General features: G+C 43.9%; 3 protein-coding genes across 5 annotated transcripts; 1 reads left to right on the forward strand and 2 right to left on the reverse strand.

Annotated features, from left to right (window-relative positions):
• Nucleotides 1-3,224: 3,224 nt before the first annotated feature.
• Nucleotides 3,225-5,120, reverse strand: COPS9 (COP9 signalosome subunit 9). Its single transcript, XM_066326023.1, has 3 exons — nucleotides 5,007-5,120; nucleotides 4,858-4,930; nucleotides 3,225-3,521 (listed from the first exon to the last, which is right to left on the reverse strand). Exons 1-3 carry the CDS (start codon nucleotides 5,118-5,120, stop codon nucleotides 3,484-3,486), a joined length of 225 nt encoding a protein of 74 aa, XP_066182120.1. The 3' UTR covers nucleotides 3,225-3,483.
• Nucleotides 5,121-5,738: 618 nt separating this feature from the next.
• On the reverse strand, nucleotides 5,739-8,989 carry OTOS (otospiralin). The gene is made up of 3 exons (XM_066326479.1): nucleotides 8,905-8,989; nucleotides 8,547-8,573; nucleotides 5,739-5,923 (listed from the first exon to the last, which is right to left on the reverse strand). The coding sequence occupies exons 1-3, from the start codon at nucleotides 8,954-8,956 to the stop codon at nucleotides 5,739-5,741; spliced, it is 264 nt and encodes an 87-aa protein (XP_066182576.1). The 5' UTR covers nucleotides 8,957-8,989.
• Nucleotides 8,990-84,729: 75,740 nt separating this feature from the next.
• Nucleotides 84,730-432,300, forward strand: LOC136365507 (glypican-5-like). Of its 3 annotated transcripts, none has more exons than XM_066326026.1 (9): nucleotides 84,730-84,819; nucleotides 109,015-109,176; nucleotides 166,679-167,373; nucleotides 199,650-199,780; nucleotides 204,692-204,751; nucleotides 206,255-206,380; nucleotides 279,874-279,994; nucleotides 334,435-334,585; nucleotides 428,486-432,300. In XM_066326026.1, the coding sequence occupies exons 2-9, from the start codon at nucleotides 109,068-109,070 to the stop codon at nucleotides 428,686-428,688; spliced, it is 1,596 nt and encodes a 531-aa protein (XP_066182123.1). In that variant the 5' UTR covers nucleotides 84,730-84,819; nucleotides 109,015-109,067; the 3' UTR covers nucleotides 428,689-432,300. The 3 variants fall into 3 exon arrangements, with proteins under 3 accessions (XP_066182123.1, XP_066182121.1, XP_066182122.1); XM_066326024.1 differs by lacking the exon at nucleotides 84,730-84,819 and adding an exon at nucleotides 85,629-85,799; XM_066326025.1 differs by lacking the exons at nucleotides 84,730-84,819; nucleotides 204,692-204,751 and adding an exon at nucleotides 85,629-85,799.
• The last annotated feature ends 105,992 nt before the right edge of the window (nucleotides 432,301-538,292 follow it).

The following is a 538,292-nucleotide window of genomic DNA, read 5'->3' on the forward strand; positions in this document are numbered from 1 at the left end:
CTGGCATTCCAGCCCCATCACCAGCAGGGACCCACAGGGAACAGGGCTGCACTGTCACCTGCCCAGCATGTTCTCGTGCGCTCAACAACTACACATTGAGAGCAGGAAGATGCCTGCCAGCTTCTCAACACCCCAGGGAAGCAGGAAAAAGTCCATTTATTCATCTAAATGAATTCCTTCTTTATCAAGAAAAATACCTTCCTCTTCAATTATTGAAATATATTAGAAGAAAAACTTTTCATTCCCTGGAAGTTAACTCAGAAAAAAGCCACCAAGGAAATCCACTACTGCCACACTAGGTCTGAGCTTGCTCTTCATATGAAGAGCAGTGGAACCCTGGATACTGGATAAGCTGGAAACCAGCTCAGAAGCAGCACTGCAGAAATGTTATGCAGAGATGACAGCCAGCTTTCTTTAGCATGGCAACTTTCTCTCCCTCACAATGGGTGGATTCTTTTCAGCTCAAAACAGATTGCACATTTATATTTCCAAAGAATGTACTGGGACAGTTTGCAGTTCCCTGCAAACAGAGCCATGGCTTGTTGAGAGGATCGAAGGGAACAGGCTGACATTTAAGTGTTTTGAGGGAATTGCTTCTCATCTATGCTGCACCACTGGCTACACCCTTCTTAGGCATTTATTTCAGCACTTAGGATCTCATCCTGCCAAGTCTCAGGCAGGTCAGCTTTATGGATTGCCAGCTATCCCACTGCAATCATTGGGACAATTCACAAAACTATTCACACTGGAGCCTCTATTTAGATGTTGAAATACTGAGCAGTACCCAGCAGCTTATAAACTCATACACATCAGTCTAAATGTTTGCATATTGCTGTTCAAACAGCCTTGTTCCCTAAGTAACACTTGTTATGAGAGGTGTCAATCTCCACAAAAGGGACGGGAATCAAAGCTCAATAAATGAACTGGCCAAGGCAGTCAAATGCCCTTTACATCCATTTTTATTAGAGATTTTGACATCTTGTGATTAGTTCCTGACAACAGGCTGATTGCCCACAGACTAATTAGACTGAAAGCCTTGACAAATGGGAACACAGAAACAGTGTGAAGCTGAAGGGCATTTTGTTCTTCATCTAACACCGTTCCAGAATGGACCCAAACAAAGCCCAGCTCCTGATGGAAGTTTAGCACACCGACAGCCCTCTTTGGAAAGATGATGTGATACACAGCCTCAGTGTGCAGGAGTAACGTCACTCTGCACCCAGCTCCAAGATGTGGGGTTGGTAATATCCCAACTCTGAATGTTCATTTCATTCCAGCCCAGGAGCCCCACACAGGTATCACACTGAAGGGCAGGCTCAGTTAGCAGGGCAGTAGCTGGGAATATCCAAGAATCCTCAGTACTCCCAGCAGCTACAGCCAGAGCAGCACTACCTGCACACCCAGGCAGTCCATGAGATGCCACAGCTTTCTCCATTAAGGATTTTGACTAACTCCAACACTTTTAAACGCTGCACAGATGAAGTTCCCTGCCCACAGACACACACCACACCTCCCAGGTGCCAGCAGCACTACAACAGCTGCATTTCCACCTGAAACCCTGAGTTTCTGGACATCTTCACCAAAAGGTGTGTTAACTCTACCTACCTTGAGTGGATAGTTATATCCTACCAGGATGAAAACTGCTGCACCCAGGAGCATCATTTGCCCTCTGCCCAGTTCCACAGAGAGAATTCATGTTTTGATCAGGTGAGATGTTACAAAAGCAGAACCACTCACCTTCAAACCAATGTTCACTGAGGTTTTAGACATCTTTAAAGGAGAGAATGCCACCCATACTGAAGAGCAGCTGTTCAGGGTGGGTTTGTATCACAGAACACACTGCTGCCACTGTCATCAAACTTAAATTGCTTTCCTACAACTTAAGGAAGCAAATGAAAAATAAAGAAGGATCTACAAAACATTAACAGGGATGAATTCCAAAACCAACCATAGCGAGGAATCAGCAAAAGTAGATAAAAGAGCAGAGGAGGAGAGTTGCTTCTTGAGTTTTATTTCATCTTTTGCACCTGCCCAAAACGCTGCCTCTGTTTCCTGGAAGCAACTCATTTCTCCAGACATAAGTTTGGAGAAAGCACCAAGGCCAGAGACAGTCCAGGCCCATTTGCCACCACTCCAATTGTTTTACCTGGGTCTCAGTGAGGGAAAGTGGAAACCCCAGGCCCTCAGAGAGCAAGCATTCAAAGGGAAAGGACAGTGCCTGGGCAGGGCTGTTCCTCCAGGGACACAGCACAGTGTCAGGCACCAAGCACAGTTCATGTCACAATGGTGATTTAGTGTACACAGGCTGCTCAGAAACCCACAGCAGCACAATCAACACCGAAATCCTACTGGGTTTATTGTGCTTACATTTTTAAGATCACTGGTTGGAACAGTTACTGTTAGGTTTAAGAATTCCTTTTTGAAGGGACTCTAAAAAACTAAAAATGTCATGGAAATATGAAAGGGTTTCACTGCAGGTAAAATTTAAGTAGTGTGAAGTGTTTAAAGAAAGATCAGTCACCATATTAAGTCTGTGATCAATTTATGGAATACAGACTGCATTTGAGATTAGACAGGATTACACTCTTAACTGAAAAAAATATACTAAAAACTTACCTGTTCCTTTCATTCTGAGATTCAGTGTGGTCACTGAAGGATAAGAATGACACATTTTTATGTTCTGAAAAGCTTCTGTCAAAATCTGAACTACTATTTCAACAGCCTGATTCATATACACTGTACCTCTAAACACAAATAAATGCAGTAGCTTCTGCAGGAAAAGAAAATAAGTTAAGGTTTCTTTTTCTGTCAAGTACAATTTCAAGAATGAAATTATATTTTTATATCCAAGCATTCCCATAATCTGGGGTCAGAACATTGATCTGCTTAACATATCAAGGTGAAATGACTTTTTGTTTCTGTGTTCCTTAAATGAGAAGTGAAGTACTGATGGTAGCTCTCTGTCTTGAAACAAAAGACAACCCACACTCTTCCCAGTGTGACCAACAAATGAGTTGGACTAGTCAGAACAAGCAACCATCTGATCCCAAGAAAATCCTTTATTGTGGGCTGAACAAAACTTTTCCAGGCAGCATGTGCCCTACTGCATATCTTTTATGTAATATCCAAAAGCAACAGTGAATTCTTTAATACCAAAACAATCACCCTAAGGGAGCTCAGAAGGCAGCAATCTCTATTTTCAAAGTATAAGCCAGAGAGGAGGGGTTTCTTCAGTATTTTATTCAATAAGCACATCAGCAAATAAAACTTCCAGGAAAATCTACACACAGCTTCCTAGAAATAACAGTGCACACTTCCCTCCTTAGTTATCTTTAACCATCTGGTTTTCATATTCCCCAGGCAGCATATCCAGGCTTTTTTCCCCCCTCTGTGACTTTCCATTTTGATTAATTTAATAAATAAGGGGCTGCACAGGCAATCCTAGAGAGAAATCCACATCTGAGCACTGCTGGCCAGCCAAGTTCACTGGATGTCATCGTCATCAAAGAGATCTTCAAAATCTAGTCAGGAAAACAAGACAAAAATTAACCTCAGAAGTTTCAACGTTACAATCCACATGCAAGCACAGTACTGTATTCCTTGGATTAGAGACAGAAATAAAGGTGAATTCACTGAATGAGAGTTACTGCACCATCAGGTATTAGAAATGCAGCATCAGGGTGATGATTTTACAGGTTAATGAATTGGGATTTACGTTAAAAACCCCTTCCTCAAAAACATTTAATTGCTTTAAAGCTGCCAATAACATTTCTGTCTCAGAACACATCTCCCAGAAGTGAAATAGTTCTAGTCACGTCTGAAATTACTCCTAACTACTCAGCTCTGCATCTTCTTCATATACTGAACATAAACTAACCACCTAACTGAACACAAGCCTTCATTCTCACAGAAGGCAATTTACCAGTATCTACAATGAACTGAGGATGAACCCTCAGTTAGAAGAGCCTTAAACTACCAGTGGAATACAACATCACAGTGTGATGGTAGAAATACATGGAAATGCCACTCTTGAACATGCTGGTTCCAACAGAGAGCTGGGTGTCCCCCACAGCTGCTGAGAGCAGAAGTGCCTTTCCCTCCTGTACTTTAAGTCTTGAGCAAAATGAGAAGTGCACTTCATTTTGGAGCAAACACCAGTCAGTGATAATAACACTACCACAGCAAGCAGATTTAATAACATCTAAACCTCACTGTTGCAATGTCTAAATGTATTTCTTCAGAAGCATAAAACCCCCTTCAGCAGGCAAGTGCAGCACAGTGTTGGATATTCTACCCCTAAGTGACCTGATATGTAGCTCCCCTCTCTCAAAGCAGCTGTAAATACTGGCATATAGGACCAGAGAATTGGGATTGTTCCGCCTGGAAAAGAGAAGCTTCGTGGTGGCCTAACTTTGAGCACCTGAGGGAGCCTGCAGGAAAGACTGAGAGATTATTTACAAGGGTCTGGAGTGGCAGCAGGAGAGGAACAGCTTCAAACTGACAGAATGTAGGCTCAGGTATCTGAAAAACATTCTTCCCTGTGAGGGGTGGTGAGGCACGGAAACAGACTGTCCGGAGAAGCCCGCATTTTTACACGTATTTGCACTGTTTAACATACGCTATTTGTTATGTGAACAGACCAAGGTATTTTTCCTTGTAGCGATTAACACGCCGAAATCCCCACGAGAGAAAAAACCCGCATTTTACCCGCTCCCACCTGCATCACTTGGCACTGCTCTCACATCGCTCCCCAGAGATGTGGTTAGCGACGAGTCTGGCGACCATCTCTCCCGAAAAGCACGAGAGAGAAGCCAGGCGAGGTTTGCTGAGGTAACCCCGGGGCACGGCGGTCCTTACCGTTGAAGAAGTCAGCGTGCACCGCTTTCTCGTTGGCGGCCAGATCCATCAGCAGCCCCGTGCTTCCCCCTGCCTGCGAAAGCAGCCGCTCAGCACCTCCGCGCCGTGGCACCGCAGCCCCGCCACCGGCACCGGAGCGCCCGCCTCACCTCGTCCAGGTCCACGTAGGGGCCGGCTCCCTCAGGGAACATCTCGTCCACCGCCGGCTTCATGGCGGCCCCTTCGCGCGTCACTTCCGCCGCCGGAGCGGAGCCGCGAGCCATGGCCGCGCCCGCGCGGGGCCGCGCCGTCACCATGGCGACCAGCATTGGGGGCCGCCATCTTGCTCCCGTCGCCATGACGACCGGCATCGGGGGCCGCCATCTTGCTCCCCACACCCCCGTCGCCATGGCGATGGCGGCCCTACGCCTCTTCAGGCGCATGTGAGCAATCAGCTTCCAAAGAGGTGGGTGCGGCTGACACCGGCGGCCCCTCCAGCCCCAAAAGTGGGTTGGATAACTCCTCTACACAGACAGTAGTCTCCAGAGACGACGCTGAGAGCAGCGCCTGTAAAAACAAAAAAGCTCCCAAAGCCATGCAGCAGAATGGAAGAGTTTATTGTGTCACACAGAAGCATAAATTGTAAGACAGGGATTGATTTAAAGCCAGAAATGCGGCATGTGGCTACAGCATCACTTAGGGGCTGAGGCACAGTGCAGGGATGTTTGCTGGCAGTCAGGTGTTCACTCCAACACCTTTACAAGAAATGGTAAAAAAGAGACGGATTGAAGCCATGAAGTGCTGCACGTGACCGTGGCGTCACCAAGCAGCTGAAGGCAGGCCAGGTGTGTTCACAGGTGCTCCCCCAAACACCTGGGCAGCAGCAAAGCTGAACAAGGCACTCAGTGCTCCTGGTCACGCACATGGTAGCCAAGGTGGCTCCCAAAGGGGAACTGGGCAAAGAAGGCTCTGGCCATGTCATTGATCCTGTTGTAGGCTCCCAAGGTCCGGAAATATTCCACATAGGACCAGAAATCATTGGATGAGAAGGGCCAGTATGGCAAGGCTGCAGCTTCCCGGTAGGGATCTAAAAAATACCAACCACAATAAAATATTGCAGATTACTATTGTGAAAAACGAGACTCGCTTTTTACGTAAATTTTAAGAAATAAGTTTTAATAAAAGATAAGACAATTAGGAGATAAGGAACAAAAGCAAAGTATGGCCAGCTGGGCAACTTGGCATATAGCCAAGTCCACAAACTGCTATTTCACAGGCTTTCTTTAAATACCCTTTCTATTTTATCAATCAGTTGAATATTCATATTTTTCCACAAACTAGTTTCCATATTCCAGGGACTGTTTTGCATGGCCCCTCCTTGGGTCTGCCTTTTTAGTGCTGCGTGTTTCTGGGCTGTGTCTTCATCATCACCTCCAGCTTGGGCCTTGGTCCGTGTTTTCTTCAGATGGGAGATGCTGATAGCTGGTGTATCAACAGCAGAGTCTTCTTTACATGTTCACTGGATGTTATCCCAGCCAAACTGACAGTTTAAGCACACTATGGTTACTACCACTATGCCTAATTTTCTTTACTAACAGCAAAAATAAAAACTTATATCCTTACCACAAAGTTATTAATCATATAAGACACATCTTGCAAAAAGCCAACTTTATAATAGGCATTTATAAGGCTATGATATGAAGTGCTTTTGTTGAGAGGCTGGGCTTGGAGCCACCATGGTTTGGGGTTGTGAGTTCCCTTTAGGGGCTGGGGTGCTCCTCTGGCAGGAGGGAGGCAAGGAGAGCCATTGACCCCTCTCAGGACCCACGCTGCAGAAAATGGAGCTGGTATTCCCTGTTCCTGATGCATCAGGAGTGACAGAGTGGGACAAGATGAGGAGCAGGAATGAACCTCCACATTTATGCCAATTCAAGAGCTCATCAGGCTGGTTTAATTTCTAGAAGGCTGCTGGTTATGTCAAAGCAAGGAGTGATTGCAATCGAAAGCCAGTTTTCCTCATTCCACATAATTTGCTTTTCCTGATATAAAAAGATAAGGAATAAGGCACCACCCTCTATGGCATGCCCCTGCAGCTGACCCCAGGGGCTGGGGCCATACTTCCGTGATATTGCCTGGAACTGTGGAGTTGTGCCTCTTCTCAGAGACTGTAGGAAACAGGCTGAGGGGATGGAGGGAAAGGCTTTGCCACTTGGGAGGCAGCTGCTGCCTTTGGGCCTGCTCTACAATATCAGAATGTGATATAGGCATTGAAACAAGATTTTCAATTCAGCAGGAGAACAAAATCAATTGTGAAAATGCAGGAGCTGACCACCTTTGTGCCCAGTTGTGGGCAAACAGAGAAGCATATATAAAATGTAAACAGCAGCTGAGAGCACAGTCACAAATGTCTTTCTGTGCAGCAAAGCTAAACACAGTATTTTATTTTAAGCCCATTTAGATGAATGAAAAATCTTTCCACTCAGCTTGGGGCCAGGGTCTTGAGCAGGAATTAAGAGCCTTTAACAATTCTGTTGTCAGACTCCAATTTTACAGAGTAAAGTTTGCAGCATGCAGGCTCAGACAGCACATAAACCAAATGAACCAGCCAAATGCTGTCTGCAGAGGAGAGCTCACTGTTTATACCAGCTGACCTCAGATTCACTTTGCAGGCTGCTGCTTGGCCCAGTGTGAAAGAAAACAATAATTGCTGGTAATGAGAGCAAAGGACAGTGTCTGAACAGGGTTCTAACTCTAGACTGATGCTCTCCTGACTGCCACAAAAGTTGTAACAAAAGTATTTGCTGTGCACAAACACAGATGATATATTAAACATATTTTAGAAATGATATATTAAATGGATTTCTTTCTAAAGAAATAGAACAGAGCATAGGGGGAAAAGGTTTGAATTATAAGTAATCATACTAGACCTCATTGCGTATTTGTCCTGTTAATATCTGTTTTAATACTCTCTGCATATTTGTGCACTGGAGATGCTGCTGGCTGGGCTCTGGTTAATTGAGATGTACACCAGCAATAGGAGTACTTGGATATTGCAGATACTTCCCTGCAACTTTGTTTTCAGACAGAATCCTGTCTGAAAAGCCAAAAATAGCTTAAATGATAGAATCATCAGTAAGCCAGTGTAAACATCATTAGGGTGTTGGGGGTTTTTTTAATCAAAGGCAAACACTAATCCAATGGACTAATCACACAAAGTGACATGAACCACAGGGTAGCTGGGCTAAGGGATTTATTCCAACATTTCTCTAATTGGATTTGTAGCAACTTGTAAATTTTAAGCTTTTTGTCATGAAAGTCGGTATCTCTTGCCAAAAAACAGATACGTATACAGCATTATTGTTCAGGATAGAAAAATTCTCAGATGTCCTATGCATTTATAAGTCTGGTGCATCCCAGTTAGGATTTTGTACAACAGAATTAGTGACTTGACTGTAATCCCTTTTCATTTTAAGACTGGATATTAGCTCTATTGGTATACATTATTAATATGTCACCACCTTTTAATGAATTCTAAAGGAATTTTTTAATTCACTATTCTTTTTCCACCAAAACTAATTGAAAGCTTTTCCACAGTCCACTGAAGTTAGAAAGCATTCTAGCCAAAGTCACTGCTGGGCATCAAGTCTGGGAGTTACAAATTACTCTAATTATTAGTGACACAAAGGAAATAAAAACACATCAGGAATTACCATCTCCCTCCTGGATGGATCGGGCATCTGTAAATAAAGAGGAAACATATCAGTACCACCTCCTGCACAGAAAGACTTTCTGTTAACCAAACATTTTCCATGTATAGCTAGAAGCTCACAAGTTCTTTAACACATAGGAACCTCTGCATAGCCAAAGGATTTTTGTTTCTTGAACAGCAGAACAAAGAATTCCCCATTTACAATCAATCACTGCTACAAACCAACTTAGTCTGGCTGATAGTCAGAACTCACAGCCTGAACAGTTGGGATTAATATGTCAGCAATGCTAAACAGTAGATACTGTATTTGTAACAAAATATTTCTGGTGGTTGAAAATAAACAAGAATAATAATCTTACCTGTTAGCATGTTCAGCAGCATACAAAAGAAAAGTAAGCCAGTAAATGTCATCTTGGCTGCAAGAAACTGCTCGTGTTTCTGAAAAGTAATCTGTACAATTGAGGATTATTACAAGAGATTAATAATGATGTAAACACTATTATTTCTTGTTTAATAGAAGAATGCATTTCAAAATAGATTCTAGTTACTAATTTAGGCATAACGAAACCCAATTACATTTCTTACAGCTTCTGAAGTGCAACGCAGAGTATTAAAAGACCATCAGTCCTGAAATGTGTATTGATATTTTGGTTTTAGATGGCATAAATCCAAAAGGTGCCTCTCGACCAACATAAAATCAAGTGCCTTTGGAAATGTTTGATTTTGTGGTTAATTTAATTTCACTTTGGAAATTACCTCTCTCTTTCTCTTCTTTTCTTCTTCTTGCAGCTCTGAGGCAGCTACAAAACTCCAAAAGGATTTCTATTGCTGTAAAATAGCAGTGCTTTGTAAGGAAGGGTGGGGGGGAAACGTCACTGTTTTACTACACCAATCTGATTTTGTCTTCTTCATTTTAACTGCTCACATTTGCATTATATTTCAGCACTCCCCATGGAAGAGACAGTTTCTGAGAGGAAATCAGAATCAACTTTAGTAATAACACTTGTTTTTGGAAGAAAGAGAAAAACTCCAGAAGCAAATTCAGTGATTATTACAGTTACTGCCCTCCTGACTTTCTCTCTGTCCCTTTAAAAAATAGATTTTAAAAAATGCTAGCTGAACAAATTGCTGAAAGGATATTGAGTTCCCTCTCCAGCTCAGTCACAAACACCAGAAATACTTGACAGTGCTTTATACTCTTACTTAAGATCCTTAGAATCTAGACCTTAAAATGTACCCAGGCACTGAGTGCCCACTAAAATCCCTTGGGTTACAGTAAGTAAAGAAGGAGGTCCCTGAGGTCTACAGCCATGCTGATGGTGCAGGTGCCTTCAGAGGGTCGATAAGGTGCATCAAAATGCATTTTCACATCATACCCATTTCCTGGAAAGAGTCTTCTCCCACAGCAAGCAGGTGCTTTGATCTCCAGCCTGTTGCAGGTTGCTGTGTGGATCCAGCACACTGGGAAGCCTGAAGGGGAGACACAGTTTGGAGAATATTCAATTGACACATACATCTTGATTGATTTTCATCTAGCACACAACCCCTGATAGCAGCAGGCATGGTCAGGGCCCAAGGTGCAGCAGAAAGTGTTTTGAGACTCGTGGCAGATTGGGGATTTCCATTCTTCTCAAACATGTGGCCATTCAGGTCATCTTGCCAAACCTCAGCTATTTCCAGATGGTTCCTCTCTTGAGAGGAGCTGCTGAGATGTCAGTGCAGAGTTCCCTGTGCATGTTCATGATGTGAGATCTGACTGTGAGATGCTGGTCTGAGCTGCACTCTCTTGCTGGGCATTTCCAGTTGCCTTAAGGGTCTACAAAATCATTTCTCTGTGTCAGTTCTAGACACCGGCATTTCCCAACTGCGTGCGCGGGTCCTGACATTGATGCCTTTGCTATGCCACATCCACCCATCTGCCACAGGAGCACAGGGGAAATCTGTGTACTCACAAAGTCCTGGAGCAGACAGAGCCAGGTGAGTGGCCTTGCAGGAGGACCCAGCTTGGCTGGAGTTTGTTCCTATCTACACACAGAGTTAGATAATTTTGCCAAGAATTAATTCAAGATGTTCTGAGTCAGGGGAAAAAAGGGTGCTTTGTAGCACACTGGGCTGTGCCAAGTCTTGTGAAGGCTGAAAAAAAATATTATGAAAGCAGAACCTATTCCATCTTTGAAAGGCTTTATTCTCTGTTTAATATCTATTTCCTAGGCCTGTAGGAAGGCTCCCTACATGAGCCACATTCTTGCAGCATCTCAGCCCACTTTCCTGGGTTGCAGCAGCTGTTGGTGGTAAAAGGCAATTCCTTGGAGTCCTGTGCTGCATCCCTGTACCTGGGTCCACCCACCAGCACTGCTTGCAGAGCCAAGCTTTCCCTTTCACTGCCCAGTCTGCATATCCTGCTCCAATAAAAACCAGGGGTGCTGAGGTACCTGATACACACACAAACAGTCATCAGCTGTAATTGAATAATTGCATAAAGTGACTTTTGTGCACATCCATCAGTAACTTTTTGTTTTGGCAGTTGGTAAACCAGGTGTAGGGAGGTGAGATAACATGTTTTGGATGATGACAAAGGAGAATAATGATGCCCCTGATGCAGCCACATCCTGCTGCTCTCCTCTTGAGATGGTAACAGTGTTGTGGGAGGATGATGAAGTCCCAGAGATTATCAGATTCAGGGTCGATCTGGTCATCACATGGTCTGCTACAACACTGGATGATTTAGGAAAATTCCCATGGCTATTGGGCTGACACACACCTTATTATTCTGTCTTTTGAAGCTTGGAGTTACTTCCAGAGCCAGGAGGATCACTGATCTGACATTGTATGACAGTCCTCTAACAATTACAAGCTTGCAGCTTAATTCAAATCAAAAATTTCCACTTCCTAGTGCACATATTGGAGATGTGAGTACATTCTCAGGGTCTCCATGCTAAAGCAGACCTAGGAAATTATAAAAAGAGGATAAGACTTAGCATTGAAAACAACTTACATCACAGGATACAACCTCTTCTATCAACATTTCTGTTGCTGTACATGACTACTTGTCCCAACGGTGTGTTTAAAACACAGTGTTGGAGTAGAGAACAACTGAGGAGTTCTCACCAGTGGCTTGAAGGACTGTGCCTGCTGGGGTCTGTGTGCCAAACAGTGCACAGTGTGCTCTCTGGCTGGTCCCAGAACACATGGTGCTCTGACTTGCAGCATTTGTAATACCCTGCAAGCACATTCATTTCACCACCACCCCCCCCTCCTTTTTTTTTTTTTTTTTTCTTTTTTTCTCCTCTCTTTCTCTAGGAACACTTTCGTTTTTCCAAACTCAACACAGAGGGCAATTAAAGTGACAGCACTGGATGTCCAGCACAAGTGCTGGCATGGATCAGTTAGGAGAGCCCTCTGCTAATAGTTGCTGCCCTGCAGGCTTCTTCACTGCTGAGCAGTAATTGGAGATGCCATGGTGCCCACACATGCAAATCTTGCTCAGCAGCAGCCACATTTCAGCAGACACTACAGCACTTAACAGGGCAGCTGCTTAATGAGTTCAGTGTCTTAATTTCTACTTATTTTGGAAAGAAATTTACTGTTCTCCTTTTTCAGAACAGCCCATTAGCTCAAAAAGCTGTTATTCCTGCTGACAAGAAGTTCTTTGGGCTCTGTACTCTAAAGTTTGCATAAAGTTTTTTTGCTAAGGCCATTCACTCAGAAAAACTTTGCTACACAATAGAAAGGGCTGTTGGTTTTTCCTACCCACCCATCCCAGGAGGATCCAATCAATATGTACTTTCTGCAGATGGCTCTGAAAGCCAGAAAATCCCACACAGAGCCGTGTCAGAGACAGTAATCAATGAGAGCACAGAGGACATTCCCTTGGGAATAGGGGAATGCAATTTGGGCAGCACAGGTGTTTGTGTGACTCAGTGGGGAGCAGTCCTGGAGCTGCCAGCCTGCCTTCAGATAGGCCTCTTACTAAGGGGCTGTTTTACCCAGAGCCAAGCCCTGTGGAGCAATTCAGCTCTCCCTGTCGATTAACTTGGAACGAAGATGAAGGAATACATCAAAGCAAGTTTATGGATGCCTTTGTTTTCTCAATAGTTAAGTTAGACTGGTATCACACACACAAAAATCTATAAACCTCCAGGCCCTGAAAAAGCCCTGTACATTGTTTTTAAAAGTCAGAATCTTTCCTGTTTAATCAATAGACAAAAGCAAATGCATGCAGAGCTCCATAGGAACTTATTTAAAAACTAAATAGGACTTACAGATGCATCTGACATGCTCTGCCCTTGAGCTGAGCAGACAAAATGTTCTCCATAGGGCTACAACACTTCTGTACATCAGAAACAACTAATGGCAGTGATATATTGACCATCCCTAAAACCAACAAACAGCAAATGTTTGATTATTTCTTCCAGCAATTTGTCTAAATAATACAGGTCAAAAGGTGATTCCTGTGACTGGAATATGCTTTGCTCAGACAGGTGTAAGGACATCACAGTACCAACAAGCCAAGTAGCAAAGTGACCAGTAAATGTAAAATGAGGTACCTGTGTAGATTTCTCCCTTTTTCAAGGCATGTGGTTTCTGACCATTCCCACCCAAACTAGATCTGGAGCTACCAAAGACAGTTGTGGTATAATGTTCTTTAATGCTTAGTCATAAACAAGAAGACAAATCAAATAAGAAGACAGGAAACAAAACCCCTAAGACATCACTTTGCCATTGTGCCAGTTAGTCCTATTTTGAGTATTGTCTGCATTTTTTGTTCTCACATAACAAAAGATCATGATTGAACAAGACAAGATACAAAGATGAGCATGAGGGGAATTCGCAGACAAGGACCAGCTAAAGCAGACTGGGACTCTTCAGGCCAGCGAAAGGATGACAAGACCTTGATTTCTACCAAGAGATACCAAATTAGTCTTGCAAAGGTTTGATACAGTTAAGCTGTGGAATGTCTTTCCATGATGTATTGTCAACTACAATGTCCTGGCTGCAGTGTCTGAGCCTGGCCTGGGAGCTGAACTGCTCTGCACTTTTGCTGTGTCTCACTCCTCTGATACCCTCTCTGCTGCTGGGCCAGGTGAGCTCCCAGGCTGACCTTGTGCTTGATCTTACAGTCAGTTTTACTGAAATATGACATATTTCCAGTTCTTGTGAACAGACAGCTTTCCTGCCAGCAAGTGGTTTGATCAACCTGATAATGGTAGCCCCTGGAAGCAATTGAAGGGAGACATAGCAGATGGATTTGGATAGTTACAAAACCATTAACATAATAACTGCAGTGCATTAGAGATAGCCCCGTGAAAATGAACCACTTGCTGATGTACTAGAGCTAATTGTTACAAACCACAGAGTTAAGGAGTAGCTCCATACTTAAATCAATCACACTTAAGAGCCAACAAGTAAGTGCATCTGTTCAGATTTACTTCAACTTATCATTTTAACCTCTATCTGAAGAAAGGTTATATTTGTACACACAAATGAGCTACCTTCACAGGTAGCAGGCAGTGCTGCATGCAGCAGCAGGTACTGAAACCAGAGGAGGGGAGCAGTTCTACTGACATCAGGACTAGTGCAGCTTGGCTCCCAAGGAGCTGATCCTGCCAGGTATCCCAGTGCCACTCCCCAGGAGTATCCCCAGCTCTCCCCCACTGCCCCTTTTCCCTCCCAGGGCAGCAATGCCAGCTCCAAGCACCAGGTTTGGCTTTCTCCAGGGTCCGTGCAACCTTGCTGGCACAACACAGCAGGCTGGTGCTCCTGCTCACCAGTCAAGCAGGTGCTCCTGAGCCAGCAAAGGACAGCTGCTGGCTGGCTTTTGCCCTCCTGTCACCACTGACACCAAGGAATTTTTTCTGCCATCCATCTGCAAATTTTCACATGAACGACAGGAACCTCACACCCAGCCTGCCACCAGAGTGGGTTAGGATTTGGTAACATTTCAAACTATTTTTGCCATAGGGAAAATGGAGTATTAGAGCCAACAAGTCCATTTGATGTTGTTTGCTCAGGAGACACAGTTGGCAATGCCTGTCAGCACCACAGAAGGTACATGGCAGTGAGGAGCACTGGCTTCCAAGCAATTCTGCTGCAGGGAGACTGAGAGGCAGCAGCAGCTGGATTCTAGCAGCACCCCTCCTGCACCCATATTAGGCCTCAGCTCAACCAAGGCAGCTTTTTGGATAAATTGGTCAGTTCTTTGCTTTAGCCTGACTCAGCTATTCAGCACAGCCACAGATGACCAAACTCAGGAGGGAATGTAATAAACTGGTCACAAACTGACAGGTTTATTCAAGAACTCTCAAGAGAAAATAATTTTTTCCCATTGCCATTAAGGTTAGATGTACTATAGCAATAACCTCCACCATTTTGAAATATACTCACAATTTTTTCAGATTGATTGAATGTTCTAGCTGCACTTAAGCTATTAAGCCATCAGCAGCTGTTTATTGTTTTCATTTCACAGAGATGTTTCTTTAAATAAAAGTGCATTAAATATTTCATTACCAAAGGTAAGATTTCAGTAGGATAAATAGAAGCTTCTTCACACTCAGAGTCTTTTCTTCTCTTTGATTCATATGCCAAGGCTACTTCAATATCACCAGTTATACCTGTCCACAAGCAGCTCTGCCCTAGGGACAATAAAATTGATTAACCAGATTGATGAAGAGATGAGCTTGATTACAAAAAATCCATCACAAATGTGAGCAAGTTGCCAGTATATTTGATACCAGCAATCAATGAGACCTGTTAGTGTTTGTATCATTGCAGCAGTTGCCAAACCAAAAGCCACACAAGCTTTGCTACAAGCAAAATAGGTTAGCAAACCCAAGGAACATCACATGTGGGTCTGGAAAGAATTGTTCTGTTTATCCACCTTACAAAGTTTAGCTGTTTTAAAGACTGACAGGGTAAAGACTATCAGTCATCATCCCAAAATGAAACAGCACTGACCTTCTGCCCTAGGTTTTCTGGGTGACAATGATCAGTACTAGCACTGCAGTTAGAGGAAAAAACCCTGCACATCTCTAGGAGCTTGTAAATTATGGTTCCTCAGATTATTGCCTTATATACTGGAGGCAGAGATTAGCTGGGTTTACCAAGCAACTTTGCAGTGATTATGCTTGAGGTTCTAGTTTGCACTGATGTGCTAAACTCTAGTGCAGTTGAACAAGACTGAACCTATTATATCAGGACCAAATAAATTAATCTTTCAAACAGCATTGTTAACACTCAAATTCCTTGATGCATACAGTTAAACGCAGGGAAAGCAGCATTTATTGCTATGTGGTTAGCAATTTGATGATCATTGCCCATGTTTGACACATGATTTTGCAGTTTGATCTGGCCTTGCCTGGCAGCTCAGACGACGACTTGCCTCACCATTCCTTTAATACTTGCCTCACCATTCCGTTTAATGCCATTTTTGTCACCGTGATTGCAGCCGTATGCACGGGCAGGGCAGTGTGACCGGGGTCCCGGCACGGCTGCGGAGCGCGGGGCTCGCACCGAGCGGGGCCGGGAGCGCTCCGGGGAGTGCAGAGCCCGCACCGAGCGGGCAGGGAGCGCTCCGGGGAGCCAGAGCCCGCACCGAGCGGGCAGGGAGCGCTCCGGGGAGTGCAGAGCCCGCACCGAGCGGGCAGGGAGCGCTCCGGGGAGTGCAGAGCCCGCACCGAGCGGGCAGGGAGCGCTCCGGGGAGCCAGAGGCCGCACCGAGCGGGCAGGGAGCGCTCCGGGGAGTGCAGAGCCCGCACCGAGCGGGCAGGGAGCGCTCCGGGGAGTGCAGAGCCCGCACCGAGCGGGCAGGGAGCGCTCCGGGGAGTGCAGAGCCCGCACCGAGCGGGCAGGGAGCGCTCCGGGCAGTGCAGAGCTCGCACCGAGCGGGCAGGGAGCGCTCCGGGGAGCCAGAGCCCGCACCGAGCGGGCAGGGAGCGCTCCGGGGAGCGGGGCTGCGGCTCCCTCTGCTGTCGGGATCCCGCGGACACCGAGCCCTGGCTGCTCACACGGCCGGAGGGCACCGCCTGCTGCATTTGGCCGCTTGCTATTCCAACAAAGGCGGGGTAAAACTGCAGCTGCTGCAGGAGATGGATAAAAAGCAGGACCAAAGGCACTAAAGCGAAAATCCCGTTTCAGCAGACTACTTTTCTGACTGAAGGATGTATCAGTTCCTCCCTATACAAAAAAAGAACTAGGAGCAATTTATTTCCTCTATGCAGACACCTTTATAGCATCAATGGGGGACAGACAAGCACTGCCACTGCCACATCCCCAAACCCCCTGCTCCCCCCAGCTAGGCTCCATCAGCCCTTAAAGAAAAGCAGTACTCGCACCAGTCTGCTATAGATTACGGCCTCAAACACAAGCAGGAGGCATAGAACAGAAACACTCAGAACTCCAGCAGAACCAAAGACTAAAACCCCTACCAAAAGAGAGTCTAAGATTTATGGCCCTAGGCTGAGCTTAAATGCTTCCTGGGACCATGGGCAGGTGTGTGGGAGGAGGTTACAGGTGAAGCTGAAGGAGACCTTTAGGCCCCTAGGTCCTAATTAGTGCCCCCAGCAACGTGTTTGTCATTTAAAGGGAAAACTGCTGAATTTTTTGTAAAGAAGATAAGGGATGAGTTAGGAGAGGAATGGTGAGGGCAGTCTTGCTGGCAAAGCTCTAAAGCATTCCTTGGCAAACAGATTCAGCCCCTGGTGCTGCTCATGTCTTCCCATGTGACCCTGGAAAATGATGAGGGTACTTACATGCTTATCAATACATATAATCCGCAGTCATGATCATGTCTATTTTTAAACCCTTCAAAATGTGCTGAATTTCAAACTCTCCTTGACTTGTGGCTTACAGTGTTGGTGGGAGCTTAAGACAGGAATAGCAACTAAATGGGCTGCCTAAGGATTGAATCAAGGTTATTTCTCTTTGTTGCCCAGGCTTCTTTGCCTGTGATCCCTCCTGTCACATTCCCAAGGCCAATGTCTGTGAATTGTGTTAGAAGGCAAAGGGGACAAACTGCTGCAGCTGCCAGGCGTGTGGTGGCTTGTCTCACCACAGCTGGACAGCCCTTGGGACAGCTGACAGAAACTGGGCAGGCCCTGTCAGGTGTTCTTGGGTGGGAAGGGCAGGAGTTTTTCCTCTAATGCTTGATTCTTACCAGTGCTTTGATTTTCTTGGTCTGGGCAAGATGTGCACGGTGGTGCATCCCAAACCTCGCTTCCATTGTGCACTATCTTTTCGTGCAAGGCAGCTGCTGCCAGAATGCTCTGCTCCCCTTTTCCTTTAGGCAAGATGTGACTGCTGCACAAGCACGTGCAAAGCACAGCTGTCATGAGAGAGTGTTTTAGGTTGCTCAAGGAAACACTTACGAAGGTATCAGCAAAAGCAGGTTTAATGTTAAAAGGAAAATGTGACAAAATTTATTGATAAGGTTCACTCTACTGCTTACTAGATGATTAAAGCACACAGAGAAAAACTGGACACTAAAACCCCAAATCAATCAATCTGAAGCTAAAATCAACAAAAAATTATCTATCTGGAGGATGAGAATGGGAAAAGGATAAGGATGGGAAAGGGTGAGGATAAGAAAGAATATGGGAGACCCTCCTGTTCAGCCACAATGGTCAGAGTGAGCTCCCTTGCCAAAATTAGCACTGGGCTTCCCCAACAGTTTAGGCCAAAAGGTTTTTGTTAGAAATGACCAGGGCAGGAGATGATATTAACTCCTTAAATGCCTTTATTTAAAAGGGGAAGTTCGCGGGATGGCCTACGCCCGTGCTGCTCCACCGAGGAGGAGGTACCAGTCGGGGTCCTGCCACTGCCCTCATTGCTGCAGAGCCGCTGCAGGGCTGGAAGTTCACCCTCACAGGTGTTCTCTAGAACTCAATTTGGCATGTCTGGTCTAGGGTTGTCACCTTTGCTCAGTTCTCCTTTGGTCATGGCGAGAAGGCAGAATCAGTCCTCCAGTAGCTGAGGGTCCTCTCAGTACTGTAGTGTCTTTCCTTTATTTGGATTTTGTATTGGGTTGCAGCTTTTGGACCATTTTGCCAGCAACTCCACTTCCTCTTGGAGTGGAGCTTCATGGGAGTCCTTGGGTTTTCCATAGGGGTGGCAACAGCAGTTTGATGGGCAGGCCGGGCACTGGCAGGGAACAGGAAGTGGAGCACGCAGGAAGTGGAGCAGGCAGAGGGCAGGTGGGAGGAGCAGCAGAGGCCAAGGGGTGTACAATACAAGGGATAAGAAACTGGGGTTTGGGATACAAACTTTTGAGGGAACGTAAGGGGCATGCAAGTTGCTATGGATACCAGTGCACTCAACAGTAACAAGTAACAGTAACCAAACTTCCAACACTTGAACAACTAGGAGTCCCTTAATTTTATTCACCTCAGTTTTAATACCTCTTAGACTTAACAGCACTTAGCTGAGAGCTTAATTTAAACAATTTAACAGAATACCCTTGTAGGACTTACAATGGCACAACAATAACTCAGTTATAGGCCGAGCTTGCTTATGACTCTAAAGCACTGAAGAATCCATCAGAGCAACATTCACTGTACACTGGCCATAGCCCATTGACCCTGACACAGACCTACAGGAGCAGGTACAAGGGAAATACCTGTGAAAATTCCCTCCAGCTGGATGCCTTTGCATCTTCTCAGTGGGCAAAGGGCTGAACCTTGAGGAGTGGTCATATGTGGCTTAAGGCTCTTTTACAATAGGCCATTATCCCTTTCTGTGATTCCATTTGACTGGGGTAAATACAGGATGTGGAATATCCATTGCACTCTTCCCTCTTTGGCCCATTCTTGTACGTTACATGAGGAATGTGAGCCACTATCATTTAGGATGGTATTGGGAGTAGGTAGGCTCCATAACCAAGATGACAATGCCTGTGCTGTGTTTTTGACCATTGGCCTTTTGCCATTTAATTGCCATAAGTAGGTCAGAGATTCCTTCTGCACCTGTAAAGATGTATCAGTGTTCCTCAGAGGGTTTCAGTGGCCCAACATAATCAATTTGCCCTGTGGCCCAAAAAGTTTTTCCTTTACTGATGTGTAGGGGTGATGCTTTAGCAGGGTGCTCTAACTGTAATTTTAATCTACATTGGGGACATTCTGTAAAAATAATTTCACAAGTTTTCCTGTTTAGGGCCCCCCCTTTGCTCTGTGCAACAAAATAAAAACCTTCCTTACCAGTGTGATCTCATTTCTGATGAAACCATTCTCCCCATCAATACCACTCCTGGTTTAAGGAATCCTCTGGTTTTATCTCCCCAATTTTAGTTATGTTGTTGACTAAAATCAGAATGAAAACTTTCCAAACAATATTAAAGTTGATAAAACAAAGGCAATGTTTTAATGAAAGCTTTCAGGTGCACACATTATACCTGTGTGCAGGCACAGCATCAAGTTTTCACAATTTATAGAAGTTTAACTAATTAGCATCTCTAGCAAGTAAATCTAGTAGAAGAATGGTTGTCCTGGTAACCCACCCTTGCATCTGCCCCATTGGAGCCTCTCCAAGGGTTCTTAGCCCTTTATCTTGTTATGTCTGTGAAGTATCTTCTTATTTTGGCTCAGGAACAAAATAGGATATTCTTGTTAGAAATTCTTCTCCTTGAAAATAAGACCAAGCAGAATTTCAAAAACGTGGCATAAAATGAGAGAAAGGGTAACTACAGTTCTAAAGTGTGGGAAAGTCCTAGAAACTATACGGCTACATATTAAAAATCTACAAAGCTACAAATACTTTAAAAGCTAAAAATCTTTAATACTTTAATAGCTAAAAATTTCTTCTCCTGAGAGATTTGACAAAAATATTCTATCTTGCCTAGTCTCTATCATTTATATTTAGCACTAGCCCATAAAGATGACCAGAAACTACAGCATTGAAATATGCACCAGGTAATTGTGCAGACACTAATTACAAATACAACCAGTATGAACAGTTGTATTACACAAGTCCAGTTTGCTGACCATGAAGTAAGTGTATGGTTACTATTTTCAAAGCCCAATGAGTCATCTTCAAGAGTTACCTGATGTAAAATTTGAGTTTGTTTCCAAATTTCAGCCAAATCCTTTTTAATTCTTCCAGTCTCATCTATATAAGAATGACAACTAGTGTTAGTGACTCTGCACATGCCCACTTGTGAGACCAGCAGAACATCGAGACCCAGGCTGTCTTGCAGAATCACATGAGCCAAACCCTGAGCTTCTTCTCATAAGGCCACAATTACATCTGAAATGTGACTCTCAGTATGTGCAATAATGGCCAAAATGTTAACAATTGCTTTCTCCAATTCCATTTCTTCCAAAGAAGGAACAGGAGCCATAACTGCCCTATGAAAATCATGGGATGCTCAACAAGGTGATTATTGGATGTTTTCATCTCCTTATATAGTCCTCATCCACCCACTTTGTTCTTGGAGGTGATCAAATATTGCTGTGTTTGAATTACAGCCCCGAGGGCATAGGCCCAGTCTTTACCAGGGGCCAAAACTTTCCATGCTTCATTTTTATGAAAGTCCAACACCATCCTGAACCCTGCAGGGGAATCATTCTCCAGGGGGTCTGTGCCAACCCTGCTGTGGCTTTTGGGACAAGCCTTGTTTCAGATTCAGTGTTATGACAGTACAGAGAGAGAATGACCTTTCCTGTGGCATTAACCACCACACAGGGAACCTTATATAATGTTCAGGAACTAACTGCTTAGAGTTATAGGTAGGTAGTCCTTAGTGACCTGTTCCCAACTGTCATTAAGTTTTGTCTCATTCATTAAAACACCAGTTAATGGTTAGTTGTTATCCTGATTAATTCTTGGCACTTGAGTACAAACCCAAACACTGTTTTTATGAAGAGCATTGGATACATTTTGGACTAGAGCTGCAGGCAAATTTTGGTTCCAGAGCTGACTCATGGTTACCGACTTTGCAGATAGTGAACACAGAAAAACAGTTCAAAACCACATCATTGGTACCAATCCCTGTTTTTCCATTAGTTTCAGGAGCAAAGGCCCTCTGAACTCTGGAGCAGTGAATCCAGGGTCCTTTGCCTGACTTTGACTGTGGTGAGGGTGGTCAGCAGGTCTTGGAATGTCCTCTCCACTCAGCTGGCAGGAGGTCACTGTCCCAGCATTTAACACAGGCCCAGTCTCCAGGCTGGAATGGCTGAGCAGGGAAGGGTGTCCAATCCTATGGGTCTGGATAACACAACAAAACTTTAGACCTTCTGCTAAGTGGAACTTAGCTATTAAATACTTCTGTTAGTCAATTCTCCCCTCGTGTGAACTTCTCCCGGAATGTGTGGAATTTGATATGGCCTGCCATGCAATAGACATACATCTCGTCTCAGGAATGCATCAGTTGAGCTCTGGATAACACCAATAGGCTGTCTCTGAATTGCACCTTTTGGAATGTCTAATGATAAAGTGTGATTATATAGCTCTTTCCAGCACTTCAGTTTTCTGGATGGATGACCTGTAGGTCCTGATTCCTGGGAAGAGTCAATTTGTCTAAAATGATGACTTTTATTTTTGGTTTTACTGGATAAATCACTCCATCCTATCTCTCGACTGTAATTTATGATGGCACTCATTAGTGTTTCCCAGCTGGGGATTTCTCTGTGTTCTAAAATTGCAGCAACACTCCCAGCCAATTCTGCATTAAAGGGACTCTTAATTTCATCTCATTTTGAAGCCAGGTAGAGTTTGAGTATGACAGGGGCTCCCTTAATTAGCATCTTTCATGTTTCATAGTTTACAGGTCCTGTAATGGAGCGTTCCTAGGGCAAGGCTCACGCATGACTTGGGCACAGGCAGCTTTTGTAACTGCAGTGAAGAGATTGCTCAAGGATTTAGTGGGTATGATCAGAGGCTCTCCTCTCTCCCCCACATCTGTGTCACCAGCTCAGTACACCACCCTGCTTGTGACTGAAGGGGGATCACCTAGGGTCTAGGAAGTTAAAAACACAGTAGGACCCCAAAACCCTTTAGCTTCTTCACCACTTAATAAGACTCTGTCTCTTCCAGATAAACTCACCATGGATATTCAGTTTCAGTTTCACCTGCCTTACTAAGGCTGTAGCGTTCTTGCAAATTTGCCGTCTGAATCTCATCAAATGGAGCTGAGGTTTGCTTATGATTTCTCTGTCCACCCCGAGGTCCACTAGTCACCTCTGTTTTTATAATGGGTCTGAAAGATCATTTTCCCCGGGTCTGTTGCTGCAGGGATCACCCCATATATTTCCATCCCAATCTTCAGGGGATGCAATTAGCTTTCTAATCTGCACAATGTCAGGAAGATTTGGAGCCTGCATAAGCAACAGCTCAGCTTTTTCTTCAGCTTTTGTTTTCCTTTCTTTGCTTCTGGTAACTATCTCTGCAGCTGTTCTATTTCCAAGGACACTAATAGTTCAGTTGTTTACCTGCATTCTATCTCAGTTTTCAGCCCTTGTTTCTCTTTAAATTGTTCTTTCCTATACTAGCAGGCAGCTTCTAGGCAGGTGCTTAACATTTACCAAATAATTTCTTTGTTTTTTCCAGCCATTATATGGCCCTTAGCTGTTTCTAGACATTCCCCCACAGATTCCCAATCATGCCAATTATTCCGAGACCATTCACTTGAGAACTCAGGACCTGGACTTATTCCATGCTTTTGTAAGCAGTCAGTGGTTTCATTTCCCATCCTGCTGACTACAACAATTTGTTACAAATAAGTGTTTTCGGTTGCTCAAGGAATTGCTGGCAACGGTATCAGCAAAAGCAGGTTTAATATTAAGGTGAAAATGTGACAAATTTGTTGGCAAGATTCGCTCTGCTGCTTACTAGATGATTAAAGCACACAGAGAAAAACTGGACACTAAAACCCAAAATCAATCAAACTGAAGCTAAAATCAACAAAAATTATCTATCTGGAGGAGGGGAAAAGGGTAAAGATGGGAAAGAGTGAGGATAAGAAAGAATATGGGAGACCCTCCTGTTCAGCCACAATGGTCAGAGTGAGCTCTCTTGCCAAACTTAGCCTGGACTTCCCCAACAGTTTAGGCCTAAAGGTTTTAGTAGCTCTTAGACTTAACAGCACTTAACTGAGAGCTTAATTTAAACAATTTAACAAAATATTCTTATAGGACTTACAATGGGACAACAATAACTCAGTTATAGGCCCAGCTTACTTATGACTCTAAAGCACTGAAGAATCCATCAGAGCAACATTCACTGTACACTGGCCATAGCCTATTGACCCTGACACAGACCTACAGGAGCAGGTACAAGGGAAATACCTGTGAAAATTCCCTTGAGTTCAGCGAAACACTCACATCAGATCTCTTTGCATCTCCTCAGGGTTGAGCCCCCAGGAGTGGGGTGTTAGCCCAGGCTCTGTTGCTGTGGTTTGGTGATGGTCCTGCAGGAACAGCAACACTGAGAGCTCTTTAGCTCTCAGAGGCTCCACTCAGAGAGAGGTGCTGGTCTCAGCCTGCTGCAGTCCAGGAGAGACCAAAGTGGTGCTTTGCAGCACCACTCTTTATATTGCCACGAGACAGCGGGCTTTAGTCACAGTAATTATCCATCCTGGATGCTGCAATTTAGCTCAGCCAGTTTCTTTGAAAGTTTGACAGCAAAAATACAGTTCCACTTGGATTGCTATTCAGCAAGAGAAGTAAGTTTTCAAGGCTGTTAGTTAAAACCAGGAGCTCGTTAGACAACACCAGCTCCTGGGAGTGGGCAGTGTTTCTGATCAGCTCAGGGGGAGCTCAGCCCAAGTGCTGTTTGTCAAGACCGAGGCCTAACAAGCATTTCTGAGGTTGCCGTGCAGCCCAGGGAAGGGGTGGGATGCTGCAGCACTACAGCACTTGGAATCCTGACAGCTGGGCCATTTCAGAGCTTAAAGCAGGAGTGTGTAAAGCCAGTGACCCACACAGGCTCACACAGCTCCCCTCTGAGCAGGGCTGCACCTGCGCTTTTTGTCACCTGTCTCCACATGGCTCTGTGCCCTCCCAGTGGCCTGGCCCCTGCTGAGGTCCCCAACCACAGCCCCCTGTGCCCCCTGTGTCCACTGACACTCCTGTGCCCCCCTCAGCAGCACCCCAAAATGGGCACTGCTAACAAGTGGTGACAATGGGTTTGTAGGCTGCCCATGCTCAAGGTGCAGTAGAAAGAGGGCCTTTAGGGAAAATGAAAAAGGGATTTCAGGAACCCATTTCCAACCATAGTTAATAAATGGGAACATCTGTCACATCAGCATTGGTTAGGCTTGTTTCCTGATTGCTAGCCCAGGGCCTGGGCTTCTCTGTAAACTGTGTGCTTCCCACTGTTTGTACAACACTGGTGTCTCTGCTCCTTTCACCACTTCCATCTGTCCATTAACAGGTGTGGGAAAAATTACCCTACACTACAAACCTCTCTATTTTAGTGTAACCAACCTGCTGAAGAAGGTGTCAGTATACCCCTCACCTTTTGTATAAAATGTCCCTGCTCATTATGCAGCTTTCCTTTTGTTTAGCCTAAGGGCAGAGACTTTTCATTTTCCTCTCCAGTCCCCAGTGTCCTTCCTCCCCTCATTACTGAGAATTCATGTATGGGAGATAACAAAGTCTCACCACCTTCTCACTGCCTGAGCCAGCACAATTCCTAATCCCTCTCAGACTGCCAGGGAAGCCAAAGCCTGACACACATAATCCACTCCTGACCTTGCCAAAACACTGCAGACATGATTAACTATCCCCACCATGCACACCTCCCTCCTCCAGCCCTCCACTCAGTCAGACCAGCCCAAACTGCTCCACAAACTGCTCCCACCCCTGTCCCTTTGCCAGCAGCTTGTGAATGTGAGCCCACCCTCACATCAGTGCTCTTTGCTTTGAGTCAGGCCCACCTCGCTTCCTTGTTCTTGTTCTCACATGCTTTTTAATGCTTTTATCATCATGCTGATGGTAAGATGCCCATTTTCATCTGCCTGAAACAGGAGGACTCAGCAATAGAGACTATAAATCCTCCAACATTAAGCATTTTTCACTCTGTGTGTGTATATGTGTAAGCTTGTTTGCATGGGGTTTTTCTCTTATGTGGAAGAGGCACAGAATTATTTTTGTATCAACTCTGAAGCATTTAATATTTTACATATTGCTTATTAAAAAAAAAAAAGGCAAGTGCAGGTACATCACATTCTGGAGGGTCACAGGGTTATTACATTTCAAAGTTTACAGGCATCTCCACACGTAAACTTTGGCTTCATTGGTACAGCAGTGCCTTTCTTCTGAAGCCCTCAAGAAGCTGTAGAGATACAAAGGGCTCAGTGTCCATGGGCTGCCTCTAACCTTGCTCCAGCACTGCCCTTATGCACGTGCTTATCTTTGAAGATAGGCAGAGGGAATTGCTGAAAGCAGCAGGCAAGAAACATGGCTCAAACTGCTCTGCTGGACTGGGGCCAGAGCCCAGAGTGTGTGAGGATGGAGCCAAAATTAACTCAAGCTCATTGCTGTGAGAGCTGCCTGAAACAGGGAAATACTCTTCTGTGGGAGATTCTGTTGTTTGACATTTTTTTGGCTCAGGGTAATGAGAATGTGTGAGTGTGGGCTTTAAATACAATAAAAGCCCCTTTTAAAGCTTTAAAATAGAAATTATTTAAATGTGCTCCCTCTCCTTCCCATTACCTGCAGACTTCTCAACATCCTTAACAAAAGATTAAAAAGGAATAACAGGAGTTGTTACAATGGAAATAACAGGGAATACAACGGAAATAACAAAGGTTTAATGTGAAACCTTTGACCATCCTTTTTTGTTTGGAAGCTATAAAAGTAAGCTAAGATTTTGTCAACATCTCACGCCTTTCAGGCCCTGTGTTTACATCACAAGGAACTTAGAAGATGATTTATGGAAAATGAAGAGAACTAAAAGCCTTGCTGAGGGCAGGGGAGACTTTTCTGAGGATACAAGAGTGTGTGAGGCTGATGGCAGCAAGGGGGAAATGCCCAGGCTTACACACACACAGGAGTGAGGAGGGCACAGCTGCCACCACCAGCACAGTGGGACCCCAGAGTCTTCCCATTGCAGTGTGGCCATAAATCCTCATTGATTCTGCAAGCAGCCCCAGAGTGGTCCAAAGCCAGGCAGAAAAGGTGTGGAGTACTTAGCTCTGGGTAAGAAGGCAGGCAACAGCTAATCCTGACAATCCCTAAACACACATTCACATGCCTGGTTGCCCAGGGATCAGACAGGGAGATTTTAATTAACTACATGCTTTAATGGCTACTGAATCATGGCTTCTGCCAGGATTCAAGGCAGAACCTTACGTCTCCAGTCTCTTCACCCTGTGTGACATCAGGTAACTTATCCAGATGATTGCTTTTAAGCCTTCCAGCAACTCCATTTCAGTTGGATTGCTCCTGCCTGCCAACCCCTGTCAGTCAGCTGTGCCAAGCTCCAGCTTGGGAGGCTGGTGAAGATGGCACTAGGAAGGAAAAAAGCAAAATTCAAATGAGACTCAAGAGAGCCAGGCTCTATATTGAGCTCTATCACAGCTTTCCTGGGTAACCACAGGCAGTTCATGCCATTGCTCCTGGAATTCAATTTGCATCAGTGTATGTGCTGCAAGATGAGGAACGTGGCAGAAGAGTCCTAATTAATTGTTATTAATTATGCAAGGCAAGGGCAGAGCCAGCAGGATCCCAGAATGGGATTACTTTAGACCTCATTCTGATGTGGAGCTTTGGGCTAGCCTGCAGCAAGCACACAAGATTATTTTTAAGGTACTTTTGTTTTGCTTTGGGTCAAAGGTTGATGGTGTACTGAGAGGAGTTTCTCTCAAGCTCTGCAAGGGCAAGGGAAAGCAACCATGAACGTGATAAAAGGCCAGACAAGGACTGAGCCCCTTGCTGGCTTCAAACATAAATGCATCCTTATAAAAATAAGGCCATTTCCTTGTAACTGGAGCGTGCAGGAAGTTTGTTTTTATAAGTAGAAAACAGAACCTGTTCTTAATGAGGAACACTTGTCCATGGCCAAACATCTTGTCAACAATGGTAATTTTTTCAAGTTCCTCTACGCTTGTCACATCCCAAAAGAATTATCTTCTAAGGCATATGATCAAAAAGTCCATAAAACCCAAACAAGGAATTTACTGGACAAGATTCTAAGAGCAGGAAATGGGTAAAAAAATGAAAGCATAGTTAAAAAAGAAACCTACCATAAATGCTACTGAGCCATAGCAGCAAAAAGTGCTGTATTGATGCTGACATCAATTACTCAGGGAAGGCTGGGAAACCCTTCCCAACAGGAATACAGATGTCTTTCATTATCTGGTTCAGCCATCGAGGAAGACTGAACACCCCAGTGACTGCTCGTGTCCTCCTGATGATGGTGTGACCAAATTTGGGAAATGTGCAAAACCAGTCTGAACGTGTGTCTAGGGCCAAAGGCAGAGAGGAACAGTCAGAGCTTCTGGACAGGCTTAGGACAGTTGCTTTTCATCCTAGAAAGCTGCATACTCACACCCACACTGTGGGTGCAGGCTATAGAGCAAAAGAAGAATGTTGTCATCACGTGCGTGGGTGAAATTGGTAATGGGCAGGGTGCTTTCAGAAATAATTTATATGATTGATTCTCAAGATTCAACACGTTGCTCTGCTTTTCTCTTAGAAACTCCTTTTCAGACCTTAGCTCTGTGTAAGATCTGCAGAAAAAGGGTGATCTCTAATGCCAAACAAGTGGCTATGTAGAGGTCTCTAGTTTGCTGCCACTGTGTAACCAGTCACATTTGGTGACAGTGCACTCAGGATTTATCACCTTGCTTTTTTGTTACTCTCTCCTATCTCATTCCCTGCAAGGAAGGACAGACAGAAGGCCAACTTTTACCACTGCCTTTGCCAAGGCCAGGTTTTTGCCCCTGTATGGCTCCAGTGCTTCATTCCATGTGTGACCTGGCCAGTGCTCCAAGGCACACTTCTATCAACAGAAGCATCACCAGTGCCATGGCGTTTGCTGCAGTAATTTAAATTAACTCCATCATGCAGTTCAGGGAGGGAAAGATAATACAGGTTGAGGTTGCAGCAACTTGATTCAGTTCAGTGACAAAAATGACAGATAGCCCCATCTGACTTGGAACTCTGTGGAAAGTGCAGTTCTTTGTGTTTTACACTGAAACAGGCTCATTATTATTTCATGAGCTAGCTGGCCACAGTGTCACCCTGGATAAACAAACATGGGAAAATCACTGACCACTTCTCAGAATCTTCTGTTGCAAGCCATTTGTGAATGTAAATATTAAGGGTGGGAAAACCTCCAAGTCTCTGACCCCTATTTCCAAGATCTGGCATCTTGTGAGAATTGGTTACACAGTGAGAAATTTGAAACCTTGACAACTTGGCTTCAAAAATATTTTTTTAATATACATCATTTTCCTGTCACCGAGTAGGAGAGGGACAAGCATCTTCTCCAAAGCACAGTTCAGGATAAAAAAGAACCTCTGTAACTATGGGGAATTGTGGACCAAAATGCTTTGATTTAAATACTAATAAGTGTAATATTAAAATACAAAATAGGCATTTCTATCTTTAGTCATCTCTCTGGATCTAGGATGGGGCTTATTCCCATCAATGTATTTATGCAGAACTTAGACTCATTTCTCTGGTTTCACCTAAATTGTTCCTCTTTCTTTAAAACTTTATGCTTCACTTCCTTATTCAACTGCTTTGGGGAGTAAAAAGTATATATACTTTAATAAAAAATCAAATATTTTGTAGCTTTGGTTCTGCTTAAAAAACCTGAGAGCAACAGAGAGCTCTACATTTCATCAGCAACTGCCAGTTTGCTGCAGACCTCATCCAGTGTGGAGCACAGCTTTATATGGTAAGACCTTTCTGGAAAGGACACTTGGCTGGGCTGCAGCAGTGCCATCCTCTGTGTGTCTCCTTTCTTGGGACAGGCACTTATTTTAGCCTGGTCTTTCACCATAGCAAGTGACATGTGCCACAACCACAGATCTAGTCTTGAAACACATTTTGAAAGTTGCCAAACTGTGCTGCATGTCTTTGCTTTCCACTGACAGTCCTGGCTGTGACCTGCCTGTGTAGGACACTTGAAGGTATTATCTGCAGGAAAGAATTTCCTACCATCAGTTATGGTCTGATCTTGAGAAGGAAGGAAGGGAAAGAATGAGAGGAAGGAAGAGAGAGAGAGAGATAAAGGGGAGGGGAGAAGGAAAGGAAAAAGGAAAGGAAAAAGGAAAGGAAAAAGGAAAGGAAAAAGGAGAAAGGAGAGGAAAGGAGAAAGGAGAAAGGAGAAAGGAGAAAGGAGAGGGGAGAGGGGGAGAGGGAGAGGGGAGAGGGGAGAGGGGAGAGGGGAGAGGGGAGAGGGAGAGGGGAGAGGGGAGAGGGGAGAGGGGAGAGGGGAGAGGGGAGAGGGGAGAGGGGAGAGGAGAGGAGAGGAGAGGAGAGGAGAGGAGAGGGAGAGGAGAGGAGAGGAGAGGAGAGGAGAGGAGAGGAGAGGAGAGGAGAGGAGAGGAGAGGAGAGGAGAGGAGAGGAGAGGAGAGGAGAGGAGAGGAGAGGAGCGGAGAGAGGAGAGGAGAGGAGAGGAGGGAGGAGAGGAGGAGGAGGGAAGAGGAGAGGAGAGGAGAGGAGAGGAGATGAGAGGAGAGGAGAGGAGAGGAACGGAAAGGAGAGGAAAGGAAAGGAAAGGAAAGGAAAGGAAAGGAAAGGAAAGGAAAGGAAAGGAAAGGAAAGGAAAGAAAAGGAAAGGAAAGGAAAAGGAAAGGAAAGGAAAGGAAAGGAAAGGAAAAGGGCAGAAAAGAAAAGAAAGGAAAGGAAAGGAAGGAAAGGAAAGGAAAGGGAAGGAAAGGAAAGGAAAGGAAAGGAAAAGGGCAGAAAAGAAAAGAAAGGAAAAGGAAAGGAAAATGACATACTTCAGAAGCTGCTGCATGGAACCATTCATGATTAAGAAGTCTTTGCAGAATTGAGAGCAGTGGGGGAGACACCAGCTATCATGTAAATTATAGCTATAGTCCTCTCCAGCCTCTGGATCTACTGCACTTGTATGAGATGAGCAGGGGAGAAAAGGGGCTGCTCTGCAGCAGCAAAATGCTGAACAGCTGGGACTTGACCATGCTGAGAAAATGGTCAGGTATTGCCTGTCCCCTGTTCCCCTGCTCAGGAATATTTTGTAGATGGCAATATTCAGGAGTAAATTGAGTCCATGTAGGAGCATAGCCATGCACAGGCTTCTGTCTTTCAGTCATTCTGCACCTCTGGGTACAAATGAGTGTCCAGCAGCACAGGAAAGAGCAGCAGATGCTGTTTCCTCTGGCTCCAGCACTATACAATGTGTCATCTCAATGGTGTCATACACAGCAATCCATGGAGGCAGCATGGTTTGAATACAACTGCAGGCATGAAGCTTGAGTTTCCCCTGACATACGCTGGCTCCATGCAAGCATTGCTTCCTCTGCAGTGCAGATTCACACTGGTTTAGATCAGCAACAATGAGGTCAGAGAACAATTATCTCCACCACATGCACACAGTCCTCGTTCTCCTGGATGGATGTCAGGCTGCCAGAAATTCACCTGAGTCTCTGAAAATTCCTCTTTCCCAAAGTGGAAGATGGTGGCCAAGGCAGGTGCAGAGCAGACACTTGGAGGAGTCCATTCTCTTTCAGACATGGGGACAAATGGAACTTGCTGCTCTGTGATGGCAAAGAGAGAGTCCTGCACAATAAAGCCCCTGGTGAGCTGCTGTCTGTGACCGCCAGCCCCAGGAAAGAGGCTGCAAGACTTCACCTTGTGTTGCTGCACACACCCTGTGGCTGCCAGGTATCCTCTGCTCTGAGGACACTTTAAAAAGTCACAGCCAGGCCCTTCTCTTCACCTGCCTTTCCAGAATGTGGTGGGTGTCCAGAACATCCTCACTGGGCTCACCGTGCCCAACATTTGCTCCCGCTGAACTCAAGCTGCTGGTGAAATATTTTCCCCTTCCACTTTCAGGCACAAGGCACAGGCTGTGACCCAGTTCCCTGTCTGGGAAATGGGGAATAGCAAGCACTCTGTTGGTACGGAGAGAAAATAACCTTCGAAGCAGGAGCTGTGTTTGTAAGTCTTTTTGGCTGTAATTGACACAACAGGGTCCAAGCCTTGGTTGTAATAATTCTCCCCAATCAAATTCAGAGGCAGGATAAATGAACTTAATTAAGCTATGATTTTGGCTCCATTGACACAGCAAGAAAATCAAGATGCCCAACAGATTTGAAACAGTTTGAAACTTGTTAATTTTGCATAATCTCAAAGTGGCACATTTTTCTGTACAGGTATCTCAGCAATACATGTTTTTGCAAGGAAGTGGCTCAGCATTTCTGTCCCCTGCTATGTTAATCACAACCAACTGGTATCTGAATAATAAGGCAAATCCCCCACAGGATAAAGCTGACACATGAGAATTTGAGTTTGGCTGACCTGGAAATATCTCAGTCACGGATTTCACAAGCTGCATTGTCAAAATAGGGCAGAGATAATTGTGGCTTGGACTAAAGAGCAAGGAGGACAAGCAACCATAAGATGGTGAGCATGAAAATAAACAGTCCTCACCTCCACTGAGAGATGCTGGAGAAAGAAATTAGTCTGGGAGGACCCTGGTTATGTATCAGTTCCCTCAAGACCTCCAGAGCTGCTCTCTGGGAAGCCTCCTGCTCCCCAGCCACCTGCAGATGGGGCTGGAGGAGCCCCAAGGGCAGCTCAGAATGTCACAGAATGATTAGTTTGGAAGAGACCTTTAAGATCATTGAGTCCAACCCACGCCCCAACACCTCAACTAAACCCTGGCTCTGAGTGCCACCACATCCAGTCTTTTTATAGACACACCCAGGGCTGGTGACTCCACCACCTCCCAGGGCAGACCATTCCAGCACTTTATCACTCTTTGCTGCCCTGAGCAGAACACCCTGCCTGGCACATCCCTGCAGGTCTGCCTGTGGCACTGGAGGTGAGTCCTGGAGCACACACAGCTGCACTGCACCAGGCTGCCAGGACTCTGACAGCCCTGCTCCTGCACAGCACCACACAACTGAACAAGGAGTTTGTTCTGGTGATCCTGCCTTGCCCTTTTCCCCCAGGATGGGCTGGGAGCTGAGCCTGTCACCCCTGAATTATGCTGAGCCATGGGCCTGCTCAGAATAGTGAACCCCTAAGCCCACCTCCGTGCTCCTTGCTTTGGGGCTGTAAATATCTTTGTTTTGTCAGTGGTTAAATCCTCGTTCACACACTAAGAGCAGGTGTGGCTTCAGCTGCTTCAGGTGTGTCCATTCCCACTCATGGGCTCCCCAGGGCTGCTGGGAACACAAGCCCTTAAAACCAAGGGCAGGAGTAGAAGTTTCACCTCTGCTCCTGGCTGTTTGTTGTGCTGGATGAGTACTGAGGTGGAGGTTTTTCTGAAAAAGAAAACCTTTGATCCCTGGAAGGCCAGAAGCTTAAACTCTTCCTGTCTTATGGCTTTGATTCCTGTCTATCTGGGATATAAACAGGTCTTTTCCATATGCTGATTTTAGTGGAATGACCAGAATGAAAGGAGGAATCTATTTGTATTGTGGGACTGCTTTAATGAAGGAAATTTGGGGGGTGTTTCAGGGTTTTCTGTTGAAACCTTTGTTTTTATAAGCAACCGAACAGATAAATGAATGTTGCTGCTATTTGTGGTACCTTCTGCCTCCACTTTGCAGGAGGGATATACTGGGAAACTGTGGAGGTGGGCGGAGCCCCGGCTGCTCTGCCCTGGAGGGAGCCAAGCTGAGGAGTCAAGGAAGAATTTCTCAACTTCACCCTGAGCCCCTAAGACAAAGACAGACCTCCTAGCCACGGCGACCTGGCTGGAGACCCACAAGCCCCCTCGGGATGTAGATCTGTTACAATTGATTGGTTCTGTACCCTTTTCCTCCCACCCTGGTGTCCCATAAAAACCCCTGGGTTTCCTCTGGTCGGCAGAGGTTTCTCGTCCCTGGATCCCTTTCGCTGGTACCCTCTCAATAAAGTACCTCCTGTGGAAATTCCATACGAGACCTCTCTCTCTCTCACCACGGCTGGCTAAAAGAGGGGCTAACTCGCAAGGGCATGAGCTAAGAGCACTGAGCTGAAATCACTGAAAGCTGAAATCACTGAGCTGAAAAATCACTGCTCTGCCCGATGCTGAGAAGCCCCTCTGGCCAGCTGAGGAGCGCCCTGACCCCCCCAAGGAGCTGTTTCTAGCGAGACATCCTTTGGGGTGGCTGTGGCTCTCTGGGTCCCAAGCGGCGGACCCCATCCACCAGCTGGCATAGGAAACTAGTGAGACTATTCATTAATCACTGTATGATTAACCTAGACGTGCTTCCCTTCAATACTTTCAGGGCATGTGGCCTCAGTTCCTCCTGGAGAAAACTGCCTGAGAGGAGCTGGAGCCAGGGGAGGGCAGGAGGAGATGCTGCAATAGGCACTTAGCACGTGTGTCCATGTAAGCCTGCAGTCCTGAGGGAGCGGGGGGTTTTAGCCAGGTGGTTGTAGCAGTCTGTTCCTCAGAGTTAACTGACTGATATTTTCAATTTGAAATTCTGTGGTTCAATTAATGAAGTCAAGCTTTTGATTGTGGAAATTTATTTCCTCTAAGAGATAGATAAAGTAGTCATTTTAAGATCATTTACTTTCTATTAGAGGCAAAATAGAAGTATTAAGGAAAAATTTGCAGATGCAGGAGGGAAGATAAAAATGCAGCGACTTTAACAAGAGACCAGATCTTTCTGGAGAAAACCACTTTTGTGGAGAAGTTGTGTTCATTGGGAACTGTGTCCTAAAATAATTTCAGTATTTTGTGGGTCTAAGGGTAGCAAGTACATGCATATTTACTGCTCCTTACAGAACGAAGTCCTGTTGGCCCAGAGGACACTGAAATACAAAGGGAAAATCTGTGTGAGTGTGGGCTGCACCCTGTGAACACTCAGGGCTGCTCTTTGGGAGGGTCAGTAACTCTGGCTCTCTCTGAAGGACGAGCCGAGGTCTGGGCAAAGGCACTACTGATTTAATAATCTCTAATGAAATACAAGGGGTGTGTTTGTATTTAAATTGTGGGACTTTTTGCAGTTGATGACTTTCAGTGCTTGACACCTTTTTGTTTAGACATCTGAGAGTTAATGTAAACCTCATGTACCACCTACGAGCATTCCAGCCTGGCTTGGTTTCCAGAGTGTGAAAGGGCTCCCTTAGAAGTTGTTAAGCTGAGGGACCTAAGTATGGAAACAAACATTTTTTTGGTGAGGACTAATGGAGTGACTCCTATTGCAGAAGCCTGTAATAAAAATATGGGAGGTCTGGCATTTTGTGTTCCTAGAATTTGGCAGGCACTCTCCATTCAATATTTTAACCCTTCACTGAGGTGTGGCCTCTGCAGCTTTCCCCTGTTTAAGGGACATTCTCCAATAAGTGTCTCTGGCTGTGCTCATCAAGGCTGTGGTCTCTGAGAAGGAGCAAATCTCCTCTTCTGGAGTGTCTGAGATGGCAGGGCACAGCACTGCTCCCACCCCTCAGCAAGGTGCTCCCTTGCCCCTTGCATCACAAGTTGTGGCTTTCTATTTTTTTTTCATTTTTATTTTTCCCTTGATTTCTCTTTGAGAGTGGTGTGGTGTGCTGAGAGGATGGAAGGCCAGACTAAAGGCCAGCTGCCTTCAGCTGGATTTCACTTGAAGACAGTTCAAATGTTTAAGTTTTCTCAAACTCTGCCTTGACAGTAATTCCTTCCTCCTGAGGAGCATCTGACCATGCTGGTAGAACCTGGGGCTGCCTTTTCCTGTCAGTCCCTTGGACCTTCTCTTGGGCTTGGAGAGAGCTCCCCAGGCTGAACTCTGTTGGAATGCACTGGGGCTTTCCTGGTTTTTTGGTGTTATTACCTATATTGTGAACTAGAGGGTTGGGACTTTGAAGGTGCTTTTGTAAAGTCTGTATTTCCAATCTGTGGAAGCCTGCCAAGCAGGGGAGGGAGGCTTGTGCTCCCACACAGCCCAGTGGAGCTCAGCTGGGCAGGCTGAGGGCCCCAGCCATGCTGCTGCTTTGCAGCCCCCTGTATTCCCAAGCTGGCATTTCTCAGGGAAACTGAGGCAAGGCAGTGTTCTGGCCGAAGGGAGGGCGCAGGAGTGATGAGCATGACTGGGGGACCAAGGGCTGAGGGCTGACTGTGCTTGCCCTGTTCCATTTCAGCCTGTTCAGCTGGAAAGCTGATAAAGCACATTGGTCTCAGGAAAGAAAAAAGGCCTTGGCAAGGGGCTAGTTAATGCAAAAAGCACCAGGGACTGAGCCTGGAATAGAAAACAAAGTTAGAAATGGAAAACTCCCCAGAAGCTTGTCCTGTGTGCAGCTCCCCATTGCATCATTCCTTCTCTCATCTCTGGCCCAGACTCCCTGGGAGCAGGGCTGCTTTCCCTGGAGCACACTGGCAGGGCAAGGTGGTCTTGGAGGCCAAGGCTGGAATGGCTGGGCCTGGGAGTAAGGTGGGTTTGGAGAGAGAAATGCTGCTAAAGCAATTGAGTGAGCTCATGATGAGGTGGCTGGGATGTTTTAAGCTCCTGTGTTTGCTGTCGACCATCTCCTGTTTGTAGAGCACTACCCAGAGGGAGGGAATTCTCCAGACTGAGCCCCTGGAGGTGATGGTGGTGCCTGGAATGCCAGTCCAGCATGGGAAAACATGAGCAGCAGCCTTGGGCACAGAGGATCCTGGCTGTGAGCTCACACAGAGGAGGTGCAGATAAACACAGGCCATCAACATGTGGTGGGATATTTTTCTCCAAGTTTGACTGGAAGCTGAATAAATTATGGTACACAAACTACTCTTTCAAAACTTTCTGTGCTGCTTTTGTGTAACTTCAGGCTGCAGTGGCCTTCTGTGACTATTATTATTATCTCATTATCATATTATTGTCAATACCTCAATTCAGAGCAGCTTTGATTGTGGCAGCAATCTCAGTTAATCATGAATTAACTAACTGAACCTTCAGAACCTTGAATTCTGGATGTCTCCTCATGACTTTTTATTCATGAGCACATTTGAAGACTATTCTGTGCTAGTGATCTGGAATAAGAGTCCTTTTTTTCAACAACTAGATGAGAGGTCTCTTGAAAATTCTGACTTGAAGTTTTGCTTATGTAGCTTGTGTTAGTTGTGGCTATAAGACAGAAAATGCCAGTTGGGGAACTAATGTGTAATTAATGTTCATATAATTAGTACTGAAGGGACTAGAAAGTAGCCCAGTCCAAAAATTCTACTTGTTTAAAAGTAAAGAATTGGAGATACATGTTTGTTGTATTAAAGTGTTAAATTGACTTCAATTTATCGACAGGAGGCAATGCACTTTGATTTAAACACTGAAGTTCTGTCTCTGTGAGCTGCTCCTGTGCTGTCTTGACCAGGATTTTGCAGGATACCAAACCTGTATGAATATTCAGTGAGACTGCAATGCTCTTTACTGTAATCTTCTGTAAAAGCCTTCAACCAGAGAATGATTCTGTCTGGGGAACAAGTACGTTATCTCTGTTTTTAAACCTATCACTTGCAGCTGCATGTCCTAGAGACAGTTAGCTACTTGAGGGGGTTAACTACCAATTCCAGGAGAAATTATCCAGCTCTCTTTAAGATAAATCCAGAGAAAAAAAAATTCTAGATATTTGCATTATTTGTTGGTTGACGAGAAGTTCAAAAATCATTGAAGGGCTTTTTACTAATCAGAAGTGTTTATACAAAGGAAATTGAAACACTTTTGTGAAAGTTAGGAGGCTTGTAATCCAGATTAAACTGGCTGTTCCTCTGGGAAGCAGGAAGCTTATTTCCCCAAATATGTTACTGCAAGGAGATCTGTCGTTGTTCTGTCAATACCTTGTGCTCATCTGCTATAAAACTGCGTATTCAAGTGTACTATTTAACTCCTTTCCACCCAGTGCTGAAAACACGTCCTGAAATCTCCCGGTTGTCATCCTCCAGCCGGGATTTCCCGGGCTGTGCAGCTGCTGGTGCCAGGAGAGGGCAGCAGCCATCAGTGACAGCGCCGGTGTCGCCGGTGGATTCTCCTCCCCGGGCACAGAAAGGTGTGTCCCCAGAGTGCGCCCTGGGGTGACATCCCTGCCAGTGGCAGTGCCCTCCTGTCCTCCTCTCCCTCCTCTCTGCTTAGGCTGCCCTTTGTCTGTGGCTATGCCTTATTAAAGTGCATGGGAGCTTGGTGGACTTTTCCTGTAATCCAGTCAATGACTTTTTGAATAAAAGAGTATCTCTTCAGAACCCTATGAATAATTAAACTGTAATTCTGATCCTCTGTTAATGGAAAATAAATGTCTACAGAGACATGTCACAGTGGAGCCTTAATTATTGTACCTAGAGAATACTTACAGCTGACTTTTTCCCCACCTATATAGAAACACATTAATAATATTCAGGCTGAAATACAGAATTTGGCTGCCCCTAGTTTCCTCTAATTCTTTGGCATGAACTATTAGCTCCTATTATTGGCTACACTTCCACTCTTCAGAAGCTTTAACTCACTGAATGTATTGGGATTTCATAACATGGTAATCATCCATTTTCTAATTTACTCTGATCCTGTGCCGTTATGGATTCTTTGACTCTCTTGACTTCACTGGGAATTGAGGATATCCAGCTCTTCAAAGGGTTGGCCTCACAGTTAATTTGCATGCCGAAATTGGCATTTGTATGAAATGACAAAAAAAGGCTGTCTTGGTGAGACCTGTGGAAGTTCCTGCACCATGAGCAGAGCTCTCATTCAGCTGCAGGACTGAGATCTGACTGTAGGAGCTGACGTAAAAATACATTTATGTATTCCCTCTGTTTTAGAGCAGTCCAATTGTAAAACTGATTGCGGTCTGCCAAAATTTCCTATTGGACGTGTTTTCCTTTTTCTAAATATTTAGTTGGAAATTCTGTTTTAACCAGTGTCTTCATGACTTTGGGTGCAACCTGTGTCTAAGCTGTTTCTTTTGCTTCCTGGTTAGCACCTTTCAGACAGGGGTTACAGAGGGGTCTGAGTCTTGCAGAAACTTCCAGAAGCTGGTTATTTATTCCCTTGGGGATGGACAAGGTCATTGACTGCCTAAATAGAACTCCCACCATATTAAACCTAGTGAGCAGCCCAGTAGAGGCTGTTGAAGGGTGGCTTGAGAACATTCTTTTGCTTTGTTCTTGAGCAATGTGGAGATGTGAGTACAGCTGCTGGGAGAATCCCTTATTTGAGCTCCTGAAGCTGAGCTGAGACCATCCCCTGGCCAACAGGAGCTTTCTGTGCCTGCAGAGCTTCACTCTCCTGTCCTCAGGGTAAGACTGTCCTTTGTTGGGTTTGTTTTGGTTTTTTTACTGCTTCAAGTAGTGGCACCACATCTTTTAATACATTTCTGTAAAGGTTTTTGTACCAGCAGGATTATTTTGATTGTCTTTGCTTTGCTTTTTGTCCAAATTAGGTGAAGGAGTTTCAAGCTGTCGGATAATTATTCCCAAATCTAAAAGGATGTATCAGGCTTAATTCTTATCTTGAAAGCATCAAGCAACTGAAAGGAAAACTCCACCCCACAAACTCTCTTTTTGCTGCCTTGAGAGACAAAAGCAATGGTGCTATTGCCCCAGCCCTTGCTGTGAGCATCCTTTTCAGTCCAAAACAGGGGACTGTGCACTTGCCCTTCCATCCTGATCTATTAAAGCTGTCTCTGTTTTCTGTCCTTAAACTAACAGGTGCTCCCTGACAGCTTCCCTGTCTTGCCCCCTCCCCAGCCTCTTCTGGGATCTGCAATTTGTGCAGCAGCTCCAGCTAGCAAAAGGCTGAGCAACAGCACTTGCCATGAGTCTTCTTGCATGAAACTAATAAAGTATTCCTGGCCACAAGTTGTATGAAATACTGCAGAGCACCTGCAGAAGGGAATTAAGTTACCCCTCCTGAATTGTGGTTCTTCAATTAATCTTTACACTGGGCACATATATCAATAGCACACAGTTCATACAGGGTGACAACAATGCTAAGAAATGATAAGAAAATTAGGACTGAAGCTGGAATGAATTTTTATAAAGAGGCATAAGGCTAGGCATGAATATTTACTTGTTTTCTTTTGGTTTGTGCCTGACCTTGGCCCAAGTTTTGAAAGTCTCCATGAGACCTGAGATTGTCTTGTCAAACCCAAACCTCAGCTTCTGCTGAAGAGTTTGAGAAGGATTTTTGTTCCCTGTCACCTGTCTCAATATTCTGAAACAACTCCTGGTTTCTTTTGTAATATTTTCCTGGCTTTTATTAGCCACAAGATCCTGAAGGCCTCAGATGCTAATCCTGATTCTGGCTCCAGTCTTCATCTGCAGGGCTAAAGCACTGCAGGCTCTGGGGGTCCTGGCAGAGTGTAAAACCAGCAGTCAGGGAAGAGCTGTGCCATTTCATCTTGATAGATGCAAGACTGAAAAGATGTCTGTATTGAGCAAAGGCCTTGCATTCCTGCTTAGAGTGCCAAGATTAGGAATCTTTCATTCACCTGTCTGTTTTCCTTACTGCAGATGTTAGGCAAGAGCCCTTTCTATCCTTTAAGGGTAAGGATGACAACTGGTCATTCTGCTGCAGGGGACAGTCACCCCTGGGGTGACACCCCGAGATCTCCTAAAGGCTGCAGCCTCACCCAGCAGTGTAAGGGCTCTCCTGGATTTTGCTGCCCAGCCCCTTGAGCTGGTGAAGGGCTGGTGCTCAGCTTTAGCTGGGTCTGCTGTGCTAAATAAGCTTTATTTTGACTTTTGGGCAGGTTTTAACCTGAAATACTCCAAGTGATTGCCTTGTGCAAGCTGCCACTTCAGGGTGACAATGGGATTATGCTGAGTAGGTGGGAGGGAGGTAAATCAGCAGGATTCCCTTCCCTGTTTGTGTTTCCAGATTATTTGGGATCACCTCACCTGCTTGGCTCCATGGCTGTTCTAGAGGGTGCAGGTTTAGAAGTCCATTACCACCCCTTAACCTTCTTGCACCAGCAGAGCCTGGTGTGGTGAGGAAAGAGCTTGGCAGTCTCTTGCAGGTGAACAGCTGAGCACAAGGGCAGCAAAGCAAAAGAGATGCGAGCTGAACTGCAAGGGCTGATGCTCCAGTGCCAGTGCAGCTGGCTGCAGCCTCAGCATGAAGTCACATTGTGCCTTCTGCATGTTGGTTTTTGAAGAATATGTGTAACTCATTGGGGTTTGTCTGTCCTTTTAAATAAACTTTCAGGCTTTGTGGCAGAATTCATCCCTCACTGACTCCATGAAAGCCTCACTGTTAAAATGGCCATATGTTGTCTGATTATCCAGACTACCTCTGTAACTCCCACATGTTTTCTTCCAGCCTGGTTGCTTATTACTCTTCCCTCTGCTGGGCTAATAATGCCCCCTTAATGCCCATATTAATCTTTTTTTCCTCTGCAAGTGTCACTGTTCCTATTCTCTTTTTTTTTTTTTTTTTTTTTTTTTTTCGTGCAAAATGCTCCATTAAGTCCTTCCTTTCACCATCAAAATCCTTTCTCAAACACTTGTTTTTTGCTGGTAGTGCTGAGTCCATGTTCCGTTTTATGCACAGGGGAATAAAGTCACATGGGTCAAACCATGACAGTGGCACTGAGAAGCACCAGAACTGCCTCTGCTGCTCTTGGCTGTTCCCAGGGCTGCATTCCCACGAGAGGCTTCCTCTCAGTGTGCCTGTTTCATGCACAGCAAAACCTCTGTGCCTTTATCTGCTGTGCTCCCTGGAACAGCCCTGGGAGGAGAGAGGCTCCCTGATTTCAGAGGATTGTGTCACTGGGGTGAGGGTGGTGCAAAGCACCTGCAGAGCAGGAGCACTTCTGCTGCACGGTTTGGTGTCAGGTCTCTTGTTTTGGCACCAGGAGCTTGTTTGAACCTGGAGGTTTTGACAGAGTGTGGAAAGGTGCAGGGCGGCTGGTGAAAAGAGAAAGTTGTAAAGCTGCTGGTTGATGCTTCATGGGCACTTGAGGATGTTATCTTTTTTGCAAGCTCCCCAGGGGAAGCTGTGACTGAGCTAAATCAGCATCCCTGAGCAGTGTCCTGGTTAGGCACATGTGATTGCCACTGACCCAGTGCTGCTCTGTGCCAGGAGGGCTCTTCCCCCTGTTAGTGCAGGGTCAGCTACTGGGCAGCCACCAGCAGGGACAGCTGCCTGAAGGCAGGGCTGTGGTGACGGGCAGCTGGGGCTATTTTCAGATAAATATTGTCTGCACTGTCACTTTTGTCCTTGAAAGCCCAAGTGAGAGGCCAATTTTTCTGCAGTTGGTTGAAAATCACATTGCAGCAAACAAATAAATGTTCTGGCTGTGCTTATTGCCATCCTGGGGGGAGGGAAGTCAATTAGGCAGCACTAAAATAAATGTGGAATACTTTGACCAATCTGGCATGAAACAAGAGCTGCTCAAGGTATGTCTGAGTGTGTCTCAGCAGCGATGTCACACACGGGGCACTGGAGGCATCGGCATTCGAGGTGGGGATGGACAGATAATGCTGAAGTGTGTGCTCATCCACAGGCACATTCCAGCTCCAGCCCAGGGCAGCTCTGCCAGTCCAGTTCACAAGGCAGGCCTGCAGCGTGCATGCAGGCTGTCTGCAGGCTTGCTGTAAGATTATTTTAAGTATGTTGCCCTTGGTTTTAGTTTCGTGGATAATTTTAGAAAGCATATGCCTGGGTCTCTAATTTCCAAATTACTGCTGCTGTTCCATGTGTCAGATGGTATCTGTTCTTTCGTGACAAAATTTTCTCATCATCACCAGTGACACTCAATACTTTTGCTTCAATGTTGCTACTTTTAGTTCCTTGGAAAGCTGCAGAGCCTTGCTGTGCTGACTGATGTGCCCATGGTGGGGGAGGAGACAGGGGGAGCAGAGGCACTTTTGTGTCACTTTTTGGCCTCTTTTATTATGGAATGGCAATATCCAGACTTCAGCACAGGATACTAAAGGAGTGGTGGAAGCATCAAAAGTGTCGAGTTCAAACTTAAAAGTCTGCAAGTGTATTTTTCAGACATGTGGTGGACAAATGCAGCCTGACATATTGGTGTCCTTTAGTTGCTCACAATCCATGTGCAGATGTTCACTGTCTCCCCTACAGCCCCAGTGGCATCTTAGTGCTGCCACCACCTCTGTTTCCACAGCAACTGGAACGTCTGTGTGTGTGGCCAGCCCAGGTGACAGGCTGGGCCCCTGGGATGCCCTGTCAGGCAGCCTGGCCTGCTGGGCAGGCACTGCTGCCACTTGCTTGTGCTGCAGGGGTTTCGAGAAGATTATTTGCACAGTCAGAGATGGAGCTGCACCTTCAGGTAAAGTGGTCTCTTGTCCCTTCTTGTAAGCCTCAGCAGGCTGTAAGTACTGTGGACTAAAACTTTGCAGTTTGCATATCTGCATCCAGCCAGCTGGTTTTTGGGAAGCTTCAGCAACAATGGCACCTGTATTTATAAACTTTTCTGTATAGAGGTCTGAGACTACTGGGCTGTGGGCTAAGCTTTCCAGTGCAGAGTGCTTTGGTTTAATGGGATGGCCTCTGCTTCTGTAGGGAAGAGACACCCAAACCTGACCAAGTGAGAGATCTTAACAAGCTTTCCAGTCTGCAAAACTGGAATGACTTGGTTTGGTAGCTGCCTCCCAATTCATCCTGACAATGCCTGAGCTTGGCTCCTAGGGTATGCAGCCATTTCCCCAGAAATGAGCTTTCCCACATCCTTTTCTGTGGACACCCAGGAACTAGAAGATGACTGTGGCTGCTCTGCAGAAAGGATAGAAGCTAAATGGAGAGATGGGAAAAGAAAACTAGGAGTGAAGAGTCTCAAGAGTTGGACATGGAAGAGTAGCTAACTTTAAGACAAGCAGGCCTGTGAAACCACACAAAAGCAGGTGAAGTGGTGAGGACTCAGAGGAGAAGGCAGGGTGTGGTGTGGTGAGATAAAGGTGGCCTCACGAGCCTTTGTTGCCCCTTGAGTGCAGGATTAGGGGATGTCATTTCCAGCTGAGTGCTCAGCCCTTCCCTGCACTGGCTGTGCTCAGGGAGTGACTGCTCCTTCTGCTACAGGAATCCCTTCGCTCCAGAGCCTGAGTGTGGATGAGGTAAGGGGAGTGCAGGAGAAGCTGAGAACTGCAGGTGAGAAGAGGGAAGGGGAGTTTGAGCCTTGCCTGTTACATGTGCCCACCCTGGGCTCCTGTGGAAGTGAGTTATGTCCAGTTATGAGTATGTCCAGTATTTTTCAGTCAGTTCTGCTCAGTGCCCAGAGTCCTGGACTTCCCCTAAGCCAGTTTTGACCATGAATTGCTCTGTGTCAAGAACCAACTATCATGTCAAGAGTTCTGAAAGTTGCTGTTAGCTGGCTGAGATGAAGGTCTGGAGTGCATTATCTTAGGTGCAGAGTCTGTTTTGTGTACACAGTAAAAGCACCTCATCTCCCTGTTGTATTGTGAGAATAATTTGTTTGAAGTGCTCGGATGCAAGAGCTAAGCACGGGAAGAAGCCATAAAGAAATATTTTTTCTTTAGTACCTGCTTGGAGCAGTGTGCAGTAAAGAGGAGCAGAAGGGTAAGTACCGGTCACAGGAGATGAAATGTAATATTGTCATTTTTTCTGGGTCTTGAATAAGTTGGGGAACTTCTGGAGAAAAATAAGACGTGATTACATAATTAGACTGCATCATCCTACAGGCTTTTCAGGAAACAACACAAAAGCTCAGCAGATCTCTGAACTATTGAACACCTGGCTTTGCAACCTTGCTGAAGTGTATTTAATATAGATAGGTATGGTATAATACCTCAGACTGAAATAGCTCTAGTTGCTAGGATTGACCTTTTCATTACTTGTTCAGCATCCCAGCACCAGTTAAATGTGTTACTTCTATAAAAAGATTAAAATAGAGCGAAGAAGCAATTTCCAGAAGGATTCTAAGTTGATGGGGACTTCAGTGCTTCTGAAAAACACTTTTCTCCTTTTTGCAAATACCATGGAGTGATGTTTTGGTGTTATAGAATGCTTAGGGCAGTTAATTGCAGTAGCCCACACTGCACTCATTTAAGAACCTGATGTAAGCCCACACTCATACTGAAGTTTGCTGGAAACTTCTTTTATTTAATGTCTTGTGGTCAGATACGTGAAGAAAGCTGTGGAATGAGGGGTGTCCCAGCATGGGCTGAGCTGATTAGAAGAGGGTTTATGGATGTTGCTGAGCACTCTGCCTGTGTACCAGTCATGGATACTGGAGGAATTTTCTGAGGTGGAGCAGAAGGAAGGGGTGGGCTGAGTAGAGAACACAGGGTCACATGAAGGTCTGATGTACAATTCATAGCAATGGGTCCCTTCTTGGGGAAGAAAAGACTGGCAGCTGGTGACTGCATCTCTAGCAACAGTCCTGTGGGAAGGGAACGTTGGATCCATTGGGTCCTTCCTTGAGTAAGTCACTATGGTCTGGGGTTGTGAAAACCCTAAAGCTTGAAAGAAGACTGTTGCAAGATGAAGTTTCCGCTTTTGTTTTTTACAGTATATTGAAAGTAGGCTTTAAAAATGTTTGCTGCCTATATATGTGTAGTATGATCCTCCTCATCATTACAGGGGAGATTTTGTATTTTTTCAAAGAAATAATACAAGATAATATTTAAATTGCAGTAAGCTCATTCTTTTTCATTGTTTTCACTTGTTTGCAATTCTCTGTTGCAGTCTGATGCAGGTCTCATTCTCATGATGTGCCCAGCATTTTCAGACTCTCATTCTTCCCTTACCTTTGCATCTCACTGCTGTTCTTGAGCCAGAATGAGCTTCCTGAAATACCCAGGAATGGGATGAGTCACATCCCCTATTCTTTAGTGCTCAATGACACCATCCCTTGGGGTTGTTCTCAGTTTGCTGTGTTCTCCAGGTTCTCCAAACTGCTGCTATGTTACCTTGAAATAATTGTCTGTAGATGAGGTTACACTGGCATAGGTCAGGGTGAATTTGGGGAAAGGCTGGAATGCAAAATTATGACAAGTAGAGAGGCCTGGTGGTGCCTGGCACAGTTTCACAGTGCTTTCTACCTGGGCAGGGGGGTTTAGTCTGTGGCTTAGGCTTGATAGTGCTTGGTTAACAGCCAGACTTGATGACCTTAAGGGTCTTTTCCAACTTAAATAATTCTATGCTTGTGCCTGAGTGAGGAGAGCAGGACTCAGCTGGTGAACTTCTCTGTTGTTATGCAGGCTTGCAGTTCTCTAGGTCCTAGATTTGTGATAACAGATTTACTACACAAAGAAGTTGATCTGTTTGCAATTCCTTCTTAATTTGGGCTTGCTAAGACAGTCTTGTATAAGCTCATTCTGGCTTTATGTGGCTATAAATAATGTTTGGCATTGTAGCTGCCATAGGAAGGACATTGCAGCAGGAAAGATGTAACATTGGGTTTTCCGCCAAGACGTGATTTTAAGGAAAAACAGCAGGAACAGAACATTCAGCAGCCCTTAATTGTGACTTTTAAAAGTGCAGATGTTGGGAAGAGCTTTTGGAGGAATGTTTTTGTAATAGCACAATGTTTTCTGCACAGTATGAGCTGCATCTGAACTACTGAAAACTTTGTGAGTTTGTTTCGGAATCTAGACTCAGTTCTTCATGTTTTACTGCCACCAGTTAGATTTTTGTCAGTCTGGCACATTTGAAAGCCTTTCACACCTCTATTTGGTCTGACCTTCAAACCTGTGTGCTGCATGCACAGACAAGCCCCAAACATCTCCCAAGGCTGGGTTGTCCTCTGTCCACCAGCTGGGAAACCTGGGAGTGGGAGAAGGACTGGGAAGCCCTTACCCCCCTGGTTTCTTCTCCCAGGCTGACAGGGGCTTCCTGCAGCTTTGCATTTGGTTCAGAGCTTTCTCCCAGCTGAGCCTCTGCACATCCATAGTCCGAGGTTCCTCTTGGAATCCCGGATTTACAGTGGGAGTAGGGCTGTTGTCAGAGCAGCTGATCACATCCTTCCTCCTGAAGTGCACAAGTGAGGCTGCCGTGGTCACCCCTGGAGTTCTGTGGCAGGCAGGGCTGGAAGGGTGCACAGGTGACAAACCAGCACAAACCCTTGAGAGCTCCATGTCCCCTCCTCAGGTCTCAGTGCAGGATGTCCCCAGCAGGACTGGCATGGAACAGGGAGAGTTTTTAAAGCCAGCAGGAATACGTGATATAACAGACAAAAGTTGGGGCTTACAGGCTTCAGCATTTACTGCCCAAGGATGTTGTTGGCTGTTTGAGGGAAATTATGTAGGTCACTGAAAACGTTTTTTGTGCTCATTTGCTTTGCTGCTACTAATATTTGAAGTTCGGAAATTCCAAACAAAATTTTTCCTAGGTTTAAAATTGTCTGTGTGGTGTGAAGCTGACCACCTGGAGAGGAGAAATCCAGTGCACCAACAGGAAGAGGGGTTTCTTTTTTTCAGTGTGATGAATATTTACCAGTTAGCACATCTGACAGACTTTTAGTAGTAAATATCAGTTGAAACCAACTGCTGGAATCCCTGACTGTAATAACAGAAGGGAATGAATGGAAAAGGGAATCCACATTCCAAATCCTTCCAGAGTAAGTTATTAAAAATAACAATTTTGGAGCAGGATTAGGAACGGGCTTATCAGCACCTGGAGAATGATGAATTTCATGATTGCTAAAAGCTGTTTGTGCTGTTTTAAGTAATGTTAGTGTCTGGCACATGCTGACCTTGGAAGTGGCCAGTGATCCCAATAAATATTGTGAGGAAGCTGACTCAGTTCCTTGGGTGCAAAAACCTGGGAATGTCAGCCCTGAACAGTTTTGACAGCTATCACATGCTACCTTCTCTGACTTAACTCCCCACTGTCTTATTTTTCTTCCTTCTGTCAACCTCATGTGGAAATTTATGTGCAGAAATAGTAACAGATAATTTCTATGGTTTTTCAATAGAATAACTTCAGACCCTATTGGAGAGAAGAAAAGCCTGTCTGAAGGACAGGCTGGGAGACAGCCCTTGGGCTCAGCTCAGGACTTCTGGAGTAATCTGGAGGCAAAGTTGTTAATCTGTCTGTTCCCCACCTATAAACTCAGGCTAATAATGCTTCCTCTAGACACACAGCATGAGGGATATGGAGGCCTTGATTTTAGCTTGGAAAGCCACTGCAGGAAAAGCAGCAAGATAAGATTTACAGATGGACCACGTTGTTCCTCAAACAGACTTTGACAGGGCAAACCTTTAGCCCATTTTGGGGGACAGGAGGAATAAAGACAAGAGCAAAAGCACTCACATACTCTCCTTTTTTTAGCTGTACTCAGTTGTGTCATCAACTGCATCAGCTTCACCTTTGCAGCTGGGAGCTTCTGCTTGAGCTGAGCCCAGTCCCACTGGTTTGTCACAGAGGAGTTCTTTGAAGCTGCTCCTGTGTCAGGGTGATTACACTGCAGGGCATCCAGCTGAGACAGACTTCAGGGACCAAAAAGTGTGGGAATAACCACATTAGTGCCTGTATCTGGTCTTGACCAGTACATGCTCTGGTTACTGTTCAGCATCCTGCAGCTACAGCAGTTCATTAAGTTGGAGCCAAGCTGGCCCATGCCTCAGAATGTCAGATGTGGACTCTCAGGCTTGAGAATTATGTACTTAAAAATCCAATTTTTAGGCTGTGGCTTCCTGCACTGCCTGGAAGTACAGCAGAATGGAAGGAGTCCTGCCCCAGGACTCTTGCATGCTATACCAGCTCTGTTTCCTGTAGGGTAGAGGTGCAGAATATGATTATGCATTTATATTTTGATAGTGCTAAAGACTCACATGTTTAATGTTTTTTGTACTGGGTGCTGTGTAAATGTATTGAAAGCAATGATCTCTGCATAAAGAGCTCTTGATCTCCAGACAAGTCAAAATGAGAATAAAACAGGCAACAAAACAAAAATTAAGAGCTAGGGGGAAAAAATTATTGATTTAACAAGATCAATAACTGCAATATATTTGGAAACGGCACAGGTTTCCAATCTCCTCCCCTTAAAACCAGTCTGCTTTCCATAGCAAAACAATAACAAGTGGCTGATCTATAATCTCATGCTGGTGTGGATTAGGCACGTCTGCACTGCAAGAGACTGAACAACATCTACTTACCCAAGCCAGCTTTAAATGAGCTCCTTTGGAGGCCATGACCAAGCAGGTGAGGACAGGCAGATGGCTCCAGGGTTCTTGGGAGATGAGTGGGGTTTGTGGGGTGAGCCTGGTGCTGCTGAGAGCTGCAGCACAGAGACAACCACTGCTGTGTCCTCCTGGCCCAAAGGGCTGATAAAACCTCTGGTTTTGTCCATCACAGCTGGGCTATTGCTGCAGCAGCCTTGGGCTGAGGAGGTGCTTCTGAGATAGCCAAGAAGGCAGAGACAGTCAGAGAGAGAATTTGGGCTGAGCAGAAGTTGAGGGGGGAGGTTGAAAAGCACTGGGATGAATCGGTGAGCTGGAAAAGCTGAGTTGAGCTTTCCTGGCTGCTGTATGTGGGGGGTCACAGTCAGTGTTTGAAAAGGGACACAACAGCCCTGTGGCTTTCCTAAGGGGAACCAGAGCCTCTGAACGCTTCCTTGCACTGGAAAATGTGCGAGATCGGGCACTGCTACCGAGTGTTTCTGAGTGGTGCTTGCTCATGGGATTTAATAGCAGGACTACTCCTCGTTAAGATAAAAGTGTTTCTGTGAGAATCACTTTAATCCCCACATCCCTTAGTTCTCAGATTGTCTGTGCTTCCTTTGTAGCAGTTGACACTCATTATGTCACAAGTGCAAATTGCCCCAGCATGTTTTCTGAAGTTTGATGTAATGAGGAAAGAATTCAGATAACATCGATACCTCATCATTTTGCAGTGATTGTTAGTGGGAACCAACAAAATCAGCTACAGCTTTTCTGTATTAAGTGTACAAACAATCCATGGGATCAGAACCTCTGACTTCAGTTGTGTCAGATTTCATGATTAAGTCCATGTTTCTAGGACAAAAAGCGAACACGGTTGGGAATTTTGGAGAGCCCTCTGTTCTAAAGGGGCATTGAAAGGGGAACTGAGGCTTTGTGGGAATCCTTTCTGCGGTGGTCTCCTGCTCCCAGCTCTCCTGTAGAGAAGGCACTGCGAAGGGAAACCTCTCCCAGTACGAGACGCTGCTTCGCTCCAAAGAGCTAAGGCAGAAACCAAGCCTTTATTTCGGGGGCAGCGCTGTGTAATACTAACAGGAGGCACGAGATGGGGCTCTTTTAGCCGAATCGGCCCCAATTCCGCCTCCCTGGCTGAGGACAGTTGGGTGGGGATGCTCCTGGCAGGGAGCTGAGCCCGCACCCGCGGATGTGTGCAGTGTCTCGGCACTGCACGGCTCCTCTGTGCGGGTACAGCTCTGACACAGGCTCTCCCCCGTGCAGAAGCCCGTGTGTAAACTGGAGACAGGGATTTTTCTTGTCTCTCACTGCCCCTTTGCACTGCGAGCCGCAGGGCACAGATTTCACCCCCAGCACCCTGTGCGGGGTAGGTGAGTTTTCCTGGGGGAACTCTTCTGCTTCATTGGGCAGATTTCTGTCCACGCAGCCAGGAAAAGGTTAAAAGCACATTCGGCTGGTGTGCAACATCTTTAAACTGTCATATCTTCTCTTTGAAATGTATAAAATGTAGCTTTAAATAAATCCTCATTCTTTTACACTGGGTGTTCTTCGATGCAAACAAGCTGAACTTTCTCCCCAGGTATTGTGCGCCTCTAAAAAAAGGCTGAAATAAGAGATTCCTGTGACCTGAAACACCTAATTTAGGCTCTGTGGGACTCTGCTATCCAATAATCTCATTGCTCCAGAGCTCAGAAATATTTTTTTTTAAATTGCATTAAAATAGCAGATGTTAAAAATATGCAGTTTGTGAGAGGGAAAGCTCCCCTCCCCCTTCCCAAAGGCACAGAATAATAGATAACATTAATACAACATCTGAGTCTGTGCCTTTGTGCAGCTGAGCATCTCATGGTATCTGGACTAAGTGATGATAAAGAAACCAAATTGAATGTGGCTTGGAAGATTTTGCCTGCATCTGTAATTCATCTCCTGATTTCTTTTTTGCTGTGAGGGGAGAGGCACAGTGAGTGCTGTAACAAGCACCAGGCACTGCAGGTTGGATTTAGCCCTAACATGGATCCTCTGTGGACAGAGGAGTTGCACCCTGAAAATATCCCAGGTCCCTGTTATTTGTAGATTAACAGCTAATTATGCTAATTACATTCCCAGTTAAAGTTCAGAATCTGTCAGTGCTGTTTGTTACTAAATATCAGCTCATTGAGACAAAAGCGTGATATCTGTGAGGCACATGCAGAGATTTTTAGAGGATACCCTTAATTTGCTTACACTTGATGGATCATGTTCTTTGCCTTGCACAATTCCTTGCACAAGGAATGAGCTAACAAAGAGTTTAGTGTAGGAGCAGTAGATGTCCAGATATTAGCAGTGCTGCTGGGGGGGGGGGTTATATGTGTGTGTGTGTGCAAAAATGTCCTTCAAACTATAATGCCTCCAAAATAACTTGGGGTGACCTTGTAGCTTTGGGTTGTTTTGAAGTATGGCCATTAATCCATGTGAGCTGGGCAGCCAGAACCTGTCCTGGGTGTCTAAAAAACAGAGGAGGACAAGGCTGTCCCTGAAACTCTTGGAATGCAAAATACTGTATAGAAGGGAGGTTTGGGTGAGAGGAAATGCTGGATTGAAAACAGGAGGAGACTGTGGAAACTGGATAACTTGCTGTCTTGGCTTATAGCTTGGGACATGGGAATTCCAGGCTTCTGTCATGGGCATGAGTCATGCTGAAGTACATGTGGTTACAGCAGAAAAAAGATGCAGAGGGCTGCAGAAAATAATGTTTATACGATGCTCACTTAAAAATGCATTCTTTCCAGTTGTTCCATTGCTCGAAGCATTGGGGCTGAGAAACCTGAACATTCTTCTGGGTTTCTGGGTTTCTTTGCAGATATGTATTGATGGCTCCAGATAAACCCAGGGTCTGTGGGGTTTTTGGCACATAGACCCAGGGGTCTGTGGGGTTTTTGGCAGGTCGACCCAGGGTCTGTGGGGTTTTTGGCAGGTAGACCCGGGGTCTGTGGGGGTTTTGGCAGGTAGACCCAGGGTCTGTGGGGTTTTTGGCAGGTCGACCCGGGGTCTGTGGGGTTTTTGGCACATAGACCCAGGGGTCTGTGGGGTTTTTGGCAGGTCGACCCGGGGTCTGTGGGGGTTTTGGCAGATAGACCCGGGGTCTGTGGGGTTTTTGGCACATAGACCCAGGGGTCTGTGGGGTTTTTGGCACATAGAGCCGGGGTCTGTGGGGTTTTTGCAGTCAGCTGCTCTTAGGAGAAGCTGGATCACTGCACTTCTGAGGGACAGACCACAGGGAAGAGCAGATCCCTGTTGTGCCAGTCCAGCCATGCCAATGGAAATGAAGGAAGAATCCAGCCTGTGGTTCTGTGTAGTGCATCTCGGGACACGAGATGTGGCAACAATGTGGGTGTGTTGCATGGATGCAAGGGAGCCAGTTGTATCCAGAGCACTTCTGCTTCTCTGCTGCAGCACCCAGAAGCTTCTCCAAACAAGTTACTTAGCATTTTTGGGATAGTGGTTAGGGTTACCCTAATAACTCAGAAGTACAGCATTTTCATTGTACTAATCTACTTTTCTTCTTAAAATATTAATAAATGAAATGTTGTGTTTTTATAACTTGAAGCATTAGATGGTTTCTGAAGTTCCCCTCTGACTTAATTGCACTGACAGCGGTAAAATTTCTATCTGTCATAGAAATCTTCCTAAGAAGCCTATTTTTATCATTCTTTGCCAATTACAAGCACATTTATCCACAACTGCTGTGATAACTCTTAAATGAAAGTAAAACTGACACATTTGTGCTGGAATTCTGGGCTGCTCTTGTTGGATGCATGCTAAGGATCAGATGTGTAACAGCTGCTTGGTTTATGGGTTCTGCTGAAGGTGGCTTTTCAGGGATGTAATGCACAGTTCATCTTTACACCATTACAAAGCTGAGTGACCCGCTGCAGGAAGAGATTCCTCCCTGAGCTAAGGAAGGGGCAGGAACAAAGGCAGTGCACCCAAGTGCAGGTTGTCCCTAGAAGCTATATTCAGGTTGAGTTAGTAAGTGATTAATTTTCAAATTTGATTGATTTTCCCTCTCTAGAGAAGAGTAGGGTATTGTTTGTGGGGCTTGGCTGAAGTCATTGAAGAGTCCAGAGCCTGAATAACACAAAACCTGTCTCCCATGAGCAAAAACTACTTGGGCAGATGTTCTGGTGCAGTGAATGTGAAATGAAAGGCAGGTGCTTTATGGATTGTCCCTTTGTAGTAGGGCACAGTCCTGATGGACTGGCACAATCACAGGACAGCCAATTCTGAGCTTAACCAAACCTGTCTTTTAGTATGCCATGAAGAGTGGTAGTGACCTCCAAATTCCCTTTTGGGATGCTGATGTAGGTCTACTCTGGTCTCAGAATTGTGTAAACCTGAGAAAGTTAAATGTTGTGTTGCATTACTCTTTAAAACGAGGGTGAAGACAATTCATGTTCATGTGCTCAAAAAATGGTTGTCAAACAATGCTCACTATAACATGAACTACATTACCAGTTGCTGCCTTTTGGTGTGGTAACCATTGGAATTATTTATGGACATGTAACTCAAACTGGCACAAAATACTGCATCTTTTCACAGAGAAAAATCCTCCTACTTGTTCCTGTAGAGTGTAAAAGATTTTAAATCACATTTCCTTGTGGTGTTATATTTAGACTGTAGGGTGAGAAGTTATTTCAGTCCTTTAGGATCCTGCTTGTACAGAAAGCTGTAGTTATGAAGTGAATTACATGCAAAAAAGATCTTGTGAATGTGACAGGTAAATGACAGTTCTTGAGTACTTGGGTCACGAAATGAAAATATTCTGGTTTTCATAGTGGCAGTTCTCTGCATGGTAGTTTATAGATCAAGGCTGCCCTGAGATGGGTCTGCTGTGCTGTAATTAGGACTGGAACAGAAGGGCTGCTCAATAAAGAAGGTAATTTAGGTAGCTCATATAAAAGGTGAGAGGAAAGAAGCAAAATAACCTTGTTTTGCCAATAAGCTCCCTGAAAATGAGCAAGGACACCCAAGCATAACAACAAGACTCAGAGCCATGTTCCCTCCTCACTGAGGAAGCAGTGCTGCAGCCACATTTCCAGTGCTCATCTCTTGTTTCAGATGAACCCCTTGAGGGAAGTTCTCTCTGTGACTTTAGCCAAAAATAAGAATAAATTTAATGAATTATATGAAGATTTTTTTTTATTACTTTTTTTTACCTGCACTTAGCAACTTGGCTTTTGCTCCTTTAAGCTCTTCCCTGATATCCTGTAGGGAATGATTTAGAAACTGGACCGCTGCTTCTGTAGCAATTGCAATAAATCTCATATGTAGCTTCCAAAATATACCTTCAAGGGCAATAAACCCACCCTGATGCTAAAGCAAACTACCCCAGGGTACCCAGGACAGGTTACAGGCCAGAAATTAATTGTTTAAAATCACTGACTATTTTTCCAGGCTAAAGTGCCTTTATGAAGCTTTCTGCTGAGTGTTAAGGGCATAAAGCACATGTTCCTCACCTGTTTAGGGGACTTGGAAATCACCAGAGGGATGTGAACATACACGTCAACATGATACCTATGAGCTTTCCTAAGTCTGAGCATTACCTTTTTTTTTTTCCTAATCTCGGTGTGTCTTAATGATGGTCAGTGAGACTGAAGTGCCTCAATCTGTTCAGCTTTGGCTGTCTTAGGCTCCATGTGTGTGTCCTGAGTTGTAGTATAGGATGTATTCTATCACCATCCTCATGAAGTGATGAATCCAATTGTTGTAGCAGTGTCTTCCCAAACCCCCCTCCCTCTGGGGTGCCTTCTGTTCATGGCCCATCAATGCCTTGTGCATGACTCACATGTAACTCCCACCAGGAGTTATCTCTCTTTAATGGGCCATCAAGGAGCTCCTGTATGACTCATCATCCCATTGGGAGATGCTCCGCCCACGGGGAGGAGCCAAGCATTCTCACCTGGATATAAGCTGGGATTTGGGACAGTAGAAGCAGCCCTCACCCACTGGACTACCAGACCTTTCTACGGGATCACTGCTTCAGGAAGACCACCTCATCTAGACTGCTTCCATCACCCTGATCAGGCTGTATTCTGACTCTGGCAGTGGTATTTTTGTATTAGTGTAACTATTTTATTTTACCTTTGTTTTTCCTTTTCTTCTCATTAAATTGTATTTCTGACTTGGAGCCTCTCACTCGTTTTACTTTCAAACCACAACAGTGTGTAATACAAAATATAGCACTGGGTGAGCCCTGAGGATACTCCAATTGCTGTTTGTAATGCCTCATGTAAAGAATTAGTAGCCAGAGTTAATAAGGAAAAAATAATCTTCACAAATAAGGAAGTTTCAGTCTTGCATCGGTTACCTATAAATGTTTCATTCTTGTTTTATTGTAAACTTGCTATCAGGCAATGGACTGAGAAAAGGAGGACATCACACATTAGTTGTAATGTTTCCAGAAATAATAAGATGACTAAAGTAAACATTTTTGCACTCAAGTGTTATTGAAATATCTTCCAATTAGCAGCGTGTGCAGGCTAAATTTTCTGAAGTTTTTATTGCCAATTATTTATGAAGTAAGTGGAACAAAATGTTCTTAGAAACTCTCATCTTCTCTATCCTCTCTGCAAGCTTGCATGCTTGCCTCTGCATTTTTTTTCCTTCTTGCTCCTAGGAACTGGAGGCGTTTTCTGAGGTATCCAGCATAAGTTTTAAAAACCAAAGCCAGGCTCCCCTAAGGAAAATTCCCACCCAGAGTAAGTCCAGCTGCACTTGTTTTAGAAACAGGTCAGGACACGGTTTTTCTCAGGAAGGCAGGACAACATTGCCAAGGATATTTTCAATCCTTAAAAAAAAGGTTCACTGTGGCTCCAGTAAGCAAACACATGGTTACAGCATGGCTACAATTGTCTCAAGGCAAATTGAAGTAAAGGGGACACTGCAAGCATAAAACCAAGAAATATAAAACCTATTTCTAAAAGTGGTGAAGTGACAGGGAGTAACTTACAAATTACCAGACAAAGAACAGCTTACAAATTCCAAAGAATCTGAAATTAAGTGAAAGTTAAAACAAATATAAATGCAGAAATTATTGTGTTTTACACCAGGTGATGAATTTGTCTTGATATCAAATTATTGTGTACTTCATATGAAAGCAGCCAAATGACATTAACCTTCAGAATGTTAATAATTTCCTTGGATCTATGAGAGTTTTAAGCTATCAGGAATGTGTTCCCTAAGAGAAGTTTACCATTTTCAGGTAGATTGGCATCCCCAGAGGAATAATAACATATAATTTTGGAGAAACTTCCAATTTTATTGGGTCATCAGTGTTGTCAGAGCACCAAAAGAGCTTGCAGCACAACCAACTATGAAATTACCAATAATGTTCAGTGTGGGAGACAGCAGTTCAGAGAGCTGCTTCCAGTTCCAAGCCTGGATGGAGGTTCTGTTCTACTCCAGCACCTGAGAACCTGCTGCTGCCTTGTGGTGAGCAAATGCACCTGAGCCTGGAGCCTAAAGCAGGATTGTGCTGTGACTCCCTTTGGCTCCACATCCTCAGGGGAGCTCTCTGCAGAGGCATCTATAACCATGCACTAGGGCACAAATCCACTGAAGAAAGTGGATTTAGAGTAAGTGAATAGACTTGTCTTTTGTGTGACATGATGAATTCCACATCAGTTTCTGCATTACACTGAAGTATTTACCAAGCAGAAGAGTTGTGAAGCTCTCTGTGAGCTCCTAAGTTGTTGACACAGCAGGCAAACCCCAAACTGCTCTGCAGGCTGAGAGCTTTACAGATAATAGGCTTATCAAGTAAAGCTGAAGGCACTGCAATTGTCTCCACTTTTGACTGTTAGCCCTTCACTATTGTTTTTATCCCATGCCACTGTTGATATTTATGCTACAGGCCTGATATTCCACCAGGAGAATCTGAGGGTTTTGATATGTCAGAGAAAAAATATTTCCTGTCCTGGAATGATAAATAGGTGTGTTGCAGTTTCTTGGCTGGAAGATCTGACTCACAGGCTTGGCTCTCTCCCAGGGTTACAGCATCCTAAATTGGGATCCCACTGAGTCAGGTGGTCTCTGCAAGCCAGATCTCTTTCAGCCCTTCTGATTCCTTTAATGCAGCAACAAGCTCTCAGTGTCTGAGAGGGATTTCAAGATGTGACTCAAACATCCTCCTTTGGGCTTTTTAATAGTGTGGCTTTTTACTGGCCAGTCTCCTGAGAAGAAAATACTGAAGAGTTTTCTCTTTGGCTAGTGGGAAAAAAAAGTATGTGTGGAAAAGTTATTGAGTGATTTGCTCTTGATACACCTTTAAAAAGATGTTATCTCTCAGCAGTACTATTAAGCATCTGTCTGATAATGACAATACCTTCTTGAATGTATGGAAAGTGTCTTACACCTCTTACAAGACCAGGCTTTGGCCTTCATTTTTAAGTAAATTATCACCATTAAAACACTTAGAAGGGCAGGAGGGTGTGAGGTGGAACCTTGTTCTTAATAAACTTCGTGTAAGTTCAGTTATGCTTCAGAATGAATTGAAAATTACTGTAGGGTTTTTCTTGTGGGAAACATGAAGGATTTTGAGTGTCCCAAAGAGAACACAATTTACTTCCAACCCACTTGGAAAATACCAGGAAACAGAAGGTGTAGGTATGTATACCTGAATGGAAATGGGGGAAGAAATGAGATGGGTTGTGCACTTGCTGAGAAATGAGACCAGACCAAAAGCAAACCCTTGGAGGCCTCCCAGCTCTGGCAGTGACCCCAAGTTCTCACCTCAGCAGTTGTGTTGTTTTGTGCCGTGTCCAGTGCCCTCCTGCCAAGTCTCTCCTCTTTTCCATGGTGACCCGAGGTTTGTGGCTCTGGCCATGCCCCTTGGAACAAGCCCTGGTGTTACTCTGGGCAATCCCAGTGTTGATCTGCCACATGCTGAGGAAAATGCATTCCCCAGAAGTTGCTCTGGTGAAATTTGGAAAGGGACTTGTGGCTAGAAATAAGCTTTGTTTTTAAAGAGATGAGGGGTTTTGTAATTTAGTTGTATAGTTCCTAATCTTTAAGAACTAGATATAGACCTACAAGCCTCCGTATTTCTCTTCAGAATTGGTTTTTAAGTGTTTGAAGCAAGCTGCCTAATGTACATAGCAATCTCTTGTTGCAATTTCAGTGAGTGAATAAATTATATGAGGGAGAATCTGACACAACATTCTGCTGCAAGCTGAGGTACTGCTTAATGCATCTGCTCTGGTTTTTGGGTTATTACTGGGCTTTCTCTGTGTGCTCCAAACACCAACAAATTCTGCTGACAAAGCACTGCTGTTCCTTGTACAACATGACAGGAGAAGCTGCCAAATAAATATTGTGCCAACCTGTTTGATGCAGTTGGAGAGTTGTGTTTATTGAGCAAAAGTTATAAGCAAAATTGTGTTCTCCATCATTTTTTCCTTCTGTTTAGTTTCCAAGTTTAGCAGATGCATTTCCTTTAAACATGGAAGGTACCAGATGATAAAATCCTAGTTAAATTCTGAGGAGGTTTTTTATTTTTAGTATTGGCTTCCTCTAGATCAGGGGAAACAGCACAAATGAGAATGGATGAATAATATCTTCCAGCGTGTTCATCATCCTTATTCTCCCTCAATGGGAGTTGCTTCCTATCACTTTATATAACAGCTCCTCGCACTATTGCTTGTAATAATGAGCAGCCAAATTGTTGCAGGCAGTCGGCAGGTTGCAGCCTCACTCACTGTGAATATCCCACCATGCCACTTTGACCTTTCATATTTTTTCATTAATCAGTTAAATCGAAATATCATTGGCTGTTCAAATGGATTTGAGTTAGATCAGACTCTAGAACTCAATATTTTTCTTTAAATTGTTGGCAGTGGACAGAGGGGCTTCAGTAAAGATCCAGGGCTTTGAGTGCCTGATTGCCCACCTACAGTCACATATTTAGTTTCTACCTGATGCTATGCCTACAATGAGCACAAAACTGGGTTTCTGTCGCTGTATTGTAGTGACTTGCTGTGTGGCTTGTAACTGTTGCTTCATCTGCAGAGGTCATTATTTGGGGTTTTCCCTTTTTTTTAAGGTCGTCATTTTTAGTAAGGAAGCATATGCAAAGAAGAGAAGCCAAAATAATACAAATGCTCAGACACTCTAAGCATGATTTAGTTTTCTAGTTACCTCTAACCTTTTCTTTTGTCTTATTTGAACACTTGCACTAAGATCTGAAAATTCAGTTCTCAAGATCAAGTTGTATTCTGTTTTCTTACCTGCTTGCCTTAGGATGAATCTGGATTCCTAACAGAGGAACTGTCTCCAGATGGCAATCCCACATGAGATCAGTCAAGGCTGTCACATTGCTGATGCCTCAACGTGAAAACTGAGTAGATGATGAAAACTTGAAGCTGTTTTTAGAGCAGATCAGCAGCCTAGAAGCATGAGTCAGCTCTGCCATGTCATGATGTTAGAGGACAATTTCATTAAAGTAGGTTTTGGGGGGGAAAGTTCAGTGTAGAAAATGGGTGGGAACCAGTGATAAGTTTAGTATCAGTGTTATGAAAAGAATGGAGCAGGCAGAATGTGAGCAGGTACTTTATCATTCCATGATGTGAATGTGAAGAGGCCATGTGACACAAAGTTAGCCTTGCCAAGTTTAGATCTTGCCTTTTTCTTGTAATAAAACGGTTGCCTGCTCCTCTGTCCTTGTGCTGATGATGTTTCTAACCATTTGTTCATTATGTGCATATTCAGTCTGCACTAATCATTTGGGTTTTCTTCAAATAATCTCCTTTATCCATTAGCAAGTTGTTCTCCCTATTTATATTTTGAGTGGTGTTTTACTCAGATTTGTCCCATTAGTTAGCTGATGGCTTTGAGCCAACACAGATAATGGGGAAAGATAAAGAAACAGATTCATAAAGTCATTGAAGCAGCTAAATATGGGTAAATTCCAACCAGGGATTTGTACAGTTTAACAAAGGAGGCTGTTTTTCAGTGAGGCAAATATTAGCATGTTCAGGTAGCTTTTGTAAAATCCCTCCAGCATTTACTTGTATATTTAAGTCCTTTAAATACCCTTGCAAATCTGGGCTTGATCATGCTAGCTCCTAGAGATTGCATTTTACTTCCAGGTCAGGAGGCAATCTGTCCAGTCTTTGTGCATAACCTATATGTATATTTTTTTTTTAATATATATAAAAATATATATATGTGCATTTTGAGTCCTGACCTTAGTCATTTCTACCCATACACAGAGTTCTTGGCTGTAAGCTATTTACCCTTCTTGTGTCCGTACACGCAGATTGCAGATCTCAGTTTTTATACACAAAAACCTCAATGTCTAAATTCAAATACCTTTGGGTTACATCTGTAACAAGCTGAGTTTGACCATGACTTGAGGCAAGAAAGAGATTCTGGAAGTTTTATTGATAGCACATACACATTACTGTTTCCTTGATCTATGTGAAATAGAGATGTTGACATATACATTTTTAAATTGTGGCGTTTGCACTGTATTACGTGTCTTTGTTCTTTGTCAAATGTGTAGTTTCATTTTTGACTTGTTGGAAATAGGCAGGTTTTCTCTCTGTATCCCATGTAACCTTAATCTTGTCTGAGATAAAAGAATTGGCCTTTTTTTCCGCCTTGTGGCTCATTGCTTATACTGGAATTGCACCCAAGATTAATGGCTAAAGTTTGGGATAGTTGTTTTCTTAAATTGGACTGCTGAACTTGTGGAAAATTTAAACCACCCTCAGTGTGGGAGACAGCAAAACAATTAACCCATGTGGTAGCATTCAGATTGAGATCACTGACATGATCTCATCCTGTATGTAACTTGGGAAGTTTGGATGTCAGCAAGAAGGCTGAAGAGTAGAAGAATAGATTTGGCATTAGCAAAAGAGTTTGTTTTCCTCTTACTGAGGGATCTGCAGTGTGAAGAACCCTTCAGCTCCTTCCTTCCCCAGTACAAGTCGTGTCACAAAAGCCAGATGTGAATAACACCAAGCCTGTTTAGAAGCCATCAGCTCATCCTGGTATCAGCTGGCACAATTTGTGCTTGATAATCTGCCTGACTCATCAGCTGTGGCATCTTGCTCCAGGAGCACTTGTTCTGTCTGATTTGTCACGTGAAAGAGAATTTGTGAGGACAGGACAAAGAGCAACAGGAGTACATTGTTCAGTTTGTTCTCAGTCTTACAGGTCTGATCACGGCTACTTTTAAAAGACCACTTTGAAGGTCTCAACTTGGTGGTGTGCTGGACATCCAGAGATGAGCCTGGTTGCTTGGAAGTCATAAATAAGCCAGGATTGGCAGACAAGCAGAATTCTTGCCAACTGAATGGCATTTTAGTGCTTCCCACATCTACCTTCCCTGATCTCAGATCTCTATTGCTCCTTCTTAGCCTTTTCTCTCATTATTCAGCCACTTTCCTGAGCTCTTCTTGTGGTTGTGGTAGTCCCAAGTGGTTTTTCCTGTTGGACACACTGTGGATTTATGTCATGATTCCTGCCCAAAGCACATGTAGATAGATAGTAGATAGTACTAGATAGTCACTGCTGCAGTTGCAATCTGAGCAGTTATCTGTGCTTGTTTTTAATTCTAGTGTTTGTTTCATGGACTTCAGAAATCTAAGGATGAGGTGGTATTTGCAGCTGACTCTCCAGGCTGACCTGCTAGAGGGAGGCACAGGACACTTCCCTTGTCCATGAGGAAGCCAGACTTGAGGCTGTGCATGTTGAGAACCCTGTGCTACCCGGGGTAAGGGCTGTTTAATGACTTTAGGGCACTCTGTCTTCTCATTTGCTGTGAGTGTGTGGTATCCATCACCAGTGCAAAGATGGAGTGACAGGCCCTTTCCTCATGTGTGATCCTGCCAGAGCTCTGCTGCTGCTGGGTCATGTCCATGTTGAGTGCTTGGAGGTCTTCACCTGGCACTCAGTCCAGCTCCACTTGCTCATGCTGAGGATCTAACCCTTGCTTTTATCATCTGCCAAAGTGCTAAAGCATAGCTGGGAGCTGATACAGATGAACCCCTTTCACTTTTTTCTTTGGTTGTTAAGTTTTATTTGTTAGTCCTACAGGAACAGTGATGAGACCAAGGTCAGGGCACACCAACATCTGTTACCTTTCTATTTTGTCCCCTGAAGATCAGATTCATTTGATGTCTCCCCCACCCTCCTCCAGTTGTACAGTTTAAGGCTGGTTTGTGCTGTCAGCAGCTAATTAATAGTATATTTCACTGAGAATAGCAGCAACCCATCTGGGTTGCAGACCCTGTAACCCTGTAGTTGAAGCATTAGAAAACTTTACAGATAGCTTTACAGAGCTGCTTTCTATCTGTTTGGTAAAGAAATGGATAGTATTGGGGCTGCCAGGGGGATGGTCCATTGTAATGCATTTTAACTTCAGCAGGTAGCAAAGTAAGAGTGTTGAGCTATCAGTAACAGTCCTTGCCTATTCGTATGGCTGTGGAATTTGTGAGCAGCTTTTGAAGTTCAGGCTCTTCACACTGTGCTCAAGTCAGCACAAAGTGCTGGGAATCAATTTCATTCACCCTGGTGTGCCTGCTTACACCAGGACTCTGGACCTCTTGGATACTGATTCACGTCCCTGCTGGTTTTTGGGATGGGAAGTGGTCAGTGTCACTGAGTAGAGCCCTCCTGCTGTTGTGGCCACATCACAAGTATGGAGCACTGTGTTCCCAGCCCAGTGCTAAACTTGTTCAGAGGAGCCTCTCACCACGCAGGTGTTCCCCAGGTTCTGCAGGGGCTGCTGCAGAGGGCTTGGGCCAAGGCTTCTGCTGAATTTCCACTGCCAGCTGTATCCAATGCAGCCAGGCTAGAGAAAACTCCAGCTGCCTGAGCAGTTTTGTGAGTTCTTGGTGGGCAGCAGGCATGAGGGGTGTGGTCAGACCCTGAAGCCCAGAGCCATCCCATTTCCCTGTGTTCACTGGGGCCCTGTAACCATCACTTGGACATGCATTAAACATCATAGCATAGAGGTTCTCAGAATGACTGCAGCAATAAGTGTAATTTAAGAAAAAAACCACAAACTTTAAACAATCTTTCCTTAATTTGAAAAATTAAAAAAAAAAAGCCACTTGTATCTACTTATTTTGCACTCTTTTTACCTGAAAGTAGCCTGTGCAAGGTGTAATGTGGAACTGTTCTTGTAAGTGAAATTAGGATCTATGGAAAGTCCAGTCTCTAGATCAAGGGAGCAGGGAGTAAGTGCTACATTACATGGAGAAGAAATTCATGTTTGTCTCAGCTCTTCAGACAACCTCATAGAAACTCAATGTCTTCTTGCTAGAAAAAATGCCTCTCTTCTTCACTTTCATCTGTTTTGATGCATTCCAATTTAAAGGATTCATTTGAAAAGACATTCGAAGCCCACCTGGATGTGCTCCTATGTCACCTAGTCTAGGTGACCCTGCCTTGGCAGGGGGATGGACTGGATAATCTCCAGAGGTCCCTTCCAACCCTAATGATTCTGTGACTCTGTGAAATAGCTCAGTATTTCTGGAAACTCTCTTTGGACAAACTTTGAAGGGGATGGATGGTCTCAAAAAGTACATTATTTCACCCTTCCATTTGCAGGGCTGAGCATCTTTCTCACACTGGACACAGTAACTCAGATGTGTAACACAGAAGTTTTATGGCCTCATATGTGGCTAGAGGCATTTTATTCCTATTTTTAAATGACCACAGAGACCCAGAGAGACCTTCCGTGTGATGATCTGTAGCAGAACTAAAAAACAAGATGAATTTCAACCTGTCCCTGCTCCTAAAAGCTTCAAGTACTTTACACTTAACACTAGATATCCATAGGAAATGTTTAGATATGAGTGGCAATCCTTGCAGATGCTGCCTGTGTGAAACACACTGTGAGCCCTGCCTGTGCCCTTCCCAAGCACAAGTCAATCCACACAACTGGCAGCAGCTCAGCCCTAGAGGAAAGTTTACAGTCAGGCTGCTCATATAACATCCTTTCCTTACAACAGAAAAGGAGAACACAGTTTCCAAGGCAGAGCATCCAACACGCTTCAGGTCTGAACCAATTTTAGATCATAAAACAAGTTTTTGTTTAAATTAATCGTTAGGACCAGCAGTTCCATTATTGACTAAACAGTTTTCTGTATTTTGGCAGAAAGGGGCTTGTTTTTAGGCTTTCTTGTACAGCTACAGACTTCCTAGAAGCTGGTTTTGTGGCTTACCTTACTGATACTTATTATGTGGATGTTACTGATTATCTGAGATGAGTTCAGAATCCCTTTGTCTCGGGCATTGAACTCTGATGGTCAGGAATAGAGTTTGTGCTGCAAAGTTTGGTGAGAAAGGAGCAGGATGTCAACCTCTGTGAATCTCAGTTCACAAACAGGCCCAAAGTCCCACAGAACTGAAGGCAGTGATGCTTTGTGATGACACCTGGCTTTCTATAACTACTGAAGTTCTCATGAAGGTCTGGATAGATTTGATTTTAAAGGGTTAAACTAAAAAAACATTTTAGTGTACGTCATAGCAGAAGATACTCTTCTACCCTTATTGTTTCTTGATTCTCTCTTTGAAATCAGCCCTCAAGTCTGCTGCTGTGCCACAAACTGAATGCAGACCTCATATATTCCAGGCTTGGGTGTTGGTTTTGGTGCTTCAGTTTTGTGTCTTGGCAGATGAGACTGATATTCTTCAGCTGAAATAGTTGGCACTGACTGCTAATGGTGACTAACTTGTACTGATGAGTTAGACAATGTCCTACCAAACAACAATTAAAAGGGATTTTTTTCCCAGATTATTGTAAGGCTCTTGTTTAGACCATATTGTAGAAGTTCTGTTCTTTTAGGATCTTTGTAGGATGAATTTCTGGATCAGTCTTATCTCTTCTGAGCCACAGTTGGACTATGTTGACATTGTCTCTCCAGAGACTCCTCACTTACACAAATGTATTTCTTTGCTTTGGTCATGCTACTGATTCTTTGCTGCTGAAGTGAATTGCAGTTGCTTTGCCTCCTTTCTGAAACTATGATCTGCCTTCCCTTGTGCCATCCTACTAGTGGAAGAAAGACTTAAACCACTCAGACTTGTTTTGTTATAAATCTGCAGCATTTTTATACTTACCACCTCTTACTATGGCTCAACATGAGGGGAAGCTTGGAGTCTTCAATTCTTCCTTGCTGGGACAAGCTTTATTCTTCCCTTTTGGCTTCAGGCCCTTACCCTGCACTTTGGTTTTGGAACACATCAACTAAGCAGCCATTTTAAGACCTTCCAGCTACCACAAATTTAGGCCATTTCTCTTTGATAACCCTACTGCTTCTTCCTATACTTTTGCCTGTGTTCATCCTAATTCTTCTGGTGGAAGGCAGAAAGTAACACAAGTATGCTGAAAGCTATACTTTCATTTCTGGTAACTCTCCTTTGCTCTACCTGCTGCTCTGTCCTTTAAAAAAACAAGATCAGTCTCCGAAAAATAAATAATTAGTAAATAAAGACCAGGATATCTTGGTAATTCTTCACTATCTGTATGTTTTGAAGTGGTGGTGGGAGATTTTTTCCCAAGGGTTTTTACTCTGCTTCTCATTTGATTTTTTTTTTTCCTGGTGAGTTTTGGATCCGCTGATCATGGGTGACTTTCAGCCCACAAAAACACAGCAGGGTGAGCACAATGTACCCTACTTGACTTTCAGCTCATATTTTTGCCCTCCCCACTGTGACACACACATCTTATTCTTTGCCAAACAAAGAACATTTTGCACTTAAGATGAAAATAAGTGAAATGGCAATGGCAGAATGCCCAAACTTGCTGTTTCTGCTTTTTGTGCAATAACAGCGCACAGTGGCGTTTTGGAATCTGAGGGGAACAATAGCAAAGCTCCGTGCAGGAGAAATGCATGTGGTTAAGTGATCAAAGAGGAAAGAAACCGATTATGCAAACCTGGAACAAATATAAAGGGGATGTTTTTTATTATAAGGTCAAAGTAATTAAATGCTCAGTTAGAACAGCCTTTGTCATTCACTTAAGTAATAGCTACTCACTCAGATTCATCTTCAGTGTCCTCTCTGCCTGCTGCTTTAAGGTGACTTATGAGCAATGAGGCATCTCTTTATTTAAAGCATTTCTGGAAAAGTGGTTGTTGCCAAGTCTTTTGCTATCAGGTTTTTCCAGCTGTCCTTAGAGCACCTTGGTGGCTCCACTCGTGGAGCACAGAGAGCTCTGGGGCTAAAGCCCTGACGTGGGCCCCGTCACAAATGGTGACACACAGGAGTCCCCTTGGGTCTTTTGGGGAGTCTTGGCCTGGAAAAATGGGGAAGCAAAATGGAAATGACAAAATGCTGTGGGCTGAGCTGCGCAGAGCTGTTCCAGGGGCAGGGTGTGGAGGTGTGCCATGCCCTCAGTGCGCCGTGCCATCATCCCGTCCCCTCGGTGTGCCATCATCCCGTCCCCTCGGTGTGCCATCATCCCATCCCCTCAGTGTGCCATCATCCCGTCCCCTCGGTGTGCCATCATCCCGTCCCCTCGGTGTGCCATCATCCCATCCCCTCGATGTGCCATCATCCCGTCCCCTCAGTGTGCCATCATCCTCTCCCCTCGGTGTGCCATCATCCCATCCCCTCAGTGTGCCATCATCCTCTCCCCTCAGTGTGCCATCATCCCGTCCCCTCGGTGTGCCATCATCCCATCCCCTCAGTGTGCCATCATCCCATCCCCTCGGTGTGCCATCATCCCGTCCCCTCGGTGTGCCATCATCCTCTCCCCTCGGTGTGCCATCATCCCATCCCCTCAGTGTGCCATCATCCCGTCCCCTCGGTGTGCCATCATCCCGTCCCCTCAATGTGCCATCATCCCATCCCCTCACTGTGCCATCCCATCCCCTCAGTGTGCCATCATCCCATCCCCTCGGTGTGCCATCATCCCGTCCCCTCAGTGTGCCATCATCCCGTCCCCTCGGTGTGCCATCATCCCGTCCCCTCAGTGTGCCATCCCGTCCCCTCAGTGTGCTGTCACCCCCTCACTGTGCCATCCCGTCCCCTCAGTGTGCTGTCCCTGGTGCTGAGGGCAGCAGGAACACCCACCAGCTCTCTGGAAAATGTCTGCTTCCCTCCCAGGAGGGGCCTTGGTGGCGTGGCCGAGGCCTGTGTTGGCCGGGCCCGAGTTCCTCTGAGGGGAATATTGCCAGGAATGGGCATGGCATTGCATTTCACCCCTCAGCACACGTGTGGGGATGGATGGGCACACAGCCTTTGTCATCACTGCATTTCACCCCCAGCACACGTGTGTGTGGGGATGGATGGGCACACAGCCTTCACCATCACTGCATTTCACCCCCAGCACACGTGTGTGTGGGGATGGATGGGCACACAGCCTTTGTCATCACTGCAGTGGGACTGGATTGTTGGGACACTGGGCAGCCATCTACCCTTCTATCCAAAGTCTCCTCAGTTATTATCTCTGTCTTATACAGGAATTGTTTATTCTTGTTTCTGGAGGGCTGGCACGAGCCTTTGAAGAAATTGAATGAAAGGATTTTGAGTTTTTCAGGGACTGGCCTTTAAAATTAGCCTAGAGACTGAAGTGTACAGAGATGGGTGCTGTCTTCAGAGCTCTCTGAGTAACAGAACTGCCTTCACAAAATAATTCACACAGAGGGACTTAAGCAGACAGACTGGTCCAAAAACAGGTGTACAAGCATTCCTAACATGCTAACTCAGGTTGTTCAGAGGTACCCATGCAGTCTTTCGGGGATGTGGGATGATCACATCTTTGGTTTAATTTATTTCCACCATTATTTCTAATGGTTCAAAAATCAAGTACGGTGAACTTAAACCGCAGTCTCATTTTCAAAGCTGGAAGTTTAAAAAAGCCCAGACCAACAATTTGAAAAGAACCTCTGTTAAATACTTCAATGTTCAAATGAAAGTTTAGGATATAATACAGAAAATAAGTGGGCTTGAACTGAAGAAACTTCAGGTTCTGGTATCTTCTGCAAGCAGAATAATTTGCTAAGATTAGCAAAAGGCTTTCACCAAACCACCATAGCATTAGTTAGGAGAAGTTTAATAGTTCAAAAGTAAAAACTCTCTTACCCCACTGCAATCCTCTTCAAGGTTTATCTTGAATTTCATGAGAATCTTGAATTTCATGAGAATCTTGCTACATGAAGTAGCAATAAATCTGAGTTGCTTTTATCTTACATGACAAAACTAAACCACTATCTTATACTCCAATGCAATGATCTTTTTCTAATCTACCTTTCAACAGCTTTCTTTTCAAAAGGATATGCTCAGGAAAATGCTTATTTGGGGCCTCTAGCAATTCCATGTGTTGATTTATTTGAGTTTGAGTTCTAGCCTATTTTTCTTTTGAAGTTACACCTTTGATTCTTTTTAATTTTTTTTTTTTTTTCTCTTAAGTGTGATCACATTCCTGTCACTTAGAACTTCCGACACTTTCATGAGATTTCTACTCCTGATGACAAAGAGGAAGCTGTCAAAACTCCAGAAACATGACTCTGGGAAATTTGGGTTTAATGGAGTTCTTTAGTTTGTCTGATACCCTACTGCTTTTTGACAGGATACCTCTGGCTTCGTACATTAAGAAGCTTTGGTGGTAATAGTGACGAAGAATGGGTTTATCCCTTTTGTAGAGATGAACGGGGCTGAGTTTTCCTGGCATGCTCTAATTCTCCCAAGGGCATTACAGTAATCCTCACGTTTGTCACTTGTCTGTGCTACAGTGGCCTCCTCGGGGGGACCCTGGCTGCATTGTGCAGCGTGGGTTTCCTGCAGAGGTGATGAATACATAGCAGCTCAGCTGCGGAGCAGCATAAGCAGGACACATAACAGGTGGCCCAGAGTGTGAGATGAGTGTGATGCTGGGGGGGAAGAGCAGCATTTCCAGCCCACCTTCAGAGCAGCCAGTGGAAACTGCCTTGATACTGTCCAAAAAATATTGGTGTTAATTTTTTTTCACTTAAGTCTTGCTCAAGGAAGATTTTTTTTTTCTGATTCTGTTGGGTTGCAGGTGTGTTCGTCTGTAAAAGCAGGGACAAGGATCATGGTCAGTGCTGCTCTCCTTTAGATTAGAACAGAGAAGGTAATAGCTACCAGCTACCTGTACCTTCTGGCTTGTTGGCAATCCTGTGGTCTCTGTCCCTGGCTAAACACAGGCTGCATCTCTGCTGCACCTCTGCTCATCCCACCTTGGAGAGCTGTGGGGTCCCAGGTTTGTGAGCTGAGCTGGCAGGGTGGGAGGGGCTTTTTGTGCCCCCATCTTTGTGCTTTACCATGGAGCTGTCGCAGGCGGCAGCCCCACGATGGGGGGATCCTCCTACTGAAGGGTCTCTGAGGGCTGTAAGGGTTGGACAGAAAAAAACCCCAAAACACAACAAACCAAACATAAATACCCATATGGGTGGGTGACTGCGGTTGACTTTATCACACCCTGAAAGTGAACCTTGCTCGGATCAGAGGTGGATTCCTGAACCTGGCTGCCTTGCGGCCTCAGTGTTGGCTCCCTGGGGAGCTGCTGGAGCTTGGAAAGGCTCTGCCAGGGCAGCAGTTTGAGGAGAGCTGTGTCCTTCCATCCACTGACCTCTGGGCTGGATCATCTCTGGTGCCAAGCAAGCTTTGCTCTGGTAAAGGCTGCCCAGCCCCTGACAGTGGGGCAGGCAGGGGAGGGAAGGGGTGCACAGGGATTACATGGATGAAAGCCAAGTTGAGCAGACATGGGATATTTCCACAGCACCCATTTCTCTCTGTAGTGGGATCCCAGCATATCCCAACTCTGTGCAGGTTTATAACAATTCTGGTGTTAAAAATGAATTCCTGGAGCACGTATGCCAAATTTTAGCCTGAAGCTCATTTTTACAGCCATTTTATAAATCTTGAAAGTAAGGATTTGTAATAAAAACATGGGTATAATCTTGAAGCCCAACAAGTGCTAGTGGCAGCTGCTGCTGTGGTGTAGTTTGAAAAAATAATAGTGTGTGGACTAGCTTGTGTTAATTACTCTTAAACCTGTTACTGTGTTATGCCTGGCAAACCCTGAGAAGCTCAGCTCTCGGTGACAGGAATGGTGTTTAGTTTGGGGTTTACTTTTTTATAAAATGCAAACAAAGAAAAGATTAGACACTTTAATGATTTCATGGTTTAAAATCTCTGTGCTAGAAACAACCTAATTAAATTCCTGACATCATCAGTTTTGTTAGTAAATAGTAACCATGGATGCAGAAGAGTCTTGCATCTCATTACATTCAGCATAGGGTTTCAATACAAGAGCCATTAGATGTGGTGTGGAAATGGAAAAACAAAGGGAAAGTATGAGACACTTTTTTTTTTCCTCTCATTGATCCAGAACACAGTCCTGGAAGAATATCTGTAATTAATTAGCAGGGCTTTAATGTAGGGCAGTAGGCCATAGGTTTCCTCTAGTGAATTTCATAAATGGCAGCACACTGCCCAAGATAGAGGAGACAGAATATATAAAAACTACTTGAACTGCCGGAAATCAGTAATTGAACAGCGTAGTTAAAGCAAGGGCATATTTTACACTGACTTATGATGTTGTTTGTGGATGTCTCTGTCTTGGGAACAATGCAATTCAGATAAATAAATCATTTACTGCACCTGTCTTAATGTGCTTTAATAATAATAAAAAATCTAGATTTCTACTTGGGGAAATGGTGACAACACTGCATGTTTAAGCAGGGGTGAATTAGCATGCAGACAGCAAACATGGGCAGAAGGGAAACAGACTTTCTCATAAAGAAACTGATTAGAATTACTCAATGCCACTCTTTCTTTAACAGGAGATGTACTAGTTAGCACTTCATTTCAATACAAACAACAAACAAATGATGTTCAGTTACCAGGGTTTGGCATAAGACTGGTGTCTTCAAAGGAAGTGAGGCTGATTCAATGAAGTTAGAAGAGATTTTGGTTTGGATTGGTGAATAAATTGGTCCAGTGTGTCTGAAAGCTGCTGTGAGTGTATTTGTCCACTCTGCAGGCCTGGAGATTTATTCTCAGCCTTGCAAGCAGCAGAAATGGTTCCAAAGCCAGTAACAGGGTCTACAATGAGCAGGTGTCAGATTTTAATTTTTATATTAGCAAACAAGCTCGTCTCATCAACAAAGGTGCATTGCAGATTGATTTGACAAACACGTGTAAAAATTATACAAAACCCAACACAATCCTGCTCGGATATCACTGACTTATTTTTCATTAGTTTCAAAAGGGAGATTTTCTTAAACAACAGTGGCCCAGGGCTGCTCATCTGTTTCCTGCCATCTTTCCTAGTGGGTCTGTCAGGTGAGCTTCAGCCACAGTTGCAGAGGGACAGTCCCTTCTTCCTTAGGACGAGATGAATGCTGTGCAGCTTTCTGTAAAATGGCAGTGCCTCTTTTCTTTTGAGGAAAACGGGATGACCTGCAGCCGATTGTGTGAGCTGCTAATGAAATTCCCATGACTTTTAATGGGAAGGGTCAGAGGCTGCTCTGTGATTCCTTGCACACAACCCAGTTTTCAAAAGGCTGTTCAGGTCTCTCCCCTCGTGTGGGGTTCCTCTACTGATGGAGTCAAACAACTGGAGCCAGGATGTTTTAGAGATTTAGCAGGGTATAACCTTTTTAATATGAGAAAGGGTTTACAGAAACTTTGTCATTGTTTAGGACTGTCTTAACTGTCAGTGAATGGAAGAAAAAGACAAACAGGGAAAAAAATAGTTTGTAGCTTTGACAGGGAGATATGTTAGGGGATAAAGGGGCCTGCATCGGAAGCTGCTATCAATCAGAGTGTACCTAGCACGTAATACAGCTCAGGAGACCTCTTAAATGTGGAACTTTGTGCAATAAATCTATTCCTGCAACATGTTTATTCCTTTATTACATTTGTGGGAAGAGGAGATTTCACTGCATATTCTGTATAGTGATGCATAAAATCCATATTTATAATCCTGCTGTATATATTCCACATGTTTCATCAACAGTATATTAATTTGTTATATGGATTTGTTCTTTGCAGCCAGGCCCTCTTTTAATGAGAAATTTCAGTGTCCTCAGAGAAATTATGAAAATAAATATCCAGTAATTCTTTTTTTTCCCTGATTTATTTGTATATCATGTAGTTTATGTCATCTTGGTGCCCACAAAAGGACTTACTAAATCTAATGGGGAAATTAAATAGCTATATTGCTACCTTGGAGCATTGTTAAGCTGATTTCATTTGAAATTAATGGTTAACACTTGAGAACTGTCTTTTTATAAGCAGAAGTTCTGCTCTTTTTCTAACACATGTTTACTAAATCTTTCATCAACCGATTGGAATAACTCTTCTAAATGGAGGTTTCTTTTCTTATCTATCATTTTCATTTCATTAGCTATGTGTTTTGTCATCTGGAGAGAGGGTTTGGCTTTCGAAAGGAAAAAAATTACTTTGTTTTAACTACAAAAAAAAGAAACAGGAACCAGTGACATTCTCTAAAAAATGGGAGTTGCTCAAGGATTCATGCATAGCATCCAGCCAAAGACACTGATGCTTATTTTTTTTTAACTTGGGGAAAAATCTCGTTTCTTGTTAAAGTACTAAATAGCAGTAAAATACCATATTTAAAATGTGAAGTTTGTAGTACCAAGAGCTTTGGCTCTAGTCCAGTTCTGCTTTTGTTGGTACAGACTCTGGTATTCAGCTGGCAGTGCAGGGGATTGATGGCTGAGGCCAGATCTGTTACTGCACAGAGAAATTACCCTCCCCAAAATGATCTGATCCAAATGATTCCTTAGTCAGGAAGTGTTGAGGGGTGAATGCATCCTCCAGGTGCTGCCATAGCTGATAGAGGACTGTGCTTCTCAGGAGATACAAGGTTTTACAGCTTGATGTATTTTTTACTCCGTATGAAATACTTTCAGCTGGCTTTGCCTTTAACAGTAAGTTTTATGTTTCTATTTGAAGTTTTACCTCCTCTGGAGATTTGCCCCAACTTGCTGAAATCCTACAATTTAAGAAATTCATGTTTTATCTGAAATTCCTACCCCTTTTCAGGTGAATTCTAAATTAGTGACAGTGCTTTTTCCTGCAGGGTGCCTCCTAACAGAGAGAGGCTCCCTCTGAAGAGGGCAGCTCCCTGAAAACCAGAGGCAGCCCTTGTGTGCCCAGTTCTGTCAGCTAATTGCAATTCCACCGATGCCTGGCCATTGCTGAGACCTCCAAGCCTCTGTACTCTGCCAAAGCAGTTTTTTTTTTTTTTCTTTTCCTTGCAGTCAGAGAGGATGAGAGATTGTTCTGTTGGCTCTGGCAGTGAACTCCACCGTCCTTGCAGCAGGGCAGTGGGAATGCAGATTTATCCTGGTGTAACAAGGGGCACAGGAGGGAGTTGTGTGTATGATTTCCCTGTTACAGTGAACAGCTGTGGAAGTCCTGACTGCAGATTTCTGTAGATGTTCATCTTCCCTTTGTTCTGAAACAAAGACTGGGGGAAAGGTGTCTTTCCAGAAAGGAAATAAAATGAGGAAAAATTATTCAGTGCAGGCAGCTTGACATAAAGAATGCTTTTGTACTTTTCCTATGAAGGAATGTAGCACCTAAAAAGTGCTTCATGGCTATTTTCTCATGGGTGAACTGAGGTCTCCATAGAGTTGAATTTTCCTAATAAAAGAAATTCTTCAATCAGAAGAATGTGGAATGGACATGATTGTAGCTCACTAAATTTTTAGCCTGGGGGTTAAAAAATACACGTAGATTTTTCAAGAGTTTCTAGAAGGGGGCTTGAAAGCCTGAACTGATCAGATATCAGCAGGACTTTAAATGCTTAGAAGAAGCAGGTCTGCCATGAACATTACTTAGCAAAGTGGAGTATCTCCCATTCCTGTTTCCAGCAAGATGTTTCGCTTGAGAACATTTGGAGGATATTTTTTCACTCTTCTCCTTTCTTCAAAAGCACTGGTGCTAAGGGAAAAAAAAAAAAAAAAAAAAAGGCATGTACCCTACTGATGAGGTACAGAAAGGAGGATCCCTTCTGGCCACAAGCTTGACATGATATTGAAAACAGTGGGAAAAATAGAATGAAAAGGAATTTGTCAAGTTCTTGTTGCCAGTTGTGGGAAGGGTTTTCTGTTGCATTAGGAACAGAGTCTCTTTAAGTCAAATAGCAACCTCTGATGTGTTATTGCTACCAGATGCTCCTAGATGCTGCCAAGTTGGGCAGGTTTCCCTCTTCTATCACCTCTATGTAAGCATCTGCTCTCAGCTCCTCTGAATGAATTTACTGAATGAAGAAAAGAAGTCCACAGGAAAATTCCTGGTGGTGGAGTGTGGTGTAACTTGAAATAACTCTGACCCTGATAACAACAGGTCAACAAAAATATGAAAAAAAACCCCAACCCTTGGGTTCCTGTCTCCTGTAGTTCAGAGCTCACTCCTGTAAAGTGGATCGGATATGTTGGAGGTGGGGCTGTCTCAACTCCTGTGCTGAGCTATGACAGATCATACCAGGCTTGCCAAAAAGATGTTTTGTTGTCACAGCTTACCTGCGGATCCTTGTGTGCACAGTGGTAGTGATTCTGATCAGCTAATTAGACAATTAATTACTGCCTTTCTGAGGCAGCCCACACCCACAGAAGAGCCACCTCACACTTTTGAGGAATTGCATCAGCTTTTTGCATTTGTTCTGTTTGGAAGAGGGACTGGGAATTGGCCCAGAGAGAAATCCCAACTGGCTTAGGGCTGTAAGTGTCAAAGGTAGATTACCCAAAATGTTGGCTCTAAGACCAAGACAAGAGCAGTTGTCTTTCCTCAGGAGGAAATGAAATGTAACAGCCTGCATGAGTCATGCATTTTTAGCACATCAGTTTTCACTCTATTGCCAGAAAATGTACTAAATACATAAGATTGTGTTGTCTTAAATGAAGGCATATTTCAAAGCTCTGGCAGTGGGAGAGCTAACACACCAGACTCGATGCCATTGCTCTCCAAGCACCTCACAATTCCTGCTTGGCTCTTCCTTGTGCATTTTCCTGAGTTTTCCTGCATTTCTTTTCCTCTCTCTTAGATGTTAGTAAGAAAAATCCTCTGAACATCAGCAGAGAGATTCTCAGTTCTGCCTTGAATGGGGTTGAAAAGAACCAGGTGTCCATTTACAGCAGCTTGGGTTTGTTGTCTCCAGGTCACCACCTTTAACAAGGTGTCCCTTCTGCGCCTCTCCTGGCCTGAATGCTACTGCTCACGAGGTTTCTGGATACTTGCAACCCACTGCAGCATTCCCCCCTGCTTTGGTGACCAACCACTTTCTGTGTGACTTCTGTATCACATGTTCACGAGTCTTGCCCGTGCTCACAGGGAGCCAATACCTCGTTCTGTCATCGCCATTTCCAGGTAAAAATTTCTGAGTGCTGATGCTGAGTTGGTGAGCACGGCATGGATAATGGAGAAAGGAGAGAACTGATTGTATCGGGCAGCTTGGAAAATTCATCTAGCCAAATAAAACCAAAAGGAAAGACTCATTTTGGGTTGCAAAACGTTCCTAGTTAAAACTTGGATCAAACTTTTGCTTTCAACTAGCATCTTTGTTGGAATCATTAACTTGGTGTCTTTTAAATCCAAGCTGCTCTCTCACATTAGATGATACAAAGGAAATTACAAAAGATCCATTTCACACTGTAAGCTTGACCTTTTTTAAAAACAAACCATAAACATGCAGACTCATAGCTGGATGACCATATTGTTTCAAAGAAAATTGCAAAACCAAATGATCCTGCTGAATCATTGTAAATAATTCTAAGATTAAAGATTCTGTATGCAGAAAATAGAGTTCTGCATAAAAATCCCCATACACCAGAAGGAATATTAAGGAAGATTGTCTACTAGTCAATTAAGGCGACTCTCTTTTTTCTCTTTTTTTAGTCTCACTTTGCGCCCTTCGAAAATAGCCCCATAGTGCAAGATTACTGCCTTGTTTTGTTAATTATTGTACTGTTAATTATTGCCTTGCAAGAGGCAGGTTCAGATGGGCATTGATGCAGAGGAGCTGCTTGTGAGCTCTTCAGCCTGTTGTACTGTGGTTAGCACATCAGCTTAGAACAGTGAGGCTGTATCCATGCATCACACACTTACCTCAAAAACAAGACATGAGGAATAGGTTTAATACATGAGAAATTAGTTTAAGCTCAGAATATTCTTTGTCTGTGCTGGCACAAACAGTGTATAAAGGCTGATTAATAGTGGTTCTACAGAGCCTTATGCCTCTTGCCTCGAGTGCAGATATCAGAGTGTAAAATCTGGGAGAGAGGGCCATGGAATGGATTTGTAATGGTCTCTGAAGGGTCTTGGGCTCCATCAGCCACTTAATGGATTGCACACAGCCATATGCAGCACTTCCATTTCTTATGGCTATAATGGAATAATAGTTTTCATTTAATAACCAACCCAAGTATAATTCAATACAAAGACATATTATATTCCATTTCAGCAAATGAAGCATGCCACAGCTTAAGTGGTATATCAGAGCTTAAAAAAAAAAAACCCTGCTCATACTCTGTGTTTTCCTTCACAAAGAACCTTGCCACATATCAACATCTTTAAGTGCAAATTCTGGTTGTGAGTATATACCTAGTATCCAGTTTACTGATGAACTTTTAAGGCTTTATTTTGGATAGATCTATGCCTGTAAGTCATAGCTTAAAGGGCTAAATTCTTGCACACTGACTTCAGTCATTGAGAAGAGCTGTGGTTAATACATTGTTTGATGGAAGGTATAGAAACCCTCTTAAGAAAACATAGACACCCTCAGCTGCAGGCTGAGGTCCTCCCAGTGAGCTGGAACTGCTGACTTGGAGGGCAAAAATTCTGCAGACTGTGGGTGTTATCCTTTGGAGCTACAGCAGGGCACCAGCCCTTGTCCCTGAATGCTCAGAGATGAACATGTCCAGGAGCACCAGGCCACAGCAGACCTTTCCCAAAGCTCACTGGGGTCCCAGGAGCTCTGCACTGCTTTTGAGGAGTCTTGGATCACACGCACACAGTTCGCCACTAGGCAGAGAATCGTGATTCATTCAACTCTTCAACTGTGTGAGGAACTTGGGGATAACAGGTGTCATGCCTTGGGGCCCCTCATTTGTCCCAGATCTACTGTGCAGGGCAGAAACCCACTTATAACCAGCCCTGGATTTGGTTTTGAAGAAAGAAAATGAGCAGTGTGGAATAGGTAGTGCTATCAGCGCTGAGTAATCTGTACTTCAAAGTCAAACAAAGCTTGCTGTTACTTTGTGAAATATGGGTGGGATTTATCCTCAGTTCTGTCACTAAAAATTGCCTGTAAGGAATCTCAGCAGTCAGTGAGAATAGATGGCTCAGAACCCAGCTATGGCTCTAGGGACCATCACAAATCTCAGGATGTCTCCCAAGTGCTTGATTTGTGCAGATGATGCTCTGATTTAGCAGAAAGTTGCATATAAACTCGTGTTGCCAGCAGCCTCTATTGGCGTCATAGATGCAGAGGCTCGAGAGAGTACATTATTCCAGCAAATGTCAGCATTAATTTATACTTGCTCAGGGCTCATCTGCCTTTTCCTGCAGTCTCTTGGAGAAGAGAGATTACAGCCATGTGCATGAAAAATCCGGTGTCCAGCAGATGAGGCCAGGACCTGCTCAGCATCCCAGAGAGTGGAGCATGCTGAGGAAATGGTGGCAGCAGCCTGACCCCCAAACAGAGGGGTTCTGTCACTGTTTGTTCCACCCTCTGTTCCTGAAAGCACCACAAAACTCATGGCATTAAGAAGCTGCAGTGATGTGTCCCCAGATGAGTTGCAATAGAAATTGCTGATCTGCTGTCAAGAACCATGGATACAGGGGAAAAACCTGTTACTGAAATTGGTGGACGTTAAGGGTCGTTCCCCACAACAGGACTGGAGCTAAAGGGGTTGAATGTCCCTGTTTTATTTATGTGAAGAATTGCAGCAATTGCTGTGCTACTCATGAGCAAAACCAACTAGGAAAAGTTTGCACTCACACACAGGGTTTAACTGAGCTGTTGTATTCAGGTTCTCTCCCTTTGAAAAGCACTTTTCAGCTCCAGGATTACTTGTTGCATTAGATCTACAGGTCATTTTATGGTGTGATGGGAAAACAGCAAAAGGTGATTTTCAGTTTTTAAACAAAAAAAACCAGTTGGTAAATATAGTTCTTAAAAACCACAGTGGTACATGCAGCATATATCATACATTAAAATGTAACCCAGTGTGCTCACTCTTTATTTTACTGATTCTCTATCACGCTTGTTCAGTTTGCAAAGGTGCTGAGTGTTTGCACTAATAATGATCCTACAGAAGAAGTTATGCCAGAGACTTTCCCAATTCCACCATTTCCTGCTCTGAGGGACACCTCTACAAGGCCATTTGCAGTGAATCCACTGGGCAATTGCTGAGCCAAAAGGAAACTGTGGGACTTGCTCCCAGCACTGTGGAGCCAGGCAGCTTTTCAAAGTTTTCTTGAAGTGTGGACTTCCATTCCAGAATTCTCCTGTTGGAAATGTTTATCACAAAGTCTTCTGCAGTGAGATCTTTAGCAAGAGTGTTTGTCTAAAACTGACAACAGTGAATGGCAATTAGAAAAAGCTCTTCACAACATGTATTTTTTATGAATAGCATGTTTTAACCAAATGTGCTTCAGACAGCACAGGCAAACTTCCCAGGCATATTTCAACAGTGACTTGTGCCTGTTCTGCTCTTGCTGATCCAGTCTCTAGGTTATCAAGCTGCTGTTGCCCTTCATAATGAAGTGGACTAGAAATATTGTATGAATCTAACATCTGGAAGTTGGACTTGGTGAAATGGGATGCTTTTTTCATGTCTATCACTTTGTACATCTCTCCACTGCAGATTGTACTGGTAAATGATGGACTGTCTCCACGCCAGCAATTTTTAACACAGTCCTGCCCTACAGCCCATCACACACTCAGTGGGTCTCTGTGCAGCTCGTGGATGACTTGTGCTGAGTGACTTTGCAGAGGCTCGTGTCTGAAAGTGCAAGGCAAGCTGAAGGCTGTCTGCAGAGCCAATTGTCTGTCTCATTTGACCACCACCTGACCTCTGGAGGTGGCCTTGAATAGGAGTCTTGGCACTTGGGATGGGTTTGGGCTGGATTTGACTTCAGGGAACGAGGCAAGTTTGTGGTTGTTAAATTTAATTTTGAAGGCATGTTCTTAGGCTGGAAAATATAATTATACAGCATGTGGTCCTCCTAGTATGTTTTCTACAGCAACAAAAGTTATCCTTGGGACCTGCTCCAGCTCCCTACTGGTGGCTGTTGGGAAAGATGAGACACGCTCCTACAGGTGGCAGTGATGCTGTGTGCTGAGTTGGAACATGCTTTGGTTTGGGGCACGTTCTGTGTGCTGCCTGTGTGGTAAACTTCACCAGGGTTATTTTAGGTCTCCTGGGGTCATTCCCACAACCAAACCACAAGGAAAGGAGCGATTGCTGTGCCAGGGCTTCCCATTGAGCTGCATTCCTACAGCATCAGGCTTCACAGGGGGGATGCCACAAGGCTGACTCTGCCCTGGAAATCTGGTCCTAGCCCCCTCTGCAGCCGTCAGGTGGGGGAGGCAGGGGAGTTGAAGGCAGGTCAGCTGAATGAGCAGGTGATGTGAACGTGCCATGCTGCGCATCAGCCTGGTGGCAACCAGCCTGCTTTTGTCACAAGTGCATGAAGGGCTGTGCTTTTTCACTAGACTTGACTGTGCCATGAGAAATCCAGAGCATTCTCCTCCTCCCCTGTTTTTTGTGCTCCTGACAGACATAATGCCCCTGGGCTGCTGCAGTCCTGCAGCCCCTCGTGTTGGAGGGCAGCTGCAGAAACTTGTGCCTGGCCATGTTTGCCCCTATTTAACCTGGGTTTTTACCCCTTGCAGCCTCCCATGAAGGAGGAGGTACTATCACTTGGTGTGATCCAGCACATAGAGACTTTCACTCTGGACACACGAGGCTGAACAGGCCTGTGTGCATGGCAGTGGCAGGTGGGAGCAGCAGAAAGGCTCTAGGTGTGTACGTGTTCTCATTAAAGAGGTTTAATTTACCCCCGTGTGGGAAAGAGAACAAATGCCTCTGTACCAGTACAGTGATTCTGAGCTATAAAGTTTTGGTACAAGGCTGAGCACATAAACAAGTGTTCTGAGGACAAAAAGTGGTGGGAATGGTAATGGGAGATGTCAAAGGAGTTCATTTATTTTGATAAACTAGTTGATATTCTAGGACGCTTTTTCTCGTGTTGATAAAGCGTCAATCTTAGCAAAGAACTTTGCTATTGATGACCTTTCATGTAGAGTTACAAGGCAGAAAGCAAAGATAAACAACTCCAACAATACAATTAAGGCAAACCCAGAATTCAGTCAATGAGAGACATCAGTTTTAAGTAAATCATCCCATGGAAACAGAGCTATTTGAAAATGCAGTGGCATCACTTACAGTACAGTGGGCAATTAGTTTTAATTAACTTCAAATTCTGACACATAGTTAAAAATCAGCTCTTCTAAGTGCCCAGCTAGAAAAGTGAAAGTTGGGGCATTTTGTTCTGCGAGAAAAAGCTATTACAAATACTATAATGATGCTATTCATACTTCTAGTATAAATTTTATGTGATCTTTTAAATTTTTTATGAAATAGTACTTTTGGAAGATGATCTTGTTCCATACCATAAGCTTTTGAATAACAGCACTATTTTCTAAGAAGGATAAATTGAAGTTTTAGAAGCAGTTTTGCATTCACTAACAATATCTGTTAATGAAGTCCAACATATTGTGATCTTTACCTGTCAGGCAGGAAAAAGCCAGGAGTTCTTGTAAGGTTATCAGAAATTATAGGCAGCTCTTGATCTTTTGATGAGTTAAAAGATCAAAATTTAACTTTTGAAAGTTAAATTCAGCACTTTAAATGTGATGTGTGTCTGTCACTATGGAAGCCCCAAGTACAAATGTTGTGGGAGGTGGGGGGGCTGATGTGCGTTACAGCTGCTCAGAGAAGCAAGAATGCCCTGTCACAGCCTGAGTCCACACATCCCTCTCCCCTGTGTATCCAGTCTGACTTTCAAAATATGAAACTTATTTCCATTATTAGTATTTTGAAGTAAGCGAAACCAGAGCTAGATACTTCTGCTGGTGTCAAGCAGCCTTTACTCCTTGAGTAATCTTCTTGATTTCCCTTGGGTTGTGAAGCAGCTTCTCACATGAGAAAGTTCAGAACCTTCTTGCTTGTCCCAGTTAAAATAATTTGTATGCTGAGCCATGCAGGTGAGGGCAAAGAGTATATTCATTTTCTCAGCTGCTAGGTGCCCAGGATGCTTGAGGAAGAATTCAGACAGAAAGAGCTGGTATTACTGAGATGAGAAGGCTGATACCACACAGTCACCTTCCCATTGTGTTCCTCTTGGATAGGATCACGCAGCAGCCCTGGGAGATGCTGATTTTCTGAGTCATTAAAACCTCTGCCTTTTCCTCCCTTACGTCTCCAGTGAGATTTTGAGATAACTATTTCTCAGGGCATTTTTTTTAACGACCAAAAAGCTGCTCTCCTGAGAGTTTAGGCTGGTGTTCCCAGCTCACAGCAGTCTCTGGGGGCCAGGATGGGACCTGGAACAGCTCTAGAGAGGGAGAAGTCTGATATGCTCTACACAGTGTAATCTCTAAATCAGCACATCAGGTCTGATCTCTGCCACAGGAGATAAGTCAAGGGGCTGAAGGATTTTTGGTCTGATACAAAACAATTGTTCTCACACTGTTGAAACACTGGAAAAACATGAGACAGTGACAGTATCTTCAGCATTGTCTATAGGATGTTTTCTCTTAACTAGTCTGTCCTGACTTGCTGGGTTGTCACACCAATTGTAATTCTACCATAGATCTTTAATTAGTTGGTGGTCTTATATTTTTTAAAAAAATTAGTGTTATGGTAGAGTTAATGGAGATGCTTTTCATGTATGATGGGGTTTTTTAAGGGGAAAAAAAAGTACCACAGGCACTTCTAATGTGTGCATTTCAATAGGTTGGTAAAGTGAAAAATATCCCTGAAATAATGAGGCAGCACAGGAATACTGCATTCTGACCATCAAAAAAGTCTGCACACATTTTTTTTTCTGTGTGCAGTACATGCAGCATGGGAAACAATTCATGGTGAGGCAGCATGATCCTTTCTCTTTGTGCTCAGTACTGGGAGGGAAGGAGAAGAGAAGGAAATGGGATCTAAACAAACAAAAAAACCAATGGTAGGCATAGACTGGTAATTTTTCTAATAGTTTCATTGGGTTCATCATTTAACAAGATGAGAAAATTTCAAGTAAAATCACTAGATATAATTTTCTAGCAGTGCTTTTTAGTCTTGGCATATTTATGAATATTTCATGCACAATTTTTTTACTATTAAGGTCTATATTTAAAATTTCATGCTCAGCTTTAAAGTTTGCTCTGACTTGAAATAGTCTTCAGATAATAAATTTAACTTCCTTAAAAGAAGAAACACCAGAAAATTATAAAACCCTGAGAAAGGAAACTAGTCTTAATTAAATGATTTTACACTTCTTTCGAGGCTGAGCGATTTTTAAATGAAAATCAGCACGTCATTTGGGCTCATCCCAATGACATAAATGTGTCCCTTAATTTTACTTCTGTCCTCTGAGTTCTTCAGGTGCTTCAGTGAAACATGTACCTTGAAGAACTGGACCTCCAAAGATTAAAAAAGGCTGTAAAGACTGGATTGCTGGCTTTCGTGGAATGGCTGAGACACAAACAGCAAAGCTCTCCTCTGGAAACCAAATTGGCAAGAGCAGACCTCGTGCCCATTAAGTCCCATTGGTGGAAAGTCCAGTTGGAGATGAGCTTATCTTAAACATAAGGGAATTAGCCCAGCTTCCATTTAAATCACTGGCACAGCTCCAGCTATATTCAAGCAGAGAAGGGCTGAGGCAGGAGGCACACAAAACCCTGTTTCTAGGCCTGATCCCAGCTTTTCTTACACAGCCAAAGCTCATGCTGAGTTCTGTGGTCACTTTAGCAGGATTAGGCTGAGCGGATTGTTTGGGCAGATTTATGTGGCCGTTCATTGTAAGAAGCACTGATACAGTTCTCAGTGATGTACGGTTGATAAATATTCATTTGTTAAAATACAAGACACCTGTTGACAAGGTAAACGGTGATCGTTCCAAGCAAATTGCTCAAGTGTGGTGGAATGTCGTGTACAATAATTGGCTAAACGGCCCTCGTGGAAACTGTAGCCCTGTTCCAGCAAAGCACTCAGGCGTGTGTTTGCCATTGAGCACCTGCCTACCTCCACTACAGCCACCCTGACTGCCCTGCTCTGTGTGGAGCGTGTGTTTTGGAGAAATGGGGGCTAAATTCCTTGGAGCCCACTGTATTGTGCCTGTGGTGGGTATTCCCAGTCCTCTGGGGGTTTGGGGATCACTTTGTAGGGACAGACACCTGAAGCGCCTGTCACTTTTCACTCGCTGGGTTTAAGCAGCACTCTTGGATGCTCAGTGGTGGCCAGAAGGTCCTCATTTGTCACCTAAGCAGTGTCAGGAGGTGTGACAGATAAGTGTCACCCCCGGGCTGCAAGGGCCAGCATTTACCTGTGGACTGTGTCTGTGCACATCACCTGGGGCTGCTCAGGTGATAACGACTGTCTCATTGTCACACCTCATTGATATGGATAAAATCATCGGCAAAAACATACACATGAGCACTGTTTGGAGGGTCTACTTTTTGTCCTTTGGAAGAGGGGGAAAAATAAAATTACAGCCTGAAAAATGTAACATGCCATCTTTATTTAATGCTTCTCAATATAGATATCACAAAATTATGAGAAATGTAAATGTTTCCTTATGTAATGAAGTAACCAGCATTACATGTATGCACATTCCAGTTCACTGAGTTTTCTGCTGGACACGGGAATAATTCTGGATCCTCAGCAGGATTTTGAGGCAAGGAGGGGAACTGGAGATGATGTAATGGACTGTCCTCTGCTAACAATATGAGCACCAATTAAAAAGTACAAATAAGTGAGATAACTTAAAAAATAGGTGATGAAAAGAACATTCATCATGTAAAGATGAGGCACTAAAACAAATCGTGTTAGAAAAGAACTAGAGATTTGAATTTGCCACCCACTGAAAACAATAGCAAAAACCCCCACTGAATTAAATGCCTCAAGCCCTTGCACAGGACTGATTCGATGCTATTCATAGAATAACATATATGCCAAATAATGCTGTTATTTGTCAAATAAATTATTTGTCAGATCCATCATCCTGCCATTTCTTTCTTTTCTGGCAGAACTCCCACTGAAGTCAACAGGGGTATTGTCTGAATAAAGTCTTTTAGGACTGGGCCGGAGGTTAAACAAAATGCAACTGGGGGCACCTTGTTCATCTTCCTTGGGTTCACAAACCCACATGCAGGACCATAGTTTGGCAGCTGGGGTACTGTGCCTTATGATGCTAATTTGTTCTGTCACTGATGCTGATTATTCCCTCATCTCTCTTTAATCTACCTGTTGCCACCTCGATTTGTTAACATGTGTGTGTAATGTCAGCCTTGCTGGCTGTACAACCTGTCTCGGTGTCCGTGGGCTCTGGATTTCCTGGGGGCCAGCCCTTTGGTGTGTTGGCTTGCTCCATCGTGTCCTGGGCTCCTGTGTGACCTTGGAAAACTGCAGGAAGAGCCAGGGACTGCAGCTCCAAACTGGGTGAGCAGAGGGCTTTCAACATGACTAGTTCTCTACTTTTGAATAAGAACCCTGATTATACAGCTGGTCTGTTCTTCCAGTTTGTTTTTACTCGTAGTTTACAAGTTAAATGGTCTACATCAGATCGTCTGAGGGGTTTATTCTCCCAAAGAAAAAAAAAAAGAAAAAAGAAAATTAATCTCTTGTTGTCTTGATAGGAACAAAGTTAATACAAGTAAATTGTTTAAAGGATTTGCGATCCTAGCTATTAAAATGCAACTCAGGCAACTCCAGCACTTGAGCTCAGCCTCTCATTACTACCTATGGGATGTATAATGGTTAAATTAGCTGCAGGTGGGCTCCCCTGCTGCTCCAGAAGCACATTAGAAGCATCTTGAGGGTTGCAAGTAACCTTCAAGAAATCAGACGTAACTGCCTCAAACAATAGTCATTCTTGTGGCTGGTAACGTGCTCCATATGCCTGAGAGGTGCTGTGCAAACGGGGCTCTTTGTGGGAGACTGCTTGGGTCTGGCGTCTCTGGAAGTTGAACGCTTTTGTGAAATGGAAAATATTCCCAGTTGTTGAGCACAGTTCTGTGCTCAAACGTGTGGTAAAGCACTTGACACCGAAGCTTGCTGCGGGCAGAGAAAAGATCGCAGACCACCTCTTGGAAGGTGGCGTGATCCCCAGGAGGGGACTGTGCCCCCAAACCACAGAGGGAACTGCTGCCGGCTTTGGTACAAACGAACACTTTATACTTGCATTTGGTGTATTAAGGAGATGTTTCCTGGGGTCAAGTTTCTATTCTGCGCGGGGACTGTTGGCTGGAGTTAACCCTCGACACACGAAGACCCTTCCGTGTCATTCGCTAGGAATTTCAGCATCGAAGCAAACCGTGAAGGAGCGCGCAACCCGCAGCGCTCGGGGCTTTACACCTGGCGCTGCGTTCGCTCCGTACCTGTTCCCGAGAGCCGCCAGCGCCCAGAGCGCATCTCCGGCGCCCGGCGCTGCCCCGGCCGGCTCCGCAGGAGCGCACCGCCGCGATGCTCGGCGCCCGCTCGGGCAGCGCCCCGCGGAGCCGCGCCCGGAGCGGGTCCCGGTCCCCGGCCGGCCGGGGCTCCCCGCCCTGCCCCCGGCCTGTCCCCGCCGCGCTCGGGGGAGCGGGGAGGGGCGGCGAGGGGCGGCGGCCGCTCCCGCCGAGGAGGAGCGCGGGCGGCGGGCGGGGGCAGCGCCGCCGGGACCGGCTGAGGGCCCGCGCCCCGCAGCGCTCGGGCCGCCCGCGGCCGTGGCCGGGCTGCGAGATGGCCGCCGGCGGGAGCCGCGCCGTCCTGGGGCTGTGGCTGCTGGCGGCGGGGCTGTGCGGCGCGGCGGCGGCGGGCAGGTCCCCCAGCTGCCACGAAGTGCGGACGGCGTTCCAGCTGCGGCAGATCGGGCCCCTCAAGCTGGTCCCCGACGTGCCCACGGCCGGTCAGTAGCGGCGGGAGGGTCGCGGGGCTGGGGGCCGGGGTCCCGGCGGGCTCGGGGGAGCCGGCTGAAAGAACTCGGCGCTGCCCGGGGAAGGAGAGCGGCGTGGCTCCTGAGCTGTTACACCGTGCAGGTGTTGCCTGTCGGTCCGGGCGGAGGGGTTTCCACGGCAGCGCTCCAGACCCCGTGCCGGGCACAGCACCGGCCGGTCCGGGCCGCTGCTTTGGGGCCACACGGGGCGTTCTCTGCGGGGTGGATTCGCTGTGAGTTCTGACCCGGGAAGAGTCGTCTTGCAGTGAGTTCGGGAGCGCTGTCATGGGGAAAGGCAGAGGTGACACCTTGGAGGGATACAGCCGGCAGAGAACTTGGCTTTCGCTTAGTTTAGCAGTAAGTCTGCCGCACTTGTGAAAGTTGATGAGCGGAGTGTTGTTCCCTTTTGCCTTTTCGCAGTTCGGGAACAATGCCTGACAGCGCTGAGAGGGGAAAGTAACACACTTTCTAGTATAAATAGTAAGAATAGACTCATTTTATTGCATATTCTACAACTAACCTGCTAAGGGGGCGAAGCGCTTCATAATTAAACTATCACGAGTATATCATATATCTAGATAATGAAGTCACATTCCTCACTTTTACATGTTTTCCAGTCTAAACAATTCAGCGAATCTGTTTAAAGAAAACGATTACAGGCATTGGAATAAAGAAGAGACTATCAATCTCCTAACACAATTTCAGCTACCTCGTGCCACTGCAGTTGCCTATAGATGTGTGGTGGTACAAGTTTCAATTTGGGTCATTGTTTTATTAGTTTTACTTCTGAGAAGAGTTCAATTCAGAGGCTGCAGAGTTTGATGGAAAGACGACTTGTCTTAGATGAGTCCTGGGTGTGTTTTCTGGCACGGGTTTGTGTCTCGGGGGTTAAACTTGATCGGCCACTGGGCTGCTCTCTGGCGGCTGTAATCCATTGAGGAGTGCTGGTGATCCTCACTTGGCGTGAGGAGGTGGAGATGACACAGCGGTGTAGAGTTACCTGTGGAGCAGGAATCGTCTGTCACGTTCTGGCAAGAAGAGATTTGCAGGAGTGGCGTTTTGAAGCTTGGTGTTACTGTTCTGTGCTGATAAAGGCAGATGGTGGTTGTTTTGGAGAGCTAGAGGAGAGGCAAAGCAAGACTTTTCACCCACTTTGATGGATGCTTAACACTCTCTCCTGAGCTCTTCCTGGAAGAAATTCCTAAAACTTCAAATTGATGCATTTACATTATTTATAAAACTCTAGTGCAGTAGAGGAAACTTTCTCAAAAAGTTGTCTACTTTCAGAAGGAAGGTGTAGGTCCTGTGATGCTGAAGAGAATCACAGAACCATGGAAGAGTTTGGGTTGGGAGGGACCTTAAAGCTCTTTTTGTTCCAACCCTCCTGCTGTGGAAAGGTTTCATTGTCTTCTTGTGTCCTGTCCAACTTCCCTGTTGAATAACAAGCTCTCAGAAAAGAAATGGCAAGAGAGAAGGTGAGGGAGGGTAATATGCTTTTAAATTTTAGCTCATAAAGGTTTCCTTTGAAGAGGGTTGGAGCAGAGCTGAGGAAAAGTGGTGTATATTGATCTTCCCTGTTCGTTGAGTATCACTCTGCTCCACCAAGGCTTGTGTGTTTTAATGATCCCTTGCTGGGCAGTAATGTCTCCTCTGTCTTGTGCCCTCTTTTAATTAAATACTGAAAGGTTTTCCAGCATTTTCATGGGCAGCTGTTATCAGTGAATATATCTTAATATACACACATTTCTCCTGACGTTGAGGCTTATTTTATTATGCATTTTAAAGCCACACAAATGTTGAAGCACACCCCCTGGAGATACGGGGTGTCAGCTGAAGAGGAGGAGTGGTGGCAGCTGGGGGTGACACTGGGGAGCAGCGTGCTGGGCTGAACTGAGCCCTGAGTGAAGTGCCAGGAGCTCATGTGTGCTTAGCCTGCCCTGGGGTGCTCCTCACTCACCTGCATGTTGATTTGGGCTTATTTTCTCTAAAAATGGAATTTTTGCAGTCCTGTTGTCTGTGTACTAGATATTTTCAGTCACCAAAGTGTTGAAAGCCCTTGGCTAATCTCAAGCCAGTGTTCATAGGCTAATACAACAAATCTGGCGGAAGTTAAAGTCTTAATGATTATTAGGTTCTCTGACCCTTTGGGAAAACCAGCAGCTGAGTCAAGGAGAGAGGCCCAGCCCAGTGCCTGGGGAGGTACTGACAGACAGACAGGTATCAGTTTTCTGTCTCTTACGGGTGGTGCCCGTTTCACCTGTAATCACATGAAATAGTTGGGAGAATTAGTAGCCTGCATCCTCCTGTGGCGTTAGCCGTGGTGGCAGTGCTGAAGCTTTCAGGTGGTGGATGTGGGATACAGCAGTGGGTCCTGGGTCTGACCTCACAGCGCCTGCTGGGCTGGGAGCTGCCTCCCAGTGCTCACCTGGTGTGCAGGTGAGATTGCTGAGGGCGTGGGAGAGAGCTGTCAGCATGGTCTGGAGTGAGGTGGAGAGTTCGGGCAGGACCTGCCAGCCTCCTGGAGAAAATGTAGTGGCAAGAGAAAGAGGAAGATTCCTAAAGGGAAAAAAAAAAAAAAAAAGGCTTTTGCTTTTAAGGTGTGATGTGCATCTGGCAGCAAGATGCTTGAAAATCATCACCTGAATGAGCTCTTAGAGATGAGGAGCAGTTTTCTTTGAAATTTCTCTTTTACAGCTTCCCCCGAAAGACATGAGTTATTTTTCTACTCTGAAGCCTTGTCCATTGATGAGTGCAGGGCCAAGGACACGTTTGGGTATGGGATGGATAAGACATCCAAACTGCAGACACCTTTAAATAGCAGATCTCCTTGGTCTGTCTGTAAGACTCTCTTCTTCTCTGGTGGAATCTGTGCTTCTCTGGTACCCTACTTTTTTGGAACAAATGGCATGTTTCAAGGGTAATTTGCTGCAAATAGCAAAGATTACTCAGGTAAAGGTATTCCTGCCTTGGCTGTGATCCACAGGAAGGGTTTTTTGTGCCTTCCCCAGACTGAGAAATGAGGTAATATGTCCCCGATGGTGTACTTTGATTATCACAGACAGAGCTGGGATGTTTTTGTAGGAGCTCCTTGTTTGACATTTTGATGAGAGAGGATTCTAAGCTGTCTCCAAGGGTGAAGGGCTGTGTTAATCCTGCCAGGGGACTAAGCCTTTGGTTCCAGGGAGTCTGGATAGCTCCAGCCTGCTGCCCTGTCGGGAATGGCTCCCAGCGGGGGCTGCCTTGGCCATACCTTGCGAGCCCTGGGTTGTGTTACAGCCTCCACTGTGCCCTGGCACGGGCTCCGGGAGGAGTTCCGGACACTCCTAGGTTTTTCTGGGACATGGAGCATGGTGGTGCCTGCCTGTCACTGCTTCCCAAGTTCTCAGGAGGAGAACTGAGTGAAGCCAGCTGAAGTCTGTGATGTGACGTGACCACGTTCAGGCAGTGAGTCGTAGCAGAAGCAGAATAAAAGTCCTCTTGTGATTCCGTCGGTAACTGTGTAACCACGAGAACGTCCTGCTCATGCACATATGCTCAGTTCTCCATCTGGCTTGTTGACTAGTGTCTGGGCGTGCAAAAACCCCAGTCTGTAAACATATGGTAAGTAGAGGGTGAAGAATTGGGTTGATTTCTGGAAGCATCGGAAATATGTCATTTGTGAAAGAATTTTAGGAACTCTTTACGTTATAATCATCTTGTAGAAGACTACCCAAGGGATGATTAGCTTTATCTTGTTGTACTACTGGCTTACAAAGAGCACAGAAGATGCCCAGGCTGTGCTCAGGAACTTGCTTCTGAAGGGCAGGTTTTGTTCCATTAAAAACTGCTCTATTCTCCTATGTCATCCTTAAATCAGCAGGAGTGTTCATTGCTGTGTATGTATTGAATATCCCATTGTAGAGGTGCACATGCATTAACAATTTATACATTTAAACTGTTTTACTTTCTGAATAATGACAAAGTCCTGGATTCCCACCAGGAGCCCCTTGCTGCATTAGACTGGGTCCCATCCCGCCCCAGTCTGTGGCACAGCTCCCGTGTGTGTTGAGAAAAGAGCATGAGCCAGGTCCCTATTTTGTCTGTGTCCAAGAATATCTATTAAATTGGCCATTTTCTTATGAAGTGGGTCATGCCACACTTTATTTTCCTTTTATTACTGCTCGGATTTCCTGCTTCCCTAATGAGAACACCCAGGTTCCCCTGGTAAAGGTGTAGTGCAGGGAGGCATTTTGCTTGCTGTGACATTCTGTCAGTGTCTGTTTTATGTCAGAGGAGACATGGACTTGCTGTATTGGCTCTGGGAAGTTTTTGCCCCCTCAGAGAGACTAAAACCTTCTGGTGTGAGCTGCAGTTTGCTGCACTTGGGTGTTCTGTCCACCTGCACATGTGGTTGTGTGGGACTGGCTTCAGTAGGGTGGATGAAGGGTCCAGCTGGGAGGAAGCATTGCTGCATGAGCACAGGCATAGGAACTATATAGAGTGGTTAAGGTTATTAAAAAAGACACAATAAATAGTCCTTTTTCCATGAGCTTCCTATTTCTTTTCAAAAAACCTGGTTATTACCCAGTGATTGTTAGTCCTCGGTATTACCTTGCAGCTTCTTACAGTGGAAGGTGTTTTCCCTGTTACACTTCGACTTTGCTTATTTATGAACGCACAGGCTCGGTGATATATATCACAAAGCGGGGGGAGATACCTTTTGGAGGGGTGGACTGGTCCACTGTGAGATGGATTCTTTGCCCATCTTTCTTCCTCTCTGAGTAGCCCAGAACAGTTGTGCCTCAGTTTCCCTGTCTACAGGCTGCACCATGGTGTATTACTGTGAGCAGCTTTATTGCTGCAAACCCCCCATGAAAGATTACAGCCAGAAAATATCACTGAGCTATACATTCACTTCTTTAGGCTGTCTTCCATTTAATTCTTTCCTTAGGGGAGGGAGAACACTAGAAGTGACGCGGGTTTCTGAACTGAACCTGAACCTGAAAGCTGTCCTTGCTCCACTTCTCTCATCCAGCCTCTGAGGAGTCAGGGGCTGTGGTCTCTGCTTGCTGAAATAGCTGTTCTGAGTAGAAGGAAAGCTTTGCTTTTGCAGCCTGCAGCTCCTCTGGAGTAAGGATCCTTCCTGCATTAATCTTTTCAGGATTTTATGGCACTCTTCAGGCTCAGACTGTCACCAGAAGTGTTAAGCTGAAGCTGGTGGTGACTGTGGATACAGGGAAGGTCTCGCCAGCAGTAACATCTTTTTTCCCCTTCTTTTCCCATGCCTTAAATTTCTGTTTGACGCAGGACCAGCTGCCCACTCTGTAATGCCCTCTTGGGAGTAATCTACAGGCAGAAAAAATGTGTTTAAACTTACTTAATGCCTCATAAAGATGGAATTGCCATTCCACTGCCAGATGGAAACCTGTAGTTTTCATATCCATGAGCCCAAAAAAACATTGTCCTTGGTGACTTGCATGAGCATTTGGTCCAGGTGAGAAGAAAAATGACTTTGTCACTCAGATCAACCTTTCCTGTAAATGTCTTGGGAAGGTATCCAAAAGTCAGCAGAGAACCTGCTCTCTCCCAGCACGCAATCTTCTTGTCAGACTGAGTCAAGTATTGCTACAATTCACGTGGTCTGTTCATTCTCTGAGAAATCTCTGCTGATAAGAGTATGTAAGGATTTTTATTTTTAATGGTCAGCTCAAGATTTGCTGATTCTGGAGTGGAACTGGACCTTGGGATGGAAAACAAACTTAGTAAGAAATGACTCATCCTAAAATACTGTCGGCTCCCAAGAGCTGCCTCTGGGATACCTTATGGGGCCTCTGAAGTTTTGCTACCAGATTGTTATCAGAAAAATAATAGAAAGATAATGTTCCCACAGCCCCACACCAGTGTGGCAGGTCTGAGCACACAGTTCTTAACCAAAGGGCAGTATTAATGAAAAGGCACTAATGTGATAAGTGGAAACAAAGTTGGCATGGTAATTGTTATATAAATCAATAAAATAGATCAAAATAAATCAGAGCTTTTATAAGGATTAATCATGAAAAATGTCGTAGCCTGAGGATCTGTAAAAAGCAAGGATATGTGTAAAATGTACCCTGGGTGGTGAAATGGTTTTGCTTTTAAATGGTATAAAACAAGAGTTCCAAATACTGTAAAGTCTTTGTAATTGAATCTTTGTCCCATGAAAGCATAAAATGGCATGATAAAGAGGCATATGTTTAATAATAGTTCAAATGCATACTCAACACATACCAGTTTAGAGCACAGCTTTTGCTTCTAGGCGAAAATACAAATTTTGATGGATCAGAGTCAATTCCCAGACAGCAGCCAGACCTGTGACAAAATTTATATGGAGTGTATCAATCTGTTGATTAGATATCAGTATTTAAGATGATAGGTTCCTCCTCATATCCATGAAGATCTATTTAAAGGTATTTGCTTTGTTCACATACAGGGAACTTCTGAGCAGCACCAATGGATGCAATAAAGCATTTAGCTAATATTTAATGATTTATCCTAAGGATGGAATAAAGGGACACAAGACTGTTTAAATGTTCTGCCAAGCAGTTGGGATTTAGTGTTTGAAGGCAGTATATTATTTGATGGTAGAACATTCCATATTTCTTCACAGTATCTTCTGTTCAGATGCACAAAAATAACCAGAGACTCAAGCTGAGAGCTGGGTGCACAGGATTCCCTAGCACAGGCTGAGGAGGACAAGGTTTTTCCCTGTTTTGTGGTCTGCAGCTCCAGGTGTGCTGGAGGCTGGACCCTGAGGTGTGGAGCTGCCTGTGCTGTGTGTGGAGCAGCCAGAGCAGGGCTGTGCCAACCTGCTCTGATGCTTCTTTATGGCTGCATTTTGTCCCTTAAGCACAGCTCAATATTCTTTATGGCAGTGTTGGTGATGGCACAATGAGCCCTTTGTGTCTGAGCTGTGTAGCAGCTCTGCTCTGTCAGACCACCCTGTCAAAGGATCACGTTTGCCTCCCTGTGTCAGGGTGTGAGATAGAACTTTGCTAACTCCATGCTGAGTCCAGCTTGTGGTGGGTGATGGCAGGTGAAGCTCCACAGCTCAGTGGGGTGGCACCCAGAGGATCCCTCTGGGTCAGCAGTGGTCACTTCTGTCCCAGGTGCTGCCCACAGGCTGACCCTGGCACTCTGACAGATGAGTTTTATGGATTGTTGGCCTGTCCTGGAGCCCCTTGGGGCTCTGGGCCAGTGTACAGCACCGAGCAGCTCAGCAGTGTTACACAAATGATTTATGATGGAGCAGTCACAACCTTGCCTTCTCTTGTGGATGCACACTATGCATACACTTCCAGGAGGAAAAAAAAAATCTATCTATTTTAGTCTTTTCAGTACATCAGTTTTAAAGGAGGGTTATTAATTACCTTCTTAGTGTATTCATACATGCATGATTAATGAGTAAAGTTTTAACTTGTGAAATTTCACAGCACAAGCTGGAAGAGTACAGAAAGAAATTAAGACAATGGGGGAATTTTGAGTATCTCAGATGAGACCATTACATTTACTTTGTGGGCTCAGAAGTCTCAGGGGAGTATAATTGGTACACATCCTTGGATTCTGTCTTGCATTTTGAATAGCTAAAATATAGAAATAAAGAGCAAGTGTGGCCAGGCAATTGCAGAGGAACTTCAGACCTGTAGAGGACAAAATGATTCCCCTGGAAGTTGTCTTTCCTCTCTTTTCTTTTGAAGTGTAGTTCTATGATTCTGTGCCGTATTCTGCCTTTCTCTGCTCTTACTGTCCATTAATACTGATGGCCAACATATATATCTACTTAAATTTTATATATAGGTAGATTTTTTTTTTTTTTTGTCTTCTGATGAGTCTACTTGCTTCCTGGTGTCATGGTCTTTGCCTCTGCAGAGTTCTTCCATCCCATGGTGGATGTGAGAGGGTCTTGGAGCCCATCCTCCTGTGAGGAGCTGCCTGTGACAAAGAGCCCCCGGGCAGACCACTGTCACCTCCTTTAAAAACAAATGAGAGACAAATTTCAGAGAGCTGCGCTTGCAAACCTGACAATATCAGCTAGGTCATGGTAGCTTTGTTTGGCAGCTAGTTAAATTGGATAGTTGGGCACATCCCTAGATGTTAATGGTTAAATGTATTCATTGTTCCAACAAGGCCCCTATTCATAAGGGGACTATTCTGTGCTCGTTATGCATGCATAATTCCCATTAATGCTCCTGGGGGTTAAGGGTGTATAGTGAGGGGGAAAATGAAGCTGGTGTTTACATACCCATGTTTGCACTCAGAGAAGAGGTTTTGTAACACGGGAGAAACTGATTGTGTTTCCACAGATCCCTTACCTTTAAGGAAAACTTTAAATCTTTGCTTTGAAGAGGGAGTGAAAATAGGAGAGAAAGTGACACTTGCATAAGCACCTACTACCTTGCACACCATACTTTGTCAATGATCAGAAATGTTACACCAGTGCCATTCTTGCAGAAGCTTTTGAAAGTAACAAAATGCTTGGAAATTCAGGGGACTTATTTGGGTATCAAAACAATGACTCCAAATCTTGAACTTCTGGCAAAAAAAACCAAACCAACTTTTGCAAACTTTTGACTCACCATTAATCAGGGTGATGAGATTTTCTGATTTATTATACAATATGAGTGTTTCCATAGAAAACCTTCAGATTAAGATTCCTCACTCTTAGGTGCACATCAAAGTGGTGTAAAAGCCATAAAGAAGCTCAGCACTGCCTAAGAAAGCCTTTCAAGTTCCAGCAAGTGCTTGAACTACTGAAGGTTTTGAAGTGCTCTAATCTCTGACATGGGTGACGTGCTAGGCTAGCACTTTTTTGTTTTGTCACAAATCATCCATGCACGTAGTGCAAAGGGACCCTGACAAAGTCATTTTACTTTTGAAAAGGGCTGCTTTTTTTTTCCTACCATTATGTCTCCCATTCACATCTACATGTTTGCTTCCACTTTGTTCAGGTCTAAGTAGCAGGGCATTTGCATAGTCTTCCCTTTGTTCTGGGTAAATATGGAGTAAAATGAGCAAGATCCGTGCTGTGAAATTAAAGCTCTACTCTTGAGAGATCTTAAGGGCCAAATCCTCACAAAAGTTACAGCAACGTAGTGCCAAAGGAGCTGGTGTCCAGGAACAGCTTGCTCTGGGTGTTTGTGCTAGGAAATGTGAATAAAGGGAGACTAATCTGTTGAAAACTGGATGTAATTAGAAAAATACACTGCTGAGAGCTGCTGAAAGATTAGAATAACAGAAAATAGTACTGAAAGAGACCTGAAGTGATCATCTGGTCCATTCCCTCTACTTGTGGCCAGAATAAACTGTTTAAATCAGTGAGAGAAGATCACAGCCTTTTTTGTCTGTTTGTTCCAGTGCTTAATTACCCTACTGCATTTTTTCCTAGTGCAAACCCTAACTCTTCCTTGCTAAAGTACAGTGTATCCTAGTCTTAGGACCTTTCTCTTTCCAGTAACACTTATGTGACAACTGCTCTGGTTTGTTCTGCTGTGAAACAATGCTCTGTGCTTTTGCACTGGTCCCAGAGCAATAAGCTTGTTGGTGTAAATGAATCTAAACTAAATTTGGGTCCCATGCACCTGGAATGAATGAAGTGAATTCCAGATGTGGTGACTCACTGAGGATTATAATTGGTGTTTGAGCCCTAAGAATAGGTTTCCTCCTCCTTTATAAGTTTGAGTATTGTGAAGAGGGAGCAAACACAGAGTGGGGGGGTATCAAATTCCATGATCAGGAAGGCAAAATAACAAATCCACAGATCTGCCATGTAGGGGTAGACATGAGCACGCAGAAAAAGCAGTTTTAAAGTCGCAAGGCTGCCAGTGGGAAACTGCATTGTTGTAGAAAGGCAGCATGGGGATACCTGGAGACATATGAGGCATTTGCTCCTAATTAAATAAAATACCCTAGGTTTTGCTGGTGGTAGTTAGTTCACTGTGTTGCAGGTGTGTAGGCAAGGTGGCAGTTAGGCTACTGAAAACAGAGGACAGTGATCAAGATTTTAAGTCTTGCAAATAGACAGGAGATTTCCAGAACATATCTGAGTATCTCTAATTTTTCAGCTTTGAAGGGAGCTCTGGTCCCTAACCATCTGTTTTTCAGTGTTTCACTGTTTTGGGGTGGTAATTCTTGTGCAGTGTTTTATTGTTACTGATGTAGGGAAGTTATTCTTCATGGCTGAAAATGGCTCAAAGATGAGGGTTAAGTTTATGTCCCAGGTGGATTTGGTCTTGCTCCAGATCCCTCTAATCCAGTCCTGTGCTACCAGCAGTGTAGCATCCTTGGCATGATGCTGTGCCCAAATTCCAATCATTTTCTGCTGTTCTCGGTCAGAGCTTGTGTCTTGCCTCCCCAGAGCCCTTCTGTCTGTCTGCAGAGTGCTGCATGGCTGGGCTTTAAATGGCTTGTCCTGGGAGTCTCTCAGAGGGTGAAATCATGGAATGGTTTGGAAAGATCATCTTGTTCCAGCCCAGGGACTCTTTCCGCCAGACCAGGTTGCTCCAAGCCCTGTCCGGCCTGGCTTTGAACACTTTCAAGGATGGTACATCCATAACTTCTCTGGGTAACCTGTGCCAGGGCCTCACCACCCTTACAGCAGAGAATATCTTACTGATACCTGATCTAAACCCACTCTGAGTTTGAATCTACTCCCCCTTGTCCTGCCATTCCATGCTCTTGGCAATAATTGCTCTCCATTTTTTTGGGAAGTTCCTCTCGGGTACTGGAAGGCTGTAATTAGATCACCCTGAACCCTTTCCTTCTGCAGGCTGAACCATTGCAGTTCACTCAGGCTCTCAGTGTAGGAGAGGTGCTGCATCCCTCTAATCAAACCTCAAACCATTATGTCCTGTGTTCCTGCTCCATTGTCCTTCCGTAAGGAAACACAAAAAAGTGGGAGCTGGAAGGCTGGAGGGATGTTTTTAGAAGCAGGGGCTTGCTGAGTGATACCTGGGGAAGAGCACCCGGGGGTTTGCATGGTTGCCTTGTGATGGTGGTGAAAATATTCCCTGCCTGCAGCTCTCAGCAGGGTCCAGCTTTGGGAAGCACAGTGTTCCTTCTCTGTTTACAGGGGTGGTTAAAAGGAGTGCTGTAATGAGTGTGAAGGCAAGGGAACAAAGCAGATGTAGAAAAACCACTGGCTTCTCAAAACGGAGTAAGGCTTTTAAAAAAATGAATTGGAAACACAGCTCTCAGAGAAAGGCTTTCAAACTTCTGCTCAGAGCAGACTTGGCTTTAATCTCCTAATCTAAGTTTTGAAGTTTGGGAAAAAATATATCTGTTACCATTCAGAGCAGCCCAAAGTTGTGTTTGGCTAAAGCATTGCATTTTCAGTTTCAAACTGCAATAATCAAATTTACTCTTTCTAATCTGGTTTGCCTTAGATATGTCAGGAAATCTAAACATTTGCATTCCCCAAAAAGCAGCTGCGGTTTGGCTGTACCTGCTTGGGATCTAAAGCTTACTGGGAGCTTCCCCCTTGCTGGTAACAGACCTGCTGTGCCTTCTGTGATCGAAATAAACCCCAACAAGGATGAAAAGTGTCAGTGTCATTTGTTGGCAGGGCTGTTGGCTTCGTTTTGGGAAGTTTGTTCTAAGTCACTCTCACAGGTGCCAAAACATGAGCTGGGCAGCACGGGCTGCCTGGGGCCAGCTCTGTCAGCTTGGCTGCTGTGTCTGTGCCATCCCCTGCCCGCCCCTGGCTTTTCCCAGGGTGGATTGAGCACAGCCTGTCCCCGTGTCCAGCCGGCTCCTGGCAGCTCTGTGACACTGGGGCTGTGCTGGCCACCCAGAGCCCCAGCAGTGCTGCAGCAGTGGAGCAGCACGACCGAGAGGGGAAGGATGATCACTTCAGTGTGCTCAGAAGGTGCCTCGGCGGAGTGATGTCAGGGAAGAAACATGATTTCTTCATTTATCTAACAGGTGCACAGAGTGCAAATCAAAAGCAGGTCTTAGGGAAACACTGAATGTGAACATAGCAGTCTCCACTAGGACTTGCTTACTGCTCTAAGCAAATTAATGGAAGGAATCTTCCTCTTTTCCATGTCTGAAATGAAGTGTGGAGCCTAAGGGGCTGGCCTGAGGTCAGGTGTACATTTTGAAAGTTGTCTGTTTGTGGCCTCAGCTTAAAAGCTTCTAATTTAGAGCATCTTCCTGCCTCTTCTCGGCCCTTGGGAAGCAGCATCTGTTTCAGAGGCCATTATCCTGGCTCAAAAAGTGCAGAAAGATAAAGGTTTTCCTGCTGAACACACTGCTGGGGTCCTGGGGAGGCTGGTGGAGTGTGTCCTGAGCAGAGAGCTTGGCTGCTTTCTAGCTTAGGGATGTGGCTGGTCGCCAGGAATCGGGAAATGGCCCCTTCAGGTGAGATTTCATTGTGGACACTCTGTAAGTCTCCAATTCTTCGTTCCTTATCTGCTCCTGGTACAATCAGAACATCCTCCATGGTCTAGGCAGACAGAACAAAGCAAAGCCAAAACAAATGAGGAAGGGCAGAGGGCCAGTCCTATCCTAAGCACCTCCATGTCCTTAGGGGGAAATACTGTTGTGGCCCTTAATTTCCTGGGGGTTAGATGGACTTGGCTAGCAGGCCCTCGCTGCTCTTTACACCAATGGATGCTGTCACCAACTCTGTGATGTCGGAGTTTTAGCTGCTGATGTGTTTGGCGTTTTAGCTGCTTCACCTTCCATTGGTTTTCACTGAATGGATGCAGCTAAAAATCACAAACACTCGTCTGAAATCAAATGCAAGTTACTCTAAGGTAATTAAAGCATTTCAAAATCATAAGTCTTTGTAGGTTCATTTTTCTGTAATTTTAGTTTTTCTTACTAAGGGCAGGTTTTCTTGGGTTTCCTGGCTGTGATCCCTGTTCCAGGATCTACTCAAGAGTTTGACCCAAAGTTTTCTGGGTACAGAGCTGTGTTAATCTCAAACTGCTACATCCCCACAAGAAGTCCAGCACAGTGCTGTGTCTGACTGCATTTCATTGTATTTTGTATTTTGATGTGTATTTTGATGCCACTGGGTGTCTCCATTGACATCAGGGGGTGCTGAACCAAGCTTTCTGATATTTTTACCTTTCCTCTTTCCTGCACATGTGGTCTGATGTGGGAGAAGTGATCTGAGCATAAATCTAGGTTCAGCCAAGAGCATTAAAAACAGGCTCCTGGCATCTTGTGTGTGACCTGTGGGGCTATGAGCTGGTTTCTCTGCAGGGTTATGCTGCATGAGTGTTCCTCTGCAGTTACTGTTGTGTGTGGGGCTTTTCCCTGTCTCTCCTGCTGTGGGATGCCTCCCAACGCTTGTGGGTCCAACTGGAGGCATCAAATTCCAGTGTGACAGCAGTGACAGCAGTGGCATTGTCTGCATAAGGAACCACAGAGAGGGAATGAGACGCAGAGACCTTGTGATGCTGTAGTCCTGCTGCAGCCTGTTTTAATTAATTACTGTGTCATGGGTGATGAAGTTGAAGAATTTGCCCTGGTGAGGGGTGTCTTGTCTAGTAAGCACTTGCTTAGTTTTGGTTCAGCTCTTTTGTGTAAATAGGATTGAGTGTAGGGTGCTTTTCTTAAAATTCTTGGGTATTTCACCTAGGATTTTATAGTTTTCCTCTTTCTTCTCCCTAAAAATAAAAGTGAGTATGGGATCCTAAAAAATCTGTTCAAATAGTGATAAAAACACTATTGAAATCAGCCATTTCTCATTCTTAAGTCATACACAAAAATGAAGTTACGGGCTTACAGGACAAGCTCATTGAAAGCAGTATGGATTTGAGTTTTAAAGTTAGTACTTGAGCAAGACTAGTAGATATTTTTAAAGAAGAGGAAACAGCTCTCTGAGCACTTGGCTTCATGTATGGTTTTCAAGTCAGATGGCAAAACCAGAAGTACTCAGATTTTGGGGGGAAAGGGAGTATTGAGGAGTTGCTATTCTTGTCCTCTCAATTACTGTTCTTGCAGTTTCCCTTTCTGAGGCTGTGGCCCAAATGTTCAATTCCCCTTGGTTCCTTTAGATTTAGCTTTGCTTTTGTTTCATCTTCCAGTCTAGACTTCTTACAGATTTTTATGTTGACTGATAAAATGAAGGGGAATAGGAAATACATTTTATTGTGAACCTGTCAATATCTTCAAAATTTTCTGTGCTTTGCCACCTTATATGGAATAAGCATATATGGAATAAGCAATAAGAATATAAGCATATTAGGAAGTAGTTCCTATTAAAAGGTTGGTAAAACAGTTGTTAATGTCTGAGTTATCATTAGGGTTTGAAGTTGAGATAAATGAGGTGATTCACACCTCTCATAAAGAATTTTATGTCCTCCCTGTAGGACTAGATAGGCAGGCTGTGTGATTTGCATTCAGAAGGTGTTATTTCCCTAACTGTACAGGGCTACAAACCTAATTCTTTCATTTAAACACAATTCAGTTTTGTTGTAAACTGTGTTCCACTTTAGGCTTTCCACCTCTTGTGGTTTCTGTGACTCATTCTTCAGATAAGGCAGGGTTCTGTGGCAGTGAAATGCTGTCTCCTCTGGAGAGCAGAAATGCAGCTGTTAGTTCATTGTTGTCCTTGGATGATAGGGAGTAGGCAGATTTACTGGACTCTCCTAGAAAATATTTTGAATACATTTATGATTTTGTGGTGGTGGTGGAGAAAATGTATGGGATGTACTGTTTGCAATCTGATGAAACATAATGAAAGATGAGTCATAATAGACTCTAAATGAATGAAAGTTCTTGTAACTTTTCTCTCACCTCTGCATTCAGTTATACATGTTGTCCCAGGAAAATGGAGGAAGGAGTTGGTGTTGCAGTAAGTGTAGAAACCCCCCTGCTGAAGATCCACTGGTCTCTACCACCCTAAATTGTTTTATAATGTACTTCATGTGCATCAGTCTTCATGCTTTTGTATCAACTCTAGGAGAAAAAGGATGGATCTTTGACAGTGCAGATCTCTTGAATTTGCATGTATGTGCAGTTAGCAACTCTTTAGCAGTCACAGTCCTGCTGCCTCCCAGACAGATCCACATCCAAAGAATGCCTCACTTAGCAGTGGGCTCGGGGGGAGTTATTAAATGTAATCAGCATTAGAGAATTCATCAGCCATCTGAAGAAGTGCAAGGCATGGAGCAATGGCCACAGTGCATCCCTGGGCATGGCAGGCAGTGCCTGCCTGCTGCACCTGCATGTACCAGGCTGAGTCTCTCCTCAGATGCTCAGCTCTTCAATTAAGAGTTTACTGGGAAATTCTGTCAGGTGCCTTTTGTGCTTTCCTACTGACATTTGGGTGGTTCTGAGATTAGGATTGGTGTGGGGAAGACCCAGAGGGAGAGGGTAGTGAACTGTGGGAAGTTTATCACTCTTTGTTCCTTCAAGAGTCTGTTTACCAGCATTGGCATTTTGGTTGTTTGGCATTTATGCCAAAGATGCATCTTCCAACACTCTACTGACAATCAGGCTGTTCTGGGAAACACTGGAAAATCTCCAGTTGTAGGTGCTTTGTAGATGTGTTACAGGACTTTTTATTCCTGTGTGTGACTTCCATCCCCTGTGCCTCCTGCCAGAGGTCTGGTAACAGGCATGAGGCAAGGAGCAGTGACTGCAGCTGCCTTCTTGGCTCTTTGCCTTCAGCCTTCTGGGTACAGCCACACTTTCTAAGGAACAGCCTGGAAAATTGAGGATGAGTGACATGTGTCCAGCTGCTCTGCTGCTCCAGGATGTCCCACAGGTGTGCAAAAAACTGGGGGGAGCTGAGGGGTCAGGGCAGGATCAATAGGTGGGAATCTTGTCTGAGGAGAGGGACTTTGAGGAGTGGAGGGAGTGCCTGGTTTCTGCCTGTGCAGGTTCCAGTGAGTTGCAGGGACATTTGGTTTAGGGAACTCAGATGCTTTCTTTGCTCATCGGGTCCAGGCACAAGCCAAGTTCTGTGGGGCACAAGCCAAGGTGAAAATCCTACCAGGCAGTGACCTATGGGGTAGGGCAGAAGGTGCTTTGGAAACTACACCAAAAATCAGAATACAAGAGCAGTGAGAACCAGACAAACAGCGGAGGGAAATGGGAAAAACTTGAACAAAATGCACCTAGCAACAGGCCTAACAACATTTCATTGTGCAGATGCTGCCCTTAAGAGCTGTGTATTTGGAAGAGTTCCTGCTCTGGAAGCAGACCAGGGCTGGTGCCTGATGGGCTCCAGCTGCCCTGCAAGCTGTGGCACTTGCTGATGCTGCCAGCTCTCTGGAGTCATGACATTTACTGCTTCTTGCTGTTTCCCTTCTGTCCCACTCCAGGTTTCCAGCATCTTTAGAACTGCAGGTTTAATTCCAGTGCAATCAAGTGGTTCTTCCATTTTGTTTGGTTTCATACTTTTATTTTTGGTGTCTACTCAAGAACTCTTTTGTCAAGTCCAATAGCTTGCATTTGCTCAAGTTGGAAGTAGCTACACTTGCTAGTAGTTAGTTATGTTGGTAGGTTATTTAAGCTGTGCTTGAGAGAACTTGAGGTGTTCAGCCTTTTAGCTCAGACAGTCTTTTAGCCTTGATTGTTTCAACTGGAATAGCACATCTGCTCATAGCCTTAGTCATGACTCAGTGTATTTCAAAAGACCAGTGAGAATGCAAAGTCTGCTGAGCAAGATCAACAGGATCTCTGTTAATGGACATCATGAAAGAAGGGGTTGGGGGAAAGGAAATTTTCATAACTTGTGTTTTCCAAAGGGCACTTGTAAGGTTTCAGGCTGGGTGTATGCATGTTGTCAAGTTGCTTGTAGATGGATGGGACGAATTCAGGCTCTGCTTTGGTATTTCATGAGCTTTTTGCTTTCAAGGGACCGTTTATTGTGCTGCTTGTGTGATCTTTACATTAAAGCTGATAGTAGGATTATTTTAACACATAAGAGGAAAGACTTAGATTGGAAAGTTCTTTCTGCCTAGTCAGAAAATGTGTGTGGGAGGAAAAGACAGTAGACTCTGCTCCCTGGGGCTTACCTGGCTTTTACCCTTAGTCCAGAGAGCAGGTTTATTGAGTTAGCTGCTATTTTATGTCCCAGAGCACTTGTTTGTTGATTTTTGTGCTAATTCCTGGCACTGCTTCAAGCATAATAACTACTATATTTTACACACTGACAGATCAAATAGGAGCTGTTTGACTCTGCACATGTCGAATTGATGACTTGAAGATACTTTGCTTGTCTTTCCAGCTGAAGACATTTTATTGCTTGCAGTGGGCCAGAGCTGTGCTCTCTGCTAGGTGAGGGTGGCCAGTGGGTGAGTTTCTTGCCAGCAGTCTTGAGGTGAAGGTGGTGATGGTTTCAGCACTGCTGGAGCACAAGAGCTGCATGAAAAAAGACCCTCCCAGACCTGGGGCAGCCTACAGTGGCTGGATTGCCTTTCCTTGGTGTGGCCTCTGCTCGTGCCCCAAGTATTGCAGGGGCAGCCCTGGTTGGAAATAGCTCCTTTTTCATTTGATTTGGCCTCCTCCCCTGAATGAGTTTGTGTTTAATTGCTGAGTTTTCCTCAGGCTGAGGCAGCAGCTCTACCAGACAGATGAGTCTCAAGGAGGATGAAGTGTTGGCTCCTGTTCAGCTGGGCCAGACACAATGCAAGGTACTTTTGGCACCTTTCTCTGTGTTACTAAGGCATAATCAGTCTTGGAGTCTTGGAAGATATTTGAACAACATTAAAATCTTGGGCTTTGGACTAAAGCTTTGTTTGGAAATACTGTTGAAACATTTGTCAAAATACAAAGGCAAAAACTGTCAGAAGACAGATTGCACTGAGCTCACCCTCTGATCATGCTTGCTCAGGACTCTTCTGTGCAGTGGAAATTAGAGGATCAGCTTGTTTGAAAAAAAAAATACAAATCAGCTTTTCTGAAAAAGTTGATGCAGGTAGATGAGTTAGTGTTAAGTTTGGTTTCTGGCTTCAGAGTATGGCTTTTACAGTGTGTGTAGCATTTTAAAGACAGAACTGTTAAACTACATGGTCGGCTAACAAAATGAGTATATATTCAGCTTTTGAAAGAAGTGAATTTTGTTTGCTAAACAGGCCTCTCTGCTTTTGGGAAATGATACTGATTCAGCTAGTTTTAATGACCAAAATCTTTGATTTTATTTGTAACAAAGCTCATAATGAAGTCCCAAACTTTTTGATTCAAAATAAAAAGTTCTCCGAGCAACACATAACAAAATACTCCAGGGTTGATTTTGATAGAGCTGACCAGATGATGTCAGGTAAGGATGCATGGTTTTCTGTGCATTTAACACCTAAAGGAATCTGTAACAGTGACAGGGAAGTGTCTGAAGGTGATGCCTTTGGCATGCATTAATTGCTTTGGGGTTGCACAGTAGTTTTCAACAGGGATCACCGATGCATTCCAAAACACACATGCTTTAGACTCAGGTACTTTTTTTCCTGCGCTTCTGAATGTGACTTTTTCACAGTGGAGCAAGATACTTTCTCCTGTTTTTTATAATAACAGCAAGGGTTTAAAGTCTGTAGTTTTTCTCACTTTAAAAAATAAGCTGAGCTACAGTTTAAACCAGTTCTCAAGGGAAAAAGACTTGAATAGAAAAATAATGTACATAATCAGCACAGTAATCCTTACATCTGATCTGAAGCAGAAAATTAATTTGTTTTAGGAAAGCTATAAAGCTTTTGGAATGGAAGCCCAGGCATGTAGAGTTGAAAGTGTTCTGCTCTGTCAGTAAGTTAATGCATCAGAAAATGAAATAGAGAGGTGCCTTGGATGCAGGTGCTCTGCATCTGGCACAGAGTCTAGCAGAGGGCTCCCTTCATGATCAGGGGCTGGAGCATGTGGGAAGAGAGAGTTGGGTTTGTTCAGTTGTAGGAAGATTAAGATTAAGGGAGGCCCTACTCCTGTTTTCAGCTGCCTTTTGGGAGGAAGTTGAGAAGGTGGAATCAGCTTCTTGTAGGTACGTGGCTGTGCGCTGAAAACCCACAGATGTGAGATGGAACATGGGGAATTATCTTCAGACAGAAATTTTAAATTTACTTATTTTACCATGAGTGTAGTGAAATACCGAAACAGGTTCTGAGAGGTTGTGGCATTGTTCATCTTTGTAGATGAAACTTGACTGGATGAAGCTCTTATGTAGTTAGGTCTGCTTTAAGGAGGAGGTTGAGGTAGAGGCTTCTCCCAAATTACTGATTAGGAAATGAGAGGCAGCTTGGGGAAAGCTGGTAAGCAAGTCCTAGAGGGAAATGAGCTGAGTTAAATCCTGAAATGATGCTGTTGGTAACTTCTCTCTTTCAGGACTGGTGCTTTCTGTCTGGTGTATTGAATGTCTTTGTTCCTTAAGAAAAGGGAGATGTTTGCCCTTGAGGCTGTGTTCCGTGGCTGGTGGGCAGCACACTCTGAGCAGGGCTAGTGGGCTGCCCAGCCCCTTGGCCACCCCTCTGTCACTGGAGAGGGTCTTCTTCATCAAGATGAAAGAGATGAGATAAACTAAAATTAGTATCAGGGTTATTAGAGACATTAAGATATTACTAATGAGTTCTAATTTAATCTCGGCACCCAGGCATGTATAGCAGTGAAACCTTTTATTAGGTTTCTATAATTGTGTTAAAAGTGATACCCTGAGGCTAATAGTGGAGCAAATGAAATTGCCAGGCTGTGTGCATGACAGCAGTGACCTGACAGTCCTGTGAGGAGAGCAGCACTTGCTGGGCTTTCAGTGCTCTGTGTTTTACATCAGGCTCCTGAACTGTCAGGGGCTTAGTGCTGTTTCTATTTAAGAGTGCCTTCTGTGCCATTTTGGCTCTGGACCAGCAAATCCCAGTCTTGAGGCTCCTGGAGCATAGCTCCAGGGTGATAGCTGGGTGGGGGATCCCAGAGTGCAGTTCCAGCTGAGATAACTGTGTCCTTGGAGCTTTCTGGAGCAGAGGCAGGTTCCTGTGTGCCCCGGTTCCGAGCGGAGTGCCAGGGCCAGCACAAGTCAGCGTGGAGCACCTGGGATTTCAAACCTTTCTGCATACAGGTCTGAGCTGTGCAAAACCCTGTCAGACAGAACTGCAGAGGGCTGCTGTAAGGAGAAATGCTCTGGATATCAGCAGATGCTGAGCAGCATTCACAGCCCCTCTGCTCGGACCCGTCTGTGTGTGACCGAGCTGCTCCGCAGTCTGTGTTACCATTTCCCCCATGCTTTGGTGGTGCCAGCTCAGAGCAGTGGTCCTTCCCTGACCCCCAGCTCCCTGTGACATGACAAACGTGCTCAGGGGGTGAGCTGGATCGGGGAACCCGTCCAAGTTAAAATGGTCCTGTCCAAGGAGCTAATTTTGCCCTGGCCAGGGAGTCTGGCAGCGGGGCACGGAGCAGCGTGCCCGGGCGGTGACGGGCACAGCCCTGCCACTGCTGCTGGCATCCTCAGCAGGGCTTGGGGCTCAGGGCTCTGGACAGCCAGCTGTTGGCAAAGATGAATCAGGGAAACCTTATAAATATGATTGCTTAGCAAAACATTCTGAATATATGAAACCTATAATGGAAATAGAAATGAAAGCTGACTTTGAGTTGTAGGATACTGAGTCTTAGTTACTATAGAACCTGAAAACAATGGCCTAGCTGAAGGAGAATCCCTTTGGATTGAACAATCCCTTTCTGCTGGCTAAGGGATCCAAAGGTCAATGTAGCAGAACAGAAAAGTCTAAAGAGTAGTTTTTAGAGTTTAAAATATAACACAGTATGGTGATATAGTAGTTCTTATAGGCTGGATGTAGATTCTATAAGATTTTGTGTCTTGTGTTAGTTAGTCACTGTAAATTAGAATATTCATTGCAAAAGGAGATATAATGTATTGTAACAAAGACCTCACTCTCTTACCTCTTCCTCCTCTACTTCTCGCTGCTCTTAGCTCGCTCTTACCCTTCCTCTTCCCCCTACTCTTGCTCTCTTCCCCCTGCCCTTTGCTCTCTCGCTCCCTTCTCTCTCAGCTCTCACCCTGCTGAGAGAGTCTCTCTTTGGGACTCCCCTCCAGCCCAGCTGGTGGCTGAAGGCAAGGCCCTTTTACCCACCGCCCTGCAATAAACCCACGTGTTCTAGAATATACAGGTTGGCAGAATTCCTTGTCCCAGCCGTCCATGGATTCGCCTACAGCCAGCCAACATAACTGAGCAGAGGCCATCCATTGTCTGCATGAAGCTGTGTTTATACATTTAAACCTACTGTTCACATGATCATGCATTACTTGATTGGTGCCTCTGTTTTTGGTGTTATATCCATGCATTCAGCATGCACTTTTCAGGAAATAGGATTGGTTATAGTCCAGTGCTTTGTGGCTTTCCTTTACCTGGTTCTTGCAGTCTTGGTATTCTGTTCCTCAGCCTCTTCTTCTTTTAGAACAATTTATGTCTTAGTGACTTTGACGAATTCCAGAGGGTTCTAATAAGAGTTACTGAAGATGGTTTGGCTGGAGCACCCTGTGGCCTGAGCTGTTCGAATACATTGCTACAGTTCGGGGCTTCCCACTGCAAGGGAGAGAGTTATTGTTTCCCGTTTTTGGAATTAGATTGAGGTGTGAAACGAATCCACCTCTAAAATGGTGCTCTGCTTCAGCTCAGTCTGTGACAACTTCCATCTTTGTTTGCAAACTTATATAAAAATGTAGTGAATTGAAGTATTTTACTTTGGTTTTGCCCTTCTTGACATAATTTAGCTGCACTTTTGAATGAGAGTTGCTGTAAGCTGGAAGTAACATTTTCAAGTCAAATGAGATGTTTTAGCTAACTCAGTGTTTTTATTTTTTCTCCCTGGTGAGGGACGTTTATTGAACCTTCTCTCTGTGGGTTTGGTGAGCTGCTGACCTGGAGCTGGCTCGGAGCAGAGCCTGCTCCTTTGGGGGTGTCTGCTGACCTTTCAGAGTGCATCCTCTTGTTTGTAATCAGTTCAGTGGAGCACTGTTGAGCATTAACCTGCCAGGCCAGGTGTGAGGGGTAGGGCAGGTGATGGTTCAGTACTGTTTCCATCCCAAGGTGTGCTCTGGGTTCCCTGCAGTGGCCTGGGTGAGGAATCCTCAGGGGGAATTGTGGCTCCTTGGAGAATGAGGGCTGTTTCCATCCACGTGGGATGAAAACACCCTGGTGGTGTGGTGTGAAAACAGAGACCCCTGGGCACAGAGAGGGCACTGTGGGGACACCCCACATATTGCTGTGGGGTGGCAGTGGGGAGCCTGGCCCCTGTGGGCACTGGCCTTCCCGGGAAAGGCTGTCTCCTTCCCAGAGCCTGAGGGCTGGCATGGAGGTGGACACTGGTGGCCCCTTTCCCCAGCACCTCTGTTCCTGCCTTGAGGGGGAAGGAAAGAAGCCCCTGACTTAATACTGAGTGACTCTGGGCTCTGGTATTTGTGTGTGCCCCTGGTTTTGGATTTGCTTGCTCAACAGTCTCTTGCTTTTTTTCCTCCCCTTCTAAAAACCTGTGTTTGTGGAGCATCAGAAAATGCTCCTGTGCAGTCTGTAGCAGATCCTTTGTGGCACCTGCAAATCCCACGGTATAGAACAAGCAGACCCTGAGTGTGTCCATCACAACTCTGGGATGTAGGTCTCCTTACCAAGGACACTAAACTTGCTGAAACACATACAAACAGAGATGGAGTGATTTAAAAAACCAAAAAAAACATTCTACAAAAGTGAAGTCTTTAATCAGCTTTCTGTGTAGTTGCAAGGTGAGAGTGATTACAGTGCCTTTCATTTTTTTTTTTTTTTTGTGAGCTGCCTAGGAGCTCAGAGATTTTTTAAGAAGGTTCCCCTAGTTTAAGAGGTGAATAGGTGATTCCTTGAGGCACGAAATGGGTGAGTATTGGATCCTGATTTGAGGCATGGTTATCACTCACACGTTCAGGTTTTGATCCCTTTAGCACAAGGTGTACAGGGGGAATATTACCCCTCTGGTGGCATTGATTCTGTTGTGCCCCTGACTGTGTTCAGGTAGCTTTTGTGTCCAGTGTTCTGACCAGTGAAAAATAACTCACCAGTTGATAATGTCACGTTACTCAAATGAAATAATCACAACTTTGTGTCCTTCTGACAACAGCCAAGTTTCACATTGTCATTCCTTGTGGGTTTTGTCTTGTTTCAAAATTGAAAATGTAGTGTTTCTGACGTTAAGATGCATTGCTTTTATGGTGTAAATTCAAGGGTTTTCTAATTTTTGTGTTTTTCTCGTTTGCTTTAAGAGTCAGATTTACAGATCTGTCAGCACAGGGCACCAACATGTTGCACCAAAAAAATGGAAGAAAGCTACCAGGCAGCTGTTCGAAGGGAGAGGACTCAGAGCATCCAGGCACTGAACTTTGAGCTGAAGTACATGATTGTTGGTCACATCACAGCTTTTCAAGGTAGGAATTTTTGAGTAATTTATAACAGTATCCTCTGCAATCCGAAGGAAAGCTCTTATCTTTATTTTTATTCTTCTTGCATCGCATGCTTTATGCTTTGCTTCCCAGTTCTTTGATGACTGGGCTTTTGGATAAAGGTGATGGCACTTAATCTTGATTGGTATGTTAAGCATCTTCCTAAATCTAATTAGAAATAGATTTAAGCTGAGACCTTGTTCCTGGGGTTAGTGTGGATTTTCAACTATTTTTCAAGTGGATTTTTAAGGCATTTTCACGTATCTTTTCAGTGCCTGCTGCTTTTTGATATTCTCTTGTGTTGCCAAACCATTTACAGGTGTAGAACATTAAATGAAGATGCATTTGTTTGCTGGTGCTGAAAAATAAGTGCTCCAGCTGATATGTTAAATGAGAGCACAGCTCTTGCTTCATGACAAAATACAGGAGTATTCTGCTCTGAGAGGCACATATCAGAATATTCAGTTCCTTGGTCCAGGTTTTTACTGTGCTCTTACAGGGAGGAAAAGGCTTGGGTAAAACTGGGCACTGTAGTGTTGGTGCTGGAGGCTTTTCTCTAGAAGGGCATTTAAACATGGGCTGTGAACGTTAAACTTATGAGAGCTGAGTGATTAAACCAGTCAATGAGTGATGAATCCAGCTTTGTGACCTCTGTGGACCTAATTATATGCTTAATTTTAACTCTGCTTTGCTATGTTCAGTGCTGAGCAAGCTCATGGAATGGGTTCTGAAATGAAGCCAGTAGTTATTAAAATACCATGTGTTGAGGCCTGGATGGTTAAGCCTATTGTTAGAAGGCAGGTTTTATCAGTGGTGTCTTTTTTTGTCTGGTTTCTCCCATTTGAGTGAAAATACTATAAATAAAAGATGTGACTGACAGTTAATAAGGGACAGTGTATTAGCTAAAATTGACAATAAGTGATGGTGGAAGTCTGAAAGAGACATGAAGGGGCAAGAGAAAAACATTTTTATGCTTTTGTTTTTTATATCTTCCCTTTTTTTACTCATGAGTGAGAAATGGCATTTTGGTTTATTTTACAATTAATTTTTGAAAAAAAATAAATCAACAAGTTTTATATGCCTTTTCATTAAAAGATTGGCTTGGAGGGCACTTCAGAGGAGCAGTGTAGTGAAAGGGTGGCTGTTGGCATTGTTAAATGCTGGTTATTCATTCAAGCAATCTCTCAGTATTATGATGGAATAAAGGTAAGGTCAGAATAGATTAACCCACCAGCCCCTTTAGGTCAAGCCAGAGGTTTTATTGTCCATTGCCGATGAAGCCTTTTGATGGAATGAAAGCAGTAGTTAGACATTTCACACAGTTTAAATTTACAAGCATTTTCTGGACGTGGGTAAATAGGTTGTTTGTTGTGCCTTGCTGTGGCTGGCCTTCTGTCTGCATTAGGTGGGAACGCTTGAAAAATGTAACTTTGCTGCCTTGCCTTGGGAGCTGCTTTTGTTGTGTGCTTTAGTCCCAGGTGTCAGGGGAAAGCCTCTCTCTTTATCTTGTGCTGGATCAACATTCTGTTGCTAAGAGTGGTGCTGGGCGAGACATTCAGTGGGGGGGAAGATCTTTGCCTTGAATTGACTCCGTCCTTTTGGGCTGTTTTCACTTGTTGCTGTTTTGAATGATAAAGTGAGTGTGCCAGCAGCACGTTTTACAGTCTGAAAAAAAGGAAACTCAGATTTTAGAAGCTTTCAGATGCCTTTTAGATGTCGTGTTTCTTGCAGCAGTGAGAACTGACTCAGACTTACTGGAAAATAGCACTTTATCCATTTGTATGGAGTGGTGTTTACTTGTACAATTTTCATGCACAATTTACTTTGATATATACACATTTTTAGTACTGTTAGTTTAGTCAAAGCAGTAGTTAGCCTTGCTGCCTGCTGCTGAGGAAAGGAAATCTTAGCTGCTTTTTATGCATTTCAAGCAGACAATACTATTAATATTACACCAATACTGATGAAATAATTTTCAAGATTACTGTGGTGTAAGAATTGGATTTTCAGTAGTTCATCTCTGAGAACATAGTGGTGGGAGTTAAATTTCATTGGAAAAAAGAGACAACCTTTTTGGAAGGGGAGCCACCCAAAGAGGATGCAATTTGTTTTGTTTTAAGTTGTCACCTCCTTGTATTCTTTCAGAGATGTCAAAAGGCAGTTCTGGGGACATTTAAGTGCCACAAGTATTAATAATAAGGAGCTTTCTCACGTGAGTAGGAGTTTGGATATGAATTTACTTAAATATTCCTTCTACACTGCCTTGGCACTGTAGTTGGCTGTGGATATTTTGGACTTGAAGAGATGCTGGTTTAGGTCTTCTGCTTGAAAGTGAAAGTGTTATTTAAGTAGCTTTGTCAACAGCTGAAATAAGACAATTTTCACAGGTGCTGGATTTAGTTGTGTAAAATAATTAGCCTGTAAGACCTGATTAAATACACCACAGCTGTGGGCAGGCTCGGTGTTTGGGCTAGTGCCCAATCCATGTATATGGAGAGCTTTAGCACTAAGGGTCAGTGGCACTATTTTTCCCCTAAGTATTCAATATTAGCAAGTGTTTTTTTTTCTCAGACACTTCACTAAATCAAGCTCCTGCATGGATGTATTTGCTTTAATGCCTGTCTCGAGTTCTGGTAACACTGATCTGAGTTGGAAGAGCCCCACTGGCACCTACTGCAGGCTGAAAACTGCAGAGACAGGGCAGGAGGAGGGGACAGGGCAGGAATGGAAGGGCCAGCTGGCTGCTTGGGGAGGCACAGCATCAGAATCAGCTCCTGCTAAACTGTACAGTGACACAGAATCCGGGGCTCTGACACGCTGGGTGCACACAGGCCCTGTGGAGAGCTTCCTGGAAAGCTGATGCATTCACTTTGTCTTCATGTTCTGGTCCAAGGTCATTACCATGGTTTGAGTCCCTCGACAGATGTGTGACTGCTCCAAATGGAATCACAGGCGAGGAGGAGTAAGTGCCTGAGCTGAGTAAGTGATCCAGGCTGTAACAGGAGCAGTGTAACGGAGGAGAATGTGCCTGTTGTGGTGATCCTCACTGTCAGCCTCTGGCTCCTCACGGCTGGCTTTCCTTTGGATGCAGTTTGGAGCAGGTCACTTTGTCCCATCCAGAGATGTGCCTGCCTGTCTTTGCTCCTGTGGCTGCAGCCTGAAATGCCCAGCAGAACTATTTAAATCAATGATGAAACAGGACACTTCCATTTTGTATCTCACTTTCCCTGTGATAAGCTGAAGACTCTCTTTTGAACTTACTGTTTTCTTTGTCACAGTGGTTGTTTTAGGCTTGCATGTAAACAGATGTACTGTTTGAGATGGATGTCTTTGTGGCAATGATACATGTTATTTGGCAGAGTCCTCCATCCCTGCCCAAATTTCCTTCTGCAGTCCCTGCACTCCTTGGGGACACTTGCAAGTATGGCAACTGCTTCATTGTTAGTGGATTAGGAGCAGTGTGGGTGTGCAGGCTGAAAGTTGCTGTCAGAGGAGGTATCAATAGTCTGACAGGAAAGCTTGTTGTGGTCAGGCAGCAGAGAGAACCTGGCCCCCCTTTTCTGTGTCCTTTATGGCGTGCTAAACAGGTGCCACATCAGGACCCCAGACAGCTTGCTCTGCTCCTGTCATCGTATGCTGAGGCTAATTTGAGGTAATGAGAATCCAAACACTGATAATTTATTTGTTCTGCCGATGGCCTGTGCAGAAGGGCAGAACAAGATACTTTAAACCTACATCACTTTCAGTCACCAAATTAGCAGCTATCAGAGATACTATGGAAGAAACTTTTGGAGCTCAACAGTTTAAAAATTACTGTTCTCTGTGCTTGTTTTTACAGTAGGCAATAGGAATTGTTCACTTAGCCTCTGAAGAGAAAGCTGCCATGAACAAGCTTGTTGGTCATAAAGCACTAATTTGTCTTGCTTTCTGAAATAGCATTCATTTGACCTTGAGAGCGGTGCTGGGACAGCTCCCAGCTATAGGAGGGAAGATGAGCTTTGGAGCTCTGTTCTTCTCACTCCTAACCCACGGGCTTGGCAAAGCTGTGCTCACCTTCTGCTTCTATGGCATGGGAAGATGTTGGTTGGGAAAGCGCCTTCTGCAGTTTCTAATAGCTGCAATTGCCCTGTCACTGCAGTGCATGCACGTTGGTTTGCACTGTTCCATCTGATCCAAGCAGGCAACTTGGGAAGGACATGAATGGTGGAAAAGGGAAGCTGCTTGTAGCAGGCATGGAATCTAGAGCTTCTGTGGTCAGTGAAATGGCTGAAGGTTAATGCCTAGTTTATTCACAAATTCCTTAGGCACAAAGGTTTTCCTCTGGAAGCCTCTGTGGGGATGACTGGATGTTTTCAGGGAGTCTTGAGATGGGTAACACCAGTGGGCCCTCAAATCAACTGCTCTGAACTCTCCCAGAAAGGAATAATACACTGCACTGCACTCAGGGCTATGTGGAGTCAAAAACATTTTCCATTTTCATTTGGCTCTGTTGCAGTGTTGCTGATACTTAGTTTACTGAATTTAGGAATATCAGCTTGAAATAGGGGTGTCTGGTTAATGGTGTTGAAGTGCAATGACATTTACAAAACAAAGACTTGGCTGTAGAAGTGCACTCTGGTTTGAAGTAAATTACTGCATGAAGTGTAGCCACAAAGCTGGAGATGGATGCAGTCCAAAATCAATGAGCTATTTAAAAAAAAAAAAAAAAAAAGCCAACGATCACCAGCAGAAACCTGCCAAAGCTCACCACCAGTGCTTCTGGTTGTTGTTATTTACTGCTGGATTATAGAAATGCAGAAGTGTTGTTTTCTGAATAGGTTTTTGTAGTCCTGTACTGCTGGTCATTTACTCAGACAAATTGTAGCCACCCCTTTCCACCTCGTTTTGTACTCTGCTGACCTTTGAGCTAAAGTTGGCCAGGATGCTGAATTTGGTTTTGGCTCTAGACAAAAATTATTTCCTACAGAGAGAGAGTCCCTGCTGGAGTGTTTCTGTCCCCCTCTGCTCAAAGCACCAGAGGATGTGTGTTCTGCAGCAGGAGAGAGAGCTGGGGCTGTGGATGCAGTCCAAGGCTGGAATGTCCCTTCTCAGCTGTGAGCTGCTGGGGCACTGCTGGCTGCCTCTGGGGCTGTGGGTGCCTGGGTTCATCCCAGTGACAAAGCCAGCCTTGCTGGAGGGTAAACACTGCACTGCACTGGGTTCTGCTCTGTCTGCAGACTCCAGGCACTTGTGGGAAGTACCTCAGTGTGGGTGTATGGGTGCTGCAGAGAGAGAAAGGGAGGAACAGGGGAGGGAAGATGCCTGAAGTGGCACATCATATACTCTGAGATCCCTCTAAAACCGTCATTTACCATGGGACCCCTCTAAAACCCGTCATTTACCGTGGGATCCCTCTGAAAAACCATCATACACCATGGGATCCCTCTGAAAACCATCATACACCATGGGATCCCTCTGAAAACCATCCTATACCATGGGATCCCTCTGAAAAACAGTCATACACATGGGATCCCTCGAAAAACAACTATTTTCTAGATATGTACAGGTTCTAGAGACCTTGGAGGGGAAGGAATTTATCTGATTGTAGTCTCCTGAGGTGTTTGCTGCAGGAGTGAGAGATGCTCCTTTTGTCCTTGATCTTGGCACGGTTGGGCTGCTTTGCCCTAAACGAGGGCATGGGCAGTAAATGACCAGGGAAATCTGTGAGAAATATGAACACGCTTCCTTCCTCCTACCCTGGAGACTGATAATGCCAGAGCTTGCCAAGTCTAAGCCAAGATGCACCAATTATGCAATGGTGTAATTATCCATTGTTGGGCTCACTGTGCCTTAATTCCTTTCTCTCCAGCTTATCTTTTGGTTGCCACAACAGAATTGGCAGTGTTGACTATGAGCTGATGCTGTTTAATTATGCCTCAGGCCTCCTGCTTTAAACACACTGCCTACTTGTTCCATTGTGTCCATTGATCCTGAATTTTTACCATTACAAATATTTATTGTTATGAGTTTTTATCTTCTGTGTGCCATGTATGATTTTAGAGCCCAGGGCTTTGCTAAGATTTCAGTCTTAGCATGTGGGGGGATGGGAAGGGGATGTTAAATTCTTTCCTGTATTTGTCCTTCTCTCAGCAAAATAAAAAAGTTGGCAGTATGCTGTTCCCTAGTGCTCTCACCTTTTATCTTCTGAACGTGCAAAATTAAAATAAATCTTGGTAGTGGGCCTGGAGCTGTGAGTAAATATTAAACATTACATGTGAATGGAGATTATTGAACTCACTGCGCAGCTTATGTGTTCTGTCTCTAAACTTTCTGAATGATGTGAGGTGTTTTTTTTTTTTTTTTTGGCTGAAAGACTACCTGGGATGTTTTGGAATAATACCTTTTTAGAAGTTGTGTGTACATTTTTATCAGTATTCTTGATTCAGCTTGATGCTTGCATGCTGTACATTACTGAAAGAATTAATATGTTTCTTACTTGGTGTCTTGTATTGTTCCATTTTTCATAGAAATTGAAATCAGTATGATCTACTTGCTATGAATAGTTTAAGAAATTTTCTTTATTTCTATGCACAAGCTGAAATTAAATGGAGAAAACCCCCAAATAACTGTCACCTCTAAAACTTCCCTGTAGTTCCTTCCCTATTAAACATAAAATGAGGTTGTGCAGAAGTTAATTCCAGCCTCTCATGTCCTCTAGGGCTGTGTCCCTCTAGGTTTCTTCCCATACTGTTTCATTTCCCATAGGGTACATTACAAAAAGCAAGTATCTGATGGTTTTTGTGGTTTTCACTGCTTTTTCAAGGTTATTAAAATCATACTGAGAAGATAATTTCCCTAATCAAACTACTGATCCCATTCTATATCCCCTAATGGTGCTCCCCTCCTGCATCTAAAATGCACTTTTCATCCTCTATTTTCCTCTGTAACCATACTGCTTATCATCTAAATGTCAAGCAGTGTCACAGGCCAGGAATCCCAGCCTTTTCTCCCAGTATAAAAATTCAGATGGGGACAGTGTGGCTTTTCCTGTGCTCCCTCTCACGTTAGAGATGTGTGAGCTGTAAGATTCTCTGTGCCTTTGCTGCCAGGATTACCCACCTGTGATGCTAATGTTTATCAGCATCTCTGACTCCTCTAGAATGTAAATAATCGTTGAGCTTGGTAATTTCTGTGTGTTTCTGATTGCATTAATGTATCCCTTGGCTGCTCCTTGTCATTTGGGCGTCTTGTTAGGAAGAAGAAAATAGAAAATCTTTGAAAGAACACAGGAAAAAGTCAGAGGAATAATGGAAATAAGAAAATTCTGATGACTTTATGCTTTCACATCAAGTGGGAACATAAATGAAAACCAAGAAAGGATATTTAATTCTAGCCCTGGAGTGGAAATCACTGTCCTGCAAACCAAATCTAGTAATGATCACGTCCACATAAGTCTTTATAGGGTAACTGCAGCTAGTGACTGTACTGTTAACAGTGGATTTCTCCTGTTACACTGAAATGACCTGTTATCCAGCGCCAATCAGCAGTCACACTTGGGAGTGCCCAGCTCTGTGAGTAGCTCACTGTTAGCAGAGTTCTGTGTGTTGTGTGCAGGTTGAGTTTGTGGAATGGGGCAGTTCTTCCTGAGGAATGCACATGCAGACCTGTGCTTGTGGATGACTGGAGAACATTGCCAGAAGCTTGTACTGGTGTTGTGGTTTGAAAGCAAACCCAGTGAGAGACTCTAAGTCAGAAATACAATTTAATGAGAAGAAAAGGAAGAAATAAAATAAAATAAATGCAATAATACAAAAAAAAACCCCCACTGACAGAGTCAGAATACAACCTGATCAGGGTGATGGAAGCAGTCCAGGTGAGGTGGTCTTCCTGAAGCAGTGATCCCATAGACAGGTCTGGTAGCTCCAGTTCTCTGAGAATCCAATGGATGAGGGCTGCTTCTACTGTCCAAATCCCAGCTTATATCCAGGTGAGAATGCTTGGCTCCTCCCCCTGGGCGGAGCATCTCCCAATGGGATGATGAGTCATGGAAGAGGACCTTGATGGCCCATTAAAGAGAGATAGCTCCAGAGGGAGTTATCTATGAGTCATGCACAAGGCATTGATGGGCCATTAACTGAAGATGGTGATAGAATACATCCTAACTACAACCCAGGACAACTGGAAATCATTATATATTTACCAGTATTGCAGGTTTTGGCTGGTTACTGGAATTGCAGTGCTTTGACTGCTAAGCAGGAAGTGGGCTGTGTTGTTTAGATATCTTTGTAACATTCAATTATTAAATACAGATTTTACACAACTGTTTGCCTGGAGCTTTGAAAGGACAGTATGATTCCGTGTGAAGTGGTGAGAGAAATAAACACTAAATGCATTTAAAAGGAAACACAGCAAATCATCTAGATAGATATCACCTATTTAGCCTTGATAATCACCATGTAAACTGCTTCCTCAGCTTGTCTGGCTGTGGCTTGCCGTTAGATGCCTGGAATGTCAGCAATTTGGGGCAGGGACAGTCTCTTCATCATCTGTTTATAACTGTTTTTCAGGCAATGTGGGCAGGGCAGCTTGGTGCTACAGCCAGAAATGTAATGAGCACACATGTGACATGTGATCATGTCTTTGGTTATCTTCTTTCGCTGTCTGTATTTCACCTGTTGGTGTTTGTATTTATCTTTCTCTTCCCCTTTGTTTTCCCCACTGCTGTGTCAGGCTGCATTTTCAGAGGAGAAGAACATGGTAGAACTGTAGCCCAGCAAACTGAGGAGGTGTTAGTTGAGATACAAAACACAAAGATGGCTGGAGAGAAAGTGTTCATTCATTAAAGGAAAAAAAAAAAAAAAAGAAAAAAAAGAGAAAAAAAAAGAAAAAAAAAAAAGCCCCAAAAGCCTGCAAAAGCAAAGTGAGCAAATGAATCGGGGCTTGGCTACCTGGTATCACCTTTAGTGTCCTTTATTGTGGAGCTGCACACCTAATTCACAGCCATGATGTGAAATTGCTGTTGTCTCCTTGCTGTGGGCTAGAAGGTGGGTGGCTTTCTCCCGTTATTTCCCTTTTATTCTCACATGGTGTTTCCATCAGGGAATTTCCATCGTTAGTTGCCCAGTCTGATTTCATGCAGTGCCTCAGCCCAGTGTTTCTGCTGCTGGCTGGGGAGGCCTCAGGAAATCTTTGGGAATCGAACTGTTCTCCCTACAACCAAGTTCTCAAGTTTCTGCTTGGCCAAAGTCAGGCTCACATTTTGAGAAAGAACTGGATGAAGCCCTGAGAAAGAATGTGTTCTGACAGATTTTTGAATAAGAGTGTAAGTGTATGAAGATCCGGCACAAAGGAGTTATTTTTTACTTTTATTCAAAGTGGTTTTTGGAGTAAAAAGACCACTGACTGTCAGCTTGGGGGTATTTCAATGATAATTTAGCTTTTTATTACATATCCTTCTCTCCAAAGATGATCAGTTGGTTAAAATCCCTTTTGTTGTTTTATTAGTCCTTTTCTTGTGAGTTTGAAAACAGAAGAGCCATTTTCTTAGGCCATTTCTGGATCTAAAATTGTAGATGTTTTTTGAGCAAGAGTATTGGTACTGGCATATTGTAAATGTGGGCAGTTCAATAAATATAGGAGTGAAACCCTTATATATAACTTGGTGCAAAGGACTAATTTACTGGAGATTCCTCCTTTTCAACATTGCATTTTCACAGTTAAAAAATTTCATATTTATTTTCACTTTCAGAGAAAATTTCTGAGACTGCAAGGTGAAGAGTGCAGAATCTCAACGCCAATATGCTCAGGGGAGCACAGGAATAGAAATAGATTCCAGTCTCAACTCTGTGCCCCAGTGCTGGTGGCATTTCAGTTTGGCAGTGTGCCAGCTGTAGACTCAATGGATAAATATTTTACTCAGAAAAATTAAAGGGTTTTTTAGGTTTGCATATACACTGCCATTGTTTGGTTTTTATTTTTTTTTTTTTTTCCTTGGTTTAGAAGGCAAATGTAGAATGACTTAGGTTATTTTGGGCTTTTTAGCCAAAGTAATGAATGTGTTATGCAGATGTAATCTTCTTTATCCTGTCAGAGTAATTTGAATGTATGTCTTCTAGTAATGCTGTGTGACATAACCCACTGCTGATCTAACCTGTTAGGTTTGTTTAGTTGTAAAAAAAACAACAACAACAAAACCCCACAAACAACAACAACAACAAAAACAAAAACAAACAAAAACCCCACAAAACCAAACAAACAAACAAAAAACCACCAGAAATTTAACCCAGTTATTAACAGAAAATGGCTTGTTGCAGTTGTGGGGTATTTTATTTATGGGCTTGGGCTGCATATAAAGCCCTAAGTCACTGTGACAGTCCTGGAAGATCACAGTCCCTGTAACACAGGACCACAGAGAGGTGGAGGGGGTGTCAAAGCCACAGGGTCATGTTTGTCAGTGTGAGAGAGAGCCTTCTGAGTTCTGTTGGGATTTTTAGATCAGATTTCAGAATTGGTGTTTGATCTTAGTTCATAATGTCTTGGCTTCCCTGGTCACCCATCAGCTGAGAGCATTGGGGGTTGGCAGGTTTGACGGATACTTCTGTTTAAAAAGAGGAGGCCTACTTGATTTGAAATGAGTAATTCATGTGTTCACTTTCAGAGAAACTTGTTAAAAAGTATGTAGAATTGTAGCAGACTTTGGAGGTAAGAAATTAACCCTGCTGATGTGAGATTTTTGTGACTGTGTCCTTTTTTTGTGATTTTTTTGGGGGGATTGTGGCAAGGCTGTCAGGGCTGTTTTGGAGCAGCCCTTGGAGCAGCCCTGTGACACCAGTGTGGGGACACTGACATTTTTAAAGAAATGCCAGTACATCAAAGTAGCTGCTGTGCTATAACCATGTAGAGGTGTCTGCTCAAATCCAGAGTATGGAAACACAATTCTCACTGAAACTGACTCTTCCATATGATTTTTTAATGGACATGCCTTTTCATCTGTGAAATGACACGTGCAACATATCAAATTTGAAGTTAGTGTAGATTCCTGGTCTTGTGCCATTTTCATGGACATCTGTTTGGATTGCATTTCTCACTTCAGGCCGTGCAGATGGAGAGTAAATAATTTTGGAAACAGCTATTGGATTATGCTTTTTGTTTGCAGTTTTTGTGGGGAGTTGAGGTTTCCTTAAAGAAGTACTGAATCTCTTAATTGTCACCAGCCTGGCAAAAAGCTCAAGACATTGCATTCAGATATCTCAGATTTCAGGATCAGGAAGATTTGTGTGGTTATGGATAGAAACTGCATTATTTCCTATCCATTTTGTGGGGAAAGGACTGGTGCTGCTGCCTGGCAGCTTCCCATTGACCTCCCCTGTTCCTCAGATGTGGTGTGGAGAAGCTCTCAGCCTTGGTGTGAATCTGAATGGAAGTAATGTAAGAATAGGACTTGGAAGTAAGAATTTGTGGCTTGTGTCTTCCTTGCATACTCCCAGATCTCTCCCTCAGTCTTACAGGACTGCTCATAACAATTAAAGGTGTTTTTTGTCAGATGTGAGAGGATCCAATGGCTTTGTCCTGCTGAGAATCACTTCATCTGCTCTGAATCTTTTATTTGGAAAGAGAAGGGCTTGAGATTGCCTCTCTTCATTTGCTCTCTTGAGACTTTTGTCTTTGTACCGTCCTAAAGTTAGAATCTCTGCAGATGTTTACATTTGGAAGGTGAGTATTGATGCAAACCTTCATGGATTCTTGATGGAAAGAAGAGCTTTGACAGTTCTTACCCTTTTTGCCGTGACTGTTTTGCGGTTGTGTAACTTTTTTTCCCGATTTGTGCTGTAAAATGTTTGTGAGACCTTCCTTGAGCCTTTTTTAGATTGCTGTGGGAAAGAGGTATGTCTGTAGGGGATATAATAATTTCTTTTCCCTTTCTATTATTGCTTTTGTTGCGCTTCATAGCATTTATTGTAAACAGAAGACTATGGACAGGAATAGAGGCTTTTTGTAGCAATACATTGTATGTCTCTGCTACCAGGATTTTAGAGATGCATCTGTGGACACATGGAACTTTTATATTTTTGCCCCTTTTAGCTGTGTTCTGAGAAGGATTCTTTGTAGTACCTGCATTTTCCAGACATGGCCAGAGATTCCTGGGATGTTTGAAGCCCTGTGTCTCACTGGCACCTTGTGTAGAAGTCAGTGCTCTGGGAACTCCTCATTCTTTCTCCCATGGCCAGGCTTAGCTTGCCCCAGCCCAGCTGCAGATCCTGTCTCCCCCAGCAGTGCTCGTACAGCTGGGTAGGCAATTTTGGGTGGATAAATAGCACTCTGAGAAATAACAGCTGACAAGCAGACAGAAACCAGTTATCTAAGCTAGAACGTCTTTTCTACATGCGTTTAATCACTTCCTCATGTGTTATATCCCCTTTTTTCTCTTAGTAGTTTTGGGCCAGGTGGTTGTGTGAAAGTCAGGACAGAAAATATGGCCTAATCTCTCTGGAATACTTTCCTTCTGTTTCTACCTGTGCAGATTGCTCTAAGGAAAAGGTTTGGCATGTGGAAAAAAGCTGTTTTTTTATTTTTTTCTGTGGACTAGAAGCAAAAAATCAGGGCTATTTCTGCATCTGACTCAGCAGGAAATGATCCAAATGCCAGTCATATAGGTGTGCAGTTCATATTAAATATGAGAAATTTTTATATCTTAAAAGCACAGAGATGTGTGGGTCTCTGAAATGCTCCTACAGTCTGCTAAATCTGAACACTTCTTTTTGCAGAGTGAATGAGGTGAAAAGAGGCTATCGGGGTTTGGCAGGACTCACCTCCTGCAGCACACTGCATCCTTCCTTCTTCACTGAACTTGGCAGAAAAGGAGCACGTGGTAGTTGTAAACATGAGGTATAAAATGCTGGAAACCACAGACATGATAATAGCACACAGAGTGGGGAGTAGGTGTAAAGGTACAAATATAAAAACAAATTTAAGGGATCGGTTTTTAATATTTTTAATCTTCACACTCCAGAAATAGTAACTTTTTCAAGTATAGTCAGCTGGAAAAAAAATGGTCAGAATATGTGACAGCCACCAAATTTATTTCTAAAAAAGTTGACGTTTTGGGGCACTAGCAAACGAATGTGACATAAGAACAGCAGACCACCGTGGGAGGGTGAATTGTTTTAACTCATACTGCTCTTTTGTTGATTTTTTGCATAAGTTATGAATCATATCAGTCTTCATGTCTGTAACTAATTTCAGTACCCTTGGGAATAATCAGAGTGTATCTGTGCCCTGGGAATAAAGAGAATTGTAGTGATTCAGAAGTGTTTCCTTGAGAAGTTCCTGTTGAGCCACTGCTGTCCTGAAGTCACTGGAAGGATTTCTGTAGCACCAAGGTGTGAGTTTTCAGGCATGCAAACCTGAGTTTCTCGGCTGAGTGTGAAGTTACTGAATAGTGCTGGCAGCTGTGGGTATTAGGTGGGTATAGTACCAGTGACTGCTGAAGTAGCTCTTTACCAAGATGAATATTGTTTTTTACCTGCAAACGTAGGAATAAGAAAGGCTTCTCCTGATTTAAATGTGTGTAGTTTTACCAAACTGAACAGAGCATTCACCTTGGCTGTGGTGCAAAGGGAGTTAAAGCCCTGATAATCTTTGCAGTGATTTAATTGAGCTTGGGCCCTGGCTCCAATAGAATGAAAACTAAACCTTTTCAATTATGATTCCAAAGAAGAGGGAAGGGTTCTGTTTCCCCAGTGAAGATTACTTCATTGGGATGTGCCATGGAATATATTGTTAAGCAGCAATGAGTGAACACAATGGGTACGAGCCAGCTTGAACTCATTACTGAAAAACCTCCTCCTGGCAACCTGCAAAAATGGATTCCTGAGAGAAGGATCATTCACTGAGTCCTGCTGGGGGACAGGAGAAAGTCAGGAAGTGCCAAAGGAACATATGAGATATAAAAAATGTAAAGTACTGGTATACATATGCAAAGAAAGGCTGGCACGTGCTTTTTTTTATTTGGATTTAATAATACAATTTATGGAGGTTTAGTCCTGCAGAGGAAGTAAATGTATGAAGAACCAAACCCACTGTAGTTAATTTTATTGAAAACAAAATTATTCTTACGACTCCTAATGGTATAGCTTACATATAGCTTACATATATTTATGCTAAATATAGCAGCAAAAATAGCTCTTTCACCACCATCCCCCTCCAGACTCTGAGACTGCTTATCATACCTGCTTCACACTTGCTGCTTTCTCTGTGTGGTGCAAAATTTGGAAAAGATGGAGGAAGAGGAGCAATACTGGATATTTGTATGTGCAAGAGTAACTTCTGCAAAGGGTGTGAGATGAGGTTAGGGTTCAAACAAAACAGAGATACTTCATTTCACTAGCTCTGCAATATAGTGGGGAAGCAAAATGTTCTGTTTTTCAGTCTGAGACCGTCAGAGTTCTGTGGCTGAAGAATTTCTGTGTCTGAAGTATCAAATCATGTAATAACAGATGCCATCCTTCCCTACTAACTTTCCATTTTCCAATATCCTCAGTCTGCCTTCCTTACAGGCAGAGCTGTACTGTTCAGTTCCAGCTCTGTTTCGAGGCGTGTTGTGGTGTTATGCAGTGACCCACCTGACATCAGCCCACTCACCCAGCCCAGCACACGAGCTCAGGCACACCCGGAGGTTGCTTCTGCAGCAGATGAGTCTGGAGCTGGGCACATTGGTTAAAGGGGAAGAAAAGTGACCTTATTTCCGTGTGTCCTGCTGGTAGGGAGTCCCGTGTGTATGGATTCTGTGAGTCGGTCATTCGGTTCTTGTGCACCTTTAACCACGTGCATGTAGCATTAATAGCGTGAGCTGTCGTTTCTTCTGAGTGTACAACTCACTTCAGAGTGGAGAGGAGGTTTTTAATGAGTCAGGGACACTTCACCTGGAGAAAACGAAGTGTCATTTCAGTGACCCTGAATCAGAATTTGTTAGTTTTTTACATTGTAATCTAGACATTTTTCTAGTGGTGCTGTGAGGTTTGTGATCTCTTAAGCATTCACCAAACTTGCTCCCTCCCTTTTTTTTTCTAAGTATGTTTCATTAGGTCAGAGCAGCAAGGACTAGCCTCAACAATGATTTTACTTTTGCAGAAAGGAATACCCAAGAATTCCAAGGACAAATAAGACATGTAGAAAAAGCTGTATAAAAAGAAAGCATACCTGCACGTCTACCCCACTGTAGGCTTAGAAATAATGTGCTGATGAATAGCAAAGATAAAATATGGCTGGGGGATGGCCACAGCTTCAAGGAAAATGCAGAGAACTAATGAAGGTTTCAAAGATTTTAAGTTATCTCTCTTATCTCCTTATTCTCCTTATGGCTATTTGCAGGTAGAGTAACTTGAGTGAAGGCTTTGGAGTTACACTAGGTGTAAGTGGTGTAAATTACAGCAGCATGAGACCCATGGTGATTTATCTTGTGATGGCAGAAGACAAATCTTATCTGAAGATTCCTGCTTCTGTAGAGGATGAAACGTTCATTTTCCTGTCATCACTCAAGGCAATAGATAGTTTTATCTAATTTTATAATGGTCTGAACAGAGCAGTTTTGAGGCTATAAACATTATTTAAGGATGTGCTTTCTTGTATTTCTGAAACCAATCATCAAGGTCTTTTCCTCAAGCAGACATCTTTTCTATAGGTCTGCTTTTGATCTTATTTTATGACTGATGGGCTTTATAGCAAGTTTAGTGAGTTTTTATTTCAAGATCAATAAAACTGAAATACTAAAAGCAAGGTGCAGGCTTCCAGCCCACCCACTCTTCCCCTCACACACTGACACACCCTTTTGGGACTGCTGTCAAATCAAATGCCACCAGACCATGTGCTGGGTTTGATGGTGCAGCACACGGCCCTGTTTAAGTAGGAATCAGAATGGAGCTGATCTTGGCACTGCATGTTGCTTAAAAATTTGTGCAGTAAGATTACAGGCTGGACAGGATGGAAGGACAGTCAAATGTGAATACACCAATCTGCATTGCTTGAAATAGTGAAAAACAGCCATTTTTCCAGTACCTCAGGTTCTGAGGACTGAGGGTGCACTTGGCAATGGGAAAGGCTGGTAGATGAGGAGAGGATGAGGGAGGCAGATCCCTCATCCAGTGTGTGATATCCAGTGTGATAACCAAGTAACTTTCCCTGTGTGAAGGTTCTGGGGAGCAGCCCCCACATGTCTACACCCAGGCCCAGTGGGAGGCTGCTCACAGAACGATTGTCTTTCCATGTCCATCCGAGAGAGGAGAATGGACGTGCTGTTGCTGCATCAGCACCACTGCCTGCTTGTTCTGACCAAAGATTGCAGTGTGGTAAAGCTGGGATGAGTTTCTGAAGACAGTCCCTTTCTCCTGGCAGAGATGTCTGCAGCTGGGAGATGTGCCCTCCAGGAAGAGAGAGTGAGGGGTCATGGGTTCAGGTTTTTTCTCCAGGCTCCTGAAGAGATGTGAGGGTCCTTTCCAGGGGTTAATAAGGTCCCAGTGTGTTGGCTGCTCTTCACAAGCAAAGGCTCACCTGGGGCAGGAGAGGCAGTGCAGGGCCAGGCTCAGGTGGAGGCAGTGAATTCTCTCTGCAGTAAACAGCAGCTCCATGGTCCTTCCATGCTGAGTGTGGTAGGTCACAACGTAAAATGTAACCAAAAGTCTGTATTCCATCACCATCTTCATAAGCTGTTAAATGCAGATGGGGCAGTGTTCTTTATCTCTTCCATGACTCATTCCTCGGGGAATACCTTCTGTTAATGGGCCATCAGGTCTCACTGCATGACTTATAAAATGGACACCATCCTGTGTGAGACGCTCTGCCCAGGGGAAAGAACCAAGCATTCCTTCCTGGATATAAGCTCAGGTTTGGAACACCACAGCCAGCCCTTGCCTACTGGATTCCCAGGGGATTAGAGCTACATAGCCACCACTGGATCTTCAGAAGATGACGAGACCCCTCTACAAGATCACTGCTTCAACAGAACCACATCTGTCACTCCAACAGGACTGCAGCCACCATTTAATGGGACTGCTGCCATCACCCTGGCCAACAGCGTGCCAGGCTGTATCCTGATTCTCAGTTAAGCCAGTGGTTTTTGCCTTTATTTTAATTTTCCTTTTAAAACTGTAGTTCTGGCTTGGAAATGCTCGCTGGTTTGCTTTCAAACTAATACACTGAGAGCAAGAAGAGCTGAGCTCAGCCCCCAGCCAAGTCTCCCAGTATCTCTGCCCTCCCCAAGAGAAAACCCCCTAGGTAAGAGAGTAGTAGCCAACTGTGCCCCTCCCTCTCCTCGGTGGCTACCTCTTTTATATCTTTTAAGTGTGGTTGTTATTGTCTCAGGAGCAAATGGGAGGAGATTCCCTAAGAGAAAAAGGACAAGGAAAGCCCCCAACACGTTCCTTCCTCAGAGGCAGCTGCATGATTGAAAACAACTCCTGCCTGTTGACTCCTAATTGTACAGGCTCCTTTCCTTCAGTGAATATCTGTTTTGTATTTGCACAGCAGAGCAGTCACCTTAAGGCCACTCTAACACAGTGAGCAGTAATGTTTTGTTTTCATGCTTCGTGCAGTGCTGTCCAGGCCCATGCCATGGGTGGGCAGTGGGCTTGGTTGGCCACCCCTGTTGCTGTGGTGTCTCACTCACAGCCATGTTTGGCTCAGTCTCCTGAAGGCATTTCCAGTTGTCCAGTTTTTGTGTGACCCTCCAGGAGTGTCATTGCAGCTGGAGTCATCCTGGGCTGGGGCAGAGCGTGGCACTCAGATGTCTGCAGCAGAGCAGCTTAAGGTGTTTGGGGACATCCAGCCTAGGAGGGCTGTCCTGCACAGTCCGGTTTGGCTGAAAAAGAATCTGAACACTCAATATATTGTTGGTTTGTCAAATAAGTTTCTTGATGCCTCAGGACAACTCCTCATTCTCATCTTCCTTCCATTTGTGCTCACTGACTGCACAAGTCAGGGTCAGCCCTGGATTCATGTGCTCTGAAGACAGATAGGACACATGGGTAGGTGCTTTATTGGCTTGGGACCAAAGAACTCAGCATTCTGGAGATCAAGCATTTTGATTTTGTACAACTTTTATTGGTCTGGCAGGGATATGAGTTTCACAGCCTGAGGGCACTTGAGTGAAGTAACTCAAGTCTGTTTACACGCTAACCTTTGGATCTCTCAGATTCACATGCATGATGATTTGTTTGGATAAAAGATTGGATATAAAAATGGAATTAAGCCTTATGATGACCTTTAGAGTAATTCGGACACATTCTCATCTTTGCTTGCCTTTTAAAACTGATGCAGTTACTGATCCATGATGTGGGAAATGGAACTTTATCTGAAAACTGTGTTAATATTTGTGTGGAATTGTAAGTGAGAAAAGGCTTTTTCTTACTAGTATTTGGATGCTATTTCTGGTTGGTTGTTTTTTGTTTCCAGTGTAGCTTACAAGTGTAGAGAATTGTGGATGTGTTCATCCTTTTATTTTCAAATTTGGACTCAATTTACATTCTGTCTTTGGTTTTATCTCTGGTTGCACTTTGTTGCAAGAGGGAGGAGGATCTTGATGTTTTTGTTATTAAAGAGTTTTTACTCTTCAATTTTAAAAAGTAATAAATTTTTAAGATATGCATATTGTATAAAGCAAATTTCTAAGTATTTTTCATCCCACTTTGTTTCGAGAACCATTTAATGTAGTTGGGTTAAATTGTATTAATTAAGCATGGATCTTTAGTGTGTTTTTAATGTGATGTTTAGAAGTGGCAATTATAAGAGAAATAGCATGAATATGAATATCCTTTACAACAGAAAACCATGTGATAACTTCAGCTGTATGGTTTGTTTTGTTTTTTAAACCTTGTAACTCAGAACAGTCCTCAGAATTTATTTCAGAATTGTTCTGAGTTATGACAGTGGTCAATCAGTATAAAATTACAGATCAAATTGAAATGGGAGGGTCACAACTAAACCACTCCCTGAAGAATAAAAAGAAAAAAAGTCGAAAATCACTTACCTTCTGCTAAAAATCTGTTTTGAAATTGTAGGTAATAATTCTGGCACCAGCAAATCTGAACCAGTATAATCTGTGTGATTTCAGTTCCTTTACTCCAGGAGGTTTCCACATGCAACATTTTTACTATTAAGGTCTGAGCAATGACCTTGTGTGATTTGTTAAATAGCTGGGAAAAACACGCTGTTATAAGGCACATTAACACTGTGTAATGCGGACACTTATTGCTTATAAATTGAGGAACAGAATTCATCAAAACTCTGTGTGCGTATCTTTGGCTGGTGCTAGGGAGAATTTAAAAAAAAGAAAAAGCTCTCCTCCTATTTTTTTATGGAAAATGAAATCTTTTCAATCAGCATTCTTGAAGTGTGGCATTCCTTTCTAAAGAACCCATTCAGCACATCAGAGGGGCTCTGGGAGTTCCCTGCTGTCCCTGTGTGGGATTAGAGTGTTTCTATTTACAATTCATCAACTTGATTCAAATCAGAGCCAGACTGATCTAAATCTGTGAATGTTCTTCAGCATCTCTGGCTAAAAGGGTCTATTTTACCCCTGGAACAGAACCCGTGTGCTTTGCCTTCCACCTGCAGTGAAAAGACTCCTTTTGCTAATGTTACAATTCCAGAAAAATAGAGCTAAAAATCCCACTTAGATCAGCATTAGCAACACTTAGCATTCCTTGTGTTTTTTCAAATCAAAGGCTGCTGTTAGGACATCAAAAGTCATGTGCCTGGTGCCTTGTTAGTAAGAAACCCAGCCCAAAACATCAACACACATGCACATGTCAGTGTTTCAAACTAACCTTAAATAGCCTCTCATTGTAGGCACCAGGATCTCCTGGTGAAAAATAGTATCTGCTAACTACTTTCCCAGTCACATTATTATTAAATCCATATTGAACATGCTTGCCAACAGAATAAAATGATTTTGGCTATGTGGCAAAACAATGAGCTATTCCAAAAAAATTTTGAAGAAAAAGGTGGAAAAAAAGCTACTTTTAATAAAATAAGCCAGATGCTGACTTCATGTATTCTGGGTAAAGAAACCCCATGTAAATTCCATGCTCCTCGTTGATTCCCCTTAGTGAAATTATATCTAGTGTTTTGATCCAGTGCAGTTTTTAATGCACTAACATCTCTTGGCTCGAGAGGCTCTTTATTCTTTCCAGACCAATAATCTGTGACTGATGCACTAAGTTGGTTTTAGTGTTTTTGGCAGTACGGTAACTCATGTTGCCTATTGATGATTTCTTTGGGTGTTTTAGTATCCTCTGACATACTCTCTTCAATCAGTACATCTTCTAATAAAGAAAGTGATGTCTTTGTTTTTTGTTTTCATAAATTTTGAAGTGGATTTTCAAACAAAACTATTTTAACTGTTTAGGTGCCAGTGAAAAAGAAAACATAAGCAATAAGTATTATAGTTCTATTAAGTTCTGGAGCTTTAAATAGAGGTATGACAAATGTGGGTTATGGCCAAGATTTAAATCTGTCAGCAGAGACCTTGTGCTGTTCCTGTGGGCTCTGATTGTGCACACAGAGACTTTTGAAGGCTGAATTAGAATCACACAGGTAAGACATCAGAACAGGATTTAGTGCCATGTCTGTTCCTACTGGTGCCTACTCCAGTCCCAATTTTCAGTTGAAATGTGTTCTGTAAACTGGATAAAGTTACTGGATGGCAGTGGACAGAGTCGGGTTTCACACTTTTTTACTATGGGATGTCTTGAAATAAAGGTGACAAGGTCATCTGAGGAATGCTCAGAAGAAATCTGCTCAGAAATGCTCAGGGGAGTGTTTTTAGAGCTTTACCTCTCCCAAGTTTTCCATGTGCCATGTCAGTGATGTGCATCTTCCGTGTAGGTCTTCCAGGTCAAATTCCATGGTAGTGAAAACTTGAGCTTTCCAGCAGTGGAGGAATTCTGGCTGTGTGTTTTCAGTTGTGTCTGCAGAGGACAGAGTGTCAGGAGTGCATTTAGAATCACATGGAACACTCCAGATTTACTTTATCTGCAGGTGGCTGCTCACAGCAGCATTCTGGGCTAGTGGCTTTTGGGACAGAGTAGATTGCAGAACACTTTGGGTCTGCAGGAAGAGGAGGAAATCCCAGGTCTCCCTAGTGGAGTTTTGGAGGAAATAGGTGAAATTATGTTTCTGGAGGTGAACAGTCAGTGGTAGGTGAGATGTTTTAGAAGAGAAAAAAGTTGCTGAGTAAAGAGGGGCTTGGACTCCGTGGGAATTGAGAGCATTGCAGTTTGTAGAAGAGGGAAGGATTTTTCTATTCCAGATGTAGAGGATTGTGGATTGGAAAAAGAAAGGCTAGAAAGATTCAGAAATGTGTGTGTTACGATGTCCCTGAAGAGCAAATCAGCAGTAATCCCATTCTCCTCATTCAGAGACTTCTTATTCAAGAGTCGGAGCTTCCTGGCAAGGGGATTTGCAGGAAAGGTGCTGACTTCTGAAGCTTGTGATTTTGATAGGAGTCTAAAGGATTTAGGCTCTTCTATTTTAATAGGAGCAGCTTAAGTAGTAGCCTGGTGAGCACTACACCTTAATTTCAAGTGACATAATTTAATTTCTTCCTCAAAAGGTGCTTCTGTCCATATAGAGGAGAGAATATTGTCAGGAGCTTGTTTGAGTCAAGCAGTGCAGTGCAGCCCAGAGGTGCCAGACAAGCTAATCCATCAAGGCCAGGATGCCCTAAACCAAACCAGGGTTTTCTAATTAATCTTTGTCACGAGAAAATTGTTGCATGACTTTGATTTGCATACTGATAATATCATAAAGTCTGGACTGCAGTGTTAGTTTTTGTGGATCTTGCTTTTTCACCTTCCTTTTAAGAGGGTTTGCAGTTTCTATACAGAAAAAGGAAATCAAGTGCTCCTATTGGTATGATCCTAGGACTCTAAAAGGAGGGGCCTTCCACAGTGGAGAAAGGGGATTTTCAGAATTCTTTTGTTTAGTAGAAGTTATTTTGTGGCAGTGAATGCTGCAAGCTGTCAGTATGGCCAAATGCATGTGATGATTCAAGGGTTATTCTGTATTCTGTATATCTTGCAGAGCATGATTTATCATGGGCAATCCTGTTTTTAAAAAGAGAGTTCATTTTAAGTCTAATTTTTCTTGTTTCTGTAAAACTCAGAGGCGTGCAGTGGTTTTAAATGGACCAGCACTCCCCTGCAGCATGACCATTCTCCCTGCTCCCAACCTCCCATATTTCTGTTTTAATAGCCTGTAGAAATTGAACTGTTCTCCACTTTACACATCATTTACTTTATGCAGTGAATCACTCAAAGCAGCAAAACTGAAAAGTAATGAGCCATTCGCATGATTTTTACTGAAATTAAGACTTCAGTACTGTGCTGTAAGTTTCTTGTGATGGCCAGCTGAGTGCTTTTCTGATCAGAGCAATAATCTTAAGAACAGAGTGTCCAGAGAAGGGAAGGGAGCTGGGGAAGGCTCTGGAGCACCAGGGCAGCTGAGGGAGCTCAGCCTGAAGAAAAAGAGGCTCGGGGAGACCTTGCTCTCCACAGCTCCTGAGAGGAGGCAGTGACCATGAGGTGAGGTGCGGATCAGTCTTCTCCTAAGTAACAAGGGACAAGAAGAAATGACCCAAGTTGTGCCGGAGGAGGCTTGGGTGAGTGTTAGGAAACGTTTTATTCATTGCCAAGCACTGGAACAGGCTGCCCAGGGCTGTGGAGTCCCCATCCGTGGAGGGATTTAGAAGGCATAGAGGTGACACTTGGGGACATGGTTCAGTGGTGGGGTTGGCAGTGCTGGGTTAGTGGTTGGACTCCATGGTCTTACAGGTCATTTCCAGCCTAAACAATTGCATAATTGTGGGGTGTTCCAAGCTCCAGGTACACATGCAGATGCTAAAGCCATGCATTACCCTTCTTCCCCAGCAGGAATGTGTAGCTTGCTGGCTGAAGAACAGGAGAAGGTTCCCTCAGCTGCCTTTTTTGATAAACTTAGAACGTGTTGGAAGATCAAGCTGGACTTTTGGCCTTACATAATTATGGGTTAGCAAATACATTTAAAGGAATTCATGAAGACTCTGATGAGAATAACTTCTGGTTCTTGCCTCTTCACAGGAAAGCAGGGTCAGGGCAGAAACATCTGTCACTAGAGATTGCTGGCTGTTGAATGGGTGCATTTGGAAAGTTGTTGAGAATCATGGCCTGTGACCAAGTACCATAGAGTGCTGCTCAAGTGCAGAGATTTACAAAGATGATGTATGCTGTGTGGTAATTCTTGTAGCCTTTAAAGGATAAATAGGTTTTTAAAAATAAATATATACGTATATACATAGGAAAACATGAAAATGGCTCTAGATTGATACAGAAGCTGACCCCACCACTGATGGAGTTCATGTATTTTCAGCTGAGTTCAGTCTTACAGAGCCTGCTCTTCCTGCCTTGGAGAGTGGGCTTTCATATCAACCAGAAAGTTCCAGCCCAGGGGATAAAGCCTAAGATGGGAGATTGACTTAGTAATTATGCAGATGGAGCTCTTTATTGCCCCACAGAGCTGGAATCTGAGAGAGCATTCATGGTACAACTGCAGGCGTCAGGGCTTGTATGCTGAAACAAGGGAGGAAAGTTCACATTTTCACTTGTCCATAGGGCTGAGTTTCAAGTAATTTGTCCCCCACAAGACACATTCTAATTGAGAGAGCTGCCAGCATTCTATAATATCAGACAAGGGCGTGTGTGTGGGTATGAGAGCAGTTCTGAGTATATGGAGTGTCAGATACTGTTACATTTTCAGAATAGTGTAAAGGAGTTATGAGATATGTGAATAATTAGTGTTTTCTTTCAGCTTTTTGCAAAAAGTAGATTGACTTTTTAATTGCTTAGTGTTTTGTGTTCAGTTATTCCAAATTCATATTCCAGTGGGTAACAAAAGTAAAACAATCTTCTTTTTCTTTTGGAAGAGATATTTGACTGCTTTTGGGTGGCAGAGGTTTGTCCTAGTGACTAGAAGTCTTCTCCTTTGTGCATTCTGACATCTATGGCTGTAACTTGGAGTTCTTCCTGCAGAAGCTGTAGTAATACTGCTGTAGTTGAATTAAAGGCAAGCCTTCATAAAGTGATTTAAGTCCTGGAACAAGAAGGCTTTTTCCTGCAGCATTGTAGGCTTTATTTGTTATTTGTCCCCACGGGAAGGCCTTTCAAACCCCAATTTTGTATTATGGAATTGTGAAGAGCGTTTTCTGTTCACAATTTAATCTTGCTCTGACATCAGTGACAGCCCAGCCACAGGAAGATGTGTAATGTTCCCTGAAATCTCCCAAAATGTACAGTGGAAACCATTAATCTCTTTTTTTGTGAAAATGGGGAGACCCCCTACAAATAGAAACGTGGGGAAGGAGTATTTTTCTAGTCATAAAGAGGATGGATCATTATATTACGTTTATTTCTTAAGCATGGTCCTCTGGAATAAGTGAGCTATGAACCATGCCATAGTGTTCAAACAAATGCAAACAAGTTTAGCATTACTAATCTCCAGTTAATTCAGTGACATGTACTTAATATTTGAGTGTTTGCAGCATTTGATAGCCACCAGAATCTTTGACTACACTAGGGAAGCCTGACCTTGTTGTTTCTCTTCAAAAGATTTAAATGGAATATCTGATATAATATGTCCCCACACTTGACATTTACTGTTAAATGGCCATTTAATGTTGCTGATGCTTGTGACCAAAGGGAAGGCTTTTTTTTTTTTTTGGAATATATTTGGGAGAAAGGTAGCTTTTGTGTTACTAAATTGGAGTCTGTTCCTCAGGTGAGTGGTATATGAAATATGCAGGTGTTTTGATAAATTTGTCAAAGCAATTCCTTTGATGTCCTATGTAAACAGAAACAAATGTATAAAAGCAAAATCTTAAAGGTTAATTTTATCCTTTCAATTTTGGTAAAGCAGCTTTAATTGATTGGATAGAGTGCAGGCCTCTGAGAATTTGGAGTGGAGTTGGGCACATTGGCACAGTGCTGTAAAAGAGAACAGGAGGTGGGTACCTGGCACTGCCCTTGCAGGAAACATGAGCACCACCTGGAGTGGGAAGCCCTGGCATGGAGAACATACAGTAAATATCTCTGTGTGCTGTAATGAAAAAAATCCCCTGGGTGACTCTGTGCTTGCTGGATATGTGCAATTAATGAACAGTTCCAGGTCATTTTCAGGGTTTCTTGAAGCTCTCGTGTACAGGAAATAGAGATGTGAGATGTGTTTTCTCCTGTTAGAGTAATTTAGATCCTGTGTGGGATTATGCAGGCACTTTATGTAGATCTGTTGACCGCTGCTGAGCTCCTTGTAAAGAATGGCAACAATTTTATTCACAATCAGGGCTGTGTTTGCAAAGGTAATGCAAAGAATAAAATGGTATGAGAGTTAAAGAAATTTGAGTGAGATATGCATGTAATGGCCAGCAGCCAGTGCTTTTATAATCTGAGTCACACTGAGTGAGTTATTTGAAATAATCTGCAGTTGTCTTGACCCCTTTTAACTTCTAGGAAGTGTTGGTGCCTTTTGATGCTGTTCAGTTATTAGAGGAATCATTCATACAGCATCAGACTTCAATGATCTTCCACATATTCCCATGTATTCCAGCTTTGGATATAAATGCTCCGTGTTGCAAATTTAAGACTTGCGTTGTTTAGCGGATTGCAAACCCCCCTGGCTAGTTCAGGTTAAGATAAGGTTGAGGGTGAGTAATTTGGTCTTGGTATTTATTAAAAATGAGACTGAAATGCATTTAAATAAATGCATACGTGTGTTTATGTTCTTGAGGTGACACAAATGCAGACCTACGTCACAGCAAATTCCTTGTGTCTCCTTATGGAGGTGATGCAGTGCTTGGTTCATTATGGTAAGGTGTTGATACCTTTTTGAAATGACTGTGCACGTTTCTCCTTCTGGCTGTTTGGCCATGTGGCACAGAAGGATGTGAGTACAGAGGATGTCACTGGGATGTCAGCTGAGCAGGCAGGAGTTTGATGGGCTCAGCAGGAGAGACCTGTCCCTGGTACCTTTTCAAATGTTAGGCTGAGGTCTTCTGGTTTTCCTGTCCAAACACAGACCAGATAAACAGCAGTTGAGGAGGGAAGAAAAAAAAATGATAAAAAAAGGGGACAGCTGTACTTTAGCATCAGTGTTGAAAGACAGGGCCTGATCCATGGGAACCTTCCACTGGAGGCTGCCTGCAGCCATGCAGTGACTGACCAGCAGTTTGTCCTCTGCCCCTCAGCCTGCTGGTCATTGTCACAGTCTCCTGTCATCTGAAGTGGTGGCAGCAAGACCCCAGCTCCTCTCCGCCTTAAATAACTGACTTGAAGTTTTAGAGGAATATTTTGGTGGGAAGTCATTGAGGAACTGGGAGAGAACAAAGATATTGTCAGTGAGACTCAAGAATTGTTTCAGTCAGGAAGCTATGGTGGGTGCTTTTTGTTAGAAAAAGAGGTAAGAAAAAGGAAACTATCTTTGTCAAAAATGCCTTTGCTAAATACTGGAGAGCTTAGTGACAGGTATGAATTATGATCAAAGTAGATACTATTGAAATTGATTCCAGCTTTTGTAATAGAGAAGTAGCTTCAGAGGAAACTTATCTGTAGGAAGCCTTGGATTTAATCTCTAGTCATTGCTTGAAGACCTGTGATTTATGTAGAGTAGTGCACTCAGGTAAAGTACCTAAACAATCCAATGTGGTGTAAGTTTTTACTTGTTTTGAATTGTGTGCAGAAGTTTGGTATTAAAAAAAACCGTATCCCCCAAACATCTATCATGTATGTAGAGGTGGCATGGGCTAAAAGCAGTGACAGAAGGTTCCCAGGGTCCTGAAAGACCAGAATGTGCTTAATTCAAAGAGTATTTCCATCAGGTCCCAAGAGGTCGTTTGCATTCGCAAAATTAAATGCAAGCTTATATTTATAGAATAAAACTAAATACAAACTTATAACTAATTTGACACAAGCTAAAGCAAAAATGAAGATAAATTGGTCTGTCCTGGTACATTGAACTCAGGACTCTTTTTCCTTTAAATGTTTCACTGCAAATTGTACATGCAGCTTATTTGAGGGAGACTTAAGTACTTACAGTAGCTCAATAGGAGATGGTTGTATACATATGGGTTTGATAAATGGGCATGAATTAACAAACATCCCTTCCAAAGTATCTGTTCTTCATAATACTTATCCGTGAGACTGAGACCGTAATGTGACTGAAGTTCAAACATTCAAGGGATTCCCAGAAAAACAAACACTGCCTCCTCTTCCAAATATTCTCATCACAGCGTTGTTTTCCAACTCGCTGTTGTGTTCCAACACAGCAGATGTTTAACAAAAGGACTGAAGCTCTTACTCTTCACTAGTGATACTGTGCAAACAGCAAGGTCCATTTGCAAGATCTTGTCTTAAACCATTTAACTGGCTACAAATCCATGTGAATGTGTCTGATATCCAGGATTTTTGAAGAAAATTCAGAAAGACCTTTGTAGAGTCTTGATTGAATCTAGTCAGTTACTTTTCTAGCATCTAGTTGAGTTTCATTTGACCTATATGAGTTTTTCTAAGGGTTTGGACTCATAAAATCTTCATGTCTCTAATAAAAGACAAGCCAGGAGCCTCATTAATATAATTGCCATGAGCACAAGGCAGATTCTCAGGCAAAGCTCACATCCAACAGCCCCTGCTTGCTTTGGAACCAGCATTCTTTCCTGAAATGCTCAGTATGATCATGAGAGGCAGGATACACCGAGGAGGCTGTAGGATCTGCAGTCTGTGGTCTTGAGGAATTTCCTAAATCAATACAGTGGGTATGAAAATTTATCGTAGATGTCAAAACTTACCTTAAAAATGCATTTTCATTTAAATTGTGACAGCTTAATCTAAAAATATGTTCGATGACATTTCCTTAGTGTTTAGAAAACATACTTTCCTTTTTCCAGGTAAAACTGAACGAATAATTTTTAAAGGCAGAAGATTTAATGCCATTTTAATGCCTGTAATTTTATCCCTGTTTCCGTGTGGTTTTATAAAACATACACACCTGTATGTGTGGAGGTAAATGAAATACTTGCTTTTTGACACTTGTAGGATAAGAGCCTCAATTCTGAGTATTGTCAGCTTTTGATTATTCCAGGTAGTAAAAGGGCAAGTTTATAACCCAGATAGGACAGATTATTCAAAACACATGTATGTGAGGTTGTGAGAACATCCAGGAAGGATGTCATGGAGAGAGGAGAGGTCAGTGACACTTGCCTGCAGTTCAGAGATCTCTCAGCTTGTACTGACCTGACCAAGTCAGTCTGGCGGCACGGCGACAGAATAAATGCAGCTGTATTGCTTCCAGACACCAACTGTCTCATGCTGCGTGAGCTGGGGTGTCATTCTGCTTCTGCTACCAGGAAGCTGCAACCTGGAGAGGCCACAAAGGATGATTGAAGACCAATTTTTTTCTTCTATAGAAGCTTAAAAGCTTTATGGAGTTACCTCATCATCATCAGCTGCAGGATGAAACAGAAGTTAGTTCTTTGCAGCAGTTGAACGTGGTGTGCCAGCCCATCCCTTGCCTAATTAGTCTTTTGCAAAACTTCGAAACAATTTAGAGCCATGATTTAAAGTTCTGCAAGTATCAGTTGATTTAAAGTTCTGCAAGTATCAGTTGATTGAAGTCAGCATTTTAGGTCATTTAAGTATCTGTTCAGACTAGGGCATGCAGCCACCTGAGCTGCAGTGTTTGGTTTGCAGAGTGCCCTGATTCCCAGAGAGAAGGTTCAATCTCCTTTCCAGGCAGCCTGCAGAGCTGGGCTGCTGCACAGGGGCAGGGTGGAATGGGAATGTGCATTCCCTTGGTGGAGGAAGGTGGAGCTGTAGCTTCCAGCGTGTTCTCCCAGCTGGAGTCAGCAGCACATGCTGCTGTGCAGGGCCATCCTGGCTTCTTTCATCAAGAAGGTTTTTAAGTCGTGAGTTTTAGATACTGTTTTGGGAGAAATGCCTGAGTTCTTTCAACTTTATGACCATGTTGACAAGAGTTCAGTTGCTTTTAGGCCTTTGCTTTTAGCAGCAGGGGCTTGCCAAGGTTAAGTTCTGCGTGCGTGGATTAAGTTTGGTGCTGTCTTCTCTGTTGTACCCCCTCACAGGAAGATCTGCTCTGCTTTGGCAGTTATTTTCCTGTGTTTCTATCCTAGTCTCTCCCTTTCTGCTTCCATATCTAGGTGAATCTCCTGGATTGTGTCTCCTGTATTTCTGTGGTGTAGCAGCTCCAGCTCAGCCTGTCCAGCATCAGCCCACAGTCCTGTGTTAAGGACAGAAGGTCCTGTTCATGCTGGCACCCAGACACTGTCCCTCCAGCTTTACTATTGCAGACACTGGAGAGGAGCAGAAACTCCATGTCTTCAAGCCTTTGTGTCAGGCTGGGTGCAGATGTGATAATTGGGGGCTCTTCAGTGTTGGCAAGGTTCTCTCCACTGTCGTGGAGGGCTGGGAATGATGTCCAGATGGTTAGGTGCTGGAAATGAGGGTGATGGCACAAACCCCATATATTCACAGCAATTCTTCTGAAATTTAGGGTTAAGCAAACATGGGTTTTGATGAATGCTCAAAATCAGCTGAAATAATTGTGGAATTAGTTGATGCATGTGCCGTTATTTCTGTTTAAGATATGATTTGGTGCAGAGTCTTTGTCATGTCATGTGAACTTGGTCCAGGCTTTCAGCCTCCTTTCGAACACCTGCCAGCAGAGCCCCATGTCCTGGCGACGTTCCTGCCCACAAAACAAACAGAATTTCATTATTCTGGTTTTCAAGTGAATGCTGGGTCTCAGCAGTGCCACTGAACACCACGGCAGGGTCCTGTGCCCGGTGTCACGTTGTCCCTGGGATAATGTGACAGTGTTCATGAGGAGCCCAAGCTGAGCAGGGTGTCACAATGGGAAGGATCACGTAGCTGCTCATGGCATGAGCTCACTGCTGACACGGGGTTGTGGCCCACAGAGACATTCTTTCACACGGACCAAGACCATCTGCTGTATTTCCTAAACTCTGCATTCTCCCAGTGCCCTGGACCAGGCAGAAGCCCCACATGAGGACCAAGTGCCAGTGCACAGGGAGGGAAAGAGCAGAGCTCAGGAGCTGGGAGTTCGTCTGCAGTACTGAGGGGTGCAGCTGAGCAGGGTGGGTCATGGCCACAGGTTAAAGGAGGTGTCCCCAGGTGTCCCCACAGCCACGTCCTTGTTCCACAGCAGCCACTGGAGCGTGTGGCAGAAAGCCAGCCCTGATCTGCTGCAGAGCAGCCTTGCACCCCAGAAATCAGTGCTGCCACTGAGATCTGCACCGGGGCTCTCAAGCTGCTTTCATATTTTGTCTTGGAATTAGACAGAAAAGTTACCTTTCTGTGAATCATTATCTCGTCATCTTTGCCAAGGCTGCAGCGGAATTAATTGTGTATTATCAATGTAATTAACTTAATTAGATGATTGGTTTTGTTTATGTTATACTTCAGAAACAGTACAGATGAAAAATATTTTTAAACTTGGCATGCTTCCAATACATTTTATTTAACTTTCCCAGCTTTCAAAATCTCCCCTTTTTCCATCTAAGAACTAGTATTTTCTGTCTTTAAACCTTTATTTACAACCTGCCTTAAGTGTTAAATTGGAGTCTTTATTACTACTAATGTTGATCTTCCACTGTAAGCCCTTAGGAAATCCAAGTTGCATTTTTAACCCTTTTCCAGGCTATCAACGTGCAACTCTCTAGACACTTGTGAATGAAACAGTTTTATTAAGTAACTTATAAGAACTGTTGTAGGGCCCTCTAGGTCATTTGTTAAAGATTTGCTGTGCTTGTCATTGGTGATGGGAAAGAGTGATATGATGCTGAGAAGTGCTGGAGGAGGAAATTAAAAGTTTATTGTTACGTGGATCTGTCAGAACTGGGTCATGTGGAGGTCTAAGATCTATTTGAAGGGAATCACGCTGACCAAGGTGATTTTTCTTTTGCATAATGAATGCTTCACTTTCTCTCCGTGTTAAGCAGAAAACCTATATTAACAATATTATTCTATATTATCTATAGAGGAGACAGACTGTATTTACACAATACTGAGATTGCCCAGATAAAACCCAGTAAACATACAACATACAAAGAGTAATGAGTTCCTAGAACATTAATCTGGCAGTATTTCACAGCATCTGAAATGTGTGTCATCAGCTTTATGATGTGAGCAGGAATATATCATGCTCTGCTTCAGTTATTCAACATTCCTGTTGCTTACCTGGAGCTGGGAGGAGCTACATAGCCCTAATCTCAGTGCTATTTAAATATTCTTCCCTGGCATAATCCAACTGGGATTAATTATTAAATGTGAAGTTTTTACAATGGGCCTAAGGGAATTAAAGGGCCTCATTTCATTAGTCAACTTTTAAGTAATCCCAGCAGAAAAGCCTTGATAGTTCTCTCTTCCCAAATTCTCTCAAAAACTATGGATTCGGTTGCAGAGTAGCATCTCTTCAAAGGATTTGTAGCTCCTTCTGCTTGACACTCACTTTACACACAAGGTCTTTGAGTTTGTTCTAATCAAAACATCCAGTTTGAGAGCAGGAAATGAAACACCTTTTCTATTGTATGCATTTGTAAAGCTTAAAACGAGAGAAAAATTGGCCTGGGAATGAATAAATGGTGGCAAGCCTCATTCAAATGGGGAGAGTGGAATGGCAGGGTCAGGATGAAGCAGGTAATGACTCTCATTGCCACACTGACAGTGCAAGATAAATGAAGGAGAAATCTAATTCCTACACTGAAATCAGTGAAGTTAGAGAAGGGTTGGGTTTTCTATGCTTCATTAAGCCGGGAGAAGAAAGCAAGATTCAAGTGTAAGTGGTGCCATTAAAATGAAAATGTATCCAATGCATGGAGAAGTTCCTGTATGCCCCATCCAGTGTTGCCAGGTAACTTTTGTTCACGGTTTGCAGAGGCCACATCAGTTGTTGCACAGTTTGTGTCAGAGCAGTGAATGTCAGTCCTGATGCTCCTGGGGCTGGGTCTGGTCCCTCAGGGGACACCAGAGGGACAGAGAGGCCGATGCTGGCAGCATGGGATTCCCTTTTCCAGCTCAGCTATTGCCACTTACACCCCCAGAGTAATTTCCTGAGGACATTGGATCCGTGTCCTCTCACCAGACTCCTCACGGGTAGTTTTGTGAATCCAGCACTGCCATGAGGAGGAGACCACCCAGTGTGGAGCTGGTTGAGGGAATTCCCCCCAGGAGCCCCTTCCAGTGGATGTGCATTTGTTTTATTGTTGGGTTCTTCCTCCCAGTACTTGTAAGCAGGTCACTCACAGATGGGAGGAAGGCTCTTTTCTTCTTCATGGGTTTTTTGGGGTTAAAGATGCCCTGGAATTGGGGGAACCATCTGGTCTGAGGAGTGGCCCAACAAGTATCAGTAGGTAATGTGAGGATGCCCACTGGGCAGTTCTAAAAATCTGTAGGTGGGAGAGATGACTAATTGCAGTTGCCTCCTGTTTCTCAGATACTTTCTGATGCAAAATTAAAGCCAGCAAACATTGCCAGGTCCCTTACACCAGAATGATTATTGTTTTCCAAAATGATGGTTTACAGTTTTTCATGGAGGACCAAGGAAGGAATGAACGTTCTTTGCCAAAAAAATTATATTTTGTGAAACAATTTATTCACTGGGTTGCTTTTCTGATTTCATAATAAAATTCCAAAACCTTGGAAAGCCCTAAACTAATTGAATATAGCTTGTAAAGGGGAAGGAACAGGGTGGAATACTTGAAATAAATATGGTGAACATGATATGCATCCAGCTGGATTAGTCCAGCTGTTCCAGTAGTGATTAGAAAAGATTATATATTTGTTTGGACCCATTCATGGATTAACCTGGCCAGTTGAGGTTGATCAAATTAGCCACTGTTCTTCTGATTGGTCCTTCCTGCATCTATAACAGATGGACAATATTCTCCTTAATTAGAACATAACCTTTTAGTTACCATTTCAAAGTATCAGCTGAGCTTCCTCTAACAAGAAACCAGGGAAATTATAGAAGATGTGCTTTTGGAAAATACTAGTGAAATCTTGGTGTACTTTCATGAGAATTGAAGTTCTTTTGGGAGGTGATTCTCTCAAAATGATAATTCTTTCTCTGAGATGATTCTTTTTTCTGTTGAGGATGCTTAGAAGTTATGCTGGGTCCCTAATTTAGTTTGGTTCTCTAGCGTGAAAAACGCACCAGGTGATGAAATTTTTAGTATTTCAGTTGGGAGTGCTTGTAAATCTCAATACTTTAGAGGATCTTCTCTAGTCTTTAGGGTAATAAGACTGTGATTTTGGACTGGTTAACCCCTTTCCTCAGGGGCTGTGCCCGAGTGCCCTTCTCTTCTCTCCCTGGATCATGTTCTATGTAGGCTTCTTCCTCTGCCAGATTCTTGGCTTGGTGTGGCCCTGAGTTTCCCTGACTTCTTTTTTCCTTGTCTTCCATGTGGTGTTCATGCCCTTGTTGTTCCTGGTTCCATCACTGCAGCAGACCTTGGTCTCCACTGAAGTCAGTGGGTGAAATTCCTGGAAATGTCCAGCACGTTCTGTCAGGAGGTGGGGAAGTTTGTGGAGCAATGCTTTGATGTGTGCTTTTTTCTTTGCAAAGTTTTGTCACCCTAAATGTGGAAACATTTGGTAGCTTGCTGTCCACTTACGGTTTTGCAGAGGTAATTTCTCTAATGAGATTTTCATCATAGCCTAAAAATAAATTTAAAAAAGCTCCTTCATTTCTGTATGTGTTCAACAGCGAGTATCTCCCAGTAGTACCAGCAAGCATTGTGTGCATACAGGACACAGTTTTCATTTTCATGACAGTGAATTGGCATCCTGGGACCAATTCTTTAAGTCATAACTCTTCTTTGACTCAATCGTCATTCACAAGAGCTTGACTAATTTCAGTTGGGAATGAATGGCTGGCTGTGCATTAAGTAAAAACTGGCTGAGCACTGCTGGGATTAAACCTCTGGGATTAGTAGAAGCATGTAAATGGCAGTTGTGTCTCATTAGCTTGGTAATTTTTAAGCTTTTCTCACTCCTGAGAATTCTCTAGTGCAGGTGTAGGTTTTTGAATAGTGAACATGAAGGCATCTGGTAATAGACTTTCTCTTATTTAAACTTCTGGGCTCCTGAAGCGGGTTCATCAGTTCTCTCTTGCCCTCTTCCCAGTCTTCTGTGGATCTATAGAAACTTCTCCTGTAGGCAGCTACATCTGAGGGGTTTCCATTTGTTCTATTCTGAGGGGTAGAAATCACATCACATTCCTGGAGCACGTTTTCTGTGCGGGAGAGAGCTTTACCTGCCTCCCGTGTCAGATTTTCTACACCAGGGCAGGGGGCAGGATGGCACCAGCAGTTCGATACAGTGTCTGTTGCTGCTGTTAGCTGACAGATGCATCATTCAAAGGTCTTGTACCGTTTCTGGTCAGGATTTATTTTTCTGGGGGCTGTGCTGTGGCTCATGGGTCTCCTGTGTTGTGTGGAGTTTGCACGTGCTTTATCGCTTCTCCATGACTTTAGTCCCTGTGTTGGTACCTCTTCTGTCTGCAATAAATTGATGGTGTTTAGGCTAAATAAGCCAGCTTTGTTTCACTCAAGGTGTGGATTTCTTATATTCAGGAGAGAGAATTCAATTACAGCTTCAGATTCCCTGGTTTGTCATTTGGATAGTCAGTGCTTTAAACCTCTCAGGAGGTGCAACAGAAGCCAGCTATTTTCACAAAGGAATTTCAACTTGCATATATAAATATGTCTTTTGCTGGTGGCTGTCAGACTGGCTTAGTGACTTTTAGCCCATCATTTAACTGGTTTTAACTCTTGGTGGTTGTGGTGGTTTGGGGGTTTTTTTGTGCAGAGATATGCTTGCTGAGAACGTCTCGGATGATTTCTTCTTCGCAGGTACAGTTTGTGAAGTGTGATGGTTAAAGGTAGGCGAGGTGAAAACAAGCATCCCACAGTCAGTGTGCACCATCCTGCCAGGGGCTGGTCCTTAGGATAAAGCTTGGGAGAGGCTTGGAGCAGCTGCTGTGGATGTTCCCAGCTCAGGGAGCCCGGCCACACAGGGCTGGAGGCAGGAGGAGATCACTCAATGCATCACCTGCTCCTGGCTGCTGCCATGGCATTTGTGCTGCTTGGGGGGCAGGCTCCTGTAGAAGGAAGTCACTTCCAGAGAAATAGCAATGTGTAAGAGAAGTGATAAATCACTGTTGTGGTTTGAAAACAAACCAAGTGAGAGGCTCTAAGTCAGAAATAAAATTTAATGAGAAGAAAAGGAAAATAAAATAAAGTAAAAACAACAATGCAAAAAGAAAAAAACTACTGAGAGAGTCAGAATACAACCTGATCAGGGTGATGGAAGCAGTCCAGGTGAGGTGGTCTTCCTGAAGCAGTGATCCCATAGAAAGGTCTGGTAGCTCTGGTCCTCTGGGAATCCAATGGATGAGGGCTGCTTCTGCTGTCCCAAATCCCAGCTTATATCCAGGTGAGAATGCTTGGGCTCCCATGGGCGGAGCATCTCCCAATGGGATGATGAGTCATACAGGAGCTCCTTGATGGCCCATTACAGAGAGATAGCTCCAGAGGGAGTTATCTCTGAGTCATGCACAAGGCATTGATGGGCCATTAACTGAAGATGGTGATAGAATACATCCTAAACTACAACCCAGGACAATCACCTTTAGGTTTTTTTGTCAAAATGTTTTTCAGTGAGCACAGTGGCATTTGAATCCACATGTGAAAGTGGATTTTTTTCTGCTGAAGATACTTATGAGCATTAAGTATTTGCAAAACCAAAATAACTTCTGCTGAATGTTTGGGGCTTTGTCGTTGAGGAGACAGAAATGTCAGTGAGAAATTGAAGTAAGCAAACAAAGGCCAACAGTAGCCACTCAGTTTTCTGAGGAGGAAAGAGGTAACTGGGATTTTAAAGTTGGCTGAGTTTCACTTGGGACTGGGGAGAAAGGAGCTGAACCTTTTGCTGCTCCTGTTTTATCAACTAAGGTGAAGTACAAGATCTGTATAGTGGCTTCGATTTCAATTTTTCATTCTACTTTTCTTCCTACTTGGATCTCAAGTGCTGAGGAGGAAATTAAATCCTGAGATTGAAGTAATAACTGAACAACAGAGGATTTGTACAGCAGAAACTATATGACCATAGGGAAAAGAGTCTTAATTGAAGCGATGCTGTTTCTTGATTTCTCTCTGATACCTATGATGAATCTTTCATTTTTCACATTTTGTTTTACTCTGTTATTCTTTTGTGGCAGCAGGTTAATTGCCAGGCTGTCAGTAGAAAAATATCTCACCTGTCAGGAAGCTGATGGTAGGGGAATAAGGCTGCAGAAAAAACAAAGAAAAGCTGAGAGTACAGTTTCATATCTATACAGTAGCAGATTCCAGTTAAATTACAGGAATTTTGGAAACATTTAAGGAGAAATAGACCTCAGGTTTTATATCTTAAGTCTGTGCTGTTCATTCAAAACCATGGTGGTACTCAGAAACACATTCAGTTGTGTGCACGTGGGTTCTCCTTTGGGCCCGGTAAGGCTAACTATAAATAAATTAAGATTGCTTAATTTCTGAAGCAATTCTTAATGGCCTAATTGCTTAATTAGGATTGCTTTTTAATGTTACAGTTTGGGACTGTGTAATACAGGTGTTTGTAGTAAGCCAACATTGTGAACTCAAAAGCTGTTCATTAACTTTGTGCATAAGACAACCAACCAGCATTGAGTGTGAGTGATTTCACCTTACAGAGGGAGAACTGAGCTGAGAGATGAAGAAGATGCATTTTACCCCAGTTTTAAAGAAATGCAAACCCCGTTGACCTCAAGGTATGACTCGTTTATCAAAGGAAATACAGAGAGATAATGGAAATGTGGAGCTCAGTCAGTGATGTGGGAACAGCTCTGCAGCTTTGCTTGCTGCCAGCACCAGGAACAGGCACCTCATGAAATGCTCACTTGTGTTCACTGTGGCCACATCAGGATTTCACACTTGCCCTCAAAAAAGATCTTTCCTTATGTGGTCCTGGAGTCAGATTTCCAGTCAATCAAGTGCAGATGTGGCCATACTGCTGGGAATCCCTGGGAATGCTCCCTGAGTGGGGTCTGCTGCTTTTGGTAGAGTTGCTTGGCTCTGGATAATGTGAAAGGATCTGTGACCTTATTCCTATATCAGATTTTGCTCCTTGAAGAGACACAGTTCTAATCAGTTGGTTTTAGGTGATAGTTTATTCCATGCTGATGCTTGTTTCTCTTTTATTTTTAGAATGTTTTCTATATAACACTTCACACTTTGCTACCGTTTCTGTATTCTTGAAAAGTCTTTTTCTCAGAAAAGCAGGAAAAAAATGGTTGGTGTATCCATTTATTGATCATCAGAAGATGAGTTAAGTATTGTGGCTTTTGAATGAAGATTTTAAGGAATGCCTCAAAAAGAAAAAAATAAGAATTTTTAACGGCATTACTGTGTTTTCCCCTCAAAGCCAGTTATGCTTTCTTATCAGTTCCTGAGAATTATGATAATATTTGAACTCTGGGGCTCCAAGTTAACACTTCTCTATTCCTGTGTTTGCAAACAAATGTTCCTATTGCTGGACTCCTGAATACTTTGGGAAATGTCATTTATTACAAATGTCTAGGCCAGTTGCAGAGCAGTGACTTCAGAAATGTCTGATACTTTTTAGTGGCTTTAGTCCTTGTGCTCAGCAGAGCAGCACTAATGCAGTGTTCCCTGGATTGTTACACACAGCACAGGGATGCAGCTCCAGGCACGTGTGTGGAGCTGCAATACAGCAAGGGCTTCCCAGCAGCTCAGGGAAGACCTGCTAGGTCTGAGGGATGTGGGGGGAAATATGGACAAATCTGTAACTCTTAAATCCAGACTTAAAAGAGGAGGAGGAAATGTCTGGAAGAGTGATGCTCCAGCCTCTGATTTTAGTGATCTGGACACTTCAAAATAGTTGAAGCTTGGTTCTTTTACTGGTGTGTAGGATGGTGTGGTGGGTTTTCTGGTGGTGGTGGTTTTCTTTTTCTTTTTATTTTTTTTTTTTTTTTTTTTTTTATATATTAAAAAATCTGCATTATGCAGCTGCTCTCAGCAGCTGTCCTCAGAAAAAGGAGAGACACAGGAAAGGCTTAGGCTGGTACTCCAGGAAAACCTCTCTGGAAAGTGGCTCCTGGCTGAGGGGAGACAATCTCCTGGTGGGAAGCAGCTAGAAAGACACACAGAAAGAAAGGCTGGCTTGGGCACTCTGCTTCCCCCTGTCACTGGTACATTCACAGTTAAATGTCCTTGAGCTTCCTGAAAACAGCTATAATTGGTCAGAGTTAACATTATGAAAATACTGGGCAGTGTGTGAAATACGTAGGCTGATGGTTGGATAAAGCCAGAGTAGTAATTTGTTCAATAAGATTTTTTCTCAGGTATAAACTCCATGTGGCATTAATAAGCTAATAATTGATCAAGAACTGTTGAATTACCTGCAGTTGCTTTCTCTCAGCCACCCAAGCAAATGCAGTTCTCAGTGACTTTTGTTTCCAGGTCCATTGCAGAGTGTGTGAGGAGTTTCTCCTGGGTGTTGGAGGTGCATCAAACAGCAGATGCAGCTGTGGGCAGTGCTGGGGCTGCTCTGTGCTTGCAGAAAGCCCCTGGGCAGGAGCAATTCCAGCTTCTCCCTGGGAACCCCTGCCTCTGCTGGCCCACCAAGGGCTTGCCTGGCTGTGTTCCAGGGGAGCCAGGCTGCACAGACACTGGGTGGTGTTGAGAGGTGTGACAGTCCTTCAATAGAGGCTCCTTCCTCTCCCTGCCACAACGTGGGAAGTCTTTATTGCTTGCTGTACAGCTTGGTCATGCTTGGGTTTAGCAGGCAGCTGTATTTGTTTTTTATGTGCAACAATAAGTTGTAGAAATTTTTTTTTTTTCAGAGGTAGCTGTAAAATGGACAGGATTTCATGCCTTTATGTCTTTGTCTTCACTGGAACTGTGCTGCCCTTCCCTCCTGCATTTTACTGCATAAGTGGGACTGAAATAGGCAGTACGTCTTTAAGAATTTTAGAAAGAGCCAGTACTTTTGTCTTTGTTCAGTAAAATTGCAGATGATCCATTAAATACTGTTCATGGATGGTGAAAAAAATATAATGTTGATATAAATGAAATTTTGCTATTTGCTTGTGTCTTGAGGATATTTATTTCAATCTTTTTGTATGATATAATTATTTTATGTGCTGATCAATGTATTCCAAAGTGCTTTCTAAAGCAAATGCACACTTAAAAGATACCATGGTAAATTGCATTTGTATTTATTTACAGCTTTTGTATAAAAGCTTTAACCCCCAATAAGTGCATTTCAGCTTATTTGCAGCTCAGTTGGGTAGAAAGTATGAATTTGCTTTTTACTGTGTGTGTTACTTCTGTGTTGTTCAGTAGCTGAACTCAAAGGAATAAGAAATGACAAAATTCTGGTAGGAAAAGACCTGTGGAGGTCATCTGGCTGCAGGAAGAATCATCTGGAGATAGGAGTTAGCAGAGTTAAGGAAGCTGTTCCAAAATTTGACTGCAACAGAGATGAAAGAAGTCTGTGGTGTAAGGAGATGGGGAATCAGAGTGGGAAGGAGCATGATGGATGGTTTACAAAAGTGGAGGGGATTAATTCATAGAGGCTGAAGGAGGCAAATCCATGGAGGATACTGAAGAGGTGAGGGATGATATATTGCATTTTACTTTGTCATTAATCTGGGGATAAAGTGATGGATTGAGGAAGACCCCTGAAAACCAACCATGCAGTGGTGGGGGACAAATTCCAGTACTCTTTGTTGGAGGAGGATTTTCCTCTCAGATCTGCCCTTCTGGAGGGAAAGGGATGGTTTTTGTAGCAAGGAAATGGCTCCCTAATTAATGTTTGACTTTGTGCTGTCAGGTTAGTTGAAATGGAAAGCCAGTCCCAGTTGCCTGAGAACTCTGGGCTGAGATGACTGCCAGAATCTCAGGAAATGGAAAGTTTTTTCAAGTTGTATTTGTCACTTACATGCAAGCTTCAAAGACTTTGATGGCAAACCTTGCCCCGAAGTTTTAATCAGCAGTATTTGCAGAGATGCTGTGGTGTTCAGAGCTTAGGGCACTTGGAGGATTTTGCTATTTGAACTTTTACACAAATACTTGTAGCTAAAACAATGCACTGCGTATTCATGTGACAAGGACAGATTTTGTAGATGCCACTGCTGTGTTTGATTGAGGTACCAATATTACTTTCTCTCTTTATTGCTTCAGTTGGCTGAAGAGTAGGTCTGGTTTATGGAGACCTGCATTTAAAGCTCGTCTCATCCTCACAGCAGAGTTTTACAGCTGAAGTCCTATATAGATTATACAGAGACAGGAAAACATAATGACCAACATTTTTGGGGTCTCCTCTTGATTGCTAGAACAATGTGAGCATTGTTTAAATATATGGCTGTGATTAAGTATGGAAATTGGAATCTTAGTTTAGGCATAGTAGCTGCTTAAGCACCCCACAGCCTGTCACTGCAAATAGGAACAGCACCCTTTGAGAAAAGGAGCGGAAAGGCAAATGAATCCATATGCTTAAACACAAAGTTCAGGAGGTTATTTGAGCAAAAGAAATAGCTGTCAGAAACTGGAAATCCAACACTAGTGAATCCTAAAGACAGGGGCACAGACCAAAGTGGGCACTGTGAGAAGGAAACTGAAGAGCCTGAAATGGAATTCGAAGAGCAAAGAGTCAAAGACATAAAAACAAACAACAAGAAATTCTTGTGGTGTATTAAAGACAGGAAGGACTGTGAGAGATTGGACAGGTCCCCTGGGCACTTTGCCCTCCACCCTGGAGCTGTCAACTGCAGGGCTTCATCAGCTTTGTGTGAGGCTGCTGAGGGGAGCTTTCAGACCTGGACCTGCATCCATCTCTGCTTTGTGTCCCAAGTCCATCCCATCCCAGTTCACCACCAGATCCAGAAATAATTTCTGAGTACTCCCTGGATACTTCTCTGATATTTAAGTAGCTTTCAGTGAAATCAAATGTCAGATTTTGAAGAGCAGTGGGCATACATTTTTGCATCCCTCAAGGGCCCACTGTAATACCAGGCATAAGAAGACGTAGATGGATGTTTGTCTTGGCCAGTGGGACAGACTTTGTGGCTTTTGTCCTCTGTCTCTGTGGTCAGGATTGGGAAACAAATGCTCAGGCATTGTAGAGAAATTTATAATGGTCCTGAACGTGCTAGAAGAACCAGCATTGCCTAAAGTATATTAAACAATTTCAGATTTGGTAAAGCTTGTAAATACTGATTTGTTCTCTCCTGTTCAGAGTCAGGTTAAGGACTTCTATGAAGTTCTCCTTTGCTGAGTGCTCTGCTCCCTTATTATGTTGAAATTCCCAAAGTGACAAATCTCTGACACCTTGTCTCTGAAGAAGAGATTGAAAACCAGTCCTCAAGGTCATATCCTCTAAATTTGGAAACCCCTTCACCTGCTGTCACTGTTATTACAGTGGTTTGTGTCTCTTGCTCTGCGTGTGTTTGCTAAATTACTGTGTGGTGTGTTGTCTGTAGCTGTCCCTCACTAAATTACAGTGCAGGCTTTCTAGCATCACTGAGTTTTCATTTAAGTCAACAGTCTGCTTAACTGGAAAGCTCTGTAAGAACTTCTCTCATTCGGGATAGGGTAAAAATTAGTGTTAGGGTAAAAATTAGGTGTTAGGGCATGGTATTTCCACAGGATGGGAGGATTTTTGGTGAAAAAATTGGTTCAGAGCTGTGCCAGGTGACATCTAGTCTGGGCATTAGGAAGCATTTCTTTAGCAAAGAGGCCAGAGCCTGGAATGGGTTTTCTGGAGGGTGCTCAGTGCCCCAAGCCTGGCAGTGGGTGAAGAGGAGTTTGGACAATGCCCTTACCAAGATGATTTAACCTGATCAGCCCTAAACTGCTCGGGTAGCTGGACTAGATGTGGACACTGTAAGTGCCTTCTAACTGAAATATTCTATTCTGTTACAGGGAGGTGGTTCATAACATTTCCCAGAACAGATTAATCAAGTCAACATCTTTTTTTCATAATCCTGTGAAGAGTATCATTATGCAAGATTTATCTGAGAGACAAGAGAAAACTCTTGCACGAACTGACCTTTGTGGAACGAGGAGGCAGGAGATTTGCCAGAGGAGCAGAAACAGCCTCACAGAATTCCAATGATTTTGCAAAGTTTAAGGCCCCTTTTTACAAATCCGCTTTCTTGGCAGAAAACTTAAGTGAGCACTGAAATTCTGTGGGGATTTTGTGGATCAGGAACAGCACTGCAGAACTAAGATAAACCTTGTTCATGTAAAGATGCTTTTTTGAACTGGGTCTGAAATGCAGAAACATGCTTTCCTTCAGGGCCCAGAACTTCTTAGGAGTTATCTGTTACCCTCTTGTTTTCAGCCTGCCAGTAATTTCCTTTTTGGCTGGGTGTTTTTTCCTCTCTTGATTTCTTTCCGTGCTTCTGAAGGGCTTGATCCCATTTCTAGGGTTACACAGATAAAGTTTCATGCCAAAGGGTCTTTTTTAAAATAAGCAATCAGTTCTAGGGCTTCAGAAAGTAGAATTTAAACAGAGAGAGGGAGGTGCCTACTAAATTTAAAGAGACAGAAAAAAAGTGAGAATTTACTTGTTCATGAAAAGAGCTGAATCTTGACATTTCTCCTGAAAAAACCCCAACAGAATTGCTGTCAGACTATTTCACAGTTACTCTCCCATCACCCCCACCTTTTTTAAAACTTCGTGTTTACTTTTTAAATCTGACCAGGCTAGAGATGTGATACCTAAATGAGCAAGGTACGCAAAATTATTTATTTCTGTTGATTCCATGTGACCTTGAAATGAAGATAAGCATTTTAAGAAGATAAATCCTTCTTAAACTTTGCCTTGTAATTAAGCATCTCTTTGCTCCCTCTATTAAGTATTCTTGATATAGTGCAAATTATGCAAATTTAAGACAGCACTTAGTGATTAAAATCAGTTGAGTTTATAGGATAGAAGAGCAAGTGAAGCTCTCTGTTGAGAATTAACTTTTTTTGTCTTAATGAAAGAATAAAAGTAACTGATTTGCTTTGGTGTGTTAAAAAGAAAAAAAAAAAAAAAAAAAAAAGTGCTTTCATGAGAATTGAGAAACTCCTGGCTTGGCTGGGGCTTGTCAAAGCTTATGGTACCATTTATATAAATCATAGTTTTGGTGCTTTAGTTCTGAATACTTTGCTGAAGTTCCCCTGAAGCTCCTGGCAAGGGAAGCTCTGAATTGGAATTCAGGAGACCATTTCATTTTACTGCAGCAGTCAGTCTCGGCACACTCATTCCTGCTAGAATTCTGCTGGAGCAGAATGGCTAATTTGCTTTCATTACCAAGTTGATTTATCTGCAGCCTTTATTTTTCATTAAATCGTTGAGTCAAAGATTGCAAAACTTTAAACAGAACTATAAAAGCAGCAGGTATTTGAGAGGTTTGAACAATTGCATATTAAAACTTGAGCGTGACAGATGTGATGGATGCTTTGGCCCTCGATTTCAAGTATAATATTTCTGCACTTGAGTTCCCATCACTAATGACCCATGTTCAACCAAAACCCCTCAGTAATTCACAAAATAACCTTAAGCACCAGAGGAAGCAGTGCAGTGATTACTTTGATAACACAATGTGGGAAAGTAGGAGAAGGAAATGAATGCATTCCCACAAAAATCTGCCCTCGAACTCTCTCGTGATGCCAGTCCTGAGGGAACTGGCACATGTAGTGCGTAAGCCACTGTCCATCATATTAGAGAAATCTTGGCAGTCTGGTAAAGTTCCCACTTACTGGAGAAGGAAAAACCCTTTTTTAAAAAGGAGAGCAAGGAAGACCTGTGGAGCTACAGGCCAGTCATCTCACCTCAAAGTCGGGGCATGAGTAAACAAGCGCGGGGTTGCAGTTGTGCAGCTTCTTGAATAGAAGCAAATTCTGTCATCTTGTGAGCCCTGCTCATCTGTAAAGGTGTCTGGCTGTGTGTGGCAATGTTGAAATACAGTGTCACTGTGGTTTTGTTTTGATCAAGGGCTGTGTGATTTTTCTGCACATAAATTTCATTGATTTGGTCTTTGGTGTGATGGGGACTCGCCCTGTAAAATGTCTGTGGCTGGTGTGATTGGAAAAACCTTACTTTTGACTGTCTTCTAAGGAAGGAATTTCAGGAGAAAAAATAGGTGTTCTGATTGATTAGTGCTAACGGGTTTCATGTGCCTTCCCTCAGGAATAGCTGGAGCTATTTCTCCACACACATCTGGTCAGCTATCAAATCACCAGCATGTGTACTTCTGCCAGCTCTGACCCATGTGTTGAACACATGCCAGTCACTTCACTTGAAGGAATTTGGAGGATAAATGGAGGCGAAAGTATTCACCATAAAGAAATATGTGTTCTGTTTTTATAGGATTACTTTAGCTATTGATCCACCTTTAATTTTTTCCATCGAATGAGGTTTTGTAAGCCTATGAAATTTTAAGAAGCAACACCCTGAATATTTTCCTAAATGGACAGTGATTTGGATTCAGCCTCCGTTGAAATCAGTCATGGAAGTCTTGTCCACTGGTTGTTTTCAATAGCCTAGTGGAATTCTTTGTTCAGACTGGAACGAAAGTCCATGAACAAGGTCAAATTCTCCAAGCAAACACGTCTTTTCAATTACCTTACAGTGTTATGGTATCAAATACGTCTTTAGAGCAATCTACAAGAGGACACAGCCAAAAATAGATGCTGCAGGAGTGGTTTCTGTTTTTCAGGCATTGCTTGCATGTGTCTTTTCTCCAAGGGCAATAGCTCTGCCTTTAATCCTAGATGAGTTAAGTGGGTTTTGGGGTGCTGCTGAGGAGCCCAATGACTCTCACCCAGCTGGTCTGTGCCACAATGCCCAAGGGTGTTTGCAGCTCACATTTGGGTGAGGATACTTGGAGCTGGTTTTTGTGGATAGGAGTTGTCCAAGGGCCCCAAAAAAACACAGAAGTCACTTAATTAAACTGTTTGCAGAAGATGACTAGTATGAAAGACAGCCTCTGCACTGATCTTAGCTACGATGCTTTTATGTTTTCCTTAGTTTATCTTGGTAAGGCTTCCCTGTGTAGAGAGAGAACGGTGGTTGAAGTTAAAATGAAGTCAGCATTGGTCAATCCAGAACCAGAAGAAACAGCAGCAAGGTTCTGTGGGTTGTGCTTTTGGACACATGGGAAGTGCACCCTTGTTGTGCATGACTGAGGGAGCTGGGGTGGTCTAGCCTGGAGAAAAGGAGACTCAGAGGTGACCTTACCACTCTGTACAATAATGTGAAACGGGGTCGTGGTCAGCTGGGGGTTGGTCTCTCTTTCCAGACATCAAGTGACAGAAATTTCGGTGGGATGTCAGCAGAAAGTTTTTACAGAAAGTGATAAAGTGCTGGAATGGTCTGCCCAGGGAGGTGGTGGAGTCCCCAGCCCTGGGTGTGTCTAACAAAAGGCTGGATGTGGCACTCGGGGCCAGGGTTTAGTTGAGGTGTTGGGGCTGGGTTGGACTCAATGATCTTAAAGGTCTCCTCCAGGCCAGTGATGCTGTGAGAGCCCTGCCCCTGCTGTGGGAGCTGAAGGATGTGCCCACACACACTCAGCACAGTGCTGGGGCCAGCTGGCACTGCTGCTGCTCCCACGGGGCTGCGTCATTCTCCTTGCCACACAGAGGGCTTTAAAGCTGTGGATAAATACAGATTTAATCTAGATTTTAAAAACTTTGTTAGTTTTATGTATGACCCTACTCTTTAACAGAACTTGGACATAATTTCTTGTATTTTATGTTAGTAACTAAATAAAAACATGAAAAATAAGTCATGTCTCCCCATCATTTATCTCTGTTAAACGAATCCTGTCTCTTGTAGGTATTTTTGCTTAGATTTTTAGAAATAGATATGAATGGACCACCTAACTAATTCAGCTGGAAATCATGAAATAGTTCATGACCTTATAGAACAAACATATTAGTTTTCCTACTGCCAGTTGAACTCCTTAATCAGAGGGTCGAGAAAATTCTCTCTAGAGAGCCCTGTCTTGTTGCTTTTCTGTTAATGGAAAGATTCCCAGAAGAATGAAAAGTCTTCTGCATCTTCCTGCTTTCTCCTTAATAACTCATAAAATGGATTTTTGTTTCTTTCTTCTTAACTACTGCAAGTCTTACACTATTTTGTACTTTCTTTTCTCAATAGTATTTAATCAACCAGATATATACAAATAAATTTCTCAATTTCTTCGTGTGCTAAAGTTACTGGCAACTCTGAAGTGTGTTTCTGCTGGAAACATGAACCAGCAGTGTTCCAGAGACAGGTTTTAGGGTGTCCTGGATACCCTGGTCACCTCTGGATTCTAAAGGTAGGTTTTGTATTTTACACTTCTCCGCAGGTAAATCCCAGTGCTTGGTGCCTCAGGGATCATGGGTGCCAAGACAAGCAACTGATACCTTTTGGAACTACTTAAAAACAGAGGCCAGACAAAATCCAGGGAGTAAAAAGCAGTTCTGTTTATTGAAGGGCCTTCAGGTACATTTAGGGCAGACAAAGCCCACCCAGGGGCTACACCCAAAAATGGATGATGGATCATGGGTTTTCATACTTTTATAAGTCTGGTCCTTTTGCACATTGGGGGTTAATCTTCCAGTTCCAGCTTCAGGTAATGAAGTCATTTACCCTAAGTTTGCTCCCCCAACTCACTTCTGTTTCCATCTCTGGGGCCTGAGGCAGTGAGGTGTCCTTGATCCCCAGCCCTGGAGAGGAATTGTTGTGTCTGATTAAAATGGGGAAGCAGCAGCTCACACTGTGTATGGAGTTTAGAGTTATACACTCTATAAAGAATTGCAGGATTACAAATATATGAAAAATGTCCAAGCTAAAATGCTGAGGCATCACAACAGAGAGCAGTCTGTCTGCAGTGCCCTTGGCAGAGCTGCCTGGCCCCCTGGCCAAGCCCAGTTGTGTCCTTGTGCCATGTCTGAGCTCCAAGAGACCACCAGCATTAAATGCCCTCTCTTTCTCTGGCCATGGCATCTGCTCTCCCTGGTATTAGTGCCTGGCATGGGGCACAGTTGGCACAGCTTTTACTTCCTCTGTGGTTTTCAGTTGTGGGAAGGCTGCAGAAGCAATTTTTTGGCCTTTTTTGCCTAGTATTTATTTGAATAGTCTCTCTCCTGAGGCAGTGTAATATCCACCAGCAGTGTCTCCACACAGCCACAGTTTAATTGTACATGAGCTGTGTCCACAGTTGCATTTTGGATTTTCAGGCCACAGTCCACTTGCTTGCTCCTGGATATTTGTGTGTGTTTCTTACACTTGTTGTCACTTAAATGCTGTCCTCACCCTTACCTATGCACAGGTTCCAGTTCAGAGGATTTTTTGCTCCATAAAGGCCCAGAGCGTTCGGAGTGCCACGATAAAGGATGTGCTGCCCCAGGCACTCCAGCCAGCCCATACAGCAGCCATGAATGTGCAGAGATTCTCCCACAAGTCTGGTTTGGTTCCACAAACTACACTGTTACAGTGAATAGTTCATTCCAAACGTCCATCTGGTAAGAGTGGTTTGGGAAGCCCAAGGAGAAGTGGTACTCTTTTGTTCTGTCCAGTAGTTTGTGGGAGGAGATAACCTGAAAGTCATAATCCTAGAGATTGCAAAAAGGGCATTATTTGCACTTATCAACTCCCCCTGTGTTGTGTGTAGTGCAGTGATTCTCAGCTCTGAAAAACTGCTTAACATGTGGGAAAAGAATGGCTCTGGAACCCAGGAAGAAGAAGGTGAGGGTTTTGCACCATCTCCCAGTGACAGTGACAATTTTGGGTGAAGAAGGTGAGGGTTTTGCACCATCTCCCAGTGACAGTGGCATTTTTGGGTGCCAGTGTGTGACACGTGTGATCCCCAGGAGCGGTGACACCCCTCAGCTCACCCAGAATCAGACATGCCCTGATGGTACCTGGGGCTCCACCCTTCACTGGGTGCTCGTGGAACAACCCTTTCAGCTTTGAGAAATGCACAGTTGTGGCTGAATAAACCACTGTGTGTTGAAAATAGGAAAAAAAAATGTGCAGGCTTTTGGTGCTGGAGGTTCTGCTCATTCAAAGGAAACACAGGCACCTACTCCAAAGAGTCCAAACTGAGGGCAAGCCATATTTTAGAGGCAGAATTCATCCTGTCTAGGGCCATTCAAGTCTTGGATCGTTAGGCCAACATACTTTTTAGGGCTATGTTTTTATACCAATGCTAAAATTTGTGAAAAATCCAAACCCACCCCACAGCAAGATGCTTACTTGCAGAGACACCAGGGGTTTAACTCACCCCCTGAAGTGATGATCCATGGTTCATTTCTAAGAAAATACTGTTCAAGCTGGTTTTTTTTACCAGAAAACTTCATTTCATAAGGAAAAATGTCTTCTCAGCTGATGGTGCATCTTTGCCACAGTACACAGGGGTTTAGCCTGGAAAAATAAAACTGGATGCTTTTTGTTTGTGTGGCAAAAACTTTGTTCATTAGACTAATTAGATCAGTCCTAATTTGAGCAATGTGGACAGTTCCTGTGGGTCTGCCTTGACAGAAACACTGATGGTTACAGAGGTGTCATTCAGAGCTGTTTTACAAGTGCTTTGTGCTAGAATCCATCCTGGGAATTTTGTGTCACCTGCTGTAGCTGTGGCCTCCAGTCATCCCTGTCCCTGTGGCTGATCAAATAAATGGGATAACTCCTTTTCTGCTCCACTGCCTGTTGGACCAAACAACTTCACATGGTTCCAGTTGTGTGATGAGCTGGCTGCCTGCAGATACTCAGCTGGAGTGGGTTTCCCCTCAGAGATTGTGAGAAGTGTTTTTTATGAATTACTTGTTCTTGGAAAGCCAATGAAGGGCAGAGATGATGTTGTTGAAGTACAGCTGTAGTTCTTTCTTCAGTCATCTTGGTGCAAATCCTGTTAAAACTGTGAATTGATATTATTAAGTAACAGCTGACAGGTTTGAACGGGGCAGATAAGAATGTAATGAATCATCCTGAGGAGCTCTGTTTGGAGGAGAGGAGGATTAGAGGGATAGCCATGGCTTTGTGCCACATCCAGCCATCTCCTCAGGGCTTTTCCTGCTCTTCTGGATCATCTCTCCATGGTGCTGCTGGGTATCCATCAGCCTGCTACTGCACAAATACTCCCAGGGAACTCCTTGCTTTATTTATCTGTCAGCAGAAGCCCAGTGGTGTCATGAAAGGTTAACTTCACATCTGGTCTCCAGCTTTGTGCCAGCCAACTGACTCAATGACTCAGTTTTGCTTGAGACTGCTCGCTTGAGAAAAAGTCATTTTACCCTGTAATCACAGTGTATAGAATAACGTACAACTGTACTGAAATCGAGTGTACAGGAATAATAAACAGCTAAATTCAATTACCAGCTCATTCACTGTATTCACAAAAAAGTCTGAAGGTGAAATATGTAGTGAACAATCAAAGTCAAGCCAGCAAACTGATGCTGTGAGGTGTAACAACTTAATTATTTCCTAGAAACTCTTCCATGTAGTGTTTTCCTTAAAAAGGGCAGTTTTGGTTTGGGGCAGCAGACTGTAGAGCTGTACTCTGGTTTTGGCCAGTAGTTTTGCAGTTGGTTGTAACTTCTTAGGCATTGCTGGTTTGTGAATTATGAAGAAATTATGAAGCCAAGGCTATTACGTCTCATGAATACGTGCACTCTGGTTTCCATTTCCAGAAATTTGGGTACATTCCCCAGCACAGGCTACAGAAACAATTACTTGTGATTTCATGGCAAGCTGACCAGAGCAGAACAAATGATTGTGTTTATTGCTGGCCATTCTGTTGTTATTAAGGCATCTCCTGGGCTTTTGCCTCTGCTGCCTATTTTCCCTTTCCCTCACCAGCCTGTGTAGCAGTCAGCCTCTTTTAAACCAGGTATTATTTCGATTATCAATAGAATCAACTGCCATAATAACCCAAAGTTAGTGTACATCAGTGTCACCAAAATGAGCTGCATATCCACCTCCCTTCTCCCTAAATAACAAAGTATAATAAACTGCTTAAACTTAAAAAAAGTAGAAGAAGAAATAGTAAAAAGAAGAAAAAATCCTGGAGGATGGTGTTGTGGAGCAAAGGGTGTGGTTTTGCTGGCTGAGGCAGTGGTTATTTCCTATATAATTGCAAAGCTGTGCCAACACTGCCAGAATAGACTTGTGCCTATAAAAGGAATAAGACAAATCTTCGTCCCAAGACATCCCTTCATCCCAAATTTTCAGATGGTCCTCCAATGCTGTGTTTCCTGTTGCTGCTCTTGGAAGTCAGTCTTCCAGCAGAGCATTTGGAAATGAGTTTTCCCAAGTGTCATGGCTTTGTCCAGATTCCAGCAGGGAGTCAGCTGCTCTGACACGTTGAATGAGGCTTTTCCTGTGACAAACCACTGTCTTATGCTCCCAAAGTCTCACTTCTAGGACTTTTTAAAGCCCTTACAACTTTTCATAAGTTTTTTAAAGATAAAACCAGGATTATTTGCATGATAACTGGATTATTGAATTGAATATACACTTGGAATCAAGCAGTATATTAAAGGAGGTAATAGCAGCCTGTAACTAATTCTGCTCATTGATTTCTGATTAATGAATGAGATTGATTTCTGATTAATGAGCAGTGTCCATAGCTGTTGGGTGTGAACAGAGGAGGCACAGACTTCTTTCCAGCTTGGGCAGAAGTTTCTATCAACAGGTACACAACAGGGTATTTATCTGGAGTTGTTAATGTAGACAAGCTCACAGGGAGAGTGTTAAATAAAGACCTTGCCCTTAGGCACAGCAATGGAAAGTTGCTTTTTTCCCCACCTGGTCTATATTGTGAAGGACTGATGAACTCCAAAGACTGTCAAGGTAAATAAATTAAAACTTTCCTTCCTCCCCTCTTGCCAAAACTGACTTTACTTCTGAAACTGTTTTGGCCCTGCCTTGTTAAAAGCAGCCACAGGAGGTGAGTAGGAAGCAAGAGATGCTTCTTTCTGCTTCTGAACACTGGCCCAGATTCTGAACACTTCAGGGTTTTCTCTGGCCCAGAATGGTTTTGGAGAACGATTTTTGTGTTTCCTGCAACTGTTGGTGATATGTCAGCCCGGGTGTGGTAGACATCATTCTCTCATTAGACATGTTCATTAACGTGTTTATTAACGTCTTGTTCCTCATCAGCTTCATCAAGAGTCAATGTTTGTGTACAGGAAGACTTCCATTCCAAAAGCAGGCAGGCACACAGGAAAGTAGGGTGTTAATAAAGAGCTTCAGCCCTGTGTTCTGCAGGAGGATCAATAAGGAAGAGGGAAACTTGGAATGCTTGGAAATCTTGCTCGAAGCAAAATGTCACAGCATTGAAATTAAGCTGAAAGTTACATGAAGTTGTTTACAAAGGCAGTTCTATGAATGAATGAATGAATGGATTTTGAGTTCTGTCTTTGCAACTATGATACAATTCCCTTTGCACTTACATCCTTTTTTAAAGTAATCTGAAAAAAACCCAAACCCAACGACTTGTTCATCTTGTTTAATGATGATTTTTAAGCACTATTTGTTCGTATTGTTTTAAACATGTTTAGAGATCATTGCACACCCAAAAAATGGAGTAAATTTTATTATTTAGTGGATAAATTTTAGGATTTGTGTGCCTTGCAGAGCATGTCTGGGTGTGATTTTTCTGCTTTGTGCATTGTTCTCACTGTAGCACATTGCAAACAGTTTGTCCTTAAGTTCTACTGCTGCAAAATATTAATGTTGTCCTTTATTTTGGCAAGCTGTAAAGATGCAGAAATCTTAATGGATGCAAAAGCATGAAAAGGAAGCCATTGTTCAACTGACTGTAGCTTTCATTCATTCTGTAACTTTGTAATAAATGCAAGATGTTGAAAGGAAAAGAGCCAAATATTAGTGTGGTCCTGAGAGACCAAACAAATAATGGAGCTACTTAAATTTGTCATTCTTATTTCATGATTACAGTCAAAATCTAAAATGGACACAGATGTCACTTTTGTATAGATTCTGTACAGATAGTTTTGGGGTTTCAACGTTATTAAATCTTTTTGTGATGTTTATAATATAACAGTTTCCTTTTTTTCCCCTTTTTTAAGGAGTTTGTGGATTTTTAAAATGGAAACCCAGTAGGCAGAGAGCCACTGCAGAGTGCAAGGAGTCAGTGATTCCTTGGAGAGGTGTTGTGTTAGCAGGGTGGTCTCATCTTCACTTCTGTGGCAAGGTGCCAGCCTGGAGTGGCACACAGAGGTCTGGTGGCAGTGGCAGTAACTTCTCACACAGGCATGTCATGGTTTGCAGTGAGTGTCAGGACTCTGGTTTTTGAGGACAAGAGGGTTCAGGCATTAACACCTGAGCCTCAGCTACTCTGGGGCAGGAATAATCCTCTGTGAGCAGAGGTTTCTGGTGTTCAGGTTGTCTTTGTTTTGGTGAAATTGTTTCCGTGCTGATATTCCTGTGTTGGATCTCTGGAAAGAAAAGGATGTAGATTTGGGCTAAATCATAATCCAGCACGTTGGAGGTTGCTTAACCTTGCCTAATGCTCTCTGTCTGAACCCCAGAGCTGCTTACAGAATAAGGATCTCAGCAGCTTCTGAGGGTCTTGCAGAAGTGAGGAAAGCAAGTGAACTGCTCTAAGCATGGCTGTCATATGTCAGTCCAGATTTTCTTGGGAAACTCCTCTCTGTGTGTGTTCCCTGAGGCTACATCTGCTACCTTCCATGCACTGTAAGAAATTCAGGGCTCATGGGCTGAAGGCAGCCCTGAATTCAGGCTCTGACACCAGCTCTGGGCACTGAATCCTCTGCTCCCACCTTTCCTTGAGCTTGTGTTGCTGTTTGTCTCAGACAAATAAACACACCCAGGCGGATTTTTTGGCAGAAATAGTGGCAAATTGATGTCTGGTACTTCTACATCTTTGATTCTTTGTCTGGAGGATAAGGCTGCAGGAGGAGAGGTGGTGGCCTGAGCACAAACTTGGAGAGCTGTTGCACTTGATTAGGCTAAAACAGAGGTGACAGCAGTGAAAAAACCCAAGCAGCTATTCCTGCTGAGGGGAGGTCGTGCAGGTTGGTGAGTGTGGTGTTTATGTGACGTGAGAAACTTAATACCTACCTGGTTTTCCCCAAATAGACCCCTAGGTGGTGGAAAAACAGAGGAGGTATTTGGAAAATGCTGGTACACCCGCACTGAGCAGATTGACACATTCCTGCTACTTCTGTTTCTCCCTGTAGCACCATCCTTTAGCAGAAACACTTCTGTTCTTGCAGCGTTTTATGACAGGCAGTGGATTTAAATCGGGATTAAATCCCACTGGAGGAATCAGCGGTGTTACAGTGCAAAAGCTGGTGGGAGATAAATCAGGAACCTTTGTGATTCTCATTGCATCAGGGATTTGAGGTGTAGCTGCTGGCTGATGAGAGGGAAATGTCCTCTGTGTCAGGGTGGGTGTATTTCTGTCAGAAGGGAGCTTCTTCTCCGAAGCAAGCTGTGACATTCTCGGGATGAATAAGCAGGAATGCTGTGCCTGCAAAGCAGTGTTTTTCCCTGTGTGTGTGTGTCAGACTCCAGGTTTAGAGATGTGAGGTGGGAGCCCAGCACATGGGCTGGTTCAGCTGTGTGGTCCAGCAGGTCAGTGCTGCCAGCAGAGCAGCAAACCCAGCACTGTGTCAGGGCTGGCCTTGTCTGCAGCATCCCACAGCGGGTGAGACGGGGACATTCCAGAGGTCAGCTCTGCTGGGCCAGCTCTGGTGGAGTGTCCAGGCACACCAGTGCTGGAGTCAAGTGTTTGGTGAGTGTTATAAATGATAAGAAGCCAATTCAAAATAACAGAATTTATTTAGCAAATTAAAAAAAAAAACAAACCCAAACAATTAAAAAGCCACAATAAAATTGGACAACATTGATCGAATGTTGGGTGGGCAGAGTGACAGTAACAAAGGTACCATCCAACCTCAGCCACACACCACTGGGTCTTGGAGTAGGGTTTTTATACAGTTCATTTGTCCTGAGGCTAAGTCCATTGAAAGTCCAAATATTCTTGTATCTCTTTATTTCCAAGCGAGGTCTTGAAAGGGGTTCTGTAAGTGTGAGAAGACATTGATAGTCTTCCCGGATCTCGTCTTTGGGGTGCAGATTTGATCATCCTCCAGATCCCTCACCCAGATTGATATCAGATGTCGAGCAGCTGTGAAGTGGAGGCCTATCCTTGAGGAATGGGCCATCTCCAGTCCAGCCATGTCATTTCTGTTGCAAATGCTGTGGTTTCACAACTTGCATCACATGTCTTGGAATCTCAGAGACGCCCTGGAGTAGCTTTTTAATAGACCAAATCTTTGATACACGAATTTATCCATTACATTTACCACAGTGAGCACGTGACGAACGGTTTGAACAAGATTCTCCCCATGGAAGGTGATGCTGCGTGACTTTCATTAGGTTCAGAATTCAAAACCAACTGTTGTTTCACTTTTCCTGTAGTCTTAATTCTAAAAGGAACTTCTCAGCAGCATGGGAGCAAACCTTGCTCTCCACCTTCCTGTTTGTTTTAATACAAGTGGAAGACACAAAACCTCCAAATTTGATGTCTTCATCAACTGCTGGATTATTTCAGTTAAAGGTTATTTCTGTTCATCATTGATATATTTGCAATATATCCCATGCTGCTAGTAGGGTTGTGTTGAAGCCAAAGGCACTGGAAGATGATCAAGTAATTCTCCCAGTGTATCTTTAGGCTTAGAATTCAGCTTTTTGTAAGTTTATAACTGTCTGAAGTTAGCTGTATTTGACAGCATAGATGAGAAGCTGGTCTTGCACATAGGGGTAAACCTTCCTTGGGGTTTAGAAACTTTGTGTGTACAAAGTACCACAGAAAGTGCTCCAAAAAGCACATAATAGTGCTAAAAGCACGCAAATAATCACTTTAGTAGCTCCTGCCCTGTACAGCCACAGCTCAAGCTGTCCATTGCTGCCACATCAGCTGACTGCACGAAGCCCCGTTATTTCTGATTTAAAGGTCTAAAAACAGTAATTTGATTGTCTCAAACATCTCTTAATGCCTTAACAATGAAAAAGGACCAACATATTCCCTTCTGAAATGTAATTGCCTGCAGGCACGAGTCACATTTTCTGTCTGACCACTGGTTGTAAGGAAGCACGTGATGCCTTACAGGGGTTTGCAGCACATCTGTAATCACTAGCAGTATTTTTGTGCCATGTTTTTGGTGTGAGGGCTCTTTTTGCAGGAGGAATTAAGCTAATTGCCATCACAATCTTTCCCTTATGCAATAAAAAAGAAATGTCATTATTACATATCATGATTTCATACTTGTCTCGGAATAATGCAGAATTTTATTTAATAGAAGGCAGAATTTTCACAGTTAAGAGGTTTGAAAAAAAACCAAACTGCTACATGGTTTCTAGCCTGCAACCTAATATCCTAGGAATCTGCTGAAATCTTTTTCTGGGGGATGTGTGCTGTCAATGGATGTTTTGCTTGTATGCTTCACTGGGGCTTTTATTTCCTCAGGAAAATAACGACATTAGCACATTCATAAATGAATTTCATTTGGTTTTCAGGTAAGGAGAGCGATGCCTGCAGTTCTGCCTTTATGGAAGGTGAAGGAAGAGTGTAGGATGGATGGCACTGTAGGCAACAGTCCCTGCTCCCATAGTTTAATGATAAGCTGAATGCCTGTAAGGGACCATGCATAGGGAGGAAACTTAAACACCTGTTTTTATGTTGTTTAATATTTCTGTGGAGTTTTTAATATTACAAAATGTTTTGGTTTCCTTTAGAAATAAACACATAGAGGTGTTGTGGCAAACAAAAGCCCCTTTTAATATTGTACAGTAGCACACAAAAAACCACACTGCAGTTTAGGTTCTGTCAAGATTTCTATCCTGGATCCAATTTTCAAAATTGTTGTCAGCTCTGCAAGTCTGCTTCAGTCTGAAACTTGGCAAGGTGTTTCCCTGCTGAGAACGTACTGTCATCTTTTTCAACTCAAGGGTATCTGGTTTCTTAATTTCTAGGATTTTATAAGCCCTTCCAAAGTATTAGTTGCTGTAATACCAGTGTGAGTGCCAAGGTGATTTTTTTTTCTGCAGCATAAAATACTGATGTGCATGTGCACACACTGATGATTAATGTCCAAGGAGATGTGGTGTGTTATCTGTTTAGTTAAAGCACACTTTGTGGTAAAAGGGATTGTAATGCTTATCATAACAGGCAAGTCAGCTGCCCGGGGAGCTGTCACAGGGAAGGCACAGCACAGCCTTTGCTGCAGGACTTTGCCAGTGTGTGCTAATCTGGAGCTGTGCTTTGTGTCTGCTCCTTTGTGGGGCTGATCTCGGGGCAGCTTGGGGCTCTGCTGCAGAGCAGGGACTCACACAGCCATGTTCCCATGAATGCAGAGGAGGATTAGACCAAAACCCCATTATCTGGCCAGGCCTCGGGAGGGATGGAGTGACAGATCTCCTGCCTCGACTGGAGCTGCTTGCCACCCAGAGGAGTGCAAGGATGATTTATGTCAGAGGCTTTTTGTTGGAGAGCTTCCAAAGAAAGCACTGGGAATGGTGTGGATTACTGTCTTCTGTGTCATTAAAAATAATCTGGAAAACTGATCCCTTCCTTGCCCTGTCCATGAATTCTAGCACCCCAATCAGTGGTTTGGGTGTATAATACTTGCCATGTGCCATTTGAAATGTGTTAACGGTGGAATTTCTTAAATGTTATTTTTTTTTTCTTAGGCCACTCAGAAATGATGTAGTTAAAGGAGAAAATGTTCTCCTGATTTGTTTATTTCCCTTTGGTTTTGAGTCATAGTGGACATGATGTGAAGTCCTCCCCAATCACTGGCTGCTGTCCAGACATGGCCAGTGTTAATGGGGAGAGAATTTATTCACAAAGCATCTTTTCCTTGGTCTTGGAGCTGTACTTTGCAAGAAGTGCCTCTCAACCACCTACTCAAGCACTGTGAGACAAAACCTTCAGCTTCTGTGTGTATTCAGTTGCCTCACAATTGAGCTGAGGGATGCTTTGGAAGTGTACCCAGCTGAACTGCCCAAAGTCAGTGTGAGCTCTAAAAACCAGCCCTGGCCTGGGGTCTGTGTGAGTCCCTGGTGGATCAGGGTCTGGCTAGCGAGAGCAGAGTTAGCTGTTTGAAGAAGAACAGTTGTGTGTTACATGTTGCCTTCGTTATGCACAGGCAATACTTGGGGGTCCCTTTGCTCTCGTTACTGCTGAAAGCTGTATTACCTATTATTGTGTTCATATTGCAGATTTCTGTAACTGTTCATGTTCCTGTTCAGGACAGTGTTAGTCCTGTGACTGAGATTCCAGGTGCTTGCCATTAACCTTTAGTTCTTTCTCTCCCCTGCCCCCTTTTTAGAGGCCTTTGAGTCTTTGCTTCGCTTTGCTGAAAACCGCACAAGTTCCCTGTTTGAGACAGCTTACAGACCTATGGCAAAAGAAGCAGCAGAGCCCGTTAAGGAGCTTTTTACAGACATCTCTCTCTACATTCTGGGCGCAGAGACCACAGTGGAAAGTGCAGTACTGCGCTTCTTTGACAGTCTCTTTCCTCTGGTGTACAGCCGGCTAATAAACCCAGGAATTACAGATCTGTCAGAGGACTACACAGAGTGTCTGCGGCTTACGAGGCAGGACATAAATCCTTTTGGCCACTATTCCAAAAGCATGGTTACGGAGCTGTCCAAGTCCCTGTGGGCCAGCAGGCTGCTGAGCCAGGCGCTGAGCCTGGGCATCGAGGTGATCAATACCACGGAGCACGCCGCCGTGAGCAAGGAGTGCAGCCGGGCGCTGGTGAAGATGCAGTACTGCCCGCACTGCCAGGGGCTGACCCTCATCAGGCCCTGCGTGGGCTACTGCCTCAACGTCATGAGGGGCTGCCTGGCCAGCGTGTCCGAGCTGGATGTGCAGTGGAGAGAGTTCATCTCCACGCTGGAGTACCTGGCTAACGAGATGGGCGCCTCGCAGGGGCTGGAAGCGGCGCTGGCGGGGATCTGGAGCTCCATCAACGAGGCCATCCTGCACGCACAGCTCAACGGGCCACAGCTCTCTGCCACGGTGAGTGCTCCCGGGCTGTTTGCTACTCCGTTTATCCCTCTCCTCCTTTGGGAAACCTTTGAGTAAGTCGGTGTTGTCTTTGCAGCGGCTTTTAGTCTTAATAGGACTGTGTTTAATAATCCATGTGGAGTTTACAGACAGTTATGATGGGGTTCGGTAGAGTCTGCTTTGAAATGAAAGGGTTGGGGGCATTTGTTTCTTTAGAAGCTACCTGGTAAAGCAGAGAGCCCTGCCTTGGCTGCACAGTTTTCTAAACAAAAAATTTGGGGTCTGTGATACTGTATGATGTCCATATCAATCAAGTGTTATCCTGGCATGCAATTGCAGCATTTGGGGACATCCCACAGGATTTGGTATGAGGGGCTAGAAAAGTGAGCTTTTAAATAAAGTCAAATTAATTGACTTTCACAATTTTACAGTCCCTTTACTTTAGTGTTGACTGAGACATCAGGAACGTAGAACAGGTCTGTAGCAAGCACACCAATCTACAGAAGATGGGAAAAGAGCGTGAAAAAATTCAAATTTACTTGGCAGCATTTACATAAGTAAAGGATAAAAATACACTTAAAGTGGAAACAGCTTTGTGAGTAGTGTAGATTAAGGGAAAAGAACTGTCACATAAATAATAGCAGCATATGACTGGCAGGTGTTCTCTCAAGGTGTTGAAGATTAGGTTAGGAATTACTGAAATGACTAGTGATGCAGCTGACTACATCTGTATGAAGTTAACAGCTGTCAGTGGAAAAAAAATGTAGCAGTGTGGCCTTAAGTAGGGTATAAAGACTAATCTAAAAAATGCAGATCTGCCTGTCTTGAAAGTGAAGGAATTCGTGGAGAGAACAGAGATGGAAATGCACAAATTTAAATAGGTAATTTCTGTGTAGAACTTTGGTCACCACATCATGTCTAGAGGGTCCACAGAAAGGAGCCAGGACAGTCTATTCTAAACAAAGGAAGGGTTTTTTGTAGGAGAAGAGTGCTTCTATGTTTGCAGCCTTCCAAAGGCCCTAATATTGCAGCTCCCTTCGCTGTAGAACACCTGACAGAGCCATACTTAGAGTCAGTATAATACATAAATTACAAAAAAAAACCCCAACCACTTGTAATCTGATAGAGTTTCACTTGGTATTTTAGTTAAAACTCAGTTCATATCGCCACATATTGCCAGGAAAGTTTTCCTTTTCATGGATGGCAAACTCGCTAGTTTATCTGACATCCAAAGATAAACATGGAAAACCTCTGGGAAAGTTGTCCAGGTTCTTGAGTAGTGGACAGTGTGCCCTGGAGCCTGCACTGTGCTGGAGTCCAGTTGGTGTCACAGTGTACCTCATGGAGGAGTGTTCAACTTAGAACATGTCATGAACAATGTTCCTCCATCTGCCCCTGTTTTCACTCAGAAGTTGTTTTTATACGAGTCTAAAGGGAATCAGAAGTCAAAGTACACTGTTACTGTGTATTGGTTTTATCTGACTATAGGTGGATACCTCTAAAATCATTGTAGGGCTTCATTGCTGATGATGTGGACAGTGTGTTAGAACATAACTCTGCATTGCCTTTATCAGCCTCATAATTTAACATGCACTTGCTTAGCTTACTGAGGGGTAACATTCATGATCCAGGTGAATATTGCATAATTACAGATGAACTCAATGAGTGTATTGCTTTTAGGTGATTTGGAAGAAGAATTCTGTCTAAAGTGTCTTTCAAGCTCAGGATTCTCTTTAAAGATTATTCCAATAATTTTATTTGGGGCCTTCTTAGTTTCCCAGCAATACCTTTAAACATTTGCCTGCTTCCATTTGGAGTAAGTTCAGAAAATGCTGTTGTGTTTGAAATTCCGTTGATTCTTTTTCCCCTGAAGTTATCTTTGCTTTCTGTCACTGACAGAACCTCCCTGAGAAGGTTGTATGTCATTCTGGAGGCTGCTCAGTAGGATGGCAAAGGATGTTTGAAAATCAAAACTGTCCCTCAGTGTGTGTTACCCTCAAACTTTTCAGTTGTCTGCAGAGTAAGGTGATATTTGGAAGACAGAGCATGTTCCACTATTTGAACAAGCATTCATCTGATACTGGTTTAAAATTTTCCTGATTAGTTACAGAGGATAACCATTATTTAGAAAATTGAGCCTAAGTAAGCTGCATTTTCTTCTCAGAAGAAGCAGAAAGGAGTTCAATGCTCAGGTCCAGGATTTCCTGCTATAGATGGCTTCTGGGAATGCAGGCTGTGGTTCTCAATTACACTGGGGCTGTTTGATTTGTTGTGTTTACTGTTGGTTTTACTTACAGGATTCTTTCTTTTCCCCAGAAAAGACACCGACCCTCTCTTTTCCTTTCCTAAGTGTTTGGAGACCTTTTTGTGCTCGTGCAGTGTACTCTCCAGCTTCTGCAAAAGTGGAAATGTTCAGCTTAGGTACAGTTTCCATTACAAATGCAGTAATTGGTTTCATTTGATTATAATGGAAAACTCATCCAGGAAAGCAGAGCACTCCTAGTAATCTTCATTTATCCCGAGGCAGCCTTAATTAATGCGCCTGCCCTTTTAGGAAACATTTTACATTTTTAATAGACAATATGGCTAAAAATTAGGGTTCTTTTTTTTTCTCCTGTTGCCTGCCTGGATGATAATGAATAATGGGAAGTTAGATTATGTTTTCTTTAAAATGGGGAAGGGGTGAAATAAACCAATAAAGCACTTAGTATACTTTGCTCAAATGAGGTGCAGTCAATTGATATTAAATCTAAAACTAAAAATCCTTTTTGTACGAGGCGTGCATAACTTCAGGAGAGTGGCCTCTGCTGATCTCGTCCATTACAGCTGAGAGAATTGCCTGATTTGCTGGGATAGCAAGAGTGAGAGGTCACCTTTAAGATATTGGTAGTGTCTCCTCAGATTCCTGGGGAATGTGCCGTGCCATTTGTTCCATGATGCTGGCTTGCATCCAGCTTACTTAACCTAATGCAGCCAGCCCGGGTCTGCAGCCCCAGCAATCATCATCATTGCTTTCATCTGCTCAATCTAATTGTCCTTCCTGCTGCTGGGAGCCCTGGCTGCCTCCTGGAGCCAGCTACACACCAGCTTGGGTCACCCTTCCTTCTCATCCTCCTCTTGGTTTGTCTCTTCTTCTGTCCTGGTGTTTTAAAGCTGCTCTCCCTTTCCACGTGTTCAGTTTCCATGTTGCTGTACACACTCTGTACTTACGAATCCTTCCTGATGTTAGCTTTGTTTTTTATCCAAAGTGAAAGTGAGCTATTCTCAACTAAAATACCAAGAGGAGCAGGAGGAGAGGCAGTTCTGAGATGCGTGTTGTGGCTGGCAGTGAGGTGTATCAGCAGCTGGGGTAACAAACACTGCCCTCACTCCTGGCTCCAAATCCCAGAAAGGTGTTCCCATTGCTCCTGCAGAGCCAGCAGCGACCTGCAGCCCTACTGCAGCAGCTCCTGTGAGGATGGGTATTGGAACCAGCACAGAAGGTGAGGAGGATTCCTGTTGGATCAGGAATGGCTGGAATCTGACCAGTCCCACCAACTCCAGGTGTGTGTGCTTCACCTTGGGCCTTCAGTGAGGCTTGGCCACCCTGTCCCCAGCAGTGGCACTGCTGTCCCTGCCAGGCACCCATGATCTGTGGGATGGCTTTCCTGCTGGACCAGGGAACACTCATGAGTTGCTTTGCTGCTCAAGCACAGATTTCCTTCAGCTTTGCCACTTCATGGTTCCTGAGATTCCCTCTCCTGTCTCTGGAAGAGAAGACCTTTGCCTGCCTGCCCACATGGGGGGAAATGCAAAGGGATGTGTGTTAGCAGGATGTTTGGGATGTGGGAAGGCACCTGCTTCACTCTCTTCTTGCTGCAGGGAGTTCATCAGCATAAAGTATTTGTCTTGTTGCTAATGTTATAGTGGCTGAAAAAGCATTGAATGAGGAGAATGTGAAAAACCACAGAGCTGATACTTGTAGAAGGGATAACTGTTAGGCAAGAGCAAAGTCCAACGTACTGTGTTTTGTGATTTTAGGAGTAATAAAAGCAATAGCTAATAAAAGGCTTGATAGGGATTATAAAACCGAGATATGATCGAAGATTAAGTATGAGGAGAAAGGAGCAAGATGTTCCTCGAGGCAGTTAATTTCTTGGAGACAAGCTCACCAATTAATGTGATAACAGTGATATAAAAAAGTGATAGAAGAAGAAGCTTTGGCAAGAGGAGCAGAAAGAGGCATGAGAAGTACAGAAGAAAGGGAGGGATGTTTAAGATGCAAGGTGCATGGAATTGCAGGTGCCAGGAAGCAGAAACAGTGACTGTGATCCAAATTGGATCAGAATCAATGGCAACTTTTCTCCAAGTTGTGAAGACATCAAGGAGAAAGATGGATAATATTGAGAAAAGGTCCACTAAATACCATTTGTATTTTAAAGGGTCTGGTTTCAGGTTGTAATGAAAGAGACTCTCTGGTGCCTATTTTTGGCAGGTCATTTGAGTGCTGTTTCTTAAAAGTTCCTGTGGCTGAGAAGAAATGCAAGAAAGGCACGAGAAGGTGAACGCCTCTAGCAAGGACTGTTGTCCTTGCTGACAGAGAAAATACAAAGGAGTTGGGCTTCCCATGCCTGTCCAGGTCTTATAAATTAACACTCCTGCTGTGGCCCTTTGCAGTTTGGGGTTCACTGGGACCTGGGAGGCAAATTACACAGAATTAACAGCAAATTAGGGTTTAGGGGAGTTTTAAAAAAAGACCAAACAGAAAATACATCTGGATAGATGGTTGTTCTTGGTGGCTGGTTGATCAATCTCCTGCCATCAGTGGGTTTAAATGTTGCATTTAATTAAAACAGATGATCCCTGATGAGAAGCAGCATGTGGGACCTGTGCACTGAACAAGCAAACACTGTCCGGATATTTTCTAGATTCAGTTTAAGGACAGAAGGGGGCATCTGCCTGTGAAGAACATCCTGGGGGGATCCTGAATGCCTGTGTTACTGCAGGGGCCTTGAGCCAGAACTTACAGGGGAGGGGCCTTCGGGGAAAACAAACATAAAACCTTACTATAAATTTTCTGGTAAAAATTCAACAGTGTCTGGAAGGCTTACAGAGAATAACTTCGGTGTCCTAAATTATAAGGAATGCAGAAAAAAAACCCAAAAAGAGCAGTAAAAGACCCAAGATCTGTTCAGTGGTCACCTTTAGGGAAAGAAAAGCTCAGAGAAAAGAGTGCCAAGTTTGCAGCAGCGAGAGGTTGATGCACAGTAACCTTACAAATTTGGAAAGGAAGTGGCAGTACTATGAGCAAAATAACTTTGTGCTGAGTGAGTTCACAGCAACAAAGAGTTTCTGCCAGCCAGTAATGAACTACTTGATTAATGACATTGAATGGTATCATAAAACACTCATGGAGACTTTGGAGGACACTCAGAGCTGAACTCAGGTGCTTCCTTCCTGCAAGTTTTCCAATTCAAATGATCAACACCAGCTGTCAATAAGTATAAAACCTGTACTTAGCAGAGGTTAGAGCAGGATATTCAATTCCTTGTGGTTAGATTGCAGAAAACAACCGTAAAAAAAGGACAGGGGAAGTGTTGTTATTGTAAATGACATTTTGCTTTTCCTAAGCACTCAGCAGGAAAGCTCCTGTGAAAAGAGAAACTGGAGGAGCCCTGAGCTGTGAGAAGGTTTCTGTTCAAGATCTCCAAGCAGCCCTGTCTGATTTAGCAGCACTTCTGTGGGAAAGGGAAGAGCATGGCTTTCAGCATGGTGTAAAACATGCAAAAATAAGCCTGCATTAAATTTTTGGTTTATTTCTCTTGGGCTTTATACTCATTGAGGTACTGCTCTCATCTTCTGGTCAGTCATGGGTGAATTTTTAGAAAGCAGCAGTGGAGCTATATCTCTGGAATCAACTGAATTTCATGGAGTGTAAGCCTCTAATTCTTGTAGTCAGCTTTGTAAATCTTGCCACGTGCAATTTGCTTGATTTAAAAGTATTTTGACACTCGAGTACTGTAGAAGTATTTCTGGAAATAATAATCTAAATTGTTTAATGCATTTGCCTTATTTCCATCTGTTCCAGAAGTGCTCTGGAGAATTGGAGCCCGTGTAGCCTTGAAGAGCTCCCTGAGGGGGTACAAGGAGCTTTCTGGCCCCTGTTGGTTAATGACAGTTCCTCTTCCAGGCAGGTGTTGGATACCACAGAGTAGCCTGATTTCCTGGTGGGAAGGATCATCTCATCTGCAGCGATGGAACTGCTTGAAATGAAGTGTTTGTGTCAAAATGGAGTAGGTTAAATCAAAACACACATTTCCAAAAATCTGTTATCAAGTGGAGCGGGAATAAAGAATCCTCACATAATTACAGTTGTGTTAGTTCTGAGAATATTTGCTGGGTATTATCCAGCTGTCATGTTGTTTGACTAAACATGCAGCTAAGAATTTGATTTGACATAAATTGTGCAGCCTTGAGTTGCTTTTGCAGAAGTGACAATCCATTTGCATGGATGTGTCTCTTCATCCCCAAAGGCTTCCTTCTCAAGGCCCATCTTGCCTCCCAACTGGCTGCTGACTTGCTGAGAGTGCTTGACCACCCTGTTAATGAGTCATTAGTCTGTAGTAAGATAAAAAGCTCCTTTCTGCCTTGTGGAGAAGTATTCAAGTTCTACTTTTCATTCCCTGAATCTTAGATTTAGTGTAAATGTGCAACATAAAAGGCTTCTGTTAAACATCGATATCAATGGAATTGATGGATGTAGCTTTTTACCTGCTTTTGATCTGAGACCAGCTTTCTCTGTGATTAACCAATTGTGTTTAATTGCCGTGATTAAGGCTTTGGAAATGAGAGTGGCTGTTTTTTTCCTGTTTACAGTCAAGATAAACTTGTGTAGCCTAATCTTATTGCCAAAGTATTTGTGGAAAACGTGTCAGGTATTTGTGTGTGTTTGTGGGGTTCCAGAAATGCTGTTAGGTGAGTGTTTTCTGGAGATGTGCATGCATGCTGCTTCAAACCAGATGAAATTGTGCATAATTTGGGTGTTTCTCCTGCATTGCACAGGCTAATGAATGCTGTGGGGCCAGATGTAGAGAGTAAGGACAGCAGGTTAATGATGAGGCCAAGAAATAGTAGCCTGCTTTCAGAGACAGCAAGAGGCTTAAACAGTGCTGTAAAAAATGAATTTTTTAAAGAAGAATTCACTTTGTATTGTGGATGCTACCTGTATTTAGGTAAAATAATTCACTGGTGATAAATCCCTGACCTGTACATTTTATTGCTTCACTGTTGTTTTCTTTAGGCTTAAACCCAATGATACCTCATTGATGTTACTTCTAAATACATCCTTAAAAAGGTGCATGGTTGATGGAGCAAGGGCTGCTTGCCCTTGCCCTGGGCTGCTCATCCCTCTGGGATGTTCAGTGCTGTCAGGACCAGCACAAGCGTCCCCAAGCCCTTGTGCTCACACTGACACAGCCCACTGCTGTCCTCCACACCTTCAAAGCTGTGGCTTCTCTGGTGTGGGTAATCAGCTCAGCTCTGGAAGTGCAGCAGCTTATTTTTACTCAGTAAGAATGAGCTCATGAGTCCTACCATGGACTTGAGTTTAGTTTTTCTCAGGGCTGTGCATCAGGGTGATAGGGCCACTTTTTCTTAAAAACAGCTGCTTTGCTTCACTTTGTTTTACAAACCGAGGCTCTGGAATTTTTCAGCACCACCTTATGGTTCCTAGAGAGTTAGATCCTGGGAACTGTAGCAGCAAGTGTAATTAAAAGTAAATCCCAGAGCCATAAGCTGTGTCACATGTGGTGAGAATGGGGCTCGTTTCTCCCCCAAAGTTGAAAATGCTAGAGGGCTGCCTTCCTGGTGATGTGTGTGTCCTGTTTGACTTTAGCTCGGTGCTGTGTGAGAGGAGGATGTGCCCAAGGCAGGATATGAGCTCCAGAACACAGGCCTGTCAGAGCCATAATCATAAAGCTGCCAGGAGAGCACAGCTGTAATTTCACAGAGCAGGGCTGTCACTGAGCACTCTCTATCATCCCTGGAAGATGAGGCTGGTGTCAGCCTCACCATTATTACAGCTGAAAGATGAAGGATGTAAATATGGTAAGAGTCCAGGATTTTGCTTGAAGCACAGCACTGAGCAAGGCAATCAATGGTTGGGATAATATTTATGGAAATGATGAGACTCAGGATGACAGATGATGTGCTTAGTGTTTCAACGAGAGTTGTGTACACTTTATTCATTGTTTCTACTTCTTTCTTTTTTGTTCTGTGCACCTATTGTAAGCCTCCCCAGATTGTGGAAGTCCTCTGCTGAAATCGAGTGTTATTTTCTATTACAAGATCAATTTAAACTACAAAGGAGAAATGAGATGTGCAGGTTCTTTTTACAAACCTGACTTTCTGTATTGTTAATATGATGGATTTTGTAGCCGCGTCGCTTTAGAATTTTGGCAGTTCTGTTTGCTGTGGTTAATTTTTGGTCTTATAAATTAACAAGGCATTGAACAATGAAGTTAGAGTTGTTGCTGGGTTGGGGTCCAGTCCCTGGTAAAAAATGCAGCTCGAGCATATTGGCAGCGAGGCTGCTTGTTATTCATTGTGAGGCGTCTGGCTATGGGAGTGTTAGATGTTTGACAGCATTGAATAGATTCCAGTCAGCCATACAAACTACCTCCACTGAAGTGGAAAGGACCATAAAATTGTTTTAGCAACAGCTAATTCTCCTGAGTCTTTTAAGGCCTTTTTTTACCCCTTATTTTTTCCTTTAACCATTTGGTTGCCAGTAGAGTGCTTGCCAATTTAATCAATCAATGTTCCCAGATTAATTTCATTGTTAAGATAGTTAAGAAAAGTTTTCGTTGATGTTGCTCTTAGCATAGTTTAGATTTTGGGGGGAAAACGACCAAAAATCCCAAACAAGCACCAACCGTCTGAAGTGTACCTTGAACAATGTTACATTTTGTTGAATATAAAAATTGAACTATAAAGTAACTTTCAGCACTGTTTTTTCCATCAGTAACTTCCAGTCCTGTTTTCATCAACAGGGCCTTTGGGGGCTAATCTGTTGACTTGTAGGTCTTTTGTTTCATGTCCCTGCTTAGCTTTAGGTGCTGCACTGCCGAACAATCTTAGTGCTGCAGGTTCCTTTACAAACAGCTTGGGGCAGTGTCTTTTCCATCTCCAGCTGAAGATGTGTGTTAATTCTTCTGTCTTTACTTTGAATTCCTTTCATTTTTTTTATTTTTTTTTTTTTTTTGCTCCTAAGTAGCTTGGTCTGTGGATCCAGTGTGTGAAAAAACATGAAAATGTGTTCTTACCTGTCAGACATTCCATATGATGAGCTGTAGTCTTGTCTGGCAGACGTGGTGACAGCAGCTTTGGGATGTGCCCAGGGAAGATGGAGAGTGAGGAGCCCTCAGCTGTTACAGCTTCACTTCCAGGAACCTGGGGACAGTGTTCCCTTTTGCCACTTGTCTGGAGTTCAAGGCTTCAGCCTGCTGCCAATAGATGGGCCATGAGGTTAGAGTGAAAAGCCAGTTGGCTCTCTTGTCACCTTCTGCCCCAAAAGAGGCTGCCTCTTGGCAAGATCTCTGTCTTGTACACTGGCAAAAACAGCATATTTCATCCAGCTGAGTACAAACTTTCCTTTTCCTCTCCTGTTTCCCAGTAATTATTTAGTTAGGTTACCATTAATTGGAAAAATTGAGAAAAAAAATCACCATTAGCAGCATTTGCTGTTACAGAGGAAATGCTGCGATGCTTCCTAGCTGGGAAGGCACTGGGCAGCAGCACATGGTGCTGCACTGGCCCAGGGCTAAAATGGTCACATTGTGAATAAACCTGGGGCACAGCTTGGAAACAGGAGCCTGGTGGCTCATGGGTGTGTGTCCTTCTGTGGCAGATGAGGGGAAAGGCCTGGTGATTTTATTCTGCTTCTCTAGGTTTTTATTAATTGTAGTGAAGCTTTTTTTTTTTTTTTTTTTTTTAATTATTATTCTAGTCCATCTATACAAAGCCTTCCCTGAGTTTTCCTCTAGTCCACCTATGATTTCATAAAGGACAGAAGTTGGCACAGTTTAGATAAGGGAAAATGGAACTATGAATGGTAGCTTACTGAACTTGTACCTGCATTTAGAGAAGACCTATATTTCCTTTTCAACATTTGAAGCCTCGAGGCAGATGTAGCCTTTCTAAGGCTGTACCAAATGCCTTCTGCAGCCAGAGGACCAAGCAGAGCAAGTGTCTGCCCTGACCAGCTTAAGGGGACTCTTAAGCTCAGAGCAAAGTTTGCCATTTATATAGAAAGATACACAAATTTTGTTGTCTGTGACATCAAACATATGTTGGCTTATATGTCCCTAACTGGAGATACTATAAAATACCTGATTTTCCAAGTCAGGACAGGGCCTGAGCATTCTGACTTCTGTGTTACATCTGAATTACTGGCAGTCACCCACAGAACTTCCAGAGCTTATTTTTTACAATAGTAAGAGCCTCTGTCTCCTTACCTGGGGTGTATATTGGTGCCTCTAATCTGTGTCTCTTTGCAAACCTGCTCTGCTCTACACTATCCCCTGTAGTTGTTTTCTGGGAGATCAAAGAGTTTTAATCCTCTCTAATGAAATTGTGTTGCTTTTATTGCAGACCCAGAGCTCCTGAGCTTGTGAGCCATGGCAACACTTGAATCCTCATTTTCCCAGAGGTGGCCCTTGGTGTTGCAGAGTTCCCTAGAAGACATTTACTACTGGAAATATTAATAAGGAGTGGAGGATGGGGGAAAGAGGGAAAAATACAGTAATTTCTAGGCTGTTTCAAGCATTCAGGTCTGTGCTTTGTTCTCTGTAGTGGAGTGGGATCAGGGGTGCAGTTTGAAGGATCTGCAGTTTGAAGGATGAGCACGGGGCCCTGGTGTGCTGGACTGGCAGGAGGCAGCAGGAAATTGGATGTCCAGGAAGAGGATTGAGGGGCAGGTTGAAGAGGGGTTGTGGCATATTTGCCCATGGCTGTGCCCTTACAGAAGGATCCTTGTTGGCTCACATGGGATCACAGTGGAAGTGCTCAAAGATTTGCACAGATTTGCTTGAAAGATTTCAAGATTTGCACAGATTTTGCTGTTGGCTCTTTTCAGGGACATGCCCATGCTTTGTCCCATTTTCTTTCTTTGTCAGTACTTTTAACAAAAAACTCCACTTAGTGAGACACTTTGACTCACTTCTCTACTTGATGTATGGTTCCCATTCCAGATATGCTCTCTGTGTTATGATTACATGCTTTCCTCCCTTTTTTCCTATTGAGTGAGTGTGGCACAGATGGGAATCTGGGGAGAAAGAGCTCAGACTGGAGGAGCACATCTATTAGGGAACAGAAGATTGCAGGAAGAGGTTAAGCAAGGCAAATCCTCAGGAGTTCTACATCATGGCTGGGAAAGCCTCTTTTTGTGACAGGAATTTGTCATTTATGTTTCTGAACTGCTGGACATTGGCAGAAGGGGAGAGAGGCACATACAAAGATCTGAAACAGTGATTTAAGGTAACAGAGACAAATCACCCTTTTCTTAGTTAGAATGAGGCAGGCAGTGGTTTTGAGAGAATTTTGTTGGTGTGGAAAGAGCAAAGAAAAAAGGGCTAACCCAGGAGAAAGTGATGTAGAAGAATATGGAGGCAAAGCAGTGGGAGAGGAATGTAAGAAATTGAGGCAAAAGACATGGAAAAGGTAAAAACCAGTTATGGACACCTCCTGTATTTGAAGAGTCTGGAGTGCTGGTGAGGACTCAGTATTGTCTGTCTTCAGTTTCTCTTGCTCCTCCCCCTTCAATTGGTTTTATGGGTTTTACAAAAAAGACACTTGGTGTTTTGTTGGGGTTTTTTTTTGTGAGGTATGTGATGCATTACTCTGCAAGTTTTAATCATTAAGTAACTATAATCTGTCCTTCTCCTTGTCTAAGCTTGCCAAGGATGTGCCCTCAGTTGTGGGGCTTCATCCTTGATGAAGTGATGAGGTCAGCTTCCTGCAGGATTTGAGCTGCTCCATTGGTAGACTCTGAATTTTGATATGAGCTCAATTCTTCATGATGATTAGTTGAACTGACGTTTACCGTGATCTGACAGTAAAAGAGAATAGCTTGTTCATTATGGTTCACTGTGAAAATGTCTAATCAGTCCATGGTTCTATTTTGAGACTACATGTACTGACCCAGGATTTCCAGTTCACAAAATGTGATACATTTAAAAATTCTTTCGTGTTCCTCCCCAGTGCATGTGAACTCAGGAAAAGATTTCATCACCTTTTTACAGTATAAATATATATATATATATTAATATATATATATATATATATTCTGTAGTATAAATACCATTTTTTGACATCAACCTCCAAAGAAGTTGTGTTTGTCCCGTCCTTACTTTGAGCACTGATGGGTGGGTGAGACTGGAAATATCAGCTCGTCATTGTAAGGTCTGAGTGGTTCCAGTTTTCCTTGTGTCCATTGTCTGTCTGTAAAATGTTTTATGAAAGGTTAGGGACAGAACAAGTCTGTGCCTCACTGCTCTGCTGCCACACACCTCGTGGCCACTTTTGCCTTGGAGCACCTATGTTTTCTTGGGCCAAACCATAAGACAATAAATTCTTTGCCATTTTTGCTCTTTTCCCCCCACATTTCTTAAATTTCTGAGGAGAAGTTCTCTAAGGAAGTCCACTTGCTCAACCAGCAGAAGGGAAACAAAGCTTTTAGAATTTGCTGGGATTTCCAAGCTGTGTGGCCTTGCAGGGTTTGTGTCCTGTTCTTTCCCCACCTGACCCTCTTCAGCCTTATCCAGCCCACCTGGGGAAGGGGTCACAGACATGAATTTCCCACAAAGTTCCTGAACCCAAACTCTCTCTTGCTTTGTTTTTTGAAGCTGATTCTCTTGGAGTATAATAATCTAGGGTTATTTTAGGGTCATTTCTCACCCACACATTGGTCATGATTAGGAAAATAATCTCTCTTTTTGGGTGATTTGACTGGTTTTGCTCAACTGTTTGCTTCTGAAGTCTTTTCCCAAGTACTCCCTTGTTTCCCTTTCTCTTTCATTTTAGAGTTTTAGGTTTTTAAAATACACAGAGAAAAAATTATGGACTGAAAACATAAATGATCCAATGCTGTGCTACTTAGACTTGGCATAATTTAATTTACTTTTTCATCTACATACTGTCTTTTTTTTCCCAGATTGAATGGGAGAGCCCTCTTTTCACTCTTCCCTGTGCTGCTTTGCTTGTCCCTTGCAGAGTTAGGGGCTAATAAATTGAGCATACTTGAAATAGCTGCCTTTTCAGTAGAGAGTGCCTTCAGCACACATGGCACTCGGGCCACTGTACTTGAGGTTAACCCCCAGCCCCCTCCGAGCTCCATCCTGAAAAATAAACAAAACTCTGGGAACAGAGGTTTACTTGGCAGAAGGACGAAGCTAACATTATGGATGCAAAAACCCAGGGCTCAGTTCTGCAAGACACTGAGCATTCTGGCCTCAGTCCCATAAAGCACTTAAGCACAGGCTTCGTTTTCAAGTGAGCAGGAGATTGAGTGGCAGCTGGAAAGGCTGAGCCCCCCATCCCTGCCCCTGTGTGTGCAGCAGCACTGCCTCAGCTCTGCCCCAGCCAGGTGGGATGGAGCTCCCAGGGGTGGGATGGAGCTCCCAGGGGTGGGATGGAGCTCCCAGGGGTGGAGTGGAGCTCCCAGGGGTGGGATAGAGCTCCCAGGGGTGGGATGGAGCTCCCAGGTGGGGGATGGCAGGTCCCAGGTGTGGGATACAGCTCCCAGGGGTGGGGTGGAGCTCCCAGGGGTGGGATACAGCTCCCAGGTGGGATGGAGCTCCCAGGGGTGGGATACAGCTCCCAGGTGGGAGGGAGCTCCCAGGTGCCAGCTCTGGAGTTCCTGGGAAGGGGCCCCTGGGCAGTTCCAGGCTGTGCTGCCAGAGGCTGGTGCTGGCAGGGGATGGGCAGACCTGCAGAGCTCCCTGCTCTCCCGTGAGAGGAGAGGAAGGAGGAGGTGTGGAAAGGCTCCCGCACACCCAACAAGAAGTTCCCCCCACCCAAGGGATTCCCAGCTGTGCTGTGGGGGCTTGGTGCTCAGCTCTCCCTTTCTGCTGAGCTGAGCCCTCTGCAGCCCCTGTGCACAGGAGCTGTGCTGCCCAGGAGGAGCAGAGTCAGGGGCTGCTCAGGGCACAGGAGAGAGCAGAGCCTGAGCTGTCACTCAGCTGTGACATCATGCCATTTTCATGATCAATTAGCCTCTGTAGATGATTTGTGGATTGGACAACAAAGAGATTTTTTTTTCTTTGCCAGATTCCCCAGTACTACCCCTACAGTACGTGATTTTATCAAGAGAATTTTTTAGATGTAGTACACAGCATTGAATGAAAAGAGAAACCATAAACAGTTATAATTTTATCATGGGCTTTTTATTTGGTTTGAGATTGTGATAAAGCTGCATTCTTGATACATCCCCAGTGTCTGCTTAATAAGGTTCTCTAATTTTATATGCTTTCTGTTTTTGTGTGCATTTCCTTCAGAGACCGTGGGTTGGTTCTTTGCATTGCAGGGTACGTGTGTGTGTGTTTTATGGTTATATATGAATTTATGATGTTTAGTGAGCAAGCACTAATATTTTTTATGTGTGTGGTGTGTATTACAGGTGCTTACTCCTTAAGGATATTGCTTTTCTGTAAAGTGAAGTGAGTACTGTAGTATCAGTTTTTCTTTGCTCTCTTTAGTGTGTTTATGTCTATCACTAGTGCTGATTGTTGTTATGATCTTTCTGAAACTGATTTTTTGCTGTCTGAATCTTGCTATTCTGATGGCATCGATCACTAACAGAAATCCCTCTCCTGATCTTTAATCTTTGGACCCTGGTATAAGTTGGTTTTATAGTATGAGGTGACATTCCCTTTATTTTTGCATTGATGAGCAGTCACAAAGTAAAGATGACGAAGTTAAGGCCACACATTCCTGTGTTCTGCACAAAGTCCTGATTGGCTTTCCAGGAAACCATCAAACCATCAAACTTCCTTATTTTGATCCACCTTGGAAGTCAATTTAACCCAAAAAGCACCAAGGCTTCAAAAGTATATATATATATATATATATATATATATAATGTTGTGGTTGGTTTTTTTGTTTTTTGTGGTTTTTTGTTTTGTTTTGTTTTGTTTTTTTGTTTTTGTTTTAAATTTTTTAATTTTTTTTTTTGAGGTGGCTCCTGAAGGCAGAAAGTTGCAGAGAAAATCAGTGGAACAAAAGGCTAGCTCTGATTCGATAGACACGGCTGGCATTGCAGGCAGCCTTCCCTCCCACACGGCATAGCAATGAGCAGGCAGCTTGGTGAGAGAGCTCAAACTGCACAAGATTATCCTTTCACAAATAAATTCTTTTAACAGGCCCCTGTTGAAAAGAGTAAGATTATACCTCAGAGGAGAAGTACCTCTCTGAAGAAGTGCTTACGCCTCTTACAGCTTTTGGAAACTCTTAAATCTTTTTGAGTAAAAGTAACAAACTTTTCTTCCTTTAACAAGATACTCATTTTCTGTCAAGAACAGGCCTATTAATTGTGAATTACTTAGGGACCTAATACTCTTTGGAGGAAAGAAAATGCTGAGATTTGCATAGCAAAATACTCCCTTTTTATTGCTGTGCTTTTTCAGTGCCTGAAAGTTTCTTCAGCTTCCGAGCCCCAGCATATTTTTATTTTTCAGCTCATTTGCTTGTTATGAGTGTGCACTTTGCATTCTTCTGACACAGAACATCGAGTTCCATTGAGTAACAGTGCCATCCACATTCAGAATGATGGACTGGGAATATCCAAATACAGCTTGTCACAGTAACTTGGTCACTATTCCAGTGTAAATACAGAAGCTTTCTAAATATACTGAACACAAGCAAGATCATATCCATAGAATTTGCTAAAAGTGGACATGTAAAAATTCGGTTAAATGAAAGTATTTTGATCTGTTTCACATTATCTGAAGAAGGGACTAAAGTTTAAGTGTGACAGTGATGATGATATGCCCAAAGTGTATGTATTGACTTTAAGTACAAATTTGGCAATTGATGAAATGTTATTTATGACCATTAAACTTCAATTAGATCCCAGTTCTGCTGCAGCTAATGAATCAGGAGTGAAGGATGGTGAACCCCAGTGGGAGGAGCCACGGGAATGTGTTTTCTGGGATATTTTGGTGATGTAACATCAAACATGCCTATTTTTATGTGTGACTGATCAGTTTGATGTGTTTGTGACTTTTCTAAATTTGCTTGTGCAAAACAGATGTTACGTCCATTTACTTGGGGCGATTGAATTTTTTTGAACGTGAAGACATTTTAAGAGAAAATAAACCCCTCTTATAATTAAAAATCAAAATTAATCATTATAGTTTTCTGCAATCTTTCTCTTTTTTTTTTTTTTGTCAGAAAAACAAGTGTTTCCAATTAAACATGCTGACATGGTTGATATTGTGCTCTTGCACATTATTTTTTTACAGGAAATTGTCTTGCTCGCTGCTTTAATAAAAACTGCAATCTTTTGATTCCAAGGTCAGCTTCTTGACAACCTTGACATTATTTAGGTTTTATTAGGCAAATAAATTCAGATACCAGCTGAGCTGCAGGATCTCCATGTGCCTGCAGGGGTTGGAGGTCTGTCACACGTTGAGCTCTGGGGCTTTGCTGTGTGCAGGTCTGGCTGCCCGTGGGGAAAGCAGTGCTGTGCTGCACTTCTGCAAAACTGCATCTTCTTCAGAGTTGCAGGGAGGGAATGTTTTAACCACCATGTGAGAGCATGGGTGCTGCTAAATATTGCTCAGCAAGCCCCTGTTCCTTCTGAAAACATCCCTCCAGCCATCCAGTTCCCAAATTTTGTGTTTCCTTCTGGAGGGACAGTGGAGCAGGAACACAGGACATAATGGTTTGAGGTTTGGTCAGAGCGATGGAGCACCTCTCCTGTGAGGAAAGGCTGAGAGGATTGGGGCTGTTCAGCCTGGAGAAGAGAAGGTGTCAGGGTGACCTCCTTGTGGCCTTCCAGTGCCTGAAGGGAGCCCACAGGAAAGGTGGAGGGAGACTTTGTACAAGAGCCTGGAGGGACAGGACAAGGAGAAATGGCTTCACACTGACAGAGATTAAGTTTAGATTAGGTATTAGGAAAACTTTTCCTGCAAGGGTGGTGAGACCTTGGAACAGATTGCCCAGGGAAGCTGTGGCTGCCCCATCCCTGGAAGTATCGCAGGCCAGGCTTGGAGCAGCTTGGGACAGTGGAAGGTGTCCCTGCCCATGGCAGGGGCTTGGGACAAGATGATCTTTAAGGTCTCTTCCAAGCCAGTTCATGGTTTTGCAGAGCTGAGCCTCGTGGCAGTCAGAAAGCAGCGGGTCCTTCAGCAAGCCAGGGGTCAGAGGGAAAGGTGAGCAGTGAAATTCATATCTGATGGGCTGGAAAAGGGTAACCTGGAATCCTGCAGTTATATCAGTGCCAAATCCAGTGAGGACACTCGGGGTTGTGAGGAGACGGGCAGCTGTTGGAGCAGCAGGATTCACTCCTGAGGATTACGGGCAAATAAAGTTTATTCTCTTGTCCATGGCTGTCATGGACAACTTTATGCATAACTTGCTTACACAAAATCCTTGAGAGTTATTGCTGCAAAACCCAGTGAAAGCTTATCTTTGTTCTAGGAGGCATTTTCAGCAGTGTATTGGGGACTGTATTGGGGTTTGGGGTTGTTTTTTTTCCCCAGAGCGTATGGAAATCTTTTCCTACTGTCTCCATTTGATGGCATTTCAGACTTATAGATAGATTCTAAAATTATCTTCTGGTGTTTAGGTGTAGTTAATATTGCCTTATTTTGGCAATGGTTCTGTGCCTTCAGATTTTAGGCTGAACAGAACATCTGGCTTTTCACTCTGAAGTGTTTTCTGAGACATGCACATGCTACAAGGAGAGGAAAACAAAGTGAGAGGTTTTTATAGGAATGGCTCTTTTAGGATGTGGGTTATTTTTTTAAAATACCCAGGTTTTAAAGGTAAATGAATATGAGACAGAAAACTGCTTTGTGACTGCTGTGAAATTAATTTTTCAAATTTTTGCTGGAAACAATGCACAGACATGGTTTATGGTTCTGTTTACAAAACCATGGCAAGTCTGAAAGTTACTCAATTCACAGTGGTGCAGAATGCTCTGTGTTTTGTATCTCCCTTGGATTTCCACAGAACTTGGTAGATTTGGGAATAGGGGGGTCAGATTTCCCAATAAATGGCATTTCAAGGTTTATTTGATTAGGGCATTTCCACTGTGACATGGATATCGGTTGTTTGGTAATTCAGTCACAAGTGGAAGTGAATTCTATACATCTTGTTAATTTTGCCCTCTGGCTTGCTGTGCTGGAATAAGTCTTTTTCATATGTTTAATAATAGAAGCAATTTCTTCTGTGTCTCTTTTTCCTGTATTGTTCCCCTGTTTCTCAAGCAGAAAAAAGAAAAAAAAAATCATGGCTCAAATCTTTTTCATACAGGAAAACTCCACTTAGGAATCCATCTTGTTTTCTTTTCAGATCGACTCTTAGGAAAATTAATTAGTTGTCTTTTTTCTATATAATTATTTTACTTTGAGGCTTGCCATCAGAGCAGTAGGGGGAACTTCCTGAACCTTAACAATGCCTGTATTTCTCTTAGGTCCTGTTGCACAGAGAATTGCAGCTACCAGAGTGAATAAATTTATTTGGTGGTGTAATCCTTCACCAGTGGAAATAGCAGTGGTTCTGAGTCGTCAGGCAAACATCTATAAAATCAGATTGGCTTAACTGAATGCCAGCAGTAGCTACTGTACTGTGCTTCATACTGGAGTTGAATATACAGAATGCCAGGGAAGTTTTAAAATCTAAAAGAAAATAGCCAAAAGGAGCACGTGTTCAGATGAGGAATTTGGTCATGCATGTTTTCCAGCAGCTGTTTTGATTTTAGGTTTAATTTAAATACATTCTGTTTAATTCCACGTTGAGAATCATCAAAGCCTACCAAAAATCCTCAGATTTTGTTTCACAGAGATCATTATCAAGTTCTGAGCAATTGTATGTTTATTACTTTCATATTTTGAATTTCTGGGGTTTCGTACACTACCCAAGGGCATGGTCTAACTCAAAGAATAACAGGAATCAGCATGCTTTTCATTTACCCTTTTTCATTATTACAGGCATTCTATATTAAGACCTGTTTTAGTAACAAGCCAGTTTTACTTTTTAACCTCCCATGTGTTTTATTTGGTTGCTGAGATTTTAATTTTTTATTTTTAATGGTTATGAAAAGAAGGGGAGTTTGATCTTGATTCCCATTCATGCTATTGCAGACAGACAACTTTATATAAGGGCAGCAAAAAATGTCTGCTACAAGCAATGCCCTCCCATCCCAAATTAAATTTCTTGTATTGAGTAATCTCAACCCAAGATACCTGAGATTTGGGTTCCAGGAGACACTGAAACATCTGGAATTCAGGAGAGAGTTTCCCCTCCCTCCTCGTTCAGTTCTTTCTCTGTCTCGTTATGGTGATGAGTTTTGTCACGTCGGGTCTCACCAATCAGACAAAAGGGAGAGTGACAATTTTTCAGTCTTGGCTTAGGTAAAGAGCTCTCAGCCTGCTGTTTGCTGCTGTTTGATAAACTGTGGCTGAAGGCTTCCAGTCAGCTGCTGGCTGCAGTGGAGCTGTGACTCCATTTATCCTGGACACACACTGAATAGTGAGACTCATCATGTTTACAGGGCTCTTTCAGCAGACTTTACAAACCAGTTCCTGGCAGCACAAAACCAGGCCAAACTGCGCCCCGGGTGTACAGGATTTTGTACAAGTCAGTGTCTTGCCTATATCTAACCATGTTTCCTTGCAAAAGTCTAAACTTGAAATTGTAACCATGGTGATTATGTGGCAGTTAATTGACCCCATGTATGTATATATTCCCCAGCTTTAAGGTTTTTTTCTGCAACCAAATGATAGCTTTAATTCTCACTGGTCTTGCTCTTGCTTCAAGAACTTGCTCCTGAATAAGACCTCCAGTTCTATCCCAGTAGATGCTGAAAATCCAGCATTTGGCTGATTTATTGGCTACATTTGGGAGAATGTACCCCAGGATCTGCAAGCTCAAAACCTTGCTGGATACTTTTAAGTAATTTTTACAGTCATCCCACTTAAATGAGGAGGTCAGAGGGTGAAAACTGAGTAAGCTGTGGGCACCAGGCCATGAGGATGGAATACCTGCTCTGCTGGTTTGCAGTAATCATCTGCAAAGGATGATTTAGTTGGAGACACCACCGAGGGTGCTGGAAAGGAGGCAAGGTTGGGCTCCCCAAAACTGTCAGGTCACAGGGAATGACCTCACGAGTTGGAGTTACTGTGAGAGCTGTGTGAGCTGCGTGGGTGCAGCAGTGTGCAGTGCCTGTCTGAGGGCAGGGCTGTGTCCCTGCAGCCTGGCAGTGTCCCTGTGTCCCTGTGTCCCTGCCAGTGTCCCTGTGTCCCTGCCAGTGTCCCTGTGTCCTGCCTGTGTCCCTGCCAGTGTCCCTGTGTCCCTGCCTGTGTCCCCGTGTCCCTGCCTGTGTCCCTGTGTCCTGCCTGTGTCCCTGCCTGTGTCCCTGCCTGTGTCCCCGCCTGTGTCCCCGCCTGTGTCCCCGCCTGTGTCCCTGCCTGTGTCCCTGTGTCCCTGCCTGTGTCCTGCCTGTCTCCTGCCCGTGTCCCGCCTGTGTCCTGCCTGTGTCCCTGCCTGTGTCCTGCCTGTGTCCCTGCCTGTGTCCCTGCCTGTCTGCCTGTGTCCTGCCCCTGTCCCTGCCCGTGTCCCTGCCTGTCTCCTGCCCGTGTCCCGCCTGTGTCCTGCCTGTGTCCCTGCCTGTGTCCCTGCCAGTGTCCCTGTGTCCCTGCCTGTGTCCCTGCCTGTGTCCCTGCCTGTGTCCTGCCTGTGTCCCTGCCTGTGTCCCTGCCTGTCTGCCTGTGTCCTGCCCCTGTCCCTGCCCGTGTCCCTGCCTGTCTCCTGCCCGTGTCCCGCCTGTGTCCTGCCTGTGTCCCTGCCTGTGTCCCTGTGTCCCTGCCTGTGTCCCTGCCCGTGTCCCTGCCTGTATCCCTGCCCGTGTCCCTGCCTGTGTCCCTGCCCGTGTCCTGCAGCTCTGGCTGTGTCTCTGCTGCTACCCGACCCTGAGTGCAGCTCACTCCTTGCACAGAGATGCCTTCAAAACAAGCCACCTGAACACTAAATCACTTTTTCCTCCTCTTTTGTTTTACATTGTCGTGGGCCAGATTTTTGAGGGCAGGGTCTCTTGGCACGTGTGTTGGAAGGACCATTGACTTAATTTAGCTTCAGTTTGAGCCAGTAGTGCTCAAGAGGCTGGAGGAAAAGGGAAATTAAACTCCTTTCTGCTGCACTGAAGGAAGTAAAGAAATAGATGTTATTATTGAAAAATCCGGTGCATGTTTTGAAAAGCAGATGAGCACAGACCACATAGCTGAAATCAGCTGCCTCCAGTTCCTGTTTGGGGCAAGTGAAACAGTGAATGAAACAAGTTTGCATATTCAGGGCGGTTTAATTACAGCCTTCAACAATGAGCTGGGTTGCAGACTGCCAACTGCTGTTGCTGTGCTGGGCTGCTGGGTGGTCTTGGCCATGAGCTGGCAGCATCATGCCTGGACTGTGCACATTCAGCTCTGCAGGGCAGCCTTGGACCCTGCTGCATGTTTGTGAGACCAGGCTCATGAGATCTGTGGCCCAAATCCACGAGTTAGAGACAGGCAAGTATCTAAACGTGCAGGCAGCTTGCCAAAGCTGTGGAGCTCAGGATGTGATTTAATTGTCAGAGGAGTAAATTGGTTGTCAGGAGTTGGTCAGTCCCAAGCCTGCCTATGTGGTTTTGGTCTCAGATTTGTTGATCTCGCTGCCTTAGCGCCCTTGTCTGAGAAATGGGGATAAAATACACAGTTCACACCTGCCTCGAGGTGGGGGCTGTAAGACAAAAAGGGTGCAGTGCTGATGAATTCCACTCAGGACTGGAAGTGAACAGAATACTTCCCAGAAGTGTAGTTGTCTCATGGAGCATGTAATTGTCCTGGGAATGCTACACTGGGATGTTTGCTAGGCAGACAGGTTTTGGCAGCGAACTTTTCACTGTGCTTTTAGATAGGTTTTTTTGTTTAAATTTTTTTTATTATCGTTCATGAGCTGTCTGAATTGAATGAAGATCCTTTCCATTCCGCAGCTCAGATTTCTTTTTCTTTTTTGGGAGTCCTTAGAAAGGATGTTGAACACTAGCAATTTGACTACACCAAATTCCCCTTGGTCTTGGGAGTTCTCTTGCCTCCAGTTTTTATCTGGTATTTTATCATGATGCAGTGGCTTAAACACTCGGTGTGCTGTAAGGAAGGGAAATCCCACGTGTCCTCCAGAGGTGGGAAACAAAAGCACCGAATCTTAATCTTCCATTGTTGACCTCAACAGAGGTGAGATGAATCTTTAGTAAATTACTTAAACATGGGAGGAAATGCAGAGGTTTGTAGATACTTATGCACCTTTTGTTGTCTTTGCTTTGGGTGCTTGCTTGGTTTGGGTCCCTTACCGAGATTTCTTGTGCTGCAGTTCAGGATCCACATGTCCAGCAGGAACAGCCCGAGTTTAAATTCCATGCTCTTAAATGTCTTTGGGAATGCCACCCCGTCCAAGGCCTGAGCTCCAACAGGGTCATTGAGTGCTCAGTGCTGGGCACTGCCCTGCCAGTGCTGGATAGAGGGGAAGGGATCACTTGTAAAATACCCTGGGCTGCCATTAGCCTTCACCTGGAGGGATGACTCAATTCCAGTTTTCTGATCCCCAATCCAATGCCCTTTTGGGACATCTTCTCCATGCAAATTCAGGGTCTGTGCTGAGAATCCAGATATTCTCTCAGTTTTCTGTGTGCATTTAAGTGGGCTGTGAAGTTCCACACGTGTTCACCGTGCTGCTTTTGATGTGATCTGATGCCTAATGTGCTGCTTTGCTGCATGGTTGATAAAGCAGGATTGATTCTTGACAACACTGCTGGCATTAATTCTGCCTGTAGTCAGAGCTGGTAACTCCTTTCCAGTCAGTTACTGGCAAAAGGTTTTTATCAAATGAATGCACTTACAGTTTTTGGAGTGACTATAATTCACTGTTCACTCCATGTCCCTTCTTGAATTTCTCTCTCATTAAGAAAGACATAACATTGTAAAAGGAGACTTATTTTGGATTATGATGTAGTTTTAAAAGTAAAAATGTGCAGTTTTCACTACCCTCCAGCTAAAAGCATCCTGTCTGATTTCCTTCGTGTTCTTTGAGGTTGTATAGAAAGTCTGGGGAATCTCAAGTTGAAAGAAAGGCTGGTTTTTGTTTGCTCTTGTTGCAGAACTTCATCAGAAATGGGTCAGAGAGGTACATGAATGCATCTCACAAATTGCAATGTGACATCAATGAGGAAATCATTCCTGGGCTTGTGAATAATGACAAAACTCCTTGGCTATATATAAAAAGATGATTTAAAGTAAATCCTTCTGTTGATTTTGTTTTAAGAAAGCACAGATCACAAAGTTTAGAATTAAAAAGGCCTGACAACCATAAATGAGGAGTCGTGGTCTTGGATGCCATTCTAAGCATCTTTATTCCTCATTTTCAGGCAGGTCCTGTGCTCTAGCAGGACCCTTCCTGCCCCTGAGCACAGCCAGGATGAATCCTGCAGAGCAGGCAGTCTCAGAGTTTTCTTAGGTCTTTCCTTTGTTTAGCAAGTGGCTTTTAAGTTCAAAACAAGATGCCCTTACTGATAAATAAGTTGTTGTCTTGCTAGAAGGATCTCTGTTGTGACATTCAGGGGTCTGGTCTGAGCTTTGGACTTCAACTTGCAGATTTGGTATCTTCCCAGGTCCCAGCTGCAGAAGTGCTCAGCAGTGCAGTGACATGGCTGGCTCAGTAGTCCCAGTAGCTGCACATTTAATGAAGCACTGGAGTGAATGCTCCAGGGATCCCTCCTTTCCCCACGGGTCCAGGGGGAGTCTGCCTTGTTCAGAAAACTCACATGTTCAGAAATCCAAAGCCTAGTGATGCAGGTGGGGCCCAAATGTGACAATCCTTAGGGGAGCTGCAGGTGCTCCCTTGTGCAGGTCCCAGTCCTCTTTGCTGCTGAACCTGCCTGAGTCCCAAGGCAAAGGAACACACAAGTGGCTGGTTTGGTACCCACCATAAGCCAAACATCTCTCTGCAATAGGAGAGGTTTCCTTGGGAGACAGGAAAGAAGGCTGAGCATTTGCTGAAAAATGTGATATTCTTGTCTCAATATGAAAAATGTCTTCTAAATATTTTTAAAAGGGTGGCTGATGCTGCCTTGATAATTTTACTGTCTGCTACTGTCTGCTACTGCTAAAGGTCCTGGACAGTTATTGAAGTCCTCAGAGTCATCTAAAGTCACTTATTTATGTTCAGGAAAAAAGGCAGGAGAGAATATGTTTATTTTGACAGAAGCTGTCAGCAAATCATAATTGAAATTATATATCTCCTGAAAAAGGAATTGAATGTGTTTATCATTCTTTTCCAATTATTGTATTTGTTAAATGCAAAATGGAAGGTTATTGTGACTTTCTCTGCAGGTGTTGACGTTATTATTGACATCTTTGTTTAATGATTGCATAAACTTCCAGCATTATTTTGTCTAATAGGACAGTGTGAAAGTACATAATGACCTTCTGACTTCCTACGTATTTTTGTTAGGTAACTTTCATGATGTTGATGAAAGTTACCTAACAAAAGCTCAGGCATTTTGCCTGTCTGATGAAACATAGTAATGATGAACAGAAACAATAATCATAGAAGGATTTAAAATTTCTGCTGGAAATTGATGTTTTTCTGCTCTTGATGGCTGTTTTGGCAAATGATTTCAGGGTTGATTTATAAGTGCTTTTATAAATACATAGGAGAGGCATGACTTCATGTATCTTAAAATCTGGTTTCCATTTGCACCATCAGCCATCCCTGAGAGGAATGCTCTTGTCCCTCTTTCATGCATATGTGTATATGTAATAACAAATACTTGTTATATGTATGACATATTTGATTATCTCCTGAGCACACTCAGATGTCACTTTAAGGCAACAGAAGCCGTTTATCTAAAGAGATCTGGACTAAACTCTTTCACTTAGGGAATGTTTCCCCCATTTATTTTCCTGAAACTTGGTTCTTTGGATGTCTCTTACCTGCAAGAAAGGGGAGATTCTGACCAGGAGCTGTCAGACCTGGGAGCCTGACATCTCTTTTTGCTCTGTGTTGATGTTTCTTGCCTTCTCTTGGATATCCTGTGCAATGCCAGCCACATGAAAACTGCTAAGAACCAATTCTGCTCACATTATACAAAGCCTGGAGACAAAATACTTCACTGAAAGCTGTCTGTTGTACCAAAAGGCCTGTTAGGATGTTTGGTTTGTGTGTCTGGGCTTGTGCCTGAATACCTGAGTGATGATGGCCCCCCACAAAAGTGTGTTAATCTGAAAATGAAGCTGGATTGCATCTTCAGAGAAATATGTGACTGAGTTTTCCATGGATCAAATCTGGCTCAGGTTCCTCATAATTCTCTGCAAATTGTTATTTGTTCATGTATGAAAAATGAGTGTCAGTCAACTGAACCAGTTACTTAAAGTCATCATTGCTGCAGTTCTGGTGTAATTAGAATTGCAATAAGTATGTCCAGAGGAACATGAGACTCCAGGTGGCTCAGAGTAATGGTCTGTCCTACCCAGTTGTCTTTGGCAAAAGAGGGAGAAACTGTCCCTTTTTCAGTGACCTCCCCTTCGTGTTATCCCTTATGTCACTGTGAATACAAAGGGACACAAAGGGACTGACTGTGTTGGGGTGAGGATCAAACTGGCTGCATTTAGTGAAACCTAAATGGACTTACAGATGGCATCTCAGTTTGCTCAGAGATGGCAAACTGAGGAGGGTTAGACAAGGTACAGGAAAATATCTTGTCTTGGGGAGCTCTTGGGCATCATCAACAGGTCAGATATACCTCAACATGGCTAAAATTAACTAGAGAAGGACATGGCTCCTCTGTAGGGACTAGAGGGGTGATAGGCTCGTTTTTGGCTAAAGGTGTGTAGGGAGGTACCTGAGCCTAAGGAAAGATGTGACTGTTTGGAATTGAAGCAGGGGTGTGATCCCTGCTGCTGTCAGCCCCACCCTGCAGCTGTGTCTGGCTGGGGCAGCTCACACTGAGCCTGAGGAGCCCGTGGGAGCCTCACTCTGCCCTGGGGCTGCAGGGGCCAGGGAATATCCCCACTGGAGGTGCTGCTCTGGGCAGGGCCAGCTGCTGCCACTGTGCCAGGGACCATTGGCAGGGATTGCTGCCTGTTGGGGAGGATTGATCAGGGAAACCTTATAAATATGATGGCTTAGCAAAACATTCTGAATATATGAAACCTATAATCGAAATAGAAATGAAAGCTGGCTTTGAGTTGTAGGATACTGAGTCTTAGTTACTATAGAACCTGAAAACAATGGTCTAGCCAGCTGAAGGAGAATCCCTTTTGATTGAACAATCCCTTTCTGCTGGCTCAGGGATCCAAAGGTCAGTGTAGCAAAACAGAAGTCTAAAGAGTAGTTTTTAGAGTTTAAAATATAACACAGTATGGTGATATAGTAGTTCTTATAGGCTGTATGTAGATGCTATAGGATTCTTGTATTGGTTGGTCACTGTAAATTAGAATATTCATCACAAAAGGAGATATAATGGATTGTAACAAGGTCCTCGCTCTCTTACCTCTACTCTTGACTCTTGCTCTTACATCTTCTCTTAATTCTTAACTCTTAACTCTCTTACCTCTCCTCTCAGCTCTCACCCTGCTGTTCTTTGTCCCTCTCTCTTTGGGACTCCCCTCCAGCCCAGGCTGGTGGCTGAAGGCAAGGCCCTTTTACCCACCACCCTGCAATAAATCCACATGTTCTAGAATATCTCAGCTCAGCAGAATTCCCTGTCCCAGCTGTAGATTCCCCTGCAGCTGCCCAGCTGTGGGTGCCCTCTGTGCCCCACTGGGACACCTCTGAAAGGATTTCCTTGTTTTATATATGTGTGTTTGTACAGTTTCTCTTTGCTACTTCTTGTACTTGGTTATTGAGCCTTTGAAGAACAGCCTGGGAAGGATTTCTCTTTGTTATGTTTTAAACTTGCAGTGATAAAAGAAATTCCAGGAATATTTGGATAATTGCTTTCCCTTTAGAATGGGTATAAATGGCAAACACAACAACAGGCAATACCAATTTGATATACTGTAATTCGTTTGAAAAGCGATTAAAGGGAGATTTGGATAAAATCTTTTAATTGATTTTGTTACGTGCTCTTTAAAGTCACCTAATTTTTCTGAGAGCTCTTAAAGTGGCTCACTTGGATTGGCTCCCAGTGGAATTTTCTTTTCATACTAGATTGTTGTAATTAATTATAAAATTGAGCTTAACCTTTGTAGGTTGTCAATATCTAAAGACAAATGTCACACGTAACAAAGGCCAGGGAAGATTAGTCCTGAATCTAGGGGGGATTGTGGAGGAGAAGGGGAGATATCATTTGACCTCTCAGGTGCTGCTGCTATTTTGTTTTGGCTTTAGAAATAATTGCCACTTCTCTTTTCAGCTGGGTAAATATATTTACAGTTGGAACAATAATGTTTTGAAAAAATCCTAAGAAAATAGACAACATTACTGAATTCTGTGTGCTTAAAAGATTGTAGCTGTGCACTGTGGATAGTTTGATCCACTGACAAGAATATGCCATTTTAAGAGCTAGTGAGAGCAGAAAATAACAGAAATGTGATTTATGGGAAAAGTTTGTTAGATACAAACTGTGTAGAATTCTTGAAATGCCTGATGTCATGTAAGGTGCTTCTTTATTTTACATTTTTCCAGGAATTCTCGCCTGTTCTCCCTGTGATCAAAGGCTGTGTGTGGGCATTCAGGACAGGTTATCTCACCACTCTTTTCTTCATGGTGCTATAGAACACTGTCCCACATTCTCATCATTTGTACTTTTATCTGGGGTAGAATTGGATTCATTTGAATAACAATTGCAGAATTTGTTCGCTCCCTGTGCCCAGCGTTGGTATCTGCAAGGATTTCTGCCACAGACAAAACACACAGAACCTTATATTTTATGGATTTAAATTCTATGGCTGAATTCTTTGGTGTCTAAATGTGAGGTCTGACAGAAGGCTTTTCTGCCCCTGAGGAATTCATGACACCATTCTCCTTGGAGGAATCTCTACTGTCTATGGTCAACTTCTCTCACTGCCAGATTTCAGAAGATTTGTAGGAAATTAATTTAAATTGAACTATTCAGTAGATTCAAGATGAGAGAGGAGAGAATGTTTCCCTCCTAAGTGAAAGCCAACATATTCCTGCAGGAAAATGAACTAATAATCCCTTAGTTTGTTTGTGTATTGCTGAACTCTGCCACCAGCAAAATGCTCATAATAGGAAACACATTCCCTAAGGGAGAGAATATTTAAAAGAAGGCAAAATCCGAGGTTATTTGCTCTCTTGTCTGATTTTGTTCAATAAGATAAAGGCAGTGGCAATGAGCCATGAGCCCTGAGTTGTATTTTATCCTGTGGGCTCCCACTCAGCTTTTGAGCACTGGAAATCAATGGTTTGCAGCAATACTCTGGTAGCAGGTGACATCCCAAGGAGAGGATTCTGTGTTTCCATAACAAACTCTGGCTGATGCTTGAACAGCATAAAATCCCAAATGGTACTGCTTGGATTCTTTTACTGATCAAGTGATAGGAGGATATCTCTGACCCTGAGCAGGTGAGAGCTCCTGGTGAACATGCAGGTCTGAAAACTCAAACCTCATCTCCCCATAAGTCAGTGTTTGTCACTTCCCTCACTTCACTTCAAACTTGGCAGCTGGAGCCTGAATTGGAGCAAACTCCAGCTTTGGAGAGTGTTTGTGGCACTTGTGGGGCAGGAATTTGGGCTGGGGACAAAGTGAGGGACAGAAACCTGCAGGCAAATGTGTCAGCTTTTTATTCATAACACCTCAAAGCCCAATCACTGGGAAAATCTTGTATTTTAAAACACTCATCTTCCCATTCCAAAATCAAAAAAATTACTGTTCTGAACTAGTGAAAAGGTCTCCTGCTTTAGAGAGATAAGATTCTCTTGGCATCCAGAAGGGCATGACATTTTTCCCATGTTTGATTATATTAAATATATTAAATATGACCTCAGTGTTTAAGGTTACTCAGGCTGTAAGAGTTCAAAAAGATTCTGGAGGAAAATTTTTCCATTTATTTTGTTAAGCCTCTGTAATAATTGTAAATAGTCATTCTTTTAAATAACAAATAGTAAGAGGTCAAAAAATGTATATATACGATTCTGCTTTTCATTACCGAGAAAAACTCAGAGCAGAAAAAATGTAGCTATGGCCAGGAAAATCGATAGTTCAGAGAAATCATTGCTGTAAAAGAAAAAAAAAAAGCTTTAATATGACTAAAACTGTTAGAACTGTGAAAGATGATTGCTAATTCAGAAGATAACGAGGCAGGGGAAATAGCAGCTTTCAGCTGTAGATGTTCACTGTTAGAAGACAGTGTTTAAAGATCCTGGCCAAGAGAAGCAGGATGACCTGAGGGTCCTGCCATTAAGGAGGGATGATTTTCTGTCAGTTTGTAATTTAAGATGGGCAGACTTATTTTAAGTTTCAAAACCCAAGAAATGGGCTCAGTCATTCTTTATGTTGACTCTTGATTATTCCAAGTTCTAGACCTTGAAATTAGAGTAAGAGCTTTAAAATCCCAGTCCCCATTTCCTGTGGGGCTTGATTCACAAGCTTTGGGTTAAAAAACTCTGTGTCCCTCACTGTGAGCACACAGGGGACTTGTAGCAGTAGATCCCAGATTTTGCAGTTCCAGAAAACACCTTTTTGGGTGTTTGGCCTCATGCTTTTCAATTTACACCACAGTATCTTATTTTTAATAACTATCTCATGTGAAAGTTGAGATGGTGTTTGATACATCATGAGTGTTCTCGTTTGTGCCATCAGCTTTGTGACTGCTCAAATGAGCTGGTAAAATTCAGGGGTTTCTCTTGGTTTATTTTGAAAAAAAAAATCACAGAGATGTGAAAATTAGTTCATATATAAAAAAATTAATAGATTTCTGTTGAACTCATTGAAAATCTGTAAGAAATATGCCAAACATGACAAACCCCCTTAGAGGGGCTGGGGCTGCCTGGCCTGGGAACAGCTGGGGGAACTGGGCTGAGAAGGAAGGCACTGTGTGACAAAACAATGTGATTTGCCCTTCTGTGTAACGACTTCATTCTTAGTGGAGTAGAACTGGTTAAAATTTTCCACTGAGAAAAATTTTTTTTCCTTCAAATAATGTGGTTTTGTTTGATATGCAGGAAACTGTTCTGCTGCTTTAAAAGAAAGCCCTAAAGCATAGGCTTGGCGTAGGAAATACTGAAACCTGGGCAATCTAGAGTCATTTCTCCAGTATCAAAAATTCAGATCAAAACAAAGTTGGTGTTTTCAGTTGGATGCTTAAACTGTTGGTTCACAACAGAAATGATGACTAAAATATCTTTGAATCTTCTTTCAGGAAAAACAAAAAACTTGGGAGTTCTCCATCGCTTATGTATACGAGAACCACGTTGCTTTTATAAACCACTGATTTTAGTTGGTGAAAACTGCCTCAAATGCACAGTGACAAGGTTTGAGGTGTATGTAATTTGAAGACATGAACTTTAGTGCCATGATGTAATCCGAGCTGGGTTTTGCAGAGGCCTGTGCTGGGAATTGGGGTCTGTGTGCTGGAGGAGACCTGGGAAGCCTGGGGTGGAGGGGAGAAGGCAGGAATGTGCTCCAGCTGTGCTGTACCCTCTGTCCAGCTCCAGAGAGTTCAAAAGGCTTTTTTGTTTGATATTTTCATTTGGATACAGGGGGGTTTTTTTCCCTTTTCTAGAAGGGACTGAAATAGGCTATTTAGTTTCCCAAAGTTGTATTCTAAAACAGTGCTGTGCTAGTCCCTGGTGAGATCTGACCAGTCTACACAGTGCATGGAGCTGGCTCCTACCCTGGCTGCTGGAGATGTGTCAGGATTATTCCAGTGTGTTCCCATTCAATTGCTGCAGTTTTAGGTTCTTCACAGCACATTATATTAGACAGGGCTGGAAATCATAGAACTAAAGCTGACGGGAACTGTCATGCCTCCAGAGCTTACAAATTTCCACATTATTTGCCTGTTTTTTTCAGAGGAGGATGTCTTAGCTTCACATAGTTGTGGTTTTCCTGGAGGAAATGGGCTGAGGCAGAGAAAACTGTGCTGAGCTTGTGCTGACATCTGCATCATCGTGGTGCAGAGGGACAGGAAGGGACCTGAAGTCATCTGTGGGCTCAGGAGACACTCAGCAGACTCAGGAGGGTTCTAAAGAGGCAGGAAAGTAGCAGTAGGAGTCACTCTCACCCTGGTTGGTTAGCAGGTAGGAATCCATCTCACCCTGTGGGACCCTGCAGAAGGGATCCCAAACCCAGGGCTGTGTGGGATGGTGGATTCTGTGGGATTCAGCTCATTGGTGGTACCATGCCCAGAGCAGCATTTCCTTTGTCGTCTCTTTGTGTTTGCTTGGAGATTTCAGTGTGGGTAAAACATCACAGGTTACTCATTTGTGGATTAGAAAGGGAAGAGACTTTTCTTCCTCTTGTCACTTAAAGCTGTGACAGCAGATAAATGTGTCAGGGTACACAAGCAGTGTCAGATCCACAGTGCAGAAAGGATAAACACAAGTTTGCTTTCTCCTGGACTGATACTAAATCCCTGTGAGGGGCTTCAGTGAGCTCTGAGTGATGTTACATGGCCTGGTTAAAGGCTGGAAGAATTGGTTATCTTCTGCTTACAAGCTCCTTCAAACTCCAGATAGACTCTGCTCTTTCCTGCATGCTGCAGATGTTCCACCAAAATCCGTGTACCTTCAACCTCTGGGTATGTTTGTTAATAAAAGTTCAGTTTGCCAGTACTTCATCAGTCACTACTTCACCTTTCCAGGTGTCCAGGTGGCCACTGCCAAGTCCATGACTGCTGACTTTTTGGTGTCCTTTGCCTTGGAATTGGTCATTCTTTTGCAAGGCCTTTGTTTTCAGCTGCTTGAAGGAAGGATCCTTTCTGTCCTTCCTTTCTCGTGCAGTGAACACAGACTGCAAGGAGCAGGCAGACCTTTGTGGGGCTGGAAACCCATTTCTCCACTCTCACCCTGTTTTCCTTTGCCTCCCTTTCTTGCAGGTGGATAAAGTGTGTGGACAGCCCAAACAGCAAGAAGGGAACCTGTCATCAGCCAGTATTGTGCCAGTGAAGGAAGTGACTGAAACCCAGACATTTGTGATGGCTCACACCAGCCTGAACAGTAAAAGAAGGTAACCCGAGGCTGTTTGCTTAGAAACAAACCCTCAGGCTCATTGTCTGTGCTGTTGGTTCTTTGCTCTGTTTAAGCCAAAGCCACAACTCTGTCCCCTTCTCTGTGTGCTCCCAGCCACTGCCATCACTGGCAGTCACACAGGTGACTCTGTGGCATCACATTGTGGCTCTCTCCAGGAAGAGCCAGACTTGGTTTCATTGCTCAGCACCAAGGTGTTCATTATTTCCAGAATCTTTCAGTGCAGATGGTGAAAGCTTTTCCTCACCAAAGTCTGAGGAAGCTGATCTCCACAGCTGAGTCTGAAATATTTGAAATGTGACTGCCCAGCTCTGTAAGCTTATCCAGGGGCAGAAGTGGGGAGGAGGAAGGGGTGAAAGGATTCATAGCCCTGACCCTGAGTCAGTCCCTGATTCCACTGGACTGGGCAGGAGTGATGAGGCCCTTTGGAAGCTCCTTGATTTGTTACATACCAGAGAAAGAGCTGAAGGAGTTTTTTAGGCTTGTTGTGTCTATCTTGGCATCTGTTCTTCAGCTGTGCCCCATCTGAGACACCTACAGCTGAGTTCTGCCCCTGGCCTGGACAGGAGCATCCCTGCTCCCAGCTCTCCTCAGTTTTTCTGTCACTTTACCTTGTGTAGCCCCTAACTGCCTCTCTGTACATTGTAGGAGAGGAGTTTTTTGCAGTCCCACTCACAATACACGAGTAGGTGTCAGAGCAAGCTGCCCCTAAACTCCCAGTGCCTGTTTGTGGCTGGCACATTGTCCTCTGTAAGAGCAAAGTCAATCTGGAACAAACCACCTCAGTGGAACCATGCTGGGCTTACCTCTGTCCAGAACCAGCCTCTGAAGTGCTCAGGCAGTCAGTGTGTGTCTCTGTCTGTTGGGTAAGTGGATGACAGACAGCAGTGTTAACATTTCCACAGCCTGGGTTCAGGCATTTCACCTGGGGAGAGGAGATTTTTATCCATTTCTGTTTTCATTCTCAGCTTCCATGAATGGAATAAACACCCTTTTAAAAGATAAAAGTAATAACAGCAAGCAAGGTTTTTTAAGTGATAGTGATAATTTGTTATCCTTTTGTAATTTAAAAGCAAACCATAACAGTTTTTGCTAGTGTTTGGAGTTAATCAATTTTTACAATGCAAATCGGAAAAAAGGAGCATTACAGAAATTAAATTAATAACCTCAGCAGTAAAAATGTAAAAAGTTGTAGTACAATTGATGAAATAGGCTTTAAAGAGCACAGAGCCCTGGGCCATCTTCTGTGTAACTCACTCACTTGGCTGGGGCTTACCACTGGCAGCCCAAAAGCCAGAATTGCCAACCTGCCAACAGGTGAGCTCTTAAACAGTTGCAGGTTTGTGTCTTCAGTGGCATGAAAGTTGCTTTTTCTCACCTGAGTATCTGCTTCCTCCCCTTCCCAACGATCTGGAATTATCTGGATATTGCCCTTTTAAAATGTAAGGCTTGTAGATGGAAAAGAAAATAAACTAATGAGTTGTAAATTAGAGTTTGCCAGAATTGGTCTGCACACTGAAAATTAATTTATCAAAAAAATCTAGACTAAATCCCTGCTTATATAATTAGCATGAAAAATGACTGCATTACAGTGTTGATAGGTATTGTGGAGAGCCTGTGCACCAAAAATGAATGATGGAAATATGCCATAAATAGTAAGAAGTGGAAAATGTGAAGCTATTCTCCACAACTTCCTATAAAACACATGGCCTGGAGCTTGTACTCCTGCTTCTTGGAAACATTGTTAAACCATAGAGTGAAAGACACACTGATTGGCTGCATCACTGTGTTGTTCATTCTCCATCATTTAATCACATATGATATCAATAAAAATCAATTTAAGGTAATAAAAATCTATAATACATGGGTGAAATAATTTCTGCAGTGAGTTGTGTAAAATGCACTTAGAGTGACAGAAAATTGCTACAGGGGAACCAGATGATGAGAGTAATTACACAAATCTTCTGTGAAGCCTCTCCTCCTGGGGATTTTGAGACATGGAGAGCAGTAATGTCAGCTGCTGGCAGTTCAGGTGCGAGGTCACCCTGGCCCTGCTGAGTCTGTCTGTAGGTCTGGCTGATAGACATCCTTCCAAATGATCCTTTTATTCAAGGGGAGTGTGGAACACAACTCCAGCCTTTTAGGGTAAGGAAGGAACAAGAGAAGGAATGGGCCAACCCTCTCCAAGCACACAGAAAAGCTGTGGCTCCTTCCCTTCCGTGTCAGAGCATTCCCAGGCTCAAAGAGAAGAACCTCTGTGGTTGGCACATGTGGAGGAAAACCACAACCAAGTGGCCTCTCCTCTCTTGTGTACAGCCTGCTCAGGGATGTCCTTAAACCCCAGTCCCAGACAGCTGCCCGTGGGTGTTTGCTCCAGGGGTGCTGAGTCTCTGCTTGGCCACGTGAGCAGTTGGGTTCCTTTTCCCAGGAGCTGGAGCTCTGGTTTGAGCTGGTGGGCAGAGCTGGGCTGCTGGTGCAGGGCAGGGGGCTGTTCAGTGGTGTCCCTTGGCCTGACGTGCTTCTTCAGGGGAGGAGTTTAGGGTCTGGCTGGAGCCTCCTCACCCTTCACCCTTCTGCACAGCCACATCTGCAAGGTCACCCACTGCACAGAGCAGCTGGATCCTCTGCTGTAGTAGCTGAACCCTTTTCTTCTCTTACTCTCATGAATTCCTGGGAGATTTTCCATCTCCCTTGATTTCACTCTACATTCCATTCCTGCATATTTTTTGGTATGCATCACTTAAGTGTCAGGGACAATAATGAAAGAAGCTGAAACTTGAATAAATGTTGCATGATCTTGCAAGAAACCATTTCCTATGATTAAACTGGAAGGCATAAAATTGATTATTATTATTTTTTTACCATTACACAGCCATAGTCAGGGATTAAGTGGAACTGGCAGCATTGCTGCTGTAGTCATTTTTTAATGTGGAGGTTAGTATAACATGTAATAGAGATGACAAGAAAATTGAAACCATATGATGGTACAGGGAATGTAAATGGCATGTACAGAATCTCAGTAAATTGGAATGTTATTGCTGAGATCAGCACAAAGAGCTGTTCTGGTCAGGCTGTGGTCCCCCAGCAAAGTTGAATACCTGCTCCATGGAACATTTCAAACCACTAAACACACACTGGTTACAGAGCTCTGTACAAAATATGTTTAACAAAGAACTGCAACATTAGGTCCATGACTGGAGGAAGAGGCCTTGGAAATGACATTTTGTTGGGATTTCTTTATTATGCCATGAATTTACAGACCTTTTATACATCTTAAAATCAACAATTTAGGAATTCCTTTGGGAATGTTTGAGGCCAATGATGTCTATTTCATTTACAATAAACTGTCTATTGGCTCAGGCATCACATGATTTTATTAACATTTGATTAATAAAGTGCTAGTACAAACCAGACCATTAATGTCAGATGCACGTGAACCCCTGGCCAGGGCTGAAGTTTCAGCTGATCCAGATTTTTCCCTGGTACAGATTTTTATTTGGGTTTTTGAGTGGCTGTGTTGGAATTCCTGCAGGCAGGTGCCACTCACCTGATGGTCAGTGCAGGTCCCTGTGTAGGGGTTTTGGCTTCTTCTCAGCCGCTGCCAAAGCTGAGAGTGAAACACAGGAGGCGCAGGTTTTGAGTCTGGACTTGGATGTTTAGTATTTTATCTGTTTACAGACTCACAAGCTGTGAGGTCAAACAGCAAGTTAGAGAAATGAGGTAAAATGGAGAACTTCTCTATCTCTACCAGATCTTTTCAAGGACAACCTGTCCAATTATGAAATGCCACCTAAATTATTTTTTTTTCAAACCCAATAACTAGCTACTTGAAGTCTGCAATGCGGACTCCATCAACCAGTTACAGAAAACCACCCAAACCCATGAAGAAGAGGGAAGAAGAAGAAGGACTCAGACAATGCCCAGAGCCCTCCATTTTGTCTCACATGTATTACTATGTACTAAAATCCCAGATTCAAGTTTTCCACCGGTGATATCACACCATTCTATTCAAACCACACACCCACGACCCCAGTGCCATCACTCTATTGTGGGAGACTGTTCCACGGCCTCAGGTCAAATGTAGTGCTTGCTTGAGGGTCAGCACTTTTTGGCACAGAAAACCTGCAGTGTTCAGCCTCCAGGGTTCCAGCAGGTCCGTCCTGTCCCGTTGCCACTCATGCCATCAGCTGCCAGGGCTGTGGTGGCCAAGCTGCATCATCTGGAGGTGGTGCTTGCTGTCTGCAGTGAGATCACTAAATAATCACATGGGCTACTCCCACACTTCTTCCTCCACTATAACCTGAGAGTCTGTATCTCCAGTTTTGCAAAGTTGGGTGATTTTTCGGTGGTGCAATCTCAGAACAGCAAAAATACCTGTATTTATATTATTTATTAACAGGCAGTAAATTGCTCGTTGAACCAGAACACGAATGCTGCTGGTTTGTATCCCCCTGCCCATGGTTCTCAGTCTAAACTGTTTGCCATTGTTTTCTTGTACAGCTTCATGTATTTACAGTCCTTCCATTTGGTATCAGTTACACTTAATTTAAGTACCACTGAATTTATTTTCAACTTTCTGCTGCGTGTGCTGCATTTGTAATTCTGCTCTTACTTGAAAATGATTGGGACAAGCAGTCTCAGTTGTACTTTTTTCCAGTATTGAACTGACATTTTTGATTGCATGTATACTTTACAAAAATCTCAGGGTAATTTTTCTCCTTGTTTATTTTCTTATATTGTCCTATGCATGTGCTTGGTGAGCTTTCTTTCAAATAATTTTTACTTTTCTCTTTTGTTTCTCATTTCTTTTTCCTCATTTGCCTGAATTCCTGCTTCTCCCCTACTCCCCAACCTCTCCTGATTGATGCTTATTGTCCCCGGCCTATTCCAGTTCTCTGCCTCTGAAAGCTTCAAAGAATGACAAATCCAGAAGTTTGAAAAAAATCTCTCGGTAAGAATGAAAACAAGGTGACATCCTTTGTTGTCTCTACACTTAGCTCGTCCCCAGCTGTAATCTAGAAGCTGGAATGCTTTTGATTGCTGCTTTTGCATTGTGGGGCACTGGGAAACTCTGCATTTTCTCCCCTAGCGTGTTTAGTTTTCTAATGATGAAAAGGAAATATTTTCACTCGGTAAGACTGAGAGTCGGACAGAGAATTGTGCATTTGCTGAGATACTGCTTTGAAATGTCAGAGCCCCGTTCTGCTGAGAATGCAAAGGAGTTGAAACCTCTCAGGGTGAGCTGAGTAAGGCAAGCTTTAGGCTCTTAAAGGGGTGCTGGGTTCCTCCTTCAAAGAAGACTTTGACTTAGAACCTGTAAAATCTTTGGCATCTGTTTCCTTTTGGAACTGATCCTCTCAGGTTGTTCTGCCAGGCAACCTTCTGGCTGGGCCTGGCTTTACTCACAACTCAGATTTGTGAGTTGGTACTCAAGAGGTCAAAACGCTGATTACCTCTTTGTAAGCCCCCAAATTCCTGCTTTTTTCTTTGCTTTAAACCCCAGCTTTCCTGCTCTGTTAGGCTAAGTTAGTTTCTGAGGAGTACGTGATGAGTGATTTATCTAGAGCAGGATTTCATCACAGAAGGTAAATGGGATGGTTAAACACTTTTGAGGAAGTCTAAAGAAAGTATAAAGAGAGCTGTGGGGAGAGATGACCACTGCCTCAGCCTCGCAGGGATGGATGTGTCCCAGGGGATTGGATGTTGTTTAAAGAACCTGCTGCTGCTGAGGAGTGAGAAATCCTGGCTGGTTTGTGCTGAGCTCCATCCAGCTGTACCCCAGGCATCCCTCCAGTGCCTGCCAGGCTGCAGCACTGCAAACCTGAATGGGTCCCGCGGCCTCCCCAGGGGAGTCCTGTGATAACACAGAGCTCAGAGAGACTCCAGCTCGGTCTGTGTCCTGACTCTTGTTCTGCAGATCTGTAAAACCAAACAGCAGCTCCTAAAGCAGTGCACTGGGCAATTTCTCATTCTGAAACCCTCTCACTTGTGTGCAGAATTAACACTTGTTCTGTTAGTTTGTTTTTATGGCTACCTCAGCCAGGTACATATTATAGGTATAATTAGGTTATGTAAAGAAGCAGCAGTTTGCCCTCAAGGCATTTTTCCATACACAGTCGTCAGAAATACATTGTCTGTACTGGACGTGCCTTTTGTGATGATGTTTCCTCAATGTTTTTTAATCTGTTTATAAGGAGTAGGTGTAGCCTTTTTTCAGATTTAGTGAGGGCCATGTTAACACAATGTGCTAAAAGCACCCTTTATGTCTGTAATTATGTGTATTAGCACCGGACTAAGTAAAATCGGGTGATCCATAAGGAGTGAAAATACACTAGAAATAGAAATGAATTCAGATTGCTTGTTTTCCAGGTGTTGCTCTGGTGGAGGGTGGGCTGGCAGGGGTTTAAGGGCTGCTCCCTGTTGTGTTGTTGAATGTGTCCTTCCACCTTTGCAGAGAGTTCATCAGTTACATGAAGCGGTCCCGAACCTTCTACGCCTCCATAGCAGAGAGGCTTTGTGATGGAGACCTGGTGATGAGGGACAGCTCGACCTGCTGGAACGGAGAGGATGTTGTAGAAAGGTAAAGTCAGAATTCAGAATGTGCTGTAGTGGTGGGAAAGGTGTCCTCACACCCTTCTGATGGCTCAGCAGCACTGTAAGGCGCTGTTGTAGACGCTCTGTAGGGTGAAAAGACCTTTCCAGTTTCTCAGCTGATTTTTTTTCCCCTCTGTGTTTTATCAGTGTTTTTTCATCACCCTTTAGACTCTAAACTGGAATATACACTTGCATTTCCACGAGCTAAACTTGTTGCTGTCATTTCTTTTCCTCTGTGTAACACGAGGCAACATCACCCTGAGGAGAAAAGAGGTGTTTGGAACACAACTGTGTATTTACTGCACCTGTCAAAGTACACATCAGGTGTTGCAGGGAGAGCTGCTTGGAAGTGTGCCAGCGAGTGTTCTCCAAAAATTCCTTTTTGTCAAAACAGAGGAGTTCCATGGGATTGTGTTGGCTTTCATGCTGTTTCTTTCTGAAGTGGATTTTGTGGTCTGTGGCAGTTATAAGAGATAAAGTTCTAGCGTTCTGTTTTCTCGCTTTAAAACCATTTTCACGGTCACAAGTTGTTTTGTAGGAACTTGCTGAATAATTCCAACATGGAGCAAAGATGTGGCACTTACTGTCTGTCCCATTAATGGGAGCTCTGACTCCCACATAGCTCTGTTGATTTTTCTCATGTGTAAATAACTTCAGCCTAATTACATCTGAGCTATTTGGAGATAAATGCATGTCTAACACATCCAAAAATAGCTTCAATATTTCAGTATGTATTGTCATTACAAATTAATTGTGGGGCATATGTTTGAAAATCTTGGCAACAAAGCAATATTCCAAATACTGATGTATAGTGATTGCAATACTGGTTGAAGGTTTTACTGTAAAGGTAATGGAGAGGAAACAGGAAGAATATCAATATTTCTAATCAATATTTCTGTATCACAATCTCTTTTGCTTGTGACATGTTGCTAGGTGCACGGTTAACTTCTAAAACAAACAGTTTTCTGGCCAAAAGAAAAACAAGAAAAGCCAAACAAACAAAACCAAACATTTTCTGTATCAGTTTCCTGGGGGGAGAAGTTACTTTTTATTTTTATCTTACTTTGTTTAAAAGAAACCCAAACCCCTCAAATTGCTGATACACATGTTTTAGAAAGGCATGAAGGTGAAAGCAGTTGTTCCTTTGTCAGTCTGCAACTTTCCCAGGGCTGGAGACACATGAAAAGGTTTCAAGTTTGAAAGGGATGGGAAGCTGGGAAAAGTAGCAGGGAAAAGACTAACAAGATGCCTCATATGCTGAATTACAAAGGAAAAATAAAGGGAAAAGGAAACCTAAACCACCTACCCCCGAAGATGACAGCAGCAAAAGCCCAACCCCACCACCAAACCTAGATAAATGTCTGTAGTTAGCATATTAAATGGGCAAAATGGAAAACAGAAAGGGTGTTTAATGTGCTTAACACAATCTAAAATTCATGTGTTTAATCAGACAGCTATAGATAGACAGACAAATAATAGAAAATACCATAATATGTAAAATTGTACATTTACCCATTCTCTCCCAGTGCTGATTCTCTCTCCAGCCTTAGGAGAAGGGGACTTTGTGGGCAGCCTGCAGTGCCCCAGGGATCTCCTGCTTGCTGCCACAGTCTGCTCCTTTCATCACCTGTTTTGTGGGCTGGCTTGTCCCAGCTGTCCCCACGTGGGACATTAACCTGTCCTGGTGATGCCCGGAGATGCATTCCTCTTTGCTCTGTCTCCTCTCCCAGGGCATTAAACAGCAGCAGCAGTAAACAGCACTGAACTCGAAATAGAGCCCTTTTATTGGCTGTGGGTCAGCAAATAGATCACCCTGATGGGGCTGGTGAGCTCGAGTTTAGGGTTACTGGGGCTGCCACAGCTGCAGCTCCTGTTTGCTCCACACTCCTTGCATTTCATAATGCTGCTGGAAAGCTGAGCATCATTTCTACCCTGTGCTGGCAGGCCAGCTCTTCAGGAAAAACAAACTCGAGCTTCCAAAACGATATGACACACAAAAGCAGCCTGAAACAACGGGAGATTGTTACTCAGAAATGAGGATTGGGCATTCAGCTGGTAGAGAGGGCACTTGAGGGCTGATAAACAGGACTAGAGTTGGACCTTTTTATTTTAGTTTACTTCTTTGGATTGGGTTTTATTGTGGTTAAATCATTGGTTCTGCAGAGTAAAGAAGTTGGAGCTGCCAGTGAAATATTCCATAAAAAGAGGTTCCCACTGGTTTGAGACTATGCCTCTGGCCTGCTCTTCAGAGAACAGGAAGAGATGGCTTTGCTAGGAATCCTCCAGTGTCTCTTCAGGACAAAATTAGAAATACTTGCACTGGGAGTACTTTCTTCCTCTTAATTGCTCTTCTGAGCATCTTGTTCCTGAAGCAAGATTTCATGTAAGAAATCATCCATGCCCTAATGAGTGGTCTCAGCTTAATGATTGTTGAGCCGTAGCCATTTCTGACTTGGATCCTACACAGAATTGTTGGATCAGAAGATCAAACTTTGATTTATTTGGAGGGAAGAAAGGGAAAACCATTCTGAAAATCACTTCAGGGAGTTTTGTGTTTGTTGCCTCTCCATTTCAAGAGGAAAACTCCTGAGTTTCCAGGTGAAATGGTTTCTGTTGATGCCAATTAGCTTGATCTGAAATATCCCTGGTGACAGATGGAGCAGAAGGATTCTGCTGGTCAGACCCAGCTCTCCATGGCACAGGTGTCACCTCAGGTGTGGATGGGTGCATTTTAGCTAGAATGGGTTGCTCTGAATGTGGCAGACTTCCAGGCTGGTGTTGCAGAACCATTTGAGACACACCAGAGTCCTCCTTGTCCTTCCAGCGTGTCTGCTGTGATTTTGTAGTGCTGTGAGGAGTTTAAAAGGTGTCAATACACACTCCCATCACTGCAGTGTACAGGTTTGCTGTGTGATACCTCGATTTGGTGGCAGACAGGGGAGGAGATATTTTACAGGAACTGGTTTTCCACTTGGCATCCCTTTCTCAGGAAACTTCAGCTGTAGGGTTAAAAACTTGGCCACGTAAATGGTTTTTAAACTGGGTTACCTGGAACAGAAAAGAAGGGTGATTTGTGACAGTGGAGACCCACAATTCTTTTCCTGGTTTTTGTTGGGGTTTTGCACTGAGGGAGGGGATTAGGGGACAGCTGTCCACGAGCTAGCACAGATCATCTCATGGGTTGTTGGGCTGTCAGGGCCTGTGAGAGCTGCCTGAGGAAGGAAGTGGCAAATCACAGTGACTTTTTCTCAAAATGTGTTCCTTTAGAGACTCTCAGTTTTTATGAGTTTAGCACTTCCATTGTCCCCTTTCTCATTTCCTTAGGCTCTAGCAAGCAGCCATCTGGATATGGAAAACAGAGACAGTCATTTAGCCTTGGCACACTTCAAACATGTTTAACTTCTGTTGTTCTTATGCCATCAGCGTAAACAATCTCTAGAGATACACTTGTGACTGTAAACTGCACAGTGCTCTCTCTCTTTTTGCAGTATTTCTCAGGTTTTAGGGTAATTTCCAGGACTTGGGATGTTGTGTTGGGTTTTGTTGCTTTCTTCCTCCCCACAAATTTCAAGAAGCTCAAGGCACGTCTTCACTATGACCCATGTTGGAAAAAAGGTGTGAAGAAAAGTGACAGCAGTCAGTGATGTTTGTACCTGGTATCTAACCCACAGATCCTTGTGTCAGAGCCCTGGGCTGGATTTCATCTTTGTAAGATGAACTGAAAAGTCTGTATGCTTCAGAGCTACATTTTTGTTGGTGGTGAATGTGGGCTTTGTTTGTTTCATGGTTTTGGGGGTTTTTTTAATGCAATTATCAAGGAAAGACAATTTTCAGGATTTTAGTCCTGGAAACTACCAACAGATTGATCTCAGCATAGGCATTTCATTAAATGTAATTATGTGCCACCTATTGGGAGAAAATTTAACCCCAGGAAGGAGCAATGTGTTGAATTATCCAGCTCCAGATGAGAAGCCACGTGAGTCAGGAGGCAAGTTTTGTATGCAGGTACAGAGAGAGCCAGGAGCAAGCTGTGGGTTCTTCAGATGGCACAAAACGAGCCCAGGAAGGCTGGTGGAGGGCATGAGGAGCTCACCAAGGCTGCTGGGGAGGTTTGATAGAATGATTTGTGTCCCCCTGGGGTGCTGAGCACTTTGGGTGACAGACCCTGGTGGGTCTTGGTGGCCAGGCTGGGGTTGGGGTCACTACTGGAGCTCCAGCAAACCTGTTACAGCATTACCTTAGTGCTCTGGGCCTTCTCTCTAAAGATGGGGCTTCTCCCAGCTGCAGTTTGGGTTGTGTTCTGTGCATGGCACAGACACAGATCACTCTGGTTTAGTGCAGACCCTTGTCTGGATTATCTCATGGAGACCCCAAGGTCCCTGCTGCTTAGGGAGGAGCTGGTTGTTGGGAACAGTCCTCCTGCTGTGAAATCACACCCTCATCTTCCCTGCAGTGATAGGCTTTTTTCTTTCTGGCTGATATTGTTACTGTGATATGTCCAGGCAGTTGAAATGGGTGGGTTAGGTCAGCAGCTAAAAGGCATTTCTGTAAAAGCAAATGGAAATTTGACTTGCAAAAGCTTTTTCTTTTTTTTTTTTTTGACACTGCAGCCCTCAACGTTTTCTTTCAGGTTGAGGGACTTGAATACAATTAATTAATACTTAATTTCAGAGTTTCTTGGGGGAAACCTCTGAATTTGGTATCTACTCAATGTCTACTTTACTCCTTTGAGCAGAATTCACAGAAGAATAAATCCATCACCAGCTTGCTCCAGTGGGACAGTATTTTTCAGATGCAATGTAACAGGGACTAATTTGATACTATCATAGTATCTCTTCTATTTTAGCAAGTTTGAGATTATTTTTTTTTGAGTAAGAAGTGACAGGCAGGTAGTCTTTTGTGTGCTTTTTTTATATATATTCAGAAGGAAAGAACAGCCCTTATTTAGTCAGAAAACTGAAACTTTCCAATTAAAATACTACAGTAATAATATAGTAGCGCTCCAGTCATTGAAACTCTTCTAACATAAACAATCCAGACATGGTTAAAGTCTGTGGAAAATCTCCAAGATAAAGTTCATTTTTTTGCGTGGAGTCCAACAGAGTGACTTTATTTCTCTTAGGAAAGGTCACACTCAAAGTCCTGGTGAAAAGATAGGAACTCTTATCTGCTCCCTCAGTCTGTCTTAGCCAAGGATTCTTCCTGGAGGGAAGTAAAACTCATTTTCTTTCATTTGCAATGGGTGTGCAATAGAGCAATATAAACAAGAAGGATTAATGCTATCAAAGCCTGGAGTAAAAGTGTTTTTAATACTGATACACCTAATCCTTTCTCCTAAAACTACAGGGTAGGGTTGGAAGCGTGGTGCCTTTGTCTGTTGGATGAAAAGGATTCCCATATGATGTTTGGACTTCGGTATTTTTCAGAAGATTGAATTTTTGACATTATTTCAAGTTGAAATTGAAGAGTTAAAAGTAATTGTATTTTAAAAAAGTAGTTGGAAGTGATTTTTCTCATTTTCCTTTTCTTCATCCTGTATCCCAGCAGTGATGAAAACAGCATTTGTAGGCTCTATGGAATGAGCAGGTCAGTGGAATAAAAACCCTGCATTAAATTCCCTGGACTTTGAAGCAGGAATCCATCAGTGTTTTAATACAGCAGATCAAATAATAAATGTTACATTTTTCAAACAGAAGGAAATTACGTGAGGAAGGTGTTGCTGAGATAAAACCTGTAATAGCTTAAATGCAAACCTTTTAGTGGAAATGCAGAAAAATCTCTGCATGGTTCTGCAGCCTTCCTTCCACCTTGGCGCCTTGTTCAGTGGAATCTCTGTGTGAAATAATTTAGATGTATGTTGAACTATATTTAGATATATGTTGAAATATATACATATATACATTTATATACATATATATATATATACACACACACACACCTGGCAGGTTTTACTGTGCTAGTAGGATCATCTTGCTGTAACTTCTCATAAAGTTAAATTAGGCCTTGGGCTTGATTTTATTTGTGTTACAGGTACTTGGTATCTAAAGGGTGGAGGAGCAATCTGCTTCTGCTACTCTCCAAGCCTAAGTGCAAAGACTTAAAATGAAAGACACAAAATAATCTTCTTTTTGCTGGTTTGTATTCCTTGTTTGGGCTTGGGGTAGGTGCTGGCAAAATATTTTTGGTCTGGTGTGATGAGTGTGAGAGAAGCTGCTGTGGCAAGGTGGGGTAGGCTGCAGGCTGGAGTCAGGAGAGGCCTTTTTATTTTATTGAGCCAGTTTTCACTGGAAACATGTTGGTTCATCGAAATGGGGGGGAAAAATAATCTGGATTCTGGCTTGGAAGGCTGAAGAGTCTCCCAAGTGGCCAAGAAAGCTGTTGTGCTGTAGGGAGTTGTCACCCTCTGCTGCTGGAGCTGCTCGGGGTGTGAGGGATGAAATGGGGCATGAAATGGGGGATCAAACATTTCCCAGCCCACTGAGGGTGCCCAGGGTGGAGCTGGCTGGGGTAATAAATGTCACCTTTAATAAGTGGAGTGGACTGACCTTCTTCTCCTGTGTGAAAGGCTTTGTGTTTTCCCAGCCCAGGACAGGTAAACCTCTGAAGTGCTATTTTTTGGCAGAATAAACCCCACAGTGCTGCCTCTTCCCAGCCCCAAACTGAGCTCCCAGTCCCAGGGGTTATCCCAGTGGGTTTGCTGACTCCACAGGGCTCAGAGCCACGGCCTGTGGTTAGGGGCACATCTCCCTAGATCAGATGAGTGGACACACAGACAGCTCGAGGACCATGAAGTATCACTTAAAATCAGTTTAATTTATCCCTTGTTTATCCCACAGCCTCTGCACAGGATGGATACAAACCCCTCTGGCTGGCTGGCCCTGCCTGCTGTGGACTTTCAGCGACCTCCCCAGGAATGGTTTTTAGACCAGAGGAGCTCTTCTGTGCTCAGAGCTGGTGCCTTACACACAGTCAGCACCCAGGAGATCAGTGGGAAGAAAGAAAAAGGAGTTTGGGTGGAAGTTTGGCCTTGCTCAGATGATTAGTTGACCCTGAGCCTCCCCTGCTCTGTCCAGTCTCTTGCCAGCTCAGTTCAGTGCTGAGGGTGAACTGGGATTATATTCTCAATGGATCTGTTAATAACCCTTTAGCTCTTTACATTGATCAGTTAACAAACAGAAAGGGCACCCAGCTTGTCAAAGTGATTGCTGCAAGTGTTTCACAGCTTACTAACTCTCTGGCTCATCTCTGCCTCATTCAGAATAAAAAACCACAAATGTCTGCAATTACCAACACCATTTTTTCCATGTACTAGACTTAAATTAATTTCTTAGAATGCTTAAGTGGGGAATGTTGCATCTTTCTCAATTTTGTGCTGCCCTTATTTTCTTCTTGACCTGGATTTGTGTTTCTTTGTGTCTTTGCTTTAGTTGGTGTAGAAATGATTCTGTTTGTAGAGGTGCTCCTGCTCACTTGAGCTTTGATTTGATTAGAGAGGGGGGAACATGGGCTCTGCAAACATCTCGGTGTCTTTATTGGCAGCACTTATTGTAGAAACATTGGAAATGCTCTTGAAAGCTGTGCTGGTGCTGGAAAAGCAAATTTGAGCAGGTTGAAAACTTCTCAAAGCTGTCTTTGAATACCAACAAAACCCCCAACTCTCCTATTTTCTAGGTCAAAAGGCACCACATGAGCTTTCCTGAATATGAAAGAATTCTCTAGACTATTGGTAAATTTACTTCATTCTTGGAGCAGGATGTTGTCAAGTAATTATCTGTAGAAGAGTTTATTGCTTTGTAAAATCTTCTGACATGAATGCTATCCTTTAATTAGAATAAATGCAATTAAACACTGAAGTGCATGTTTAAGAAATGTGAAAAACCAGAAGTCTTTTTTAATGAAAATTGGTCCAATATTACAAGTAGTTTAGGAGGCTGTGGTGAACCTCACACCTCTAGAGACAGAGCTGGTGATAAAGGCCCATCTCTGACTTGTTTGTGATTTACTTATTGCAATAATGCAATTTCAAAGCATATTTTAAATAAAAAATGAGTAGTTGAGAGTGAATTGTTGAAACTCTTGACTGAACAGAGGAGTTGACTTTGCCTTTCACCCCACAGAGTCACCCTTGGACAATTTAGTTCTGCACTGAATCATGTCATGTGGCAGTGGGCTGGATTGTGACCTCGGAATTTTCCCAGGGTCATTGTCCAGATAATAATTAAGTTATTTATAAACACATTTATTTACAGATAATATTTGTGTATAAATAGTCAGTTATTATTTCTGTTCATACCCAGGACTTGGCAGTTTACTTCCACTGAAGAATTTGGGGCATGATTTGAACAATATGTTTGTGGAAACTTAATGTAAAAAAGGCAAATCATCACTTCTGGTTTTAATAAGTACACTATTTCTACATACAGAAATTTAAAGCAAGTTATGTATTCCTTGCCCAGCTGTGGGAGTCCTTTCACATTCCTTGTACAAAACTGCTTAGGACAAATACAGTAAGTTAACTTGAAAAATACAATGTTCAGTGTTAACCTCTGCCCTTGGCAGGCACTTTGTCTAAAATCAGAATTTCACCTGGTTTACTTCAGGAGCACGGGGACAGACATGAGTTTTGAGACTCAGCATCAGCAGGCTTATTCTAAGGAAATGCTTTGGAAATGTTATCCTTGGAGTACTAAGTGTGAAAAACGAGATTCACTTTGTACGTAGATTTTAAGAAATAGGTTTTAATAAAAAGATAAGACAATTAGGAGATAAGGAAAAAAAGCAAAGTACGGCCGGCCGGGTGACTTGGCATTCAGCCAAGTCCACAAACTGCTATTTCACAGGCTTTCTTTAAATACCCTTTCTGTTCTATCAGTCTGTTGAATATTCCTATTTTTCCATAAACTAGTTTCTGTATTCCAGGGACTGTTTTGCATGGCCCCTCCTTGGGTCTGCCTTTTTAGAGCTGCGTGTTTCTGGGCTGTGTCTTCATCATCACCTCCAGCTTGGGCCTTGGTCCGTGCTTTCTTCAGATGGGAGATGCTGATAGCTGGTGTATCAATAGCAGAGTCTTCTTTACATGTTCACTGGATGTTATCCCGGCCAAACAGACAGTTTAAGCAATTACTATATCACTACTACCACTGTGCCTAATTTTCTTTACTAACAGCAGAAATAAAAACTTACATCCTTACCACAAAGATATTAATCATATAGCACACACCTTGTGAAAAGCCAACTTTATAATAGGCATTTGTAACACTGAGGGAATTCAGTGTGTGTATTGGGATTTTGAGTACCTATCAGGAGACTGAATTGCACTAAGGAAAACCAGCAGACCTTGCAGTGTCTTGACTGTGTGTGGTTGATTTGTGATGGTGGAGTCTTCATTAGCTAATTGGAAAGTGCTTTGGCTAAAGCAAGACAAAAAGTGCTGCCCTGCTGCAGAAGCCCCTGGGGCCAAACCAGAGCCAAGTGCAGTTTTGTTTTGTGTTTGTGCAGGGGCAGGACAGTGAAGCACACTCAGTGGCATGTAGCACACTGCCATGGCTACTGCAGTATTTTTCAGCTCTCCTCAACCTTTTGTCAATGTGCAGGAAAAGAAATGCCACCCAAACCTCTAACACACCCAAAAGTTATAAAAGGAACAACTGGAATCTACTGGTGCTCCAGTCACAGCTTCTCTTTAGCTCTGTTTGCAGTACCTGGAGTACAAAACTGGCTTCCTTGAACCTGTTTGAATTTGAATAGAACTGGGCCATTTAAAACCAGAGACAGCTCTGATCCATGATCATTGCTGGCCTCTCATAGCCACATCCCTTGGGGACAGACTGCTCTGGGTGGCCTGGGTGGCTGCACCACTGGGGACACAGAAAAGGCTGTCCAGAAAGCCTTTTCAATAGATTTCAAAATAAAATAGTATGCTCTAAAATTCCGAGTGAGGTGCTACAGACTAAATGTCTTTTACCAAATCCTCTGCTGGTTCCTTGCCTGTTACCTTGGCTTAGCTCTGTGTTATTCACTGGCTAATGCAGCAAAAAGTTGAGTATCATCTAACATTCAGTCCTTTTCATTTTAAAGCATATTTGAGTAACTGCCCATGAGAGTTTTCATCACAATGAAGGGTGAGATAGAGGTAAACCGAGAGGAATGGATATTGTGTGCAGTGTTACCATGGCAGGGACGGTTTTACAAAAGCTCAGTTCTGTCCAAGCACATCTGTGTCCCTGGCATGGCTGGCTCCCCGTGGCATACTCTGACACCTTGTCTGCTGTTATTGAAGGGGGAGGCTGGGTGAGTTTATTTGCAGCTGGACTGGAAGGAGCAAGCATCGAGGTCTTTACTGTGTGGTGTCAGCTCACCCAAGATGTTTGAGTGGGTCTTACAAACCTTGCTCTTCAGGGAGAGCTTAACTACAGGGAAAAGGCAATAAAAAGGAAAGTTGTAATTCAGAGGCTTGTATGGGAAATTAAGAGTGAAACAGCAGATCCTGTGCTGTGCTGAAGTGTGACTCTGCCTAGCAGCCTGTCAGAACATCTCCACGGTTTGGTGTGAGGCTCAGCTCCAGCAATCCCTCCCACACTTTGTTAGGCTGTGTTGCACTCTATAACGTTCTTGGGAACGTGGCTCAAATGTGCAGAAAAGAGCTGGAGCTGGCCCCACGTCTGCAGAAAACACAGGGCACGTGCAGAGTGCTGGTGCTCCAAAAGCCCTGGGCTCAGAAGTGGCAGGCAGGAGTCAGGAGCTGGGGAGCCTGAAGGCAGGGCTTGGTGACCTGAACCTTGCTGTGGTGGCAGTGATGTCCTGTCACTGATGGTTTGGGGTCGAGAAGTTCAATTCTCTTCTCACTGCAGAGTACATGGGATCTGCTGGCACTCTGCAAAGGTGTAACTCCTGTCTTTGGTGTCAGACAGGCAGAGCTGGAGAAAACCAGACCTTTCTAAGGGGACAGAATGCCCTTATCCCTGGGATGTTTGCTTCCTAGAGTGGTAATTCCAGAAGCACAGCCCTCCTGAAAGGCTGAGTGGCAACAGTCCATGCTACAGGAGCAGCAAAGTGCTCTCTTACCTGGAGGGATAATTCTTCTGTCAGTGAAAGTCTTTGCAAAGACTCATCTTTCTAAGCCTCATTTGTAAGATGTGTTTGAGTTTTGGGTAGCTCCTCACCACCTCTGATTGCTTTGGGGAAGGGAATTAGCTCCCACCCTGCCCTAAACATCTGTCAGGAGCAGGCCAGGGTGCATTGCAAGAGAAAACTCCACATTCCTGTGAGAAACCAGCATGTTCCTGTTGGCTCCTCCTGGAGCCCTTCCAGCTGAGCATTCCTGACAGGAAGGCTCCATGGAGCAATGTCTGTGCCTGGTGAGTTCAGACTGTGCTGGGGCTCCAGGGGTCCCACTGCTGCCTCCTCAGCACCAGCACAGGACTTGGGGAAATCAAAACACCAGAGTTCTCTGATGGAAGGAAGTGTCTAAAACTTTCTGCTGTACTGATTTCAGCTATGTGGAACTAATGTAGCTTTTGCTGATCAGAACCACAGAAAAAATGCTTTCTGGCTGGTTCTGTAGGGCTGGTCTGGCTCATATTTTTTCTTCCTGAAGGTGAAGAACTACTTCAGTGATTTTTTTTTTTTTTTTTTTTTTTTTAATTCAACAGCTAGACTCTTACAATTGAGAATTCAGGTTTAATTAGAAACTATGTTGGGCTGTTAGCTGTGTTTTAATCCTTTCCATTTTGATTCTTGGAAATCCATTTAATAATGCATTCTCTTGAGTTCCTTTGTTATTCTTTTATTAGCAATGAGTTCTGTCTGGAAAGCCTTTTCAATAGATGTCAAAATACAATGGTGCGCTCTGAAATTCCAAGTGAAGTGCTAAAGACTAAATGTCTTCTACAAACCCTCTGCTGATTCCTTTTCTGCTGCCTTGGCTTTGCTCTGTGTTTTTCACTGAGTAATGCAGCAAAAAGTTGAGTATCATCTAACATTTTAATTTTTAAGCATATTTGGGTAACTGCCCGTGAGAGTTTTCATCAGGATGTGTGATCAGATGGACTGGGCTGGAAGCAGGCTGGATGCAGAGCTGCTGTGGGGTTTTTTCCATGGCTCTGCCCCAAAGTTCAGAGAAAATGATGCTGAGCTCCTGTCAGCCCCAGTGGCTCGTGTTGTTTGGTGTGGAGGCCACATCACAAGTGATGTCCATCAGCTCCCTGCTCGTGGGCCCAGAATGTGTCAGCTGTCAGGGGATTAATTGCACAGGTCACCAAAGGAAATTTAAAACAAAAACCATAAAACCATGAAGATGGTAGAAACATTATTGAAAAAAAGGTAGAAAACAAGGTGAGGATGGGTATGTTTGTACCTGACTTTTCTTCCTGGGGCAGAGGTGCTTCCTCTGCAAGTGGAGAGCTGCTAAATCAGGTCCTCTTCTGCTGCCACCAGAGAGTCTGGGTATGAGATTTCAGTTTTTTGCTGATAGACAGAACACTTGGAAAACTTTGCCAGCCCTTCCTAAAGTTCCTCCCCTGCATCATTCCCTGTTAGCATCCTGTTCATTCCCCTGGGCCAGTTGGTGGCTGTGGTGTCCCTTCCATGGGCCAGCCCCACCAGGACCGCAGGGAAGGAAACTGCAGCTGCTGGAGTGCTGCAAAACTCTGGGAACTGCCCATGGGGAGCAGTTGTGTCTCACAAGAAACTGAGGGCGTGAACAGGCAGACCTTTGGGGTTCTCCACTGCCATTGCACTGTGAGGAGCATTTGCAGCTCTGAGGTGACGGAGGTGAATAACTGTAGGTGAGCACTAAAGCTCTGCTCACTGTGTGGGTGGGCGGAGCCCCGGCTGCTCTGCCCTGGAGGGAGCCAAGCTGAGGAGTCAAGGAAGAATTTCGCAACTTCACCCTGAGCCCCTAAGACAAAGACAAACCTCCTAGCCACGGCGACCTGTCTGGAGACCCACAAGCCCCCTCGGGATTTTATGTAGATCTGTTACAATTGATTGGTTCTGTACCCTTTTCCTCCCACCCTGGTGTCCCATAAAAACCCCTGAGTTTCCTCTGGTCGGCAGAGGTTCCTCGTCCCTGGACCCCTTTCGCTGGTACCCTCTCAATAAAGTACCACCTGCGGAAATTCCATACGAGACCTCTCTCTCTCTCACCACGGCTGGCTAAAAGAGGGGCTAACTCGCAAGGGCATGAGCTAAGAGCACTGAGCTGAAATCACTGAAAGCTGAAATCACTGAGCTGAAAAATCACTGCTCTGCCCGATGCTGAGAAGCCCCTCTGCCCAGCTGAGGAGAGCCCTGACCCCCCAAGGAGCTGTTTCTAGCGAGACATCCTTTGGGGTGGCTGTGGCTCTCTGGGTCCCAAGCGGCGGACCCCATCCACCAGCTGGGATAGCTCACACCTTGGCCGTGCAGGTGCTGCTGGGGGTGACATCCATTGGAGCTGGGAGTTCAGGGCTTTACAGCCTTTCCTAACTCCTCCTGGAGTCAGCACTGAGCCCAGCTGATGCTGGCATACCTAAGAGTAAACTAGGAACTGAGTTAAGTTCAGTGGATGTCAAAACTAAGAAAAATAGAAACTGATGTAATGGACATTTTTCTACATATAAATTAAATATATCTGAATCAGGCAAGTTCTTTGGAAAATTAACTATCTGGAGAATTCCAAGTGCATTTATTTCGTCGATTTTATGGAATGACCACACACTGAGATTTGGCAAAGGACCTAAACCATCTTATTGCCTGCAAAGAACTGCTGATTGCAAGCAGACTTGGAATATAATGAAGTTCCTTTTTAATAGGAAGGGGGTTTTTGAGTTGCATCTTCACAGGCTGATGAGAATTATTTACAGAGTTAATAGAAGTTCTCTATATAAGGGTCTGTGTTAGGTAATAGAACTTGATCCAGCTTATAAATAAAACTGTATTCAGTTTGTATGACAACTTGTGTGTGTGTGTGTGGTTTCTAAGTATTTGCAGAAAATTCCGTGTGTAAACCAGAGCTTTTTAATTAATCAAGATGCTCACATTGTATTAATAATGATTTTCTCAGCTTTTTTGTGTGGCAGGGTTAATAGCTATTAAGTCTGAGTTGTTCCCAAAGTAGCAGTGTGTGTGTCAGGAGTGCTGGATGATGTTAGCTGTCCATTCATGAAACATCTCAAGTAGTTCAGGTCACTGGTGGTAAGAACAGTGGGAAAAGGCTTTATTTACATAATCTAGGTGAACCTTTTAGATTATTGAAGTGTTTTCTAAGTGATAACACACTAAACTGACTTTAATTTATCAACAGTGCCATGGAAAACCAATATATACATGGTTATTGGAGACCCTCTCATAAATCTTTAATTTCTAAAAGAATCCCTAGAATTTACTTCCATCACTTTCTGGCAATAAGATCTGTTAAGCAACAGCAAGATTTCAGCCCAAGCTTCATCTGGTGTAACTCACACAGATTTTGGGGAAGGTTGTTCCAATATCCCTTAACTAGAGTTTTTGGGAGCCACTGTCCATTGTAGTCTCTGTCCCTTCAGCTGCTGCAGCTTCTGTGTCAGTGGAAATGCACCATCTCATACCAGCAGAAAATGGATTTGTTTTCAGTGCATGACTGCTGTTCTGTAGTAGCTGTTGGTTTTGACAGATGTTGTTTGAGTTTCCTTTCTACCTAGTATTCAAAAATTTGTACTTCACTAAAAGCTAATGCCATAGGCTGCTTCATTTTATTAACTAAGCATGAGGAGGTTCAGAAATTAAACTAAGACTCTAAATTTTCATTTTAGCTTATTTTCCAGTATCTAATTGAAAAAGAAATGAATTATTGAATATTTTTCTTAGCAATTCGTTCTTCATAAGCCTTGGAGTCAAGATTTCTAAACCTTTGCAGAATTCTGGTTTGACTTTGTGTCATTTTATAATGGCAGTTTCTGAATTTCCTGTCTGTGTTCACAAACAAGAGAAACTGAGAAAAAAGCAGCATGGGTGCTTTTTAGATCGAATTATACCTCTGGAATGATAGCTGAAAAGAATGATGCAATGTGTCTTCACTTTCCCAGCCCTCCTACACGCACCCAGGACAGAACAAAGTTGCTGGGAAAGTTTTGAGTGTGCTGTAATTAACTGAACAGCTCAGCAGTGTGCTTGTGAATGCCTCTTGTCTGACAGTTCTTGTCTGGAGCTCTGCTTACTCCAGTTGTGAGCTTTGGGGAAGGTTGCATTTATTCCAAACAGCAGCAGCTTTGTGTTTCCTGCAGTTTGTGGGAATGGAGTTGAGTTGCTCAGAACCTTTTCCAGATCTGGGGCCAGGATTGTGCAGGTTGGGAGCAGAGCTCCAGATGAAATTCCCTTCTGCAGCTGAAGCATTTGGGATTTAAACAACAGGTGAGGCCAGAGGTTGTGTTTTCACTGGGGCCAGAATGATCATCTTTTGGGTGAAAGGACATGTCTGACAGGGCTAGAATTTACTGGGTTCATGTCTGAGGCTCTGATCTTAAAAGGCTGTAATCCTCAGCAGTGTTTATTTACTGCTGTGTTTTTAACCAGCGTTGGCTTTTAGAGCCACCCCAGTCTGTGCTTTCTTGCTGCTGCATTTGTTTCTGAAATATGATGGAAATGCTGTGGGATCTCTCTCTAGAGATAACTTGGGTGCAGAAAACCAAAAGAAAACAAACAAAAAGCCCCTAAGCTCTCTTGATGCATCAATAATGTGTCATTACTGCTGCTTTCCTCTTTTTAAAAATCACTCTTTTTTTCTGATGAGGCAAACTGGGAGTGTCAGGGCTGGAATATGAGGTAAAAACATGTCTTAATAGTAGAATTCAAACACCATTCATGATCATCTGTAGTAAAAAATGGCCTGAGTCTGATTTATTAGACAACACATATTGTCAACAGATCTGCATGAGCATGTGTGAACCCACAGCCTGATCCTGCTGAGTGCAGTAGTTACAGAATTAATTATTCTGTCATTAATGGGGGGACATGGGAATGGTCAGTGGCAAGCAAATGAACTGGGAACAAGGGAGGAGGGCCCTGAAGGCTCCAGGTGTTCCATGGAGGTGGAGAAAACGGAGCAGAAATGTGGCAGAGCAGCAGGCACAGCCCAGGGGAGTAGGAATTGCAGAGCTGGGGGGAGGCACTGCCCATTGGAGCTCCAGACATCTGTAATGAAGCTTGGGGATGTGTGGATAGACTTGGGGATGCTCCTCTGGGCCAGGGAAAATAGTGCAGAGAGGCTTCAGTGAGCCCAGGGTGAGACACAGTGACTGGGACAGGTCAGCCCTGGCTCAGTACAGGCTGGGGACACGGGGAGCAGGGCTGGGGACACGGGGAGAGCAGGGCTGGGGACATGGGACATGGGGAGCAGGGCTGGGGACACGGGGAGCAGGGCTGGGGACATGGGACATGGGGAGCAGGGCTGGGGACACAGGGGAGCAGGGCTGGGGACATGGAGAGCAGGGCTGGGGACACAGGGAGCAGGGCTGGGGAAATGGGGAGAGCAGGGCTGGGGACATGGGACACGGGGAGCAGGGCTGGGGCAGCTGAGCTGAGTGAGGGCACTGAGGGGCTGTGCTCTCCCTAAAGAGAGGGGCTCCGCTCTCCTAAAGAGGGGCTCTGCTCTCCCTAAGGAGGGGCTCCGCTCTCCTAAAGAGGGGCTCTGCTCTCCCTAAAGAGAGGGGCTCCGCTCTCCTAAAGAGGGGCTCTGCTCTCCCTAAAGAGAGGGGCTCCGCTCTCCTAAAGAGGGGCTCTGCTCTCCCTAAGGAGGGGCTCTGCTCTCCTAAAGAGGGGCTCTGCTCTCCCTAAAGAGAGGGGCTCTGCTCTCCTAAAGAGAGGGGCTCCGCTCTCCTAAAGAGGGGCTCTGCTCTCCCTAAAGAGAGGGGCTCTGCTCTCCTAAAGAGGGGCTCTGCTCTCCCTAAAGAGGGGCTGTGCTCTCCTAAAGAGGGGCTCTGCTCTCTCAGAAAGCCTCACCTTGGAGGAAGAGCAGTTACTGAAGTGTAGAAGATTGTTGGCAGAGGTGTGTAAGTGGGTGTGAACTGCAGAGTGGGAAATCAGTCTGGGAATCAGATGTCAGTCTGCTGGAGAACCCAACTGCTGGAACAGTTTATGAAGAGGAGTAGGGAGGGTCACCTAACCCATGTTGTTTTAATATGAACCATTTTAAGCATGACTAAAGCCTAGACCTTGGGGCTCAGGAGTTCAGTTTTGATCCTGTGTCCTAGCAGGAGTGCTGTCATCTGGAAGAGCCTCCTTTTTAAGGCTGGATGTAGGAGAGTGGAGATTTCTGCCTTTCTCTGGTGGGACAGAACTCCTGGTCTCATCCCCTCTCCTTGTTTCACGTGCAGATCCTGGAAAGGGAGGAGGAGTGTGAGGCAACACCCACCAGGATGTCACTGGCCATAGCTGTTGAGTCTTGTAGGAAGTCTGATAACCAAGAAATGTTCATTGGAAACCTTTTATCCCCAGCTCTGCTGTGCTCAGGTTTATTCTCTGTGTATTACAGCTCCAGCAGCTCCGTGTGGTTAATTGGCTCTCGTGGGCTTTTATTTCTCCCTTGCTCGAAGGACAATAAAGCTTCACATTCCTGTAGATCCTAGTGCTGCAGGGTATCTCTAGTTGCTCTTCTCTGGTGTTTCCTGCCCCAGCAAGGGCCCCTAAATCTCACCCCTTGCTGCCCTGTGCTGAGGGAAGAGAAACCACTGAAGAAAATACTCTTCCCCCTCTTTCCCTTAGCACAGGTTTGCTTCCTCTGGGAACTGCTGACTGTAGATCACAACTACCTTGTTAAAATGATCAATGGTTTCCCTCATTGAAATGAAAACCTGGTTATAGGATGAAGTGTGGGTTTGTCAGATTTACTATGGTGATAACCCACAGAAATGTTTAAGAGATGGTTGCACCAATTCATTTTCTTTTACAGCATAACCTTGTGGAAGTTGACAGTTACCATGGTTTCACATGGCTCAACATTAGTTCCCCTGGAAAAAAAAAAAAAAACCAGAACAACTTGTCTTGTTATTTTCATAGTGAGTGAGGTATTGTGGTGTAAATTGAAATCCAAACAGGTAAAGACCTTTGAATTTAGAAGGAATTTTCGACAAAATATTGACAAAAAGGGAGGAAGGAAACCTGATAGTTTGCAGGAACAAACTAACCTGGAAACCTGCACTTGAGGAGATTCCTTAGAGCAGCAGAGGTGTGTTTGCAGTGACAGGGCTTTGCCACATGCCAGCTCTCAGGTGGATCTCACTGCTTGAGATGGCTCCTGCCAGGGTTATGGCAGGAGAGGGAAATTAGTGTCCAGGCAATTAGTCAGTGGAAAGATTACATTGTGTTTGTCTTCACTGGATGTTTTTCCTAGAAGGAAATAGCCGCTCTATCTCATGCAGAAAAGGGGATTATTGTTACAGTTTAAATGAAAGGAGCAAAACCAAGAAGAGTGATCAGTCTGGAAGAAAACAGCACTTTGTTGTGCTGGAATTGCAGGGCACTGGTTTGAGAGCAGGCTGCACCCTGTGTTTGTTGTGCTGCCTTGGGAAAGGAGGGAAAGGGCAATCCCTTTGCTCTTGTGGGTCCCTGTGGGTGTTTCCACCTTTGCCTGTTCCCCATGAGACATTCCTGGCAGTGCAGGTGGCAGGGCGTCCAGGGGCCCTGAGCTCATAAACAGGCTTGGAATTGATGCCTTCCAATTGATCTGCTGTTGTCAAAAGGTGAATTGCACTGCTGAGTCAGGCTGGAAAGAGGGATACAGATCTTTAGGCTGTTTCAAGGTAGATTAGGTTTTGATAATCATTAAGGTTAAGGGTGTAATTTTAAAAAAGAAAAAAATATTTTCTGAATGGAAAACTTGACATGGGCACCGTGTGGTATATATTTTAGATATAACAGGATCTGAAAATGGACTGAATGTTTCAGTAACAGTGGGAGCACCAATTATGAGAGGATCCTTAAAATCCTTTTGAAAGTCAGCCTTGTAATCTATTTATGGATTTATCCTCTTGGGGTTTATGATACATCAGCTTAATGTTCTAATTACTAATTCAAATTCAAGAGTTGCCTGAAGCAGAGTGGAAATTGTAATGCTCTGCTTGTCCTTTTCTTCCTGTAGTCTTTCTGAGGAGATGAAGTTGAGGGGGTTATGTTGGTAGGTGCAACAAGTGCATACACAGCATCTGGGCACAGATGTGTTAAATAAATCCACTGCTGGACTCATGGGGGTAGCTGCAGGCAGTAGGAGTGAGCAGTGTTATCAGCAGGCACAAACACCAGTGCTGGGTGTCCTAATGCCTGCCTGGGTGTCAGAGGGGGGTGAGTATTTGCTACAGGAGAGGCTGGAGCTCTGTGCCATGTGCAGTGACCTGATCTGGGGGAGAACAACCCTTGGGATGTTTGATTTGCTCTAACCCTCTCTGTCCTGGGGCTCTGTCCTCAGGTAGAAGCTTTTGAGCCTGAAGGTAGACTTTTAGCAGGAAAGTGTAATTAAGAGTTTTGGCTTCTCTTCTCTTCTCTTCTTCTCTTCTCTTCTCTTCTCTTCTCTTCTCTTCTCTTCTTCTCTTCTCTTCTCTTCTCTTCTCTTCCTCTTCTCTTCTCTTCCTCTTCTCTTCTCTTCTCTTCTCTTCTCTTCCCTTCCCTTCCTTCCCTTCCCTTCCCTTCCCTTCCCTTCCCTTCCCTTCCCTTCCCTTCCCTTCCCTTCCCTTCCCTTCCCTTCCCTTCCCTTCCCTTCCCTTCCCTTCCCTTCCCTTCCCTTCCCTTCCCTTCCCTTCCCTTCCCGTCCCTTCCCTTCCCTTCCCTTCCCTTCCCTTCCCTTCCCTTCCCTTCCCTTCCCTTCCCTTCCCTTCCCTTCCCTTCCCTTCCCTTCCCTTCCCTTCCCTTCCCTTCCCTTCCTTCCCTTCCCTTCCCTTCCCTTCCCTTCCCTTCCCTTCCCTTCCTTCCCTTCCCTTCCCTTCCCTTCCCTTCCCTTCCCTTCCCTTCCCTTCCCTTCCCTTCCCTTCCCTTCCCTTCCCTTCCCTTCCCTTCCTTCCCTTCCTCCCTTCCCTTCCCTTCCCTTCCCTTCCCTTCCTTCCCTTCCCTTCCCTTCCCTTCCCTTCCTTCCCTTCCCTTCCCTTCCCTTCCCTTCCTTCCCTTCCCTTCCCTTCCCTTCCCTTCCCTTCCCTTCCCTGGATGAATAATACACAGGAAATGTAGATTTCCAGTTCAGACTTGGTTGTTTATTATATCTAACTTACAGACTGATGAGCTGTGAGCTTAACTAGCAAGCTAGAAAAACAAGGGAAAATGCTTCCCTGTCTTTACCAGGTCTTTTCAAGGACAACCTGTCCAATTATGAAATACCACCTAAATTATTTTTATTTTAAACCCAGTAACTAACTACTTGAAGTCTGCAATGTGAACTCCATCAACCAGTTACAGAAAACCACCCAAACCCATGAAGAAGAAGGTGAAGAAGGACTCAGACAACACCCCAAATCCTCAATCTTGACTCTCATCTATTACTATATACTGAAATCTTTTATCTAAGTTTCTAGCATTCCAATAGAAAAGTAGGAATACCACTGAAAAAAAACCCCAGTTGTTACTTTGTTGTAGCTACTGGAATTGCTGTTGGAGTTCGAAGTGCTGCCAAAGAGACAAGCCCAGGGCAGGAATGGGTGAGACACGTTTTGGTGAGCAGGTTGAAGTGCTGCTGTTCACAGGATGTTCATTCTATTCCCCTGCAGTGGCTGCAGAGCCTGCAGCCCAGTGAGGAGAGCTGGCAGTGTCAGCCTGGGCACGGCTGGCCATGGGTGCTGTGTGTTTCCATCCCGGGGACAGGCACAGGGCTGTTCTGAGAGCTGCTGCTGGAGAGGACTGTTTCCACTGCAGCAATCCTGGCCAGGGTGTGTCTGAGGCTTTGGTGTGTGTGTGTGTGTGTGTCAGGAATTACTCTCCTGGTCACTGCATGGTGGTGCCAACATAGGTACAACCAAGAATATTCCTGTTTTAACCCTGCTATCTGAGAGCTTCATTTCATGTCCTGTTCCTCCACAATCACCCTGAGACTGGGTAAGAACCACATTTCCTCCTTTTACTGCCCATTCATGGATTTTATTGACTTTAATCATACCACTCACAGCTATCTAGTTCCCACACTGAAGAACCTTAATATGTTTAGCCTGTCCTAGTATTCCAGCAAGCCCACATCTTTATTTATTGTCATTTTTATACCTCTCTGTACTCTAACAGTGTCCTCTTTGAGGTGGGATAACTGGAATCCCATGGAGTGTCCAAGACACAGGCTTACTATGGCTTTGTAGTGGTAAAAAAAAAAAAAAAAAAAAAAAAAAAAAAAAAAAAAAAAAAAAAAAAAAATTATGGGGGGGAAAAAGGAGGGGAAGAAATCTGAGGAAGAAAATTCAAGAATAAATCATGTTTGTCCTTTCTGACAGGAGCTGATGCTCCCAAAATGATCATAACAATCCTCTGCTCTATCCTGAGCAGTGGTGGCCAATTGTGTGCCCCACAATGTGCTGGTATTGAGGGCAGCTTTTCTCTGGCTACATCTGGTGATGTCCAATTTAATCCATCAGTTCTTTTGACCAATCAATCCCTCAGTACCATGAAATCCTCCCCACTGCTCTTCTAGGACTGCTGTGATTTTCCACACACTGAATAAATTTGTGTAATTGATAAATTCTGTTGCTTCAGTGGAGCTTAAATCTGAACATGTTCTTGAGCTGGTTCTGAAGAGGAGGTCAGAGTCTGTCTCAGTGTCCTATTTCTGCCAGGTTCTTTTGCAGGAATAATTAATTATGAAATGGTTAAATTTAAAGATGCTGTTTTCTATGGTCACAAAATGGTGTCAGTGGCAGTGTCCCCAGTCTGAACTGATGACTCTGCTCACTGGGGACAGGTGACTCAAGAAATGCCTCCCTTAAACACTGACATGCATGGCTTTCACAGCTGACTTAACAAAAAGCCAGAAGAGCAGCAAACAAGTTGCTTCTCATGCCTTCAATTCTTCAAGCAGTTCTGTTTCCTTCCATTCTGCAGGGAATTCTCTGTTGGCAGCTTGGTTGGCTTCCTTTTTGTAGTTTACTTGCCAGTGTATAGATTGAGATTTCCTCTCTTTGTGCACAGGCACAGAAACACGTGTGCTTGGTCAGTAGTTCTCTTGTCTTGGGCAAAATCAGCAAGTTCTCCCCTAAAATGCTGCTTCTTGCTACAGCTGGTAGAAATCCCAAATGTGCTGTTGTAGGACAACTCAGCCCCTTTAGTGCAGCTCCAGGCTTGCTGGACTCCCACCTCTGGCAGAGCTTTTGGCCTCTGTGTGGCAGAGCACCCTCAGTATAGTCTGCCACTGTGCTTTTGACCTTTACGTGGGGTTGTGACTTGAAAAATTGTCTGTCTCAGCCAGAAAAGGGAAAAATATTTCCTTTCTGCAACTCCTAGAGACTGACTTAATCTGTCTTGTAGTGCAGTTATTGTGAGAATATCATAACAGCACTGGCCATTTGGAATGTATTACAGACCTCAGCACATTTACCCACAGGCATTTCACCAGACATGAACAACCAACTTGAAAATCACTGAATTAAAGTAATGCTTTGTTAACTCTGTCCTTTGAAAACAGGCATACATCCTCCCACCTCACTTTTTTTCCCCCTTCAGAGAACTGTAAAATACAGCATTCAGTGTTTCCAAAGCTGAATTCTCTTAAAATTTAATTGAGGAAACTGTGATCCCTTTAAAAAAAAAATAAAAAAATCCTGCCTTACTTGGTCGTTAAAACCCAATTTTATACATCTGGAAAGCACTGTTCATTTCTTGTTTTACACAAAATTAGCATGTCAGCTGAATGGAAAGGAAAACACGGGATGACACATTCTGCCAGTTATGTTTATACTGTGCTGCTTGTACCAAATAGAAAGAACAAACACAAAACATGCAGGAACACAACAAACACAAAAGTCATAGAGCATTGAATTGATCTGAGCTGCATTGGTTCCTGCAATCTGTTCTGGTAAAGATCAGATTTCCCAGCAAAGGGGGATGGACTTTCCACATCCCAGCCCCTGGAAGTGATGGCTGTTTGGCCATAAATCTCTTCTCATGACCCATTGAACAGGTGGATGATGAATTTGAGGCACTTGCCATAAATACATCACCATTAGGCACGGACCATTTGTTTATGTTTTGTGCCACCTTTTTGCTTGTAGGATTTGTTCATAATATTGCCAGCAGCTCAGCTGAATGGAGTGAACATGAAGCAGTGTCTGCATGAGGGTTATTTGGCATTGTTCCAAAGCGTGGTGCTGCTTCCCTCCTGAGAACAGAGATCCTGGTGAAAACAGCAGTAAGCTTTCTAAAAGCAAAGCCACGTGTCACAGGGAGGATGACTCGTGGGAGAGAAGAGCAGAGAGGATTCAGTTTAGCGCCTTTGTGCTGGGGCTGGATGGATCACAGTGCAGAAGCTTTTGGCCCCTTGCTGAGAGAACAGCAGGGAGAGACACCTTGTGCAGAAGTTAAATGCTGTTAGAGATTAGCTCCCAGTATTCACCAGTCACCGAGGCACAGAGCATCCTGTGCTTGAAGCAGGCAGGCTCCTGACCCAAAGCCCACCCCAGAGCATGGCACTGAAGAGGCATTGCAGGCAAGATGTGAAGCCAAGGCAGCTCCTCCACAGAAAAGGAGCAAACAGCAAGGAGAAGATGATGGGGTGGCTGGTTCTGCTCTCTGTGGTCCCAAATTTAGGGCACTTGAAGCAGTAAAGGAGTCACAGTCAATGAATTCCAATCTAGTGTGACTCATAGGATGTTTTCTACTGAAAATGATCCTTATGCTTCTGTCCTGTCACTGGTGGGCCATTTGGGAGTGAAAAGATTTCTTTTGTATTCCTGATTTCACCGTGACCCAACCACCACCTCGGTCAGGTAACTGAACTCTCATATCTGTCTCTCCTCTCCAAAGCTTGACCTGCAGGAATGTTTTTTCCCTCAGTACATGTTTGTGCTGTGCTTTATCAGGACAGCCATGATCTCTTGACAGTATCTGCTCATTGCAGAAGTGATGAAACTGCTGCTATTAGAAGTGACAGTAACACTTACAGGGGAGCATTGTCTAAAAATCCCCACTTCACACTGGAACACACATTCAGCTGCTTAGATTTGCTCTGGTTGTGATCTTCTCATTTCAAAGTTGATTCATATGGCTTTAACATAAACCTATTAAATTATTGCTGTTATATTATTGCATCCTCGTGAAATTCACAATTGTTTTTTGTGTGTAAAACCCCTTAGCTTTCTGTTAAGGGTATGGAATTTAAGTAAATATAATGATTTTAGGAAGTGGTGGCAGAACTTGGATTTCCTCACACGCCCTGTAGGGTCAGGGACTGCATCTGAGCTTAAGTGATATTTAATAAAACATCCTAACAATCAGTGTTCTAGCCTGTGATTGTTCTGAAGAAGTTTATGCCTCTTTGTAACACTTTACACTATACCTGAAAATACCTTTTGTGTCATTGCACAAGAAAATAGGTCGTTATGTTGGTGGAATTGAACAGATCAGGCTTTGCAAAAGACAGGGTGTTCAGGTTTCCAGCTGTGATGCAGTTGAGAGATTTTCACCCTGCTGCTCCTTTGCTGTTCTGCAAATGCCATCTGGGGAGGGGAGCCAGCGTGGAGTGATGAGAAAAACTTCTGAGAGGGCTTTAGGAAAGGCTTGGGACACTGGGCATCCTGCAGCAAGAACAGCACAGAGAGGTGGGTGCTGCTATCCTTTGCTTCAGTTGTGTCAGTCTGAGAACAGATGAACACAAAAAGGGCTTCTATTACTTTGGATTTGCTGTTAGCACCTGTGGGGTGCACTACACTTGTAAACGTGCACATTAAAACTCAGCCAGTTCTGAAATGGAGGAAATTTATGACAGGAAATATTTGAAGCAGTATTTTATTCCATTTGTTAGGAGAAAAAACTTCCTCTGAAGAAACAACAGTATTTAGAAGTGCCCACATTCTCCTTTCATGATTTCCCTTGTTGTTTCTGTGGGTCTGTTGTTTTTTTCCATAGTGCAGCTGACAGAAAAGAAATCAAGGGTTTTCTCCTGTCATTTCAGAATGATCCTGTACAGTGTGAGTGAGCAGAAATCATTGCCTCTGCAATTTTCTGCAAGCTTGATTAAGTTGGGGTTGTGGCTACCAAGAAGCCAGAGAGAAATGAGAGTGGAGGGTCTCGCAGCAACCCCCTAGAATGAGTCTGTCCATTTGGGAATCTTTCAGCAGTGGAAACGTAGCTCCTTTTTTTTTTTTTTGCTGTGTTAGTTGGACACACACTTATTGGGTGAAGCATGTTTTTAGTCTAAAAGAGTAGGGAAAATGCTGCAAGTGGCATCAAATGTCCCAAAATGTGTAATCTGACAGCGTTGGCACGGAGTTGGTGTGTGAGGTGAAATGGCATTCAGCTGAAAGCAGATTTTGAAAAATGCCTGCACACTTAGGCATCTGTGAAAAGTTATGGAAAATGAAACACTTTTGTAAAATTATCTCAACTTTTCCTTCCTTCAAATATTCTTCTAATATTAGATGTTTCTGAAGGCCAAAGGGCTGCTCTGCTGGCAGCATCCCTGCCCACAGGAGCTGGTGTTTCACACAGCTGGCACTGCAGGGACAGCCCTGGCAAGGCTTGCTCTGACTTAGCAACGTGCAAACGTTATTTATAGACCACAGGAGTCCTCAGAGATAAGTAATTCTATTTCATCCCTTTTTTATGAAGAATGAACCCCGAGCTTTCAAAGAAATACAACACTAAGCATTTTCTCTGGCAGCAAGGGCTGATGCTAACCCTGGCTTTGGCAGTGAGGGGTTGTAGCCTTGGGCCAGTCCCTTCCCTGCTGGGAATATCAGTTTCTCAGGAAAATGGGAGGTTGTTCTGTTTACCTTAGAGATGCACTTTGAAGTACCACCAAATAGTCTTGGTTCAGTTCTAATTAAGTGCAGTGTGTCACTCAGAGCAGTGAAGTGGCTGGCCTAAGGTAGAACATGCAGACATTCCTGGTCCCGCATATGCTTTTAATCCATCCTAACACTTCTCTTGGATTGAGACTGCACTGAAAGGCTGCTGTCATTGAACAGCCAACATTGGACTTTTAATAAGATCAGAAATCTTCTTTGGAGGGGAAAAAATCAAGAGAAATGGTCATTTCTGTGGCATAAAAAGAATTCCTGATATGAATTATCAAAATGAGCTACAGATCTTTTTTGTGAGATTGTTTCCATTAGCTTTGGGCTGATGGCATTTATTGGACGCCCTGTCTGGAAAGGGATCAAATGAACTTGAGCTCCCATCTTCCCAACAGACCAGAAGTGAAGATTTCCCAGAGCAGAGGTGTTCTAAACGATCCTCAGACAAAGCAGGACTTGGCATTCTTTAACTTATGACTTGACAAATAGAAACTTGGTTCATTTTTCCAGTTCTTCAGGCAGGACATGTACATATGCTAATGGAAAATGTTAACTGTCACTATGAGAAGGCAGTGGTGGAAAATATCTTGATTTTGACCAACTTTATTTGTTTAAAAATAACTAGCCCAACAAACAAAATCCTCAATGAATCAAACAAAAGAAAACAACAAAAGTGTGTGGGAGTTTTAAGGACTTTGAAAAAACTCAGATGTTTTATTTTTAATTATAATCTGGTGTTTTATTAATTCTTGTGCATTAAGAGTTAAGCTTTTTAATAAAAGTACGCTTCAGGCTGAATCGTATTTTATCAAAAATCTTTCATGCATTATATTAGGCATTGATGATATGCCAGATCCAGAAGGGAAATAACTGTTCTTGTAGTTCAGGAGGGAAGGGAGAACTCCTGGGAAAGGCTGACACATTTCTTTGCCCCTGTGTCGGGGAGGGTTTCCTCACCCAAGATTTCGGTGGTTTAAAGTCCTTGACCCTCTAAAAGCCTCAAGTTGCGTCGGTGTAAAAAAGCAGAGTCCTCAAGGTCTATTTTCAGGTTTCTCGTTGTGTTTATTATTTGATATCTCAGAATTTTCTCTGCTCCCAGCCGAGGTCTGGACAGCAGCTGGGACACGAGGGGACTGCCCACGATGGGATGTCCCCTAACATTTATACAGATAACTACAGGTCAGGTATTTACTATTTTGTGCCAATGCCCAGTGCCCACACTAAAAGTGACATTTCTACTTTGCTCCAATCCACTCTAACTACTTTGTGCCATCACCACCCCAAAAGATGGAGGACGAGGAAGAAGGAGAAGGACATGAGGTACCACCCAAATTCCACCATCTTGTCCCCACTTACCTCTATTCTATAAACTCTAAAACTAATTCTGTATTGTCTACTGTACTAAACTACTGTTTTCACATCCCAGTGGTTTGTAATTCCTTTTGCAGTGTTGGAAGCTTTTCCCATGGATTAAAATCAAACCCGGTGTTTTCCTGGGCTCTGTGCCAAGGTCTCCAAGCCCCCTGGACCGGCTCCACACCCCTGTCCAGGGCTCAAATTCCCTTCTTTGGGTCTCAGGCCATCCAAGGGGATGTCCTGGACTCCAACACCCCTGGGTGAGAATTTCTGTGGAATGTGCCGACCTAAAGGGAGACTGCAGATGGAATGTGATGCATTTAGAAAGTGCCCCTCCATGAGCCCTGCAGAGGGGTGAGAGGAGCTGGGGACCTGGGCTCTGCAGCGTCCTCCAGCTCTGCTCCCGGCTGCGGGCAGGAGCACACCATGGCCCCACTGCTCCGGTGTGCTGGAAGAGGCTGTCTCTCCTCAGAGCCTCTCCTGGCCACCCCAGTCACACCTGGGATGCCTGAAGGTTCAGCTTTTGTGGTTTTCAGATCCTGTGCTGCATGAGTGGGGAACTCTGAGCTCCCTATGGAGTGTTAGTGAACTCTCTTCACACTCTTCAGACTAAACAATCCTTCCAGGCCTGAGAAGCAGGGACACCTCACAGCCTCAGGCCCTGAAAAAATACCAACAAGAGTGATTTGGGGGGAGCAAACTGGGGCTAAATGACTTCATTACCTGAAGCTGTAATTGCAGCATTCACTCCTGAGATGTAAATGGACCAAACTCAGAATTGTCTGAAAAACCCGTGACCATGGTCCACCTTGGGTGTGACCTCTGGGAGGCTCTGAGTGCCCAAGGTGTGTCTGTGGAAGGCCTTTAATAAACACCCACTTTATTCTCTCCATCTTGTCTTTCTCCTGTTCTAGGGAGCCTGTCCAAGGCATCACCTCACTGTGAGGAGAGCTGCAGTGCTGCCAGAGCAGCTCAGCCTCTTTAACACCATCCTCTGCTCATCCTCACCCAGACACTTGTTTGCATTTAGGACTCCTGCTCCATGTCCCATGGCCAGAACACAGTCCCCGTGGGCTGTGGGTGGTGATGGTGTTGCTGTTCCCTGTGCACAGCCATCAGGGCTCAGCACACTGCAGATATTAACTCTTGTGTTGTGTGCCCACGCCCTTGGTTCCTTCAACACAGGTTTTTTCCAGTAGCCACTGAGGGAATGGATGTAACTATCGAATGTTTGTGCAGGAGTTCCTGCTGTTCCCTTCTTGTGAAGGGATTTAGGGCTCCATTGGCCTGGGGTGTTTCAGTAACAGGAAGGTGTGTCTGCCATCATTCTGTGCTGTCTAAAGACTGTAGCATCATTCTTCTGTCCTGGATGTTGCCTCAATTCCCCTTTGCTAATTTTAGCTGCTTATCTGAGGCAGTGATTTAGGAGCCTGTTGGCCGTGGTCTCTGTTGGCTGTCAGCAGAGAGTAGCAGACACTTGGAGAGGTGATTCACTCTGCAGTTGGGCTGTGCTGGCTGCCAAAAATGCCTCCTCCCTGGAAGAGAGGCCAGGCTCAGCTCTGTCCCTGGCTGCATCCCACCCTGCCATGTCCCCTGTGCTGGATAACGAGTCCTTGCCTTCCTCTTAGATGTCTGTCTTCACTTCTGCCTTTCTTGGCTGTGTGTGAAAGGGGATGTTTAAATACAAGGTGCCATGAGGACTGTGAGACATTAGGAAAAGAGAAGAGCCCTCCATTCCTTTTATGCTTGTACCTGCTTTTGGTTCTATTAGAGACAAGAAATAGTTAAATGTAAACAATAAAACCTCCCTCCAAACCCCCAATACAAAGGCCCAAATAATCATAAAACCCCTCAACAAAACACAAAACCAATTCCTCATTTCCCCACCTGTACTGGATATTTTTCTTTAAAAGCTGAACTATTGTTTGCCTTCCATATATTGGCTCCCTGACTTCCAGATGAGCAAGGCACATTTTATGTTGTTACCTTTGTAAGCAAACACAGAAATTGATATTCTTCAGCAGTTCCTGCAGGATTTTCAGAACGTGGAACCTGCCTGAATGTGGCACTTTATCCTGACACTTTCTGGCATCTTTGTCATGTGCTGTACAGTCAGACTATGCCTTAATATAATTTACAAATCTGTTGTGTGTTTAAGGAAAAAGCCTCACTTTTTTTAAAGGTTTCTCATTTGATAAAACATTTATCCACACCACTTTTTTTATTTTCTTTGTCTCCTTTTTCTTTTTCCTCTTTTCCTCATTTCCTTTCTTTCATCAGAGTCCAATATGCTCTTTGCTTCCAGTCTGTGCAGAAGTTGTGTCATCTGGTGGGGAGCATATGCTTTCAACATGTACTGTCAGTACTGGGTCATATTGTCATGGCTGTCAGCAACATCTGAGGGCCACTTGCACCACAATCAAGTACCCTTTCAGTAAACTTCGGCATCAGTTTACATTTTCCAGCTTGCTTATGCTGAAAAATGCAAAATAAGGAGAGAGAAGTTAGAAGAATACTGCTAGACATGTTTGGCCTCTGTAATTACTTCATGATTTTTTTTTTTTTTTACTTTGTTTCCCTTTTCTCCTCCTATGGTCTGGAGTGTTTATAAGCCACAGTTTTAGAGTCTCTATTTCCATTCAGGGAAATTGCCTCACAGTAGCAGCCCCACTCAGGAGTGACCTACAGGACCTGAAGAGAAAGACCTTCTCCAAATAACCATTTCTGTTTAATTACCAGTATGTTTAATCTGTGATGTTTTGCAAATCTCATGGAATAATGCTTTCAAAGAGTCAGTAACATTAAGAGGGTGGTGATGTTTTCACAGATATTCCCTAGCAACAGAATCAGTTGACTTAAGTAACCAGAAATGAGTTAGTTTGATGGAGTTTAATGAGACCAGGTTTTCATTACAGCCCATTTTATCTGAAGTCTCACATGCACAGAGTCCTGCGATCTTGGGTTGCAAACCACATTCTAGTGCTCAATTCCAAACCAAAAACTGCTTCCAGTCACTCTTTAATTAAAATTTTTGGTGTTCTCTGTTGATAACGTTACAGGTTTTCCAGAGACAGAACAGCAGGAGTATTTTACACTGGAAAGGTATTTGGATATTGCTCTTCCTGTGAGGTTGGTGTGAGAGGAGAGCAGCTGAGGGCAGAGGCTCTGAGCCCTGTCCCCAGCAGAATCAGCCGTGGTAAAGCCCTCGCTTGGCTGTCAGGAAGCAGCACAGTGCTCTCACTCTCACAGGGTGATCACAAATTCAGAAAGGCTGAATGAAAACATTCCCTTCTGTTGGGTTTTGAAGTTTTGATGGTTTGTTTTCAGTGTTTGGTTCAGCTGTTGAGAGAGAGGAAAATGGAAATAGATGATTTTTTACAGTATCAAGCCACAACTTTCAGGAGAAAATGTTCCAAAGAATGAGGTATTCAGGCTTTATTGGATGTGTTTTAAGAAGCCACAAATGTTATGACCTAAATAATTCCATTTTGCTGATTTTCATGCTGGAAATGTGTTTCATTTGTGAATGTGAAGGAGAGAAACAAAAACTTTTAAAACAAGAAACACTAAACCAATTTCTGTGTTAGGTTATTTAGCATCCACTAATTTTCTGAAAGATGTCAAAGCATCACTTTGTCAATGCATCTGCTGGTAGAATACTGTCACCTGGTTTAAATGTATGTCAGCAGAGTTTGAAAAGATTGTATTATTTGTGAACTGCAGCTGAAATGTCGGAGAAATCTTTGTAACACAATGTTAGAACTGCTTTCTAGATTTCACCAGGAAGAATTGCTTAGCCCTCAGAGCCTAAAGATTATTTTCCACGGCCCAAAACAAGAGCTGTAAATCAATGTTACCCTGCTCACTTCAGAACAGAGCTGTTGATTTATTTGCTAGGGAAGGTGACCTCATTAGCCCAGCTGAGCAGAGGTCAGGTGCCACCAAGATTGAAATCAAGAGCAGTGGTTTTCAATAGGAACTTCAGGTAGCTTTCCTTCAGGAACGTCAGAACTTTAAAGCCTGATCGTATGGACTTTTCTGGGGCAGGCAGGGTGTTCTGGGACATGTTTGGGAAGTCAGAAAACTCTCTCCTGTCGTATCAAGCTCATATTTTTTATACCATTCACTTTCGGGTGAAAGGTTGTGGAGTTTGGTTTTGTGTTTTTTCTCACGGAAAATTTGTCAAGGAGACTGTCTAAATGCTTGTCTACTTTTTGGTCATAGTCAAGGATGACCTAACGTTTACTGTTTATCTACTTCTCTTAAAATTCAGCAGTTAAAGGCTTATAATGGCATGGGGGCTGGAGTTAGACGTTCTTCAAGGTTCCTTTTGACCCCATTCTGTGATTCTGTGTAAGAATGAATTATTGGGAGGTAAATTGGTCAGGACCTAGTGCTTTTCTAGTCTGTTCTGTTTATCATCATCCAGTGCAGTGCCTGTGGTTTCGTAGGGTTCAGCCCTGCTGAGGGGAGAGGCCCCTGGGCAGCAGGAGGGCACCCACTGCCTCCTCACTGTCTCTGCACTCAGAGGCAACCCCACCTTTTCCTCTTCCACCCTTTCCACGCTGATTTCTTGGCAAAGAGTCTCTGGTGCCTCACATTATCTTTTTCTGTGGATCCTCCCTGATGTATAAAAACTCATATAAAAAGTGTAGACGTGGTGCTTCGGGACGTGGTTCAGTGGGGACTTTGTTTTAGATTAATGACTTGACTTGATGATCTTCGGGGTCTTTTCCAACCTAAACATTTCCCTGATTCTCTGGGTTTGGTTTTTAATGGGCTATCTGATGCAGAGCTGTGGATTATGAGGTATGGTGGCACATCAGAGGAGCCAGGGCAGGCATCAGGTGCAGTGCAGAGCACGCTGACCTCACCCTTTCCATCTCCTCGGGCTCCTTGTGAGCTCAGGAAATGTGGGAATTGGGAATTCCAGTACGGGAACTGTACAAAAAAACCCCAAACTGCACCACCAGGGCCTTTTCCCACCCAGCCCTGCAGTCCACAAAGGACTGAAACCCTTCTCCATCAGAGCTCCCAAAACACACACGGGGGACGGCGCGAGTTGGAGACTCCTCGTGCTCTTTACTCGCACCTTCCACCCTGTGCAAGGCTCTGAGCACTGCTGGGGCCTGCCACCAGGCTCTCTGGAGGAGCCCTACCCTCCCTGTTACCTAACAGCTCGTAAGTAATTGTTGGTTAACCAGGAATTCTACCCCACACTTCACATCCAGGCACAGATTGGAAACCGCCATGTCCATAATAGGAGGGAGAGGCTCGGAATTTTATGGAATGCATGGTAATAAAAAGCCAAGCAATTGTCACATGAGTTTTGGCTTGAATCATGACAAGAAGCAGATGTGTGGCATGCCTTTTCCTTTGCTTGTATGCACGCCAAATGGTCCAAAACTCTTAAATGTTTTCTGCTTTTTGTTGCAATTTAATCTTCTCCTGAATAAACTGAACATGACAGTGAGTCCGTCCAGAGCAGTTGCACAGTTTGACATTTCTGTGACTTTTCAGAAAGTGCTTGATTCACATTTATTTTGAAAGAAAGTAGGGGAAGGATTATATTTGTTGTGTGTCGAAAGGATAAGCGTGTTTTCAGGTTAGAAACCATAAAAAGCACACTCGCTGTTTACAAGTTATGACTGTATTTTAGCAGCTCAGAGACACTGAACCCTCTTGTGCAACTCCCAGCTGTATTTTTCTGGTGTGTTTCAATGCACAGAAGTCTGCTCAGAAGTCCAGGTTTTGTAAAAGCACTGAGTACAGTCTGAAGGTGTGGCCTGTGCACAAACACCCGTGGGTGTGGGCAGAGTGTCTGGAGGATGTGATCCTGAGGAGTGCTGGGCTTTTCAGACAAATCCCAGGGAGTGCAGATTTCCACTGCTGTGTAAACGTGTTCTCCTGGGCTGAGCCTTCCCAAGCTCCTGTACTCTGTGCTAGTGAGGTCTACAAGATATTTGTGTTTGGTGCAGAGGCTCATTTCCAGTCTAATCCTGTGCTGAACAGGGCATGGGGCTGGTCCTCATGCCAAAACCTTCTGCAGAGGGTCAGGTGATGATGAGGCCAGCTCTCAATTCTTAAGAAACTTTGTAGATAGCCCACAATTTATCCAACCGAGTCCATTAACTGAACTTCCTTTAAGCAAATAAACTGGGTAGTAAACTTGGAATCATTTTCAAGGTGCCTCTTCTGAGACAGTTGTATAAAAGACCCTTTTCAAAACCCAAAACAGACTTGGAGAATGGCAGTATTGCTGCAAAGGGTTTCTGAGCTTACCCTACACCTGAAAAGAGAGCAGCCTTTGTGAAACACAGTGTGTTTAATTGCCACTGCTTTCAATACATTTTTACTTTCCTAGGCAGTCTAAGTAAACTGTGGTTCTCTCTGTCCTCTGGTTTCAGTGACTGCTTGAGGTTCAAAAAGCACTGCAGAGATCACCTGAGCTTCTTGTGTGCAGATATTTGGTTAAAAAGGGAAGACCTCAAAGTCAGGAGGAAGAGAAATGTCACTAAATATTGTGTTGCTTGACTGTCCAGCTAAAACTGGATAAAGAAAGGTTACCAGAATTCTTCATCCCTTTAACCTTTCCCTCTGTGCCCTTTTATTGATAACAGCAATATTATAAAAGATGGGTTTTAGTCACCTGGGAAGGGCTCCTCATCCCTGTGTAAAGCCACAGTAAGGGGGGAATTTTAGCCCAAAATCAGCTTTCTGAGAACTATTCTAAATGCTGTTCATCTGAGCACACCTGGAAGAAGTAGATCCATCTTTGGCTATTGCTGGTACATGTCTCAACTGCTCAGATGACTCTGAGAGATGCTGAAGAATCCTTAACATGTTAAATGTTCCTAATGTTCATTTTTTTAGTAAGATTAACGATTTGAAGCTTTTCTACTGAAAACCATGAAATAGTATTTCAAATAGAAGTCTTGCTTTGATCGAATTACCAAGTTGAGCAGAAGTTTTCAGAGACTCAGTAATGTTAAATTCATTTTTACTGGGGGATATAGAGATTTTGTGACAGTTCCATGTGGAGACTAGAGCTGGTTTTCTCTTTTGACTTCATTAATACCTGTTGTAACCTCTTTTTCCGGTCTAAGTGACCTAATTCTTCAGACAATTCAGAAGATGAAATGGAAAGAAACCAAAACCACACCACCTGAAGGCATTTTATATTGTAAAAGTGTTGTCTTCTTGTTGTTGTGTAAGATTTTTCCATTCTGATTCTGTTCCTTAAAAAGGATCCCAACCTCCACAAATAATTCCAAGAACGTGAGGACCATGAGCAGAATTTACTGCACATGGAATGATCATTTATATCATCACTTACACTAGGATGTTCTGTTACTGAGGAGAGCAAAGTTGCAAATTCAGGATTTGCTGAATGGTTCCATTTGAGCCCTGTGAAGGTTTTTGGGGTTTTGAGAAGACATTGCCTGGCTCTGGGGAAATGGCTGCATCTTTTAATTGCTCATGGCCAGGGGTTTTTTTTCTGAATTTTGTTTTTTAAGGGACGAATTTTTAAAGGTATAACTGAATGCCACTGAAATTCTTAATGGAGGCCACTCAAACAGGGGCTCCTGCTCAGGTGAAAAATCCTGTAGGAATCACAAAATACATTAAGCAGTTATTTAAAGTAAGCACCAGATTTGTTAATTGCATTCCCTACAGGAATGGTAATAAGGATTTCTTATAGCTTGTTCACAGAAATAATGGAATTACAGCTTGTTTTGTGAGAACCTGTAAGAACAATTGGATGAACAAAATCTCCCTGGGAAAGAGAAGTTTCACATTAGTCCTGTGCTCCTCAGCTCTGCAGCAGCTCAGCAATCCCACCAGGGCTGGGTGAGATGTGGAGATCAGGCAGGCAGCAATATTTCACACTGATGAGAGATGTGTGTTTAGTGTTAACTATTCAAACCTGGGTTGTGTGAATGTGCTGCCCTGAAAGCAGAAAGCATTTGCCAGTGGGAGGTGTTTGGGAGGGAAGTTACAAAGTTGAGATTGCTTTTCCCGGCTTTATTCCCACCACACGTTGCAGTTTAATGTTCTTCACATGGGTTTGGGTTGGGTGTTTCGTTATTTTTTTCTGCAGGGTGTGCACAATTTTGTAGTGCTTTTCTTTTTTTTCAGGGGACTAAAAATGCCACTTCTGGGGGAAAACAAAACCCTAAACCTAAAAGCAGCTTACTTGATGAATAAGAGCAATCTGTAAATTCCTGACGGTTTTGCAGAGGGGGCAAGTGCTGACCTGAGTTTTTATCCATCCCATGCCTCTCCCCTCGGCCTTGCACTGAGGATGGATGGAGCAGGTGAGCTCCTGTGGCATCTGGGCAGTGCTCTGTGTGAGCCAGGCACCCTCCAGGCTGTCCGAGAAAGAGGGCAAGGCACTGCTAAGTTCCTCTCAGAAATCCTTCCCTTTTTATCCCAAATACCATTAATTCTTCACCTGAGACGCTTCTTTAAAGAATTCTCTCTCTCTGGAACAACATTTCTACCTTATCAAGAATGCTGTTTGACATGAAAATAAAGGGCTGTTGTCATACATTGTTTTTGGGCAAGCAGTCAGCTGGGTAAATATGCAGTATGAGGTGGTAGCAACTAAATACATTTCTTGCAGAAATTATTTCTGCAGCAAGTATCTTACGATTATTTCTCAAGTTTATTCTCATTTGCCTTGTTCTCAGTGTGAATTGTTTCAGAATTTCTGTCTGAAACTTCCACCATTTAGGAATTCTGGCTATTTAATAATGATCACTAATTAAACAAACACAAGTTGCCCCTCTTTCCCTGTGCAAAAGTCCCATTCTGCATTTCCCCTGTTCCCCTGGAGTTAGGACAGAAGATGTTCAGCACGCCTGTAAAAACACAGAGTGCAGCTCCCTGGCCAGCCCTTTCTGAGTCACATTTAAGGGCTCCAAGAGAGCAGCTCCCTTCAGATGGAGCCTGTGAGCTTTGAAGTTTGCTCACCCACTTGGCTGGCGTGATGCTGAATCAGAAATTCCGTGTTGCTGCTGTGGTAGGAAATGCAGAGATCCCCTGAGCACAGCTTCCATCTGACACGCTGGCGAGTGAGCTCTTCCTTCTGCTTCTTCAGGCACATTCCACTTGGCTCCCAGAGGGATGGGAGACTAATATCTTGTCAGGGCTTTGATTTATGATTAATTGTTAAAGGAGCACATTTTGTGCAGTAACAGAAGATTTGGGAGGGGAAGTATAAATTACTGGATTGTTTTCTTTGACACAAATAGCTGCTTTGGCTTCAGGGAGTTTTATCTTGCCGTGTTTAAGTCTCTTAATGATACTAGCAGGTACTTTTTCCTGCAGAAGATTTATTACTTTCCAGTGAAGAAAGGGATGACAAAAGTATTAAAAAAAACCCCAAGACAAACACATACCTCTCTCCTGTTTTTGCTCTGGGGCTTCCTACTTTTTTTCCCTGTAAGTCTGGTGCTCTGTGTGGAACTGTTGCTGAGCAGCTGTGCTGTTGCAGTTTTGCACACAAGCTACCTTTAAGATTGTTTAAAATGCTTTAATTTTTTTGTTTAATTGATGGTTTTTCTTGGTTTTGGTTTTTGTACTTTTTTTTTTTTTTTTTTTTTTTTTTTTTTTTTTTTTTAAGACAAGCATCCTTTTAATTGCCAGAACTTTATTCTTCCACTTTCACGTGTATGGGAAGGAGAAAGAACAGTGAGACTGTGCAGTGGGAGGTGAAGTGCACTAAAATTCTGGTTCTTGTTTCCTTCCATGTCTGTTAGGTAGCATTTTCCTCTGCCCTGGCAGTGTGAACTGTGTGTGTCAGAGCTTCCTAGCCTTAGAAGCTCCAGCAGGCAGTCCACAGAGGCACAGAGAAAACTGGTGGTGACATTGGGGTGACAAATGAGACTGTGTCACTTGGCCTATTGACATGGCTCTGGGCTACAAGGAGTTGTGGCAATTAAGAATTAAGAACAACACTGAAGAATTGAAATTCATCTTACAGGAATGGCTCTCTAAAGATACACGTGTGCTGGCTGGAAAAAACCTACTGAGGGACTTTTAGCAAATGTGAAGATGAATCCAATTGGTTCTACCCAATGGAACAACATCATTTTGATAAACTAATTATCAGTGACAGACTCTGTCCTTAGGGAGACTCTTAACCAAGTCCTGGATCATTTCTTTGAGTCAGCCCCAGAAAATGTTTGGCTGTCAGCTCCATCCTGATTGCTGCCAATCAGCAAACTTCCTTCCAATAAATTAATTCCACCCTGTTGGCTTGGCTGTTGTCTTTCAGGCTCATTGCTAACATCAGACTTTGAACAAAAAGCACCTACAACTTCACAGGGACATCTTTGCTGCCCCTGCAGGCAGCTGTAGTATTGGCTGGGATGGCATGCAGTCCAACCTCCAACCCTTACAAGACTTTTCCCATACACCTGCAAACTCCTGACTGTTTTGGCATTCCTGCAGGCTTCGTAATTAACTGATCTTTCATGAGAAAAAAAATAATTATGCTTTATATGTAAGATTTTCTTGGGTTTTTTGGGGGACAGGGGTTGGTTTTTTTTTGTTTGTTTGTTTATTTTTAAATCTCAAAGGAAACTAAAAAGTCCTTAAACTGTTGATGTGAGAGAAGTTATTTCTCACTTCTGTTGACCATCTGTTTACTTGCCTGTGTAATTCTCAGTTTTACATACAGCTTGAAATGCAGGTTTACACAGTTCCACACAACTTGGGTTGGTTTTGCTGCAGAAAGGTGTTGGTAGTATTTTTTGGCTTTCCTCAGAAGGCAGAACATCAAATAGCTCAGAGGTACAGAGAGCAGAGGTGGGTATTCTGTGCACCAATGACTGCAAGACCAGAAATAAGCACTAGAAGTGTCTGTTCCTCCCCTGCAAATACACCCAGGGGAAAGGAGAGCAAAGGCAAACACGTTGGGTTTTCTTCCACAGAACTGCTTGTGATGGGACAGCATTCAAAAAACCCAAATAAACCCCCAGTAAATGCACAAAAAATACCCCCTAGAATATTCTGTACCCCACACACGAGCTATATGAGGGGCAAATGGAAAGATGCTGCTACATCAGTGTCTCCTTGTGTTCAGTCAAGGCTCTCCACGGCTGCTGGGGTGCTCTGGCTGTGGCACAGCTTGCTCTGCAGTAGCAGCCTGTGGTAAGTGACCTGTGGTTTTCAGAAGGACGACGTGTGTGGGTTTTTAGGGAGTTTGTATAAAGAAGTAATGGAAAGATTTCTGTCCCTTGAGCCCTGCGAGGCCAGCAGCGCTCCTGTGCAGTCCACAGTGGAATTCTGTGAGGAATTCCACGCACAGAAAATGGCTTTCATATGATCTGGAGAAAAAAATGACAGCAATTCTGTGGTTTTACACAATTAGTTAAGGTGCCCCAGTGATACTGTCCCATCCTCCCAGGCTGTTTGACGATTCTTTCCCATTATACAGCAGCACCTAGTGCCCCTCACTCAAATCTAGCAAATGAAAGCAATGACACATTAGCAACTCCCACCTTCAGTAAAGTAAGGTTCCTCAGGCCAGTATTTCTCTCTGTATGTAAATGTACACCTTCCCTGGAGCCCTTAGTCTGAAATGGCTGCTTCCCTGACCCACCACACAGGGTAAGCTCTCCACGGCCCCTTGAAAACGGATATGAGAACATTTCCCAAAGTGCCACTTCACGAGCTGTAAAATGGTTTTTATTTACCAAATCCCAGCAACCCAACCACAGCCTGAACAACATAACCACCTCCCTGCTCCCCAGAGCTTTGGAGTTCTTACTGTACATGGAAAACAGGATTTTGGAGAGAGAACTCTTCACCCTCTGCTCTTGGGGCTGCATCTTTCCCCTTGTCCCCACAAGCCCAGGTAGCTGTGCTGTGGTGTGTGGAGCCCACACACTGGCGAGAAGAGGCTCCTCCTGCCTGACTTGTGGGGCTGCTGTGGGACTGTTGCCATGATCCTCAGCCTTCAGCAGCCCTTCTTCCTGAGGGACATTAAGGAGGAGGATTCCTGTTGCCCCATGTGCTGTGTCTGTGCCAGACACCACAGCAACGAGGGAGGAATGCCAGGCGTTTTTGGGTCAGGGTGGATGAGGTGTGGTTCTCAAAGAGCTCAGCTCTTGTCCCAGTTGCAGCAGTGATGATTACCAGTATCTGCACTGAAGTGCAGCAGACACTTTATCAACTGCTGTAAGTGAATATCTCCACTGACAGGCACACACTCCTGGTGTGTAATGCCCACTGACTGCTCCCAGAAAAACTGAGTCTCCTGAGATGAAAACTGAGTCAGGTCCTGTCGTTTCAGAATGGCTCATCCTATTCCACATGTGCTAACTTGGAGTCAGCAGTGAGTGCACAGAAGGCTCTGCACTGTCATTCCATGAAGGAATTCCTGAGAGGGCAGGGAGTGTCTCTGAGACATTTCTCTCACTCTGAGCTCTGCCTGTGACCACGGGCAAAGTGAGAGCCTGAGGGAGAGTGAGGCTGCCATACTGTGAGGATAACATCCCCTGGCTGTGATTTCAGTTGGAAAAGAGGCTGATAATCCTTTTGAAAGTTGCTTGCCAGTGGTAGAATTGAAGAAAATAGGTTGGCAGAGGACCCCAAAAAACGAGATCATGTACTTAACACTACTCAGTACAGTATTTTCAGAAAAATTAATGCATTTAGTGCCAAAGAATTTTCTCGTCTTTACCCACAAGCTTCTGTTGGAGTTTGAGACTTTGTTTGGCCTCTTTGATAGTTTATGATGCACATGCTTTTTCTATCTAATATCCACCAGGTAGGAGAAACAATATAAGCCCTAGCATTGCATTAGTGTAAGTCGTGATGGAGTTAGTCATCTGTAATTCATGGATATGACCTTTTGCTCCAATCACAGGGTGTTGTGAAGTGGTGCTGTGCTGTCCATCGCTCTCTCTGTTGTCATCAGCTACAGTCACACCATTAAGTGACTGCAGAACAGTGCAGAAGCCATACTGATAACACATTCTTCAGCTCTGCTTCTTTCCCTCCTCTTGCGTACACAGTTATGTGGTAGTTGTTTTGAAATGTTTTTTGGAGTTCTGGTCCTATTGGATAATATTTCTCAAAATGATAATCTGATTTTAGATGCTGTTAGGAGAATGACACCCAGGGCCTGATGGTGACACCCAGCAGGGAGTGTGGGCACAGGGGATGGACTGAAGGGTGTGTGGAGAAAAGGCAGAGGAGAGGCTGGGGAGGTGATGCTGCAGGCTGGTAACTCCCCTCAGTCAGAAGGGCTCACAAAACCCATCAAGGCTCGTGTTTCTTCCTTCTTATGGGAAGAAGAAGAAGAAGGATTTGGCAAGTCTGGTGTTTAAAGTGTGGATGTGAGGAGATGTATGTGTTAAGCTACAATTCCTGCTCACAAACATGACTTAGTCTCCCTTTGTCTCAATTTCTTGTCAGTCGAAGAAGGATAACAACCCTGCTTTGCTCCCAGTTTGGATTTCTATTTCCATCAAAACCATTTCAGGCAGAATGAGATTGAAAAATATTTCAGTGGGAGCCAGCTCTAAGTGGCAGCCAGAAGCGCTGCTGGTGAGGGGTCCCTTGTGGCAGGAGGGATGCAGGCTGCAGCCAGGACATCACTGGAAGCAGCATGCTCTTGGCTGTGCCCTTGCTGGTTTGTTTTGTTCAGATGCTTCCAGTTTGCCCAGAGTTAAACAGCTCTGCTCTTGCCAGGAGTGGGTAACAGGGAATTCTTGTGACTCAGAGGTGTCTCTGAGGTGTGAACTTCCCCATGCTGCACACCAGACCATGAACATCCTCCAGTAGTTCATTGCTGCTTCTCAGGAATGCTGAAATTGTTACCCCTGTCCAGGGGACGTTTTTCAGGACAAAGAGATGACTTCTTCCTGAAGGTTGAGTTAGCAGCTCTGTCCCTGTCTGGAGGTGCTCATTTTCTCCCTTTTCTCCTTGCCATGTGTTAGTTTTTCCTTCAGTGCATTTTGCTGGTTTGGATTGCTTGTGCTGTCTGAGCTCTGCCAACACAATCAGGGTGTGTAAGCGAATCCATGGATGGCTGGGACAAGGAATTCTGCCGACCTGTATATTCTAGAACACGTGGTTTTATTGCAAGGGTCGTGGGTAAAAGGGCCTTGCCTTCAGCCACCAGCCTGGGCTGGAGGGGAGTCCCAAAGAGAGAGGGAGAGAGAACAGCAGGGGGAGAGCTGAGAGAGAAGGGAGCGAGAGAGCAAAGGGCAGGGGAAGAGAGCAAGAGTAGGGGGAAGAGGAAGGGTAAGAGAGGAGTTTAGAAGAGAGTTAAGAGGTAAGAGCAGAGGGAAGGAGAGGAGGAAGAGGTAAGATGGTTAAGAGCAAGAGTTAAGAGAGTTAAGAAAGCAAGGTCCTTGTTACAATCCATTATATCTCCTTTTGTGATGAATATTCTAATTTACAGTGACCAACCAACACAAGACACAAAATCCTACAGAATCTACATCCAGCCTATAAGAACTACTATATTACCATACTGTGTTATATTTTAAACTCTAAAAACTACTCTTTAGACTTCTGTTTTGCTACATTGACCTTTGGATCCCTCAGCCAGCAGAAAGGGATTGTTCAATCCAAAGGGATTCTCCTTCAGCTAGGCCATTGTTTTCAGGTTCTATAGTAACTAAGACTCGATATCCTACAACTCAAAGCCAGCTTTCATTTCTATTTCCATTATAGGTTTCCTATTTTCAGAATCTTTTGCTAAGCCATCATATTTATAAGGTTTCCCTGATTCATCTTCCCCAACAAGGGTGTGTTTTCAAACCCTCACCGCAGCACCTTGGCTTTGGGAAGGGGCTGCAGTGAATGCACTCAGGAGGATGGTGCTGCATCCACTATGGACACTGTGGTGTGTGACATCTCCTGTGGAGCCCCTCCTCTGCCCAGCCATTCATCTGTGCTCCAGCAAGAGCCCATCAACACTCTGCATCTCTGGTGGTGTCCATCTCTCTGGTGTAGGGTATTTTCTCATCCCAAGGAGAAAAAGAATGTTAAAATTCTCATTTCTGGTCTCTTCCTAAAGTCCAACAATAACTTTCCTTCAGTGCAGCTTTCAAACAATATTGTTAGTTCCTGGGGGAAAGGAAGGAAAAGTCAACTCCCAGTCACCTACGCCAGCAAAAAATCTGCACAAGGTGCAGCCATAGTGTTTTAAATACACATTTGCCTACTTGGAAGAAGCATAAATGGTTACACATGGTACAGGGTGATGGAATGGGCCTTGGGTATGTGCTGGGATAACTGAGATAAAACTCAGCCACGTGGTTTCATCTCTCAGAAAGCCTCTCAGGATTCACTGGTGTCAGTTCAGAAGTTCATCACTTGGGTGGAAGATGAGGTGTTTAAGCATCGTGGGGAGGGCACATTGAGTCCACTTGACCTGGGTCACTCCCTGAAAGCTGTGCTCCTTTCCGACAAGCCCAGCTCTCTTTGCTTTCCCACAAGAAGTGCTGTTCCCCAGCTCCTGGAAGGTTGATAAGCTCTTAGAGTCAGTGATACAGTTTCTTCCAGTTCTCAGGCCCCATTTTCCCTCCCAAGACCATAAATACTACATCCTCCCGATTTTCAGCTTTTCTTTAATACATACTTAGCTCACCCAAGGCCTACCCTGATTTTCTCATTCTTCAGTGGACAGGGAAAGAAGTGGCAGAACGTGTGGGAGGAGGAGCTCAGGTGCCTGCGCTGAGTCAGAAAAGGGCTCCATTTGTGTGAGGGACTTGCAGTGAAGGAAAGGAGACTTCCAGAAAAAAGAGGAAATTGTCCATCTCCCAGGAGAGCAGCAATCTGGAGAGAAGCTGCCCTACACCCCTTTTTTCTGTAAATACCCCTCTCAGTTCTGCTGTCCCTTGTTCACATTATAGAAGGAGTAACCAGTGGCCTGTTGAGTGTGACAGGCACATCAGCAGGACCTAAATGTCTGATATCACACCAGCTCTCTGCTGGCTCATCCAGGTGCCCCTTTGCCTCCTTCCCAAAGCTCTGAGAAGAATTTTGTAGCTCACAAATAAATGATTCAAGCCTTTAGGCTGACAGCAGTCAGGAGAGAGCACTTTTAGAACAGGTCTACAAGGACTAAGCCATCTATTTTCATAAAAGTAATTTCCTTGAAAAGTATGTGCACTGATTGGGGGCTTGGTTGTTCTGTCATCTGTATGTACGTGGGATGTTGCTTTGCTAAAAATAAAATAAATAAAGCAATTTCTTCATCCAGAATGTTCTTGAAATTAGCATAGCCCTTGCCCCTCCAGGTTGCTATTTCCATCTTCTTCCTGGTTCTCTTGTGTAAAATCCCTGTTTATTGATCAGTACAAGCAGATTCTTTCATTTCAAATCAGTTGTCAAGCCTAAAAAGTGCTGAAAATGTCCCTGTGCTGCTGCAGCTTTGACCTCAAAGGTTGGGTTTCACACACTATTCCTTGAGCTGGCCTGAAGACACTGAAATCTTCAATCAGACATTTCAGAAGGAAAAATCCTGAAGCAGTCTGATAACTGTTAAATGTTTGGAACAAATGTGTGTTTAAAACCTGAGCAGAACCAGCCAGGCATTCACAAGGATCCCAACTGAATTTTTTTTTCCTGCAGTTCAATATTATTATGAAAAAAAAGCTTTTTTTTCTTCTTTTTACTGGCATCATTTCCTATAGAATCAAGGTGCCTGCAGTCATGGAGTGTTCTCCTCTGCTCTTGGAGAACTCCAGTGAAATTTGAACTAGTCTAAGCCCATTTGATGGAAAGGAAGAGCTTTTGAGAATATTAGCTTTACAACTCCTGCAAGAACAGAAAGCACAGGGAAACCACATTAATATTTCCATTCATGGCAAAACTGTAAGGTGAGTGCAGCTTTATTAAACATGAAAAAATCCTCAAAGGGAAGGCTTCAATAGTTCTGTTGCTTACAGAACCACATGTGTCTGTAGCCAGAGCACTGAAATACTGAGTCACAATACTCATAACTGGAGTGTGAGGCAACAAGTGCCAAGGCTGGGACAGTCAGTCTGCATTGCAGCTTCTGGAGTGCAGAAGTTCCTGATGTGCCCTGGGATACAGGTGTTAAATAGTCAATTGTTACAGAGGTGAGCATTGACTATCACTGATGGGTTTGGAAATCCTACCCCAAATTGTTTAAAGAAAGGAAATGAGAGAAAAGGGGTTCCTGTGAAGAATTTTTGTATAAACTCATTTTCTTGATTTTGATTAAATGACCAAGATTTTTGCCTAATGTGGCCACTTGCTTGCATGAGGTCACTTTCAATTGACAGCCTTTTGCAGTTCATTATCTAATAAATATCTTTCTGTAGGACATTTCTATGGAAAACATTAGCTTCTGTTAGTAAGGGCCTCTCAATTTCTCTTCAGTCTGGCAGAGTCCAGGGAGATCAACATTTGCAGTGCATTTATTGCCTGACAGTTTCAAGTCCATCCAGAACATGTCATCACTTCTACTGTCTTTGAGGGATGGAGGAGGTGCAGAATTTGGGTTCTGATTCCAGTAGCAAAGGTGGAGACTTCAGGTTCCATTTTACACATTTTTACTTCGGCTGTAACATCCTTCATTGGTGTAAGAAAAGGAGGCTGAGATCTTGCTGTCTCCAGCCCCACAGAGCTGTGTTGGTTTTACTTGTGTATGTCCAAAAGGCAGGTCAGCTCTTAGCTTAGCATTAGAAATTCTGTTTCTCAGTAAAAAGGTCAGCAGAAAGGTGGTATTTGCACACTCAAAAAAAAAAATAAATTGCTACCTAGAGTTCCCTTGTGCTTCATGTTTTTGTCTTATGGGTGATAAAGCTGGATTGAACACACCAGTCTAAGCTGTTCTGCTATTTTTACACTGTCTTGTCTTTTTTGGTTTTAATTTCTAGAAATTTTGGGGGGTTTCCTTCATGCCTCAAAGGCCCAGACTTCTACACCGTGTACACCCAGCCTTTCCCTGGAGCCATTACACTGTCCCTGAAGTACACCCATCACATCGCTGTGGTGGGAGCCAGGACCCAGGACTTGTTTCCTCTTCTCTGGAATGAGACTGCTTTTGATTCACCAGGGATCTCCCACGTAGCCTTTTATTTTTCAGCCTCATTCCTTCTGACTGGATTTTGACCAGAGCTGAGTTAACAGTTTTGAAGCCCACAATTCTCTCAGTGTAATCAAGATCCATGGAATTCGTGGTTTGATTTTTCTGTGTATCATGCCCTAAGGATTTATTTTCCCCAAGAAAAGATCTTTCTCTTGTAATAGCACTTGGGTTTTCTAGATGACTTTTCAAGCTGTGCAGATCACACCAGAATGAAGGCAGCACTATTGTTCTGGTTCCTGGAGTGCCATTGTAAAAACTTCTCTTTTTTTTCACTGAATATGAAAGGCGCCTTCTGCCAAACTTTGTTTCTTAAAGATGTAGGGATAAAATCAAAGTGCGAGAATCAGGAGTATTTTACTGACTGTAAATATGTGCAGCTCTGGAGTGGGACAGGTTTCCCACTTGTTTTACCAGGAGATAGGTATTTCTTAATGAGTGTCATTTAGGTCTTCAGGAGGGATCACCTTTGTGAAGAACATCTCAGCTGTCCTAACATGCAGTCAGTAATGAGGTCATGGAGAGCCTCTGGGTGTGGTGGGTCAGATCTGGGCAGTGCCACTCAGCTTTTCTTAGGTTTGGGATGGAAGAGCTTCACAAACCTACTCAGGAAGGAGATTTTTAGAGGAGATATTCCCTGGAAAAACCCTCCAGGCTCTGTGCATGCTGTTCCTCACTCTCCAGGGGAGGGGACAGATGGTGACTTGGGGCTGTGTCACCTCCTCCAGCCCTTGCTGGAGCTCCTGGCAGCAAAGAGCCAGGGCTGTTGGGGACATCCATGGAGAGGAAGGAGCTTTCCATGGACAGGACTGGGAATGGACAGGACTGGGAGAGGGCTCAGCCATTGTCCTCATTTGTCTCCTCCGTCCCACTGATGCCTTGGGCAGGCTGACCTGGAACAGAGACTGGAGAGAGCTGGAGAATAAAGTAGAGATTTATTGAGAGGCTTTTAAGGATCCACCTTGGGCAGGAGCCTGACCAGGGCTACACCCAGGTGGACTAAGAATAGTCACAAAATGGACAAATGGTCACGAGGTCTCACACTTTTATAAGTTTTGGTCCATTTGCACATTGGGGTTTAAATGTCCGATTACAGCTTCAGATTAGGAAGTCCCATCCTTCTTGTCTTCTCTCTATCTCTGTCCACTGTGGTTTGTGCTTTTGGGCCTGAAAACTTGTCCCAGTTGTCCTTGATCCTCAGCAGGACAAGGATTTGTTTTGTGTCCCTGCTGTGTGCAGAGCTGAGTGACACTGACTGTGAGCTCAGAACTCCACCCCTGGGCACCACAGAACCTGGAATACATGGAAGATCAAACTTAAGGCATTACCATCAGTCTCCACCAACAGGAAGAATGTCAGAAAATTTGGTGTAACATTCCACCTTGAGGAGATGTGTGCAGTGGTTCTGTGGCAGTGTGAGCTGGCACAGCTGGTGGGTCCATTTTGGCAGAGTTACTGGGATCTTGCCATGTTTTCAAGAAGAGCATTTCCCTGTGCCACCTGCCCTCAGCTCATCCTGAGAGCACCAATGGGCACCTGCAGAGCTGCTCAGAAGGGATCTGCCAGCAGTGCCCTTTCTGCCTGTGGTATCCTGCAAAACTGCATTGGGTTTCATTTATTTGGTTAGGACATCTGGTTTTTGTCTGCTCTGACCAGTTCCTCTGACTAACCACATCTGGGCTAAGCAACATGCACTATGTCTGTGTGGCTGCAGCAATTTCATCCTGGTTCTAAGATTGCAGAATTTTGTTCAATTAGGAACAAATGCTCAAAATTCTTTCGCTAGCACTTTTGTTCAGGTTACCTTGACAGACACTCAGACACCGTATGCCAAGAGCTGGCTTTTAACATGAGTCAGACTTGTTCTTTGGCAGCCTTATTTAATTACAGATCCATCCTAAAACTTGCTTTGTCCTCACTGGAGGATTCATTTCTGAAGGTAGCAGAAAAGGCTCTGGAAGATTTAATGACTTTGTAAAGAGGTGTTCATTTCCATGGTGAGACTTGGCCTCAAGTGATCCTTCAGAGACTCTGTTCTCAGCCTGGGGATATTTCACCCGGTTGCTTTTGCAGATTCCAGGAGGTACCTCTGATGTTTGATCCTGTGTCAGCCTGCCCCAGTGACAAGCAGGTATTAATACATTTTCTCCCTGCAGCAGCCAGTGTGGAATGCCAAGGCTCTGCAGTTTGTTTTCCTGTCCCCCTGACACCCAGAGCTCCACATCAAGGCCCTTTGCAGATCTTGGCCTGTGACTCCTGTGAATACAATAAATACAGCACTGGCGGGCAGCCAGCCTTCAGAGACCAGGGAGACTGCTTCCTCATAAATAATATTAATATTTTGAAATACTACCACCTTCTGGCAGCTAGAGGAGAGGATATTCAGGCCATTTCTGGGTGACAAACATTACAGTGTCTTACCTCATGAGGAGATGTACTTTCTGGTGTTAACTTGGAGTTTGACATTCCGTTCTTGAATCAGAGAATATTCAGAGTTGGAAGGGACCCACACGGATCACTGAGTCCAACTCCTGGCCCTGCACAGGTCACCCCAAGTCACACCACGTGTCTGAGAGCGTTGTCCAAACGCTTCTTGAACTCAGACAGGTTTGGTGCTGTGCCCACTGCCCTGGGGAGCCTGTTCCAGTAACCAACCACCCTCTGGGTGAAGAATCTTCTCTTGATCTTCCACCTAAACCTCTCCTGAGGTCATTTTCTGCAGGAGTTTTGTTCTCAAAAGCCTATTGATTTGGTTTTTCAGTGTGTTCCCTCAGGGAAATTGTCATGTGCTTCTTCTCACTCATTTTCCAGCTTAGACATTGTTTTCAGCAGGTGCCCTCAGTCTTCACTGGTGTCATTGGGAAGAGCTGTTCTGTCCCTGCACCCCCTTTTCCATTGCCCCCTCCAGTACTGGCATAGAATTTTTGTAAATATAAGCTGAACAAAGCATTAACAGGATATAATCTTACTAATTTTACCCACCTTTGAGGCTAACAGTTTAGTTTTTGGTAGTTTGAATGCTGGGTGGATCCTCGGTGTGTGTTCGACAGCTCACTCAGTCTCTGGGGATTGCATTTCTTGGCAGTGCAGAAGGAAATGGATGATGTTCTCCATGTGCAAATCCATCCAGTGGATTCCCAAAAGGTGCTGCTCTTCCACAGGCCCCTGCAGGGGCTTTGGCACAGACAAAAGGCTCCTCTCCTCCACAAGTGCCTGGGGATCAGCTGAACTGTCATGGCAGAGCTGCCCCTCTCTGCTCTGGGACACAGTGGAAGGAATTCTTTCCCCTTGGTCATTTATTTCAACGTGAAATACAAAGGTATTGGATAATCAAGCCTCAGGAAAGGGGAGGATTTCTGAGTTTCAGGTTTCTGATGCTGTGGCCAGAGAGAAGTGCACTTACTGGACTCATAAAAATTCACAGCTGGCAGTTCTTGTTTCATGGGAAGAAATTGATACGTGTGACGTATTTGTTTGGACTTGAGGGTTTCTTCTGTGTGTTTGGGGTTTTTCCCCCTGAAAAATGTTTCTTATATAACAATACAAGAAGCTGAATTTATATATTGTTGGGTTTTATGTTTTCTACTCTGGTCAGCCTTATAGAAATGTATGTTCACTTTTTGATCAGGCATCTCTGTAAATAACAATTTCTAAATAACTTCTGATTTTTTTTTTCATGCTAAGCAAGAAGGCAGTTCAAAACTCTGTACTTCACACGTAGAAGGTGCAGGGCTCTGCACAAGAGGCTGCAGTGCTGGCTAAGTGTCACCCAAATTTGTAAGAAGGTGTTTGAATACAGGAGTAGGCATATAGAATGGCCACTGTTAAACTGGAAGGAGAATCCAGGTGTCCTGGATTGTCCTGGTGTGCCTATAGTGGCTCATTTTTATTGTATTACAATCCAGTAGCACAGAAATTTAACTTGAAACATTGTCATAACTTGTTTATTTCATGAATATAACCGTGTCTTCATCTGATTAAAAAAATGTAGATATTTCCAGGTTGCTGAGGTATAAAGAAGGTGAATATTTCCTCAGAAAGAGTTTGAATAATGGCATTTCAATGTTGTGATTATGCTGACTCCATGAAAGGTGCAGGTCCCTGTGTAGGTAATTAACAACTAAAGAAAAAGATGTACTCCAGGAAAGTAATTATCTTTATTCCTATCTGGCAGTGATTAATTTATAGCTGAACAGATGCTGCACAGTGTTTAACTGCAGTAAACTCTGTCTTGAGCTGATAGGCCCAGTGAAGGAGACAAACAGAAGACAAGTTTACTGAGAGAAGAATTTAATCCCATTTGAATTGAAGAGTCACACCTGAAGTGAGCTGAGCTGGCAGGAGAAGGCAGCCCAGCCTCAGGGATCCTCCACCAAACCTGTCTGTCATCCTGAGCACTGAGGCTTTGGCTTTTCTTCTCTGAGTTTTGAGTGGACCAAGAAAAGAATTACTGTTTTTAGCTCTCCATGCCTTAGAACTTTTTTCTCTCAACTTTATAAGTCCAGAAGGAGAGAGGAGTGGAATATAGCGTTTTCCTGCTTCACTAGTCCTTGTTTTTTAACTTTCCCAGGGGAGGATATAATGGAGTTGAAAACCCATCACTACTTTAGAGACCCCTTGATTGGATTTGTGTCCTCAGTGCTTCCTGACACAGAACTGGGGCTCAAATTCACAAGATGATTTCAATTTTAGCCAACGATTGCAAATTTCAGGAAGAATCATTATTGATGCCCACCGAGTGTAACCATTTGTGAGAACAGACCTGGAGAAGGGGCACCTGTAGACCTGTTGTTCTCAGCTGGTGATTTGTTAGGGAATGGAATGAATTCCATGTGAGAAAGGCAGAAGTCAGGGCAGGCTGTCATCCATTGCAGTCACCTGGCTGTATCAGTCTCCTGGGTTACTCGGTTGGGATTAATGAATTAATTCCGCAATTAATGGGATCATTACCAGCAATCAGAGGAAGTTCTCCTGAGCAGCAGCTGTTGTTTGCCTGTGGCTGTGTGCAGGTGTGAAGAGGCAGGTGCTGCTCCTGTTTCTGATGCAGAGCTGTCCTGCACTGCCACTCAGCACATGGGCACCGTGGGCAAGGCAGGACAGGGAGAAATTCTTCTCCAGGAAAATCAGCTGGGATGCCAGAGATCACCTAACTCATTCCAGGGGGTGACCCTGCAAGTGGGAAAAGCTGCTCAGGGTCACAGAGAGAAGGTGGGAATTTCAGATGGCCCCAAATGCGGCTTGATGACTTCAGCAGAACGTGCTTTAGGCTGAGCTCCCTGGTGGTCGCTCTCATTGCTGTGTTGCATCTGCCTGGAGTCACAGAGGAGCCAAGGCTGTGTTTTATCTGCTGGGAGCCAGAGCTCATTAGAAAGGGCACTGCACACGTGAGTGAGCAGGGGAGAGAAACAAAGGAGTGCAGCGGGAGATGGCTCCGTGTGCTGTGCTGGGATAAAGGCATGATGACATGCAGTAATTTGATGGGCAATGACTGCTGCTCCTGGGTGAGGGCTTTAAACAGAGCAAAGGGCCACAGTGTCACACACCATCTCTCTGCTGTGGAAATCAGCTGAAGGGCTGTGGCTCGGAGATGGGGCAGGTGCAGGAGGGAGGTTGTTGCCCCTGGGGAGTTCCAGAGGCAGAGAGAGAAAAGAGGAGGCAGGTCGTTCACTCTGCAGCTCATGAAGATGGGGGAATAGAACACTCTTTGGAACCACTGTGCATAAACTGAGTCTGATTTATTTGGGGTTTTTTAATGTCTAGCAGAGTTATGAATTTTAGTTCCAAAGCTTGTGTTTTTGAACTGTTTTTGAAGATCCCTCGCTAGGGGTGAGAGGTCAGAGATGCACTGGTTTTTAGTGAATTATGTTCTCCCATGGGTATCTAGGGCTTTGTCTGTTATTGAGATTTTGAGTGAGCTCATTTTGGTGGAGAGAGGTTGTTTAGTTGCTAAGAGAGCATTTAATGCACTGGATATAATACATTAAATGCAGAATAAATATCCAGCATCCCGAGAATTTAATGCTGTTACTGTGGGGCAATTGGTGTGATGGTTTCCTGCCAAACCCAGTGAGTTCAGCAAGACTGGAGGATGTGCTTGAGAGTTCATCAGAAATTTTTGGTGGAAAAGCTCCTTTTTAAAATAGCCTGAAATTGCTTAATGATTGTTGCATAGGTTACAGCCTAAGGGTCATTCTTTGTTTAGTCTGCTTTTAGATTAAAACTGGCCCATTTGCATTTTGTTGTTTTACACAGGCAAAACACCCAGGGGATGTGGGAGCAAGTGGCAGTTCAGTGTTGAGAGGAAAACTGAAATATAATTGTAAAAAATCCTCAACAAAGACATTCACCCATAACCCCCTCCTTCTTTTTTTAATAAAACCTTGTCTCTGCCCCTGGGACAAAGGCTAGGCTTATTCTTCTTTTGATAGATTGCTTTTTAGGGTTTGTCCATATGTGAGATTGCATTATTGAGCCAGCAGACCAGTTGCTAGCAGTTCTCCACTTTATCACTGCCGGCAATTATCAGCAGATAGCACAAAAAGTAACAGGCCAGAGGAGCTCATAAAAGGGCTAAGAACAATAGGAGAGGTGGCTGAAGAAAATTAGTAAGTGAAAGCAAAAAATTCCATTTGGTGGCAGATTGCTAGTGGTCGTGGTCCTTTTTATCCACTGTTCCTGTAACTCTTTTGTCAGTTGGTGCAGAGTGTGGCTTTGCCACTGCCCAGTGGAGAGCAGCAGGACACGAGGCACCAAGTGACACCACTGAGACACCCCTGTGTGCCTGTCCTAGCACACAGAGCTGGTTTTTGGGGTTCTCACTGTTCCCCACTGCCCTGAGCCGTGGGATGGGCAATCACTGCCTTGTTGGGGGCTCTGCCAGAGGTGTTGGACAGGCCCCACACCGTGTGTTTGATCTTTCCTGGTCACAGACTCACTGGGCTGGAAGAGACCTTTAAGATCACCCAGCCCAACCCAGCCCCAACACCTCAACTAAACCCTGGCCCCGAGTGCCACATCCAGCCTTTTGTTAAACACACCCAGGGCTGGGGACTCCACCACCTCCCTGGGCAGACCATTCCAGCACTTTATCACTTTCTGTAAAAATCTTCTCCTGACATCCCACCGAAATTTCCCTTGGCACAGCTCTAGGCTGTGTTCTCTCATTCTGTCAGTGCTGCCTGGAGAAAGAGCCCCACCTGAGCACCAAGTGTCACCTCCAGCCCCAGCCAGTGGAATGGTTCAAAGACAGAGAACACCACAGGCAATAATATGGAGACAACAAATTAAACTGCTTCAAGGACAGTCTTTGAGGCCAGTCATTCTAACCCCTCGGTCCGGATTTATTCTTTTACTCTCAAGTAATAGCTCAGCTAGGAATTGATAAGGAAAATCCTGGCTGGTTCCATCAGCTCCAGTGTGCTGTGGGTAACTCACGCTGACACCTGAGAGCTCCAAGAATTACAGTCACCCTTCTCACTGACAGAAAGTGTTTCTTCAAGCAAAGGTCCCTGTTTTGAAATACTTCTGTTTTTCTCATAAGGAAAATCTGGGCCTCTAACTGATTTTGGCTGAGACTCCACCTTTCAGGGACTTGTAGATCAGGTGATAAGGTCATACCAGATGAGGTGTAGAGAGTGATCAGGTTGTAGCAGGGTCCTGTGGGAAGAGGTGAGTGAAGGGAAGCATCCCCTGCACACAGGTGTGCCCACCTGCACCAGCCCACCCACAGGGTGTGGGACACTCTTCTGTAAAGTAAAGCACAGGTGCTATTGGAACTTGTTTTCTGGTACAGGGAGGTGGCACAGTCACTGCTGATACACTCCACAGGCAGTGATTTGATGTAGGGTTGGTGCCATTTTCCTTCTCAGACTGGAGGCACTACAGTGCAGGGACAGGCAGAAATATGCAAATGCATTAAAAATGTCTAAAAGCACCTGCTCTGTGGCTAAAAATATCAAATAAGGGCCAGTATGCAAATCTGAAGGTAAGCTATTGGTGTGGAAAGGTGCAGTGTCTGCCCAGTTTCAGGTTTAATGCTAATTTTCATTACTTTCCTCAAATCCACCATGAAAGCCTTTTGCATTGTGCTGAGAATATATTTCTTACACAATACTTATAGTAGTAATTCCTGCCAGCCAAGGATTTATAATCAGGCTTTGAAAAATGTATTCTTTAAAGTAAGAAGAATAAAAAAGATTTTCCATCTGCTCAATTCCTGGTGCGTGGTAGTGAAGCTGTGTAGTCTAATCCAAAGAGCTGATGAAATAAAAGAGAGATAACAATAGATTAACTTTGATTTGTTGGAATGTGTTACATGTTTATCTCCCAGAAACACACACTCTGGAGCTGAAGTTTCACAAGTTTAATTTCAGTTTGTGTTTCCAGGCCATCTAATGGTCAGCCTTTTCCTGTGCTCTTCTTAGAAAGCAAGGGCACTTGATAATGTTTTTTTCTTTTTTATCAAGAAATGAATGTCTGAAAACTGGCACACATCTTCAACAGAAGAGATAAACATGCTCCCCAAAGGGTAGTTATTTTTAATTCTCAGATGTGCAAGCTCAATCAGCAACAGCAATAGCAAAAAAAAAAAAAAAAAAAAAAAAAAAATCCCAATTTTGGAGTTCTTCATGATGAGATTTTGGGAGTTTATTTTTCATTTAGTCTTGAACAAGAGAGAAGACAGAAAAGTTTAAACCATTATTTTATGTAGCTATTTTTCTGTGGATTTGTAAGCACTTCTGTTTTCTTTCTTCTTCTCTGCTATGGAAAATAGGGAAGGAGAAGAAATTTTTTTTTTTTTTTTATCTAAAAACTCCTAAGTTTTCAAAATATATCCTCCTGATCTTTTATTGCTGTAAACAGTAAAATGTGTAAAAACTGTGTAAAGAGAGTGCAAAAATTACACTCTAGTTGTGAGGACAGAATGAGCTGTGGGCAGGATGGTGGCACTGGGAGCCAAGACATTCTCCCCTATGATGCTTAAGGGAGTAAGAGCAGGGAGCAGTGTGCTGGTTATATTTAAATATTTAAATATTCAAATCTTAACACTCATCAGATTTCTTGAAACTTGTGGCAGTGAGGATGCATCAAACTGTTTTTGCAGGGTCTGATTTCCTAATTTCCTGCTGACCACATCACCCAAAGAATGGTTGTGCTTGGCAGCTGGGGGCTGCCTGGTCCTGCTCCTTCCTGGGGGCAGCAAGTGGGAGCACAGAAACATTCCATTTCCAGCTGTTTCCCCACTGAGGACCAGAGGCACAGGTCCACACATCCCAGGGAAGGCTGGAGAAAAAGGTAAAATCCACCAGGTTTAGCCACATGCCCTCCTGGTATCAGTGCAAGTCTGGGTTTTACAGTAGCAGAATTAGGCCAGAATTAAATTATTTGGAAGTGATGCCTTGGGAATCTTGTCCAGAGATTGGACAGAGCTGGGGAATAAAGTAGGAATTTATTGAAAGGCCTTTAAGGATGCACATTGAGCAGGACAGGAGCCTGACCAGGGCTATATCAAGGCGGACTAAGAATGGTCACAAAATGGACAACCAGTCATGAGATCTTACATTTTTATAAGTTTTGGTATATTGGGGTTTGCATATCGGAGTTTAATTGTCCAATTACAGCTTCAGGTTATGAAGTCCCATCATTCTTGTTCCTCCCTCCAGCCCACCCTTGTTTGTGCTTTGGGGCTGAAAGTTGTCCTTGGTGTGCAGCAGGAACAGGATTTGTTTTGTGTCCCTGCTGTGTGCAGAGCTGAGTGACACTGACTGCGAGCTCAGAGCTGCACAGAATCTGAACACAGGAAAACTAAAACTCAAGGCATCAGAAGAAACACAAGTTTGTCTTACAAGACCACGGCAGAGAGCAGTTTCATGGGCAGTAGATACAGTCCTGACAGAAGCTGCTCTGATTTGCCAGGGGTGTGCAAGTTGGGTGGAAGGAACCCAATTCCTGCAAATACAGGGCAGCCTTTGGTTGCCACAAGAAGTGGCTGCTTTTACCCTTTTTCTTTGTTCCTGTCCACAAACCATGGCACAGCTGAGGTACAACACACCTGTGTCACTGTTAGGGACACGAAAGGCAGCAGAAAGGGCAGCAGGAAAAGCTCTGACTTCAGTTTTCTGACTCCATCTTAGATACACTTTGATCAGGAGGCAGAAGATCGGCTACACAGGTAGGACCTCGTTGGTGAACATCACCATCCATCATCTTTCTCCTCCCAGAGGAGAAATACATATCTAAGTTCTTAGACTTACCTAAGTTCTAAAAAGTTCTTATACTTATCTAAGTTCTAAAAACAGACATAGTTTTCTTGAAGCTGTGTGAGAATAAAAGGACAAACAGTGAAAAGGAGGCAAACTTGAGGTGACCCACCTGTGATTGTTGAAGGGTGCAGGTGGGTGCTGTGGCTCTCCAGGGACTGCTGAGGGGACACATTCTGTCCCTGAGGTCACAGGAGTGGTTTTACTTGGCCAACACTGCTGGGGAAACCTGGGAGGAAAAGCTCCTGAGGGGTCACTGCTCCAGGATCAGTGGATAATTATCAGTTGACAATTGCAGATAGGAAGGGTCATGTGGCGCCTAGAGGTAGAAACACAATTCCAGGGAACACTGGTTTATAAATGGGATCTTATCGGGCAAGCTGGATGCTGGGTTTTTGTTGGCATTCACCAAAGTTTGATAAATTTAACTCTGTTAGTACATTTAGATTTCTGTAAGGCATTTGACACAGTGCCAGGCAACATTCTGAGTAAAACCATGTGTGAGTATTAAATCCATATTGCCCACATCCACTGGATTAAGACTGCCTGAAAAATCACCAAAAAACTCCAAACTGGAAAGGAGGAAAACTCATCTAATGAAGCTGCTTAATTTGTGCACATTCCATGGGGATCTGCATTCAGCCCAATGCAAATCAGTACCTGTGTCTGGGAAAAAAATAAAATCATTATAATACCAAAAAATTATGGGAAAAATAGAAAAATTACTAAAATAAAAGAAAAAACCCTCAAAACCTAGGAGGATTTTTGAAGGCTACTCCTGTCAGCTCCTTGCCTTTATGCTGGGAGCCCCTGGTTCAGAAAGCAGGGCAGGAGTGTGGAATCAATCTCAGGAAAAGCAGATTTACAGCAGCCCTGTGCAGAGCTGTGCTTGAAGGCTCAGAAAAACATCAGACCACAGACTTGTAATAAATACAGCTCCTTCATATTTCAATGTAAATGCAATTGCTAAGGTCTAATTCCTCTTTGGTTGTAAGGTGAGCAGCATTTCATCTTGATATAATCTCTGGTGCAAGGGAAATTCTTGATACACATTTTTAAGATGTATTTTATATGTGCATTAGTTTGGTTTTTTAAGCACTGTCACCTTTAAGTGGGTTTTATTTGTGTGTGGTTTATAAACCAAACTCAGTTAGAGGCCCAGATTTTCCTTATGAGAAAAACAGAAATATTTCAAAACAGGGACCTTTGCTTGAAGAAACACTTTCTGTCAGTGAGAAGGGTGACTGTAATTCTTGGAGCTCTCAGGTGTCAGCGTGAGTTACCCACAGCACACTGGAGCTGATGGAACCAGCCAGGATTTTCCTTATCAATTCCTAGCTGAGCTATTACTTGAGAGTAAAAGAATAAATCCGGACCGAGGAGTTAGAATGACTGGCCTCAAAGACTGTCCTTGAAGCAGTTTAATTTGTTGTCTCCATATCATTGCCTGTGGTGTTCTCTGTCTCTGAACCATTCCACTGGCTGGGGCTGGAGGTGACACTTGGTTTTTCAGAGGCTATTTTTTCTTTTTGTATCACTGTATGCCTCAGGTTATGTGGATTCAGGGAGAAAATACTCCTTGAAAAACAAATCACAAGCAGTGTTTTGGTGAAAATGAAGGAACCCATGAGGAGTGACTCTGGATGGTGCATTTTGCATGGACCACGTGCATTAAGCTGCAGCTGCAGTTTGATGTGTCAGTAGCATTATGAAATATTCATCCTTTTGTGAGCTGAGCACAAGTACAAGCCCCTGCTCTCCCCTTCCCGTAGTGTTTTTTGCCAGTCGGGTGCTGTGTGTGATGTTAACCCCTTGTGATGGGCTGCTCCAGCATTCCTGGGTCCACTCTGCCAAAATCCCCACCAAGCCAAGGCTGGAAAGGAAACCCCAATTATTGTGTTCGTCATTTGGCTGAGTGGCACAAGGGGGAGCTCCAGGTTCAAATTGCTGCTGAATATTCATAGATTGCACTGAACAGCCCCGGCCAGGTTCTGCTTTAAATCGCCCCGTGTATTAGACTTCACTATGAAATTACGATTTCAAGAATGGGATAGTTTAATGGAATTGAAACTACTTGTTTAGTTGGTTTGTTTTTTTTTGTTTGGTTTTTTTTTTTTTTTTTTCAGTAGAATCCATGCAAACTGGCTTTTTCCTCTCTGCTGAGTTAATACAGTAATTCACACAGGGTTGCTGCTTTATAAACCAGCTCTAACAGTGATGTACAGAGTGACTCTCCCCACTGAATGCAGTGTGAGAACTTCAGAGATTCTGCAGGAGTGCTCACTCCAGGAGCTTTAGCAGAGAGCTGAACTTCAGCAGTGATATTGTGCCACTTAGCTGGTGATGGAAGTGCTGGTACTAATCACTCAGCAATAATGTGCTGTTGTTATTCGAAATTACATTCAAATGGAAGTGTGGCTCCTCACCTGTTGTGATTGGCACCTCAAATTAGCACAAGGAATTGACAGAAAATTACTGCACTGGCTTTCAAATGAGAACTGAGAAGTCTTGAGCGTCTTTGCTACCCAGAATCAGCCTTTAGTGCTGTCTGACTCTCAGTGTGAGGTGCTTCACTCCTCGAGGTGTGCTGGAGCAGCAGCAGGGTGTTTGCAGCCCTGTCTGGGTGGCAGCTGTAGGAAGGTCTCAGACATCCAGGGTCTGAGCTCCTGTCCTGCCCTTCCCAGGTGCCTTGGGCTCTTTGGGAGGGGGATTGGTGCTCTGTCACCAAAGCCAGAAGTGGCTTTTATTTGGATATTGCCAAGCTTAAAGGTTGTTGTGGTTTGTTGGGGTTTTTTTTAATCAGAAATTGCTGCTTGTTTGCCTTGTAAGGAAATGTGGTAATACATTCCTTTTATATAAAACCATGGCCAAGGCCAGGAGTTTGCTAGAGAATTACAGCTGTAGGTGTAATTTCACTCATCAGGTGCTTTGGGTCTCTCTTCAGTGGCTGTCTGTAACTCCTGGAAGACATCCCCGCCTTCTGAAGCCTGGGATCTGCCTCATGACATCTCTCTTGTTGGGGAAGAAATTCCTCCAGTGTCTTGTTTTTGGGAAAGCCAGTGAAAGCTACACCAGCAGAACAAGAGTTTAAAGGACAATATGTATTTTTTGGGAGGAAAGGTGGGGGCAAGATGTGAATTGAAGGCTTGAGGCTAAAAGCTGGCATCCTGGTCCAGAAAAATCCCTTTTGTTAGCTTTAGTGCATGTTAAAAGACAGGCAGTTGCCAGAGGCAGGAATTCAGGGCAAAATGTGCTGGTGAGCTGATCTTCTCTGGCAATTCCAGTGTGCCTCCTGCAGTTGGGAGAAATTACAAATGAGGGAGATTAGAGCTGCTGGAGACCAAGCAAGTAAAGCTGCAGGAATAATTTAAGCCACAGTTCTCCCTTTCCCATCTCCCTGAAAAGCACAGTGAGGAAAGGTTTGTTTAATTCTGTATTGGGTTTGACTATTCCATTGCATTTCCAGTTACCTCTGTACTTGGGGGCTAACTGAAGAGATCTCTAGAAGGAGAAGTGAATTTACCTTCTCTTTGTAAAAATAAAATCTGAGGGCACTTTATGGCACACTGGGCTCTAATTATCACTAAATAATGAGGTTGCCAATAAAAGGCTTTTCATTTCCACCCCCACAGCATACAGCTGTGTGATTAATCACTGCCTCTCACTGGAGGCACAGCACTGGAGCTCCTGAGGTCCTGCTTGTGAGCCCAGTTCCCTCTGGGTGTCCCCAGAGCCCTTGCAGGGCACCTGGGCTGTGCCATGGTCCCAGCTGGGACCCTGAGCTTCCCTGCCCTGGGAATCCAGGTTGGAGCTGTGTTTCTGTGTCAGGGTTGTGCTGGCAGCCTCTGATTGCTGCTCTGACAGGTTTGGAGGAAACACAGAGCAGGTTCTCAGTGAGGCTGAAACAGGTTTTGTGGTTAAAATACTTCCTCTGCATTTAAAAAACCCAAAAAGGAGCCTGCATGGAGCAGGTACAGAGAGATGGTGTGGTCTGCAGGAGCTGCTGAGTCAGAGAGACCCTGCCTGGGATGTTCAGCCTTTTGCTGTGTCCTGTAGCCACCAAAACTCTGACACTGTCCCTGCTGTGCCATCCGTGTGTGCAACAGGGGCTGCCCTTTTCCTGCAGGGACAGCTACTGCTGCTAAGAGCTGCTTTTTTAAATTTCCGTCTCTTACAAAGGGTTTTCTCAGCAGTGACATGCAGTTGCCCAACAGCCCCATAAACCTGAGAGTCCCTGAGACACAGCAGAGTGCTGACTGTGCCCTGGGCTGGAGGGGTCTCTGGCTGTGGCAGCATCAGCTGTGACACTGCAGGCTTGTCACAGGCTCCAGCCACGCTGCCCTGCCTGAGATGACAATCAGATTGGAATGGCACAGGAGTTAAGCAGCTTTTTGTGGGATAGGTGAAGTCAGCAGGACTTACTTGTTGGCTTTCAGCTGTTTTCTTATGCTACTTACTTAATTTTTAGTCTTTTTTTTCTCCTTTTACTGATTCACAGAGATTTTAGAAGTTTAAGAGGGGAATATTAGGATTATCATTCCCTTCTAAGGCCTCCATGTGGTAAGTAAAGTAAAAATCCAGGGTGGAAAACGTGCAGGAATCTGCTCTGCCCTCTCAGCAAGGCAGTCCTGCCATGGCTCTCCCCTGGCCTCTTGTGCCAGGCTGAGCTGTGTGCTGGATTGGGATACCTGGCAGGGCTTTGGCCAGAGCTTCCAGCATTCAGCAGAGCTCCTGGGGTGTCCCAGGCTGTGTTGTGTCCAGGTGAGAGTGATGCCTCCCAGCAGCACAGCCCAGAGCCCTCGGTGCCTCATTGACCTGCAGGGTGAGCTGAGAGCATCACACATCATCCTCCTCCAGCCCTGGGGCTGGCCTCTCCTCCAGGAGATGTGCCTGCTGATGGTGCTGGTGGGTTTGGTGTGTGTCTAACTGCAGACAGTGCCCAGCTCCCATCCCTGAGCATGCCCATGGATCTGTGCACAGACAGCACCCACACTGAGGGCTGCAGCCCACCTGTGCCAGAGCAGACAGGTGTGTGCAGGGGAAGGTGGCACTGGGAGACATTCCCTGCCACTGAGAATGTGGTGACACAGGGGCAAAGGAGTGCAGGTCACAGCCCTGCTCAGAGCTGCTGCCCCCTCATGGTGTGCCCACCTTGGTGTGCTCTCACAAGTGGCTCCTGGTTCTGCTTCTACAACTTCCAGGCTCCTCCCTGGCAGAGCAGTGGCATTGAGCCACAGACTTTGATTGCCTGGCAAATTTGGCCTGTGCTGGGCTAATCAGCCAGTAATTTGTAGTAGTTTTACCTTACCATTTTATGTGGATCGTTTATTGCTCTATTCGAGATGAGAACCAGTAAAACACTGATAAAATGAGTTATTTCTCAAGCAGTTTGCTTGGGGGAGTGCTGTCTGTAGAGTTTCATATTCTTTTCCAAAATGAATGAGAGACCATGAGATTGCTGAGCATTACTGTCTACATGGAAGCCAGTCATTTTTGGTAGTATTTGGTCTCAGGTCAGGGCAAAATCCAAACAGAAACTTGTAAGTGTATGTCAAACTAGACAGACACTTTGGACCATCCTGTACACCTCAGGGGTCAATAAGCTCTTAGTTTAGACACTAAGAGAGAAAATCAGGTGAAATAATTTACCTTTTGTCAGATTGATCCTTATTATTTTTGGTTATTTTTTGCCATGCTAAAAAGAGGAGATTGGTCCAAAATGCAAGCAATAAACTACTTCCTCAGCTCCTGCACCTCTTTTGATTAATTTTAATCTAATTTAAAACCCATTTTATAAACCTTTTAAAAACCTTTATTAATTGTTCTTTAAATGCAATCTCAGAGTAGAGGATTGACAAGCTTAACAAACGTCTGCAGAAACTACTTTGCCATTCCTGACAGGAAACACTTGGTTTAAAGTCATTAAAACAAGACAACTTGGTTCTTAGCTTGTTAACCCAGCTGCTTTGTTGAAGGATTTTCTGTGCACTGGTAGGGACATGACAGTCAATGCTTCCTCCTCCTCTTGCTCCTCTTGCCTTTGTCCAGCATAACTTCCAAAGCCTGTGGGTTTGTGCAGGTAGTAATTTCTTTCTCTGTAACTCTCTGTAGAGCAGATTCAGACAGAATTGTCCATCAGCAGTGCCCCTGTGCTGTGCTCACCAGCATAGCCCAAACAGGAATTAATGATCCAACAGCATCAGCGGTGTGGATTTGCAGAGTTTTTCCCCTGCTGAAAACCAGCTGCAGTATTTTGTGTGCTGTTCACAGTGACTAATGCCTGTCCCATTGGCCTTCAGTAGTACCAGCCCAAGCCACCCTCTGTAAAGTTCTTCAGGATACCTCAGACATGGATGGAGCTGCAGACAACTGAAGTCTGTTCAGATCCTGTTGTAAATGTTGAAATGTCACATGCTTTCTTTTTTTTAGCATTATGACATCATTTATTCTTCTATTATTTGTTTTCTCCTTGGTCCTTGCTGTTAATCATGGCAGTATTTTTAGCACAGAGATAACAAGTGGTGCTTTGTAGCCCATAGTTGTGCCACAACAAGCTGCCTGCTATTCTCTCATTCCTTTTGTATTGTGTTCCAAAGGACTTTGGTTCTCTGTGTTCTCTAATACTGTACACATCTTAAAAAAAGAAAAAGGAAAAAAGAGACTTCCTCTCTATTTTTCCCCCTTTTTTTCCCCTGATATTTTGGCAGCAAAGCAAAGCCAGTTCTCTGGTGGATTTTGGTGTCCCTGGTGTCTGCAGGGCTTTCCTCCTGGCTGAGCACGGGCAGGTTTGCAGCTGCCATGCTGAGGGTGTCAGCTCCACTGTGTGTGGTGAAGAAGGCCTTGCAGAGCACAAGGTGAGGGCAGCTGCTGAGCCTGAGCCAGGAGCTCTGTGTGCCCAGGCAGTGGCCCCACTGGAGCTGCCAGCTCCTCTTCTCACCAGGGCTGCTCACACCCTCACCTTTGTGCTGTTCCTGATGTCCACAGAGGAGAGGAGAGCTGCTGATGGCTCCTGGCCTCTGTGCCTTGCCCTGGGGAGGGCGAGAGCCTTTGGTTCCTTGCCCATTAGAATCCCCCAAGAATGAAATTCCCTCTGTTAGGGCCAGATGATCAGTGGGAACGGGATGGAGCAGGGTCCTTTTGGGATCTCTGCTCAGGGCACTGTAATTCATCCCCGGAATACCAACTGAGGAGAGCAGAATGTTATTAATAAAGAGATTGTCTGTGATTTTACTTACATGCACATAGAGGAGGAGGGCTGTAGGGCCATCCCTGCAGCATCAGCCCTTGCTGGAAGGGCTTGCTCTGTTGTGTGCAGCACAGCATCCTCTCAGGCTCGGGTTCTCCTCTGTTACATCATTCATTCTGTTCGTGTTTCTGTTTTCAGCTGTCTGCACCTTTCAGCTACAAAGTGAAAAATGCATGTCAGTGAGTGTGCCCCGTTGTAAGTGTGATGGGCAGAGTGGCTGAGTTTGCCTGTCCTTGCTGAGGTCCTGGTCTGCCCTCTGCTTCCTGGGGCATTTCATTCTGAGCATTGGGGCTGCATCCAACACAGAGGGCTGCAGCTCTTGCAGGGGCTTGAGGGAAGGGAATCTCTGCAACAAAAATGCAAACTTCAGAGGAAATAAGCCACTACCTTGTGACTACGTCACAAGTGGTTTCTCTTCCCATTTGCTATGATCTATCTTAAAAATAAGTGTCAGAAATAAGGTTGTGCATCCCATGACTGAACTGGCAGCTTGGGTGTTCAAGAAGAGGACATTTGTAGCATTGGGAAAGGGATTCCCTGCCCTTAGTTTTCTTCTTAGCTCTTCTTCTGCACAATTTTTTGTGGTGTGCATGCATTTGTGGGCATTAAATGTGTTTGCCCTGACAGTGTGGGTTTGCTGTCACTAATCCTGCAGTGAACCTGGGTGAGTTTGTGTTGCTGTTTGTCTCTGTGGCAGCAAAGTATGAACTCATGAACTGGGGATTGTGGCCTGTCTGCAGAATCAAGAGGGAGAGATGCTAAACTGCAGAAGGGAGCAGTTTTAACCAGACATAAATCTCCAGCACTATTAGCAGAAAAATTGAACAGTATAGGTCAAGTAAATTGATTTTTGTATAAATATTCTCGGTCCCAGATTTGTGATGACAGGAAAATCTTTCTACATTTGACCTCTCTTCTAGTGCAGTTATCTTGTGAGAAGTACCAAACACTGGAGCAAGGAAAACAATGCTTTGTGTTTAATGACAAAAACATGAATAGAGGCTGCTCACTTTCCCACGTCTCTCTCGAGCTCTTCAGCCTTGACCTGGGTAAACATTTGTCTTGAACAAGTGCAGAGACATTCTGGTCTCCATAACTGGGCCATACTTGCCCTTTAACACTACTGACATTTCCTCCAGTGTTTTCAGGAGCGAGAAATACAGTGATTTTTTTTTTTTTTTTTTTTTTTTTCTGCATACTGATGTACTGCATCAAATATTTAGTCAGGTAAACACTAGAACAAATTGAAAGTTCTGCTTTTAGCTGTGCTTCTAAACCCTGAGGCTGGCCCTGGAAAGGTGTGTGCTGAGCACATCTGAGGCTTTGGTGTGCCTGTGGGAATCCTGGCAGTAAGGATGCCTCCAGCCCAGTGCCTGTAGCCACCATCATCTCTGGTGCAGGACTTGCTGAGTGCAGTTGGGCTCTGGTTTTACTCTTAGGGGGACAATTAGTGTTAATTGTCCTGAGCCATGTCAGGCAGTAGCCAAAGGAAGAAGTTTGATGAAATGTGTAGGTCTGCTGGTGAGATGGACAGGTAGCTTCTGCTACAACCTGTAAAATAGAGGTTCCTCTATCAAGAATAAAACTTGGATGCTTTTGAATGATGATTTCTGCTGCCTGTCTTGCTGGTGGAAAAGATGAAGCAAAAGGGAAGAAGTTTAAGAACTCTTGAGTCAGGAGACTTGGGAGTCTTAGTGTCTGATCTCTTTCTATAGAGCACTAAGATCTCCTGTTTACTTTTTACTTATACAAAATTTAGCACCACCATCTTTGTGATGAAGTTTTTAACCTGGAAATAGGAATGAATTGGAACTATGTACCTTGCACTAGTGCAGTCCAGAAAGGTAAATAACATTTCCACTTGGGCCTCAAGGGCCAAAGACCTGCTTTAAGGTATTAAGATGTGGGCAGAAGTGGAGACAGTGGAGCAGATAAGAATTGCACAAATGTATTGGAAAAACTGTATAAGGGAATGAAATGAAATGGAATGTCTGTGCATTAGTGCAGGTTTAGAATCCATAATGGTCAGAGACATCCCCCAGGAGCCAGAGCAGCCAGGGGAGCTGACAGTGCTCCACAGAGTGCACATCTCAGCTGCCTTGTGCCTGAACCTGGGAGAGAGGGTTGGCCTGGACTCTCCAAACCCCTCCTTGGCCCAGGGTGGGAGGGGATGGTGTGTCTGTGTGCTCCAGGGCTCACCCAGGGCTGTGGGCAGGAGCTGCAGCTGGAGCCAAGGGGGATCAGCAGGGATGAGTTCCTACAGAGCTGCACCTCATGTCCTCACTGAACCACCCTGACATGGTTCTTTAACCTCTCCATGGATCTACATTTAACTAGATACAACTGCCTTCTGAGGAAAGCTGGAATTTTGACCTCAGTATTAATCTGTTTCTGTTTTGTTCTGATTCTAATGAGCCACAGGCAGGGTCTTCTCCCTGTGACATATGTCAGATAGTGTGCAAATTCGGACATCTTCCATTTTACTTCATAAAAATTCCTATGCTGGGATCACAGAATATCCTTTTGTATAACCATGGTCGTCTGTCAACACTAATTGTTAAGTACCTGCAATGAGGGTTTTCAGAAAGGCAATTGGATTCTTGCTGCCTTGGCCTGTCTAAAATCCTGTCAACCAAATAATGTGAGCTCTTGCTCCATGCTCATTCTGTCTCCACTGCTGAGTTTATTTTTTGCTTTCTGCCTTTTTTTTTTTTTTTTTGTAAGAGTTCAAGTCCTCTCCTGAGCCTGTATTTTCTGCTGAGTCAGTGCTGCTTTCCACCATGTGTTCCATCTGGCAGGTTCAGAAGTTGGCCATCACCTGTTCCCATTTGCTTTGCCCAGCAGAGCAGAGTGCAAGCTGCCAGCCTCCAAGAGGGGCAGCATCACTTTCTCCCTCAGGGTTTATCCTGGCTCTGTTCTGGTTGTGCTCCAGGAAGGTTCTCTCCTGGCCTGCAAGTTGCTGAGGAAAAGGTGTTTCAGATTAGCTTTACTTTTCCCTTAGGAATGGCCACAGATGTTATTTTGATAAGTATATATTTTTTGTTTATTGTTCTATTTTCTCTTCTGTTTCTCATTATAATGGGGAATGCTCTTTATGCCTCCAGCTCCCAGTTAGGTTATCAGCTTTTGGGTTTGTATCATTTTCATTGCTCATTATATTCCGTGTGATGGGTGTAGAGGTACCATTGGTGTGTCCTGAGGAGTTTATTTCACTTGCAGCTAAAGAGCTTTCCTATCTGATGGTATTCCAGGCAAGTGCTTTCTTTCCCCTGACATAACAGAGATTGTCCAATTAACTTCTACAAATTTCTTCTGGTGCTTTCAGTGTGCCTTAAGGTAACTTTTCATACACTTAGGAAAAGAATGAAGGCTGTTTCACCAACAATCTGTAATAACTTTTTTTGCAACACTCTTCAAGCGTTTACAACATTCTCTGAAGCTCCTGTCAGTACGTTTTCAGCCTGATTGTGGACAAAGTGATGAACACATCTTTTTTGAGGCTGACACCTCTTATATGTGCATTCTCTGGCTTTTCACTGGTTTTCAGAGTGTTCATGGGCTGGCATCCTCCAGTCACTTGAAGCCATCTGATAACTTGGTTTTGTAGCCGCAGTCTTAAAGCTGTCTTTATAATCCAGACTACAGGAGGTCTTTTTCAGCCCTGTAAAAGTGGAAAGAGACCATTATAAATGCTGTTTGGCTTTGTGATTTTCCTTTCCTAATTATCCCATTAGCACACTGCATTTGTCTCATCGTTTTCCATAATTGCTAATAAATAAGATTATTTGTGAAACTTCCACTGGAGCCCATTAAAATAGTTCTGGCAGAGACAGAATTTTCATCGTGTCAGTTCTGCTTCACAAAATCTTCAGGGCAGCTAAACTCACTGTGTGCCAGACTTGAGCTTTCTTGTACTCTGTTGGCATTATTTAATCACTTCAAAATGAACTCTTTGCATAGGTATTTTTTCAAAAGAGAAATCTTTCTCTCAGAGAATGTTGCAGTAGTTGTGCTCAGCTGATTGTGTAGAATACATGAAATTGTTTTCCTTTGTGCATCCAGATTTTACCCTGGTGACTCCCCCTCCTTCAGCAGAATTGTACCCTGGCATAAATGCCATGGTTCTTTCCTCAAAAACTAGCCATGGCTGCTGATTGTGTGCCAGTAAACTTACCAAGATATATATATCTATGAATATCTATATATCTATATATCCATTTTGTTGTTGTTGTTTCAATGGAGTGTTCCTTTTGGCAGTTTAGCTCCTTAGAGAACAGCACTGGTCATGGGTTGATCACCCTCTTTGGAGATCTCTCGGCCATGTGATGATGCTCAGGGAGTGTAACCAGATTTAGGCTGGCACAGCAGTGAGCAGATGTGTGATTTGAGACCTTTGGTGAGCAGTGCCATCGTGGGAGTTGCTCAGAGATGAAGCCCAGCCTGTGTGATGGTCACTCTGAATGCCAAGGCTCAGCAGAGGTGAGGAGACTCTCCCCTCTCTTGTTCATGGTGTGGAGCAGCTCAGGGAAAGCTGAATCTGAGGGGAGTCCTGCTCTGGCTTTTCCTCATGGAGAATCGTGTATAAACTCAGAAACATCTCAGGGAAACAGCATTTTCCTTCCTTCCTTGAAGTTCCTCATGAGTGACAAGCAACTGTGATAACCAGGCAAGGGATATGCCAAGCCATGTGTTCTGCTTGTTCTTGCCACTTGTGGAGAAGTGGGCAGAGGGGTCAACCAGATCAAAGCTGATCATCCTGATGAATTATGTCACATTCTGCAACTCAACAGTTTTTGTCACTGCTTTTACTAGTTGCTGCACGTTTCTGTGTTCCCTGACTTGGGGAAGGAACAAGGATTGCAGAAGCCTGTAGGTCAGAGAGTTGCACGCTCCAGGGGCTGCATCTGAAAACTGCAAGGGAAACGTCCAAAAATCATTAATTTGGGGACACCCCAGGCTGCTGTGGATCAGCAGTGGATTCACATAATTGAATTTCAGGCAAACCATTCCAGCCCAAGGGTCGAATTATGAATAAATATAAGACAAAACACACCATCTGGTGTACCACGCCTGATGTAACTGAATTAGTTTTTCAGTGGATCTCAAGGCCACTTAAGTAGCTTATCCATATTTCTCATTGCTTCTTACTAAATGGCACATTCAGAGCTCTTCCCTCCCTTCTCCCCATCACCCCTGAACCTCTGAGTCACTCAGGGGTGGGTGGTGGCTGCTCTGGCACCGTGCTGAGGGTTTTGCTGGAGTGAACAGGCTGCTGCACCCTGGCAAACACACGGGGCTAGAAAGGCATCATTCCAGTTCCCTGCAGTCCTGGCTGCACAGTGCCCTCTGCTCCTGGGAGGGTTTGCAGGCACATGGATCTCTGGCGTGATTTGCTGCTTAGTGAGTTATGCCCCAAGATGAAAGGAGGAGAGCTGGATGTGAAATGATGGCTGTGAAGTCGCGCTTTGTCTCAACACTTGATGATTTTGCTAGAAAATGAGTGGCTTACTCTAGAGCTCTCTGGCTTGAGCAGGCTGAGGAAGCAGATACTTTCTTTTAGTGGTCCAGTCTGCAGATTTCCCATGTGTTCTTCTCTTAGCTGAACAGTTTTTTACATTTGTGCAGAAAATAGGACAGTCACATTTTTATAACACCAAAGAGATAAATGGTGGGATGTGATTTTTCAAGCCTCAGTCAGGAAAAGTTTGTACTTCCCAGTATGTCTCAGAAAGGTGTTGCTGTTTTAGCCCTCGCTGATCGCAGTGGAATTCTTCAACCAGTACCAACAAAAGGGATGAAAAAAACCGCATGGCAGATGACAAAATATTTCTGCTTAGACATTGCTGTCTTGATATATAGTGTGTAATTTATTTTTAAAAAAAATCTGATCACAAAATTCAAAACAGCTCAGCAAATGTGTATTCAGTTTTGTAGGCAGTGAATTTTATTCTTCTTTGCATACATGGCAGCTCTTAAAGTTGTATGACAAACGATTTCATCAAAAGTACTTTTTGTCCCCTAGAGATGTTCCTGCATTTCCTGGATTCCTGTGAACTGAGTATCAGGCTCAGATTCTCAACTTTGCCATGCAATGTTGCATGTCCCATTTATTCCACGATTAAATAAACAGTTTGATGCCTCTTGTGCAGTGGTGTCGGGTCAAAAACTCAAGCAGAGAACAGAAAACTAAAATGAAGAGAACTGTACTGAGTTCCAGGTCTCCTGAATTCCCAGCTCAGATGATCCTCAGATGCTCAGTGCGTGTTCCCAAGCCGGGGTCTTGCTCCATAATCCCTGGATAACACTTGGGAAAACTACCCACAGCATCCTGGCAGGGGAGGGGATTGCTGTGAAAACAGCAAAACCAGCACCCTGTCCTTGGCCTCTTGTGGCTCAATGTCACTGCTGGTTAGACCTGTCCCCAATGCAGCTCCTGCAGTCATTCGCCTGGAATTTGAGGTTCTTTCTATTTTATATGCTTTTTTGTTTTTAAAGGCATATCTGACTTTGAGAAAAGCCTGTACCTTGCTTCTTTTTAATGTTAGGAATTGAAAAGGCACATTTCAGAACATCATCTGGCTTTTAAAAATAGCTGTTTTTATTCAGATGTCTTAATTTATCTTTATTTATTTAAGAAATAAAAACATACACCTTCAGCTGAAATGCAGTCCCATATGTAAACAGCATTTCACTTTTTACTTCTTTTTTTAACTTGAGATGAGCCTTACCTAGGATCTAAAATAATTGATACTGTTCTTCTGAACAGCATCAGTTCTTCTGAACTGAAAATCCGTGTTTGGGAGGCTGATGTTTTTATAATTTGCTTTTGTTTTGTTTTGTTTTGTTTTGTTTTTTTAAAGTATCGTAGCTTAGGCTGATCAATCAATAGAATAACAGTGGCCTGAGGCTTGAGGTCTGGATGAAAATTCTGTCTGCACAAGCTGTTCACTGGGCTCCAGTGTAACAGTTGCTTTCAGGATTGCTCCAGTGACAATATTTTAATACAACTTTGCTGGCCATTCCTGCTGACATTTCTGGGTTTAGTTGGAATAAAGTACTAAAGCTGTAACCCGAGTTAACAATTCTGTACTACAATATTTCAGTTAAATTGCTGGTTATTAAATAAAGCAAGCCAATTTCTGATCTTACTTAATGTACATTTCCAGTAATTCAGGATCTGATGTCAACAAGAAAAAATGGCTTAGATAGTGCAAAGAAGTAAAGTAATCAGATTATCTTTCAGGAAATGTATAGTGTTTATTTCAAAGTATTTTAACATGGTGCAGAGACATTAGAAGGATCTGCAGTTTGCAGAGTGGTGTTTGGGGCAGATGGGCAAAATGTCTCTTTGTACTGCAGCCTTTGGTTCTTGGCTGGGGAATTGCTCCCCTCTTGCTGGGTGTGCAATTCTCCTGCACTTCCCTGCCCTGGCTCCTTCTCCTCAAGAGCTGTAGCCCCTCTTCTCTGAAATGACCATCTCCAAACTTCTCTGAGGCTCCCCAGGCTCGGCTTGTTCCAGCAGTGATCTCCCAGTGAGAACACACAGGACATGCACAGCTTGTAATCATACTTTTTTTAAAAAAATGATTACACACTATTCATCATCAAGACAGCAGTATCTAAGGAGAAATATTTCGTCATCTGCCATATATTTTTTCATTCTTTTTGTTGGTATACTGGTTGAGCAATTCCACTATGATCAACAAGGACTAAAACAGGTTCTAATGGGAAAACCAAGAGCTGGCTTAGTGCCTTGCAAGTCTTTTCCACCAGCTTTTTATGCCATTCGTGGGGTGGATCCCATCTCTTTGGCCACTCCAGTTGGTTTTCTGGCCTTTTCCAGCTGGGCAGCTCATGTTCCAGACCAGAGCTGGGACAAGCTTGAGGTGCTGCTGGTGGCACCGAGGAGGGAAAGGAGCTGCAGCAGGATTCACCCAGGTCATGCCTGAGGTCTCTGAAACATGGAATTTAGTTAAGTTCTGTGATGAATCCAATTGTGAACCATCTGGACAACAGCAATACCTGTGCATGTCTCCAGAGCTCTCAAGAGGGAGTCCTTAAACATGGGTGGAACTTGGAGGGTGCAGGAGCCCCCTTTGCCTCCATGTGAAGTGATTCATTCCAAATTGCCCTGTTTTCCTGGTACTGATGGATGTGGAAGGGTGTCATTAGCAGCAGCAGTAAGTATGAGCTGGCTGAGGCTGACTTTCCTCATTCTGGGTCCCTTTGAGGGCTCTGGCATTAATGCTGCTGCTGTCTGTGACCTGGCCTTGTTCCTGCAAACTCCACAGTGCTGTAGGTTTGGAATAGCACTCAGGGGCTGTTAGTGCAGGCTGGTGATTCATGGGGAAAAAACCAATGTCATTTGCCAAAAAACACCCCAGCCAACCCAGAGCTAGCTTCATCCTGGATTATAGGGCCATAAGCCTCCAGAGGAATTCCAACAGCTCTAACCGTGGGTTGAATGGAAAGCAGCCGAGAGCAGTGAACAGGAAAACCCTTGCATTTTGCTGTTCTTGATGAGTTTCTCATCAGACAAAGCAGCCCACACAGAGAATCCCCCAACAGACTGGTGGGGGCCAGGAGCTGACCCATTCAATTAAATTTCTCCTGTTTTAAAACTAGATGATCTCAGAAAGCTGTGTCACATGTCCCTGCACTTCTGCAGTGGGTCACCATGTGTTTGTTTTCACATTATGAATTATGCTGAGCCTTCAGCAAATAATATGATTTGTGAATAAAGGTAAAGGCAGGTAGGATAAAGCAGTGTTGCAATATTGTCCAAAAGCATTGATGTGGGTTTTTACAATCCACACCACTCTTGGCTTCAGAGTAATAGTTTAGCTGCGTTCTTCCTGGGGCCATCACTCCAGCTGGGTCTGCTTCTAAGATCTGAGCCCTGCCATCATTTTGGGTGTGCCATTGCACTCTGAAAGTTTATACTTCAGATTAGTTGATACATGTATGAGTTACTAAGAAAAATATATCAAGAAAAAATAGAACACTGTCTTTAAAAAGCTCAGTGAACAACAACAAAAAAAAGCCATCTCAGTGACAAAGGTTTTCCTATACATTTGTCTTCTAAATACTATCTGGGTATTAAGGCAAAACATGATTTTTCTCAATTCTCTGTTATAAACGGGTTTTTTTTTCTTTTCCTGAGAAGTGACATCTCTGAGTTAACTGAAAAAGCAGGCCATCCTCCCCTTTAGCAGCAGTGTCCTACAGTGTGTTCTGCCAGTAGTTTGCATAAATTTGATGTTCATCCTACCTGAAACGAAGATAGCACAAATATATTTGGAGAGATAGGTTTTGCCTTTCTACAATAGAATTTGGGCCTTATTTTATACTGAGAAGTGCTGTCCTCAGCTTCAGCACGAATTGGTTTCCAGTAAAGGATTCACTGATGAGAGATCACGTGGCATATCCAAGAGTGTAGGGATGATCAGAGTGAAAGATGGAGCAGGATGTTCCTCTCGACATTGCAGTCTAAAGCAGCAGAGCCAGTGCCTCCCTCACTTAGAAAGATGCCAGTTTTGAGTCTTTAATGGGCTCCTCCCTGGTGTGTGTGTGAATCTGGGGGAGGTTGGTCTGTGAACACTTGTCCAGTTCAGAGGTGGTCAGGCAGAACATCCCTGATCGATCCCTGTTGTCATAAATGAGTGCTGAGCTCAGGGGTTCACACAACCCTAAAAACCATAACTCCCCCAAAAGGGCTGCTCTGTAGCTCTGTGGAACTTCAGTTGTGCACAGAGAAATGCTGGAGCACATCTGAAGGAGTCTGGATACTCCATGTAGCACTGTGTCCACCAAACACTGATACTGAGGAATTCTTCTCCTCAGCTGTGATACAGACGTGGAGAGAAGCAGGGACCAGATGTGCACCACCCCAGAATTTTCCCCATGAGGGTACCTTGGCCAGGCAGGATTTGAGAACACCTTTGGGGGTATTCCCAGAAGAGACTGGCAGGAGCTGCTCAGTCACCAGTCAGGGAGAGAAGGGCTGAGAGAAGTCTGCTGGTGCTCAGAAAGAGCAGGGCTTGGGCAGAGGGAATTGCTGTGTGAGTCCTGACACAGGTGAGGCTCCCTGAGGAGCTGTGGTAGAGCAGCAGCTGCTGCTTTATGGTGTCCCCAAGGAGTTTGTCCCCAGTGTCCCCAGCTGCTCTGGCAAGAGGACTCCAATTCACACTTTGATTATGAATCTTTTTCAAATCAAGCCCCTCTTTCATTGGAATTTGCTTCAATCTCATGAAACATAATTTCTGTCTTAAATTCCCCAAATTTCTGCAACAATGAAGGAGTGAATTTTTGCACTGCTGCATGGGAGAACTTGAGAATCCTAGTTACAAAGGTTCAAATATTAAATTATGAATGAAACAAACCTCTCTGTGGTTTATGAAATTGCTGTTGGTTCATGACTTGAATAGTTTAAAGTGGTAAATGATACTGCAAGAAACTGTGACTTTTATTCTGGCTGGTGTGTTTTAAAACATGAATATTTATAATAAATTTTACAATTTTTTTAAACTCTTCTAAGTCCTCTGAAATAGGATTTTGGGTTCTGATGGATATGGTTCCAGTCACTGATGTGTTATTTTTTCTGTTTCTCAGTTATACCAGCAGAGTTGTTTCCAATGGACTGAAGGCACAAATTAATAATCCAGAACTGAAAGTCAGAGGATTGGACCCACTCATCAACAATTTAATTGATAAACTTCGGCACTTTAATCAAGTAAGTAATTTTCCAAGATAAAACCATTTTATCATGGACCTGAACGTAAAATCTCTAGATGGTACTGCTCATCACAGTCCATCTTCCAGGACTACAGGGCTGAAGTAGCCGTGGTGTGGCTGTGTGCTAAAAGCAGCTGAAGACTCCATTGTCCCAGCAGGTTGTGAATTCCAGCGAGGCAGAATTCCCTGGGAGTTGCTCCCTGGCTTCTGCTGAGCTGCTCTGGAGCCCAGAGCCTCAGGAGCACAGGAATTGCTGCTGCCCACAGCTCACATGGAGCCTGGGACTGCAGGAGCCTGGGGCTGCAGGATACTCCTGGGCTGGAGAAGTGTCCTTTGTTTGTGCAAAGGACACTTGTGTTTGTCCTGTGCTGTGTTTGTCCTGTTTGTCCTATTGTCCTGTGTTTATCCTGTGTTTGCTGCTCCTCAGTGGTGCAGATGCCAACAGCTCAAACCCAGAAGGAGCCTGTGAAGGTGTGCCAACCAAACTGTAAATGCTGAACTCAGCTCAGAGAGTGCTCCACGATGAATTAACCTTGGCCCTTGAAAAACATTTCCGTCACAGGACTTCTTCTCCAGCCCCTCAGCCCAGAAGTGTCCCAGTGAGGGTGGCTGGGACACGTCTTTCAGGTGCCCTGATGTTCAGGGCAGAGGTGGCACTGAAGAAGGAGCGGGTGCCATGGGGTGTCCCAAACAGAAAACTCACCTTAACAGGAAAATAGCTAGGGACAGTGCCCAGAAACCACATGAGGAAACAGCAAGGAGCAGAAATGAGGGGGGAGTGGCAATATATAGGCTTGGGGGTAGAAGGTTCTGGAAACATGACCAAATATGGAACAGGGGTAACAAATAGGGGAGCAGAACTTGGGCTCATTACCATAATAACTGCAAAGGCTCCTGGGAGGAGATCTCTGTCTCACCTTCGGTTAACAAATGCCGAGGTCTGGCCTGCCAGGGGTGAGGTCTGGCTGTGCCTCTGCCAGCCTGATGCCCAGATGTTGCCTCAAGTTTGCCTGCTTTTCACCGTTTGCATTTTGTTCTTACGCAGCTTCAAATAAACTATGTATGTTTTTAAAAAATTATCTTTGTTTTTCTCCTCTCTAGGAGGAGAAACATGGTTGATGGTGATGTTCACCAACGAGGTCAAAGAGGTGGCTACCTGTGTAGCCAATCTTGGCCTGTCTATAAAATTTGTATATATATGGAGTCAGAAAAATAAAGTAGAAGCTTTCCTGCTTGACCTCCTGCTGCCTGCCTCATCCTTTCGTGCTCCTAACAGCAGCACAAGTGTGACCCTCTGTCACACCCACACAGAAGGACAGGCAGCCCTCAGGTTTGTCAGAGATGTGAGGACCCTGACCCTGCCTCTGACATGTGTTTGGTCCCCCAGATGCACTTGGCATTGCTGGAGCTGCTGCCATCCCCCAGGGCTGAGTATGTGGCTCCTGCTCCTCCTGCCTCTGTGAGCTCCAGAGCACTGCCAGCCCATCGAGCCGGAGCCAAGAGATTTACCAGAGATTGATTTTCATTTAGAGCAGGCATGTTTTCCTGTCAGCCTGCAGGAATGCTTACAGCAGAGGTGTTGGCACATCAGTCTGCTCGTCATCTTTCCCCATTGAAGAGCACTGGAGCATGGGGAGAGAAATAGAACAAACCCACCCCCAAAACCCACTAGGTGGGAAAAATAATAATCTGCACAGGTAAAACAGAGGAGGAATTGCTTAGTCAGGGTCTGGGAGGTTGTTAAGGCTGTGACTGGGAGTCAGGGATTCCTCTCCTTGCTCCTGAAAAAGTACAATCCTCCCTTACCTCTCATCAGCCAGCGGTGGGAAATCCGTCATCTGAGCAGTAATTAGTGGTTTTGTTAACTCTGACTTGTCGTTAATATTCTGCTGTTTTGAAAGCTGCAGTTTAGGGATTCTTTGTATCACACTGATTTAACTCACCGTGGGGGATTAAAACAACCAGTTTGCTGCAGTACTTAATATTACACTGAAATAGGCATTATGTGGTCAGATTGATGAAAAGGATAATTCATTATTTATCTGTCTTTGCGTGTTAGAAAGTAGAGTGTTAATTTACTTTATAAATATTAGATATATCCATCTGTGTAATAGTGCTCTATAAACACTGACAATAGGAAATAGTTAGAAATAGATTAAATCAAAAGTAGCTGTGTATTGGAAATTCTGTTTCTTTGTCTGCTGTAGAAAAACAGAAATCTGCCTGGTCTGAGCTGCATACCAATTTTCTCAAGTTACATACATTTTAAAGAGAGTCTCAAAAAGCACTTTTTAGGCAGCAGAATAAAATCCAGCTCTTGGCTCTGGAAGCTGGAAGTGTTGCTTTCTGGGACTCGTAACTGTTTTAGGAGAATATCTTCGTTAACTAAATTTAACTCCCATCAGATTGAGGTGCTTAGCAATAATGGATTCCAAGGGTGAAGGATTAAACAGAATACTGATTATTGCCCTAAGATGGTTTGTTCTTAAGTACTTAGAATAATATAAAATGCTTTGATCATAATTTTAGTAAGATTTCTTTGGAGATCAAAGCATCAAAGAAGTTGCTAAATATCTGAGGCTCTCACATACAACATCAAACACATGTAGCTGTTTTCTACTTCTTGGATTTTTGTTTCAGTTGTGATATTATTATACAAATATAAACTGACACTGAAAAGCCGATTAAATCAGGAGTTTAAAGTGTCATCAGTAGTGTGTGTGGGCTGTAGTGTTACACAGAATGCCATTACTAATTTTGTGGACAAATTGATTTTTTTTTTTCATAGAAATGCATTTTTAAATTTTTTTTCTAGCAACATGTAGGGTGCAATTTAAATAAGGTGAGGAGATTTTTAGAGGAATAACGTTTCAGTCTCAAGAAAATGATCTCCAGCCATGCTGCATCTATCCCTCAGGGAGCCTGGCCCTGTTTGCTTTCGCTCTCTCCCTGTTTTGGGAAGGAGTTTGAGACCAGAGTAAGGTGCTGGGGGATCAGTTTGCTGAGGCTGGGCAGGGCTGTCAGCTACAGCTACGTTCAAATCAGCAGCATTAACGTTCCTCTGAGATTTGCCTTAGCTCAGCAGATGTGAACGATTTGTGGAGCAAATCTCATCGCTGCTGTCTGTGATAGTTTCCCTTCCCACCTTCTTCTTCCCTGGGCAGCCTCTGCCAGGCCAGCAGGGCTTGGCCCCTGGGAGCAGGAGCAGGCAGAAGCAGCCAAAAATTCCTCATTCAAATCCCAACCTGGCTTCACTCTTTCTTTAGCTCCATACTATGTCCACAAAGGTAAAAGAACTAATAACTTCATTGACCCTAAATCCTGTGGATGTGAACTAAACTCTTGTCCTGCTCCTGCTGTGGTTGGTGCATCCCAGCTCCAGCATGTTACAAATAATCTGTATGCAAGGCATCTTCCTTTTCTGCTGTCATTTAGGCTGCAATGCCACTTTGTTGAAGATTATAGCAGCTCCTCATTTCTTTTTTTTTTTTTTCATCTGGGACTTAAATCCTCAGCACATAGTTGTTGTGGATTTTTTTTTCTAAAATGATTATGCAAATAGCAGGCTATTTTATATCCACTTGGCAAAGCTGGAAGTAAAGTGAAATTTAGAGAATATTATTCAACAATTACTGTTATTTGCATCCCTGACAGATGAGGTGGTTGAAGGGTTTATTGTAGTGGCTGATTCACATATCAATAGAATTACTGAGCTGCAATTTATGGTAACTTTTAGTAATGCAAAAACAGATCAAGTGAAGTCCCAGGTTGATTTGGAGAAAAGTGGCAGAAATAACATCTTCTCCACCCTTTTCTTTGTGAACAGAACAGGTGCAAACCACAACTGATGGTAAACACAAGAATCACCCACTGCACCTTTTCTGAATGCTCCTTCTTGCCACAAAATCACACTTCAATGTTTTAATGTTTTTCTTCAGCCTAATGCTTTTCATAGTTCAGACTAAACTGGTTCTTGGGCCGAGGTTAAAAATCCTCAAGGGTCAATTGCACTGAAAAGAAATGAGATTGCTGGAAAAGTGAAAAGGCTGTGACTGTACCTTTACTAGCAGGGAGGTATCAGCATTCTCAAGGGATTATAATGTAATAGGTATTATACAAGTTTGACTGATTTGGTTTTTGTCAGCCTAAATCTACTCTTGACAGGTTTTGTGAATCTGTGTGTTTTGCTATTGTCAGAGATGAATGCTTAGGGCATGGCTGGAGTTCAAGACTGTGCAATAACCTAGTGCAGAAAATGAGAGTAATGTCAAAGCAAATCTTCCTGAATGTGCACCCATGTATTTTATTTTTTTTTCTCTGCCAAAGTCTCATGGCTCTGCCAGCTGAACTAAGAAATGCATGTAACTTAATTCCTTTCAGACTTCCATACAGAGGATTCTGTTAGTGCAGAGTTCAAAGCAACAGCACTGAGATGTTTCATTCCAATAATATGAGCCAGCCATAATTTAATCTTGAAAGTGAATTTAATTGAGTTATACAATAGGGAATAATACCATAAATAATTTAAGTAGTACTTAATTTAAAAGTGTGTATTTTTTTAGACATCTACATTTTAGAGTTTTTATATGAGGTATGAGTTGAGGAGACGAGTTGGTTTGATTTTTAGCCAAAGTTGTAGCTGACTTGGACTGGGATTCAGAATTTGCTGTTCTTCATTTCATCCAGTGAAAGCATGGAAGGGAAAAGCATCACCTGAAAAAAACAAACTGTTCCTTTCCTGCTTGTGTCCCTTGGTATTTCAAACCCCAGCAGGCTGAGAGGTAACACTGCCTGTCCCCCACATTCCTCCCCAAAGGGGCCCAATCCCTGTCCCAGAAAAGGGCATTCCCCTCTCAGGCAGGGAAAGCTGCTCAGGGCACAGCAGAGATGCCAGCTCTCCAGGGCAGCTTGGCCAGGAGATGGGCACAGCAGCCCCAGGGCTGGATCTTGCCTCAGCTTGTCTGCAGCTCAGGTGAAAGGCACCTGTTCACCTCTGCAGCTGAGCTGGTCCTGTTGGAATTCACCTCGCTGTGAAGGCATTAACAGTCTTCACCACCTCTGTCTCCCAAAGCAAACAGCAGTGATAATTAATACCTTGGTTATTAGCTGATTAATGAACAGCACCAAGGCATGCACACAGCAGAGAAAAATAAAGCCAGAATTAATGAAACCTGAAACAATTAGGTTTAAGATCTTGTGAAGACTAGGAAAGAGCAAATGAGCTGTATTGTTTTGGGTGTTTTATTTCCTGCCCCACTGTATAAAAACTGTTCACCCTTACAGTCAAACCATCCTCCCAGATTACTTCATCACTTATACAAAGTTTGTTTCTCATCCTAATTTTTCTTCAATATGTTTATCCTTATTAGACTCATGGGCAGTTTTTCTTCTCCCCTGCTAAGTCAAACATGTCTTTGCTTCCAGATATGGATGCTGAATGTTCACCTCTGAGATAAGTTATGGTGTTTTGCATAATCCATATGCAATGAAACAATTCATCCCAATGCTTGAAACAATCCAGTTTACTCAAAGACTGAGAATGGTCCTTGTTTGTGTGGTCTCTTCTGTGTGGTTTTCTATTTCTTAGAAAATTATTATATATATATATATAAATATATATATATAAACTATTATATATGTATATGTATATATATGTATATATATGTAGCAGCTGACAGTGGTTTAGTCACTGGGCTGTTCATCTGGAGATGTGGGATCTCCTCATCCAGCTCCAAGCTGTGGGCAGTGGTTTTCTTCTCTCCAATTCTCTTAGATTTTAAAAAGAAAAGTAGTTTGGAAGCTCTGACCTTGGTTCTGCTGTGGCACTAAAACTCCTGCCAAAGCCAGAAGTTTGTCCATGAATCAGGAGTCCAGTGCACTGGAAAAACATCACTGGAACATTGTTTTATGGGCAGCATGTGTTAAAATTGTATTTTGGTGCTAATTGAGATACGTATCATTCCTGGCTGAAATCAGTGAACTTTTGCTGAGGGCTTCAGGTTATTTGTTTAAATATAGTGACTTGAGATATATAATTAAATTATTTTAATTAGAATCAAGAAACCACCTTTTAATTCTAGAACCAGCATCAGGATTTCATGGAAACAGTAATGTGAAATACTGGCTCCACTAAAGCAGAATTTAGCATTTTAAAACAAGACAAATCTAAACCTCAGTGTAAATCCAGCATATCTTATTACATGCTAGCAAATATATAATGCTAAAATGGCCTTTTATTATTCATGTGTTGTGTCTCAGGGTGTGCTGTGCTATTTGTCTTGCAAGCCTTCTCAGAAATTATTTGCCCAGATGGACCATTGTATGTGTTTTGTTTTGCTCATTGTGGGAAATTAGTCTTAATAAATCAAAATCGCATATTGAATCTCAGTAGTGACTTGAGCCAAGTGGAGGAGAGGAGGGCAGAGCTACTGTTTCAATCTAGAGCTGAGCCAAAGCATTTCACCTACAGAAAAAACACAGCTTGAAGAGTCTTATTCTAACCAAAATAAATACGGGGTTTGTTGGAATTCTGGAAACTGAGATTTGGAGATTTGGTGTATAGTGATATATGTGAAACAATCTGGAGGATTTGGGGTGTTGTCTAAGTCCTTCTTCACCTTCTTCTTCCTTTTTCTTCATGGTTTCAGGTGGTTTTTTACTTACTGGGTGAAAGGCTCCCCATTACGGGCCTTGGGTGGTCATTATTGGGTCAGAAATAAAAATAATACAGGTGTCACCTCGTTATTGGGTGATTGTCACTTAAATAACCTTGGAAAGACTTAGAAGCGCTCCATTTTACCTCCTTTCTCTAACTTGGTAGTTACAGCTCAGAGCTCACGAGTCTGTAAATAGATAAGAAATAACAAACACCCAAATCTGAACACAAAACCTGCATCTCCTGTGTATTCATCCCGACCTTGGCAGAGAAAAGGAAGCCAGAACTGTCACAGGGTCTGTCCCTCAGTGTGGGTGCCCAGTTCTTGCAGCTGCTGAGTGGAACCTGAGCACTGGGAAGTGTTTTGGATGCTCTGCTGGAATTGCTGAGGAGAGGATGATGGAGGGATCTGCTGTGAGCAGGAATTGTTCCTGCCCTCCCCTTGCTGTGGGCCACAGAGGGGAGGACTCTTGGATCTGGCCTATTTGTTGTGATGGGAATTGATTTTTTTTTTTAATAGACAGCAAGTCAGCAGTTATCACTGAAAGAATTAACTGAAATTACAAATTCTCTTTTATGTAAATACTTGTTTTCTTCTTTTAACTGTATTTTTCTGATCACCCTAGTAATTGTGAGTTCCATGCATTGTTCAAGTAATGGCCATTAGAAGTGTGCTCATGGTGTTTACTTTTGATCTAATTCCTGAGGTACAATAGCATGCTTATTTTTGGAGGTGGAAAACTTAGCATAATAGGAAAGGAAAGCAGAGATTTATAGGCTAATCATAGTTTTCTTTAGAGCAGAGTAAAGGTCTTCAAACAATTGATTGATCACTGTCCAAAAGCATGAACAGGGTCTTTTCCTCTCTTTCTGTTGTGCTGCTGAAGGGAGCAGCCAGGCAGAAGAAGCAGGGTCAGGGAATAGGACTGAAAGGCATCTGAACCCCAGACTTGTTCTGTAGAGCCAAAGTGGAGCTGCACTGCTGGTGACAAGTGGATTAATGCTGCTGAAGTATTCTGCCACTTCCCAGCTACAGCAAGCGACGTGGTCCCACTGGGAATTTGGGTTGTGTTGTGGCACAGCTTGATGGATCAGGGCTGGGCTGGAAAAGGCCCAGCTCAGTGTCCCTCTGAGAGGTTCCCCTTACCTGGATGCTCAGTTTGCTCCCTGCACCACCCAACAGCTCTGGAGCAGGTCCTGGACAGCACCTGCAGCCCTCACACTTGGGTTGCTCAGCTGGGACAGCTTCATGTGAGGTTTGTTCCTTGTCTGCCCAGGCAAGCACCCCTTGAATTGTCTCCTCAGGGTAACTGCAGTGTGTGGGGAGTTAACACCTGAGTGTTTGGTGCCTGTGTGCTCATGGGGAGTCATGGTGTTCTTGGAGAGCAAAGAAAGCTCTGATGGTGGGTGGGAGGTGAGGTTGTCCAAACTTTCCAGTGTGGTTTCTGCAGGAGGAAATGGGGCCATTGGCAAGGCAGAGGAATTTTGCCCTGCTCTTCCATCAGCGTCTGTGGCCTCCCACTTGGGGATTTGGAGAGCAAGGCTGAATGCTGGAGAGAGGAAGACCCTTTTCTACTGAGGGAAACATTCACATATCATTAGTAAATAAGAAAGACTAAAGGAAACAATCCTCTTGTTTCAGGCAGAACCACTGCTGTGAAACAGCATTATTTGTCACTGACAGGAGATTGAGGCTTAAAATAGGCCTGTTTTGGTGCTGGCACTGTTTGGTGTTGTGCAGGTACTCACAAAGGTGTGAGTGTATTACATCTCACACAGCCCTGAGCCAGGCTGAGAGGGCTTCACCAAACCCAGAACTGATCCAGGTTATCAGACTCCCATTTTCCTCATCTCTTCATGACTTCCTCTGCCAAGCTGGAATCAAAACAGCGAGATGTGTGTAGGTGCATCAACCTAATTAAAATCAGTCAAATGAAAAAACGCCAGTTGGACATGATCACTGTTTTGATCTTTGATCAAAAGCATGATGCAGCTCTGAAATGACCAGAGACCTCCTGAGCTTCATTTCAGTGTGTTCCCAACACAAGGGGCATCTCAGGGCTGTGGGTGCTGAGCAGCAGGGCTGGGCTGGGCTCCCCTCATGCAGGGAGCAGAGCTGGGAGCTTCCTGCCATCTCTCCCCAAGTGCAGCCATTCCTGTTTCTCCAGGGAAAGCCTTCTCCATCAGCAGCACTGATGCTGTGTGGCTGCCATCCTGTCCCCTCCTCACCAGAGCTGGATGCTGTGCATTCATCTCACCCCTCAGAGTTCCCACAACGAACTAACTCCCCGTCAGATGCCAGAGGCTGGGAGTCACCTGCCAGCCTTCCCTGCCTGCTGCTGCCACTGAGTGTGGGACAGCACCTAGGAGAGAGTAGCACTTCTCTTTATAACTGTTTGTTTCTTATTTTTTGTCTCCTTGCTTTTGTGTCAAGATTTGGAGGTTTGTGAACAACGTGAGTTCAGCGAATATGAAAAGCTTTAGGAGGAATTTTACAAATCCTACCACATGCTAATTCTTACTGTCTGTTGCTTGTAGGAACATATAGCTACTCTTAAATCTCCTTGCTTTTTTACTGGCCTTTCTGACCCATATTGAAATGTTTTGTTTCTGAAAATCAGCCTCATTTGGGTCAATTTGACAACAATTGAGTTAGTTGTATTATTTAAAGGCACGATCAACTGAGTGTATGAGCTGATTTCATTCTACTCCAGACAGTCTGTGCAGTTTGCTCCTAACTCAATTCAGCCCTGTGCAGGTACAAGGCCAGCACGTGGGCTGAGGAGGGAAACAGCAAGGAATGTCTTTTGCTCCCAGGAGCCTATGGCACAATTTTCCATGAGCAGTATTCTGTCTGGATAGTTAGGACTGGTAAAAATCAGACCTTCCTCAGCCTTCCATGCAAGTCTAGGTCCAAGCTTTATGTGTGCTGGTTTACATGGTGCTTAAATGACAAAATGCAGAGCCCCCCCAGAGCATCGATGGGCATGGCTGTCATGTGATAGTCAGTTGAGATTAAAGGCTTTCTTTTCAAAATGCATTAGCAATAAAACTATTTTTAGAGGCATATATTTTAATTCTGAGTCTTCTAGGATCTCGTACCAGCATTTACCAGCCTGTAAAGTTACTACAGAGTAATAGATAATTCGAGATTGGAAGGGACAGTCTGGAGACAATCCAGCCTTCTGTTGAAAGCAGGGCTTTAGATTAGGTTATCCAGGGCCCTGTAAAACCAGGTCCTGCATAATTCCAGAGGGAGAGATTCCATCTCTTCCCTGGTGCCTCTCTTTGTGTTTGTTTTCTTATCTCTATGAAAATAAGTATACTACTCTCAAATGCCTCACTTCTTCCTGTTTATTGTGTTCTCAGGGTCCAGCTTGAATTCAAGGACAATAAGGCTTGGGCACAGAATAGGCACTTTATACCTTTATACACTGAAATATGTTCTGGTGTATAAAGCAGGAGCATTTATATGACTCAGTAGTGGGATACCTGGAAGTTCCTGCTTCCTCCAGGAAAACATCCAGAGGAAATGACAACCAAGGCAGACAGCGTGTCTCCACATCTTGTGTGGAGCAGGTTCCTGTTGGGAGCTGGATTCCCAGCAGCCAGGTGGGTGTAAATAAATGGAGAGGACTGATTAAGCAGCAGCCACCTCATTTTCAGGGCACAGAGTTTGCATATGCTGGCGGGTTGGAAGGAAATTTCCTGTGCACATGGTGCTGGGAAAGGCCTGGGCTGTTCCAGTGAGGAGCCCTTTGCTCAGTATTTGGAATAGCAGTGAGGTGTAGCAGCCTGTGTGCCAGGGCTCTGGAGGGTTTGCAGACAGCTCTGCCTCCTGAACACAGATGGGATTTCTACCTTGAATTGTGATTCCATGGTGGAAAACGCTGCTCAAGGATTGGAGCTCTGCAGTCCTGAAAACTGGCTCTGTGCTTCTGTGTCCCTCACCACCTCAGGCTTTGGCTGGCTGAAGTGTTTCACATTGCAGATATGATTTATTTACTATGCACCGTTCAGTGACACCTCCAATCCATCCTGCTTCCTGGGACTGTATGCATTTTAAATGAGATAATACATTTATTTCCCTTGCCTTTTCCCTGCATGTGAACGGAGCCTGTGCCTCAGTGCAGTTGTGTGGCAGTGGCTCTGTTTGGAGCTGAGCATTCCCAGTCCCAGGTGTCACAGATGAACTTGTCCTTCTGCAGAGGCCAGGAGACCACAGAGTCCCTTCAGAAGTGAGGGACTTTGGTGTTGCCTTGACAGCGACAGCAAATGAGGAGTGAGAGGCAGTGAATGAGACAGTGCCACTTCATGTGTGGGGATTGCCCACTTCATCACTGCCTCTGGAGCTGTGCAGGCACCCCTCTGGAGGAGAGCCATCCTTTGGGGGGTCTGGTACACCTACATCTCCCACAGCTGCTGCCCCCAGCACAGGGATTTGGGGCTGGCAGTGCTCAGGAGCCTCTCACAGACACTGCAGGAGGTGCAGCAGTGGACTTCTCTGCCTCTTACAGAGCTGAGAGCTCAGTACAAGTTAAAACAGCAACATTGGTGATTGTCTGGAAAAGGTGACATTGGTCTAGAAAAGCAAACAGGGCCCAGCATGTGTAATGTGCTCAAGGTCAGAATCATCTTTACCTGTGTCCCTGACTTCAGAGATGTCAATAATTCCGCTGTGTGTAATTACAGCTCTGTGCATGCTCAAAAATCAGCGAGGTGCAGGGCCTGTAAGCCTCCTGAAGTTGAACTCTTGGAGTGTTTGTTGCCTTCTTTGAGAGGATAAATCAAAATCTGGAGGCTTTTACTCCATTGTCCTTCTCCATTAGCAATAAATGGAATCTGGGGAGGGTGCCCTGTGAGCTCACAGTGACCTCTGCCAGCCCACTCTCATTTGCCCCCCAGTTTTCTGCTGCCCAGGTGTTTGTGTGTGTCACAGGAGTGTGCCAAGCCCAGCACACACACACACACCCCAGAGACACAGATAACAGGCTTGAATTGTTTGGAAGCAGCCACAATGTGTCCTCAGTCTTACACAGTTTGGGCTTTTAGGTTGGCCTCTACATGATTTTAACGTGTGTAACAAAAAGAAAAAAAAAAAAACACCCTGGTGTACACAATCTGTTGTTTCCAACATTTAGAAAAGGTTTCCAGCTCTAATTTATTAATAATTCTGATATGGAAATTTTGGGGTTTTTTTTCTCTGCAATGAGGACTTTTTCACAGTTATTAAAGTATGTCTAATAACTAATTGAAGTGGATTCAAGTGATAGTCAAATTCGAACAGAGCTTTTAATAGCCAAAAGCAAATAAGCAGAATGTAGGCTGCTGATAAGGAAGCATGGAGTGTTTTGAATGCTGCCATATGTCCAGATACAAGTGATCAGCCTTGCAGACAGAATCAGAAAGTGCTCAGCATCGTTTCAGGGCTGTGTCTTGTTTGCTTTCAGGACCTCTAAGAGGAGCCTCTCAGGGCAGTTTTTCAAAGTGACATGTTCATGGGAGTGAACTGGAGACAAACAATGTCATATTGGGTAACATAATGAAATATGGCTCGTGCCTCGCTGCAGGAAAATGACGCTGAGCCAGATTTGATGTGGCATTTGAAATAAGAGAATCTAATCATATCAAATGGGTTTCTGAAGGGTAAATGGAAAGCTTGAGATTTGTCTTAGGCCTTATAATTGGGGCTGGATGAAGTCATAAGGGGGCCAGGGGCTGTGGCGAGCTGCAGGCACTGGGAACCCCTTGATGAAGCTGACCATTTGTGCCAGTGCCTCCAATAAAAGTTTAATGTTAAAGAGCTGTGTTGCTTGAAGTTCTGGTCTCAAGGGTAATTCTGAGTCATGCAGCACTGTACAGCAGCTCTAAGTGAGGTGTATAAAATTAATCACTTTGAGTATTAAAGTTCAATTTTGGACTGCAGTTAGAGTGTTTATGAACCATATGAAGCAATATTATACTTCCTGATTATAAAGATTATTTCAGTTATTGGTTAAAATATTTTTGAGGAGATTTTTTTTTTGTCTGGCTTTGCTAATCACTTCCAAGCCCTTGGTAGGCGACAAATTGCACACCAGTAAGCAGCCATATAGAACACTTTCTGTGTTGGTAATATGATATATTAACTAATAATCCAAACAAAATATAATAAATTGCTACTTAATTCTGAGACAGTCAAGCAGAACTAAATATATTCCATTACTTTGAAAATGTGAATCATTTCTTTTGGAAATAAGAAGTTTCTCTTTACCTTCGAAGTGTGATGGTAAAAGGCACAAAGTCATGAGTGCACAATCAGGAAATGGGATTTGCTGGTCAGAAACCAGCTTTGGTTGGTGGCAGAGGAAAAGCACGTTACAATTTCAAAGGCAACAAAAGTAAGAGAATAAAGGTGAAATTATGAAATGGAACAGTCAATTAGAAAAGCTAAATGGTGCAGTGTAAAACCTGTGACAGGTAGGGCCCAGAAAGTGCCTTACAAGGAGGCAGAAAGTAGTTCTGTGCAAGATAACAGTTCTGGTAAAGGCTTTGACATTTCTGTGTTCCTTCAGGCAGCCCAAGCTGTCCTGCCTGTCTGCTCCTCCAGCAGCCTTTGGAAGGGATGGAGCACAGCCACATTTCCACAGCCACTTTTAGCTGTGCAGGAGGTTCCTCTCCTTGCCCATCCCTCCCGTTTCAGGAGGTTTCAGGCTGCACTGACACCTTAGCACATATGGCAGAGATTCCTGAGACAAGATTCATGGGAGAAAACGCTGAGTGATGCACTCTGGGGGTGTGCAGGGGGCAGAGGATGCAGGGCACTGTGTTCAGCTTGGGAACTGCCTGGGTGCACTTGCAGTGGGATGCTGGCCTGGGGCTGTTTGGGTTAACTGAGAACACGTTTGTGTGGGGATGCTTTTTTTTATCACTTCAGGAAGGGAAAAATGGGAATGACTGTAATCTGGGGTGAGCTAAAATAGTTCCAGATGAACTGTCAAGCTGGAGTTAAACTGGTGAGCAGGAGTTAAAGGGTGTGCAGCTGCTGTGCTGCCTGCTGTTGGGCTCTGCTAGTTTCAGAGAGTTCCTATGATCAATACATTAGTTCTTCTGGCTGGTACACAGAGGAACAAGAAGATCATTTTCCAGAGAAATTTTGGGTTGTGGAGAAAACCTGAGGAAATCGGTAGCATTCCGGGGCAGATTTCAGCAACATTTTTTAATGGATGATTAGAAAGTACCTAAAAAGAGCAAGTCTGGCCTGGTCTCTGTTAATATTGTGGCTTTGGGTGTCAGAGAATGTTCCCAGGGTGCTCTAACTGTGGAGTAAAAATGGCTGTGGACAGACTGTAGAGGATGAGGGAAGGCACCACTTCCCTTCTATCCTCATTTTTTTCTCTCTCCCTTATTCTCAGTCCCTGCTGAATGTTAAATGCAGTGTTTAATTTTGCTTGTGGTAAGTGGGTGACAGGAGCAGGGTGGAGCAGAAGCCCCACGTGTGTGAAGCAGTCCATCTGCCTGTGGGGGTGTGGGGGAGCCTTGGACATGCTTCTCCGGGGAAGAGTCAAGTGGGTGGGGATGTGGCAATTCCAGAATTCAGGTCAGTCTCAGCATCCCGCTCTTCTGGTCGTATCAACCATTCAAAGTGGTCAATAATATGAATTTAGCAAAGCTGGGACCTCAGTGTCTGTCAGAGGGAGGAGCAGTAAGAGGGAGATTTAGCAAATTCACAGTTAGTCCCTGGCTTCTGCCTTGGATTTGGGTTAAACCCTTGACAACCACAGCTCCAACACATAACAGTTACATTGCTGCAGTTAAATCAGCCAAGTTTCTCCCACCATTTTGGAAGCCCCATAAGAGAGGTGGGAGAAGGCAGGGTTAGTCTGGCTCCTGGAGAAAAAAATGGCATTGATTGCTTCAAGAACACAAAATGCTGAAAATTCAAACGTGCTGTGTTTTAATTTTCCAGTCTGAGACTAAACAGAAAATAGCAACATGAGTCCTGAGAACATGAGGGACTGAGGAAGAATTTTGTCTTTTTGCTCCGAGTCCCTCCCTCACCCCAAAGTGCTCTCTAGCACCTGCAAGCCCACAGTGCTTGGAGGCAGCTCAGTCTGGGATTTGAGGATGCTGTTCCTCAGGGTGGCTTTATACAGAGTTTTGGATGAGACAGAAATCAGATGAAATAGCTCCAACAGCTTGAACACGCTTCCATCCTCTCTGGACTTTGGTGGCTTTCAGAGAGCTGTCAGCTGTAATCTGCTGGCTTGGCATCTGTGGATGTGTTTGTCTGTATGGAAATAGTTTTGAGCATCACAGACTGAAATCAGGAGAATCAAAAGCTGCTTGCTCAGCTGGATGCTCGCATGCCACTGCAAACTTTGTCAGTGTGTGCTTACCTGTGGCTGTCACATTGACAGGATATTTTTCTCCCTCTGTCTCTGAAAGAAGACAAGTGGCTGGTTATCCACAAAATACCTTTTCCTGTCATCTGCTGTGCTGATTTCCCACAAAGAGGGTTCACTCTGGACGGCAGCAACTCCCACTAGGAATCCTCCAGGCACACTGCACTGCCATGGTTGGTACTTGATCCTTAAAAAGCATCTCTGTCCCTCCCACCCTGCCCTCTGCTCATCTTCACGGGCAGTTTATTGATGCCCTGGGGTGGCTCCCTAGAAAAGAGGCCAGACAAGATTCAGAGAATAAAGTGGGTGTTTATTAAAGGCCTTCCACAGACACACCTTGGGCAGTCAGAGCCTCCCAGAGGTCACACCCAAGGTGGACCATGGTCACGGGTTTTTCAGACAATTCTGAGTTTGGTCCATTTACATCTCAGGGGTGAATGCTGCAATTACAGCTTCAGGTAATGAGGTAATTTACCCCCAGTTTGCTCCCCCCAACTCACTTTTGTTTGTACTTTTTGGGGCCTGAAGCTGTAGGGTGTCCTCAGACCTCAGGCCCAGAGGAATTGTTCTGTCTGACCAAAATGTGAAGACAGTAACTAACAGTGTATGTGGAATTTGAAGTTATACACTAATGCAGTACAGGATTTGAAATATATAAAGGCTAAAATCCTACGGCATCATTCAATAACTATTATTTCAAATTCTAGGCAAGACAACGTCCTCTCTTTAGGGTTTCTAAGCTCTCTGAATGTTTAGGCTGGGTGCCACTTTTTGGAGCCCTGCTGTATGTGAGACAAAAGTCTCAGCAGCCTCTGATGGTATTGCTCAGGTTTGTTTGTTGTCAGGGTATTGTAGCTCCTGACTAAGGCAGAGGTCAGAAATGCCTGACTTCGTGTTTTTTGATTAAAACGCGACTTCCCAAATCTAAATTTGCCATGGTTATGTAAAACTGCATCAGGGGACACAGGACTGTGCATGACTGTGGCAGAAAGGTTTTGGCTCAGAGCTGCCCTTTGTACATGGATTAGGAGAGGGCGAATCCCTCCAGCTCCTGAAGCAGCAGCTGAGTTCTGGGTGTTTCTTTGGGAATGCTTTTGAATTGATACACCAAGTGCTCTGCACATCCCAGTGGAAAGACCCAGTGAACCAATCCTATGGCTTTTTAATACAATTTAGGGCACATTTTCGATCTACAAGCAAGAATTTATGTTGTGGAGTGTTTTGGGATGCCAAGTTTCTACGCACTTCTGTAACTTTACAGTTTACCCTTGCCAAGTACGACCTTTACAAGGGTGCAGATCTCAAAAGGATTTTCTGTCCTTGAGATCTATCTTTTTCAGGTCTTTTGGGAGTTTTTCAGACACACTTATTGTTCTGGATTCTTTTAATTAAAAACGTGTCAAGGGCTGCCCATTAATTCCTCGCTATTCTCTGTTGGCCTGCCCTATCCAACATTCATTGTGCAGTAAGATTGGACTACTTAAATTGGGATCTGTGCAGCATCCCTGCAGCTGGTTCCTCTCCAAAACCCAGAATTATGTGGCTAATTCTGTGTGGTATCTTTAAACAGAGGCATCTTGCAGCTCATTATTTTCTTTGAAGATAAAAGTTCCTTTCCATCTCTCCTCAGACTGTAAGGGTGTAACTTCAGGCAAACAAGTGTCTTTCAGAGGGTTGGGTAATTAAGTTGTTCTGTTGGTTTTTTTCCTCTTTCACGTTGCAGAAAATGTGGAATTGTTGTTGCTGTTAGAAAGCAGATAACCTTCTCCTCTAGATGCAAGTTCTTTTTGTTCTTTTAGTAACAATTGAAAAAGCTGGAAAGAGGGGAAATGGTTGCAGCAGAAATAACGGGGAAAGTTCACTGGTCCAGAAGCTGCTCCCGTGGCATTTCCACGTGTCAGAAGCCTGAGTGTTTCTTCTGGAGGCCAGGGCATGGGCCTGGGAAGTGTTTGCAGCAGATGCCCAGAGTGGAGCAGAGCTGGGGAGCTCCCCATCACTCCTTGGCGTGCCCTGTGAGCAGTGGGGGAGGCTGAGGAGTGTAGGGTTCAGTCTGTCCCCTCCATGGCACTGGCAGCCAGGGGCAGGGAGGGTCAGCACACCCTGCCCACCGTCAGGAGTGAACAGCTTGGTGCATTGCTCATCCTCCCAGAAACTCTTGAACCTGTCAGGCATTTCAACCACTGGTTTACCCTCAAAAAAAAAAAAAAAAAAAACCAAACCAAAAAAACCCAAAAAAACTCAGAAAAAACCCACAACCAACTTGAGACCATAGAAGTTGAAGGGGAACGGGTGTTTGGAGAGTGAGATCCTGCACATGGCCCACTGCCAGAAAGGCTGAAGGGCTGGGCTGTGTTTTGTATCCCAAAGAATCCACTTGAAGAGGAGGGAATGAGAAGGTCTCCATTGCTCAGCTGTGAGAAAAGTCTCAGTCAGGTCTCCTGCTTCAGTCCAGGTGAGATAATCCAGCCATGAACACCAAACCAGAGGTGCTCAGGCTGTGTTCTGCTTCCAGCAGAACATCTCGTTCCATTTTTGCCTGTGTTTGGTTGTGCCTTCCCTGTTACACTCAGCACTTTGGGGAACAAGGTGTGGTTAAACTTGACTGTTTTCTGGGCTAGAGAGTGAGAACAGTTAAACTCCTTACTGTCAAATAAGTAGCTCTGTGTGCCTGTTCTTACCCTTCCCAGTCACTGCTTTCTGCTCTCACTTCTGGAGAAGTGTAAATTGATCCGCCACCCGGAACACTGACAATTTGTTTGTTGGGTTTTGTATTTGCATAACTAACACAGTAATGAATAAGAATTGTTAATACCTTCACTTCGTTGAAAGGAAGATGTTCTCTGTATTTTTCAGAGCAGAATTTGAGTTTCTCATGTGGTGTAGAGCAGCCTAATGTGTGATCTTGGGCCATTGTGAGGTAATGGTTACATGCTGGAAGTCAGTGTCATTCAGAAAGGCCTTGCTGTGCTGTGAACTGCACATTCCCACTGTTTCCAGCAAATCTAAATTAACAGCTCAGGAAGGAACCCTCCCCTGGATGTCACCTTTAAGTTTCTGTGCTTTTCTGTGGATTGTTCATTTTATTTGAACACATTAGACCATAAATTATTATATTGTATTATTGAGGGGTGATGTCATGTTTGACAGCTGTCAGTCACGTGCTGTATTTTTGGACTGAATGACTCTGAATTATTAATGTTTCAGATGCCACAGAGCCTCTTCAGTGCTCCATATGCAAGAGAGCTTTGTTAGAAAACTCTCAAAAATCTAGCTAGTGTTTTTCACATAGACCAACAGTATGGCAATAATTAGCAATTACAGATGATCACACACTGAAAATGCTCTTCAGAAAGGCAGTCCCATGTAAGGGCAGTTCTCAGCTTAAAGGAAAGCTGAGGTGTTCAGGCAGGCAGGAAAACCACCAAAGAAACCCAGCAGAATCTCCCTGAGTTACAGCTTGTGGTGCTCAGCTCTCAGCTTCTGCTCAAGAAACCACTTACTGTGATTTTTGGAGCAGATTCGTGCAAAAATGTGCAAAATTGCAACTTTGTGAAGAAGCCCAAGATGGGGAGAAGGGGAATGTGTCTAAAGCAGCCTTCAAAGTCTAAGCAAATATTTCTGGGTGTTTAGCAGTCAAAATGTGATTGTTTCTGTGAGTTCCTGTGTTTGGATAGCCATGCTGCACAGAGTGAGCACAATTGCTGAGCTTCCAGTGCTGGCTGCAGGTCTGTGGGGCAGACTTTGCTCTCTGGGGGCATTCAGGGCTGTGGGATATCCACATCCAGGCTGGGGAGCTGGAAAGGGCTCTGGAAGAGTCTGTTTGGAGGAAATCATTGCTTGCTCTCTCCTGTCTCCTTAACACAGGAATCTGGCAGCAGCCAGACATCCATGAATCAGGGCTAGAAGTAGCTCAGAGCTAAATCAGGAGTAAGATCAGGGCATCAGAGCAATTTTGGTTCCAGGAAACAGCTCAAAAAGTGCCTTCTTCCTAGACAATTAATAGGAGATATCAAGATACCCATTGTAATCACAATTTTACTGGAAGCTGTATGTATGTTGCTTCATAACGTGGTATATTGAAAAATTCAGAATTCACAAAAATTGCACTCTGATTTTCTTTTACCGTTTTTTGGAACAAACCTCTGTGTGTTTAAATGGAGGCTTAGGACATGTGGATGGTACAGCTCCAAACCAAATGCTGACAGTTTGAACTCCTGTGGGTTTAGAATTGCATTTCTTTAGAAAATAGTTGTTTTGAGTCATGCTGAAAGTCAGAGCCACCTGTTTGAGAAAAGCAAAGCAAGAGGAGAGGAGAGGAGAGGAGAGGAGAGGAGAGGAGAGGAGAGGAGAGGAGAGGAGGAGAGGAGAGGAGAGGAGAGGAGAGGAGAGGAGAGGAGAGGAGAGGAGAGGAGAGGAGAGGAGAGGAGAGGAGAGGAGAGGAGAGGAGAGGAGAGGAGAGGAGAGGGAGAGGAGAGGAGAGGAGAGGAGAGGAGAGGAGAGGAGAGGAGAGGAGAGGAGAGGAGAGGAGAGGAGAGGAGAGGAGAGGAGAGGAGAGGAGAGGAGAGGAGAGGAGAGGAGAGGAGAGGAGAGGAGAGGAGAGGAGGAGAGGAGAGGAGAGGAGAGGAGAGGAGAGGGAGAGGAGAGGAGAGGAGAGGAGAGGAGGAGAGGAGAGGAGAGGAGAGGAGAGGAGAGGAGAGGAGAGGAGAGGAGAGGAGAGGAGAGGAGAGGAGAGGAGAGGAGAGGAGAGGAGAGGAGAGGAGAGGAGAGGAGAGGAGAGGAGAGGAGAGGAGAGGAGAGCAGAGCAGAGAAGAGAAGAGAAGAGAAGAGAAGAGAAGAGAAGAGAAGAGAAGAGAAGAGAAGAGAAGAGAAGAGAAGAGAAGAGAAGAGAAGAGAAGAAAGTTAGTTCAAGCCTGTAATGACGTTTTGGGTGTTGCTGACATTTGACAAGTTTGACTATTGCAGATTAATGGCAAAGGTAAAGAGTCAGAGGAGAGGAGATGAAAATGGGATAGAAAACGGCCTGACAAAGGAGGCAAAAGGTTACCCATAAAAAAAGGAGAAGATAAACAAAAAACCTTTTCAAGGTGGGGAAAAGCTCAAAGTTTTGATGAATGAGCTGCCAGAGTTTCAGGAGCTCACATTGTGAACATGCCTGGGTTGGGAATGCACGTAGGAACTGTCCAGAGTGTTTGCACCCATAGCCCTCTGTTAGGAGTCCTGTGAAAACAAGTTTCCTCCTGATATTCCAGTTCCTCTGTTCCTGGCAGTTCTCCAGCAGGGGAAACGCCGAGGAAGCAATGGGAACATGTGTTATCTGCAGCTCTGTGTTTGGTCCTCCCAAGATTTTCAGCTTTCTTCACATTTTTGGGAATCCTTTGGCACTTGCCAGTGGACCCTGGATTCTTTTTGGGATGCAGTGGTATTGAAGCCTTATATTTAAACCTGTTTCAAAGATCACATTCACTGTTTGTCCTAGGAAAAGGAAATGATTCAGAGAAATGTACGTTCTGTTAAAATAGGAGGTTCCTTCCCTTTTTTGGGAGCTGTTGTTTCATTACTCATTCAGGATCCAACCTTTGCACAGAGCATTGGGTGCCAGCTCCCATTCCCTGGTGGGAGGGGAAGGAGCTTCTCTGTGTAAAGGCCCTGAAGTGTCTGTGCACGTCCCACGGAGAGGAGAAAAGTGCTGTCACTGAAAGAATGTTTTCTTTCTTTTCACTGAAATCGTGTTTCCTTCCCACTCTGCGTTCTGTGGGAGAGGGTCCACAGCTCCCTACTGGCCTTGCCTCAGGAGAGACACATGTCCTACTTTAATTCCACAAGGTGCTTCTGAATGTGTTATATGGAAGGTGCAAACTGGTGTGGAACGGGAGGAGGAGGAGATGCAAAGCCTCGGCTGAAGCAGTTTCATGCTTCGAGGATTGTGCTGTCAAATGGTAAATGCTGTCACATGTAAACAAAGCAGATTCTCTAATTATAATATTGCTAATCCAGACAGAAATAGTTGATCTTTCCCAGTCCCTGAGAAAGGCTGAATAGGTCAGTAGTGAGAGTTCTCATCACCACAACTCGTGATTATTATTACAAAATACTCCACAGAAGCTTGCTGAGGCTGAGCTTCTAACAGTCCATTTACTGGCTAGGTGACCACATAAGGCTGGGAACTCAATATCCTGACTTCTTTTTTATAAGAGACCATTTATTTCATCATGAGCATCTCTCTCAGCTTTCAGCTGGAGGAAGGCAGCCTTGCAGGGATTGGGGAAATCACATGGAAGCCAAGGATGATTATCGGGCAGAAATGGAGAAGTTTTCAGGGTGGATATAGAAGACAAATGAGAATTTAATGTATTTACCACCTTGGAGACATTCCCTGGTGTTCCCAAGGACGTGTCTGTCCTTCACAGCCTTTCCTGTTTGGTGACAGGCAGACAGTGCCTTCCTCCTGTGCTGTTCCAGGGCTGAGTGATGGTGGAAGAGCAGCTGCTGCACACAGGGAGAGCTGGAGATGCTCAGAGCACCAGCTGAGACCTGAGCAGGGGCTGGGGACGGGGCACAGAGCTCCCTCCTGCCCCCTCGGAGCCCCCCACCACGCTGGCGTGGGGCTGAACGTGGCACAGCCTTGCTGGGAGTGGATAGAAATTGATGGCATCCTTTCCCTTTTCCCATTTCCTTTTCCCTTTTCCTTTTTCCCATTTACATTTTCCTTTTTCCCTTTTCCCTTTTCCCTTTTCCTTTTCCCCTTTTCCTTTTTCCCTTTTTGCTTTTCCTTTTTCCCTTTTCCCTTTTCCCTTTTCCCTTCCCTTCTTTCCTTTCTTTCCTTTTCTCTTTCCCAAGACTTTAATTGTTCACAGGCAGAATATTGCAACAACAAGGCTCAAACCTGAGCCAAACTGAAAGGGAAACCAGATTTCATGGGAATTTAAATGTGTCTCTGCTTGGGCAAATTTATTATTTTTTAAATTTATTTAGAGGCTCTTCAAATACACATCACCTCAGTCTTAATGAAGGCTTTTGGAAAAAGTAAGCTGGACAAAAAGCTATGATAAAAAAAAAATCGAGATTAAATAAAGAATTAAGAATGATCATTCTTCACAGGAGTATCATTAGATCATTTGTTGGAGATCCATTGAAGGAAGGGATAACGTTGGCAGAACAGCTGCCTTTATTTCTGGGTTAGAAAGCAACAGCAGTGGACATTGTGATGGATGAGGACCTGGAGAGATGAGAGAACATATGTTTCATAGAAATCACCTTTTCTTTGCCAGCATTTCTGACCTTGGCAAATTCTGAGCTTTCCTGGAGAACTGGGAATTAGAGGGGCAACTGAACTTCCTCTTTTACAGTGCAGTGTGATTCCCTCTGGACCATTTGAGGGAGGGGACTGTTTGTACTAATTATCCTGTCTCTGAGCATTTTGTAATCCCATTGTTTTAAAAAGTTTCTTTTTAGGAACACTTATTTCCAGAGACAGATTTATTTAGAGAAAAGTGTCCCCTAAAAATGAAGCAGACTTACCATCAGGTCAAGAGATTTCTCCATCTCCCTTTCCTCATAACAATGATCAATTCAGCAGCAATTAAAGGTAGAAGGAAGTTTTTTTACATGGGACATGCAGAACAATGCTGTGCAGTGGCTCTTCTGTGAACACAACGTGTATTTAGCACTAGGATATTTATTAAAGGACACACTGAGATACTTCTGTGCTCTCTATAGCTGAAGAAACTGAAGGGCATCTGTCAAGGTAATATAATGGATAGATGGTGATAATTAATGCTTGTTGCAAGAAATGTGCTAAGATGAGGAATTTAAGCAAAAACATCGTGATCTCCTTTTTTGTTCCAGGCAGATAAAGTAGAAATAAATGAATCATATCTTTGCAATGCCATTCAAAGCTATTTATTTTGTACAATGTCTGTTTATCAGGTAGAAGCATCTCCTGGTGCTTTTGGACAATGGGAGTATCTGTTTGCAAATAAATTTTGTTAGCATCAGGAAGATAGATCTCATTCATTATCTAGACAAATATAAATGAAGTTTGATAATGGGAACTGAATTCATTATTACACAGAATCTGTTCTTTAAAATGTCCTTTTGATTCACTTTTCTCAACTCGCTTTTTTCTTAACTAGCTTCAGGAGTGGTAATAATGGGTTGACAGAATTTTTATGTTGGTGAATAATCCAGCAGCTGCCCAGGTGGGTGAGCTCAGCCTGCAGAGAGGAGTTCAGCCTTCCTTGGTGCTCCAGCTGCTCCTGCAGGGCTGTTTGGTGTGCAGGGGGAAGGAGCAGGAGCTCCCTGTGGCCCTGGCAGGAGCTGGCTGAGCTGAGCTCTGCAGTGCTCAGAACTCTCTTACAGCCCTTTAATGCATGTTTGGATGGGGAGCTTGGATTGACAACCATCTCAGGGTCAGAGGTTAATTCCAGCAGGCTTAATTCCAGTCCTTTGCTTCTCCAGAGGCTTTGGTACAGCAGGGGCAATTGGTGCTCTCTCCACTCCCTTTAATCAAGGCCACTTCCATGCTAATGGATGCTGTGTGGGGAGTGAACAGCTGTACCCACACAGGCACATCCTGCCTCACGCAGCAGCTCTGCTGAAAGCTGTTCCTGATTGCAGTGCAGGAAACACAGAGCCTGGGATTTCATCCCCTTTTCAAATCTGCACACTGCAACTGATAATGCAACATTCAGGGTATTTTAGCTGACAGATGAAATTGCAGTGTGGAGGAAACTGGTGGTACTTGAAATGGGCTGATTCGCTCTTCAGCAGCAGAGCCCTTTAATTCATGTGGGCTCCCTGGAGTTCCAGCTGTGGAGTACCTACTGAAGGGATTTTATCAGCTTTTGCTGTTCAGGGTTGTCACTCTGCCTGTTCACAGCAGAGCCTGAGTTATTTTAGATTTGAATTACATGTACCAGTAGTGTAGAAGCTTAAACTCAGCCACTGTGTTCACACGTGTTGCACCTTCACAGGCTTCAGTTGTGATTGTGTTTTCTGAGGTGCCCTGAGAAAACAGGAGCCCAGACAAGTCTGGCTAGGAGGAAATGCAGAGCAAAGCTGTTCTGTGTGGTCTTGCTTAGGTGATTTCTAATGGCTCTGTCAGATACATCTATCCAAGGTAATTGTGTGTCCCATTTAAAGTATCTGCTCCAAGAACGACTCTCCTCACTGCTTCTGCTGTTTTCTAGGCCTGGCTGGGAGAGAGCTGCTTCATTCTGTCCCTTTCAGCAAAGGACTTAAAGTATTCTTAATTTTCATCAGTGGCTAGAGAAGGGATGTAGCATCTGCTTAACAGTTCAGGAGATGCTGAAGTGCTTCAATGCTAATTCAGTGCCTGATCCAGGTAGCCCTAAAATCCTACATGGATTTCCAAGGATGTTTGATCCTGGGTGTGTTACCTGACAACAAAATGTAAGCCAGCTGTAGCATGGGTCAAAGAGATTGGAGATGGAAAAGAATACTGTGTGGAGGGGTTTTTAAAGTTAAAATCATGACCAATAAAATGAAACATAGAAAGGTTAGCAGAGGTTCCCCCCAATGATTAAAATTGTGATGCTAAACCCTTCCTAATCTTCTGAAGTTCCTAACAAGGCACGAATTCCTGGGAGCAGGCAGGTTTTCCTCCAAGAATTTAATCTGGTTAGAGTTTGCTGCTAATGCTTCCTAACGCTTTCGGCACCTCCACGTTTCATGTCTGCAGATGACCCACAACAAAGTTCACCCTCTGCCCAGTCACTGGGTGACTTACTGACTGCCTCTTCAAGAGCTCTAATCAGCAGCTTTCTTCTAAGAAGTGTTTCATGTTTCAAATAAATCAGTTCCTGAAACAAGCCCTGATACCTCTCAGGCATGCTCCCTTCATGTCAGCGAGGATCAGCTGCGGTTTGCAGGGCTTTGAACTCCCACTTGGGTAAAATTGTGTTCAGCATTTATCATTCCTCCCTCAGAGTCAAGTTACTTTTTAATCTGTTTTTTTTTTTTTAATATTACTTAAATGTTAAGATCCATCTAAATGATGTCAATTACTCCATCTGTAGAATGAGAAGGAAAATTCTCCTGTGTTTACGTCACGTTAATGTTGTGAAGTTCATTTTGTTAATATTTGTAATAAACTCTGAACTTCGAATCCCTTTAGATGTTTTCATCTAATCTCTTTGATGAGGAGATACAGGAATGCTGTTAAAGGCTGATTTTAGTCCTCTATAGTGTCCACAGGATCGTTCTCTCTTTAGGGTAGAGGAAGAGAAATATTACAAGAGCTTCAGAGCCCTTTGAGTTAGATCCCTGCTTCGGCATCTCCCTGTGAGGAAGGAGCTCCTCTGTCCCTTGCCTGTGTCAGCACCTTCATCCTCATGAGCATCTCCTGGCTCTTGGGCATGTAGAGACTCAAATCTTCACTGAAGCATTTAGTGTCATTAGGTGTTAAATCATCTTCAACAGGTAGAAGCCATACCAGTTTGATATATTAAGACAAAAGGGGAAATATTTTATTCTACATGCCAGTAAAGACACATGGAATGCATTTATTAAATAGGGGAGCCCCGTGCTGGACCACAAGATATGTCAGGGCAAAGAGCATTCCCAGATCCTCATGCCCCAGATCCCTCAAATACCCATTTCTGTGCACTGCTTTAGAGGTTCTCAGGACATGAAATTGTGCTCCACGTGAGCACATTCTGGGTTCAGTTGTTCCAAATGGGACACTTCTCCAGCACAGCCAGATTAAAAAAATAATACAGTGTGGTAAAGCTGCCTTGCTACACTGAAATAAATCAGCCTGAAAACTTCTGTTACAGATGCCAGTTGCAATGTAAGAGTGCAATATTATTTATAAAGAGCAGCCCTAACACACCATGGCATGGTTTATATAGTTATTTTAATAGATGCTGTTATTGCTGCTGCTGTGTTGTTTTGTGACAGTAACCCTCTCTGAAACGATCCAGAGTCAGTTGTACATTTTGAGAAATAAACCCATTCCTCTTATTGCAGCTGACAGAGTGTTCTGTTCTAAGCTCCAGTTAAACAGAACTCCTTTAACCCACCTGGAACAAATGGTGTCTCCTTCCACACATGAGTATTGATTTGGGCAGCCAAAGCAGGGTGTAGGTGCTTTGTTTAGGTCAGCAGTGCAGATTTACTTGGTTTTTTCCCAAGGACTCAGACTCTACTGGAGTATATTTAATGTTTTTACCATTCACTGCTAGAGCCTGTGCAATTTGCAGTGTTTTCTTCGTGGACAGGATTTCAAGCAGAACAGCTTGTTATAATTTTGAAAATGCTGGATGCAACTGCTGGTAAAGTGTGACCCAAACCTCACCTCAGAGAGTCACTGCAGCCCCAGCTGGACACGTGTTTCCTTCCATCCAGGGTGCCACCACAGTGTCACTTGGAGGGAAATGGGCACAGAGGTGGCACCTGCTGAGGCAAATCCCACACAACTCCTGCCCTGAGCTGTGCTCAGACCCAGCTGTTGATACGTGTTCCTGAGATCTGGGAGCTCAGAGAGGTGAAAACTTCCAAAAAATTAATAACTTGGTTTGTGAAAACAGCCTTCACTGGGTTTCTCACGGTTGTGGTTGGAATTAGGTGGTGGTCACTTTGGGGACTGCATTAGTGCATGATCAGAAATGCCCCTCAGTTTTCCCTTCTCTGTCACCATTCCAATGCTGAATTGTCTAGTGGCTTTTTTTCCTTCCCTCCCAGGGCTGCATGTGTTTAAAAAAACACCGAACGCCAATTAATTTGTCTAATTTACATGAAAAAGTGCAGAAGATGTCTTTTTTCCATAATTAACTATATTTTGCAATTCATTAAAATTCTGCAGCCCTCCACATAATGGAGCCCTATTCACTCCATAGGAGATAAGTGCTTAATTCCAAAAGGGGCAGACGGAGAAGGCAGAAAGGAAGTGGAGGAGGGCAAGATTAGCATTTTCTATATTAGTTATGCATATTCATGAGGGAAAATGAAGCCCTGCCAATTCATGTTGGCTTTAAGTTTATTTTGTGGGGGTATTCACAACACTTCAACAAATGGTTGGTGTGGATTTTTCCCGGTTTTAATTGAGCAGGGAGGCGGGGAAAGGCTTTTTAGTGAAGCCAGAGTACACGAGGCATGCGAGGAGCAGACGGGGTTGTGTGTCAGGGTGTCAGGGCATGGATTGCTCCCCAGGGAAGTCTTTCTGCTACCACCATCCACACAGACGGGGGGAGCAGGATGGGAGCCTCCAAATGGGCCCCACATCCCTCAAGTGCTGCTGAATTATCTTTGCACAACAAACAAGGAGATTTAGACTCAATAATAGGTGCCTACGCGTTTTTCTGACTTTGGGATCAGATCATTATTTCCCACTTTGGGCTCGCCCAGCCCTGGCAGCTGGACATGACAAAAATTCACCCTGCATTTTGCTCTTCACCTCCATCCTGGTTCTGTCTCTCTCTCTCAGATTTCCCATTAAAGACGTTTTCTTTCATCCATCAGCTCTGTTGTCAGATGAGCCTCCACTGTGCACGTTAGCTGGCTGCTGTCCCCTTCTGAGGGGTGTGTTGCTTGTTGCCCCTGAGTTGGCAGAAGGGTTTTCCTTGTCCTGCAGGGCCCATCCCAGGTGGTGCTGAGCATCTGGTGCTGTCCCAAACTTCAGAGCACTTTACAGGCAGAACAAGATAAAATAATAAATTGAGATATCAATGGTGGAGTGGTTCACATGCTTTGCTCAATTGATGTTTGAAAGTGCCACTAGAAAAGTCCAAGCAATAGGAGAGAAAATAGTTGTTTTAAAGCGAGGGCTGATGGTAATAATTGGCATTAATTTAAAGCCACACTGCACAAAATTCTAACTAACATCTAATGCTGGAGCTCCAACACTGAACCGTGTCTCCAAAAACTGTCTTAATGACTCACTTTGCAATTTTTACACAGCATCTTGTTAGCATTTCACATTTCAGAATAGGTTACCCTGAAAACCATGGGGGTTTTAAATTCAGCCCCCAATGTGTTGTGCTTTGCTATCTCGTTGTGTTTACATGTGTGCATGTATTCCTGTACAGAGGAGGGCTGGAACAAGGGGAAGATGAAAGGAAGGGGGAAAATTGGAGAAGGGAAATGAAATCCAGCAAGCTTCAGCCAGGTGTAAATGGCAAAGTATTTCTGTCCTTTCAGCTGGCTCTGGTGCAGGGGGAGCCTTGAAATCTGGCACGGGAGAGGGAGTTCCTTTTGACCAAGTCACACCGTTTACTTTGGCTGCTCCTTAATTTCCCCTCACATCTGTTCTACTTCATCTGGAGCTCAGGAGGCGAGCCAGGGCTACAGACACAACTTGGGAGCCACTGATTTAACCGAGTTCCCTTTTGATTTTGTTCCCCTGCCTGTGAGATTTCTCAATGCCAAAACTCGAAGCAGTGACATAAAAGAGAAATTAAATTTGAAACAATTCTGCTTTTCCTAAAAGCTTACAAGTTCAGACTTTCCCCCTCCCCCCAAATAAATTGTGAATTTTCAGTCTGCCCCAGAACTCTGCAGGCACAACATGGAGTAGGAGAAGCACAGGTCTCTGTCACTACTACAAAATGTGCAATTTCAAACATCCCTGGAGGCAGCTGGGTTCAAAAGGATCAATGCATAACTAGGAAGGAGCCTGATCTCCCTGGTTCTGATGTGGAAATGAGACGTTTCCTGAGGAGCAGTAAGGCACGGCAAGCACAGTAATTAGAAGCAGGAGCTGTGGGCTGGCTCCCAGCAGCAGCCAGAGCTGCAGGACTGGCTCTGGAGGGGACCAGTGTCACCTCTGTCCCAGGGTGTCCCTGCCACTTGCTCCAGAGCACCTGAGACACGTGCTGGTGCTGCCTTTAGTCCTGCAACTAATGCCTGTTGCTGGCCTGGTTTTGTCCTTTCTCTTCATAAATGTAACTTGGTGGGTTTTTCCTCACCTTTTTCATTTTTGGTTGTTTGTTTTGTGATACATAAACCTCTGGAATGTAATTGCTAAATTGAAAAATTGCAATAAACGTGAGCAGTTTGAGTGTGGTCCTGGACATCAGCACTCTTGTATGGCTTGTGCTCGCTTGGCTGGCTGATGAGTGGAGTTCCCTGTACATGTCCTGAAAATCAAATTGTCTGCTCAGTTTTGGTTGGAAGCACTGTGAAGGGCTGAATTTTGAGGTCTGAGGACAGAGTTTTGTGTTTTCCCAGAATTAGGCTCAGTCTTGCCTCCGTGGCTGTGCTTGGACAAGTCACCCGCTCTCAGGTGAAAAATAACATTTCTTATGAGGGAAAACCTCCTGGGGATCATGGAGAGGTAAAGCCACTGCAGTGGTGGAGCTGTGCCATACCTCAGAGAGGCTGGAATGCCAGTTGTGTTCTCAGCACCTGAACTGCGCCAACAGAAAACACAATTCCCTCTGCTTTGGGGAGGTTACGTCTCTGCTGAGAGCAAATTGACTCCTCCTCTGTAAAACCCAGTGATTCTTCCTAGGAATAAGGGAGGATGTGGGGGACAGGCAAAGCCCAAACACCTCCTCCTGCTTCTCCAGTGCCTTCCTTGGCCAGCAGCTGGTGATGGAGAGTACCTAAAAGGTGACCCCCCACTCTCTGCAGCACAGCCAAGCAAAGCAGAGTGACAAGGAATGAAAACCTTTGCTTTCTTTTACTCCTTAAACAACCCAAGAAACATCCTGAGCCTCACGGAGCTGGAAGCCACGGCCAGTGGCAGGGGAAGGTGCACTGAAGAGAAGTGACCCATCTCCAGATGACAGCGTGGCTCCCAGCAGCAGGAGCAGCTCTGCCATCAGGATGACAGCTCTGAGCTTCCTGACACTTTCCTGTGCTCTGCTAAACCAAAGGCTGAATGCTTGGAGCACCAAGAGCCAAAGAGCTGAAGTTTTGTCATCTCCTTCCCCCTGAATGAGCCAGAGTGAGCTGCAGAGGGAGGGCAGAGTGATGGGGAGCAGGGTGAACATTCCCTGTGCAGGGAGCATCCTGCCTCCCTGGGCTCCATGCAGCTCCTGGGTGCTTCCCAGAGCTTCCCTTTGGTGCTCACTGCTTAGCTTGAGCATGAAATATTAAATGGATATTGACTGGGACTGAGGAGTGCATTAGGATTATTGAGCCAACAGTTAAATACTGACTATTGCAAAAGCAAGCTGAGACTTGTACAAGTGGCCATTTGACCACTCTGACTTTTGGTACGTGTGTTGCTGCTTCCATTTGGGGTGTCTTCAGTTAAGCAGCCAAAGAACACATTCAGACCATAATTATATATTTCACATATATATAATATGTAAAAAGTAAGGACTTGTCAAGAAAAGAAACAGTCAGGGGCTGTGAGGAACATTATAACAACCTCAGCAGTCACTGGTGTGCAGGAAAGTTGTGAGTGTGGTAACAGTGAGCACAAAAAAGAAAACTTTTTAACCATCTCTCCTAAGATGGAAAATCTTATCATTTCTGTGTGGCACAGAGCAATGCTCAGGCCAGGATTTCAGATGCACCCTTTGGGACACCCCTGCTGCCCCACGTGAGTGTGGCAATGTGGAGGAAGCCAGGATTTCATGAATGCCTCATCAAGCACTGTTGTGTGCTGAATTTAGAAGACTGTGCCAGAACTTCCATAGCTGCAAGGAGCTAAAATCCTCTCTCGTACACGGAGTGGATGTTGAGCTTATCCATCTAGTAAATTAGAACATTATTAAGGAAATGATTGCACGTGTTTCTATTTAGTTTTCATTCCATTCCCAGCTAGGATAATTGCATGTTCCTGAAAAACATTGTAAAACACTGTTTGAAAGGACAGGAATATTTTTTTATTTGTATTGTTTTTTTTTTCCCAAGGATTTAGTATTGCTAATGAGAGTGAGCTGGTCCAGAGCTCCACATAAGAAGCTTGTGTGCAGCTCTTACATGAATACTTTAAAATATTTACTTACAGGGAAAGAAAGGACTTCATTAGGTGCTGTACCATATTATGTAGCTCTGCCTGTCTTAGATGCTGAATTTGAGAGTTCTTTTTCTGTCAGATTTGTTTAATATCCTGGAGGATGTATAACATAGATATTATCATAGAGTGGTTTGGGTTGAAAGAGACCTTAAAGATCATCTCATTCTTGATCTGGGGTTTTTTGTTTGCTGTAGATTTTTGTTGTTCTGCAGTTTGTTGCAGCGTCATTTAAGTGTTCTGTTCAGGTCAGTGTCCTGGTGACATCTTTGTGTGACACAATTAGCATGTATTATATTTAGAAAAAAAGATACATTTATGGTGTAATAACGTAGGTATCCTGGGATTTTTAACCTAAAAAATGCAGCTGAGGCCATGGATCTACATACAAAGTCCTGGCTGTGCTTAGTCTGCATGAGGGTCACATGCCAGCATTTTGTTAAATTTAACATTTCTGTCACTGCATTTCCAAAAATGTAAGACAACTTTTGTGCTGAAAATGTGTATTAGTGACAATGTAGGACTTCCCATTTAGCTGCCATCCCAAAGGTGCCCCTGCTGTACCTTTCCCAGCACAGCCATAGGCAGGGGATGTCAGCACTTCCCTCCAGCCCCCTCTCTGAGCAACTCCGAATTCAACTGGAAAATCTCTTACAAAGCAGAAGCTAAATGGACCAGGTGTTAACACAATTTGAGGGGGTTACTTCTCTTCAGCTGCTCCATTTAGGCAGAGCAGCTTTTTTTTGCATGAAATACGGTTTTCATTTCTGCAGATAGTGATAAAAACAAGCGCTGCTTCTTGTAAGCCTTGCAGAGGCAGTGCAGGGGTGTCCTGAGCCCAGCAGGCACTCACTGGTACTCATCCCCAGCCTGCCTTCACTCACCTAACCTTTGGGTGGGCTTCTTCTCCATGGCTGCCTTGGTTTGAGCAAACTTCTTATCGTTGGTGGGGGGCAGTTCAATTCTGAGTAACGAAGAGAGCAAAAGTCAGGTGTTTTGTGCCATTTCGTGAGCCCTCTCCCTGTGACAGCCCTTTGCCCTTGCCTTCTGCACAGCTGGGGTGGGGCTGTGCCTCCCAAAATGCTGTGCTGGGCAGAAGAGGGCAAAGGGCTCTGTCAGCTGCTTGGGAAGAGCAGGGTCACCAAGGACTGCTGCTCCTGGCCCTGCCCAGCACTCGGGAAGGTGCACTGGAGATTCATCCCAAAGAGAGGCAGTTCTGCACTCCAAGGTTCAGCACCCACAGTCCAGAGGCATCTTGAAAGATCTCGGGGAGTTTTTGCTGTGGTCATTTTGAGTCCTTGCTCATCCTGCACACACAGTTCAAGTGATAGGTGTTCCCCAGTGCTTTGCTGCCACAGCAAGTTCATCTGTAGCATCATTTTGTTCCCTCTCTAGGGCAGGAAACCTCATTTCCTCTATTTCTTGCAGCTTTGTGCATATTTATGGCTAGACGGTTAATGATTCATAAAGATGAGCCACTTTGCTTCTTTTGAAAATATTATTACCTCTTTGGATAATGAAAATAGCCAAATAAACTATATTTCATGTTGAAAGAAAGATAATTCCTTCTGCTGCCATCCCTTTATCTCAGGTGTGTTCTGTAATTGCAACTGGGAAGAATTTGCCTTAGGAAGATTTCCCATAAATCTCATTAAAATAGGCTTGTATCATTTTTGAAGCAGTAATTCAACACTGCAGCTAGTATAAGCACCATATGTCAGATAGCATGGATCCTTTGGAAGTTTAAGATGGAAAAGAAAGCTGAGCAGCAGAAACAGAAACCCCTTAATGTCTCTTGGAAAAGGCATCACCATCTTCCAGGCCAGGGCAGTAAGTGGACAGTTTGCAGGGTAATTGCAGATCGGTGTGGGAAGCTCCCAGAGGTGGAAATGCTCCTCTCAGCACCATTGATCCGAGCTAACAGTGCTGCTCCTCAGCACAATTAAGTCATAAACTGGAATGTACTCTGCATGTTGGAGCGTGCCTCCAGCTCTCCCCTGCCTGGTGGCACACAGGTGCAGAGCAGCTGAGCCTTGGAAAATTCCTGTGCACTTAGCCCATTACCTCTGCTGTTCCCTGCAGCCCTGAGCAAGGAGGGATTTTCTCCTAAGAAAGCTTTCAGTCTTGCTTTAATACCATCTTTTGCACTTAGTATTGAAGTCTGACGAGTGAGTGCTGATTTAGAATTCCTGCCCACTTCCTGCCACAGCCTGCTCCGTAAATCAGATGGATGGGACCAAAATGGGCTGCAGAGAAACAGGACTCAGGAGTCCCATGATGATGGGCAATGAGGGAATAAGCGTCCCTGAATCCAGTGCTCATTTTTAATGTTTAGTTACATGCTAATGGAGTCTAGTGGAAATAAAAAATCAGATTAATATTTAGTCAGCAGCTATGAAAGATGTCTCTTTAACTATGTCATAGCTAAAATTTTACTGGCAAAATACGAGCAGTGTAAAACTTACTGACTAGCTAAAGTTTTCCAGCAGTTTAGGTAACGACAGACCATAATCAGGAGGATGCTGAATGATCTTAAATGAAGAGTGTGCTGGTTCTGCTTAAGAAATAATTTAGTAGCTCAGAGGCTTGGGGTTAGCTTCAAAAAATACTCAATTCTTTCAGGCCTAAATTTCACACTGCCCAACAGAGCAGTCCTCTGGAAAATATAGAATGAAAAGTAATAGTATGGCATTGTAGAGATTGTCCTGATGAACAAAACAGGAAATTCAGCAAAATGTTGAATGAATATCTTGGCTGGGAAGTAGATTTGGCATTAAGAGCTCTGCAAGAATTACCATTCTTTATTAAATGATTCCCTCAGGGGACTTTTTTTTTTTTTTTTGTGCAAGGAGTACTCTAAAAATACCTTTTTATCCTATGGGGAAGCCAGCAGATCTGTGGATGTGTAGGGGCAGATCCTCTCAGGGAAGCAATACAGCCAAATTCATATCAGGAAGGGAGGAGTTGCACTGGTCTCACTTCCAGATAAATCTGTCACTTCAGGAAGAATGAAGCCCCACAGTGAGTGACATGAAGAATCAGCTGCACTGATGGGATGTTTTGTGCTTTACCTGCCTCACTGACTGACACCACAACCACCTGGCCCAGGGTGGGGCTGGCACTAGTGGCACTCCTGAAACAACAGCTTCTTACTATTAAAATTTCTGTATATTGGTTGAGGTGCAAGGGGAGGAGATCAGCCACGTGTGCATGCACAGGGTTAAAATTGTAAAAATATGCACAGAAGAAGCAGGGGTGAGAAAATCAACAGCTTTGCATAAGAGCCTTGAATGAAGTGACTATCCCTGCAGCTCTGGAATCCAGTGCTTTGGTGTTCTTGGATCAGGGCGTTGATTTCCTGAAGATAACACAGCATAACTACTGCTCTGTGTAGGCAAAAGTAGCACGATAGGTTTCTAAAATTAAATTCCCTTTTGATTGAATGGATTAATTAATAATAAGGAAAGAGGAAAGCAACAAAAAAATCAGAGAAACCCTGTGTAGGAGCATACCAAAAATATTAAATCTTCTCAACTGGTTGAGAACTGTTGCGTGGTAATGGCAAAATTATATACAGTATGATATTTGTGTGCTTTCTTGTCCACCCTCTCTCCCTTTCATTCATCAAATTGCCTGTTCAGGCTTCAAATAAATAATTGAACTAGAAAAGCTGAGGCAGATCCGTAAAAACTGAATGAGCCTTTCAGACTGACAAAAGCTTGAAGTGCTGGAAAATTTTTTTTTCCGTGAAAGGGCTAAACATTAAGATGGTGAACAAATAATTTTGTCCAAATTGTGTGAGCTTCAAACACGCAGCTGCATGATCCAGGGAAGTGACATATCTTCAAAGGGTAGAGCAGCCTGAGTGATGAGAATCGGCCTGCCAGCCTGCACACATTTACATCAGGGCTTACACTATCACTCAGGCATTTCCTCTGCGCCCGTGCTTTGCTTCCATGTGAGCTATCAGGGATTACAAATGGACACTTTGCCTTGCATTTCCTCCCAGCTCCCAGACCTGTGCTGAGAGCAGGACTGGGGCACATCCAAAGCCCTGCCCTGGGCTCGCTGTGTGCCCTTTGCTGTGTGCCCTCTGCTGTGTGCCCTGTGCTGTGTGCCCTTTGGTGTGTGCCCTCTGCTGTGTGCCCTCTGCTGTGCCCTGTGCTGTGTGCCCTCTGCTGTGCCCTCTGCTGTGTGCCCTTTGGTGTGTGCCCTCTGCTGTGCCCTGTGCTCTGTGCCCTCTGCTGTGTGCCCTTTGGTGTGCCCTCTGCTGTGTGCCCTGTGCTGTGTGCCCTTTGCTCTGTGCCCTTTGGTGTGTGCCCTTCTGTGTGCCCTTTGCTCTGTGCCCTTTGCTGTGTGCCCTCTGCTGTGTGCCCTCTGCTCTGTGCCCTTTGGTGTGTGCCCTTTGGTGTGTGCCCTCTGCTGTGCCCTGTGCTGTGCCCTGTGCTGTGTGCCCTCTGCTGTGTGCCCTGTGCTGTGCTGTGTGCCCTGTGCAGGGTCAGCAGGAGCAGACCTGGAGCTGTGATGTTTAAAGGCTGCCAGGAGCTCTGTCGGAGGCACCCCGTGTGTTTGGGGCATGGGGAGATGTGATGTGGTGCTGCAGAGCCCAGCCCTCATGGAGCTCTGCTGATGCCTTTTTGGGCTGCCTAAAAACAGAGGTCTGAAAAAACCCAGGGGATAAAAAAAAATTCTGTTTATTGAAGGACATTAAGGTACATTTAGGGCAGACAAAGCCCACCCAGGGGCTACACCCAAAATGGACAATGGGTCATGGGTTTTCACACTTTTATAAAGTTTGATCCATTTGCACATTGGGGTTAAACTTCCAGTTACAGCTTCAGGTAATGAAGTCATTTACCCCAAGTTTGCTGCCCCCAACTCACTTCTGTTTCCATCTCTGGGGGCCTGAGGCAGTGAGGTGTCCTTGATCCCCAGCCCTGGAGAGGAATTGTTGTGTCTGATTAAAATGGGGAAGCAGCAGCTCGCACTGTGTGTGCAGTTTAGAGTTATACACTAAAGAATTACAGGATTACAAATATATAAAAAACACAAAAGCTACAATCCCAAGGCGTCAGTGCCCTGCCGTGCCAAGTGTGCCCACTGTGGCCACGGGAAGGCTCAGGAGTGCAGCAGTGTGACAGGCACAGGTGACCATGTTCCCCTGCAGGTTTCCAAGAGCTGCACTGTTAAAAACCTTGTTGGAGGTGTTGGGCTGCAGTTCCCTCGTGGCTCTCAGCTCTGCCCAGCATGTCCAGTCCATCCTGGTCCTCAGTCCCAGGGTGGGGAGGAATCCCGCAGGCACACCCGAATGCTGGGAGAGCAGTAGGTTAGTGAGGAAGAAGAGGCAGTCTGGCCACAGGCTCCTGAAGTGTTGCTGTCCTCTGTCCATCCAGAGCCCCCTGAGGCTGTCACAACTCCTGGAGTGGCCCGTGTCCCACAGTGTCACCACCAGCCTCAGTTCAGCTCCTCCAGGAGGGAGTCAGCACATTCCTTGGCCTGTTGTCACCAGGATGATGAGCACACTTTGCCTGAAGGGGCACAGAGCAGTATCAGGCTTGTGCCACCATCAGCAGCAGCAGCCTGGGCTGGATGAACTCCTCTCTCAACCTGCAGGGCCATTTTTATGGCATACTGATCATTTTGGTCCCGAGCCAGTTACCCAGCGATTCACTCTGGCTCTGAGGACTTGTAGTACATTATCATACACTTTGAAATTCATGCAGGAAAGATGTGATATTGCAAGTATAAATCAGGAGGTGATAATCCTCCTTTGGAAGGTCATGTTCTGTGGGACTGTGCTTTACATTTGAGAAGCCTCTAGCTTGAGAAGTTTGGTGTGTTTATTATTTTATGAAGAGCAGATGTTGTTTATCTCCTTTTTGTGCTTGACACTTTGAAGATTCAAAAGGTTTCTTTAAAATATTCTACTTGGGACAAAAACGTAGCCCTGCAAAGGTGGCCTTGCACTGCAGACAGTGATGTGGGGCTTGTCAGGGGGGGATCTTGCAGCTCTGCCTGTGTAGTTCCACATTTTCTTGATCCAGCCCTTCCTTCTGCAGGAGTACAGAGGGCAGAGGGGTCCTGTGAACCTTGATGTGAACGGGAACAGAGCACAAGGGTCTGGACTGTGGCACTCAGGGTGACATGGCCAGGGTTAGCTGGTCCTGGGCTTGTGCCAAGGAAGGGGAGAGGTCCAGTGAAACTCTCTGCATTGTCTGAATGGTACTTGTAAGAGAGACAAAAAAAAGTCATCCTGTCTGTGCCAGAGGCACCGGTGACCTACACCCAGTGCAGGAGGTCAGCTGCTGTCAGATGGCTGATGGGGCAGGAGGCAGAGGTGACCTGCAGCTGCCCCCCTGCTGCAGACAGGGGCCAGGATAAAACACCCCGTGCAAAGATTAATACTGCAATAAGAGAGCAAATGCTTCTGTAGGTGATTCACACAAGCCCTAATGTGTCTTTTGCTTTGTGTTAGTGTCCCCTGAGAGCATTGCCTCCTTAACATCAGCTTTTTTGTTTTCTGATTAACTCTCCTACCTGTCCGTGCTCTATGGTGTGGGCATGTTTTTGGGAAAGTATTCACAGTATGTTTCAGAATTGCTTAAGAGCTTAACTAAATCCTCCAAGTTCTGTGCACAGCCAGCGATGAAATAATCTGCTTAATTGCACAAATAAATAAAGCAGAAGTTTGGTTTAAAGATAAAGTATGTAAATGGTAGGAAATAGTAGATATGTCTGCCTGTCTCTTTCTTTTCAGTGAGTTCTTGCTTCCCCTTCAGCTGTCTGTGAGAATGACGATATTTATTCTGGTACAGCTCAAATTCCAAGTTTATGTCATCCATTTTAATCATTAGGCCTTGCCCAGTTCCCCTGCCCACTGAGATCACTTTAAAGCACGTTACTGAGGAGTGAGGGTGGGAGTTGTCACCACATTTTGTTGCTGGGGTCTGCATTTCTCAGTTGCTTCCAAGACTGTGGTGTCCACAGTTGTCACAGTGAGGACGTGATCTGAGGATCCTTCTGTCCTCACTCATCTAAACCTGCCCTAAATATCATTTGGCCTTTGGTAAAGATAGATCTTGGGCTTCAGGGTAGGACTCTTTGTTAAGGATAAAACCTTGATTTTAGCAAAAATACTGACAGCAGAGAGTTGTGGAGAGAAGCCTGGTGGCAGAGAGACATCTGTAATGCTCCAGACACCTAATGACACTCCAGCTTTGTGGAACAGTTTGCTGAAAATGAGGTGGCATTGCTGTGGTGTTAACCACATTCCTGGCTGGTTAAAGCTTAGGAAAATCAGAGCAAGAGTTTTTTAGCCATAGTGGGAATGTGCTGCCCAAATGTCACCAAGAGCCCCAGCAGGAACCTGAAGGATTCCAGTAGACACAGACAGTAAGTTGCACTGCTTTATGTTTTTATGGAGACGTCATTTTGCATACAGAATGATGTTCTTCACGTGCATGCCACTGTCTGTCGTATGAATTGATTCTGGAGGGGCTGGAACTAACAAGGAAACCATGTCTGAATGTGTTGCTAGAAGACATCAGTTGCCTTTGATGGAAAAAACTGAGTTAAACATAGTGTGCTAAACTGTGAGAAACAAATATGACGTCTCCACAGAGGAGTGAATGGTTTCCATTAAGCTTGCTAAATCTGTCTTTCTCAGAATACCCAATATAACCTCATACACTCTTGATTTTAACAAGCTTTATTATACTGCACCCCAACTACATAAATATAAAGCTAAAATATCTAAAATATTTAACAGATGTGGAACAGTAGAGAGAGACCTCTGTGGCATACAGTATGGGATTGGTCCAAATTAAATAGTGATCATGGACCATTAAATATTAAGCTCTGTTCTGGAGGTAGGTCATTATTCCTCACCTTCCATTGGCAGTTCTGGCACCTAAACGAGAAATGAAAAAACTCTTGACTAATACGATCTGTGAAAATGAGTAGCCTGAGAGTGGTTAGTTCTGATCTTGCAGGCTGCACTAACTTCCAAAGAGTTAAACGAGATTAAATCGTGCTCCCAATATCAGGTACACCACAATTTAGAAGACACTGTACAAAAGGAGTTGTAGTACAAAAAAAAAAGTTAACAAAGGCAGCAACTCCAGATCAGCACCCCGAGCACTTCCATTCTTCCATAGCTGAATAAAGGGACTTAGAGTAGATGTGAGAAGCAAACTGCAGTGATGGAGGCTTTGCAGGCAGCGAGAGGAGACAGGGTGAAGTGTGTGAGATCAGGTAAAGGGGGAATAAATAACCCCAGAGTGGTGGGAGAGGGGAATGGAGACACGTGCTTATGGGAACACAGCAGGGATGGGATGAATGAGGAGAAGCCCCGGAGTGTTTATCTGTGGTATGTATTAACTCATCAGAAGGGTGTGGGAGAAATATAACAGGGAGAAGGGAGACTTCAGGAAAATGATAGCAAAATGTGGTTGCTTTAGACAGTTTCCCCTTCCTTACAAGAGAGCAGTGACTTGGTCTGCTCTACGCTGGCTGTTTATTTTAAGTGTCAGATTACTATGGAGATAATATTGGTCACCATTTATTATTAACATAAAATCAACATTTATGAAAGTTTTCTGCTCCCATGGTAGTCCCACCCATGGTGTGACATAAATTCCCATTTTTGAGAGAATACTAAGAGGAATCAGGGAGTATAATCAACTCTTGCTGCGTATTTCCCTGTATCAAGACTGTTTAGAGACATCTTAAAAGTGGGAACTTCTGAAAGAGGCCACTAATGTAAAACATCTACCGTAGATCCAAAGAAAAGATATAGAAAACACATGGATGTAGCCCATAGTAACAGTTTATTTGAAGGTAATAAACTGCCTTTTGCTAGAAAACATTAGAGTAGAGGATCTGTTGAAAGAAAACTCCTAGGCTTCTGGCTAATGAGCAGAAGAGAGATAAACAAAACATAATAAAATAGTAAAACACCACCTTACACCATTTTATCAAGCATCAGCATAACTCTTTTCATTCTTTTGTTAATATTCATTCTTTCATTTTCCATTCTTAAACATTGAAATATCAGTGGCTCTAATATCTGACAGAAGACAAAACATTTCTTCATTAGGAGACAAAGCTGATCAGCGAAGCACACGCCGTGCTGAAAACCTTCACAAATAGATCTGAGAGGCACAACAGATTGCAGCAATTAAAAAGTCTCTCAGGCCCTTCAAAACACAGATACCTCAGCTGTGTGCTTCACATTAATCCAAGCTCCGTGAAGGTAAAATTTGACAAGAAGGTCCCTCATTATAGTTCCATATTGCCATCTCTTTTAACAAAAACCAGCTGAAATGAATAAGAATCAGGACACCATGTATTTAAATAATCACAACAAATCTTGCAATATGTGTTGTCGTGGTATAACTCCACATTACCTGGAGTGTAATGTGTCAAATGAAGGGGGGAAAAGACAAAACATGATTTATAGAAATGGGCACAATGAAGCACCATTCTCCCTGTTACAATTGCACTTACTTGTCTGATGTGTACATACATTATAATGGAGAGGTGATGAGATCAGATTTGAAAGAAAAACCCAGCATAGACAAGAAAACAGGAAAAAACCACCTCCCATCTGTACAGCAATAAAAGAACAAAAAGCAGGAGGGATATCCTTTTAATTATTATGATTAATCATGTTTATTACAGATGGAATAAGGCACCAAGAACAGCCTCTGTGCCGGTAATAAATCCGAAAGGGTAGGCAGTCTCTGCAGAGCTTGCAAATACAGGAGGCCAGGTAAAGCTCTGGGGAGGGTGACAGAGAGCACAGCAGAGAGCTTGATGGTGGAGGTGGATCTTAACACAATTCCCACAGTGGCTTTTTTCCCACTTGGCTCCATAAAAAGGCTTGTAGCCCCCTTCTCTTTGTGTCCCTGTGAGTGCTGGTGGCTGTGTGGAGCCCTGTGACAGCACAGGGTGAGCAGGCTTTGATCTGGTGGTCAGTCACTGAGGACATCAGAGCAGTGGCAATGAATAGCCCTGCCCCATGATTAGAGCCCGGGCAGGGGGAGGAGAGGGAGGAGGCATTGGTGCTGCTGAGCCTCTGCAGCTGCTGCAGGTTTCCCTGTGGTGTTGCCCCGCAGTGTGATCACAGCTATCACTGCCATCACTGCCAGCCCCACCTGCCTGACAGCGCCACCACGGCCCTGGCTGGGGAGTTAGACTGGAGATAGATCCCTTCTTTTTCCTGCCTGATTTGGATCAGATGACCAAACACACTGCGGGGTTCTTGCTGTACTTCGTGTTATGTTTCAGCAGCTAAATATAGCTGGATTACCTCAGAAATGCTTAAAAGACCCAGACCAAACAACTCCCCCAGATCCAGCAGTGGTGCCTGGGACTGCTGCTCCTTCCCAGTTGGGGAACAGCCAGCGCTGGGTTGTGTGGCTGCTGCCGGAGCAGCCAAGGCTCAGAGCTCCAGGGAAGGAGAGGAGGCCACAGTGCCAGAAGGGAAAATTCCTCACAGACTCTTTCTGCCATCTCTGCCTTGTATTTTGTGATTCATGAGTGGGAAAATCAAGGCACAATCAAGGCTCTGTAACGTGATTGCTCAGGCATCAGGTGAGAAGACAAGGGCACAAACAAAGGGAGTCTGCCTTTGTTTGCTTAGATCATCCTTTTTGTTATCACAAGCAATTGTTCCTCCCAGAGCTGCATGTGAGCACACCTTGTGGGGTGTCTTGGTTGGGAAAGACAGGTGTCTGCCAGGGAAAAGCTGGAGCTTCCCTTGGAATGGAGAATGTAACCCCCCTCCCTCTGAATTATTATACATTTGAAATTAAGGGGCTCTCAGGCAAAGATACAGGAATAGGAATAACAGTTCTTTACTAGGAATATTGAAAATAAAAACATAGTAGTACAAAAAAAGCAAACAAAAAAGAAAAACATTCACAGAGTCAGAACACAACCTGACCCCCTGTTGGTCAGGGCATTAGCAGCAGTCCAGTCAAGTCCTCCTGCAGTGACAGATGTGGTTCTGTTGGAGCAGAGATGATCCTGTAGAAGGGTGTAGTTTTCCTCTGAAGGTCCAGTGGTGGTGAGATGGGTCTGGTCTCCCTCTGGGAATCCAGTGCACACAGGCTGTGCTGGTGTTCTGAATCCCAGGTTTGATCCAGGTGGGAATGCTGGGCTCCTCCCCCTGGGTGGAGCATCTCCCAGTGGGATGATGTAATTGTCTCAGCCCTGCAGTGAGCCTGGATGGCCCATGAACAGCAGATATCCACTGGAGAGAGGATGGGTCCTGGAAGAGATAAAGAACACTGCCCCAGCTGGTTGAACAGGTGCCATTAACAGAAGACCCCCACCCTCTCCCCTGGAGTCACCAGGAATGGGTCATAGAAAAGAAAAAACACTTCCCCAGGCAGTTTCAACAGCTGGTTACACAACGCAGAGTTGGTTACATCTTCATTGCAGCCCAGGACGTGGGCTCAGAGGTGCAGTGAGTGGAGCTGCTGTGAGCTGTTGGAAGTGGCAATGCCACAACTCGTTCTTCACTGCAGTGCCAGTGCCGTGCCAGGAAGGAGAGTTGACAGGCTTAGTGTTGGCTGTCACTTCTAAAATCTGGGACCTCTCACCCTTGGCTTTTTGTTTGGAAGCACCAGCTTCTCCAGGGGTGTGTTTGCTGGTGCTTGCTGCCATCTCAGTTCAGCAGGGGCAAAGCAGGACATGGGTACAGAACCAGCACCTGATCCAGCCACACAGCTCTCAGAGGAGCCTGGAGGCAGCAGGGAGCCAGGGCTGGCAGGGCAGGCACCTCACAGGTCTGCTTGACAAGCAGGATAGAGGCTTTCCTAGAGCATCTCAGCTTGAATAACACACCTGTCCATGAAAATGTGTGAGCTTTTCCAGGCCACATTTCTCCCCTAGAGCCCTGCACTGCTGACAAGCTCACCTCGGAGCTCCCAGTCAGTGGGGAAACCTGCTGGGGTCAGTGGTGAGATCTGTGGAGTCCATTCCTCCTTGTTTCCACTGAGAATCCCTGCAGAAATGAACATTCTGAGTGGTACAAAAGCTGTGGGAGAGCAAAATGAAAAGGCAGGCCAGCCTTGCTCTCCAGAGGTCTGAGCAGGGAGGATTGGAGGGTCCTCACAAGCCTCCAGTGTCTGCTGGGCAGAGCTGCTGCAGCTACCAGGGACTGGTCTCCAGGAGAAGAGTTCCTCCATGGAAAACCTGATGATGCATTCCAAGAGGAGTGACCAAGAGCCCTCCTGCTCAGCTGAGTGATGGCTGCATCCAGGCAGCAAAGAGGGTGATGCTGTTCTGTGAGAGGGCAGAAATGAGAGGGCTGGCTCACAAGTAAGCAGTGAAGGGGAACTGGCAAGAAAGATGAAATGGGGTGCAAATGAAATGGGGAGCAAATGAAATGGGGAGCATCTTGCTGAGAAGGGGGAAAACAAAGATCAGTAGAATGTTTTTTGTTTTCCACTGATGGTGTTACACTGGTAGTTCTCAGGTAATTTTCCTGGGTTTTTACCTATTCCAAACCAGGTCTTAACAATAATAGAAGCCAGTTCCAGTCCAGAATTCTTGGTTGTCTTTAGAACTGACATCTTCTCTTTGCATATTTTGAACACTGCTTGAAATTTAGGTGACGTCTACAGAGCTGTACAAGAGCAGAATCTAATTTAGACCCATCAGCGGAGAAAATAGGATAATTGTTTTAATTAAATAAAGTAATAATTTTTTTTGTGAAATATAAAGTGGAATGGAGAAATTCAGAAATCTCAGAAGATATGTCAGAGAAAATGATTCTATTTGATGAAGTGGAAGCTTAGTCACTTGTCAGGAAAACATTCTGAATTTATAAGTATAAAATGTGAGTGTAAAACATCAGGGCAGATGATGGTTGCTTGGATGTGCTGAAATGGCTTAAATGAGTCCTGCAGGAAAGTGCTGGTAGCACAAGTCTGCAGCCCTGTTCTGAACATTCCTGTTCTCTCCCAGGAAATATCAGTGCCTTTATATGGTGTGAATGAGAGATAAAGACAGACTTTCAAAGCCACTTTACATCTCTGGTAAATGTGGGCCAGTTCCCAGCTCTGAATTACAGGATATCCAGCACAGGAGAATGCAGTTATCAATTTCCCCAGTGCACCACGAGAGAGCTTTTGATCTTTGTGATCAGATTATCTTGTTAGTGGCTCTCCAAAGGCAGTCGGAGCAGATGATATTCCGTGCAGACCAATGCATTGACCTTTTTCCACTTACTGTGCCCGTTCTGAGCCTGAACAGAATTTAAACCTGTGAGGGGGAAAGCAAAGGTGCATCAGACAAAGAACTCTTCCTGCTCTGCAGAAATTTCCCTGCTGATCTGCTCAGGGCAGCAGGTTGTGTGCCCTCACGTTGTGTTTTAACCTGGTTTCATAAACAAGCACAGGTTATGTAACGTGCTCTGCTGTGTCCCCACCTCTCAGCCTTGCCACTCCTGCTGGATTTTTTCTAGTCTTTAGCCAGTTGTAATCAGATTTAACAGATCCTGAGTTCTGTGCAAAGGGAGACTCACAGGTAAAAACACATTGTTGTGAACTCATTCTGTGTGACGGCACAGAACCTCCTGGAAGCCATCAATGAAAAGCCATAGGGAAAAACCATAAGGAAAAAACCTCCAGTGACAGCTGCTGCTTGCAGAAGTATATTTTCTTCCCTCTTCTTTCCTTTTTAAATAAAAATGATTTAGCAAAAGCATTCAATCATGTCCTCAGATGTTACCATGAAACCGTGGGAGTACAACATCTGGAAGGAGAGTCTTTTCTTCTCTCAGACTTATGCAACATGAAATGCATTTGTGTGTTCTGTTACAACACCATGCTTTCCCAAACAGAAAAAATCTGGGCTGGCCCTTCATGTGGAATAAACTGGAGCAGCTCCACAGAATTCAGTTTGCTGATTCATTGCAGCATAGGCTCCAGTCCTTTATTTTCTCTTTCTTTTCCTGTACATGTGGCACTTCCTAAATAATACAACATATTTATGATATTCAGGATTTGAGTGAAGTGTGGTGGCCCTGAGACAGTGGGATTATTTTTATATGTGGCTTGGGGTTGCAATGTCATTAAAGCTTCTGTGATGAATAATTGGTGATTTAGCTCCCAACATTGATACATGCTCCATGGATGACAACATTACCCACCTTCTTCCCATGTTTTCCATACTTTGTTCCTTGCTGTGTTTCAGTGTTTTGTTGCTGTGGTTTAGTGTGGAGGAGCCTAAGCAGATCCCTGCTTCTGTCATGTTCTAACACCAAACATCAAATCCAAAGCCTGGGTCTCTTGAGCACCTCCCAGAGATGAGAGACTTGGATTGTTCACGAGTCTTTCCAATGAAATGTCAAACTTTTCATACTATGAAAATGATGTTCCCCAACACAGTGCTTGAAAACAGATAATTATCCAAGAACATGAAACAGAATTAACATGCACTGGAGCATGTCATGAACATTTCCCTCAGCAAATAACAAAGGTAATTGCTGTCAGAGTACAAAGCAAGGAGAAAGGTTGGCTCTGTTCCTTAGACAATGGAGATTGGCCACTGTTTACTCACTTAGCCCATAACAACATGCAGCTAGCGGAAGGGTGCCATTGCAGGGCTGCTGGAGTGTGACCAGCCTGCTGATTGCGGGCACTTCTCATTTCACACTTCCCAAGGCTGATCAGACACAAGGTCCTTGGCTATTATTAGACATCTAAACCCTGATGAGTCAGAGCTCATTTGTAAACCATGTTAAGCCCCAGTAATAATTAATACATTTTTTGAACCACATTTTGACTGCAGGCACAATTAGGAGGCTTCATTCTTAGCCTAGAAGGAAGAATGGCCATAATTTGCTAGGTGGACACAATTTTCCCACATAGAAATCAGAGAAGCAAGGCAAAAAAAAAAAAAAAAAAAAACAAAAAACAAAAAACAAAAAAAAAAACCACTTCTAATTGCTAATGGGGGTAGTTCTGGTTTGTGATTCTACAAATCAATTTTCTAATATTAGAAACCAATGGAGTGTGGAAGAGGCCTCCTGAAGTAGCTCCCTGACATCCCTTCACGGATTTATTCAGCCAGGTCTTACAAATGCTTGACAATTTCTGTCTCCACCTTCTTTGTGGGAGGCTGCTCACCAAATTCAATCAGTCTGCTGGTTAAAATGCTTTTTATCCCTGTGCTTCTTTTATTCTCAGAGGGTCTGCATTTAAGGGAAAGGTGAGATAACTTTTACCAGCAATAACCAGATTCTCCCAGTCACCTTTGTGCCATGGTCTTCTCAGGGAAGGCTCTTAGTATGTTTTATCTATACAAAACGTGAAATTTGAGCAATGTGGTGAATGTCTTGCACAGAGAGCTGATGGGGAAGCAAGAAGCTGAACTGAAAAGTGACAGACATCCCTGCTATTTTCAATCATTTACCTGGTTAATGTTTAAACCAAACTTTGGGGGGTTTTATGGCATTCTCACTACTTTGTGAGTACTCCCAGGAACCCTCTGCCTCTGAAGCTGTTGTATCAAACAGACCCTCTCCAAAATAAGGAATTATTTTGAAGGGTAAAAGGTCTTTTGTAAGCTGATTTTGTTTCTGGAAAAGAGTACACTACGCCTCTAAAGGCGTGGTTTTTTCCCAGAGTGAACTACTTTGAAGAGTCAAAGGTCTTTTGTAAGCAACTACTACCTATTCCTCACCAATAATTACGTTTATCTTACTTTGTATTACAAATTAGAACAATTTTATTGCAATTGTTTACTTCTTTTTTTTTTTTTTTTTTTTTTTACCTTAACAAGATGCAGAGAGTCTTCAATGTAACACGACAGATTTTTTAGCCATATGCTCTATTTTCAAACTACACCTACTGCAGCTCAAAAAGCCAGTTATGTTTTTGGGCAACACTAGGCTACATTTTCTGTCTAAAGGTGAAGTTCACACCTGTGGCAGGGACTAACCCAATGTCTGTGTCTGAATTAAGTATATTAGATACCTGGGCAGAAGGACCTTCTTTAGTGCATCACAAAATACCAAAAAGTTACAGCCCAACAGCAAGACAAGACATCAAGGAGAGGTGTCTGCTGCTCCCTTGCCCCAACTGACTTGTTGAATTTAAATCAGATTTTTTTTCTTCTCTTTAAATATCTATTTAAGCACATTATTAACTGGAATAAGGTTTGGGTTTTTTTTTTTTTTTTTTTTTTTTTTTTTACTGGTACTCACTTTGCATCAGTCGCAATTGCTGCTTTTTGGGTGACATTTTACCCAAACTGTTACTATGAAGCTCTTGCTAATAGTGCTAAGATTCTCTCAGTGCACGTTGTCGTTGCTCCTTCACAGTGTAATCAGTAAATACAAGAATATTTGTATTTTGTGTGCTTTAATTCAGTGAATATTCAGCAGATCCTGGTGCTAGCAGTCTCCCAGCTCGCCTCCAACAAGCAGCTGGAAAACAGAAACCATAAACTGCAAAAGTAAAAGCATTGATTGTGCAGTGCAACAAAGTGAATCTCTAAAAACCATCTTTAGATTCCTGCTGAAACATTTGTAATCCAGCCAGGAAGAAATAAATTTAGCTTTTAGCTCCTCTGCTCTGGGGTGTGGGTGTGCAGGGGAATATCCAGGAAATCAGAGACACAGCCAGGTTAGAGGCAGGACTCAGAGAAGAAGTGAAAAGGAGCCAGAGGTGAGTGACAGTGTGGATTTGTAGGGATCCAGTGTGTCACCTGGCAATAAGAGTATCAGGAAGAGGCAATCTGCAGGAACAGGAGAACAAAAAGGAATCACAGGTAGAGACAGATCGGGCAAATACAGAGCCTCAATGACAGAGGATTAGAAAATGTGTGTGAAGAAGCTAGGGCTATAAAACTAGGAGGGAAACATAGAGGAAATAAAGGAATGTTTGCAAGAATCTTCCACTGAAACCAAAAGACTCCAAAGCCATTGTAGGAATACAGATGCTGTTTCTGAAAGCAGTCATTTAGTGATTTGATGTGAATACAAGCAAGTCAAAACAAATCAAAACACCAATTCCAAACAGCTTTTTGGATTAAAAAGAGATGGATAAAATCAGAAAATTGTCCTGACCTTCCCAAAAGATGTAAAGCTCGTACTGGAGATGCTCAGAAACAGTGGGAGGGTTGGTCAAATAATCAACATACTTGAAGCAAAATAATTCTAGAATGAAGCAGAAGATGAAAAACAACATGGAAAAGACATTAGAAGCAGCTGTGTCATTTCCCCTGCCACATGTAATGATCCCCAGGAAGCTTTCTGTCACTGTGCCCCTCCTGCTGCTGGGTCTCTGAGCCTGTCCTGCTCTACCAGAAATTTCTGCAAAAATTCTTTATTTTTGCCACCAGAAAGTGGCTCCATGGGGAGCTGAAAAGTCCCAAACCAATACAGAGAGGGTGGGATTATTCTGTGAAACTTGGTGAGAGAACAAATAAAAAAAACTGGGGAAAAAATTGCCAAAAATGGGGAAAGAACTTTGAAATTCCTGTGTGTAGCTTGAGTGGAGCTACACCAAGGCAGAGGGCAAAAGAAGAGGGTTGGGCCCCACTTTCTGAGACTTGCACTGAGCATGTTTCCATGTGCTTCAAGAGAACCTTCCCCTTCTGTGTATATATATATATATATATATATATATATATATTTGTATATTCCAGGAGCACGGGTGTAGACCATAAATACAAATATCAATGTATGTAAATGTGAGGTGCTTAGGCTGGAGAGAAAACCACAGAATAAAGGAATTCACCAGTGTTGGTCCAGTTCCCAAGCTGAAAACAGGGATGTGAATAAAATTCCAAAGCCATTGGAATGGCTGGAGGGATGTGAATAAAGTTCCAAAGCCATTGTCAGCCCACAAAGTGTGCCCTGTAAATTATGTAGAGCTGTTCATTGAAATGATTATAGTGTGTCCAGGTGATTTCTAAAGCAGGATGTGTCATGGAAGGTTCTTGGAAGGATCTGAATAAACACAAGAAGGATGGCTGGGGGTGGTGGTTGCTGCAGAAGGTTGGTTGTCTGTTCTCTTCAGCTGGAAAGGGGATTTAGGAGCTGCCTCCTTGAGCTGGGCTACTTCCTAAGGAAACTAGAAGGGAATAATTCATCAGGCCTTTTTGGGTTTCGGTGGAATAGAGACAAAGGGAGAATGAACCAAAGAAAATGTCTGACAAAATTGAAGCTAAATAAGTTTATTTCCCTTATTTACGTTGTAATATATGAGTGCTAGAGATAATGTGAAAAGAAGAAACAAACCAACTGCCAAATGCTTTTATAAAAGAAGATGAGAGCACATGTGGAGGAAAATGAACCATAAATGTTATCTCAGAGAGGTCCCACTTGGAATAAGCATATATATGGCAGTTATGTCTAAAATTTGTTATGTTGCTGTTGTTTTGTGAAATGACAGAACATCTGCTCAGTCACAAGGCACCAGGAAAATGCAGCTTTATGCCTAAAGCAGTATGTCAGTTCCTAACAAAAAATGTATATAACAGGCCAGAAACAAAGGCACATTGTCTTTTCCAGTTGTAGTCATTTCTGACCTAATAATGCTTTAGAAAGGATGTTTTATTTTTATTTTTAAAGAAATGAATGGATGGATTGAGTCATTTATGACCCTTTTCAAGATGAGGCTTTGTGCATTATTTGTGCGTACGCCGGCGAAACGCTTTGTCTCTGCAAATCACATTTATGTCACTGGAGCCCTTTGAAAAAGGCAGCTACTTGTGAGTACCTTGAGCAAAAATCATGCTTAGCTTACAGTTTCTAAATGCAGTGTATAATCAGCTGGTTTTGTCTCCCCCTGGAAGCAGCAGGGAGTGATAGGTGTGATCACATGGCAAAGGGACACAAGTCACATCCCACCTCAGAGCTCACTCTTCAGGAGCAAGGGGCATCCACAGTGCAATCTGTCATGTAGAAAGCTAATTAACAAATCCCTCTGGGACAGTTATTCTGTGGAATTTGGCTCTGAATATTCCAAGCACACAACTTTTAAGTGGCTTTATTCAAAGATAATATTTTCATTGTTGTGTTCACTGACCTGAGAAGCCTGAAACGGTGGTGTAAAATATAATTTTAAAACCTATTTTCTGATGAAATGAGGTTATTATCCTACAGCTTGAAGTCATACCAATGCATATATGACCCCCTCAGCAAATAGGCTGATCCATGAAACAGATAGAAATCGGCACCTTTTTCTACAATGATTTTATGGAGCAAAGCAGTTATTATTTAATTAAGGTGTGGAAGTATTCAAGTGGAAGCTGGCTTCATGGAAAGGCACGATCATGAATTTGTGTCCTGCCAGAGCCGTGTTCCTAGTGAGCATTAGGGTTAGGGTGGGTGTGCAGAGCTCAGGGCTGGTGTGTCAGGGGCTCTTTGAAGCCTCTCCAGGCTGAAGCACTCTTTGATGTGACTGGGAATGTGTGTGCTACATCATGAAGTATTAATAGGGGAGAAAGACAGCAGCCACTCTCATATGAATTCTTTCTTCTCCAGAAAACCTTATGTCAGCAGAGCTGCCTTTTTTTTTTTTTTTTTTAATGTCACTTAAGGTTGGGACCTTGGCTGGAATAAATAAAATCCATGTGGGAGAGTCATCTGTGTCTGACTCCGAGCTGAATTGTAAAATGGGATTTTTACCTTTCAGCTGAGTCAGATCCAGACACCAACACTTCCCCACAGAAGCAGTGTATAGTTTCTCAGAAAGCCTTCAGAGGTTTATGAACCTGATCCAAAGCTTATTGCAATTGGGAAAATTCCTGATTTGAGTCAGTTTGCAGTTGGACTGGACAAATCTTACTGATCTATTTATATAACCTTTTCAAGAGGGAAAAAGAAACAAAAATAAAAACCCTTTCACACATGGCAAAAACTTGAAGACTTAATTTTTAAGCTGTTAAGATTCCAGTATTCCCTGGAATCTGAAGCAGGGAGTATCCTAAGGTAAAGGGCACAAGCTCCAGGGCCCAGCCTGAAATGCAATGATTTACCTGAGGCATCAATTCTGAGCACCAGAACAGGGCACTGCCAGGCAGGAGCTGTTGTGCAGAGCTGCCAGAGGTGGCTGCATGGAATCATTTGTCAGCTGGCAGGGAAAGAGCCACCAAAATAAGGAGGTTTTAAGAGTGGCACTTAAGCCTTGATGGAAATGGCACAAGTGACTCCAGTCTCTGCCTCCCAGTGTTAAATAGGGACAGGGGGCTCTGGCTCTCCCCACAGACATCTGGGGAAGCAGGAGGATTGGTGCTTGGAGCCTGGAGAATTGTTCAAGGTTTGTAACAGATCTGTGTCTCTGAAGATGTCCTGAGCCTTCAGGTGACCTCCAGGTCCCCTTCTGGGGACAGTCCCACAGCCAAGAAGGACAGCAGGCACTCGCTGCCTACACCCAACCCCTGGGACCAGAGAGTAAAAAGTGATGGTTGATGATCTTCTAAAGCCCAATATGATCTTCTAAAGCCCCACCATTCCAGCACAGTCAGTGCTATTTTCACAGAATCACAGAATGAGCTGAGTTGGAAAAGACCTTTGAGATCATCAAGTCCACCCTGTGACCCAACACCTCCTCACCAACCAAACCATGGCACTGAGTGCCGTGTACAAGCTTTTTATAAACACCTCCAGGGTGCAGTCTCAGGCCTTTGAGACAGGTTTCTGTTATTCTGGGGGAAAAGGGAGACTGGGACATGCTGGCATAAGCTTTGCTGTTGCCCTGAAGCACTGATGGAGCTGGAGTCCTGTGGCAGCAGCCAAAGGAGAGCTGTGCCTTCAGACTCTGGGAAAGAGAAGGATGCTGGGTCTCAAGTCACTGAGAAATGGGGACATTGCCTTCCCAACAGGGATGCTCAGTGTGTCTGGGGCTCCTCACTGAAGGGGCTGCACTCTCCCCTCTCCTGGAATGAGTTTATTTATAGATAACCATTACTGGTGCACAAAGCCAGGCTCTGGTCCATTGCTGCAGATGAGTGGTAGGCACAGGACAGAAAAGCCCTGCTGTGGAGAGGCTGGGGAAGGGATCCAAGGTGAAAAGGCTTGCTGGGTCACACCTGGGCTGCTGTGGTGCTGGTGACCCTGGCTGCCAGGGCTCTGGGTCATTTGGTGGCCCCTCTCTGCTGACAGGCCAAGGACAGGCTGGATGCACCTTCAGAGACAGAGGAGCTGCAGAGCTGGGCTCCAGCTCCTCTCCTGCTGCAGGGAAGGCACCAGAGCCCAGAAATGCTGCAGTGTCCCAGGAAAGCTGAGACTCCTCCTTGGAGCTGGGGCCCATTTGGTTCAAGTATTACTTGTTTGGAGCAGAGGGCAGGATTTGAACCACGGGCAATGAATGAAATCAGATTTGTGCAAAGAAAGGAGTGCCTTAACAGGCAGCAAATATTTCTGCTCTGACTTGCGAACAGTCATTAAAAGCCTTTATTACATTTTGTGTCTGTTCTGTTTGCCACTTAGCCATTTCTTTTCATTCTGAAGAATTACAACAAAGAATGAATGAGTCTTTTCTAATATGGTCAGGACACAATAAATTTGTGAAAGAACTGAGTTATCTTTCTCCCTCATAAGCAAAATTTTCCAATTGTTCAACAAAATGTTGTTTTGTATTGCCATGACATGGCTGTGAATACCAAGGCTCAACATTAGGCAACTTGTTTATAAAAATAGACATGCAGTAATAATTAGAGAGCATTCAGTATGCCTCCTGACTCGAGTCCATGCCCTCTCCTCCCACTTACTGATCTTCCCACTGCACTGTGCAGTTATTGGTGTCTCCAGAAGGAGCAAACTGAGCTCTGCAGTGACAGGGTGAAGAATCTTCTTGAGTTCTGCCCTGCAGAAGTTGGCAACTGTTGTTCCACAGAACTGGATCCCTGCTGTGCTCTCCAGGGAATTGTCAGCCCCAGAGTGGAGGGTGGCAGCTCCCAGCATCTGAAGGAGACTGTGACACAAAACTTCCCACTGCAGAGGAATTCCTGCATCCATCACCATCCTCTCAGCCCAGTTAATACAGTTGTGTTAGCCCTGTGCTCCAGTTCTCCCACAGCTCCCAGGACAGCTCCTTTTTTAGTGCTGGAATCTCCAAAGTGTTCCATTGCAAAGGACTTCCTGCTCAGTACCAAGAATAATCACTCCTCTGGGATGAAGCAGATCACAAAGCCTGAAATGGATCTGGGGTACCTTGGGAGGAAAATGCTTGTGCTGAAGGGTACTGGATAGATCCACAATCTGGCAGCAGTGCAGAGAGAGGCTTTGAGAGCTGTACAGAGTCTTTCATTTGGTCAGTGCTGGAGTAAAATTCAGGCTTCTCCTGGACCATCCTTGCTTGATGAATATTTGCCTTATAACACAATTTAGTAGTCTAAGCCATGTGGGTTTGTTTTTTTTTACAGATGGGGCTGTTCTTGGTGTGCCCTGCACAGGTTGAGTTTAGATTCACTGCCAAAGAAATGGGATTTTTCATCTTTTGGAGCTACCAGTGAGCTGAAAGATCATTTATTTCACAGTGCTAACAGTAGGCAGCTGCTTGTGGTGACAGCAGGAGAAAGGGTTATCTAAAGATCAAAAAGCTGAGTTTTGGGGGGTAAACAGAGCAAGCATGACCTAGTGTGATAGATTTAGATTTATTTTACAAAAAGTTTTCTTATTCTATGCTCAGTCCTGGAAATAGTTCAGATTAAGTCTCATAAACAACTTGCAGTTGGAACAGGCATCTTAAATGGATGGTCATATCCAGGAGCAAGGTTTCCAAGTGACCAAGCCCATCATGGAAAGCAGCAAATGCCCTCAGCTGGGAACTTTGTCCTGGTCTTCTACTGTAAACCCCTCCAAAGGAGTACCTGCACAGCTGGCAGATGGTACCACCAGTACCAAGTGTGCCCCAGACTGTGGTTGGCACGGGAAAAGCTGCAGGAGCAGCACTCCCTGTGGTGGTATGGCAGGTTGAAATAAACCCCTGCAGCCCCTCGGGGCCAGCTCAGTTCCTTGGGAATATCTCAGGGACAGGACAAAAGATCCAAAAGAGGCTTTTATCCCCAGGATTGGTCCAAGACGTTTATTCTCAAGGTTCCAGGGGTGCAAGATGGGGAAGGAGGAAGAGCAGGGCCTTATCTAGACTGCTGCTCAGGGGGGATGGCTGGACCTCAGCCTGTTGGGTCAAGGATGGGAGGAAGGGTCAAACTACACGGTTACAGGCTTCAGGGGTCTTGGGGGAAAACCATTCCCCAGAGAAATGCAACAATAGAGTGTGATGTTTTCAGGTAAAAGCTTGATAAGTGCCCCTGATCATCTCCATGTTGGAGACCATTTGGTTGCATAGTCTGATATCCCAAAATATTTGCATGCCATTGCCAGAAACAGGCTCCAGCTTGAGGAGCTGCTCTTCAAAGTGCCTGAGAAGGTGTGTGTCACTGCATAAACCAGGTGTGTGAATGGTCTGACCATGGCTGCTTTGTCCCTTGCTCTGTTGCAGCTGGATGCTGAGAAGGCACGGCTGAAGCTGGAGAGGTGGGGACCCCGGGATGCTGGCAGTGGGGCTGGAGGGAGCCCCGAGCTGGAGTCCAGTGGAGACTGTGATGATGAGGATGGCTGCCAAGGATCCGGGGACAGGACGCACACAGCAGGTAAATACAGCTTCTGTAGGCACCTGGAGAGCTGAGAAATCCTGTGCCACAGTGAGGTGGACAGAGCCGAGGCTTACGCTGCCTGAATGGCTGTCAAAATCCTGCTCAATTCAAAGGATTTGAATCTTAATCTGTGAAGAGCTGCAGTAAAAAAAAGAACAGAACAGACAGTAACCCAATATAATTTAACACTTGGCGTGCAGATAAAAGACTTAAATGTAGAGTGAATAATGTCTGCAGTGAAATCTGGATCACAGGAGAGCTGAAGAGCCTTCCTAGATAATGTGGGCTCTTCAGATAAATAGAAAATTGATGACCTTATGGAGTATGCTAAGTGTTTGCATAAGCATTTATTTACTGCAAAATGATATTGAAGGATGGTCCAGAGTTGGCTCAATGTATGTGTTCTTGAAAAAAACATAGGAAATACTGTGGGGGTTTTCCCTATTGGTGAGTTACCAGTGAAATGAAATTGTTTGATGGTCTCAGATATTGCATTCTGCAATATTTATTCATTAAATTACTTGGATAATATGTCATCAAGTGTAGAATCAGCTTCAGTACCTAACAACTTCCACCACCATACTGGCAATATAATATGGAGTTAAATCCTTTCAGGAACTTATAAGAAGTAAGATATTTCTAAATACTTGATATTAGTGGTTTGCCTCATCTCTAAGTTCTGATGCATTTTACCTCACCAAAATGTCACTGGTTTAATTTACTGGAGTGTACTATAATGTGGATTGGATGTGTAAATACATGAAATACAGGTACAAGAGTGCTGAAAACAATGCTCTTGATGGCTGGAGCTCAGGTGGGTTCTAAACTGCTGCTTGGTTCTGCTGAGGTGAACAAATGCCTTTTCCTTGTCCTTTTGCCTCTGAGCAGAGAGGGAAAAGAGGTGTCACATCCTCAGGTAAGATTTGCAAACCTGCTGTGATCAGCTTGTGGTGAAGGCTTCAGCTGTCCCTATTGTGAGTGTTTGTTCAGGAAAACCAAGCTTAAAGGTGCACTTTTCACAAAGTGTCACAGGGAATTGCAGTACCAGCTTATAAAGACTGGAATTTTAGCTTGCATTGATGGCCTGTGTGATCAGGGCACCATCACATAGGGACACTCCTTGTAAAAATCCTTCAGTAATTACAACTGACAGATCAAGCAGAGGTTTTCACCATCTGCTCACCAATAGTTCTGAACAAAAGGACTTGGATGCAATGTTATTTTAAAACTCTTGGCTTAACTTTTTAATTGTTTACTGTATTTCCTCCATAAGCAAAGAAAAGACTGGTAGAGGTTTTAGACCCTGGGGATTTAGGAAGATAAATACTGTAATATGATTTCCTCTCTGTGTGGAGTAATAGAAACAAAAGCCAGGTGCTTGGTAGTCTTCAATGAACAATCAGACTATTAATACACCATTTGGGGAGGATGTGTATCCACGCTTCCATGGACAATGGAAAGTTCAAAATGAAAAACTTGAATGCTTTCAAGACTTGACTTTCAGCTGGCTTTAATAATGGAAAGCTACTTAATGTCACTTTTTCTCCTTTTTTTGCAATCTCTTTAATTAAAATATTTTATGCTGATATCATCCTGGATTTAAAATAATTATATTTCTATAACTGGCTGTTTCAGAATTTAGCAGGGTAGATATCCAATTAAAAAGGTAGTTACAATAAATTCTAGAAAATGGTATTGATTCATAACAGAAGAATAAGTATTTCATTGTGTGACAATAGTAATGTTCTATCATAATTAGCTTTAAAATATTGTACTCTATACAAGCCACTAGCAGTAAATCTCTTTTCCATATCTGGATACAATTAAGAGATAAAATGCAGTAATCTCATTATGGAGCTGCTTTGCTTTAATAGAATGTTAAAGAAAAACAAACATCAGATTAGTTGAATTTCCCCTTGCTGCATGTCTGTGAGATGCTGTTGGCAGTTGTACAGATTGTGAACTTGTATTTCCTGAGCCTAAACCCCATCCAGTCCATCTACTCACTGTGCTGTGGAAGTGGGGTGTGATAACATTGCCTGTTCCCTGCTGGCCTGGAAATGGAGTGCTGGATTGGCTCTAAAGCTAAATCCCAGATGGAGCCCTGATGTGAAGGGTGGTGGGGTCAGTGGGAATGTCCTCACAGGTGTGGGGAGACACCAACAGGGGCTGTGAAATGCCACCGAGCTCTCTGGGGCATGTCAGAGCACTCAGCAGAACAAAAGGGGTGAAAGAGGAATAAAAGCCTTTCCAAACACAGACTTTTTGGCAGAGCAGTCATGCTTTTAACAACAGGCCCATGAAAAACAGAGCAAAATATTTTAATGTCAGCCCCTAAACGGCAGAATTGAGAATGTAGTAAATGTGTACTACATCTGTCATTTATTCAGAACTATATGAAAATTATATGTACTGCTCTATGTGTTGAGAGCTGTGCAAAAGACTGAGATGGCTTTTAGTTTTTGAAAACCCACCAAATGGTCATTTCTTTCCCCTCCCAGGAAAAAAAAAAAAAAAAAAAAAAGACAAGAAAAAGAAAAAAAAAAAAAGCTTTTTCTTTAAAAAAGCCTTCTTATGCTTTTCCTGATTAATGGCCAAGACTTTCATCAATATCTGGGTTACCACTGAGAAACACTTCTGTCCATAACTATTTGTAGGGGTCTCCCCAGACAGGGTCCACTGCTGACTCCCCACGTTGCTTTTCTAAGGTGCTAACAGAAGGCTGGCTTTTACATTTCAGCACGTCCTGAGTGGGAGAGCACAGAAATGATTCTGTGTGGGTATATTCCAGCCAGGTCCTGAACACCCTTTTCCCTCTGTTTTTTATTTCATTTGGGTTGGGGTTTGCTGTCTCTGTGGTTTATCTCATCTGCAATGGACAGTACTGTCCTGTCCTTTTGTTTGTCACCTTCTGGCCTTTGAGACTCACACCTGCATATCAATTAATAATTTTATTTTATGTCTGTAATTAAGATACATAGCTGTCTAATCGCTAGTGCTGAGATTTAGTTTATCTGTGTTCCGAGTAAGTCTTTGCTTGACCCATTCACTTTTACCTGAAAAGATCAACACTCCTTTAATGATAATAGGCTTAATTATCTCTTCTATATCATGTGTGTTTATCCAAGTGATTTTTATATGAAGAAGACAAATTCTCAGGAAACCAGGGTTCTCTTCAAGAATTATGGCTGGCAGAAGAAGCTTTATAATGTCCTATTCTCCCAGGCCTTACCAATTACCCCGAGCATCTCTTCCTGGGGAAAGCTGTGGGAACAGCAGTTTCTCAGGCAGACCCATGTGTTACTTGTTGGCAAGTACCAAGTTTTTAATGACAACATCTGTGAATCATCTTTGAACAAAGCTTTGTGAGGGGAGATTTAAGAAGAGGAAAGCCAGCCATATAAATCTTGAGCGTGGACGGGGAAGTTGCTCTGTGGTTTGCCCTGCTGCAGTCCTGCAGGTTTCTAGGCAGAAGGGCAAAGCAGCATCTTAGGCTGAGCCTTGCTGAGCTCAGCCTGCTCCTAGAACCAGTCCCCTCCATGGATCTGATCACAGTGTGAGTCCACTGGTGAAAGTCTTTGTTCTTTAGCCCTTACGTGAAGGTGGTGGTGCTGGAGAGGAGCAGGGATTGCTCAGTGCCCTGCAGGACTGAGGAGTGAGTGTCCTGCTGCTCGTGCAAGGAGAGCAGCAACAGATTCACACTGGCTCCTGCCTCTGCTGCCTCCTTTTCAGAGGGGAAAGATGTTTGGTGAAAAGTGGGAAGGAAGCTTGTGCAAGGAGTTCCAGTCCCCAGCTCTGTGTTGTGATGAGGCCCCATCCAGGCAATGACAACCAGCATTAGGTGTCACTCCAGGGAGCCATCAGGTGATTCACTCCTGAACAAAGGTGGAGGAAAGGTTTAGGCCACAGGTAGCGTTTAGTTTAGTTTAGTTGGGTCAGAGGCAGCTGTGTGCAGCTCTGGGCTGTGTGGGAGCTGTGGAGCATTGTGGTGAAGAAGGTTGTGCTGACACCACTCCGGGCACGAGTCCATGAGCACACCTGCAAGCCCAGGAACTCCTGGATCTCTGTGTCTGGAGGTTTCACACAGCCAGTGCAAGGCAGGAATTGATCCAAGCTTCTGTCTTCAGGAGCCTGATGCAACCTCGTGTCAAGTGCCAGGGAGTGGAGCTCCTGCTGGACTGCAGCTGGCCTTGGCTGGCAGGGCAGGCACACAGCACACGAGAGGAAAATACAGTCCAGTCCTTCCTTGGGCCCTCCTCCACTGAACAGGATACACAGCCCCCAATGTCTGCTGTACTCAAACTTCAGTCTTTGCCCAGATTCACCTCCCTGAGGTTAGGATCTACAGATGGCTCAAAAAGCTGAGCCTTCAGGTGGGACAGGTGTTAACCCCACTCCTTCTGACATGCCTTGAAACTTGAGATTGTTGGGAGATGGAGATGTGGAGCTTCCCTTTTGCCTGGCTCACGGCCTTGTTCCACCCAGGCTCCAGCTGTGTCCCCATCCCAAAAGCAGTGGGTGTCCATGGAATAAGCAGTGCCTGAGCAGTGCTGACCCTCAGGCACAGCAGATCTTATACCATGCTTTCACTTGTGTCAGTCAGTGCAGGCATTCAATAAAAACACGTCCTGGGACATCCCAGCCAGGCTTTGATCGTGACTGTGGGTTAAATCTCTTTTATCACTGTGATTTTTGCCAAATGCTTACCTCATCCCAGTATTCTTCTGTAATTCTTCCTAATTCCTCCATGAGGCTTCCTGCCTTGAACAAGAACTTTGAGATTTCAGACATTCTGGTGGAACATCCTGCCTTATTGTCACAGATGATTGCCTGGGTGGGAATCTATAGCAAATCTACTTGGAACATTTGGATGATACAATTCCAACTCTTGGCTTTCTTCTTGGCTGTGTAGACAATCCCCATCTTTCCACCCATCTTTCAGAGTATCTGAAGAGATGATGCTGGTTGTAGATTTCTTATTTAGGGTTTATGAGAAGGAGGCATTTTTGCCCCAGTATGCCTTTACAAGTGCAGACAAGTAAATTTTCTTTTTTTCTTATTGTCTTCTGTCTGATCTGTATCTGCTCTCAACAGCAATGAAAAGCTAATGCGTTTCTCTGACTGCTTATGAATGTTTTCATTATCAGTTTTTTCCTTTTGAATATCAAGATTCTTTAATGCTTTATTATGTTATCATTCCCCCAGCTCGTCTGTCTTTTCTTGGCATCAGTATTACTGCATGATGTGTCATTTTAATCATACTCCATTTCCATTCCCGGTGTCACAGGACGCACTTACACTTGTATTTATCCAAATACACAGTTGTACAGCTGCTGATTTTGTAATTATTAGTACAAAACATCAATATTCTGAGATCATAATATCTGCTGGCAGTCAGCCATGCTCATCAGCCTCTCATTGCCACACGTCCTCACAGATGATCCTGGCTCACAGAAATGCTGCATTTTCCGTGTCTTCTGTCTTCCTGCCTGGAGAAACCTCTCCATCACACCTCCTCCCCATCCTGCTGCCCTGCAGAGCCATTGCTCTACATCCTTTGTTGCTCAAGACATTCCATCTCCAGCTCTGTTTTTAGAGTGCCTATAAATTCCTGCACTGCCCTCAGCGTAAATGCCTCGTTCTGTCCTCAAAACAGCACAGCACCAGATGGAACCCATACAGAAGTTTGGCTTTTCAGGAAAACTCCACCTTATCTTGGCCATTTGGGTGATAGAGAGACATGAGCCTGTGTCAAGAGGAGCAGAAGCAAACCTTGCCAGCACGTTTGGAGGAGAGGGAGTGCTGGTTCCACAGCTGGCACGTTTCTGGCTGTGGCTTCTGGGTTAGGATACAGTGTGGGAAGAGAGCAGAGAGAACCAGAGAAGCCTAAATAATTGAAATGAAAAGCACAGATTTTTTGATGATTTATTTGAACTTGGGAAGCTCTGGTGCTGAGATGAGTTACTTTGATGTCACAGTGGTGTCCCACTGTGGGTACACTTGGCTGAGAGAGTCTCTGGGTGACAGTGGCATTTCCTGCAGGCTCTGCTCTGTGCAGAGGGCAGCTGAGAGGGGCTGCAGAGGAGGGGACAGAGTGTTGCAAGGGGAGAGAAGAAGAGGAGGAAAAAAAGAGAGATAAAAGGAGGTTTCCTTATCTCTGTCCCTGGGTTAATCTATTTTATAATCTGCCAATACTGGAATGAGACATTTTTTGTTCTGCATTACACAGTATAATTTCAAGTGGAATGAACAGAAGAAGAATCTTAAAATCATTCCTCGACCTTCCTCAGCCTGAGCATTTACATGACAGTTTGAGGTGTAAAGAAATGGGATTTCAGTTCCTTCAGAGTCTCACTCCTAGACCTGAGATGAGAATTCCCAGCACCACCAGGGCTCCTGCTTAGATCCATTCAAGACAGGAGTTTTTGCCAAGTTGTAGAAATGACTTTCTGCACGCCCAGATAAACACATCCCCTGCAGGAATCCCTCCTAATGCTGATCAGAGCAGTAGCTAAAGGAATAACAGACCGTGTGCCAGCACTGAGACTCTCTGAACTGCTTTGGTGCTATCTCTGGTGCCTTCAGAGAGGTAAAATGGTCATTGGGGAAATGCAATTTTACCATTTCACCAGAAAAACGGGAATTACAGCCCATCTCTGATCATCTCAGCATCCTTTAGGCAAAATTAAAAGGTAAAGCATTTTAGTTGCTTAGGGTACCCTAAGCCTTCAATGCATGTTCTGTGGGAGGAAATTAAAGACTGGAAAGATCAAGATAAAGACATTTGGGGCTGAAGTATTTGCAGTAGTTCTGTCTAAGCAGCCATGAGGGACTGCACTGGAGATCACTGAAGGGTAATGTGCCTTTACCAACTTCCTATTAAAAATTTTACCAGTAATCTCTGTCCCTTGAACACACTTAGTACAGCAGAACAATTTTCACTGCCCTTGTCAGCACTGTTTTATCTGGTTACTTTCCACAGGAGTAATTCCATGTGTACATCTATTTCTGAGATGGGATTTGCAAACAGCCCTAAACTGAAAACTCTTTGATCTCATTTTCCAGTGAGCTCCCACTCAGTAGCATTTCTCGCAGGTATTAACAGAAAAGGACTTTTTTTAAACAGAAGTGTCACAAAGCTGAATGGTCCCAAACAGGACCAGAGTCAAACCACAAAGAGCATGAACAAAAAGAAGCAACTTGGTGTTGGATGGCTAAAATATGAGAAAGGTTTCTAAGAAAACTTGCATTGCTAAACACAGGAAGCAGAAAATCTTGATCCAGGCTGTGAGAGCTCTCTGCAGGTGGATGCTTTGACCCCACAGTCATGGTGCTTTTTCCTGAGAATGTCATTTTCTAATAGTTATGGACAGAAGTGTTTCTTAGTGGTAAACCAGCTATTGATGAAATTCTTGGCCATTCATCAGGAAAAACCTGATAAGGCTTCCTTAAGGAAACAGCTTTTTTTTTTTTTTTTTTTTTTTTTTTTTTTTTTTTTTTTTTTTTTTTTCCTGGGAGGGGAAAGAAATGACCATTTGGTGGGTTTACAAAAACTAAAAGCCATCTCAGTCTTTTGCACAGCTCTCAACACATAGAGCAGTACATACAATTTTCATATAGTTCTGAATAAATGACAGATGTAGTACACATTTACTACATTCTCAATTCTGCCATTTAGGGGCTGACATTGAAATATTTTGCTCTGTTTTTCATGGGCCTGTTGTTGAAAGCATGACTGCTCTGCCAAAAAGTCTGTGGTTTAGATCCTTCTGACAAGGAATTCACCCAGGAGCTCAAATATCTTGGTCATGCCATACAGTGATAGCATAAAAATGTGGAGGTTAAGGCAATCTGCCCCCAAAACATCACAAAGCCAGAATTAATTTTAGAGGAATTAACAATGAAAGGTCCTTCAAAATGCTCCAAAACAGGGAACTCCTATCATTTAGTGAAAGCTGCCTTTAAAATATTAATGTCATTCGATTAGAAGTTATCAAAACAATCCTGCAAGCCCAAGGAAAATGTTCACCTGCCAGTTGGTTTTTGTGCCACACGAGGGGAGAGCAGAGGCAGGGGACAGGGACATTGTTTCCTGCTCCTTGTGCTGAACCCATGGCACCTCTGCCACCTCCCCTCCTCACCTTTCTCTAAGGAGGGAAAAATACTTAAATCCATCCCTGGGCCTTGTTTCTGCCAAAGGTGAATTCTGCCAGGTTAATTAAGGTAAGGGTAGGAATTACTACACCCTTAAAGGCTTCAGGAAGCCCTCTGTCTGTCACCTCTCATTGCACACAACTGGTGAAAGGCAGGTGTAGTGCAGCTGCTTGGCACTGGAAATAGAACTGAAAATTACTGACAAATGAAAATACACTTTCTGTTTCTCCCTGCTGACACCTTCCCTTGTTTTATGAGTCGTAAGGAAAGCCTAAGCAGTCACTGTTCTTTTAGAGGAGGAAAAGAACTGCTCTGGTTTGTTTTCCCTCCCTCTCTTGAACCAGTGTTTCTTGGGGGTGTTTTGTCTTTGCTTTTGGGGAGAAGCTGCCTTGAGTGCACCAGGTTCACATTTGGAGGTTTTCTATTCCTTGATTGTCCATTTTAAGGTGAAATAACACTCCTTAAATGAGTTCTGTTGTGCCTGAAGCCAGCAGATATGCCATCAGAATGTCTCAACTGAGAAATTTAGGATCAAAACAGAGCCCTGAAAGAAAGCACAGTTCAGTTTTACAGTAACAGAGAGCACAGCACAACTGCTCTGTACTCTAGACTCGATTTACTACGAAAAGAACAGAACTTCAGGCTAAAGTATGTGACATATCAACAGCATCAAGAATTTATAGGGCTGGATCTGGCTGCCTTGAGAATCAAGGCACTTTAAAATAACTTGAACCAGCTGATGATCTTGCATGTACTTTAATTCCTTCCCTGAAAAGTGTTCAAAGATTAAGCATATCACTCCTTAGCAGGTGATTTTGCATCTGGTTTATCCCGTAGTGTCTCCTGTCTGCTGGTTTTTAACAGTGTTCATTCCTCTCCTTTGATCCTGGAAGCAGTCAGGTAATATTGCCCTGAAACCTCCAGTTTGGATGGGACACTTGACACCTTTCAGAGGCTTTTTAGGCTGTGTTGGGTTGTGGCATCATCCAGCAGCCCCAAACTCAGGAAACTGGATTTCACTTGCGAAAGAGGGAAGTTGGAAACCTTTTTGGGTTGATATGAGGGGCTGAGGTGTGGAGCCTGAATCCACACAAACAGGGTAAACTCACTAAATTATGGATGTCTGAGGGTCATCCTCATAGTTCTCACTGATGGAAAGTCAGATCCAGGATCCCACAGCACTCCTAACACTGTCCTTAGTCTGGTTTCCTCTGTTTGCCTCCAGTAATTGCCCTTCGTGTTTACTCGTATCAGAAGCTTTTATTTTTTCAAATGACATTCTATTCTTAGTTCAGGCTCCTAAATATCACAATCAGAAAATGTTTTCTTTCCTTGTCTTCCTGTCCTTCAGGATTTAGACAGATTGTCTGACGTTCTTTAGGCTGTCTTCTTTAATCTCCCTATTGTGCTTGTTCTTCTCTGAATGCCTCATAATTTGTTAAGCTAAATTTGAATTATTTCTGAAATAAAAGAACTATAAAGAGCCAACCAAACTTGGAATACGACAAAAAGGTACTTTGAAATTGAGAAAATGGGTTTGGTTTGGGGTTTTTTTAAATCTCTTGAGGTCTCCTGTGTCACATTAATTTGTTCATCTTCTGAATAAAGGATTCTGTCTAGTTTGCAGATTAATCTTCATTTCAGCGAGGTTTAAGTCCATTTCCTGAATAAGTCCTTTCTGAAATGATGCATGTTCTTGATCCAGGTGTGATTTGCACAAGCAAACCTCCCTTGCACCAGCAACCTGCTTGGGCAGCTCATTGCCCAGAAAGGGTGAGGCACACCGGGCTGGTGCCCTCTGGGGAAACAGAATTAGCATTTTGGGAGAGGTGAAAGCAGTACCTGGATATTCTGGGGAGCAAACTCCAGCTCCTGGATATGCAGCCAGGACTATTTCTGTCACTGGGCAGATCATGAGCTCTCACCTGAGCTCCAGATGAGGTGGAATGTTGAACAGTGGTGAGGTAGGTGGCACCCAAGGGAACTGCTCCTTCAAAGTTTATTCAGTTTACATGTCAAAGTCATTGAACATTGTCACCAGCACAGCTTTAGCCCATTTGCCATGGAATTGCTGCCCAGAGTTAGCAGTTAATTCAGAGATGAGCATGACTGGGACACTGTGGGCATGAAAACCTCCTGGAATCACCTGGAAGTGGAGGGAGACACTGAAATCCACTGATAAAGCTGTTACTTGCATAGAGACCCTTAGAAATTCTCAGCTTTCCAAACTATTTGCCATTGCTCTCCAAATTAAAGAGATTAAAGAGAATTTGCTATTCCAGCACTGCAACTGCCCAGTAATAAATCATCATCTGATATTTATAGCCCAGAATTAAGACTGGTGACTCAGACACACTACTGACCATTTAGCAGTGAAGTCCTAATAACCCAATCTGGAGCAGCAGGGAGAGGAATAGCTTTCTGATGTGAAGTCAGACAAGTAATTTCCTATTTAAAATTTGATTAGATAAAATCTTTTGAACATGTGCTTGTAAAGCAACAGCCTGTTTAAATATGTATGGAGCTGCAGCAGAGGCAGGACACTGCCACAGTGACAGGCAGCACAAAGAACATTGGCAGGAACCTGAATGTGGAGGGGCAAGCACAGTGCCCTGGGCTAAACTCCATCAGGATAAATCTCTCACACAATAGAAAAACAGGAGAGCTGATGGGGGGAGAAGCACTTTTCTTCCTGTGAAAAGCCCACGGATTTGTTTCTCTATCGAAAAGGTTTCAGTTTGAAAAATGGAAACATTTGTTGTACATACGCAATTGGAAGAATGGTGATTTCAGGGGATATTTTTGTAGATTTTGAACACAAAAGGGGAAATATTGGTTCGAGCTGGAATATTTTGCCCCCTGCAAATAAATCTAGCTTTTATAATAATAATAATAATAATAATAATAATAATAATAATAATAATAATATCTAGTAAGCTTGATATTTTTAGCCAGAAAATTCTTCTTGATTTAAAGGCATTACGTTCTAAAATTCACAAGAAAGAATATAAAGGCCAGGAAAAAAACCAAGATGGGGGGCTTTGCCCTGATCCTGACCCAATAATTATGTCTGGGGATTTGGCTTTTGACTTAATGAGACAAGGGTTTGAGCCAACAAAGGGTTGGATGCTGCTGCCCTCCTCCCTCCTGCCCAGGGTGGTGACCCTAAGGCTGCTGCAAAGATGCTGCCCACAGCAGCAATGAGCTTAGTCTGTGCCAAAGCACAGAAATTCCACTGGTTCAGGTTAAACAACTGTCACACTGTCTTTTTTTGAATATCCTGATTTATCTAATTGACAGAGGTCATGGCTGCATTTGAAACCCAGCTATTGATAATAAATTATCCTCTCAAACTGGGATGCAGCCCTAGATCTGGGATACAGCTCCATTGCAAGTCCTAGCAGAGAATCCCATGACAATAGTTCAGTACAACTGCATCCAAGGAGGAACATTTTATCCCTCATCATAAAATAGAATCGTCCTGGGAATTGAAATATTCATGTTATATTCATGCATTTAAAAAACTACTATTTTTGAAAACGACCAACTACTCATGTTTACTGGAAGTTTTTTCTCTTGTTCCCTTCATGGAGCTGTACATTTTTTATTGAAGCCATGGGAACATTGTTCCTTTCATTGAGTCTGTGGTGTGAGGAGCATCCATGCATCCCAGGCAGCCTGGTCACTCCCTCTGGCACTTGTGTTCATTCCACGGACCTTTGGGGATTTTTCTTGGAAGTTCTTGGCCTTCTCCCTGCCTGCCAGGGTCTCTCCAACCTCTGTCCTTGCAGATTTCATTCCAGCCCTCCAAGGGATGCACAGAACGTGGAACCAGCCAGGTGCTGCCTGGGTTTTTGCTTTTCCAAAACGAAAGGGAATCCCTGAGCATCAGCAGAGATGCTGTGTCATGTTCAAAGCCTCACATTTGGAAGCTTTTCTTGTAGCTGCAGAGCAGTTCTGTGATTGGCACTGTCACATATTGATGTGTTCTTCCCCTCAGACAGGATGGAATAAGCATTGCCCTGTGAGAAAGCCAGACCTCCTTTGAGGTGTGGCTCCCTGGAACAGGGGCCAGACAAGATAGAGAGAATAAAGTGGGTGTTTATTAAAGGCCTTCCACAGACACACCTTGGGCACTCAGAGCCTCCCAGAGGTCACACCCAAGGTGGACCATGGTCACGGGTTTTTCAGACAATTCTGAGTTTGGTCCATTTACATCTCAGGCGTGAATGCTGCAATTACAGCTTCAGGTAATGAGGTAATTTACCCCCAGTTTGCTCCCCCCAATTCACTTCTGTTTATCCTTTTTGGGGCCTGAAGCTGTGAGGGTGTCCTTGAGTTCCCAGCCCAGAGGAATTGTTCTGTCTGACCAAAATGTGAAGACAGTAACTAACACTTTATGTGGAGTTTGGAGTTACTACACTAATGCAAAATACAGGAGCTGAAAAATATAAAGGCTGAAATCTTAAGGTGTCACTTGCCTCCAGTTACTGCCTCCAGTTATTGCCTCCACAGTTTGAGTGGCTGCACAAGGAAGAATCCCTCCTCTCTCTCTCCAGCCCACAGTGTGTGGTGTTCCCCATGGTCTCATCCTGTGGGGTTGGGAATGCAGATGTTCATGGAGCAGTGTTCCCTGCCAGGGTCCCTTGGTGCTGACAGGGGATTCCTGCTCGGGGGAGCAGCGGATGAGACTCCCCTGAATGCAGCATCCCTGTGTGTTGTGTCCTGCTCCAGGGACTCTGCTGGATGTGCAGCCCTCTGCCCTTGAGTAGGGACGTGCTGGTTGTCTCCAAGCTGCTTTAAGCCTGGATATAAACTCCACGTGGATATCATGAACTGAAAAGAGCTTTATCAAAACCCCCACTTTAATCACGTTCCAGAGTGATTAAAGGACGTTAGCAGGTCCTTGGCAGCTTGTCAGTAAATGAAAAAAGATGTGTGACACTGATGGGGCCACAGCAGTGGTTCGGTGTCACTGGGGAATGCCCAGTGGGAGCCTCCCCATGAATCCAAGAAAAGCCCCAGGTAATCCATGTCCATCCAGGGGACTAGAAACCTCCAACCCTTTTGAGTTCCCGCAGCAGCCTGGGCACCGTCAGCTGAACTTCTGCTTTAAAATCACTTTGCATCCTCTTTGTCGAGCACATTTGCATAATCTGTGTCACAACAAAAATTGGAAGTGTGTTGAATCAAAGAAGATTGGAAATGAATTTTTTAAAATGCAGATAAATCATAAACTTATTTTTGCAAACTACATGAAAACGCATTGCAAACTGTAAAGAAGTCTATTCAAAGGAGCAAATACACAACCACAGAAAATATTTTTCTGTCTGTATAAATACACTGAAACCCTATCAATCTGCAGAACACATCAAAAGGCTTTATAAGAAATAAGCGAATTATAAATTCCTAGAGTGCCAGTTTTCTTCCACAGATTATGCAAACATTGTGTGCTTCAAGTAAAGTTGCGTTTTATTAAAAATGTAACTCGTGATAAAATAGATGTAACACTTAAATAACAATTTAAAATTTATATTATTCTCACCTTATAAAATAATATTGGAAAAGTGAATTGTGCTAACACAAGTGTTTTCATTATGCATGAAATCTCTATTTAGTCTGTAAAATGCAGAGCAGACAGTGGCCATTTTCTCATGCTGTAATTACTGTGTCACCATTTGTGAAGCATTTATGTAAAGTACAATGATTCTGACTAACCACAGAAAAACTCTCTGCATCTTGTTAAAAATCAAATCATTGTTTTCAAATCCTTTATGTTCTGCTGATACTGGAGTGCAATGTAATCCACCACCATATATATTTTATATAATCAAACACAATCCCTTTCTTCCATGTGCATTCTTGATGGATTTACGGATTATACACCTTAATAAGATAAATTTTTAAAAGCAGGAGATTGTTACAGAGGTCCTTCTTTATTTGTTCCCTTGTGTTCCAGAGAAGGCTTGAACACTGCCACAGGTGTGTCTTTACTTAAGGGCTCTTTCTCCAGTTTTGCAGATTTTGGGTTTTGGTGCAGGTAACTTTTCTGTGTTTGCTGTGTTCCCCTGGAAGAGCCTTAAGGTTAAATCTTTGCAATGGTCTTTTTCCACGCTGGTCACAGCTGCTGGGTAAATGCCAGCAAGTTTAGAAGGTAAATAGTCAAAAATCCTCCTCTGGTGCGTGTTCAGGTCCTGTGCTCTTTTCGCTTCACCCATGTCACACATCTCATTGATTCCTGGGATTTGGGACGTGCTCATAAATTCCCTTCTGGGACAGAGGATTTCCCACACCAGTCTCCTCTTGGGGACTCTCCATGAGCGGGGCCACACCAAGGCCTGGCACTGCCCATGGAGATGAGTGGGCATGGCAGAGCCACTCCTGGGACAACCACACCTGGGACAGACACACCTGGGACAGACAAACCTGTTAGAACCACACCTGGGAGAGCCAGACCTGGGAGTGCCACACCTGGGAGAGCCACATGTGGGACAGGCACACCTGGCCAGGCTTTCTGTCCATACAGAGCTGTGTGTACATACAGGGCTGTGTGTCCATACAGAGCTGTGTGTCCATACAGAGCTGTGTGTCCATACAGGGCTGTGTGTCCATACAGAGCTGTGTGTCCATACAGGGCTGTGTGTCCATACAGGGCTGTGTGTCCATACAGAGCTGTGTGTCCATACAGGGCTGTGTGTCCATACAGGGCTGTGTGTCCATACAGAGCTGTGTGTCCATACAGGGCTGTGTGTCCATACAGAGCTGTGTGTCCATACAGAGCTGTGTCCATACAGAGCTGTGTCCATACAGAGCTGTGTGTCCATACAGAGCTTTGTGTCCATACAGAGCTGTGTCCAGACAGGGCTGTGTGTCCATACAGAGCTGTGTCCATACAGGGCTGTGTGTCCATACAGAGCTGTGTCCATACAGAGCTGTGTCCATACAGAGCTATGTGTCCATACAGAGCTGTGTGTCCATACAGAGCTGTGTCCATACAGGGCTGTGTGTCCATACAGGGCTGTGTGTCCATACAGAGCTGTGTCCATACAGAGCTGTGTGTCCATACAGAGCTGTGTCCATACAGGGCTGTGTGTCCATACAGAGCTGTGTCCATACAGAGCTGTGTGTCCATACAGAGCTGTGTCCATACAGAGCTGTGTGTCCATACAGAGCTGTGTCCATACAGAGCTGTGTGTCCATACAGAGCTGTGTGTCCATACAGAGCTGTGTCCATACAGAGCTGTGTGTCCATACAGAGCTGTGTGTCCATACAGAGCTGTGTCCATACAGAGCTGTGTCCATACAGAGCTGTGTGTCCATACAGGGCTGTGTGTCCATACAGAGCTGTGTCCATACAGAGCTGTGTGTCCATACAGGGCTGTGTGTCCATACAGAGCTGTGTGTCCATACAGAGCTGTGTCCATACAGAGCTGTGTGTCCATACAGGGCTGTGTGTCCAGACAGGGCTGTGTGTCCGTACAGGGCTGTGTGTCCATACAGAGCTGTGTGTCCATACAGAGCTGTGTCCATACAGGGCTGTGTGTCCATACAGAGCTGTGTGTCCATACAGAGCTGTGTGTCCATACAGAGCTGTGTGTCCAGACAGGGCTGTGTGTCCATACAGGGCTGTGTCCATACAGAGCTGTGTGTCCATACAGAGCTGTGTCCATACAGGGCTGTGTGTCCATACAGGGCTGTGTGTCCATACAGGGCTGTGTCCATACAGAGCTGTGTGTCCATACAGAGCTGTGTCCATACAGGGCTGTGTGTCCATACAGAGCTGTGTGTCCATACAGAGCTGTGTCCATACAGAGCTGTGTGTCCATACAGAGCTGTGTCCATACAGAGCTGTGTGTCCATACAGGGCTGTGTGTCCATACAGAGCTGTGTGTCCATACAGAGCTGTGTGTCCATACAGAGCTGTGTCCATACAGAGCTGTGTGTCCATACAGAGCTGTGTGTCCATACAGAGCTGTGTCCATACAGAGCTGTGTGTCCATACAGGGCTGTGTGTCCATACAGAGCTGTGTCCATACAGAGCTGTGTGTCCATACAGGGCTGTGTGTCCATACAGAGCTGTGTCCATACAGAGCTGTGTCCATACAGAGCTGTGTGTCCATACAGGGCTGTGTGTCCATACAGGGCTGTGTGTCCATACAGAGCTGTGTGTCCATACAGAGCTGTGTCCATACAGGGCTGTGTGTCCATACAGAGCTGTGTGTCCATACAGAGCTGTGTGTCCATACAGAGCTGTGTGTCCAGACAGGGCTGTGTGTCCATACAGGGCTGTGTCCATACAGAGCTGTGTGTCCATACAGAGCTGTGTCCATACAGGGCTGTGTGTCCATACAGGGCTGTGTGTCCATACAGGGCTGTGTGTCCATACAGGGCTGTGTCCATACAGAGCTGTGTGTCCATACAGAGCTGTGTCCATACAGGTCTGTGTGTCCATACAGGGCTGTGTGTCCATACAGGGCTGTGTCCATACAGAGCTGTGTCCAGACAGGGCTGTGTGTCCATACAGAGCTGTGTCCATACAGAGCTGTGTCCATACAGGGCTGTGTGTCCATACAGAGCTGTGTGTCCATACAGAGCTGTGTGTCCATACAGAGCTGTGTCCATACAGGGCTGTGTGTCCATACAGAGTTGTGTGTCCATACAGAGCTGTGTCCAGACAGGGCTGTGTGTCCATACAGGGCTGTGTGTCCATACAGGGCTGTGTGTCCATACAGAGCTGTGTCCATACAGAGCTGTGTCCATACAGGGCTGTGTGTCCATACAGAGTTGTGTGTCCATACAGAGCTGTGTCCAGACAGGGCTGTGTGTCCATACAGAGCTGTGTCCATACAGAGCTGTGTGTCCATACAGGGCTGTGTCCATACAGAGCTGTGTGTCCATACAGGGCTGTGTGTCCATACAGGGCTGTGTGTCCATACAGAGCTGTGTGTCCATACAGAGCTGTGTGTCCATACAGGGCTGTGTGTCCATACAGGGCTGTGTGTCCATACAGAGCTGTGTGTCCATACAGAGCTGTGTCCATACAGGGCTGTGTGTCCATACAGAGCTGTGTGTCCATACAGAGCTGTGTCCATACAGAGCTGTGTCCATACAGGGCTGTGTGTCCATACAGAGCTGTGTCCATACAGGGCTGTGTGTCCATACAGAGCTGTGTCCATACAGAGCTGTGTCCATACAGAGCTGTGTCCATACAGAGCTGTGTGTCCATACAGGGCTGTGTGTCCAGACAGGGCTGTGTGTCCATACAGGGCTGTGTGTCCATACAGAGCTGTGTGTCCATACAGAGCTGTGTCCATACAGAGCTGTGTGTCCATACAGAGCTGTGTGTCCATACAGAGCTGTGTCCATACAGAGCTGTGTGTCCATACAGAGCTGTGTGTCCAGACAGGGCTGTGTGTCCATACAGGGCTGTGTGTCCATACAGAGCTGTGTGTCCATACAGAGCTGTGTCCATACAGGGCTGTGTGTCCATACAGGGCTGTGTGTCCATACAGGGCTGTGTCCATACAGAGCTGTGTCCAGACAGGGCTGTGTGTCCATACAGAGCTGTGTCCATACAGAGCTGTGTGTCCATACAGAGCTGTGTCCATACAGAGCTGTGTCCATACAGGGCTGTGTGTCCATACAGAGCTGTGTGTCCATACAGAGCTGTGTGTCCATACAGAGCTGTGTCCAGACAGGGCTGTGTGTCCATACAGGGCTGTGTGTCCATACAGGGCTGTGTGTCCATACAGAGCTGTGTCCATACAGAGCTGTGTCCATACAGGGCTGTGTGTCCATACAGAGTTGTGTGTCCATACAGAGCTGTGTCCAGACAGGGCTGTGTGTCCATACAGAGCTGTGTCCATACAGAGCTGTGTGTCCATACAGGGCTGTGTCCATACAGAGCTGTGTGTCCATACAGAGCTGTGTGTCCATACAGGGCTGTGTGTCCATACAGGGCTGTGTGTCCATACAGGGCTGTGTGTCCATACAGAGCTGTGTGTCCATACAGAGCTGTGTCCATACAGGGCTGTGTGTCCATACAGAGCTGTGTCCATACAGAGCTGTGTCCATACAGGGCTGTGTGTCCATACAGAGCTGTGTCCATACAGGGCTGTGTGTCCATACAGAGCTGTGTCCATACAGAGCTGTGTCCATACAGAGCTGTGTCCATACAGGTCTGTGTGTCCATACAGGGCTGTGTGTCCATACAGAGCTGTGTCCATACAGAGCTGTGTGTCCATACAGGGCTGTGTGTCCAGACAGGGCTGTGTGTCCATACAGGGCTGTGTGTCCATACAGAGCTGTGTGTCCATACAGAGCTGTGTCCATACAGAGCTGTGTGTCCATACAGAGCTGTGTGTCCATACAGAGCTGTGTCCATACAGAGCTGTGTGTCCATACAGAGCTGTGTCCATACAGGGCTGTGTGTCCATACAGAGCTGTGTGTCCAGACAGGGCTGTGTGTCCATACAGGGCTGTGTCCATACAGAGCTGTGTGTCCATACAGAGCTGTGTCCATACAGGGCTGTGTGTCCATACAGGGCTGTGTGTCCATACAGGGCTGTGTCCATACAGAGCTGTGTCCAGACAGGGCTGTGTGTCCATACAGAGCTGTGTCCATACAGAGCTGTGTGTCCATACAGAGCTGTGTCCATACAGAGCTGTGTCCATACAGGGCTGTGTGTCCATACAGAGCTGTGTGTCCATACAGAGCTGTGTGTCCATACAGAGCTGTGTCCATACAGGGCTGTGTGTCCATACAGAGTTGTGTGTCCATACAGAGCTGTGTCCAGACAGGGCTGTGTGTCCATACAGGGCTGTGTGTCCATACAGGGCTGTGTGTCCATACAGAGCTGTGTCCATACAGAGCTGTGTCCATACAGGGCTGTGTGTCCATACAGAGTTGTGTGTCCATACAGAGCTGTGTCCAGACAGGGCTGTGTGTCCATACAGAGCTGTGTCCATACAGAGCTGTGTGTCCATACAGGGCTGTGTCCATACAGAGCTGTGTGTCCATACAGAGCTGTGTGTCCATACAGGGCTGTGTGTCCATACAGGGCTGTGTGTCCATACAGGGCTGTGTGTCCATACAGAGCTGTGTGTCCATACAGAGCTGTGTCCATACAGGGCTGTGTGTCCATACAGAGCTGTGTGTCCATACAGAGCTGTGTCCATACAGAGCTGTGTCCATACAGAGCTGTGTCCATACAGAGCTGTGTGTCCATACAGGGCTGTGTGTCCATACAGAGCTGTGTCCATACAGAGCTGTGTCCATACAGAGCTGTGTCCATACAGAGCTGTGTCCATACAGGGCTGTGTGTCCATACAGGGCTGTGTGTCCATACAGAGCTGTGTCCATACAGAGCTGTGTGTCCATACAGGGCTGTGTGTCCATACAGAGCTGTGTCCATACAGAGCTGTGTGTCCATACAGGGCTGTGTGTCCATACAGAGCTGTGTCCATACAGGGCTGTGTGTCCATACAGAGCTGTGTGTCCATACAGAGCTGTGTCCATACAGAGCTGTGTCCATACAGAGCTGTGTCCATACAGAGCTGTGTGTCCATACAGGGCTGTGTGTCCATACAGAGCTGTGTCCATACAGAGCTGTGTCCATACAGAGCTGTGTCCATACAGAGCTGTGTCCATACAGGGCTGTGTGTCCATACAGAGCTGTGTCCATACAGGGCTGTGTGTCCATACAGAGCTGTGTCCATACAGGGCTGTGTGTCCATACAGAGTTGTGTGTCCATACAGGGCTGTGTGTCCATACAGAGCTGTGTGTCCATACAGGGCTGTGTGTCCATACAGAGCTGTGTGTCCATACAGAGCTGTGTCCATACAGAGCTGTGTGTCCATACAGAGCTGTGTGTCCATACAGGGCTGTGTGTCCATACAGGGCTGTGTGTCCATACAGAGCTGTGTCCATACAGAGCTGTGTGTCCATACAGGGCTGTGTGTCCATACAGGGCTGTGTGTCCATGACACAGTTGTGTGTCCATGCAGAGCCCTGTGTCCATGGCACACCAGGCCCTCTCTGCCTGCCTGCCCTACCTACCTGCCCCCAGGGAATCTGCAGCTGTGTGATCTGTTTTCTCCTGGGCTCTGGTGCCAGTGAGCTCTCAAAAGGCATCACAGACAGGCTGCATTAACACTGCTCTCCTAGAATGTGGGGCTTTTGTTCTTGGAAAGCGTTAAGATGTTATGAGCTTAAGGAGATTTGTCCTGAAAGCAATTTTGAGAAAATTGCCCAGCATTAATGCTTTAAAATGCCCATCATCAAAAGCATGACTGTTGAACTCCCAGGCATTAGTTGGTAATGTAATAATTGATGCTTCCCTGGGAAGCTCACACCTTATTATTGAAAATGCTGCATTAATACTTCTTTTTAAATTCTTCATTGGGCTAAGGTAGTGCAAAGTGTTCGTCTGTGCTAAGGAAAACTGCTTGTTACAGGGTGTAGATAAATTTATTTTGATTATTGCCTGATTTTTAGGGAAGACTTTTTAGGAAAAGTACACAAACATGATGAAGATGATTGAATGTTGATTAATAATACCGTGTACCAAGAGTGATGTTTGGCTTATTTTAAACATATTTGTTAGAAATGGATACTTCAATAAAATAATTTACCAAAGCAAGGTATAATTTCAAAATGGACAACAGGAAGCATTTTCCAGAAATCCAAATTGTGCCTGTGAATTAACAAAGCCTCTAACATGACAATTGCTCAGATATTTTTAATTTTATTTAGCTGCTAAAGCAGCTGTCTGTACAGTAAAGCAGCTACATGGTTGTACTCATCTTTTTATCTTTTTTTCTTTTTTTTTCTTTTTTTTTTTTTTCCCCCCAGTTCAATCTAATAGCTTGTCAAATAATGTTGGGAGTAAATCTCAGGAAGTGGTGAGATGCATGTGGTTAGGGCTTTCTTGGGGGCTTCACTTGAGACAGTTTCTTGAGGAAGAAAACTAATTGGATGTGCAGGCTGGGAGCAGATGTGTGAGCATGTGTGGATTAATGGCACTGAGCATGGTTCTGTTTTCAATACTGGCTGGAAGGATCAAGGTTTAAGATTGGGGGGGTGAAAATTTCTGTTTATTGAAATAATTCACCTTTGAGCTGACTGTAATGAGAGTTTAGAGTAGCTCTGCAGGGTACCTGGATGTTCTGAACACCTATGGCATTGTTTAGGTCTCAGGGGAGTTCTGGCTCCATGTGGAACACTCCCAGGCAGTGGCACAGGGGGTTTGTGTTCCCTCCAGCTCCAGAGAAACGGGGAGCCCCTGACCTCTGATCCTTCCAAAACAACACTCTCCTTCTGCTGTCAACCAGCAGGAATCCCTGGAGATCTCCCACACTCACTGGTTCTCATAATGCCTCATGGAAATTGCTGAGAAATACCAATAATTAGGAAAAAATGATGCTACATTCTCTTTTTCAAAGACTTGCTCAAACCTTCCCCTTTACTACATCCAGTCATAAAATTCCAGACTGTTAGTATGCCAATATGTTAATACAGCTCCACAGGATCTGTCATCTCAGTTAACATCACCTGCCTTTAGTGTTGCCATCTTTTGAATATGTATTAAAAATACCAGACAAATTTTCAATGCAATGGTATATAAGCAAAAAAAAAAAAAAAATTGTTCTTTGTAATGAAGAACGTACATTGATATTGTGTGCTCTATTAAAATAAAACTACCTTCAACTTTAAATAATATTTATTTTAAAATTTAGAGCAGGTCATCTTTGAAGACGAACAGGCCTGGCCCCTTGCCAAAAGAACAATCAGATTTTCTGCTGCAGAATATATAGAAAATCATAACAAACTTAATTACCTGTTCCACTGCTAAAGGCCCTTCATATCTTAGCACTCTTGAGATTTAGCAGATTGTATCACATCTTCCTGATTAGCAATTATGACTGAGAAATGAAACATTCTGACTTACTGAAATTTGAAAAAAAAAAAAAAGGTTTGGTTTTAAAAGAAGACAGTCTGTGAACAGCCTCGATTTGAAAGTATAATGGCTTACAAGAAGGGCTTAAATTTCAGTGCATTTTCTCAACCTACCTCAATTGTGCCCTGTGAATAAATACCAGCATAGTTCTCATTTTCTCAGATCTCATCTCTTCTGACTTCTCTAGAGGTCAGTATCTCAGCCTGAAGATTTGGGGCTTTTATTATTATTATTATTATTATTATTATTATTATTATTATTATTATATTTCTTTTTAGGTTTTCCTCACATAAAAATTAATACAATGATCCATTTTCACAACTTATAGCAAGAATCCATGCAGTATTCAAAATCTCTTCTTTTTCTCTGAAATTCCTGGGCGCTTCTGTCGCATGAGTGTGTTTGAAGAGCTCAGCAGTCTGAAATGTGAATTTCTGGGAGGGACATGAGAGGAATGCCCAGTGCTGCACAGGTGACATGGGGAAGAAGACCCAGCCAAGGGAAAGAGCCAAGACAGCATTTGTTAGAGAGTGCTGAGGGGAGCAGCTGAACATTCCAAAGGGCAAGGCTCTTCTTGTGCCTGTGAGTTGTGAACCCACGTTTCTCCTTCTGTTCTTTATTAACATTCCCTTGGTGTTGCTTATGGGTAAAAAGTTAAATACTAATTTTCTGGCGCTGTCTCAGGAGCTGTCAGTGCCTTTGGATCCGGATACTGGCATTTTTTACAGGCAGAAATGAATGTATGCAGGGCATCACCAGAGTCCCTTGGCTGCTCACAGCTCTGCAGGGTCCCAGAACCAGCTGTCCCTGCTCCTCATTTTCCCAGCCCCTTTTGGTGTCCCTCTCCTGGTTTCCTGGGTTCTGCTGATAGCATGTGTTGCCTTTTCCCCAGCTGTGCCCAGGCTGCTGCTCCATGGCTTGGCTCCCTTAAGCATTCCTTCCTGGAAGTGCTGCAGCCTGATCGCACCCGTTTGAGCACCCTAACTCCATTTCAGCCTAATGCTCTACTAATTCTTTGTCAGCTTTCAGTGCCTATCAGAAATATCTTTCCAACATCCTCCAGACACCGTCCTTTCCCTCAGCTTGAGGGATTGCAGTTTCTGCAGCCTGGAATCCTTCTCCCAGCCCCTGGGGCTCAGCCCCGCTGGCTCCAGCTGCAGCCGGACTTGCCAAGGCCAGATGTGGAGCATGGACAGTAGCACCTGACCAGGCAGCAGCCCTGAGCCCCTCTGGACTCTGGCTTGCTAACAGAAGCAGTCCTCAGAGGGGTTTTCTTGGTTTGACAGTGATTTTGGACGAGAGGAGAGATGTCAGCAGTGTGGAGAGAGCCCACGGTGCTGATCTGACCCTGTGGCTGGTGGCAGAGCAAGGGCAGGGCTGGCTGTTGGCCTTCCAGAGGCTCTAACCCACACAGAAACTACTGCAAACACTCCCACCTCTCTCCTTTACAGTCAGGGCTTTTCCTGTGCCTCATTTGATGATTTGTTGATTTGTTGGCTCTAGAGCAGGGAAGAACAAGCTTTGTTCCTGCTGAGCCTTCTCTTGCACCACGGCAGGTTTCTGTAGTTTCCTGCTGATGCAGGGAGGATCACAAGGGATTCCCCCAGTGCCTGCCCCTGGGGCTCCCTGCTGGGAAAGATGGGACAGGAAGGGCTTATGGATATGATTGTCTGGTAAGAAATACTGAAGATATAAAATGTGTGAGTGAACTAGAAATGAAGAGCAGCTTTGAGGTGTAGGCATGGCAGGCAGGAGGATGGTGATTCACTGGAGATAGGGTGAAGGACAGACAACAAAAGGACCCAAGGATGCAGCCCCTCTCCACCCTGCCAAGGCAGCAAGGAAAAAGTAGATAAGAAGAGTATCTTTAGAGTTTAGAATATAGGAAGATATGGTAACTTAGTAGTTCTCATGGGTTGCATGCAGTCTGTAGGTTTTGTATCTTGCACCAATTGGTCACTGTAAATTAGAATATTCAACACAAAAGGAGACGGAATGTGTTGGAACAAGGTCCTTGTGCTCTTCTCGCTCTTCCTCCTCCTCTTCTACCTCCCTCTCTCTCACCTCTCTTACCCCTCGTGGCTTTTTACCTCCCTCACCTCATCCCCCCTCTCTCTCTCCCTCTCTCTTTGGGGCTTCCCTCCAGCCGAGGCTGGGGGCTGAAATCAGACCCTCTTTACCCACAGCCCCTGCAATAAACCCACGTGTTTCTGGAATATCTCAGGGCTGCAGAGCTCCTTCTCCCTGCCCTCCACGGATGCCCCTACAGGTCCCTGCTCTGCAGAGCTGTGGTGTGCCAGGGCTACTTCTCCTGCCACTTACTGTGATCTGAAATGGGAGATGTGATCGACAAGGAGAAGGGGGGCACCTTTTGTCCTAAGGCAGGTCCTACAGTGAGTCTGCTGCCCAGAGTGATGTGGTGTCTGGCCATGTCACATCAGAAGTCTGAGCTGCAGCTCTGGCCCCAGGCTGGCTGTGTCAGCCTTGCTGGTGCTCACACACGTGTCCATGCACACCCCCAGCCATTCTGAGTGTCTGCATCATGTGGGATCCCAGTTAACAGCCTCCTCTTCCTCGTCTTCAGCATGTGTTTATCAGCTGAGCTAATGTCTCTTTGCTTTCCCAGCCACATGTTACAGGCTCAGATTACTCTTGACTTGAAAAATCAACACTTGCCTTATTAAAAGTAATTTTCCAACTGTCACCGGAGTGCCAGATGCAACAACTGGCATCATCCTGCCCCTCATTTCTTTTCTTCTCTCCTCTCTAAAATACCCAACACCAATCAAGAAGAAATTGGCAATATTAAGCCTAGGAAAGAAAAAAAAATTAGCCAAAAAAAGCAGCATTTACAGGTACATCAGCCCCATAGAATGAGCTGCAATATATCAACCCGCCTTAAAGAACTGAAGCCAGAACTCATCCCTGCTTCATTTGCACTCATATCCATGAGTGTCATATTTATTGCTCTGTATTATTTGAAGTTGTATTTTTAATGTTGAGGAAACTATCATAAAATGTGTTGCAATACTTAAACATCACTGCGAAAGTGAAAAATGGATTTTTCCATAAAAATACACTCTCTTGTGGAATTATGGCCCTAGTGAAAATGTACTCCCTTTCTTGGACAGTGTGCTAATCTTCTACCTCGGTGTATTGTCTGCAGGCACTGGACACAATCCTCTGGGTGTGCAGAAATTAGATAAGGGATAATTCTTTTGTATAGGAGCATCCCTTGGGTAGTCTCTTGTGCAATACAGTAAAATTAATTCAGGTTCTCTCCATTGAGCTTATCTGCTGTCCCAGCGTTAGAGTGTTCTTCTCCTGCCTTTTACTTGGCCAGCAACATTTTTCTTACTTCACTCTGTTAAAGTCCAGCAGGGGTAACTTACAGAGCAGCTCTGATCCTGGAGCCAGCCTGTATCATCCTAAAATGTTTTTTCCAACAAGTGGTTGCTGGGTTAAGTTGAAGAGTTAAAAATCCATGTGCCCCAAAGCAGGGTAATGTCTGCCTGGTTTAGTGCAGGGCACATCCCTGAGCACTGCTCAGAGCTTGCACTCCATCCTGAGGAGAGCTCCAGTGCCTGACCTGGGTAGTTTACAGTGCTGCTGACCTGTAATTACTCATGAGATGGTGTCTTGGCGGATCTTTTAAAATATAAAATAACATTTAGCCTTCTCTTTGAGGGATTCATGCAGTTAAGGGCTGGTTGAAAAGAGGAAAATCTCTGCTGCTTACTTGGAGCTGAAAAGTTCATTGTCCAGTGCTGGAGATTGGATTCACCTTTCCCCTGTTTGCAGAAAATAAATTTAGTCCCTCTCTGGCATGGTTGTACCAGGGAGGCCTTTAGCAATACAGTCTGTCTCCTGCTGCAAAACATTTGGAAGGCCAGAGCACAAATCAGTGCCTTTATTCCCCCGCAGATACTTTCTGCCCTCAGCCAGAGTTTGTTACAGCCTTTGATGTAATCACAGTTAGACATGGAGTTTGGCCTGCTGTGGTTTTCCATCAGAGACATGCCCATGGATGGCTGTTCATGGTGAGTCTCTGTCTTCTGAAGCTTCTGCCAGGTAGAACACGGGACACTGAGCCATTTCCACATGTATTTCCTATAAAACATTCCAGTCTCTGCTTCCAGTGCATATTCACTGGCATAACCACAAATAATCCCAAAGCTGAGAGGCTGTGCAGCCACAAAGTGAACAGTGAGGCAGCTCCTCTTCTGCTTTGCTGTTTTAACAAATGCAGCTGCAGAACATCTGTGTCACAGGCTTTCACATCTGCAGCCAGTCTCAGGTTGACTTTTGGTATCTCACATTCTGTCCTTGCACTCCTTGGTCACCAGAATCTCCTTAATCATCTCCTTTTCCATTCTTTGCAGTATGCCATTTATTTGGGGTGTTCAGCTGGGGTGAGATTTTTTCTTTGGTGCTCCAGAGGTCCTCGAGTGACACCAGACTGTGAGTTTGTGCAGGGCCATGAACCCCTCCCGTGAGTCCTGTGTGTTAAACCCAAATGCAGACAACAGTCCTGCTTCTTTGGAAGTGTGAGGAAATACTAGATTTAAGCTTTGTGGAGGAGAGAACTCTCAGGTCCCTTTAATAGGAATAGGAAAACCCACTGGGAATGTGGGGCCTGGGGAAGGGTTCACACAGAGCACTCATTTTGGTAATGTCTAAATGAGTTGTTACAGCTTTCCCTGCACTGATGTTTTCTAACTATGCTGAATTTTAAGATGAAAGGTCATTTTGAACAGAGTGGGTTTGAGTGGGGTGGGTTTTAAGGCAAAAACCTCACCAAGTGTTTGTGGCCAATGCTGCCATTTCATCAGCTGAGTGTCACTCAGGGCCACTGAGCCCCAGCTGTCCTGCTCTCCATCTCCTGTGGCAGATCCTTTCATCACAGTGGATTTCCATGGCGATGGACCTTGCCCATGCAGGGCTCCCCATCAATCTGACACTTCTCCTGGTGGGAGCTGAGGGTGAGGTGAGTGCTGCAGAGGGCCATACAGACCTTGTGTAGCTGACAGTAAACGATGACAGCCTCTCTTCTCGGCACCCCAGACCAGCAGATACTGTCAATCTTCTCTCCCTGTGTCTGAAAGTTCCTTTGATTCATGTGTGCTCCAGACACTTGGTGTAAAACACCCTGTGTGCTGCAGCTTAGGAGCGTGTCACAGCCTCAGCTCCTTCTGACTGCTCAAAGCTCCAGGAGAAGGAGCCTTTTGGCAGCCCAGCTCTCCGAGGATGCACTGAGAGGGTGACAGTGGCCTCGTGCCTGTGTTCCACAGGAGGTTTGCTGTGCCAGGGCAGAGCTCTGGAGCTCTCACAGCGAGCTGAAGGGTGTTTGTCTTCCCCAGTGAATCCCCACTTGTGTACTGGATGGCCACAGGTCCTCTCCTAATATTTGTGGTATTTCCTCCCAAACAAACACAGTTTTGTGGTACTTGGATAGTGATCTCCAGCCCACCTACTTACATGGGATCAATTACAGCTCTATTGGAGCTTCTTAGTCTTTCATCTTTTTTTTTTTTTCCCTCATTATGCCCCCAAGACTTGTTTTCTTAATTTTACAGCTGGAGAACTGGCATAGGGAGCCAATGGGAAACAGGCCAGTCATTCCACATGAGTTATGTTTTGCACTGGTTTTAAGTGAGACTCTTTAAAATATAATTAAAAGCTTTATTGTTCCTTGATTAATATGCTGTTCTGTTTCTAGTATAATGCCACATTATCCATAGTGCTTCTCAGCTATTTTACAAATATTGCTATGCTGTGTTTATTTTGGCAACTGCTGCCAGATGTTGACTCTAGGAAATCTTTCCAGCTTTTTAAAAGCTGCGTTGCTTTTCTGTCTAGAAGATGCATCCATGCCAGGGTATTGTGACATGAGGAATTGCACTTTCACCTGGGAGAGGTGGCCTCTGCCCCTGCTGTGCCAGGCCAAAGGGATGAGGGCAGGAAGGGGGACAGGGCAGGGTTTAGATTTGTGCTGCCATCTCCCAGTGATGCCTTGAGTTTGAGCTTTCATGTTTTTCAGATTCTGAAAAACTGCCCAGGGGTGCAGCTCTGAGCTCACAGTCAGTGTCACTCAGCTCTGCACACAGCAGGGACACAAAAAAAAATCCTTCTGCTGCACACCAAGGACAACTTTCAGCCCCAACAGCACAAACAAGGGTGGGCTGGAGGAAGAAAACAAGAAGGATGGGACCTCACAGCCTGGAGCTGTAACTGGACAATTAAACCCCAATATGCAAATGGACCAAAACTTACAGAAGTGTGAGACCTCGTGACTGGTCATACATTTTTTGTGACCATTCTTAGTCCACCTTGGGTGTGGCCCTGGTCAGGCTCTTGTCCTGTCCAAGGTGTGTCCTAAAGGCCTTCCAATAAATCTCTGCTGTATTCTCTCAGCTCTGTTTCAGGTCAGCCTTCCCCAGGCATCACCAGCACGAGGCACCAGAGCCAGGGTCTTCTGATCCCTGGCTGCCAGCCCACTGTGCTGCTGCTCCCTGGAGGGTTCTTCTGAGGGGAGGGCACAGCAGGGAAGGTGATAAAGGGAGCAGAATCTGCACCCACTTCAGAGTCTGATAGATGATGAGAACTGGAACAAACCGGGAAGGTGACCCAGGGCTTTGGAAGTGTGTGTTTTAGTCCTGGGGAGCTCCAGGAAGAGAGGAGCCTCTGTGGAAGTCGCCTGGGGTGTGAGCCAGCCTGCAGTGCCCAGCTCTGTGTGGCATTCAGGGAGTTGCAGGCTGTAGAAGTCCAGCAGCAGCAGCAGTGTGCAGTGTTTGCAGTGCTGTGTGAAGCCACTGCACTGGTTTGAATTCCACACAATGAACTTCCATGGAAATTGGCTTAGGCCAAGTTTTTGAGTGATGTTCATTGGCAGCACTCACACAGCCAGATACAAATCTGGGCCAGACCTTGGAGTTCAAGGTTTATATCAGATGTATGACTCCATGCTTCTGAAGTTTTTGGGGAAACAACTGGCTTGTGTTGCACTCTGTGCCTTACATAATCTTGTTCAGTGTGCTGGGTGCCAGCTGCACGTCAGAGGCTGGAGCCTTGTTTGTTCTGGGTGAAGGATAGCTTCCCCCTGGAAAAGGGAAGGGAAAAACAAGCAGTGACTTCACTTCACTGTAGATTTTTATTTTTTTTTCTTTCTCCATAGACCTTTTGCTCTGAGCTCCAAGACAGAGAATCTATCATTTTCTGTTCAGATCTGGGCATAGAAAAAATGTCTGTAAAATCTGAAATGTGGGGCCACTGCCAATATTGATGCCCTTCACAGGCTCCATCATATTATTAATAACCTGTCCAGAGCCAATGGGAAATCTGAGTTGCCAGGCCAAACAAATGGGACAGAAGCAGCAGTGTCCCTTGCAGGTATCTTCCATGGTGTGGCTGTCCCTTCTGGGGCTCCAAGGCATGGAGCATGTCCCAGCAATCCTGTGCCTCTCTGACACTCCATCAAACACTTCTTCACTCCCTGCAGTGCTTCTCCCTTCCCACTGCCTCAGCTAACAGAACTTGGAGTAAGTGAAGAAGTCATCTGCTGCAGTGTGTTCATCTGGAACGGGCTTTTGCATTGCATGTAATATTAGAAAGTATAATTTGATTGTTGCCAATTAGCAGAGCAGCCATGCCTCTCTGGTAGTTGCAGGGCTTAGCAATCTTCACTCTGCATCTTCATTTGAGAGCTTTTTGTGGCTGACAGGCAGTGCATGGAGTCCCAGACAGCCCATCCAGGGCTGCAGAGCACTTTCATGGTAAGAGACCCTTGTGCTGCTGAAATCAGGGATGTAAAATAAAACATCTATAGTTTTGCAGGCCATAATTCAGTGAGTAAATACTATAACTCTTATTTTATTAGAGCTAGGGGCTGAATAACAGACATCTTTCAACATGCCTGAAGGGACTGGGAGCCATCTCAACAGAAATGCAGATTCCACAGACTGTGGTGGTCCATGCTTAAGGATGCATTTGAATTCTTACCTACCCTGTAGGTAATTGCAAATGCTGAAATCCACATGATTTCAGGTTTTAGGCTCATCCCTGTCCCTTTTGAGTTTTATCTTGCCAAGTTACTCTGTTTTTTTTGTTGTTTTTTTTTTTTTTTTTTTTTTTTTTCTCTAAGTCAAGCTAACATTAATAAACAGCAGTTTCTTCCTTTCCTGCAGTGGTTTAAAAAACAAAAAAACCACAGTACAAGATCCAACCTAAAATAATCTTATCTTTGGCCACATGTATTGTAAGCAATGCTACATTATTTAAGGGTCCTTCAAAGATTAGCCTAAACAATTCCCCATTTCCTTTATATACAACCTCCAGTTATATTACTACCAGTCACTGCTTTGTTGTTGTTATTTAGGAGGAAGTCTTTAAAAATAAAACATGTTTAAACAGGTTGTGGTCAAAAGTTTTGGCCTTGACACCAGCCCCGTGTGTGACACTGTGTGTGCTCTGTGAGCTTTTGGAGCTGAGCCCTGCCCTGGTCATGCCCCAGGGCAAAGCTTTTCCCTCACTGCTGCTGCTGAGAGGGAATTCTGTGTCTGCCCACACCAGAGGAGTTATCTTCAGGTAATTCACAGCCCCTGAGGCTGGCTGGGGGTGGGTGCCTGCACCTTCCTCCATCCTCTCTGGCCACACTCCATCAGCCCCTGGCAGCAGGTCCTGCTGGTGGAGTGCTGACAGTTCAGAGAGAGGGAGAGGGAGCACTGAGTGGTGATCAGAATCTGAATTTACTGTGAGCTGCATGTGCTTGTGTACCATTCTAGGAAGGCCAGTAATTTTTTACTACAATGGTTAGGTTAAATATCACAAACTTAGACATTCTCAACATCTCTTGCTTGCAGAAGTTGATTCAATCTTCTTTCCTGTCCTAATCTTGATCCAGTCTTCTTGTAATCTTCAAAGCTCTGTTTGTTCTTGCCAAAGCAAGGTTATCAAACTGTGCTAATTAAATTCACAGTACTCTGTCCTGTGTCCCATATTTCCTACAGTTGAGGGCTCTTTATCCAGAGCAGAATTTTTGTGTGCAGGTCTCTGTAGGTTAATGATTTAATCTGGGAGGTTGGAGCCTTGAAAGGTTCCTTCCAAGCCAAACTAGTCTGTGATTCCATGACTTTGGAAGGGAGTGTGAGAGGAAGCTGGGACGAGTGTTTTGTAACACCTGGTGGCAAGAATTTGTGCACTTCCCCTGCTTTGACTCCGTGGCTGTTTTTCTTGCAGAGCTCCTGAGACCTGCAGAGAGGAAAAAGGATGCCCAGGCATCTTTTCAGTGTGCTGCTAGTTTGCATACGCTGCACATTTTCTGCAAAATTAAGTGCATTCATTTGCAATGTTTCTCTTCCTTAATTAGGTTTACCAATTGCCAGAGTGGAGAAATGTGGTCTTTGGTTTTGAGGATGGTTTATGAAAACAGCCTGTGCAATTCATCTCTTAGCATGGGGCTGGTTCATAGCATTGCTTCCTGCACTCAGCTGCTCTATAGGAACAGGACTAAACTGTAATAAATGTGATTTCTTCTAGCTTTGGGTAAGTTCTGAAGGAAGGTTCTTACTTTCTTATTCTGATAATTAGTTGATATCAGAGAGATTCAGAGATCATGTGAGTGTTGTATGAGCCTGTCTGATGTTGTTGCAGATCTTTTTGCACTCAGACCAACTCTGTGGAGCCAGTTCCTAAACATCCACCTGTTTTAGCCATCAGTAAAAGCCCTCTGTGGAGATTCAGTTTAAGAAACAATGAGTTAGTCAGAAATGAGTAAATGTTACTGTATTGGGAAGATACTGTACCAACAGAGCTAGTAGCTTCTAAAGCTACTTTTACTGCTTACTATTTTGGGACTTCACCAGGTTTATTTTAAGCCTTTGTGGATGTGTTAGGAGTTCTTTAGCTTCCTTCTGAAGCACATTTGTCCTCTTGTTTGTTTTTTCCTGGGTAGTCTCTCAGCCCAGGGGTGAGGTGACTCACTGCTGGATGCTGTGGCCAAGGCTGGAGCACAGCTGAGGGGCTGTTCCCTTACCCCTGGCTGCTCCTGCCCTCCCTGCAGGCACCCCCAGGCACTGGGGACAGGGAACACTGATGTGTCCCAGGCTCCTTTCTGGAGAGCACAGACAGGCAGCTCTGCTGGTCCAGAAGAAACACGCTGAAAGTCAGAAAGCCCAAAGGAAAAAACAAGGCTGAACTCGAAGCACACATCAGGAGTGGAAGCCAACACTTGCTTTTGTTCTTGCTCTTGTGAAAAACGAGATTCACTTTTTGGTAGATTTTAGGAAATAGGTTTTAATAAAAAGATAAGACAATTAGGAGATAAGGAAAAAAAGCAAAGTACGGCCTGCCGGGTGACTTGACATTCAGCCAAGTCCACAAACTGCTATTTCACAGACTTTCTTTAAATACCCTTTCTATTGTATCAATCTGTTGGATATTCATGTTTTTCCATAAACTAGTTTCCATATTCCAGGGACTGTTTTGCATGGCCCCTCCTTGGGTCTGCCTTTTTAGAGCTGCGTGTTGCTGGGCTGTGTCTTCATCATCACCTCCAGCTTGGGCCTTGGTCCGTGCTTTCTTCAGATGGGAGATGCTGATAGCTGGTGTATCAATAGCAGAGTCTTCTTTACGTGTTCACTGGATGTTATCCCGGCCAAACAGACAGTTTAAACAATTACTATATCACTACTACCACTGTGCCTGATTTTCTTTACTAACAGCAGAAATAAAAACTTACATCCTTACCACAAAGTTATTAATCATATAGCACACATCTTGCGAAAAGCCAACTTTATAATAGGCATTTGTAACATTCTTTAGAATTCCTCAGTGCAGAGGCTCCAGGACACCCTGCAGGCTGGGTGGTTCTGGTACCAGCCTGGTTAGAAGCTGTGATGTTTTTCATTGCAGTTGGGGTGTGATGATACCACAATAACAGTACAGATGAGAAGCCCCAGGGACATCCTGTGTACTCCAAGTGTCCAAAATGTGGTGCCTGGCCCTCAGTCCCCTTGGCACCAGCCCAGGGAGAGCTGGCTGCAGTTCAGGTGCTGAATTTGCCCTCTCAGCAGTGTGAGGGGAACAAGGAACTTCCCTGATGTCTGAGACCCTGCAGGTGCAGGCAGCCCTGTGCTTTCCACTGTGAAGGAGAAGGTCGAGGAACCTGGAAATAAAAGGGGTTTGGATCTCCAGCCAGGTTCTCTGTCCACCCGGTTGGACTAAACTTTTCCAGTACCCAAACAAAAGAGCAAAGCAAACAAAAAAGCCTCAAACAAAAAAAACCACAACACTAAAACAAAACAAAACAAAACAAAACAAAACAAAACAAAAAAAAAAAAAAAAAAAAAAAAAAAAAAAAAAAAAAAAAAACCTTTATAATGGTGAGGAAGCTAAAGGGTGCTGGCTCAGAGAGCACTGCTGAGTGTCCAGGTGGGTTGACCTGTCAGTGCCAGAACCCTTCCCAGTCCTATGAATGAAGAATAAAGAGTTGCACTTGTGTTTTTTATGATGCATCTTCTTTCAGTCAGGGGCAGTGACTGTTTCTGGCTGCACCCTTATGCCAGCTGAAATGAAAGTGGCAGAGGCATTCTGAGCAGGGCTGGGTACCCGTGTCTGTGGGGCTGGCAGCAGTGCTGTGGGAGCCCTGGCAGTGCTCTGCTGCCAGGAGCTGAGCCTGTGCTGGGGTTTGGCTGGGAAGGGAGCAGGAGGTGCTGGTTGAGCTCCCTGAATGTGAGCTCCAAGTGCCATCTGTGCTCCCCTTGAGGGGCAATTGGTGCAATTTATTCCTCACTCCAGAGGAGAAATCACCTGAGGAGACATCTCCTGCCCTTTGGCTATGGAGCAGTGCTTACCTGGAATGCCTCTCTCCAAGTGGGAACCAGGATCCTGTTGACTCCATCTGCTGATCATTGGGAGAAGAGTGACAAGAGTGAAACCCATCCTTACCTTGACTATGTTCTGAACAAAGCCAGAGAAACAAACAGTACGTTTGTTTTTACAGGATGTGCCCAGAGGAGAGAGGAAAAGCTCTGCTGTGTAGGAATGATTTTGATTTTGAGGCCAGCACAGGTTAGTTGGAAGGAGATTATTCCAGTGCATTGACCAGAGGTAAAACCATGTCTCATTCCACCAGTGCAGAAATTCTGAGTGCTGGGAAGGGGTTTGGCAGAAACGGGTTTTACCTTCCCAGTGACAATGATACTTCCCTTGTTTAGCCCTTTGGACCAAAGAAATTCAATTATTGCCTAAGAAAGCATTTGGGTTTATTAGCTTAGCTCTACTAGCTGAAATTACATATTATGATGTGTCTTAGTCTGAGTTCTGTTTGCAAGGCATTAAGTTGCTTCCTGTAATTTAACTCTTTAACTACATTCAAGTAACCAGCAGATGTTACCCAGCAAATTCAATATCAGGGCTGTTCCAACAAGGATACTGGTGTGTGTTTTTAACTGGCAGGAAAGAGAGTTGCTGCAGTGCTGCGTGTGGAGTCAGCCTTTCCTCAGGGTGGGTTTCAGGCTGCCAACCTTTCCAGGGAGAAGCCCCTGTGTGAGCTCCCGGGAAAGGGCTGGGGGAGGTCTGTGGAGCTCACAGAATCACAGGATGAGCTGGGTTGGAAAAGACCTTTGGAGATCATCAAGTCCCACCTATGACTTAACACCTCCTCATCAACCAAACCATGGCACTGAGTGCCACTTCCAGGCTTTCCTTAAACCTCCAGGGACAGTGACTCCACCTCTCCCTGGGCAGACCATTCCTGTGCCCAGTCACTCTTCCAGTGAAGAATTTTTTTCTGACATCTGACCTGAACTTCCCTTGGTACAGCTTAAGGCTGTGTCCTCTCCTTCTGTCACGTTGCCTGGGAGAAGAGACTGACCCCCATGACTACCATCCCCTTTCAGGGAGTTGTAGAGAGTGATGAGGTCACCCCTGAGCCTCCTTTTTTTCCAGGCTTTTTTCCAGGTTGTGACCTTGCAAGTTGCCAACAAGTGCAGGATGCTGCAGTGGCTCCTGGCCCAGCCTGTGGGACACAATCCCAGCGGGGTGAGCCCATCCAGCTGTGCTGCAGCTGCCCTGGAACCGGGCACAGACACCTCTCTGAACACTTCTGTCATTGCCAAGGGGTGTGTGCATCCCAGCTCTGGGCCTGGCCAGGGCAGAGCTGTGCCCTGGGGCTGTGCAGGGGCCTCTGTGCAGGCTGATTTATTACAGACTGACCCCCCAGGCCAGCTGAGCTACCAGCACTGAGGTGGGGATGGAGCAGATTTGAGAAACAGCATCTCTCTTTCACAGCCTGCTCTATGAATGGTGGGAAAAGCCTCTCGGTTTTGTCACAATTGGTGTCTTTTCTAATAACTTAAAGGGTTGAATTACTTACATGTGGGGCTAAAATAGCTGTAAGTGCACTTTTATTGCCTGACTCTGGAGCTGCCATTTACAGGTTTAACAGCCCTAATGCTTTTAAATGAAAGGAGAAGGAGTGTATGTGGTAGAGTGTTCAAAAATGATATATGCCTTGTTATTTGGACACAAATAACAGCACTAAAAGTCCTGTTCTGTTTTCTACAGAGTATTTTTTCTTTTGCAGACCCTGGTTTTAGATATCCTACAATGGACCACTAAACATTGAGAGGCTTTGGATGTGTAAAAACTGCTGTTATATAAATCTTACCGTTAAGAAAATTAAACTGTTCATGTGCCACCATCTACTGAAAATATACCAATTTTGTGGACTATTTTAACACGCAGAGCTGCTTTTCGACTTTTTGTGAAATGAATATTATTTTGCTTTCTGCGCCTGCCCTCTTGTTTAGGTGTTTTGAAGAAACTAAAGTCAGGGAAATCGTGCACTGGAGCAGAGAGCTCCAGGATGTTCTCTGCATGTGAAAAAACAGAAGAGGTGCTAAAATAGCAGCACATGACCTTTTTTTTTTTTTTAATTGCTCAAAAAATTGAAAGATTGACATTCACAGACTGCTCAACTTCCTCTATATTCATAAATGCCAGAGTACTTCAGCAGAGGTAAGGGTGATAATCTCCCTTCTGGAGTTAAGGAGAGGGAGGCACAGTGGCTTTCACTTCTCACAAACTTATTTGTGCAGAAATCCCAGGTCCCTCCATCTGCATCCTTCATTGCTGGGCTTCCTCCTGCAGGTTTTTGGTTGCCCTCTGAGGGCACAGGGGCTGTGGCAGGAGGCTCTGCCCTTTCTGAGTTGCAGTGGCTGCTGCAGAGTGCAGTTCCTCACACGAACTTGCAGCCTGAGCGTTGAGCAAGGGCTGTTGGGTTGGGGTTTTTTAAATATAATTAAAGACATTTCCCTGGTCTTTCCTGCAGGTGCCTCTTTAAAACTTCATATTCTTCTTTTTAGATGCAGAGTGTGTTTCATACCTCTGACAGGTTGAATGTCATTGCTTTTAGGCTTTAACTGACCCCCATAAAATCAGTGGATAGCAAAACCCTGGAAGTCAAAACCAAACCTTCTCTATATCAGATATTCCATGATGCCTCAGGAGTGGTGTCACCTGGTCTAGATTCTCCCGCGTTCTTTTCCACAGAGAGTTTTTAAAAAAACCTCATCCAAAAAGGCTTTGAGTAAATTCAGCATTACACAGAATGATTCTTTTTGGTGGAAGATGTGGATGGCATCCTGAATCTACAGTGATGAGCTTTCTGAATTATCATCTATTTGCCTGTTCATCCAAGTGTGCTGTGTTTAATCACTGAAAATACTTTTATAAGTCCCTGATTCCGTGTTGTGACTCGAAGGGTTTTGTACTTCTCTTAATGTGAAAGGGTATCTTAAAACTGTGAAATGAGCACTGCACATACACTGACCAGAGCTGAGCCTAGAACTACACTATTCTCTGTCAAGAAAGAGGGTTTTAGCAGCAGCAAGCTTTTCTCTCTTGTATCTCCCTTTGCAAGAAGTCATCTGTCCTGAGCTGATGTGCTAATCGTTCTTCTCTGTAGTGTAATTCCTGGAGTATTCTAGCCTTCCCCATTTCCTCCAGCAAAACCTTAATCATGATGTATTTTGCTTTTCTGTGAGCCATTAGATGTATAATTGTTCTTCCCTAAGTCCTATTAAATTATCCAGCTGATTACCTGCTGCAGCAGATTGTCTGGATCATCTTGCGCTTCACCCACCACGAGCAGACCCTTCTCTGCAGCCCTGAAAAGGGAAGATTCTTCCAAACAAGTATCCTGCAGCCTTTTCAGATTGCCAGTCGTTCATTCAAACTCTGTATTTTGTTATCCTCACTCTCAAAGTCGAGTTTTCTTAATGACTGCCCAGTTAAACCCTGGAATTTACTTTCACACTGCAGAACTCAGCAAGGCTGAGCCCTGCCAGGGAGGTGTTGAGTTGGGCAGAGAAGCTCTTGGGGACTGCAGTGCAGTGGTCACCATCTCGTGACCTTTTCTGGTGCCTGCTCTGCTCTCTGACCTGCCAGTTGAGAAACAGGATCAAGGGCAGTTCCCACAACCAGGAAAGAGAATTTTTCAGGTTTATTGAGCCTCAGGGCATGTTGCGTTTGACACTGTTTTCCATGAGCTTTTGCTGCGTGTTAGGGAGAGAGCCTTTGATTGTGAATTTGTATGTTATTTCTTATCAAGAAGCCAAGGTTCCCTGAAAAACTTTCAGGGCATCTAATATCATCCCCTTGCAACTCAGACTTCTCCCCACACTTCTTAATGCTTACCAGGGGGTAGGAGCAGCCCAGAGCTTCTCAGGTCCAACAACACGTGTCTGCATCTTCAGTGCTGTGCAGCTGCTGGGCTAAACTGGGAGATCAGATCCCTGCCTTGAGGAGGGAGGATAAAACAATTCCCGAGGGGCATAGCCCACATGGTGAGTGTTTTATTTATATCCTACCTGTGCTGAGCTGGGCAGAACAAATTTGGGTTCTTTTGTGCCTTACACTCCCCAATCTTACCGTGGCTGTTCCTGGGACGACAAAATTCATGGCTGGTGGAAATGGTGCTGCCTCTGCAGCTGAGTTGCACCAGACTGTGTAACTGGGAAGTTCAGTTTGTTCAATAATTTCCACAGACTTCTGGAACAGCATTGGTCCGGATGATTCCCCAAGCCTGTTATTTTTCACTTTCTTCCTTGCACTAAGCAGTATTTTATTTTCAAACCTTTCCTCCCTCTTCAGGACCTGGTCTGTGGTGAGCCCCCCAAGCCAAGCTGTCTCACAGCCTGTCCTGTGAGGAGTGGGTGGTTCTGAGCCCCAGCTGGGTTGGACCACCCATGTCAACTCCAGGATTTTGGTACAGCTGCTGAGGCTTCAGTATTTATTCCTCTCAGCTTCGCTGCACCAGGCAGACATCAGAGGTTCCAGCAGCATTCAGTGCCCCAGCTCTTCACCCAGAAGGTGCCTGTATGTCCCTGTGCCTGGATTGCTGCTCCTTGTCCCCACTCCTTCCAGGGCTCTCACTGCTCTCAGCTTCTCCCTCGACTTTCTCTGAAACCTTCCTCTCCCTGGAAGAGGCCACAGCTCCACTGCTCTCACTGACCTGTGCGCCAGGTTCTTGCTTTGAGACTTCCAGGTGCTCCAAAGGGGCTTGTTCATTGCCTTTTTGTAAACTTTCTCTCACTTTATGTGGATGAGAAGACATGCAGTTTGACTTCTTTATTCTGCTAAAACATTCTTTGATTTTGTGTGTGTGTTGTGATGTTGCAGTTCAGAGGGTGAAGCTGAGGAAACAGATGTTTGTGCTGAAATCCTGTGTTAGGCACCGGGGTTAGCTACAGGCTACACCATTTTCTAGCCCCAGAATTTCAGTCTGTGCAAGGGACAGTTTGGGTTGTAACAGCCTGGAGAAGCAGGATTTCACCTGGAAGTGCAGCCCCCTCTTCTCTCATGTAGGACTGAGTGTGACTGAAGAATAGCAGGCTTGGTGTTCTCTTCTGGGGAAAGTGTCAAAGCTGCCTTGCTTTCCATACCTGGTCTTGCTTTGCAGTTTTAGCTAATTTTGAGTCCTGTAGTAGTATATTTACAGTCAGGAATACATTAGAAAATGCTTGTTTGCCCATGTGAGGTGTTTTTAAAGTTTATTAGACAACAGAGGTTGGTAGGCAATCCAATGGTGCTATAAAAATAGAATCACAAAAGCTATTACAAGCATATTATGTGCAAAGAAATTTCTTGCCTTCAGTTATTAATAGAAAGGTGTAGGTTTATGCCTTTGTGCTTTGCAAGCCACAGACACTTTCCTCAGCCTGAAGCATGCTTTCAGCCACAGCATGTTTTCATCCACTCATCTAGAGCTGAAAAACACCTAAGGAAGGAAAAAAGGAGAGAGGGGGGAAAAAATCCCTGTGCTTGTGTTAAGTCATTGAGTGCTAAAGCAAACTCAGTGTTTCCTTTCCTGCTGTCAGACAGGGTTCTGCAAAGGGCAGAAGAATGTTTTCTGAGCAGCAGCTGCAGGGATGTGGTGAGGAGTCCTGCTGGCATCAGAACTCAGTGCCAGTTCTCGTCCCAGGATGGCCAATTTTAACTTCACAGGTTTGAAACACCAGGAACATCGAGTGTGACTTGCTCAAGCTTCACTCAAACCCTTCTTGCAGAAGCTGCCCTGAGGTAGCAGGAAAACAGTTCTTCACCCTGACACACTGACTCCTCTGCTGGGTGCAGGGTGGGCACTGCCAACCCTCTGGCCAAGTCCAGCAGTGCCAGTCCTGCCCAGGGATATCTGTGCTCCAGGATTCCTCCTTCCTTTGCTGTGTCTGTGACCTGTGTGCTTTCTGGAGAGGGGTTCCTCAGCTGCCCTGGCTGTGCTGGGGAGTGCAGGGTTTGGTGCTGGCTGAGGGAAGTGGCTTCCAGAACATCCTCCCAGCTCCCTGTGTTTGCTGCTGCTGCCTGCTCGGAGATGCCGCACTCCAGAAACTGTTCTGGATCCTTCACAGACCATGTAATACTTTCCCTATTGAATAAAATAACTTTAGTTTCTATTGTTTTGTGTTAGAAAACATAAATGGCACTGGTGGAGTATAAATGGCATGGTTTCCCATGGAAACTTGTGCTCTTTGGCTAGGGAGCCTGTCTGTGACCCCCACCAAGCAGCTCCTGCCAGAGGGGTGGCAGCTGGAGGGCACAGGCAGAGCTGCTTTGGTCTCAGTGGGTTTTTATCCCACCCAAGATTTCGGTGGTTTAAAGTCCTTGACCCTCTAAAAGCTCCAAGTTGCGTTGAAGCAGAGTCCTCAAGGTCTGTTTTCAGGTTTCTGGTGATGTTTATTATTTGATATCTCAGAATTTTCTCTGCTCCCAGCCGAGGTCCGGACAGCAGCTGGGACACGAGGGGACTGTCCATGATGGGATGTTCCCTAACATTTATACAGATAACTACGTGTTGGTTATTTACTATTTTGTGCCAATGCCCAGTGCCCACACAAAAGGTGTCATTTCTACTTTGCTCCAATCCACTCTAACTACTTTGTGCCATCACCACCCCAAAAGATGGAGGACGAGGAAGAAGGAGAAGTACATGAGGTACCACCCAAATTCCACCATCTTGTCCCCATTAACTTCTATTCTATAAACTCTAAAACTACTGAATTCTGTATCTTCTACTGTGCCAAACTACTGTTCTCACATCCCGGTGGTTTGCAATTCCTCTTTCAGTGTCAGAAGCCTCTCCCATGGATTAAAATCAAACCCGGTGTTTTCCTGGGCTCTGTGCCAAGGTCTCTGAGCCCCTGGACCAGCTCCACACTCCCTTGTCCAGGGCTCCAATTCCCTTCCTCGGGTCCCAGGCCATCCAAGGGGATGTCCTGGACTCCAACACTCTGGAGCTGCAGGAGACAGCCCATGGGCAGGGGCTCTGCATGTGGGGAGCAGTGAAATCCCTTCTTGCACACCATGGGGGTTATTTGTGGGTTCACTGGTGGTGCTGGGTGTGCTCACAGGGGAGGAAGGAAAGCTTGTGTTCAGTGCTGAGAACATTCTCTTGATAACTTCAGCTCCTTGCTGAGGTTTCCATGCCCAACACAAGAACCATGGATGTTAATTCCTTTGCACGAGAAGCAGTTTTCCCTCTCTTTGCCTGGTGTATTAATTAAGTCAAGTTTGTGCCTATTCATGTAGTATTAAATTCGTCTCTTTTCAACAGGAAAATTCATCCATATTCTAAAAACATTTAAGTAATTATATTTTGTTATTTTAATAGATGAGACTGCTTCTTAATAGCAAAAATTCAAGTAGTAACCCAGCTTAGACTAGGTTGCCCTCATAAGTTATATCCTCCTAGAAGGAAGAGAAAATCAGAAGTAATGTAAGAGCTTTATCTAGGGAAGAGGCTAATAATGTCACTAACCTCATGATTTCAGCTATGGAAATTGTCTTGCAATGTGAAATTTATGATGTTTAACATTCATGATACTGTTGGACCATTTAATGAGAAACAACATAATTGATTTTCCATAATGAGCCATCTACCAAAAATATTGAGGGGAAAACTGTCTGTTGGCCATCTAAATAATTTTTTTGAAACACAGTTTGGATGCTATGGAAATAAGGAAATTAACCTCAGAAAGATTTTTTTAGAATTTAGAAAATTGGCTGCTATTGCAGTTAAATGTGGAAATTAAGAGTGGATGAGGTAACACAGGCAGCTCTCTGTATTTTAAGCTTTACATTAGAAGCTCAAATACTTACCCCCCTACCCCATAAGAAGTGTTACTTGAATTAAAATCCCATTTTAGTGTTTCTTGGCTCAGCCCCTGTGTGTTTATGGATGCAGTGTCCAGGTGAGGGATCACTGGCCAGGTGATACCTTTTTCAGGCTTACTAGGAACAGAGGCCAGACAAAACTAAAAGGATTAAAGTGGGTATATTTAATGAGGAGCCTTCAGGTACATTAAGGACAGACAAAACCTCCCCAAGGGGCTACACCCAAAAATGGGCAAAAATGGTCACAAGTTTTTCAGATAATTATGTTTGATCCATTTGCATCTCAGGGGTGAATGCTCCAATTACAGCTTCAGGTAATGAAGTCATTTATCCCCAGTTTTCTGCCCCCTGATTCACTTTTTTTTATACATTTCAGGGCCTGAGACAACGAGGTGTCCTTGAGTCCCAGGCCCAGAGAGGAAATGTTCTGACTGAATAAAACAGGAGAACAGGACATGGAAACAGGCTGTGGAGCTTTAGAGTTACCCCCCAATGCAGTACAGAATTTGGAAGGTACAAAAGCTGAAATCCTAAGGCATCACAGGTGATGGATCACCATCCCCAGGGCTCAGCCCCTCCTCTGAGGGTTTCCTGTCCCAGTCCCAGTGTGTGCTGTGAGCCACGCTGTGAGCTGGGGACACCCCAATCCCCCTGTGCTCCTGGGAGCAGGGTCCTGCTCAGCTGCCCCTGTGGGGAGCCTGAGGAAAGGAGACCCTCAGGAAAAACCAACTTATTGGGGGGTTCTCTGTCCTGTTTGTCACTCTGGACAGAAACAGATCAGCAGTAGAAAATGCACTTTGGTTCCTGTGAAAAACAAGATTCACTTTTTACATAGATTTTAAGAAATAGGTTTTAATAAAAAGATAAGACAATTAGGAGATAAAAAAGCAAAGTACGGCCGGCCGGGTGACTCGGCATTCAGCCGAGTCCACAAACTGCTATTTCACAGGCTTTCTTTAAATACCCTTTATTGTATCAGTCTGTTGAATATTCATATTTTTCCATAAACTAGTTTCCATATTCCAGGGACTGTTTTGCATGGCCCCTCCTTGGGTCTGCCTTTTTAGAGCTGCGTGTTTCTGGGCTGTGTCTTCATCATCACCTCCAGCTTGGGCCTTGGTCCGTGCTTTCTTCAGATGGGAGATGCTGATAGCTGGTGTATCAATAGCAGAGTCTTCTTTACATGTTCACGGGATGTTATCCCAGCCAAACTGACAGTTTAAGCAATTACTATATCACTACTACCACTGTGCCTGATTTTCTTTACTAACAGCAGAAATAAAAAACTTACATCCTTACCACAAAGTTATTAATCATATAACACACATCTTGTGAAAAGCCAACTTTATAACAGGCATTTATAACAATTCCCCATAGCAGTTTCTGCTTTAAGGCATGTTCCAGAGCTGCTGGCAGTAACACTGCTGCACATCCTGTGCTTCATGTCCAGACTCCCACCTCTGTGGAGCTACACCTAAATCTGGGTGTTTGTTCCTAAAGCAGCTGGTCATCTACAGACCTTCCTGGAAAGATTTAGTAGCTAAACCCAGAAGGGGCACGAGGCTGGAGTCCTGTTACCTTGATGTGCTGGACACTGGGCACAGGGCAGGAAGCTTTTCCCGCCCTACAGAGCACCAAAGTGCATACCCAGAAGGCAGAGGGATTGTAATAAGGCCAGCAGACTTCAGAAGAGCTTTTGAGTGCCCATTAGGATGTTTTATAGGCATTTAGGTGTGCCATTGGACGTTGATGAACAGTCCTGTAGCAGGCATTAGGAAAGGAGGGGCTCAGTGCTGGTGGCCCTGTGACACCTCTGTTCATGCTCAGCCTACCACTCACACATCCACAGAGACACATTTTTACCCACCAGTAGAACCTTGAAGCTTGGGCAAGATCTGCCTCCAGTAAGCTGGAATCTCACTACCTGAGACTTCTTTAAAATTTTATGGTTTAAGATGAATAGTCCTATTCATTGATTGATTTTAGAAGTATTATACTAAATCCCTCTATAATGTAGTGGGTTTGTTCCATTATGTTTCATTCATTTGCTGAATTCCATGTTCTATTGCTGCTGAAGTTACCTGGAAGTGAATCCTATGAGTATCTTTGGACCAAGTTCCCTGAACTCTGCCACTGGACAGCTGATATCTGGACAGGCACTAGGAAAAATTTAAAAAATTGCTGCTTGAAACCCCTTCAATTAACTTCAAGCATTGCTTTAGGAGTCTCCAAAGCACTGCCCATAGAGGCTGGCTTCCCTCCCTGGCACAGTACATCCCTGTCACTCCACCCTGGGAGCATGAAAGAGGATTTCAGGAAAATCACGTTTCTGAAGGAAATACTCAGCACACCAGCCACCAGCACTCTCCAGTCCTGAGTTTAATGCAGCCTTATTCAGCAGTGGCTTCATGACTATACTGAAATAAAATGTTCTGGGTAAATTGTTTCATCTTTGAAACGGTTTGCAAGTGAAAGCCCTTGGGGGAAAACGAGCGTGTAATTTTCCAGCTATTTTAAACCATGTAAGCACCAAGGAAAATAGTGTGATTCATTTATTTTGGAGTATGTTGATTAGCTAGCAATTAAAGCTGTATAATATTTTTCTTTATGGAACAACAAAGGCTAGTTTAATGCTTTTGCTTTAGTTTTGGCTCATTTGACTGGCTTCATACCTGGTACAGACAGATTGATACTCTGAAAGCATGTGAAGTACCTATATGCAGCTGAACGTGGCCCACTTAGCTCAGAAATATGATGGGTCTTCACAGAAGGAACTTCCATTCATTCACAGCACCTGGTTCCATTCCATTCAGCCCAATCAAGCCATGAAATTGAAACAAAATGACTTTTGACAGTGGTTGTGGCAGTGCAAGAATGAAAGCAAGGTGGGGGGAAGGAAATATCTGCATTACAGGAGGGGCTCTAAGTGAGGACAAGCTGTGTAAAGTGCCTTCAAATTTACAAATCAGTAACTGGGCGTGTGGAAAGATGAACTGGGAGCTGTTGAAGCTTTCCAAAGTGCATTTCAGCTGCTCTTTAGGACTGAGATGGTGTCTGTGTGACACGGCAGGGCAGCACAGCCCTTCCCTGCACAGGTGCTGCTGTCACCCCTTTGGGGGGTGACAGGGGAGCACCTGCAGCACCCTCTGCCCCTGCTGCTGCCCAGCCCTGCTCCCTGGGGACAGCTCCTGCTGCTGCCACCTTCCCCAGCTGTCCTGGGCTGGGCTGGGGATGGCTAAAGAATATGGGTATTGTGGAGAACCTGGGTGGAATCAGCCTGGGAAAAGGAGCTGTGGTTTCTGTCCCAAGGGCTCTGCCACCTCGGGTGTCACAGCTGAGCAGGGGGAAGGTGGGCCCTGTGCCTGTGGGGAAGCATCAGGTGACAGTGGTGCATGCTGCTTTGAGGTCTGTGGTGGTCTCTGCACTCAGTGGAAAACTTGGTGTAGCTCCTAAGCCACCATTACAGTAATCTCCACTCACCCTTGCCAGTGAATTGTGTGCAGCAGGGTAGGAACATCTGCAGAGTCACCTGGAATGTATTAAATAAGGAGTTTGTGTTCAGTGGAGGCACATCACAGTTACACACACAGCATCTGTTTTTAAGCATCCAGGTTCAGGTGTTCCAGCTCCCCTCGGCTGTGCCAACCTCACACCAGGTGAGTGCAGGGCAGGGCAGTCACAGCTGAGCTGCTGTGTCTGTGGGGCCACTGGACTCTGCTTAGGAAAACAGGGATGTGCTGAAGGCTGTGGGAACACTTCCCAGTTTATAGGTATGGTTCTGCTTTGTGCTCTGCATGAGCTATCCCCACATGGCATCTCAGTGCCAGGGCTGTCCACCACTGCAGGGGCCATGTCCTGTATCCCAGGGCTCATTCCCAGCTGTTGGTCCATCAGTGCACTGACCATGTCCTGTATCCCAGGGCTCATTCCCAGCTGTTGGTCCATCAGTTCGATGACCATGTCCTGTATCCCAGGGCTCATTCCCAGCTGTTGGTCCATCAGTGCACTGACCATGTCCTGTATCCCAGGGCTCATTCCCAGCTGTTGGTCCATCAGTTCGATGACCATGTCCTGTATCCCAGGGCTCATTCCAGCTGTTGCTGATGGGGTTCCAGGTCTGGCTGCCCAGCCAGGCTCTGTGCCCATGTCCCTGGGGCAGCTGGTGGCCTCCCAGGGTACCCAGAGGAGCTGGGACTGTGGAAGGAAGCTGGTGTGGGAGCTTCTCCCTTTCTCAGTGCTGAGCTTGTTCAGAGAACCAGTGCTGGTTTGATTTCCCTAAAGCCCCCATGATCTCTGATGAGAAGCTGCATTTTCCCTGCAGTTGTCCTGGGCCTGAACCAAGCCTCCTGCAGCTGTTGTGGATCCTGTTTGTGCTCAGTCACCGAATCAGTCACCTCCACAGACTTGTTTCTATTCTTGTTGCTCTCAACTGGCTTCTGAACGTTTCTGTGATTGCCAGGGAAGGATTTCCTGAGCATTGATCCATCTGGGCTTGCATGGACCCACCTGAGGCAGGCTGCCTGGGTGGGGTGGCTCCTGTGTGCTGGCAGGGCTGGGCTGCTCCCTTCAAACCTGGGTGTCCTTTCCTCCCTCCTTCAAGCTCTGTGGAAGCAAGGTACCCACAGGTGGAAAAGCTGGATGTTCTACCCCTGTGTGTGCTGCCTCACTGGTGAGTCAGGACTTCACTGAATGTTCTGCTAAGTGTAAAAAATGATAAAAAGATGTCAAGGCAGGAGAGCTTGCCAGTGCCTCTGTTGCCATGTTGGGCTTCTCTCTTTGACAAGGGTATGTTGCTGTTTTGGAGGAATTGGTTTTGGTTTTGTGTTCTTCCTCCCCAGTGTGTTAGAATGCACCATTTATTTTTCTAGGTTAGTGGGTAAGATCTCATGCAAATTGTTCCTGAAAACAGCTTGCTTTCCTTGTCCATGAACAGTGTGCCTTTTCATGAATATATTTAGCCTTCTCATAAACATGGATAGTTCCTAAAGCCAGTGTCTTTCTCTTGACACATCCAAGGCTGCCAGAAACCAGGCCAGAGAAAGCAATTTTTATTTACCACGGCATTTCTCCAGCCTCACTATTTTTGGAGGTGTTTTCAAAGGCAAATGTACAGAAAGCAGCAGCTGTTTTAGTTACACACATGAAAGTCAAGTTAGCCGAGGAATGAATTTTACAACACATCACTTTTACTGTCACACCTGAAATGAGTGATTTAACTGATGACTATAATTTAAATCAAAATATTGCAGGCTTCATTCTGGAAAAGTAGGTGATATTTAAATGAGGAAATAAATCGGGATTGAAACTCGAGACTTTGTTTTCTGATGCTAATTTTGCAAATAAGGAACACAGTTGATCTTGTGGTGCACACTGCACAGCAGCACTCCTTGTGGCAGGTGGCACTGGCTGGCCCTGCCAGGGCTCACCTCACACCTTCCCAAGCTGAGGGGGTTCAGTTTGGCTGCAGCCCACCCTGGTGGGTGTAATTAAACAGGATTTTCCCTCTGAGTAAAGCCCTGGGGAGTTACAGAGGCCAGGAGAACAGATCAGTTGGGACAAGTGATGGGGCAGGAGCATTCTGTGTGTCAATAACAGCTGGCCACAAATCCAGCTGGAGCAAGGTGATGCCTTTGGAGGCTACCCCAAAACAGAGGCCAGACAAAATCAAAGGAATAAAAAGCAGTTCTGTTTATTGAAGGGCCTTCAGGTACATTTAGGGCTGATGAAGCTCACCAGGGGCTTCAAAATGGATGATAGATCACAGGTTTTCACACTTTTATAAGTTTGGTCCATTTGCATATTGGGGGTTAATCTTCCAATTACAGCTTCAGGTAATGAAGTCATTTACCCCAAGTTTGCTCTCCTCAACTCACTTCTGTTTCCATCTCTGGGGGCCTGAGGCAGTGAGGTGTCCTTGATCCCCAGGCCTGGAGAGGAATTGTTGTGTCTGATTAAAATGGGGAAGCAGCAGCTCACACTGTGTGTGGAGTTTAGAGTTATACACTCTATAAAGAATTGCAGGATTACAAATATATGAAAAATATACAATTTAAAGTCCCAAGGCATCAAAGGTGTGTTGCTGTGCAGACTGCTGGGCTCAGAGAGGTCCCCTGACAGGGGCATCTCCTCCCTCCCTGCCTAAGGAAATTTCCCCTTCCTGTGCCCACATTTACTTATGGCTTTTAACAAAGAAGGTGTCTGCAAACAGTTGTGTAAGTTATCTGTCGTGTCATACTTATCCCCAGTCCGAGGCTGTTCCGCAGGGCAGGTGCACCAAGTGAAGCTTGTGAGAGGCTGTGAGGGCAGCCGAAGGGCCAGGGCAGGGGCTGCCAGGCTGCAGGAGCTGCCACTGAGGCTGGGAATCAGGCACATGGGAAAGGCACAAAGCTGATCTGCTGGTCCTTTTCCTGCTGCTGTATTCCATCGGTGTTCCCTCACCTCAAGTCACCTTGGTTCTTTCCGGCAAAAGGATTTCTTCTCTTCGCGGGTACGTTTGATGATGGTTAGAGAAAATGAGGATGTAATTCATCAGTTAAATTTGTTATTTTACAATCTGGAGCACTTTCAGTCTGTTTCTGTGTCTGCTCACACTGACAAATGAAGCTGAAGTTCCCTGAATGTTTCCCGAGAGAAGGGCCCAAGTGTCCTGAGGTTTAGGGTACCTGGAGGGTTTTCTGTGCACAGAAATGAACAGGGTCCTGAGCTGTGCTCATCCCCTGTTCATGCACAAAAGGGAACTTCTCCCAAATAACTGTGTTTGCCAGCAGAGCTACATCTGGGGGGAGATTTTCTGCACAGCTCTCTGAGGATCTTGCAGCCATCAGGTTTGTGCTGAGCTCCCCTGTGGATCTTGTCACCTCTGGACTGGAGCAGGTCCAGTTCTGCAAGACAAGAGGGAGTTTTCAAGAAACCATGGGCAGTCTCGTATTTTTGGACACTTAAGGCTGACTCAGTAGCCTGAACAGTTAGACATTATTATACATAGATACAGAGTAGCCTATAGATCTGTTAGTTATCTTCCCTGATCCACCAAAATGATGGAATATTTTTCTCAGTCAGATGTCAGTGATACTGATGCTGGAAGGAAGCAGGTGATATAAATCATTGCACTGCTTGGTTCTTGGTTTAGAGCAAAAGAATGGGCTTCTCTTAAATGCCTTCTGATTTTATTGTATACAGATTTAATAGTGTGTGTAGGTTTTCAGGAAGAAACATCAGTCTGGGATCTCCAAACTTCAGCTGGAATGTGTAAATCTCTTGCTTTGTTCCTGAGGAAGAAGCAAAAGGCAAGGTTTTGTGGGAAAAGATGCACAGCTGTCCTGGTTGGCTGTTGCAGGGGAATTGGTTTGGGATCTGGATGCCTTTCCATGTGCCCAAGCATGTCCATTTGCAGCTCCCTGTTTGGAAGGTGCCATCACAGGCGTGTTTGCTGTTCACTGACTCCTGATGTGCACAAATATTGAGAAAAAATACTTCAGTAATGGTTTGGGGGTGGTAGGGAGGGAATGGAAAAGGGCTAAGACTCATCTTTTCCAGATGTGAAGTTTATTTGTAGTTCTTGTTCCTTTCTGGCTCCGGCCCATTTGCTACACTAAAAAGGAGGAAGAGGAGGAGGAGGTTGGGACAGGCTCCGTGGGAAGAGAGGCACAATCCCCTGTCTGTGTTGGCAGTGCTGCTCCTGCCAGGACAGGAACCTTCACTTCCCAAATCAACACCTCACTGTTTCAGTGAGGAAATACATCTCCTCAAAAGAAGATGAAGATTATCTTCAACCAGTGGGAAGAGATTTCAAAACAAAACCCTTCAGAAATGGGATAGAATCTCTAAGTCTCTGTGCAGCTTCAAATGCACTGCAGGCAAAAGTGCCTCTGGGTGCCCTGAGCTCTGAAGAACATCATTAAAGGAAAGTAAAAGAGATCATTGCTTGAAAAGGAAATTCAGGAGTGGCACAAACCCTTCACAATTTCAAATATGAAGTCTCTTCTGGGAGAACAGTAACTCAGGGATCCTGAAAGATCAACGAGGCTTTTGTGAACTTGGGGGTTTTCTGTGTGTTTTTGTGTTGGGGTTTGGTGGAGGGTTTTTTGTGGGGTTTTGTGGGGTTTTTTTTCTAAAATAAAAGGTTGTATGCTCCAGCCCTTCTCTATAACCCAGAGGTGATTAGAGAGCTCCTGTGGAGTATCAAACTGCTGTACTGAGATGATAGAAAAGTTGTGAATAACCATATCTTAGGAAAAAAAAATCTTTGAGCTTTGCCTAAAAAAAAAAGAGAGGGTAGTAAGGACAAATCTGCCAGAGACATAAATGTCTGCAAGAAAGAGTTTTCTCACCTGAGATAGAAGCTGGATCCTGCGCTCCTTAAAAATAAATAAATAAGTGAGTAAAAGTACATTTAATCATTCCCTGAAAGTGAGATCCCTGCTGTAACAATTAATTCATGGAGCTGCCAGGGCCCTGCAGGCCTGTGGGAGCTGGGTGATGAATGCTGGCTGCAGGAACCAGCCCTGGAGAGGGATCACAAATTACTTAACCCTGCCCCAGCAGCTTTGTCAGGAGCCCCCCACCAACAGCAGCAAGGGGGAAACTGTAATGGAACAGTGGCTCACCAGGAGTGACAGACAGCTCTTGGGGCAGAGGAAGGGCTTTGGATAGGATGGAAGGGCCCTCTTCGTGTCACAGGGCATGTTTTTGTGACTTTTCTAAATGAGTGTGCCTGTGCTGTCAGTCCCAGACAGTTTGGCTTTTTTTTTTCTTTTACCTTAATGTGGGTTGTTGTTACTTAAGATTAACAAACCATATTTTTTATTTGTTACGGCAGATCCGTAAACTAGATTTTTTTTTTTTTTCAATTTAAGAAGTTTAGTAACTGCTCCAACTCCCCAGCACATCCACGGGGATACATCCATGGTATCCTGAGGCTCCTGAGCCCTGCAGCTGGGAAAGGAGCACAAGTCCTGGGTTGGTGGTTCTGTTGAAGTGCTTTGATGCCTTTTTGAGGCTGCCTAAAAACAGTCCAGACAAAATCAGGGGAATAAAAAAGCAGTTCTGTTTATTGAAGGGCTTTCAGGTACATTTAGGGCAGACAAAGCCCACCCAGGGGCTATATCCAAAAATGGACAGGGATCATGAAGTTTGGTCCTTTTACATATTGGGGGTCAATCTTCCAATTACAGCTTCAGATAATGAAGTCATTTACCCCAAGTTTGCTCCCCACAACTCACTTCTGTTTCCATCTCTGGGGGCCTGAGGCAGTGAGGTGTCCTTGATCCCCAGCCCTGGAGAGGAACTGCTCTGTCTGAATAAAACAGGAGAAAAGCAGCTGACAGGCTGTGGAGTTTAGACTTAGAATTACAGGATTACAAATATATGAAAAATACACAAGCTAAAATCCCAAGGCATCAGTTTCTGTTCTGGAAGATCAGAGGTGTGCACTGTGCTGTGTGTAGGAAAGTGCTGGTACCAGAGGAATCCTGGAGGGCACAAAATGTGTGGCCCCTGGCTTTTTGAGAGAGGAGGCTGTGTGGAGCCTGGGAGGGGTATTTTTCTGGCTGGGAGGCTGGCACGGCAGGTCCTGTGTGGAGCAGGGAGAGGCCATTGAATTATAACCTTGAGCTGCTGAGAGAAGCATGGTCAGAGCTTGGAAAGAGAAGCACAGTCGCTCAGTTGTCAGAGAAATTCACCCAGGGAATTAAATGCCAGCTCCCAAGGGGTACAGTACAGGGTGCCTGGCATTTTAGGTCAGGGTGTTGATTTTGACACGGCTGCCAGCATCCCCCACATCAGTGGGTACATCTCCTGCCTTTGCTACCCAAAGGCTTCATCTCACTGTAATGTGGCTGGTTAATAAAAGAAGTGTTCTTCCCAAAAGGCTATGCCATTCCCCACGGATTGTGAGAGGCTGTGCAGCTCCCCAGGGACTGAGGTCTGATTTGTAAAGGCTTGGGGAGTTCCTGCATTGCCTGTGCAGGGCCCAGCAGACAGGAATCAGGTGTTGGAGGGGGAAAGGTGAGCTCCCCACCACCCCCAGACCCCTGTGGGGAGGGCTTGGCAAGTGTTGTGTGCATGACCAGGTACTTCATACCAAAAGAACAGTGTTCTGTCATTCAAACACTAAGTAATTTGAGAGACCATCCAGCATTTCAAGTTGATACAGATCTGGCTTTATGTTGGCATTAAACAAGATTAGGTGTAGTTTTGTATTTAATGCATATTTTAAATGTAGTGTGATAATGGAGTGCTATACTTTTCAGTCTAACCTGAAGAGATTGGAGGGTTTAGACTGAAATGAGAGGAATGCTTGGTTTTGATAAATTTTTCTTAAAGCATCAGCAAAATAAAGAGGCTGATGTCTAATGAAGCTCTTTGTGTGCCTCTGAATTCACGCCAGCTAAAACAATTCTGTTAGCTCACAGATTAGATTAGAACTGTAAAAATGAAATAAAATGTCATCTGGGTAAATGATCTACTGCCACAGGTGTTGAAAAACAATCCCAAGCAGGAAAGGTCTAGGCACCAAGTAATGAAATTACGGTGACAGATGATAGTTTAATAAGGGGGTTGTTATGAGACTTAGTGGTGGACCTGCCATCCTGAGCACTGCTCAGCAGCACTGGCACGTTTGGAGGGTTTGCAGTGAAATTTCCACGTGATGACTGTCAGGTTTGCAGGGAGAGCTGCATCCTCTGCTTCCCATAATACTGTCTCTGTGGACATGTTAAGCAGCTTCTTCACATTATATACCCTTAGTGGGTTCAAATGGTTATTGTCAAGGGCTATAAAACAACCAGCTTTATCTCTCCTTTCTAATAGAATAAGAGGCCAGTGCATAACAATTAAGACCCAGTCCTGAGCACATTCAGATCTGATTCTCAGCACCCGTGAGACTGACAGAGTAACTCAAAGAATTCCATGAAATCAGAGGAAGGCAGGTGTTTGCTCTGCCCCCAGCAGCACTGGGCTCTCACACTGCAAGCCAGCAAACCTTTCCTCTCAGCTAGGTGGGCTTCATGCAAGAGGAGGACAAAGCAGTTGCTGTCCTTCAGGCTGACTGAAGAGCTCCTTTCCTGGCAGACAGAGGTGTTTGGGCTGAGCCCCGTGCACTGAGCCTCCAGCCAGCAGTGCACATTAAATCACTGATAACCCAGGGCAGTGCCTGTGCTCGCATTAGAGGCAGATGCCCTGATGTCACTCTGCTGCTGACACTCATTCCAGTGTTCCCTGGTTTTCCAGAGATGGGTCACAGGGCACAGCAGACAGGGAGAAAGGGAGAAACTTGCTCTTACAATGCAACACTGAGCCCATAGTAGGTGTTTTCCTGGGGGAAAGCCACGCTTTGGAAAACCCAACCAAATACTGAAACCCCACAGTGAGGTTGTTTTGGAGTCTCACGTATTTTCTGTCTTTGTGTTCCTGCAGTGGACATGGTCTGGCAGCAGCTGGCTCACCTGGGCAGCAGAGTGGCAGCTCCAGGAGGTCCCTGCCGGCACCAGACCTGCCACAGGAGCTGTGCTTGCAGCATCTCAGCACATAAACCCCTCTGTAAGGAGCAGCTCAGTTCTCAGAGACCTCCCTTTCCCACCCAGACAGGACAGATCGCAGCAGAGGCAGCTCTGCTGCCCTAAATCAAGTGTCAGGAGTGGTTTGGGTTTTGCAGTTGCTCTCCTGTGCACTCGGGGGAAGGTGGGGATGAGCTGGGATGTCACAGGAGGTGTAAGTCAGGAGAGAACACGGCTGCACTGCTGAGCTTTGCTCTCATGGCAGAATTGATCTGGGTTGTCCTGTTGCCTCTCGTGATTGGAATTTAGGAGATGTAACTGCACAACCTTGAACAGGAAGGCAGACGTTGGAACCAGTGGAAACAGAGTAATTGTTACCGATTTCCATGAGCCCTATTGATTGGAGTGTAGAGTGTATTAGTTGGTATCTCTAACACTTTGTAGTGTTAAAATTCATCAATACTCATAAATACCAATATGTAACAGCAGGTGCTGCTGTGATTTAGTGAATCATTATGATTTCTATTTAGTAAATCACTATTGCCATCACTGTTAATGTTTCATTTGTATGTTAGTGCATCACCCAGCAGTACAGGAGGGATGAGGCTGCAAACACATTTTCAGTAAATATGATATAAATACCGTGACTCCTGCTATTCAGTGCAACCCATATGTTAGCTGTTGATAACTATGATTTTTCTATAAATACAGCATTGTACCCTGACCTTTAAAAGGATGAGATGTAAAATGGAGAAATTTACCGTGATAAATATCTTTTGAAGGAAAGTGAAAAGGATCTGAATTTAGGATAGAGCAAGGCAAATGGTTATTAGAGATAAGTGTGCGCTTCTCTTAATGAGTTCTTAGGAAGGGACCTGGGTTGAATGGGAAATTCTGATTCTGAGCACATTTGTTCAGGAGCAGTGTTTCTCCTGACATGGCCGAAAATGCCGAGTCTTGGTGTGTTTGATGGGAATCCAGGGGCTCCCAAGTCCCTGGTAGTGTTGTCACCCCAAGGCGGGACTGTAAGAGCTCAGGGGAAGGAGGGCAGCAGGGGACACCTCAGTCCAAGGGACTGCCCCATCCTGTGACTGCCCTTGTCCCCGAGGGGTCACATTGTGCCTCCAGTTTAATAATTCAGTGACAATGACCCAGGTAGCCTTGCTTCAGATGGGCTGCTGATGTTTATAAACCTGCATCCACACAATCCCTCCTGGAGCTTGCTTGAAGATGGTTGGGGTCATGGCCAGGGTGTCAGTGCTGCCTGTGTCAGGGCTCTAAAGGAGTCAGCAGTGAGCAAAGGGTCTCAGAGCACTGAGGTCAGAACACACCACTCCACAGCCTGTGGGAAGCACTGCCTTGAGGATTCACATCTCAGACAAAAAACCCAGCGGGATTCTTACTTCTGTGTTGGAAAAAATACTTTGAGTGGGTTTTGGTGACGGAAAGGTGAGAGATTTTAAAGATGATAGCTGAGTAAATGGGGAAACTCCCCTGGTGTGGCCAGGGTTTTCCTGTCCAGCTCAGAGTCCTGGCTATCTTCTGAGCTGGGTAAAGGAGCAAAGACATCCTGTGCCCCAGGTGATGCAGAGATCTGCCTGGCAGTGAGCAGCAGTGTTTCCCAGAGGGACACCCATCCTTACCCATCCTTCCTCCCTGCCTGCTGGCCCTGCAGTGTCGGGGTGAACTTTGGGGCAAGTTCAGCCACCAGAGAAACTCTGCAGCACAAGAACCCTGACTTGGGCTGTGTGGGCTGGCTGTTGGGTTTTGGGAGGTTCAGAGGTAGTTATCCCAAGGCTAGAATAGAAATAAGCAGTGTTCTGCCAAACATATTTTGTAAGTTGGAGGGGGAGTCAAACATTTAACAGACACTGAATTACTTAAGAAGCAGCCAGAATTCAGTTTTCAGAAAGAAATCAAGGGCTGCCAGAAACTTCTCCTCAGTTCCATACCGACTGCCTTATCACTGCTATCCACATTTCTATAAATTTATAGAGGGTCTGAGGTTTTAAGAAGGTATTTTACTAGTCACTCCCCAGCTTTGGGGCTTTCCACACAGAGAGGTGCCATATCCATTAGTCTTCAGTACAATTTTACTGTGATTCCTGTCCTCCTAAATACCCTCCTTCCCCACCCATGAAGAATCTGCCTGGTGTTTGTTCTTTCTCTTTAAGTACAATAAGTGGCATGGAAAATAGGCTGGAATGTCTATGTAATTTATTACTAGCTATTTTCAAATTCTGTCAGCTTAATCCAGAGTAAGTTTGTTTTTACGTCTTTTTGTTGCATTATTTTTTATGCTGAGGTATAAGAGAAGTCCAGTGCTTGCCAGAACATGCCCCCTTTGGAGTTCCCTGTGAGGAGAAGGGGGCTCCAGCCTTGCTGTCCAGCTGCACAAGGCACTGGCAGCTTCTCTGACACCGAAGGTTCCCTGAGCTCTCTTCTGCTGAGCCTTTGATTTGTGCTGACAGCATCATTTTGTCTGGGTGATTCATCATTTCCTCCCGGTCACAAACCTTTAGACAAAGGAAACTACTTCAGTGGGGAGCCCCCAGTTTGCTGGGAGATGCTCTCCCATTTGGACTAAGAACTCCCAAAAAGGGAATTTCCTTCCCTCCAGGAGGGTCTCTGCACCTGCCTGGCAATAGGAGGACTGGCAGCGTGGCATCCTGTCTCCACTGAGTGGGGTTTATGGGGTTCATCCCAAAGAAATCCCCTGACCTTTCTTTCCTTTCCATTCTCTGTCCCTCAGAGCTGCTTCTTCCAGAGATCCATTGCAACAAATAATAAAACACTGCTGTCGTTTTGGAAGTGAGATACTTGAAGTGCCCAGTATTGCAGCATTTTGCCAAGATAAAAAAGTACGCGAGTGAAATTAAAACCACCTTCCTTAGGTTAAGATCTTATCATTGGAGAGGCAAAAACAAGGGCTGAATTGTCTTACTATAATTGTTTTAGTTAAAAATACTTTTTTCCAGTGTGCCTCTTGCTAAGGAAGCCTGCTGAAATAACTACATGAAACTCAGCTGGGGTGGTGGGGTGGAAATCTCCTGTTTCACTTGCTGCTTTTTCTGCCCTTAAGGCAAAATTCATAACATCCAATATGGAAAGGCTGGTTCCAGTGACATGTTTTACACCACTATCCAATCTGGTTACATTTTTAATATAAGCATCGCATTAGCAAGTGTTTCATCTCCCTAAAATATCTCCCCAGTTTTTTTAATTGTCGCTCCTTAAAGCTTTCACGACAGTTCACGTATTTATTATTCCTTCTTTCCCCATTCTTTCCACCTCCTGCCGCCCTCTCCAGCTTGGCAAAGCTTCCCTGGCCCTTTGGTGCCCGAACTTTCTCTCACTGGTATGAAATTATAGCTCAGCCTGTTTTCTCCCAGTCCACAGGAGGCAGGAAGAAACCTCACATATCATGACTAAGTGACATTTAGCACATTGGGTATAATCGGTTTCAGCCCTCTTCAAGCAGGCACTGGTAGATTTAAGAAGTCAACACAGTAGGAAGTGTCTTACCCACAACAATCTGCCTACTCAGAAACAGCAAGTTGGACTTTATTTAATCTATAGTTCCTTTAAAGTGACAGGGTTGGTAAATGGGAGGCTCGTTTGCATCTCTATTTCTGGAAAGCCTCTTGCTGCTCCGCGATCTGGGAGCTGGGATGGCAGGGATAATGTTCTTACCAGCACATCTCCGAGGAGCTGCTGTGCCTTGTGCTTTCAGGAGACCCTGTACAATTCCTCCTGCACCCTGGAGGCACCAGTCAATACCTGCCTCGCTGTCCCTGCTGTCATCTGCACAGGATATTGGCAGCATCCTTTGCAGCAGGTGCTCATTAAGAATACCGGAGCTTTCCCTGCTCAGACCTCCATTCACACAGCATTCTGGGCTCTGCATAATCCCTCACGCTTCACGTTTTCCAGCAGAGCAAATGAGATCGTGGCATCAGGAAATGTGCTTGTGTAAGCTCCCCCTGGGGACCTGGGCTCCCCCAGCCCCCAGGAGCGAGCTGTGTGTGGTTTATTGTTCACATGCGTGGCCTTCTTTGGAGGTAAATGTACAACAGATAGCGCAGTGAAGCTGTGCTGAGGGCACAGCGTGGGGGAGAACAAGATAAGGGATGAGGAAGATGGTTTGGGAGAGATTTGAGACATGGGTTAGGGGAGGAAATGAAGGCAACAGAATCAAAATCTGATTGTGTTTAACAATTTCCATAGCAGCCGTATCCCCCAACAAGTCAGGCCACATGCTGCTCCTCATTACACAGCTTTCAGAAAACACACAACAGCAGGGATGAACTCTAACAGGGACAAACTCACGTAGTTGGAGGGTTGGAGAAATGAAAGGAGCGGGAAAGGGATCTCCAAGTTGCACATTAAACTGGAGGGGGGCACACAGAGGCACTCCCAAGGGGCAGCACAGGCAGGTGACCAGGGCTCACTGCTGGCAGCAGTGTGACAGAGCAGAAGCACATGAGAAAGCAGAAACAAATGATGAGAGGCAGGAGGATCCCCTTTGTCAGGCATGGCTGCAGCCATTTACAGTGGGGGCACAGCAGTGCACAGCACAAAATGGGCAGTAATGGTTCTCAGCACTCAGATTGCTTTCCCCAACAGTCCCTTTCCTATTGGGAATCACAGAATTACAGATCTCAGTGTGCATAATGTTTGAACAGTAAACTATAAACCTCAAAAGCCAGACATAAACTTGGCTTTACTGGGCCTCTCTGTGTCTGAAGTCATTTGGAGGCAGGAGGAAGCAGTGAACTAACTGCAGGCAGTGTAAAATGCACATCAGGATGAGGATTAACATGTTCAGATATGTTCACCAGGTCACCATTTCATTCTGTTCAAGTTTAATTTCTGTAACTGAGATGGGTGATCTGTATTCCTTAGTATAGACACCCTTTTTTCTTAATTTACCTATGTTATCCCCAGGTTTTTGTAGTAGTTATAGTGTATTTCCATCTGGAGCATGGGTGAAAGTGTTGGGAAATACAGGGAGACCAGTAACAATTCATTAGGAAGCCCCATTAGAAATCTCTTTTAATGATGATCCTTTGGCAAGCTAGAATTTTAATTTTTTCAGTTGACTTTTTATAACGTGTTTTTAACCAGAATATTATGCTGCACTAAATCAAACCCCATACAAAAGCCTTATCGCAGTGATGAAATTATCATTATTAATCTAACATGGTCTTGTTACGGAGTGTAACCAGGGAATTTTCTTTTTGTTTTGTTATTGACAGCACCTATTTTCCATAAAAATATTTATTTAATTTTAATTGTGCTTACCTCCTCCACAGCTTCATCCTGTGCATTACCTGCAGTCCTGCAGGATGTTTGCAGTGTGAAAGGAGCACTCATCCTCCTGATCTAATCCATGTCTAAGGGCTGAGGCTGTGCTGTGCCACTGGAAGGATGTGCTGTGTAGATTACTGATGTCAAAGCAAGTCCTTATCTGCCGTGGAAAATATGAATGTTTCATCTTATCTGCACCATCACAGGAAGCAGGAGATCCCTCAGTGACACTCCCTGCTCTCTGGGTTTTCTCTCACCATCCCTAATTTCTGCTTTGGTTGCTGTGTATCTCTCCTGCTTTGCGTTGTCTTTTTTCCTAAATGGGGAACAAAACACAAGAGCAGTAAAGACCAACCCGTGACTCGTACCTTAAGCAATTAAATTTTGTCAAATACCTTTTCCATATGGTTTCACTCCTGTCCATGGCTCAGGGGCAGCTGCTCCTCTGCATCTTTCGTGCTCCCTGTGCTGGCTTTGCCTGGGCTGGATGTGTTGCATTGTTCTGCCTGTTGGAATTCTGGAAATGTGGAATTTGGGGTTTTAGTATACAGTAATAATAGTAATACATATGAGTCAAGATGGAGGGCTTTGTCTAAGTCTTTCTTCACTTTCTTCTTCCTTCGTCTTCTTCATGGGCTTGGGTGGTTTTCTGTAATAAGGTGGAAAAGGTCCATACTGTGGGCCTTGGGTGGTCATTATTGGGTCAAAATCATAAATAATATAGGTGTCACCTTGGTATTGGCTAATTACCACATAAATAACCTTGGAAAGAGTTAGAAGCACTCCATTTTATCTCATTTCTCTAACTTGCTAGTTGGAGCTCACAGCTCATGAGTCTGTAAATAGATAAGAAATAACAAACATCCAAGTCCCAACATGAAATCTACGTTTCCCATGTATTAAAACTGACCTTGGCAAGGAAAAAAGGAAGCAAGAACCTTCAGAGTGCCCTTCTTAGACCCTGCCTTTGCTGACAGTTCTTTATCTCAGCTCTGCCACCCTGAGATGGAACTGAGTTTGGGGAATCCACTCTCCAACAAAGCAAGCAGTGACCTAGGCATGTTCCTAGATTGGTTTTCCGACCAGGAGCAAGGCATGAAGAGTGAAAGGGGTTTGAAAAGGCAGATTGCATTCCTGCCTCCCTGTTTGCTCCTGTCCCATCCCTCCTTTTCCATTATTGCACATAACTCTGCCTGTGCACACGTGATGAAATTTGAACTGATCTGGTTGAAAACTTGTCAGTTCTCCCATCCTGCTTTATCATAATGGCCTGATGCAGGGGCACTGGCGTGGGCAGGGATTGTCTGTGGGCTACAGGCTTAGAGCACAGGGCACACAGTCTGGTTCTGCCCCCAGGAGCTTTCAAACCTGCCACTTTTATCCAAGAGAGACCCTTTGGGAAGCCACCACTTCAGCTGTGTGAGGCCTTTTGTTGTGTCAGGTTTGGGGGTGGGTTTCAAGGCTGTACCTTGGATAACAGTTTAAAATAGGGATGTGGATTCTAGAATCTAGAACTTTCAATATTTCTTAAGGAACCTTCTGAAAACAGGCTCCCGAGTGCATTTTCCTTTGTTTACTGATGAATAGCTCCCTCTTTGGCTTGCAGTTATTTCCAGTGCTCACCTTGGGTGGTCACAGCTCAGTGACCTGGGTCCTGCTGTGAGCTCAGCCCAAGTGGCTGCACACGCTGGGACCTGATCAATGGGGCTGTGGCAGCACTGACAATAGGAGTTATGCTTATCACATTGATCCTGCAAGGGGTTTCCCTAAAATGTTTCCCCGTGCTAGTGTTGATCTCCCTTGATGAGCTGTTTAAGGTATCTTTCCAGGAGAAGAGTGTGAAAAACAACTCATGACTTCTTTAATTAGTGCTGGGGTACTGGTAGTGATGATACTGCCAATACTGTTCACACTTCAGCTCCAGCCCAGCTACCAGCACCACATCTGAGGGGTTTGGCCACTGCCTGAGCAAAATCATCTGCCTTAGGGAAAAGGCATTTGTCCTTTTTTTCCGTCCTAGATCCAGAGGGAGGCTGAGTTACATTTGTGTTTCAGAAACAAAATGTACACGTCAAGGCTCGGGGAGTCAAAACAGAAGGACCTCTGTCTTCAGAGCCAGATTTTCACATGGAAGGTCCCCAAAGCATTGTCCAGAGAATTGCCAGCCTACAGTCACACATGAAATCCCATATGTTCATATTGATACATTAAAGACTTCTTCTCGCTGCTCATTTTCCAACTGACAGAGAGAACCTGTCCCCCAGAGCTGTGAATAATCCCTGATGCAAAGTGTCCCCTCCTCTGAGGTTTACTTACACTGAAATCACCAAAACTGGTGCTTATGAGTGGTGCCTGCTGGGGATTGCAGAATGGGGTGCCAGGCTGGGGTGAGGAGCTGCAGAGCCAGTTCAGGGCAGGCAGGAGCAGCACATCAGGGTACATCAGCAAAGCAGGTGCTTTTCACCCTCTCTTCCTCATACTGAATAAAGACAGGATGGAATGTGCAAACCAGAAACACGTCCTTGCTAAAAAAACCATTAAGTGTGAATTTCAATGTGCTCTACCTCTAGATATTAGTGGGGCTAATTTGAAAGGGAGATGTGGGAGCTGCTAATTTAAGTGAAATTTTAAAAAGAGCAATCAGTGTTTGATCTTCTATTAAATATTTTGCCACTCGTGCTAAAGAAACAGTTGGTAGTTTTTCAAGTAGAAAGTTGCCACTTTGCAGAGGAAAAAACACATTTGACTGCAAAATGTACAGCAATGGTGACAGGAGCAGTCATGGTGGAAGCAGGGGGAAATCTGATCTTCAGTCTAACATGATTAACAAAGTCATTTATTTTTCATGCGTGTATACACGCAGGGGTTTTTTGTGGTTCTGTTTCAAAGCTTTGTTTGTGTTTCCAACTGGGGTAGAGGGTAATTTAGTGTGGAAGGATGGAAATGACCTCTGGTTGCACCTTATCCTGTTGGTTTATATTCTGGTGCAGCAGTGAATAACCTGTTAATATGGTGTATTTCACACCTCATTGCTGGCCATATTAAAAGTTTTTATCCTAATTCCTTAGTAAATATTAATGTACAGTATTCACTAGTATCTGTCTGTTTCATTTACTTTCTCCATTCTTCTTTGTAATTCCTTTTATTCCCTTTATTCTGTGGTGATTCTAATCAAAGCCAAATCCAGTTGTTTTAATGATCAGTTTTTATGAGTCCTCTAGGCAAACTGCACTGCAGAGATATGACATTGGAGCCCAATATTATTATGCCTCTACAGAAATTATTCATTTAAGGTTTTTGCATATTGCAGGAATTAAAAACATAATAAATCAGCAGAGGTTTATTATACTAAGTGATGTATGTAACCTATTAGCCATCGTGTTTGTTTTAACTGTTCAGTATTTGTCAAGATTTCTTAAAAAACCTCATTTATGGTCCTGATCCAAAGGCTGCTAAGGCTGATGTGTACTTTGCTGTGTAAGCTGATTGATCTCGGCTGCTCAGATATGAAAATGACAATAACGAAAAATTAAAAAAAAAAAAAAAAATCTAGTTAAACCCAGAATTTCCGGAGACTTCAGCTGGGCTAAGACTGAGGAAAGTAAATCTGGATTTTCTTAACAATGAGACTTGGTTAGTTGTTCTCAAATCCATGATTATAAAAGCTCCAATGTGAAGAGCTGCTTCTCAGATCTCTGGTGTCAAGAGTTTTGTGGACAAAACCATTTGGACAAGTGGCTCTTGTGTCGCTCCTGTCACTGCAAAATGCAGGAGCTGTTGTTGTGGATCACAACACTGGACAAACACTGATCCCTCCTCTCAAAACCCAAAGTTTTTACTGAAGTGCAGCAGCTCCCATTGCAGGGATCAGTGCTGGCAGCAGGAGAGGCAGAGGATGAGGGCACCAGCTCTCGGCAGGGATCTGACCCACCCTCCTGGGGCTCATCTGGGGCAAGAGGCAGCCCCTGGGCCACTGGCTTTGTCCCAGGGAATTCCTTTGGCAAATAGACACTGGTCATTCAGTGGTAAAAATATAAAAACCATTAAAATAATCAGTGCTAGATTGGATAAGTGTGCTGCATCCCACAGGAGCAAACACGGAGCTGCTGGGTGAGTCCCAGAGATGTCAGCCAAGGCAGGACATGGGGACAGTTCCTCCAGCCTTTTTTTCCTTAAAATCTCTCTTTGTTCAAAGGTGTTTGCCATGTCCTTGTTCAAAGGGCTCACTGCTCCTGGCTGCTGCAAAGAGTGGCTTTGTCACAGGGGGTGGCTTCTCCAAGGGCAGGGATTTGGGACCTGCCTGCCTGTGTGTTGGAGAGGCTGGTCTCAAAGGTTTGTTCTGTGAAGGTTCCTCTGGCTGAGGCAGATGCTGGAGGAGCAGTGGGGACACAGAGTGCTCCCCTGGCTGTGGGATGGAGCAGTGGGAGGGCAGGAGGCAGCAAGACAAGCCCAGGATCAGAGGGAAGTGGATCTGGGCTCTGCCAGCCACAGTCTGGCTGCAAACCTGCACAAAAGTCACTGGGTTTTGGCGAGTGGAAGAAATGACTGAGTGAGGGTGTTAGATCTTTACAGGAGCCCCCAGGGGATGGCAGGAACCCTGCAGCCCCCGGGTCAGTGCACTCCATACAGCCTGGAGGGAAGCTGAAGGGAAGGACAGGGTTCCTTTTCCCCAGCCCAGCCAGAGAGAAGCCAGGGGCAACCCTGCACCTCTGCTCACTGGGGAGGACGGGAAATCATCAAAAATGAGAGGACAGACAACTTCTTGGGAAGCTGACATGTGGATGAAGGACAGCAAGGCACTGAAAGGCTGCAAAGGCCTGCAGTCCTCTGCCCTACCATGTAAAGTGTGGGTGTATAAACATATGTACCATAAAGGACACGCAGATAAATTCTTCCAAATGAAGAGGAAGAAACAAATGAAGTGAAAAGGATTGTGTCTGGCATAAAAATATTTCAGTTGTACTCAAAGAAGGAAGCAAATGAAACTTTTGAGTAGTTTTGTATCAAAAGTAGGAAGGAGTAGGTTTTAGAGAGGTAAAATGAGCTAGAAACAACCTATATGACATTGAGGCTTTTCTTATTGAATCAAACATTTGTTGACTGCTACAGAGAGAGGAAATGAAAAATCATAAAGCTAATAAAATTACCTTTTATTCTTGGCTTTTTTCAGCTTTGGGAGCTAGCCAAAGTTTTACTCTGTGGTATAGCATATCTTTCAAAGAAATTCCCATTTATAATTCTAAAATTATCAGGAATTCATCCAGTGGTTTATTCCTGTTATTAAAAGTGTGTGGCTTTTGCCTGCCTAAATTTGTCTGGTTTCATGTTCTGCCTCTGGGACTGTTGCACCTCTGCTAGGATGAAAAGCCTCTCCTTATCAGTTTCCCTTTCCCCAAGTAAGTATTTACTTGGTGATCAGACACGCCTTAACCTAATCTTTGATAAGCTAAATAAATTGAACTCCTCGAGACTGTCACTGTAAGATGTGTTTTCCCATCCTTTAATCAGCCTCAGGACTTAGAGCCATCCAGAATTTATCACACTCTCCCCTGATGAGTGAACACCACTGCTGAATGTGGGATTTTGCTGGCTGCAGTGTTAATGGGATCGATTTGGGTTTGCCCTGCTCTGTGCCTGAGCCCCTGTAGTCCTTGTAGCCTGGAGGCTCTCTGTGCCTGCTGCCAGGCTCCTCAGGTCACCCAGTGGGTGTTCCCAGTGTCTGTTCTTTCCCATTTGTCCTGGAAATGGTGCCCAGACAGTTGTCACTGTGCTGATCCTGCTGGTGGCAGACCATTAACCAGCAGAGATGGAGTTTCCCGGCGTTGCTGTGCAAGTAGCTCTTCTGATCATATCAAAAGATGCTGTTCTAGCATCAAAACACTCAAAGAAGGAAACGTTTTCTCTGTCAGCAGTTTCTAAAGACTTCTTTCTTCTTCATGTAGCTGTCCAGAAGGGCTTTGCACAGCAGTGGACAGAGCTGCCTGAACAATCCCTCTGCCTGCTCTGGGAATTCCCCTTAGAAAAACCCCTTCCCCAGGCATAGACTGGAAGGAAGGAAGTGATTAGGTTGCTTTGTTTGGGGGCTTTTTTTTGCTGGTTGGTTTGTTTCTCCTCTGTGGAATCAGGGGCTGGGGGGTCTAGGTTAAAAGGTAATTATTTTTGTAACAGAATTAAAACCTGAAATACATTGAACGGATTTCTAATACAAACAGGATCAGCATTAGCTTTTAAAGGATTGCTATTATCATTTCAGGACTGCAATGTGATTTAAACTGTAATAGATATTGATTTCTATATTAGTGTTCTTGCTCCTTGTATTGCGTTTCTGCTGCCATCTGCTAAAACAGGAATGGCATTTTTCACTTTATTGACTGGACAATGAGTTGGGATACTGTATTCCTGAATTCTCTGGATCACCACATGCTTACAGAGGTTGGGACAAGGCAGCTGCTGGGACATTTCCATTTTAAAGTTACAGGAACCAATTAGTAAGTATATATACAAAGAACTTTTAAAGGGCCTCTAAATCACTTATGGAAAGGCAGAAATTTACTCTAAAGAGCATCACAGCTGTTCCACGGGACACTCAGTTTTAGAAGAGAAGTAATTACAGCGGTGTCCTGTGCTGGTGGTCTGAAGCAGCATGGGCAGGATTTCCCAGGCCTTAGCTGAGCTCCCACAAAAGCCGCAGAAATCTCACCCACGTGTGCAAACACAAGTGCTGCTGTGTGCTGGTAGCAACAGATCCTCCCCAGTTCAGACCAGTATCAGACTGGGAATCTCATTCTCCTCACTGAGCCCAGTTTAACCAATCTCAATCTGAGGCCTCTCCTCTCCTCTCCTCTCCTCTCCTCTCCTCTCCTCTCCTCTCCTCTCCTCTCCTCTCCTCTCCTCTCCTCTCCTCTCCTCTCCTCTCCTCTCCTCTCCTCTCCTCTCCTCTCCTCTCCTCTCCTCTCCTCTCCTCTCCTCTCCTCTCCTCTCCTCTCCTCTCCTCTCCTCTCCTCTCCTCTCCTCTCCTCTCCTCTCCTCTCCTCTCCTCTCCTCTCCTTTCCTTTTTTATGATCTATTTCTTAAGGTAAACATAGAAATTTATTTTAAGATTTAGAATCAGAATATCCAAGTATAAAGGTAGTTTAATTTTGCCAGAGTTCTGTCTGTGACAAGAAACCTGTGCAAATGTATAACTGACAATTCCCCTGGTGTATTGCATCAGTTTGTATCCTAGGGACTTCCTAGAATTGCTTCTGTGTTGTGAGAAACTTGATTTTAATTTTTTTTTCCCTTTTTAGTCACTCTTGGACAGAAATCAGAGTGTATGGGAAAAGCTTAAAATTGAAGACAGTAAATTTTCCACCTTCTGTGTACATTTCCTGGTCCCTGAATGCTCCATTTCTCAAACTTCAGTGGCATTATTACATGTAGTTAATTACCAGAGTGAAACCTTAGTTTTCCCTAGTGAGTGAGACTCCTCACCAAGACTGGGGGACAGAAATTAGGGAATTAGGAGCTTTGGGAAAGGTTCTGTTCTGCTGTGCCCACCACACTTGTCCACATCAGGCTGCTGCTACTAACCCCACATGGCAACAGGGAACAAGAGGAATCAATTCCAGAAAAAATGGGATATTCCAGAAGTATCAATCATGGGAAGTATAGAAGCAAATGAATTTAAATACTACCTACCTTGTAAACAAAAAAATAAATAAGAGCTGGTGTGAGTTTTGGTTGTGTTGGGTTTTTTTGGGTTTTGTCTTGGTTTTGTTTTGTTTTTTAATCTAAGAAAGATAAAAATCTTTATCTAAAGACTCTCATAATTTCTGAGCTGTTCAGAAAGGTCAGGACCAGGTGGGAGCTTGAGTGTGAGCACGAGTTCAGTGCCAGGGGAACACAGCCCTGGGGCAAAACCATGGTATCAGCTAACAAACAGCATAAACCCACAGCATTACAGAGAGGGAATGTGGTTTTACTTAATTTGTCACTGTGTTTTTGGGCAGGCTGGGTCAAAACTTGGCCTCCTTCTATGCTGTGCTCACCTAAAGCAGCCTCATCTATTCCCAGGTCAGCTCCAGCCCTGCTGGTTCAGGTTCCTTCTGCAGCTTCTGTCTTTTTTCATGTCCTTTTTTTGTCCTGACCTAGACTGGAAGCTTTAGTGTACCAAGTATGAACTTTGCTCACCTTCCAGGAGGCTGGCTGCAGCAGTCTGCTGGCATTACCACAGTCCCTCTGGCGTTCTCTGAATAAATCCCTTATTTGTTCTTCAGATTAGGAGCAGGTTTTTTAACTCTGTGTTTGTAAAGCTCATAAGCTTGATGCTTTTTTAGCTCAGGACTTGGCCTTGTGGCTACTACTTTTAAAGGTTGCTTTGAGCTCTGTGTGGGTAGTAAATAAGTTGCCCGTGTTTGCTGTGAAAGCTTCTAATTTATAGGCAAATATGTGAGTAATTCACATGTGGATTTTTAAGCAATTAATTCAAGCTGGGCACAAAGGGAGTGCATGGAGGCAGCTGAACTCCGCGTGTGTTTTTGCACCTCGCACTGAAGAGATTCTCCAAACAGGGAATGGCTGCTGCCGTGGGCTGGGGGAGTTTATTCCTCACACAGAGCAGGCTCTGGCCTGAGCTGGGTGTGCCACAGGGTGAGGGGTGGCTTTTGCTCCTCTCTGCACAGGGCCATGTCAGGGTCTGACAGAGCCCAGCTCTGCAGAATCCCCATCAAACAGCTCCACTTCCCAAACCATGGCAATATCTCCTCAGACCCCTAATGGGGGGCTAAATGAAAATTTTTAGACAGCCAGAGTTGCTGTTACATTATGGCATAAATCCTTAACACTCTGAAGATGTTTTCACGCCCAGCTGCTGTAATAAAACAGGGTTTCATAGTCCTCCTCTGCATTTGTTCTCCCAGATGCAGGCTGGGAATGGAGAGACACAGAAAATGGGCCATTTTTTCAAGGCTACAGGGCAATTTTTCAGGGCAGGGATGGAATGCCCCTCCTGGGAATTCCAGCCTGAGCTCCTTGCCCTGCAGTAGGGCCGGGCACTGTGTGTCACTGAGCTCAAGTGTAGCTCCTGTTGGGTGCTGCTGCTGAAACAGAGCCTGCAGTTGGGAATGTTTATCATCCCACTCATAATGAAGCCATTACACTGCAGTCAGAGCTCTGAATTGCAGCTAATAGATTTTCATTTTGTTTTCTCAGTTAAGTCATATTTGATAAATGCAGAAACGTGTAGGGAGCAGCTTATCTCAAGTAGACAGTTTCTCTTTAAATGGGTGGCTCGAATGTGCTTTGCATGAGGATTTTTGGAAAGAAAAAAGGGATTCTGCAGGAAATCTTTACCGATATTAAATGGCAAACCCAGAGTATCCACTTGCTGAGTACAAGTCTTCTCCCTTTTAGGCATGTGTTGACTTGCAGCTGTTGAAAATAAACGTTATTTTCTTTGTGCATGTGTACCTGTACTCATGTACGTGGGCTTGTGTGCAAAAATTCTGTAGTATTGGGTATGGAATCCAGAATGTGCAGTGCATTCTGTGGGGTCTAAAAGATTGCCTTTAATGGATTTTGCTCAAATTCTTTTATAGGAAACAAACAAAACTCTGTTCCTTGCTTCTCAGCAGACAAATGCATAAGGATGTCGCTTTTCTCAAACTCCTTATCTTTCTCTCTTATTTTGAGCTGAAGTGGAACAGGGTAGTCTGGGAAATGACAGCAGCAGCATGTGGTGTACCTTTGCACTGGGTTATCCTTCCAGAATTACTCTGAAAAACTTTTTGGTACAAAGCACCTCTACAAATGTCATACAGGGAACTGGAGGTGATTCTTTGATTTTTTTTTTTACTCCTGGCTCAGAAGGTTCTTAGCAGAGCCAAGCCAGCATTCCTTGGTAGACTGAAGCTAAGCCAGTCTCCCAGCTCTATCCTGGACACTGTCAGCACTTCCCAACTCGAGGCCGCAGTGCAGCCGTGCAAATCCGCGTTTGGGGCCAATCCTCCAGGGGCTTTTCTAGGTGCAGCCAGGGCTTTCAGGAGTCCCCAGGCAGGTCCCTGGAGGCTTCCTGCAGCACTGACAGAGTCACACAGGGAGGTGCCCCGTGGGGTGTTCCAGAGCCCGTTGTTTGGAGGTGCCGTCAGCGGTGGGAATGTCCCACTTCCCAGAGCTGCCGTGCCCAGGCCGGGCGTGGGGCAGGGTCACCTCAGGCCTGTGTCTGCCCCGTGCCCAGCTCTGGCTGCACAGGGCCACTCTGAGTGCTCTGACTGGATCAAAAGGCTGAAGTGTTTCTGTCACAGCCGCCCTTCTCCGGCAACAGTCGCGCCATTGTTGGCGGTGCTCTTGTCACCCTTTTTCTTCTTGCCTCCCTCTGCTTTTGTCCCCTCTGTTTGCCTTCTGGGCCTTCTCCTCTCACCCCTGTGCTGCCCCACGGGCTTTCCCAGGGTTTGCTTTCTCACTTCTTCCTTCTGCCTCCACCGCTTGTTTCTTTGCTGGATGGAATTCTCTCTGCCGCGGTTCCTGCTGCAGGAGATGACTTTGGGAAGCACATCTCTCCTTGGCTGGCCTTTGGCCTTCCTGAGCCTCCACCCAGGTGCACATTTGTGTTCTGTCCAGCTTCTCCTCCGCCCTGTTCCCACGGCTGTGTGTCCCCAGGCTGCTGTCTGTCTGTCTCAGAGCACCACAGGCCCCAGGCTGTCTCCTCCAGCTGACCTTCACCCCAGGCCAGCCCAGACATATAAAACAGGATTAGCCACCATCACATGTGTCGATAAACAAGGCAGCCAGCAGATCGTGTAAACTGTGAGCCATGCACCTACAGTAATATGACCTCAGACCATTAAAATCACATACTTTGGCCTGGTTTAGGGTTTGTATATAAATGTTGTACAGAGACACTTTATAAGAGCTCGGCGAAGCAAAATCTGGCCTTGGAATTCCATAGTACAGGGTTTAAGAGAAAGGAATTAAAAGTTTGAGAGAGTGTTTGTTGAAATTCCTGATGAATTACACCAAGTCAGTCTGTTTATCAGAGCACTGTCAACTTTGTAAGACTAAATGACGGGAAAATACATGCCGTGAAAAATCCCACATCATGAAAAAATTGATTAATCTCCTAAACTGTTCTTCCAAATGTTTTGCTGGAGCAAAACATATACAAAACTGACCTTTAGAGGATGTTGCTGTGAACTTGAGAGCTCTGGCTTACCTGAGAGCTTCTGCAGTCACAGACCATTACTTCACATTGCAGTGCTGCTGGGAGGAAAAGGGCACAGGCTGAGTTCAAGCAGACAGTTACGAAAATTCTGCTGAACGTTTTCAGCAGATTTTTCAACCAAAGTTGCATTTCTGTGTATTAGTGATGGTAAAAGCAAACAGCAGTTGCCTTGTTGGAGCTGGACGGGTTTCTCCACCCCAGAAACTGCCAGCATGGCCTGGCAGAAGGGCACTGTTTCCCCAGGCAGCTTGTTGAGTCAGCTGCTGCTCCTGGGCCAGATTTGTGTCTGAACTCTGAACCACTGCTTTCTAGGGCACTGGAGAGCAGCAGGGAGGGAGGAGGGATGTGTCAGAGACACTCCTGACTTCAGAAATGGATGGGCACAGTCCTGGCCCTGCTGCCACGGAGCTGATGCCTCTAAGGGCAACCTGTGTGTCCTGGGCAGGAACATGTGTGAGAGCACCAGGCACACTCAGGGGTGCTGTTAAGCCCCTTTGAGGTGTGCTGGGCTGCTCAGAGATCCTGGTGTCCCCACGGTGATGTCCAGCCCATCGTGGGCACACAGCTGTGACAAACACAGAGGGGCAGAGAACAGCCACCTCCTCAGGGACAAGGGAGAGAAAAGTTGGCTGTCTGAAAAGAAAGTGTGCAAAAGTCCTAAGAATTGAATATTCGCACCCAAGAAAATCCTGAAATTTTTGATTCAAAGCTCAGTGGCAAGAGTCTTTTCCCTGAAGCCAGTAAAGCTGGCTTAAAACAAATAAGAGATGATTTACACTAAAACTGTCCAATTCTTCTTCTCCTTTCCTCATACAACACAGGCACTAACATTTGTAGGGAGTGCAGGGAAATTCTTTTTGTTTCTGTGCCGAATTTAATTTCCTCTGTACAAATAGTTGCAACTGCAATATTTTATTACCAGTTGTTTTGCACTTTCCATGGAATTAAAACTTTCTTTGTGCACTCCCATTTTTTTTCTTTAATTTTTCTGTTTTATTAAGAGTAGCTTCTTGAGACTTCAGAGATAAGAGCTGATGTCTCTGCTGGTGTCTCTGAATGGCTCTCCAGCACTGGGATGAGCTGTCAGGAGATTCCTTTGGAGCTGATTTGTGGCAGAAATGTCCCAAAATGACCATTCTGTCCCTATTCAGCAGGGGACTGAAGCATATCTCTTTGATGTTAATAGGATGTAAATATTGACTTGAGGTGTTCAGTGCAGTAAGAATTTTAATTAAAATATGCTTTCTTCAGTAACGTGGCTTAGATAAAATCAAATTCTTGGACAACTTGAGTAAAGAAATGTTTCCCACAATATTTGTAAATACTGAGTGGAACTGGTTTTTATTTTTAGTGTGGATGTAAACCTTAATTTCTTTTCTTGTTTCCACTACATTAGGAAATCTCTGAAAAAGGAAAATTGGTAGAGTTTTTCCATTGCATTCATTCATTCATTCATTCATTCAAGTTTATTATCTCTTTGATTTCTTTTACAACAAGGAATCAAATCCATGAAATTTTTTGTGTATTGATGAATGTTTGCTTTCAGTTGAAAAGTAATTAAGACTTCTTAGCTAGCAGGTCTATTTACATATTGTAAATATGCTCCAACAATATTCTCCTGTCAGGGCTGACTCTTTAAAAAAAAAACCACAGAAGTTTTAAGGCATCAGACTTCCCAAATTTCTTTGAGGCTTTTGAAATTGCTAGAAAAATGAGATTTTCCTCTTACAAGTTTGATGCAAGCATTAAAGAATCACGCCTCCCTACATATGGAATTACGTTTGGCAAAAAATACAGAATTTACCTCCTATTAGTATAGAAAAGTAACCTTTTGATCAAATGCTAACATGAAAAATCTGGGGGGAGGTTCAGTAAGACCCTCATCAATCATCACCAAACACCAAGAATCTCAGCTGTGCTTTTTCTGTTCTGTTTTTTAAAGAGGAAAAAGATCAGTTCCTAGAAGCCTTTCAGTGTCAGTCCCTCAGGATTAATCTGTTTCCAGTGCAGAAGGATGTAGGACATACTTAAAGAACTGGGTTGACTTGTCACTGTAGCATCTACACTTACACAGTGATTTTATTCCCTCAGCAGCCTTGTGAAGAAGATAAATCCCTTGCTCAGTGCTGAAGTGGGATCCAGGAGAGATCAGATTTGCCAGATTGTGACTGGAGCTGCCCCTGGCTGAGCCAAAGGCTGTGCCTTGCTCGTCCTGTGCCCACAACTCACAACCATAAGAAGGACCTGTGGGTGCTGCCAGGCCCTCGAGAAACAGCACATCTCCTGCAGCCTCATTTGGAACGTTCGCCACATTGTTGGGAGAGTTTGGGCTTTATTTCACTGCTGCTGTGGAACCATTTAGCAAATCAGGAGTTCCTGGATCACAGCAGTCACCACACACTCCTGAGCAGGCCTGGGGAGGAGTGTTCCCTCAAACTGAGATGTTTGCCATTTGGTTTGAAATAGCCCTGGTGATTGCAAGGCTGGTTTTCTTAGCAGGTGCTAGTTGGGGATGTCTGTTTGGGGAATTGCTTTGCTTTGCAGTCTCATTTTCTAGGGCAGTGTTTGGGGTAGAGGAGATGCTTCTAGGGAGAGCAGCTTTCCAGTCCTTTTGCATGTGTTCTGTGGCCTTGTTGGTGACATGTCCATGCTGGGTGGCAGCTTCCTTCTACCAGAGGTGTCACCTTTGGCAGCAGGTCTGTCACCCAGCACCCTTTCACAGCCTGGCTTTTCTGTGCTTCCCAGACAGCAGGCACCACCCAGAGATGATGCTATCCCAGTTTACAGGATTTCTTGTCTCATCCCCTCTGTGCCTAAAGACTTGTGAGAGAAAGAGCAGAGCACCCCTTCATGAGGAGTTCCAGATAAATCCCAGCAGGGATGGCAGCAGGCAGGGAAGGGAGCAGTGGGGCTCCTCAGCTGCAGCCTCCTCGCATGGTTCCCGTGGAGCTGTGCAGGGTGACACTGCTGAGAAGAGTGTGTTGTGTTCTGCTGTGCTCTCACTGATCTCATCCCATCAGTCCCTGGCCTCTGGGGACACTGTGCCAGCGTGAGTTATTGGATCCCGTTGCAGGGAAAGGGATGGGAGCTACCAGGGAGGAACCACTGATGTCAAACTCCTGCTCAGCTCATTCCTGGTGAATGCTCGTCATCCAGGCAGCTTTGCTCCAGAGGGAGATGGCAGATTCAGGACAGAACATAAGCCCTGCTATCAAATGGCAATTATGAGAGCAAATACCTGTCTGTACTCATTTTGAGCTGGATGCTGAGCAGGTAACACCGCTGTGCAGGATGTTGCCCAGGGAATGCAGAGAACTGCAGGATTTCATAACATCTTTCCGTAAAGGCCATGGAAATGAGAGGTGCTCTGTCTGCTTTACAAATGTGTTCATTTCTGAGCCAGATCAAGATGCAAATTGAATTTCTGATAGAGATAAATTAGTAATAGAGGGTCTAAATGTGGCTGGTTGGAGGATTTTCTGCCTGGTGGCACATTCCCATGGGAAATTGGAACCCACCAAGGTGTGTCAGGAGGACAGCCTACCATGCTGGGGCATAGCCCAGGTTTTGTCAGGAGTATTTTGGGATGTGTGCTTCTCCTCCCCATTTTCCTTGTTCTTTTCCTGCTTGGCACCCGAGGTTATATTTCCAGAAGGATTAAATGCTTTGGAGCTTTTTACTGAAGGATTCTGAAGGTTTATTTCCCCACAGGGACTCGTTTGAGCTGATAAGTGACTTTTTAAAGAGCGGGGTGGGGGGAAGAATCTCCCTTCACATCTCTTTTATTTTTGAGGTTCTGTTAAAGGAGTGGGCTCCTCTGTGCTCTCTTTTGTGCTCATGCATAACACAATGTGATACCTATCAGACTGCATAGAAAAGTTGCTGGGTACAAGCAAAAAGTGCCCTCAGCTTTCCTCTCGACAATGTTTTTAATTTGGAGCAAGTCACAGGCCCTTATTTTCCCCCAGATTATTCCAGGCAGCTCTCCAGTAAAAATAAGTAATTCGTATTTTGAGATGCCAGAAGTCTCAAGGGGAAGATTTTTCCATCAAGCCTTTCTTTTGATTTAGGCATTGCTCCCCACGGTTTCCTCCCTCTTTGGTTTGCCACTTTGTCACTGAATGAAGTCACCTCGGAGGGGATAAGGAGAAGATTACCAAGGGATGGAGTTGGGTATCACATGAAGTTCTGCAATTCCTCTGCTTTCAGAGTGCAAAGAAACATGAAACTGATGCCTATTTCAGGCTTAGTAGGAACAGAGGCCAGACAAAACTAAAAGGATAAAAGTGGATATATTTAATGAAGGCCCTTCAGGTACATTAAGGGCAGACAAAACCTCCCCAAGAGGCTACACCCAAAAATTGACAATGGTCATGAATTTTTCATACAATTATAAGTTTGGTCTATTTGCATCTCAGGGGTGAATGCTCCAATTACAGCTTCAGGTAATGAAGTCATTTACCCCCATTTTGCTCCCCCCTGATTCACTTTTTTTTATACATTTCAGGGCCTGAGACAGGGAGGAGTCCTTGAGTCCCAGGCCCAGAGAGGAAATGTTCTGACTGAATAAAACAGGAGAACAGGACATGGAAACAGGCTGTGGAGCTTTAGAGCTATACCCTAAAGAATTGCAGGATTATGAATATATGAAAATATAAAAGCTGAAATCCTAAGGCATCATAGGAACTCTGCCTCCTGAGCACAGAGGGGTGAGCAGCCCCTCGCTCTCCACATCACCCTCAGTGTGGCACCCTCCTCTTCTTCACCCCCACCTCATTTGTGGGTGACTGATAACCTGGGCTCTGACAGTGCTGACAAACCCAGCTGCCAAATAAACCTGAGCAAAGCAGACAGCAGTAATGTACTGGTTTGTTCATTTGATTTACATTAGAGCCGGTTTATAATGACCATAAGTGATTATTTTTACAAGAGGTACATAAACAAGTAAAATTGAAATGACTGCTCTGCGTGCTACTGCACATTCCTAATGCTGCATTTCTACGTTTACAAATGAATTCTCTCACTTGCAGTAGCTGGTGACTGCCAGAAGGAGCCTGTGGCTGTGCAGGATGGCAGTCCCTCCTGTACTGAGTGGGTATGGGGAAGGCATTCCATTCAATTCACAGAGAGGGGATATCAATGAGAATTTGGGGTTGCACAGGCTTCCTCTAAAGCTTAACCAACTTTTGTCTTTTAGAACAGCTGATACTCAATATTTTCTGTGCATTCATCAGTGTTCTCTCCTGTTCTGGATGCAAGGCAGGGGTGAAGGTTTTCCATGCCAGCAGTCCGTGAAGGTCCCTTTGTGCCAGGACAGTGCCCTCCAGCAGAGCTCCCCACACAGACACCCAGGCCAGAAAAAGGCTGAGCTTTGTTTCTACACAGGTTTTATTGTTGACAGTCAGGCTGTGCCTGCCCTGTCAGAGAAATTGTGCTGTTCCCTTCAGCACACAGGGGACCCAAAAACATTTGGAACAAGCAGCATTTTGACTAGGGGGAGCAATCAGGATGTGCAGAAAGCCAGAAACATCACAGGAAAAACCGAATTGTTTAGAGATACCAGAGGAAGGAATCTTCATTTCTTTCCAGAAACCTGGGGGGGGGGGGTGAGAGTCTCAAATGGAGACACGAGTAAATAAGTATTGGTCACTACAGGAATGGGGGCAAAGATGAAGACAGCAGGAAGATTAGACATGTACAAAGTGGCTTTAAAATGTTAATTGCATTGTATACTTGGTCAAGCATGAAGTTCCCTTTACATAATCATTCAGTGTATTTCAGGGATAACAATCTAACAGTGCAGCAGGTGGGATGAAAAGAGAACTCCTGCCTGTTTCAGCCTGTGCAAGCAAGGTTTGATGTGTGTGTGCATGGTGATCTCCAGATGCTGAGGCATATGTTACCATTGGATACCTTTATTTTTTAGAGGCAGATTGGATGGTTTTGTAACTTTTCACAGGTGCTGAGAATGTCTGAATTAAAGAGATGTTTGTAGTAAGTCTATCAGATTGTGTTTCAGGAACCATTCATTTCCACTGTAGGAAGAATTAAAAAACCCCAAATCACACACCCAGACACAGAAATACTGAACTTATTAGACCTTCACTATCACATGTGATAACCTGTATCACATCACATGAGAAACTTCTTGTAGACTGCATAATTTGGGGATGGTTATTTCATCTTGCACTGTTTCATGTCTGTTTGCTGACAGCTTTCTCCACTGTAACTCTGCTTTGATACTTCCAGCTTGAACTTCACTGCACCTCACAAGAGCAGCAGCTGTTGTGTACTTCTGTCATCACATCTGATTATTATTGTTTATTTTCCATTCCATTTTTTTTTCTAATGCCCATCCTGTTTTTTAGCAAGGACAGGCATTCAGTTATGGTACACCCTAGCTAATTACAGTAAATGAATGATCCAAATATTCCTGGAGCCCTGGTGTTAGATCAGACTGTACAAACAGAACAAAGACAATCCAATCCCTCATCAGATATTGTGGCCTAAGAACCACGAGCTACATGTGAGCTACAGGCTTGAAAACAAACATATCATCACCTAGAGTTTGATTCTGATTCAGACATGCAGTAAATTACCTTTTAGTAACTGGCCACGTTTGCAATGAAATGACATTTGGCTGCACCAGTTTCTGGAAGGATGGAAGTATAGGGCTGACTCTGAAGGCCGCTGCAGGTTTCTGCTGTGACCACCACGTGGATCATTTTAGCCAAATAACAGATTTCATGTCTGTTATTTCATCTGAAAAATAGGAATTACACTTCCCAGGAGTGCTGCAATATTTGCTGTTTGTAATATCTCTTAAGACTCAAACTAAAGACTTTTTAGGAATATAAAAAGTTACTTCTTCCATTGATTATTCTGAAATTACTGTCAAGACAGTTATGCTTTGATTTAAGAACTGCCAGGGTCTCTTGTTACCTGCTTTAGGGGGTCAGAACACTTGGCAGCTGCTGAAATATATTTCCATCTGCCCAGGTCTCTTTAACACGTGTATTGTAGTGCTGAGTAACTCTATTCATTCCAGCTTATGTCATCTTGGATCTTTCTTCGGGCCAAACTGAAACACTCCTGCTCACAATGAGTAGTACCACGCTCCATAAAAAGTCTCATTGATTTCAGAAAGGCTTCCACTGATATCTTGTACTATTCATTGTTGAGTAAGGGAATAAATATCTCAGTCTGTCTGTGTACAGTCAGAGCAACAGAAACTGGAGGATAGGGAGTGGGAATTACAGAGACAAGGAAACCTTTCATTTTAAAAAGATGCAAAGAAAACGTGATTCATCTGAATGTCTTAACTCTAAAGAAAAGCTTTCACTGGCAAATGATAGAATATAGTATAGTGGTTGACATCTGTAGTAAAGCAGAATTTAGAAATCTCATAACAAACAAGAATATAAATTACTTGGCTGATGCATCATAAATTTTACCTAAACAGTGGAAATTCAACTGAAGTATGACTTTAACCACTGAAGAATTCCAGGATGTAAAAGATATGGTGTTTCTGGGAGTGAGGCAGGCATTTGTTTGGGTTTAGTTGCATTCATTTTCTGTCACATTTTACAGGCAGTTCCTTCAGAAGTCACATAATACACTTGCAGCACAGCTTCAGAGCTATTGAAAAAACCAGGGGTTTAATTTAGTGGTTTTAAAGGCTACATAAGGGCACAATAACACTTGAGTCAAAAGTATTTTATACCTGTAAATGTTTTGACCTCCATCACTCAGAGCCCTGCAAGAACAAGCCCCACTCTCCTGGTACACACAGGGCAGAGCAGAGCTGGGCAGCAGGCTGGCAGATTGTCCTGCTGATGCCTTGGGAAGGCTGACCTGGAACAGAGACTGGACAGAGCTGGAGAACCAAGTAGAGATTTATTGAAAGGCCTTTAGGGTCCACCTTGGGTAGGACAGGAGCCTGACCAGGATCCAAAATGGTCACAAAATGGACCACAGGTCACGAGGTCTCACACTTTTGTAAGTTTTGGTCCATTTGCGTATTGGAGTTTAATTGTCCAATTACAGCTTCAGGTTATGAAGTCCCATCCTTCTTGTTCCTCCCTTCAGTCCATCATTATTTGTGCTTTTTGGCCTAAAAGTTGTACCTGGTCTTCATCGGGAAAAGGATTTGTTTTGTCTCCCTACTCTGTGAAGAGCTGAGTGACACTGAATGTGAGGCTCAGAACTGCACCCCTGGGCAGCACAGAATCTGAAAAACATGAAAGCTAAAACTTAATGCATCATTGGGGTGACACAGATTTACCTGTAGGAGGATTTACCTGTAAAGAACTGGAAGAGCCCCTCAGCTGCATGTGCTAGATGCAATTTTTAAAAGAAAAACACAGCTGTGTGTGCCGTGCTGGTTTAGACCAAAACACAGGTCAGAAAACAGCTGTACCTTCCCTGCCATACCAATGCACTCCCCACACTCTCTTGCACAATCCCCTTCTTCCTCCCCTCCACACAGCAAGAGCAAACCCGTTGCCATTCCCTTCTGTCCCTGGGTGCTGACATTACCTGTGCCTCATCCTGTGTGTGGGGTGGGCTGTGCTGAGGCCAGGACAGGCTCTCCAGGGAAAGCTGTCCCAGGTACTGAGCTGGCTGAAACAAGTGATGTTGGTCTGTTGCTGTGTGTGCTCTGTTAGGAGAGGCAGTGGAACACCCCTGGAAGTGTTTCTGGGCAGGGAGCAGCTGCTGCCTTGCTGTGGTGATGCAGGGCGGTGAGAACTGCTCAGCTGTGCTCCCTGGCCCCACCACTGCACTGCAGGGGGATTTTCCTGGAGATGCATTTCAAGGTCTTGCTTTTAATGGGAGCTCCAGATACTCAGTTGGTCTGAAAACAAGACAAATTACTTAGACACGCCCTTGGAATAGCATTTGGCTGATGTTTGCAATTGCTTATTTCCAATTATTTTTGACTGTAAAGTGATGAAGTAAGTAGATGAAAGTTCAGCAATCGTAATCTCATGCATGCTTTATTATTTCCATTGCTGCAGCACCCAGAATCCCCAGTTAAAGCAGTTGTGTTTGTAATTGGGTGGAGTCTTTCCTAGGTATGCAAAAAGACAGTCATGAATTCTGTACCCGGTTACCTCTGCCTACTTAGCTTTCATTTAAAGCAGACTGTCTCAGAAAAGGGAAGAATTAAAGCACCAGTAATTTCCAAATGGACAGGTAAATCAGACTTTTAGTTGTGTTTGTGATTTTGCTGCCTTGAAGTTTTCCTGGAGAGCTGATAAGCAGAGAATAGTCTTCCAGTACAAACCCTGAGTTTAATCAGTCCTTTTGTGACTCTAAGCCAAGCTCATCTTTCACTTACATCCAATTCAGTCCAGTTAATTTTGCCTTGGCACAAATCATTATTAACAGTACTGAAATAATTCATATTTTCATAAAATCACAGAAGAGTTTGGGTTGGAAGGGACCTTTTTTAAAGGTCATCTAGTCCCAGCTCCTGTCCCAATGTTTAGGGACGGGGTTTAGGGTTGTACTTGGCAGTGCTGGGTTAGAGGTTGGACTTCATGATGTTAAAGGTCTTCTCCAGTCTCAACAATTCAATGGCTCTTGAAATGAACAGAAAGTAATTTTTTTTCTCTAGTTAGTAGATTTAAGAGCACGGCCCTGTTGTATTAAATTAGAAGGAAATGGGAAGAAGGAATGCCTTGAGAAAACCCAGGAAGTGAAAAAATAAATAAAAAACTCAGGCTCCTGGGTTTAAGGAAAATCAGCAGCTGTTGGCTCCTGAGGTCTTACGGCCATCCCCTCCCTGTCAGGTTACAATGTGCAGGGTAAGGTGTTCTGCAGGCACAGCCCCACAGCAGAGTCACAGAGCCGAGGTGCCGATGACGCCCGGCACATCCCGCCACGCGCCCGGCGTGTTCCTCGGGAGGAATCCAGGAGCTGCGCCTTTCCAGCCTCCCTCTTTGGCGTTAGGCCAGGAGTGCTGAGGCTTTGAAAAGCGAGATTGTTCTGAAAGGGGGGTGGCAGTTCCAAGCAGCCATTTGCCGTGGGATGGCACATCCATCATCTCCCTGTGATCCACGACTGCGTGTGCTCCCATCACAGACAGTGCTCTTTTCACCGGCTGAGCGGCTGCAGCGCCTGCCAGGGAATTAGGGGGAACTGGCCAGCCTTCAAGATTTCTTCACAAGGACTTCTTAATCAGCTCCCATGCCTCTGTACTCTCATGGCTGTGTGTCTGGTAATTTGCTGTACTTTATGTACACTCTGTTCATCATACAGATTGGCTTTTTACTTTCTGCAGCAATTCCTCTCACTTTGCCAACACCTTGCCATTTGCAGCTTTAATGCCTATCGATAGCACTTCATCAGCAATAGCTGCCAGTGTATATTCTTTTTACAAGATGTTCACCCTTGGTTTTTATAGATAGTTTCAAATTTAGTCACAAACTGATTGAATACTTTGTTTTCATTTGCTTTTTACATGGAGTAGATTCATCAAAATGAATGGATGATCAGAAGATTGAGAACAGAGATGGAGAAGCTTCTCTAGGATGGATTAGTGTCCCAGGCCAGAGTCAGCTCTGACAAGCCCATCCCTGTGTGCCTCATCTGGGTTTTAAATCCTTCCCCGAGAGGGTTTTCACAGCATCCCATGGGCAGCTGCCTGCACGGCCCTAATGCTGCTCCTCATCCCACTGCCAGCACACAGTCCCTAATTCAATTTTCCCCTGCCCTGGGAATCTTCACTCCCCAGACTGAGCCACAGGAACCTGAGCAATTGCATTGTTAGCAAAGCCAGGGCAGAGAAGGCATTTAATATCTCAGTTTTTGTAGTGTTCTCTGTCACCACGAACCATTTATCACATTTCTCCTGGTCTCCTTTTCACTGGTGATGAGTCTTACCCATGGCATTTCACATCTGCGACACTTCCACTGCCACTGGAGGTTTTGCTCTCCTGTTTGTCACCATGTGCCCCATCCCACTGTCCTCTGCCTCCCCTCTTCCTGTCTGGCTGAACAGGGGGACACCTGAATGAGCTGTGTGGTGCCACTTCTTCTCTGCCTGCCCATGCTGGGCCACACTAATTGGAGACAGTTTGGTAAAATTATTTCTCTCTGACAGATGTCAGTTTTAAGAAAAGTCTATTACCAAAAAGCATCACTGTGTAACTGGATAGTGAGAGTAAAGTCCAGAGCAAACTTCAGGCATTTCTCCCAGTCCAGTTTCAAAAGCACATTGGTGTAAGGGTTGTAACTCACAAGCCAAGGAATTTGCTTCTAATTTTTAAATGGAAATGGGAAAACGTTTAGAAAACTGGAAAAGATGAAAAAGTGGGATGGGGAAGAGATTGTGCGTCTGCCCATGTACAAAGATTTTTTTTTTTTGCTCCTGAGGATGATACTACAGTAATCCTTGCGTAAACAAGGCTTGGTATTTTACAAGGAAACTATGTTATTAGTTCCATTAAAGTTGCACAGAGTTGCGTGACCACTGTCACTCCACAGCAATTTTTTTCATTTACTATCAGTGGCAGAACTAAACTGCCTTTTGATATTCAGTGAGGTGCAACAATTTGTTGCAGAGAAACAGATACAAGAGCATATATTTTCCTGCCTTCTCCCATTCTGTAGGTAGAAATAAATTCTTTGAGTGTTGCAAGGTCTCATCTCACAATATCCACATATTCCATCACTTTTGGAATATCCATGGTGGAACTGAGTTCTTATGGCTGGGTGACACATCACAGGAGTATTTCTGGTTCCTGTTTCAACAGCCTTGAGTTGCTTTCGGCTTTGGAGATGTTGGTAGCTTGAGTGTACCTTGAGGTCAGTGACAGGGATGTCTCTGTGCATATTCCAGACTTGGATACACATGAGGTCAGTTGGAGAAGATTCAGTGAAGTGATTATTTCTATCTCTTCTAATTATTTTGAATGGTTCTATGTAAATTTGTAACTAGGAGGCTGTAAATCTGTGGGGTTCCTAGTTTAGGGTTTGATTGCAACCTCATGGATGGCTGGGAGCTTGGTGACTGTTCTAGATACCAGTTAATGTTAGGGTTTAATTGAAATTTAAAATGTACACTGTTGTTCTTTGCTGCCCTTTAATTACCATTGTTTATATCTTCCCATTTTTGATTTGATAGTGGTGCATGCATGCCCAAGTCAAGATCACAACCTTGGCTACTGTAGGTGCACAGAAATTACTGGCCATGTCCTGAAGAGCCTACACAGGCTAGTAAAGAAAACTGAATGGTTGTAAATCATCTTCTGAGCTCCTTTTCTTTTTATAGTTCATGGCTCAGGGAGCACTGCTCAGCAGCAGTGGTTAGAAAGACTCTTCCAGTCACCTTGCACTGCCTCTGCCTGTCAGGGAAATTGTTGCCTCTGCTTTGTAACACATCAGTCTTTATGAACCTTTGTTTCTAATCTCTAATCTGTCTGTAAATTAGGTATTTTTCCTGGCTACCTCAGTTTGCACTGCTTTCTCCATCATCTGGCTCCAGTTAGGTGATGCTCACATGCTATCTCTGAATAAATGTTCTTTGAAGTTATAAAGCAGAAAGATGCCCTAGGTAAGCGACTTTGATTCAGCTGCTTCAAGCAGGGAGAGCACAGTTGAAGTATAAAGGTTAATTTCACTGATCTTAACTCAAGTTAAATACGAATTTAATGAAGTCCAGCAGATGCTCCGTTTACTATTCCTGAAAACCTCGTTTCCCCAAATTCTTTACCCAAGTAGACAGTCTGTGATGTTTGCTTTTCCAGCAAAGGTTATATTACTTGGCCTAGATTTTTCTAAGATGTCAGAGGACAGGAATGGGCCTGCTGAGACCAATCCAAGATGCTTAATGTTCTCAGGGGGAAACAAAAAAAATCTAATGCTTGTCCAGTTTTTAGATTGGATAGGGTTAATTTTCATCTTAGTACACTGCTGTGTTTTGAATTCAGGATAAGAATAATGTTGATAAGACACTGATGTTTTGATTGTTGTTAAGCAGAGCTTACCCTAAGTCAAGGATTTCGTTTCCCATGCTCTGCCAGCGAGGAAGTGCACAGGGGGCTGGGAGGGAGCATGACCTGAGGTGGCCAAAGGGATGTTCCATGCCACATGTGCAGGGCATAAACTGGGAGTTGGCCAGGAGGCACTGCTCACTGCCTGGGGACAGGCTGGGCAGTGGCCAGCAGGTGGTGAGCAAATGTGCAGTGCATCACTGACTTCTCTTGGGTTTTATTCCTCTCTCCATTTCATGACAATAATTGTTAGGTTTAGTTTTTGGGGTTTTTTTCTGCCCTCAGAGGTAGGGACAGGGGACTGAGCCAGCAGCTGTGTGTTACTCAGCTGCCAGCTGGGGTTAAACCAGGACACTGCTTGAGCTGGTCCCTGAATGGGAGCCCTGAGGAGCAGACCTCTACCTGCTGTGTCAGACTGGTGACCTGAGCTCTTGGTCCAGCCCAAAGTCCAGTTTGTCAGTGCTGGGTATGGCTCAGCTCTCAGCCAGATTGCATGGGGGAGAGAACCAGCACTCAAACCCTTGCTCCCAGCCAGGATGAGCCACCTGCCATCATGCAGATGTGTGGATGTTTGGTGTGCGTCAAGGAAAATTCAAATTCTTAATTCAAAAGGAAAACCCTTGGTAATCCTAAATGGACAAGTGTATGTCTAAATTCCAGATGGGATCTTATGGAGCTCTTCTGCAGTTGTAAATTCAAGGATCTCTTACAACCTGTGGTGTAAGTAATATGTGGCTTAAGTAGATTATGACAACTTTGACTGCAAATTTCTTATTACCAAGATGGAATCTGCATGTGAAATGAGGTTTGCTAGGCCTAGACATCCACAGGCTGGCCCACCTTGCACAGCAATCCCAAGTACAGGTTCACATCAGAGATCTTAATTATTGTCTCCAAACATCAGGCAAGTAATCTGCATTTTGAAGAGTCTCTAAATGGGTATTTACATAATTTATGTTGTACAAAGTCCACTGATGTGTATTTGCATAATAGACCACAGCAGTGCCAACAGATCCATCCCAGCACACAATGTCAGCTCTCATGAACTTCCAGTGGGTTTTTCCCTTTATTGGAGCTCCTGTGTCAGAAAGAAGTGGCAGTAAAGAAAATATATATAACTGATGCATGTCAGAGCAGACTGAGGGCCTGGCAAAGCTTCCTTGCCTGCCTGGAAACACACGGGGCTCAAGCCTCCTGCCCAGTCACCTGAGAAGTGCCCTGTGTACGTTCATGCCAGTTCTGTGCACAGAAGCAGCAGAGATGGTCCTTCATGTTCATCCAGGCCCACTGAATTCCCTGATCTGGGGTCCCCACTGCTCTCCACATGCTTCCAGCAATACCCTGACATTTGCATGCTCTCCAGCTTCCTCCTCCTTGAAAACAAGCACTTTTTCTCACCACCACCCACCCTAAGCCCCTTGGCATGATCCACAGGATCCAGGCACAGGTGCCTGCAGAAGGACCTTGGCGTTGTAACTGGTGTCACCTGAGCAGTCAAGCTGGAGCACATCAGTGTAGAGAGAAGCCAGACCTTTGGGTTCCAGGGTTTATCACTCTCAAAAGGGTGTTTTTAGCACTCTAATGATGGAGATAATTCCTCGAGGGGGGGTTACCATGAGGGCTCATGGTAGTAGTGTTTTTTTCCTTTTGGCCAAGTGAGAGAACCCTGGCCAAGGTAAAGCTGAGCAGTGTTGTTACCCAAAAAAGGGGATGGGGATGATTTGTAGTCCTGTCTGTTATGTACCAGTGTTGGCAGACTTGTTCAGCTCAGTCTGGTGCTTTTGCTGTAGGTGACTCCATGAAAATTGGAGGGAGCAGTTCATATCCTTATGAAAACAGAGCAGGGAAAGGAATCCTTGCCAGCTCCAAACAAGAATTTCCTTCCTTTAATTTGCCCCACAGCCTGAACACTGACAGAACATAGTCTTATGCATACCCTAATGCATGGGGTTTCAGTTTGTAAGACTTTCTATTAGAAAAGTTTCTTTTTTATCCTGGTTGTATATCTCCTTTCCATTTCAGTTGATTTGGGTATTCATCATCCTGCTGACTGTGATAAGGGTTCATCAGTTTCCCTGCATGCTACTAATAAGATAATGCTTTTAAGCCGTTCCGTATTTTCACATGAAACATGTTCTTGGTGCTGCAGCTCCTCAGCAGAGTGATGGCTCTGATCATCCTCCCTGTCAATAACTGTCAGCTGTGATGGAGCTGGGGTTCTGGCTGACTGGATAAACCAGCAATGTGAAATAGAAGATGTGCAGTGCTGAAGAGTTGCCAGACTAGAGCAGGAGAAAAGACTAATTTAAGCCTCCATACCAGAGCTGAAGCAAGCCTAATGCCACAATGTTTTTCTGTACTACTCCTGATGTTCAGGCTACAGTGGTTAATCTAGGATACTATCTTGCCACAGTTTCTTTTGATTTCAGTTCTGAGTGAAATTAAATACTGGAAAGACTCAATTAAAAAAAAAATCCTACTGATTGATATAAGGACTAGGAGTATTGTCTGACATTACAACTAATCCTTTCTATCATCTAGATTAAACGCAAACAGATGCTATGTAGATTGAAGTGATTTCAATTATTATTCTATAATTAAACATCAATTATTATTATTATAATATCCTATTTGAACCTCTGAGAGATGCTTAGTATAAGGTTCTATGGCTGCTCAAGAAATGACAGAAATACAGGAAGCATTTTAAACCTTTCCTGTTGCCATTGAGATCTGGTGACTTGAGAATCTTAAAGCAGGAATTGTATCTGCTCAAGTTTCTAAGGGAGCAACGGGAATAACTGGAATAATTTGACTGGCTTTTAAAGAATGAGCAATGATGAGAGCAGCCTGCTTGCAGGGTGAAAAGACCCTTTCAAATATCTTTTAGAGATGCTTGTGATTATTTTCCTGTGGCTGCCATGCTGGAAGTTGATGAGAGTTGTGGTTATTCGCTCTGGCTTTGGCTGAGCTGCCTGCAGTGCCTGTTGAATTCTCCCTGCCTCTTTTTAAAGGCTGCTGAGTTAAAAGGGCTCTGCCCTGACTCCCAGCCCTTTGGTGGGAGGGAAGTGTGCAGTGGCTGATTTTCTCCTGCTCACTCCTTATGGACATGAGATCTGCTTATGCTAAAATGTGAAAGGAGGGCTTCCTGAGCAGAGAGCAGTCCATGCTCCTTCCCCTCGCTGCCTTCCCCCTAGGGAGGCATGAGGACACCTCATGCAGTGGCACAGAGCATTTTCTATGGTCACCTCTCTTTTGGCTGACTCATTGTTAGTTCATTGATCAGTTCTTTTCAGTGGATTTTGGGCCAGTTTGCTTCCAGGGTAAGCCCCAAGTAGTCCAAGCAGAGCTTGCTTCAGGCTGAGATGCCCCTCCCTTGCACAGCTCCTCTGACTGGACAGGGCACGAGAGACCTGGGTGCAAACACCCCTTGTAAATCCCTCACAGGAAGGGGCTGAGCCCTGGTATCTGCTCTCACTGCTGCCCCAGCTGGCACATTCCTCTCTGCTCTCTTTCAGTGTGGCAAGGTCTGGCTGAGGAGAGCAGACCTGCAGAGCATCCCCCACCTCCAGCACAGCTCCCGGGGCTCGTGTGCACAGCCAGCTGCACAAACACAAACCATGGAGGGCTTTTGGAGACAGAGAAGGATCTAGAGGATCCTTCTGCCCCTAGGACTAGGCAACAGCTGGCTGGGAGTGTTGAGAATCTCACTGGTGCATGAACACAGGTCAGGCAGTAGCCTGGCACAAGGAAGTCTGCATTTCCTTGGGGACTGGCCTTGCTGTGCACAGGCTGTAGCCTACTCCAACCTGACGTTACTCTCAAGCTATGTAGTTGTCTTCTCATGGCGTGAAGAAACTGTAAATGCTGCTTAGGCAGACCTGCAAGTGTTTTCAGAGCTACTTTTCAGTTCTAGACCATAAGGGCTGAGACACGTGCCTAACTTTAGCAGGTGGGTAATAGTATTTAGCTTGGTGCTCCCAGTGCTGTTGAAAGTTAAACAAAGTTTAAGGGAACTTCCAATCCTGGCTGTCAGTTGAACTTACACTTGTGAAGTATCAGATCATATCCAGGTCTTTTACAAAATTCTCTCTGTGTTTAGAGCAGCAGAGCTAAATTACAAATTTATTACAAATGTCAATTGCAAGTACAATTAGCAGGTTATGAAAAGCTTGGATATTTGTAACATGTTAATTTTGAAGCCAGAAGAGATGCAGTTTCTCCTTAAGGGAAAGGGTGCCAATAACACATGCTCCTTTTCTTCCTGAGAAATTAAGGAGTGTCTGGGGGAGAGGAGTTGGGATGGCTTTAAATATTTTTGTACTGCCTTCCAAAATAAGTTTATAGTTTCCCCACATACAATTTAATTAAGCCTTCGATTTGACCTTTGTATTGAGCAATAAAAGTTAACTGGGAAAGATGTAGGCAGGAGGAGAGCACAAACAAAGCGTGCCCCACGTCAGCCAGTGTGAGAACTGTTTCTGTAACCAGAACTAATGAGATCATCAGGACAAAAGCAACAGCCAAAGCATTTTCAATTATTACTAATATTTTTCTTCCTCGAGCCAGTTTATATTTTTCTTAATTACAGCTTTGAGCTGTGGCGTGATATTTAGCAGATGCCTTCGGCACTTGGCGTGCTGATCACTCGCACACTCCAGACTGGCAGGGGCACCTAATCTTTGAAGTCTGGAGCTCACATTCATCTTTAGCCATAAAGGTCAGCCCTGCATTCCTCGCATCCCCCCAAACTCCCATTAAGTTTAATAGGAGTTGGGAGCATGCGAGGCATGCGGGATGAGGATCACTCTCAGTCTTCCTGATACTGCCAGTGAGGCATGTACACAATTTCCAAACTTAGCTAATTAATTGCACCATACAGTGAAGGCAGAAGGCTGTCACAGGCCTTTTGAGTTGTTTCTTTTATTACAAGAAAGTTACAACGAATGTTCCACAGATTTACTGGGAACATCATGTTTTACAGATACTTCCATGCTGTGTTTCAGGATATCATGTCAGCTGTGCTGCACTACGTACGAGGTATCTGGCAAACTAAACAAGCATAAACATGCAACCACAAACATGTGCCTAGGACTAGACTAAAAACAGATGTTTCCAGGAAATGTAAAAGATGTTTGACATGTTTTAAGCTTATGCTTTCAGCTTGTCTGCCTTTGAATAAGTCCCATATTAATAAAAACAAAACGACAAAACCTTTTCTTGCAAATGACTGATTGATTAATGGAAGTGCTGTTGAATCACACGACGTTTATTAGCTTAGATTATTTCTTCCCGAGGAAAAGATGGATTGTTCCTGCTTGACATTTCCATGGCAGGAGCTGAGCCAGTTCTATGTGTGGGTTTACTTTTAAACCCAGAACCAATACAGTTGTATTGTGGCTCCTGAAAATCCTGCAGGGCTTGCTGTGGCCACTGTATATTAAAAGTTGATCACATACAGTGACAAGTTTCCTTAGAGCAGGACAGCTGAGATAATGTCCTGTTCTCTCTGTACATGTATATATTGCACTCAGATGTGTATGGGGTAAAAGACTGCTTGGGAAAAGGGGAAGGAGCTAAGTGTGGCTTCTAGGCACCTGACATCTCAAACTGCCTCATGGTTGTTCCTGCCTCCTCTTTATTGCCTTTGAATTAGTTCCTGAAAGTTCCAGCCAATGTTTTTTCTTTAGGAGAGTGGCTAAGGCTCTCAGACAGAAGAATTTGCATCCAGAATGCACAAAATGTGCAAGGAAATAAAGTAGTTCTCTCGCTGGTCCACAGGGAATGGCAATCTGCCAAAGATCACACAGAGCTTAACATAGAATTAAAACCTGGACATGGATAATCCTGGTCCCAGTTTATGATTATTCCTCCACTCATTCCTTAAAAAAAGAGAAACATCTTAAAATGGAAATGGAAAGATCTCAGAATCGAACTGGGACATATCAGCTTACCCCCATAATCTTGTCCCACAGGTTTTCTGGAAAGGCTGGCCTGAACCTAATGCCACTCAGGAGTTCAGGGGGGGGAATGGTCTATCCACTTGAAACTCCTGGAGTTCTTTCTTTTTCTGATTAAAGACTTCTTTCCCCCTGCTAACACCAGGTTTCCGTCAAAAGGTATGTGGGGAAAAGGCTTTTCTGGACACCACATTCTCAGGCTGAAATAGAAAATGGTAGAACAGTACATACAGAGCTGTTCATTGCTCTGTTCTTCTGGCTCCACAAAGCATACATTACCCCCACCTTTTACTGACTGGTGTTATACAGACAACAGTAACAAACTCCAGAATTTGGAGAATTGCATCACGAGTTATCGTAGTTTAGGAGTTCTCACATTCCCATTTCCACAGCATTCTTGTTTCAATTTGTCTGCTGCAGCTGTAACTGGAAATAATTAGTGCTGGTCTTAATGTCAAGATAATGGATTATTTGGAAATTGTTGGTACATTTTATGGTGACAGCATTGTTTTGCAATTTCAGAGCTTCTTCCTTTGAATATGTAAAAGTAATTTCAGCTTTTGCTACCCGAGGTGATAAAAAGCTAATAATAACACTGCAGCATCTACTGTAATTTAAGAGCCTGTTCCACCAAGTTGCACCTAACTTTAATTTTCTTATGAAGCTGTCAGCCAAACCCAAGCCTGTGATCGAAGGGAAATTTGTCAAGCAACTGAGCTCCAGCGTGGAGAGAAACTGCAGGTGCTGACCAGTTCACTTCAGACCTGCATTATGAGTGTCATTACACCCATGATGAGGCATCCAAGATCAAGGCATTAATTTGCTATCGTAGATGCTGACAGTCTGTCTTTTCAAAGCACAGTGTTTGCATGAATGTCTAGAAAGAAATGGATGGGCCTGACTTGATGTAATTAACATGGGGAAAGCAGAAATAAACAATCTCTGCTGCTTTTGTCTCCCCAAATAGGTGGGGTGAAAGTTCTCTCTAGCAGCTCCTGGTTAAAACTGATGGAAACGTGTCCAGAATCCCCACGTTATGGGCACGGTGGATTGATGAGCATGGATTCTCTGCTGTCAGTGCCCTGCGCCATTAGAAACCAGGCTGCTGTAATTAACATTTGCAGGACTGGTCTGGCAAATTTCTCTGGTTTGTTTTCATTCAGCCTCCCCTCCCAGGGGCTGTACCCCTCTCTGCTGAGAGCATCTGCAGCCTTAGAGGCACTCAGGCTGTTGAGCAGTCATGAGTGCAGTGATTTACCATCACAGAGAAAGGACTGAGCTCAAATCAGATCAAGAGAAGGACAGAAATGGAAGGAGGTTTCTGATAAGTAGCTGAACTTGCTCATCCCTTAGCAGGACAGTAGAAAACAGGAACAGATTAAAGCAGACCCTGCTGGTACCGCTCACTAGGGAGCAATAGTGTGCAAGTAGACCAATAAATAGTTATATCTTTGATAATCCCTAGCAGTAGCGAACTGCAAATCATTTGGCCTAGGAAGGGGGAACTGACAGCTCGGGTGCCAATATGATGTGAACTTCTGTCTGATGACCTTTTAATAACCTTAAGAAATTATACTGGCATTGTTTTGCCCCGGTATCTTTATTAGCTCCAATTCAGGTGTACTTCATATGACTGAATGCACTTGAAAGGCACAATCAGCCCTCACTACAGGGGAGGTTTCCTGTTCCTAAATTCGATGTCAGTGACAGTTTTGGTTCTCCTGTCATCCTAAGCTGGACTCTCTGAGGAGCAGTATTGATCCGTGGAGGTATTTATGAGTAGCTCAGTGCCGTCGCAGCAGCGCACGCGTTCCTGGGCAGCAATCTGTGGTTACATCTTGGAGGTGAAGATAATCCTGAACACTCTAAACACTGAGGTCAAGTCATTTTCCTTCTGTGTTTTGTTTATGCTGTCAAGATGTGAATTTAGCAGCAGTTAACACAGATGAGAGTTCAGCTGAGGAAGTGGACTCAATCCCCTGGACTAACTGAGCTGTAATCACGGGGCCAGGAGGAGCTCTGAGCCATCTTCAGTGACCCCAGCAGACCCTGGCCTCGGCAGGAGTCCCAGGAGGCTGCTCAGAAAGGCTGCTTTGGCAGTCAGCTGCCTTCACTAAGCACCCTTTTTGGCAGGATTTGAATATTCTCACTGCATGAGGGAACAGCACAGCCATTACTGCAGGAGCTGTATCACCACCGTGGTGCAGTGGTAAATAAACAGTGCAGAACAATATTGGTGTGCCAGTGTCCATGAAAAAGGCCACCCCATTGTCAGGCTGAGGTGAGCTGACGCCTTCAGAGAGTTTAACCACTCCATTTCTGGAAAGGAGAGAGGGACTGATGGTGGAAGGAAGTTTCTAGCGATGGAGAAAGCTTCTAATGAGCAGCCATAAAGCCTTTAAAACACAGAAGGTAAACAGGAGAACAGACCAAAGCTGTGGGGTTTGGTGGGTTGGCTTTATGAAGTCATACTCCGGGGGCTGGATTCATGGGTGCTGAACATCTGGGGTTTGCCGTGTTGAGACTGAAGTTTCATTTCTGTGCTAGTCTTCACACTAACACTTTTTTCTTTCCTAGCGTGATCAGTACTTTTTTGCCTTTTGAATGTCAGTAGTAGACTGAATATAACCATCTCTGACTCAGAGAAAAAGATTTAAGAGGAAAAGCTCATTTAACTCAGAGTCTCTCAGCTAAAATCGTGGAGTGAGTAAGCAACAGGAACTCTGAGGAAACTGGACTAAAAGAAGAAATCTTTATAGTGCTGAAATTTGTGCCTTAGAAACCAAATAGAGGATTGAAAAAGATTTTGAGTTGAATTGAAAGCTAAGCTATTTTTATTTATTTTTAAGAAAGGAAAAAACAGAGCATTTCAAATAAAATGCCAGTTCTGCACAATTAGATCCCAAATTAGAATTGGCTATGAATAGCATCGGAAGATCCTCTGCTGTGAAGACAGAGAGAGAGTTCAGAATGGAGTGCTTCCCCTGGAAAGGATAAAGGCAGAATCTTCTAATGTATTATTTAACGCTTGTTATGTAGTGCATTAAGCAGTCACTGAGAGGAAAGCTTTTAAAAACCAACAGTCTCTCTGATAGCATTAAATCTTACCTTAGATTTTTGTTAAAGTCAATAGTAAGAAAATAAACGAATTAATACATTTCAGTCGGCCCGATTTATAGACGCCAATCAAGTTACAATGCTGGACATGGCCAGCTGAAAGAGGGGAATAGATTTACCTGAGTGAGGTCTTAATTTAATCAGCTGGCCCCAGAGAGCTGAAGTCAGCAGGCTGGGATGATATAAGAGGCAGCAGAGAAATGGTGCCTTTACTGCAGTTGCAAAGGAGAGTGACAGTGATGGAAAGGACTCGAGGCAGTGTCAGAACACACCTATTTCCATGATTTATTCTTAATTTACTTTAATGGCAGTCTGAGGGTTGTCCATTTTTCTTTAAATGTCCCCAGAATACTGATATTTTCTAAACATTTCGAGCAGGCTTTTTCTCCCCCTCCTTTCTGTGAGCTCCACTGCAAGTTGGAATCAGAGAGGAGCTCTGCCTGCACTTTGCCATAAAGAATTTTGAGCACAATGTCAGAATACCCTTTTCCCAAAGTATGCCTTGCCAGCTGCTGTCCCTTCACTGCAGTCCCTCTTGAGTCAGGTGTAGGAATCACACATTCCTCCAGAGTTAACGTTGATGTTATGGCAAAATGGAGGAATTCATTGCATTTTTTTTACAGTTTATTCTGGCAAAAGAACAATGTGTGCTATCCCAATACAATACCTCATTTTTAGTATCAAGTGAATTTATTGGTGGTTGTTCAGAACTACTGACATGCAGACAATGATCTCAGATTGCATTTACATTTCTGGAATACTTTCCATCTTCCCAGTTTCTGCCAGGAACTTGCTTCTGTGATTCAGAGTTTTCATTTTAAGATTGGACTGCTGTTTCATCTGCATTACAAATCCATGCCTCTTGCTTTCTTTTGTATGTGCACTGCATTCGTTAGTATCACAAATCCTTTAAACTTGGACCTGAACATTTATGTTAATTATAAATTCTTCCAGGTAGGCATTTGTTCTTTCCGAGCACTCAGGTATGCTTTTACAGATTGACTATAAAATCATCATCCCTTCAGTAGATGAAATTGTTTGTTGGTTGGTTTTTCTCCACAATGCCAATGAGAGGGTTTAAGGGCAGTATGGTCTCAGAAATATTTGCAAATTGCTTGGAAATATCTTCATAACTGAAGATCTGTTATTATCTTCCTTTAAAAGAAAATCCATGTTTTTGCAATAAAGGGCTACTCCTACTTTCTTCTGAATCTAATTCTTTATATAAAAATACACAGAATTGCCTCAAAATGCATCTGGAGGGAGAAGCCTTCCAGTGCTTAAAGGAGACTTATAAAAAGTTGGGGAGAGTGACCCTTTACACAGGCAGACAGTGAAAAGGCCAAGGGGTAATGTTTTTAAATTAAAAGAGGAGAGATTTAGGTTAGCTACTAGGAAGAAGTCCTGTCCTCAGAGGGTGCCGAGGCCCTGGCACAGGTGCCCAGAGAAGCTGTGGATGCCCCATCCCTGGGGCATCCAAGGCCAGGTGGGATGGGGTTTGGAGTCACCTGGGATAGTGGCAGGTGTCCCTGCCCATGGCAGGGGGGTGGAACAAGACGATCTTTAAGGTCCCTTCCAACCCACACCATTCTGGGCTGCTGTTCAGTCAATACCCAATCTCCTGCAGTAACCCACCAGCCTGGAGGGTGCTTCCCTGCGACGTGTTCCAAAACCACTTAATCGTAACACCTAACACCCCATCCTAAAGGATGAGCTGCTTCCCAGCCCAGGTGAAACTGAAGGTACTTTCTGTGAGAGAAGATCAGGTTCTGAGCCCAGCCACTGCAATGCAGAGTACCTGTTATTCTGCTCAGGCTGTCTGCAGGTAGCCACAGAGAACCAGGCAGGCAGAGAGGACTTGTTGAGCAAAACAGTGGGTGCTAAGCCCAACTAAAACATGACTGCAAATGCCCCATCAGTCTCCATCCATGTTTCAGTTATTCAGAGTGTTCCAGCACATGTTCCAGCAATACTTTAAAATGTTCAAGCACTGTTTACAAGGTGTGTAGTTAATCTCATGTTTACTTTCATGTTTTCAGATATACTCAAGGACAAGAAAACCCATACAGAAAACAGAAACGAACCAAAACCAACCATGAAGAAGATTGACACCACAACCACCACAAGCACTGTCAAGTCATCCTCCAAACACAGTGTGACTGGAAATGGGAGCAGCCCAGCCCTGAGTGCCTCCCTTGCTGTGCTGGCAGCACTGGCAGTTCTGTGGCACTGTCCCCTGTAGCTGCATTGCCCTGCAGATGCTGTGCTAGTGCTCCTGTTCACTGTCATTGATACCCGCAGCCTTACCCAACAGAAACAAAAGGAAATGGCTGTCTAGTTGATGTGATTTGTTAGGATAAATAAGAAGTGAAATGCTGGAGTTGGCAGATACCAAGTGTCATCACTTAAATGTCTGAAGATAGCCTTTGGCAAAGCCCACCCAAGGTACAGTGAGGATGATCACAAGGGTCTGAGTAGCTTAAGTTATGGGGTAGAAATAACCGAAAACACAGAAATTGTGTATGTGTGTGTTACTGTTTTTATCAATTTTGTTTGCTAGAATCTGACTGGCTGTTGTTTATTTGTTTAATTTTTTTCTGGTAAGTTATATGAATGGTCAGTCTTCAAATTCAAGGCAATCCGTACTTTGTTTTTTTCGTGAACAGCTCACAAGCTGTGCCACAATTCATGGAATCATAGAATGTTATGGGCTTGGGATGGACCCTAAAGATCATGGAGTCCCAACCCCCCTGCCACGGCACAGACACCTCCCACCAGCCCAGGTACCAGGTTGCTCCCCTGTGCAGTGAAGTGCTCTCTAGCAGCTAGATGAAATTCCTGAGTGGCCAAGAAGATCAAAGCATGTTTGAAACTTCTTCTTTTCTTCTTGTTTAGATTGTAGGAAGCAACATAAAAACATATGGTGTGTCTAATATATCAGTATAGTTGCCTTAACTGTGGAAAAAATAGAACCACTTTGTTTACTGAGGGACATAGATAGTGAGTTTCCCTGCCCCACAAAATGTCATTACCAGATGCTTAAGCATATGCTCAAGGCTTATTGGATGAATGTCCAGTGAAGGGAAACATAAATAAACATAATAATGTTTTATCCACTTGAATGCAGCTCTATACAGAAAAAAAAAAAATTATTCAGTTCAAACTTCTTTTGCCTACGAAATGTTACATAGAAACCAACTTAAGTTTTCCATAAAGGTCCCAGAGATATAAATTATTGGGAACTCCCGTTAGACACTAACTAGATTTTGTGCATTATGGATCTCTGAAATCAACTGTTTCATAAACTGTGTATTATTTAATTGCATTTAATGTTTAAAATTTTGTATCACATTAGGTGTAAATGTAAAACATTCTGAAATCTAGAACATTTCTCTGTTATGCTTCATCTTAATTGCTACCCTAGAAAATGTCAAATGTCCATTATATTACAATGCTATTTTTTTTAAGTCAATGACACATTGATGCATTTTAACTTTTTGGATGAAAAAGTACTATAATTACTTCTAATGGGTTAAAAGTTAATGTGTGTTTTCCAACAACTGTTTACAGTGCCATTGAATATATGTATACAAACACAACTGTATGAATACAGTGATTAATATGATAAATATATGAAACGTTGGAATTGTTATATTTACTACATTTCGTAACTATTACAACCATTTAATGGCCATTTTCATGTTGTAGACTATTCTTATGTACAGTTTTGTAAGATTTAATGTAAAACACTTTCCTTTGGTTTTTTGTAAAACATCTCCTTGATACTTGGCATTACCCAGTCACTGAGATTACTCAGAAGAGCCCTGGATCTCACTAACCAGCTTCAGGCATTTTATTGAAAACTTGGATTATAGAAGCCTGACTTAAAGAAGGTCCCATGGGCCAAGATTACTGCTGGGTGTCACCACACAGGAGGGGACAGTAGTACAGAACAAGCAGACAGTAAGTGAACAGAGGCTCATTTCACTTGCTCGTTTCCAGAAGTACCAGTGAACATGTATAATTATGTGTGCAAAGATGGGGCTTCAGTTTCATTTCCAGTTTTGGTTCCTGGATCATATTTACAACATAAAGGTATGATCAGAACCATGGATGCACCCAGCAGCCAAGGCAGCAACTCTAAAGTTGGCAGCAGATAAATTTTCTAAAAGAATTCAATTTTAATATTGGAACAAGGAGATAAAATGGAGAAGATACTTACATTAATATGAGGTTTTTTATATTTAACTCTGATTTTTCACAACAGTAAGGGTATTAATATCCCTAAGGAGTGCTTCCCAGTCTGATCAGTGAAAATCAGTTTTCCTACAAGTATTTAAATGGCTGTCCTGTGCTTTCCAGGGTTTGTGAGCTGTACCAGTCTGTGGAACCATAATTAAAAATGCTGCTTCCTGTATTCATTTCTGGCGCCCTTTGGAAAAGTGCTGTTTTACCTGCAGAGATGTGCAGGTCCCATCATTTGTGCAGTGGAAGGACTCTGTAATGCCTGGCACTCTTAGAGAAGCCTGCACTGTGCTGGCTGAGGCAGACAGGAGCTCTCTGGGCACACACAGAAATGTACCCCGGGTGCTCACACTCACCACTGCCCCCCAGCTCACACCAAGCACTCCAGCTTCACTGGAGCCATTCCTGTCTGATGCTTGTCAGCCTGACTGCTGATGGAGAGTTCTCACACCTACAGTGCTCAGTCATCATTCAGGCACTCAAAGTGTCCATCAGGACTCCGCTGGATACAGGTTTCAGGGCTGGCCTCGATCCTGCCAGATGTCAGCTGTGCAGTTTGGAGCTTTCAGATTGTTCTCACCTGCAGGGAGGGAACTCGAACAGCCAGAGCCAGGTGTGTCTCTGAGGTCAGTTCTGGAAAAGGTTTTAGCGGCGATCTCATCTCGCCAGCCGCATGTTCAGCTGCAGCAGAGGGAGCTGCAGGAGTCCCACAGGAGGCAAGCATGCAATAATTCACCCAGGGGGTTATTTGTTGTTGAGAAATGTCATCGTTTTGCTAAACAGAAACCTCTGAAAAGTTAAGGGTTTGTATTTGGGGATTGGTTGGTGAATATTTGTATTCATCTATCCAGCTAAACAAGACACCCCTTTAAAAGTTTCTGTAACAAAACACAAGAAGTTCAAATTTTGGGGTGAGAATCCACTCATTTCATTGGACTCAATATGTTGATAGGCACAACTTGTTGCAGAGTGAGGGAAGTGGGCTCTACATCAATTAATACATTTCATGCAAAAACACTTCTACACTGTAAGACGAGTACTGGTCAAACCAGCATAAAATATGTTCACAGTGAGCATCAAAAATGGTGCCATTTTAAAGGGCAATGCAGTTTCTTTTTACTGGTGGTTTATGATATTTTTTTCCCCTCAGGATCAGCTGCATTTACATATTTTAAAAGAATGTTTCCATCAGACAAACCATCTACACCAGCAAAGGCAAAACCAACTGGCTGTGTCAGATAAAGGAAGCATTCATTTTCAGATGAATGACATACCTGCTTTACAAAGTCTTAGTTTGTAACCCAGGACACTGTAATTACGATGTAATTACAAAGGTCTAAATTCAAAATACTTTTGAACTTGTCTATGTAATCTCAGTGTAAAATAAGATACCAGTCGAAGAGCATTGCTGTAGCCTTTTGCCTAACGGTTACAAATTGTATTTAGCCACTGCTTTCTGATTGTTTATTGTTTTGCTATGACTTTCTTTGAATATTTTGCTGTGCCCACATTTCTGAATGCCAGCATTGGAAAGTAACTGCTGTCATACATTTGTGAGTAAAATCAATGTACAATTTTCTGTTGGGAGTGATGCGGGCTTTTTACCAAATCAGACCCACTGCCATGGGTACAGTGTCAGTTCTTGGTGTTTCACTGCTCTGTGTTCCTGTAAGAGGTTCAGGTCTGTGGGTCTCCAGTGCCCTTCCTGGCTGTGAAAGCACCAGGGGAGGATGAGCATGGGTGGCAGAGGTGTGGGTGGCTGCAGGGTGCCAGGGCATGGCAGCCTCCAGCTGGCTGCTCTGAGCCCTGAGCCCAGTATTCTCAGCTAATTTCAAGCAGCTTTTACATCTCTCCAAATCATCTCTTGGAGACTGGCCAGGCAAAGAGCAGCAGAGAATCAAGAGACTGCACTTTGAGACAACTTCACAGCCACCTGCTAGGAATTGGACTTTCTTTGCAGTTTAGATGCTTTACACAGTCTGGCCTCTCGCACTTTTTTCTGGCTTGCACATTGCCAGTGCTGTGCTCTGTCTTCTAGTGCAACTTCATTATTGCATAAGGAACTGTGATTCTGATCTCTCAGTAATGAACCTTTTGAGGTAAAAATGTCTGTCAGAGCTTGATAAGGGCACACAAATAATACTGTCCAGCTGTGCTGACTTCAGAGGCTCTGTGCGTGGGAATCTGGCTGTGAGATTCACATCTCTCTGGTCTCCTAAACCAGATCTGTGATTACAACAGCCCTATTCCCTTTTGATACCAAGACTGTGACATATAGAAGAAATTTAAATTTGACTCATCCTGTATGAGTCTCCTCCATGTTGTCCTAATGGATGTTGTGTACAGACTTGATTTTAATATTAGTCATGCCTTTTTGCCCATATTGATTGAGTATTGCACATTATTAGGTCTAAGCAAGGTCTGTGCAAGTGAGAGGAGCTGAAACACACATTGAAGTGACATACTGAGTAGGAAAAAAAATCCAGAAAGTTCTCACATTCCTGCATGGAGCTCTTCATATTAAATAGAATTTACAGTCAAAATTTCCTAGCTAGCATGGTGGCAGAGGGATTTTAGCTTTTTATGCTGAATAAAAGAATATGAAATGCAATTTTTATGAAAATTGATAAGCAGTCTACCCATTTTAAAGTGCAAATCAGTTGATATACGTACTTTCCTCGTGTCTCCTCATGTGGTCAGGTTTAGATCTGTAGGAGACATTCCCTATCTTGCACACTGTAGGTGCTTAATGTTACAACTGGCCATAAAGCATATATTTTCATTTATAGCATTTCACTACTCTTGGTGCTTCTTGTAATGACATATGGCATATGTGTCAGTGACAAGTGAAACATCTTCCAGTCAATGTCATTACTGTTCTGACGTGTGTTAGTTAAAAAGAACACAAGTATATCTTCCTCCCATTGCCTCAGAAGTCCAGAATTATCCTCAATACTGAATTCTCTTCTGTTTTCCATTGTCACTCTCTAAATAACTACATTTGAATTTTATTAAATATTAAGCCACCAAAAAATAAATACTGGGTGGGAGATTGTAATAAATAGATAATAACTTCAGGAAAAGATCCTGCATTTAACATAGAGAATACTACTATGAAAGAAATCACCCATGGACTAGAAAAATTTGTCAAGTCCCTCTCCCTTCTCCAGGTTCATCACCATCCCACCTTCACACAGCACAGCAGGAAGCCTGCCTGCAGGAAGCTGCTACTAAATTCAGCAAAGTGAAATAAAACTATTGCTGTACAGTGATATTTCCAATATCTTGCTTGCAGTGGATGTCCTTTTGCTGTTTGCAAGAATTCATTCCAACTGCACGTGCATCTGCTTCAGTCCTTACTCAAGAAGCAGCTGCAGTTGCTGCAGTTTTCAGAGGAGGCTGCTGGACAGACCATGATGCAATATTTTTGTGTCACTCCGAATCACTGGCGTTAAAATAGTTTAAACCTAATGGTTTAGGCATTCTGGTCATAACCAACACTACAAGGACTTAGCCTGTGGAAATCCTGTAATATCCTTCCAGGAGAAGAGCACATCAAAGAGAGGCCACTGGTGCTCCCAGGATGTGCTTGAAGTGCTTCATTAAATACCCACTAACAACCACCTTGGTCTCTTTTCTTCCATGCAGCAAGTGTTAATACCACCTTGCAAAATTATGCTGTTTGCACTTAATCATTTCAATTAATCTTTAGTAAATTAGCCAGTACTTTGTAATTATAATATTTGCAGCTAATTTAGTGCCATCTTAAAAATAATTAGTTGCATAATATAAGCAATTAATATTTATTCAGGGTTTTTTTTTCTCTTGCAGGGGGATATATAAATTGTCCTCGGTGGCCTTTCTGTATACCTAATTAGCACCTGTTTGAATTATTCTATAGGCTATGGACATTTCATTTGAAAAATAAATGCATTGCTAGTTTTGTGAACTCCTTGCAAATACAGAGTTGTAAAAATTACTTTTCAGGGGAATACAAAAGCATGTTTTCATAAATCTTCTGGGTTTATGAGCTAGGGTAGGCTTTTAGGCTCTTACACCTAAAATAGTTACTGACATTTTAAATGCCGTTAAAATGGAAGAAGTCTGATACTACAGCCTGATTATTCCCCATAATTAAGTACAGTATCCCAGATTTGTAGCCTGTTTTGTTCAGTAATGAAAAAGGAAAGCAGTAAGACTTCAAGAAATTACTAGTGTAATTTTCACATTGCTGTTACATGCATATACAATTCAGAAGTTGAGAACACTGTGCTAAACTTGTGGAAATTAAGGCAGATTGCTTCAATCTTGCAAGAAAGCTTCTAGGTAAATAGTAATTTTCTATTTAAATGAACAGAATACTGAGAAAAATAATTTGATCTTTCTAAAAAGAAGATCTGAAAAAAATGCAGTCTCCACGCATACAAAATTGAGAAATCAAAAATAAAGATACTTTTCTGGAGGTATGAAATGTTGGAACAGACTTTCAGCTCCTATAAATCAGTGCAGTTCCTTTGATTTCAGTTTAACAATATAAATTTACCCTGACATAAATTTACCCTAGCCCAAGAATTGGAATTCCTGCCCATCTTTATATGGGTGCAGAAAATCAAGAGTAACTGCAGGGATTGAAAAATTTGCATAAATTTGCATTGCTCCAGCCACTGATTGGACACTGTCTCATGCCTATAAACACACTCTGTAAGACACGGGATGCCCTGGGTCTTCTGGTGTTTTCCCTTTCTAGGGCACAGCAGGTGCCTTTTCCAGAAGCAGTTGGTTGTACACCTTGTAGCTGGGCTACAAAGAGATATTTATTCTGTGAAATTCTGTGAATATCCTAGGGTAGAAATGCTTTCTGAGAGAAGATTCACTGATACAGATCAAGCTTTGAGGCAGATCAAGTCTGATTTTTCTTTTCATGTTAAAACAGGATCTAGGTCTTGAACTGGTCTCAAAAATTAAGAGACTCGTTAAAGAAGACTGATGGTGGCTTTGATGTCTTCAGGGAAGCTCACACAGCAGAGGGGGCAAGCAGCTGTGTTCTGCCTCAGCTGAAGTTTGTGTGTCTTTGCATTCAGTTTCAGGTAAAATTATATGGGAGTTTCCAGATCAGCAAAGTTACAAATTCCTGAATTGTAGCCTGAAATTACTGTAGCCTGATGTTGTATAGTGAAGAAACTAAATTTCTTCCTAAGCAGAAACAAACATTATTCTATATTATGCTAAACATCCAACTTGGAAGGAAAGCAAAGGAGGATGTCAGGCCTCACAGAAACGCGGATCCCCCTGAGTGGGGTTGGGTTTAGCACAAGTGTCAGAGTTTACCTGGTTGTCATGGAAGAGCACATCTACCCTTCAGTTCTGTTTTGGGGCTGGAAGGCTGTAGACAAATCTACAAAGCAGTCAGGCTGTCAGTGAAAAATGAGAAGATGCATTTAATTTATTATTTGAGCTTTTGCATTAGGGATGAGCAACAGGGTTGAAACCTCCCCCCAAAAATAAAACAGCTGCAGGTGGGAGCAGGCTATTGGAGCAGCAATACTACAGAAAATGTTTATTGAATCCCACTTATTCTGTGGAGCCCTGTTGGAATAAATGTGGAAGCCAGTACACCAAACCGTGTACCAATTTGTGTTGCATAATGCAGCTACTTACCTTTCTTTGGTATCAGAACTAACACAACATGAATGTTTACACTACACTGGGATAGAAACTCTAGTAAAATATGTCCTTTGCCATTTAACTTTTTAAATAACTAGTTTATGGCCTCCTAGTCTGTTTTAGTTCATTTTACTTTACAGGACTTAATAGGCTGCTCCATTTGTTTTTTACATTAGTTGTATCTTGGGTATTTTAAGTTTCAAAACAGATTGGTTTTGCCCTAAGGTGTATTCAGACTCTAATACATATTTCTATTTCCCAGGCACGTGTTTTATTTGCAGTATATCTGCTTATATTTTTATTGCATAAATTTGTCAATTTTCTTGTTTGTTTTCAGCATTGAATACGATAAAGGCAATTTAAAGAAACAGTCTGAAAACAATGTCTTAAAAGAAGAAAAAGGCTACTTTGAAAAGTTAAGCAGCGTGCTTTGTAAAAGACAGTGAACTGTGATTGGGAATAAAAATAAACCCTCCACAGCAGGAAACTGTTGTCTATTAAAATTTCTGTTATTTCCCTCTGAGTGTTTTTCATCATCAGTGATGTAAGTTAAAAAGCTTATAAAATCTTAAATATATTTAATCTGTTGAGATGATGCTTCGACTTAAGGATGCAGACCTTAAGAACTGCTGAGGAACTCAGTATTTTAGCCATAGTCTGGCAAGGAAAGGTCTGTTTCTTTAGCACATAACTACATTATTGTTCTTCTTCCTTTCTTGAAATAAGCACGGTTAGGTGTTAAGGTGCCTACCTGCTCTCCTGGGAGCTCTCAATACCCCTGAGGAGATGCAATACTTGCAGTGGTCTCCTGGGTAAAGGCCACACAGCTCCCATAACAGGTAGGACTTTTCCAAAAAATTTCCATTCCTACATGAACATCAGAACTGAGTTCTCTATTGACAGAGTTCTTGCAATCACTGTGTGCCCTATTAAAAGCCTTTTCTCTGTTTTTGATTGGGAGCATGTTACTGCTCTGTCTTCATATAGCCAGTGTACCAGAAAAGGGAACTCCCTTCTGTCAGCTTCTGTTCTCATCACTTGTCAGTCACAAACTTTGCAGTTTTTCTTCATTTGGGTGGAAAGGGCAGGGAGAGAACAAATCTTGGGGGGTTTTTTTCAGATGTCTCTACCTGAAGTGAGACAGCAGAGACCTTTTGCTGTTACAAGCATTTCTTAAAGCTCATTTCCAAGAGCTTCTCTTCACTGCTCTGTCAAAACAGATTTTTTTTTTCCTGCTTAGAAGTTGGTGGGAAAGGTTTCATCTCTTTTACTTCCTGTTCTGGTACTGTTGGTTGAAGACTGTAGGACAGACCACTGAAGCACAACAGTATCATGAACAAAATGTTCCTTGATTGTGTTTACGTGACTGTGAGTCTCCTCTCTACCTATCCATTTTTTCTTAGTCAGTTTGTTTTTTGATTGCATAATGATTTGCATATTGCCTCCTAAAGCATCTATGACTCCAGCTGTCCCTGAGTCTTTCAAAATGCTTCCTATTTGAGGTCCAGGAATTGCATACAGCTCATCCCACCATGTGTGGAGAGTGCTTTTTGGTAATATATTCGGGTTTGACCCAGCTCCAAAGATAATAGCCAACAGCTCTTCTCTGCTGATACTAAAGAGATGCTTGTTCTCTGAAGTGCTGCCTCATAAAAGCCTTTTAAGGATTTCACATTCATCCTCTAATTAAGCAGGTGTCTGAATCTGCAAAGCTGCTTCATTCTGAAATCCAACCTGCCTCCACTTCAAAGGTTGTTGTTTCTTTTCCCAAAGATGCTTTAAAAGTGCTTCTTTGACACTTCAAATTTGTAGGGTTATTTAAAGGCTTTGCTTCTCACCTGATTCCATATGTATTTTCCAAAAATACTCAGAATACATCAGCTCTGATGAGGTGCCTCAAGGACATTCTTTAATAGTCATCGTGGAGTTCATGTCTTGGACTGAAGATCTTTAATTGCAGTGAGTAACTGGCTCTTCTGCTCAGCCTAATTTCATGGATTTCTGCTCAGGATCCATTTCATGCTTCTCTCATCAGGAATCTAAATCTTTCCTCTTTAGGTTTTTTTTTATTATTATTTTGTTCTTCTCGTTTGGTTTTAATTATGAGCAATATGTCAGTTTGTCTTTGAAACATCTAGAATTGGTCATACCCAAACTCTGTGTAAAAAAAGAATGCATTTACCCTACCTGGTCCCAGGGATTCCAATATGGAACAGCTCCAAATACAACCTCTGACTTACCAGAATGATGTTTTGCTTCATGATACTCAGAGAGGCACTGTGACTTCAGTGTAGGAAGTCTTCCTACACTTGAGTTTTACATCTGAAAATAAGCAGTCTTTTTTTGGAAAGAATGCCTGTGAAGTCATGATTAACTCAGGAACACAACATGAACTACCACCATCCTAAAAGAGCAAACTGAAAATACTTCTGCTTGTGTAAGAAAAAGACAAGTTTTATTTGCATTTATTATGTCCTCAAGGAGACTCAGAGTTAACTTTAGAAGAAACAAGGAATTCCAAAGGAAGAGAAACCCATGTCCTACACCTACAGGATTATGTCCTACCACAGACTACTACTTTCCCATCTTGCATGTTTTCAAGAAAACAACATATGGATGAAATGAATTTGCCAGAGCAAGCAGCAGGAGATTACACCAGATGTGAGCCCTGTTCACTCACAGCGGTTACTCTGTGTTTTCTTGTGGATTTTTGGCTTTGCAGCACAGATCCCATGTAACACCTAGAACCTGGAAACCCGCAGAGAAAACAGACAACTCAATCCTTACGGAGTTGCCTCCCCTGGTCCCACAGGCATTGTACTCTAATCCCAAGGGGGTAAGGACACAGGGTCTCACAGCAGGACCCCATGTTTTGCCCCAGGGTTCTTGGGGCTCCCACATCATGCTGCCATTCCCTTTTTTAGGGCACATGCAGACAACGTTATGGATGCTCCACAGGTAGCCCACAGGGCATGAAGAAAAGGAGAAGTTTCCACAGATCTTCCTCCACCCTGGAGAAGAAAGGAATGAATTATGCCTGAGACAACCCTTCAGTTTCAGAGATATACTTTAAAAACCAAAGGCCTTTTTCTCATATGACTCATTATTTGCTGATTCAGGCAAGTGCTGGGGCAGCAGGAGGCTGCTCCCTTATCCTATTGCACAAACTGTATCAGTGCCTGCCTTCTGTTTTCTCAGCCAGAAGTGACTAGACTTTTCTAGCTGCAAAATCAGTATTTTTCATTACAGAGTAACTTGGTCTGCAGAACTAGAAAGTATCCTGATCCTACTGGGTCTAAAATGTGAACAAGCTCAGATCTTTCAGGCATTAGAAACTTCTAAGAGTGGCAGTGGCTTTGCTTTTCCCTGGAAAACATCCATGGTACACACACACACTGCTGTGTTCCTCTGGTGGGGTCATGGTTAGGCACTTGTCTTTCTCAGTTCCACCTTAAATTGGATGAACAGTTCTTGAGACGCATTTGGAGCATCAATCTCCTCAGGGCATTTCTTTAATTTAAGGAAAGGTGCAGAGACTCCAATTAACCTCAGATGAAGAGCCTCATAGTTCATTGTCCGTCTGGGAGAATGAACCTCAGGGAGCAGCACTCTTACATCGCATGTCAGAACCACAATGAGAACTCATGTTTTTAGCTCCTACTTTGGCTAGTAACCTATTAAAACAGTGTGAACAAACAAGTTCATTAGCCTTCCAGAGCCTTAAGTTCTTTTCTATGCAAAGAAGAAATTATATTTGCCATGGGTGAAACCTGGAAAAAAAAATCAGCACAATTTAAGAACATCAGCATGTGCTAACTCACTACACAGTGGTTACTTCCCTGACCTTTTCTTACAGACAGAACAGGAATTCTTTGGGGTAAATGCACTGGTAAATACTGATTTTCTGAAGTTCCTCATAAGATAATGTTCCTATCCACAGATAGGCAAGTAACTAAGAGTTGCAGCTTGTTTTGTCTGAACAGCCAAAAGCACAAGGCTGATACTTGCCCAGAGCAAAATGAGCTAATAGGAACATGATTCCTCCTGTTAAATGCTCCCTGCTAACTCCTGATCACTCATCCTTGGGGAGAGCAGAACCTACCAAAGGACTCCATCCTTACAGAAACACATGGCAGCACATGCAACAACAGCAAGATTCAAATCTGTATTGGCTGAAAAGTCCATCTGTCAGTGTCACCTTCTTTGTCCCAGTAAACAGCTAGATTCTTAACTGAGGTCCCCAAAACTGTTTACTGATACTCGAGTAAAAAGTGGCCCCAAGATGATGCAGAGCAACCTATAGGGTCATTCTGCCTTTACCTTTTTGCCATGCTGGCAGCCAGGAGCCATCTCCAGCCCTGCTATGACTCAGTACTCAACTCTTCCTAAGAAATAAGGTTTGACTTGAAGGTGGACAGATCAGCAGGAGTCTTGCACTATTACCAATTTCTCTTTCCCTGTAGAGCCAATGAGCTGTGCAAAACCACCTGTATGTATCTGCAAGTTTATTCAGGTCCTTTTGTGAGAAAAGCTGGTTCATCTAACAGACTCCAGAGGGTTGGCTCACACAGCAATTTCAGAAAGAAAAAAATGTATTAAATATAAAAATAATAATGCCCCTAAAACAAGTGGAATAACCAGTGAACAAGTTAATTAGACACACCTGAGCCTCCCATGACTTAGGCAGTCCCTGGGGTTTGTTTCTGGGCACAGCTCTTGCTCCTCAGGCAGCAGAGGGCTGCGGGCTCTCACAGAAGGTAGGAGAAGAGACACTTGTGCTCACTGCTGCGTGTTTTGTTCTGAAAAAAGACATAGAAATCACTTGAGGCCACACTTTAAACAGCCAAAAGCACAAACCACTGTGGAACATTTCATACAGCCCAGCTGCAATGGGCACTCTTCTGTGGATACCTAAGCTTGTAGTCCTCAACATCTCTGGGACTTATTCTAGGGAAAAAATAAAGACAGAGTATTTCTGCTAGCATTTCTGGGGAGCCAGACTTGGGGCACAAGGCTGCAGAAAATGTAAAAGCGGCTGAATTACAGACTCTGGGTTAGATATAAGAGAGTTTAATTCATCATTTACTGAGATGAAAACAAGGCAGTGACATAATAAATTGATTTCAAGGTGCTTCATTTTAATGATGGTATAAGACAGTACTTTGTGTTGTCACATGAGCAAAGGTCAGTGAACTGTCAGCCCTCATTACTTGGGCAAATATTCTTTTGTGAACTCCCAAATTACTTCATGGTACAAAGAAATGAGTACATGTCTGTAATGGTTATCTTCAAAAATCAATAAGCATAAAGTTTAGAAAGAAAGAAAATCAGTAAATGGAAGGAATTATAATTAAAAGGTGCAAAAGAAAAGACAGGCTACAAAAAAAAATAAATAAAAGCCACCAAAAGAAAAGCTCAACTCAAAGAGTCCCAAGAGAGAAGAGTTAAAGAGTTAAGCATTAAGCATTCCTGAATGAAATGATGGCCTATCTCTAAGGTACCCTGTCTCAGAAAAGTAGAAAAGACAAAGGTACGAGGGACTCACAAACACATAAAGGAGAATAATGGAATCAGTCATTCATGGTGTATATTACATCTGCCTCCAGGATTTCACTTTATGCTCTGGATTTGCTCTCACAATGGATCCAGAGTCCCCCACATCCTTGCTCCACCCCATGCAGGCCACATTTTCCTAAACCATTGCAAAACCCCAACCTGGTTTTGATATTGCTTTTGCTTTGTAAACATTTCCATTTCCATTTTGCATGTTGAACTGCCTACCATCATGCTCCTAGATCCAAGCTGTCTTCCAGAACAATTTTTTTCTCCTCATATTCATTGTTAGAGTATCAACAGATATTCATTAACATTTTGCATGCTATTCACTAATCATTCTGCCTGTACAATATGCTCCTATTAAAATAATCATTTTACATCTCTTTTTCAGTTCCACTGCAAGAGGAGTTTTCCTTCTGCCTCTTACGAGTGTTTAGCACCTGCCTTTGAAGGGAGGTCTAGACATGAGCAAAGTCATTCAAGAGAGTGAGCACCACCAAATTTTGATAGCAGTCTTCAACCAGGCTTCTAAGTAGGGTCCTGGAATATACCCAGCAAGTGTATGGCAGGTGAAATATTCCCTTCCCTAAACAACAAAAAATAAGGTGGTGTTTTCCCCCCTCCCACTTTCAACCTCTCGCTTAAATTCATCACCATCAAATTCCGTTTATTGTTTGGCCCAGACTCATCTTCTCTATCCTGGAGGGGAGAAGAAGGAATAAAAGGAGAAAGAGCAGCAGATCATAATAACAGAAGGAAGAAAACTCCACAAAGTCATCGTTCTTCATGTACATGTCTGTAATGGTTATCTTCAAAAATCAATAAGCATAAAGTTTAGAAAGAAGGAAAATCAGTAAATGGAAGGAACCATAATTAAAAGGTGCAAAAGAAAAGAAAGGCTGAAAAGAAAAATAAAGCCACCAAAAAAAAGCACAACTCAAAGAGTTCTATGAGAGAAGAATTTAAGAGTTAAGCATTCCTGAGATAGGGAAAATTTGTCGTGGACAGGGAAAAAAATCTGACTCAGTCTGAGCAAACTAAGCAGGGAGTTTTAAAATGTCATTTGTGGAGCAAAAGGGAGATTATACTCTTAACACCAGAGAAAAGTCACAGGGCAAAAACATTCTCAAATTTTACTACTGTTATTGACACCTTATATTATTACATATGAAGGAAAATTCACAATCTGTCAGGAAAATTCACAATATGCAGAAAAAAAATGAAATTCTTTGTGTTATTGAAGGGTAAATATTTTCTCTTAAGACTGCTTTATATTGGGTTTGCTTCTCTGTTAGATTTCAGCTTTTCTTTTCTACCTTCCTTGCAGCACAAATTATACAGAGGAACAAATTTATTATTCCACTCGAGAGGCAGTTATGAGTTCATTTAACTCATGAAGTGAGGTGAAGGCTTAAGTTCATCTTTAACCCATGGTTTATTGTATAAAGAATATCTGATAATTACTGTGCTTTCACCAAAGAGAGACTGTCCATGGGAAACTGGGATGTGGTGCCTATTGGACTTTATGGCCTTTGTGCATGATGACTAATTGGTCAATGAATAAAACAGATTACACAGTTCTCCAGTTAAGGAATAAGTGGTTTTTTTTTCCTGTCTGGGACCTAATGACAGAAGGATCCCCAAGAGTCACCCACTAAGGAAGAAACAAGCAGTACATATAGTATAATGATGTGAATTCAATACCCACCCAATTTATTTTAAAATACATCTGTGCACATCCTTTGAAGATATCCTCTGGAAGAAATTCCTTTGTAATCTGTCGTGTTCCACTGGGGGAACAAACATCTGTGTGTGCAGCTGGGGGAAGATGGGGGAATTTATTTTATCAGGTTTTCTCTAGCACGGTTTAACCTTTCTTAGTCTTTCAGCTTCTCTTCCTCTCCTAATGGCTTCCCTCAGACATTTCTTTTTAAGCAGTCCTACTGTGTGCAAGATCCACATTTGACTTAGATACTTAATTCAAGCAATTCATACCGAGGGTTATTCTAATGCCAGACAGCTGGACCAAGCCCACTTCCATATTAAGGCAGATGCATGTGCCCAAGCCCCTTTGATCCTTCTTCTCATCTTCCTCCAGATGCACTAATCAACTGCCAGCAGCAAAGGGAAAACCAAATAATATTGGTTTATCTTTTGCTCCTTCAGCAATAAACCCTCTCATTTGCTACCAAAGGCAAAGATAAGCCCTGTAAAGAGGTCAGAAACCCCAGCATCTGTTGCACTGATTTATTCCCACATGGAATAAAATAATTTATTTGAAGTACCTTATTAGACAGTTGCATCATGTGGCATTTTCCTTCTTCTAGAAGAAGATAGGAGATAATGAACACACACAGAGAGAAAGAAGATTGCACTAAAGTGAGCAGTGGCAAAAGCATTGGACAAGGCAAAGAACAGGGGAAAGGAAGGTGAGCTGAGGAAACCAAAGCAGAAAATGATCGTGAAAGAATACTTAATAAGCTCTCCAGAACTAGGCTTGCTGAACTCTTTTCACACAAAATTTCACAAAAACATCAATAGAGACTGGAATACTTAAAAGGTACCTAAATAGAGCAGGTGTACAGACCCTATGGTCTGATTCACAGCAATATGGTTTGAGGCAGCTATAAATAAAAAAACCATCTAGAGAGTTTGGCCTATTTGAGTGACTGTCAAGTGGAGAAGAAAGAGCTTGTTTTTAATGATCGCTTGGGACTCAAATATAGATTAAAAAAAGACCAGCTCTGTCCCACCCTTCCAAAAGGTTGGCTGTTCCTGATGCACAGGTGCCTGATTAGGACCTTACGTGTTTTTGTACACTTTCCACAAGTTCAGGAGAGGACATCTCTCCCTCCTGGACGTGGCCCACATGTGGAGGGAAAGGCCATGGCAAGCGTTGTCCCCAGGCGGTGGCAGACCCCAGGGGACAGGGGCAGGAGCCGGGGCAGACACGGCCCAGGCACACGGCCCAGGGCCTGGGCACCGCAGGCCTGTCAGAGGGCACAGACGGCCAGGTGGCCATGGCCCCCGCAGGGCTCCAGATCACTGCTACCAGCGCAACTCCAGCCCGACACGAGGCAGCCCTGTCCCTGACAGGAGGCTGGAGGGGACACAGCCCCGGCCACCCTCACCCGGGGAGGGAGAGAGGCTCAGTCATGGAGCTCATCCCCTCACCTGGGACCTGCTGCACACCTGGGGCACACTATCAACTCCACCACCACTCTGGGGCACAGCGGCTCTGGGTGCCTGTGGGGAGCCGGCGGGGCTGTGTGAGGGATGTGACTAAAATCTGTTTTATTCACGTCCGCCGGAGGGGAGAAGGCAGTGCCCCGAGCGGACAGCGCCGTGAGGGCTGCGGCCAGGGCCGTGTGCGCTCGGCTCTGGCGCTGAGGGGAGGACAGCCGGGAGCGGCTCCTCCGGCCCGGCTCCTCTGCCCACCGCCGCCTTTGCTGCGGCCTGGGTTTGGTTTGTTTGTCCCGTGGGCGAGCGCTCGGCTGGCTGTGCTCGCCGCCCTGGGGCTTCGGGTTGGGCCGGGACACCTCCGTCCCCTGCCGCTCCCCTCAGGGCCGGCGGGTCCCTCTGCGCCTCTCGCCGGCTGAATCACCGCCTCCCTTTGCCGCCGGTGGGTGCCTGCAGCTTGGCACACTCCTGGCTGTGTCCCTGCTGAGCAGGGCTCGGGTGGTGGCACAGCTTGGCACACTCATGGCTGTGTCCTTGGGTGAGCAGGCCTCGGGTCATGGCACAGCTTGGCACACTCCTGGCTGTGTCCCTGCTGAGCAGGGCTCGGGTGGTGGCACAGCTTGGCACACTCACGGCTGTGTCCGTGCTGAGCAGGGCTCAGGACATGGCACAGCTTGGCACACTCCTGGCTGTGTCCGTGCTGAGCAGGGCTCAGGACATGGCACAGCTTGGCACACTCCTGGCTGTGTCCCTGCTGAGCAGGGCTCGGGTCATGGCACAGCTTGGCACACTCCTGGCTGTGTCCCTGCTGAGCAGGGCTCAGGACATGGCACAGCTTGGCACACCCATGGCTTTGTCCCTGCTGAGCAGGGCTCAGGACATGGCACAGCTTGGCACACTCCTGGCTGTGTCCCTGCTGAGCAGGGCTCAGGACATGGCACAGCTTGGCACACTCATGGCTGTGTCCCTGCTGAGCAGGGTTCAGGTTCCAGCACAGCCTGGCACTCTCAGTGAGCAGGGCTCAGGAGCGGCAATTTTGGGGTCACCTCCCTTTGGGTGCTTGCCCTGGCAGACTAAAAATCTCCTGCAGGGCCTCTTCCTGCTCCACTTCACCTTTCCGGTTGTGCTGTTGTGCTCTTCTCCCCTCCCTTTTCACCACAACCCCCTTATTAAACGTGGGTAAAACAGAACCATAAGTATAAAACACTGGAAAGCACTCCTGGGCATGCATTGTTCCAGTCCTAACCCAACATGAGAAAAATTCTCAGGTTGTCGTGGATCTAAAGAGGCAATGCAAAATCTCTCTTATACCACATCTTCTCTAATTTCTGAGACCTTTGTCATTGTTTTCTGTCAGTATTTACTGCTTTGAAATGAGAGATCCACAGTGGTATGTGCTGTGCCTGTTCACAGACAGGCCCTTCCTAAAGATGATAAATTCCTAGTAAAAGCAGAGGGGAAGTAGAGGAAAGAGAAAACAGCTTGTGCAAGGTCATGCAGAGGTCACTGGGGAAAAAAAAATAATTGAGTGGTGAAAAAAAAGTGACAACTCCAGTGTTTTCCACCTTGATTCCCCACATCAGTGGCACCGATGGCACAGCAGCATGTCCAGTGATGAAGTGTCATCATCTAGATTTGGTGTCACAGGCTTGAAGGTTTCTCTGACCTAACTCAAATGATTTTGCAGATACAGAAACTTTAGGGAAGAGCTACTTGGACTGTGCATGTGCTGGCAATTGTGAAAAGTGATGCTCATGGTTGTGTGTATCTGTGCATTTTTAATCTGATGGACAGAAAATTGAAGAAAAATTAGAGATAGATAACCAAAAGCAGTATAGAAGCTTCCATGAAATTCACAAGGAAGCTTTCAGTCAAGCAGATTTGTTTTAAGAACCCTTAATGAAAGCTGAAGCTGTGTTATAGAAGTCCAGACAATAAATAAGAGAGAACAACTAAGTAAGACTCCACAAATTCCAGGTACAAAGCTTGTTTTATGGAAATTCACCAAATACGCACTTGGAGATAGCTTCATCCTTTGGTTGTTGATTTGAACTTGAGCATGACAGAAGAATGAAAATAATTTTATCTCAGACACCTCACTAGAAATGCAGAATGCCAACATTCTTCAGTCTGTCTCTTGCCTACAGGTCTCCCTGTTTCCATCTCCCGTTTCTCTCCCCTGCATGCAGACATATACAGAAAATAAAATTAATTAGAGAATTCGTATTAATCCTTAGCTGCAAAGTTATCTTGACTTTTTGAAAGTTAAAGGCAGATTTACTCCTCCACAAGCATCTAAATAATGTTCACTCTCTAGTCCCCTGTCTCTTAATTAAATTTTACTCTGTCAGTTCTTTTTAAAATTAGTCTTAGCAACTCACCAGTGCATTTTTCAACCATGGTGTAAATACGACTGACTTTTAGTAGGAATGGTGTCTGCTGAAAGGCCACAGAGGCAAGCCTAGAGCCCAAACAGGGTAAAATCCTAACTAATTGGCTGCTCTCTTAATACATAATCAGATTTCCCAACTCCAGTGATTTTGTCAGGACACCATGCTCACTATATAATGTTTTAAATCCATCCCCAAATGCTTCATTCACACTGTTCAACATTCCAAGTACCATTCCTCCCACCCATCTGTCTGGCACACGAATTGCCAAACACCTTTCCTCGGTTGGGTCTTTGTGAAGTTGATGCAAAAAGAGATGCAGGGAGGCTCTTGCTGAAGTCCTGCACAGCCCCAGGACCATTGTGCTGGAGGAGTGAAGTCCTCAGAGCTCACCTTGCAGTCCAGCAGCAACACCAGGTTTGGTTCACTGGAACCATGCTGCTGTCTCCCCGGCAGATCTGGAGATCTTCAGGCTACGTGAAATTCTTTCACCACAAGGTAATGTATGTCCTTTTCTAACTTTGAAACATGCATTTATGTAGCCTTTGGGGTTTTATTGTATATTGGACGTGTTTTATTCTCAAACTTTTCATCTTTTTTGTAGTAATCTGAAATTAAGGTAAAAATACAGTGGCATTATTCATCCAGCAGATGATCAGTGGGCCACCAACAACAATTGCTTTTATTAACAGCCCTCATTCAAGTAATGAGTGGCCCAGTTACTGCTGGCCATAGGTCCAGTGGCTCAGCAATTGGTTCAAGTGGATCAGAAACAACACACTGAGCCAGTCTTTAAATCATCCATTGCTTTATTGCCAGCTTCATATGGGTTATAAAATGAAATAAGACAAAACTGATCTTATGCTGATGGTTAAGTTCTGCCACTGAGCACTAAAGAGAAGGTTGATAGATCATCTTTTAAAGATGCTGTGTGACTAACCTGGAAGTATAGGCATTGTCTGGCAGAGGGAAGTTCTACATTTTTGACTTTCTATTGATTTTGATTGCCAGCGCAAGTACTATTTAAGCAAGAAACTCTTCCTCTAGGGCCCTCCACTTAATAGTTATTGTGGCCTCCTTATCCTGTTAAAATGAAGAGAATTGGATTGCTCTGGGTTGAACAGCTGCTTGAAGTCAATCTCTGTGTCCACTGTTAAGGGAAACAACGTTAGTGAAGGGAAGCAGAAGGCAGCATATCAAAATTATATCCTCAAAGCATTTTCTGCAGATGTCTCGAGAGTTCATGGGCTATTATGAAGCATAGAAGACATCTGGTCACATTTTTATAATCTCATCAGTGTATATAGAAAAGTCTTCTCCTGTTTACCTTGTCAAGAGCTACAGAAAGGTTTATATATTTCTTTATATGCTTATTTATCTTATTGCTATGGGAACACACTGATTCTTAACTATCCAAATCAGCTTAATGTGTCGTTAAGTCACCAAGTTCTTTCGCTGTAACATCTGACTCTCTTCTGCTTATTTATAGCTCTTCATTGAATCACTTTGTGGAGCAGGAGGCTTGGGGATATTTTTATACTGTGTTATGGGGCGTGTTGTCTTTCATCTGCAAGTGCTGTGAAATCACCCTTTCCTGCTCAAGAGTACTATTGTACTTTTGTTCAGTGTTAACAACACCTCGGTGTGGTTTGTGGGAACACTTTACTTCTCCCCTGGAAGGAGAATACTAAATTGGCTGATTCAGGCACCACTGCAGCTTCCAAAATCCAGGCATGATGAATTTTTTCTGGTGCCCTGCTCCCACAGGTTAACGTGGGCTGCCCAACCAGGTTTACTGGCTGCTCTGGAATCCCAGTTAGACCAAAAACATATTGCAGAGCCTAATTTTGATGAACCAACATTGCAGTCTTTATTTACTGTGATTTGTCATCTTGACCTAGTTTGATGTGGACATTTCTTTCCTAAGAATTAATTAAAGCAGAAAAACAGAAAAATATTATGGATTTGTTTTGCCCGGAGGACAACATATTGTACACTGTTGCGACATTTGACAGCATTTCTGAAACCAAGACTGTTTGTTTAAATTGCCAACATGCTGGACAATTTATTTCATGTACATGATCATATTTTTGAAGACCACATAAGCCATGCTGTTATCCATGAGGAGTGTTTTTGCTATTTGCCTCTCATTAGCTGTTTTGACAGAGGTCTGTATGAAATATCTTTATTTATCTGCATAACTGTTCAAGTCTGTCTTTTTTCTTCAGTCTTCCCTTCTACTTCTAAACCAACCCCAGCCCTGTATGTGATGTCCAGTCTCTGTCCTCTTCCAGGGATACAAGCATTGCCTTTGGAGAATGACATGGTGTGACATGTCAGTGCTCACTAACACTATTTGCTGTAGCCTAACAGGGTTTGTCTGAGCAAGGGCAAATTTTCTGCTACCTAAATTCTGCATAAACAAAAGTAGTTCCTTAATAGCTGTATCATGAGAATAACATGTCAGACCTGCCTCGTGCTATTGCAATTGGTGGGTGATAAAATAAAATAAGCTATGTCCTTTACAAAGCAAAATGGTTCTCCCACCCTGAACTGTGAAGAGACAGGAGTTCTAAGGTGTTGTATACATCCTAAAGGAACAGAGGAATTGGATCCATTCATACTGGAGGTCACTCCTTTGGAGGTTACACCCAATGCCTCCTTCACAAACACTGATAAAGGAGCCTAAGTGGTAAATCAGCCCTGATTTCAGGGCTGGCCTGGGATGCTTCCAGGTGTTCTGTCACATTTTCCCTGGAGAAAGCAAGCTGTGCTCAAGTACTTGGTGCAGCAGAAGCTGCCAGGAACCTGCCACAGTTCAGTGAAAAGCATCAGCTTATAATGCCCCAATAAAGGCATGAGACTGGATGCAGGAGCCAGAATCTGCAAGATCCTGCCAGATGACTCTCTGCCTTGTGTCTCCCTTCAGCAGGAGATAAACTTCTGGATCAGGCACTTGCAGCCTTCCTGGCCGAGGACTCTGCACCACTTTCCTTGGCAACAGCCTGGAGCAGATACTGGATGATGGTGGCTGCTTGCATAAGGATGTTGGAGAACAAGCTCCTTCTGCAAGAGGTAGGTGGGAGGGGCTTGTTTGCTTGGGGTGTGAGGATAGACACTAAATGGAGTTGAAGTGTTGCTTGCAGAAGGAGGAACATTTGGCCACAGCGCATGAGAAAAGTGTGAGAAACCACTGAGGTGAACTGAGAAACTGGAGGGAGAAAAGAAATCAAGCTTAAAGAAGGTTCATCCCTGTTGCTGTACAGGGCTTTAGTCTCACAAGAGGTTACAGTATATTTATAAGCAGTTCAGCATCTTCAAAATTCAAAAATGTGGATCTGACTTTTTAGCCTTAATATACCTAACATGTCTTGAGTATTGCAAGAATGATGGGATTCTTCAGCCTGGAGAAAATGAGGCTTAGTGGCACCTTATTGCTCCCTACAACTACCTGAGAACAGGTTGTAGCAAGGTGGGGTTTGGTCTCTGCTCCTAAGTAACAGGACAAAAGGAAATGGCCTCAGGTTGCTCCAAGGGAGGCTTGGATGGGATACTCGGAAAATCTTTACTTAGAGGGTGTTCAAGCATTGAAACAGATTGCCAGGGCAGTGGTGGAGTAACCATGCCTGGAGGGGTTTAAAGGACATGTAGCTTTGGTACTTGGGGACACAGTTTAGGGGTGGGCTTGGCAGTGCTGGGTTAATGCTTGGGCTGGAGGATCTTAAAGGTCTTTTCCAACCCCAATGATTATGAGACTCTATGAAGATCCAAAGTCAAGCTGAGTTTAGAGCATATTTCTTGCCATCGTCTCACACAAAGACTAAGTTAAAACAGCCAAATGACGCAGCTTTTCTCTCACAGTGAGCAAGGCATCTGGTGTTTTAATGAGAGCTGTGCTACCCCAGAAATGTCTCATCTCCTCCCCAGTGCATTGGCTCTATTGCCAGCCCTGCAGCACAGACATGTAATTGAAATGGTGTTGGAGATGAGGCTGGAGTAGGTGGTGTGTTCTGAGGAAGGGAAGTTCCCAACCATCCTGTGGTGATCGGTTCATGCTATCCACAGTGAGGAGAAGGCCTTGCTCCCTTTCTCCACAGGTGTTGGCAGCACCATCTGCAAAGTATTTTGTTGTTAAATGAAAAATAATGACCTGTTTTGTCACAGTGGGAGTTGTTAGGTTTTTTTCCCTGCTTGTCTCTATGTATGCCTGTATGTCCATTGCAAAGGGACAGTGGGCTGCTTTTGTGCCTGATGTGGTGTCCTGTCACATCAATGTCTGTTCCTGGAAGGAGGGACACTGGGGCCAGTTGAAGCAGAGCTATTGATATTAGGTGTGTGCTGTGTATATTTTTCATCTCCAGGGTTTTCCTGTCAGTACTTGAAAACCATGTTTTGCTGGAGGGATGCCATCTGCAACTCCCAAACGAGCAGCTAATGAATGTGCCAGTTCCTTCCTGAAGTGGTGCAAGAGAGCCTGTCCCACCTGGGTAAACAGAGCCCGTGTTCCTCCCAGGCCCAGGCCTCTGCTGGCTGCAGCTCTCACTGGGAAAACACTTGGACAGCAAAGGGACCTGGCACGGGTGACTTTTGGGGAACGTGTTGGTTTCCAGGTTTTAGGTGCTTTATTTTTCCAAGGCTAACACACCCTCACAACTCACACAAGTTGCATATTTGTCAGCGGGAAAAGGCAATAAATTTCTCCTTCTAACTTACCTGCAGCGAGAATAGTAAAGCTTTGACATAAGGTGTGAAATCATAGTGGAGTGCTTTTATTGACACTCACCCTAGAGCTAAATTGCATTTTTCCAGGACTTCAAATGGAGCAATTTTAATCTTGTTCTGATTTGATAGTGCAGTCTGTTTTCAGTTCTTTGAAATGGGTTTTTCCGGCCGTGTTCTTTGTTTTTCCAACCCTGCTCTCTGCTTAGCCAACAGATTGAACTTAGTACTAGTAGGGAGCTTGTCCTGAAAAAGCAGAAGAGAGCAGGAAATCCAGTGCCTCACTGAAAATAGCAACTCGCTCATGTTTTACGAAATCAGATAATTGTATCCTTGCAAGGGATGACCTACTGGTGAATTTGCTTAGTTCAGGTTCCTTGTGGGCAAGGAACCACAGGGGAGAGCTCCATTATAAGCAGGCGATATTTACTCAAGAACTATTTAAATGGTTTTCTGGACATACCATTTTTCTATTAAAAGATTCAAGCTTTTCTTAAAAACAAAGGGGAAAATCCAAGTAGCCTTCAAATGCCAGCTTTTTTGTTGCTATGGTTGCTAAAGCATTCTTTGTGTGGTTCCCCCAATACATCATATACTTTTTTTTTAAGCCTTGAAAAAATAGTTCAACATTACCTCGTTATGTCAACATGGGCAGTAGTATTTTTTTTAATGCTAGTATACTCTAGACGTTACCTCTTGTGTCAGCCCCATTAAAAAAAATCAGTTGCAGAAATTCCCACTCTCTCACCTTTTGTGTTCCAAAGTCAGCTGTCCATCCTGGCACACAATCGCTGAAGGATGGGAAGATGCTGGATACTCTTGATTCCTTAATGGAGTGCTTCCCATGGAGTCCTGATTAATTTCCTGCACAGCACAAGCACGAGAGTTTCCCAACCCACTTCTATCTAAAAAGTTTCACAGACGTCAGGCTGAGAATAGAGCTGTGCTTTGTTCCCCCTGTGCTGCTCAGTCATCCGATGTGTTTTTCTGGTTGAAGTGTTTTTAAGAGCCATTGAGGGATTCTGTGGCCATGTTATGTAAAAGAGCTTTAAAGAGCAATCTGTTTCTCTCACTTGAAGTTCCCCCAACCCACACACACAGGTGCTGATTTTGTGGCCGTAGTGATTCTCCTTTCAGAGAGGGGGACAGGGAAATTCAATCACAGGCAGCATTTTAAAGCTGTTTGGGAGAGTTCCTAACCTCTGTCAGTCCCCTCTTCTCATTATCTCATGGATGTTCCTTTTCTTTCTCCTCCTAGAGCAGAGGTGTTACAGAGGGACAAGGTGAGAGGTGGAGTCTCCAGGCACTGAGTGCTAGAGGCAAGTACTGGTCTGATGGTGCTCTTAGCAGGAGTGTGTGTATTGGCTCTATGCCTGGCCCTGTTTTTGCTGTGCTTGGTGTGTTATGAGTGGTGCACCTGCAGTTTCAGTAGGATCCAGTGGTGGTCTCTTTCCAGCCCTATGTATTGTACAGATACACTTTGAAGAAGGTGCTGTCTTCCCACATGAAATTCCCCAGGTGAGCCACAGCAATCCAGGTAAGAAGGTTGCACCATCAGATCAGAGTGGTCCTGTGGGGAATTGGATGGTTAAACACAACGATGGCATCACTCAGTAGCCACAACTGGGGAGCTGTGGTGATTTTTGTATGTGGATGTATGTGTAGGAAGATTGGGATGACATATCTAAGTCATCACTCCCAGGAAAATGTGGCTACAGGATGACTTTTCATTTTGTTGGAGATGTAGGCAGGGAGGCAACATATGTGCTAGATACGTTTCCCCCCCCCCGCCCTCCTCTTATTTCTGGCACACAAACAGGGAAAGTCAGTTTAAGAATGCCTGGGTGCCTGTAATTCCTGCTATCTGATGTGACTGCTTCTTTACTGCTGGTGAGGAAGCACTTTCCTTTCCTGCTCCATGAAATACCATCTAATGCATACATTTAAAGCAATGACTAGGTGTTCTCTGCAGTCTCTCATTTGATGTGCCCTGTCACTTTACTGGTCTTCCTTTCTGTCTGTGGTGTCGCCCAAAACTAACTGCCTGGTTCATGGGTAGTTTAATTAGTAAGGTTTGGTAAAATCCTTATTTTGACTATTTTTGTTTGCTTTTGTGTTCTGAGCTTCTGAGAAAACAACCTTGGGTCCAACCCCGGAATAAGGAGGACTTTTAATACGAATACAAAATTCGCAAACTTAAAGTTCCCATTCTGGAGGGAACCAAAGAGGATTGCTTGTATCCTATTGGAGAGTGAACATCTGGTTTCTTGCTGCCTTGCTGGTGCTGGGGGTCTCAAGGACTCACAGTTGAAGTGCAGGTGCTGTGTGGGGGCTGTTGAGATGTTTGGGACATTCAGTCCACCAGAGAAGGCCCTGAGCAATGAGGTGGTTTGAGCAGAGAGCTGGAGAAGGTGATCTGTTCTGTGGGATCCATTCTGGATCTGGAGGGGGATTCTGCTGAGTGAGGGAAGCTGGGTCTGTATCAGGTACTGTCAGATGGGAGATTAAAGAGCAGAGGCCAGAGGTCTGTTTGTAAGACTGATCTGCTCCCCAAGGGTCCAGTTGAGCACGGAGGAACATCCATGGCAAAGAGCATAATTCTGATTTTTGGAGAGAGTTATAGGTGTTGTACCTGCTGCTGGTGACTTCACTTTAATGCCACTATCTCCTCTGTTCAAACGCTGGCAAACTCTGCTATGCTTCTGACCTGTGGCAATTGCTGTTTCCTGACCTTTCCTTCAGTGGTTATAATTGCTAGTTCCATCCTACATTTTTAGAAATCATGTTAGAACTAAGACAGGGATTCCACCTCCTAAAGATGCCAAAGGGTTGTCCTAGCCATCGTTAGGTGTAAAGACACTGCTTCTAAATACAAGTTGCAATTCTGCGAGGAGATTGCACCTTCCTATAGTGCAGGGATGCATAAAACTGGAAGAGAGCAAAGTTCATCATCATTTCAGTAAATGTTAGTGAACTTCTGCCTGCAAAGGTGCTTCAGCTGTTATCATTAGGTCATTAACCTTAACAGTACTTCTTGGTGTGCAGTCTGCCTGAGCAGAATATGTCAGAGCACCTCTAAACTCAGCAGAACTCCACAATTTGCTGACATTTAGTGGAAAGACATCGTATTTTGAAGAGCAGGTAGAAAGTGTGTAAAAGTGATTGTGGATTCAGGAGTACTGGGTCTCTTGTGGTGAGCATAATCCTTTTAATACTCACTCTACTGCAGCTCCAAGATTCATTCATTTAATCTGAAACATCTTGAGGGAAATGAATGCAGGCAAGTTCAGATCAATTATCACACCAAAAAAAAAAAAAAAAAAAAAAAAAAAAAGGAAAAGCTTGCATTTCTCTGGGCAATCTGTGTGCACTGTAATGTCAAGCTGTGCATGAGAATGTTGCCACAAAGGAAGGTAGTATGCTCTAATTAGCAGTCACAAAAATGAAATATCAAGGTGTTATTTCGGTGACTAAGAGCCAGACATGTACAGATTGTGATGTACAGAATGTTACGTGGATACGCCACACTCTGAGGTGCTGTTCCCCAGGAGGATACTGCGTGCTATTAGACACTCAGCACATGCGTTTGGACTTCTGTTTTTGTAAGGTTCGTATAAATCAAGCTGGAAATGGCTTTAAATGCAGTGCTATTTCTGTAGGTGTATATCACAAGTACAGTTGGATGGGAACTTTCCAAGCATGGGGGGTTTTTCCCCCCCCTAGAAGAGGCAGTCTGCTGGAAAATGTCACTTATGTCAAAACCAAAATGTTTGAGGAAGCTGGCTGTTTGACAACCTATTGCTGACACATTTGTGAGTTTCTAGTAGAGAGCTGTGTGGTTTCTTTCTGCCCTGTTGATGGTGGGGAGCTGAGGGACTTGGTTCAAGTGCAGGCTCCATGTGTGGTCTGAGAGTTTTGGGATCCTCAGGCCCTGTGGGTTCTCAGGTATGGGGTCTAGAATGAAGAACTTTGGGCCCCCTGGCTTCAGTGTGAGGTGCTTACTGTAATCTCCTTGGCAGAGACCCTCAAAACACTCAAGGGTTTGTCTCTCTCTGTATGATCCCACTGATGACTTGAAGGACTTGTGAAGTCCCTCAGAGTAAGAGAACAGAAAATCCTCCAGACCTTGGAGCAATCAACTGTTCTGTTTCATTCAGGAATAAAAAACCAAACACCCTTTTTTTTTTTCTCTAGTATCTTTTTCTTCCACAATGTCCCTAGTTCTGGATATTTCTAAATTTATTCTTGTTGTTCTAATTCAGAGCAAAGCTCTCACGAAATACCAGAATTTCCCATAGGAAAGAAATCCTGAGGTTTTTTAGTCTACATACAATGTCTTTGGATTTGGTCCCCATGGGGATGGTGCTTGCAAAGGAGATAATAAGGCTTCAGCAGGCCAGTGACTGGTCTTTGAGTTTTAAGAACCATTTCTGGACCCATTGTTGGGATGAATTGAAAGCATGGGTGTTCCTCCCTTTGCTTATTTCCCTCACAGCACTCTGAAGCAGTCATTAGAACTGCATCCTGTTACCCTTTCATATGTACTTTGTGACGCGTGTGTTAGCCTTGTGTGACTTCATTATTCCAGCACAGGAGTGTCTCATGTTTTACTTGGTTATTTTTTAAACTATTTCTACAATTAAAGTTCACACAGAAAAAATTAAAACGCTTAACACACAATAAATCCTTTCATTGCATTAGGCCCTGTCTAGCTGATTTCTCATTGCCTGTCAGGTCTAGCACTTAATGATTTGAGATGTTGTTCTGGGCTGAGCTGACAGCAAACTTTAGCTGAGGCTATTACCTGTAAGGCACAGGGTAGTATTTCTCCTGCAATGAAACTGAGCAGTTGTCATTTCTGTCTCTGCCAGATATTTGCCCTGTTTTGCCTGGTCTGCACAGATCTGGAGTGTATTATTTACACTGGATTCTCACAGTATTCTTGTCACAAGAATGGCTGCTAAACACAGCTGGCATTTGGGAAGGAGGAGCAAAGAGGAAACTGCCCAGTCCACTTTACTACTCATTGCCTCATTAAATTTTAAAATAAAACAGATTTTGTGACATTTAATTATCAAGGCCAACAATATCTTTTTTCCAAACTACATATAGTTGGTGCACTGGAGTATGAGGTGTCTGAAATAACCCATGAGTACAATTAATCCCCTTTGAAGTCTTATCTGATAAATTGTTTCAAGGGCTACTAATCCATGTAATCCAGAGGAAAGGCAGGACCACAGAATCAAAATTCATTCATCGAACATTCATTTAGCCTCTAGCTGAAGTTCATAGTGCTGAAACATTAGGTCCTACTTATGTAAAGGTCTTTGAATTGAAGACTGGAAGCATCTTTCTGATTCAGGCTTCATCAAAAAGGAATGAAATTGTTCAGCCAAACCCACTTTTAGGGACCACAGCAGAACATGGGTCTGCACAGGAGCAATGTTAGAGTTGCATCTCATCAGCAGTGCTGCCTGTCGCTGAGAGTTTCTCTCTGGTGGACAAATTTTTGATGTGAGCAACAAGAGAAAACTCCCCTGATTGCTGTTGGGTACAGTGAACAGCCTAAGTAGGAATAGGTTTGGTTGGTTTGATCTCTTACCTGAGGCAGGAGGAGATGGCACTGAGGAATGTCAGTTTTCACATCAGCTGGGGCCACCTCACACATCAGAGACGGCAAACGCTTTTATCGACCTTTGAGAGGTTTGGAGCTGTGAAAACTGGTGTAGGATCCGTGCTCAGCAAAGGAGGAAAACACTAAAATAGATGTCAAGAAACTCCACTTACAGCTTTAGAGCATCAGTGTCAGATGTACTCAGCTGCGTGTAACAGGCTTCAAAATACAAACCCCCTGGAAGACAGGTAGTAAGCACAGTTCATTGCTGACACGTTTGCAAAATCCTTCTGCCCTGGAAAAAATGAGAAGGCTGCCTGCACATTAGTTTCCTGGGGGACTTCTGTTGCTGGCATCCACTTTTCCAGAGGCTAAACTTTCATGAAAATGAAAGAACTAACTTTTCAGCCCATGCAAAAGAAACCCTTTCGAGCATGAATGTTGGCAACTGCTTGACAGTGTACAAATGGTTTCTAAATCTGCCTCAGTTCAGCAGTGAAATAAATAGTGACATTTCAGTAGCCACTTCTGCAAGTTTTTATTTTGAAGTACTCTACAGAGGCAACCATAGCATGGGCTATTCCAGTTCCTTTTTCTCCTTGGAAACACTCACAGGGTTTGTACTGCACCTTTAGCAGCAGCAGAACATCAAAGGCGTGGTGTTGCCAACCCAGGACATTTCCAGGCTTTTCCAAGACTTGAGAGGGAAGTATTTCTCCAGGAACAGACCGAATGACCCTGTGGTTTTGCTGTGCTAAGTGAGCAGACTTAAGTGTGTGGAGTATCTGCTTGTTGAGTGCAGGCTCCAGAAGGGTTTTCGGAGGAAAAAAAAAAAAGTTTGGGAGCACATTGTTCTTCAGATCAAGAATGGTTACAGACTGTGCAAGAGTGATTGCATGCCCCCCGCTTCTCCTAGGGAAAATTGAGGAATCATTTCTAGTCCCTGTGAATAAATCTTCACTTCAAATTTTATAATGATTCATTGAGCACATGGAGCTGAGAAAACACTCTGGCATTAGTGAAATGTCACACGTAGATGACACATGTCTATTGTGTGTCAGTAGCAGAAAGAAGTAAAATAACAAAAATACTGCAATTGTTATAAATAAATTGTTCTTCCTGTGGTGTAATGCCTGTTGGAACTATAACTTAGTGGCTGCTTTTCTCCCTTTATACTTTCCTCCTATTGCTTGGCAAATTTTGCTAATAAAGGGAACCATGGGTTACTCTCGCTAAGTCCTTCACAGCACAGGCATTTCTTCCAGGTGTCATGTGGCTTTTTACTTCTTTCTTCACAGCATGACTATCAATCATGGCATGTTTTCCATCATAACTGTGTGTCCACAACTCTTCATCCCTTTTCTGTTCACAGTGACTTGTTGTGCTAAAGTACCAGCCTTTCATTTCTACTCTTGCTAACCATGCTGCCCAGCAGTAGAAGGATTATAATAATTTATAATTTCTAATCCCAGTAGGGCATTGTTTGACTTTAAGTCATTCACAACATGCATCGGAGAGGGGGTGAAATGAAACATTAGCAGTGTGTTTTTTCTCTACTCTGTGAACCCTCTGAAGCGTTGGGAACAATGGGAATGAGCCCTTGCCAGGTGTGGATTGTTTAACTAGAACAAGAGAATTATTTCAAGTAACAAAAGATCTTAAAATATAAAAGGTACCTAATTTCTTCCATCTCAAAAGCAGCAGGTGGATGTTTGCCCTGTGGTTATTTCCTTTTGTCTTTTGTGTTTGTTGTGGGAGCTTAACAAAAAATTCAGCACTGCATGTGAAAACAAGGGGTTTTAACAAGCACACTTCCTTAAGGCCTTGTCCTTTGTTGGCATCTCAGGATTCAGCCTGGCAGAGGGCTCTATTCTCTTGGTGCTGCTGTCTGTGTGGCTGCTCCCCTCCTGTAAGCTACACTGTAACACCTGATAGAGGAGCACAATACAGTGGAACAATGATTCTTAGCAGATTGGTTTTTGAAAGGTTTAGCAGAGTGATGGTAAAAATCAAATGAGAATTTGCAAAAACCTGAAAAATACTTTTCCGGGTTCAGGTGTTCAGCACTCTGTGTTCTAAACTGTACCCAAGGAGCACAGGTTGTCAGTCTGCTGCTGCTGGGAGTGTGCAGAGTCATGATTTTCTGTTACTTCTCCTGTAATGCAACCTGGACCTGGTGCTCCAAGGAGTGTGAGGAGCTTACTAGCAAGGGTAGTCTTGCTTTTCTTCCCTGCCTTGCCAGGAGGTTGCTCAGACATGCTCTGTAGGGGAAATGGACAGCTCTGGCAGCACCAACATAGCACTTCATTTTCTTCCTGTTTAGCCTCTAGTACCAGTCTGTGGCTGTTCTTTGAGACAAATATGGCACACAACATTTCTTACACAGAGCAGGAAAAACAGCACAGCATTGAAAGGAAGCCACAAGGAATCTTCCTTTCGAGGAATCTTCCTTTCAAAAAATCCTCTGTTGTTACAATAATTGATATGCTGTATTTCACTGATAGCAAGCTTACTGCATCTTGTTCCACACACTGGCTGATGGGGTGAGAAAACAGGCACAAGCCCTCCTCACTTCACATGGTATTAGTCATTGCAGTTGGTACTCAGAGACATCTATGGCTAATGGACCCCACACGTGTGTGTTTTTTAACCCTGGCAGTTCATGCAATTTAGCTTCACTTTCCTTCCTGCTGTGTGTTTGCCTCCTTGAATGCTTTCTGTTGCCTTAGGCTGTGGGAGTAACACTGCAGTCGTATATGAGCAGTGCTTGTAACTGAGGCAAGGTCTGTATGGAGGGGAAATGCTCCGAAATCCACAGCTCTGAACATTGAACAAGGATGCTAACAGCTACCAGTGCTCTTTTATAGGGCTGAACATGGAATGGAAAGGAAGTGAGATTGGCACTGGAAGGCACATCTCCCAGTCCCCATTCATGTGCTTGATTTGTCTTCATCTCTAGATATATGAGCAAAAGGTACTGACATAAATTCAGTTAAAGGTGGATATAAAGTGAACTTTATCCTATAGTTTATTTCCAAAAACTCATAGTCTGATATTCGCATCATCAGATATTAATCCTCAAAGCACACATCAGTAATAATGACTGATTAGACTCCTAAAAGGAGCCTCTCCTTAATTCTGTTGTCTTTGGCAGTGATTTTTTCTGCCTTGGATGCACGGATGTATTTTGTGCCTCAGCAAGTTTGCAACCCATGTGGCCCTGCAGATGGTAACTTCATAGTCAAGATGATGAAGATAGGGACAAGGCAAGAATTAAGTGGGCTGAATGTGAGACAACAGTCGATTGTGCTGAAAAGGGGAGTGAGGATCAGAGGAGATTCACACATGGATTGATCTTGCTTAATATATTTGTTAGTGGCATGGTTAGGTGAGAGTACACATATAAAACTGATCAAAAATCTAGCAGATCAAAACATCCAGGAAAAGCAGGAGAATTCTAAGAACTAAACTTTAAAAAGTGAGCAGTAATTCTGCAGTGCTCAGGGCAAGTCTGTGCTGCTAGGGACCAGTAATAAGTTTCTTATATGCTGTTGGAAATGTGAAACATTTGAAAAGGAAGAAAAAGAAGAAGCAAGGCATAAATATATTTATTGACCAGAAGATGCCTGTCACTGTAAGCAAAATAAGTGTGAACCTAAAATATCAGGCCATATTATTCTACTGGATATTGTGCATAGCCATAATTCTCTGTTAACTTCATATTAAACAGTGTGAATGATTTTAAGGGTGTGTGTTCAAAGGGATTCATTCACAGGTACAGGAAAAAGCTACAATGACACTGGGGGTTGGAAAGCCTGTCCCTGAAGTGGAGACTAAGCAGACTTAGCTGCTTTACTTTGGCAAAATAATTGTTCTCCAGGTATATGCTGTGGGGTAATATTAGAGGTGGGATGTAGAACCAGTTCCATAAAAACAAAAAAGCAGGATCAAATGGCTGATGTGTAGAACTTAGAGGAAAAGCATGAACATAGCAGTAATTTAGGCAAAGTAATACAAAAAACTGCAAATGAAAGGAAGCCTCATCAGTTTGTGGGAAGATTTGATGATGAGGTCAGATGCTGTAGCCCATAATTCCAATCTTGATATTATTTAAGGCCAAGGGAGACTCATGGGATTTATTTTTAAGTGACTTGAAATCACTGGGTTGTCAGATAGTCCTATAAACCCTAAAGTTCCTGAGAAGTCTGTGAAATAAAGTTCTGTGCTTTGGAGTAAAGTCAGAATGGCTTCTAATCAGATGGCTTATGACTGTCACCAAAGACCTGCATGCTCCGATTTAATGTGAAATTTTGTTGCACTGTGGTTAATAGTCGGATCATCTTCTAAAGTCAGTTGGTATAATTCCTCTGGCTTCAGTGGAGTTATGCTGATTTCCAACAGCCCAGTAATTTATAGTAATGGGATTTAATGAATTTTACATTAAGTCAAAGAAAATATTATAGCTAGGGCTCCCTGTGCTATCTGCAGGATTATAGTAAAGAGTGGTTTAAAAAAAACCCCTTCCTATCAACCTGTCATTGTAGAATTTTGTGATATATAGAGACCACTTGAAAACCTTTAGAAGTCTGGAATTTTAAGTTCTCTTACTTGTTCTCAGAGCTTGTTGGAAAGAATCACAGCATCACAAAAGTCAAGGAAAGAAAGCAGTAAACAAAAGTCGAGGAGGGACAGACCACATAGGTCACATCTAGCTTCATCCTTGCAATTAGGTGTACCTTGTGTTCATGGGGAAAAAACTGGTTTGGAAAAAGGTAATCTTCAGTTTGATAGTCTACAATGCAGACCTTTCGAATCTAAGGTCTTCAGATTTGAAGATGATTTGAAAAGAACTTTCAAATATTCAGTCTTCTAGAAAAATAAAACCAGGAGAATCTAGTCTGTGTTCAGGTTAAACACAAAACCATAATCATACAAAATGACAGAATCCTGGAGTTTGGAAGCAACCTCTATAAGGTAAATAGTTCAGAACAAGCAAATTGTTCTGCCTGGGTCTTCAGTATTCTAGAGGATGGAGACTCCATAAACAACTTGTTTCAGGATTTGACCATCTTCATAGTAAAATACATATTCGGAGAGTTTTTTTCTTGTGTTTAATAGGGTTTTGTCTATTCAGTTTATGTCCATTGCTTCTTGTCCTTTCCTTGGCTGCCCCTGAGAAGCATCTGGCTCATTTTCTTTATGCACTTTCACCAGGTATTTATACACACAGCTAAAGTCCCACAGAGCCTTTCCTTCTGCAGCATGAACAGTCACAACTCTTTCAGCCTTGTCACACCAGAGACACTTCAGTCCCTCAGTCAGCTTCATGACTCTTGCCTGGATTTGCTCCTTCCCAGGGATGAAGGTGAGGCTGACTGGCCTGTAGATCCCTGGATCCTCTTCCTTTAGAAGCAAGATAAAAGAAAGCTTTGCTTTTCCAATCCAGAGCAAAATCCCCTGATCACTATGACCTTTCAAAGATAATTGAGTGTGGCCTCACAGTGACATTGGCAGCTCCCTCAATGCTTGGAGCACATTCCATCAGGCCCCACAGACTTGGATAATGGCCTGTCTGTTTATATGTTTCCTAGCCAGCTTCCCCACAACAGAGCATAAATCTGCTTTTCAGCAGTACCAGACTCGAGGAAAGCACCAAATAAGCTGCTGTCCTTGCAACCATTGACCTCATAGGAGGATTCCCCAGAACTGTGCTGAGTGCTTGTAGGAATGTGCTGCACAGAAGTAGGTGGGAAGGCACAGTGCTCTTGCACAAGGAAGTTTCCCAGTACAAACCAGTCCTGTGTGGCTTAGTGGCCAGGCGTGGAGCAGTGTTGTTCCATGGGTAACTTCACAGCGAGTCGTGAGCTGTGTTTGAAAACCTGTAAAAGGAACTTCTCAAGTGAGATATAGATGTGATGAATCAGGGAAAGGATAACATGAAAGCAAAACTTTAAATGGATTATTTTCTCACCTTTTATCAATTTAAATATCTATATGTAGTCAACATGCTGTCTGACATAATCACCAACTGAATTTTCCTTCAATCAACCATGTGTGTTTTCCTTTCAGAAGAGTCTTCCAATGCCACTTTATATTTTCTGCTATCTTTCCTTGTTTTAATCCCTGTTTCATCTGGAGATGGAATCCAGTACTCTCACAGATTGCTTGTTGTAGGCGACCCTTTGAGAATGCCAGCTGCAGACACACAGCTCAACAGACTTTGACCTGACGTGGCTTTTTTCCCTCTGAAACTTATTTCTAAATCACTTTTCAGTGAGATCTCTGCGTGCCTGATCTGTTTTTTCTATTGCTTGGTCCAGCTTGTATTTTTTTGGTTCAATATTTGAAACCACCCTATCAGACTGCTGAATTATATATCTCTTAACAGCAGTGGGTGATCAGCAAGAGTCTCTGAAAAGGAAAATAAATAAATTAACTTTTACAGGTTTGGAGAGCAATTCTTGGTGTGACTCACACTTGTTCTAACCATGAAATCTGACTCACTGTGTAGTGTAGCAGGGAAAAGTTATGATAGAAATAGCAAAAAAATCTGTAGTCAGTCATATCCAGGCATACCTCAGGCCCTATATGGTGATTTCCTGCATCTGGAGTTCACCCATCCCACAGTGAGACCAGCAGATGGTTACTTTTGGAAGCTCCAGGCTCCAGTACTACTCAAGGAGTATTTGCTACTTATTTTCTCCCCTGGGCTTCATTGCCATGGGGTTTCAGTATGGCTGGGCTGCTTCAGGCCAAGTGAACCTGGGTGTGAGCAAGAATTCTTTTGTGCTGCCCTTTGAGTGAACGTGGGGATGCCATACACCAGGTGGGGAGGTCATTTTGGGACTACTGTGTCATACCCAGGCTTTCTGGTGTGTTTCTGCTGCACACCTTTGTTCTCTCAGATCTGCAGTCAGGCTTTTTGTCCCATGGCCAAGCCAAAATAAACAGTGCAAGCCAGTTCATCATCATCATCATCATAATAATAGTGATAAAAGAAGGAAGAAAACACTCTACCTTCATTTAATGTGTTAGTGCCCTTCTGTTAGGTATAAGAATGCATATGTGGTATAAATTATCTTGGAGAAAATTATATAAATTTCATTTTGTCAATGTGTCTCAGGGTCCTATAAAGTTAACACACAATAAATTTATTTTATCATCAGTGAGAGAAACCCCTTGCTGGCTGTCCAAACTAGTGTGACTGTAAGGTTTCAGACCTTGATGTTTTAGGCTTGTCTAGATCCTGGTTTACCATTTCCCTTCTTCAGTATCTCACGTGTACAATCTCTGCATCTATTTTAATCTTGCAGTAACCTTTCTGTGTTGCATGGTTTCAGAAGAGCTGGGCATCCAGCATTGCCCTTGATGCTTTTTTAGGCTTACTTAAAAACAGAGACAGACAAAATTAAAATAATTAAAAGCAGATATAGTTAATGAAGGGCCTTCAGGTACTTTTAGGGCAGACAAAGCCTCCCCAGGGGCTGCAACCAAAATGGACAGGGGGTCACGGGTTTTCACACTTATAGGTTTGGTCTATTTGCATATTGGGGTTAATCTTCCAGTTACAGCTTCAGGTAATGAAGTCATTTACCCCAAGTTTGCTCCCCCCAACTCACTTTTGTTTCCATCTCTGGGGGCCTGAGGCAGTGAGGTGTCCTTGATCCCCAGCCCTGGAGAGGAATTGTTGTGTCTGATTAAAATGGGAAATCAGCAGCTCGCACTGTGTGTGCAGTTTAGAGTTATACACTAAAGAATTACAGGATTACAAATATATGAAAAACATAAAAGCCAAAATCCTTAGGGGTCACCCTGATTCCTTTGGGAGGAGTGACTTCTCTGTCCCATTCCCACTGGTACTGCTGTAGAGCTTAGCAGTGTGCCTTTGGATACTGCCCAGACCTCTCCTGGGATCACCTCTGTCCTTCTGGATTTCTTTCTCTCCTCCTTCTGGTCTGCACCTTGCTGGTCCACCAGTATATCCAGCAGGATAGGTGAGAATAAAGGGATACAAACAGATTGTCACTGACAGTTTGCCCCAGAATCTGAGCTCTCTGGTTTTACTGTACAGCTGCATTGATCACCTTGCTGCAGAATTGCACCAGGCTCTTAGTCCATATCATTCCTGAGCTAGCATAAATGGTTTGTGCTAACTAAACAATCCCAGGTTTTGAGGAGATGCTTCCAATACTTTAATAACCAGTTTGTCAGCTGTGTTCATTGTCATGTGATGCTGCAAGCAAATACTAAGCAGCTTGGTGGTTTGACCACAGCAACAATTAGCTCAGGAGTGTCTCCCTGCTATAGTCACTTCATTAAGTATTTATGAAACTGAAATGTTTCTGTTAATAAAACACAACTGGAGCTTCTTAGGGAAAGATTGATGTAAGTGCTTTGCTTCCTATATTATTTAATGTGTTCACTGACTGGTATTGTCTCTGGCATAAAGAATAAAATAAGATCAAAATAAGAAATGGAAGCAGCACCTTTGAGCTCAGTGATACATCGTAGGAGAAGAAGAAGCAATAATTGCCACTCCATTGTTTCAACCTCTGTCCAGTGCCATGTGATCCCCTGAGCTCACAGCTGTGTTGGCAGCCAGAGTCATACGAGTTCTGTGAACACAGCTGCAGCCTGGGCTTGTGCTCTTGTGTGAGCAGGGCCATGCAGCAGCCACCAGCCAGCACCCTGTCCTCATAAAACCACACACCTCACAGTACAGCTGGTCCTGGGAGCCTCAGACAGCACTTAATGAGCAAGGCACAGAATTCCCATTAAATGTCAGATAGTTTTATCTACTGCTGACGAAGGGGAAAGAATGCATGTAACAAATCATATCACCTTTGGATTAATACTGAGATGTTTGGGTCACTTTCTGTCTAGTTTTTAGTGTTTAACATGTGTTGTATCCTATGAACATGAGCAACAGAAGGGACTTAAAGACTCAGGCTATCCCCACACCCCATATTATGATGTGGCAGTCGAGAGGGTGAGAGCAGCCAAGGGGCATGAGGCACAGCTCCTGGCTTTTAAATAGACAGCAGCAGAGAAAGAGCCATGAAATGAGTAGCTCACTAAGAATTGGGCAATTGGGACCTTCCCTAGTGGAAGAAGTTCCCTTTTCCCCTGGATTAATTAAAAGCCATGCTGCTTAACCCAGAGGAAGAGAGAATGTCTTTTTCTTTCTTCAAAGGCTAAGTTTCTCTCAGCCTTTGAAGAAAGTGAAGTGTCAATTTTGTAATGTAGTCTGGCTGAGAGCCTGCCGTGGGTATGGCAGTCAGTGCTCAGGCTGTCAGGAAGCAAGACTAGTTTATACAAAACCATAATTGCTTGAGCTAATTTTAAGCAAAATGAGCTCAAACAAAGCAATGGTATACTCCAACAGCTTCCACCTTCCTCCTGCTTCTGCAAAAGAAAACCAGACGAATCTGTGGCTCTATGATCAGCATAGACCTGGGCCTTGATCAGGTAGGGATGTCTGGATTGATCTTTATGTATTTACCAGGCCTTTGGACTTAAATGTGGCTATTGCCCAGCCACACACTTGCCTGGTTGGGGAGCTCAGGTGAATTTAGCTTTGGTCCTACTATAATCTTGTAGGAATGTTTGTCCTTCACCTGAACAGGTGAAGGGCCTGGCATCACTTTAGTCTTGTTACCCCATGGCAAAGTAACCACACAGCCAAGAGGAAAAAAATTACAGTCCAACAGGTTATAGCAGTAAAACACCATGTGAGTAGGTTTATAGAGTCAAATATGGACAAGCAAAAAGTGCTTCACAGGGTGGAATGTCACCATTTACTCAGGATCATTTCAGTTATCTGATGTAGTTGTAAGTATTTCCTTAAGGAAAAGTGCAGTATCAAAGAAAGAAGAAAACTGGATTCAATAATAGTACTATCTTATGTATTAAAATGATATGTTTTGATAAATATTTGCAACATTCCTTACAGCATCAAAGCTATAAAAAGTACTGATTGTAAAGCAGAGGTCTTAAAAATCTTTAAAAATTATTCCTTCCAAAATAAGCAAGTAAATGAAATGAGAATTCAACACACATTGCATTTTCTCCTTTTAGCTTTAGGTAAATACAGCCAGAAATTCAGTTCTCTATTTATTTGCAAACACTGCATAATAAACATAAATGTACTGCTGTTAGAGAATAATAATGCAATGCTAATGATTCTGAAAAGTAAGAAGGGAATAAAAGAACCATCTGAAGGAAAGGGACAGGTAATTAGGCAAAGCAAGGAGATGAAATGGTAGATAAGTACCTAAGAAAATTACACACTAAAGGTGATTAAAAATAAAGGAATATAGATCGTACATTATATACTAGAACAGAAAATACAGAAAGTGCTGGTAAGGATGAGCCATGAAAGGTGAATCTAAATTGCAAGGGTTAAGGATTTGAAATGTAGCTGTCCCCTAGTTCATCTGATTAGAGAATTCACTCTTGTCAAAATAACTGGGGTGAGACTGCCTTACAGCTGAGAGCACTGACCACAGATTGAAGCAGAGCAGAGCAAGCACAAGGGTTTGGCTCCTGAGATCTGGTGCAGCCCTCGGGCTGTGCTGGCAGCTGCAGCTCTCTCAGCTCCTCCCTCCCATCTCCCTTTTGCATTTTGGCCTCGCAGGAGCCCCACTCCTTGCTGTGTGCTGATGCTCAGCCGTGGTTTTCCACTCGTGGGCCATTTCCTGCAATGCAGTTGGCCAAGATGATTTCCATCTCCTCTTGGATGGACTCCCAGGAAATGGAAATGTAAGGGATGCCACCTGGATCAACACATCCAGGCTAAAAATACAAGGCTTTTGCATATGCCTGAATGAGGATGGTTCTCAGGCTGACGACTGCGAGACATTAAAAATCCCAGTGGATCAGCACAAGGGAAGGAGGGTTCCTGACATGTAGTGACCAGTAGATTACAAGAGTTAATCACTATTTTAAGTAAATTTTTGGCCCTGCTCCCTGCTGTACCATTTTTTTCATTGCTTTTGATAGAATGACCTTATTTTTCTGTTTCTCAGGACTATAACTGGAATAATACAGACAGCTACAGGTTTTATGGAGATGTTAAGAGAAAAAAAATGCACAGAGCATTCAAGTCTTGAAAAGCTATTATTAATTTTGTTAGTAACCACAAAAATATTTTTAGAGCTTAACTTTAATACTTCTCTTTTTCTTTTTGCAGTCAGCAATCAAAACTGGATTACTTCCCATTTGGGGCACTAGAGTTTGTAATATTTTTTTCTGCTGAGAACCAGCTCCCTTTGTAATCAGTTGCTACAGAGATGTTGCTGAGGAACAATAGTATTGCCAGTGAATGTCTCTGATTGAAAGAAGCTTTAATCAGAAGTTACATCTTGAAAGAACAGTAAAATTGTAGAAGTTCAGCTTTCCCCTGGAAAAAAACCCTCTGACTCTTTGAGTGTATTGCTGTTGTGTGCAGTGACAATTGCCAGTTTCCTCCTGAGGAAGGAGGGTCTGTGCAAGTGCAGCAGCATCCAGGTGCTATCTGATACACAGAGGTGCAGAGAGCAAATTCAATGTGAAGTAGAGCCATACAGTGGCACTGTTTCACGAGGCAAAAAAGCTATTTTTCCTGCTGCTAATGAAAGTAGTCCATCTGTTCTCAAACTTGATTCTTCTGACCATTCTTCCCTGCTTGTTGGTCTGCTACACCTGCCTTTCCTTTCAATTTTTTTGGCAGTAAAATGATTCTGACCAACCATCTTTATATTGAATAATCACCTTGGATTATTCTAAGCACACCAACAGGGAATGACTGAAGAGCTGTAAGCACTCCAATGAAGGGTTCTCTGTGAAGTACCAAATCAAAGGTCAGAAGATTAGGCCTCATGAAAACCACTGGTTGCTCTGGGAGGTATGTGCTGCAGGGCATTGCTTTCCCACCTGTGAAGTGGTTAAGGGCACTGTGATATTTATTTAGTATTTATAGAGGGGAAAGTGGTAAATGTGCCTAAACTAAACTCTTCACAACTGAATGAGTACTTTCCTCTACAGCAATGCAAACTTGACTTTTGTCTAAGATTAGTGGTGAAGATACTTTGTGAGGTTTAATGTCACTTTAATTTAGCTCCACCAGCCAACGGTTGTTATTATTATTACTTTAACATTTCTAACGGGACGTCACCTGTACTCCTTAAGCATGTCGTGGTAATGAAAATTTAGTTGATTTAGTGATTAACTGAGTGATTTAATTATCTTAGGTAAATAATATTATATGCCAATGTAGGTAACATTTCATTTTAATCTCTTAGAACCGTATATGCTGCAATCAGATTCTTTAAATATTTACTGAAGCACTTAGAGGTAATAAATCTGATAAAATTATTCTGGAGTGACATGATGGTAGTGCCACTATGAGCTCCTTCCCACAGCATTTATGGAAAAGGTGGGTAAAATGTCCCTGCTATGTTGGAAATGGAGGGAAAACTGATTTTGAGGCATTCCCAGGCTCTCATTCATACTCTGAAGCTGCCTTTGTAGTTGCTTGGCCAGGGAAGCCGTTCCCAGCACAGCTGGCCTCTCTTCTTCCAGCCAGCATTCCCAGAGCTCTCCTTGGGCAGAGGGGGAAGTGGGAGCAAGGGCAGCTGGCCTGGGCGAGGGAAGAGCAGTGGGTGATGCAGTGGGGGCAGCGGGAGGAGGTCGCAGGATGCAGTGGGACAAAGTGTGCTGGGGATTTCCTTTGGGAGCATGGGTTTGGAGTCGGAGCAGCAGCTCAGCATCACTGCTGGCTCTGCTGCTCCACCGACTGTCCTGACTTCCACAAACATGACAGGACAGTGTGTGTCTCCAGCCAAGAGCTACATAGCCCAGTCTTGTTGCATCTTGCTCCGTTTTATTCCTGTTAACATTTATAAAGAAAATGAAATATTTACTGCTTTAATGCACAAAGGTCTTAGGAGCCTCCTAAAAAAATCTCTGTTGATTCAGTTCTTTACAAAATTATTATATAAAACTCTAGAGATCCACAAAGTTTCTAATTACAGGGAAGGTCTTGTAAGTCTCTGCCTTTTATAGCATTTTGAATATAGTTATTGCAGGCTGCCTGAGCATTTTGTTAGGCAGAACTGTGCATTCTTGGAGGTGTCCTGAGACAGACAGTGTGCTTTGGCTTCAGCTGCAGCTCAAGCCTCCATTTAGAGCAAAAACTAGGGGAGATACTGGGCAAGATCTGAACAAAAGTAAGATGCTGATGGTTGTAGCAGCTGCTGGTGATGAGCTGTTCTGAAATTCAGACTATTTTAAGCAGGTGCTTGTGAGAACATCAAGCCTATTTAAGATGCTTGTCCATCTTTGTGGGTTGAATATTTGAAATTTTGACTCAACATCCACAAAGAGTTCATAGAACAGTTACAGAGTTACTATATGACATTCATAAATTGTGGTGACAGTATTCTTAGAAATAGCAAAACTTGTATGAATGTATTTAATGGTTCAGGTCAGTGGCAGATTTTCAGATATGAAGATATTTGAAGTGTCCCTTTTCTCAAAAAAATGGGTAAAACATTTAGATGCCTTGCAGCCTCCATAATGATGAAGTACCTGCTCCTCTTCTCTTCTCTTCTCTTCTCTTCTCTTCTCTTCTCTTCTCTTCTCTTCTCTTCTCTTCTCTTCTCTTCTCTTCTCTTCTCTTCTCTTCTCTTCTCTTCTCTTCTCTTCTCTTCTCTTCTCTTCTCTTCTCTTCTCTTCTCTTCTCTTCTCTTCCCTTCTCCTTCTCCTTCTCCTTCTCCTTCTCCTTCTCCTTCTCCTTCTCCTTCTCCTTCTCCTTCTCCTTCTCCTTCTCCTTCTCCCCTCCCCTCTCTTTTCTCTCGTAACAAATTAACCTCACTGAACAGAGAATACTAATAGCAATCTGAGTACATGCACGTCCAAATATATCACCAAATATTGATTTCATCAACTTAATAGAGATTAGAAATGCTAAAAATAATGATTAAAATTCTTATAATTAATAAAATTACTGGAAAATAAGATTGGAGATTAGATCCATTAAAATCAAGATGTAATATTCTTGCACAATATTTAGAAGAAACCCCAAAGGCAATACTTAAACCACTGACCTTCTTTACATATTTTCATGGTTTGCTAAATGCAGGGAAACTCCCAAACTGGAGAACATCAGCAGGATGTGAGGCATCCTTAACTGCTGACTAAGGACTGATGTGAACAACATGTACAGTGTGGTCAGCACTGATGTCCACAGAAATCCATCACACTGGGATGTCAGGCCTGGTTGAATCACTCATTTTCAGGCCTGGGCTCTGAAAAATGTGCAACACGTGCTAAAAGAAGTGACAAAATAATCTGCTGCTTCTGAAGCAAAGGGGAGTTCTATAACATATATTAGGCAGCCATTCCCAGGCACTAAGCTGTGACAGTCATAAGCCCACATGCATTGCTGTGACAGCTTATTGATATTTATGTCACATTTTAAAGCACAAGGGTTCTTCACGTTATTTCCAACATGCATACTTCTATAGGGCCATCCAGTCATTGGCAGATATAACTAAATGCACAGTGGATACCAAAGCTGGATTCACAGTTGTGTGCAGAGAAATTACTGGTAGTTCCTTATTCTGGGGGCCCAGCAGCCAATTTAAACTAGCAGATCTTTATACCTTCCATATATCCTATTCTTGGAGGTGGCATATTTTTAATTTCTTCAGAGCTGAGCCAGGCTGATTTTGGACAACTGTAGCCTGTGTTCAGATTTTGAAAATGTGTGCCAGAAGCAGAAATCAGAAGAACTTTCCTGCAGGGTTCTAGGAAGATGAGTTTGGTTGGCTGGGCTGGGAAGTTAGAATGTGGCAGTGAGTGCTGGAGGGATGTCAGAGTTTGGGTGAGGGACAGCAGAGGCCACAGAATCAATGGTTAGTCATCAGCACAAGCAGAACAGCTGGGCCCCCAGCAGGACGTGTGGGCTGAGGTGGGCAGTGGGTCTGGATGGAGCAAAGGGACTTCATCCAGAATGAAGGGACAGTATGGTGGGTGCAGAGCCAGAGAGGGCGGGCGGGGATGTGGGATACAAGAACTGGGGCATACAGTGGCTCATAATCTGTGGCATACAGGAGGTTTTGGGGCACAATTTGGAAGATAAAAAAGATAGAGGAAGACATGGGCTGGAGTAGAACTCAGGAAACAGGAGTTCTGTGCTGGGAGAGTGGAGGAGCTGCAGGGCTTGGAGTTGTGGCCTGGGAGCAGAAACAGTCCTCCCATGCTGCCTTTCCTGCTTGATCCATGGGCAGTGAGAACTCAAGGCCCAGAATCTGCTTTGGGTTAAATTGTGTTCTTTCAACATTAGGGTTTTGTCTCAATTTAGTGGCTGTTCATACCCACAGGCCTGTCAGCTATTAACATCCACATTTCATTTTCTCTGCACAGAGAACACTGAGTTAATTCACCGTAGCCCTTGGTTGCCTAAAGCTTTCAGGTACACTATAAAATAACAGCATAAACAAAGCTTTGCTTCTACTAGGAATTGCAAACTGAATTTATGAAATAGTGGTGAGAACTGGAAATGTTTCTCTTATATCAGTGGGAAGATGTGTCTTTTGAATTGAGGGAGACAAAACCAAATGTTCAAATAGTACCTTTTTCAGACATAATGAAAACACAAAGCAGTTCTCTTTGTAACCTCCTGCATATAAAACACCTGACACGAAACATTGAATGGCAGCTAGGAGACAAGGTATGCAGGCAAATGGATTCATTTTCTTTTCCTCTACCTGTCACTTCTGACTGTCAAGTCAAAATCTGGCCCCAGATCAGAGCTTAGGTCAGAGAGCAGCTTTGGTTCCTTGCCTGCCACCGAGCTGCTGGAATCCAAGATGAATTCTCTGCCTGGGTGCTGATGCTGCCTCTCAGCACTCACAGCTCTGCATTGTTTTGACGTTTGGGGGGTAGGTAGGCACTTCTCTTGCATTTAATCCTTGCCAGGCTTCACAGCCTGAGAGTCTGTCTTCCTTTTCCCAAAGGATCTTGAGCCTCAGAGCTAATCTGTAGTGGTTTGGTCTCAGCACCAAATGCAGCTGACAAAAGAGGTAATACTGTTTTTTCTCTGCTCACCAGCAATTTAGGACATTTGCCTAGAATGCAGAAGACCTGGATTCATTTTTGCTGTGTTGTGCCACATGGATTTGTAAGTTTGGGCTACCCTGGGCTGTGTGGAGACCCTCAAGTCCTTCCACTTAAGCTGTTCCACTTTGCCTGACATAATTAAAGATTAATTGGGCCAGACTGAAGGAGTAAATGACTTTTTATAGCCTGGCAACTAGGCCACTCACCTGGGAGAAGAAAATCACAAGTCCTAGCACTCATATTTTACAGCCAGAAGCATAAAGCTGTATTTGAGCATGTGAATGTTAGATTTATTTTTTAAAAAAATTTAGGTGTTGCTTCTTTAAACTTCACTATACCAAGCCTTTTTGAGGACCAGGCCATCTTGTTTGGGTGGCTACTGTAAGGACATGCTTTGAAGCTTATGGCCCCATTAAAAAGCAAAACCAACCAAAAAAAACAAAACACAAAAAAGCACAAAACAAAAACACACCAAACACCTCACACCTTTCAGCTGACTTTGAAGAATCTGAGAACAGATGTCAAAATTGTCAGGTCAGACTGATGCTGCAGGAGATGATTCTCTTTGGAGTTTTTTAAAGAAAATACAGTGAATTGCTATTAATCACTGCCCTAATTGCCCAGTTCAAAGCAAGAGGACAGTCATTTCTGGAAGCCCCATTGCGAACAAACAAATTTCCAGACAAATCTTTTCTTTCATAAATTTCAAGAAAATAATTGTGTTTTCTTATAAGATTCAAGCCTGTATTTCCTGCTGTTTTGAATAACTGTCTGATCAATTAGGGTATGCTATCCAAGGTGTATGTTTGTTTTCAAACTTTCAATATCTTTTGTCTGCAAAGCATTTATATTCACTGGTTTGCTCTAAAAGCACAATATCAATTATCTCTTCACTGAAAAACACTTTTAACTCACATGAAATATATAAAATATATAAAAACAGTTCTTCTAGTTAATCTAGATGCTTACAGTAGATGAAAGTGGATAATATTTTTGTTTATGAAATTAGATACTACAATATCCATCTCGTTAAAATGAAAAAGTGATATCCTTGAAAGGGAGGGGATTTTGTTCTTCACCTTCAGAAATTAATTAGTGTCATACACAATTTCTAGGCTTTCTCAAGCATTCTGTAAATGTATAATGCACTTCAGAATTTTAATGATAAAAACCTTGCAGTAAAACCAATGCTGAGTTCCTGTTGTTCTTAGGATTTCAGAAATGTACAGACCAGTATCAAAATGTTATTTTTATGATTTCTCTCTCTAATAAAATGGTCTATATTTGAATAGAATTAGAAAAGGCCTTTGCAGATGGACACAATTCCATGTCCAGTTTTATTTTTTTCTTTTGCTACAGAGGTTCTTCATTAAAGATTCACAAAACATACCTGAATAATTTACATTGCCTTAATTCACTGGGCACAATAGTTAAGGTAAAAAAGAGTCACAGTCATTCAGGAAACAGAAGGAATATGTTTTAAAAAATCTTTATTAGAGCTGCTTGCTTTGAATAGCAAGGTCTGTGTGTGTACGTATCTACATTTTAATGTTGGCTCATGCTTGTCTGTTCTCTGTTGGTGGTTTCCCATTTTAAGATGCTAGATTGATAGTGGAATTATCTGCTGTTTAATAAACTCTGAACCATTTCAATTCCAATCAGTGGAAAAAGAGCCTTTGGTATTTTCCATGCTTGCCTCACGTGAAAGTGAAGGGTCACAGAGGAATGTACTCTTGACCCTAGAGCAGAGACCCTGATACATTTTCTCAGCCAATCCCACAGTGATTCATGACAATGCAGAGTACTTAATACAATATGGTTTTCAGACAGTCATATAATAAAATATATAGCTCATAAACTTTAGCTCTATAAACAGAGGTCACTGCCTTGTGGGAACTCCCATGATTTAAGTCTGTTAAAATACTGCTGTGTATTGTAGATCTGACACAACCTTACCAGGACTTTGTACAGAGGACACTCCCCAGCCACAGAGGTGAAAAGCTTAATAGAGAGATTATCCATCCAGATGCATAAAAATAGTGGAAGAGAATTTTCAAATCCCATTGGAGACCTCACTGCTTTACAGCAAACATGACTGTGTGGAAGAGAATGTACATACATGCATGCTCAGCCAGTGACTTCTGTGCAAATCTGGCCGTCAAAATGCTGGCTGCTCCACAAAAAAAGGGGAAAAAAAATAGCAGAGAGTAGTGCTGAAATCTGAAACATGAAATGAAGACCTTCAAATTTCAACCATATGATGCCTTTCTGATTTCCAAGTTGAAAACAAGACTGGAAATTCTTTACTATGATAAAGCATTGTGATTTTCCTACAAAATGTGTACTATAAATGTTGCAGTCCATGCTTCCAGGTGTAATCATGTCTACAAAGTATATTTGTCCAAGTTAATATTTTATCTTCAATGTGAAAACAGTGGCTAGCACACTCTGTTTAAAGACAGCAAAATTATTAAGTAAATGCTTTGACTGATAGCAATACCTGTGCAGATGTACCTTGTAATCTTCACTGAAGTACAAGGGAATATGTAGACATATTCCAAACAAGAGTCATGGTATTTTGCCTAATATACGAATTTCTAAATGAAAATATAGCAAGCTTATTATTTGAAAGTCTTCTTGTCCACTTCCTCCTGCTGATATATGAATATAGCCAGATGCAAAATCAACACAGAAAGAGGTTTCCCTTTAGCTAAACTCTGATGTTACTGTGAATACATCTACAGAAAATATTACAGCACTGAATGAAGGCTAAATTCTGTTTATGTTATATTCAAGTGTTATCTCTCAGATAAGCAAATCTTATTAAAAATATCCTTTGTTAATTCCATCAGAGTAATTATAGATGAAAACAATAACAATTACATTGTAATTTCTCTGAAAAGTAATAACCCAGAACTTTGTTTGACATGTAAATTAGATTACTGCAAGAAATTGCAAATGAATTAAAGTCAGCCCTTCAGGCTTTCTACTCTGAAAGTCTGAAACCAAAAATTTCTCTTTCATAAGTAACTGGTGCTTTAAAGGCTGGTAAAGCTGCATTCTATCTCCCATGTTCTTTCAGCTTTCCAAAAAATATTTCCTTCATTTCCAGAAGATGAACTTCAGATTCTTCATCACACTGGATGTTGAACTGAATCAGCTAAAATACCTTTCTTTGGGCTTGGTTTTATTTTTTTTTTCTTGAGGGCATGTAAATTCAGCATCAGCATCTTTTGGAAAGAAGCAATGCACCAAATCCATAGCGGCTCATTCTTTTCCATTGACTCATGTGAAATATTTCTCTTTAAAGTGGAAGGTCAAAGGCGATATCATCACAGTTTTTTGGTGCTCAGGGCTGAATCCCCCCACTGGGATAAGCCCCTCCAGCCTGGGGGCAGCAGCAGCAAACCCTGTGCTTGTGTAGTTCCTGCAGGCGTGGAGAGACTCTCAGGGGTGGGAGCAGGGCTGGAGGCAAGGCCTGCCTTGGACCAATACAGTGGGCAAGCCCTGCAGCCTGGTCTTCTGCAGCATATCACAGCTGGATTCAGGGGAATCTGCTGTGACTGGAGCCTTGGGAAATGCCAAGTCCAGCAGCTGACAGGGCTGCCCCCTGAGTGGGAGCAGGGGAGCGTTTTGCCACCTCCCCAGGACCGCACGGCTCCTCCTGCTGAGCCACCACATTCATGCTGCCACTGCTCGTCTGTTCCCAAATGAGGCATCCTGCTCTTCAAAACTGCTGAGCATCCAGAAATTCTTACTCATCACAGTGGGAGCTGTGGAATAAGTGGTCTGGAAAATGCAGTGATATGTCTCTTTTCTTGAAATAGCATCTCAGGAGCCAGTTTTGAAATGCTTGTCTGAAATCCTTTTCTTTCTCCTTGAATGTGTCTGAACTGCTCCTCAATTTAGGACCTTCTGAAACAGTTCATCGGTGTCCTGCCAACAATCCTGCCCAGAGCACCGTGTAAATCTTCCAGTGGGCTGCTCCTCAGGCAGGAAGTCGAGGTATGCAGTGAAATAAAGGCTCTGTTGGAACACACTTGGGGTTTTATTCACAATTCTCCAACAGGAACACTTCCTTGTCATTCTTTTTGCCTTCCCAGCAGTCTGCTGCTAGATTGAGCCTGTTGAAGGACATCCTAAATTTGCTTACAGCAGTGGCCACAGGCCTCAGTGGGCTGGGTCGGGTTCCCAGAGTCTCCCCACTCCTGATTCCTGATTGAAAGACTGGGATCCTGAAAACAGGCACCAAGTCATGACTCTGGACAACCCTCCTCAGTGTGCTAGTCAGTGATGTGCTTGGAGTTTTCTTCAATTCAAATCTCTTTCTGTGGCAAAATTTAAGGATTATTTAAACAGGAGAATGAGCTTCTTTCCAATGACACTGTGCCTGTGAACTTTAATGCAGTGGGAATTCAGAGCTCCTCTGAGCTGTAGGCCTGTGTCTTGTGCTTTCTGCAGCAAGTTATGATTGCTGTTGCTGTAATTTCTTGTTTCTGCAGATGAAGAGTTGATCTTCCTTCCATTCTCCCACCAACCCAAGCAAAATCTCATTTATCCATTAACAGCAGAGAATACCATTTCTCCCACTTCCTGGCTCTTCTGGCAGCTGCAGACAAATGACTGTCCTGCTAATAGTCCCTCTGTTCCAGAGATTAGTGCTTTAAGCATGTGAAAACAGTATTTCTCAATTTATTTTGACAGAGTTTGATTTGTCAAGTTTACAGAAAGCTTAACCAAGTCATGCTGTGACACCCCTTCCAAAACCATCTTTAACCAGTTCCAGCAAAGGAGCTGGGATTTGCCCACCACCATAGTGTTCTGTCTCCCTGTGTATCCTTGCTGGTATTTTAACTTCCACCCACCTAACACCAACCACACTGTAGATTAAAAAAATATTTTCTTAAATCTCTTTCTTCTGTGACATAGGCATCTTATTGTATTAGAAAAGAGATTAATACTACTACTACTACTACTACTACTAAGAGAATAATACTACTACTATATCTGACTGCTGCACAATTATATAGCACCAGAGGTGACATAGGCAGGGAAATGTTAGAAAGTTCTCCTTCATGACCATTTAAACCAGAATTTTTCATGCTTAAGGGAGAGAAACAAATGGGCCTTAACCAAATACAAATTGTGGAGTGCAGATGGAAGTTTATACTGTAAGCATGGTGAGCTTTGGGGCAGCTCCCAGCAGGACTGATGAGAGGATGTGATTGTCAGGTGAAGAGATCACTTGGTGAAGCTCCTTGGATGGATGGTTGCGTGCAAGAGCAGGGTGGACATGGTGATGAGCGTGGTGATAATGGCAGTTCCTTCTCTGTCACTGGGCAGGTGCTATGACAACAGCCTCTAAAGCCACCTTGCTTGACTGCCTGTGGTGCTCAGTGCTGTGGAAGGTTCTGGGGGGGCTGGGGAGACGGAAACGTGAGGGACTGCAGGGACCCCTGTGAATCCCTGCGTGTGCGTCCGGGCTTGTCTGAGAACACAACAGGTATGGCAGCAAAACCCAAACCCTCTGGGAATCGCTTCTATCCTTTCACTTTAGTAAACACCCAGGAGCTCTGTTCAAGCCTATTAGAAAGCAAGAAAGAGCCTCAGGGGAAGGGCAGCAGAAGAGGAACGCTGAGGACTACAGCAGCGAGCCCAGGCAGCCCTGCTCCATCCCCTGCACATCGGCTCCCTGCAGCACACGACGCCGATCCCCCGCCGTGCTGAGGGATGAGCACTGACAGCCTGAGCAATGAGATGTCTTCCTGCAGCAGCACAAAAATCAGGCCCTGTGCATAAAGACTTATGCTGACACCCTCCCCAAAACAGGGCAAACAGCAAGGGGCTTCCTACAGGGAATAATGCTGTGTGGAGACTAATGGAACAGTCATTAGCAGTATCTCTGTGGTGTATAACAGCAAAAAGCATTCACAAACATTTAATTAAAATGAATTTAATGACTGGATTTAAGCTGTTATTCCAGAAGTTAAATGCCAGTTACCGATGTGTTAAAATGCACATTCAGCACTGCATACATAAATCCATCCCTTGGTCTAATCTGTAACTATAGTAATGTTGTGCACTCAGTAGAATTGTGCTGGGGGCCATTGCAAGAGCTGTCATCTATCTCATTGTCTTGTCATGTTCATACTTCTATTGTTCTTCACTGGTGAAGAAGGAGGGCCTTTTTGTATTCTGAAAAACCTTGGGAAGTTAGGAGATGGAGAAACTAGAGACCAAAATTTTAATGTTCTAGGTGATAATGAATCCTCGTTAGGCTAAAAAGACAAATCTGTGGATTTTACAGCTTGGGAAGTTAATTTAGACTCTAGAATTTTGATTTTAAAAGGAAAGCAAGACCATTTGGACTTGTGGAGCCCACTGCAGGCTACAAGGCTTTACCGGAATTCCTTCATGTTTGTTGGTACTGTGGAAACAACCTTAGTAAAGCAGCTGTCACGTCTGTCCAGTCTGGCATCCTGTCTGCAGGAGGGGCTGACACTGAATGTGTCAGAAGATACATGTGCTGCACTTCTTCCTTAAAAAGACTTGATTCTCAAGGTAAAGAAACATGAAACTTATTTTGCAAATGTTCTGGGGGTATTATGAAACAGAAGTGAATTTTTAAAGAGAAAACATCCAAATTTTTATGGACTATTTTATCAGAAAAAGCCAGTTAAAGGAAGCCCTTCAATGACTAAGCATTTCTGAATAAAGACCTGAACTCCATAAACAGAGTCAAAGCTGCCAAAATTCCTGGGACAGTGCTGAGGAGTCTACCTTGCTTGCCAGTCTCTTACATTAGGCACACATTTTTCCAAGGTTTTGTTCTTCCTTTAGGATGTAAATTTTATTATGAAGTGAAATCACTGTGAAACAGTACATTATCAAAACTTTAATTAATTGCTTCCTGTTACTTGTTAACCTTGCAGGTTTCTCTTCAACTCTGAAGCAGTAGGCACAAAACTGTTCTGTTGATTCAAGACACTGTAATATCTTGACATGGATAAAATTTAACCTGGTAATCCCCATTTGGGTCAGGAAATGGTTCAGCTTTTAATCTAGTGTGGGAAAAATGGGTCCAGAAAAAAATGGAGTCAGTCAACCTTTTTGGCTCCTCCAGCTTATCTTTCTGCTGTTGTGTTTTGTTTCTTCCCATGCTTCTTTAAGGATTAGCTGATAGAAATGAATTTGAAATTCAGACATCAGGTATCGTTGTGTGTTGGCCTTTGACACCAACAGAGCGTGTTTGACATGCAGATAGACTTCATGGGCTCTAATCTGAATCATTCCCTGTATTATAACTCTGAGATGGCAGAAGATCTGATGGAGGTCACCTCAGCCTCTGAGCACTGCCTGTTAAACTGGGGACAGGAGGGAGGAGAACATAAACAGTGTTCATCTGTACGTGAAGAGGTCATTTTAGAGAAACAGAGTCAGAGGCTTCCTCTGAAGCAAACAATTGTTCTGTTAGTGAGTTTTTAAAAGAAAGGGCGTAAATTGGCACCCCAGTTAACCAAACTGGAGAACACAGGTGGTCACTTAACCTGCGCTCAGCCCCCAGGGAGGGATGTGGCCCTGAGCTGCCATCACTGCCACCACCCTCCAGCACGGATGGTGCTTTCCCCTTCAGCCTGGGATCCCTGGGGTGCTGTGAGCAGGGAAAACGAGGCAGGAGGATGTGACAGTGTGTTATGCCTCTCCACTCCTAGAGTGTGCCTGAGAGCAGCCTGTTGGGGAGGTTTGAATGAGGGTTTTGATCGTGTGTAGTTCCAAAGGGCCTTGTAATTGATTGTGAGCGAGGCTGAGAGAGCATCCCAAATCCAATTCCAGTTACTGCACTGTGCCCATCTAAATCCCCCCGACATGTTATTTGGATATTGTGCTGCCTTATAGATTCTCCATAAACTGCCAGGCAGGGCTGCTGTGTGCAGCTAAATTATTGCTGTGCTGTAACATAGAAACTGCCCAGAAACTGCCTATGCACAGCAATATACAATTTTATACAGAGTTTGTTTTCTAACAAGAGAGGTTGTCTCTGGTTTTATGATCGTGTATGGGTTCCAGGGCTGGGCATCTTCATTAATTTTACTCTATCTTCCACTGAACATACCATATATTGCATTTATTGGTTGTCCATTGTGATTGGTTGTGACTGTGACTTGGAGAGACATAGATTTATTAATTTTTTTTTTTAATTCTGTGCAGGTCTTCATCCAAGAGCAGATTAGTTGTGAAGAACAGGTATGCAGGAGGTGAAGCATTCGAATTTTAGGAGATTGGGAAATGATGCTTCATTGTCAGAGCTCTTCTGTGTCTCTTCTCATCACCACCTTGGCAATGTGCTTCTGCTTAGAGGCTCATCGGCACCACAACAAATTTGTATCTTCATGTCTTGCTCCAGGCCAGTTTCTTTCCAGTTGCTGATATTGATCTGATAAGTGCTGAGAAGAAATTCAGAGTGCTATTACAGTATGTAGTCACTGGCTGCTTTTAAATCTTTTGTCCTGTCTCGGATGAGGAAGATTTCACTGAAGTAAATACCATGTCATCATATTTATAGATATAGATGACATATTATACATTATGTTGTTAAAATTGGCTGTGCCTAATCAACAAAGCTGCCATATAGCCTTTAATTTAGTCCGGGAAAGAAAAGACCTTATCTAGCAAGAAGAAAACAATAAAATGCCTTAGGATATCCTCAAGAAAGCAAGAGACCAAATGAAGAAGCTGAACAGCTTTAATAAAATTCCGTATTATTCCTTTGGATTATTCAGGACTTTGCAAATGACTATCCAGGCTTAATGGCATTCACTGACATTATGACAACAGGGGATGCTCCACAGACAGAAAGGGGAATTAGAAGTATGTGAGGTTAACTGAAATGATGCTGCTGGTAATAAGTCAGTGGAAGTAGACTGTCACTCATCCTCTCCTTCTGCTTCTGGATCCTGATTATCTTGTCAGTTCTTCATATGCTTCCTCCATCAGCTTCAGTAAGAGGAAGGCGTGAAAAAGATGGACAAGATGGTCATATAATCAAATAAAATGTACTAAATACTGTAAATATAGGGTGTGACATGCCCCAGGTTATGTATATGTTATGACATATCATTTTAGTGCCAAATGATACAGGATGATACAGGCTAATGCAATGTGAAATGACACAGCCTAACTACAAGTGCCATTTGATGCAGAAAGATGCATTTAGAGAGCAGTGTGGTGAATCCACCATGCATGATGATTTTGAGCAGGGTTTCCAGCCTGCTTGTGCTCAGAGTTGTGAAGCTGTTGGACTCTCCTACTTTGGATTTCCTGGGGCTCTCTTCACAACTGCTAGCTTGTCTTGGTCTGGCTTATGGCTGCAAGCTGCTGCTTCATCTCACTGGTCTTTGACAGGGTGACACGTTTCAACTGAGTGCCAGAAGCCACTTGTGATCCATTACCATAATTAAGGTTGGATATACAGACTTTTCCCTGTGCAATTTTTTTTTCTTTCCTTCTTTTTCCAGTCTCTTGAAAAAAAATGAGACGGTAGCTAATGTTTACTGGGAGGTCATTCCCACTTCTTTCCCCCAGAAAGTTGACTACACATCTTCCTTCTATGCATCCCTTGCATGTTTTCTTTCCCTCCCATAACTGCAGGCAAGTGTGTTCTCCTAGAATAGCAGTGTAAACAGAGGAGAGGAGAGCTGGAGCAGCTTTGCTGGCAGAGGTAGAGCCCATCTCATGAAGCACTGCTAGCAACACATAGGACCACACACGCACAAAAATTAGAAGTGTCCACAGGAATCTGAACGGTTTAACAGCAGCAAAAAGCACCCAAATTGTCATGTGCTACTTACCTGACTTCACTGCCAGGCTGTTTTTCTTGGTCTGCCTCTTGGGGAGGAGAACTACACGCACTGCAGATGTTCTGTCACGTCATGTCTCTCTTGGGCAGCCATGGTAACTAAAAGGAAAAAGACCATAGTGACATGTCCCAAAACAAACCTACCAAGTTCTCTAAAGCCAAGTGAAAGTGGGATTCAGACTGGGTGTTTCTTCTGTGTATTTCAGGCCAACAACAAGAACAAGGCTCCCCATCATGTATGGGAAGGTGAAGCATTCAGGCAGCTTGGCAGAAACTCAAGAGAACAGAAGAATTAGGTGTATTTTTTTTTTGTGAAGTTTTGAGAACCTTGTACAAAGTTGTGGATTTGAGGTGAGTCAGTTGGGCTAATAAGGAAGTCTTAACAGAGATTTGAGCTCTGGTATTTTCCTAAGTGCTAACAGCCAGACAGGTTGGAAGAAGACTGTAAGTGGTACATGCTAATTGTGGGATGTAAAAGAGTCCAACAGCTCTGCTGCTGTATCCTTCAAAACACAAAATATTACATCTAGGAAAATGAAAATTGTCAGCACACATTTACAACATGAATAGGAGCAAGCAAATTGCCCTCCTGGCTCTGACTGACTACCTAAACATGCATTGTTTTCTGGCAGTTTTCAATCAGCTGCTGTGAAGTTTTCCTGCAGTTGCTGTTAGTTCCCTGAGTGCTGTACACACTGACAGTGACCTAGGGCAGAACAGTAATGTTTAAGGAATCATACAATGAAAGTTGACAGTAATCCATGCCTTGAAAAGTTGTGTTGAGGGGCAGGAGACACTGGGCACTGCTCTACACTCCCATCCCACCTCTGCCTCCTGTGCCTAGGCCTGACACAGAGCAGGATCCCAGACAAAGCCCTGCTTTTCCAGAGCCTCTCAGAAAGTGTTATGCAGAGCTAAATAAACATCAGTGCTATTTTACAAAAATTAAATGTAAGTGGAAGAAAGGAATACGATCCCTGCTGTCAGGCACCAGTCTGGGGGTGCCAGGGAACATGCTGTAGTTGGGACACATCTGGGTGGCTCTAGCTGAAGCCTGACTGCATTCAGTGGGAGCTGCTAGACTGAGCTGACTCAGCTGACTCTGAGAGCACTCCCAGGGCGTCCTTGCATTGCTGGGGTGGGCAGAGAGCTGCCAACAGTGCTGACCTGAGCCTGGAAACTGAAGATACATAGCTGTGTGCAGGTGTATATGAAGGGAAAAGAAAAATGGGGACTCCATTACAGGCAGTGCTGTGCCTTTCCTCCTTCAAGTGCCTTTGGCTTTACCTGTCACTGGTCTGTAGGAAATAAGAGGCAATGAAGTCTTGGTATTTTCATCACAGGCCAGGCTTGCCAGGATTTTCATTTCCAGTGCTGGCCAGGAGAGTGGTTCTGCCTGCTGCAGTGTGAGAGCAGGCCTGCAGCTCCCCACTGCATTGGGGTGGCAGGGACATGGTGCAGGTCTTTGACCACCAGTGCAGGGAGGTGGAGTGGCCTTTGGGCTGGGCCTGCAGTCTCCCTTAGTTTGGTGCCAAGAAGGTGCAATGACAGGCAGCAGTCTGAGTCTGACCTGTGCCATGGGCTTTTTGCCTGTGATTGCTTCTTCTGAAATGTTAAATTAAGCCTTTTTTCATCCTGCTGAATGACAGAGCTACTGCCCTTCCATTTTTCAATAAGTCTGTGTCCTAAACCTCCCAAATTATTACCGAGGTGTGCCTAAATGTGTGGCTCATGTGGGAGGGAGGTGTTTAAGTATGTCTTTTAATAGATTTACTGTCATTTACTCACACAGTCTATTGTTGCTGTGGACATCAACAGCACTGATCTGAGTACACAACGTTGTGTAAAAAAGGCACGGCTGTCTCTGAGTCCCCACTGCATTGCAAAGGCTGCATTGGCCAGTCCCTCCTGCTGGGTAGTTTTGGTTGGAGCAAGGGAAGGGAGTAAGGGAGTATTTTTGCACTCATTTTTTAAGCAGTGACTTCCACTGAATTTTGAGGACAGGGTAAAGTCTCCTTACTTTACCAACCCTGCTCTGAGTGAGAAAAACTTATGTGCTGCTCATGACTTTAAAAGTAAGTGTCTCCTTGGCTAATGGTGCACTTCAGCAAGATAGAGCCTGAAAATTGAGTAGTTTTCAGATTTCCTTCATACTTGATTTTTCCTTTAAATTTGGTTCTTATAGTCTTGCTTCATTAACATGCAGTTAATAATTTGGCAATTAATTTAGCAGACATCCGTGTTTTGCATATTTTGTAATGTAGTAACAGTTGCAGCCATTGGATGAGACCATTTGCCAATGAGTCTGAGATAAAATGTTGGTGTCAGAAAAACAATCAAAGACTGCACTTTCATCCTTGAGACAAACCTTTCAAGTGTGTCCAAGAATTCCACAGGGCAAACTCCAAGTCTGCATCTGTCTCTTCAAGCTATACTCAGACTTTCTTCCATTTCTTTTTGCCTCTGGGGATCCAGTAGCCACAGTGTGTCTGAACTGATCGCTTACCACCAGCATCATCTGGGTTTTGGATATCTTTGATATCTTCAGCTCATCCCTCCCAGCAACATCTGAGGCAAGACTCTAATTAAGGACTGTTGTCTCTTCTCTTGGAGGTTAGTATTCTTGTACTTCCATGGCCTCTGCTTTGAGACTCCCCGACTAATGTCAAGGACTGAGCAAATTACTCACAGCTTCTTGTCAGCAATGTTCCCTTTCAAGAGTTTAATTAGCAGAGAATAACACAGTTTGAAATGAATGTAGCCAAACCAAAAGCCAGCTCCTGTGAAGGGCTTAGCTTGTTAGCAGTAAGGCTCTTAGGACTATATCTCTTTTTGAATGCTGCAAGCCTACGACAGGTTGGAGAACTCCACAATCAATGAGTCCCAAAACTGCTTTTACACACACCTGCAGACAAGCCAAAAATATAGAACATCTGGTATGTGTGTATGCATGTATAAAATGAGCCTTTTTTTTATTTTTCCTTTGCACTGAGTGCTGCTATGTGGGCTAAACCAACATAATGTGGCAAATGTGCTTTAGAACTAAATCAGTCCAAAAGTGTGATTAATTGTTTGATCATGGAGACTCACAAGACATTGTGTAGGACTCAGGAATTCTCGAATCTGGAACAGGGACTACATATGTATTTTTATTGTTACCTTGAGATGCAGCAGGAACTATTGTTTGTATCCCTTCAAGTGTTCACAAAGCTCAGTGGAACTGGTAAAAAAGTTTAAAATAGATAAAAGAAAATACATCTTTTAAGTGGTAAACTTCTGGATCTTGTGGCCTAAGTGTTTGTAGAGGCAGGCAGTATGAGCAGATGCAGAAAGGGATTAGACATTCATGGACCAAGAGTCTAGAAACGGATACTAGGAGGACTGAGCAATATACACTACAATATCCTTGGCACAACAACTTTGCGGGAGTAAAACAAAAGTAGAGAGCAGAGAGTGACCAGCCTGACAGGCTCTCTCTAAACAGTTTCTCCTGTTGCCACAGAGTCAGATCCTGGGCCTTAGGATCCATTGGTCCCACCCAGGAAGCAGTTCCTAAATCCTCCTGTTTGTGTAATTAGTACTTGAGCAGTGCAATTTGTCAGGTTCAGCCATGGCTATAGAGGCCCATCCCTTGTCAAACCTGCAATCAGAAGGGGCAATCTCCCTCTGCTTGCCCTCTTGCTAGCACAGGGAGCACAGGCTGTGTCAGAACACAGCTGAGGCGTGTTGGCCAGTCTCCCCAAGGAAAATAGTTACCTTGACTGTTCCAAAGCAGCTATACTTCATCATGCAAATGGCAAGGATCTTTTCTCGCCAAGCCTCTTACTTCCAGAGGTAATATATCTCTAGCCATTTCCATTAGTTCATTGTCCTTCCCCAGCACTGTCCTTTGGCTCAGTTGCTTGGCTTCAGAGTGAGGCAAGATGGATCAGAGTGGCATTTGGCTAACATGCTCTGAAACACTCAGTTCATCTGGAAGTCTCTGCAAGTACCAGCTATTTCTACAGCCACTTCAGCTGGAATTAAGAGGACAAATCAAGGGCAGTAAAAGCCTAAGCAAAGGGCTCTTTTTCCCTCATGTAAGAGACAATACATGGAATTTATGAGACCCACATCTTGAATTTCATTTCCCTTCTTGAATCCCTTCAGTGCTGCAAAATACTGCTTGCTTTGAATGTGAATTTTCTTTTTGCATTCCCATAGCTTCCTACCGCTCATTCCTTAATATCCATTTCTGCTGTCTGTTTTCACAGAGCTCATACAGTCAGAAATGTCTGTTTAGGGCCAGATCATCAGCTGACAGGCACATGCTGCTCAGGCTCCAGTGGAGCTATATTGATATTTTCTGGTTATAGAGAGTTGGGGCAGAATCTCTGGGAACACCATGTAAAGTGCTTCATATTTCTTCTGCTGGTTCAATTCTTGGAAGAAATCCAGCCAAAAAACAATGTGGATTAAAAATGGAAACTTCTTCTCCAGCCCCCTCTGCATGCTGGCTTAGTGATCACAGGAATTAACTGGGCATGCCTTTTGCTTAGCACAGGGCAAACATCTCCTCACATGCAACTCTGTGTTAAAGTGTGAAAAATCAGTGTTGACCCTGCCTTCTTACGACCCTGTCCCCAGAGCTGCATGTATTCTGTCAGAGACAGCACCTTTGGAGTGACTGTACCCCGATAAAACTCTCACAGGCTTTTCTTCTTTTCCATTAGCTTGCTCTGTTGCATTGATTTCATCATTTGTAAAGTGCAGATCGAAGGCATCTCAGCACATCTAACACACAATGCAGACCATTAAGAAGTGTGAAAGAAAAACCAGCCAGTTCATACACAAACTCAGTGTAATAAACCTGAGAACTTGGCACGCAGGCAAACCCAGTAACTGTCAGAGAAATCACTTGTGTAGTAAAAGAGCGCCTCAGATATTTAGAAAATACTGTTCCTACAGCCTATTTAGGCACAAAGCATTCTTGTCACACTTTGCAACAGCTGTGATTAAAAACTATTTGAGGGTAAATGTGTTTTCTGGTATTTATCAGTGGGTCATTAACCTTAACAATATCAACATTTCAATTGTCAGCAAGATTAAAAAAGCCCATTATAGCAAAATGAGCACATTGTATGTAGAGATATTGGAGAGCTGATGAATTACTAGCTCTGCTCAGATACAGACTTCAATAAAGGTAAAGCCTTCAGTGTGGTGAGAAATAGAGGATGAATTAATTGTTGTGTGAAATATAATGCTGAAGAGCTAGAAGCAAACCAAATGAGATGGTTTAGCACATGGAAGGACTTAAAAGTTTTATCCATGAGATAAAGAATACACATAAGCTTTTAGTTTTTGTAGGTGATGGCAGTGATGGTGGTGCAGACCTGAGTAATGAAGTCTGGGGATTCAGGCTCTTATTTCCATACAGCTGGGAGAAGGACTCCAGGCAGGATACAGGCTGATTCCACACACAGGACCGAGGAGAGGGACACAGAAACAATGGGGAGAGGAGAGGAGAGGAGAGGAGAGGAGAGGAGAGGAGAGGAGAGGAGAGGAGAGGAGAGGAGAGGAGAGGAGAGGAGAGGAGAGGAGAGGAGAGGAGAGGAGAGGAGAGGAGAGGAGAGGAGAGGAGAGGAGAGGAGAGGAGAGGAGAGGAGAGGAGAGGAGAGGAGAGAGGAGAGGAGAGGAGAGGAGAGGAGAGGAGAGGAGAGGAGAGGAGAGGAGAGGAGAGGAGAGGAGAGGAGAGGAGAGGAGAGGAGAGGAGAGGAGAGGAGAGGAGAGGAGAGGAGAGGAGAGGAGAGGAGAGGAGAGGAGAGGAGAGGAGAGGAGAGGAGAGGAAACACTGTACTGCCTCTACCTGGTCCCTGGTTCAAGGGATTCCCAAGGAGAATAGCCCAAAGGACCACCTGGGCCTCTAAATTTTGGGGTTGGAAATGAGTACAGGACATGCAGAATTTAGGGCCCATATGACAGGAATTGCTAATTGCTACCTGGCAATGCAATGCAGGTATAACACACTGAAACCATGGGCACAAAACTCCCCTGAGAGGAAGTCTTCTCATTTCAAAGCCAGTGCCAGCACTCCTGGCTGAGAACAATGGAATGGAAAGCTCAGAGAGGAGCAGGCTGTCTAGGGAAAGTGGTGGTCAGGATAGGAAAGATAAAGGCTCACTGCATATTTCCATGGTAATACTGAGGTTGAAGGAGGGCCTGAACCTTGCAGTGACAAGATCTTTCCCGTCCTCTCGGTGACAGAGTCATGATGAGTTTGGTTGGAAGAAAAGCCTTGGGAAGGAGCTCATTCCTGCATCACAGGGCCACATCTTCACTTGGCACTTGCCTCCTGTGTGAGGACCCTGCAGGATGCAGAGGCAGCAAACGTTTGTGCACTGCAAGGCAAGAAGGGCCAGGAAACAAAGGGCATGCTCCAAACCCAGGTCCTCCAACTCTTTTGCTCTCTAGTACAGTTTTTAAGTTATAAAAGTAAAGACATAACATGATCCTTTGAAAAAGGGGTTTTTTTGTGTTTTTTTTTTTTTCCTTGCTCTCTTTTCCCTCTGCTGGTTATTTTTCTAAGTGTGTGTGCAGAGGAGAATGTTCTTAGGGGTTCATTTATTTCTGTCAGATAACTTTCATTACTGTAATAAAATTCCACTGTCTGACAGCTTTTATTTCTGGATTCTGAGTTGTCATGCTTTTCTGAGGTTTCCCTCTGACCTCTAGGATGTGTAAGGTGAGGAAGAGACACGACTAGCATTTGTGAATGTTTTAGAAATGCCAGAATTCAAAAAGCCTGGCAGTTCCTGTCTGGTAGATCTAATTTCAAGCTCTAGTAAGACCATGGAAAGAAACTGAAGGTCAGCTCCTAAGGCAGCACTAGGAGCAGGTTGATTCTCTTTAAAGTGAAGCCTCAGTGCAGAGATGACCAGAAAGGTCAGTCACACCTGACAATTACAGATTCTCCCAAAACAGGTGGAGTTCTGACATCGAGAAGCCTTCTCTTCCTTTTTATATTTTCCTTCAGTCTGCTGCCAACATAGGCACCCAGTCCCTTCTGCAACAGCAGAGACAGACTTGTTCCACTAAGGAAACTCCAGGGACAGAAACAAGTTGGTACAAAGTTCTGTTCTTGTACAGGGTTGAAATACATTTTCTGGGTTTTCCAAATGAAAAGGATAGCATATGCCAACCCTCTGCAAGGTGTCCTGCAGATGTGTAATAGGTCTGCTGCTTTTTGAACAGTCCCTGGGTAGGATTTGCCCTACCATGATCTGGGTACATCTTCAACACTTTCCTGGCAGTTCTGGTGAGTCCCAGGTGAGGAGTGTGTGTGCAAGGACACGTGGCACTGCTGTGGGGGCTGTTTGTGCAATCCAGCCAGCTGGAGCTACAGCTCTGATGGAGCTGCTGCTTCCAGCCGTGCCTGCAAACCTCAAACAAGCAGCCAGTGCTCAGAGGGAATGCACAAGAGTGATGCCTGCCCCTCCTGTGGTGTGCCCCTGTTGAAAAGTGGGACTGATCTCTCCCATTCCAATAGCAGAGGTTTCCATGGGAGATTGCTCAGGTATCTTGCACAGCACTCACTGCAAAGTCATAAAAACCTGCCTTGTACTGGGCTATGAGAATGAAACCTGGCCAGAAACCTTGATTGTTGTGGATGAAGGAGACTTGACTTGATACCAATGTGGTTTCTGGTGAAATCTTACTCATAAGATTTAATTTTGAAATATTTTTTAATTCATAAGTGTCTTTTGCTTGGTAACAGGCAGAAGGGAAAGAAACAATTAGAAATAAAAGCAGGGGGTTGATGAAGTTGATTTCCAGTGAAAATGACCACATTCATATGAGATCTATTACTGCCTAACATGCTTTCTGTGGCATTTGAAAGCATATACAATGCCAGAGTGGACTTGGTAAGGGTACTGCTCAAGATGAAGGAAAGATAGAGCAGAAAGGATAGGCACTAGAAATATGACCTAAATGCCACTGAATAGGAATCTGCTTGGAAAAAAAAACAACATGGAGGACATCTGGGAGGAAAAATAACTCCACACCCAGACATTCAGTGGCATGGAGGGCAGTAGATGTGCAGTCCAAAAATGCTGATGAGCAGCAAGTGAACTTGTAGTGCAGTGCAAAGGGGCAGGTAGATCAGGTCACTCTGGAAGCATGGGTGCCATGTCATCACAGCACACAGACAACAGCATTTCCCTAGGTGTGCCCAGGAGGGAGAACAGCAGCTACAGCAATGGTGATAGGAGAAACTGTGGGCAACTCAGAGAAATGCCATAGACAGGAACAATAAATGGGCACTATTAGCTTTGTAGTTAAACAAGATAAATAATAAAAAATGGTGTAGGGCTTTTGCACTAATTTTCAAATGTAAAGAGGACTGTTTAGACTCTCCTGTCCTACACCTTTGTAATTGCAGGATAATGTTTGGAGCTTGGACATTGCCATAGTCTCCAGAAAGGCATGGTATCAATGCCAGCACCTGCTAGAAATTAAGCCAAAGGGGACAACATTTTACGTTAAGAGAAATTCATCATTTCCAAAGATTTTAGGCCAAATACTACTCTCTTCACATCTCTGCACTTTGACTAAGATAAATTGAGGTATTAAATGAAGCATTCTGATTTATAACAGACAAAACCCTTGATGAAGGCACCATTCACAACAATTAAAAAGATTGAACAATTAACAGTATGGATAATTGAGAGTGTAGTGTCTGATTGATTTATATGTAAATGCATCATTATCTGTCAAAACATTTATTGTTAGCAATACAATATTCATGGCATAGCATTGATAATGTTCTGCAAACTACCTGTTATTGAAACAGTGCCCATTTATCACCTGGCAAGATCTATTGAATCATATCTCATTAAAGAGTTTGAAAACATTGTTCAGTGTCCTCCATGATGTCTGAATATCTATTGTCAAATACTCCGCCAGCTTTGCTCTTTGCATATCTTGACTCACTGAAATTAGATTCCTTGAACCTAATGGCTGCTGATCTACCAATGGAAATGACTGAGGGGATCTGATACATGCAAATGTGAACTCTGAACAGTTTTCTGGAAACAAAACCTATTTTAAGGAATACGTTTAACAAGTATCTTGGGAAAAGTTGTCTTCTCATATTTCTCTTGCTATTTTTGGTTGACTCGAAACAGAGAGGAAGAACTACAAGAAGAAAAGATAATTGTGAGGTGTGAAACCGAGTTCCTCTGTGACTGTGTTTTATAAATATTTGCTATAACCCTCTGCCTGAATGGAGCTTTGTTTGGGGAGTCAGGCAGCAGATGTTTGGCCTTACCTGATAGCTACTTTGGCAACACATTTTCCTTCCCTGTTGTGTGTGACATGGTGCTGAGGCCATGCTTTGTATTTATAGTCTGGTGGGGCGTCCAGGCCAGATCCAAGAGCTGCAGAAGTGACAAGAAGACTTGCACTGACACAGTTGGCTCTGGTTCAGCCTTGCTCTTGCTCTGAGCAAGGAAGGGACAAATGCTGTGTTTTGCCATGTGGCTATTACATGAAAACTACTGCTTCTCATCTTTATCATTTTTCAAATAACAGAGTGCCATCCTTATCGTAATGTCATATTTCTATATTAAGACTAAAAACCTAGGAGAGGTTTGAACTTACATACGCATGTTTTCAAAATAAACATGGAAATCTGATCATTCTAACCAGAATGTAGTTTCTGTAGCAGCTACTAAAATATTTGTATTGCTTTTGCATTCCCAGGTTTGAACTAATATTGTTTTAAGTACTCTGTGTTCATAACAGAGCCAGCCGTTCTTGCAAAGAGCTACGCAGTGCCAAAGAACATTTCTTAGTGCTATTTGTTAGTGTCTGCTGGCTAGTTAAGCACCACTGCAGATGTATGATAGCCTGAATTTGCTAGAACTTAACCTCCAGAAATAAATCCCTGCTATAAACAAAATGGCCAAAACAGTTGCTCACAATGACCTATAAGCCAGTAAGGAGAGCAGTAGAGAGAGGAGAGATTTCACTATCACAGAGTGGAAGAGGTGTTTCAGCAATATGTTCAATACCTTGGAACAGGAGCTGTCATTTGACAACAATTTGACAACAATCTGTCGTCCACACGCACCCGTGTGCCACACTGTGCCCTAGCAAAAGACAAAAAATTCCTCAGCACTTCTCTGGCCATTCCTCCTGAGTCTTAGCCAGCTTACGGTCTTGTGTGGGTTGTAACTTTAAAAGGAAGAGCTGGCAGCAAATGAGCCAGAGTCACTCACAGGTTTTTCTCCTCAGGAAGCCTGCTGACCTTGAAAAGCCTTAAAGCTGCATTCTACATGAAAAATAACTTTTACTTAGTGCTGAGCACGTGTATTGTTGCACAGACAAATAGACAAATAACAATGTGAGTACATGCCTTGATCATTTATCCTCCTCAGAGGGCCATAAACTATGAGTAAATGCAACAAAAGCAGAAGATTAATAGTGGCCACATAATGCTTTGCATTTTTCATAACGATTCTTTACAGATACAATCAGTAAGTGTCACTAATTGGTAGGCACTTGTTCTGCAGGGGGGCCCAATCTTCCCTCTGGTGGGGTGAAGCCAGTGCCTGGTGCTGGTGTGAGCAGAGCAGGAGGAGGCTCCTGGGGAGCTGCAGGGGCTGTATTTTCCAGATGCTGTAACTCCGAGGCTGTGCAGTGCAGAGAGAGCCCAGCAGCCTGACTGTGCAGGGCAGCTCCTGCAAACACTGCTGTCTTCAGGCTCCAGGAGAAAGGCACGGCTGGCCCCATGCCAGCTGCTGAATTTAACATGTATTCAGCTGAATGACTGGGCTGGCATAATAATATCATCCTGCAGTGTCCCGCTGATCTCCTTCAGATCTTGTTGGCTTGTTGGCTGCCCCTGAGCCTTGTTCCCTGTGGATGCAGGGGTGCTGTGTGGGAAACTGCTGGAAAGATTTCCTACCCAGTGTTGTCTAAACACTGTCCAAAGCAGCAAATCTGTGCAGAGGTATCCATCCTGGATGTTATGAAGGGCTGTACAGGCCCAGGAAAAACACTTTCATCAAACTTTTATCAAATTTGCTTTGTTGCTTGAATTGATTTTTTTTTTTCATTTTTTCAAGTCTTACATAAGAATGAGAGCATATTGTGTCTATTCTAATACTCTGAGTCTGAAATTAGAGATCTGCATGTATCCAGTGTTATGCCAAGTAGAGGTACCCAGGTTTTTCCCTGGAACAGTGCTGTGTTTGGGCAGGAAGCTCTGCCAGTGCAGCTGTGCTGCTCCCAGTGCCCAGGCAGACTTGGCTCTCTCTGTGCAGCCTGGGTGCAGTGTATGGGCTCGGGGAGTGACCATGCAATTGGTACCACACCCAGCACTGCACTGAGAGTCCTCCCTCAGACCTCCCACACTGACATGATGATGGGCCCAAAAGCCAGGAGCTCTGGTTTGCGTCGACCGCTTGACTTCTGAAATTGCCACACACACGTTGCAAGGCTGTTCCTGTTGCCAGCTCTCTGAAATGTAAAGCCCAATGATTTGGGCTATGCAGCCAGAATTTCCCCAAGTGAACTCAGAGAAAGTCATCTTACACAGATTTATCTAAAAAGCTGCCTGGTGGTGTGGATCCTTTTACGTTTGCCCAAATCCAGAATACCCACATCATACATGCTTACATTCTCCCTAACACTATTTAGTGTCTTTCTGCTCTCATGTAACTCCAGGGATCTGTCCTGCTCCAGTCTGAGAATGCCACTGGAATGTCATCTCCTCTGCAAAACGGAGGATGTGGCACAGATGGAGACACAGAGGGGGAGGGTGTATGTGGCTTTCCAACCTCTTTCTGTCTGCATCCTCCTCATGGAATTGCACTTTGTCCCTTTGTCTTCTCCCCACTCCCAGTTAAAAGCTGCTCATAGCTTCTTGTGTCCTATAGAAACCTCAATTGCCTGTTCTCCCCAAGAAGGCAGGAAAATAGGAAAAGCAGCTTGTTAAACAAGGTAAAGCTCAGAGGAGCATCTCTCCACAAATGGCTCTAGCAGAGGACAAGCCCATTAGGGAAAGGCTGTCAGTGCTTTAAGTGCCTCTGCTGACCAGGCATGCGCTCCTTTACTTGTTGTTTTACCTATTGCTGATCCTCTTCATCTCTCCCCCTTTCCTCTTTTGACTGTTTGTACTTTTGTCTCTGTGCAGTGCCTTGAACACAATATGGTTTCAGTCTGGCTTCTTGGCTCTGCTGTAACAGAGGTATTTCTGTTACTAAGAGCAGTCAAATAAAATCCAGCAGTCTTGGGATGTGAACATTTGTGGTCAGTCTCAAAACCAAAACCAAAGTAGCAGCTTTGTTCTTTTCAGGCAGATCATCAATTAAGGCCAAAATTGGTAATGTGTCAGCATGACTTACTGACTCCAGGCTGCTTTTGAAAAAGCATCCAAGATACATAGACCATTCTTTGACATGATATAGATATTTGTACAACATTTACCCTACAATTATTGAGAAGCTTCTGAACTCTCTGGGATGTCTAACTTCAGAGCTCCCTCAGTTTACTATTTACTTATGGCAGTAGCAAGCAAACCACTATTCCTTATGTGAGGCAAAGATTTGTAAGAAAAGAATGCAGAATACCATGAAATCACCTCCACTTAAGGAGAGTCACTGCCTGAATGAGAATGACTGGAGCCTTCATTACTGAACTGTGTTATCAGGTACTTTTGGGTGATCAGAGATTACCACCTCGGAAAAACTGCCTCTGAAAGAAGAGCCTGGCTTCCAGACAGGCATTTCCAGAGGGGAAGGAGCTTCTCTGCTGCAAACCAAAGAACTCATGCTCTTCCCTCCGTGCTGCACTGCATGGTAATGAACAGGAGCAGGCTTTTAGCAGAGCTGTCCTGCTGCACCAATGTCCATTTGATGTTCAGTGGCCTGACATGAGTGCAAGAAGAGGGCTTGGATGGGAAGCATCTGAAAAGTTATTAACGGAGGCCACCAATGCTCTGTGGGTCAGAGCTGGACTATACTGCTTGGAAAAAAAATCCTGCAATACCCTGTTCCCTTCTCATTCAGTGTCTCATATTCTGTTATTTACTGGTGCCTTCTATAATTTGTACCACTATGTGTTGGGACTTGCTGAAAATGAAAGGACAGCTTGAGGGAGCAGATTTCAACTAGTATATCATATCCAGGCAAGTTTCTGTGATAGAAACTTCCCAAAATTTCTGGACCTGACTGTTCCAATCTTGTATCTTGGGAACAATTTACCAGTGCCTGTGTACCTGCTGCAGATCCAGGGGACTGAGAACATTCCTCTCCTTGTTACTTGTTAAAACTGTACCTCTGCGAGCTGAGAGCTGCATCTTTCCAGTTAAAATAAGCTCTGGCCAATGGAGTTTCAAGGCTCTTTCTGAAAACCCCGCCTACAAACACGGTTCTGTAAGAAGGGAATATCTGAATCCTCCTTTAGGTGTAAGCATAGCAGGCTCTTTCTTTAGGTGACATCCTCTGGGGGGCAGGGAAACAGCCATTATCCCGTAGTTTTAATTTTCTACGTATCAAAGCTCTGGAGAATCAAGGTGGCTGCTGCTGTCATTGATGGGAAGGAATTTCAGACATTGCAAGGTGATAAATCAGAAATTATACCCCACAGGTAAATGAGTCCCCAGAACTATGGGAACCCAAATATGGGAGTGGTAATTCACTGGAAATCAGGAACTGACCTGAAAGCCTCCCTTGGTTGGGTTTATTATTGGAGTCAGCTGGGTGGGATTGGCAGAGGCTTTGCCTTCTGAGGGTTTGCTTTCATTGCTGCACGGGAGAATGCTCCTGGGGCAGGGCAGGGATTTGTTTGGCAGTCCAGAGAATCAGCCACACCTGAAAGCTCTGCCTTGAGTTTTTTAGCTGGGATGGCAGTGGCCAACAGCAGATCAAGATGAAGGGAAGATTTGAGGTTGTGGTTCCAGCCACATGTTCCTGGGAATTCAGGGGTGAACCTTTTCTGTAATTTGTCCTTGTCTGACTTAAGGAGAAGTGATTTATAAGAGCAGTATCATGGGGATTTTTGTGGCAAAGTGTGCACTGTGCTCTGAAGGTGTTTTGTTGTCTAAAGAGGGCTTTTTTGAAGGTGTATTTTTGATCTCTAATTAAAGCATGGCCAAGAGTAAATCTCTAGAAGTAAGAGTTGGATTAAAACTTAGTTAGGTTTTATGAAGTAATTAGAATGGCATCCATAAAGCCTGTGGCCAGATCAAAAATGCAGTTTTATCCAAAGCACATCTGCTGTATCTTTTCTTATTAAAGCACTTTGACCTTCTACTGTGAACAACAGAAGGTTTGGCAGGTGATATGATATGCTCTAATCACAAAATGTAGGAGAGAGTTGCAATAACCCTGGAGTTCATGGAGTTTTGCTTCCAGAGAGCTTGTTATGATTTTAACTTGTCCCTATAAAAACTTTGCACTGAGAGCAGATTTTTTGTGAGCTCAGAAAGAAAACAACCTAAGTGGTTGTGTATGCACATCCCTTTCTTCCATGGCAAACCTGAGCTCAGGCTTGTCTGAAATTTACCTATTTATTTTTTACTCATTTACCTCTTTTATCTAGATTAGACAGGAAAAAACCTTTTATACATGAAGACCTGTTTGTTTTTTGTTTTTTTTTTTTTCTTTTTAAATCAAAGACACTACGTTTTCCTACTAGCTTTGCCTCGTTAAGATCCTCCCTAAAATACCACAGTGGCTGTGAATACAGGAATTTCATGCTTTCTGCAAGGTGGCCAAAGGCAGCATTAGCTTGTTGCTAAATGATGCCAGAGGTTGTCCCTGTCTCTTGTCTGCAGTGTCATCCCAAAATGCTGTTCTCTGCTGAAGGTGGAAGTTGGTCACCTGGATCTGTGAGAGGAGCAGATGAAATCCCAGGATTTGGAAGAGCAACATTTGTATTAGATGGTGGACAGGCTTCTGTGAATTTTCTTTAGAGCCTGTGAAGAAGAGGAGGTGATTTTTGAGTTAGGTTTTAAGCATCAAAGCTTGGGGGGAGTGGGGTTGCTTCCAGCTGTCTCCTACAGGGATCTCATGCTTGGGCTGATTTTCATCTGTCTCTGTTCTGACACATGCCCCAGCTGTGGACAAAGGTAGAAAACTAAATACTTTCAATAAAGTACAAAAAAGTTATGTGGAGACAGGTCTACAGGAGGGATTCTTGAGCAGAGTAGTCACAAGTGAGTATCCTGAACCCTGGCACAGGGCATGGGGCTCTTCTCCCTCTGTTCCTTCTGCGTGTTGCCAGCACAGTTGCAATTATGAGCATAATCTTTCCTTTATAGCTCAAACCTTTACTAATGACAACTCTCCACTCCATGGGCATCCCTAAAATTTCCTTTTGAAACATCTTATAGAGACTCTCTGAAAGGAATTAAAAGCTATCCTGCCAAATCAGATCTTTGATAGAATATTTCCAATGGGAAACCCCAGACTGTAAGACACACTTGAGGAAAAGGCAGATGGTTGTCAAAAGAAAATGTGAGGTTTATTTTATTTCTATAAAGATAAGATATTGAACTAAGTAGGACCTTAAACAAGGTAGTTTTAAGTCATTGCATTCAGGAAAACATACTAATTTTCATTCTTTTGTATTTTTTTATGCAAAGCTTCTTACATGAGAGCTTTGCTTGGCAACTTAGCTTTCCATGGAAATGGGGTGTGGTGACAGTACAAAGTTTCCTTGTCTTTTCCAAGTATTTATCTGGCCCAGGGGGTCAAGTGCAGGCCTTAGACAAAAACAGATACCCACCCTTGTCAAACCATGGAGGGATGGAGCCCAGCTGTTTGTGTGGGGATTGCTTCTGCTGCAGAGTCCTCTGCTAAAGGTGAGGGAGAGAAACTCCTGCTGCTCAAAGGCTTCAAAGATTATGAAAAACTTGGTTTTCTTTAAAACAGTTGCATCTGATTTGACTCCTATTACATTTTCATTCATTACCCTGGGCTGCAGGAGATGGCCTCTCTTGCATTCACACTGGAGCAAAGAGCTGTGGACAGACACCTCAAGAAGGGTCTCATCAGCTCTATTTCCTGCTCTCAGTTGATGTCCTGCAGTCCAGGCTGGCCAAAACACACCTTTACAGGCCTTTGCCTGAGCTAAGGCAGCAGAGGCTCAGCCTGCAGTGAAAGTGCTCTTGGTCATATGGGACTGCTCCAGGGTGGCTTTGACTCCGATTACAACAGTGGGGAATCAGAGGGACTGAGCAAGTTTAGTGTGGGGGATTGGTTTGGGGTTTATCTACCATCTGCTTGATTCCTGTTGTAGCCCAGCCTCCTGTCATCTTTTACTGAGAAATGCCCAAAGATGTTCTGGCTGCTGTTCTGGTTGTTACAGAATTTAGCAGGGTGGGACCTCCTCCAGTGCAGGTGTTTGTAGGAGCCAGGGTTGCAGAGACAGCTGTGCTGCACAGAGATGTGATACAGTTTAACACCTGGCCAGAGCGTTACCAGCCCTGTGTAAATGCATCAATTTCTGAGGGTGTCCTGCACTTCTCAGAATGGCTTAAAATAATTTTGTGAGACAGCTCTTCAGGTGTCTTTTGTAAAGCAACTCTTTTAATAAAAGCAAAATCACAAACAGTCCAGAAACAACAAAAAAAAAAAGCTGAGCACAAGTGTCAGAGAAGCCCTGCCACCTTGCTAGCACACCACAAAAGCACCTGAGCTCCCCTGTGCACCCCTATAAATACTTAATCATTTAGGAGGGATAACAAGGCTTGTTGCTAATAGAAGCAGCCACAGATGTTGAGAGACATTTCTACAGGCCAACCAGTGGCCGTGTGCTGGCACTGGACCCACCACAGTGAGAGTATCAGAGAAGAGTTTAAGTTCAAAGGTAATAAACCAAAACTCCTTTCCTTATATAGAATCATTTGCTTGGGTATGGAAATGCATTACAACAGAGATGTCTCTGCTGTCATTTTGGAAGTGTCAGCACCAACCTGTGCTTGGGTAGCTGCTCTGTGTCATTCCAGGTGCTGTTGGATTGTCCCCAGGCAGGAGCAGCCCTGAGCAGTGCCCTGCTCTGTGGTGGTGCCCATTTCCCAGAGTTTCCCTCATGGACAGTGGCTGCCTCTTCAAGGAAACTGGTCAGGCAGCAGCAGCAGGGTTTGGTAACTCTGCTACCCTGGGGAATCCCATCTGGCAGTGGGATGAGCAAACAGGGATTTACTCCTTTGTTAATAGTTCTTGTAAATGAAACAACCTGCTGGAGAACTTCAAATTCAGGTCCTTGTATTTCAAAGGGAATTCTTTCATTTTGTTCCTCTATAGTCAAGAAAGTCAAAATAGTCCCCGCCTTGCTCTCTGCCTTCCAGGCTCTATGTGAATGGAGAAGGAAGGACAGAAACTGCTTGAAACAGACACTAATGGCAGCAAAACGTGACAGAACTGACTCTGTTTGAATCCTGTTTGAAGTCCTTCAGATCTGTCATTGGGATGGCTTTTTGCCATCTTCACTCAGATCTCGCTGCAAGCACTCTTTTCCAGCCCTCATCTGTAATTTAGGCACCACCACAAAGGATGTGTGAAAGCAAAATAGAGGGGCTGTCCTTCTTCCAGAAGTGATTTCAGATGTGTCCAATTTCCATAATGCATCAGAGAAAGGGGATAAATATGGCTCCAATGCAAGGTGCATTGGAAACACGAGTGTTTGTTAACAGGAGGACCACAGGGACATTGATCAGGGCTTGATTTGTTTTGCTGTTGTAGCAATGCTTTGCTGTGCTGCCCTCAACATGGTTTCTTTTAATTATTATTTTACTTTTTTGCCCCTTTTTTTAAAATTAGAGAATCATCCCAGGTATAGAGTGCTGAGTTATTAACGCCTTAGATGCCAAATTCACCAAGATTTTGCTTGTTTCTTTGCCAAGGCATTATCTTATGAGTTTCTTTATTTCTGCAAGTGCATATGATTGTCTTTGGAAGAGAACATAGTGGCTTATTATGGTTTTGTATTTTAAATTTATTTATTTAAAAATTAAGATGTTTTCAAAGGTTACTTTCTCTTGCTTCATCAAAGAAATTAGGGGTATAATACTTATATGGCAAAATGGCAAGGATTAAACTTTACTATTTTGAGATGATCATATTCTGCCAACAGCAGAACTTTACCAGAATTTATATTTGTTCTATGTATTGGGGCAGGCACATAGGTGTGAAACAAATAAATAATATGGAAAAAAGGAGAGAGAGAATACATTCTGAGATGGTTATCTTGGACAGAGTGAATTTTTGTACAGTCTGTGCAACTGCTGAATCAACCCAGCTGCAGAACCTCATAGAAGCTGTTAACCTCTCATTCTGTTTATGCTTTAATTGAAAACTTGCATTGCACATTCAGAGGTAATATCTTATATAGCAGTGACAGTGATTGTACAGCACTGTATGTTAAATCATTCACACAGTCTCAGAGATAGTTACCTTTAAAGGACAGTCTGGGTTTATTAAGGCTTTGTTTAGCAGCTCGGGGTGAAGGGAGTTTGTTTTGCCAGCAGCACTGTCATTAACATACAATCTGTTGGAAAATGTTTTGCTGTTCAAAAATAAATCCCAGCATATAGCTGTGGTGAAGTGGACCTGCATCATTTGTATGCATTCAAAGCTGTTCCCTTGATTATTGATTAAGGCACTGTTCTGTGAAAGTCAAGTTTTCAACAGAGTACAGTTGTGCTTGCAGGGTTTCTTTCATTGGAGAAATACTATGGGAATTTTTCTCAGGTTTCCAAAGGTGAAACTGAGGCAGCACATGTTGACAGAGTTTTCATGGGTGGACAGTGGGATCTGCAGAATCAGCTGAGATAGCTGATTGTGTAAAAGCCAGAGAGAAACAGAAAGCAGTTTGAAGGCCTCTTCTAAAGGTGTTAAAAATCAGCAGTTTTAATTAACATGTCTGAGCTGCAGACATGTTATGAGCTGCAGAAAATGCGTTTCCAGCTCAGACTGAAAATACCACCAAGGATCTAGGCACAGACTGAGGTTCAGCCCAGCCACTGCCTGAATAGTCATGGAAAAGCACAAAGCTGTGCTGACAGTGCTGAGGAGCACAATCCAGGCAGATTTTGTGCTGTGGATGTCCTTGCTGTGGGCAGGGATGCAGTCCTGCTGCTGCTCCTGCAGCACCGAGAGTTTCAGACTCACTGCACACAGAGGCTCCTACAGGCTGCTGCAAACTCTCATCCTTCCTGAGAGTGAGCAGACCACTTTTACTATTGCTCTGTCCTCCAAGTGATCCAAACTCTTAAAAAGAAAAAAAAAGGCGTGGATTTTTTTCTTTTGTTCACTCTTTTGCTTTCTCTGTACTACAGAAAAGGAAGAGAAATATTATGAAAGCAAATGTTTTTCATTTTGGGGGTGTCAAAATTGCTTTAAAAAGTAGTTGCAAAGAGTATGTCACATTTTTGCTTTACAAGTTAATCTTCTCTCTCCTTGCTTTTTTAAACTGTAAAAATACACATCATTGTGTGGACCAAGGTAAAATACATTAGTGCTTATTTTGCCAAAGCTTCTTTTTTTTTTTTTTTTAAAAAGTGTGAGTTTTGTTTTTAATTAACTGTTGCATTTTATATTCTTTTCTTCCAAAGTAACTAACCAGTCTGCTGAGGCTTCAGATGATCAGCCAGACTCCCCTCAAATCTCATCTTTGAGCAGTCTGTGTTCATGTGAACAAGCTCACTGGAGCCATGCAGTAGGCAGCCAGCAGAGAAGTCTCTCCCATCTCCTATCTGACTGTGAATAGGGAAGCAGAGTGACTGCAGGGGACTGAGGGCATTCCTGTGTCTCAGGAACACTGTTTTCCTGGAAGGAAGTATTTCTGCTGCTTGTCTTGCCGAGGAGGTGCATCCATTTAGCAAATCATGCCAAATCCTCGATGCCTTGCATTAACAGCAAACAAACAGCCCTGGGAAGCAAGAGGTGACCTCCAGCCAGGCTTGGGTGGTGGCACACACTGTGAGCCCAGGGCACTGCACAGAGCTCCCCACATGTTGCTTATCCTTGCCCTGGCCCATGGACGGCATTGTCTTGTAGTCAGTGACAGACATGGGCATGGTTTTCTGCCTCTTGATCTTGGAGGGGAACCACAATGGAAGGAGAGGGGTGTGCATCGTTTCTGGAGTTAGACAGACCATGGTTAAGCTGGATGGCTCAAATAAGATCCAGCCCAGGCATACTGTTGACAGCACTCAGGAAAATTCCCAGGGACAGATTCCAGCTAACCCTGGTGCAGCCTACCCACCATAGCTGCAAACCTAGCTGTTAGCAGCTCGAGATGTGTGCAGAGCACTGAGCTCTCATGTCTCCTTTATTTTTCCCCAGATGTTTATTTGAAATAGCCCTTTCTTCTTACATGGATCTGGTTCCATGTGTTAAAGTCAACATAAGGTTCTAAATAGATCCCTGATGCAACTGTGAGAGCTTCACTGGCTATAGTGACAACTGTGCTGAGCTACAGAGGGTGGTGACTTCACTGGAAACTACAGCAGGAGGAGGAAGCTGGGATGGAAAAAGGAGGTCTGGTTTTGAATTCTTCTCATGTAGACTTAGGGTTGGGTATCCAGAGATCCCAAGAACACTTAATCCACATTAATTTCTAATGTGAATTATTTCAAACGAATGAATCTAAACTTTGGAAATGAAGTTTCGTAACACGTTGTGACTCTTCATCTTTGTTGTTTTCCAAGTGTTTAGACAGTGGGCTTAATGGGCTTTACTCAGAGCATTGTGTACCACAGGCTCTCAAAACCTTAGAAAGAAAGCAGGTACGTGTTCACACACATTATACATGACATTCCTGTTGCTGGGGGCTAAACATAGAAACATGTGCTTGTTTTGTTTAGGCATGATTTTTATCCACAGGATTTGTGGAATTCTTTCCAGGTGTTGCTCCTCTCTGAGCTTGTAGTTGTTGAATTTCAAATATTGGCAATCAATGAGAGAGTGTCTAATTTCTTTTCAAGGTCAATCTGTGCTCTTTCTCCTAGGAAATCCCTGAAAAAAAGCTTCAGGGGTATATAATCTCCAAAGGTGAAAATCCAGCGATTTTAATGGGGTTGTGTCAGCAGGGAACTTGCCTGTTGGATTTGGCAGAGCAATGGAGACAGCCTGATGGCAGTAGCTTCTGTTGTTGTCCCTGCAGAGGGGAACGAGGACATGGATAATCCTCTTCAAAAAGGACTGGGACTCTCTCTGGATTCCTCGCACAGAATTTCAGAATGAGTTTCATATTGCATCTGTATTTCTCTGTAGCAAAATAAAAAAAAAAAATAGTAGTTCAAGTTTGAATAACTGAAGTCACTTAAAAAAATCAACTCACACAAAATCACTGGTTGGGACAAAGGAACAGAGCACCAGTAGGGATTGATCAAAGCCTTGGCATCTTGTGTCCCAGAGATGTTCTCTCTTTCCCTGCTGCAGAAACTCTGTAGATAAGAAAAAGCACTTTAAATATCTGTTATTCTGCTGTAATACTGGCAGCTTTTTAGGGCCCTTTGAATACCCATGCCTTCCTCCTGGGGGGAAGACAGTGGCCTTTGTTTTATCTCTTTATGAAATACTCCAACTTATTCCTATACAGTTTTTATGAAATAAAACTAGACTGCAGACCAGTTTAATATATCTGCATGCATCCAGGTCAGTTTCTACCTGCAGGAACCCAAATACATGTTTTGCACCTAGTTTACATGTAGACATATGTACATAAATTCACACATGCATCTTGTATGGAGAGTTTGTGGATATCCATAATGTGTGTGTTTGCCTGTATAAAATATGTGAAAAACTAAATGAGAATATATTTTTTGTATAAATTTAATCTGTAGTACTGGTAGGTTCTAAGAAGGATAAACCCTGTCAAAATTACCACACAGGATGTCTGGAAAAGATGTCTTTTAACCATGTTCAGTGTTCCACAGTATTTGCAGAAAAGCCAGTTGAAGTGGTGAGCTCATGTGAGTGCTCCAGAAAACTGGAGATACCAGGTCTAATCTCCATAAGCTGTAAGTTAATATCAACACAATCACACACACCTTCCATGCACATATGTGTGTGCACTACCCCAAACTTCATTCTGAAGGCTCAGCCATGGCTGCATAGAGCTTCTCCACTTTTAGTTTTCTTCTGCATTCTGAGAGGGTCTAAATGAACTTTGCCTATGTTAACTGAAATAAATTGTGTTTTTCCTCAGGCTTTAGATGGTTGTAGACAGCAAACTGATAACCCTTCTCATAGGAGTGACAGGGCAAAAGAGTAAACAGTGATTGCCTCATGTTCCTGTGAACTAACTGCTGCTGTACAACCCCATGAAAACTCTCAAGGCAGTAACCCCAACCCCTATTAATCTTTCATGCAACCAGCAACAGAAGCGTGCAGCAAAAGAGCTACTGCAACCTGAGGGTATGGCCAGTGGCTTTATGTGAGCAAAAGGAGGTAGGTTCAGTAATGTTTCTACTGCCTAAAAAATTATTTGTGCCAAATATATTTTCACTAATGTTTATTTTTTAAAAAAAACCCAGAAAAGAGTAAGATTTGTGGGCATTTCAAAAAGCTGCCTTCACTTTTCTTTTTTATCCCAACTGAACAATATTGAGTTGCTCCAGTTAGAGGCTGGGAGCTGTATATGCTTATTGCTGCATTTTCTGATAAGCTAAATCTGCTAATTGTAGGTAACACTGGGAGAAAATTAAACACTGCTTCTGTGAGAAATGTAAACTCTAGCCACTGACTATATTAGCAAACACTGAATGATAATACAGCTCCGTGCTAAAGCATCAATTAAGCTTTCAGTAAGGAGTGTTTATTGCAAATCAGGACCACAATTTTGTAATGGAAAAGTACATGAGGATGTTTTTTTAATTAATAGAATAGTATAGTTATGCCTAAAGTGGAAAAAACATATTTGCATATGTTTACTTTTACACGAGAAACTAAGTGCAAAGTAACTTTGAACAAGTGTGTTCAAGAGGAAAGGAGGCTTTTGTATGAACAGTCAAAATTCCTCTAAAAAGTTCCTATTTGTTGAGTTAGTGGATGACTGTTAGAGAGCAGAGTGTGGTAAGCACTTGGATGAAACCCTCCCATAAGGAGGAAGGAGGAGAAAACAGATGCCTGTTTGACTAGAAGCGTGAAAAGTGTGTACAGGGGGTCAGAGACTGTCAGGCCAGAGAGGAAGATGAGATGCACGGTCTACCAAGACACACCACCTGCCTGAAGCAGCAGAACAGATTGTAAAGCACGGCTGGGGGGGAGAAAGACATGCTAATACTTCATGCTTTCAACAAAGAGTGTGGTGTAAGGAGCCAAAAGAACAGACAAGTCAAGCAACTGGGGAGAGAAGGTGAAGTGTTTGACAGCTACTTTGTTCAGCTTAACAGAGTGAAATGAGAGCTTTACACAGGGGTAGTGCTGCTGAGCTCAGAGGGCTTGGCACAGCTCAGCAGTGCCCATCCTGCCCAGGTCCATCAGCACCTGTGTGAATGGCATCCCTTAGGGACCCCGGTTCTGCCAGGAACCAGGCTTGGCTTCAAACATTTAAGCTGGAGGTGTGTGGAAGGCCCCAGACTCTCTCAGCAGGATTGGTGACTCTCTCAAGCTGGTATGTGCTCACGTCACATTCAGGAATACAGCTCCAAAGCGTGAATTACTTTTTAATCGGTGTGTGAGGAGTACAGAGCACCTGGTTGGTAGCTGAGCAGCCTTGTTGGGTTTGAGGAGATGTGCCTCCGGTGTGAGCTGTGCTAGACAGGAGGAAGCCAAACTCCAGCCAAGTCTCCACTGCCAGGGAGGCATGGATCACCTGCTGCACAAACCACAGTGACTGCCCTGCCTGGGGACAGGGAGAGGACTTTAGGGATATTGCTTCTCCTCCTCTGGTTGTTTAAATGTGCCCCTGAGTCTCATAGTTTCTGTTGTACAACCAAGATCTGGGATTGTGGATGACTCCACATTCTTTAAAGGTTCTTTAACTCCAGTTTAACTGCCTTGCCTGACTGACTGAGGAACTAGCTGATAGCCAGGGTGAACTTTCTGTCTGTTTAAATGCTTGTGGCTGTGGTGTGTAATGTAATGTGATGCTGTCCTCTGGGACATCGTGGGAAAATGTAAAAACCAATTCCATACATGTGTTTACAATATTAGAAAGGCAGCTTGATCAGGTTGGGCAGGCTTGGATTCTTTTTATAGTAGGACAAGTAAAACAAGACTGCTTCTCAAACTCTTTGGATTAAGGTTTTCTTTCACATGAGTAAATATTTATGGAACTTATATTTAATGGTTTCTTCACTGCAGAAGGATAGCTTATTTTACTTTTTAATGAGGCTTCTACAAACTGAGACAGCTTGACCCAACTTTGTCCTCATTTAACCATGTATACCAGGGTAAAGAAAATGTTCCAAAATCCACTTCAGTTCTGGTAGTCTCAATCACCTAAAAAGGTTTATATGGATACTTAGGTAGATATTCATTCAATTACACACCTGCCTTTTGCTACAAAAAGTAAAATTGCATGTTCCCTGTATGCAACAGAAAAAATTCTCCCAGGAGTAGCCTGGCCAAGATCAACTTTTATTTTACTGTTCTGATGCTCAAGTATTTCTTTTGCCAAATTATTAGTGATTTACAGGGGGAAATGTGACTTCAGACACCTGAACTCTAGGGTGACTAAAGGTCAGCCGTGATGCCAGAGGGGCACGTGGCACTCTGGTCCCTGCAAAGGCAGCTCTGCTCCCAGAGCCCTTTCTGTGCCTGAGCTCCTCATCCTTGCTGCCTGTTGGGGAGCAGTTTGCAGAGCAGTGGGATGTTGGTCTGTAAGCTGTCCCAAACTACAAGCACTCTGTCCCAGGGAAAGCCTGAAGGAAAGTGGCATGTGGAGGAAATACAGCCAAGTTTGAGCTGTGCTCTTTCAGAGTGAACAGAAATAAGTCACAGGGTCCTCACACACTCACTTCCCTGGTCATGAACAGTGAAATTAGACATTTGTCTGGAGACAAGAAAGAAAAAGCGATCCTCGGTGCCCTGGGCATGGGACCATTCTGGGCCTGAAAAGCTTTAAGAGGTTCCTCTTCATTCAGCCCCAGTTACTTCTGCCTATCTGACCACAAACTTCTGCAGCCTCTTCCCAGGCTTCTTGTTCCTGAAACAAAGCCGTTTCCATTTAGAGCCCTCCAAGCCCCATCCACCAGAAGCTTTTCTTTGACCTGCTGGGTGTGGACAGTTTCCCCAGAGCACACTGTCCTGCCCACCCTCCCTTCACCAGACATGGCCCAACAATTAGGCTAATTAAGCTATATGCAGGATTAAGTCTATAGGGCCAGATTCACAAAAGAACCTTGGTGTTTGAAATGGGAATTAAGCTGATTATCAGCATATCACTCTCATTATAGAGTCTTTGAAACCTTCATACCCTTGTGCTTGTGCACATTTCCTCTCGGAAAGTTCCTGTGTGCTCAGAGAGGGAACAGAATTCCCTTTATGCTCTTCCCTCAGTGAGAACTGCCCCAGGGTGAGTCCTGGGCTGGGGGTAGACAGCCCCCACCTCACCCATCCCGTCCTTAGGATCCATGAAAAGCCATCTTCCCCACATCCCAATAGGCTCTCCTTGCTCCATGTCACAGGAAAGCCTGTTTGAACCGTCTCGTTTCACACCTTTATGTACCAAGGCGTCAGAGAACAAAAGACATTTCTGTTTGGAAAGGCTCACAGAGCTTTTCTTTCATGTGTGACAGATGCTTTCAGAATCCGTTCGAGGGAATCTGCATAATTGATACACAACACCAGTGACCCAGCCTGAATGACTTCAAGTCTATTTTCATCTCGGGTGGTTCAGAAGCAGCCAGTGGAATTTGTAAGGCTCCATTAAGATGTTCAGGTCTTCAGGCTCTCTGGCAATGGGGACCATGTGAATACCTGAGGACAAATACCCTGGGTTTCATTAGCAAGATAAAATCCACGGGGTGAAACATGGGAAATCAAATGCAATAGGGAAGTGATTGTGAGCTGGTTATGCATAATGTCAGCCACAGCGGGCTGAGGAATAATGAAAGGAGGGAGAAATGATGAGCTCTAAACTGCAACAATTGCCCTGTGAGCCAGGACTGCTGCAAGACATTTCCTTCTCTCTGTCAGTCCTAGCAAGGTTTAGCAAGCTTTTTTAATAAAAAGCCAGCATGGAAATTTTTTTGACAGCGTACACCATCCAAAGTGTTGTTTCTGTCAGTTGCACACTGTACTACCAACCCTTCTTTGGATTTTTATCTTCATCAGGTATAAAGGCTCAGCCCAAAATAAGGAGAACTCCAGTGGGTTAGTCTTACCTTATTGGGCAGAAAGTGCTTGAATTGCCCAGGTTGTAAGCTTGGTGATTCTGGTCAAGACTTGTGAAGAGGGTAAAAGTTTCCAAAGGATGAGATTTAGATAAACACTATTTCATTTTAAAGACATTTTGCAGCTCATTACTTTCCTTATTAATGGTTTCCTCTTTTATTCTCTGATTTTTTCTTTTTTCTTATTCCATAAACCCCGTGAATTACTGTAGTGATCGTGCTGTGATTTCCAGGCTATGTAGGACTGCAGCCCTCATGGGCTGCTGGAGTTCTGCTTGAGATCCACAGCAAAGTCTGGCTACCAGAGGGTCCCCAATAGCAGAGACTTCAGCAATGTCCAGTAGGGCCGAGTGTGCTGAAAGCAATACATCCAGTTGTACAATAATCATTTCCAGTACAGTGGGTTTAACCCATGTTCATCTCCCTGAGTCACCACAAATCATTGGATCTCTTGCTCTCTATGTCACTATGCTCCATTTAAATTTGAGATGAAGTGTAGTTTTTCTTCACCCACCAGGAACTTTGCACTGATAACTTTGTGTTCTAAAATAACGATCAATATAAGCACTCCGTTTCTCCAACCTCCCTGTGCAGTTTTGTGTGTCTCTGCATGAATGGCTCATGCTGGGCACCCTTGAGAGATGGGCTGCAGGACCAGCTGGCCTGGATGGAGCATGGCAGGTCCCAAAGTCCCTGAACATGCTGTGGCAGTGTGTGATCCTACCTGTCCTCTGTCAAGTGTCAGCGTGGTGAACGGTGCCAGGCTCCAAGAGGTTTGCTCCCTCTCCCTCTAGTTGTGATAATGTTTGCAAACACAGTTGTAGAGTTTCTTCTGTTCCAGTTCTCCGTGAAATGACAGAGTAAAAATGTCTCACAGTGAGGCTGCATAAAAACCTTGGGGAAGTACAGAAATCACATCAAAAAATACTTATAATCAGTAACCCATGAATAAATTGTCAGCACCGTTCAGGCCAACATTACAATCACTAAAAAGCATTTTAAGACACATTCATGTTTAGTGGCTAGTGAGAGTGGGAAACTGCAATTCAGTTCTGCAGTTACAGAACAGAGTCCAGAATCCAACCAGCAAAGGCCACTGGAAGCCTGAGCTCTGAGTTTCAGGTCCTCACTTCACTCTTCCCATCAGCAGAGCCCCTCTTCCTGTTCCAGCCCAAGCTGTTCTGATTCCCTACAAGTCTGTTAAACTCCTACAACAAATTTTGCAGCTCCAGCCTAGGCTTCTCCAGACATTCAAAACTTTCCCACTCTCCTATCCAGTGCACACTCCAGGAATTGGATAAGGCCACCTTGAGTCACAAATTTGCATTTCCCTGAAGAAGCAGAATGATGCTGTGCTATTTGTAGGTTACTAGACAATCAGCTTTATTGTTTGCTACCAGAACATACTCTGGGATAATGACACTAAATTACAAAGGAAAAAACTGCAGAGGTGTTATCAAAGCTAATACTGAATAAGAGAGATAGTCTTTAGCTTCAGCAGCCTTTTACTTGCTCCTGAGGAGGTTAGTTAGCTATTTGAACCTAGGCAAGGCTTAATGTGTCCTGGAGAACTCCTTTCCTACTCTTGTTGGAAGTTGGGTCTATGCTGCCCAGACCACGAGATTATTTCCTCTTTTCTATAAACCAAACAGAAACATCCAGCTTTCTTTCCTTGCCTATTCACGGTTCTTCTCTTTGGAAAGTCAGAACATCATATGACCCTGAAGACGTTTGGGTCCTTTTTGCCTCCTTCCCCAACACTTTGATGAATATGCCTATTTCTGTTCTTTGTCTAGATTGCATATTGCCTTCACCTTTGTGCTCTTTCTTGTTCATTACTGGAGCCTTCAGACACAGTAGCAAGATTTTATAAATGTTGTATGACAACACTTTATAATTCCACCTGCATTTTAGCAAGACAAGTAAAATTTACTGCTAAAGATCCTTTGAGTTAAAAAACCCTATTCAAACATGAAGGAATTAAAAAATGGAGGTGATGCCTCTTATAATTGTCACAAGATTGCATTTAGAGTCACCATGGCGTGTAGTGAACAGGAAAATGTGTTACTTTGGCTGGGAAACAATACAACTGCATCATTTTTTGTTCAAATCTGCTGCAATATTAGTTGAGGTCCTTGTATTACAAAAAATTCCACCGTGATTAAATGGAATTAGTGGATGATGCAGGACTTAATGCAGAGGTAATAATACCATTTCCCTCATTAGTGCAGGACTGCTATAGCTTCTTAATTGATTTTAATCGGCATTTAATTAGAATATGTGAATCCTCTGTGGCTAGTTTATATTTTACACTATTCCAAGGTAGAATATTATTTTTTTTTCTACAAGTGGCATCCCAATTCCAGGTTAGGGAAAATATGAAATCTTGTATTTGGCCTCTGACTTTTGAGAGTCTCTATGCCACAGACTTGGGCTGTTTATCAGCTCTGAGCCTCTAAAGGTCACCATAACCTGTCTCAGGAGAGAATCCCCTTTTCTGTCTCAGCTTTTCCTCTGGAGCCGAGTTTCCTAGTGCCAAAGTACCTCACAAAATGTTATAAAGCATATATCCAAATATTTCTTAGGGAAATAATGCAAGGACTCTGTGTTCAGAACTTGTGGGAAGATGCAGACAGAAGTTTTATCATTTCTGTAAGACTGAAAACACCTGTGAGCCCATATATTGGAAGGGTGGTGACAGGTACTCAGAGTAATTCCATATTGTTTCAGTTCCAGAAAGAACGACTTGAAACAGAGAGGGAGAATATTCCGCTCTTTGAATGAATAGCACAAAGAAATCCCTGTGCTAGCATGATATCAAAGTTTTATTGCATTCTGGATTTTCAATTGTGCTGCATTAAACCCATATTAATATTTGGTTTTTCTAGGGCAGTCAAAAATCATTGGTAATGCTGAATTTTTCATTTACACTAGTGCCAAATGATCAGCCTTAGTGCTCCAAGGTCAGTCAATCATTCCCCTCCGGTGGAACATTTCTGCCTTTAAGGCAAATGAAACTTTTTTTCTCTCTATCTCAAGTGCAGATAACTTATGGGACAAACTCACTAATAGTTCATTGTGTGTGCCATGGCTGTTGCCCTATGATCCATCAACATACCCAAAATGAAAAGTGATTTCCCTGGAGACTCAGGGTAGAGCTGCTCATAGCTTTTTTTTCTTGTGTACCTGCATTTGAGTAGATTCTCTATTAAGCATCCAGATGAAGCAGAGTCTCTGTACCCGGGCATGTTGTGACTTGCTAAGAAGGCAAAAGTTCCCTAGAGTCCGATCCCAAACTGGGTTTAATATATGGAGATCTTGATTCCAAGGGCATTCAGAACAGTAATCATTCCCACCACTGGAACAACATGAGCTCATGCTGAAGCAAAATTGCATTTAAACAAAACGATCACCGAAAACATTAATCCTAATAGTCCATTTTGTAATGGAAACCTTCAGGGCTCTTGCCTGAGTTGTGGTTTTGCTGGGAGCTGATTTACAATGTGGATTTAACTCGTACAGAAAGGAGGAGGCAGGTGTGGCCGACCCCAAAGCCTGCTTACAGCATCACCTCCAAACAAACCCATCTGACCCTTTGGTTTCTGCCTTTGTTTGGCACAGAGGTGTAACTACAGGGATTTTTCAGTGACATTCACTCATTTTGTCTTTCTTTTAATATTGCTGCTCTGAGATTGGTGGTATATGGAAACCTGAGTAATTATATCTGTCTGCACAGTTTATTTAGCCTTACAACACAATATTCCTTTCTTTGCTCTATGTCATTTTTTATTGCCCGTGTTCTGAAGCCTTTGAATTTAGCTCAGACTGTAAGGTTGAAAGCTGTTGATTTCTGAAAGGTAAAAATGAACAAACAGAACCTTTTCCAAAGCTCACTGAATCAACATATTTGTTTCCAAACTGGAACTAACAAAAAGGTTATTGAAGAGATCTGTTTCAATCTGATTCGTAGTCTTGCTGTATGCCAATTCTGCTTTCCTCTTTAATTTCTTTTTTAATAGTATGTCTTTGTTTTCTTCTTTCTCACCTGCTATTGCATTTTTCATCTGCCTTCTGTATTTGTCTCCTGTCCCTCCTTCGAGTTTCTCTCCCGAGGCAGCTTCCATCCGGAAGTATTTTTTTGAGAAAATATCTTCCAGTGAATTATCATCAGACCGGGTTCTTAGATGCCCTGTGGAGGTGGAAATCAGACATCCTACAGAGTGAGCAGGATTGACCAGGCACTGTATCCTTTTTCTACAAGAATTTGACTTTTGTACTACCCCACTTAGGCTGGTGGGAATAATTCCAGTGAAAGGCACAACATGCAGTGTGATTGGATCTCAGGCTGGTTTAGAGAGGTCATCCTACAGATCCACTCCAGCTGCAGGTTGGTTGTTTTGGACTTTCACAGAGAGCATAACACCATTTTGAATTCATCTCCGTGGTGCTTCAATGAGCAAAGTGCCCAAATCTGAGCTCATGTCATCTTGCAGTTTTCATTGTTGGTGTCTGCAGGAGCAGTTTTCATCTTGCATCTGCATTTCCATCTGTGTGTGGCCATCTCAGGCACTGGGAAGCACTGTAGCTCTGGTCTAATTTTGCTGTTACTGGGGGCAGTGCTAGAACTGCTGCTGACCGCACTGGAAAGTCTGACAAATGCAGGTGGTTTTGGAAAGCCCAGTCAAGTGTTCTGCAGTTGTCCTGCTCTTCTGGAGAGTGTTCAGAGCACTCCCCAATGGCTCTTTCAGGCCTCTCCTGCAGTGCTGGTGCTGCTTTTTCCAAAGCCAAGGTGGAGAGAGAGCATTGCATAGGACCTGCACTGCATGACCTGCCCCTGCTCACACACAGAATCTGCTTAACATGGGAACTGTCAGATTTACTTTCAAAAGTGCTTCTAAATGCAGTTTGGGAGTGCATGTGTCCAAGGGGAAGTTGGAGTCACACATCAGTTCTCTGTTGTTGTGCAGCAGAGGCAACAGGCGTGAGAAGCACATGGGAAGTTGAATAAAAATGCACTGCTTGAATCTGCTCTTGAGACAAACTTGTGAAGTGGCTGCTCTCCATGTTTCGTAACAATGAGGATCTCTTACTAGCCCAAAGTGGAAAAATGCATTATGTTTGTATGTAATAAAATGTGTATGTCTTTGAAAAAATCTATTTATAGGCCTTGTAGATGGCAGCCATTCAGCCTACTGCCTCACTGCTACCTGCCAATTTTCTCTTTATGCTTCTATTAACTAGAGCTTTGGGATTCACAGTTTATTCTAATTCATTCTTAATGATAGTGAGCCAAAGTCTCTTGTGTACTCAGTGCTTGTGAGATACACTGAAGCACTGGAGTCAAACTCCTGACAGAGGGAATTTTTAAAATTTTTATTTCATTTCTCTATACTTCTGGATGATTTTTGCAGTGATACATTGTAAGTATCAGGATCAAGACTGGTGTCAGAACAGAATGTGTCAGTAAAAATAAAGTTCTGCAATCTGCATTGTCTTAAAGGACTTTGACCCTCTTCTTCTATGTCTAATTTCTTGGTCTCTGGAATATTCTCAAGTTTTTAGATGGGGGTAAATAAAGGTTTCTGTCACTTTTACTGAGGCAAACTTTATATTTTTAGATGTGATTCCCTTAAAGGTGTTTCAGACACTGATGGGAAGTCTGTAAGTGAGTTCAGCACACTTAAGGCAGGCAGAACAAGTTCATGTGGCTCAGGAAGAACTTCACTCATGAAATCTCCTTTTCCTTTATGTGTCACAGTAGCAAGTGCTGCTGCCTGCTCTGTGTGTGAGGGGGCAGATATGAGTGCAGATTTGTAATATTTAGTTGATCTGTTTCAACCAACTTGGCTTCATTTCTTCCACACCAACAGCAAGTCCAAGGAAGATGTATTTAGCAAGAGGCATCCTACTTAAGTTGAAATTAAAAGCTATAAAAAGAACTAATGCTTTGAGTTAGGCAGACAAAACAATCCTTTGTTGTCCCAATGTGGCTGAAGCATGACAGAAATGAAGGCTCAGTACGAATGAGTTAATAACAAGATCCAGTGCCTTGCCACGTTCTCAGAGCTGTTTAAGGGTACTGAAGGAGAAAATGTAGTCTTAGGTTCTATCATGATATTAATAGGTGCAGTGTGCACTGGTGTCCAAGGGAATTCTGCTGTTTGTGCCAGGACTGCACGGAAAACTTCATGGTTGGTTTGGTTTTTTTTCAGATAAATGCAGTAACAGAAGTCTGTCAGAAAATTAACAGAAAAATGATCAGTGGTTATCAAGACTACAAACAGTCTATCCTGATTGTATTATCCTTGAGCAGCCAGGAAAGCTATAAAAGAAAACAAATCGTCTTCTGTAGCAAACTGACTGCTTTAATTTCTGCTTTCATTGAGACATAGATACTTGAAAATAATAAATGTTTCTCAGCTTGAAAAAACCCCACCACTTCAGTTAACCCCCAAGGAAGAGCAAGAACAATAGGGGAAAATGCAGTGGACTCAAACAGAGAAATTAAATTGGTGTCCTGGAAAAATAAACACAGATCAGGGAATCCTCTCACTGATCAGTGCCCAGAAATCACAGATGCATAAAATTCTCAAAAACTCCTTTACCCCCTCCCTGCCTTTTAAACCTGAATTTTAAATGTTCTCTGTATGAGATTATTTTTCTTCTTTCTCTGTACTGAGTGGTTTTGTAAAAGTGCAGTAAAAATACAGAAAAGGAAATGGAGAGTCTGCTGAGGACAAGTGACCTAATTTATGGCTTTATGTCCCACGTGTCACCAGAATGGCCAAGGATAACAGCAGCTAGCTTGCTCACAGTTACTAATTATGAGAAAGCTTGGCAGGGAGACCTGAACCTTTTTATTAGACTAAGTAATACAGCTGTGGGGAAAAGGAAAACACCAGGAGTAAATAAGAACTTCTACAAGTTAAAAATACATGATTTGGACTGTTGGAAGATGCACGTCTTTCTGATCAAACCATGTTGGTTACCATGCAGACCTTCCAGACTGCCATTAATGTACACACAACAGCTTTGGAAAATTTGTTTGTTTGTGTTCCAAGATGCAGAGCTTTGAATCTACATGACTACCAGAAGTTACCTGATCATTTTGGGGAAAATATTGCAAACTTTGAGACAATCTGGAATGGGTTTGCCGGAGTCACTGGAATTGGATGTGTGTATGCTGGTTGAGGAGCTGGCCAACACACAGATTTGGGGGAGAAATGAGGAAAAGGTGGAAATGTGAGTGAAGTTGCTCTGAAAATGAGTAGTTACAAAATGTGAAGAAAATTATCTGAGGAGAGGGGAAGAGGAGAAGGCAATGTGACCTTTTCAACGCAAAAGAAAACTCTGAATCAATGCTGAAAAAAAACAAATGGCAAGGTCATTAGATTGACAATGAATAATAGAGCAGCTAAGAAAGGCAATTGTGTGCTTCCATTCTTAAGAAAGCCATTTCTTCTGGCAACCAACCATCCCAACCAGAGCCTGGAGTCTTATTAGAGTAGGAAATGAGTTGTTCTGCTGACTTCACACGTACAGTGAATTGGCTGCAGAACTTCTACCACGAAGTTCTTTTAAAACAAGTAGCAAATTACAGATGAGATTCGTTAATATGCCTCACAGCCCTCAGCTGTGTTAATACAGACCAGAATGCACAAAACGTATGGAGCCTAGGTAAAGATTGAGACACGTTAGATTTGACTCTCAAATTAGATTGATTATGTCAGTGTTAGACAAATATTATCTGAAAGGACACAAACACAGCAGTTGTCAAAACGAGGCACCAAGCAGAAAGATGGATGTGGCATGCCCAGGCTTAGCTGGTTCCTGTACTGGACTTTATCAGGAACTGAAGCTGTGCTGATTTCTCACTTGTGTGAAGTGATTGCTCTGTGTGATGGTAGCAAAGTCCCAAAGATCTGATTGCAAAGATTAGGAAAAGGCTCGCTGTTACTAAATCGCTGTCATTCTTCCCCTGTCCTCCACAAGCACAAAGGAAGTGTATTTGGAGATATAATAAGAACAGACAATTAAAACTTCTGTTTTCTGGTGCAGGGGGAGCACAGGATATGCCACAACCCTTGGTGTATCAGGTTCATGTGAGGCGATCCATCCAGAGAGGCAGAACGCCTGCTGAGAGAACTAACAAAAGACCATTCACTAACAAAGCACCAGCAATTAATCCTGGAGTTATACAGGGTTGTAGGCTACTTAGAGGCCTGGTGTAAATGAGCATAGCCTAATGGTACCCTAATTTACACACAGGTCCTATGGCATTTAAAGCTATTTACAGTATAAGCATTAGTTTTTATAATTTGTCCTGTCAGAGGAGAGATTCTCTTCTATATTGAAGCGTGTAAGTGCTGGTTTCAGCATGTGCTGGTTTCAGCATCTGCTGGGAGAAGAACAGTCAGGTCAGCTTTTCTGGCTGGAAACTGTTGTTCTGTTGAAAATAATTGCAGTTTTCATGACAAAATGTTGCACATATTATATTAAATATATTCCTATACTCTTGTATTGAGCAATGGTGTAATTAACGGATATACCAGGGGTTCCCACTGTAGGAACCAACCACCTCTTCTGAAGACTTTAATAGAGCTGTAAAAGCTGATTATATGTTGGAGTGTGAGTGTAGAGATCTTGGAGAAAGAGCTCTTTATCGCCCATAAAAGACATCTCTTTATAATGGCTTATAAACATCTTCCCTCAAAACCTGACAATATTGAAGGGAGATGATGAAGAGCTACTCAAAAATCCATTTAACTGATAAGCTCCTAATAAGCCAATTTCAGGCATCACATTGAAGTAAGTGGAAACACAGTCTGAAGCAAGAGTCTCAGCCATGAGAAATCCTGCCCTTGCAGGACAGTTTCTCCACAGAGTGTGTTCTTTAGAACTTGTGTCATGTTGACAGCATCAGCCCCCACAGTCAGCACCTGCTGCTGCTGTCTCAGTGCCAGGTACAGGAGGAGTCAGTGCTGTGTACCAGAGCTGATCCAACCAGTCACTCAGAAGTTGTTCTTAAAAATGGAAATTTAATTTCTGGACAGGAGCAGCACCACCTCCTGTGGGACAGTCCTGTGGCCCAACAGCCCGTGATGCTCAGGCTCTGTCTCTGCCTGAGTGTCTCTGGACTGGAAGTTGTTCTTTGCCTATCACACAGCAACCTCATTCCTTTTCAGTGTATTCTTCAGAGAGTTTTGGCAGTAGTTTATTCAGTAACTAAAATTTTCTGCTTACCAATTCAGTTCCAGAATAGGAATAGAAAACCAAACAGAGGGTACAGATGGGAACAGCAGCTGAACAGGGCAGGGTGAGCCTTAAGTGAGTGACAGTTCCTAAGCAAAATGCTCTACATTTCTTAAACTCTTGGATTTTTGCTATTCTGGCACAGCCTGTCTAGAAATAGCACTGCCTGGGATCAGCTCTCTTGCAGCAGTGGGTTACATGGCAGAGAGCAGCACTCGTGCAGCAAGGGGCAGCGTGAGCACTCTGTGCACACGGAGCAATGCAGCCTGTCCTCAGAGCCCAGGGACCTCTGCTGTGAGCCCAGGGAGCCCTGGAGCTGGAGCAGGAGCATAGCCCAAGCTGCCATGTGCCAGGCCCAGGCTTTGTGCTCAAAATAAGGGCCTCTGGCCAGAGGGCTGAGCTCTGTGCTGGGCTGAGTTTGAAATGCCTCTTACTCTGCAGTCCTGCATCATCTTCTCCTTGCTTCTGCCTCGTTGAGGGCAGAGCTTCAGGCCATAATTTGCAGATATGGTTGGTGTAATTATGCATGTAAATTAGACCTGCTCTTTTAACTTCATGGCTAGTTTGACTACGCCATTAGAGAGATTTAAAGGCACCTCTGGTCAGTGAAGGTGACTTAAAACTAACTTGTTTCATACCAGGTAAGTACACTTTGTTTCAGCTGGGTCCTGACCAGCCGAAACATCTTAAATCATTCAAGGTTTGTTCTCAGCTCATGTCTGATGGGTCCCTTAGGGCCATTATATTTGTATATATACATGTATATATTCATATCCACATCTATATATAAACTCATTTTGAATCTAAGTTCACTTAGATAAAATAAAGGATTTCAAAAATTTAGAAAAGAAAGAAAATGACAAGCTTCTTTCTTGTGGGGAGAACTGAGTCTTCCTTGAAGACTGAGCACTTTGATAATTTTCTGCAGCAGTTATCTTCAACACCAGATTTTGGCAGAACATGATTGAATTAGGGCCTGTGGGTAACGATTCCATTTCAGGACTGTGTTGGAAGAAGAAGGAGTCTGCCAGCACAAGGACAGAGGCAGTATGTGCAGTGGAAGGCTTTGGGAACAGAAGGGGCAAGGTGAGAGGAAGGGAGCATTGGGAGACTTGAGTGGTGAGGCAGCACAGACAGAAAGCCTTGGCCAAAGTCCCCTTGGAAGCCCAGGGCAGAGCCAGTCTGGGGCCAAGGGCTCAGTGCAGGAGGCTGCAGGCAGAGCTGAGCATTTCACTGCCCTGGTGGGGAAGCACACCCTGCACAGGCTGAGGGTAAGGTGCATTTTCGCATCCTAGCCCAATATTTCAACAAAATCCTTCCCTGTCCCTGTACATTTTTTTTTACATATGACTTGATTTTACCCTAGCTTTGACTTTATTTTACCCATGGAATGGGAACATTGGCAGTAAGTGCAAATGAGTATTTTCTTCCATGTGGTTGAAGACCATTCAGTCAAAAACAAGACTAGGGATGTTGGTGATATGCACAAGCTTAACTTAATCCACCCCTGAACTTTAGCTACTTGCATTGTGCCTGTTTTGCTTGGTTTAATCACTGTGACAATTACATTACTGTTGAAGCTGGCAGCATTTTATTTAATGAGGAGCAATCACTTAATTCATTCTCAGTTTCTAGAGCTCGTATCTGTGACAGGGCCAGAGCTGGTCACAAACAGCACCACTGAGAGTGAGTGGCCCAGCTCCTCACACCCAGCACAGCAAAGTTCAGCCTTGTGGAAAGCCTGGAGCAAACTCCAGGAAAGGTAAAAATCTGGTTAGATGGAACTGCCTATAAATGCCAGGGGCAATGGCACCCTGCAGCACAGTGAGGTGCTCCAGGACAAACCCCGTGTGCAGAAAGGGAAGAAAGGAAAGAGAACAACTGATAGTTTTAAGTAACTGAAGGAAATCTTGAAAAATAATAATTTTTTTAAGGAAAATTGATTATGAAAATTTCGGTGCCAATAGATAGAATATGAGAAAATAAGGTGCTGCTTTACCTCATCAAACCAGGGTAAGCATCTTGCTTTGAGGACATGCACTGGGGACAACTGTGGATTCTGTCCCCTGCCAGCTCCAGTGTGCTGGACTGCAGGAGCTGGATGTCTGCTGAGCAAACTGTGCAGGAGAATGAACAAGAATTAACCTTTTTCTCAGGGGTCAGAGCGCAATCAAAATGCCCTTCCACAGAAAGTAACAGAATGAGATTAATTTTACATGCTACAGCTATGATTGTCCAAGTGTTATGGGTAAGGCAGTATAAATTCAGGCAGGCAGGGTTTCATTAATTGAGGGAATTTCCAGGCTAATTTCCAGGTGTTCAGGGACCTGACCTATTTCAATTTGAATAATAGCTGATGACAGAGTTCGATATGCACCAGCCTTCTATTTAAACAGAAGGGAGACAATTGTTTTGGGTTGGGGCTTCTTAATTAGTATTCCACAAATATGGCATCGTTTTGCTAAACACAGCTAGCACATACTTCCTTGTCAGATTTAAACTTAAAGGAAAATCAGTGCATTTAACTTTGCTCTATGTGAAAGACTGGGGAAAAAAAAAAAAAAAAAAAAAAAAAAAAAAAAAAAAAAAAAAAAAAAAAAAGCCAAAAGGCAAAATTAAAACACAATCTTGTGCTATACCCCGTTATTGATTTAGGTTTTAATCTGAATTAGAGGGAAAAATAAAAAGGAAAAACTCTCAGACACTCTTTAAACTCTTCCTTTGATAATTAGACTCTAAATTCATTTAGTTAACAGATAACTATGTTGGCCATTAACTTTAACTAAAGTGGATGCTAATTAATGCTAAATTACACTTGCTAAGGTGTTACATGCCATACCCACCTGACTGCCACCTGTCACTCACCATTCGCTGTATCAGTGAGAAGGAAACAGTGAATGAGAGGACGACCAGAAGCCAGGGAAGACAATTCTATTATCAGCTCTGATCTTCCAGTTATTTACTGTCCCTTGAAGTTACTTGCTGAGTTTCAAAATTTCAGCTATAATTTTTAACTGTGGGCTTTTTTAGCCTATTTAGAAAGAAACCATCTCTAAACCTCTGAGGAATCAGTTAATATTTAATTCTCTTCTACTCTGACGTCAAAATTTTATGGGTAGGTGACAAAGAAATATGTTTAGCTCAAAATTCCTCAAAGCACAGCACAGTATGGAAAACACACCTCTAATACTGGGTCAATTCAGCTGTTTTCAATGTCACTCTTAAGTTGATGCAAAACATTATCCTTGCCTAAGGTAACAGTTGCACTGAGCAGCTCTCTCCTGGTAAGTGCTGTTTGTATTTCATTATGGTCCTGAGTGCCTGACAAAGATACTTCTGGTCCTGCACACTGTGCAAATACTTAGAAGAAGAAAGACCCCATCTCTGGGATGTTTGCAGTCTCCTAGATGTAATCAAAAGGCAATCCACTGACTTTGGAGAATGCTGTAATAAGCTTTAAGTAGAGGGAGGTGCTTTAAATGTGTAGTGTCTCACTTAAAACCAGGTTTAACCTTTAGTATGGTACTGCCAGGCAGAGCCAGATATCCATTAAATCACTTGGATTCCCTGCTGATTGGTTTCCATCCATTTCCATTTCTCTGCTCTGACTTCTCCTGGCTGTAAGGGAAAGACAATATTCCTCACTGCCTGGCCCAAAATTTTGTCATAAATGCCCCTGATTTGGGATGCAGCATGCAGCAAGCTCTAGAAGTAAACTTGTGCTAAGGACAGCCCCAACATTCAGGGCAGCAGGAAAATGAGGCTGGCACAAATGTCACCATCAAATTAATGGCAGATTTGCACTAGACAACCCAGTGGATATTGGCTCCTGAGGATAACTCTTGTTCTCTGTGCCATCATCTCAGAAACTGCTGAGCACAGACAGCTCCTGTGAATGGCCTTTCTCCATCTTGGGGAAAAGTGTGAGCACTCCTGCCTGTTCTCACAGACTGCATCCCCACTGTACCTGTGGCCAAGGAATGGTTCTGTGATCCTAATTACTTCCCACTGTTCTTCCCAAGATACATGATCTTGGCATTTGGAAAATATTAGGTTTATAAAGAATAGTGACTTCTTGTTCAAGAAGTAGCATTAAGCTCTGCCATGCCATTTTATTGGTGTTCATTCTCATAAAGGCTAATAATCTTGTTTAGTTCCTTTTCTCTGCTGTGAAGTACATTTGCAGCTTCTTTTATCTTTTCAGGATAAGCAAGCCAGCCAGAGGCTAAATAATTACTGACAGCTGCTAGGTAATGTCTGTCCTATTAGATGTGTTAATCAAATTTTGTAACTGTATAGAAACATCAGCATGAGCAGAGCAAGGTAGCTTTGTCTTTTTTTTCCACCAGATTAATCCAGAACAGGGTGTTCTGCACACTCTTTCTACATAGTTTCTCAGAATCACAGTGTGAGCTGGAAGGGACCTTAAAGATCATCTGCTTCAAAGCCTTACTCAGAGTCCCATCCCAAGCTCCCACCAGGGCTCTTGGACTTTGGGTGTCCTCTGGGTCCTCACATCACCCCCAAAGTGACTGTGATTCCTGCAGCACAGGAGAGGGACCCAGAGTGGCTCCATCTGCAAAAGGAGGGAGGATGGCATATCCCTTTATTCATGCAGCATCTCCCAGTACAGTAAGAGTAAAATTAGATTTTGGATGTAGGACACAGCAGAGATTAATATGATGGGTTCTGGCCAGAAGAATGTACTCTAGGCAGATGTGGTCTAATGGGTTTAGTGGAAGCATGCTGTGCGTGTGTAGGTATATCACCAGGCCAAGTCCCTCGCCTGTAACTGCTGCTTTCAAAAGCTAATGAGACAAAAATGTTAATTTAATGACCCATCTCCAGGAGTTCTCACAGAGCTCCCTCTCCCTTGGGATTTGGGAATGAATCGAGATTTAAGGTCAGGCTGCTGTGGAAGCCTTATGTGTTGGACTGGAGTAGAGGAGAACAAAGCCAGTGCTTACAGTGGGTGGCTACTATTTATATGCAGTGTCTGAAATAGGTCCTCTCTGCATTTGTCCCGGTGTCCCCAGGCAGGTGGAGCACAAAGGGCCTGAGCTGTCCCCATGGTCAGGTCCCTGTGCACAGAGGGAGCTGCCTCCAGCCCCGCAGTGGGGCTGGCACTGGGGGCCACAGCCTCAAACCTTTCCTGACACACCAACCAGCCTTCAACGGGCCAGCAAAACCGATCTGCTGCTCCCTCTGCCTGGTTCCTCCCCTCCATCACATTCAGTCAGATTTTCTCTGACCCACTGGCCTTCCTTGAAGTCCTCACCTCCTCCCCTCAGTCATATATCTGCTCATTTAGCTTTAGGAAATAAGTACAAGCCTAATGCCTATCAAATAACCCCAGCCAGACTGAGGTGCCTCTGAGGAATGGGTCTAAACTCGTCGTATTTCTGTACCAGAGATCACAGAAAGGAGTAAAACCAAAATACCTGTTTATTCCCATTTCATCTCAGGGAACACTGAACGTGAAATCAGATCTCAGGGAGAAAACCTGGTCACTGCCACTTGTTCCACTGTCACTTGTCAATTCTGAGCTGCTTCTGCAGCATTTCTGTGCCTCGCCGTGTCAGTTTTGCTGTGCTCCTTGTCAGCTTCACAATAAAGAACAACAGGAAAAAATTGGCAACTGGCACATGGGAATCAGAGGTGGAATAAATTGATAAGGAGTGGTTAGAGAAGCATGAAGGCCGTGGAGCTCAAGAATACTAGAAACCAACAACGAATTAAAGATGTATTTTTGCCATGCAGTTAAAAAACACACAAACTCTAAGACATCAGGAATAGCTCTAAAATAGAACAAAAGGTGAAGAATCTGTAGACATTACCAAAAAAAGATAAAATATAAGAGATGGTGCTAAGCTCCAACAAAAAGAAGCCAGAAGAGGCAGAAATTCTGGTAATCAAATGGAAAAAACAGATTGCAAGTTTTTGGTCTTCTGCTCTGGTTAGTACTGAAGAAGGAACTGTGGGATGCCAGGAGGCTTTGCAGAATAACTGCTGTGTGTCTGTCTCTGATTGCAGAGACATGGACAAAATTTTGGGAAGCCGGTGGGTTTTGAGTACCCATTTCAGCACATGCTAAGTGCACACTCACTAGAATGGTTCTGCAGGCTCGTAGGCAATCCCTGCTGCACCCTTGTCTTGTGTGGATCAGCCGCTGCCATGGCATCACTCCCAGGAAAAGGAGAGGTTTGGTGTGCACACTGAAAGGGGGGAAATGGTTAAAAGAGCTCTGGCGACCCAAAAAGCAATAGCCAAAGGTTTCAGAATGAAAAATAACATGCACTTGACAAGACAGTCCTGGTAATTCAGTGTGCTCACTGTATGAAAAGGGATGTTGGGGCAGGAGAAATTCTGCAGCCCACCTCCTACACAGCTCTGGCCACTGCACTGGAAGATTCTGGCACTGATCTCCCAGCATCTGTTGGAACCAATGTATTTTTAGTTATATATCTGCTGGGGATTCTAAGACTTCAAGAAATGGAAATTTTAACACATCCCTGAATGGGCTGCTCTCATATTACCTCCCTGGTGGTTAAAATAAGAAGAGTTTCATCTCATCTGAATCACTCTGAATTGCCATTCAGAGGTTTTTGTCATGCCTGTATCTCTCAGGTAATGAAGAAGATCCTTCTTTGCTTTGAGGAATTCCCTCTCCACACACACACTGAGCACTGAACCCTCTCTTAAACAGCCTTGGGGATATATGAGGGTTGCCCCACACTTTTTACTTTTAGGATTCTTTTCTTACCAACTGCTTATCATTTTGCCAAAGTGGAACCATTAGGTTCATTTTCCAGTCAGGGTTATTTTCCTTCCAAGGTAATGAAATACTTGTAGGTTTTTGGTTTCGTTTTTTGGGTTTTTTTTTTCCTTGCAAGTAAGTTTCAGGCAAAATGATCCAGGATGTGCAAGAATCAGGAGAGGGAAACACAACTTTTGGGTCATTTATTTGTTTTTACTATAAAAAAGAGCAGCCTGGATGAGCATTTGGTATCATTGTTGTGGACTTAAATTCTTTGTGATGCTTTGAAGTGCTCTGATATCAGCACACTACTTAAAAAAAAAACAGTAAAAATTAAGTGTTCTGTCTTCAGAGCTGGGCTTGGTGAAGGTACAAGCGACCAAGGCAGTTTTTAGGGCCTTGCTTGAAATAACAGTGTTAAAGCAGCATGTTGAATAATACCTCAATGCCCCAGTGAGTGTGCCCTGTCTTTTTTATGTCCCAGCTGAAGGAGCTGATGAATACACCCAAACAGCACAGCTGAAGGCTACAGCACGATGCATTGCAGAGCTTTCTGGCACTCTCAGGGTGTCTCCATTTGGCCCTTTAAACAGTCTTGTTTTCATGTTGTATTTTGCATGCAAGAAGCCACAGGTCCACTTTATTTAGTCTGTCAGGGTCAGGCAGGTTTCCAGCCTGTGAGGCAGAGCTGGAGCAGTCTGCATCCCCCTTTGGTCTGCTCCTTTCTCTGAAGGAGGGTACGGAGTTCCAGTAATGCTCACACAAATAGCTGCTCTGTAATTGCCATCATTCCCGTGGTATGTTTTATTGGCTACCATCGAGTGTGTCTGAGGCCTGCTCTCCATGCCAAGGGTTTTTTAAGATGTGCTGAGCACCTCTCTGCCTCACTGACTTCAGCTGGCGTTGACAGCTCCAAATACCTTGCAAGAGTAAGCACTTGGCATATAGGGCAAGTGAGACAATCAGCATTTTATGCATGTCAGGATGTGATCATGCTTGTTTTAATCCACTCTCCAGTAAGCTTCCTTGCAGAAAAACAGCTCTTGCACTTAATAAAGCCTGTGCCATCAACCAAACAGCAGCAGCAAGTGTAATTACAGCCTGTTTATGAGGAGGCTTTTACATGAGAGAGTTATCTTTTGCTATAGCCATGTTCTTAGCCTATTAAATTTTAGATGACTCAAAGAAGATTTTCTCTCTTGTTCAGGTAAAACTGTGCCCTAACTTTTCATGCAGGTAATTGCATTATCTGAACACATGAGCTCTTCACACGTGGTCAGAGAGGCACTCCCAGTACCAGGGCAGTGTCCCAGGGTGTCTGTGCACGGAATAGATTTTATGGCAGTGCCTCACCCTGACCTGAGCATTCCAGTATTTTGGAATATTGGAATGTGGTGTTCCCCACCATAAGGAAGGGAAACAAGCGTTGAGGTCTCTGTTAATGGGGCTTTCATCTGTTTTCTGCTGACAAAGTACGTGGGATATTGATAGAGAAGGAGGAAAGGGATGTCTGAAGTGAAATTGTGAGGAGATGCAACTCTTCAATCCCAAATCATATAATATGTCCCAAACCAAGCATTTTTATGTTGGACCACCACACCAAAGTGCTGCACTGATGTTCCACTCACCAAGTCTTTCTGTGTTAGCAACAGGCCCCTGTGATCAGTGAAAAATAAATACATTTTTCAGTTTAGCTCTCCTTGGCACTAGAGAATCATTTGTATCACCTCACCACGGCAAGGCTGTGCTAGCAACCCTGGCTGTGCATAGAGAGCATTTTGTTATTTATCACCTTAAAGTGTGTTCTTCTCTGGAGAACTGCTGCTTTTAATGATAGATTTTTGGTGTTGTGAATGTAAAATACATCACAGTTTCGGGTATCTTTTTAATTTTATGGATGGCGCAGCTTAAAACCAGGTACATCAAATAAGATAACTACTGCTGAGAGTGAATAAAAGTTGGCAGGTATGGCAGTTTAAAATAGCCCTATTTTCACCCTAAATATAGCCTGGTTTAATTGAAATCAAGTGGTAGCTATGAGACAGCTGCTATATCAAAGACCAGTGACAGCCTGCTGAGGTTAAAAGAATACTGGCTGCCTGTGTCTCTGCTGAGATAAAGTGGCATCACAGAGAGCAGAGCAGCAGTTAGATTGATGAAAAGTTAAGTTTTTAAAGCACTGATTTGTAAAGCCCTTATGCAGTTTTATTTATAGTTTATTTGTCTCTGTCCTCCCAATAAAAGAGGTTTCGTTCTGCAAGCAGAAATGTGATGCAGATCCCCAGCTGATGTTAACTGGTTTAGCTCAGCTGGGAAGGAGGCCACAGATACAGCAAGTCAGGTGTCCCTCCTGAAATTCTGCCACGGTAGGAGCAACAATGAGAGAATATCGACTTTTTTCCATGAGATAGTTTCTTAGAAATGGGTGTGTCAGCTTCATGAGGTCAGCCCAGAACTACCACATGGTTCAGGGGAGAAGAGTGCATTAAGGCATCATCTGATGCTTCCATAGCATTAAGTGAGTGATCTAACAGTGATGACGTGTGTACCCCACTCTAACAGCACCATGTACAGAAAGACCAGAGACTTAATTCTGGGAAGGAGTTGTCCCCACAGTCACAGGTGAAAAGTGGACATTTTTTATTATCTCACTGCTTTCAATATTCTCTAATTAACAAGCACTTCTTTTAATTCCTGTGCTTTCTGGTTATTATTATTTTTTCAGCCTCATATAGTCTAAACCCCAATCTCTCTGACGTATCCTCCCTGGTAGCTACTGACATTCTTTTTACTTGCTAGTACTTAATTAATATTTGCCATGTTCTTACCAAGGTAAGTCCATACTTTCTCATTATATGAAATTAAAAGTAGATGAGCTTAGTTCCCAAATAAGAGAAGCTTTAGAAAGATATAGGGCACCCTCACATATGGATTTTCTTTTGATTTGGATTCTCAGGAGAGCTCTTAAGACCTTCTATCAGCCCTGTCAATCAAATAAATTGATAAATCATTGAGTCAGAGCCATGGCTACAAGCAGTCCTGCAGAGCAAGTTCTGAGGTGAGTTCCTCACTTTCTTGATTACTGCATGCAGACAAAACCTCTCAGTGGCTGTGGGTCACTGCTGAGGGAACTCAAAACCAGGAAATGAAAGCTCACCCATCTCAGGTTTTGGGACTGCTCTTAGGAAGATGTGAATTCAGTTCTCCTTCTGAGCCTCATGCTCCCAGGACTGGCATTAGAAAGGCAAAGCAATCTACCCAAACAGGACGAAAAACATCCTAAAGCAACCCCTCTGGTTGAGTACAGGACAAAACCAGCTGGCAGGGAGAGCAAGGAAACTCATGGAGCGTGGGGGAAGAGAAAGATTAGACACAGTGTTACTGGAGGGTTTGCACAGACAGAGATTTCTGCATGATGGATGAGTGAAGAGTTCTTAGGAACTTTCCTGGACAGCTGTAACTTGTGTTCTTTGTTGGCATCACTGTATGTGTGTGGTACAGAAAAATATGAGTTTGGGAAGGGGACCACAGCAAAGACATTACCAAACCTCAGAGGGGTTTTGTACCTGTTCCTGCCCCTAAGTATTCCTAAGCATTACATGACACAAGCACACTCCTCTGGGCTGCCCTGAGAGCCCAGCCATTCCCAGGAGGCTGCTGGCACACTGCAGGGCACGACAAAGGGCAGGAATCTGCCCTCAGCATCCCCTCCAGGCATGCAGCAGCCCTGGAGCTAAGCCGCTTGGTCCTGGGAATGATGTGCTGCTCTGGAGGCATCTGAGTGCACAGAGCTCTTCATGCTGTCCCTCATACAGCTGGAACTTGAAATGGCCTCAGATCCTCACATTAGGGAATTGAGAGTCTGCAAAGTGCACTGAGAGGGGTCAGAGCACAGGGCTGCGGGGAGGAGCACAAAACCAACAGAGCTTCCACACTGACCCTCTGAGCTTCCCTGTGCTCAGCAGCTCTCCAGCCAGGAGTCACATCTGGGACAGACAGCAGTGTGACCTTCCCACTGGTGTTAAGGGGAGTTTGAGGTTCCACTCATCCCTGCTGACAAAGATAATTTTGCAGTTTTACCTCTTCATTCAGCTATCTCAATTTTTGTTTTTCATACACAAAAGCGGTGGTTAAAAGGATGGCATCAAAACTTTCTAATCCATATGAACAGAACACTAAATCAAGCCCCATAAACAGAGCAAAAGAGGACTTTCTCTGGCAGGCTATGCTGCATCTCTTGAAGAGTGAAGAGTACAATCATTATGCTTCTTTTTTGAAGGGAAGGATTTTCATCTCCTTTTCAATAGATAGCTTTGAAGAGTTCATTTCACAAAACATTAGGAAGGAAAGATTTGGGGGAAATTGTATTTCTCTGCCTTAAAATTGAGTTATGGGCAGGGTGTTTGCCAGCTCATTTTTCTTGTTTGTGTGAAACAGACATTTGTTAGTAATGGAAAATGAGCAATGGGAGGGGAGAGGAAATTGTCCAAGCCTACGTAAGAAGGTTAGATAGCATACTGATATAATTTATAAGGATTTACAGACTGCTCTGCTTCCATGCCCAAGAAGGCTCTTGTGGACAAACTGCAGGGTGTTTTTGCCTTGTGACCCATCAAATCAATGGCAGCCATTGATGGGTCAGCTTTTGTCTGCCTTGAGGTCATGGGAGCAGCTATTAAATGAACAGCTCTAAATTCTGATACTGGCATTGGCAATTGCCCCTGAGCTCTCAGGCTGATGCCAATCACACGGGTGCTGGAGGCTGCAGAGTGTCAGGACAGGGTGTCACACTGCAAGGCAGGTCAGGAGTTTATTACAGGCAAGTGCTTCATGAGCTGCTTTGTCAGGAGAGCCAGGAGGGAGTCTCCTGTTCCGCCAGGCTGGAGTTAGCAGGGAAGGCAGAAGAGATTTCAAAAAGCTCTCTGCTGTGACACTGGGTCAGTCTCCTCCTAAGCAGGGAACTCTGGATGTGCTGGCATCCAGTCCCAGTCCTTCCCTGGCTAAGCAAATCCATGCTGCTCCTAAGAGTGTGCTAAATCCTTCTCACTGCTCAGTGAGCTTCACAGTGACTTAGACACCTCAGCCTTCATGGACCTTGTTAATGTTATAAAAACAAGAAAGCACAGAAATGAAGCATTTTATTATGCAAGTTTGGGAGGACAGCAAGAACAATATATATTGCTTCATTGTAGGAGCTAGTCTTTAATTTTCTTAATATCTGAAAACATGAAACAATAATTTCTTCTCTTATCAACTGCATGTTCCATTAGGAAACCACTTTGTCTTTTTCATTTTGAGCAGCTACAGTTATGAAAGCACTCCGTGCCTAATTGGTTTAATAACAAATTCTCATACTAAAGATATATGGACTATATATATTTCATCAACAAATAACATTTGTTAGCTGCTGCACTGGAAGGAAGAGGGAACACAGCACATTAGGCCTCCTCTGTTTTTGCAAACTCATTTTGATATCCCACATTAACATTTCCAAATTACTTTATAAAGGAAAGGATGCTCTTGTTTCACTTGGAAACTGAAAGAAACTCCATCAGGCTGTAATTAGTTTTATATTCACCTAATATTGGGAAGACACTAACAGGGTCCTCTTTTGGGGAGAAAAAAAAAAGGAATACATTTTGTGAGCAAGCAGTTATTGAAAGGACTCAAACCCAGAAAATCTGGCCTGATTTTAGTCTCAAACCTGAATCTGTGGTAAAGTCTGTTGAAGATGCAAACATCAGTCACATCAGAACACTATGGATGCATGTTTATTATATTGTAAGCTTCTTCTGGTTTATCTTTTCCATTAACTCTGGCAGAGGTAAAATAGGGGAGATTGGAAAAAGGAGAAGAACAGTGTGGATAGAGCAGAACACAACAGTCACAAATAATCCAATATTTCATAATTTAATTTCACACTCACTAGGCTGCATAGTCCCCACTAGAAAGTGGGGAGAATAATCTAAGAAGGTTATTGGCTTGACAATGGTAACGTCAGAGCTTAAAGAGAGGTCTGGCAGCTTTCTAAAAGCAAATGTGTGTCCTTCCTTCTCCCTCTATTTCTCTACTGAATATAGATTAAAGTGACCTCTGGAGATAATCTCTACTGAACCCCCCCAAGTATTTCAGCAGTGTAGTTTTTATTTGTACAGTATGTGAAAGAAGAGTTCAGATTAAATTCCTGGCCTTTCAGAAAAGTTTTCTCTTCCTTAAAAAAAAAGGAAACAAAAAGAAAAAAGGGTATTTTATTTTAAAGCCAAAGCCTCTTTCATGGTCCCATGATCTCATGAGTTCTTTGGCTGGCCTGTGACCTTTCAACCTTGCACTACATGTTTCTTTTCTAAATTAGCTAGTGTTGAGACATCAATGGAGGAATATCAATGTTATTATAAAAGGCATCATTCTCTCCCAAAAATGTCAGTGTGAGTGAGTCATTGCACCTAACTGCTTAGCTTTTGTAAGGCAGCAAGGAAGATTTGAAAGTGTGCTCCAGGGTCCCCCAGTCCACCAACTTCTATTTCAAACGCTTTAAAAAGCCATGTCCCTGGCATCTGCAACAAGAGAGGCAAGGGAATGAAGCTTTGCTCCTTTAGCCACAGAAGGAAAGTCCTTCCAAAACAAAACTATGTATGTGGTGGGAAAATACACAGCTACTGCAAACAATTTCTTTTGAAGGCTATGCTCAAAAGTAGCACTGTAAAACCCAATCGACCAACCAACTGAAGACCTGGTGGAAAGGAACTGAGTGTTCTGGTGAGTTCCACTATTTCTAACATCCCATGTCTCTGCATCTCCTTGTATTCATGCTCTCTGGTGTCCAGCACGTTGAGGAAATTAAATCAGATTAAGCGCTCTATTTTTAATCTTAAGAAGGTGGGTTTGTGTTGTCTGGCATCTTGAAAAAAATCCAGCACTGGGTGTTTATGAGGTGTTGAGCAAAGAAACAGTAACATTCCACGAGGATGTTTAATTATAAGGGTACTTAACCTTCAGCCAGGTTGACCTGCTGAACCTACACTGGCATCACTGTGTCTTCTGAGGGCTTGGTCCTGGAGCACCTTTAAGATGACAGAGCCATAGCAGATGCATTTGCTGTCTTTGTGCCATGAAATACACAGATCTTCAAATGAAAACCACACTGGCCCAAATCCATTCCAGCTGTAAGTCTGCTTATGTACAGTTACATCAGCAGTGAAGGTGGCACACGATCAAAATGTGTGTCACCTGGTAATTATCTTACTAACAGTGCAGAGAAAAAGGCATGGGAAGGACACATCTCCAACCTCCAAGTCAGATTTCCTCTCCTGTGCGTGGAAAGCTGCCCAACACTTGCTGAGAGCTGTCCTGGCAGCTACCTGGTGATAAGCCAGGGTTAACCTGCTCCTCTGGTTGATGTTTCCTGCAGCACAGACATGGCCTGGAGTGGCAGAGCCTCTGCTCCCAGCTGGAGGTGCTGGGTGCTTTTAAGTACAGTCCTGCCAGTGTTTCCTCACAGTTGGTTTCCCTAGAAAAACAGGTTATGTTGTACCTAACTGAATGTGAGGGGAAAAAAATACACACTTGAGCAAAATGCAAGGTAATCGTATTAATTCGTCTAAGTGCTTTAGTCTGTAGTGTTTAATGTAGCCACAGCTGAGGATAAAGTGCCAGCTGAGAAGTTCCACTTGGGAGGCCAGATGCCCCTATTGTGACTCCACATGTTTTTTTTTTCTTTGTGGCTGTAACTTTTTCTTCTCAAAGAAGTCTGGAATGCTTAGCCCACACCCATTTGCCTTGGACCAGTGCTCAGGAACACGCTGTTGGGCTGGAATTCCTAGGAACAGAGTTCCTGCTCGTGTTTTCCTTAGGTTAGTGCCACAGACAGGGGAGGATGAGATGAGGGGCAATTTTACCTGAAAAATCTCTCTTAAAACCACTTAGGTTCAGGATATAACCTCTTGAATTAGAAGAGGAAGTCATCTGATTGCAACTTGTGCAGGAACTGGGAGGAATCTTCTGTACATCACCACAGGGGCACGCTGAAAGGACACATTTCTCATCTAGTTTTGGGGGCCATTTAGAGCCATTTCATACTATGAAGGCAAGCTCTGCTTATCAAACATAAATCAGATTCCAGTGTCATGTCCATATTCTCTGTTCACTGCTTTATATATTTTGGAGAGTGGAAAAAGCTTTACTGAAAGTGTCCAGAAAGGATGAAATGTGCTTCCTGGGGCAGACTCAATTAGCAGCAGTTTCTCTAACAAGTTTATGGCATTTATTTATTTTTTGGCCTTTAAGACTTCTTTCTACTGGGAAAACTCTGACTCATATATAATACAAGTACAGTCTAGCAGGGTGGAGTCATTGGTAAGAGGTCATTAAGGAATACATTCCTTTGAGTTGCTGCTGTAAAATTGTGTGGTTCAATTCAAAACACAGCACAGAGTGGCAATTACCTGCATTAGCCAGATTCTCTGTCTGAAATTACTTAGTTGTTCCTAATATTCCTAGTACTAGCCACACTGGGGAATGAAAAATCCATTTAAAGGGAATCGGTCTGTTCCACCAAGGGGTCAAAGAGCAGCTTGGCACAGCCTTGGTGTACACTGCTGCACTTGTCCTCTGTGCAGCCCCTCTTCCTCAGCAGCCAGAATTGTCACTGTCCTTGCCCTGGGGCCCCAGAGTAGCTCCCTCAAGGCCTGGGAAATGTCCCAACACTGTACATCTACTGAACGCTATCCCCGCTTAATTAATCTGAGCACACAAATCCCAAAAGGTTCTTAGTATTTTGGGAAGGCCAATGGTGTCTTACAAAGTCAACTGAGATCAAGCTGGATTTGTCAGTTGTACATGGATGCCCCAGCAATTCGAAGGGATTGATCTGATATTTTTGGTGATGAAAACAACCAGGCACGTGCTGTTTGTGCATGTCAGAAAAGCTTCCTGGGGGAATGTGAGCAGAGGGGAGGAGAAGATGACGGATTTCCAGTGAAGGGAGAGCCAGTGAAGAAGTAAGTAGCTGTAGATAGCAAGGTGTAATCTAGTAAATCCTCTGAATAACTTAATTAGATTTGATTCAGCAAAACATATGTCCAGCTTCTGCTGAACACCAGCCAGTGTGGGGGGGGCAGGGGCTTTCATGAATCCTGCAGGAAACAGCTATTGCAGAGATTAAAGGAACTGGGCAGAAGAGGTACTGAGATACACCTGCTTTGATGAACATTTTTAATCTAAAGGTGCCAGATTTGCTGATGCTGCCAGAGAATCAAAAGTATCATAAAACTGGCTAAGGGAAAGGAGCAAAGGGTTTCATTGCATGAGGTTGGTAGGAGCGAGGCAGCTGTAGCCCAGTCAGGTCTGCCCATGTCTTTTCCTTCCCCACTCCCCACTTTGTGTGAATTTTGCACTTGACGCACAGGGAAAAAGTAGAAACACTGCTAAATTCAAGGGAGAAGGCACTATATGGCACCAAAGATACAATGCAATTTGATCCTGTTATCTGGGCTTTTTTCCCTGGTTTGGTTTTGCTGTCAGACTCCAGGTTGCTGTAACTCAGCACAGGTCCATTTTGGAACCAGCTGGAAGTCTGGTGGGCGTAATTGCCTTGCTGCCTCTTCAGTTCTTGGCTTGCATCAAGGTGAAAAAGACAGGCATGTCCCCTGCATTGCAAGTTTTGGAAAGTTCTGGAGAGACAAAGGCATCTCTGTGAAAACTGAGGTTGTAGGAAGCCTCTCTGTTCACTTCTTGTTTTTAAAGGGTAGCTTTCCCCACTTGTGCCAGACCATTTGGCTCTTCATCATCCTTCTTGCTTCATAATGCTTGGATCAGCTTTTTAGTGGGCAGTGCCTTTTGTCGGGACTGTCAAGAGGTGATCTCCAGAGCAGGATGGATTTTCTGTCCTCCTCTGGCGATCATGCTGGCTGACTGTGTGCTTTCTGCCTCCTCTGCATTTTGTCTACTCATCTTTGTGTTTTTCTCTGCCTTTTCCTAGCTTTCCCACCTCTAGCTCTTTCTGCCTGTTTTCGGACAATCTTTTGTTTACTTTTAGCCAAGTTCCATTCTTTCAGCTGAAGATGTTCAGAAACTGGGTCTGGTCCTCAGATATACACAATCCAATTTATTACGGACGACAAAAATACATTTTCATCGTGACACTTTGAAGACGTTTATTTCAATTTACTTAAAATGTGCCTCGGTCAAATCCTGCATGTGTATACAAACTTAACACCAAAATGAGATGTGCCTCACCAATTAAGATTTTTGCCCAGCATTGGATCCTGCACAGACTTGCAGATATCTTCTCTGTTGAAGAGCTCAGATCAGCTTGAGTTCATTTTAAATTTGTCCACTTATAAGCTTCTCATTATGATAGTATGAGCATCTCAAAGGCAGGTGGTTAGATAAGAAACACTCTTAGCCCTGATTAGGAGATAAATGACCTGCCGGTGGTCACTTAATTACAGAGTTTGCAGCAGAGGCCGGGAGCTGGCAGGGTGAGCTGTGCTGGGCTGGCAGCCTGCTGTCTCACCGGGGAACAGCAGCCTGCGTGCTGCGCTCCCCCAGCATTTTATCAGCTGTGACATGACCTCAGTCCCTGCCGCAGGCACGGGCACCCAGCTGGGGGAAGTGAGATGTATGTGAAGAAGGCAAATAGTCTGGCCTTTGAAATGATCTATAGCTCAGGGGATGGTTCCGAGGCCAGAACCCAAGGGCTGCAGTCCCAGTTCTTTCCCTGCCAGCAGCTGTGTGAGCACACAGAGCTTTGTGCTGCAAGCTTGGGGTGCAGCCACAGCTCACACACAGCTTTCCCAAAGTCACTACAGGCAGAGCTGCAAGCAAGCACTCCATATACAATGGCAACAAGTGTCCAGTCCTAGGCTTTGAGAAGGAAAAAAGGAAATTTGGTACTATTTTGGTCCCCTTGTCACTCACCCCAAGTCATTTTTGTGCAGCCGGGCCAGATAAAAGGTTTATGACTCTGCCTTTCTTCTCTATCAAGTACTTTGTCTCTTTGGAGTTTGCATTCCTGGAGTTCATTCCCCTCAACAGACTCAAGTGAGACTGTTGTTACCCGTGTGTCTGCAAGTATTTGATTTTCACTCTTTGATTTTCCAGAGGAGGAACAAGATCCTGGTGTTCCTCCAGTCGCGGCAATGTATGTCCAGATTCCTCTGCTGTTATTGTACTCAGGTTATTAGATGAGACCTCTGACACAGGTCTTCGAGTGATATGTTTAAAGCCTGGGGAGAGGAAAGGGCTATGGCCATAAAATTCAAATAAATCCCCAGGAGTACGGGCTGAAATAACCTCATGCCACATAACCTACTTGGTAACCTCTTAAGTGTGCAGTACTTCTGTGTTTACAAAAAAGTTTAAAAACAGGGTAAGAAATAGGGTAAAAAGAGTTTTAAAATGGGCCATTTAACAACAGAGTAAGTCAGACCTCATCCATGGCAGATTCCCCCCCACATATTTCCAGGAACAACACTGTTTCCACATTCCAGAAAGCTCCCAAAGCAAGCTCCAAGCTGAGGTGTACCAAGTTTTTGGAGCTCTGTAAGCCTTGGGCTTCTAAACTGTGCATCACTGAGAGATGAGGCCAAAAGGCACAGTGTCACCTGTGAAAGAATTAAGATTTGGACTGTATGGGGTGTGTCTGACTCAAAACAATTACCTTTCGGTGGTAATGATGTGTCACCTCAATCATGATCTTTCTTACAAAATTCTCCGTCTTTGCAGGGGTTTTCCCTGTTCTCTTAATCTGCTTTATGCTATTTCATAGATGAATCTGATTAGGACGATTTAAGAGGAAATAATCAGGTGATTTCATAGGAAAGCAACAACTTTTCCCTACTGCCATCTTTCCCCTCCCCGTGGCTCCCTACTTTGCAGTCACTTCTCCCATCCCTCAGAAGAACAAGCAGTTCTGAAGCAATGAGAAGAACAACACCAGTTTCCCATGCAGTTTTGCACATTTGGGTGACTGCTTACTCCAAAAGCTATGATCTCTGATAAATTTTGCTACGTTTTGGTGGGGCGCAGTGATGGTAATTATGTGTGGGGTTTCTGCTGTCTGGTAAGGTTTAAGGCCACGCAAATGCTCCAGCTGAGGCACGGGCAGATTCCCTCCCCGTTTTTCATAGAGAACAACTGCTCTCCAAAGGAGTCATCGCTGGGTCTTCTGTCTGT

The sequence above is a fragment of the Sylvia atricapilla genome, chromosome 10 (genome assembly GCF_009819655.1).
Source record: "Sylvia atricapilla isolate bSylAtr1 chromosome 10, bSylAtr1.pri, whole genome shotgun sequence".
Lineage (NCBI taxonomy): Eukaryota > Metazoa > Chordata > Aves > Passeriformes > Sylviidae > Sylvia > Sylvia atricapilla.

Coding starts and splice junctions, on each gene's coding strand:
- COPS9 (XM_066326023.1), bottom strand. CDS start 5,120: ATGGCTCGCGGCTCCGCTCCGGCGGCGGAAGTGACGCGCGAAGGGGCC. Junction 4,931..5,006: donor CCTACGTGGACCTGGACGAG/GTGAGGCGGGCG, acceptor CTGCTTTCGCAG/GCAGGGGGAAGCACGGGGCT. Junction 3,522..4,857: donor GCACGCTGACTTCTTCAACG/GTAAGGACCGCC, acceptor TTTCCTGACTAG/ATTTTGAAGATCTCTTTGAT.
- OTOS (XM_066326479.1), bottom strand. CDS start 8,956: ATGACATTTACTGGCTTACTTTTCTTTTGTATGCTGCTGAACATGCTA. Junction 8,574..8,904: donor GCTGCTGAACATGCTAACAG/GTAAGATTATTA, acceptor CTTTATTTACAG/ATGCCCGATCCATCCAGGAG. Junction 5,924..8,546: donor ATCCATCCAGGAGGGAGATG/GTAATTCCTGAT, acceptor GGTATTTTTTAG/ATCCCTACCGGGAAGCTGCA.
- LOC136365507 (XM_066326024.1), top strand. CDS start 85,634: ATGGCCGCCGGCGGGAGCCGCGCCGTCCTGGGGCTGTGGCTGCTGGCG. Junction 199,781..204,691: donor AGCCTGAACAGTAAAAGAAG/GTAACCCGAGGC, acceptor GGCCTATTCCAG/TTCTCTGCCTCTGAAAGCTT. Junction 279,995..334,434: donor AACTTCGGCACTTTAATCAA/GTAAGTAATTTT, acceptor GCTCTGTTGCAG/CTGGATGCTGAGAAGGCACG.